Source organism: Acomys minous (genome assembly GCF_964271855.1).
Source record: "Acomys minous genome assembly, chromosome: 4".
NCBI lineage: Eukaryota > Metazoa > Chordata > Mammalia > Rodentia > Muridae > Acomys > Acomys minous.
The window spans coordinates 100721189-101295694 of NC_140486.1; the positions used below are offsets into that span (position 1 = coordinate 100721189).

The 574506-nt window shown below is 47.7% G+C and overlaps 4 protein-coding genes and 1 long non-coding RNA gene across 26 annotated transcripts; 2 read left to right on the forward strand and 3 right to left on the reverse strand.

Moving 5' to 3' along the window:
- Window positions 1-1892: 1892 nt before the first annotated feature.
- On the forward strand, window positions 1893-7637 carry LOC311595512 (C-X-C chemokine receptor type 1-like). 2 transcript variants are annotated; one of them, XM_084778325.1, is made up of 2 exons: window positions 1893-1961; window positions 5633-7637. In XM_084778325.1, the coding sequence occupies exon 2, from the start codon at window positions 5641-5643 to the stop codon at window positions 6703-6705; it is 1065 nt and encodes a 354-aa protein (XP_084634451.1). In that variant the 5' UTR covers window positions 1893-1961; window positions 5633-5640; the 3' UTR covers window positions 6706-7637. The 2 variants fall into 2 exon arrangements, with proteins under 2 accessions (XP_084634451.1, XP_084634450.1); XM_084778324.1 differs by lacking the exon at window positions 1893-1961 and adding an exon at window positions 1999-2101.
- Window positions 7638-27603: 19966 nt separating this feature from the next.
- On the reverse strand, window positions 27604-34490 carry LOC311595935 (C-X-C chemokine receptor type 2-like). 2 transcript variants are annotated; one of them, XM_084779036.1, is made up of 3 exons: window positions 34416-34490; window positions 32026-32087; window positions 27604-29784 (listed from the first exon to the last, which is right to left on the reverse strand). In XM_084779036.1, exon 3 carries the CDS (start codon window positions 29763-29765, stop codon window positions 28692-28694), a length of 1074 nt encoding a protein of 357 aa, XP_084635162.1. In that variant the 5' UTR covers window positions 29766-29784; window positions 32026-32087; window positions 34416-34490; the 3' UTR covers window positions 27604-28691. The 2 variants fall into 2 exon arrangements, with proteins under 2 accessions (XP_084635162.1, XP_084635163.1); XM_084779037.1 differs by lacking the exon at window positions 32026-32087 and having other exon boundaries at window positions 34416-34471.
- Window positions 34491-43236: 8746 nt separating this feature from the next.
- RUFY4 (RUN and FYVE domain containing 4) lies at window positions 43237-66390 on the reverse strand. 3 transcript variants are annotated; one of them, XR_014778469.1, is made up of 13 exons: window positions 65507-66390; window positions 64065-64197; window positions 63840-63946; window positions 62739-62864; window positions 61763-61869; window positions 61350-61493; window positions 60004-60073; window positions 57955-58581; window positions 57047-57153; window positions 50087-50233; window positions 44707-44817; window positions 43608-43804; window positions 43237-43481 (listed from the first exon to the last, which is right to left on the reverse strand). XR_014778469.1 is itself a non-coding variant. In XM_084778315.1 (13 exons), exons 3-13 carry the CDS (start codon window positions 64108-64110, stop codon window positions 43702-43704), a joined length of 1695 nt encoding a protein of 564 aa, XP_084634441.1. In that variant the 5' UTR covers window positions 64111-64191; window positions 65363-65401; window positions 65494-66390; the 3' UTR covers window positions 43237-43701. The 3 variants fall into 3 exon arrangements, 2 of the variants coding, with proteins under 2 accessions (XP_084634441.1, XP_084634440.1); XM_084778315.1 differs by adding an exon at window positions 65363-65401 and having other exon boundaries at window positions 43237-43804; window positions 64065-64191; window positions 65494-66390; XM_084778314.1 differs by having other exon boundaries at window positions 43237-43804.
- A 212-nt stretch (window positions 66391-66602) lies between these two features.
- On the forward strand, window positions 66603-283656 carry TNS1 (tensin 1). 18 transcript variants are annotated; one of them, XM_084778308.1, is made up of 36 exons: window positions 66603-66773; window positions 112056-112170; window positions 125028-125065; window positions 178681-178722; window positions 191690-191731; window positions 192450-192500; window positions 197791-197840; window positions 199483-199663; window positions 201310-201360; window positions 202353-202475; window positions 202852-202916; window positions 204235-204318; window positions 208294-208406; window positions 208764-208824; window positions 208924-208999; window positions 209536-209665; window positions 212137-212202; window positions 213477-213593; window positions 238312-239859; window positions 245710-245796; window positions 250632-250828; window positions 251628-251703; window positions 256183-256275; window positions 257220-257243; window positions 257641-257679; window positions 265100-265298; window positions 267757-268823; window positions 271606-271692; window positions 272340-272471; window positions 272898-272990; window positions 273715-273792; window positions 275637-275708; window positions 275922-276090; window positions 276880-276948; window positions 277308-277340; window positions 279044-283656. In XM_084778308.1, the coding sequence occupies exons 1-36, from the start codon at window positions 66618-66620 to the stop codon at window positions 279186-279188; spliced, it is 5769 nt and encodes a 1922-aa protein (XP_084634434.1). In that variant the 5' UTR covers window positions 66603-66617; the 3' UTR covers window positions 279189-283656. The 18 variants fall into 18 exon arrangements, with proteins under 18 accessions (XP_084634434.1, XP_084634435.1, XP_084634437.1 ...); XM_084778310.1 differs by lacking the exon at window positions 66603-66773 and adding an exon at window positions 100235-100388; XM_084778309.1 differs by lacking the exon at window positions 245710-245796.
- Window positions 283657-422249: 138593 nt separating this feature from the next.
- LOC311595936 lies at window positions 422250-427405 on the reverse strand. The gene is made up of 4 exons (XR_014778626.1): window positions 427162-427405; window positions 426352-426474; window positions 425105-425287; window positions 422250-422310 (listed from the first exon to the last, which is right to left on the reverse strand). It is a non-coding gene; the product is annotated as an uncharacterized lncRNA (long non-coding RNA).
- Window positions 427406-574506: the final 147101 nt, after the last annotated feature.

Consider the following 574506-nt stretch of genomic DNA (forward strand, 5'->3'; position numbering starts at 1 on the left):
ACAGATGGCTGCCTGGGCAGGAGCAAGGGCAGCCAGGACGACCAGCTCAGATGCATGGACGTGAAGCTCTCAGACATACCTTAGGTATGAGTATGTGGCTGAATGTCTCAGGCCTTTTTTTAGTGGTGCTGTCTGTTCCGTGAGTCATACGAGAAACATCATTTCTCTTACAACCCTTGGCAACCACTTGCTATGTTTCCTGGCAGAGGACAGATCCAAAGATGGAAAGGGGATCTTTTATTTTTATTTTTATTTTTTTTTGGTTTTTCGAGACAGGGTTTCTCTGTGTAGCCTTGGCCGTCCTGGACTCACTTTGTAGACCAGGCTGGCCTCGAACTCACAGCGATCCGCCTGCCTCTGCCTCCCGAGTGCTGGGATTAAAGGCGTGCGCCACCACGGCCCGGCAGGAAAGGGGATCTTTTAGAGATAAGTTTTCTCTATGTAGCCCTGGCTGTCCTGGACTCACTTTGTAGACCAGGTTGGCCTCCAACTCACAGAGATCCACTTGCCTCTGCCTCCTGAGGGCTGGGATTAAAGGCATGTGCCACCATGCCTGGCCGCTACCTAGTTATTTTATACGGACCAGGACTAGCTGATTAGGGATGTGCCTCCTACAGCCAGCTGGGCCCTCCTCCATCAATTAAAGATCAAGACAATCTCCCACAGATATACCCACAGGCCAACCTGATCCTGGAAATCCCTCAGTTGGGATTCCCTTCTGAGACTGTGTTAAGTTGGTAGTTAAAACTACACAGGACACTGCGCCTGAGGAATAAAGTCAGGGGTTAGCTGTGAGCTGTTCAGGGGTTCTCAGGCAGCTTCCCAAAAGAGCAGTCCCTTCAGTGCCAAATGGGGAGCAGCATTACATCACTCCCACCTTGGTCTTTCACTGGGCTCCCTGGCACCAATGGTCTTCTGGTAAATTCCAGGGAAGGAGTGGTCATCGCCCAAACCTTAGTGCTACTCAAACAAATGATAAGTGGAAATGGTGTGTAAAAAGAAAAGATTTTTCTTCCAAATCTCTACCACATGACTCTAAAGATGCTTATAATATAAGTGAAAATGGTGTACATGGTGGTGTACACCTGTAATCCCTTAATCCCAGCACTCGAGGGAGGCAGAGGCAGGCGAATCTCTGTGAGTTTGAGGCCAGCCTGGTCTACAAAGCGAGTCCAGGAATAGCCAAGGCTATACAGAGAGACCCTGTCTCTAAAAACAAACACAAACAAACAAACAAACAAACAAAAATTAACAAACACCTGTAATCCCAATGTTTGGGAGGTAGATGGTCATCAGCTACATAGAGTTTAAGGCCAGCATGGACTATGAGAGACTCTGTCTCAAAACAAAACAAAAACCAGAAACAAACATCAGGGCTGCACATATAGCTCAGTGATAGGGTACTTGTCCCAGCATGCAATTGGGTCCTGGGTTCTATTCCAGCACCAACATAAATGTTGGCTTGCTGTCCAAAACACAGAGTAAGTGTAGACATCTCACTGTCTCCCACCAGCATTTACCATAAATTCTCCTTATAGACGCTGTATGTCTTTTCCACCATGGACTTCTGAAACTTCTGCTTAGAATGTCAACTTACTCACCTCAGGGAAGTTGGAAGCTTTCCAAGGTAATGTATTAGGAAACTTGTGGATAGTGCATATGGGCAAATTCAAGAAACTGGCGGTGATGAGGCTGATCGTGCATGGAGGGGAGGATTTGGAGAGCAGCTCACCCTGTTATCTTAGCAGACGGAACCCACAGAATCTCTGATGCCGCGGGGTCCCATGACTCAATCTGCACCCAAATGTAGACGTGGGCGGGGCTCCGAGGGGAGGTATGGTCTGGTGTGGTTTCTCTCTCTCTTTTTTTTATTCATCCAGTTCCTTCAACTGTTCAGCCACTCTGGTCTCTGAGCTGCAGGCTCCCGTGCACACACAGATCACACCCAGCTGGTGCCTCAGGTAGGAAGCCACCCCTGTGTGCCAGCACAGTCGCTGGGGTAGGAAGGCTTGGTTCAGCTTTATTTTAGAGAATACACTGGTTTTTGAGGAGCTCAGGGATGTCTGAGAAATGGTTTCTCATCTCCTCCCTGTGAGTTCAGGTAAGAAGTCATCCCGTGTGCCAGTATACTTGTTGGGGCAGGAAGGCTTGGTTTAGTTTTATTTTAGAAAATACACTAAGGCCGGGCGTGGTGGCGCACGCCTTTAATCCCAGCACTCGGGAGGCAGAGGCAGGCGGATCGCTGTGAGTTCGAGGCCAACCTGGTCTACAAAGTGAGTCCAGGACAGTCAAGGCTACACAGAGAAACCTTGTCTCGAACCACGCCCCCCCCAAAAAAAAAAAAAGAAAGAAAATACACTGGTTTCTGTGGAGCTCAGGGACATCTGATAAATGGTTTCTTGTCTGCTTCCTGTGAGTTCTCATCTCTGACTTCCTAGATGGCTGTGGCCACGGTCCTCTCATCCTTTGCTTTTGTTCCTCTCCTGTTAGTGGCTGAGGTGGACAATTCCCCAGCTCAGTGTTGATTGCTCCCCTTTAAGCCTTTTGTCATCTGTGAAGATGCAAATGCTGGCAGGGAGAGAGCATCCCAAGGTGTGGGGATGTGACAGCCACCTGCCATAGAAATCCAAGGCCTGGAAGCCAAGGAGAGCGCCTTTATCTTCTCACAACTTGTAGTGGATACATGGAAATCTGGAGGGGTTGAGGGTCCCAGTCAAGGTTACCATGGAGAGAAGGGGGGAGGGGGAGAGTCCTGGTTGGGTAGAGGTGTGTGTGTGTGTGTGTGTGTGTGTGTGTGTGTGTGTGTTTGCAAGACCTATTTATGCATGTCAAAGGACAGTTTTAGGGAGTTGGTTCCCTCCTTCTATCATGGGTTGTGAGAGCAAACTCTAGGTGTCCGGCTTGTGTGGCAAGCTCTTTTGTCTGACGAGCTATCTCACCAACCCTTACACGTATTTAGAATTTTTTCTTTTTCTTTCTTTTTTTTTTTTAAGGATTTATTTATTACATATATAGTATTCTGCCTGCATGTACTCCTGCACACCAGAAGAAGGAATCAGATCTTATGATAGATGGTTGTGAGCCACCATGTGGTTGCTGGGAATTGAACTCAGGACCTCTGGAAGAGCAGACGGTGCTCTTAACCACTGAGCCATCTCTCCAGCCCAAAATTTTTTCTTTTTTTCACATTTCAGTGTAAGTGTGAGATTGGGTGTGGAGGCCAGAGGATAGTGTGCAGGAGATTGTTCTTTCCTTTTCCCTTGTGGGTTCTAGGGATCAAATCCAAGCTTTTAGGCTTGGTAGCATGTGGTCACTGGACCACCTCATTGGCCCCCTATGTGTACTTTTGACGCGATGCTTCCAACTATAAAAGCTGGACATACTCTCACCATAAGTCAAGGCAAGCTTACAGTGTAATGTAATATATTGCTATCACTTCTTTCTCCAGGTAGGCTTTTAAAAAGATTTATTTTTTTCTTGTGCGTTGGGTTTTTGCCTGCATGTGTATGTCTGTGCAAGGGTGCCAGGTCCCCTAAAGCTGGAGCTACAGACAGTTGTGAGCTGCCATGTGGGTGCTTGGAATTGAACCTGGGTCCTCTGGAAGAACAGCCAGTGCTCTTAACCATTGAGCCATCTCTCCAGCCCTCTCCAGGTAGATCATAAAAATGGCAAACAGGGCCTGGGGAGATAGCTCAGGGGCTAAGAGCACAGATTGCTCTTGAGGGTTTGGTTCCTAGCACACACTTCAGGCAGCTCCCAGCTCCCTGTAGCTTCAGTTCCAAGGGATCTGATGCCTTCTTCTAGCCTCTGTGTACAGACATCCAGACAAGTGCATGTTGTTTTAATTGAAAATCCCTGATCATTCTATTTTTTTTTTTTATCAATAAAGATTCAGTAGCCAGATGTTGTGGTGAAAACCTCCTAGCTCAGAGAGGCAGAGAAAGTACCCAGCTGAACTTCCTGGTCTGCTCACATCCCAATGGAGAAGGTCCCAAAAGGCTTACCAGCTCAGATGACAGCCCAGGAGGAAAAGGCCAAAACAAAACAAAATAAAATCCAAGGCCAAAGGCTTGCTAGCTCAAAGCCTAAAGAAAAGCCAAAGGTCAAGGAGCTGAGGACCTCAAGAGCTAGAGAGCTAAGAACCAAAGAGCTAAAATCCCAAGCTAAAGAAGCTAAAGTGCCAAAGACTTATTCTACTTCTCCTTCTTTTTTTTCAAGACATGGTTTCTCTGTGTAATAGCCTTGGCTGTCCTGGACTCACTTTGTAGACCAGGCTGGCCTCGAACTCACAAAGATCTGTCCGTCTCTGCCTCCGAAGTGCTGGGATTAAAGGTCTACCACGCCCTGCCCAACCACTTCTACTTCTACAAACTATCTTAAATACCCCTGAACTTAAAGTCCCTCACACTCTGTCAGCTGGTTTTTTGCTCTGCCTCTTGACCTAGAGTTAACTTTATTAAATCCCGTGTACAGATAGCTCTTGGATTAAAGATGTGTGCTAGGGCTTAACCACGCCAAACAAAAGACAGGTTTTTTACAGGTCACAATCTCAGGGATCACAATGGGACCAAAGCCCCTGTAACAAGCACACATGCACTTACACAGATAAATGCAACAGAAAATAATATGTAGGAGAGATAAACATGTTTTTGTGTTGATCCCAAGTGTGGGATGGGGAACAGACTTGTGAGAGAGCAGGATGGTTTTCCACTTAGAAATTGAACCATGGGGAATCTTGGATGTTGCCAGCTGAAAACATCCTAGTAGAGACTCTGAGAGGATATATATAAATATAAGAGCCTAAAACAAAGGACCTTAGAGAGAGGACTTGGGATTGTTTTGTCTGTTCAACAACACTTCAAGGGGCACTCCTAGAGAGAACTGCTCCAGGGAAAGCTCCAAGGCTTGGTGCTCAGGCTGAGGCTCTGGGCCACAGCTGACGTTCCAGGTTCCAGCAGCAAGCTTGGTTGAATTGTGGGTTTGCTGAGGGCCTGCTGACTGCGTCGGGAGAATCGTTCCTTGGAACTGATATCTTTAAGGTTTCATTATTGTGTTCTTTAATCTCCTTTTCCTATTGTTTGGGTTAGTTGGGTTGTAAGTGAGGCACACTCTATTAGTGAGTTCATAATAAAGTATAATTGTTAAGAAAGTTGAGCCTACAATAATAAGTCTTTTATAAAGGGCAAACAATATTGAGGGGACACATATAAGAAATAATGTAGGAAGGGACGTCCGGATACATCTTACCTCCTTCAGTTTTGCTGTGTGCTGGATCTTCCCTGAGTATACAAGATCAACCTGGTGGCTGCATCTGAATGCAGGGGTTGGCTTAGGACAAAGATGGTTAAAAGGCAACAAGATAGAGGGGGGACATAGAGATGAAAATTATAGAGCCACCTGAGGGCAAAGGTATCTTCCATGGGTTTTACTTTATCCCACACTCAGATTGAGTCTCCCATGACTTAGACGGAAGTTCAAGTTGAAGGCAAAGGGGGTGACCTCTGGTTGTCAAGGCAAAGGGGGTGACCTCTGGTTGTCAAAGCAACCGAGAAGCTAATGCTATCCCACAACATTCATGATGTTTGAATTTGGTTACTAAGTCATATCTCTCTCCTTCTAAACTTTCACCTAGATCAAACCATGGCCAAGGCTGAATATTTCTTCTGGACTGCTCCTGATAATATGACATGGTATGACTTTGAGAAAGAATTTGGAAATACCACCGGAATGCCACCCACTGGAGATTATTTCAGCCCCTGTAAGAGAGTTCCAATAACCAACAGGCAAACTTTACTTGTTTTTTATGCACTGGTGTCCCTGCTGAGCTTGCTGGGAAATTCGCTGGTGATGCTGGTCATCTTACACAGGCGAAGGAGCCTCTCTGTCACTGACGTCTACATCCTGAACCTAGCCATTGCTGACCTTCTCCTTTCATTGACCCTGCCCTTTTGGGCTGTCTCCAAGTTGAAAGGCTGGATTTTTGGCACACCCCTATGCAAGACGGTCTCACTCCTGAAGGAAGTCAACTTCTTCAGTGGTATCCTACTACTGGCTTGCATCAGTGTGGACCGATACCTGGCCATCGTCCATGCTACCCGCACACTGGCTCAAAAGCGCCACTTGGTTAAGTTCATATGTCTGGGCATTTGGGGTCTGTCTTTGATTCTATCTCTGCCCTTTTCCATCTTCCGCCAGGCATATAAGCCATACAGTTCTGAAATAATCTGCTATGAGGTCCTGGGTGAAGCCACAACAAATTTCCGGCTAATGTTGCGTGGCCTGTCCCACACGTTCGGCTTCCTCCTGCCACTGCTGATCATGCTGGTCTGCTACGGGTTGACACTGCGCACACTCTTTAAGGCTCGCATGGGGAAGAAGCACAGGGCTATGTGGGTTATCTTTGCTGTTGTGTTTGTCTTCTTGCTCTGCTGTCTGCCCTACAACCTGGTTCTGCTCTCGGACACTCTCTTAGGAGCCCACTTGATTGAAGACACCTGCAAGCGCCGCGGTGACATTGATCAGGCCTTATATATCACTGAGATCTTGGGATTTTCTCACAGTTGTCTCAACCCCATCATCTATGCCTTTGTTGGGCAAAATTTCCGCCATGAATTCCTCAAGATTCTTGTTAACTGTGGCCTAGTTCGCAAGGAGCTTTTAGTACAACATCGTGTTGCCTTTCACACATCTCTTACAGTCTGTTAAGCCTTTGAAAATTACCTGGGAGCAATCTCTTTTCCTCAAAGTAAAGAATATTGTGCCAATGTGCTCTCTCTCTCTCTCTCTCTCTCTCTCTCTCTCTCTCTCTCTCGTGTGTGTGTGTGTGTGTGTGTGTGTGTGTGGTGTGTATGGTAGGGGTGTGTGTATGTGTATGTGTGTTGTACAGTATGGCTATGGACAGATACTATCTGATTTGGGGAGGGAGGTCACAGGATCAGGAGAAATGAGTGACTATCGTCTCTAGGACCCACACCAGCTTTCTGAGGAGGTGCTGATAGCCCGCCATGAACTGCCTTTATATTTCCATGAGGAACAATATCACCATTTCTATTGAACACATACATCTTTGACCTGCCCTCTGGGTAAGCATCACTGTCACTGGTAGCCTGACCCCACCATTAGAACAAAGGACTGGGCCTTGCATAAGACATGAGCCCTCACGGGCTGGACCCTCTTCTTAGACACTACCCTGACTGCTCAGCACATTCCTGCAGGCTGTCTAGTAGCTCTTTGTCCTGTGATCTGAGTTCATGAGACTGCTTTCCCATCTTGGGGAATGTTGCAATGCCTGCTGAAAACACCAGTCAGGTGCTTCTGAAACACCAGGCCACCAGGCAGCCTTGTGATGGAGCTGAGGAACTTCTTCCCTTTAGGTGTCATGAGTGGACGAAGTGTATTCGGGAAGCTGAGCCTACTGCGTGAAAATCCTCTTTTCCCTGTGACCAGCATCACAGGAGGGTGATGTGCCCACTGGGTATACCAGCTGAGCCAAGGATGGAGCAAGACTCGCAGCTGTAACTTTTGCCCTCTTTGGCACTTCCAGTTTGACAGCGAGCAACAGTAACTTTGGAAACCCAAATACAGCAGCTATCAATTTACTGGACAGGCAGCCATTTCCAATAAAAGTTTCTGTCTCATGTTTGTCCATGTGACAGTATCTTGGTTGCGCCATAGAGTAAAACGTGTGTGCATACAATAGCTGGGGGTTCCTGTGGTAGAATGGGGGTCCCCTCCTCACCAACTGGCTGTGGGATAGTGGCTTTACTCCCCGCTAGAACACTCTCTGCAGGCACAACCTCATCATCACCTCTTACAGGCAGGAGGCTCCTGTGTCACTCATATGTGAAAGTGTGTTGAGTTCAGCTTTACTCATGTATAACCATTGTCTCCTGGGGGAGGGACCTGGCCTGGTCTCCTTTAAGTAGTATTGTTACTTCTTCACCTCCAAAGACTTCAAGAAATTGTGTTTGGGGCTGGAGAGAAGGTTAAGAACACTGGCTGCTCTCTCAGAGGACCCAGCTTTGATTCCCAGCTCCCATATGGTGGCTCATAACCATCTGTAACTTAGGTTCAGGGGAGCCAATGCCCTCTTTTGACTTTTGTGGTCACTAGACACGCATGCGATGTGGACGCATACGTGCAGGCAAAACAGTCATACACACACACACACACAAAAAAAAAATTCTAAAGTTTCTCAAAGGAATTGGGGTTACTCATCTGTTTTCTCTGACCAAAGACAGGAGTCCATTTTTCAGCTTGGGGTTGGACGAAATGCCTGGGGCTCATGAGATGCTCAGTAAAAATGAACAGGTAGCACTGCAGAGGCCCTCAAACTCAGTCAGTTTCCTTTCACCCTTCTGATGGCCTGGTCAGCACATTTCATTTTTCCACGCTGTCTTTTGTGGTCATCTTCGTTCCATGATTTACCTGTGTGGAAGTGTTGCAGGGAGTGCTGAAGACATCTGGGCTCCTTGATTGCCAGTGGTAGAGGCATAAGCTCCTAATAGCTTAAAGTAGAAGGCCAAGGTTCTGGCCCATGTGGGGATGGGGAGAGACCAGGATAGCCTGAGGTTGAGCTTCCAGATGGGACTGCAGTCAAAGATGTGCCTGGGATCAGGGACCAAGGTTGGAGAAAGTTTGTGGGTGAGCAAGGACAGCTTGACAGAAGGTAAGGGTAGATATCAGTAATGAGAAAATCCAGATATGGGTTGAAAGAGTAAGACTTAGCAGCCTGGTGAAGGTCAGAGGTCAGGAGAGTCCAGCTAGCGCTTGGACCAGATTGGGACTGGAGGGGAGGGATGCATATGGATGGGGTGAGGATGTCAGAAATGGAAGGGGCTCCAGGGATGCTTGGAACTAAAAGACCTCATGGTAGGGTTATCGTCCTCTTTGGAGTATCTCAGACACACCTCCACAGTCATGGCAGAGGCCCCTTGGTTCCTTGGTTCCTTCCCCAGGTGAGTTGGCAGGGGAGGAGTCAGGGACTCAAGGTCATAGAGATAGAGCTGAGAGTCAGGAGAGGGAATGTTTGCTTTAGCTTTGGCCTCCCTACGGTACTTGAACTCTACTGCCTATAAAAATAATTCCAGCCAACTTGTCAAGAGTACTTCCTCAGGTTCAGAACTACGCTGAAGGCTTTACTATGTGGGGCTGCTGCAGCTGGATTAGGGCAGTTCTAAGAAATCCTGCAGTGGTTGGAGAGATGGCTCAGCGGTTAAGAGCTCTCCAGAGGTCCTGAGTCAATCCTCCAAAACCACATGGTGGCTCACAGCCGTCTATACTGGGATCTGATGCCCTCTTCTGGCCTGCAGGTGTACGTGCAGATAGAACACTCATATACGTAAAATAAATAAATACATCTTAAAAAGATAATAGTTAAAAGAAAAAAAAAAGCCAAAACGCTTGTAATCCCAGCACTCAGGGAGGCAGACGCAGGTGAATTTGAGGCCAGCCTGGTCTACAAAGTGAGTCCAGGACAGCCTGTCTCGAAAAACAAACAAACAAACAAACAAACAAACAAACAAACTCCTACAGGGTATAAGGCAAGAGGAAGCTCAGCCTCAGCCAGCTTTGAAGAGCATTGAGTGTTTTCCTAAACATTACGTCATAGCCTGTGTCCAGCCCTGGTAGAACCTAAAGCATCTGTAATGAAGCTAGGTGGCTCCCTTGAGCTGGCTGAGTTTAGCATTAGGTTTAGAGAGAGACAGGTCCCGCGATCTTGTTAGGAGGCTGGAGAGAAATGGAGCCGGTATGGACAAACTATTAAGAGTGTGGTGGGAGGAGACGGAGAACTCAGGTGTGGCTTCTGGGTAAAAAGACCCGAAGACCACTCAGCAAGACCAAAGTTCGAACTGGGAATCTGTATCAAGCTGGCTTGCGGCTGCATGTCTCACAGAGCAGCCCTGGAACGCGTATTACAGGGAGGTTTTAAAGACAAGGCAGAAAAACTACATCCTGGTTGCAGGGGAAGCAAGCAAGGAGGCTATAAGCGCCAAGAACATGGGGGCATTTCAATGCGAGTTTCTAGAACAGGGTTGGGTGCTTTCCTTCGTGACTTTTCAGGGGTAAAGAAGAGGGGCTGGTTTCAGTTTAAATCAAAGATGGCTTCCACTGAGACAAGACAGAGAAACCTTTTGCCTGTCACAAGGAGGGGAGACCAATATCAGCTACCAGTTGAATAGGAAATAAAGCAGTGAAGTGGGGGGTGGTGGAGGGGTGGGGGGGTCAGGGTGGGTAGGGGGATCAGAAAGGATTCTTCAGCCTAAAGCCTGGATAACGGTGGGAAGGGACATGTTATTGCCGAGTGGGTGGTGTACAAATTTAATCCTAGCACTCAGGAGGCAGAGGCAGGAGGATATCTGTGAGTTTGAGGTCAACCAGTATACATAACTGACAGACTGTCTCCTGACAGAAAGGCCAAATCCAGTAGTTGTTCAGCCCACGAGACTGGATGTCTCAACAGTCCCAATCTGGTGCTGGAGTCCCAGGCAATTTCTAGAGATCTGCTGGTCTTCAGACTACACTGGAATCCCAAAGAAGTAGGCAGTAACACCAGCAAAGGAATGTCACAGCAGCAGGGTTGATGAACTTGCAATTTTCCCCCTCCATGTACTTTTACATGGGCTGCCACTGGAAGGTATGACCCAGATTTAGGGTGTGTCTTCCCACCTCAAATAATCCAATCAAGAGAATCCCTTTGTCCCCCTTCCCCCTGCGGGCCATGGAGGACCAGGTGGGAGGAGATTGCACTTGTGTTTCCATTTCATACCTCCCAGCTCTTGGAACCTCCTGGAAGTGCCAGATGCCCTGGGGGGGGGGCAGCAGAACACTGGACGTAACTGGCTTCAGAACCTGATAGGTGGTGGGAGAGAGAGCAAGTTTTCCAAGTGTGTGTGTGTGTGTGTGTGTGTGTGTGTGTGTGTGTGTGTGTGTTATGGCACCTGTGTGGAGGCCAGAGAACAATTTTTAGGAGTTGTTTCTCTACTACCATGTACTTCGTGTCATAGAACTCTTGTCATCAGTCTTGGTGACATGACTTGACTTGGTGACATTAAAAACCTTTACTCATTAAACCATCTGATCTGCCCACTGTAAATCTTTTTTTTAAAAAAGATACATTAAAAAATGTGTATAGTTGTTTTACCTGCATGTACATATCAGGCAGTGCCCGAGGAGACCAGAAAAGGATGTCAGATCCCCTGAAATTGGTATTGCAGACAATTGTTAGCTGCCATGCGGGTGCTAACAACAGTGTCCTGGTCCTCTGCAGGTCTTCATACCTGCTGAGCCATCTCTCCTGCCCCTCCCACCTGCTTGAGTCTTGACAGATGCTTCTCATTTTGCCATGTTTTAAGGAGACAGGTTCTGCTGTACCCAGATCTGCGAGCCCCCCAAAAGACCACCAGGACTCAATACCAATACAATACACATGAGGACCTTTAATTTTTCCTACTTGAGTCGGGCTCTGATGGTCACCAACCCAGTGGTATCCAGAAAGAGCCTTGATCTCTGAGCTGAGGGTAAATTTATAGGTTTCTATCCCTCCCAGTGCCCCAAAGCAGGGGACTTCCAACCTGGCAAGTGCCTACTGGTTGAGTAACATAAGGTGGCCTAATGTCTAAAGGTGACAGGCCACAGAAAAAGGTGCCAAGACCACCCATGGGTTAGCTTTCTTTGTTCTCTTTGTTCACTCCTTTGTCCAGGTAAGTGACTGGTTTCTTATTAGTCCTATCTCTGGTGGACAGAAAGGAATGTGGCCGTTAAACTGGGTCTCTTATCAACTCTATCTCAGGTGGGACCCTTCCGGTCAGTCACTAGGCAACACTATCTCTTCTGGGACTCTTCTCTGCAGCTGGCCAGGTTGTCTCCTGTAGGTCTATTTCTTAACTTTTTCCCTGGTAATCCTGAAATCCAATTTTAGTTCTTCTGGTATCTCAGTTCTGAGAAACTAAATAACTCAATCAAGATGACTCAGTGAGGACAAACCAAGATAAGGCCTCACTCAAAGCCACTGAGACCTCCAACACAGAGCCTGCACAGAGCAGTCAGAGCTCAGGCCCTGCCGGAAGGCAGTCAGTCCTCGACCAGGCTCCAGGTTGCTGTGTTACTGTGGGTGCACTCTTCAATCTTTTTGGTTTTGTTTTCTTCTTCTGTATAATAAAGGCATCAATAACTCTTGCCACAAGGTCTTGGTGAGTATCAAATGAGATTTAAAAACTGTTTTTCACAGTGCCTGGATTGGTTGCCCCAAACAATAATAAATATATGTTGGTTAATACAAAGGAAACATCTTGTATATGCAAAGGAAATGCCTTGTATATACCAGGATTGAGAAAGGCTTTCTTTGTTTTTGTTTTTGAGGCAGGGTTTCTCTGTGTAGACTTGGCTGTCCTGGAACTCACTCTGTAGACCAGGCTGGCCTTGAACGCATAGATATCTGCCTGCCTTTGCCTCTCAAGTGCAAGAAAGGCCTTCTTTAAATTATAAAATGTGAAATGGAACTTGGGGAATAAAGCGACAAATCCACAAAGCTGATCTAGCTTGTCTTTGGTTCCTATCCAATAACTCCTTTTCCCTTTTCCCTAGAACCCACACAAACCCATCCATCTCTCTCTCCTCTTTCCTAATTTTCTTCTGGAGAGTACTTGACATTGAACTGTTACATGCTAGGCTCTGTCCGCAGAGCTAAAACCTCCAGTCCATGGATAGCTGTGATTTGTTCATTGCATGTGATGAACGTATATCATCATAGGAATGTACCTCACAAATATGTATGAACACTAGATGTCTGAATAGTCTAACGAGCTGTTCCAAAGGCCAGGTAGGTGAGCCCCAGCACATTCCTATTGTGACACCAAGCTGAAGTGCTCAACCATGGTTTCCCAGTTTGGTTATGACCTCGAGGTTTCCAGAAAAAGAGGATCTTTCGTGCAAGAGAAAAATGTCAAAACAAAACAAAACAAAACAAAACCAAAAAACCAAAAAACAAAAAAACAAAAAAACCCCAACCTCAGCTGGGTGTGGTAGAGTGGCTCCCATTTGTAATCCCAGTACTTGAAAGCCTGAGACAGGAAGATGGCCATGAACTTGAGGATAGCCTTGGTTACATAAAGTTCCAGGGTAGCCTGGGCTAAAGAATGAGACCTTATTTAAGAATTACCTCTTTCCGTGCTTAATAACTCAAAGAAAAATGTTTCCTCAACCCAGGGGCACTTGCCTTCTCTGACACTTCTCTGTCTGAAAGGAAGACATTTCTGACGGATGGGAAGATAGTTTACAAGTACGAAGGAGGGAGGAGAAAGAGAGAAAAGGGTTGGGGGTGGGAAAACTGCTCATGCCAGACTTGCCTGGAAACCACATACTAAGAACAGGCCTCCCTCCCTGGTGCATCCAGCCACTGACAACCGGGATCGGAGCGAAGACGGTGCATTTGGCCCTGTGGTCCTATCGGTGCATCTGTGCAGAGGCTCTAAGAGCCTGACATTTCCCTACAGCCTATCGGATCAGACCACAGTTCGTGGATGAGAGAGCCAACTAATAACATTTTTAAGTGAACAGTTAGGCAAGTCTAAATTCCTAAGCCTTTCTGCCTCTTCTCTTTTATTGAGTTAGATGCATTTTCTCCAGGTATAGCTAATAGTGCACAAGGACCCAGGAACAGACGTCTCTGTTCCAGTCACTCTGCAGGAAGTTTCGTGGTTCCTCCATCTGTCAGACTCCTTTGTCTGCCTAAATTTCATTTCCATGAGGCACGGCAGCCTTTTAGAGGACCACAGACAGCAGTGGGTACATGTAGGCTTTTGTTATATAAACATGCAACCGATGGGCTTTTGTTCATCTTCCTTCCTTCTTTCCTTCCATCCTTCCTTTCTTTTCTTCCTGGTTTTTCGAGACATGGTTTCTCTGTGAGTACTGGCTGTCCCGGCACTTGCTCTGTAGACTACACTGGCCTCACATAAGCCGCAGAGATCTGCTTTACCTCTGCCTCCTGAGTACTGGGATTAAAAGCCTTTGCCATCACTGCCTGGCAAAGAGTCTTAGTTGGCATGAAGCTGGATTTATAGATGGTTGTAAGCTGCCATGTGGGTGCTGAGAACTGAACCTAGGTCCTATGTAAGTAGTCTTAGAGCCCCTCTTCTTTTCTTAAAAAAAAATTCCCCCTTAACTTCCCACTCCCTCCCATGTAATTCTCCTTGTTATCTTTCAAAAACACAGCCTAGTTTCATATTGCTGTTACACATATTATGTATGTATGTATATGTATATGTATACAGATACATATATATTCCTAAAATGTAAGTACAGCCTACTTAGCCTGCAAAATATTACTTGTGTGTATGTTTTTGAGGCTGACCATTTGCTGTGCTCTCCCTGGGGAAGACTAATTTTCCTGCTCTCAGCATTCCTTAATTGCCTGTCGATCTTTGTATAGGGTTAAGGCCATATGGGCTCCCCTCTGCCTGCCTGCCCCGCCTCTCCGTGTTTTTTCTTTTGAGGCAGGGTCTGATGTAGCTCAAGCTGCCTTTGAGCTTGTTATTTCGCACAGGATGACCTAGGAATCCTGATCCTCCTCTCTCTGCCTCCCAGGTGCTGGGATTACTGGAGTGTACACCATACAAGGCCTAAGTCTTGCTTATCAACTCTATTGACAGGTGGGGACACGTAGAGGAGAAAGGCTGACTGAGTGCAGCGCTATCTGGGTTCCAGATGAGAGGGATACCCGATGCTGGTGACAAAGTGAGGAGCCCTGAGCTATATACACGGCTGAGGTCATGCTTAGTCTCCCCACCCCCACCACACCTTCAAAGCTAGAGCAGAGCCAGCTCTTTCAGGAAGATGGTCTTGTTCACAGAATGGGAACTGAGGGAGAGGCACGGATGTGGTCTCTTAGGTTTCAGTTGGGCAACAGGATTCTTTCCCGTGTCGGAAGTGACTAGATTTCTTCAGAGGCTTCTGCCTATTTACCTTGCAGGTCTTGCTTCTTCTATTCACCCTGATTTAAACCTAAATCAAAGCAGGCCCATGTAAGTGAAGAAAAATATGGTCAAAGACCAGGAGACATCTTGAAAGATGTCATCACTTTTCTCCAAATTGAGCAGTGCATCCAACTCAGTGATAATCCCAAGTGGAAATTTTGTTGAACATGACAAACAAGTTTAGAATTTATCTGGAAGTGTAATCAAAGCAGTTCATGGAATGGGAACGGTTTTAAGAGTGACCCATCCAGGCTGAAACAAGACCATGGATGCCCTCAGGAGAGAGATTTTCAAGAAAGTAACATATTCTCTAGTGAATGTGACTGTATTGAGAGTGACAGTCAAGACTGATGCAATGACGAGCATGTGGAAAACCTTAACTTCCGGGGAGTAGGGGTGGGGGTGGGTCCAAAGATAGGAATGTAAACACTGTACCCAACTGTGAATAATTGTTCACATGGTTCATAACAAAAACATGAACCAAAAAGTGTGGATGTGGTGACAGTCAATAGAAAATCTTTAGAGTGTGGTTGTGTGTGTGTGTGTGTGTGTGTGTGTGTGTGTGTGTGTGTGTGTCTGTGTAAAAGATATTCTGGGTAAAATACGGTATTGAAAAATGTCTGGACCACTATTAGATAAAAGCCTTTTTTGAGTTCAGTGTCCTTACCATTGATACGGGGGTTAGGGCTGGAAGGATGTTGGCTTTTATCAGAAGTCATTTCATGGCAATTGTGGCTCACACCTTTAATCTCAGCACTCGGAGGCAACGGCAAGCGGATCTCTGTGAGTTCTATGCCAGCCTAGTCTACAGAGTGAGTTTCAGGACAGCCAAAGCTAAGAAAAAAACACAACACAATACAACAACAACAAACCAGAAAACAATAAAACAAAACAAAAAACCCTGTCTCAGAAACCTAACCTCCCCAAAAAGTCATTTCACAGCTCAACAATACTTTATTTAAAAATAAAAAGAAAATCTACTGACTGGAAATGAGTATACAACATACCCAAACTTATGTGATACATAGAGACTGTTCTAAGAGGCAAGTTTATTTCACTAAGTGCCTAGATAAAGGAAAATAAATAAAAGTTGGAGTTGTCTCATACTAGCAATTTAACAACACCTCTGAAAGCTCCAGTACAAAAGACGAAATCACACCCAAAAGGAGTAAACTTTGAGAAATAATAAAATTCCGGGATGAAATCAATAAAATAGAAACAAATAAACAAAAATTACAAAGAATCACTGAAACAAAGCGTTGGTTCTTCGAGAAAATGAGTAAGACTAACAAAACCATATCCAAATTAACCAAAAGATGGAGAGAGAATATCCAAATGAACAAAACTAGAAATGAAAAGGGGGGGGCATAACAAATACTGAGGAAATCCAGAAAATCATAAAGACATACTTTAAAAACTTGTACTCCACCAAATTGGAAAATCTAAAAGAAATAGGTAATTTTTGACACGTACCCTTCACCAAAGTTAAGTCAGGATTAGATGGAGAGGCACGGAGAGGTGGCTAGGTGGTTAAGAGCACTGGCTGCTCTAACAGAGGACCTGAGTTCAATTTCCGGTGCCCAATGGCAGCTTACAAGCGTCTGTAACTCCAGTTCCAGGGGAACCAGCTCTCTCACAAATGTAGGCAAAATACTAATGTACATAAGATGAAAGTAAATAAACAAATTATTTAAAAATATTATGTAGATAAGCAATTTAAAGAGAGCTATAACCTGTAGTAAAATAGAAGCAGTCATTAAAAGTTTCCGAACCAAAAAAGGCCAGGACCAAATGATTTTTGGGCAGATTTCTACCAGATTTTCTTTCTTTTTCTTTCCCTTTTTTTTTTTTTTTGGTTTTTTGAGACAGGGTTTCTCTGTGTAGCCTTGGCTGTCCTGGACTCGCTTCATAGACCAGGCTGGCCTCGAACTCACAGCGATCCGCCTGCCTCTGCCTCCCGAGTGCTGGGATTAAAGGCATGCGCCACCACACCTAGCTCTACCAGATCTTCAAAGAAGAGTTAATGCCAACACTCCTCAAATTACTACACAAAATAGAAACAGAAGGAACATTGCCCATTCATTTTATAAGGTCACAGTTATCCTGATACCCAGACCACACAAAGACCCAACAAAGAAAGAGAATTACAGACCAAGTTCCCTTATGAATACAGGTGCAAAAAATGTTCAACAAAATACTTGCAAACCAAATTCAAGAGCACATCAACAAGATCATCTCCCACGATCAAGTAGGAAGCACATGTAAACTGATAAATGCAATCTACCATATAAGCAAACTGAAAGACAAAACCACACGCATGATTGTCTCATTAGATGCTGAAAAGGCCTTTGACAGAATCTAACATGTGCTAAAAACTCCTACCGAGATTTGAGATGCAGGAGATATATTTCAACACAATAAAGACAGTTTATAGCGAGGCCATTGACGACATCAACTTAAATGGAGAGAAACTCAAAGCTATTCCAGTAAAATCAGGAACAAGACAAGGTTGTCCACTCTCCCCATATCTATTCAAAGTAGTACTTGAGGTCTTAGCTACTGCAATAAGACAACTGAAGGACATCAAAGAGACACAAATGGGAAAGGAAGAAGTCAAAATATCTCTGCAGCTTATATGATTGTGGCCTGACTTTTGACTATTTTATGGCTTCCTATTTCTGCCATTCTTCTTCACTCTTATTCCTTCCAACCCCCCAACACTAGGTAGGAGAGGGGGAAAGGGCACATTGATATAATTAGACTACTTCTTGCTGATTGGGGCATGCTCTTGCATTTATAGCCCTCTCAAGAGTCTCCAGAACTCCAAAGTCATAGCACTTGCTCAAACTATCCACAGTTGTTTGTTTGTATATAACCAAGTGTGCCCATATGGACTCACAGAGACTGGAGCAGCAGGGCGTGAACAGGTCTGTACCAGGTCCTGTACGTATGTATTATGTCTTCCAGTTTAGTGTTTTTATGAAATTCCTGAGTATATGAACAAAGTAGGTCTCTGATTCTTGTGCCTTCTCTTGGCCTGTTTTCCTTCTATTGATTTGTCTTATTCAACTTTGAAGTGAAAAATTTTGTTTTTATCTCATTATTTTTCATTTTGGTATAGTTTAAAAATGAGTGAATAAATGAACGAATGACTAGTCTGGGCTGCATAGTTAGATATCTTTTCTTTCTTTCTTTCTTTCTTTCTTTCTTTCTTTCTTTTTTCTAGACATGGTTTCTCTGTGTAGCCTTGGCTGTCCTAGAATCTCTTTGTATACAAAGTTGGCCTTGAACTCACAGAAAGCCACTGCCTCTGCCTCCCTGTGTGCTGGGATTAAAGATGTGCACCACCAGCCCAGCCTAGATCTCTTTTCAAACAAGCACAGTACTGTTTTTTTAAAGTTAATTACTTCTTTATTTATTTTTGTTGTTTTGTTTTTTGCTTTTCCAGACAGGGTTTCACTATGGCTGTTCTGCACTTACTTTGTAGACCAGGCTGGCCTCGAACTCAGAGCAATCCGCCTGCCTCTGCCTCCCTAGTGCTGGGATTACAGGCGTGCGCTACCACACCCGGCCACAGTTTGATTAAATATTTTTACACAGCATCACGAAATGTAATTCTCTGGATGTAGCACAAAACATATATAATTTGGATTTCAGATTAAAAATTTTTTATTACATGTATTTAGTGTGTATGTGTATGCATGTGGAAGTCAGATGATTAACTTACATTGGTTCTCTCTTTCCACCATTTGGGACCCAGAGATCAAATTCAGTTGTCAGGCTTGGCGGCAAGAGCTATCCACTTTGGTTTGGTTCTAGATATATAAATAGAGGCAAGTCTAGTTGGTTGATGTTGGACTCTGGGTCTGGATTTGTAGGGCAGCAGCATTTTGTATAGTTAATTTAAAAATGTTTATTTATTTACTTGTATGTGTTTATGTGTGTGTACAAATTTGTTTTTGGAGGTCAGAGGTCAATTTTCAGGAGCCAACTCTTTCCTTCCACCTTGATTATGAGGTAAGATCTCACTTGCTTCTGCTCCTGTGATACATATTTAGACTTCTGGCTTGCCTGCTTCCCGTTTCACCATAGGAATGTAGTACTGTTGGGATTGCAGACCAGAGCCACTGCATTGGGCAAGAAAAGAAACAAGGAGGGAGGGAGGGAGGGAGGGAGGGAGGGAGAGAGAGAGAGAGAGAGAGAGAGAGAGAGAGAGAGAGAGAGAGAGAATATCAAACTCACTGTCCTGAGGTCTTAGCTAGTTTTAATTGGCCATGCCATTCCTACAGTGCCCTGGGGCTTGGATTGTTTCCCCAACACCATCCTGATCCTCTGTTTAAATCAATTAATCAAAAAATAAAATAAAATCAATCAATTAATTAATTTTTTGAGACAGGGTTTCTCTGTGTAGCCTTGGCTGCCCTGGACTTGCTTTGTAGACCGGGCTGGCTTCGAACTCACAGAGATCTGCCTGCCTCTGTCTCCCGAGTGCTGGGATTACAGGTGTGCGCCACCACACTCAGCTGTGACCCTCTGTTTTTAAGTTAAAGATCAGGAAGGACATCAGGAAGCAGAGTAGAGGCAGAGCGGTGATCTCCATCCTGAGGTCATTTTGGGATGGTCAGTTGCAGAGGCTGGTCTGAGTTGGCTCTCACAGTCCATTCCTGGCTTGGGTCCACGGCAGCCTTTGGTGTGCGTGTGATATCGCCACAGCTTGACAAAGAGTAGAGGGAGAGGTGAGGATAGGGCATGCTTTTGTGCGTTGCCAGCCAAGTCTTTCAAGTACTGCTGGAGGGAAAAGCATGTCCATAGTTTTGGAGACCCTCTGAGTCCTTTTGGGACAGTAGATGTGGGTGGCCAAACGTGACCTCAAAGCTGTTCTTCCCACCCTGCCCTACCAACTCTTTTGCTTCCACCTCACTGGTGCTTCCATTTTAGGCGTGTTCTACTACCCTTAGCCTCATCTCTACTTTAATTTAATTTATATATTTATTTATTTATTAAATAAATATTTATTTATTTATTAAGTATACAGATTTTTGCCTATACACCAGAAAAGGCCATCAGATCTCATTACAGATGATTGTGAGCCACCATGTGGGTGCTGGGAATTGAACTCAGGACCTTAGGAAGAGCAGCCTGTGCTCTTAACCTCTGAGCCATCTCTCCAGCCTCTAGATTTTGTTTTTGAGACAAGGTCTTGGTATGTAGCCCTGGTTGGGCTAGAGCTGGCTATGTAGACCAGGCTGGACTCAAACTCATAGAGACCCTCCTGCTTCTGCCCCCAGAGTGCCGGGATTAAATTTGTATGTTACTATGCCCTATCCCTCCCTTTTAAAAACAGTTTCAGTTATTTTATTTTGTTCCCATTTCCAAAGTTACTAGTGTGGCAGGGCAATTTTTTTTTTTATATGTTTATTGTACTTTCCTGGGCCCCATCTAGATCCCTCACTTACTCCTGAACCCTAATAAAGTCATCTTTGGGGTGGTTTATACTCTGGGAGGAGGATGGATGTTAAGAACATAATTAGGGGGGCTGGAGAGATGGCTTAGAGGTTAAGAGCACCGTCTGCTCTTCCAAAGGTCCCGAGTTCAATTCTCAGCAATCACATGGTGGCTCACAACCCACCTGTAATGAGATCTGGTGCCTTCTTGTGGTGGGCAGGCACACGTGTGGGCAGAATACTGTGTAAATAATAAATAAATCTTAAAAAAAAATAACATAATTAGGAGGTATGTGGGGGGGGGCAGGTGAGGGGAATGACTGAAGGACAGATAGGAAAAGAGACCAAACCTGGGACAAACCACCGGGTAGGAACTGAGGCTTCAGGCTGCCATTGGGTCAGCTTGGCACAGAGCCAGCACGGAGAGGAAGCTGGCCTTGCTGTTGATGGCCATGGGAACATGTTTGACATCACACTGTGCAAGACCCTGTTGAGAAATCAGTAGTGTATCCGGCATCCTTTTCTCTGGGAAGGTGTCTTGTACAGAGTTGCTGGGGGAAGGGCCTTGAGCTGAGGCTGTAATTACTTCTCCTTACCACTGCCCACTTCCACAGCTGCTCCTCGTTGGGCAGCTGGAGTGGTCAGGGAAGCCACCAATGCCGGGCCATCTTCCTTTGGCTAGTGTCATCAGGAGTTGGGGGTGTTAGAGACTGGGGATTGCAATGAGAGAGGGTATAGGATACGTCCCTGAAAATGAAATTATCACCCCCATACTTTCTAAGAGGACAGTTCTTGTTTGAGACTATGGCTCAAACAAAACAAAACAAAACAAAACAAAGAAAAACAAACAAACAAACAAACAAACAAAAAACCCAAATAGCAACAAAAGCACACGTGCACACAGAAGTTGATGGTGGTGGGAGAGCAATAGCTTTGGGATCATATTCGGCCACCCACATCCTGTGTCTCAAAAGGACTCAGAGGACCTCCAAAAGCATGGACATTTAGGTCGTAGCTGTACATATCCCTCAAGCCAAACTGTCACCGTCCTTATTAGGTCACCTGTGCCCATTCGCAAAAGATGATTCTAGCTGGCTTTGTTGACTGTTGACCTTTTTTCCACAGAGGGAGGCTTGTGTGATTCTTACCTAAGTATCCAGCCACCCCTCCCAGTCAGTTGTATTCATTTCTACCCCTAATTGAACATAGCCTCAGAGAGGGGCTAGAAGATACAGGCAGGCAAAGACTAGGGGAGGGGGCTCCATCTACACAGTCACAGGGGAATCTTCATCCATGTTGGGTATAGACCTTCCACTGTCGCTAGTTTAAGGTCACCTAAGTTCCTGTCCATAACCCCTCACCCACTGCTCTGTCCTCAGAGTGAACGTTGGTGGAATCTACCTGTTTGACCCTGAGACCCTAGAAGGAAGGGTAGAGATTGCTTATGTTCCCCCCCCCTCACTCCACCCCCCACCCCACCCCCCGCCACCAGGGAGGAGTTTTGCCAACAGCAGTTCTTTCTACATTGCTTTTGGTCAGTGAGTTTTAAACTCAAGTCTAGACCTTAGAGCTTCAGGACTCTTTTAATTACATTTTAAATTTATTTAGTTATTTTGTGTGCATGCACGCCCACATGACGCATGGTTGGTGTGTGTCCGGGCCGTGTTGTACATGTGGAGGTCAGAGGAAACTCACAGCTGTTAGTTCTCTTCTTCCACCATGTAGGTTCTGGGGATCAGTCTCAGGTCATCAGGTTTGTTGGCGAGTGCCTTTACTTGATGAGGATCTGTGATGGTTAACATTGTCAACTTGACAGGACCAAGAACCACTAGGAAGCAAGCCTATAAGTATTATGTTGATTAAGTTAGTTGAGACTGGAAAGTTTACCATAAACACTGGTGGCGCCATTCCCTAGGCTTGAATTCTCCTCATATCAAGGAGAAAGCCAGCTGAGCAGGGGCATTCATCACTCTTTGCTTCCTGATGGTGGATGCAATGTGACCAACTTCTTCAAGTTTCTACTGCCAAGACTTCCCCATGACGATGGACAGTAAGCTAAAACAACTTTTTTTTTCTTTAAATTGCTTTTGTCAGGGCATTAAAAACATTTTAAAATTAATTAATTAATTTTTTTTTTGTTTTCTCAAGACAGGGTTTCCTTGGCTGTCCTGAACTCGCTTTGTAGTAGTTCAGGCTGGCCTCGAACTCACAAAGATCCGCTTGCCTCTGCCTCCCGAGTACTGGGATTAAAGACGTGTACCACAATGCCCAGTCCTTTGTCAGGGCATTTTAATACTAAGAAAGTAACTGAATTAGGTTTTATTTTAAGTAAAAGAAGGAGAAATAAAAGGAGGGGGGGAGGAAAAGGAGGAAGAGAAGGAGGAGGAGGAGGAGTAGGAAGAAGAAGATGAAGAAGAAGAAGAAGGAGAAGAAGAAGAAGAAGAAGAAGAAGAAGAAGAAGAAGAAGAAGAAGAAGAAGGAGAAGAAGCACCCTTCATTCATGTTTGTAGTCGCTCTTGTTCCTGTGCCCCACCTCTAGTCACAAATAAACACTTTCTGCTCCATAAATTTGCCTTCTTTGGGCCACTTGCTTTAAAAAGAAGCTAATGGTACGTTATCGTCTATTCTGGATCCTGCCACTTGGCATACCCTCCCTGAGACTTACCCTGAGCTCGTTATGTTAGAGAAGATGGCCTGAAACTCCTGAGTGTTAGGATTGTCGATATGAGTCACCAGGTCTGGCTCAAGCTGTTTTCAGTTTTGTTCCTAAGCCACCGCGTTCAAGACATCCTACAGTGTGGACATACATTCAGTGCTTTTCTAACCCTGCCCCTAGTGATGTTGTCTCCCAGCTTTGGCTTTTACACATAGTGCTGTGATGAACCGTCTCCACTCGAGCTGCGTGAGCATGACTGTGGGGGCAGGGGTCTAAAAGTGTAATTCCTGGATTAAAGAGTGTGCGCATTAAGATAGAAATCATCAGGCCAGGCGTAGTGGCGCACGCCTTTAGTCCCAGCGCTCGGGAGGCAGAGGCAGGTGGATCGCTGTGAGTCCAAGGCCACCCTGGTCTATAAAGTGAGACCAGGACAGCCAAGGCAAACACAGAGAGACCCTGTCTCAAACAAACAAACAAAAAACCAAAACCAAAAAAAAAAAAAAAAAAAAAAAAAAAAAGAAATCATCGTCCGCCAGGCGTGGAAGCACACGCCTGTCATCCCAGCTCTGGAGGGGCTGAGGTAGAAGGCTGTGAGTTCAAGGCCGACATGGGTGACATAATAAGAACCTGGTCACAAAACCAAAGCAAACACATCCTTTAATTCTTTACTCTGAAGATAATCTAGTTCACTGTCCTATCAGCAATGGGGATAGTATATTCTAATCAGGCGAATGTGGCCCCAAACTGTAGAGTGTGATGCATAGCTTTGACTCTCTGCGACGACTCCTCAGAATGGCCCACAGTGTCCTCCTTACCTCCTGCTTCGTATTGACCTCCATTGGCTTTAATGAATAAAACCTTTTCATAATAATAGCACATATCACATCCTACTGGTTACAGAAAACATAGTCATAGCTTAAAGAATATAGTAATACAAGGATTCCCAGGCACCTGCCATGGAGGTTAAGAAAGAGGACATCACCAGTGTCTTGAGAAAACTGCTCACTTGGAGCACCCCTCAGTTACCCTTGAGTGAAGGCCCCCTAATGTTTATGGTCACCTATCTGCTGCATTCATGTGGAGAGTTCTTATTGAATCAACTTGATGGAACTGTTCCCCTAGTTTTCTTCCTTTCAGACTTCAGGAGAGCACAGGCCAGCAGGGACCTATCTGTGAGGTGAGGAAGACATAGGGGGAGCATTAGCAGGAAGCTTGTTAAGCTTTGGAAGGTCAGCCCAGGGCCTGTGGTATTATCTGATGGCTGTCATGGTAGTGTGGAACAGCGGCTGCATCCACATCCCCCCCAGTGTGTGTGTGTTGCTCTTCATGATGCACGTCACCAGCATCTGCTGTAAGTCACTTATGTAAGCTTGAACCAACACAGATTTCGATGTGTCCTGATAGGCTCCAGTGCACCTGTGTGCCTGTGGCCCACTTCATGCCTGTTTTTCCTTCCAGGCTGTCCTACTAGATTCAGGTCTTGCTCCAAAAGTAAAGCCAAGAGCCTGGCATAGACTACTTTGCATCTCTTACCGCGCTATGAGGTCACACCTCTGGTCTCTTGTGTGGTTCTGTGCCTGTTTGAACGCTGACTCACACAGCAAGTCTCCTCAACGGAGGGATCTACTTTGCCTGTCTTTGAGCTTTATTTTGGGCTCTGATGACTCCTTTCGCCATTTTCCAGTACAGAACAGGTGAGCATTCCTAGCCTGGCTACACATCTCTGCTCAGCTGGCCTTCATCTCTGCCATCACCACAGACACTTTGACGCACAGAAAGAGCGGACAGAGCTTTTCTAGTTGAGTAAGACCCTTGAGGAAGTTACCCACAAAATTGCTATTTGTCAGGGGCCTGAAGCCAATACAAGGAGTCTCTTGTAATAATTTGACCTATAGTCCAATTCAGGAGTTTCAGGTCATTTTGACCTACATAGTGAGTTCTAGGTCAGCCTGGGGGAGGGCATGCTAAGACACTAAGTATGTGACTTCAGTGTCACCAAAGCAAAATATCTGGAAACAATGGGTCTGAGTCTTTATTTGAGTTGTAGACCATCTGGCCACAAGACAGCACATGGTTGCTTCACTTAGCTGAGTTTCAGTTTCCTCAGAGCTTGGGAACCTTCAGATCTCATTGACCCTGCAGTGGCATGATGGTATGATTCTCTATAAGAGTCTGTGTGCAGTGCATGTGAGCACAACGTGTAAACAAGGAGTATTTCTTTTAGAGAAAATGGTTGTTGTTGTTGTTGTTGTTGTTATTATTATTATTATTATTATTATTATTATTATTATTATTATTATTATTATCTGGAGATAAAACCCAGAGCCTCTAGTGTTTTAGGTAAGCATTCAGTTACTGAGCTACATCCCCAGCCCTAGGAAGTATTTCTGGGTATTTATTTATGTGACATAGGGTCTCATGTGGGTCAGTCTGGTCTCGAATTTGCTCTGTTGCTGAGGATGATTTTGAGCCTCCATTCTCCTCCCTTTATTTCCTAGCGGCTATAATGGCTGGTGTGTGCCACCATGCCTGCTTTATGCTGTGCTGGAGATTGAACCCAGGGCTTCATGCATGCCAGGCAAGCACTCTACCGTCAAGCTGTATCACTAGCTCCTGGGAGATACTTTTAAATGCCCTTCAAATAGACTGGAAGCCTCTTGATTTGCTCAATCAAGGGAGCCCATGCTGTAGAGACTGGGATGTGTGTGTGTGGAGAGGCATCCTCACCTCAGAGGGAGATGGCTCAGGCTCAGGACTGAAGGCATTATTATTGTTAAGTAGAGGAACATAGTTCAGAAACCAGAAAAGAAGGCTCAGAGCAGACAGATCCAAGTAGAGAAGGACTGGGTCCTTAAATAGTGGGACTCAGGCTTGGAATGTGGCAAAGAAGAAAACACTCAACAGCTCAAAGGCAGCTTTCTCGGTGATGCTCTGGCTGGTGAAGGATTTGTGCCAAGACTGTTCATACGAGAGAGAGCAAGTGCGTGTGCGGGAGATCAACAGCGTTCACATCAGCACAACTCAGCCTCCAGCCTCTTTTGCACCGGGCTATTTCCCTATCTTCTGTGGACAGTGGCATTCCCAGGGAGCAGAGACCTGGCACAAAGGGGAGCCTCACCTTGGCCTCCTTTCACTGACAGTCATCTTGAGGAGCCATCTAGCCAGGCGCTAGGCTCAGGCAGAACAGCAGCTGTTCCCTCTGGCAACGATACCTGTTCTTCAGCATTTCCGTCCTGCTGACTCAGAGGCAGAGCTGAGTCACACTTGCTCCTGATTCCGAGTTCAGCACTGGGACTGGCCTCGAATGCGTATGGAACAGGGGCTGTGATACTGATTTAATCCTATTGGCCGATGGGTTTCATGAATTGTGAGTGAAAGCCGTGTACTCTGAAGCCTCTTTCTGCCCTCCTGCCCAGTCTTGCCGAGTTCAGGGTTCAGTCCCTCTTGCTTTCCTATGCCCATAGCAGGCCTCCAGAGACAAGCCCTGTTTGTTTGGGGGGCACTGCTTTGTCCTAACCCCCTAGAAGATCTGTCAGTCAATGTATATTGGTGACAGATAATTCAGGGACTAGGGACATAGTTCAGTTGATAGAGTATTGCCTAGCATGCACAAAGGCCTGAGTTCAAGGCCAGTACCATGTAAACCAGATGTGGTGGTGCACATCTGGAATCCCAGCATTTGAGAGGTGGAAGCAGGAGGATATTTTAATCATTTTCATCCCCAGTTGTATAGCAAGTTTCAGGCCCACCTGGGAGACATGAGAATGTCTCAAAAGCCAACCCAACCCAAACTCACATCCAACCCTGGGCGGGGGGGAGAGAATAATTAAAATTCTCCTCTGACAGGCTACAAATCACTTTTCCACTCTGAACTAGCGCCTGTTTGCTACACCTTGAATGAGGGTGGATGTTGGGAAGGGGAGGAGGGAGGGGACAAGAACAGTCAATGGGAACTCCTGCTGGAGCTTCTGGAGTCTCCTGGCCTCCCTCCTCCTCCAAGGAGCTTCACAGGTGAGCTTCTGACCCTTTGCGTCTTTGAAGCCCATTCCCGACACTTTCAAGTGCAGTCACGACGAAGGACCTGGGAACACCAGAGGGATCCAGCACACACTTCTTCCTGGGATCATGTTCAGCCAAAGGGGCCTTGGGCTGGGCATGAAGGGGGCAGACAGGCATCTGTCTCCTCACTCAGGGGGACAGTGAGATGGCTTAGCCAGTAAGGGCCCTTGCCTCTGAGGTTGGTGAGTTGAACCCTAGCCATATGATGGAAGGAGAGAACATATTCTGACAAGTTGTCCTCTGACCTATACATGCACGCATACATGCACGCACACATGCACGCACACATGCACGCGCACACACGCACACACACACACATACACACACACACACACACACACACACACACACACAGAGAGAGAGAGAGAGAGAGAGAGAGAGAGAGAGAGAGAGAGAGAGAGAGAGAGAGAATTAAAACAACAACCAAACTTACTCAGGACTTTTGTTCACTATCTGCTTGGAAGTATTGAAATAAATAACCAACTACAAGTGGCTTATATGTTTTTTAAAAAGACATTTAATGATCACACTTTATAAGAAATCATAAGGTAGGCAGTTCTGCATTGGTTCAGTGGCTAAAGTACGATTTTAGACTTAAATTTTTATTTTTCTGGTAAACTGAGGTAAAACATAAATAGCAAGAACTACCAACTTAGCTTTTGTTTGTTTGTTTGTTTGTTTGTTTGTTAAGGTGCTAGGGTTCTAGCCTGAGTTCTCAGAAATGTTAGGTAAACACTCTGCCAGTGAACAATACGTGGTCCTCATGTTAACACTTTTAATGCCCTTGCTTTCAATTCTTCATATACATATATACATATATATGTATATATAATTTATTCACAAATCCCATCCCGATTGTTATCCCCTCACACTTATCTTCCCATTTCCACCATCCCTCTCTCTTCTGCCCTATTCCCCTCCCTAGACCTCTGTCGGGAATAGGGGGCTCCTACCCCACTATCTGGGTACCCGACTTAGAGATGCACTTTCTGGATTATGTGGCAATTCTATATTTAATGCTTTAAGGAAAACTGCTATGCTATGTCCCACTGTGCATGGGCTGCTATGGTACACGTCTACCACTCAGGTGAGAAGTTCCCTTTCTCTACTTCCTCGAAGACACTTGCTACTTTTTCCCCTCCACCTCTTCTTTTTACCGATAGCTATTCTGATTGGTAGGAGGCAGCATCTCACTGTAATTTTAACTTATGCGTGTTTGGGGTCTAGTATTAGGATGGACCAAGTGTATCCATAGGCATACCAATGTGGAAGGGGATAAAGAGCCAGAGTAGTGGTTCTGAACTCTGCAGTGGGGGTTCTGGTGAGAATGTGCCCTCTGGCTCCCTGTAACTAACACTCTCTCTCTCTCTCTCTCTCTCTCTCTCTCTCTCTCTCTCTCTCTCTCTCTCTCGTGTGTGTGTGTGTGTGTGTGTGTGTGTGTGTGTGTGTGTGTGTGTGTGCGCGCGCACGCGTCAATTCAAATACCACAGTTTTTGGATGTGAGTCATGCTAAAGACAAGAAGGAACTCCGAGGGGCCACAGTTTAGGTGAACAGTCTTAGAGGGTAGTGGAGGTATTCCGGGAAGAAGAGCCAACAAAAGAAGGCCTTTCCTTGGCTAAGAACTTCTTGCTGACAAGGCCATAAGTAGCCATGATCTTGAGGAGTCCATGGCGAAATTTCTGGCCAATAAAGGCATAAATGATGGGGTTAAGGCAGCTATGGAAGAAGCCAAGAATCTCAGTAGCAGTCAAGGCCCTGCCAATTTCATTCCGGCGCTCACAGCTGTCCTCGATCTTGTTGGTTCTCAAGAGGGTGTCTGTGAAAAGGACTATGTTGTAGGGCAGCCAGCAGAGCAGGAAGACAAGCACAACAGCAAAAATGACTCTCATGGCCCGGTGCTTCTGCCCCATGTGGGCCTTAAAGAGCGTGCACAGTGTGAACCCGTAGCAGAACAGCATGATCAGCAGTGGCAGGAGGAAGCCGATGGTCTGAGGCAGGAAGCGCAGTACCACCCTCAACTTTGACGTCTCCTTACCTACATCTTCATAGCAGTGTAGGGTAGAATAGTACATAAAAGTATTACGTATAATTAAGCTGGGCAGGGACAAAAATACTGACAACACCCACATGGTTATGCATACAAACTTGACCAAATGTCTCTTCTGGATTAGTGTGCTTGTGGCATGGACGATGGCCAGGTAGCGGTCCATGCTGATACAGGCTAGTAGCAGAACGCTGCTGTAGAAGGTAACTTCCTTGATGAATGAGAAGAGCTTGCACAGGGTTGAGCCAAAAATCCATCCCAATACCTTCGATGCTGCCCAGACAGGTAAGGTCAGGGCAAAGAACAGGTCGGCAATGGCTAGGTTTAGCAGGTAGACATCAGTGACAGAGCTGGTGCTCCGGTTGTATAACACAACTAGTATCACCAGAGCATTTCCCAGAAGGCTCAGCAGAGTCACCAGTATATAAATTACAACCACAGCGTATCCGTTAATATTTAGGCTCTCTGGGTGGCATGGGGCAGCATCCAGTAGAGTAGGGGGCAGGAGAGAGCTATAATTGTAATTATCAGTATCTCCACTTATGAAATCTTCAAATTGGAAATTATCCACCCTGATTTCTCCCATTTTTGAGGTAAACTTAATCCTGTCAATAGAGGAGAGAGAAAGGTTACTATATAGCAAAGTCACCCTGATTTTTGTCTTCTCACCCAAGGGACTGGGATATGAAGATTTGTTACATTGGCTTGCATATTACAAGGAAGGCATTATTTCCTTCACATTTGTAAATAATATCAGTAAACAACTGGGACAAAATAGTAACAAATAAAAAATAAAACATTCGGGGCTTAAAGACTACAGTTCTCTTCAAGGCAATTTTTTGGAAACAAGGTCTTGACTGGTCTCAAACTCGATGTATAAATACATTATATATGTATGCCTGTATGAAAACATTATAATTAAGCTCATTATTATGTATAACTAAAATATGCTAATAAAACATTTAGAAGGTTAATTAGAGAAAACACAACATTACATAGCAAATGCAAATATTAAAGCAATAATAGTAAGAATAACAAAAAATGGGGCTGAAGAGAGATGGTTCAGTGGTTAAGAGCACCTGCTGCTCTTGCAGTGGACTCAGGTTTGATTTTCAGCACACACCTTGAAGCTAACAACTATCTGAAACTCTAGTTCCAAGGGTTCTTCTGGCCTACTCAGGTATCAGGCACACATATGGTACACATACATATCTGCAGTTGAAACACCCATATACACACACAAAATAAATAAAAAAAGAATACCAAAAATGTCCTAGAGGTGGAGCTTGCTGCACATGCACAAAATCCTAGAACTGAATAAATGAGGTAGGATGCCACATGCTTGCAGTCCCAGCACTCACCACACTGGAGGTGGAGGAAGGAAGATCAGGAGTTTAAAGTCATCTTTGGCTACAAAGCAAGTTCAAGTCTAGTGTAGCCTATATGAGGCCCCATCCACAACAACAACAACAACAACAACAACAACAACAACAACAACAGCAGCAACAGCAACAAAATTCGAAACCAAAACAACAAGGTTGGAGAAGTAGCTTGTTGGGTAAAAGTGCTTGCTCCCCAAGCCTGACTGCCTGAATTTTGTAGGTAGATAAATCCTGGAATCCAGGTAAAATGCAGAGCTGTGAGCAGTTCCCACAAATGAGGCAGCAAGGGCAGGCATAATGTTCCACGAGGGGGGCTACAGGCCAGGGTGGAAGTTGGACTCTCAGAGAAGAGGGCCAAGGGAGACTAGCAATGCTTGTGTTTTAACAGACTCATCTCTAAAAGGGACAAGGAAAGAATGGAAGATGACAGTTGAGATCTGCTTTGTGTAAGATCTCCCTTGATCATCACAAGTGGTATGATTAGCTTGTGCTTCCTGGTGGATCGATGAGACCCAGAGAGGCCCAGTAACTACTCCGCAACCACAGGGCTGTCATGGTGCAGCCGGATTACATGTTCATCAACTTCACTTACTGTCTTGAGCTTATTGTTGGAAGATCATACTTCTTGTTAAGTGTGCTCACTAGCTAACCACTGTTTGCTTTATTACTCCTCCTGAAGATTGGCCTTGCATATGCCAAACACACATTCTACCCCAGAGCTGCAATCCCATAGAGCTAAGTTCTTGAATTATCTTTCAGTCAGTGTGGGCACAGCCCCGTCTCATTGCTTGGAAGCTTGAGACCACCATCTTTTGCTATCCCTTAGGCTGATCATTAGTGAAATAGCTGTTGCTGGAATGGCAAACTGGACATCTTTAACCGAGTGCTCTGTTGTGTCCTCCATGCCCAGTAGGAGCTCCTGGACTGAATGGAAGTACCAGTTCCTTGAAACACACGTTAGCCCAGAGACACCATGGCTAGGATGAATTAGCGAAGCACAAAACAAAACAAAACAAAACAAAACAAAACAAAACAAAACACACCTCAAACATGTGGGAGATTTTCAGGCCCCAAACATTTCAGTTAGTCTTTCCAACAACAGATAACCAAATCATTGTATTATGACCCCAATTCTCATTTCTTTAGAAATACAGTCCTTACGAGCTGCAGGGATGTAGGAGTTCTCAGGGCTTGGCGCATCTCTAGACCCAACTGTAGTCCCAGCAAAGGAGGGTAGGCAGACTTGGGAAGATGGCAGGTTGAAGGTAGGGGCTTGGCTGCAAGTAGTTCTAAGTAGTTTTTGGTGGGTACAAGGAGAGGATCAGAAGTTCTCCTTCTCTGGTAAGGAGGCTTAATGTTTAGAGGTCCAGCCAGGGAGGGGGGGGGCACACTCCACGGTCAGGCTGGGTGAAGTCAGGCAGAGAGAGAAATTCTAGGTGGTGGTAGGGGCTGTTCCAGACTCACCAGGATGCTGGCTTTTCACCTGCAGGACGCCTAAGGTCGGCAGCAGTAGCAGTAAGAACACTCTAGAGGAAGTGAGGGGGTAGGTGGATTAGGTTGCTCAAGCAGGGGAGGAGCTCCTGAGGGTGTGGGATGCCCTAGACGGGTTTTTAAAGTGTCAATTCCCAGCCCAGCGTCTAATGGGTAGAGTCATCCTATGGATTTAGAGAGTTCATATTGGGAAGTGACCCAATGAGCTTTTCTAGCCTGTCTTTCCAGGTCTCCGTGAGGGAGGAAATGGGCCCAGACAGAGGAAGGGGTTTGCTCAGGATCACACCACCCTCTTCCTTGCTACTGGCTCCAAGCTCCTGGCTCTGAACTACTGGGCTCCTGCAGCTGGGGGTGGAGGGGTCTGACTCTCCCTCCTCCAGCAGCCCCACCACTCTGGGTGGTTCTATCTTGCTCTTCAGGCCTTTGCTCTTTCTGGTTCAAATGGGGGGAGGGGCAGCTCCAGCAGGCAGCAGAGCTGACCGCTGAGAGCCACTCTCCTAGCTGGACTGGATGCTGTTTGTTTCTCCTTTTGTCCTAAACTCTTCAAAAGCACCCAGACTTTCCCTCCTTGCTATTTTGAAAACTTGACACCAGGGATGTATCTTGTCCTGTCCCTTTTGCTAATGATTACAAACGAAAGGATTACTGAAAGGAGAGGCATGAAGATCCATTATCTGCTCCCCTCCAAGCACGCCCGGGGACGGTGCTGAAATTCCATCACCTCGCCTTATCCCGTATCCCAGAGTCTAGAGCACACACACATTTGCTGAAATGGTCTACCCTAGGGAAATAATCTTTGAGTTCCCCTTCAACAAACACTCATTAGTATTTATCTGGTCTCTAAAGCACGCACACACGCATGCATATATGAACGCACACTATACAGAGCTAGCTTGCACCATGATGATTCTTAGAATCGAGATAGTGTATCTACAGATGACTAGTCTCCCAGAGCATCCCTCAATCTGAGTCAGGAAGAGTGGCAAGCCTCCCTCATTTGCAGGGTGGACTCCTATGAGCAGCTTTGCATCCTCTCACCTGGATAATGACAGTCGTATTAGTCACATCTGCGTGACTGGCTTGCAGCCTCACCGGCAAAGGTTTTTTTTTTTTTTTAACCATTTATTTTATCTTTCAACCCTCACCTCAACCTGTGAAGTCTGCACATTCAGGATGAGGAAACCAAGTTCCAGGAGATTAAGCAATTTACCTTGAGTGACACAGCTGAACTGGGCTGTAAACATTTTTAAATGGATTTGAAAATCTGCTCTTGAGTGTCCTTTTGTCAGATACCACAAGGAGTGGGATCCTAGCCAGCCTCAGGTTTCCTAGCTCCATAGATTCTGCTTTGTCCTGGACAATCAAATATCACTGATGTGGAAAGCAGCCCAGGTTGAACATTTCTTAACTGCTTACTTCTGTGTTTTTGGCTTACTATGTAGCCCAGGTTAGGCCATATGAGACCTTGTATCAAAGTTTTATATTTTTGTTGTTTTTTAAATTTAAATTTAAATTTACTACTACTACTACTACTGTGGTGTTTGTTTGTTTGTTTGTTTGTTTGTTTTTTAAGACAGGGATTCTCTGCCGAGCTTTGGCTGTAGATCAGGCTGGCCTCAAACTCAGAAATCCTTCTGCCTCTGCCTCCTGAGTGCTAGGACTAAAGGTATGTGTGTGTGTGTGTGTGTGTGTGTGTGTGTGTGTGTGTGTGTGTGTATTTTTTTTTTTAAAGTTCTAATCTTGGTCCTGCTCTCAAGGGTCAGAGTAAGAGTACCATCTCTCTCTCTGGGTCTTGGCACTCTCCTGGAAAACATTAGTTTGTTGCAGGTCTTTCCTGCCCAGAATTGTAGCCATAGCCTATTATTTACCTCTCTAAATGAAAAAAAAAAAAGCTAAGATAGAATAGAATTTACTTCATTGGAAGCTGGGGAGATGGTTTTGTCAGCAAAAGCATTTGCTACTCATCAGATGTCCTGAGTCAGAGTCCCAGAACCCATGTGAAGAAGTGATTCTACAAAGCTGCCCGTCCTCTGACCTCCACATGTATTCTGTGGCACACACACATACACACAGAAAAAATGTAAAAAGAAGGGAATGTACTTAATTGGCTGTTGTTGCTACATTTCAAGGGCTTGGTGGCCACAGGCGACCAGTGGCTTCTTCTGTCTTAGGCAGTGCAGATATGGAGTATAACCATCATAGAAAGTACTTTGATATAGCACCAGCTAACTAAAGATGCAGATTCCAGCTCCAGGGTTCTACAGTGCAGCGAGCCATTCCCCAAGGCTCCAGGAAAGGCAGAGTTCTTAGGTCCTCTCTCCCACAAATACATTCCCCAGTCAGTGACGAATCAGTTCTCCTACCTGCAGTCGCTCCACAACGCTGTTAGGAGTGGAGTGGCCCCCGAGACTTTCTGTGACTCAAGGCTTGGAAGCAATCAGGGCTGTTGGGCTGGAAGAAGGTGAGGCAGCCGTGATTGGGAAACTTCCGACCTGGGCTACCGATGAGGAAGTCCTGGAGGCCCTTGGGACCAAATGTCCCACCCCCAAGGGAGGTGTCCGACAGAGGAACAGCTAGTCTGCTCTATTTCAGGCTAAGGTTCCACCAGGCGATTCTGAGGTGAGCTCTTGGCATTTACACGCCTTCTGATGGCTTTTAGAGGAGCCCACCAATTGAAGGTAGAGATCCACATCTTTCCCAGCCTCTCCTCTTCCTGCTTCTTCTTCTTCTTCTTCTCCTCCTCTCCTCCCCTCCCCTCCCTCCCTCTTCCTCTTCCTCTCCCTCTCCTTCTCCCTCCCTCCTTCCCTCCCTCCCTCCCTCTCTCTCTCTCTCTCCCCATGGGCACCCAGACCCTAAAAGAACTGGTACTTCCATTTCTTGTGAGCCCCTGCCCTGCCTTCGCTCCCGCCTCGAAGATTTGTCCTCTGTCATCACGACAGGCTCTTCCCTCTCAGCCTGCACTTAGTCCTTCTCCCTCTGTCTCAGAACCCTTTGCCTTTGTTCTGCTACGGCTTCCTCTCCAAGGTTGCTCTCTGCATTTCCCCACCTCTCACTTGCTGCTCCACCAACATGCTAGGAAGGCCTTCCTCCCCTGCTCTGCGCAGGTGACCAGAGATGCCTGAGCCGTAGGGTGGGGGGATGGGGTATTGCCTGGCAACCCCTTTTCTTCAGTGGAATTGTTTTCATTTTAGCAAAAATAATATCTCAAGACAAGCAGATGGGAAATGAGACAAGGAATACCAAAACACAGACATAGGAACCTGGTAGTTTTTCTTCCCTCAAATATTTCCCTGTGCTTTAAGGTACTCCATATTTTACAAAAAACAATGAGTTTTCAGGCTATGTTTTGCCCTGAGATATCTTTTGCCCTAAGAGGCACTTTTTTGTTTGTTTGTTTGTTTGTTTGTTTTTGTGTTTTTGAGACAGGGTTTCTCTGTGTTAGCCTTGACTGTCCTGGACCCGCTTTGGAGACCATGCCGGCCTTGAACTCACAGTGATCTGCTTGCTTCTGCCTCCCGAGTGCTGGGATTAAAGGCGTGTACCACTACACCCAGCCCTAAGAGGCAATTTTTTACTCCATTTTGAGGGTTGAGGATGACTATGCCCCCACTGTGTGGACCTTCAAGCACCACCATCTGTCTGGCACCACCCAAATAGCACAGGTTGATAAATGACTTTCCTGGGTATAAAAAGGGCGTTATGCTATACATTTGCTGGTGGGAATTGAGATTGTAGAGACACATGGGCGTATTAAAATCATATCATGGAAACTAGACCCAAGAACGTATCTGATATGCCAGGCCTAGGGAAGGATGGCGTTCCCTCACCTGGACCTTGTAAAGTGGTGGACTCCTATCCTGCAATGCCACATCTCCAACAACAGGTCATCGGACATACTGCATATGTCAAGCGTCGACAGAGACCTCCAGACTATCCCTGGGTATTCAACTCAGTTGCCAGGTCCCCTACTATTGGTGTAGCCTGCATGACTGCTGTTTGCCCATCCACCTGTTTGCCTGTCTGACCGCAAACCCGATTCTGAGCATCTGGAGCTGTTCCTGCTCTTACTCCTGCCCTTCTGCCTTGCAGCTGGATTCAGCTCTATCCCTTCGTTGTCTACCTGAGACCTGGTCTCTACCGCAGCAACTCTGAGCTGGTCTGGGTTCCTTATCTCACATATTCTAATGCACGTCTCTCAGCCCACCTCCAAAACTGCTTACATTCTGCAGCGGCCTCTTTAACTTGTAACCCTTTCCTAAACTACATATCCACACATATGTATATTTATTGCATGCCATGCATTATGCAATAATAGAGTTAATATCCATAATTAAAATGAAAATAAAAGACCTTACTCTCTCCTTAGCCGGATTACTAGAGTAGGTGGCATTATCTGCAAGTTACTTCCATTTAAACCGCTATACCCCGTGAACTTATTATTATTCGACAAATTCTAACATGGTACAAAGACCCAAACTTATTTGTCTGTTTCCAAGATAGCATGCTCATGACATATACCTTCCAAATGTTTTTTTGAGCTTTTTTTTTTTTTCCGAGACAGGGTTTCTCTATGTAGCCTTGGCCATCCTGGACTCACTTTGTAGACCAGGCTGGCCTCGAACTCACAGCAATCTGCCTGCCTCTGCCTCCCGAGTGCTGGGATTAAAGGCGTGCGCCACCACGCTCAGCTGACGTTTTTTTGAACTTTTAAATTTCTCATATATGTCTGCTCACCACTCGCATGCCTGCCTTTCTGACGCAGTTGGAGGAAGGCAGAGGACACTGGGCCCCCTGGAGCTGGAGTTACAGTTGTTTGTGAGCCACTAGGTAGATGCTGGGAGTTGAACCTGGGTTCTTTTCACAAACAAGTGTTCTTAACTGCTGAGCCCCATGGCATATATCTTTGTGTGTACATCTTTCCATATTTTTACTCATGTAAATACGAGTGTATTTTTTTCTTCCCTTCTTTCCTTAAAGAAGATATTTTATTAGCTGTACTGTCTTGCACCCTGTGTCATGGATATATCCTACATCCATGCACGATGTGTCATGGATATATCCTACATCAGCATATATGGGCCCACCTTATCTTTTCAATGACTGTGTAATAGTCCACAGGATGGAAGAGTTATCACTTATTGGATAGTTATCTTATAGGTGAGTATTTAGGCTCTTATGTGTTGGATGTAGGTCTTTGGGAACTTGTATAAATATTTCTGCAGCATAAGTATAGTTTTGTTGGGTAATACTCATGCACATTTAATTTTCTTTTTGTTTTTCAAGATAGGGTTTCTCTGTGTAGCACTGGCTGTCCTGGAATTCTCTCTGGCTGGCCTTGAACTCAGAGGTCCACCTGCCTCTGCCTCCTGAGTGCTGGTATTAAAAGCATGTGCTTCCGCCACCTGGCTAAAATTTCATCACTGTTACTAATTGCCTCCTGAAAACACTAAAGTAGTGGATGTAACCAGGTTTTTGTTTTGATCCCAAGTGTGGGGTGTGAAGCGGACTTGTGTGAGGGTGTGTGGTGTTTGTCCACTGGAAACAGATTTGTGAGAGGACACGTTTGTTTACTAGAAGAGGAGCTGCCTCTTGCAGGGGCATGGTCTTTGCCAATTGATAAGCATCCTAGTATGGACTCTCTCTCTCTATATATATATATGAGGCTTGGCTTTTTGGTTTTGGTATTACGTCCCATTGTTTGGTTGTTCATCGCTTCGCTTCAAGATGCTCCTAGAGAGAAACACTCCAGAGAACACTTCCAGGTTCCAGGTTCCTGCGGCTGCGGTTGCAGTCACCTTTGCTGAATTGCTGGTTTGCTGTTTAATGGGTCTGCCGGAATTCTGACAACGAAGAGTGGAATTGCTCCAAGGTACTGGGTCTAAAAGGGTCTCAGGTTCCCATTAACCTCTTTTCTCCCCTATCTAGGATAGGTGGGTTGGAAGGGAGGTATAAGAACCCCAAAATAAAGTATGTTTGAAAAAGTTCAAAGCCTACAATGTATGTTAGTTTCCCCATCATTAAAAGGCCAGTTGCTCTGTCTATTCACTATGAAGATTGCATATGAGCAACTGTTTCCCAGTAGGGTACAATGGAATGATATCTCACTCTTTAATCTGTATTTCTACTTTTTTCAGTGATTTACTATTTCATTATAATTATGTGTGTGTGTGTTTGTGTCTGTGCACATGAGTGGGTGCCCACTGAGGCCAGCAGGATTGGAACCCCCTAGAGTTGGAGTTGCTGGAGGTTGTGAGGCACCTGACCTGGGTGTTGGGACCAGAACTCAGACCCTCTGGAAGGGTGGGATGCTCTCTTAATCATGCAGCTGTCTCTCTATCCCCTCAGTTGCTTGCTGGTAGGGCTGAGTCTGTTTTCCTAAAATGGTATGTGCTCTACTTGTAGTTTCCTTTTGTGAATTACTTATACTTATCCTATTTTCCTTTTGCATTGGATTATCATTGGTTTGTCATTGACTTGTGGAAACTACATCATTTGAGAGTATATCATCTGTCAGTTGTGTTAGAATAGTTTCTCTCATTTAAATTATTGTATGTTTAATTATTACATTTATTTATCTTGTGTGAGAGGCACATGCATGTCACACAGCACGTGGATGGAAGTCAGTGGACAAGTTGCGGGAGTTGAATTTCTCCTTTTACTACGTGTGTTCTGGGGATCGAACCCTGGTTGTCAGGCTTGCCTGCAAGTACTTTTACTGGCTGGATGTCTCAGCAGTCATGTTTATTTTGATGCTGGGGACAGAAGCCAGAGTCTCATGTATCAGGTACTGCACCACTGAGCTACACAGTCTCTATGGAATGCTTTTGAACTTTATGGTGAAAGTGACTGTTCAGTTCTTATCATTTTTGATTTCTATCTCATTGAGTTCTCGTTGTCTTTTCATTTTCTCCTACTTTCCCTGTGTGTCATTTGTCACTTAAAATTTGTCACAGATGGCTGTTGCTTGAGGTTTTACCTTGGTCTTATCTCATTTTTCCAGCTTTCCATGGTGAGTCCATCTGCCTCTGTGGCTTCAGTGAGGATCATTAGTGTAAAAATAATTGTATTCTCCTGCATGGATTGTTGTCTGGGAGGCTTATTTCTGCTAACCTAGGCCTACTTCTGGAAGCTTCTAGTCTCTGTACACTCTAACCTAGGCCTAGAATGTTTTCAGCCTCTGAGACTTAATTGCTTAATAAGCTCACCCTTACTTGTTCTTTCTGAGCTCTGGGCTGGCTAGCTCAACTCAGCTGTTCTGCCTCAAACTCCTCTCCTAGCTGACTTATTTAACCTGGCTTCTCTATCGGCCCAGAATTGCTTTGCTTGGCTTCAAACTAACTCAGCAATCTGCTCTAATCTCCTAGTTTCTTCCCATTTTTCTGGCTCGTTCCATCTTCACCTGAGTTCTCTCTCTCTGCAACTCATCTCTCTATCACTGTCCTGGTAAAACTCCCTCCTCTCTCTGTAAAACTGCCTCTTAAGTAGCTTCCCTTTCCTCTCTCTTGTGAGAGTTGGGCGTATCCTATTCTATCAAATCTTCTCTGATTCGTCACCTTTTCTGCCACTCAATCAGATATCACTTCCAAACATGGGTGCTTCCTTCTACAAACTAACTTTACCTTTGGCTTAAAAGCATGTATCACCATGTAGGCTTTTCTTTACCTGATACTTGTTCTATACTAGGCTGGCCTTGAACTCAGATCCATTTGCCTCTGCCTCCTGGATTAAAAACATGTTTGTATTTCAGCTGGATCACACGGCCCTAGAAGATCTTTGGCTGTGATCTCTTTCCAGAACAGTTATGAATGAACATTCCTCTATGCGTTGGTCAGTGTCTTTAGCACCTATTGTCCTTAGCTTCTTTCCTAAGCCCCAACATTGTATGTAATGATCACCTGCAGTCCCCTCTTAAGCTCCCCAGATGCTGCAACCTCAATATGCACAACACTCTAGATCAGAGGTTCTCAACCTTCCTAATGCTACAACCCTTTACTAAAATCCCTCATGTTGTGGTGACCCCCAACCACAAAATTCTTTTCATAGCTACTTCATAACGCTAATCTTAATACTGTTATGAATCATAATGTAAATATCTAATATGCAGGATACCTGGTACACAAGCCCTGTGAAAGGATCGTTTGGCCCCCCCCAAAGGGTTGTGACCCACATACTGAGAACCTCTGCTCTATACCCACCACACCTGTGTTTTTCCTTCTGCTAGTTCTATCAGCTGCTCCTCTGTCCCTCATCCCACAGGTCACCTGCTCTTCCTCTTCTTCTCTCTTGCCTATCTTTTCTCTACCACCTTCTTGGACAGTGTTAGGGAACACTTCATCCTCTCTCTCCTACGCTACATCAGCAGTTATGCAATGGTTGTGGGTTCCAGAGCTGGGCTGGCTGAGTTAGAAGTCACTTACAGGTTATAAACCTATCCAGCAAGCAATTTGATCTCACTTAGTTTCACCATTCATATAATGGGCACAATGTGAACGCCTACTGTGCATTTAGAATGATGTTCAGCCCCGCCCTGCCCCCACCTCCTCCTCTACCTCCTGGTACCCTACATGATGGCTGACTCAAGTCTTTCCCTTCAATCCAACCATACACTCTGCTGCCAGAAAGATCTTCCTGAAATGCAAATAGGCTCACCGTATTTTCCTCTTAAAAACCTTTATGGACCCTCAACAGCCTCAGTTGAAGTCAGTCCTGATGTGGACCCTTGATAACCTTGTGGCTGACCTCTGTTTACTTCTGGCCATACCTTGAATTCTTAATATCAACCTCTGAGATGCCCCCCTTGCAGATCCTCAGGGGGGCGGTTCTGTTTCTATGGGGGCCTTGGTGTGCACTCTCTTTCCTTGGGATATTCTTCCAGTCCTCTGGTCAGATTCTCCTTTTGGCTTCCGCATCAGCTCCAGGTTTTATAACCAACTACCTGTCTGTTTCTCCCTTTACATCTTGAAAGCAGGTTTCAGATGTGAGTTTGTCTCCATCTGTCTTCCCAAATAAACCACAGTGTGATGAGTATTGAGAGCTGCTCATGCCTTTTTGGTGTACATTGCTAATTTGATCACGTTTTGGGGAAACTGATGGGCACCAGAATAGTTTGAAGAACTGTGCGATGCGGTCCAAACCTTTCAGAGCCTCTCCAGCCTGGCAGCACTAATGAAGTCACATCAAAAGGGCGGGGGTGGGGGGGCAATGCTGACCTATCGGCTCAGACCTTGTGTGCTCCGGCAGCGCTCCAGCCTCTGCGGAAACAGTGTTGACCTGGAGGCTGCAACGCAGCACTTCTCCTCCTTTTCCCAAACTAGGGCGTGCAGGTGCAAGCCCAAGCTCCCCATTCCCTGCCTTCCAGTCCTTCCTGGAGAGTCCATTTCCAGATCACCCCTTGTTCCCTTAGAAAAATGGCTTCTACTGTTTACTTTAACTTCCATCCATTTATGAGGAAGGTCGGAATCCATGCTGGAATTCCTGCCAATAGGTTACAAACTCAGCTCTGGTAAATTCACATGGGTCAGGCCAATCCCAAAGAGAGGACTGCACTCCTTGAGGATGATTCTAGTACCTCAGTTGTTTGGAGGGGGGGGGTGTCCTCTGCTTGTCACTTTGTGACTGTATTTGCAAGTTCTTACCAGTGCTCCAAAGCAGAAGCTCCTGCCACTAAACTCTTACTCCATGCAAAGGCAATAGGATGCAATGCTAGGCAGCCAAGACCCGCAAAGGATGCCTCTGGGCTCTGGTCAGAGCCACATTATTGCCCAAGCATTGCAGAGGCTCCTGCAGAGTGGATGGGGACAGTGTGGATCCCTATCTAGTGTTCTCTAGAGGCTGGGTAGGGCAGCTAATTGCCTTGGTATAGAGTGAGCTCACATTTCCTCTATAAGCAGGTTTCTCAGAAGTGCCACAGTTAGTACCTAGTAAATGAACCAAACAGTTTGCGAAAGCCTTCTCGGAGACTTCAGGGGAAATGATCCCTCATGATTCACCTCATCTCCTGTCTTTATCAGAGTCTCATTAAGTGGGCTTCAATTCTCAGCCACCAGGACTGAGGCCTTCCTTCCAGGGACACATAGTGTGAGGCCCATCAAGTCACCGTAACAACTGAAAAGGAAGGACAGAGAGCCCTCTACTCAGGCCCCTTCTGCCCAGCAAACCCAGATGTCCCGGAGCACAGCTGGGATGCTCCCAGGTAGCTAGTGGGATAGTGCAACATAAACCTCTTGGGAAAACACAATGGGACCCTTGTATCCATGTGGTCTGTGTTCGTGATTTCTACATTCAACTGAGCGCAGGTTGAAGATATGCTTGAAAAATTATGTCTACACTGGACGTGTTCAGACTCTTTTTTGTCATCGTTCCCAAACAACCTTGTAGAATACTGTTTACATAGCATTTATACTGTGCTAGGCACTTTCAGTAATCTGGAATTGGTTTAAAGTGTGTGTACATTGATTATATGTATGTGGGACTAAGGTGTCTGGGGGTTTGGTACTTGCAGGGATTTTGGTACCTGTTTGGGTTCTTCAAGCCAATTCCTTGCAGATAAGCAGGGATAACTATTATTTAATTCGCTTTTTAGAAGTTAAACTTACTATGACCTGAGCACCCACCCATGAGGCAGGCATTTCATCCCTAGGGATTTCGCTAGGAGAAATGAAAGTGTTGATCTACCAGTGACTATGCACGACGCTCACAGGAGACGCCCAGGTAACTACTGCCAACTGGAAGCCACTCAAATCTGAAGCAACAGGCCAATGTGTAAATAAATCCTGACAGTGGAGTAATAGAAAAAAAAGAACCACAGGGGCCGGTGAGATGGCTCAGAGGGTACAAGCACTTGTTGCTAAACCTGCTGATGCAAGTCTGACTCGGGACCCACGTGGTGGACGGAAACAGCCAGTTTCAACAAGTTGCCCTCTGGCCCCACATGAAATCGTGAATGCTGCTGCATGCATATAACACACACACACACACACACACACACACACACCCCTCGTAAAAAAAAAAAAGAGCCACAGGTATATGTAACACTTAGACAAATCTCAAGCTGTGTCAGGGCTGTAATTGTAGTAAAGAGTGAACTGTACAGTTTCATGGATTTGATGCCCGTGTCTTTACAGACGCAAATTAAAAGTAAAAACTCATCAAACATATGTAATGTTTATTATATGTCAACAGCACCGCAGTAGATCTGTGAAAAATGGAACAAAGCAAATGATGCCTGAAGCAGATCTGAGGGGAAGCTCCTGGAGAGCCCAGTGTATTTGGGCTTCACTTCCTGTGGGTGATAGGGGACGGAGAGTGTGGGTAGCAAACAGCTGCTTCCTGGGTTGTTCTTATTCATGGTCGCCACTCACTGTGCCTCAAGGGACTTTAGAGAGAGGCCATAGCATGTCTTCCGCACGTCAGACGCAAAGTTTCTAGAGCTGAGGGCATGTGCCAGTCAACTCAGCCCTTTCCACAGGAAAGGCAGAACTAGGTCTTTCTGTGGTCTGCCAGATGCTCCCTCTGTCTCCCCCCGACACCCACTGTAGTGGCGGGCCCTAGCTCACCAGTTTCCAGAAGCAAAAAGCCGTCAGACCAGATGTCAGGTTTGGGGAGAGAATGGAGGGAGTGAACTGATGGGGGTGGTGGCTGCTATCTTGGTCAGGTATTCTGGATGTCTTCCCGCTGGGCACAGGCTGGGCAGCAGCGCTCTCTCTTCTTGTAGTCTACAGAGCAGGCATGGCAAACCAGGCCTCCGCAGAGCCTGGGGAGCAGAGACAGGGAAGCCTAGGCTGGCTTCTGGTCTCCGTGGTCCAGCAGGACAGCCTTTGGCCAACTCAGGACGCTTCTCTTTTCCTACAGGCTGTCTTGATGCCTCAGTCCAGAGCCTCTAACTCAGGTGGTGGTGCCTTCTCCTGACTGTTTCCTCCTGCTGCTGGCCTTCCCCATGAGGTCAGTGGCGGGGGCGGGGGGAGGGGGGGGAAGTGTTCTTTCTGTCCTGAGATGCAGGGACCCTCTCCCTAGACAAGAGCCCAGCAGTGCATTCTGGGAGGTTACTGGCTTTATCCTCTAGACCTTCCCTCCTCCGTGGCCCTGCCTGATCTTCTCTTTCAGCAGTCTGCTTAGCAGCAGTAGACAGATGGGGTGATTTGTGGGGTCAGACTCAAGTGGCTCTTTATAAACACCCATCTCCTGCACCCCAGCATGGTGGTGAACGTCTGTAATGTCAGTGGGCCCGAGGGATTGAAACAGGAGGATCATATGTTTGAGCTCTGGCTGGGTCATATAATGATTTAAGGCCAGCCTGGGGTATGTCATGAGACCTTGTCTCAAAATAACCAACTAAATCACAGTTGGTGAGATGGTTCAGAGGGCAACTAAACCACAGTTGGTGAGATGGTTCAGAGGGCAAAGATGCTTGCCACCCAACTGGGTGACCTGAATTTGATACAAGGGAGGAGAGATTAGCTTCTGCAAGTTGTTCTCTGACTTCCACATGTGTGCTGCAGTGCACGAATGTGTGTGCATGCAAACACACCCCTACGCACACACCGAAATGAACGTTAAAAGGAAAGTCCTTTAAAAAAACCAAACAAATCAAACAAAACCAGGCTGTTCCCTTGGTCCTTTTTCTGTGGGTAGATAGGATCTGTGGGTTTCCATTACCTGCAAGGATACCGCCGCGACAGGCGCCTGAAGACCTTGTTGCAGCCCACGCAGTGTCCCGGGGCCACGGTAGACAGCTGCTGGAGCCTCTGCCATTGGTGGTCTTTCTCACTGATGGGTCAGATGGAGGGGGAGACATAGAGAGAGGGAGAGAGGGAAGGGGAGGTGGGGATGGGGTAGACAGGCTTTCACACTGGCCTGAAGCTCAGCAAGCAGCAGAGCGGGCTATCTGCTGAGTCCCATAGGTCGGTCTGTCTTTGGTGATATGAGTTTTGAGGATTGGATTTTAGCTCTCATTCCGCATCATAAGCACCTTACTCACAGACCTAGCCCTCTTCAGTGGTGTGTGTGTGTGTGTGTGTGTGTGTGTGTGTGTGTGTGTGTGTGTGTGTGTGTGTTGTCTGTGCACATACACACAGATGAAACACTCATACACATAAATAACTCTTTAAAAAAATCAAATAGGGATGCCAGGCGGTGGTGGCGCATGCCTTTAATCCCAGCACTCGGGAGGCATAGGCAGGTGGATTGCTGTGAGTTTGAGGCCAGCCTGGTCTACAAAGTGAGTCCAGGACAGCCAAGGCTACACAGAGAGACCCTCTCTCAAAAAACAAACAAACAAAAAAACCCCAAACCAAACCAAAAATCAAATAGGGTCTTGTGAAATGGCTCAGTGGGTAAAGGTACCCTCGTCAATGTGGAAGAAAAGGATGGACTACACAAAAAAGTTGTCCTCTGACACATGTACCCTACCATGCATGTACATACAAGCACACAATAATAAATATAAATTGTTTAAGTAAAAAAAAAAAAAATCAAACTGCACAGCAGGGTTTATGTAAAAAGTGTAGGCACCCTTCTGCTCCTTCCTTTTTCAGTGGAAACCCAACCAAGATAAATGTTCCTCTGCAACCATTTCTCCTTGGTGTCCCTTCCATATTTAAGTAACAGGCTCACAACCTTCCTTTGATAGAAAACATTCTCTAAGGAGATCCCTGAAGAGTGGAGGAGTCATCTTACTTGTTTCTGCCCCCACCAACTTCTCCTTCCTCCCAGTGTGGCCAGACTCCTAGTTTGGGTTCCTCTGTCAGTGACCTCAACTTGTCATCTACTAAAGCAACCCCCGTGGGAGCCACTGGCCAGGAGTTTGCTTTCATATAAATCAAGTCAAAGCCGGGCGTGGTGGCGCACGCCTTTAATCCCAGCACTCGGGAGGCAGAGGTGGGCGGATCACTGTGAGTTCGAGGCCAGCCTGGTCTACAAAGTGAGTCCAGGACAGCCAAGGCTACACAGAGAGACCCTGTCTCGAAAAACCAAAAAAAAAAAAAAAAAAAAAAAAAAATCAAGTCAAATCAAATCAAATCGTTCGGCTCCTCCCTTGCACTAGCTCAATATCGCAAGCTTGCGACTTCCTCATAGGATTAGTCAACCACCGTATCACAGAACCCAAGTGTGGGACAGGCCCACCCTCACAGAACATGCTAGTTGAATCTTTCTGATCTTTAATGTTACACCCACATCCTGCTTTATGTGTGTGCCTTCCTGTGTGGTTGATGTGTCTGAGTCTATGTGCATGCATGTGTGTGAAGACCAGAAGTCACCACCCTCCACCTGGACTCACTGGTTGGGCCAGAATGGCTGGCTGATGAGCCGTGGGGGGATTTCCCACTGATGCGGTGCCTGGTGCTGAAGTTACAGGTGTGTCCTGCCATGCCTAGTTTTAGCATTGGGTGGAGGAGCTCCACTTATGTCCTCTTGCTTTTGTGGCAAGTACTTTACTGACTGACCATCTCCCCAGGCTCCTCATTCTGTTTTATCATTCCAATGGCCACTTGATTGATTGATTGATTGATTGACTGACAAATTGACTGATTGAGACAGGGATTCTCTGCATAGCCCTTGCCATACTGGAACTCACTCCAGGCTCCACATTCTGTTTAGCATTCCAATTGCCATGTATGTATGTATGTATGTATGTATGTATGTATGTATGTATGTATGTATATATGTATATATATATATATATATATATATATATATATATATATATATATATGCATGTATATGTTGAGAGAGGATTTCTCTGTGTAGCCCTGGCTGTACTGGAACTCACTCTGTAGACCAGGCTGGCCTTGAACTCAGATCTTCCTGCCTCTGCCTCCTGAGTGCTAGAACTAAAGGCCACCAATGTCCAGCTTCCAATGATCTTTTGCGTGTTAACATCAGACAGCATTCTAGCAATGAAGAAGGCCAGAGGCTGAGGTTGTGGCTCAGTAGTAGAGGGCTCACCTAGTACCAGTACTGGATTCAGTCCCCAGCATCACAGAGACCAGACAAAACGAATAAGATAAATGAGTAGCATTTATGTACATATATGTTTCCCAAATAATTAAGTTGTGATTTTAAAATCATGTTGATCTATTTATGGTGTTATGTGTTGTGGGGACTCAATCACACTTGGGTCTCTACTTCCACCATGTAGGTCCCAGGAATTGGACCTGCCAGGCTTGGTGGCAAGTGCCTTTCCCTGCTGAGACATCTTGCCAGCCCTATTGTTCCTATCTTGAAAGGCAGGGAGGCTGGATCTCAGACTGGAGCCCAGGCTGCCCTTGACCCAGTGGCCATCCTCCTGCTTTAGCCTCCTTAGTAGTAGAGTTATGGGTGGCCTTTCTGGAAGTTTCTAGTGGTCTTCCTTTTTATGTTTAGTCTTATTATTATTTTATGTGTATGGGGGCTTTGGCCACATGCATGTCTATACACACATGCATGTAGGGCCCGAGGAGGCCAGAAGAAGGTGGTTAATCTTCTGGGACAGGCGTTACAGATGGTTGTTAGCTGCCAGGTGGGTGCTGGGAATTGAACCTGGGTCCTCTGGAAGAGCAGCCAGTACTCTTAACTGCTGAGCCATCTCTCTGGCCCTCTAAGTGTCTTTTTTTTTTTCCTCATTGCAGTATGTACCCTTAACATTCTATTTTCTCTCTCATTATTATTATTATTGTCATCACTACTACACCACTGTGGATAGGTTCTTTCTATGTAGTCCAGGCTGGTCTTGAACATGTGACTTTCCTGCCTCAGCCTTCCTTTTCTGGGATTGCAGGCATGTACCCCTGTGCCCGACTTGCCTTGACTCCTTCATATATCCCTAAGTAGTCTCTGTCTTAGGGACTCCCTTTCCTTTCTCCTAGGTGGAACTGCTGCTCCCTGAATTACGTCTTCTCCTTTCTTGGCTTACTTCCTTGTTTTCCTGGAGCACATCCTCAACTAACTTCTTAAGAACGGCTGTGTAGGAGTTGACTCTTCCGAGACCTGTCTGATTAATACCTCTCTCCCCCACCTCCGCCGTTTAACTTATGGTCCGTTTGGACATAGGGCTCTAGCTCGAGAGTCGGCTTTTCTGAGAACTTGAGAGTTATTACGTCACAGCCCCTGAGACATGCTGGTGTTCTCCCAGCCTCCTTATGTGTTTTGTGTCTTCCCCTAGATAATCTGAGAATAGTCTCTCTCTCTTTTTTCTGAGATTTCACAATGCCATGTCTAGGTATGAGTTGCAATCCCCCCCCCCTTTGTTTATTGTGTTGATCATTTGGTGAGATCTAAAGATAAGTGTCCATTGGAACCTGAAAACGCATATTTCTAATCTTCGTCATACTTCACTTGATAACCTTGCAGGTGTTAGGACTTCTAGACTGGGGTGTGCACATAAACTCATGTGCACACATGTGAAGGCTGGAGGTTGACACTGGGTGTTTTCCTCAACTACTTTCCACCTTGTTTTTTTGGGGCACCACCTCTCATTGAACCTAGAGCTCACCCATTTGGCTAGCTTAGCTGGCCAGCAAGTCCCGGGGATCCTCTTGTGTCCGCCTCCCCAGCACCTGGCCTATAGGCATCCCACTCCGACTTTTAACATACATTCCAGGGACCTTAACTCTGGTCTTTGTGCTTACATGGTGAGCACTTTACCCACCAAGCATTTTCCCTGCCTCCTACACTGATTCCTTTTTTTTAAAATTTTATTTATTTACTAATTATTATTATATATACAGTGCTCTGCCTGCATGTACACCTGCAGGCCAGAAGAGGATACCAGATCACATTATAGATGGTCATGAGCCACCATGTGGTTGCTGGGAATTGAACTCAGGACCTCTGGAGGAGCAGTCAGTGCCCTTAACCTCTAAGCCATCTCTCCAGCCCCCCTACACTGATTTCTATGCCTCCATTTTTCTTGTTATTTACACTGGCTTTTTTTTTTCTTTCTGCTTTCTGAGAGCCTGCTTTATCTCTATTTTCTAATCCTTTTGAAACAAGTCAGCAAGCATAGTGGTTTTTGTTAGCTTCTTTGTTTTTTGTTTCCTGAGACAGGGTCTCACTGCATAGCTCAGGCTATTCTAGAACACACAGTTCTGCTGCCTCCCCTGGCCCTGCCCCCTCAATGCTAGGATGGCAGGCCTGAGTGTGTCACATATGTGGTCAGAGGACAACTTCTGGGAGCTGGTTCTCTCCTTCCACCATGGGCTCTAGGGGCCTCTATCTCAGGTATCTCAGGTACAGCAAGGGCCTTTATCTGCCCTCCTTAAATTGTTAATTTTCTCCAAGCCAGCCTTGTTCTCTTTTCACCTCTCATGCGTGAATTTTATGCAAAAAAAAAAAAAAAAAAAAAAAAAAAAAAGAATTTAGTTCTGGGTGACTCTAGCAACCGGCTCCTTTTTTCCCCTGGAATCTGAGACCAGTGGTGTTGGGTCTCCTGAGCTGCATGAAGGGAACGCACATGCCATGTGAGTGTCCCATGGCTATGGAGGTACACATGTTATCTCGCTACCTGACTGCAGGGCTAGCATGTGTTACATGTCCCTCCCATCTCGGTGAGCTTAGAAGCTTGGAGTTAACCCCAGTGATCTCAGTCTCTGCTACCTAGAACAGTTGCCCCAGGCCCAGTGGGCTAAGGAAGTCCAGGAGGCAGGTAGGTGTAAGGATGTGGTCACTTCCTAGTCCACATTTCCCCCTCCTTCTTTCAATCCCCTCTCAACTTGTGAGCCAGAAGGGATGGAGATCTGTCTCTTCTAACCATGATGGGAGACAGAGGGTAGTTCTTGAAGTGAGAGCATATATTATTCCCGGAGAACTCAGTGGTTTAAGTGTTGTCTGTCTTTAGTGGCCGAGTCAGTACCGCTGGCCCTCAGTTTCTCCCTCTGTAACATGTGGCGTGCAATTAGTGACATCATGAGGCCACTAACAGGAGGAAGCAAGTTCACATATGGAAAGGCCTAGAACCTGAGAGCCGCTAGTAGCACAGTCTTCAAGCTTGGCCTTTTCGGCCCTTAACCATCCATCCCCGCCTGCCTACCCCAGTCCTCACTCCCGGCACCATTCTTACTGGATCAGTTCCAGCACCCTCCTTTTCATGGCCTGGACCAGGTCCCTCTGCCCTTCAAGCTCCTTCTCATACATGGCGTTTCTTCTCTCGGCCTCTTGCTGCTTCTGTCCCAGCATCGCTTGCAACCGGGCCTTTTCTGCCCGGCACCTGGGAAGAGGAGGAGACTCAGTTTTGAGGAGGAAGGCCCAGAACCTATGATTGGGATCCCTGGAGACACCCAAGTCTACACATGGGCCCAATCTCTACATAGCACACACGCACAGAGGCATGTAACAGACGTTATACACCATGTGCACCACATATCACGCACACGACAAACACCTACCACCACTACACACACACACACACACACACACACACACACACCATGTACATCCACAACACACCAAACTGAGCACCTATAAATAGATTTCAGCAATTGCAGAGAAACAGAAACAGGGCTTAACTTGGAGCACTCTTGTAATGGGCACAACTGAACACTTCCCTCCCTCCTTCCTGGCCTCACTCTTCCTCTCCCTCCCTTCTCCTCTCCATCCTTTTCTCCTTCTTCTCTGCCCCGCCCCCCCCTCCCCCATCTAACATATCCACTTTAAACTCTCTGGAAAGGTTCGTTTATGGGAGGCCTGTCTTGGAAGGAGCGTGAATACCTACAAATCTAGGATAGAGACAGGATGACCAGCTGGGAACAGCTGCATGTGGAGTGGGAGCAGTGGAAGCCTTGAGGTGATTATATCTTACTTTAAAGTATTTTTAGAAGGCATGTCAAATTTCTTTTCAATTTAAAGAGCAATAGAAAAAAAAAACAACAACAATGTGGCTTTCCTAAGTTTCTGTCTCCGTTTTGGGCTTGGAACTCTCTCAGCTCTATTCTTGCCTTTTCTTGTGGTTGTTAGTGGTTTTCTGGGAGGTTCCAAGGAGTTTACTAGATTTGAAATAAAGTGGCCCAAGCAGCTTCTCATTCCATGGCTTGGTTGGGAGTGTATACCAGCCAGGGATTGGTAGATGCTGGCGAGTCCACAAATCAAATCCAGGGCCTTGTACATGCCAGGCAGGCACTCAACCAATTGAGTCACTATACTTCCAGCATTTAAACTATTGATTTTTAAAGTATAGGCATTTAGCAGGCCCAAAGACTGGGTGTACCTTCAAATCTCACCAAAAACAGAACTTCCAAAAGGCTCATGAAAAGCTCTTATCAGTCAGGCCTTGTCTGGGCTTGTCTTAGTTGCAGACCTTCAATTCCCCTGCAGAGGGCGCTAGTCAACACTTTCCTCATTTACTTCTCTTGCTTGGTGATCCCAAGTCCTTATGTGACCATGGGATGTGAGTGTTGTTTTGGTAGGAGGGAAACCTTCTGTGTGCTGGTGGCTGCACCCAAGGCTCCTGTAGGACTTAAGGTAATTAAGATAGGGCCTACCAGAGGCTGAGAGGCTGAGACAGAGACCAGAAAAGATGCTGGGGAGTCATCTGAGACAATATGGCATTGAAGTCAGTTGTGCAAGTCTGAAAACTAGAATGGTCAAGCTGCCTGCCTGAGTGACTTAAGGGAGGCTACTGAGGCTGGGATGCCAGGAAAAGCATTAGAAAGGCCAGAGGTACAGGGTGGTCAGCGGGGGACGGCGGGGCGGAGTGGGGGAAGGACAAAGAAGAAGCCACTGATATATTTCAAGTAGGGATGACCCAAGCAGATGTGGGAGGAACAAAGGTGTCCTGAGCCCCTAGTAAATGCCAGGCATTGAGCTGAGGCACCACAGCTTTGCTTCATTTAAGTTTTCACAAGGTCATCAGACAGGCAGTGTAAGCCTCGTTTTTTTTTTTGTTTTGTTTTTTTGTTTGTTTGTTTGTTTGTTTTTTCGAGACAGGGTTTCTCTGTGTAGCCTTGGCCATCCTGGACTCACTTTGTAGACTAGGCTGGCCTCGAACTCACAGCGATCTGCCTGCCTGAGTGCTGGGATTAAAGGCGTGCGCCACCACACCTGGCTGTAAGCCTCATTTTTACAAGACAGAAAAGTAGAGTCTCTGAGGGGCCATGGTTCTTGCCTAAGGGTCACTCAGCATATGAGACAAGCGGAAGCCTGCACATGGGCCTGCCTACCTCTGAATTCTCTTGACTTCACACTTTGAGCCATTTGGGACCATGGGTGGGAGGCAGGTAAGAGCAGGTGGCTTCCTGTCAAGTCTCTCCTGTCTTTTAAGATACTTCCTGGGTTTTGTTCACTGTACCCCCTGTCCCCTACCCACCTGTGGTCACATAGGTCAGCCAACACAGCTGGCAGAGAGGATGTTCCCATGGAATTTGGACTGGCTGGTGGTGAACCTTTGTCAGTGGCTGGATGCCCATGGTCCCTTTGCCTAGTGGTGGGCTCAATGCTTGGCTTCTAGGTTTGGGCAGAGCTTGGTTTCTAGGCTGGGGAGCTGCTGCTCCATCTGCAGTCGGACATGACCTGCCATTAACTCCTGGGCCACCTTCTCTCTAGCACGTCACACCTGACTTCTTGCCTAACCACCTGACCTGGAAGTACTTTATAGGTACCAAGCTCCCCACTTCTACTCTTTCCATAGCAGCCTGTCCATCCCAACCTTCCCTACCTCTGAGAATAGTAGTTCTTAACTTTTTCTCTCAGACCAGTCTCTCAGGAAGGCCTTCTTTAAAATGTACCCACAAATCAACAGCTGTACCCCCTCTGTCACCAGCCCAGGCTAAATACCTCTGCTCACCCCTGTTGTGTTGACTAGTTTTTATGTCAACCTGACACAAGCTAGGGTCATATGGGAAGAAAAAAAAACCTTAATTAAAAAAAAATGCCTCCATAAAACTGGCCTGTAAGTTGAGTGTGTAGGGGCATTTTCTTGATTGATAATAGATGTGGCAGATCCCAGATCACTGTGGATGGTGCCACAGCACTGGTGACATACACCTTTAATCCCAGCACTCAGGGCAGAGGCAGACAGATCTCTCAGTTTGAGGCCAGCCTGGTCTATAGGGTGAGTTCTAAGACAGCCAGGGCTACACAGAGAAATCCTGTTAAGAAGGAAAAAAAAAAAAGGAAGGGGGGAGGAGGAGGGAGAGAGAGAGAGAGAGAGAAGAGAGAGAAGAGAGAGAAGAGAGAGAGAGAAGAGAGAGAGAGAAGAGAGAGAGAGAGAGAAATCAGCTGAGCAGTCCATAAGTGAGCAAGCCAGTAAGCAGCACTCCTCCATGGCCTCTGCATCAGCTCCTGCCTCCAGCTCCTGCTCTGACTCCTTTAACAATGCACCGTTCCGTGGAACACGAGATGAAATAAGCCCTTTCCTCCCTCGGTTCTTTTGGTCATGGTGTTTTATCACAGCAACAGAAACCCTCAGTAAGACATCTGTCTACCAAGAAGTCTTCTGCAAAGAAGGCCTCCTGGGAGCTGCTGGTGTTCGCATATAGACTCTAAGGAAGGGGGAGCACACAGAGGAAAGAGCAGCACAGATGGTCCTATGGTGGGACTGGACACAGCAGGTTCCAGGAACATGACGGAGGCCATTTTGGCCCCAGTAGTATGAGGAAAGAGCCTTCTAGTCTTGTTCCATGGGCCCTTTAAAACAGGGTCAGCTAGGACCAGTCAAGTCTATGAACTGAAAGTAAATTGGGGAATGACTGCATACACACACACACACACACACACACACACACACACACACATACACACACATATAAAAGCATATTTATGTTTGTTTATATAATGTATACATATATGATATATATAATATTATATATATATAATATGAATCAGACCATACCCTTCCTCTGCTTGGACTCTATAATGGTTATTTTGATGCCTTCCCAAGCTCACTCTAAGTTGCCTCTATTGTCCACCAGACCTTTCCTCCCTCACCTGACTGGGGCCAGAATGGCTCCCAGGGTTCTTTCTCCTTTAACCTGCTGTGCAATTTCCCACCTCAGGACCTCTGTTCCTGTTCTGCTGGCTGCCTGGAATATCTTTCTAGCTGGTGTCAAAAAAGCTGACTCCTTACTTCCCTCAGGTCTTTTATGCAAATACCACAGCTTCTGGGAGGCCTACAGTAGCCATGCTCCCCTCTCGAAAACGTCACAGTGGTCACTTCTTATCCTGCTGCCCTATTTCTTTTTCTCCTTGGAGCTGTACTCCAGGGGCCAGGGAGAGGGCTTTGCAGGTAAAGGCACTTGCTTCCAAGACTGACACCCGGAGTTCAGCCCCTGGGCCCACATGATGAAGGGTGTGGGGAACTGCCCTGTGCTGGTACTGACCTTTACTTGTTTTCATCTGCAGTTGAAACATTACTTGTTTTTGTCTGCAGTTGAAACATTGTGCTCCATTGGTTGCCTTCATTTTCCTTGTTTTGAGTCTCATTATTTGGCCCGAGGTTTGCTCCCTCTTGGGGACTTTCCACAGTGCTGTTGGATTGCTGGTTCCTCCCCTACGTAAGCAGCTCTGTTACTCCCAATAAACTGCATTCTCTTAGCACGAATGACCACTGTTGTGTTGTCTTTTCAATCCGCAGACCCTCGCCATAGCCTAGACTAGCAGCGCGGGTGCTGCAGAAGGGGAGAACTGATTCCTCCCAGCTGTTGTCTGACCACCACGTGTATGCCATGGCACATGCATACCCACATTCAAGTTCATGTGCACTCATTCCCCAACACCTAGACATAAATAAAGAAATAGATAGTAGCAATTACAATCAGCCCACTCCAATCCATTACTCTGCATTCTACTTGCAGACCTTGCTTACCACCTGCTCTGTGCCTTGAGCCATATGAAGGCAGGGATTTTTATGTTTTGCCCATGAGAGTATTTTGGGTTTATAATGGCAGTGCCTAAAGTGTTTAGGAATTACTGAGTGGCAGGTGGCAGGATGACAGAAGTCTCTGAGGCAGTGCCTCAAGATACAGGAAAAAGTTTGATGCCAGGACATCTCTCTGGAGCCCCTTAGCTGCTCCCACTGGATTTTCTTGAAGCCACAGAGGCTCTTGCATGGCCAAGGCCCACATTTTCATGTAGGGTCTGAATCATGGGAGTATTTTCTGGTCACAGCAGCAACTTGGGTGATGAGTATTGGGTGGAGGATTGGAGTCTGGGCTCCCAGGTCTGGCCCAGCTGTTCAAAAGACAGACAGCAGACATCCCAGTGATTCAGTATGAATCAGAGACACTCACCCTGTCATGAGGGTGAGACTATTCCCTGACCTGGCTTGGGGAAGGTGTCATAGTGTCCTCTAGAGACAGAGGCAGCATGCAGATCCTAGGTCCATGAAGACCAAAGGCAGACTCAGAAAGATCTTCGCATGGAGTAGACTTTTAAAACCTAAAGGGTTGTGATAAGGTAATGCCTTTAGGGCCTTGAGGTCAAGGCAAAGAAGGGAATACGGAGCTATTTGGGAGAAAAAGACAGGGAGAGTGGAATATAGCCAGCTCTCTGTATTGAGGTCTCTGGTCTTAACCAACGATGGACCAAAAATGTTTGGGAACAAAGACAAACAAAAACCTAAACTGTGTGTCTTGAACATGTTCAGATGTGTTTTTTTTTCTTCTTATAGTTTCTTATACTATGTAGTGCTATAACTATTTTCACAGCATTTAAATCAAGTTAGGGAGGTTCAGGGAACACAGGGAGGGCATCCTGTGTTCCTATGCATGGGTTTCAATTTCACTTGGGGTCCTGGAGCCAACCTTCTGCTGATATAAAAGACTGTTACACACACACACACACACACACACACACACACACACACACACACCAACAACAACAAAAAGCAGGGTGGGGTGGTACATGGCTTTACTCCTAGCACTGACGATGCAAAGACAGGTGGATCAATGTGAGTTCGAGGCCAGCCTGGTCTACAAAGTGAGTCCAGGACAGCCAAGGCTATACAGAGAAACTCTGTCTCGGAAAACCTGAAAGAAAGAAAAAAAAAAAAGACCAAAAAAAACCAAACCAACCAACACACACACACACACACACACACACACACACACACGGTTGGGATGTAGTTTTGTTGGTAGAAGGCTTGCCTAGCAGGTAGAAAGCCTTATGTTTGATCCTTGGTACCCTATAAACTGGGCACAGTGGTCCATGTCACAAGGATCAGAAGCTCAAGGCTGTCCTCTGTTACATGACAAGTTTCAGGATAGCCTGAGCTAAATAACCAAACAGAATTGGCTGAGGGAGCCAGACATGGTGGTACAGGCAAGCAGTCGCAGCACTGAGAGACAGAGACAAAGGATTTCAGATCGAAGATCAGTTGCTCTGCTGCATAAGACAACTAACTAATAAATGGCACAAAACAACAAGAAAGCCCACTGTTGTGGAGTCAGCTGCAGGGGCTTGGCTTTTGGGTCCTCTTTGCTAACAGGCTGACACTGGGTGGCCTGGAACAAAGTAAGTCCTGGGTGAATGGCAGCCACTGTTATGGTTACCAAGAGGCCAGGAAAAAGTTGAGACGGAGAATAACAAAGAACAAAAAAATGAGGGAAAAAGCCAGGCATGGTAGTTTATACTGTAATCATAGCACACAGGAGGCTGAGGCAGGAGAACTGTCATAAGTTCCAGCACAGCTTGGGCTACAGAGTGGAACCCCCATCTTTAAACACTGTGTGAGGGAGATAGATTTGGAGGCGTGGTAGAGTGAGAGAGAGAGAGAGAGAGAGAGAGAGAGAGAGAGAGAGAGAGAGGGAGGGAGGGAGAGAGAGAAAAGGCAGCGATGTACCCAGAAGAGGCAGAGGGAGTCGAGGTCAAGTATGGGAGGGTTGCAGGGTAAGGGAGGAGGGGTGTCTCCTGGGGTCTGTGGGGAGAGGGGCTGCAGAGGAGAAGAACTGTGAGCCCCGTGGGGTCAGATAAGAGATCTAGAATGGCACAGGTCTCAGTATCCTGGAGTCGTGCCCAGCACAACCTGGGTATACTGAGATACACAGGGGAGTCCCGGAGCCCCAGTCCTGCTGGTGTTTGCCAAGATTACCTGCTGAGCTGCTCCCGGAGTGCCTGGAGCTCTCCTTTCTGTGCCTTCAGCAGCTGATCCTGGCACTGGGCCTGATCCTCTGTCAGCTGGAGCCCATACCTGGGGTCCTGGGGGAACAAAATGGGGAAGGAATTGCTGAAAGAGGAGAGTGGAAACCCCCAGCGTCAGGCTCATCTGATAAACTTCCTTATGGCTGCAGCCATGCCTTTGGGAGCTGGGTGGAGCCTGGAGTTACCATTTCTTCTTCAGAAATTGCCCACTCCTTGGACCTGGAAGACTCTGGCTAGGAAGGAGGCAGAGAGGCATCTTGGGAGCCATCTTGGTGGTAGGGACTTCTGGGAAAAGCATGTCAAAACTAGCCAGGGATACAGCAACAGAGCTTGGGCACTGGGATACCTCTGCTATGGTTAGGGAACGTGAACTTTGTAACTTCCCTAAAGACTTGCTGGGGTGTGGTCCCTAACTCAAATGTTGGCATGGCTAGGCAGGAGAGACTGATGAGTGAAGTCGGTCACATAGGAAATGGTCCCAGGGCGGGGGTGGGGGGTGGGGGTGGTGCTCTGTGAGCTGCAGAATGTGTGAGTTTCAAAGGGCATCCCCAAATAGTGACTCTGAGAAGGTAAGCCAAAATTAGGATTTTTTTTTTGAAGCATCTATGTGATAACATATACCAATAATCCCAGGATTTGCTGGGGGGGGGGGGGGAGGGGCAGGTCAGAGGGGCAGGGGGATCAGGAATTCAAAGACAGCCTGGCTGCGTAGCAAATTCAAGGCTAGCCTGAGTTACAGAAGTGTCTTACCACAAAGCAAACAACCCCTTTCAGCGATCCGTGCCCGGAATGGCCACAGGCTATCTTTGGTGACAACTAGTTACAGATCAGGCTATAAAAGAGATGATTAGAAGGTACCTTGATCACCTCCTGCTGCGAGGCCACTGCTGCTTGATGCTCCTGTGTGCTCACATTTGCCACTCCTGTCCACTCTTGTGGCTTCTCTGTGGTGGAGCCGTTCTTTGTCCCCAGGCCTTGCAGGATCCAGGACTGGCCCAGAACACTAGGCTGATCCCACCCCTGCCTGGTCCCTAACTCTGCATCTTCTCCTCTCCCCCAAAGGCTGGGGGCCAGCAGCAGCCCCTGGTCATGGTCCCTTTCCTGGATCCCTTCTGTTGTTCCCTGACCTGTCCCTGGCGGAATTCCTTTGCCTTCATCTTTCATCCCTGTTACCTCCTCTTGAGCCTCCTTAGCCCCGTCCCTCTGTTGCTGGATGCTGGCTGTTTGATTTTCTGGGAACTTCCCTGTCTTTGGGTCTCCCTCTTTCTGGTCTAGCAGAAATCCCTCCCTTTCTGTTTCCTGAATGCTCCGGGAACAACCGGGGCTCCTGGAATCCTCTCTCTTCTCTTCCGGAAAGGTGGAAAGACAGCCATGCTGCAAGGGGGTTGGGAGGTCACATAGCCTGTCTTCTCTGGTGGCATCTTGCAGACAGCTGGTTCTGCTTGCTTCTGGTCCCTGCAGCTCTTCTCCTCTGGAGCATTTCACCTGGAGAGAAGTCCTATTTCAGCATCTGCTCACTGATTTGGGGCATAAGAGAGGACAAAGTCCCAGGACAACTTCTTATTGGGTTCCTGGCCTCCTACAGGGAACGTCATCAGAGCCAAGATAATGTCAGCCTGCACGCCACAGGACCCACAAATCTGAGCTGAGAACAGCAGCTGTCCCAGACCTTCTCCTTCCTGCCTCTGGCCAGTGGGGTCTCCCTCCTTCTCCAGGGTTGGTCTTGCTCTCCTCTCATCCCCCTCAATTCCTCCACTTTCTCCTCGCACCTTTTCTCCTGTACTTGATGTTTGTCTTTCTGCAGTCTCATTTATAAAAGGGGAACGGGAATTCGTGGTTTGTAAAAATGGCGATGGGATATCTTAAACTGACTTCTCTCAAGAAGCCTTCCCTGATGGGGATGCAGCTCAGTGGTAGTCTGTGTCTAGTGTCCAGTATGTGTGGTCCTGGATTTGTTCCTCAGCATGGTGGGGGCAGGGAAGCCTTCTCTGTGGTCCTATTTTCCCTTGGCCACGCCTGTGGCCTACACTCATCCCTTAATAGCAGGGGAGTTGGTCCAAGGATCTCAAGAGGATGCTCAAGTGCCTGGGTACTTGAAACTCTTCTATAACATGGTGTAGGACATGCATATAACCAGTGCGCAGCCTCCCAGACCCTTAAGTCAAAGCTGTGTAAGTGGCTTCACTGCCTTGTTTAGGGAACATTGAGGGTAAAAGAACCCATGGTGTTCAGAACCAAATGCAATTATGGTTTCTAAATATTTTGTGTGTGCGGTTGGTGGAGTTTACAGATGGCAGAACCCACAGATGCAGAAGGCTGGCTGAACACTGAGCATAGCTTGCAATGAGTTCCTGATCTGTGTCTATGAACAGGCGTCGAACTCTTTCAAGGTCTGAAACGGAGTCCTTAATGGTGTCGAAGCTCATGGATTGATGACAATCTCAAGCTGCCTCATGATAATGGAGCAGGAGCCAGGAGCCTTGTGCTGCCCTGTGGGTGGGTGGTCTCAAGCCATCTACACAGTTTCCCTAGGAGGCAGGACGGGAACTCACCCAAAGACCTTAGGTCGCTCCCTAACTGACATTAGGCCAGTCTGAACACCCAGCTCAGGGGTTTCAGTCGAAGTGTGACCCCTAGTCTGTTTCCTGCAAGCCTCCAGCCACCCCTATTGCCTTCTCCTGAGAGCTCCAATGGCTCCTGCAGATGACACTGGTACTTCCCTGTCTTTACTCCGCCTCCTCCACCTTAAGAATGCTCTCCACTGCCTGCTCTCCCATTCCCTGCTTCATATACTGCTCCCACCCCTGTCCTGTTTAGCTCTCTGCACACCCGCAGGAGGCCCTGCTCAACTTAGGAGTTCCAGTGGATGGTCAAGAAGCAAGTGAGAGAGAAGGCAGGCAGAGGCACCTCCTTTGGGAAGCCTTTGGGTTTTCTGGGTCTTCTCTCCTCGGTCTGGCCTGGATTGGAGCAGCGGGACCTGAAATCAAGAGGCAGGAGATGTGAGTCAGCTTGGTCCTCTAGTGGAGGCTACCCTAGCTTCTGAGCCATGTGTTCAGCCCCCAACCATTCCGGTTTTCCACCTTCCCCCTGAATGTTTCCCATCTCCCATCTAGCCAGTCTCCTCATGTTCGTCTATCTCGCCATGGCATCCAGCATCCTATCGCACTTTCTCACCCCCCCACCCCACCCCTGTGACCAGTTAAGTCTTTAGCAGCATAGCCTAGCTTGCGCAGGGGGAGGAAGCAGGCTTCCAAGGGGAGAGAAAAAAAAAAGCCCAACGTTCTGCCCTAGCTATGACACCTATGAATCACAACAACCAACAGATGATGATAAGCTTAGGGTGTAGTAGTGCTACACACAACCTGGTGGTAACCAACAGCTCTCTAATTGGAATTAAGGCGTGCTCAGCAAAGGGGGAAGTTACCCCTGCTACTGGAAACCTACCAAACTGCCCAGGGGTAGTGAAGTCATGGGTCTTGGAGAAGAAGGAGAAGAATCTATAATCCTCACTTTGCTAAGCCAGCACAATCCCTAACTAGATGCTGAATATTTGTCCTATGTATCCACAGGGCAGTGTGGTCCTCACCTTTCATCAAGGAAACTTCTCTTTGCAACAGATGGAGACCACTACAGAAAACCACAACCAAAATGTGGAGTTCTGGAGCCTAGTCACAAGCGATACATATACAACTACATGGAAGGCTCAGGGATCATGGCAGAAGAGGGGGCTGAAGGAGGAGCCAGAGGAGCAAGCGGTTGGCTGTCAGCTTGTATTCTCCAGGGATGTCAGAATCTACACCCATAAAGTCTCACCAACATGTCTGCCAGAATGTGAGCTGAACAGGGACGTGACCGATAGACACGCTAACACATATTGGGAGAGTTCACGAGGACCCAGCCCTACAAAAACAACTACAGGCAGCTTAGGAATGCTGAGAGCAGGAGAAACAGTCTTCTCCAGGGAAGAGCGCCCCAACTGGTTATCCAATACTAAATGGTCAGCCCTGAAACATACATACAAATAACACTGTACAGAGTGAGTGGTGTGTGAGTGTGTGTATGTTTGTGTGTCTGTGTCTCACAATAATTAGTGAAAAAAGAGCCTGTTAATTTAAAGGAGAGCAAGGAACAGCATATGGGAAGGTTTGGAGGGAGAAAGGGGAAACAATAAACAATATAATTATATTACCACCTAAAAAGATAATTCTTAAAACGGGGAGAAAAGAACGGTTTCACCCAGAAAGCTCGCTCACTCTGAGAACATGGGCCAGGCTTCGTCCAGGTCTGGCCGCTGCAGATCCAGGCTGAAAGCAACTCCATTGAGGGCATAGAGAGAGTCCAAGATGTCTTCCTGGAGTTCAGGGCACAGCAGAGGGCTCTGGGGGCCATACCATTCCCTGTGTGAAGAGGGACCAGCACATTTGGCCATTGCCACGCTGGACCTCTGAGAATCAGTGCACTACCGGGGCCCTTCCCAGGCAGGTGGTGGCTGAGCTCAGCCTTGGAGAGCAGAGGCCGAAGTACCCCAAGCTGCATGCAGGCCTCTGAGGCCCTGTCTCCTTCCTGACATTCATTCTCTCATCCCTAATGGTCAGTCATCCACTTAGAAGTGATGGAGGGTAGTGGCGCAGGTGCCATCTTTGGGATGATGGCCTGGCATACCCACCTGGTGAGTTCTGGGTTCAGGAGGCACAGCTGCATCGACTCAGCCAGCTGTCCATGGACAAGGCAGAGTCGGATAAAGGCACGGCCTTTTCCCAGAGAGGTCTTCAGCTGCAGCGTGCGGGGAGGACCAAAGTCAGGGTGAAATCAGGATGGGGAGCAGGGCCAAATTAGAGAGACTACAGATGGGAACAAAAGTGAAGGACTAAGAGTGGGCCAAGGATCGGGGAGGAGCGTGCGGCTGCAGGCGAGGCCAGGCCAGTGAGAGGAGGTATGAGTGACAAGGGACCTGGGGAAGGTGTGACAAGGGACCTGGGGAAGGCGTGACAAGGGACCTGGGGAAGGCGTGACAAGGGACCTGGGGAAGGCGTGACAAGGGACCTGGGGAAGGCGTGACAAGGGACCTGGGGAAGGCGTGACAAGGGACCTGGGGAAGGCATGACAAGGGACCTGGGGAAGGCGTGACAAGGGACCTGGGGAAGGCGTGACAAGGGACCTGGGGAAGGCGTGACAAGGGACCTGGGGAAGGCGTGACAAGGGACCTGGGGAAGGCGTGACAAGGGACCTGGGGAAGGCGTGGCAAGGGACCTGGGGAAGGCTTGACAAGGGACCTGGGGAAGGCGTGACAAGGGACCTGGGGAAGGCGTGACAAGGGACCTGGGGAAGGCTTGACAAGGGACCTGGGGAAGGCGTGACAAGGGACCTGGGGAAGGCGTGACAAGGGACCTGGGGAAGGCTTGACAAGGGACCTGGGGAAGGCGTGACAAGGGACCTGGGGAAGGCTTGACAAGGGACCTGGGGAAGGCATGACAAGGGACCTGGGGAAGGCGTGACAAGGGACCTGGGGAAGGCTTGACAAGGGACTTGGGGAAGGCAGGCCCCTAGTCATTCTTTGTCCAGTGCTGGTACCAGAGCTTTTTTTTTTTTTTCCAGCACTTCCAAAGTTCACCCCGTTCCCTCTCTGCCACCTGCCCCCTTACCTTGTCCTGCGAGCGCACAAATCTGGTCTGCTCCGTGTATCCCCGCTGCCGTCGTAGGGCAATGGATAGGAAGTCCCAGTAATCCTTCCGAGCCCCCAGGAAGCTCCTCTGCTCTTTCTGGTCAAACTAGGACCAAGATGAGGGAAAGGAATGCATGTCAGTAGTTCCTTCTGGAACCTACCTAGCACCCTGGCATGCCGGAAAAGCACACAGGAGAAGAAAGGGCTCCTGTAGACAGGCCTTTTTTTGGGGAGGAGGGGGGGGGGAAATGTTAGCTCTGTGTGATAAGGACAGGACACTTTATCTTTCTGAGCCTGAGTTCTCACTCACTTACTCACAGACACTGAGCACGTTACTATGTGCAGGTCCTGTTCTTAGGCTTGTGAACAATGAACAAGGCCCGGATGGGGATACAGCTTCTTACATCTTGGTAGGGAAGTTGGAGGATCAACAAGTTTTAAGATTTCAAAGCATACAGTGTATTAGATAGTGATGGTAGCCGTGGAGGGAAAAATAAAGGAGAATACAAGGTGTGTGTGTGTGTGTGTGTGTGTGTGTGTGTGTGTGTCTGAAATTTTAGCCCGAGGAAGTCTCCTCTAGACTTGAGAGCCAAGTGAACTGAAGTCATACAAATATCTAGGGAACAGCATTCCGGACAGAGGCAATGTAGAGATAAAGGCCCCAGACAGGTACAATCTTGACGTGCTCTGGGAGATGGAGACAGTTGTAGCAGCAGTGCAGCTCACTGTCAAGAAATGAAGTTGGAGGAGGAGGGGGAAGAGGAGGAAGAGGAGGAAGAGGAGGAGGAAGAGGAGGAGGAAGAAGAGGAGGGGGAGGAGGAGGGAGAGGGGGACAAGGAAGAACAGAGATATTTATGTTCATATGGGAGGTTCATCAAGTACCCCTGCTGGTAAAAACGAGAGAATGAAAGCCAGTTCTAGCCTCTAGGAGAAAGCTAATTTCATGAAAGAATTGTTCAAGCAAGATTGAGCAAGAAGACAGTGCCTGCTAACCAAGGAAAATGGTGTCTTGGGTATCTTTCTGGGAAAGCTCTCCTGAGCATTCAAAGCTAAGGAACAGGCCAGGGGAGGAGGGTCCCACCTGCAGCAGCAGCTCCAGGCAGCCACAGAGTCTGTGTAGCTCAGCGCTGGTGTCTGTCACTGGTCCCTGCCCATCCCCATATCCCCGAAGGATGGCAGAGACGGCGTCTGCAAGGAGGACGGTAGACAGCAGACATCAGGGAGCCAGGCCCATGGGGGAGATGCTCTCCAGACCCCTCACTTATCCTACTACTCAGCCCCAGAAACCCTCACAGGATACACTTACTCTTCAGGTTCCTGGTGATGTTGAGGATGGTCCCCTTTTCTGCCATGGAGACTTGAAAGTGATGTGATTCCCTTGGATCCCCTGGGCTCAGCTGCTCACTTTCCTTACTGACAGATGGGATGCGAGTCTAGAGCTGAGAGAGAATGAGGCCACACCGGGGCCACACAATGAGTTATCTGGCAGAACGAAAAACAATGCTTTCTTCACTCTTGAGACAGGGTTTCTCTGTGTAGACCTCGCTGTCCTGAGACTCTGCTTTGTAGACTAGGCTGGCCTCTGCCTCCAGAGTGCTGGGATTAAAGGTGTGCTTCACCACTGCCAAGCTGCCAGCTATTTCTTTTCTTCCTTCCTTCCTTTCTTTTTTTTTTTTTTTTTTTTTGAGACAGGGTTTCTCTGTGTAGCCTTGACTGTCCTGGACTCACTTTGTAGAGCAGGCTGGCCTTGAACTCATAGAGATCCACCTGCCTCTGCCTCCCAAGTGCTGGGATTAAAGGTGTGCGCCACGACCGCCCGGCCCTGCAAGCTATTTCTTGAATAAAGCTGTTTCTTGTAAAAGATGCGAATGTGGCCCCCCCTATCGGGCCATCCCTGGTGTCAGTCACCCTGGTCATTGCTGTCATCTTTGTCTCATTCAAAGTGTAGTGTAGTGTCTCATCCAGAGTATAGTGTTACACAAGGCGACTGGGCACAAAGAGGGTAAATCCCAATCCGGCATCACAAAGCGACAGGCTGAACTCAGATCTGCTTACTTGACATGAACAGAACGCCTGTGCCTTGGGGACACCTGGCTTGGGAGGGGGGTGGGAACTGTCACCTCCTTCCCCCTTGGATAACCCCTGAGCCTCAGCAAGGTGTCATTGCCTCAAGACCCACACACTCATCCTTTCCAGGGGCCCAGCTGAGTGGAAAATGTGTGTTTCCTGGGGAAAAGCAGGCAGAAGTAGATAGAAGGTACAGAGTTGGGATTGAACCCAGTGTTGGATGTAGGGACTATTAGGATGCTGGTTTTAAACCACCACTCTCTTTTGTAGGATTCTACTTCTGTCTCTAAATGGTCCTGGGACTCAGAGAGGGACACTGTTGTCCTGAAGGATAAGTCTAGGCAGAGATCCTTGGCATCAAAGCCAGGCCCAGAATGAAGACCCAGGTGTCCAGCCTCCCAGGCAGCAGTGATGGAGCTTATGGGTGGAGTAGCAGCCCTATGGCAGTGGATCGCAGGGAAGGAAAGGAGAAAGAAGAAAAGAGAGATTAGGAGAGCAGTATATGGGGTTAGAAGAAAAAAGTCCCGTTCTGGACACTCACTGAGCGTCTCCAGACAGGTCACTCTTTCTTAGGCCCTAGTTTCCTCATCCATAGACTAAGGATTAGACAGAAGTACTCTACAGACCTTCCCTCGGGATTCCTCTACCCCATCCCCAAGCTCAGGGACTCCCGATGCTCACCTGGGAAAAGTCTGCCTGGTTGGAGTGTGAGCAGCAAGGTTCTGCAGCCGCGAGTATGTCTCTTATGACTCTTGTGTCTGCAGAGCCCTTCCCAGCTCTCCAGCCTGGGGAGTGACTCAGGCACAGCCTGGAGGGGGCTGGACCAACCCTGGCCAGGGAGTAGTAGTAGAGAAAGATCAAGGGCACTGAGGCAGATCAAGCTGATCTGGCATGGACCAGTCGGTGGCCAAACACAACACCTACAGGGGCCTCCTTTTCTGCTCCTGTCTTTTTGTCTTGTTGCCAGCAGAGGGCGGAAAGAGGCTGACAGAAGCGTTTAGTGGGTTCCTTTCTCTCGGGTTGTCTCTTCTTGTCACTGGGCTGGGAAGTTGCACAGGTGGGGAGAGAGGACAAATGACCAGCAAGTATCTTTCTCCCTCGTCTACCCCAGCTAGCTGCAGGATCCGGGTCGGTGTTGGGGTGCCTTCCTTCCAAGGCCTGGCACCCACTTCCCGGAGATGGAAGTGAAACACCGGTAGACGCGCCAGGGGGGCTGCGTGAGCGGAGTGCCCTCTCTAGCTGACCTGGCTCAGCTTATTGATACTGGGGGTGGGGTGGGGGTCACCCCTTTTCTGTGTTAGGCTAGCCTGGGGGCTAGTCCTACTAACTGGGAACCGAGGGTTAGGGACTTCTAGAACTACTTTTACAAGTTTGTGGTACTATCTGTAAGCAGGGCACAGAGCGACTCCCAAGCCCCCAGATTCCGTCTTTGGTGTTAGTCGCTCACTAACGAGTCAAGCTTTCGCTCTCTTTCTCGCGCTCCCAGCTCACGCAGTCCAGGGGATTCCGCCACCGCCCCTCCCGCGTTCCGGTGCCCTCGGGTCCCCTCCCCGTTGTCTGCCTTCAGCGTCCCTGTCGCCGCCCCTCGCAGGGCCCCGCACTCCCACTGCCTGGCAGAACCGCGGCAGAGGCGGAGGCGGACTCCGACGGGGCGGGCCGGGGGGGGGGGGGTTGTGTCTCCCTCCTTCCCGAAGTCGCAGACAGCCTGGGCCGAGAGGTCGCTGGGGCTGGGGGCGGGCCTGCTTGCGGGTAGTCTGCGTCCCCGCCCCGGGGCCGCCAGGCGCCGGGCGGGATGGGCTGCACCGTGAGCCTGGTGTGTTGCGAGGCGCTTGAGCCTGCGCCCCACTGCGGTCCGCAGCCCCCCGGGACTCCGCCGGGCCCCGCGCGGCCCGAGCACTGTGAGCCCGGGGGTGCTGTGCGCGCCCACAGGAAGCGGCTGCTGCTTCAGGTAGGGCGCTGCAGGCTGGGTGCGGGCTGGGTACGGGCAGCGGGCGGGGCAGAGCCCAGTCCACCTGGGACAGTAAGTCTGGGAAGGTGTGGGTTGGAGCATGGGAGGGCCCTGCAGCGAGTTCGGTGGAGGTCACACCTGGGCCTCTGGTGACCTTGAAGGGCAAGCACCTGTGAAACGTTGGTGGCAGATCTGTGATCCACCACTACAGAAATTGAGGCAGGAGGATTATAGTCGAAGGCCGGCAGAGTGAGATCATTTCTTAAAGAAACTAAAGGCAACCAAACCCCAAACTCCCTCAAACACCAAAACTGATAAAACAAAAAAGCAGAAACAAAGAAGAAAGAGGGAAGAGGACATGACAGAGAGTAAGGCAGCATGCAATTAATTCCGGGTGAGAATTTTGAACCACCCAAAGGTGCTGGGGCAAGGAGGGAATATCCCCTTAGCTTGGAGTGGGGAGCCAGAGTGGTGGCGGTCTTGGCCTTTTCCACCATGAGGAAGGGGGCCGTCAGAGCGAGCAGGGTCTACAGCGGGGTCTGAGGAGGTAGGTGAGCCCCCCAGACACCCCTCTCTCTTCCCTTCTATTTTTTTCCTGGGTAAGTCTTGGAACGTGGATGTGGGATACTGACCAGGAGCCAAAATAGCGATGACCAAGGAAGCAGGTGCTTGTGGGTCAGCAGGCTGGCTGGCTGCCCCAGGCTTTGCATTTTCCTGGACAAAGAAGGTGTTTTGTATCAGTAGTGACTGGCCAGCTCTACTCCAGCCCTTACAGGACCTTAGCCTCCCTCTCCTTTGGGACAGGGGCAGCAGCCTCATGGGGTTGTGTGTTGAACTCTGCTCTGGGTAAGAATGGGGTCCTTCAGTTCTTCCTCCACTGGAGGCCACCAGAGTCAGGTTTGACTCCAAATGCATCCTGCAACCACATCCCAGCTCTTCTTTATGGATGGCAGGGAGGCCAGTGTGGCTCTGTGTCCTTAGGTACATGCTTGCATGGGTGTGTGGCTAAGAGGCCCATCTGCACCGCTCGACTGGCTGTCCCTTTAGGGCACAGATGATAGTGTGTTTGTGTTTATATGCCACAGCTACTGGTACAGGGCTGGGAACTTGTAAATGGAGGTGCCCTATCATGCAAGGCAGTAGGCAGTGACTGGTCATAATGAGGGACAGGTTTGGGGATGGGATTTGTTATCCGTGTCCCAGAGTGGGTGGCTGGCGCCCTAGCTGGATTCTCATGGAACCTGGGGGAGACGGGGAAGCCTGGGAGTATGAATTGGGTGTCGCACATTACTGGTGCTGGCATGGAACTGGGGTGGTGACGTCATAGAGCTCTTAGACTGCAGATCCCTTCAGAGTCATTACTATATCCTCTTCCTTGTTTTATTCAGCTGCTCTTGAGACATGCCCCCCAACCCTTGCCTGCTCTTTCTGTATATAGGCTCCAGACTCTTACTCCATCCTACTCTCCCTGCTGCCGGCCTTGACATGGGAGGGGGTGGGGTGGATGCTCGTTGGTCACGTGAAGGTAGGCAGGGATAAATAATTGGGGCCGAGAATCCAGGAAAGCAACCAGGGGCACTGGAGGCGAGTGACTCAGGGGAAGAGGAGGGGTGGGGGAGAGGGAGCAGATTTGTGTGTGCCCTGCGTGACAGCGACAGGGACAGGGATGTGTATGTTCAGGGACAAGTGTCTGTCTGCATTTGGATGAGCTGGTTTTCCAGTGGCCCCTTGGGAGAGCTTGCTGTGACTCATTCCCTCCTTATCTGCATGAATAAAGCTCCATCTTAGCCATGTGCCCAGGTCCTGGCTCAAGCAGGGGCTACTGGGCTGGCAGCTCTCTTGCTTACTCAGGACCCCATTCACAGGCAATTCTCAGGAGAGTATGCAAGCCCAGAAAGAGCAGCCTCTGCCTATCACTGGGGCCCTTGCTGGAGGAGGTGTGACACTCACTTTCTTGTTCTGGATAAACATCTCCTAGGCTCTCACCCTCCCAGGAACCCAGCTCAGAAGCTACCAGGCATCTGGGCTGGCAGCCAGGGCCCTCCTACTGCCACAGACACGTGCCAGCCGCCATTCCTGCCTGGCCCATCCCATGGGCCAACTTCTTGCCCTGGGGCCAGCTAGGCTCAGTCCGTGACTCCCTTCTCAGCCTTGCTATTCTCCTGTTCAGGATGCCCCCTTTTGCCCCCCCCCCCCCCCGTGGTACCCCTGTCTCTTATGCAGGGTGCCTTTCTCATACTGCTGAGATGCTCCCTCTTCCTTCTCCTAACCACTCTGTCTCTACAGCCTGAATCTGAGGCCTGCCCCTCCTCCCTGTTAGAGGGTGCTGTCTCCTCCAGCTTGGGCCCTACACCCTTCAGCTGGCTATTTTTAGTTAGTAATTTTTAAAAGCTGTGTGTGTGTGTGTGTTGCGTGCATGCACCATGGTGCATGCGTGGAAGACAGGGAATAACCCGTGGGAGTCTCTTCTCTCCTTCCACATTTTGGGTCCCCAGGATCGAACTCGTGGCATCAAGCTTGGCAGCAGGTGGCTTTCCCAGCTGAGCCATCTCATGGCCTCCAGCAAGTTTCTTTGGCCCTCATGGTTTTGTACATGCTGAGCCCTCCTGAGGCTCTTGTAGGGGACTAAAGAGGAAGGAGGAGGGTGGGGATTGGCACTGCCTCCTGAGTGTTCCCGCCAAGCTTCTCTGACCTGGGCGCCAAAGGGCCTGGCGGGCATCGCTAGGTGCCAACCTCGCCTCCTCACTCTGTGCTGTATCCAAGACAAGTGGGTGCTTGCCTGATAGTGGCAGGAGTGGAAGGAAGAGACCTCAGAGTGTTTCTCCTCCTCCTTCCTAAAGCCACCCTGTGGGTCTGCTTGTCCACCTTCTGCTTCTCGCAGCCTGCAGTCCCTGAAGTTCAGCAAACCCGCAGTCACCACCCATTGTAAGACCCTGCAGCGTGGACACAAATTCTGTTGCAATCCAGCTCTCACTCCCATAGCTGGGGTTACCACCTCCTTTTCTTCTGGTTTGCTAGAATTCTAGCTCTCCAGAGCCGAAGTTCATGGTTCTGAACCTGAGGTGGCCGCAGCTCCCGGTGAGAATGTGCCGGAAGCTGTGGATGCTCTTGTTAGGGAAGAGTGTGCCTGTGCCCACACGGCTGCTGCACACACAAATGACGCTGTCACGCGTCTCTCCAAACCCACCACCTTGGCTCTGCTCCAGCTGCTTTGTGTTTCACAAATAAGCACCCCGAGGCACCTGAAGGCTCAGAAAAAGGGAGCGGCTCACCTAATGTCACACTTCAAGTGAATTCCGCGAGGACTGCTATAGTCAGGTGTCCTGGCTCCAGACGTAACTTTTGCCTTTTCCAGAGGCTGCCTGGCTGTTCATTTGCCCCATGTTGATTCAAGTAATTTTGATGGAGTGGCATCAGGTGAGACACTGGGGACAAGACAGAAATTAGACTTGTTTTAGCCGCAGGGGACTCCATCGGGTGGGAGAGAAGGAGAGGACCACAAACGAGGGCTCAACAAATGCTCCTTCTCTGGTGACAGTGCTGGCTGTGGGTGGAAGAGGTTGGGGGAGGCGGCATGGGGAGGTGGGGCACAGGCCAGCCTATCATGTGATGACAGTAGAGTGACTGGCAGAGGGAGGTAGTGGTGCTTCCTTAGGGGGCTGAAGCAGAGATAGGGAAGATAAAAAGTCGAGGGCAAGGAGCACCATGCTCAAAGATCCTGGGAAGGAGGGTGGCGGGGACTTCCTACAGAAGCTTAAAGGCTTTCTGTGGCCTCTTTGCCGCCCCCCCCCCCCCATGTGGTCCTTCTCTGGGCCATGGTTATGATGTGAAAGGAGTAGAGGCCATGCCAGGAGCCTGGGCAGATGAGGAGGTCTTCTGGGAAGGAGATGATGATGGAGAGGGCTGACTAAGGCTGAGGCTGGGTAGCAGTGGGGCACAGGGAGAGTGTGGAGGTAGGGGGAGGTGGCGCAGTGATTCCTCTCTTACAAATACGGTGGCTTGTGAAGCTCAACACAATCTATGGCTAAACAGAGTGTTTCACAGGAGTGTGCACAGGCTCCCTAGTAACTCGGACACTTATGTGTTTGTGCTCAACATGCAGAGTTAAGAAACAGCCTTTGGTATGCCTACGACCGAAACTATTGAGAGGCCTGAGGCAGGAGGATTGAGAGTGAAGGGACTTACTGGCCTATAGAGTGAGACACTGTCTCAAAAAAAAAAAAAGTGAGGGAGTGATATTTGAGGATATAGCTTGGTCATGGAGGATTTGCCCTGGGATTGGTCACCAGTTGAGGGAGGAGAGGAAGAGAAATGCAGTTTTCCAGCCTAGCTCCCTGAGGCTCTCCTTCCTGCCTCCTACCACTGACTGGTTCCCCATCAAAGGGATGTTCACTATCTTGCCTTCTGACAGTACAGACTGACCTGGCATGGGATTTCTTATGAATAGACTGGAATGTGGGTTTTTGTGCCTGACTTAGGATCTACTCTATGGCTGCAAATCTAATCCCTGTCCATGTCCATGGTTGTAGATTGCTCCCGCTGGCTGGGTGGTATTCCACTATGTGACAGTACACGACTGACTGATCCATTCCTCTACTGGCAGCCATCAGGGGCTCTCGTGACTGACTTTCTTGGGATTATTTGCTTTTGGTGATCGTATGTTCTAATGTCTGCTGTGTGCAAATATGCTTCCATGTTGATGGTTGAAGAAGACCCAGCAAGACTTTTTCCTATAAGTGAAACATGCCAGGTATTTTGACAATAGCATTAGCAGTATCCTGGGGAAGGAGAAAAGACTGCCTGGCACCCTTGTGTTTTGCCCTTGTGCTGGTCCTAAGCACCTCTCTGTGACCTCAGTGTGGGACTTGGGAGGGAGAGTAAGAAAGGGAACTAGACAGTGGCACAGTGGTGGGGTAGGTGGCACCCAGCTGGCTACCTCCTCCTCAGTCTTATGTTCTGTCTGGGGCAGGCCCAGTCTCTGGCAGGAGCAGGAGGGTATAGGGCTGAGGGTAGGGCCTCATTCCTTCTCTCTTTCCAGATGGGCAAGAAGCCAGCTATTGCCTCCTCGCTTGCTGTATGAACTTGCCAATGTCCCCTGGCAGAGTGTGGTTCCAAGGGCAGGCAAGCTAAGACAGCCCTCGGGGGAACAGAGGAAGAGTAGAGGTTTCCATCTACTTAAGAGATGCCTATTACCCAGGGTCCTCCCCACAGCCACCACCCCCACCCCCGCATTCTTAGTATCTCAGCTCTGATTTTCCAGTTTACTCTGTTTTCAGAGACCCAGGACCTGGATGCTTCTGACCAGTTACCTCCTCCCAGCCTGGACAGCCCCGATGTCCAGAGCTCTGTCCTAGGACAATAAAATAGATGAGCCCCACTTCCATGTATCTGGGAACCATCCCTTATCAAGTGCATGTGCATGCGCGCATGTGTGTGTGTGTGTGTGTGTGTGTGTGTGTGTGTGTTTGTGTGATGGGGCACATGCATGGATGTGGAGACCAGAGGTTGGTACCAGGTGGTCCTTCTTGATCAGTCTCCACCGTATTTTCTTTTTTCTTTTTTTTTTTTTTTAAGATTTATTATTTTTATACAGTGCTCTGCCTGCATGTACACCTGCAGGCCAGAAGAGGGCATCAGATCATGTTATAGATGGCCGTGAGCCACCATGTGGTTGCTGGGAATTGAACTCAGGACCTCTGGAAGAGCAGTCAGTGCTCTTAACCTCTGAGCCATCTCTCCAGCCCCACCGTATTTTCTGAAACCGGAATCTCTCACTGACTCTGAAGCTCATTGATTTGGCAAGTCTGGCTGGCAGATGAGCTCCAGGCTCCTCCTGTCTCTACCCACTCCTTAAACTCCTTTGGTGTTTAAGGAAGCATGCCTCCCGTGCCAGATTTTTTTTTTTTTTTTTAGTGTGGTTTCTGAGGATCTGAACTGAGGTCCTTCTGCGTCTATGGCAGACACTTTATCAACTGAGCCATCCCGTCAGCCCCAGCTCAATGTTCATTTCTCTCCAGGAAGAGTTGGTAGGCTACTCAGAGAACAGTGTCTCCGTGGTTAAGTCTACAACTAATGGTCCCATGTCAAGACGAAGTTTCAGTGAACTTGATGTCCCAGGAGCTTAACAAAGGTTTTATAGCACACGGATGCTCAATGGATACAGCGATGTGTGGGGAGATGGGTCAAGGCAGAGAATCCTGTGGAAGGAGAGAGGACCAAATGGAAATACGCACTCAAGTGGACAGGATTGGGAAGGGCTGCCTTGCCACCCAGCTGAGGTGTTTGATCTTCCTCTCAAACTTGGTCTTCACCTGAGCTTGAGTTCCTTTGGGTGCCTCCCGGAGGTTGCATGTGTGAGGCTAGAAGCCAGGGTTTGACCAATGGGGTCGAGGTCATGTGTGGCTGCAGGTCAACAGAAGCAACGTGCAGGGTGAATGAAGTCAGCTGATAGGACTTTGCCAGGTTTGAAAACAGCGAGACCAAGGAGATGTGGTTTGGCAACCAGCTGGAGCTGGCAGTGGGTGGCAGTCACGGGAGACTGGCGCAGGTGTCTCCTGGCTTTGGTGTAAACCTTTGTCTAGGCACAGTTGCTCTGGGCATTTCTTCCAGCATCCTTTTCAGAAACTTCTGCGTGTCCTTATCCACTCCCATTTCACCCTGTGTCATCTTGACATAGCAGAAACCAGAGAGAGGGTCAGGCATGGCCTGGAGGAGCCAGAGGCATGATCCTTAGAGTCTTCAGATGTGACTGAAGTTCCATGTTCTGTGGGCTGTGGTCCTGGGTGTCATGTTGGTTCTGCACCCAGAGGGAGCTTCTCAATTCTCATGTGTCTTCTCATGTTTTAAGCTTCCATCCTTTCCACATGTGTTTTCCCTCCATTCATCCTCCTTTTGTGCGTGCCCTTCAGTCACCTAGTTTCCCCTCTCCCACCTACTGTGTACATCCACACTGCTTTACTGAGCACCTCAGTCAGTTTGTGCTAGAGTAATAGAACATCTGTAATGAATGATTTATTTTTGTTTTGTTTTGTTTTGTTTTGTTTGAGACAGGTTCTTACTATGTATCCCTGGCTAGCTTGGAACTTGTTACGTACACCAGAAAGGCCATCAGCTCAAAGAGATCTGCCTACCTCTGCTTCCTGGATGCTGGGATTAAACACAAATACCACCACGTCTGGTTAAATGTTAAAAATTTAATCACCATAGTTCATCCTAATACTGTTTAGAATGGTGTTTTTAGGAGCCGTGGAGACAACTAAGTTGATAAAGTACTTGCTGGGCAAACAGTTTGAATTCAAGTCCCAAGTACCCAGGTAAAATCCCAGGCATGGTGGGCGTACCTGTAATCCTAGCACTGGGGAAGCGGAGGCAGCAAGAACATGGATGCTTATTGGCTGGCTAGTCTTGCTGAATCAAGCAGCTCCACAATTAGTGAGAGACCTTGTCTCAGAAAATAAGGTGGGGGCCGGTGAGATGGCTCAGCGAGTAAGAGAACTTGCTACACAACATGAGGATCTGAGTTCAGATCCCAGCATCTGCATAAAAATTGGGGCAGCCAGGCAGTGGTGCACACCTTTAACCCCAGCACTCAGGAGGCAAAGGCAGGCGGATCTCTGTGAGTTCGAGGCCAGCCTGGTCTACAGAGTGATTCCAGGACAGCCAAAGCTACACAGAGAAACCCCTGTCTCAGTCCTCACCCCTTCAAAAATGGGGCCAAGCCACATACACACTGTAACCCCATGACGAGAGAACTGATGAGGCTTGCTGGCCACTAGTTTAGTTCTAGGTTCAGTGGGAAATCTCGTATCAAAGAAACAAGATGGAGACTGATAGAGCAAGACACCCAGCATCCTCCTCTGACCTGTACACACATGTGTACACATGCCACAATCATGTAAGTCATCCAACATTGGCTTCTGGCCTCCGTATGTATGCTTACTCCCTACCATGTACACATGTATCACACACACACACACACACTTTAAACTTTTTATTTATTATTATTGTGTGTGGCTGTGGGTGCTCAGCTGCACTGGAACGCAGAGGACAACTCTGTGGAGTTAGTTCTTGCCTTCCGCCGTCATGTGGACTCCGGATAGCCAGCTCAAGTTGATAGACTCGAATATCAAGCACTTGTCGAACTGTTCTGCTAGACCATGCCTGGGTATCTCTGTGACGTGTGAGTGTGGGGTCCTTTGGGTAAATACCCAGGAGGGCTATAGCTGAGTGTGATGGAGGATCTAATTGTTAGTGTTTTGAGAAACCTCCACACTGACTCCCATAGGGGTGTCCAGAAGTTCCCTTTTGTCTGCATCCTGATCTCACCCCGCCTCCACTGCCCTGTTGTTCCTAATTGGCTGACATTCTGATGGGAGTGAGATGAAATTGCAACTTTAAAATTCTTTAAAACTATATTGTTTATTTTTAGTTTATGTGTACAGGTGTTTTGACTGTATGCGTGTCTGTGCATCACATGTGTGCGGAGCCTGTGGAGGCCAGAAGAGGGTGTAGGGTTCTTTGGAGCTGGAGTTTCCCGGGTGGTTGTGAGCCACCATGTGGGTGCTGGGAGCTGAATTTGTTTTCTGAAGGAGCAGCCAGTGCTTTTTAACTAGTGATCCGTCTTTCCAGCTCCTTGATGCAGCATGTTGCTGTTGTTGTAACAGGGTTTCTCTGTGTAGCCTTGGCTGGCCTGGAGCTTGGTATGTAGACTAGGTTGGCCTCGAACTCACAGAGAGCCACCTGTCTCTGCCTCCCAAGTGCTGGCATTAAAGGCGTTCACTACCACTCCTGGCTCCCTCACTGTAGTTTTAGTTTACATTTTTCTGATGCCTAGTGAGACTGTACATTTTTTCAAGTGTTTATTTGTGTTTTCGTCTTTTGAGAGCTGTGTGCTTATTTCATTAGCCTTTTGTTTTGTTTTATTTTGTTTTGTTTTGTTTTTCGAAACAGGGTTTCTCTGTATAGTCTTGGCTGTCCTGGACTCACTTTGTAGACCAGGCTGGCCTCAAACTCACAGCAATCCACCTGCCTCTGCCTCCCGAGTGCTGGGATTAAAGGCGTGCGCCACCACGCCCAGCTCATTAGCCTTTTTATTAAATGGGTTATCTGATTGTTTCTCTATTGTGTGTGGTATATGTATGTGTTTGTATGGCTGTATACACATGTGTGTGAAGGTGTGCTTGTGTATGTAGAAGCCAGAGATCAATGTCAGATGACTTCTTTAATAATTTTCAACTTTTATTTTTTGTTTTACAATTTACACAGTAGTGTGTGTGTGTGTGTGTGTGTGTGTGTGTGTATGTGTGTGTTTGTGTGTGTGTGCAGGTGAGTGTATATGTGGAGGCCCAAGATTGAAGTCAGTAATTGTCCTGGATTGCTCTTCTACCATATTGCTTTGGGGATCCTGTCTCTGTGTTTTTGAGGCTGGAATCACAGTTGGGTTGCCACGCTCACTCAGCATTTTATGTGGGTGAGTGACCTCTCCATCCCTTGTTATTTAGGTTTTTTTTTTTTTCAGTTTTTTGGTATATTCTAGGTTTTAATTTTCTGTCTGATGTATAGCTAGCAATGTTTTTGTTTTCTCCCATTCCGAAGACCACTTCTTCTCCTGATTGTTTTCTTTACTTCGCAGAGACTTTTTATTTTTATGAGGCCCCATTTGTCAGTTGTTGGAACTATTTGCTATGCGTGATTGGAGCCTTGCTCCAAAAGTTCTTGCCTGCACCTGTACCTTGAAGTGTTTTCCCTACTTTCTCCTCTACAGTTTTAGAGTTCCAGGACTGTCATTAGATCTATTGGCATTTGTCTTCACCTAGTAAACCGTTTCCTTTGCTGGAACTCTCCTTTTGTAGGAGACTCACTCCTGAGATAACAGCCAACTCCAAGGGTGATGGCATTAGTCCATTCATGAAGGTAGGGGCCCAGTGAGGCTCACCTTCCGACCAGATGTGCTGTCATCTGTGTACAGATCTGTCCTCCCTGAGGTTGTCTGGGAAGCCCTCACAGAGGAGGTTACTTTTTGAATCAGGTCCTTGGAGATGAGTAGGTGTTCACTGACCCAGAGGGGAGGCAGGAGCAATTCAGGAGGTCTCAGAGCTCAGGGAAAGTCGGGGAGAGGAAGGATGAGAAGGCTTGCAGAGGAAGAGGCTTGAATGCAGAGATAAAGTGTTTGCCCTTGAGACGCCTGTGAGCTGTGAAGAGGCCTTGGAAGTGGGGGTTCTACATTTTAATCTGTTCCTGGCACTGGGTAGAGGATTCTTGGGGGGGGGTGCTGCATGGGGTGACTGAAACTTGACCTGTCTTTCTCTTGTGGCAGGACCACAGAGGAGTTTGCATGTTGTGTGTGTTTAGGCGCGGGTGGGATGCTGTGTCAACAAGCAGTTCCTCCTCCCTTGGTGAACCTCCAGGAAGCTGACTATCTGTCCGCGTCTCTGACTACTCCTCTATTCGGACACCTGCACCCCAACTCCAAGAACCTGGGCCGGGCAGGGTAGGTTATTGAGCCAAGGACTCGCCTAGTATGCCTGGCTCTCTGCCTTGTCCTTTTGGCTCTGTTCACCTGCTGCCCAGCCCAAGTGTCACTCCCAGGGGACAAGCCTGGCTTTGTTGGAACCCCGAGACCTTGACCAGGCATGTGGATCCTGCCTGGACCTAGTTGCAGGATGGGAAATGATGGTCCCAGCAGGTTGGGGGTCAGGGAGCTGGTGGTTTATGGCCAGAGGTACAGAGAGTACATGGGTAGAAAAGAGCCCTCTGGCCATATCTCCTTTATTTTTGCTCCCTCTGGCCCAGAACCCTGGCCTGTTCCTACCCGGGAGTCTTCCTCTCCCTCCTTTCTCTGGCCAGCCTCTATGCTCCAACTGTTCCTTCCTGTGTATCTGTCTTACAGGAGCAGATAGCCTCTCTGTTATAGAGGAGACTGTCGGGTGGCAGCTTCCCCGTGGGTGTGGGAATGACACGGAGGTCAGCGCACGCTTTTTAGCAGTTTTAGCATTTCTGTATGGATAAGTATATTATGTAACCTCTTTGTGCCTCAGTTTCCTCCACTGCCCTAACAGCCTCCAGTACAGTGTGTGACATATTGACAACCTGTGATAAAGTCACAGTCACCTTTGGGGTGTCGTCATCATCATCATCGTTGCTATTGCTAGTGAGTGGTAGCACTCATCGATATAAGATGCATCAGAAGTGTGAGGGTGGGTCAGAGGTTTGCCTGCTGGGGAGGAAGGGATGGGGAGGCTGAGAGTCTGACCTGAGAGAGTGGGTGGTGGGGGTGGGGGGGTGGGGGTGGGGATGGAGGAAGGTCTAGGCCTCTTCATTCCGAGGAGAATCAGGTCAGTAAGGTTGGTAGAGCCTGTGGGGCAAAGCCGGCCATCAGAGAAGTCCACAGTGCTTTAGCAGGAACATTTCCCTCCCCCTACCACCTTGGAAGCACCCGTTGGTTGGGGTGGGGGGTGGGGGCTCTGGGGGGTGGGGGAGGAGGGTGTTCAGGCTTTGCAAACAATGTGGTGGATTTCAGCAGGAGCCAGCACCTTGTTATTTCCAGATGCCTTTATCGGACATGGAAAGGAGGGGAGCTTTTTAGTCTCGTGTGTGTGTGTGTGTGTGTGTGTGTGTGTGTGTGTGCGCGCGCGCGCGCGCGCGCCCTGGGGTGCATCTAGAAGAGGTGACGGTGTGCCTGGGCATTAACTCTGCATTCTAGGCCTTCTAGATTCCCACTGCCAGGTTCTGGCTTTTGCAGGAATGCCCTCCACCTCTGTTAGTTAGATACTTAAGAGTAGATGGCTGAGGGCTGGAGAGATGGCTCAGCGGTTAAGAGCACTGACTGCTCTTCCAGAGGTCATGAGTTCAATTCCCAGCCACCACATGGTGGCTCACAACCACCTAGGATGTGATCTGATGCCCTCTTCAGCACTGTATACATAATAATCAGTAAATAAATCTTAAAAAAAGAGAGAGAGAGAGAGAGAGAGAGAGAGAGAGAGAGAGAGAGAGAAGATGGTTTTTCACATCTAAGATGTGATCTGATGCCCTCTTCAGCACTGTATACATAATAATAAATAAATAAATCTTAAAAAAAAAAAGAGTGGATGGTCGATTCCCTCGGGCCTCTGACACCTTTCCTGCCCTCCCTATGCTGCCTTTTGGCTTGAGCACCTCAGTGCTGAGGGGGAAGCTGTGGCACAGTGCATTGGGCCAGGGAGAGTGCCAAGGTATGGCAGTCTACTGGTACCGCTGCCCCCCACCCCACCTTAAAGCTCATGCTAGGGGATTTGGGTGATGGGAAATTGGACATGACCCTTGACATTCATTCTCCTTGACTGTTCTTTGAGCTGGTTGGAGTGTGGGGCAGGGGTGCTGGCAGTTGCCAAGCTGTAACAACATTAGTCGAATGAGGTTGAAGCAAATGCGAATGTTTCTGGGCACCAAGCTGAGGCCATCTGTGGGCGGTCAGCTCAGACCCAGCCAGGCAGGACCGTCCCCCTTCTCTACTGCCCCCTCAGCTCCCACCGCAGCAGCTGGCAGACTGCATTGAGACACGGGAGGCACCCAGACAACAGGCCTCCTGACCCCTAGACACTCACAATACTAAGCAGGACTGCTTTATTCCTTTGCCTTTTAAATGGAGCCACAGCAGGGGGGCGGCTTCTCTGTGGTTCTCTTGTTTCCTACAAAATTCCATCCTGCTAGCGTGACTGTGGGCTGCTGAAGAGGCTCAGAAGAGAAGCTGTGTGGCTCTGGGAATAGGCACCTGAGGATAAGGAGAGCTAGGTGAACTGTTTCTCACCACTTCCTAGCTGGGTGCCCTCGGCCAAATGCCTCCATGTCTCTACGCTTCAGTGACTTTCGTTGGGAAGTTGGGAGAATGGAGCTCACCACACCAGGTTTCTGGGCAGAGCCAGCCTCACCATACATGCCAAGCTCTGAGACAGGGCGGCAGGTGGCACTGTCTGTGCCTGTCTACACTCTGTCTTCTTTCTCTCTCTTGTCACGCTCTGTAGTCTGCAGGCTGGAGTGCTGAGGTCAGCTGGGGATGGTGTAGGAGGGGCAAGCAGGCCTGGAAGCTCTTCTGTGGTTGGTGGCAGGGTAGTGGTGGTGGTGGTGGTGGTGGTGGTGGTGGTGGTGGTGGTGATGGTGGTGGTGGTGATAGTGGTGATGGTGGTGATGGTGATAGTGGTGGTGATGGTGGTGGTGGTGATGGTGGTGGTATCAGGCATCAGGTGAAGCATAGAGACAGATTAGCTCATAGCATACTGGAGACAAAATGAGTGGGCTAGTTGGGAAATGTCTTGTGCCCAGGGGCTAGGCTGATCCAGTGGCAGGTGTGAGGCAGTGGAGCCTCTGCTCCTGGGTCTAGGAAACTGGAGCGATAACTTGGGCCTTGCACGATTAGTGAGGGATCTGGGGAACCAAGGGCAGCAGTGTTCCCAGCATGTTGCAGGTGCTCAGCCAGACTGTTTCCTGCTGAATTTGGAAGGCCTTCTGGGTTGTGGGGTTGGCCCCTCCACGTGTCTGCATGAAGCCCCCCTAGAAGAGTGGGTCTGATTGTGGGCTTCTCTGACTTGGCAGGTGGTCTACAAGTCAGTTAGCAATGATGACAACTGATGATTTTAAAAGTGGCCTTTTCAGGCTGGACACATGGCTTGGAGGTAAAGGCACTTGTCACAGACAGCTGAGTTCAATCCCTGGAATCTACACTGGGGGGGGGGGGGGGGAGAGAGAGAGAGAGAGAGAGAGAGAGAGAGAGAGAGAGAGAGAGAGAGAGAGAGAACACCCATTCCTGCAGGCTGTTTTCTAAGCACTTCTCATGAACAGTGGCACTCCCTATTCAATAAGTAAATAATCATGGATAGAAAAAATATAAACAGCCATTTATGTCCCCCTGAAAAAGTGTTGGACACAGTCATGACCAGCCTGTGCTACACTGGGCTCATCTTAGCCACTGGGCTGTATTGGCTTCCACCTGGGCCTTTCAGTGGGGAGGGAGTCCTTCAGTTGTAAGAGGTCAAGGTTTTGCCTGACTGGTCAACAGTATTCTCTCCCCCCCCCCACCCCCCCACCCCTGGGAATCTGTCATCCCCCAGCTTGGCCTCAGCCTTCCCAGTACCTGCCCCTGCTCCATGAAAGGAAGGCTGCCGGGCATCCATGGGTAGCACCTTCTTTGGGGGTAATGTGGGGTTAGATCTATTTCTGCCCTGCACAGTGGCCCCCCTCTTTCAGTTGCCTCCAGTGGGGGGGGGTGGGGCCTCGGGACCCCAATTTTCTCCACCCCTCCCCATGGGAGCATGAGCCCCACTCCCAGAGCCCTCTCTGTTCCCCCTCCCCTTGAGCTCTGGAGCTGACTGTAGGACTGTGAGAACACTCTCCATCTTGCTTCCCATACCCACAGAGGGGCGTTTTCCTGCTCTGGGGTCTCTCCTGTCCCCTCCCTTCCTTCTCCATTTATCTCCCCCTCTGAGAGCCAAAGGCCCTTTGTAAAGGTCTTTGTGTGGATCTGAGCTCCCAAGCCTGTAGAGGGACAAAGGGACACCCTTTCCCCCTCTCTTTTGTCCCCTCTCTTCCCAGGAGGCCCTGCCCACTCCTCCACCCCCACCCAGTCAGCTTGGCTTATTTCCTATGTAAGACAGTGAACAGAGAAGATGTGCCTTGAAAGAGTTAATGGATTCTTGAGGCCCTGGACCAAGGCTGAGTGGTCCTAGTAGGAAGAGAGAGGCTAGGTTCCCTTGGAGGTGAGGGGGATGAGGGAGTGTCTACCAGGCCCTGGAGCAGGTAGAGCAGGAGCCAAGTCACTGAGTGGATATGCTTACCCCCTACTTCCACCTCCTCTCTCTGATTTGGTCCACTGTCTCAGACAGTGGCTTCTGTCTCTGTCCATGTCTCTTTTCTCCACACTGGCTTCCCCAGATCACTCACTCTTAGTATCTGTCTTGGAGAAACCAGGCAGGCCCCATCTTCATCCTTAATGCCAGTTTGAAGGAGGCACCTCCTTGCCTTCTTCCCTCCCTAACAGAGACCCCTCTCTTCCTGTCTCCCCCAGGGTATTGTCATTCCCTTTGCCCTGGCCAGCCTGATGACCCCAGGCTAGAGTGACCCTGGCTGGCTGCCTGCTGGGTTCTAGATAAAAATGGATTTATGCTCAGTGACTGGGGCAAAGGCAGGGGACAACCCACAGCTCCCTCATGGCTTCTTTGGGACACATGTTCTTCTGGGACCCTGGGGTCTCCCTACCACCCTGATATAGTGGGGAGGGGGGGAGTCTGGAGTGCCCTGGGCCTGAACAATTCTCAGGAGGAAACTGCTGGTACTGGTAAATGACCTATGAGCAGGGAGAGGCAAGCCAAGGGCAAGACTAATGCAGGAGTCCTAGCTGGTATGGGTTGGTGGCCTGAACCCAAGTGCAGCCCAGGACACTGCAGGCACAGCACAGCATTCCAGGCCATGGGCAGTGGCCTGGGCCGCAGTGGAGTGGAGAGCCAGCTCTCTCTCTCTCTGCATGCATGAGTTGCTGAGTGGTGGCTTCTGAGAGCAGCCACTTTTCTACCTGGATGATGGCGGTCTTCACTCTCTTGGGAAACCTCCACAGGGTCTGTGACAGGAGCCAGCGGGACCCTCTGTAGGCTCCCCAGGCTGCCAGGCTCATCAGTCTTCAATTCTAGCCTTTGGTCCCTCATCTCTTTCTTTCTGGCCTGAGTACAACCTCCTCATAGCCAGGTCTCCATTCCCTTGCTGGTCTCAAATGTGGCTGAGCTCTTTGGAGCTCCAGGACCTGAGAGTATTGCTGAGTCCAAGAGAGGAGAGCCCTGCCTTCTGCTAGAGCAGCACAGGGAGCGAAGCATGTTGCAGACACGGCATCAGTTTTACTCTGCTGGGGCTTCAGGGCCTTGACACTCCCAAGACCTTCAAGTTCCCCAAAGGCTCTTTTAATTTTTTTAAATTTAATTTTATTAACTTATTCATATTACATCTCAATGGTTATCCCCTCCCTTGTACCCTCCCATTCCTCCCTCCCTCCCATTTTCCCCTTACTCCCCGCCCCTATGACTGCGACTGAGGGGGACTTCCTCCCCCTGTATATGCTCATAGGGTATCAAGTCCTCTTGGGTATCCTTCCTCTGAGTGCCACCAGGTCTCCTCATCCAGGGGACGTGGTCAAATATGAGGCACAAGAGTACGTGTGAAAGTCAGTCCCCACTCTCCACTCAACTGTGGAGAATGTCCTGTCCAAGGGCTCTTCTTATTTAATAGCATCCTGTTCTTGTTCTATGGATGTGATTTCTTCTTTCCTCCCCCTGAGGGTACTGTAACCACCTTTTAGCCTTTCTTCTCTTTACACTGCTTCCTCCAGGTGGCTGTGGTTCTTCATGGCTTATCCTGAAAGCTCTTCTCAGATGCTTGGAGCCCAGTTTTCTGTTCAGGTGTTTAAATTAGGAGCACAAAAGGAAAGATCGATTGCATCCCGCTACGAGGCTGACTTGTTTTCACAGGCACTCTCCTGTCAGTGTCGCTGGGTGTCTACATTTGGGCTTATTGAATCCCCAGAGAATACCCCATTTTGTTGCCACCCAGAGCAGTGAACACACACTTGCCTTTCAGTGCCCGACTCATGTCCCCAGACCTGGCACCATCTCACTCTTCTTTAGACAATCGCTTAGATCTGGACCATGATGGCTTCCTCAGTGTTTCAGGTTGACATTCATCTCTGTTACCAAGGTTTCTGTGCCCATCAGTCCTGAGCCTTATGGGGGGCATAGTGGGAGGCCAGCCACTCCTTACCCTGCTTGGGATTACAAATGCCCCCCCCCCAGCTTACAGTTTCCACTCACCCATATCTCTCCAGCTCCCCCATGTTTGACACTGTTGTCAGGGGTGACAGTGAAAATATTTACCAAGTGCTGAGGGGTGGGGTGTCAGGAGGCAGGAGGCAGGAGTGGGCTCTGAGGAAAGCATTCTTAGCCTTTTCCTATCAGGGTGAGGGAGGATGAGCCTGATTCCTGCAGGAGAGAAGCTGGCTTGAGGGTGAGGCTGGATGGAAGATCACTTCTCTGGCTTTGTTCATGTCTCCCCAGTTCTCTCCTCAGTCAGGTTTATTTTTTTAAATATTTATTTATTTATTTATTTATTTATTTATTTATTTATTTATGCGGTGCAGCCTTGAGGCCATTCATGGGTGGTGAGTAGGGAATGGAACACCACAGTGCACACACCGCTGGAGCTATGAACAGAGAGTGGACTACCGGCCTGAGGAGAGCCATGAAGCAGCCAGACTGCACAAATGTGATAATGGACGCCCATACCTCTCCCCTCCCTGCGCCTTGTTCTTCTCACCAGGAGCCACGCTCCCTGGAAGGCTAGGTTTTGTTTGTTGGTTTGTTTGATTTTTACTGGGGACCAGGGATAAGCCTATTGTAGGAGTAGAGTTTTCGGGGGGGGGGGGGAAAGTAAAGGCAGGAGGATATCATCACTATCATTTGGGGTCCAATATGGCCAGACAGTTCCTGTAGTCTCTCCACTTTTCCATTTCTAGGAGAAATCCTTGCGACCCTGCCCTGCCTGGTGGGCCAAGCATAGCTTTTCTAATCCAGGGCCCATGAGGGACAGACCCTCTGTCCTCTTTTTTCCTTGTCCTCAGCTCTTCCTTCTAGCATGGAAAAAGTAGTCCTGTTCCTCCATGTCCCCTAGGTGACTACAGTTCCTCCTTACTTTCTCACCCACAGCCTCAGCCTGTGCAGCACCCTTACTCTACCTCCCACAGGCAGAAATCCTAGGGAAGGAAGTCTAGAGCAACACAGAGCCAGGTGGGAGGGCCCAGGTGCAGCCCAGCTGGGGATGAGTTGGATGGGAGCAGCTGTCCAGTTGGAAAGTGGCCTTATTCCCCCCGGGGGTGGGGGTTGGGGGTGGGGAAGGAGGTCAGAGCAGACCTGTGGATGGTAGATGTGAGTTCTGGGTTTTGCAAGATGATTCTTAGGGTATGGCATTGAGTGAAAATGGAGAGTCCGGGTACAAGGGCTTCCTGAAAAGATGAAGAGGAATTTATGAGATTTTTTTTGCACTGAAAATGGAAGACTGCTTTTGTTTTGTTTTAAACAAAGGAGGCTTTAAAAGAGGAGCATTGAGAATGGAAGTAGAATGGCTCATTGGAGGTGCTTCCTGCTGTCACATTTAAGGGTTTTCTGCTTCAGCCCTGACCCATTTCCTCCCATTCATTTTCGATTATGGTGGGGGGTGGGGTCCCAGGAATTCATTTCTAGGCTTCCATTCCTGTGTTCTCTGATCAAGAGGCAGCCTCTTGTCCCTGCTACCCCCTCCCCTCTCTTCTTGGACCCAAACCTCTTCATGCACGCCCCTCTTACCTCTTCTTTGGCCCACTTCCCATCCCTGGCCAGCACTATTTTGGTGTCCTCTTGGGACACCTGGCTCCCCTCCCGAAGTGTTCATGCCTGGCTCGGGCTATGAACTGCGTGTTCCAGACACCGTGCTCTGGTGGAGGGCCCTGGCTGGAGTGCTGTCTGGTGGATGGCGTGGTCAGTGTGCAGCTGGCAGACTAGAAAGGGCTACGGGGCACAGGCCCAGGGCATCTTCTCCAATCAATGCCGGTTCTTAAGATACTTGTTCATGGGGGCTGGAGAGATGGCTCAGCGGTTAAGAGCACTGACTGCTCTTCCAGAGGTCATGAGTTCAATTCCCAGCCACCACATGGTGGCTCACAACCATCTATAATGTGATCTGATGTGCATTGTATACATAATAAATAAATAAATCCTTTAAAAAAAAAGATACTTGTTCATGCACCCATGGGTGCCTTGGTGTATGTGCCTTGCTGGTATAGGCATTTCTACATTTAATTCACTCCTTGTTCCTCCCTAGGATGTCAGCCTCTTGTCTGCGTTCTTCAGAAGATGTTAATGGTGGCTCAGGATAAGGATACAGTATCCTCAAGGTCATGTGCCTCTTGGGTTCCAGGGCCAGGATTTTGTAGCTTTTACATTTGGGTCCATCTCTTTGGAAGATGAGAGGGAACAAGGGAGATGCTGCCCATTCCACTCTGAGGCTCCCGGAAGGGATGGGGCTCAGATTGGGTCTTCTCCTCTCTGGTCTGCTTTGAGCCTGAATGCGCGTGCTCTGCCCTGAAGCTACACACAGAACAAGAACAAAATGATGACAGAAACTGGGCTCAAGGGATCATGGAGTGGGATTGGGAATTTTGGGGTCAGGGTAAGAAGGAATCCAACTTGTACCACTCAGATTAGGGGAGAGGAAGGAAGGAAGTCTACAAACCACAAGGAGAATACCTCACTCTGACTTGGAAGGGTATGGCGGTCTGGAACCTGCTGCGGTACCTGGGTGCCATGTCTCTTGCATCTGTGGAGTGGGGGAGGACTCATGTCTAGGTGGGCTTTTAATACTATTGCACCATCTGGGAGGCTGTTCTGGTCCTGTCCTGGGTCCTTCTAAAGTCCCTGGTCCTGGAGACCTGACTCCTGACGACCATGGTGGCTGTAGCCATCCGGAGACCTGAGCTTGGACTCCCACTGCAGCGACTCCTGTCCTGTGGCTGGGCCTGGGGAAGCTCGCTTGTCAAGGCCTTCTGCTTCTGCAGTGGGTGGATGAGGCCAGGTCTGTCTGGCTTGTTTCTCAGTCCAGCATCCTTGGGTGGCTGGCTGTACCGAGTGCCATCTCCCAGCTGTGATGTTGAGGTTCTGTTTATCTCCCTCCCTCTGCCAGCTTGGAGTTTTCTCTCAGAGGGCCTTTCCTTCTTCCTGACCTCTGTCCTAAAGGGGGTTCTACCCCAGTGACCTGGCATCCACTTATGTTCTCAGTCATCTGTAGGCTTCAGGCTGAGGCAGAGGAAGAAGTGGGGAAAGTCATGGGATCTGCTTTCGGGTCCCCCTTGTCATACCAAAGAAGCACTACTCTGAAACGGGGTTAAGAAAGAGGCCCAGTGAAGTGAGTGGGTGCGCAGAACCTATCTATCGGTACCTCTGTACCTCCGGCTGTGGCTGCGTCCCATCTTTCCCTCAGGGGACTGTCTTTGTCTCCGCCTTTCTTTCTCATCTGGGTTCTAGTCTTGAGGTTTTAGGACAGCTTTCTGCCCCCTCTGTAGAGTTGAGGTGAAGCTGGTAGCCGCTGGCTTCCCAAGGAGAGGGTGGAGGTGGGGGGGGGGGAGGGAGAGGTGGTGGCGGCGCTGTGGAGGTGGGGGCTGGGTGGACCGTAATTGTATTAGCTAGTGCTGATGCAAAGGGGTTTCCCAGACTGGGTCTCCCGATCCCCTCCCATTACCCTCGTTCCTTGCACTCCTTCGTGCTCTCCATCCATTCCCCCTCCTTTCTCAGCTCCATCAGAATCAATTAGACCTTCCCTGCTGTAATCTTATTGTGGAAGCCTGGGCACCAAACCAGCAGCCAAGCTCCCAGGCCCTGCAGTCTTCATTCTGGGCCCTGCAAAAGAACACTCCCAGGGTGAACAGATGACCAGGATGACCTCAGAGCCCTTGCCCTTCCTTTCCCACTCTGGGGGTCTCCAGTGGATCAATAGCTTGTTCGAGCCTGTCCCCCACTCCCCCCCCCACTCTCCCCCACCCCCCACCCCCGTTAATCATGTCCTAGGCGGCTGAGCGGTGATGGAAATCATTTGGAAAGGGGCCCAGAGGACCAGGATTCTCAGCCCAGAGAAGACAGAGTGTGGTGGGGGTGGGGAGGGGAGGGGGCTTGAACAACGTGCTGCTGGCGTCTGAAGGCATATATTGTGTAGAAGAGGGTGACCAAGCTATTTCTCCCCCCCAGGAAGGCAGACTAAAGGAAACGGTTTGGAATTTGAGAGGTAGGGGGTGGGGGCGGGGGGAAGACTAGAAGTTAGTTATCAGGAGGAACTTCCTGGCTGTGGAAGCTCAGAGACCTAGGTTAGTAGTGGTGAAGGGACACCCCTAGGAGGACAGACATTGTCCTCGTTGCCCTCTGACTATGGGAAAGCGATGGACCAGCAATAGGGGCCAGCTCTGATGCTGCCACTTGCGGGTGGCGGCCTACAGCCAATCACTGTACCGTTCAGGGCCTCGGGGGTCCTGTGAAGAGCAGGGGCAGGAAAAGGATGGGACTTTTCTAGGTGCGAGTGGATATGGGAGAGGGAGCGTGGTGTCTCTTGTCAGGGTGGGTGGGATGGAGACACAAAGACCTTATTGGCCTAGCCGCAGTGACAATAGAACTCTCAAAGTGACAGTCACCACTGGCCAGCACCTGGAAACTGGAAGGGATGTCACTCCTTTCATCCTTCCCTCTCTCCTCTTTTTTTTTTTCCTCTCTCTACCTCTTGCAATCAAACAGCGAACTTAGCCAAGTAGCTCATGTTTATGGCCCTCATGCTAGATGCCCCCCCCCCCCCCCCCCCCGCAACATGTTAGATCCCCTGCTAGGGTACACCTAGGAGTGACTGACAGTGTCCTCTAGGGCTGGCCTTGTGGTGGAGAAGAAGGGGAGACAGTGAAGAAGCAAGCAGATATACCAACAAGGAATGGTGCCAAGTACTCTGAGGAAATGAGCTATCAGTGCCCACAGAAGGGCTGGAGGGAATGGAAGGACCCTGGCGGGCTGCATAGACGAGGCCTGGAGCTGTTGTCCCTGGAGCCCGTGTGCATCAGGCCTACTCTGTAGGAATTTCTGTCGTGTGGTAGGCAGAGCGTACTGGGGCTGGGTGTGAGTTCTATGCCTTGGGTCTGGTTGGGTGGTTGACTGTGTGTGTACAGTAGTGGCGACCCATGGCTGGTGTGGGAGCCAATGGGCCGGGAGCCCCACCGGAGAGGGAGGCGTTTGACTGCAAACCCCTTGAGGCCACAGGGGCATCGCAAGAGAGGGCAGGGAAGCTAGCTTTGGTTGTGAGCTGGTGGTGGCTGAGGAAAGCGAGGGGAATGTTGGAGCCAAGCCCATTATGGGGAAGGGTTGGGAGGTCCCCAGGGAGCCATGCCTGCACATCTCTCTCCCTCTCTCTAGGTGTGAAAGTGAGACTTGGAGCCTGAGATCAAATGCTCCGGGATTCTCCTCTAACAGGAGGCACCTTTGTCCTGGAAGACAAAACCAACCCGGGGGCACTGAAGCCCTTCGAGCCCAACACAGAGGCGACTCTGTGCTATGCTGCCAGGTAGACCTTCCTCCCACGGCTGTCCCCAGGCACAGCTGGGCTGTGACCTGCTCTCTTGTTTCCTGACACCTGTGCTGGCCCCCGCTGGGAACTCTTTCCTTCTTCCCTTGATTCGCTGTGGGAAAAGGGGACCTCCCTGGCCCTGACCCAAGAATCTGTAGGTGTGTGGGGGCGGGTAGATCACAGCCGGCCTCTACTCCATCTTGCTGTGGATTGAGAGCTGTGTCCAGTTCAAGTTCCCAGCACTCAGGTAGCCCTCACCTACCTGTGAGCCAGGCGATCTGATGTGATTTTCTGGCCTCTGTGGCTATTTGCACGTGCGCGCGCGCGCACACACACACACACACACACACACACAGAGAAAATAAAAGAAAAAAAAATAGATAAAATTTGTCTTAAAAATACCCGATAAAATCAACTTGTAAGATGTATTTATTTTGGCTGACACAGGCATCATGAGGGGACACATCCCATCATGATACGGGGAGTGTGAGGTAGCAGGAGCTTATGCAAGCAACTGATGCCAGTGGAGGAAGTAATTCCTCTTCTTTCCAGCCCTGATGGACCAGTGGCACAGCTTCCTATCCTGTGCCTGTCTGGAGTCTAGCAGGGTGGGAAGAGAGGAAGAGCCAGGGTGTCAGGGCTGGAAGTCAGACCCGTAGGTCTACGGAAGCCTGGAGAAGGTCATGCTTTATGGACAGGGAGACAAGGAGCCGTCAGTCATTCACTGAATGGGGGTCAGTGAATTTACGGGGGTGGGGTGGTGGTGGGGGGACAGGGAGAGGGGGAACTGGTGAAATGGCTCAATGGATGTAAGCACTTGCCGCCAGACATGACAATCTGAATTCGGGTCACAGGACCCGCTGGGTAGAAGGACAGGCTTGGCTTCTGCAAGTTGAACTTTGACCTCCACATGCATGCAGTGACGTGTGTATGCTCCCTAAACCGACAAACAAAATAAATAAATCTAACCAAAGTGTCACTAGGGAGGCAGCAGTGAGAAACTGTTGGGCCCTCACATCGAGGCAGGAGAGAAGTCTTTATGTGATGCTTGCTGCTGAAGCTCTCTATCGGACTCACCGGATCCCCCTCTTACACAATACTTCACTTCTCATTCTTGGGCCTCTGCGTCTGCATCTGATCCAAGACTGGGGAAACCATGTGTCTTTGTACCTGAGGCTCAGAGGCCTGGAAGCAGAGCTGGCAACGAGGACCAAGAAGCTGCTTTGAGCTGGCTGGAGTCGCTGATAACCCCAAGTGACTTGAGGGGGAAAGAGGATCAAGACTGGAAGGTGAGGGGCAGGGCACAGTGGCTTAAGCCTGTGATATCAGCACTTGGGAGGCACAGGCAGGCAGAGCTACATGGGTTCAAGACCAGCCTGGTCTATGTAGAGAGTTTAAAGTCAGGCAAGGTTATATAGCGAGACCCTGTCTCAGACAACACGGACAAGACTGGCGTGAGCTCTTGGGACTTGGAAACACATCCTTACTCTGACTCTGTGGAATTTTGTTTTTTTTTTTGTTTGTTTGTTTGTTTTTTGTTTAATTTATTTATTCACTATATATACAATGCTCTGCCTGCATGTACACCTGCAGGCCAGAAGAGGGCACCAGATCTCATTGTAGATGGTTGTGAGCCACCATGTGGTTGCTGGGAATTGAACTCAGAACTTTTGGAAGAGAGCAGCCCCTGCTCTAAGCCATGTCTACAGCGCTGCCCCCTGTGGAATTTTGAAGGAAGATGAAGTAAAGAAGGTCCCTGCTAGGACCTTTCAGGAGGTTATGGGATGGCTTTGAGAGGGAGTAGAGATTCTGCAGGGACTCGGGTAGAATTAGAGCAGGGGCTGTGCAGAGAATTCCCTTGACTTTCATGAGCTCAGAGTGTGGTGTTAGGACTCTCCAGGCATGCCTGGCTTCCTGTCCTGGGTGTCACAAACCCTTTCCTCTCTCTGGGGAGGGTCCTTGGCCAAAGGCACCTCACATTGGTCAGGGGCTAGGAGAGGAGAGCTTTGTCTAGTGGGTTGCAGGCTGCAGAAGGCTGAGTCTTGACATCACTTCCTTCCCTTCCTGCCCAGCCCTTCTCTCTTCCAGCTCCCTAGAGCGTCTATGATACTGACTATCCTTTGAAGAAAAAGCTACCTTGTGTTCCTCCCTCCAGCTAGGCAAGGCCTCATGTCAGCCAATTCTATCCTCCCATCTTTAAAAGCTCAAAGAGTGATCCCTTTTAATTAAGCGTCACCCCACATGGTATGGATTAAAGTCGGTTTCCTCCATTCTCTATCTGTTTCCTGTGGCCCCAAGGGGGGGAGGTTGTAGAGGGTGAAGGCTCGCCTCAGGCCTGGAACAGGACTGAGCCTTGCCAGGGACTTCACTGGGGGGAGGGGGGGAGGGGGGGGAATAGCCCATTTCCTGGGAATGGGCTCGCATGAATGGAGTCAGACCACCTTCTGCCACCAGCTCCCAGAAGTTCCTTCTGTCTTCAACTTGAAGTTTCATCATGTCCCCCCCCCCCCCGCCCCCTTGCTTGGCAATGGTTAGGATTGAGAGGCTGTCTTTATGTCTGTCTGTCCCTATCTCTATCTGCACAGGAGGCGCTACCTCATCTCTCTGGCAGGCCTTTTGCTATTCTTCCCACCTGGTCCCCTGTGTTGTCTCTAGGGGGGTCAGGGAAAATGTGTAGGCGGGATAGGGTTGGGGGTGTTGCTGGTTCAGAGGTGGGCTTAAGAACGCCTCTGCATTGTAGGGGAGTCGGGCGTGGGTGGGTGGGTAGGTGGGCAGAAGCAGCAAGCAAGACTCTCTCAGGCCTTTAGCCGCAGTTGAAAAGGATCGTGGAAGTGAGGGGACAGGGGAACACATCCCCAGGAAATCTGGCTTTGAGATGGGAGTTGGGGGAAAGCCCAGGCCTCAGGATTGCGGCAGCGGGAAAGGGGCCAGGGTCTGTGGGGGCCCCAGTGTCCAGTTGCTGAGGAAGCAGCCACAGCTCCCACCCCCTTCTCTTCGGTCCTGGCCCGCTGCCCTCTAAGCTTCTCGGCAGCTACAGACTCCGGCGAAATTCAGCGCCGGTTGCTGCCACTCCCCCACTCTGCATGTGGGTCCCCGCCTGCCTCTCTGCGCCTTTGTCTGCCTGTTTCTCCAGAGCCCAGTGGCTGTCCTTTTTTCTTTTCCTTTTCTAGTTCCAGTGTCCTAGTGTGATGACCCCAAACACTATTCCCAAAAGCCACCCCATCTACAACCCCAGAGTCCTGCAGAGGCAGAGATGTGAGTGGCACTAGGCAAGGCAGAGTGAAAGCGCTGAGAGGAGCGCGCTACCCAGCAGAAGGGAGGCGTGGTCTTTTCCAACCTGTTGGGGTGCTTTGGACTCTGGGCGCCCTCACTTCTGGAGTGGGCTGGAAAGGGATGAATAAGGGTGTGGCCAGGGTCAGAGAGTGTCTAAGTTGATGTGTCCCCATATGTATGCCTTGAGCCTGCAGGTTTCTGTTGGGCTTTGGAAGCTGGTGGCCTCCGTTTAAGTTAATCACATTATGCTCTGGGGAGCAATCTGTGACTCGGAGGGAGGCCTGGAGGGAATCCACGTGCGCGCACACACACTTACACTCACACATTCACTGCAGCGCGAGCACAATGCTGCTGTCGCTCCTTCCCGCAGGCGGCCGCCCTGCGCCTGGCACCGCCTCTGCCGGGTCCCCACCGCCTCAGAAGTTGCCGGGGTGTAGCGCCCGGGAAGCCGGTGGTAGAAGCTGGAGGCTGGCACGTCGCCGCGGAGGGAGGAGAGAGGGAGCGGCCGAGGAAGGCTCCCGGGGTGGAAGCGCCTTGCAGCTGCCCATAGGGGTTCGGATGAGATGGAGCTAGGCTGGCGCCGCGCCGAGGGTCCGCTGCCCGGCTCCTCCCGCTAGAGGGGGCAGGATACCCTAGCTGCTCCCCGGGGACCGAAGCCCCGGGAGATGTCCGGCGCAGGGTGCTGATTTTCTGCCCCTCGGTTTCCAACCTGCACCAAGGTTCTCCTCTCGCTACCCACGAGCCCTGGGCACCCACTTTCCCTGGCAACATGACTCGGCTGAGCTGGTGCTTTTCCTGCGTGATCCGCTGGGGCAAGTACCTCTTCTCTTGCCTCCTGCCTCTGCGCCTCTGCCTTCGCAGCCAGGTAACGCGACACCTGGCCCCTTCCAGCCCTCTAGCCGACTCCTCCTTTCCCAGTTTGATGGATTACCTCTCACTTTCAGGGACTCACCAATGTGGCCTTGTCAGCTTGGCTCTCGTCATTGCAGGGAATCCTGGGGAGTCCCTAGCCCACGCTGGCGGATCCAGGAGGGGGAGTAGTTGTCACTTCACAGTGCAAATGCTCAGCATTACAAGTCTGATGGATAGTTCTGGAAATTAGGGGACAAGGGACCATTTCTGGTGTTTTTTGTTTTTTTGTTTTAAATTTCTGTAGGAAGAGAAGCCTTTTCCTGGAAATCCCCCCTCCCACTTCCCCCATCTCAGAGTCCTTTGATATAATGCAGGAAGATGAGTGAGATGCAAAGGGAGTGGTTTCTAGTCGGGTTCTGGAAGGACTTTCTGCCTATTGGGAAGGGGAGAGGGAATTCGGACCTGGATTAGAAGAGAATGAGCCTTCGGGAGGGATCAGCAGGTGGGTGTTAGGGGGTGGTGGTGAGGTGGCACTTGTACTGACAGTGGTGGTGGGGGTTGTCCTAGCTGAGTGCTCATCTCTCTAGGATTCCTCTAGAAAAACCCTGGGTAATGCCTTCAGAGTAGTTAACGTGGACCCTGGCTAGTATAAAGACCTGGAAATATGGATAGGAGTCTTGACTTAGCCCCTGGAGGGGCAGGGGTGAGTCCCCAACAGCATGGCTATTGCCCCAGGAGCCTCTAATGAGGGGACTGCTTCCAGAGGCAGAGGGCTATGGTGTTTTGATCCACTCCCCACTTAGTGCAGCTCCAGAAGGGTGGGCACACTAGACCATTGTGATTAAGAGAGTCAGTGATGGAGCCGGCCTGCCTGACTTTGAATTCCGGCATTCTCCCCTAGTAGCTGAATATCTGGGCAATGCCAGCTGCCTGTATTAGTTTTCCTATGTGTAGAATGGTAATTATAAAAAAGACCTGCATTATTAGATTGCTATGTAGAATATAAGGTAATTAATATAGGGTGTTCAATAATGTGCTCACTCTATTGAAGGGGACTCAACCCAAATTAAGGATGTTTTTGTCTTGGCCTCCTTCTTGCCTCCTTCAGGTATGGAAAGATATCAGTAATCATTCTGTCCTTTCTGCCACTCTCCGGGAATTTCTAGCTCCTTATTACAGGTGCTGCCTCGCTTGGTACCTCAGTTTCCCTCCCTGCCATTCCGCAGTGAGGAAAGGTGCCAGCAGGCTTCTACCCCAGTCACCCAAGATATGCTTTGAAATCTTCCATCAAAAATGCATTGTCCCCGGGGATTGGCTGGGAGGCAGGCACTGCCTCTGGGGGAGCGCAGGGCTAGAGCCCCAGACAGCATCCCTTAGGCTCTGAGTTCAGATGTTGCAGAGACCGTTTTGTTTTTCCAGCTTTGGGAACAGTCTGCAGTGAGAAATGGCCAGCCAGGACCAGGTCAGTGGATCCAGCCATCCAGCAATTCCCCTTTCTCATCTGCAGGGTAGGAGAGGGTCCACCCGCCACCCACACCCTACTCTACCTCCTCTGGGGGCCAGGATTGAGCTGGGGGCTGCCGCAGAGGGCAATAGGCAACCACAGCTGCCTCTTGCAGCCTTTGAGGGCCTTTGAGTCAGGCAGGAAATTAGAGCTGGAAAAGAGATCAAAATCATGGAGCCGGGAAGGAAGCTTATTAAAAATTATCAGGATTGGGCCTAGACGCTGTCTACTTCCAGGGCGCTGGTGGATGGGAGGTGAGGGGAACGGGAGTGCGGGCTGTCTGTGATCCTTCCTGCGTCAGCTGGGGAAATGAAGGCTGGAAAAACAGCCTGCTTGGGAGTCTACCTCCCATGGAGCACTCAGATTTCTGGAGTGCAGGGGAGCAGTCTTGGTCTTAAGAGGGGTGTTGGGTTTTGGGGGCAGGGCCTGGAGTGGTTCATGATGGGCCTCTGGTGGACATCAGGATGAAGGGCCTGGTGCTCTGAATTAGTGTCTCCTGCCAGAATGTGCGGATGTGACTGGGGAACCCACTCTAACCCTCGCCCACACGGTGGCACAAGGAGCTCCTGGGACTCCAAAGACCTCGAAGACTGCCTATGGGCGGGGGAAGTGGTATGGCCCCACTCCTGCCTGCCAGGGGAAAGCCAGTGGGTCTCAGCTTGACCTGTGTCTTGGGGGGGCACTTACCTTAGCTCTTCTTTCTCTGTGTCCCTGTGCCATGCTGAATCTGGGTAGCTGACCCCCTGCCTGTAGTTGTATTGCCAGCTCTTGAATAAGAACTGGAGAGAACAGTTAACAGTCACTGTAACATGGGGACATCAGCCCTGTGCCTGGGTGACTGACTTGCCATGCTCCTCGGGCAACAGAGCAAATTTCTGTTCCCAGGAGATGAGAGATTAGATCCCTGGGGGGCGCCACTGACTCATGTTCTGGCTGTGTGACTCCAGCAAGTTGCTCAGCCTCTCTGTGCCCCAGTTTCTTTTTAAGGTGAGGATTGGTAGGATGCCTGGGTAGTCAGTGTTAGTCTTTCCTGGCTAGGGGCAAATGACAGAGTCCAGAGGGCAGAAGGTGTGCGCATGTAACCGCTGAGCCCTGTGGAGATTTATAGCTGGGGGCTCTAGCCCTTTGCACCCTCTTCCGTCTTAGAGGTAGGCTTTGGGTGTCCAGTCTTGGGGTACAGAGTGAATAGTGCAGGGGAAGAGCCAAGAGCCGCCTTTGGCCTTATGGTATCTGCTGAGCATGGTGCTTAGGAGAAACTTAGGTGAACCTGGGAAATCTGGGAGTCTGAGGACCAAGGTGTCCTAACTTGACACCTGGGGGATCACCCCATTGCCTTTGATCACAGTGCAGTTAGTTATCTGCTCAGCTAGGACCCGGGTGAAGTGAGAAGTGTCCCAGAGGTCAGATCTGACAGATACTTAATTTGCTCTTCCAAGGTAACATATATATATATATAACACTTTAAAATGTGCACTTGTCATATTTTATAATCAGTTTTTACTAAAAAATATAGATTTAGGGCTTTGATAGTGAGGTCCATCCCAAGAGCTGAGGACTGTGTGTGTGTGTGTGTGTTTGCCATGAACTGGCCCCCCACCCCCTACCCCCCATCCCCGCTACAGCCCAAGTGCCACAGGCACATCCCTGCTTGCCTCCCCACCTCTTGCAGGCACCAACGTTTCTGGTTTCTGGCTGTGGTGCTAAGAACAAGCCCCGATGCGCTGTGACCTTCAGATTCTGTGGCAGGTGGGGACAGAGAGTGGCTCAGTGCTATAATAAGAATTGGGTGAGACACTAGCATAGGTTTTTGAGGGACATGCTCCAACGGGAAGGAGCTTTCGGGACTTATCAGCCTGGCCGTTTTGCAGGCAGGGAAACTGAGGAGTAGGGGAGGATTGGAGTTGGCTAAGACCCGGGCTCATTCCTGGGGGCCCCTGGACCCCTCCCTGAGTGTCTGGAAGCCACCACTGGCCCAGAGCCTACAGCCAAGCCTGTTTCTTCAGCTGGCTGCACGGCAGGGGGGTGGGGGGGAGGGGGGGGCTGGAGGGAGGAGCCATGAGGTCCCTGCTGTTGTAGAGAGAGCTGAAGTGAGACCAGTAACAGCTGCCTAGCTGTCTGTTGGGGGAGGCAGGGTGGCACAGGGTTGTGGTTGGGCTTGTAGGCTCCTGGAGTCACCCACAGGGAACCCAGCCAGCTCACCAGTGTGTACCTGGTGTCTGCTGCATGTAACACATTCAGGCCCCCAGGCGCAATATGGGGCTCCCAAGATGAGAAAGACCTGCAGCTCGTATCAGAGGCCATGACTGGCAGGAGGAGGAAATCTGGGTGGATACTGCAAATTTGGGCAGGGCTGTTTCCAACTGTGTGAGGGGCAGAGAACGAAGGGTTTGGAAGAGCATAGGAGATGCTTAGTTGATTTGTCGGCTTACCTATCTTTTATTTATTTATTTATTTATTTTCACAGAGGGTGGGGGGACAGGGTAACCTGGGACTGTCCTGCAACTCAACTCATTATCTGATTATGTAGACGAGGCTGGCTTTGAACTTGGAAAGATCCACCTGTCTCTGCCTCCTCACTGCTGAGATTAAAGGCGTGCCAGGCTCTTTATTTTTATTTTTGTAAAATACATTGAACCTCACATGATGACGCATGCCTTTAATCCTAGTACTCGGGGAGGCAAGAGGCAGGTAGATCTTTGTGAATATGAGACATTTTCTCTCTCTCTCTCTCTCTTTCTTTTTCTTTTTCTATTTTTGTTTTTTATTTTTGTTTTTGTTTTTGAGGCAAGGTTTCTCTGTGTAGTCTTGGCTGTCCTAGACTTGCTTTGTAGACCAGGCGAGACCTTTTTCTATATAGTGAGTTCTAAGCCAGTCAGGGCTCCAATAGTGAGACCCTGTCTCAAAGCCCTAAAATTACTCTATGTATCGATGTATCTATCTATCTATCTATCTATCTATCCATCCATCCATCTATCTATCTATCTATCTGTCATCTCTCTATCTGTCTGTCCGTCTGTCTATTTATTGCGAGTGTCTCTGTGTGCACGCACACACAAATGCCACTGTGTATGTGTGGCAGCGGTGGTCAGAGGACAACTCCCGGGACTTGCTGAGCCATCTCATCATTATCTGTATACTTGGCTCAAGGGATAAAACAGCACATCTTTGTCTAAGGAGTTTGTCCATGTCCAGCTCAGGGAGGACACAGCCAGCTCTGAAGAGCTGAAAGCAACAAGGCTGGCATTTAACAGTTAACAAGGAGATAAGTATTAAGTAGTAGAAAGTACTTTGTTACAGTGAAGGGCAAAAAAAAAAAAAAAAAAAAAGTACAGGAGAGGTCACTGAGAAGCTTGTCGAAGAAGGACAGGGGTGTTTGGTCCCTCTAAGAGGACCCTTTGGTGCCTTTGGCCCCAGGAAAGGAGATGGGAGAACCCTTTCAAGGTGTGTGGAGGTCAGGCAAATTGGTGTCACTGTGATGGTGTCTTTGGCCTGGTTTCTGAGGTGATTTCCCAGAACTCCCCAGACAGTAGCTGGGAGGCAAGTCTTCTGTGACAGCAGCCAAGGGCCCTGGGAAGAGGCAAGGAACCTTTGAGTATCTTCAGGGGCCCCGGGAGAAGAGGATCCAGGAGGGCTGGTGATGGGGTCTGGGCAGAGCAATGGCTCAGGACCCTCAGAGATCTCTGTTGTCATGGTCCAGCCAGGAAAGGAGGGGAGGAGGTTTGTAAGGGTGACTGTCGGCCCCTATGACTACATGGAAAACACAGGTCTCTTCCTGAGTCACTGCCAGCCGGGCTGTAACAGGCAGGTGTTGAGGGTGGAGAACCTGGCCTTGGGGCATGTAGCAGGCACTGAGATTGTGGCAAGAGATGCAAGCCCCCTTTTCCAGCCTTGCTCTGCAGAAGGGCCTAGAGAAGGCTGCGGAGGGGACTCAGGCTCTCCACCCTAACTCACTCATGCACTCGCTCCTGGAAGGACCAGAATTACATCCCTCACTTTAGCGTCCTCGGCTCTCTCACTTACCAAGCAATGGTCCTTAGTCCTTTACATAGTGCATAACCTGAGTGCCTAATGGGGTAGACTTTTCTTAGGTGAAGAGAGAGTGTGGCCTTCTTTCTCATGCCTGGGTTTCTAGGTGAATGACTTTGGCTGGCTTGGGAACCCGCCTACCTGCCTGAACTAATCCTCACGATGCTGGGGTTGTGCTGTATGTGGTATTATTGATAGGCACTGTCAAACCATGATTCTGGACAGGTCGTAGAGAGGCAGGGGACATAGAACCCTTTGTTCACGTGGTGCGGGTACTCACAGCACACTCATACGTGTGCATAAGAGGCCGAGCCAGAGGACTTTCTTGCTGGGTGACTCAGAGTAGGCAAATGGTCTCCAAGTGCCTACTCCGGGTGGGGCCCTGTCCTTGGCCTGTGTGTGTGTTTGTAAGTTGGACTGCTTTTTGCTGTTTGTGCATCCACAGAGGGCGTTGGCCGAGCCTCTGTCCCTCCCTGGACAGCCCTGGAGAGTTGTTATGCACAGCCTCCATCCACCCCTCACTTGGTCCAGCCAGGCCAGAGCGCAGGAGAGAAATGGCTCATTATTTTTTTTTTGGGGGGGGAGGGGTTGAATCCAGACAATGAGGGGGCGCTGGGGCAGATTCTGTTGGATTCCCTTCAGGGCTTCATGGGAACGTATTTGGACTTGAACACCGACTTCCACACAGCCTCCTTGTCCCTCTGGGCAGAGATTGGGGAGCAGGGAGGGTCGGGTGTCGGGGAGGGGAGGTGGGAGCAGGGGTGGGGGACTATGGCGAAGATACTGCATGGGGAAGGGTGGGAAGAGCAGGGCTCAGGGGTGGAGGGAAGGAAGAAGAGGAGGGGGAGGAGAGGAGGGGGAGGAGTGGAGGAGGAGAAGAAGGAGGAAGTGGGAAAATGCAAACCAAATGTTGGCCCAGGGTACAGTCAAGAAAAACAGACTCTAGCAGGAGCCTGCAGCGGGTTCCCTTTCAGAGGGCAGGAAGGGCTGGGACAGATGTTGGAGGAAAGAAAGAAAGGGGAGGAAGAAATCTGAAAACACACACACACACACACACACACACACACACACACACACACAAAACAAAAAAACAAAAAAACTGGGACGAAATCCACAGCCTGGGGGCAGGGCCCTGCCTCTCTCCCCATCACCAGCTTCTTCTATGTCAAGGCCTGTCCTGTTCTGGGGAGCTTGCCCGTGGCATCAGGGTCTGTGTGTGTGTGTGTGTGTGTGTGTGTGTGCAAGTGAGTGTGTGTTCCGAGGCCAGGGATCTTGGGTAGAAGCCTAGGAGCCCTGGGGTGTGCAGACTGTGCCATTAGAATCAGTCTGTCCACTGACGTTCTGGAAGGTTCTGGAGTGGGGTACCTGCAGTGGTCTGCAATTTGGAGCAGATCTCAGGCTATAAGACGCCAGATCAGGAGGAGGCAGGAGGGGGGTCCCTGTGGCTTCTAGGGGTGCTATGCTTGTGGAGGGTGTGGCTTCATAGAACCCTGCCTTGGACAGACACCCCTTGGCCCTGTTCTTCTCACGCCCCCTGCTAAGCTGAGCTTCTTACCCCCCAGCCAGTCTGGGTGGAGAGAAGAGAGAGGAGGCTGGGACAAGAGGAGGAGTCGTGAGGAGGGGGGGTGTAGGAGGAGGGGGGTGTAGGAGGAGAGGGGGTGGAGGCCCAGATGCTGGCTGAACCAGCCGCTTAGGACTCTGCACTCCTTTCTGCCTGCTTGGTGGGCATTGCAAGCTCAGGGGGGCCCTTGGCAGGCCCCCACGTGGCCTGACCACAGGATCAGGATCTTGTGAAGATGACGTGGATTTGCCTGTCCTGCATGCTCTGGGTAGGTTCTCATTGCTTTCGTCTGAGGTTATACCGCTGTCCTTCAGCTAAAGAGCCTTAGTTGCGGTGCTTGGTGGGGTGGGATGAAGGGGGGGGGTATGTACAGAGGAATAGATTAGAGCCTTACAGGGTCCTGGGCTCTGCTTCTATGGGTCCCTCAAGTCTCCCTTTTTTTTCCTCAGCTGGCCGTTGATGCAGGCAGGCACTGTGAGCAGAACCAGAAAGTTCGTTTCTTTTTAGAGCCTGTTTTGCTCCGCTAAGTGGTGGGGTGGAAATGGTCACTCCCTTCAGTGGCTCAGTGCATGAGCCTGAGGAGGAAGAGTCAGTGTGCTTGCCAGGGATGGGAAATGGGGGGGCTGGGGAGCATAGAATAAGTCATCTGGAATCTTAAACCCGAAAGAGCCGGGCTGGCTGGAATTCTGTTGCTGTCACGTTTGCCTCTTCCTGACCCTTCTTTCAAAGTCTCCCATTCTTGCCCAGATTTCCCTGTCTTACCTGGCTCAACTTTGGGAAGGGTGTGGTGCAGGGTTAGGGGTCTGAATACAGGTCTGGAGACCACGTGGTGGAAGGCTTAAGGCTGGAGGAAGTGGTGGGCAGAGGCTCCAAGGAAGGGGGATGGGAGAGGACTTGATGTTGCAGGCAAGAGGAGACCCCTTCTTCAGAGGGACTCTGCAGGGCTGTGGGAGGTATGCACAGGGGTCAGGAGGGCCAGGAAGTCAGCCCCCCCACCCCCCCCACCCCCGACTGAGGTTTCTGAAAGCGGTGGCTGGCTGGGGGAAGGGGCTTCAGACAGGCGTCGGCGTCCAGATGTGGCTTTCTTGCCCTCTCCCTATTCTAGGCAGTTAGTCCTCAGGAGGCCTGGCAAGCTGAGGCTGAGAGAAGATATGGGAGGGAACCAGGCACTTAGGGGCACTTTGCGGAGAAGGGTCTCTCGTGGCCCATGGGCTGGGTGCCATGAAATGTCTGCCTGCATATTGAGTACCGTGGGGTGTCTCCTATAGGAGATGTTCCAGTAGTTGGCAAGGCTGCCGCTGCCTGTAATGTGGGGGGTGTTGGCCCAGTTCATGTCTGGGCTGAGGATGTGGTGCGTAGGACGTCCTGCAGGAGGGATGCAGTTAGACTCTCAAGGATGACATCAAGAGGACTCTCTAGGAGGCTTTGAGAGAGGGGCCTCGACCCATTGGACCTCAATTTCCCCGTGGGTGTAGAGAAAAAGGAACTTTTGGAGAACCTGTCAGGAGAGAGCATCTTAACTTTCTGGACAGTGCCTGGCACACAGTGAGGTCCTTGAGTGGGGAACAGGGGCTGGTGATGGAGGCGGATGTGGATGGCCTTCCTTAAGCATTTATTTGTAAGTCCAGCAGAGCTTTCATCTTCCCCTCCACCCTTTCCTAGTCACCCGCAATGTCCCAGCTCCACCACTGGCCTTTGTGTATTTCTCCAGAGGGAGGGCACATACAGGGCAAGCGGCCTGGTGTTTGTTGGAAGCAGGAGGGGAGAAGACTTGGTGGCACCAATCGGAGGAAGAAGGGCCCTGGATGGATGGAGGCCCCAGAAACTTCCCAGGGAGTCAGTTTACATCAACTGTACGGCAGGTGCCAGGTGTGTGGGCCTTGACACCAGGCAGCTCTGGGTTCAAATCCTAGCTCCATCATCTAGCTGATGGGCAGTATTAGTTAAGATGGCTTCCAGGTCTGTAAGGCGGTGGGATGCATAAAGTGCAACTGAAAGACTGGGACCTAGGTACCCTGCAGGGACTGAGAAAATGCTGACATCTCCTGATCTCCCTGGCTGAGGAGATCCCATACACCCTGATGGGATGGGGCTGGATCTCTCTCGGGAAGGACATGGCGGGACAGAACTCATGTGGGCTATGCCTTTTCCTGACACAGGGACTCTGCCTAGCTCTCCTGGCACCAAGAACTGGTCAGCTGTGCAGCCTCATGGAGGCCAGTCAAGGCAGGGTCCAGAGGAAGCAAGCCTTGTGCTCAGGGCATGTGGATTCACATGTTCTCTTTGAGGGGGTCTGCAGATGTTGCCTCTATGAAGCTGCGCATCTGTGGCTCAGAGTCCTCACAAACCCTAGGAGTCAACTTTGCTTTATTAGCTGAGGAACATTGCTGTGCATTATGCATAAGTTGGTTTTCCCCTCAAATGCGTCCAGTTGCCATTATGCAGCCAAGTGGGATTTATTTAGAATATAATTACACATCTATTAATTGAATGTGTTGGTGTCGGGTGTGGTGGCAGACGGCAGCCCTTCCTTCTAGGGAGGACACAGGCTGGAGAGTGGGTCATTTGGCCCAAATCAGGGACTGGAACCAAGCTCAGCCCTGACCCTGTTCTGAGTGAGCCCAGTGGTCTGAGGACTGGTCCCTTGACTCTTCTGGACCTCACAGAGACTTGGATACTGTTCTCCAAGGCCAGCGGCAGACAGTGATCGCTCTCAGTTTCTGAGCTGAGTGACTGCTTCAGTCAGAAGCCCCTGTGTTCCTTGAATGGTTCTGGCCTTGCAGCTCCTCCACTGGTCTGCTCCTCACCTGAGGGAGGAGGTGAGGTCAGGCTGCAAGGCCCTAACCAGCACCAGCAATCAAACCTTCCTGATGGGAAGGTCCTTAATGTGACCTGTGAGGCACACAGGAGAAAACACATTGTCTTTTCATGGGATTGACAGGCAGTGCCACGTGCCTGGGTTTGACCCTGTCCTAGCACTCCTGAGCTGTGTGACAATGGCTAAGCTCTGCACATTTCTGTGCCTTGGGTTTTCCTACCAGCATGGACACCCCCCCCCGCCCCCCCATGGCGGCCAGAGATGGAGTCCAGGACCTTACGTGTGCTGATGAGCTTTCTGTTGCTAACATATGCCCCATTACTAAACTTTCAGTGGGAATCCACATAAGGGCAGGCAAATGCCTTTCATATGAGAGCTCGGTCAAGGAGAGGCAGGATGGAGCCCGATCTCCTGCCTACCTAGCCAGGGCTCTTCATTCTGCAAGTTCTTCATTGCGGGGCATTCCTGGTCAGCGTGAATGGGGTCATAGGTATGGTGCAGAGGCCTCCACTGTGCAGATCTTCCTCTACAGAGGTCAGAGCATGCCTTGTGTGGGTGCAAATTCTGCTTCCATCACTGTGCTGGTTAGGGGTTATTTGTTTGTTTGTTTTTGTTTTTTTTTTTGTTTTGTTTTGGTCAACTTAACACTTTGGAAGAATTGCCTCCATCAGATTGGTTTGTAGGCAAGTCTGTGGGGTATTTTCTAGATTGACAACTGATGTGGGAGGGCTCAGGCCACTGTAGGTGGTACCACCCCTAGGCAGATGGGCATGGATTGAGTCTGTCTGTCTGTCTGTCTATCTATCTATCTATCTATCTATCTATCTATCTATCTATCACTTTGTAGACCAGGCTGGCCTCAAACTCACAGAGATCCACCTGCCTCTGCTTACCAAGTGCTGGGATTAAAGTTGTGAGTCACCACGCCTGGCTGTGGATTGCATTTAAATGTAAGCGGAGGAGCAAGCTACAGAGAGCAAGCTAGAAAGGAGTGCTCTTCCTGGTCCAACCTCTAGGTTTCTCCCTGGGCTTCCCTTTATCAGGGACTCTCACCTGTTAGAAAGAGTGAGCCCTCCCCGCTGCCCTGCCCCTAGGTTGCCTTTGGTTGTGGTGAGTGTTCCCAGTGACTTTCTCTCTGTGCCGTATCCATCATGTGCATTTCTTCAACTTGCACAATTTCCTTTGAACTTCACTGGTTCTGTGAGGTAGGAAGGGGGACAATCAGTCTATCTTTGGTCAGTAGAAGAGGGATTATGGAGAGGAAGAGGGCTTTTTAAGGCCACCATGCCAGTGGGCTCCATGTTCCTGAGACAAGGGGCTGGGTTGGGGAGGCCATCGAATCTCTGGGTTGAAGGAGATCTTGTCCAGCACCCTTGAAGATGAGGGATGGCTTGGGAGGTCACATGGTGAGAAGCCAGTTGACTGCTTGTCCACTTCAGCTCCTTTGCCTTGCTGCACATCCACTGGGAGGGCTACATGCTTCAGGCTTGTAGCCAACTGATAACTTGTGTGAGTGTTATCAAAAAGCAGGGCTAAGCTAGGTTTTGGGAAGAGGGTGGTTAGGAAAGATCTTTCAGGTTATACATGCATGCATGCATACATACATACATACGTATTCTTTTTTTTAATTTTTATTTTATATGCATTGTATGTCTACGGGTGTCAGATTTTGGAGTAACAGACAGTTGTGAGCTGCCATGTGGGTGCTGGGAATTGAACCCGTGTCCTCTGGAAGAACAGTCAGTGCTCCCAACCACTGAGCCATCTCTCCAGCCCACATACGTATTCTTAAAGATGGTCTTGTGTAGTTCTGGCCAGCCTTGAACTCACTATGTAAGGAGGATGCTCTTGAACTACTGACTGTCCTGTTTCCACCTCCCAAGTGCTGGGATTAGAGGTGTACACCACCATGCCTGGCTTTATATGGTGCTGGTGATCAATCCAGGGATTGGGTACATTGAGAAAGCTCTCTACCAACTAAGCTAAGTCCAAGCCCAGTGTTTGTTTTTTAGAGATAAGTCTTACTCTATAGCTCAGGCTGGCCTTGGGCATGCTAGGTACTCCTCAGACTTGCCACCCTTTTCTTCCTCTGTCTCCTGAGCTCTGTAATCACAGATGGGTGTCATCACACTCAGTTCAGGAGATATATTTTCCTCTTTTAAAAAAACATTTATTTTCTGTGTATAAATGTTTGGCCTGCGTGTATACATGCGTGCCACGTACCCATGGAAGTCGGAGGAACTGGAACTACAAATGAGCCGCCACGTGGGTCCTGGGAATTGAACTCAGGTCCCCTGAAGAGCAAACTGAACCATCTCCCCAGCCTCAAGGAGATAAAACTTCAAACTAGATTCACAGAAGAAGCAGCCTCTCAGAACACAAATATAGAAGGTAAAAAACAAAACAAAACAAAACAAACCGATTGAGGGTGGTTAAGGCAAGGGACCAGTAGATCACCCTAAACCAGGCGCACCAGGGTGATAGGATGCTAGGCCTCTCTCCTGGGATTTTAACCACAGGCAGCGGAGGACACCCCAGAGATCACACTAACTGCAGGGCTTGGAGACTTGGGACTTTGCCTTTGACAGCCTAGAGTGTTGCATTTTATCTCATCTACATGGCCAGGGGCCGTTCCTCAGCCTTATGAAGGATGCCACTGTGAGGGTTCAAGGAGGGAGCCACATCGATCCCTCACCATGGTACCTCATCCTGTTCATGGACCTCAGATTGTCTGCATCTCTGTGACCTCTTGGTTCTGTAGCTGACTTCACTTAGGGAAGCAAAATGTTTGATGCGGTGCTGCCAGGGACTAAGTTGTCAAAAGACTGGGGAGGGAGGGAGGGAGGAAGGGAGGGAGGGAGATAAATGGATCAGGGGAAGGAGAGGAGAGAGGAGGGAGATGGAAATAAAGATGGCAAGGGTGAGAGATAGAGGAGGTTCATGTGGGTGGGTGGGAGGCAGGGTTGCACTGGTGGGCAGGTGGTCCATGTGTGCTGAGAGGGCCAGGTGTGCTGGGCCAGCTGAAGGGCCACATGCTGCCAGAAGATGCTGGATGGAACAGTGATCAGGACGGACCACACTGAGGAACCAAGCATGGGGGGTTGAACCAGAACCCGGAACCCCTGGTGCCTAGTTCTGTTTTTATGTGAGGAAGCTGAACTTGTCTTTAAAATGGGAACCAAGGGTGGGACTGCATCTTAGTGGTAGAGCCCTTGCCTAGAATGTGGGAGGATGTTAAAGTCTGGGTTCAGTCCTCCGTACTACTATTTTAAAAAATTAATTTATTTTTATTTTATGTTCACTGGTGTTTAGCCTGCATGCATGTCTGTGTGAAGGTGTTAGGTCAATGGAACTGGAGTTACAGACAGTTATAAGCAGCCACTCAGGTGCTGGGAATTGAACCTGGGTCCTCTGAAAGAGCAGGCAGTGCTCTTAACTGTTGAGCCATTTCTCTAGCCCCAGCACTGCTGTTTTTTTTTTTTTAAAGGCTACCGAGACATGAAACGATAGCTTGTGGGTGCAATTGGTGAGCCTTGGCTGGGGGCACAGCCTGTGTGGATTTGGGATGGACACTGGGAAGTGGGCAGTGGGCGTAGGCACTGGTAGAAACTGTGGGTGGGGATAGAGGGTAATTCTCCTGTTGTTGAGTGACCACTGGATGCTCCCTGGAAACCTGGGAGGCCGAGGGAAACATTTTGGGGTGTCATGCACATCACCCCGCCCTCTGCAGAGTTGAAGTTGTTCTGATTGCTTGGGAGGTCCTGGAAGCTGTTGCAACAGCCCTAGGCGGAAGTGACGAGGTTGAGAGGGGGCCAGAAGCAGCAGCAGAGGGACGGGTCTGTGGAGAGAATTAGGAGGCAAAAGTCACAGGGTTTGGCAAGAAGCTGTTAGAAGGGTTGGGGGTGGGGGGAGGGGAGGGCAGGGAGATGCTGAGTGTGACTCAGAGTTTTCCACCGGGGTGACCAAGAACACGGGCAGGCCCTTAACTGGAGGCTCACGAGGGAGGGGACTCTGCGTTGTATGGGAAGGTGACTTCTGGAGGGGCAGGTGCTAAGGGACTCTCAGACTCAGCTCAGGACTAGGGAACCTTGAGGCCTTATGGCCAGGTGGCTGGGGGAGGGTGACACATATCTTCTTTTTTCTTCTTCTTCTTCTTCTTCTTCTTCTTCTTCTTCTTCTTCTTCTTCTTCTTCTTCTTCTTCTTCCTCTTCTTCTTTTTCTCCTTCTTCTTCTTTTTCTCCTTCTTCTTCTTCTTCTTATTCTTCTTTTTCTCCTTCTTCTTCTTCTTCTTCTTTTTCTCCTTCTCCTTCTTCTTCTTCTTCTTCTTCTTCTTTTTCTCCTTCTTCTTCTTATGATTATTATTATGATTATGATGATGATGATGATGATGATTATTATTTTGGCTATCTCATCTTCCAGGCTGTCCAGCTCTCTGGCTAGAAGATGTCTGTCTTTTTTTTTTTTTTTTCCAGCCACCCAGAGCAGCTTAGCCACAGAAGAGGGCAGAGGGATTTTCTTGGAGTGGGACCTCCTCCCCCCAACCCCCCATTACCACACAGCCCTCTGCCTCTCTGCTCCTTGGGGCAGGGAGTTGCCTGCAAACACATTTTCCCAACCAGGACCAAGGCCTGGCTAGGGCCCTTGATGGTCCAGCCAGTTGTGCCACACCCTCTGGCTGGCTGAATGCAGAGAGGGAAGGGCCAAGGCCTTGGGCTACAAAAAGCCCTCTGCTGCTGGGGCTAGGGCAGGGGAGAAGGGCTTCCAGCTGGATCCCTTCCCTTCTTAGGGCCCTGACTCTGGCCTGTCGGGGGTGGGGGGTGGGGGGGTGGGACAGTGCTGGGACTATCAGGACACCCCTCCCTGCATTGTAGCCCTGTCTCCTTCTGCCTCTGGCCTTGCTTATTAATCCAGGGAGGGCAGGGCCTGGCTGTGCCCCATGTTGCTGTCTGCCACTTGTCAGGAAAACGGCAAGTATTGTCCTAACAAGCCATCGCCCTTGGATGGCAGGGCACATTTTATGGGCTTGTTGACTTTATAGGGCTCACTCTGCCTAGACCTGAGGAGCAAGCCCAGATGGGGAAGGAGGCGGGCAGAGTGGCCGCCAGACTCAAACAATCAGCCTGCTCTGCATCTGCTCTGTAGGGTTGTGATGGCTTCTTTGAGTATCAGCAGGAGGAGGCTATCCCAACCCAGGGCATCTCCTCCATCACACTGTGACATTGGAATCCTTGTGTTTACCCTTTCTACGGTATCGCCGGGCACCCTGCTTCCTAGTGCGGGAAGCTGAGACTGGCAGAGCCCCTAGGACGCATCCCGAATGGCAGAGCCGACTCTCTTCCCACAGGTTTTTATAGTCTGTCCTCAGGGGCCTAATGTGTCCTTGTAGTCTCTACTCCCAGCAGCTGTCAGCCCGTCCCTCGCTCCTCACCCTGTCTACCTCAGCTCTGAGCTTCTCATTGTACTGAGGACCGAGGCCCTCAGAGAAGGTGGTCCATGCTCTCAAGGCTACTCAGCTCAGAGTATTGCAGGCCCAGTGTTCTGTCAGAGCTGGATGAGGGCAAAGGGCAAGTGGACCTGCCTAGAGGGACCATGGAGAGCAGAGTTCTGGAACCATCGTCGTGGTCTGCCTTCCTGGCCCACCGTGGGGGAGTTTACAAACTCAGATTTCCCAGGACAGGTAGACAGGACCACAAACCCAGGCATGAGCCTGGATATTCTCTCACCAGCCTTGAAGACTTTGCTCACCTCCTTCCTGTCCGCTAGGCAGTGGGGACTCTTAGTGTGCTCTGGGCAAAGGGACTTTTCTTTAGTTTTTTTGGGGGAAGGGCTAGGCTTGAGGGTGTAGGGAGGGGAGTTTGGGAAGGTCAGCTAGACTGTCAAATTCTGTTTCTTTTAGTGTGTGTGGGGGAGGGGTACTTGGAGTGCTTTGGGGCTTCCTGCCTGCCTCCCTCACACAGCCCTCCAACTGGCTTGCATGTCCCTCCCTCTCTGTTCCACCCCCACCCCAGGCCATGGTTGGGGCCCCTCCCTGGGATGTCTGACAAAATTGACCGGGAAATCTGACAGCCACACTCTGAACTAGGAAAATGGAAGGGGAGACAACAGGATGGAGGGGCGGGGTAGAGGCCCCCTACCCTCACTGGAATAGCAGACCCCTGGCTGGAGTTGGGGGTGGGGTAGAGGCGGGCACAGTATTCACGAGATCGGCTCAGTGACTGTCGCTTCTCACTATGACCACCAGGAGGAGCTGCTGGACTCTGGACCCTATTCTTGGCTTGCTCTACCTCTGCCCTGGGACTGGTCTGGTTTCCTCTTGCCTTTCACCTAGTGTGCCTGTCGAGTGTTTGATTTCAAAACAATCTTAAGCTTCAGAGAGGTTGCAAATGCTGAGCGAAGATCTTTCTCTCCTGAAGTTTGGGAGAGTGAGTTGTTGATCCCCCCATTCCACCTTGAACAGGACTCGCCTTTCCCAGGGAACGGAACTTAATATCAGAGGTTGACAACACGAAGGTGCCACTGCTCTCTAACTCTCAGGAGCCACGGTGTTTCACCAGGTGTCTCCCTGAGATGTCCTTAAGGCTACCACACACATCTAGTTACAGAATCAGCCAGTGTTTTTGTCTGCCTTGTCTGGAGTCGTCTCCTGTCTGGGAATCCGTCTCCCCTTGACTTTTCATAACCTTGTCCCTCTTGTGAAGGCTCCAGGCCGTTTTGTCTGTAGACTGTGCCTCAGCTTGGGTCAGCATGATGGTTTCCTCTTGATTGGATTCAGGTTGTGGCTTTTGGCAGGCGTATCACAGAATGACACTCTGTTCTCAGTCACCGCTTCCAGGTGTACGGGCTCCATTTATCCTGCCCTGGGTGATGGTAACTTACTTCGGGCACGTGATCGGCATCTGTCAGGGATATCTATCTCCCACTTTATTTATTTCTGAGACAGCAGCTGCTTGTCTGTCTCAGGCTGACCTTGAACTCCTGACTGTTGGGATTCCAGGTGTGCCACCCGACCCCGGTTCTATCCTTTGTGACTTATATGTACGACGTGGGGAGGCGCTTTGAGACTCTGTGTACTATTTTCCCCCCACCTTTTGATTTCTTCGTTTATTATTTTTTTTCTCACAACGGGCTCTTTGAGGCCATCGCTATCATCATGTGTCCTGATGCTCAGCTCTTCCGTGATGTGGCCTCTGGGAGCTCCTGAGTTCTTCTGTCCGTCCTTGTTTGCTTCCTGGTTCCCTCTTAGCTGTGAGGCTCCCTTCGCGCTCGCTCTCTGTGTACTTGTGCCTTTCTTCTCTGCCCTTATCTTGCTTTGCTCTGTCGGCTTCTCTGTGTCTCATTCTCTTGTCGGCTTCCTCCTCCTCCTCCCCCCTCTGTCTCTTTGGCTCACTGCCCCATCCAGTCTCCCTCTGCCTGCCTGCATTTCTCCGTGTTTTGGTGGCACCCAGAATTGCCTCCTCTGTGTTGTCAGACAGGAGTCCCGTGTTTGTTTGGTGCGTGGCCCACTCTTCCTCTGGCCAGGTCTCAGAGCTGGGAGGCTCAGGGAGAAAGTGAGTAAGGAGGTCTTAGGGAGCGGGAGCCCTCTGCACACTGTGAGGTCCGTGGCCTGGCCTCAGTGTGTGCCTGCACCCGTCAGCCCTGCATAGGAGAGGAGAGAGCAAGGTAGACAGAGGAGGAGGGTCTGGGCAGGCACTTCCTTGAGGAGTCCCCAGAGTGGGAACTCTGTAGTCTACATGTGGGATGAGCCACAGAGTGGGCTGTACCTGTGCAGGTTTTTTTTTTTTTTTTTGGTCTAGAGCAGTGGTTCTCAACCTTCCTAATGCTGTGACCCCTTACTACTGTTCCTCATGTTGTGGTGAGCCCCCAGCCATAACACTCTCCTCCGTGCTACTTCATAACTGTAATTTGCTACTGCTATGAATCGTAATGTAAATATCTGTGTTTTCTAATAGTCTTAAGCAACCCTTGTGAAAAGGTCGTTTGGCCCCCAAAGGGTCGTGACCTCTACTACCCCATGACCAACCATTAGAATTTTATATGAGCTCATAGTGGTGTCTGGAGGGGAAACTGAAATGCGCACATGCATGTGTATGTGTGTGTGACAGTGACAGTGACATGCTGGCCTAAGTACACCTAGATAAGTCAGATAGAAGAGCACTCTGACCTGTTCTTCTTTTCACAGGAGAGGTGGTGTGACTGGAGTAAGTGGTGTGACTCCAGTAGTTGGTGTGACTCCAGTAGGTGGTGTGACTCCAGTAGGTGGTGTGACTCCAGTAGGAATATATTCCGTGGGTTGTGGCCCATGCATCTTTTCCCAGCACCCAGGAGGTGGAGGCAGGAGGGTGCCAGAGCTACACGGCTCAAAGAAATGAAGTAAAACAGGATCTTTTAACGTACAATAGTTGCGCAAGACTATCGCTTGGCAACAGAACGTGCGCTTAGTGTTCTCAAGGCTCTGAGTTTGATCCCCAGAATATTTTCATAATGTAAGTAATAGGAAATAAAAATAAAGGCAGAAGAGGCTCCCTAGGCTAAGGAAAGTGGTAAGTTTGACAGAAGACAGGAATTGGCAAGCTGGCATTTGAGCTAGAGAAATTAGGGCCCATCCACTTTGTAACGCAAACATACATTTACCACACTCACACAGTGGAATAGCACACAGCACTGAAGCAGGAGGGATGGCGGCATTATATCAGAACAGGCAAGTGGCTCATGAGGGACCTTGCACGCTGTGTTATATACTTACAACTCCATTTCTATAGAGTGTAAGATCCAGTGCAGTAATTTGTTGATGGGAGACGTCCCAGCAGTTTAGGACCGTGTATGTTTGGTGTGGAGAAGGCACATACGGGGTGTGTGGTTGGTATGTGGAAGGTCTTGAGGGCTTGTGGTTGATGTGGGAGGTGTTAACGTGGGGTGGGGCTCATGCAATGGCAATACTGCCAGTCTAGGAGCCTGGGATGAGTGTCCCATCACCCCCCCCCACCCCCCCACCCCCGTTATTATTCTTGGCCCTTAGGCGCTTTTTCTTCTGTCCTGCCAGTTTTTCCTCCTCTGTCCTTGCCTCCTCCCAGGACTCCAGTATTCACCTGATTGACCTCTGGGCCTTTCTTCCTACAGCCAGAAGACCTGGAGGCCCCCAAGACCCACCACTTCAAGGTGAAGGCCTTCAAGAAGGTGAAGCCCTGTGGCATCTGCCGACAGGCCATCACTCGGGAGGGCTGCGTCTGCAAAGGTGAGTGGCTGATGGGGCCCAGGGTGTGGTGTTGGTATTGGACTGGTCTGGCTCCGGGCAGGTGGAGTCTCTGCTGGGCACGTGCGTCCGTCTCTCATCTGCTGGAGGACATTGAACACCTGGATGACAAGCACATGGAGTGTGTGGTGACGTGCGGCAGGTGGTGGATGTCAGGATAATGGTAGAGATGGTATGAAGGTACAGACCTAACATGTGGGCGGTAAGCAGGCAGCATAGGAAGGTGTGTGGGTAGGATGTGGTGGGCTTGTAAAGGGTTTGTGGTAGGTGGATGAAAGTCATGCAGAGGCCATAGAGATCATGTGGTTGAAGGGCGTGGTGGCACTGGGTGTGGTGGCACACGCCTTTAATCCCAGCACTCAGGAGGCAGAGGCAAGCATATCCATGAGTTCCCTGAGTTCGAGGCCAGCCTGGCCTATAGAGTGAGTCCCAGGACAACCAGGGCTATACAGAGAAATCCTGTCTTGATTGATAAACAAACAAACAAAAACCCACCTCCCAAGAAGGGTATGATGGCATGTGAAACTGTGTAGTGAGATTCGCGAGGCATGTGGAATGTGCGTGGCCATCATGTGGAAACCGCATTGAAGTCATGTGGTTGGTGTGTAGAAAGTGCTTAGTTGGCATGTGACAGGAGTGGCTTGGTATGTGTGGAAGGTGCACCTTTGACGTGTGGCAGCTTTGTGGTTAGCATGTGGGAAGCACATGGTGGGGTTGTGGGAGCTACACAGAAGGTGCATGTTTGATGTGAGGAAGGCATGTGGCTAACACATGGGAAACGTGTAGTCGGAATATGGGAAATGCATGGTTGGTGTGTGGAAGGCACACGAATGGCATGCTCCTGGCATCAGCAGTGTAGATAAGCCAGGCCACTGTCCTCCCCTTTTGGGTGGTTTGGGATGACTTTGAACATCCCCAAATCACAGTGGGCTAACTGGGCTTTGCCAGTAACTGTTGTCATGTGCCTTTTTTTTCTGTCATGTGCTTTCTTATTTATTTATTTATATTTGTTGTGCATGTGTGTTTTGCCTGCATGGATGTCTGTCTGTATGAAGGTGTTGAGTCCTGGAGTGACACACAGTTGTGAGCTGCCACATGGGTCCTGGGAATTGAATTCCGGTCCTCTGGAAGAACAGTCAGTGCTCTGAACCAATGAATCATCTCTCCAGCCCTGTCATGTGCTTTTGAAGGGTCTCTCTGTTCCAGGGAAATCTGTCTTGTCCCAGGTCCTGAAGGGCAATCAGCACCTGTGACTGATGGCATCATCCCCTGGCCACTCTTGCAGGTGCATTTCCCTCAGCCTATCCTACTCACTGCCAGGGTCCCCTTGCGGCTGAGTCTCTGAACGTCCCATTATGGCCTCTCCGGTCCAGTCTCCAGTACGTTCTCTGGGTCTGAAATGTGTGCATCTGGTTAATAAAACCCTGGTTAAAAGCCTGTGGAGCCCTCACTACCTTTGAGACGCAGCCCTTAGCTACGGGCTTGCAGGGCTCAGCCCTTGTCCTGTCTTGTCCCAGGCCAAAGGGCTGAGCTATTTTTTTTGTCCAACTATTCTGCCTGTGTTCCTCCTTATGTGTCAAAGCCCAGAGGGGGCAGGTGGGGGTGGGGGGGTGGGGGCGGGGAGGATACTAGAGGCCAGGAACAGTCGCTAAGGCATTTACTGAGGGCCAAGCACCCCTGCGTGGTCTCATCTAGTATTTGTAGCATCTGCAGGATGCTGGTCTTTAAATTTGCTTTATAGGTGAGGAAGCATGGTGGTGATGATGGTGTGTCTTGTTGGCTGGTTGAGTTAGAGTGGCACTTTCAGGATCTGAACTCTGGAGAGGTCAAGGGAAAGCAGTTGGGTATGGAGGTAGGAATGTTTGGCTAGAGGTAGGTGTGTGTGTGTGTCCCCATGTGTGTGTATCCATGTGTGTGTCCGTCCAGGAAAGGCCTGAATGGCCAAAGTCTGCTATGGTCCATACGCCATCTAGCCTCAATTTATACAACAGGAATGCTTGCAATACCAAAATTAGCCACATGGAGTCGCCCTTCCCCAAGATCTCTAGCAGGGACACCACAGGAGAGCTGGGGTGGGGGGGGAGGGTTTAGACTTTGTATTTGGATTATATAACAGCTCCTACTCTGCGCTGTACCTTCAGATCACATGGTTTCGTTTCTGTCTCCCCTGGCTCTCCACTATCTTCCTCCTGGAGTCTTCCCCTCACCTGAGAGGCAGGGAGAGAGGGAATCCCAGGATTCAGAATGTGGCTGCTGTGGGCACATCTCTGGATAGTTTCCTTTGGCTTTCAAATGTCTGTATCTAGTCTCCCTAATGACTTGGTTCAAGGGTTCTGGCTGATAGGGCACCCAACTCTCACATGCATGGGTGCCCCCAGTTCCACCCTGAACTCTGAGGCAGAGGTCGAGACCATGGGGCCAGAGGAAACCCTGGACTCCAGTTCAGACCCTCCATTAAGTGTCAGGACTGGGCCACAGAGAGCCCAGGGAGCAGGAGGCTGGAGCATGACTCTGGGCTTGGCAACCTGGGAACTGCAGTAGGAGGGCTACGGTTGCCTGGGCTGGGCCAGCGGTAGGGGGGAGTAGAAATGGAACCAAGAGATTGTGATGGCATGAGTTGAACAGACCATCTTATTTGCCTATCCACACTGCCCTTCATCCATCTGTCATCCCATCTTACCCATCTGCCCATCCATTTTATTCTCCGTCCATCCATCCACCCATCCATCCATCCATCCATCCATCCACCCACCCACCCATCCATCCACCCATCCATCCATCCATCCATCCATCCATCCATCCATCCATCCACCCATCCACCCATCCATCCACCTACCCATCCATCCATCCACCCATCCACCCATCCATCCATCCACCCATCCATCCATCCACCCATCCATCCATCCACCCATCCACCCATCCATCCATCCACCCATCCATCCATCCACCCATCCATCCATCCATCCATCCATCCACCCATCCATCCATCCACCCATCCATCCATCCACCCATCCATCCATCCACCCATCCACCCATCCATCCATCCATCCATCCACCCATCCATCCATCCACTCATCCATCCATCCACCCATCCATCCTATGTACATCCATCCACCCATCCATCCTATGTACATCCATCCACCCATCCATCCTATGTACATCCATCCACCCATCCATCCTATGTACATTCATCTCTTCCATATTTGTTCATCCACCCATCTATTCATTTTACCCATAGACTCATCCACTTCATCCTGTTTGTCCATGCATCCATGCAGCCATCCATCGACCCACCTATCCAGGGCCACCAGATAGAGATGTACAACTTGTTCTTTAGCAGAGAGGCCATGGTTACCAAGTCCTTATATGGCTTCTGGGACTTGACTTGCCTGGACCAGTGAGGGGATGAAGAAAAGACAGACACATACACACGGAGAGACAGAAGTAGCTGTCTGCATCAGAGAAACTGCCATCGCCCAGAAACTCAGTGTGTTTATTAGAGAGCTGAACAATGGGTTAGTGTATACATCTGGACGAGGAGGCAAGTTTAGCTAATCTCTCTAGGAACCGTCTCTGCAGTGGAGCAGCCTTGAAGCTGTAAACATCTGGAGGAGCGGGGAGAAAGCTCCAGTGGATGTTTTCTGCACACACTGTCAACATTCTCACTCAGACCACAGGAAGGCTTTGCCCTCCCTCGGAACCTCACCACAGTGGTGGGTGGGAGAGGCTTTGCCAATTTCCTATGGGTCTGAGGCTTTGGTGTCCTCGACATGACTGTAGCTGTGTCCCCGGCACATATTCACTCAGGGCTTCCTCCACTCCCCACACACGGTGAACTTTCATTCTTTGTTCTATTAGAGCATAATCTAGGCTTGCCGTGTTTTCTGGGTCCTCTCCATCTTTGAGTCTTAGCTTCCATACAGTGTGAGTTTGGACCAGTGGCTGGAAGCCATGCGTGGCTGTGGCGTGGACTGTCAGGGTCTGCAACCCAGGCTCCACAGGGCCCTGCTACTGGCATGAGGAAAGCCCTGGTTCTGGAGAGATGGGCTGCCACTTGCTTCCCTAGCTCTAGCTCTAGCTCTCCGGCTCTGCTGTCCCCTCATGGCCCCCACCCTCGTCCTATAGTTTGCAGGTCATGCAGCTGAAGAAGGCAGGAGGGACTCACAGAACTTTCAGTGGAACCCTGGAACACAAAAGATGGACAAGGGGTTGGGGGATAGTGGTCCTGGATGGCCCATGTGACCCCGAACAAGTGACTTCACAGCTTGAACTTCAGTTTCCTCATCCCCACGCCAAGAGACTGGGCCAGGGATGCTCAGTGAGGGAGCCAAGGGAGCACTTGGACTATTCCCTTTGGGAAGGACAGCTAGCTCATCCGGAGCACCTGTGGCTCCTTCTGATACTCATAGGCTGAGCCATCTTCAGGACTAGTCAGAATGGGGGTACTGGCACTAAGAGCTACCTAATATACTGGGAACACACACACACACACACACACACACACACACACACACACACACAGATAAGTGTTCATGGAACCTATGGATAGAGCTGGCACTGAAGTCTGGGAAAGACTGCCTGGTCCAGCAAACACATCCTGATTAGTCTTCCTTCAGCAGGGAAGGAGTGTACAAGTTGGGTATTGAGGGATGTGTAGGAGTTCCTTAGTCTAAATAGTAGTTTTCTCACAGGTCCTTGGAGGAAGTGTTCTAGAGGTATCCTGTGAATACGTGGGTCAAGAGTATGGATAGACTCAGAGCTCTGCTCATTAGACTATATTGCCAGCTAGGGAGTTCAAAGACTGCCGCAGAAGCTTGGTCTGTAGTCAAGGCAAAGGCCACTTCCTGTCTCTTGTCTTCTGGTGAGCCTAGAAGCAGGGAGCAGCCACCTGTGGCCTCCTCAGAGCACACACCTGTGGAGACAGCCATCCCCTAGTGAGACATGCCAATCCAGGTACCCTCTGTGGCTGGATATGAGGACACCTTGTTCCAGGGATCTTTGCCTCATGACAGCACCAGAGGCTGAGCTCCCCTCCTGCATTGGAGGTCACCTCACAGCTACTAAGAGAGGCAGCCTGTTGGAAGGACGAAAGATCTAGCCTGCCACTGTCTGGCTGTGTGACTTGGGGGAGGCAGAGGCAGGTGAATCTCTCAATTCGAGGCCAGCCAGGTCTACGGGCAAGTTCCAAGACAGTGAGAGTTATACAGACAAACCCTGTCTCAAACAAAACAAAACAAAAAATAAAAACCAAACCAAACAAACAAAACCCCCAAACCACCACCACCACCACCACCACCACCACCACCACAACAACAACAACAAAAAGTGGACAAATAGCAAACGTTTCCTGTCAGAAGAGACACCAGGCAGATGGTTCAGGTCAGAGGCCACCTGTGGCTGTGCTGTCAGTCTCTCGGAATCTTTAGGACTCCACACAAAAGCAAACTGCACAGATAGTTTGACCATAAAAGTTAAAATTTGACAATTCCTTGGAGCAGGGTATTGTAGGTTCAATTTTCTTAACCAATATATTTTATTAGCAACTTAGTAACCGAGCGTATGTCACTTATAACCCAACTAACCAAAACAATAGGAAAAGAGGATTAAGGAACACAATAACAAAACTGTAAGGATATCAGTTCCAAGGAATGATTCTCCTGGCATAATCAGCAGGATTTCTTCTGCTGGAACCTGGAGTAACCAGAACCTGGAACCTCAGCAGGAGCCTGAGCCCCGAAGCCTTCCCTTGAGCGGTTCTCTCTAGGAGTGTCTCGAAGTGCAGCAATGAACAGCCAAAACTATCCGAAGTTTCCAAAAAGCCCCGCCTCCAGTTCTGGGCTCATTTATATATCTCCTCTCGGAGTCTGTTCACAGGATTTTTTCAGCTGTCAGCAATCAAGTTCCCGCACAAGGTGGTTGATCTTCTAGTGGATTAACCTCACCTGTTCTCTCATGAGACCGTTCCGATCCCACACTTAGGATCCTAAACAACAGGTTTATCTCTCCTTCAGGATATGGTGGGTTCTTGCCTGTGATCAAAATACTAGGGCAGGAGGCTGAGGCAGGAGGATTACCTTGAGTTGGAGTCAGCTGGATTAGAGTGCGATCTGTCTCAAAACAAAACGAAAAGCCATAAAACCCAAACCAAAGCAAAAAGTAAGGCGTTGGGGACCAGGGTGGTGGCCTCTGCCTGTAATTCTCATACCAGAGGCTGGGGCAGGAAGAGCCTGAGTCTGAGGCTAGCCTGGGCAATGGAGAGGTTATGGTGGGTTTTGTTACTGTCGTTGTTTGTTTTTTTACAAAACGAAAACAATTAACAACAATAACTACGACAAAACCCACATAAAACTCAAGGGAAAAAGCATGCATACTGGCAGAGAGGATCTGGGAGGCCTTTTCTTGTTGTACCCTCAGAGGCACACTGCCCGGAGTACCCCAAGATTCCTATACGAGTTGGAATTCTTAGAGAAGCAGGGACAACATGAGGGGTGTAGCTAGAGGTGGAAGGAAGGATGGGTCTCTGGGTGACAGGAGGATGGGTGAGTGGATGGACTGATGGACGGATGGATTGGTGCGTGATGGATACAACAGCGGATGAATATAGGTCATGAGTGGATTGTAGGTTTATTGAATATATGTGTATGGATGGATAAATGGAAGGATGCATGGATAGGTAAATAGTAGGTCTATAGATGGCTATGTAGTGTATATATATGTGTGTGTGTGTGTGTGTGTGTGTGTGTGTGTGTGTGTGTATGTATATATATATATTATATAGATGGATACCCACAAATTGATTTTAGGAACTGGTTCATGTGATGGTAGGGATTTGGCAAGTTTTAGTTTGCTGAGGGCCATTAGGTTGGGGACTGGGGGACAAGCTGAAGGTCAAGTTTGGGCACAGGGTGCTGGCAGATTTCCTCTTGCAGGCGACAGCCAGTAATTTCCTCTTAGTGGTCAACTGATTGGATGAGGCTCGCCCACACCTCCGAGGGTAACACAATCTGCTTTGAGCCTATTACTAATTTAAATGCCAATCTCATTTTAAAAATATCTTTATAGAATTATGTTTGACCAAACATCTGTGTACTGTGGCCTCTGCATACCTCCTGGCCTGAGACATGGGCCAGGCCCACTGATGGCTCAGTGAACAGATGGGTGACCTGGTGTCTGGGGAAGAGCCAAGGCCTAGGGCCAGGTCAGGTGCACACTGTGGCTGTGTGTGCATTTTCCGACCCAAGTCCTAGAGGAAAAGGCCATTTAGATCCCAACAATGTGGTTTCCTGTGTTCCCAAGGCAGGAAGCCACCACAGCCCAGAGCCCTACAACCCAGCTGAGACACAGCATGCCACAGGAGGGGCTGGGGTGCAGCTCCTCACACTGAAGTGATCAAAATCTCTCACTACAGGGGCCTCTGCTCTTTCTCGGCCACACTGGCCAGGCTAGGTGAGGCAGGGCTTCCTGGAGCTTCAGGTCAATGGGCAGTCGCCAGGGCTTCACCTTAGGGAGGTGGCACAGGAAAGCACTGTGGGTAGGATCTATGGTTTTGGTGTCCTCCAAGGACCTGGGAGGCCACAGTTGACCAGGTGTCTGCCTTTCTCAGGAGCCTGAGGGAAATTTGGAGGCTGGAGATGGGGCAGGTTTTCTCTGCCCGTCTTCTCTACATACCAGAGTTCAAAAGGAGGAAGGAGAATTGTATCCCAGGAGGCTGTTTTGCTGCTGCCCCTCAGGCCACATTTCTAGGGCTAGAGTGAGAACTCCCCTTCCTTGAAGAGAAATGTCTGGTAGTGACAGATGTGGGGGTCTCTTTCTGTCTGTGCTGCGGTACAGAATTGCTCAGGCTGTCATTTAAAACCAGCCGACACTTGTTCCCACAGTTCCAGGCCACAGGTCCAAGATGGAGGTGCTAGTCAAACTGATGTCCAGCGAAGGGTCCACTCTGCTTCCACTAGAGCTCCCAGTAGGGGAGGCCCCAGAGGGATGGAGGTGGGGGACAGCACTGTGTAGTGGAAGGGTGGAGGCCATGGGGCCTCCCGGCACTGTCACAACAGACTTGGGTTTCAGCACAGGACTCCAGCAGGGACGTATTGAACCCACAGTGGGTGGAGAGATACAGGCTGTCATAGCCGGAACAGGACTGGGGTCTATCTCATTTGTCCCCTAAGCCCAAGAGTAAGGCAAATGGATGAGCCTGACACCCTGGGCATGGAGGCGGGGAGAGGCTGGCCATTGGAGGGCTCTGGTGACAGCTGCTGTGCCTGGGCCATTCTAAGGAAAACTTCTATGGTCTTTGTAAACCTTGAGCCATCAAACAGGGGTGGCGGCAGCACACGCACCCCTTTAATCCCAGCACTCAGGAAGCAGAGGCAGGGTTCTCTCTGGGTTTGAAGCCAGCCTGGTCTACAGAGGGAGTTCCAGGACAGCCAGGGCTACACAGAGAAACCCTGTCTTGAAAACAAAACAAAACAACAACAACAACAACAACAACAAAAACATTGAGCCATTATGAGGGTACAGGACTGGGGATCTTTCTGGTTGCCTCTAAGAGCAAGAGTCTGAGACCAGAGAGGGTAGTGATTTGCTCAATGGTCACACAGCAAAATGAAAGTGATTAGAACAGGAACCCAGCTGTCCCTTATAATAACTAGGGCCACGGTGATGAAGATGCTGTTGACCACAGTGAGTCTGAACATATTTATCCACTGCATTGCTTTCTATGTTTTCTGTTCCCTGAGGCCAGCTTTGATCCAAAAATATGAAGGTCCTAGGAAAAAATTCTTTAGTTTGAGATGGTTTTTGTTACTGTGTATTGCTATATTCTGTTGTTGTTATGCTATTACTGTGTCTAAATTATTTACAAGCATTTACAAATAGGAAAAAGCACAGTACACCCTTTGTGTCCCCCAAGATGACAGCCCTGTCCCAGGGGCTTAACTGGACACATCCTAGTTGAAAGTTTGCACATGTTTACTGAGCCTGTCTATGTTAGTGATGCACACAAGGCTGCAATGGAACAGACCCCCTCTTTTGCTGCAGGGAAACAGGTGTGTGTGTATGTGTGTGTGTGTGTGTGTGTGTGTGTGTGTGTGTGTGTGTATTGACTCTGTAAGGGAAGAGACATGGGAGGGGCCCATCTCTGAATGAAGGAGCTTTGAAGGAAATATGTGAGTATACCATTCTAGACCTGTTCCTTGCAGAGAGGTTTGTTTGGGGAGGTTGATATGGCAGGAACAGACCCTTTGGGGCTACTGCCTAGGAGTAGAAGCTAGACCAGAGGGTGAAGAGGATTGGGGTTCAAGTAGGAATGTGGTGTAATCTGTTTGCACTTGGCTATGGCCTGTGGATTGATGGGCGTCAGGCTGGTGGTAAGAGCCAGCCTATGGAAAGGTGTGAACTGGCGCTTGGTGGGATCTGGGGAAGAAGGCTGGGGTTCAGATGCCGAGCAGGGTGACCAGAGGGAGGGAGTTAGAGACGAATGGGAGGAGGTGGGAGCAGCAGGGCCCATGAAAGGCCTATGATTTCCAACCCACCATCAACCAGTGCTGGCCTTGCTTCTCGACATTCTGAGGGACCCAGTGCTTTGGTTTCTATACTGCTTCTCCACTGCTGTGTGAATATGACCGTCAAACCTAATGGCTTAAAAGAGGTTCCTCCACAGCTTGTGAGGCAGGAATGATGGGGTGGGCTGCTCCTGGTTTGGAGTCCCTAGAGGCTGAGTTGGGCATGGCAGTTGGGCCTAGTGGCCCCCCCCCCCCCCCCCCCCCCCCCCCCCCCCGTCATGAGGAGCTAGCTGCTTTCTCAGTGCAGGGTAACTGGCTTCCCCAGCTACCCAAGAAGTGTGCTTGGATGACCTCTGGTGCTTCCCAATCAAATCAAGTTGTCAATGGAAATTAACCAGCTCCAGGCCCAGCTCTTACAGCTTCAGTCTTGCCCCATAAGCACCTTGTGCTGATGACGAAGCCTTTAAAATACAAGCTTGATGAGCAGCTGGGCCTGATGCTAGGGTGTGGGGGATGTGGGGGTGCGGGGGATGTGGGAGTGTGGGAGATAGGGGTGTGTGGGAGGCACTCAAGAATTCCCAGACCAGAGCTGGAGAGGTGACTCAGCAGTTTAGAGCACTGGTTGCTTTTCCAGAGGTCCTAGAGTCAATTCTTAGCACCCACATAGGAGCTTCCAATGATGTCTAACTCCAGTTCCAGGAGCTTCTGCAGATTCCAAGGATACACGTGATGCTTTGAAATACATACACAAAAGATAATTAATAAAAAAGATCACTTAAGCCATCCCTATCAGCATAGTTTGTGTGTGTGTGTGTGTGTAGGGCATGAATCCCTCTTGGAGCTGGCTGCCACACTCCCTTTCTGTACCATGCTGAATGTTTCATTGGTCTTGGAGAGGCCAGCAGCATGGTCCGGACAAGCTTTGAATGACAGCGGGCACGAGTCAATTTAGACAGCAGGATGATTGTCCCTGAAGAAGGCCAGAGACCGGTGAAGGAGGCTCCTCCAAAGAGCCAAGAACTCAATGGGACTGGGGACAGGTGCTCTGAAGTGGAGCACCATACTTGGGGACCTGGCCCTGTGTGCCGAGCTTCTGCCTCTGAGGTCGGATAGAGACAGTCACAGGCAGGGAACTCTGGGCTGCCGTTTTGCAACAAACTGCCTGCACGTCTCCACTTAAGACACTCGCTAAGTGTCTGGCCACTGAGAGAATTCTATAGTCCTAAGCAAGGTACCTTTGAGGGCATCTAGTGAAGTGAGTGCTGGAGTCATCCCAGGCTGTGCTCATCAAGTCACCATCCGGGGACTTGCCTGGAAAAATGGTACTCTTCTAACATACGTGGCCACTTCTGGATTATAGGCGGGTCTGCCTGGGACCTGTCTGATTTGTACAAAGATACTGCAAGGTCCAGAGTCTGGAGCAGATACTGTCCTGTCTGCAGAGGATACATGTTGGGTGAGATGGGTTGAGCTCCCTAAGCTCAGGAGTTTGGTACAGGTGGATAGCTCAGCTGGAAACTAATTAGAGTAACTTCAGATTGTGAACTGGTCAGACAAGGAGGCGATGGGGTGGGGGGGGGCCCCCGAGGGTATAAGAAAGACTAACGGAGGCCCACTGTCCAGTGGCCAGTCTGGAAAGGCTTTTTGTGAGGAGACAGCCTTGGGTGGATTCCACCAGCTAAGAGGGATTGAACTTAACCAAGGACTGAGGATGAGAGAGAGAGTTCTAGGCTGTTAGAACAGCATGTACAAAGGCCCCCTAGGGAGGAGAGATCACGTTGCATCATGAGAATGTCAGAAATGTTGAAGACACTGGAGGAAGACAGAGTCCTGGTCCTCCAACTATGTCCCTAGTGTCTGGATTGGGGGGTTGAAAGGGACTCAAGATGCTGTTAGCTGAATGACTATGAGGTGTGGGTGGCATGGGCTTATAGTGCAGCGTGGGAGATGATCAAATGGTAGGAGGGCACAGAGTCAGAAGGAGACGTTAAGCCAGGTCTAACTTAGCGGAACGTATTAAACCCTTACTGTGTACCAGCTCTGGGGTGTGGGGTTCATCTGCATGCAGTCTGTGGCCAGCAGTGGGGCCTTCTAGGCTCAGTCCTAAGGTCCCTGTGCCAAGGAAGGCATGAGGGAGAGATGGGGAGGGTACTGATGTGAGGGGGGATACCTTACGGAAGGGAGGGGCTGCCACCTAGGATGGGGACACAGGCTCAGGGAATCAGAAAGCTAGCCGGTGGTGGTGACAAGGTGGGGGCATCTGTGGCTCCAGGCGATGACCCTGAGCTGCTCTGTGGACCGCCAGGGTCAGCACAGCCTTGCTCAGCCCATGTTGAGTCACAGGCCTGAACTGGGCCAGGACAGGGTGCCAATGACCAAGGTGACATCCCAGGCTCCACCTTGCTGGCCTGCCTGGGTGTGGGGGAGCTCCAAAGCCTCTGAACCTCTAGTCCTAAGCCAGACTCTGCTAAGAGCTGGTGGCTGAAGCGGGTAGGGGTGAGGTAGGGTAGACAGAACAGCAGGGGCAGTTGAGAATTGATTTAGGGCATCCCCTTGTTTGCTTCCCTGCTTCTCTAGCCAGTAGCCAGCAGACCTAAGGATCTGGAGTCCCAAATCGACTCAGAACTTGGGTCAGAGGGCCCTCAGCTACCCCTGGGAAGGGCTCCTGGAACCTCCTAGAAGTGCCAAGTGCCCTGGGGGCGGGGCAGCAGAACAGGGGACATTCCTGGCTTCAGGAACCTGATAGGAAATTTGATTCCAGCTTCTGGTGGTGGGAGGGAGCATGTTTGTGTGTGTGTGTGTGTGTGTGTGTGTGTGTGTGTGTGTGTGTGTGTGTACACACGTACTTACATGCAGGCAGGAACTTTGTGTGTGCGCACACATGTCTGCAGCATGAGTGTGTGTGTGTGTGTGTGTGTGTGAGGCTTCCAGTATGGTGTGGGGGGGAGGGGAGAGGAAGGAGGTCCCAATGCTGCGTGTGTGTGTGTGTGTGTGTGTGTGTGTGTGTGTGTGCCCGCGGGTGTGCCCGGGCCTCTGGCCTAGAGGAGTGCACGTGTGACAGGCCCGCCTCTTGTCGGGTGTGAGGGGAGAGGCCCCCTCACTCCTCTGTGCCGCTGGCACTGGGCCTGGGTCCCCACCACCTCGGCCTGGCGGGGCTCCAGCGGACGCCCTCGGGGTACGCACCCGGGCTCCCCGTTCTTATTCCTCACAATCCCTCCTCCCCTCTCCTTGTCCCCCCTCCCCCTGCCGGGCGTGGAGGGCCGGGGTGGGAGGAGATTGCGCCTGAGTTTCTATTTCATACCTCGCGGCTAAAACTTTCTTTCTGTCTCGCTCCCACAGTCTGCAGCTTCTCCTGTCATCGGAAATGCCAGGCCAAGGTAAGGGGCAGCGGGCCCCGATAGGGGAGGTAGGGGGCGGCTGAAGAGGGGAGGAACTGCTACTCTTTGTTTATGCAAAGCGGGGAGCGCTCGGGTCAAGGTAAAGGCCAAGGCGGTGGAGGCACTGGGGGTCCTAATCCCGCCAAGCTCTGCCGGGCGCTGCTGCCTCACTCGTCCAGCCTAGAGTAGCCTGCTTGACAGAGAGTGGGGGCGGGGCCTTGGAGACGTCTGACGCTGTGCTACCCATTCTTCTTGGGCCAGCCCCACATTTGGGTGCTTCCTTTCTTCAGTGTTTCCTGGTGTGTCGTGCAGGGGTGGGCAACTGAGGCAAGAAGAAGATAGGAGCGATTGCTGGGCCCTAATTGTTGAACCGTCCTTTTAGATCTGGGCAGAGGGTGGTGGGTCGGCTTTGTGGAATAATGGGAGAGGTGGGGGTGTCATGAGTCAGGAGGGAAACTGCGGGCAGGTGGACCTGCTAGAACTCTCCAGCTTCTGCTCAGGCTCCAGGCCGTGTCCCTTCCCTGCTGGTTCACCTGCCCTTGCTGTGTAAACTTGACGTTCTGGCAGGAGCCCAAGTGAGAAGGAAGCCGGAGTTTAAGCTCAGGGTGCCTAGCCCCATCCTTTCCCTGCCTTTATTTTCTGGTAGTTGGGTGATGGTAGGTGTGTCATGACTCTGACTGAGCCTGCTTCATCCCAAGGATATGGGGATACGGAGCTCACCTCCCAAAAGCGCTGCTGAGTGTTAAGTGGGCTAAACCTATGACTACTCAGCTAAGCGCTGATGTACCAGAAATGCTCAAGAAACAACCAAACCAAACCAACCAACCAACCAACCAACCAAAAACTGGTACAGAGGAGCAGGGCCTGGTTGGGAGGAGAAGGGGCTGTTGATGAGATGTCGGGTTTGGGAGGAGTCTGCCCCCCCCCATGCTCCTCCCTCCCCATCTAGAATATGCTGCAAGCACTTCCTGGAAGAGGTGCTTTTCCCTGACTGTAAACTCTGGATTGCAAAGGGCCTGGTGGCTTGCAGTAGGAATAGGGGCTATCTGTCTTATCTGCCTGGGCCAGCTTTATCTTTGGGGGGAGAATGTGTTCCCCCCTTTCTTTGTTTACTGCTGTCTTCGTTCAGTTCATCTGGGGCAGAGTTCTCCAATCTTTAACCCCAGGAACTTCCAAATTGCTTGCTCCTCCCTCCCAGCCCTTTCCTACGTCAGCGTGTCTCAGTAAAATGAGCATTTGTGCTCTGTAGGCCTAAGCTTTAAGTAAGGTACATCCAGTTCATACACTATGATATTTTAGTCTTGTAAATCCCACGGGCGCCGGAAGACCGTGTTGTCTTACAGTTGGAGAAACAGAGGCACCAAAGAGTGTGGATGCAGTTTCTCTGTCTTGTAGCTCTTGGTGGTCCCTTGGCTGTCTTTCCCTGTTCACTGGCCTGTGACTCTCCCTCCAGATCTGCGCTCCTCTTTTGCTTTTCATCTCTTACGAGCAGCAAGAGACACGTGAAGAGGTGATGAATTCAGTCTCAGTGAAAAGTTAGTCATGGGCAGGGGGGAGTATAAGTGTCTCAGAAATGTGCGACAGACACTGTGGCCCCTTGTTTTGGAGGGGTGCCCAAGAAGATGACTTTTAGGCGTGGCAGCCTGCCTGACGGGGTCTCACACTGTGCTGGAGGTGTAGGGACCCCAGGCTACTGCAATCCTGCATTGCCCAACCAAGGAGGCCAACCAGAAAGGGAGGGGTCGGGCAGGGCACCTCCGTACAGATGGAGCTTTTCATAGGATTTTCCTCCCTGGGAAGTGGAACCTCTTGGCGGTGTGTACTCCACCCAGCTGGCAGGGCTTTCCTCAGACCACAGCTCTCACTGTAGCCCTGCCTCCGCCTCCGCCTGGCAAGCTGAGTTCTGTATTGTGTGGCCTTGTAGCTAGATCAGCTTGGTGGCCACCTCCTCTATTCCCTGCTTCTAGAGGATTCACCAAGCAGCTGGCCAGCCCGCTCTGTGTATGGGACATTGCTCTAATGGAGTAGATAAGAGTACTAGGCAGGATTATCCCGGCGTGAGGTCTCGGAGGAGGTGTTATGGGACCCAGAAGATGTCTCTGGTACTGTGAAAAAGGAGAACAAATGCAAAGGCCCTGAGGGGAGATGAGCTTAAAGGAAGGTCAAGTTGAAAGGCTGGTGAGTTTGGAGCTTCAGAACCGGAACTGGGCTGCCTCTGTGAGAGGCTGTGTTGCACCTGGCCAAGGACAGGTCCAGAAGCTGCTAATGGCAACTACCCAAGACTATCTAGCAGTATAGCTAGTGCTATGGCACTCAGGATCATGGGGTGGTGGTGAGGAAGGGGCCAGTTGGGGTGCATTTCAAGGTTCAGAGCCTTGCCGGTGGGTGGGATGCTGGGTGTGAGAGAGAATGACTGACTCATAGGTCTTTGGCCAGAGTGACTGGGGACATATGGCTTCATTTACCGAGGAGAGGAAGTGTGGGAGAAGGTTCCTTGAAAGCACTGTGGGGATTTTCCTTTGTTTTGTGTCTTTTTCTAGTTTTCACCCTTCCCTCCTTTGGGGGGAGTTTTCTTGCTTGTTCTTAATTCATGCCTTTTAGAATGTTCCTGTGGTGTGAACTCATGCTTGGCTGGGGCTGGGGTATAGATACACAGCAATATAATGTAGCAAAACTTCCTAAATTTAGAAGCCCAAAGAACAATAGCCATTTGGGTTGCCACTGACTTTGAAGTCTGGAGTTGGAGAGAGGCTTGGCTGGCCAGTTCTAACCAGGCATAGCATGGCAGCCAACATCGTCTCCACCACTGCTATCCATATTAGAGACTGAACTCAGGGCCTCAGACGTGCCAAGCAAGCATGCTACCACTGAGCTACATCCCTAGCCTCGTGTTACTTTTCTTTGAGACAGGGTTGCTGAGGCAGAGCAGACCTTGAACTCTGCTGTAGCCCAGGCTGGCCTTAAACGTATCATAGTCCTGTCTTGGCTTATAGAGTAGCTAAGATGACAGGCCTGTACCATCAGGCCTAGCAGCAGTCTTTAAATGGCCTGATGGGGTTTGAGGGTCCTCTTTCGCCTTTGTGGTCTCCTGCTAAGGGTACTTGAGCATTCTCATGTGATACTGGTTTCCTGGAAGTGACTTAAGAGCATGGAAGCAGAAACACTATGTCTTGCCCATCCCAGCCTTAGCAGTCTCATGCTGTCACCTCTGCATTATCCTCCAGGACACAGGGCAGCCCTGTGAGGTGGAGGGTCCTGTATGGGCTTGCGTGACAGTAGGTGGAATGCATGGAATCTTCACAGTGGAGCCATGTTAAGGCCATGTTGTTAGTTACTTCTGTGGTTATGACGAAATGACCAACTGAGGCTATTGAAGGGAGGAAAGGCTTATTTTGCCTCACGGGTTCTGAGGAATTTTATTTCCGTTGTGGTGGCAAAGGCATGATGGTGGGTTCATGAGGTAGTGCCTGAGGAGAAGCAGAGCCTGGAGGTGGGAATGGGGTGGGGGTGGGGCTATCACTTTTAGAGGCTCACTGCAGTGATCTGCTCCCATGGCTCAGGCCCACCTCCTAAAGGCTCCTCAGCCTTCAGAATCACTCTATAAACTGGGGACCCAGCATAGCCAACAAGAGCCCATGGGATGGGGGGGCAGGGGGGGAGACAGGGGGTGGATACTGAGATTCAAACTATATCAGAAGCTGGCTACAGCTGCCCAGAGAAGAGGGCCAGGCTAAGTGACTTGGGGAGCTGCCTGAGTGGCAGAGTGTATCTCTGGTGATACACAATCCTGTCTCCTCACCTGCATCTGCACAGGACTTCCCAACAGGCAGGGTACTTCTGTTCATCTTCACACGCTATGCAGTGGGTGGGGCTCACCCTAACCCTATACCCTATTTTACATATCCACCATTGAAACCTTGCAAGGGTGGCCAAGGGGCTCCTAGCATCTGGTACAGTGGCCTTGTGCCAGGGTTGACCAGGTGAGAGGGGACCAAAAAAATGAAGGCAAGTGAGAGAAACAAGGATTTGGGACAGAAGGGACCAGAGTCTCAGTATGGTCCCCTTCTCCAATTCTTTTTTTTTTTTCTTCCAGTGGTGGCCATAATGGTTGATATTTTATTTGTTTCAATGTATTTTAGCCATCTGAAAATATTCTTTTTTATTTAATTTTTTATTAATTTATTCATATTACATCTCAATGGTTATCCCATCCCTTGTCTCCTCCCATTCCTCCCTCCCTCCCATTTCCCCCTTACTCCCCCCTTCTCCAATTCTTGTCGATGCTAATTCTCCCATAGACACCCACCTTTGTACATCTTGGGGTTCTTACGTGTACCCCATTTTTAAAAAATGGTAGGAAGCAAATGTTGGCCATTCATTTTTTTTAAAATCAGTAACATGGTGCTTATAATGGTACCTATATTGTTGGGGGGGCTCTTATGAATGGTAACCCAGCTAGAGCGCCAACTTCAAAACATAGTGGTCAGGAGGTTATGAATGAATATTGATTCACTTTAGTTTATTCTTCCGACGGACTCTTACCTCATGAAAGGTGGAGGGAATACGAGAGCCCAGCGCAGCTTGCCGAGACGATGATGTCAAGACTAGATGACTAGACAGTTGCACAAGTGCTGTCTCCTCTCCCTTCTCCCTATCATCCCCGAAGAGCAAGGTCATTGCAAATGCCACTGCAGTGGCTGTTTGCCAACTTGTGACACCTAATGCACAGAGATACCATGGCTTGAGATCTTGTATGGGCGTTGGAGTCACCGGGACACTTTAACACAGCCCTGTGGGCCGTGCTCTGCATGCTGTGCGTGGGCACCGGGATTCTTAAGAAGTGGCAACTGTGGCAGGTATGTTTCTAACCAAGCTTGGTATGGCTTTTTTTTTTTTTTTTTTTTTTTTTTTTTTTTTTTAGCAGTTTCACTCTGAGGTGTTTGTCAGAGGGAAATAAAAGCACTCCCGTGTGATGAGTGTACAGGTAGTAAACTCAAACTGGGAAAAACTCAAAATATTTTGCACCCGTGAACAATGGGTGAACAAATGGGGGATGCAGTCTTCAGAGTCACATTCCTGGGCATTAAAGAGTCATGGACTTGGGCTGGGGATTGCAGCTCAGCTGGGAGAGCACTTGCCTGAGGCAGGAAGCCCTGGGTAACTATCCCCTGCACCCCATAAACCAGGTGTAGTGGTGCAAACCTGTGATCTTAGCACTGTGGGGGTGGAGGCAGAAGGATCAGGCGTTCAAGCATGTCTTCATTTACATAGTGAGCTTGAGGCCAATCTGGGTGACACGATTCCCTAGTCCAAAACAAATAAACAAGCAAGCAGCAAAGGCATGGAGTGGCCTTACACGGAGGAGACCCAGAGACTTGGTCTAAGTGAGTGAGAGGAGCCAAACCCAGAAAGGGTGCCTCCTTGATGATGTGTTGTTACCTATAGGTGGGCAGAATTCCAATAAGGACCAGCTCTGTAGGTACTGGGAACAGGAAGTTGGGGAAGAGGGCCAGCTGATAATGTGGAGGGTGCTTGGGTAAGCAGAACTGTTTAGGTATCAAGGTGCATGTACCTGTCAAGCCTCCAGAGCCCTCCTAGCATCCAGGAGGTGGAGGCAGGAGGATTATAAGTTCTCTGAAAACCCAAACCAAGAAGCCTGAGAGATGACAGCTCAGTCAGTAATGTGCTTGACGCACAAACATGGGGCCCCGGATTCAGATTGTCAGCGCTCAAGTGAAAGCAGGTAACAGAATCAGGGACAGCCCCTACTCCCATTGTTAGGGGACCCACTTGTTGACCACAATGCATATCTGCTATATGTGTGTAGAGGGTCTAGGCCGAGTCCAAGCATACTCTCTGATTGGTGGTTCAGTCTTTGTGAGCCCTCTTGAACCCAGGTTAGTTGACACTGTAGGTCTTCTTGTGGTGTCCTTGACCCCTCCGGCTCCCCCCATCCTTCCTCCCACTCTTCCACAGAACTCCCCAAGCTTGACCTATTCTTTGGCTGTGAGTCTCTACATAGCAGAGTGTCATTAATAACGTTAGGGGTTGGGTCTCTCCCGTGGGGTGGTTCTCAAGTTGGGCCAGTCCTTGGTTTGCCATTCCCTTAATTGATAAGTATTTCAAGTATTGATTTTCAAATACTGGAACAGCCTTATCTCATTTGGCAGTGGCATATAACTCTTTTTATATGTCATGGGATGAGATCTGCCAGTGTTTGGGTGAGGATTTTACATCTATACTTATGAGAGATTGGGCTATGGTTTTATTTTTTCTTACAATGTCTTTGTCCTGTTTGAGTAACAGGTGAAGCTGGCCTCAGGATGAAGTCAGATGCCTTTTATATTTTTGATGTTGTTATGTTTTTGAGACAGGGTTCCACTGTGTTGCCCAGGCTTTCCCGTAACTCAAGGGAACATCCACTGTCTCAGCCTCTAACTGGGATTATAGATGTGTGTCACTGTGTCTTTTTTGGAAGTGTTTGTAGACCATTGAAATTGATTATTCTTTAAATAGAATTCTTTAATGTAGAAGTCACCTGTGATGCCATCTAAGTCTGGATTTTTCTTTGTGGGAAAAATTTCTATTGCTAATTCAATCTATATGGTGTAAGGATTATTCAACTTTTCTATTTCTTTTTGGGTCAGATTTGGTAGTTTGTATCTTTCTAGGAAAAGTAAGTATTCATTCCATTGTAGTTGCCTAACTTGTTGATGCTTATAGCATTACTTCATATATACTGGTTTTTTTTTGGATGGGATCACTCATGATTTCATCTTTCTCATTTCTGATTCTGGTCCTTTGAGTCTTATTTCTTTCATTTCTTTGTTGGTCATCCTAGCTACAGACTTACCGATTTCCTTCATCATTTAAAGGAACCCACTCTCTCCTCCTCACCTTTAGAGGATTTTCCATTGTAATGTCATTTACTGAGTGTCCTTGTACAGTGGCTCATCACTCTGGAAGCACCACACAGAAAGCAGAAAAGCAGATGTGAGCCCAGGCTCTCCGAGGAGAGCGTTGAGGTGAAATCGCTGCACTGGCCCCACAGCTGGCGGGAGGGAACCGTGCTACCAGTGCAGGTCCGAGTGTTTGGCTTCAAAGCTTAGTACCTTTCAATGTGCAGGGGACCTCTCTGTTGCTTGTGCAGGCTGTGCCATCTGTGTCTGGTCTCCATTACTAAGAGAAAAGTTACAGTCCAGTGCCCCTGCCTGTGAGTTGCAGCAGCCCCTGGCTAGCCTCCTTCCATCTCCTTTAGCAGACTACATTGTCTCGGTGAGGGTCCTTATGGCAGTCTACCACCCCCAGTGGCTCTGATCCTAGATCCCCTGACAGCACCACAGCAACTCACAGCATGGTCTCTGGAAGCAGGTTTTCATGAGGTGCTGGTGCAGCACTGGCTCTTGTTCTCCAGGCATCTGCTTTGCCTGTGGGAGGGGTCCGCGGTGAGGTGGGCCTCGCAAAGCCATTGCTGCCGTGTTGTGTGAAAACGTTGCAAGAAGTTACTGTTATGCTCTTTTTCCTACTGCTGCCCTCTTCACTGGTTCCTTCTGAGGCAACAGTGTGTGTGTGTGTGTGTGTGTGTGTGTGTGTGTGTGTGTGTGTAGAGGTAACATGTAGGTTTGGAGTGCATTGCATGTACACATACCCTCCCCATCTACGAGGACAAGGCTAGGGGAGAAAGTTATACTGAGCCCCAAACCGGCTTCTTGTTTTCCTTAGCTGTGACTCCCCAAAGCACTAATTATTTTTAAGGGGGGGGGCATTTCATACTCTGGGCTGTGTAAACATCACGTGGGGGTTCAAAAGTCAGAGAGGACCTAGGAGTTCAGAATGGTGGGAGGGAGGACACGTAGAACAGAGAGGGAGGTACACGGGAGGTGGGAGATGGAGGACTGGAGACAAGAAGAGCGGGGGAGGGAGGAGGCGGATCATGGGAGGCATGAACCTTGTGAAATTTGCTGAGGGAGCATAGGTCAGCATAGCCCCATGGTGGGGTGTAGGGAGCTGAGAGAGGCTGTTGGTACTACATGGCTCTGAGATACAACCCAGGGGGCTCCATGCAGGCTTTGCTTAGAGGCCAAGGTTTGGTGTTATGTCATTGCCCTAATTCCCCCACTCCAACACAATATCAGGAGAGGTGGTAGGCAAGGTTGGGGCTCTGGGCCTTAGACACTGATGGATCCTGTTCCTTCCATTTACACAAGCTGTCCTCTGTCAGTACACACTCACTTTCTGAAATCTGGTTTTCCTATTGGTGTAAAAAAAAAATGGTCACAAAGGAATGGTGAAATGGCTCATGGGAAAGGTGCTTACCATCAAGCTTGGGACCCTCATGGTAGGAGAGAACTGACTTTCTGCAAGTTGTCCTCTGGCCTCCATATGTGTATGTATGTGTTTGAGCACACACATGTGCACGCACATGCACACACAGACCCAGACCTGTAGTGCAGGCTTGTAATCACATAACCACAGCTGCTCAGGAGGCTGAGGCAGGATACTGAAAGTTCAAGCAAGCCTTGGCTACGGGATGAGTTCAAGGTCACCCTATTAAGACTTTCTCAAAAAGAAAAAGGAAAGAGAAGAAAAAAAAAGGTGGGATGTATCTTAGTGTTAAAGTAGGCACTGGCTTAGCACTCCAAGGCTCCAGTTTCAATCCTGAGCAGCACAGGCAGGACGTGCTGACATTGATCTTGCTGTCATGCTGACCTCGCTAGGCTGCTGTGAGGATTAGACACCCTGCAGGTACAATCCTGGCATGTGATAGAGGCCCTGGCTCAACCAATGACTCTTAATCTAATATTCGGACATCCTAGGATTATAAGGTACAAAGTGTCCCCACAATAACATAGGGCTCAAGGCCCTAGGAGATCCACAGTGTCAAGTTAGGGTACTCCTCAGAATGACACAGCCACCTGCTGGCTGGCCAGCTTCCTCCCTGGTTGGTCTGCCTTTTTGTTCCACCCTGCTGCAGACTCCCCAGGGGGGGTTTCTGGTGTCTGGCTGATGTATGACTTGGCTAGTTGTCCCCTGCAGTGGGCAGGTGGGTGGATGTTCGTGGGGGGCCATTAGGAGGAGAGAGGTGTGTATGTCTTGAGCACTGAACGAGTCACAGATTAACGCCCTGGCCTGTTCCCACTGGCCCTGGCCTCAGGCACCCAAGCGAGGATGCCCAAAGGTGGCTGGGTTCAAGCCAGGCACAGCAGGGGGCAGGTCATTTCTGGGTCACGAATGATGGGAGGGGCAGCCAGAAGCCTCTTCCTGTCCATGGAAACTCACACGGCTTGGATTCCACCACCAGGCACGGTTGCAGAGCTCCTGTGTCCTTGAGCCTATGGGATCCACGGAATCCAATCCTCAGGACTGCTCGGTAATGGCCGTGAAAAAGTGCCCACTGGGACAGAGAGGGAAGTGGGCTGGCAAGTTGACAGTGTGCTCTCGTGGCCAGAGGGATTGGCATGAGGTCCTTGGATTTGAATACAGGATTAAGATCGAACCTTAGTAGGCTCTGAGCTGACCCCGAGTCTGGCTTTACTAGCTGGGATATGAGGCTTCTTCATGATTTGAATTCTCCACCCACGGAAGGTCTTCGCTCATGTGTTATGGAGAAATGTTTAGAAGCGTAGGTAAATGCACGTGGTCTCACTGTCGCTCTGCTGGAAGTGGAGTCTGAAGGGAGCAACCCCAGACTGTCTTCATTTTCTGCTTAACTAAGGCTTGCCTGCCTCGCAGGAAAGATGGCACTGGGTCTTATGAGGTGGTGAGCTCTTAGCAGCCGGGTGTCATGGAGAGGAAGGCTGAATCAGAGGCAGTCGGTGTCTTGTTTGAGGATCTGGGGGCCAAGCGTCAGAGCTGGTTTATTTCCTGCCTCTGCTGCAGAGGAGTGGCCTTGGGCCATCTCTGCAGTGAGTTGGTGCTCACTGATGGACTGAGCTTGTCAGCTGGCAAGGATCTTAGTGTGGATGAAGTCAGCGAGGTGCGGAGTGTGGTCTGCAATGCGTGGTGTATTGTAGCCAGTGATTTGCTGTGGTTGTTGTTAACAGGATGATGATTTGGCCCGTCTGAGGATCCCAGAGCAGAAATACCTGTAACACCTGATCTTGTGGCCAGGTGTGCTTGCTGGGCAGCATGTACGTCTGCCCTCTCCTTTGAGGTGCCTTGGGGATTTGGGGGGGTACTTCTCGGGTTGAGTTATTTCTCTCTAAAGACTTGATCCTTTCTTGTCCTCTGGTTATAATGACCAGAGGTGTAGGTTGTTTTTTTTTAAAAAAAATTAGTGTGTGTGTGTGTGTGGTGTGGTGTGTGTAGTGTCTGTGTGTGGTGTGTGTATGTAGTGTGTGTATGTGCCCACATGTGTACGTGGGTGTGTGCATGTGTATGTGGTGGCCACAGGACAACGTCAGGTGCCACCTGCACGAACACCATCCTTTGAGATGGTCTCTCTCACGATCAGGTTAAACTGGCTGGCTAACTTGCCCTAGGCATCCTTCTGTTCCTGCCTTCCAGAGCTCAGGTGTATGCTATTATTACTGGGAACATTTTTATGTGGGCTCTGAGCATTGAAATGGGGTCCTTTTGCTTGCATATTGCCTAAGCCATCTCTCCCTCCTCCTCCACCTACATTTTTAGCTTATAATTTTTTTTCAGATTTACAGAAAATTTATGGAAGTGTCTGAGAATGTCCCTACAGCTCTCACTGTGCCATGTTAAGTCATAACCAACCATACCACAGTTGTTAAAAACAGAGAGGTTCCGTTGATCTCATGCTACCAGCAAATAGACAGAGCTGAATAGGATTCAACCAGAATTCCCATGGCCGCCCTGGAATACAATCAGAGAATACACAATGCAACAGTGTCTCCTTATCCCCTTAGCCTAGGGCAGCTCCTCCATCTGTATTACTGTTCATGACTTCAGCCATGTTACTTGGAAGATGTGCTCAGTTGCGCTTGGCTGTCTTTTCTATCATACCTGCACCGGCTAATCGCAACGAGTTGCCTCTTATCCCCTGACTGTTTCTCAAGGTGATGGTCACCTGTTTGTGTTCATATGGCTTTTGCCCCGTAGGCTGTAGTCTGGTGTTGCATGCTTTTCCTGTGATACGGGAGCCCGCCCCCCCCCCCAGATGGTAGGACCCTCAGTACTCGACTGTTTATGGAGTCGGCACATCCAAGAAAGATGCATATGCCCTATCTGTTAAGGACCTTATTTAAGGTGCAGGCTTCCCAGGACTGCAGGCTGGCAGCTATGGGGAGTGTACGGCCAGCCAATGGGCTGCAAACTCAGACAGGGTTTCCTGCGCTCTGTTCTGGAGACAGGAACTTTTATTTCCAGAACATCTCAGCATTTGCTCTTGAATCCTTCAACGGATTAGAAGAGGCCCAGGCACGTGATTGAAGGTCTCTTCCATCTTAAAAGGTCGCTGATTGTAGGTGTCATTCATATCTGTAACGTGCCTGTATAGCACTGCCTAGACTGTATTCAGTTCGCTCCCTGCTAACATAGCCTGCCAGGTTGGTGTAGAACTCACCATCATACGTACCCACCCATGCTCTAAAGGAAACTGAGAGCTGTTTTGTGTCAAGAGTGGAAGGGATCAGGGTACAGGGCCAAATTGGAAAAGAAACATGGAATTCAGGTCCAGGCTATCTTAGCATCCAGGTTGGATCTGTGGTGGTCTGTCTCTTTCTTTTATTTCTAGAACGGGAGAAGTCCTGCTGATTTCAGGCCTGTGGGCTATCAGCAGGATTTTCCATGGCTGTGTTGGAAGGTGAGTGGGAGTGCCCTTCCACAAGGTTGATCTGCAGTTACTTCCAGCTTTGGGAAGGGACACCCCCAAGTTGGAGTAACTGTCATCCTTTCTGGGGACACAGCTAGACTGCCCTTGCTTCCTAGGAGGGCTGAGGTGGTCTGTTGGATCCTCTTCTGGTCTGATCAGCTTGGGAAAGGGAAGCCGAGGTTAATTAACCACAGGCTCCCTGCAGGACTTGTGGTCACGTGGCAAGGCGAATGTGTGGATGCAAGTGTGAGGAAGACCCCGAGGTGGCAGTGGATGTGACCTAGAGATGCAGAGGGACCTTCTGGGATGTGACCCAGCAGGAGAGCCAGTTGCCCTACTGGCCAGAGTTCCCTGCAGTTCTTGTGGGTCTGATTTTCCTGGTGGCCGGGAAGGTACTTTGGGAACTTGGGAGAAAGAGACTCTATGTAAAGGAAAAACTCTAAATATTAACTAATCACCCTTTACCCCTAAGACTTTGATTTCTGTCTTGGCTACATTCAATTCAGTTTATGCCAGTAGTACCCGTGTGTCAGTGGTCCTTCACCTAAGAGGAAACCAAGGCTTTGAGTGTTTGGAGCTGCAGAAGCAGGGCAGACAACAGACATGCTCACACACAACCACCTGGGGATTTTCATCCCTGAGAGTAACCCGGTAGTTTTCTTGATCTTCACAGAGGACATTCTAAGGGGACAAGAGGGACCTGGCTTAGCTCTGAGGCAGACCTTCCTGTGGAGCCTGAGGGGACCCAAGGCCCTAAAGGTACTCCTGGGTCCTCTTCAATGAGATCTCCAGAGTGTTGGAGGTGCTGACCAAGGAAGGGTTGGGCCGTCCTGCACTGGTGATATGTGTGTCCTAGGGGAGGTGGAAGCAAGTGAATGGAGAGCCCTGAAGTCCTTGCTGGCTGGTGCTGACTATGGGTAAAGCAGCATGGGAGGCCTGCTCTGCCCACAAGATCATGTAGCTATTACGTCCATTCCTGTGCCCTTCTGAGAGCCTGGACTCAGGCATGATGACTGGGAGATACGAATCCTGTCTGTGAACATCCGTGGGCAGCAGGCTTCACGGCTTAATTTTTCTCGTCTGTGAGACAGAAACAATGGAAATCTTGTGTGTTGTGCTGGGCTGCTGGCAAATGATGTGGTGTGTATATGCATGTACGTGCATCCATGTGGGGTGTGTGTGTGTGTGTGTGTGTGTGTGTGTGTGTGTGTGTGTGTGTGTGTGTGCGCCCTGCTCCTGGCTAGGCCCTATGTAAGCTGCAATCTCCTTACTGGGGATGCTGAAGAGATCTGGTGGGACCCTTGGACCCTGGTATAGTGGGGTGCAGTGTTGGATGGGGGCTGGATAGAGTGGCCTTGCGTACTGCTTCCTGTAGCTGCTTCTCTTGTTCCCTTCCCCCTTCTTCCCTGGCTCACACGTGAGCATGGCGATGACGATAAAAACACACATTGCCTGACCTCAGCGTCCAGGCATGTCCCCCCACCCCTCCGCCAGCCGCCTCACATTCCTGGAGCTGAGGAGGCCAGGGCCACCCCTCCACCCTCAGAGCATCTAGCTGCCTCCTTGGTTCTGTCTGAGGCTGCTGTCCACTCTCTGGGTCCTCTCAGCCAGTCTCTGCAGAGGCCTGAGTGCTGGAGGGCACAAAGGTATTCAGCCTAGAGCTGAATTCTGATCATCGTAATAATAGAAATACTTAACTCTTTATTAAGCAACTAGGCACCAAGTTTCATGTTTCAAGTTTCTATAGATTATGTCAACAAATTCTCAAATACTCCCATGGGAAAGTTGCACACACACAGACACAGACACACACACACAGACACAGACACACACACACAGACACACACACACAGACAGACAGACACACACACACACACACACACACACACACACACACACACACACATACCCAAAATCCAGTTTTAGCATGAACAAGAAAGATACACTCAAGAGGAGAGGGTATCTGAGGTGCTTGCCCAGTATCACACAGCTAAGGAGTGGGTGATGACAGGCCCTCAGTGATGCTAATGTCACTTGCCTAAACTTTACTTCAGGCTGTGTCAACCCAGACTCAGGACCACAGTCCTGAGAGAAGATGCTAAGATGGGAGGCCAGACTTGCTTAGCCTGGCATCCCTTGGGTACTGGATTTCAGGAGACATGGGTGAGCTCTCCCAGGCCTGAGAGCCGTGGGACACCCTTGTGATCCTACCCTAGCTGGAAGGATGAAGTTAGGGACCTTTTCAGGGTGTGCCTGATGCCTTTGAGTGCAATTCAAAACACCCTTTATCAACATTTCCCCCTGAGACATAGGACACAGGTTTCTTCCCGGTGCTAACTGGACACATCTGATTAACATTAGCACTTGTGGGAGTCTGGGAAATTCTTACAGTGAGTTGGTATATTTCTGTCTCTAAGCACAGGCTTCCTTGCTAACTTCCAGTTCTTCTCCTGGCCTAACCTCCCCTTTCTGCTTACTTTCCCCACATGAGTGGTAGCCTTCTAGATTCTTCTAGCCTGTGTGGTTTAGCCCTTCTGTCCTTCTCTCCCTTGTCTGCCTCCTGTAGGTCACTTTCTTCTTGTCTTTCTGAAGCATCCCTGCCCCGGATAGCTACTGGCTCTTGCGGCACTAATTTCTGCCTTTTGCATGCAAGGTTCCTTAAACACTGGAGAGACAAGTTCAAGTTCTAGCTTTGCTGCCAAGCCCCCCCACCCCCACACCTGCTCCCTTGACTACACTGTCCCCTCTGTACAGTGGCTACAATGGCATCTTTCTTCGAGAGAGGTTTGGGGACTGGAGATGATGGATCGAGAGTTGGGTCAGAGCCTCTCTGGATAAATGCAGTGGGGAGTATAGTGACTTCCTTACTTTTTGTGTGGCTGCGCACCCACTGGTCTCCCCTGTATGGCTCATGGTCCTGGAAAAGCCGCATGCTTACATTTTCAGAGTGCTTAAGTGAGAGGGCCTGTCTGTGTGTAGATGTCCCACATGGGGACTCAAGGGAGTCTGTGGGTGTCCCAGCTGTGGCGAGGCATATCTCTTTCCTTACAGAACTGTGGCTGTTGCACACTTCTATCAGTGCTGTGTGTTGTAAAAGGCTTTCCGATTTTCCATTTATTCTGAGGGATAGGATTAGTGGACTTGCTCAACAATTATATATACACGCACGTGTGCATGAGAAACAGGTTCTCAAGTACCTAGCATCCTTGGTTTTCTGGCCTCTACTTCCAGAGTGCTCAGATTACAGCCAGTTTATACAGTTTTGGGGATCAAACCCAGGGCTTCATGCATGCTAGGCAAGCACTCTCCCAATTAATATGCACTCTAGCCTTCAATTCCTTTTTTGTTTGTTTTTGTTTTTGTTTTTTGAGGCAGGGTTTCTCTGTGTAGCCTTGGCTGTCCTAGACTCGCTTTGTAGACCAGGCTGCCTTGAACTCACAGCGATCTGCCTGCCTCTGCCTCCCGAGTGCTGGGATTAAAGGCATGCGCCACCACACCTGTCCCCCTTTTAAAAAAGATTTATTTATTTATCTTATGTATATGAGTGCTCTATCTGCATGTACACCTGTATGCCAGAAGAAGGCATCAGATCACATTATAGGTGGTTGTGAGCCACCATGTGGTTGCTGGGAATTGAACTTAGGACTTCTGGAAGAGCAGATAGTGCTTTTAACCTCCAAGTCATCTCTCCAGCTGCGCCCCCTTTTTTTTAAAGTGGAAGATTTAAAACATATACAGATGCACAAGAATTTTACAATGACCTCTGATCTTTCTGCTTTAACAACCATTGATTTTGTATTTTCTTTTTTCCTCTTCCTATACCCTCTCTTCCCCACATTTATTTGTTTACTTTTTGTTGGAGTGTTTTTTTAAAGCAAACCCCAGACATGATATCATCTTTAATACTTCAGTGTGTGTTGTTAACAGATAAGGACCTTTTATTTTAACATTTCGGTAATACCATTAGCCCAGTTAACATCGTTAATAATACTTTCTTGAGATCAGCTTCTACAGGGTCTGTGTTCAATTTTCACTGATTATCTTAAAAGCATCTTGTCTCGCTCAGTTGCTCTGGGTCAAGCAGAAGAGCTTGGAAATGATGCTTGTTGGAGCCTAGGTCTACTGTGATGCTAACCTGTATTATTGCCTTTAAGGGTCTGCCAATCAGTTGATGAGGTGTGATCACTTTCTCCCACAGGACCTTAATTTCTAGTTGTCCTCCCAGCCTCCCTCCATCCCTCCACCCCCTCTTCCCTGCAGACTCTCAAATGGTTACGATTGGGGACCTATGTCTGGCCCCTTCCTGCAGCCTCCTGAGCTGGTCTTGATTGTGCTTGCCTTGAAGAGTAGGTTTGGGGGTTAGAGCAGCACCTTGGGGAGAGTCTGCAGGGAGGGGAAGCTCCTGCTGTTTTGGGTGCTCATCCAATGAGCATTAGACCTCGAGATGTCCATGTAAGGATGCTGGCTCGCTCGGAGCATGGCCAGTGGGCAGTGGTGGAGGGGCTGGCCATGGGTCAGTCTGCTCTGAGAAGCACAGCTTGTTGCTTTTCAGGCTATGGGACTGGCCAAGAGGGGGATGGTGTGGGAAGTCCATCTCTGAGCTGTGCTTCCGTGGTGGCCTGCTCCTCTGGTCCTGATCTTCCAGCCTGGCTGTTTCTCTCATGCCGGGGAGCCAGCGTGATCCTCCTTACCCACCACAGATGCTCTTGGGGCTGGGAAAGTCACCCTCCAGGGGATTCCCCAGCCTGCTTTCTTCCTCTCTTTTCCTTGCTCAGGACTCATCGCTTCTCAGTACTGCTAACCAGAATGGCTGATGTTTTAGGAAACTGAAGACATGAGTGTAGTACTCAGATCCTCATCCCACCCCCAGGGTCCTGGGAATTTTGATAAAGCTGGCATCCTTCTGTGGCTGTGCTGTCCTTATCAGAAGAATCAGAATGCTGCTAGATCTCACCAGCTCTGTTACCAAGACAGATGCTTGGTATTTGGGTATCTCTCTCTCTGACTCTGTCTGTCTGTCTGTCTCTGTCTGTCTGTGTCTCTGTCTCTCTGTCTGTCTGTCTGTCTGTCTGTCTGTCTGTCTCTCTCTCTCTCTCTCTCTCTCTCTCTTTGTGTGTGTGTGTGTGTGTGTGTGTGTGTGTGTGTGTTCATGCACAAAAATGCACAGGTTTTAGATCAGCCTGCGAACAGGGTAAGGGTTGGGAGGGGTGAGGGAGATACCTCTCTCTCCTTTCCCTCGCTTTAGATCTGGCTTGTCCCTTTGTCATCCTTAGCAGCCTGTCATTTTTTTTTTTTCTTGTTGGCCTCTGTGCCTCCACCATCCCATTCCCGTTGTGTTCTTTGGGACACTGTAGCTCATGGCACCCCTAAACTCTGCCTCATTCCCCAAAGCTCAGATCTTTGTCTGGGCCCATCTCTCTTGTTCCCGTGGATGGAGGAGGCCCCTCATAGCTCTCGTTTCCTTCAGACTCTGGGGCTTGTGAGGTGAGATGGGGTGGGGCTGAGGGTTCCGTCCTTCTATGCCGTAGTCCAGGAACCACCCTTTCACCTTGAGGCAGTTCCAAAGCACCCCAAACAAGCCCCCGGTGGCTGCTACTTGATTAGCACCCCAAGGGCCTGCACCAATTCCTAGGCCTATTAGAAACAGTTTTGTTTTGTTTTTCACCAGAAAGAGGGCTTTCTGTCACCTGCCTAGTCCATCAAAGTGGCCAGGAGGGAGGGAAGTTTGAGATCATGGAGGAGGCCAGTCTGAGGAGTTGGAAGGCCTAGAGAAAGCCTGAGTACCTTCTTTAACTGTCTGAGGAAGAGCTACAATAACAATGGCGGCGTTAGGCTATGGTGAGGAGGCCATGGTATAAATATTCTAACTCCATGTGGAAGTGGCTCCTATCGTCTTCCTGAGCCCAGACTCTGTCTGGCCACTGGAGGTGGAATGATAGGGTGCCAGTAGACTGCTGGAGACAGATTGGCTTCCCATAGCCCTTTCCTCACCAAGAATACAGGCCTCTTCTGTCCTTTCCTGCATGAGTGTGCCTCTAAGGGGAACCGATCCTGGGCAGCCTTAGGAACCCTGATAAAGGAAAAGCCAAGAGGATTCCTGGCAGGCCCCTGCCAAGGTGCCTGTGTCCCGGTGGCGCCAGCTTCTGTGCTGCCCCAGGACAGCACTGCGGGTGGGTGGAATCCACAGGCGTGAGACATCGAGGCTGGAACGTGCCGGGGATGCTTGGGGCTGCTTATCTCGGCCAGGAATGCACTGTGGTATTATTAGCCAGCAGCCTTCTTGCCTAGGAATAACCCCCTGGGGGCATGTTGGACACCTGTCCAACTCTGCCTGCCCAGACAGCCTGTGGGTGCTTGTGCCTGGCCAGCCACCATGCATAAAACTCTCAGGCATGTTTGTGTGCCCGTGAGTGTGTGTACAGGGGTGGAGTGTGAGGCTGGGTCTGCACATGTGTATGGTTCCTGTGTATGTGGGACTGTGTGCACATGTGCCTGTGGGGGCATGCCTGCCATTGTGGCTCTTTGAGGGCCTTTATGTGTGAGTAGTTATGTGTACGTGAGCATGTTTACCATGCCTCTGTGTGCAGATATGTGTGTATGTGAGTTTCAATGTGTGAGATGTATGTAGTATGTGGGTACTTATGCTTGCATGCATGCTACAATGAGTGTGTGTGTGTGTGTATCTGTGGCTGAGTGTCCTTCATTTGGGAACTCCATAGGACCCTAACCCTACCGTATTTTTCGGACCATGAGACTTTTCCCCCCAAAAGGTGGTGGGGGGGATTAGGGTGAGCCTTATGGTCCGATTGCTGTTTTTACTGTTTTTATTGTTTTACTGCTCTAAAAACTGAGTGTGTCTTATGGTCAGGTGCATCTTATAATCCGAAAAATATGGTAGTGATGAGAGGCTGGATCAGCAGTCCAAGACTATCCTCAGCCAGATAAGTGATTTAAGGCTAGTCTAGGCTACACGAGACTACATCAGTTAAACACACACACACACACACACACACACACACACACCCCAAAGATGCCCCGATGTCACCTTGCTCTGAGGCCTGTCTCTGTCTCTCACTAGCTTATGACATTGTTGAGTGAATTCACCTGCTCATGCTCACTTTCCTCCTCTGTATTGTGGTGATGGTCACAGTTCCTACTTGTTAGACTGAGTGGGAAAACTCTAGAAAGTGGGACACATTCAAAACTTCAGAATGATGCCACAGTACCACCATCACCACCATTTCTGTCACCACCACTACCACTTATATCACCAACTTATCTCCATCACCATCACCACCTCCATTTCCACCATCTCCATTACCACCTCCATCTCCATCATTTCCATGACAACCTTCATCCCCACCATCTCTATTACCACCTTCATCTCCACCATCTCCATGACAACCTCCATCTCCACCATCTCCGTTACCACCCCCATCTCCACCATCTCCATTACCACCTCCATCCCCATTACCACTTTCATCTCCATCACCAGAACCTCTGTCCCCACCTCTACCACCACCTTCATCTCCATCATCACCTCCACCTCCATTACTACCTCCATCTCCAGCATCTCCATCTCCATCACCACTTCCATCTCTGCCACCTCTATCACCAATTCCATCTCCACCATCTTCATCTTCATTACACCCATCTCCACCATCTCCAGCACGACCTCCATCTCCATCACCAGCACCTCTGTCATCACCACTACCTCTTATATCTCCATCATCACCACCACCTCTATCTCCACCATTTCCATCCCCATCCCCATTATCACCACCACTTCTGTCACCACTCCAACACCTGCATCACCACTGACTTTTACTTCCTGACTGAGATTCCTGGGCAGGGTAAAGGACACTCTGCTTATAGCAAGGAGAGAAAAGTTCAGCATAGAGATGAGGTATGGTGGCCAAGGGTTGTAAGGGACCAGAGAAGAGCTACAAGAACCTGGCTTTACTCCCGGATGCTGCACATCATGCTGCACAACGCTGCTCAGGTTACAGGGTAGCAGCACCTTCCTAGCCTGGGGAAGTAAGAAGAGCTTGGCAGGCTTTCCTAGGCTGCAACAAGCCTAGAACCTTCTTGTGTAGCACACTGCTTCCCCCAAAGCTTTGGCTCTGGCTCTGTCCCGCTTCTAGCTCTGCATCCACTGTGGTCACAACTCAAATAGAGAACAGGCCTGGTGCTCAGGAGAAGAACCAAGGAGGAGACCCCAGTATCCCTGACCTCCCCCCCACCCCAGGCCAGGCCACAAGAACCTGGTCCTCCAGCTTTTCACACCTGGAGGGCCTGCCAGCTCCTGCCTTCTGCTCTCAACTCTGATCAGACAGTTCTGAGATTCCTTGGAAGCACTGGGTGTCCCTCAGAGTCCAACTCCTCTGTCCTGCCTCAGCTCTGCCAGAATGTCCCACATTTTGTCTCCAGAGAGCAGGTCAAGGTGTCACCAGCGTAGTAGAGGTGGAGCAGGCACTCTGGCGCCTAGGCTTAGTGGTCGGGGAGGGCTGAGGCACGTGAGGTCTGCAGCGGGCCTGGAGGTCAGCCCTTCCTCAGAAACACGTTTTTCACAATTACTACTAACTACTCAGAAGAAGGGGTAAAACAAAACAAAAACAAAATACCTCCCCTCAACCAAACCAACAAAAACAACCACTGACTTTTTTTTTTTTTTAAATGTGCAGTTAATGGCTGGTTGGCTGTACATTATTAAACAGGCAGCTGGAGACATGCCAGGGGAGACGACTCCAGCCAAGACTCACAGCCTGAACACAATGTTCCAAGAAACAATCACCCACAGGGTCCCTGGGGAGGAGCACCCAGAGGAGGGGCTCCAGCTGTTGCCCCGTTGCCTCTCCTGCCCAGTTGAACTCTGGTTCTCTTGAAAAAAAGCAGGAATGTGCTGATCCTGGGCCCAGCATCCTTTATCCACCCTGGGTCTATGAGTTGATTTTGAGGCTCCTGCTTCCATTACAGGTGGGGACAACACCTCCTCATCCTTGGGCTGATGGATTGCAGAGGCCCCAGTCTGTTCCAGATTAAAGCTCCAGAGAGCTCTTTCCTGGGGTCCCCTAGGATTTACTCATATTCTCTGGGCCTCAATTTCAACTTCCTCTGACATGAGTAGGGTTGGCTTGAATTCTGATTGAGTGGCCTTGGGGTGAACTTGATGAACATCTTCTAGGGCTTGGGGACTTGAGGACCCTATTTCCCCATCTTTGGTCTTATTGGTGACATGAAGAGCCATATTCCAAGCAATTATTCCAAGCCATATTCCAACCCGTAGGGAGGAGGCACTTGCTCACTATCTCATCCACCTTCCTGCCCCCTTTAAGTCCACTAGAGTAAATGTCAATTGTCTGAAGGTGATATCAACTCATCCATGTAGAAGAACAAGCTGAAAGTCTGCAGTTTGGCCATTGCCACAGCTTACTGTGTGTACGTGCATGTGCAAGCCTGTGTGTATGTGTATATGTGTGCATGTGAACATGACTGTGTACAATAGGAATTAGTATGGGAAGTATGTCTTAATGCTCCTTCTGACACCTTTAGAGATTATATAGTGCCAAACTGAGAGTTTGGTCTTGGAGGTCAAGTCTTACCTCCACTACCTGGTTGGCATGTCCTAGTTACTGACTTTGGGTAAGTGGTTTCAGCTCTAAGTGAGTCCCCCAGCTGTGCATGGTGAGCTCAGGGCAGTGTCCACATCAGGTGAGGGAGTCAGACTAAGGCATGAGTTGGCTCATACAAGCTTCTGTCTGTGGTAAGTATATAAGTAGACAGGTCAAGAGGCTTCTAGATGTTAGATATTAGATATTCTAGATATTAGGGAACTCCTCCACTAAAGGCACCTTTTCCCTTTCCACCATTTGTGCTAAAGTGTGTAGCTTGCTTCTGTGTGTCTGTCTCCCACGTTTATGATCTTGAGGACAGTATGCCTTGAGGATAGTGGCTCTTTTTGACTTTGCTTGGTGGCCTGACTTTCCACAAGTAACTCTCAGAGCCTGTGATGAATGGATGGATGAATGAATGAACAACTTGAACAGATTAAAACCAGAGGGATAGTTGAGCATGGGAGCGTGGGAAGATTGAGAAATTAAGAAAGCTGAGTGGGGATGCCCTGCCTGCAGAGAAACTCTCCTTGGAGACAATGTGCATGTATGCACTTAGGTGTAGTTTCTTGTGAAGCTTTACAGGGATTTTGGTACTCTGGAGCAGAGCAAGGACTTCAGAAGGCAGGTTGTATCCATGGGGAGCCATGTTAGGCAGGGAGGATGCTGTGGGCAAGCAGAGAATGAGTTTCTGTTGGGTCAAGGATGGTCCTACAGTAGACAAGATATGCACCAGACAGTCCCTGAGGTCCCTGCCACTTTAATAGTGTTGCTGGGTCTCACTACGTAACCTAGCTTGGCTTCAGATTCATGAGCCTCCTGTTCCAGCCGCTCAAGCATTGGATAGCCAGTTACTGTTGTGCCCGTAGGGCTGTTGAGAGGCTTAAAATGAATGAATAGCTGTGAAGTCAGACATCTGAAAAGCACTTGGTACATTTAAGCAGTCGTTAGACAGGGTCAAAGAGAAAGATAAATAGATTACTGATATATATATATATATATATATATATATATATATATATATATATAATAGATAGATACATAGATGATAAATAGCTAGATATATAGATAGATGATAGATACATAAATGATAGATAGATAGGCAGATAGATACATAAATAATAGGTAGATTATAGATAGATACATAGGTGATAGCTAGATTATAGATAGTTACATAGATTATAAATAGATACACAGATGATGGACAGATGATAGATAAATAGATACATAGATGATGGACACATCATAGATTGATATATGATTGATAGATTATGTAGCTAGCTAGAGGAGGCATGGTTCCAGAATGAGGGTGATGATAGTGTCCGTGAAAGGAGAGGACTGCTTCACCCCAGACCATGCCCTCAGTGCTCAGAGCTGTTGAATAACATAGTTCCTAAATAGGTAGGTAGGCTGTAGAGTTTAGAGGCAGTCCGTGCAATATCCAAGCCTGGGCTCTGCCCTCCAGTGCCAGGCCAGGGCTAGGTCTCCCTGAATCTTCCATGTCAGGAGGGCTGGCATCCTAGTTCTAGGAGGAAAATGACTATTGTTTTGTCTAGGGTAGACCCAGACAAAGTCCCCAGGAGGGAAATCTCCAGCTCTTCCCCAGCCCTAAATGTGAGATCTTATCAAGACCTGCAGCAGCTTTGGACCTCCAGCCTAGAGCAAGGTCTTGAGTAGAACCCCGGAGGGATGAGGGTAATTTTTGAGACAAGAAGGGTGGGATGCGGGGGAAGGAGGTTAATGCATGAGAGTGAGAATGGTAAAGGCTATGCAGATCTCCAGAGAAGAACAGGAAAGAGAGGAAGAGGGAGAGTGACCGAGGTCTTGGGCTGGGGCCAGTGGGTAACCTCAGACTTTGGTTGAAGGTATCCATCTGGGGAAGTTCCCACAGGGCTATTGAGAATGGACCAGTGGACACCCTGAAGGTGAGAGGCCAGTTGGCTAATGCAATGGCTTGCTTGGGACGGCATGTGCCAGCCAAGTGCTCAGCCACCATCTGGACCACCTCCCCTCTCTTTTGCCCAACAGCCAGCCTGTACAAAGGTCAGTTTGTGGTGCGGCCAGCACACTCCCTAGAGGCCACTCTCTGCCCACAGGCCTGGCCATGAACAAGACTGTCCCCTTCATAGTAGCTGCTCCTAGATTTTTCTGTCTCTTGGGCAGTCAATAGGGACCGGGAATGGGTCCAAGTTCCCAGGGGTTCACAGATATTGGGCAGAGACAGGAGGCGGTAGGAGGTGGAGACCTCCCTGCCTCACTTTCCCAAAGCTATTGTCATATATTTGATTATATGCCTTTATCTTTTCTTTGTCATCTAAAATAAAAGAGTGGTCCTTGTGCTCTCATCCAGCAGATATTTATTAGAATCACTGATGTCCTCTGGATATGCTCTGGTATAGGGCATAAAGGAGACCCTGATATTTTTGCTAGCGTCTGATCAACAGGGAATAGTATGGAATCTTCATCTCCTTGGTTCTAAACTCTGTATTTCTCCAAAGGCACTCAAAAGTACTGGCATCTTTTGAGGACAGTCATATCCTACAATGAACAAAATTGAACTTCTTTTTGCCGTAAATTGTTGAATGTTCCTGGAATGAATTATTATTAGTGTTTGTTTTTAATTTTGAGCCATTGTTGAGGACGGTAGTCCAAGAGAAAAATTCTCTTACTAGTTCTGGCCCATGTGTAAAGTCAGTTTAGTTTTTAAATTCAGTTCAGTGTCTTTAGCTCTTTTCTTACCCCACCCCTTGTGTGTCCCTCCCACACCTCAGTCTCATTACTGATAAGTATGTTGAACAAGCTGAGGCAGAGGACAGAGCCCTTTGGCAAGTCAGGAAGCTGACATTGATCTATTAATCAGCGCCCCTTTGCTGGCTCGGAATCCACTAGGCTTTCCATCTCCAAGCTTGTCACTAAGATTCTGCCAACACTTTTCTGGGGCTGGGAACCTCTACTCGTGTAGTCTGGGTTCCTTAGACTATGGCTCTGGGATGGTGTGGTCGTGTGAGGGAGGGGTCTTAGGCTCCCTTGAGGGATCCAGATTCAGGCAAGAGACTTTGCTGGAAAGGCAGGCTAGGAGGGAGAGGGGTTGCCTATGAGGATTCCTGCCCTAGAGATAGGGAGGCCCCTGGGACCTCCCTGCTTTAAAGCTGAGTTTCTCAGGGGAGATGGGGGTACAGGGTGGGAAGGTGGGGTGAGAGTGGAGGGTTATGTGCTGTGACTTCTGCCAACGACTAGTATCTGCTTAGAAATGTGCTCCCAAGAGCATTCAGGGAGCCTTGGAGGCCATCAGAGAGGCTGGGTGAGGAGGCTGAAGCTAGGAGGTAGAGTCTTCACTTACCCTGGGTCCTGAAGCTGCTGGATCCAAGTGCTTTTCCTGGCTGGAAACTGAGGCAGGCTTAAGAGAGGGACATCCCATGTGTGTATTTGGGGAAAAACAGTGAACAGGCTACTTCCCAGGGCATCTTCTGCCGATGCTGTCCAGTCACCAGAGACTAGGAAAGCATTTGCATCCCCCAAGTGTAATTCTGTGATTCCTATAGGTGATGCAAATATATGTAAATAAGATGCAAATACAGCCGGGTGCTGCCCCTAAGGCACAAATAAGTAGAAATTCAACATCTGAAAGGGAAGAAGAAAGAGACTCCTAGGGACAGTGGTATAGATGTGACTTCAGGGGTTATCTCTGAAGGGACCCTGGCAAGAGGTCTCTCAGGGGTAACACTGAATAAAGCCTCCTGGAGGACAGTCCAGACTTATTCTTAGCTGTAGAGGGAGGGGCACAGCTCAAATGCACAGACAGTGACTGCTGTGGCGGGTGATCCTGGGGTCTGGCTTGCAGCCAGCTTGAGTGTTTCATAAGCCAGAGCCTAGAGCCCCTTGTCCCTTGAGGGAAGAAGACTTATACTCAAGTGTGCCCTCCCTCTGGGGCCGAGATGGAGGAGAGAGTAGGGCTCAGGTGCTAAAATGGGTGACTTCCCCATCATGGAAAGATTTTGGTGGTTCTCTTTCCTATAGGGGCATTTGATGTGATCTTGAGGGTGTGGGTGTGTGGGGGGTCATAGACCAGGTACCCTCCAGAGTTCCCAGTTGTGCTCTGTTGTGACAGGACTATGTTCAGCTGCTGGCTGATCCTACAAAAGGGCTCTGAGCTCAGGTCTAAGGCCAGACAGGATCCTAGCCATGTCTCAGAATTCCCTGGGGCACTCATAGAAATTCATGGCATGTGTGTGGCGTTGGGGAAAGACTCCTTGTAGACAGTCGCTAGATGCTGATTAAAGTGCAGCCGGTTCTGGGATGACCCACCATTGTGGATCTGGGGCTGTGAAGCCAGGACACTGCATGCATCACAATAGGTCTTGACTCATCTGTGTCCCATCTCTTCTCTGTCCTTGCACTTTCTTTGCTCCTTGTGTCCTTTGTGTCCCCCACCCCCACCCCCCCTGCATGGTCTGTACTCCCTGTCCCCACTTCTTCCAAATGAAGTGCTTGTTTCAGCACCTGGTCTGACACGGGCCATTCATTTCTCCCTGCCCTTCTCAATGGCTTTTCTGTTGCTCCACCCACAGCTCTGTCCCTGGCTCTCTGTCACTCCCTCTTTGTACCCCTCTCTCAGCTCCCAGCTCTCCCCCCTCCGCTTTCTTTCTTTTCTTTTCTTTTTTGCTTTCATATGTCTTTATGGCCTGTCTTCAGCCAACAGGCAACCCGTGGGCCCTGCTAGGTGCCAGGCACTGCCAGCTCCTTTCTGGGGTCTGGCTCCTTACCTCCACTGTCATCCCAGTCTCCCACCCTCACACTTAACCTCTTGCTTTCCCTTCCCCCCAACTCCACGGGGCTCCAACACTGGTTATTACTCAGTTTTATGAGAAACCTCCAGGCCTGCCCCTGAATGGACCAACCACAACTGGAACCAGATGTGCAATCCAGGCTTGGGGATGCGAGGGAGGGAGGAGGGAAAGGGCATGGCTGGCTCGAAGGGGGCTGGGAAACCCTGGGAACCTTGGTAGTCAGGGCCCGGAGGAGGGGAGGCAAGGAAAGCCTAGGCAGTTTGGAGAAGCAATGGGGGAGGATGGGAGGGGAAGGGAGCACTTTTTCAGAAAGTGCCATTATGATGGGATGAAAATTAGGAAGAAGGCCAACTTTTTCTCACAAGTCCTCCACCTTCCCTGGTATGGTTGCTAGGGACTCCAAGTTCAAGGTTCTACCCAGGTGTGGAAGCAGGAAGGCTGGGAAAGAAGGGTTGCTGTTGGGCAGAGGTAGAGAGAGAAACCTGCAAGGGCTTCTGAGCATAGCTGGAGGAGGGCGGCATTTCAGAGGAGCCCTTGGGCAGCTGCAGACCCGGGGGAGGGCAAGAGGTGTCTGAGGCCTCCGTTTATCACGGTGATGCTTCCCATATCCCCACAGACTCGCTTCTTCTGTGATTGTGCAGCTTTAGAGATAAACGGTTGCCTATGGACCTTGTTGGAGTGCTATGCAACACTTAGGGGTTTCAAGTGTCCCCTTTGCCCATTTATTAGCCAACCATCCATCAGGCCATCTCGCCATCATTCGTTCATTCGTCCATTCATTCATTCATTCATTCATTCACTCACTCACTCACTCGCTCATTTCACATTCACTGAGACTGTACTGTGCTTGAACTGAGTGCTGGATAAAGTAGATAAAGCAAAGGAAATATACAAATTGGCCTTTCCTCACTCAACATCTGGGAGGTACAGGAACAAGTGTGGAGGGTCCAGAGGAGGCCCTGCTTAGTTTTTGTTTTTGTTTTTGTTTTTGTTTTTTGAGACAAGGTTTCTTTGTGTAGCCCTGTCTGTCCTGGAACTTGTTCTGTAGAGGAGGCTATTCTCGGACTCAGAGATTCAACTGCCTCTGCCTCCCCAGTGCTGGGTTTAAAGGGGTGTGCTACCACCACCCGGCTTCTCCTAAGCACCTTGCATTCCCTCTAGTCACAGGAGTGCAGATGTGGGGAGGCACAAGAGCAGCTGCTCACAGTGTCCCTAGAGGTCCCATGTGTGCTGATGTCCCTGCCAGTCACCTACTTCACTCTCCAGCCCCATGGCTGCCTCTTAGGATGCCACTCACTGCTGATGCTACTGTTCCCTGACAGCCTTTGGTGTGTCACCTTCTTCCTTTGAGCTGCCCCCCCCCCATCTGCCGCCATCTTACTGCTGTCATCCTAGGCACTCTTTTCCTGATAAAGGTTTGAAAGTAATTCCTACAATTAGGTGGGGCCAGATGACAGACAGAGCCCATAGGACCAGGAGAAGGCCACTGAAGGGCCACCATGAAGGTGAGTACTTAATCCTCTCCTGGTTCTCAAAGAGGGTCCTGTTCAGAATTCAGAATGGCAAGATTCCTAAATGAGTGAGCATAGACCCTGCAGTGAAGGGGCAGAATGCAGCTCAGTTAATTGAGTGCTCGACTACCGTGCGTTTAAATGAAGGCTTACTTGGGAGTGGTCACCAGCACTGAGGAAACCACAGAGGGTGGCACACACCTGGAATTCCCATGTTCCAGAGGTGGAGAGAGAAGGATCAGAAGTTGATGGTCGTCTCTGGCTACAGAGCAAGCTTGAAGCCAGCTTGTGCTTATGGGACCCTGTCTCCAAAAACAAACAACAACCTACAAAAGAAACTGCACTTAAAGATCACAAGCAGCCTACCTGCTAAAGTTTGGCATCGCTGCCTAGCTCTCAGCCAGAAGGAAGGGGTCTTGTCATGGCGTTCGCATCAAAGCCATGCCATTGATGGAGGAGAAGGTGGTAAGCCCAGTGGGGTTTGAATGCTAGCAGGGAGACAAAGAAGCAGCTGGATGAGAAAGGCATGGAAGTCAAAGCTGAAAGATGGAGAGAGAGAGAGAGAGAGAGAGAGAGAGAGAGAGAGAGAGAGAGAGAGAGGGAAGGGGCGGGGCATTGGGACTGTTTCTCAGAGTTCCTGGAACTACCTGAGGGAGAGCAGGGATCACACTTGTGGCTGGGACAGCAGTGACTATTTTATGTCAGTTGGGGGACTGTGGTGTGGGTGTAAAGGAGGAGACAGAAGCTTCTGGGACCTGAAAGTAAGACTGGGTCCCACGTGTATGCTGATTACCCAGGAAAAGAGGAGACAGAGCTGGGATTAACATGGTATCTGCTAACTGCTTAACTGGATAGGGCTGCCCAAGCTCCAGGGGGGACCCTAGTCTAGTAGAAAGATAGGAAGTAGGCAGGCCGAGGTGACCCAGAGTTGGTATGGGGCTGAGGATGAGATTCAGCCAGCATCCCCATAAAGTTTATCATTTGTTTGTCATCCCTGGGCGGTGTATGCGTGTGTGTGTGTGTGTGTGTGTGTGTGTGTGTGTGTATGTATGTATGTATGTATGTATGTATGTATGTATGTATACACACACACATACATACTGAGGAGTTGAGGCCACTGTCAAGGTTGTGAGTTTTGAGATGCTAGGCTTGGCAGTATGGGGATTTGAACTCTTTCTATCTGGGCAGTCATGGGGAAGTTTTTTTTTTTTCTCCCCTGGAAGAAGGAGGAGAGAGGGGATAGGGGAAAGGTGATGTTGCCTCTCTCTGCCCTTCCCATATAAGTTCTTGAGGAGGCATCCCTTCTCCTCTGTTCCCAAGAGGTTTTATTATTACTGGGGTACTGGTTGGTCCTTGTGGCTCTGACTTCAGGTGGACTGAAGTCTTGTCCCTCCCTTCGGGTGGCTCCTGCTATCCTAGTCCAGGTGTGAACTGAAGTGGGGACAGGAGGGGATGGGTTGGGTGGGATTCAGCTGGATGAATAAAACCATCACAGAGTCCTTTGGATGTAAATTTACGCACATCAGAGGAGACTGGGGCTCTGGGATGTGGGTGCCTAGCTCAGATGGGGAAGGCGTGGACCTTTCACACACACCTTGGAGGGCTTGGGACCAGGGTCAGCATGTCAGGTTCCTTCCTGACATGGCCTGTCCTGCTTATCCTCTGACAGCTTCTGTTGCCTAGCTACTTCAGGCTCTTGTCCTCAGCTGTGATAACAAGGTGAATGAAGGCAGAGGGCTCTTTAGATGTCTGGCACATAGTGGGGGTTGTGGCAGATGACTGCGTCCTTCTGTCCTAGTTTTATTTCTTCTATTATGAAATGAAAAATACCCTAAGAGGGCTGGAGAGATGGCTCAGAGGTTAAGAGCACTGGCTGCTCTTCCAAAGGTCCTAAGTTCAATTCCCAGCAACCACATGGTGCCTCACAGCCATCTATAATGACATCTGGTGCCCTCTTCTGGTGTCCAGAAACACAGGCGGGCAGACACTGTATACATAATAAATAAGCAAATAAATTAAGAAAGAAAAGAAAAATACTTAAGAAAAGCCAACCCAAGGGAGAAAGAGGAGTCCGTCCCTGGGGGTTATGTGTGTATGTATGGGATGGAGGCAGGAACTTCAAACAGCTGGTCATATCACGTGCATAGTCAAGAGCAGAGAGGGAAAATATGCATGTATCCTTGCATGCCTGCTTGCTTGCGCTCACTCCATTAATTTCGCCATTCTTATTCAAGTCAGGAACTCCTGCCTAGGGAATGGTGATGCCCACAGTAATCTGGATCTTCCCACATGAATGAAGTTAAATAGAACCCCTCCCCCCCCCAAAAAAAAACCACACACAGATATGCTTACAGGCCAACCCCATGTAGACAACCCTCCCTGAGGATCTTTTCCTGGTTGTTTTAGATTATGTCAAATTGACAACTAAAGCTAGCTGTCCCTAGCACTTGGGGTGGGGCAAGGACAGGAGCAGGGGCCTGTGAGTTAAGGCCAACCTAGTCTACATAGAAAGCTCCATCCATAACATTTTCATGAGTCTGCTTCTATCATTTTTATGGTGACCCAAACTTTTCAAGTGCTTTCTTCTTCATTATAAACATACTCCATAGACACAGAAAGTTATACTGGTTGTGTGGTGGGCTCCCTAGATTCAGCAAATGTTTTGGTATATAATTAGCCCCTCCAAACTGGTGGGCTCTTCTCCACAGAGTCAATAGCTGCTGATTGAAAATATTTGGGAAGGAACTTGTGAGTGCCCTGAACAAGTACAGACGTTATACTGGTGTCATTCGTCCTTAAACAGCCCAGCACAACTACTACTTACAGAGAGCGTTTATAGGGTCCTAGGTTTTACAAGTTTTCTAGAGGGGAGGGGGGAGCGGGGCGGCTAGGGATGTGGCTTAGGTGGGATAGAGCTTGCCTAGCATGCAGGAGGTACTGGTTTCAATCCCCAGCACCACATAAAACTGACCATGGGTGGCCCATGCTTATAATTCTAGCCCTTGGAAGGTAGAGGCAGGGGAATTTGAAGATCAAGGTCTTACTTAGTTGCACAGCTACTCCAGCCCAGCCTGGCCTATCTGAGATCCTATCTGTAAATCAACCATAAAAGATGCTGTGCATAGGCTCAGTGGTGCAAACTTAAGGGATCTGATTGGCCACAGTTTTGGTGTCCATAGGAGGCATGAAAACAGTACCCAGGGTACAGGTATGATTGTAGGACATGTCCACCATCCTACTTTTTTTGGATGTATTCCCCCCAACCCCCCACCCCCAGACAGGCCTTCTCTGTGTAGCTTTGGCTGTCCTGGACTCACTTTGTAGACCAGACTGGCCTCGAACTCATAGAGGTCTACTTGCCTCTGCCTCCCTGAGTGCTAGGATTAAAGGAGTGCACCGCCGTGCCCAGCTTTTGGAATACATTTTTTAAAAATTACATATACAATGTTCTGCCTGTATGTATGCCTGCACACCAGAAGAGGGCAACAGATCGCATTACAGATGGCTATGAGCTGCCATGTGATTGCTGGGAATTGAACCTCGGAAGACAGTGCTTTTAACTGCTGAGCCATCTCTCCAACCTCTTTTGGGTGCATTTTAAAGAGAATGGAAGTATGCCTTTTGTGCACTGGAACTCCACTGAGTTTTGAACATACATCTTAACTCAGGAAAAAAAAAACAGGGATTATCATATCACATTTGACAGCCAAGGAAAAATCAGGTTCAGAAGGGAGATGGCAGGTAGTTGGTATCCAAGTGTGTTGGAATTGCAGCTTGTTCTTCTGTATCTTCCATCATCATCATCATCATCATCATCATCATCAGCAGCAGCAGCAGCAGCAGCAGCAACACCAACACCAGCACCAGCAGCAGCACCGCCAGCACCAGCACCGCTACCCCCACTCAGCAACCCTGTGGCAGTGATCCGACAGTTCTATCTTTCCTATAGGCTCTTATGTGTCCCTTCCCACCTCTGTCCCCCAAGCCCTCTGGCCTGTTCCCCAGGAAGCTGCTGGAGAGCTGTCTTGCCTAAGTGCACCATGGTGCGGGCCTGGTGGAACACAGTCTGTGCAGCGGAGCTTAGCAGGGGTTAAAGGAGGCGGCGGTGGGGGGCGAGCGCTGACTCCGGGAAGGAGGCGGTGCCCCAGGCTGCCCGCCTGGGAGGGAGCCGGCAGCGCCCTGGGCGCGCTCATTCGCTTGTAGCAGCGGCCTTAGGACCCGGCTCGGCTCAGCTACCCTTGCTTGTTGGGCCAGCACACTCACCGCTGCCGCCGCTGCCTCCCTGGGAGCCACCAGCTTCCTGCCAGCCCAGCCACCAGCTCTGCCTCTGCCCACCGCCCTGGCCTGCCACCCAGTGGCTCCTCGTTTGGAAAGGTGAGCGGGTGCGGTCTGTGAGTGTATGATTGTGCAAGAGTGCAGGGGATACAGCCCAGCAGTCTAAGAGCACTGATGTTTGGACCATGCTCTGGTCCTAAACTTGGAGAAGATGAGGTCAGTCCCTCCCCTGACACACTTCTAGGCTAAGCTAGTCAACTTGTCACCCGGACTCCTGTCAGAGGTTCCCGAGGTCTGCCAGGGATGTTTGGGGCGCGGCTTGTCCCTGCAAGCGCTGAGCCAGCTCCAGGAAGAGTTTTGTGTGCTGCTGCTAAGTTGCTGGTGTTAGCAAAGCTTTATACAACAGGGAGTGGAGAGGGGCGTTGACCACCAGAGGCAAGGGGGCAGAGGAGAGGGTCTCTTCTGCTCACTTCTTCCCCATTGCAGGCTTCAGTGGCATTGCAGGGCTCAGTAGGCAGAAGACCGTGAGAAGGCATGAGTCTTTCCTCTGTCAGTGGCTGGAACTTCTTTTGGGATACCTTCCTCTCTTTGAGGTTGGTCTCTGTCTCTCTGTCCTCAAGATATGTGCAGCCCTTCAGGAGAGAGGCTGGCTGCAAGGGTTAAAGTCAAAAGCTCTAACGACACTTGCCCTCCCACCAGTACGTGGGTCCCCGTGCCCTCTTGCCATGGGCACTCACTACCTAGCATGTGTGCCCCTCGCCCCTCCCCCAGCCAGTAGGCTCATTCCTTCCTCACCCCTCTAGGCAGAAATGTCTAATCCAGGTGGTTAATGAACAGACAGGGTCCCCCTACACTGGTCCCCTGCTGGCTACCCCTTGCCAAGCTTGGAGAAGCCACCCAGAGCTAACCTTCAGGACCAAAGCCAATATTGCCTGTCCAGATGTTTTAGGCTGGCCTCTGCCCTAGTAGAGGAAGCTGAAAGGGGTGTTTGGGGGGGGAACAGGGAAGGGATCTTGGGCTGGGCTTTCAGTAGAGGTGTGGCAAAGAATTAGGGGACAGGGTGGGTACTAGTTGGGGGAAGTTTCTAGGATCATGGGGTCAGGAAGGCAGTTGTGGGAACAGAAGGGATAGCTGGAAAGTAGGGTTCCTATGTTTGAGGATGGGGGCTTCTCTCTTGGAAGCCCTTCTGTGTGGCTAGCAGAAGTGGGGGCGGGGAGGGCCCTTTCCCCTTCCTGAAGCTGCCTGGAGGTGGGGTGGGGACCATTGTGGCTCAGACTTGGCCTCCAGTACCTCCCGCCCTTGCCAGCTGGCGGCAGTTCGTGTCTCTCAGACCCTAGTTCTCCCCCAAGACTCAAAGCTTACTACAGCTTGAGGACCCTTAGCTCCAACCCCCCCCCCCCTTGCCCAAATCAGGGTGGGAGAACCCTCCAGGGTGCCAACACTGGGTTCCCAACAAGGACAATGGAGATGGGGTTGAGAGGAGGGGTGGGGCAGGGTATATGAGAGGGAGGGAAGGGAAGGACTTTGATCTGAAATTGAGGATTCTTGGGTAATGTAGGAGACCGCCTAGGAAAGTTTCAGATTCCCCTGGTCCTGGCCTTGAACTTCTGGCCCTCTTTTCCTAGCCTTCCCCACATACTTCCTTACTTGCCTCCCTTGGAGCCCTGGAGAAGACCTCAATGTGGCGAGCCAGAAGGAGTGGGCTGGGATGAAGGTGCCTGGGAGACCAGGGAGGAAGCTGCTGTTCTGGGTGCACCCAGCACTGACAGACTGCTTTCAGGGAGCAAGAGAGGATTGGCTGTGATGGAGACTTGTCTTAGGAGAAGGAGGGTTTAACCAGGAGCTCCCAGCAGTTCTTGCTGGTCGGCGAGAGGGTGGGCTTTCATGTAAGGTAATGAGTGGCCTGTCCCAAGGCGGCAGTTTGGACAAGCTGGATGCTGTGGAAAGATTCCTGTGCGGAGATGTGGTGAGAAAGATGACCTTTAAGGTCTCTGGGGATGTTGAGGTCCTGGGAGTCTTAGAGTTGGGGAATTCTCTGGCTCTGGAATAGGGGTTTCGAATGGGGGGGGGTCAGAGCTGTGGCTTCAGGCTTGGGGCGTGGGTGGGGACTCACAGGGTCACCCTCCCTGCCTGCACTGGGGGGATAGAGAGCCCTTACATGTGCCTCTCCCTGGCACCCACAGCTGACTGCCCAACAGGTCTGCCCCAGCTGCTTCCTGCCCTGCTGTTGTGAAGTGCTTCCTCTTGGCCACTCTGCTTGGCCCCGTGGTTAACTCCTCAAAGGCTGGATTGCCGCACCCCCCCACCCCCACCCCCATGGCCGTATGACACAGGGTATAAAGGGGTGGGGATGGCATGTGTCACAGGTCCGAGGACAAGGAGTGGTTTCCATGTTGGATATTCTGAGTCCCTGCCCTGAGTAGTGCAGAGTAGCTTTCTCAGCTGTTGAGGTTGGTGGGCAGAGATGCCAGACTCTGAGACTCAGGAGCAGGGGCGGGCCTCAGTTTCCCTCTTTACAAATACTTCAGGCTTGTGAAGGCTTCACTAAATGGCTTGTGCAATAACCAGTGTGTGGTGGTTGAGGTGGTGGTGGTGGGAACACGCCAAGGGCATTTGTTCTCAAGGGCCTCTCTGGACGGGTAGGAGAGGGACAGGTGACCTCCCTGTGGCCTCCTCAAACCTGTTTTCTCTGGGAAAGAGAGGCAATGTGTGTGTGTGTGTGTGGGGGGGGATACTTCCTCAAACTCAGGGTTGTGGGGTTCTTCTTGTAAGGAAGCAGAGTCTCTGTGGCCTGCCTCCCTGGAGTTTAGGACCCTCCCTGGACGCCATCCTTTCTGGCTCAGCGTGCCTAGCCCCACCGGCAATTCTGTGGCTTGCCTGTGGCCCCTGTGCTCCTCCTAATCCTGGAGCGGGGGTCTTCTGCCTCCAGTCAGGGCAGCACCTCTCACTCGTCTGGCTTTTTCTGAAGAGGAAGTTCTTCTCATTGTCTACCTTGTATCCCTTGTCTACAGCCAGGAGATAGGGGAGGCTTCTTAATCAGAGCACTTCCCATTATGGATGAAAGGAACCCAGTGATGAGGGACAGCAGGGAAGGGATGTGAGGGCCGAGTGGAGGCGTCCACTGAGCAGCTGGTCCACTGTTGCCTCTCACTTAAGTTTCCTTCACCCTAGGAAGGGAAACTGAGGTTTTTACGATGAAGGATAGAAAATTGCCAGAAGACAGGTGGAGCCCCCATGCCCCTAACAGAAACAAAAACAAACAACAAACAACAAAACAAATCAACAGATCATGACTACCGGCTGGAGCGGGGAGGATGTTTTTAGACACTGGGGAGGGACAGGCCTCTACTTTGTCCCCAGCATTATCCCCTGAGGCTTCTGGCTCCACGGATCCCTGGCTGGCTGGCTGGCTTTTAGCTTTCCAGAGCTATTAGGCATGTAGAGGTGTGGGCATAAGCCAGCTGGGAAAGGAATGGTGGGGGTGGCAAGGATGCCAGCCTCACAGCCTGGGTTGCCTCCATGGACACCCTGTGCTGGCAGCTGGAGTCCTTAGGGCAGCTGGTTCTCTGCTTAGGTTGGTGCTCTTGGCTGTCTCCCTCCTTGTCCTCACCTTGGGGGAGCTGGAACTGTGATGAGAGGGGACCGGGTTAGTCCCCCGGACAGCTTCCTCCTGTAGGGCTCCTGCAGGACAGGCTGTGTGTTCCCTGCCTTTTTAGGGCTTTGAGCCTACAGCTCAGGCCCTAGCATGGGGTAGGCCAGGGACTGGTGCAGAACAGTGGCTCCAGGGATCCAACCAGACCAGATGAGGGCCACAGAAGGGCCTCTGTGAACTCTCCTCTCGCTGCCACTGGGAGCTTCCTCCAGGGGCCTTCCTCGCCTTCTCTTGAAGTGAACATGGGCCTCTTTTGCCTCAAGTGTTGCTGCCTCTCACCTGTCTGTCACCTGTCAGCACTGGTGCTCCCTGCCTGTTCAGTGGATGCCTTTGGGTGTCAACTGAGGCTGGAAGACTGAAGGTTTGGGACAGGTCTGCTGAAGAGCTGTAAGCCTACAAACAATGCTGCTTTTCCTCTGAAGAACAGAGCAAGGCAGAGAGAGGGCATGAGGCTAGAGCCAGCCTGCTGGGGACATACCCATGGCAACCATTCCTGCCTATAGCTGTGTGGTCTCAGCAAATGATTAGGCCTCTCTAAGCCTCAGTCTCCTCTCTAAAATGGCACAGTAGTATTTGCCTCCTGGCATGGACAAAGGGGTTGAATGAATGAATTGATTTAAAGCGATTTGAACTATGGGCTGTGTGTGGATCAGCTGGTAGCATGTTTACCTAGCACACACGAAACTCTGGGTTCTTTTCTCAGCACTGAGTGAGTTGGGCATGGTAGTGGACACCTGTAATACCAGCACTGGGGAGGTAGAGGCTGAGGATCAAGGGTTCAAGATAATCTATGACCCTGTAAGTTCAAGGTCAGCTCGGGATACACAAAACCCTGTCTCAAAAACAAACATCCAAAACAATGACGGAAAGCCAACGTTCTGTGTTAGGAAGCATTCTTATTGGTGGGTGTCTCTCATTCCAAAGCCTGCCCCCTGGTTGGCCCTGTTCTCTCTCGTGCTGGTTGTTCTTTCCCTACGCTCGAGAGACTGTAGGTCAGGATTCCGTGGACTTCCTTTAAGGGCTGCTAGTATCAGAGCAGTGTCTTCTGTTCCCTGTCTTTGTCTCTGTCTGCAGTTAGAAGGCAGGCCTAGAGCTGAGGGAACCTCAGACTTGTCTCCCCAGGGAGCCGGGGCAGATGTGTGTTTATGGAGAACTCTGAGAAAATTGCCATCCCGGTAAACAAGTCTCTTTTGGGATGCCTTCCCACCCTTCAGACAGCTGCTGCCTGTGTGAGAAGCTCCCAGGCTTGGCAAGGGCCTGCTCTGTTTTACGAACAGGCTATATCCTTCACCTTAGCCATAGGGGTGGCGTTTATGTTTTCGAGTGGAATTCCCAGGTAACCGCTGCAAACTGGCTTAGACCCTCCAGGGCTCCTTGAAGTCTAACTGGCATTCCTCTTGCCGCAGTCTAATTCAATCCCTTGTTGGTAAGGGGTGGGATAACCACCCCAGCCCTTCCTGTGTGTACACAGGAGCTGAGAGCTTTGAAGATTGGTCAGTAGGTCTCCTGGGCACACTCCATTCCCTCTCAGGCCTTTACCTTTTTTTGGGGGGGGGGTCCATGGCTTTCTAGTGTCTCTGACATTCACCCTCCCCCCCAAGGATCAGCCTATTGGCCTGCTCTTTTACCCAGAGATCCCCACCCGGGAGGCTGCTGAGGTTGCTCTGGGTCAGGGGTGAACACCATTTCCGGACCCCTGGCCCGCCCAGTTGCAGCTGCAGAAAACATTAAGGGTTCTTTTGAAGGAAGACTGGTCCTAGGCTGATCATGACAAGCATTGGGAGGGCTCTCTCTGGCTTCCCTCCTCAACCAGGCTCTGCCCCTTGCCCTTCTAGACCACGCATCCTTGAGAGATGAGAAATGGACCTCACTTTGAGCGTACCCTCCTATAACCACTCTTCAAGGAGTGGGCTGAGGTTCATTGTTGGGCTTGGTGCCAGCAGGGGCCAGGGCTAAGGCCGAGGCTCCAGGGGAAATGCACAGAGGGTCTCCATCCCAGGGGCAATCTGACCCAAGATAGGGTGAGATCTGACCAAACAGATCTCTCTGGCTGTCCTGGTTTTTCTCCATGGCTGAGTCCCTCAAGTGCCCTGAGTTAACAGTCAAAAGGTTAGAGAGGTATAGTGTTGGGGGCTGCTAAAGTGTGGAGTGTGGGCGTGGGGGCTGCTTGGGTCCCTGGCTGTGAAACTTCACCTTGGGTTGACCTTGCTTCCCTCTCGCCCTGCCCCCACCTCTGGCAGTGGCTGGCAGGAAGTCCTGCCTGATTAGGGCCCTAATCACCGGCTGAGACTCCCAGAATCGCAGAGCTGGTGAAGCAGAGAGGGGCTGAGCTAAGGAGGGGGAGTCTGAGACCAGCCATCTGGGTCTGGAGGAGATAGGCTGCTGGGTTTGGTTCCCTGGGTCCAGCGATGCCCATGAGCTTGCCGAGGAGGCCAGGAGCCAGGGCCAATCCAACTGGGCCTGGGGGCCATTCTGATTTCACATTAACAGCCTTTTAGGGCATCCACTCTGTGCCAGGCAGGGTGCCAGATATGGGGCTGGAAAGGCCAGTGAGACACCTTCTAGTCGGAGGCAAAGGGGAGTAGACAGCTCTTTTTGCAAAATGCAGCACGAATGGGAAGCAGGAAGCCGGTTATGTGAGTTGATGGGGTAGCTGAGGCCTCTGAGAGGAAGAGCCATTTGAGATGGGTTTTGAAGGTTGAGAAGGGAGTTTTACGAAGGGCCTCCACCCTTGGGGCCACCCTGATCCAAGGCAGTGCAGGAGCGGTGCTGTTCCCACCAACAGATCTCAGGTATAGTGAGGCATGCAAGTAAGTATGGGTAATGTAATGGCTCGGTCCCTTTCAGCTCCGTCACTTACTCCCTGTGTGACATTGGCTCAGCAGCCTCAGTGTCTGAGCCTGTACGATGAGGTTCACATTCCAGAACAGCCTTGTATGCTGTCGGGGAGTGGAAACAAAATTCTGGATGCAAAGTGCTCGGTAAATGTGGTTTTAAGAGGGAGCCTGTGGCAAAGAGTGGCTTTGGGGAGAGCCCAGAGGTCTTGCTTGGGTAGCAAAGGGTAAGAGACCTCCTGGGCCAAGTCAAAGTTGGGAGCAGCAGAGAGATTTTTTTTTTTTCGAGACAGGGTTTCTCTGTGTAGCCTTGGCCATCCTGGACTCACTTTGTAGACCAGGCTGGCCTCGAACTCACAGCGATCCGCCTGTCTCTGCCTCCCGAGTGCTGGGATTAAAGGCGTGTGCCACCACTGCCCGGCTCAGAGAGATTTTTATATAGGGGCAACATGATGGGGTTTTGGCTTAGGAAGGGCTTGGACAGGGGACAGGACCTGTGTTCCTGGAGTCCTGCACCTTTGTCTTTAACCCATGGGACTGAGAAGTCCTCTTGGTGTTACTGTGCCCCCTGACCCCTGACTTCCTTCCTGCGCCCCAAGACCAGAGCCTGCTGGCTGTGGGAGCCGTCCCCAGCAAGGCTTCTTAGTGAGCTGTGTTGAAGCAAAGGTGGAGTGAGGGTAGATGGCAGGCTGCGGAGATGTCTTAAGCTCCTATCTTTTACTATGGGTCCTAGAATACAGTAGGCCCACTGTGTGTTGAATGAATGAATGAGTGAGTAAGTGAGTGAGTGAGTGAATGAATGAATGGTCAAGGGTATCCCTTAGTCTGGTGGAGGAACCTGCCTGCTGGACGTCAGGAGTGCCTGGTCTGACTTGAAGTGGCTAGTGAGGGTGGGGCCGGGGCAGCCTGTTTAAAGCCAGGAGAAACGTTGAGCTGCTCAAAGGCCCCATGCCACCACCACACCACAGTTAACTAGAGCTCAAGCACTGTAGGTTGAGGGTGGAGAGGGCATCTCAGGAACCTTCAGTTCTTAAAGTGAGGGTTATCATGAGGGGGTGGTTGGCCTTGGGGTTAAGTCAAAGGCTTCGCAGCCCCACTGTGTGGGTTTGAATCCCAATTCCATCTCTGACAGGCAGCGAAAACCATGGGCAGCTTTCTCAAGCCACCAGTGCTCTTCTTGAGTTGTTTGCGCGTGGGAAGTAGAGACGCAGGGCTGGCCTGCTCCACACTCTGTAACCTCTGTCCCTGTGGCTGCTGCTGTTCTTGGGGGGCTGGAGCAGGTCAACAGACGGGGTGTGCAAGGCTTCTGGCTGGGGCTGAATGTAGCAGCTGCCTAGAGAGGGATGGGAGAACACACGAGATGGATGAACTCTTCCGAAGGCTTAGATACTCCTTGGACCACCACATATGTGGCAGCTGCTGCTTCTAAGCTCTGTGGCTGAGCTGAGTACAGGAGCAGAGGAACCACCCCGGTGATTAGGGGTGAGGAGGGGTGGGGATGACGGAGGAGAGGAGAGCAGGAGGAAGTCAGGACTCTTGAAATTCCCCAGCTGGGACCATAAGAAATCCACTCCTTGTCTTGTTCCAGAGGTCTTTAACCTGCAGCCAGAGGTCCTGGGTTCTGTCTCCTGCTTTTAAGACTGATTTTAGGGCCTGATTCTGGCCCTAACCTGAGCCCCAGTTCTCTTAGTGACAGGTATCTCCAGTATCCTCCACAGTATCCTCCAGGGCTTCGCTTGTCTTCCTGAATTGCTATCCCCCACTTGGGGACTACCACAGCTCTGTGGAGAGTAGAGTTGGGGAGATCGCCCTAATGTGAGGCAGGAGGGGTGTTGCTGAGTGTGGAGGGAGGACTCAGGGTAGTGGGGGGTGGGGCAGGGGTGGAGGCCAGGCAGCTGGTTGCCTACTTCGATGTTGGAACTTTGGGCATCAGCACCCTCACCTGTGAAATAAAAGGCGCAGCTTAACCAAATGCTCTCCCTCTAAGCCACAGAGCTTTCTGAACACAGCCTTCTGTTCTTGTGCCTGGGAGGATCTGTCTGGTAGAGGCTGGGCTCTTGAGTGTCTTCCAGTATCCCCTGGGATGTTGGCAGAGATGCTGGGAAGCTCCCTTCTGGTCCTGGGAAGCTCCCTTCTGGTCCTGGGTTGGGCTGTTCTGCGCCTGGGGACGGTGACCTGTGACCGTTCCTCTAGGCATCTGTTTCTTGGAACAGAGCAGAGGGGCGGCAGCTGTTACTGTGAGCAGGCCAGAGTCTGGTGTGTCCCTGTGACTCAGGTTGGGGATGTTCTGGCCGGAGGGAGGGGAGCCACAGATCTTCTGGCTTCTCCATGACCACTCTCAGGGATCCGCAGAGTGGGAGGCTGGACGTGCAAGGTTGAATGCCAAGGCAGAGTGAGTAACTTGTGAGTAACGGTTTGCTGTGTCTAGAGCAGGTGGCCCATTAGACTTAGTAGAGTGGGACTGCAGCTCTGGAATGCTCCCCAGAGGTAGCTGAATCACACTGCAGACCTCCCGACTTTGGAGTAGAGGGTCCTGGCTGGGTCCAGGCCTTGGCCATGCCCCTGATTCCATCTGTATTAGCCCCACCCCTTCTCGACCTGGTCCGCAGCCGGCATCTAACTTGCACGGAGTTTGCAGTCCTGCACTTCTGGATTTGTGTCTAGCTCAGCCCCTCTCAGCTGTGCGACCTTGGACAACTCTCTCTTGTTTTAAGTTTGGGTGGCTTCCTGTGGAAAATGGGGGAATCACTTGTATCTGGTCCAATAGATCCAGATACTAAAATTCCTGTTTTGGTGCCTGCATACTTTTGAGGCTGTTTACCCTCCACTCAGACCCACCCTTCTTGTGATGCTTGGTTCTGACTTTTCCAGCCCTCTGCTCATACGTGTGTGTGTGTGTGCGCGCGCGCACGAATATTCTCTCTTCTGTGCTTCTAGGATAGGCAGGGCTCAGGCAACTGGCAAGTTCAAATCCAGGGGTAGTCTGTTACTACCTCAGGCTTTAGTAGAGGGCCTGGTTCCTATAGGTATTGGGGGTGGGGGAGGGGTGCAGAGATCTGATGGTGCTTCATCTTCTTCTTTCCCACATCTGGCTTTCCGCTGCACCTGGCTCTGGCTCCTCTGGGTCACACAGGCAGCTGGATATGTTGGCAGTGCCTTCGTGAGCCTGTTCTGGGGTGAGGCCAGAGGACTAGGGAGTGACTTTGCATCTGGCAAAGTGGTGCTGTGTGTGTGTGTGTGTGTGTGTGTGTGTGTGTGTGTGTGTGTGTGTGTGTGTGTGTGTTGGGTGTGGAGCATGTATCGCCTGGGGCATCAAGAGCTGTGTGTGGCCACTGCCATGCCATCTGTGGGTGTCTCTGGGTCACGAAGTCTCTATCTGATGGGCACTTTCTCTCCTTGTCTTTAACCTGCCCGCTCTCTGAGGCAGTGAGAACCAGGGATGTTGCTGTCCTTCCTACCCTTGCATCCCGGTCCAGTCCGCGTGCATCCCTTAGCTTTTCCCGGGAACAAGGAAACATGACTGGGGTGGATATGCGTCACTCAGAGCTAAACAATGCTGGTTACAGCCAGGCTTGCTTTGGCCTTGGGGCTGGCTCTGCTTCAAGTCTCTGTTGCTGGCTAATTGGGAGCAAGAAGGGCTTCCTGCCTCTCGCCACAGATGGTCTTGAAGGAGACTCGTGAGGCCGGGCTGCGCTGCCCTAGGGACCTCCTGCTTCCGGGGCTCTGGGCCAGCCTCCTCCATTGCTCACTATTGCCTCTGCCATGTGTGGGTCAGAAGTTTCTGCAGGAATGGCTTTCAGATGTCTGAAGCTTGTGCCACATAAAGAGTGGAAATCTTAAGAGAGGGCAATGCTTTGAAGGAGGTTGTCATTGGATAGTTGTCTTTGGTTGACTGTAGATGGGACTCTTCAAATGCTTATTTATTTTTACTTTATGTGTATGACTGTTTCCCCTACATGTGTGTATGTGCGCATGTATGTGTCTGGTGCCTGAGGAGGCCAGAAGAGGGTATCACATATCTAGAACTGGAGCCATAGATGGTTGTAAGGCACCATGTGAGTGCTGGCAATCAGACCCAGGTTTTCTGCAAGAGCATCATCAAGTATGCTTCGCCACTGAACCTTCCAGCCTCGATGGGAATCTCCAAACCTGACTCCTTTATCCTGCAGATTCTCAGTTTCTTCCATAAAAGGGGGCTGGCACTGGCACTTAGCTCACAGGGTGGGGGCCGGGGATTTCGTGGGTGGAGATGTGTCAGTGAGAGCAACCAGGCACATAGAGCACCATGGCTTTGTGTCCCAGGCATTCCTACAGATGAGAGCTCAGCTGACTTCATCTTGCCGATTTGCAGGGTGGGTAAAAGCATGTGCTCTACTGCTGAGCTGCACCCTCCGCCTGATCACGGTCTTGTTAACTATTGCCAGCCAGGCTGCAAAAAGTTCCCATTGGTCCCTTTTACGTGGGAGGGTCCTGAGAGTGTGTGTGTTAAAGAGTGTCTGAGCCCAGGCCTGGCTTGCAGGCCAACCAGTTCCCTGCTTTTTAGTTGGACACTTGTGGCCTCTCGGAAGTGTTCAGGAATCTGGAAAGGGCGTCAACGCACAGAAGGTGCTGCAGAAGTTGCCGAAGGTGGAGCAGAAGTTGCTCCCAGCTGATGGGTGTAGTTTTAGTACTGAGCTGTTTGGAGTTGTGTGAACAGAACAAAATGATCCTTAAAGGGTCCAGGAGACATGAAGTTCACAGACAGACCTCGAGGCTGTGGAATTTCCCCTGACGGACACGAGGCTGGCTTTGCTTTCAGCCGGCTTTGGCGAGCTTTAACTCCTTTAAAAAGAGAAGCAGCTAGACATGAGGAAGGATTTCCCGGCAGCCTCGTTAGGCGCTGACATAGGCTATTTTGGGAGTCCAGGGAAACAATAGAAATTTAAGACATTTCTTCAAATTTGAGATGACCCTTTTGACATTTCTGTGTTGCTGAAATTATAGTCATCCCAGGGAGAAAAGGCTGTGGTGAATATATTTAATATTTCTCCCTCTCCAGTGCTGTCAATCTGGGACTGGGGGATAAGGCTCAGCTGATACAGCCCTTGCCTCACTTGCTTGACACTCTGGTTTTAAACCCCTGCAATGCCTAAAGCTGCACAGTGGGTACACACCTGTAATCTTAGGACCAGGAAGGTACAGAAATTCAAGGCCATTCTCTGATAAACAAAACCAAATTTGTCATCTGGGGTGGGGGTGGGGGTGGGGTGGATCAAGGACTTCCTAGAAGTTGGGAAAGGGGGCGGAGCTTATATGTTCCTGGGAACTCTGCAGCTATCCAAGGGCAGAGGTCTGCATGCCATTGGTTGGGACTGCATGGCAACAGAAGGCATGGTTTAGTATGCAAGGGGCTGATGATGCCCTGTGGGACCTTCTCTACAGTGCCTGACTCAACCCAACTGCTGTCTCCCCTCCCCCAGCCTTCCCTGACACATCCCCGAGGCAGCCGGGGTCTAGTCCTTAGCAATTCTTGAGACCTGTGGATTTTCCCATTACTCTTATTTTTTTTCCCCCCTTCTCAGGCATCCTTCCTGCCTCCTTGTTCAAATATGGTTTAGGGTCAAAGCCATTTGTTCCTTAAAGTTCTTGTGCAGGGACAGAAACCCTCGGGGGTGAGGAAGGCAGTCTCTTCTAGGGTGTAGCCTTGGGAAAAACAGATGGACAGTCATCCTGGAGCAAGGATGGCCTCTTCGAACTTCCACTGTCGCAGTTCCGGGCAGATTTATAAGTCTGTTTACATGCCTGCCTCCTCCTGAGGCCACAGCTTCCGTCCAGGCTTGGGGCTGGTTCTCTTTCCCTTCTTTCTCCTCAGCTGGGAGCTCAGTCCCCATGGCTTGAGTGATTGCTTGGCTCCGTTTCTTGGGCCTGTCACTTACTTCCTCTGGCCCCATCTTTTACCAAATTTTGACCAAGCCCGGAGGAGCCTGCCCCTGAACCAGCTTCTAGGAACTTCCTAGATGTCATCTGTTTGCTGTAGGCTGTGGCCGCCCCCTCCCCACCCCCGCCCCAGTTCCCTGCAACAAATGCCTGGCCCCAGAAGGGGTGGGGCTTTTCTGTTCTCTGTATTTCAGAGACTGTCGGGAAGTGGGCTCAGCCCCTGCACTCAGGACAGAGGCCAGAGGCCTGGCTCCCGTGTCAGGTGGCATCAGATTTCCCAGCTGCCTCCTTGGCTGTTCCTTTGTGTATGCTAGGTGGGCACTCTACAACAGTGCTACCCCACCAGCTCCCTTAGTACCTTTTATTCTGAGACAGCAACGCAGCCTTGAAGCTTCAGTCCTCTAGCCCCACTCTCCCGCATAGCTGGGATTCCAGGCCTGTGCTAACAGGCCTGGCGTCTGCCATTTTCTCTTTTAAGTACCTCTTCTGTCCGCTTTAAGCACCCTCTCCACTCTGTCTTCTGTCCCCTCTCAGAGCCTCTTCTCACCTCACTGCAGCTGCTTCTTTCAGGAAGGCCTCCTGTCTGCCAGCTCCTCCCCACTCTTGTCCTGTTGCTCTCTTATTGACTTTGGAGGCATCAGGCTACTGCAGGGGCCTGGACATTTGTTTCGGTTGGGCCCTGCAGGTTACACATTGCTCAGCCTGGTTTGCCATTCCTATGGTCCTTACTGGTCCAGCCTTGAGGTCCTGGGGCAGAATGGAGTTAGTTTTGAGTCTTGAGTCTTCCTGGGGCCAGAGCTGTGCTTGTTCTTTACTGGTATGTGACCTTAGGGTAGAATTTGGAATAAAAAGATGGGGAAATAGCACAGGGGGTTTTGAGGGAAGGTTGAGAAGTGGGCCCTACAGGAGTGATCCCACAGATCCTCATGGACGGTGACAGCTGTATTAGGACATTTAGACTGGATCCTCTTGCTTAAGATGGCAAGCGCTTTAGGCTGAGGAGTGACGTGACTAGGGTACATTTTAGAAATGGCTTCCTGGTTGCCAAGAAGAGACCAAGGGGAAAAGAGGAGGTCCTGGAAAGGGTTAATGCCACCGTGTCTTTGACTCAGGGCACTGCAGTGGTGGTTTGGAGAGAGACTGCCAGGCTTTGAGTAAGGAGGGAAAGGAGGAGGGGAGGGGGTTGCACAGATTATGGCTTGAACCATGTTGGGTGGCCCAGAGGATGGTTAGCAGGTAGAACTGTGACAGTGGCTGGTGTCAGGCCCAGCCATGTCCTGTGACTGTGCCTTCTTTTCTCATCCCACCTTATTTCCTGGCCATTGCTTGCCTTTTGCTTTTATGACCCTGGGTTGCAGTCTTGTGTCGAGTGGGTGCTGGGCGCTCCGATTCTATTGCTCCCAAGCGCATCCCAGTGGGTAACCTTGCTTCTTTCCCAGCTTCCCCATCAGCAGGCAAGGCCACTGTGTTGGCTCCTTGGGGTCTTGGGGTTGGACTCCTCAGGTATCCTTTCTTTAGAATCACTGTGCAGACCTTGTAGCCTATAGGGCAGCGGTTCTCAACCTGAGTAGGGACCCACTTTGGAGTCATAGATCAAATTTTTACATTATGATTCATAACGGTAGCAGAATTACAGTTATGGAGTAGCAGTGAAAATAATTTTATGGTTGGTGGCGGTCACCACAATATGAGGGACTGTATTAACACAGCCCTAGGAAGGTTGAGAACCACTGCTGTAGAGTGTTAATTCCACCTGTCGTTGTGTGCCGTCTTCCAGGCTAGCTCTGCAGGCGATCACCTTCAGTGATGTGGCCTACTTGGATCATAGCTGTGTCTGCTCTCCTCACCTTCACCCCTACTTCTTAGCTGTTTAGGGCCTTCTGATGGAGGACCACTCTGAATCCTTCATTCCGTAGGCTCCTGGAGGCTTGGCACACCCAGTCATCTCATCCTCCTAGAGGCAGGCTGTTTGATGAGTTGGCTGTGTTGTGTGGGGTGTGAGAACCATTCCTGTATGTGGGGGTGTGGAGGGGTCTGCCAGGAGATCAATCCCTCTGCCCAAATGGCCCATCTGACAACCATATAGGACCCAGAAGTAGGGCCAGACAGCCAATGACAGGTGCCACAGAAGAGGACTCAAGCTAGAAGAGAAACCTAGGGACAGAATGAGGTGGTGCTGGGGGATCTTGGGGTCTTGGGGACAGTGTTCTGAGACAGGACTGGATCTTGTCTTCCCCAAGTTCCTTCTGAATCTAGTCTGGGTTGTGTTTATAGGAAGAGCAGGCTCCTCCTAGTCTCTGTCGTCACTGGAGCGGAGGGATCCAGGCCAGGGCCATCCTTCTGGCTCGAGGTGTCCCTGGGAACAGGCCTCTTCTTGCCTCCTGGTGAGAAGGAACTCTGCACATGTCCTTTCCTGGTTGTAGTTGAACTCTATATAAGGGAAAGAAAGAGTCTTGCAACTGTCTGGGAGCTAGAGAGGAGCAGTGCCCTGCAGAGGCCATGGAGCCAGGACAGGGGCCACCCCGCCTAGGTCTTCTCTTGCCTAGAACCTGGAGCTCATCCAGGCAGGCTAGTGACTTGAAGCCCAGTTGGCATTCTTCAGGCAGCCATGTCCTCCCTCTGGGCTTCAACCCCAGGACCTTGGCATCTTTTGGACACCTACAAATCCCGAGGGATACCTGGGCTTCCAGGACAACACGGGGCGACTTATCTGGGGCCTTTGACTGCCCTAGTGCATAATGATATGAACCCACAGATGTGGAAGCCATGTGGTTGTTTCTTTAGTCATAGGCACAGACAGTTGACTTTTCCAGGGCCACCATGGAGTGACACTTGGTGACCAAAGCTTAGATGCTGGCTCCCTTTTGGTACAGAGGCACTCTGTCCATCACAGACAGAGTGGTGAGTGGTGGCTTCTGCTCAGGAGTTTTAAGGAGGAGAGGCTAGGGTGCAAGCTCTGAGCTGGAGTGTTTTGTGGGCCCCTAGATTTTGGGGTACCCAGTGGTTTCTTGGTTCTAGGCTTCAGGCTCCACTTTCCCCTCCCTTTTCTTGTCCTGGTTGCTCTTAGTATGGTCTGTGTGCCTCCATGCTTCCCTTAAGCTGTCTACTCTCCCGTTCTTTCTGCCCCTGGTCCAGGAGTTCTTTGCCTAGAGCAAAGCTTCTGTTTGTCCTTCCTCTACCCAAGAACCTACAATGGCTCCTCAGTGCCATCAGCCAAAAGTGTGACCTCTTTTCCTGGCCATTCATAGTTGCCATGGTCAAGCATGGAAAGAGTGGTGTACAGGCCCCTCGGCTTTTATACCCACCTCAGCGTCCCTTCATCAGCGTGTCGTCCTTTCACCCGGCCTGGGTCCCAGCTACAGAGGAGACCTGGTTGTTCTTTTGACATGCCACGTGTTCCCATTTCCACATCTCTCACACACACATATTAGTGCCATCTTAATATCATTTTCCTATCTTCCCTTTAAAAGCAAACTTCACTTCTGAAGTAAGCATCAGGCCAAACTGCACACTGGAAACGGCCTGCATGCTTTCCTTCTGTGAGAGTAGGGCTGAGGGGGTGGAGCACAGCTGTAAAGTGCCCAATTAAATGACACACAGTAGGTACTTTATAAATCCCACAGTCCCTCTGTTCTGTGTAGCATTTGGTGTTATTAATGTGGGTACCCGAACCTGTTGGACAGGGGTGAGAGTCACTGTTAACACTTCTCTGGAAATGAGCCATGTGTTTATCAACCAGTGAATGGATCCTTTCAGGGCAGTGGTACACACAGTGGGACAGCTTTTACCTTGCACCTCAGTGGATCTTAGAAAGGTGGATTTGGGGTCATGAAATTGGCTCTCATGGTTTTCAGGCTGGGTTCTGCAATCAGGATCATCATAGCTGTTGTCTTCTATGGCCTGGCTACTTGGTACATGGACACTCCCTTCATTTTGTGTCCTCATGGGGTCTCCCCTCCTTGGTCTGTGTCCTGATTTCTTCCTGTAAGGACGATGGGCTGTACTGAATCAAGACTGCCCTTGGTGGACTCACTTAGTCACTTCTTTAAAGACCCTGTCACTTGGTGCATTCCAAGGGGCTGGTTTTGATTTTCGCATGCCAATTTGGGGGATAGTATTCAGCTACAACATGAAATGGAAAAGGCAAGCGTGTGATGGGTCATTCACGAATATGTCTGTCAGCAAAGCACAAATGTCCTCGTTTCTGTCACACCAGGCAGCAAAGACTTTCTGTGGCTTCACAGGATGTGCATATAGGTCCCTTCTCCAGCAGCAAACTGTTCTGCAGTAGTGACACCTGCAAGTGGCTTCCAACCCAGTTTAGCTCAGTATTGCACCAGACACAGTGCAATACCCCATAGATTGGGTGCCTGGTTCCCAAGACTGCCCTCTGTCCTGTAGATGGCAGTCCCCAAATTCAGGGTATCTTTGTGCTTCTGACCAACTCGGCATTAAACTGAGGTTCCTGTGACCCTGTTTTGGGTACCATCAATTTGCTTTAGTGGCCCAGTAGACATAGCAGGCATGGCTTGTAGTGTATCAGGAAGGATTTGATGAAGGACACAGATGATGTGGCATATGGGGTGAGTAGTTGGGGAGTGAGGGGGCACACTTTTCTCCAGGAACTGTGTGTAAGTGCCCTAGAAGCCTGTCCTTTGGGGTTTGTGTGAGACCTCTTTGCCTGGTTCTGATTGCTCACAGTGTGGATGGCAAACCCTGGAAGCCCTTTTGTTCATATTCCCCTTGGTCTCTCTGGACATCATTCATCCCTCTGCAATGAAGAGGGTCCTGTGTCCTGATGAGGGACAAGGGAAGGGTCAGAAGTTCTGTGGCCAGCTCCAGGATATAGGGTCCTGGAAGGTGAGAGTTTGTGTGGCCTGCCTTTGGGGGTGGGAATGGCAGGATACAGGGTCCTGGAAGGTGAGAGTTTGTGTGGCCTGCCTTGGGGGGACGGAAGTCTTGCTTCCTGGGTCTTGCCTTGGAAAGAGAGTTTAGAGGTGAGAATGGTGGTCACCCCCCCCCCCACACACACATACTCCAAGTGTCTATTGTCAGATCACAGAGGTCTCAGTGGTAGGCACATTCACAGAGGCAGAAGTTGAGATGTTATGAGGTGGGAAAGGGAAAAGGGTAATCAGTGGGTATGTTGGATGATGAGAAAGTTCTGGAAGTAGGCAGTGCCTAGTATGTCACTGTGGATATACTCAATTCCACTGATTTGTGTACTTGGAAATGCTTAAATGATACTTTTTTATTTTAAAAACTTCTCCTGTCCCCCTCCCCCTCCCCTTCCTCTTGTTCCTCTTCTTATTGGTACTGGGTACTGAATTCAGCGTCTTGTATATTCCAGTCAAGAGTTCTAGCACTGTGGGCTGGAGAGATGGCTCAGTGGTTAAGAGCACTGTCTGATCCCCCAGAGGTCCTGAATTCAATTCCCAGCAACCACATGGTGGCTCACAACCATCTATAATGAGATCTGGTGCCCTCTTCTGGTGTGCAGACACACATGCAGGTAGAACAATTTATTTATTTATTTATTGACAGGATTTCTCTGTGTTCACTTTGGCTATCCTGGACTTGCTTTGTAGACCAGGCTGGCCCTGAACTCACAGTGATCTGCCTGCCTCTGCCTTCCAAGTGCTGGGATTAAGGCATGCACCACCACGCCTGGCCTAAATCTTTTTATTTATTTATTTATTTATTTATTTATTTTTAAGGAGTTCTACCATTGAGCTACATCTCCAGCCCCAAAGCTGGAGCTTTTTGTGTTATGTACATTTTGCTACAATAAAAAGGGAGAAAAGCAATGAGGGGGCTCAGAGGGTGTGCACTCCTGCCACCAAACACCGCGTTCCAGCTCCAAGACTCACATGGAGGGAGGAGAAAACTGACTCCTGGAAGTTGTCCTCTGACCTCCACACATATGCCGAACTCACAGTGATCCGCCTGCCTCTGCCTCCCAAGTGCTGGGAATAAAGGTGTGCGCCACCATGCCCGGCGGTGTCTGTGTTTTTTTCTTGTTTATTTGGTGGCGGAGTTGTTTTATGGCAGGGTCTTACTATATAGCCAACACGAACCTGGAACCTTTTCTTTCCTGCCTCGGCCTCCCCAGGGATGGAAGCATAGTTTACATCACTATTCACTTGACTCAAGTGCCCCCTCCCACCACTTTTCCTAATAGAAATACTTTTAGGAGTGTGTATGTGTTTTGTGTGTGTGTGTGTGTGTGTGTGTGTGTGTGTGTGTGTGTGAGAGAGAGAGAGAGAGAAAGAGAGAGAGAGAGAGAGAGAGAGAGAGAGAGAGAGAGAGAGAGTGAGTGTGTGTGTGTGTGTGTTGGGCACACACACACATTCACACATAAAGCACCATACACACTCCTAAAAGTATTTCTAGTGGAAAGGTGGTGGTGGGGCACTTGAGTCAAGTGTATAGTGATGCAAACTATGCTTTCATCACTAGGGAGGCTGAGGCAGGAAAGAAAGGGTTCCATGTTTGTGTTGGCTATATAAACAACTCTGCCACCAAATAAAACAAGAAAAAACACAGACACTGTCTGGCGTGCCACGCCTTTAATCCCAGCACTTGGGAGGCAGAGGCAGGCAGATCACTGTGAGTTTGAGGCCAGCCTGGTCTACAAAGTGAGTCCAGGACAGCCTACACAGGGAAACCCTGTCTTGAAAAACCAGGGGGAAAAGAAAGAAAGAAAGAAAGAAAGAAAGAAAGAAAGAAAGAAAAAACACAGACACAGCAAGTGTTAAGAAGGAAACCCAAGATGGTGTTTCTACCTAAGATCCTGTGTACGCTGGACCCTCAGACTGATGAGGTTCTACTTGGTAGCATGAGGCTTCCTGCACAATTTTTGGTTTTCTATGAAGAGCAGGGTGGGTATAAGAGCAGTACAGGATCTGCCTTCTGCATGGCTGCAGCCTCACTCTCCCATCTGTTAAGTAATTAGCAGGCCCAGCTCTTTGTAAGCCTTGGGTAAGTTGTCACACTGTACTGAGCCATGACTGCTGGCTAGTGAGTGTGACTTTTTGTCCTTTGTCCTTCATTTGGGGACATGGAGCATTAGGCTCATTCTGACAGATTCTAGAGGGCTGTGGGGAGGGGGATGGGGACAACCCACCTGAGGCTGACTACCTGTGTGTCTCAGCCCAGGACGGGGCATGGAGATGAGGTCACAGCAGGGCTGTCATCAGAGCCCTTGAAGACAGTTCAAGGCTACCTAAGTCCCCTATAGTCAGTGGAGTCAGCCACTGCTGGTGCCAGGAGTGAGTGTGGGGCTGTTGAGCATAGACCACAGAGTGGCAGGGCCCCTGGTTCTCCTGGCACATTCTGGGCTCCTGAGAGGGTGGCTGGGGGCCAGGGTGCTGGAGAGGAGAAACAGACGGCCTTTTAAGGAAACATTTCTGTGCCTCAGGAAAAAAAAAAAAAGAGAGAGAGAGCAAGAATGAGACCAGAAGTCCTGAGACACATAAGTCCATGGGCTAGCAGCCACAGCCCAGTCAGCAATGGGCTAGGGGTGGAAAGGCCCCTGGGATGCTGCATTGCAGGGTGGGGGTGGGGCTGAGGCAGGGGGATGGATATGACTGTACTGCTGTAGGTGCTGGTTCTCAGTGGTACATCAACCTAGGGAGCTGGGGGTGAAGGATACGGAACGGGTCCAGTGTTAGGATGGGCCTGGGAGAAAGACTACGCTTTGAATCTCAAAGCCACTGCCTACCTTTATGCGTAGAGTCCAGTTTGGGCTCTGGAAGCTGAGGCAGCCCTGATGTCCTGCAGCATAGCCCTCTCTACATGCCGCAGCGGTCTGCAGTACTGAGGACTGAGCCCAGCTGGGATGTGGCCCAGCAATTGTACCCAGACCCTGTACCGGTCTGATGAGTTGGGAGGGGGCGCCTCTGAGAGCCTGGCTTCACAGCCCCCCAAGGTGGGGTTAGCTTGGGGTGTGAAACCTGTGGCTGCCATCCGGGCTGTTGATATGAATGGTCGTAGGCAGCTCTGGAGACCTTCTCTCTTGTCTCCATCTTTGCTCCTACTCTGGGCCTTGTCCCCCACCAAAGCACCTCTTCTAAAACATTCACCCTAAGTTCTATGCTCATGTGAATGGGGACCCGGACTTTGGGCTCTTTCTGCACCCCTCATTCTCCTTTAGGGAGGGCCGTGAGTCATCAGACCTCTTCACACCAAATCTTGGGCTCCAGATCGCCTGGATTCAGTTCCCAGCCTCAAATCTGCTGTGTGACCTTGGGTGAATTGCTTACCCTGTCTGTGCCTCCACACCTCCTTGGGGAAAGTGACACTAGAGTCTGCCTTTCTGGTTGTTGAAAGGGCAAAGCACTTTATTTAGCAACATGCCTGGCCAGGTGGTACCAGCTCAGTAAATGGTGGCATTGCATGTAAGATGGGGTTGCCTACCATCTGGAGAGGCAGCTGCCTCTTCAGCCACCCTCTGCCTCTCTGTGGGACCTCTGGTCTGGTGCTTGGGTGCGGAGGAATCAGAGCCAAGGTTGAGTACTGAGATCCAAGAAAAATGTGTTGGCTGGAGAAAGGAACACGCCGGCCTCTGACACGTGTCCTGCTAACTGTCAGGGTGGTGCGGCCACTGAGCCCTCCTTCCTCTCTCTCTCCTCTAGAGGTCCAAGTTGCCATGACCCAGAGAAGGATGTGGATGAACTGACAATGACAGTCCCCTTCCAGTTGGTGCTGCTTCTCCCCGCCCCCCCCCCCCGCCCCTCCTCCCCACCAAAGTGCTCTGTGCTGTCCCTGGACAATCTGGCCATTTCCAGTCTGTGGGACCCTCTCCCACTCTGAGTTGGGGTGTGCCACTGGCTATGGGGAGAAGACTGGGGTATGGGATTTTTATTGTCCTATAGGTCAAAACCATGTCTTTCAAATATTTTAAGTCCATCTTTCTACACTGCAGAGAAATCAGGAAGAAGAGAAAAAAGAAAAAGGGAGAGAGAGAGAGACAGGAAAAGGAAGCCTTATGGTTATTGCAGGCTCCAGGGTATAAAGCGCTGCTTTGCTGACCTACAGGCAGGCAGGTGTGCAGTGTTTTACAGCATTTGACCTGTGAGGGGCATTTTGCGTTTGTTGTCTGGTCTAAGCCTTTGTGGTTGGCCTTCTGAAGAGCTCTCCCTGTCCCCCAGGGAAGGCTGTCCCCTTGTTAATGGGTAAGAGTGGGCTCAGGAGGCCCAGGGGCTGCTGTGACAGATGCTAACAGGGACTTTCTCTTCCTCTCCCACAGGTGGCTGCCCCTTGCGTTCCTCCATCCAGCCATGAACTGGTGGTGAGTGACAGCCCTTTCTTCTCCTTGCGGTCCCTCCTGCATGTTGAGAGCTGGGTTGGTGGGGTGGAGAGGATTGAGGGCTTTGGGCTGAGCTGGTGGGGGAGGAAATGAGTCATGAGGTCCCTCCTGACATGATGCAGGGCCTGTTCTGTGTGTCTGGAGATTTGAGGTCCCTGAGAAAACCCATAAAAGGCCATCTTGTATGTCCCCGGGCCTGGCTAGGTTACTGTTGGTCTAAGGCCTGGAGGACTAGGGTGTGCTGCTGTGGTATCTCCTTCCACACTCCTGACTGTAGGTCTTGCATCCTTCAGCTGGAGGCAGAGGGGTAGATGGCATTTCCCAGAGTTCACCTATGAGGTGGTGGCCTCTGCTCCCCTCCTCAGCTTTGCTATGTCCCCTATGACTCTGTTTTTCTGGTTTTATGGACCTCACCCCCCTCTTCCCTGTCATGTTTCCAGAACAGTTCGGACAGGGGCAGGACCTCTGTTGAGTTGTGGGCTGTGGAACTGGCCCGCTGCAGACTGATTCCATCTGGGCTGACGAGTGTTGGCCGGCTCTCCTGTTTCCTTGGCCTTTCCAGGGCCCATTCCTCTGCCTTTTGGGTGGCAGGTCAATCTGTGTGGGTGTATGTGTGTGTGTTTGTGTTTGTGTATGTGTGTGTGTGTGAGAGAGAGAGAGGCAGACACAGAGAGACACAGAGACACACACACACACACACACACACACAGAGAGAGAGAGAGAGATACATACATATACAGAGACACAGAGACATGGAGACAGACACAGATACACAGAGACAAAGTAGGAATATGCAGAGGACCTCCAAGTAGGACAGATCTGCTGGCCTGGTGGGGAACATTTGTTTATGTTGGTGCCGATGTCGGGGGGGGGGGGGGGGAGTCTGAATCTGGTACTTGGCCTCTTTCACAAAAGTATGGTCACTTGCTCAGCCTAGACATGGGATAGACAGCCAGGCCATCAAGTTTTCTCTTGTTCTAACCCTAACTTGCCTGTGACTATAGCCTGGTCCCTTCGTTCTCTCTGTATCGTGGCTTTCCCACCGATACACTTGGGCTCTCAGGCTTCTGACCACATCAAATCCATGTCACCTGTGCTCACTCAGGCTAGCTACACAGACCTGGCACCCTAGGACAGTCTCTTCTGGACTTTAGCTACCCCACTGGGCCCTCCAGATGTGGAGTGTTGTTTTCACTGAGCACTGTAGCAACAGCAGGGTAGGGGCAGGGCTGTGAATGAGGCAAGAGTGTCTCACTAGGAACCTCTCCAGGATCCATAGCCATACCATGTTCTGGAGGAGGGTGGTGCGGGGAGAGTACAGATGACTTACATCGGCACTGAGCTACTACCTTAGGGCTGAGAACAGAATGTCCTTGGCTGGCCAGAAAGACTGAGGGTCCAGGGTTTAGGGACCACGAGGCAGGGGCCAGCATCTGGCTCATGAGCCTTGTTTACCAAGGCAAGGTCCAAGGTCAGGAGAGAAGGGTACAGGATGGTGTTCCAGCTGGAGGCCCGTGGTTACGAGCCGGAAGGACTGCTGCCTTTGAAGGGCACGTGTGCCAGGTAGGACGTCTTCCTGTTTCTGGCTTGTGCCCACTTGCACAGTGGACTTTGGATGGGCCATCTCCCGGTGAGGTTGGGGTGAGGAGGTGGTGACAGTCCTTAGAACCCACCTCCCTAGTCGTAAAAATGTTCCACTCCCTCCCCTGGGCCCCAAGCACCCCATTCCCAGGTCTTTATTCTTTCCCATTTTCTGTTTCTCAACTTCCGGGCTTCAGCTGAATGACCCTGAACACATCATCCAACCCCCCGGCCCCCCAGCTCCCTCCACGCCCCCCTCTGCTGCTCCCACCGTCTCTCTTTAGTTGCCCTTCTCTAAAATGGGAGCTAGTAGTAGCACCCACTTTACGAAGCTGCCCAAATAAAGCATCACACTAACCTACGTGACATGTATTCAAATGCCAGTAACATCTGCCACTACCTCACTTGGGGCAAAACCTTAGGTTCCTCCACAGAAGCAGTCCTCTCCCAGCTTATCGCTTCTCTCCTCACTCTGGGTTTAGCTACCTTTGTCTTGCTGATCTTTAAATATGATAGACACCATGCTACCTCAGGGGTACCGTACCTTCTGTTCCTTCTGCTTCCAATGTGCTTCCCACAGTCCCAGCAAGGGCCTTCTCCTCCTCCCTTCCCATGGGAACCCCACCTCCCGTTCCTCTTCTCTTGTTCTCTAGTGCTTATGGCCTCTTACACACTATGTACCTTGCTCATTTATCTTTGTCTTGCCTAAGCGGGATCCACCCTTTCCAGCATACAGTTCCAGGACAGGGACTTTTATCATCCTTGCACTCGGTAGGCATTCACACATGCGCACCGGGCACAGTTTAGACCTGTGATAGCCGGGCATGGGGTGGTTGGTTACTTACTGCTGTTAAGTCCTCTGTTTCCTGCTGCCTGCAGTGAGTTCTGCACATGGGGGTCTGGAGCAGGTCACTGCATAGAGTGGGGGAAGTGGGCTGTGCTGCCCTGCCAGTGGGAAAGTGGCCCAGGGGAAGCAAGAGAAAGTTTGGCTCCCCCCCTCCCTCAGAGCACTCAGCACCTGCTTCCTCGTGGTGGGTGAAACAAGTGCTTTAAGCCGGCTCCTAAGAAAGAGGAAAGGGTGGGTTCAGGAGTTTCCTTCCTTTTTCCTCCACTGCCAGCCTTCCAGCCTCTGTAGGCCACTGGCCGGCCTGCTCTGTTCCCATTTCCCAACTTTGTGTGTCCCGTTCACCTGTCTGTCTGTGGCCTGGCCTGGCCCGGCTTTGGCTCTGCTTCCACTAGCTTTCTCACTGACCTTGGACGAATCCTAGCCACCCTTCCCCTGATTCAAACCCAGATTTTCTGCCCAGCTTCAGGTCTTGCTGGCCAAACATATTTTCCAGCCCGTGGCCAGGCCAGCTAGGGCCGAGCGGTTTAATCTTCAACTCGTGTTTTCATCTTACTCAACAGATGTTGCCCAAGGGATTGGGTAGAAAAGAGCCGCTCCTGTGGGGCTCTGGGGGGGCGGGGCAGGACACAGGATTTTTGCCATAGACACTCCTGATCCTTGCAAAGAGCTGAAGTAGCTGCTCTCGGGCCCTGAAAAATAGTTTGAGGAATTTCCTGATGATGGTAGCTGAATGGGCTGCCCTCTAAGGTGCTTCGTGCCAGGTGCTCTGTACATGAGAACTGGCACCTAGAGACCTGGGTGGGATGGCCATGGTGGCGTCTGATGCTAGGCTGTCTGCACACAGGGACAAGTACCCGCACACTTGGATAACAGAAGACACAGCTTCCCCTGTCATTGGCAGCCTCACAGGGCCTGTGTGGGTAGTAGGGGGCTGGAATGTCCTATAGAATGAGCTAAAGGTCAGGTTGGGGTGAGAGTTGGGGAGTAGGGGAGTTGGAGTATTTAATGGCACGTGTTTTCACCTGCAATAATAACACAGCAGTCTCCCGGTTCCCGGTCTGAGGTTTTAGTTTCCTGGGTTTCAGTTACCTGATGTCAACTGAGGGCCAAAAACATTAAGTGGAAAATTACAGGAACAAACAGTTCATCCACTTTAAATTGTGTGCCCGTTTTGAGTAGTGTGGTGAAATCTGGCGATGTCTGTCCACTCCTGGCCAGTGAGTACATGCTGGATGTGCTGTTTGCCTGCAAGTCAGCGGCAGCTTCTGCCATCAGATGGACTGTCATGGTATACAGTGTTGGATTCAAGTCACTGTTATTTTCCTGAATAATAATAACCTCACAGTCCAAGTATTTCAAAGCTGGCCAATCAGACAAGGCTAAGGGACGCCGTGAGCTGCTTCCTGTGTATGAAGAGACAGTTCTCCACATTTGCACAGGATTTTATTCTAGCTGTCATTTGGGCACCCAATAGAATCTTCGGACTACCCCATGGGGGAGGAGCCACTACCATGGCAGCAGTGAAATACTATGCAGTTTTGGATGTGCACGAGGAACTAAGTTGAGGCTTCAAGATGGATTGGAGTGAGGGTGAGCATCAGCCTACAACAGAGCTATCCTCCCAGCCACTAACAGTGACAAATGTCATTGTCACTTGCACAGCACTGTGGTTTTCAAAGCCTTTTCCATGGCTCAGGGCAGTTGGGAGGCTTATCACCCATATGGGTACCTGGGCAGCCCGTGTCCATCCTGGAGAGGCAGTTGGGGCCATTTGGTTAGATCAGGGAACAGGAAGGCTGGCTCCCAGGCACAAGCTGGTAGTGGCAGGTTGGGCACCCACTAGAAGGGCACCTTGATCTGCTTTCTTGGGGCTACTCAGGTGCCCAATTTGGGCTTCTCATGGTCCCCAAAGTCTCTGTGGGCCAGTGGGCTGGGGTGCTGAGAAGAAGATCTCTCGTCTGCTCTACCATTCCTTAATTGCAATAACACATGATTGTACACACAGTGTCCGTGATAGCCATTGTGCTTATGTGCACAGATCTTTTCTAAGCTGGTTTATTTTGTTGGGGAGCCCAGAGTCTTGCACATGCTAAGCACAGCCAAGCCACACTTCCAGTTCAGTTGTGTTGTTGTCGTTTTGAGACAGGGTTTCTCTATGTAGCCTTGGGTGTCCTGGAACTCGCTCTGTAGACCAGGCTGGCTTTGAACTCAGAAGATCTACCTGCTTCTGCCTCTCCAGTGATAGCACTAAGGGTGTATGCCACCACGGCCCAGCGAGTAGTGTTCTTTTATGCTGGAGTTGCCATGTCTTAAATAGTAACAGATTTTAAGATTTTTTTAGAGGTTATTTTTATAAGCCGGGCAGGGTGTGGCACACGCCTGTAATCCCAGCACTCCAGGAGGCAGAGGCAGGTGGATCTCTGTGAGTTTGAAGCTAAGTCATGTCCAGGACATTCGAGGCTACCCAGAGAAATCCTGTCTTGAAAAAAAGAAAAAAGATTATTTTATTTATGTGCTTGTATGCATGCGTGTGTGTGTGTGTGTGTGTGTGTGTGTGTGTGTGTGTGTGTGTATGTGTGCGCGTGTGTGTGTGAAGGAGCCTAAGGAGGCCAGAAGAAGGCCCTGGATACCTTGGAGCAGGTGACTGTGAGCTGCCTGATGTGGGCATTAGGATGTAAATTCCAGTTCCCCTAAAGAGCAGTATCTTAGTTACTTTTCTGCTGCCTTGACAAAACACCACAGCTAAGGCAACTTATGAGAAAAACGCTTAATTGGGCCTTATGGCTCCAGAGGGTTAGAGTCCATAGGCCTCACAGCAGGAAGCATGGCGGCAGGCAGGAAGGTACAGGAAAGTATGGTGTTGGAGCAGAAGCTGAGAGCTTACATCTGATCCATAGCACAAAGGGGGGGCAGGGGGAGAGAGAGAGAGAGAGAGAGAGAGAGAGAGAGAGAGAGAGAGAGAGAGAGAGAGAGAGACAGACAGACAGACAGACAGACAGACAGACAGACAGACAGACACTGGGAATGACTTGGCTTTTTTTTTTGTTTTTATTTTTTGTTTTGGTTTTTTGAGACATGGTTTCTCTGTGTAACCTTGGGTATCCTGGACTCAACTTTGTACACTGGGCTGGCCTTGAACTCATGACTCTCCACCTGCCTCTGCTTCCCGAATGCTGGGATTAAAGGCATGCTCCACCAAGCCAGCACTTGGCTTTTTAAATCTCAAAGCCTACCCGCAGTGACACACCTTCCTTCTCTTAAAAAGGCCGCATCCCCCAATCCTTCCCAAACAGTTCCACTAATTGTGGAGGAAGCATTCAAAGACATGTGCCAATGGGAGCCATTCTTATTCAAACCATCACAAGCAGCAAGTGCTCTTAACTACTGAGCCATCTCTCCAGCATGGACCCTAAGATTTTAAAGTGCTATTCAGAGGACTGCCCCCCACCCCCATCATATGGTCTGGAGCAGCAGACATCTGGCTGCCTCCTGTTAAGAGAATGGTATGAAACTGGGCACGGTATCACATGTCTGACATTTGAGTACTCAGGAGGTAGAATCAAGAAGATCAGAGGTTCAAGGTCATTCTCAGCTACATGCAGAGTTTAAAGCCACCCTGGTCTGTGATGAGATCTTTTTTTCCCCCCCCTACCAGAAAAGAAGAGGAGAAGGAGGGTGATGAGTGGTATGGGAAAACGGGAGGACTATGCAAATTTCATCTCCTCCATCAAGGACTGTGACAGGGAAATGCTTTGGTGGGTCTGATGAATTCAATCCCAGGGTGCTGAGGGTGTGGGTAGCTATCTTTAGAAAATCCTGGAAAATGGAGCCATGCCAGGAGGCAAGCTTGATCTGAGGCTGACCTCTAAAGGGAGGGAGCCCATGGGCCTGAGCTTCCAGAAGACCCCAACAGTGGGGGAGGATCGTACAGCCCAGTTCAAGCACAACCAAAGGTTGCATGGTCCAGTAGGGCCAGGTGCACGAGGCTGTCCTTGGGATGGCTGGACTTCTTTTCTATTGCTTCCCAAAGCAGCATTTAGGAGGTGAAGATGGTCATGAGGTGAGTTGGTTTGGGTGCTAGGACGAGGTTTCAAACATCAAGCATGGCCCATCTGGGCTGTCTTGAGGATGGGGAGCTTATGTGCGTTCCCAGACCCCTCACTAGTCCCTGACACCCCTTGGGTGTAGGGTGCCAGCTAATCGCCTGCAGGCCTCCTGAGGCCCATTAAGATCCTGTCTTTTCTCAAGGCAGGCAAGAGTCATGGTCCCCAGAGGTCAGAGGTCAAAGCCTCTCTTTGACCATCACTGGGAGAGGCTCAATAGGGTGCAGGATCCTGCCCTCAGCAGCCTGATGTTTGGGGGTTTAAGCTGTGCCCAGGGGCTTTAAGTCTGGCCTGGGCTGCCTGACCAGGGTACACAGGGCTGCCGGGTCAGAAGGCAAAGCAGAGGGAAACCATAGCATAGACTATATCAGTTCAGTGCCCAACTCTAGGCTCTCACTAGGGGGAGCTTTGGGGTTCAAAGGAATAAGTGGACCCACTTGTGCTATGCTTTGGAGAGCCTGCTTCCTGTAGCAGGGCTGGTTAGTGTGGAAGGAATAGGGAGAGCTCTAGAAGGTGGTAGGACTAGAACACATGCCTTGGTACAAATTGCAGATGCAGGCAAGCAAATATGGTATAAATGTTGGCCATCCTGCTGGGGGAAGAAGAGACCCTGTGACCTTCCGTATTACCTGAGTCTGGATACCCACTTGGTGGCCCGATATGACAGGGAGGGGAAAGAGAAGTCTGGGGACAGAGGAAGAAGGCCAGATTTTGACTCTGGGACTAAAGTGAGAGGGGCTAGAAGAGTTAACAGTCTGGGTGGAGAACAGGACCTTGAGTGCTAAGCACTAAGGGCCATTATGGGTCCTTGAGCAGACAATTGGCCCAAAGCAGGGTTTTAGAGTAGGAATCTGCTGCCAACTGGGAGGGGGGTGGGGAGGTTGGCAGGAAGGGGTGGCCATGGGATGGGATGGCAGGTGGAAGGAGACGGGGTAGAGATCCTGCAGGGGCTTCAGGGGGCCCAAGGACGTGGAGGACACACAGCTTTATGGTGGACTTGGCCCCCTGGAGGAGGACAGCGGTGCTAAGCAGGGCATACTCAGTATTTTAGCCAGGCCCTGATCTGGGGCTTGTGGGAATGTCCTGGGCTTCTGAGAGCCTCAGCCCTTGTTATAGTGCTGGGCCCCTCGGGACTGGCTTGGAGGAGGGGCTGAGAACAGGAACAGACTTGCTTGGTGCTTCTTTGGGGGTGCGGAAGTCAGGCATAGCTTTCCACTTAATCATCAAGAGCCTGTTCTTTTCCCTTGACGGTCGAGTGTGTCTATGAGAGGCTGTGGCCTTGCCAGCAACCTAACCTGAACATTTAGGTCAACGTCCCTGCCACCTGGGCCTCCTGCTTGTCCCATGTCCAGCTTCAGCCTCAGCTGTTCCTGTGCCCCTTTTACTGCCTCTTGTGCTTCGGGGGCGGGGGGTGGGGGGAGGAATGGATGGAGCATAGCAGGGACATGGACACAGGTTTTGGGGGCTGACCTGGGTTCACATAGAACTGAGCACCCTCCTGGAAACTTCCAGAAGAGGAGCCAGTGCTCCTTCTCCAACCCTTGTGACCATGAAGTCGAATGATGGCTCAGGAGGCCTGGGTGGGCAGCTGACCCCAAGCAGGCTTTTGGAGTGGCAGTCTCTGGCCTTCTCTGCTACTGTTGCTACCTACAGGTTACTGCTGTTGTTTCTGTTGAGAAGATGCCCTCATGGGGGCGTTACGAGGCCGTACCTCTAGTATGCAGCCCAGCTCCCATCGCCACACTCTGTTAACTGTCCCCAAATACCACGCCTTGCACCCCGCTGCCTCCCTGTACCCAGCCTCGTATCTACTTATGGTTCTATTTTGGGAAGAAGTGAGCCCAGAATAGCTTTCCCTGTGTTCTGGGTCTGAGCAGTTCCAGCCCCTTCTGGCTCCCAGGCCTTTCCTTTCCCTTCCAAGATAGGTAGTGCTGGGTGACCTCACAGATCATCAACGTGGTGGTAGATGTGATGTGATGTCATGGGGTCTTTTTGGCTCCCAAACTGCCTAGATTCCAGACTTCCCTTGGGACAAGAAGAGCAGAGAGATCTGGCAGGCTAGAGCTGAGGGTTTGCGGCATTCTGGACAGAATGTTCCTCTGGAGGCTGAGTCTGCATTCTGTGCCCTCCCTCTTGCCCCTGAGCCCTGGGCTCAGGCCGGGACATCCCCAAGTGCCAGCATTTCCTTCCTCTGAGCAGCAGCCCACAGATACATAGTTTTCCTCTCCCCCAACCTAGCCTCCCCACAGGCCCCCAGTGCATTCTGCTGCATGATCTTCAGGCAGGGCAGGTGTCCCAGATGCCCAGCCTTCCAGGGCATGCTTTCGCTCGCAGACAGGGATAGCATGTTCACAGAGAGGGAGAGGGCATGTGTCTCTGTTCAGGGGGAAACATTGAAGAAAGGATATGCTGCTTCCTTACCCGCCCTGCGGTTCACAGCAAATTCAGGAAGTCCTCTGCTGCCTGATAGTAGGCTCTCCCACCGCAGTGCATTTCCCGGTCTTCCTAGGGAAGTACAGGAAAGTAGTCTGTTCCTACTGGTGACCCCTAGGTGAGGGGTCTGCTGTAGTTAGACTTTAGGGCTCCAAAAGGGCATTCTCTGCTGAATGGGGCCAAGAAGATGTCTCAGTAGGCAAGTGCTTGCTGTGCAAGCGTAGAGACCTGAGCTCAATTCCAGCGCCGTGCAAGACCAAGCACAGTGGTGCTTGTTTGTATTCCCAGCATTGTGGGGTGGCAGGAGAACCCTGGGGGTTGTTCGTCAGGCAGGGTAGCCAAATCGGTGCATTCTATGTTCATTGAGACCCGTCTCGAAATAAGGTGCTGGGTAATAGGAGAGGACACTTGGTGTTGATGGTTCGTCTCCACATACATGCACTCAGGTGCGCACACACCTGTACATACACAAACAGAAAGAAAGAGAGAGAGAGAGAGACTGAGAGAGAGAGAGCCTGTGAGGCTTTGAGGGGCAGAGTTCAAATGCCAGTTCTCCAACTCTGGGCATCGAAGAGTCTTTCATGGTTCACTTGTCTCATCTGTGAGATGAGTAACATTCACTTCCCAGGGTGCAGTGAGGGCTGGAGCAAAAGCAGCAGAGCCTGGTCCCCAGTCGGTTGCACGTCAAGCCAAGCTGTTGCTCTTGCTTTCGCTTTGGGAAAAGGTGTCTCTAGATCATGCATGGCTGTCGGGGAGAGGCAGTAGAAGCAGCTAGGGTGAAAAATGTGAAGAGGAATGGCTTTCATAGGCAGAGATATTATGAAGAATGCAAGACGGCCGTGTGTGGGGTGCCACCTTCAATTTCCAGACTTGAGCTGGCAGGGGTTAGGGCCCCTGTGTAAGGTCAGCAATGTCCTTGTTTAGACGTCATGTGAATCGGCCTTCTGTAGCTGACTTTGAGATGCCACCCCAGGAGAGGGGCAGTGAAGTGAATGTGGCATTGGCCTCTGTAGGTCTCGGGAAGTTTGGGCCTAGCCTGAATTTTACTGAAGATAGTGGCAGGTCTTCTCTCTGTACCTCAGTTCCTGTCTGTGGGGCAGGGGGGCAGGAGGAGTCGATGTTTCTAGGCCCTCTTGTCTTGAGAGCGGCATGTGAGGATGTAGTGTGCATGTGTGTGCATTCCCATGTGCATGTGGTATAGGAAGGGGTCCTAACCTAAAACTGAACAGTGATGAAGGTAAAGGCTTCTGTATGTCCAGGGCACCTGGGATGCCGCTGGGTTGTCAGTCAGTGCTGAGCATGGTGGGGTACCAGAGAAGAGAGCAAAGCCCAACTTGTGCCACGGCTACTTCCTGAGGGCCCACAGTGTGCTGGGCACTGTCCTATGCCCAGTGTGGTCGTAGCTCATATTTCAGTGAAAGGCAGGCTCTAAAGGATGGTAGTAAATAGGAAATAGAGACTGTTGGAGAGCAGTGAATTCTAAGAAGAGAAAGCAAGGGTCAGAGCGATGGCTCCGCAGCCAAGGGCACTTGCTGCTCTCACAGAGGACCTGGGTTCAGTCCCGAGCAGCTGCTAGGTGACCGGTAACTTCAGTTCTTGGTGATCCGACGCCTTCTTTTTTTGCCTCCACAGGCACCTGCACACAAAGGAACACATATGTACACCTAGGTGCATACACATACATTAAAAACAGCAACAACAACAACAACACCTTTTCCCCCCAGGACCAAAATTCAACCAGAGGGAGAAGGAGAGAGAGAGAGAGAGAGAGAGAGAGAGAGAGAGAGAGAGAGAGAGAGAGAGGGAGGGAGGGAGGGAGGGAGGGAGGGAGGGAGGGAGGGAGAGAGGGAGAGAGGGAGAGAGGGAGAGAGGGAGAGAGTGTGTGTGTGAGCGCATATACGCACCTGTCTGTCTGTCTGCCTGCCTGTTTGCATGGAGGCTTGCATTTGAGGCATAATCAGGGCAGTTCACTGAGGCTGGTACCTCTAAGTCCCCAGCTGCCCCGGGGAGTTCCTGGGAGCTTCCCCACTATGCCATGTGACCTTGGTCAGCCTTAGCTGACTTTGCCCAGCTGGGACCAGTCCCTGCACTTTTCCATTCTCAGGTAGTCTAAGGCTGGTGGTGGTTAACCCTGGAGAAGTATGGTAGAGGGGGTGCATGCATGCTGGGCTGGGGTTATGAACTCTGGAGGGCAGTCTGCATGTTTGGAAATTTTTAGCTCCTCAGGAGACATGTGGGACAGTGTGCTGAAGGCATCTGACTGCTGGTGAGGTTCGCCTGTGGCTGGCCTCCAGCTGGCAAGGGAAAGGGGTGGGGGCAGTAGGGACAGCATTCAGATGATCCAGGGCAGGAAGGGCAAATTTTCCCCCCTCCACTGAGGCCTGTAGCAATATTCTACACTAAATCTTATGGCTCAGAGAAGGCTGGGCAGGGTCTAAGTAGGATGGGCCTCATGTTGTGGGGGAACCCGAGGGTGAGAGGTTAGCAGGTAAGGGCTAGCCTGTGCTTGGAGCCAGGCCCGCTTTGTAGGGGGCCTTTATTCCATTTGCTCAGCGTGCATCCCACCAGGCAGCCGTGCAGGCGGGCAGCAAGGACAGGCAACCTGCTTGCGGTCACCCTGCTAGTTAATAGCAGAGTCAGGGTGTGGCCTGGGCTGTCTGCTCTTAGAGCTATCCAGAACCCTGTTGGAGATACACAGTTCTGGTCCCTGCAGCATATGACGACTCAGAAGTTCTAGGTAGGTGGGACACCCAGTGCTGTTAGCCTTTCAGGTGGGCACAGTCTGCTCCTGGAGTGGCAGATAGAGCTGTAGGGATGGCGGGGAGGTGAACTTGGCCTAGGAAACGCCTAATCCTCATCATCCACTCTTCTGGACACTTGTAGGACGAAGCCTTTGTGTTGATTGGGTCAGAGGGAGGATGGCTGGGATGGTCTGTCCACGCATGTTTATTGATGGCCCACATCTGGTCCCCCTGGTTCCTGGCATGGGGGAGTTTCTATGGAGTTGATCAAGATGTCACTATGATCGCTTTTGCTGAATGTAGACCAAGGCTCCAAAAAATCAGGGCTGGAGAGATGGCTTAGCAGTAAAAAGCATGCATTGCTAGTGCAGGAGACTTGAAGCTCAGTTCCCGGCACTCCTGGGGAATGCGTTACAGCCACCTGTAAGTTCAGTTCCAGAGATGTGATGCTACTGGCCCGTGTGGGCACCTGCACTCATGTGAATGAGTTCATATTCAGATACACACGTGTGTACATAATTAAAAAAACCAAATCTTAAATTACCAAATTAACTGTGGTAGGAGGAACACTGTGTTCTGGAGGGCCAGATTAGACCATTCCTTTAGGAAGGCACAGATGGAGAGGCTAATGGGGTACCACATGGGATATAATCGGAGCTTCCTAGAGGAGGGAGTCCATGAAGGAGGAGAAGGCACAGTGTGGAGTGGACATGGGAGTGCTGTGTGCGTGAGTGCATGTTCGTGCTTACGTGCGTGTGTACCATAGCTACACAAAGGTGAGGCCAGCAAGTCACCGGAGAGCTCGGACTTGGGCAGTATTGGCAGGCTCTGACCTCAAGAACCCATGCTCTTGGGCCTCTCTCATTGCAGCTTATGCCTGTTTCCTGGGGATAACAGGCCATGGTGGTCCCTACCTCTGTGGCTTCTTACCCTGGATAGACACAGTGAAGGTGAAAGCCTTGGCTAGCTGGAGCAAGAGTGTTTTGTCCCATTGTCCCGGTTTATTGAAGGTCTAAGTCTTTCATAGGCATGTAGTGTGGGCTGTTGGTTAGGTGGAACTGGATGGCTCCATTGCTAATAAGATTGTGCTTTATTTGGCCAATGCTGCTTCCCTAGCTTGGGACCAGCCAAGTGATGTCTTGAAGCCTGGGATTGTGTTCTGGTTACCACCCTGACCACTGGCCTTGCAGGTAGCTGTGCCAGTATCTCTGCGACTCTCACACCTGTTTTCTCTTTGTCCCTAGCCCATCACTACGGAGAGCGTACCCAAGAATGTAGTAGATGCGGTGAGTGACAACAGAGGCAGAACGAGGGAACAGGTGCTGGGAGGGGAGGTTGCAGGGAGGTGGGTGTGGAGATGGGAGAGGGGTTGGAGCCTGGAGGAAGCATGCTGATGACCTTAGAATCTGTGACCAGCCATGGGATGCAGGGGTGAGGCTGACAGAGAAGTAGCAGGGTGGGGGCTGTGACAAGAGATCAATGATTGAATCTGTAAGGCATATGCTAAATGGCTCAGGCCTGTAAGCCTAGCACCCAGGAGGCTGAGACACCAGGGTTGCCCTCAATTTTAGGTCAGCTCGGGCTGTGTAGTGAGACCTCTTTCAAAAACAAACGGACAGATAAAAACAAAAAAGAAGGAGGCCTGGGGGTAATGCCCAGTCAGGGGAGTGCCTGTGCAAGCATGAGCATCTGACTCCAGTCCCCAGAAGTCACCTGGGAACAGAGGCCCTGTGTGGTGGCACATGCTTGGTACCACAGTGCTGGGGAGGTAGAGGGAGGGGGACCCTGGCATCTTGCTGGCTAGCCTAGTCTGTTTGATAAGTCCCAGGTTAGTGAGAGACCCTGTCTCAAAGGCCATACTTGCTTGAGAGGGTGGTAGGGAGGGGGCGGGGCCTGTCTGCTTTAGGAATACAGGTTTGCAAAAGTGACCCACATGCATATGCATCTGTGCCCTCGGTGCGTGTCATCTTGCCCCCTCTCTGACATTCTCTCCTCTGCCTACAGGGGGAAGGAGACTGCCGGGGCGGAAGCTCTCTGAAAAGCCTGGAGGAGAGCGTGAGTATGAGGAGGGCAGGGGCCAAGACTGAGCAGGAGAGGGCTGCCCTCAGGCCTGACCTGTGCCTATGCCTCTCTTACCACCTCTCTTGGAGGAGGCCTAGTTGGCTTGGCCACAGTGCTGGGGAAAGAGACGGCTCATGAAGTCACTTGCTGGGCTCAGGCTTGGCCATGGTCGTCATCCCTATGTCACGGCAGTGCTGCGTGAGTAGGAACAGAGAGGGCAGATCTGAGAGCTGGGCTTGGTGGAAGACAAGCTTGGAAAGGGTGAGGGAAACAGGGCTGAGGTGAAGGAGCCCTGGGCTCTTAAGGTGTCCCTAGATCCTGGAGACATTGTTAGGGGTGCTTCCTTGGAGCCAGGAGTCTTTGGAAATGGTGAATGTTGTGTGGCCTTTTCGGTTTCTGATTCAGGACTCTGGAGGAGGAGCTATTTGATCCTGGCTCATTTTTGTCTTCAGTTTTACAAGGGGAGTCATGGGACAAGTTCCTTAAGCAGAAGGAGCTTAGGCTAGGGCACAGGAACCCCTGATCTCTCTTGGGGCTTGCTTGTCTCCATACCCCCAGTAGGCCCCACAAAACACCCTTCACCTTCCTCAGGTCTTTTCTGCCCTGTGCCCCATGCTGGCCCCTCCGTCCACTGCAGGCCTGGAGAGGAACAGGGAGTGGTTTTGGCGGTTGGCACAAGGGGAGCTGTTGATGGCACGAGGCCCTATCATCTGACAGCTGCCTGGCCTCTGGTAGGGAGGGCCCCACAGGGAGGGGCTGGGCTGTAGCAGCTCCCGAGGGTGGCCCACCGGCACTGCTGTACCATCCTGGGCTGCCATAGGCCCAGCAGTAAGGAGTGGAGCTGTCTAGGGGCCCCAAGGACTCCTAGGTTGGGCGAAGGCGCCATGGAGGTACGTGAGGATTCCTCTTCACTGGCCCTCAGAACAAGGTTCATGATGCTTTTGAGAATTTAGTTTTGTGTGTGCTATTGTAAAGGGGGAACTAGCTCAAGGCACTCCCAGCTATGATGGGTACTTAGTAAATATTAGCCTGTATTATTGCCATTATTATTATTTTTTTTTAAGGGGCCAGGAGCTAGGCTGGGGTTGTCTGCCTTCGTGACAAGGTGTGTGGAAGTTTCTGTGGCTCCGTACTATAGACGAGGAAACAGAAGCTTGAGAGAACCCTTGAATGTCTCAGATACATGTCAGCCAGGCCTCTTAACCCTTGGCCAGGGACACAGCGGTAGCCTCTGAATCACTATTTTCAGTTGATGTTCTGGGTGTGTTTAGAAGTTATGTCCTAGGACTTATGACCCCTGCACCCCTAGCCCGGGCCACATGGAGTCCATAAACTAGAACCAAGCCAGCAGCAAGGCTAGACATGTAGAAGAGCTACTGTCCCCAAGGCCATGCTTGACCTTGGTCTTAAGGAAGATAGAGGTGGCCACTTAGTTGTGGTTGATGGCATCTTGTTTTAGTTTTCAGGGAAAAAGAAAAACTTGGTGTGGCATCAGGGAGTCTGCAATTGCCTGTGTGTCAGGGTGGGTCAGAGTGGTGCCTCATCTGGAGGGAGGAGGCCGGAGAAAATGAGTCTCACTGCTACAGAGGAGTGGAAACCCCACTGTCAGGCTTCTAGATGTCTGTGGCCGATCGGGTGCCCCGAGGGTGCAGGGCTGGTCCTCTGGATGCCTGGGGCTCGGCTGTGTTCTGGGCAGGGGGACGGAGAGACTTGCTTAGGGTACTAAACATATTTGTGAGACGTTTCCTGCTTTGGCCTCTGCAGGCGGTTTCCTCTGATGGAGCTGGTGTGTTCAGTAGTGGCTGCAGACGTGTGCTATGTCGCACTTTGTTTTGGAAAAATCCAAGTGGTGGGCAGGAAAAGGCGGTGGGGGGGGGTGGAGGAGAGGAAGGGGTGTGGCTGTAAGGGCCTGTGTGGGGGGCCCTCAACCCAAGGAGAGGCAGGAATGAAGGGCTGGGCTCTGGCTGCCTCACTGGACCCCTGGTAGTCACTGACAGACCCACCTCTCAGCTGGGACCCTGGGGACCTAGGTTTAGGAAATAGGTTTGTTGTTGTTGTTGTTTTTCACTGTCCAGAGGTATTTTGTTTGCTCTGTGGATCTGAAAGGAAGGCTGGGCTTCTTTCAGCTTCTAGCTGCAAACAAGGCTCCCTGGGGACCTGAAGCCACCCCCCCCCCCCAAGCTCTTGCTGCATGGATATGCTATGGACATCAGAGGATGACACACAGCCTAGCCCCAGGCTGCAGATCTGAGCTACGAAAGAATGTCTGAGTTATGGTCGGCTCTTGCCTCCAGGGAAAACCAAGGCATAAAGAGTTGGTGCCTGCAGCAGGAAGAGTGAGGGTTAGATTTGAGGTGTGGGGGAGGGGTGGGGGGCATCCTGACAGTGAGGAAAGACGCTGTTTTTGGGGGGGGGCTGTGAGATCCTCTTTCATGGAAGCCTTTCTGCGAAGGAGAGACTGTTTGGGGAGATGAGGATAAGGGAGACTTCTGTTTGGTGCTCAGGGAATTGGATCAAAAGTTCTATTCTTGGTCTGTCTTGGGAGGAGTTAGTAGGCAGTTAAGAGTTTTGAGATTCCCTAGAGGGAAAAAGAATGGGATTACATGCAGCCAGAGAATTTATTTTCCTTTTTTAAAACAAACCTTCCCCAGGGACTTTTAGTAGGGCAGGTAAGAGATTTCTGAGCCCCCTTGTGTGGTACTCATCTTCCCGATCAGCCTATGAGACTAAGCCACTGTGCCTCTCGCCCGATGGACTGACAGTTATCTTCACCGCACAGAATGACGGTGAGGCGCGGCCTTCTCCGCTTCTCCCACGCGCCCAGAACACAGCCTCAGTGAACGTTTAAGCACCAAGGGCATGTCTGCCATGATGGGGGGCAGGGGTTGGGGTGGCACAGAGCTGACTCCAGGTCTCGACTTACCCTGCTGTCTGGTAGGGAGTCACGTGGAGGAGGGCGTTTGCGCCGGGCTGACCCTTTACTGTTCTCCTGAGCAACACCCGCAGTCCTCCTGCGAGCCTGCTTTCTGCCGGCAAGGGTCATGTGTCCCCAAACTGTGCAGAAAACAGGAAACCCTGTTGGTACGAGGGCAGCCCGGCCCTGTGATTCATCAGGGGGTGACAGTCCAGCTGTTGGTCCCTATCCCCTGCCCAGGACAGTTTCCTCTGTGCATCTCTGCCCCAGCCACCCTGCTGCAGAGAATGCTTGGACCTTTCTTATCACCTTTGGAGGCGGCAGGGCCAGACTCCGTTTGAGCCAAGTATTTATCGTCCAGGCGGGAGTTAGGAATGTGAAGTGTTATAACCTTGGCTAGAGGGTGGTGGGGAACTAGACCGGGGGCCTGGACTCTGGGTCCTGAGCATCCTTTGCCCTGGGCCTTCGGAGGCTCCCAGCTCTGCTACGCTTCCCAGTTCCTTTGCCAGTCCTGGCTCATTCGGCCCTTCATCTTCTGCAGGCTCCTTGCTTGGGCCTGTCCCTGATCTTGGCTGCACCGTAAGCCTTGGCTAAGTTGTGGCTTCCAGTTGTTCGAAGCAGCTGTGGTAGCTTCCTTCAAGAGTGGCTGTGGATCCACAGCAGATGAAACCCGAGGGGCTATTTATAGCAGGGTGGCCCTGGGGCCTGGAGCAGGGCCCAGGGCCTGAGGAAAGTCAGGGCCTCCTCATCAGAGACCAGTGCAATGGGATGGATGAAGTGTTGGCTTTTTGCGTGCTTTGGGGTGGGGAGTTTTGGAACAGCCTGGTTTAGGGTTTTGAAAACCAAACACCTCCCGGTCCCCGCCTCCCCTGCCCTAGCCTGACTCATACAACTCAGAGTCCTAGGGCCAGAAATGCTGAGAGTCTGAGAATTGTCCCTCCTGACAGTGCTGTTTGGCTCCTCCTTCCACTGTGAGTTCTGCCGAGCTCTGAGAAGCTCCACAGGGGCAGGGTGTCCAGCCCTCCCGCACCCAGAGGCCCCGACTCTGTACTCCATGGGGAGCTGGACCTCAGAGTCCACAACTCTGTATATTGGGGTGCGGTATCCTCTGCTTGGGCTCTGTGGCCAAACCCATAGGGTTCGAATCCTGCTCCATCATCAGCCTCTCAGGGATTCAGGGTGAGTCACCATGTGCCTTATATCCTTGTCCTTGCAACTGTGGTCTTGTTGCCTCCGAGGGAAGGCTGCCCTTTCGTGTCCAGGAATGGTGGCTTGGTGGAGGCCAGGAATTCAGACCTGGGGTGCTCAATTCTGCATGGCTTGCAGTGGATGGTGGCTGCGGAGAGAGAGGAAAGCAGGTCCTGTTTGGTTTTGTTTGTTTGATTGTTTTCATGGGGATGGACGGTTGTTCCTTCCCCTTCAGGGACTTTTCTTTCAGTTCTCCTTAATGAGAGAGTGACAGCTAAAGCGACAGCTGCCGTTGACCAAGTGCCAGACACTGAGTGAGGAGGCTCATCTGTGTGTGTTTTTTTTTTTAATTTTTTTATTTTGCGTGCCTATAAAAGCTACTGAGAGCTGGCTTGTCTCGCTGGTGACATTTTAGCAGGTCCAGGTTGCTAAGTATCACCCATGCTGCCCAGCAGGATGCTGGGGCCTAGAACCACAGTCTGTGTAGCGTGACCCTATGCTTTCACTTGATGTCACTCTGATGCCCTGCAAAGTTTGGGTCACCAACTTGGGGGGGGGGAAGTCCGTTTACTTAATTTTGTATGGTCAATACCCTGGACATGGGGGAGGTGAGACAGGATAACAGACACGGGTCCTTAGGACTATGGGGCCCTGGATGCTCCTTTGTACGTGACGTACCTTCTGCTCTGTCTCAAAGCTTTCCATAGACCAAGTTACTCAGTGTTGTAGCTTTGGAGGAGAGGGAAGATAAGGGATGGCAGTGACAGAGGACACGGGTTCAAAGCTGGCCCCGGGGGTAAACACTCTTAGTGTCCCTAGAGCATTGGTGCTTGCTGCCCACGATCTCTAGTTGAAGTTACTACCAGGATGCCTGATGAACTAGGGCCCGGTGGGTTTCTGCCAATCCAGCCACTGCTGGTGACTGTGTCCCGAGAGCAGGGGACCTAACCAGGAGGTGGTGTGTCTCTGTAGCAGAGAGAGTCCCTCTTTCTATCTAGCTGGGTCTTTCCCACAGCAGGTACTTTCGGCCTTTGGGTTTTTGTGGCTGCGGGTTGGGGTGTTTGGGTGGTGAGGATGGTGGCCAGCGAGGATCTGTGTGTGGCCGTGCCCTGGGTTCCCCTCTGCTCTGCCCTTCCCGTGCCCCCTTCTGTTTTGTAATACCGCGTCTTCTCTCATTTCCAGGGCTTCATGAGAGTTTCCCCAAGCAACCAGCCGCAGCCACAGCCTGTCAGGTACACTTGGGCCCCGGGGAAGGGATTGGGGGCATGGGCATTCTCATGTCCCATCCTGGGTCCTGAGACTGATGCTGTACAACCCTAGTGAGAGGCTGGGAGTTGGTGGCCCTTGGTCTTCCTCATTGCGAGATCAAAACCTGACCTTGAGGTGGACTGTATATTTTCCGCATGAGCTCATTAGTCTGAAGGTCTGTGTGTTGGCAAATGAGTTGCTGAATGTCTGCAGTGACTTGTTCAAGGTCACCCACTGTCCAGAAGCACACTCAGGGCTGGCCACCATCAAGGCCCATGCTGGTTCTGATGGTGGGTGAGGAGGTCTTTGTACAGTGAGTGTTCTCCACACAGAGAACACACAGGAGGACATATGCTACCTCCCTCTGCTTCACCGTCATTCTGAGGATCACAAGATGTGTAAGAATGCCAGCCCTGGTTTCTACCCAGAGCTCCTATAGACCAAGGTTGCCCTTTGAGGACCACCCCCACTCAGTCTCATCTGCAGCTTGGTACACTTAGAGCTGTGATACCAATGTTGCCCAGCTGGTGGCGCTGTTAACAGCCTGACAGTGGGGCTGGTTGGTAGACTGTCCATCACCCCAGGATGGCCACGTCTGACTCATCCCTGTTGCTGTCTTGGCCCTTTTGCCTTCCCAGCCTTTCAGAGTTTTGGAAAGGCTAGAAAGGGCTGAGTTTATGAGTTTTTCTGATGGTGCAGTTCCTTTAGAGACAGGACCAAAGGACTGTGGAGAGTGGAGGCAGGTGGCTTCTGGCCCCTGGGTAGAGGAACCATCGGAGCTCTAGCCCAGTGGCTGCTGAGATACAATAGGAACAAGGAGTGACTGGAACTCAGGTCCAGCTTTGACTGGGCAGCTACCTCTGTCATCTCATCAGAGAATGTTGACCTTGGCTGTCCCCTCTCTACTGCCACTCAGACATACATCTAGGCCCATGTCAACCATGATGGAATTTGAATGTTTCTAGGCTCCTTGATGTCCCAGGGATTTTTGTCACCAAGGCCAAAGGATTTGCTACTTTGAACCCCTCCTGCCTCAACCCCATAGTGCTCTAGTATAACGAAGGTTAGCGAAATGACAAGTGTTGTCAGCCTTGCATGGGGAGGGAGGATGTGGCGATGGGTAACACGAAAAAGAGGATGGGGAAGATCTATCCCAGCAGGCCACGGGGACCCCTCCTCTGGTAGAAAAGTAGCTGTGTAAAGCCGTGAGTTCCATGCCTCTCTCACCTTGGGTCCCGGAGAGAGGCAGCTGCTGGCCTGAGTGTTCCCCAGGGTTTCTAGGACCCCTGCCACCATGGCAGCTAGCACCCAACCCTCTCTTACCTCTCTGGCCTTTAGGAATGAGGGAGACCTGGGCCAAGAATGACTCTGTAAGGAGAGCTGGGGACAGAGTGCAGGGGTCAGCCTGCCTTGGGGAGGCTGGAATGTGGCTGGGCTCAGCCTCAGCTTGAGCGGGTGTGAGCATATCACCTGAGCTGCCCCCTTCCCCAGGGAGGCCTCCTGTCTTCTCAAGTTGGGCACATGGAGGTGGATCCTTTTAGAACCTTCTGCCTGACTAACCGAGCATCGTGCGTTAGGCACAGGCTTGGGTTCCCGAGTTCTGACCTGGACCCATCTCCTACTCAGTCTCTCTAGAAACATGAGCGTGAGCCGAGCCATGGAAGACAGCTGTGAGCTGGACCTGGTGTATGTCACCGAGCGCATCATCGCCGTGTCCTTCCCCAGCACAGCCAATGAGGAGAACTTCCGCAGCAACCTCCGTGAAGTGGCCCAGATGCTGAAGTCCAAACATGGGGGAAACTACCTGGTGGGTGGCCGTGCCCTGCCCCTTCCTCCTGCTCACCATCTCTACACCAAGAGTCTCTGCCCACTCCCCATGCTAGCTAGCACCTCTTCCGTGTGTGTGTGTGTGTGTGTGTGTGTGTGAATGTGGCAGTGTGCAGGCTCATGTTGGTGAGCCTGCACTACAAGCCTGGCCCTCTTCACCTTCAGAACAGCCAGGGGAGCGGGGGGTGGGGTGGGGGAGAGAGAGAGAGAGAGAGAGAGAGAGAGTGAGTGTGAGTGTGTGTGTCTATGTGTGTGTGTCTCTCTCTGTGTGTGTGTGTGTGTGTGTGTGTGTGTGTGTGCCTCTGTGTGTGTGTCTGTGTGGTGGAGCTGCTCTGGGTGAAAACCCTGGAGCAGACTTGGCCATTTGCAGTCTTGGGAACCCTGTGCCTGGCTAGAGTCACCAGATGGCAGGGAAGTGGGTGGCAGAGATTTCCTCTACGGCAGGAAGGTGACCATCCCTGGAATGAGGCTCAGGTCCTTGCTCAAGGGAGTCATGTTTGGGGGTGGGGGGGGAGTGACTGGACTGCTCGCCCTGAGCCCCTGGGTGCTGCCTGCCATGTCTAATGGAGCTGGGCTTAAGAGGTTGCACAAGGGTGCCAGAGTTGCTGGAACAAAATGGCCACACATTATTTGCCCTAAGACAACAGGAATGTGTTCTGGAGGCTTGGTATCTGGATGTCAGGGAGGCCATGCTCCCCTGAATCCAGGAGAAAACTGCCTTCCTCCCTCTTCCCCACTCCTGGCCGCTCCCAGCACTCCCAGCATTCTCTGGCTTGTAGCCACATTGCTCCATGCTCTGCCTCCACTTTCACGTGGCCCTCTCTGTCTGTCTCTCCTCTGGTTATAAGGATATCGGTTGTTGATCTTAGGGTCGCCCTGAATTCAAGAATATCTCCGAACAGGGACCCCTAACTCCTTCCAAAGGTCCCAGGTTCTGAAGTTCTGAGTGGACATTTATTTTGAAGGCTTCTGTAGCCATCCATCCCTCATCTGTGCTAAGCATTGCTAAGTCCCTGGCTTCAAGTATCAGAAAGCGCTGGCTTCTCATTCTGGCTCTGTGATCGCTGAATGTGTGGTCTTTGACTATTAGTTCCCATCTTTGAGATGAGGAGTCCTCTGGCTCCAGGAATGTTGAATTCTTCTGCACAGCTCTTTAGGAGGGGGCGCGGGGATCAAGGAACATGGGAGATGGTAGACTGTGGGATGTGAGTAGGTTCTGTGGGTTTGAGGGGACCCTGGATCAGGATGGGTCATATCCTGTAGTAGAAGGCAGAGAAACAGCATTGTTGGGGGGGAATTTGGTCCTAAAGAGGTGGCCACCCATTGTCACTCAGCACCAGTGGGCTGGGCTCCAACCCTTCCCATCCCCAGTTCAGGATGTTCACTCGCAAGGGGACTGGCTGAGTGAGATAGCCTCCACCTTTCCTGAGAACCCATTGCTGATCTTGTTGGCCAACGTGTGTTCATGGTGAAAGAATTTCCGTTAGGGAAGAGAGTGACAGCAGGTGTAGGAGTCCAGGAGCTCATGGCTGACCTGTGGCTGGGCTCCTGACAACTGGGGACAAATTCTCTCCTCGACCTTTCTCCCCCTCACTCACCCTAGTCTCTCTTGTTGTCTCTTTCTAGCTGTTCAACCTCTCTGAGCAGAGGCCTGACATTATGAAACTCCATGCTAAGGTGAGTCTGTTTTGGCCTGACTTGGCCTGGTCTAGCCTGGGATATCAGGAGAGAGAGAGAGAGTGTAAGCCCCATCCCCACCCCCTGCCCTTATGTAGTGCCGTGGTAGTGCCAAGTTCAAGGGCATTTTGGATCTGCAAATTGACTATAGTAACAACTACTGAAGTTTCAAACAGCGGTTTCTGATCTCATCTGCCCCGGGGAGTGGGGCTGGGGTTGTGTCTTTTCTGTATGCCCCTGTCCCCAGGGTTCACTTTGCTGGCTAAGCGGGTTTTTAGACTTCATGGGGGATCTTGGCTTCCATCTTGTGTTCTGGTGTCCGTCACTGTGGGACCTCGGGCAAGTGACAGACTTCTCTGGGCCTTAGATCATGCCTCTGAAAGTGGACAGCTGGCTTAGGCATGCTCTGTGGGCCCTGCCAAGTAGCGTCTCTTTTTATTTAGTGTTTTGTGAAATTGGAGAGGGCTCGAGGAGGCCTTGAGGGCTTGAGGGCTGAAGGCCACTGGGAAGCCCTGCTTCTATGCACTCCAGACTTCTCTCAGAGGCCTGGAAATGAAGTCTGTGGGCTCCAGAGGGGGCCCCTTTCCCTTCCTCTGTCACCATGAATCAGCCTTGAACTGGCCTTGGAGGGGGGCTGGAGGCCTGGGCTCAGGCCTCTCTGGGAGTTTTGAGATCCACAGCCTCACGTTGTATACCTTGGCACACACCTGTGAGGACACTAGCTCTGTGAAAGCGACATGGCTTGCATAAGGCCTTACTTTGAGTCTGAGTCCCAGATCATTGTCTTTGCTCTTCAAGCCATGCCACTCAGCAGGACTGAGGACGAGATCAGAAGCCTGGTTGCTAGTGGATACTCCACGCTGTGCTGGCTGGCTTCATGGAGTCCCCAGCATTATATATATATATATATATATATATATATATATATATATATATATATATATATATATATATATTTATTTATTTATTTTTTACTTATACCTCAACCACAGGTCCTGGAATTTGGCTGGCCTGACCTGCACACACCGGCCCTGGAGAAGATATGCAGTGTCTGCAAGGCCATGGACACCTGGCTCAATGCAGATCCCCACAATGTCGTTGTTCTCCACAACAAGGTCAGAGCGGAGGGGCCTGTATGCGTGTGCACGGACCTGTGTGTGTGTGTGCAAGCACAAGTGTGTGTGCACACACCTGCCTGGGTGTTCTGATGGTGTGGTTGTGCTTGCCTACCTGCTTGGGTTTTCCACTGCAGAACATGGTAGATTCCGCCCTAGAGTATACCTTGAACATATAGGGGCAGGCACAGTGGCTTCCCTTCCTAGCAGTGGAGGGTGCACTGGCTTTCCTGCTTCCCTTCCTCCTGCCTCCCTCCCCAGTGTTCCTCTTTCCCCAGAACTGCATCCTTCTCTCCCACCTTTGGCCCCCATGTTTCTGGATGGACTTTGAGCAGCAGAGCCTATCTGAGTGATGATTGCTTTTTGCCTCTATCAGGGAAATCGAGGCAGGATTGGGGTTGTCATCGCAGCGTATATGCACTACAGCAACATTTCGGCCAGGTGAGAGGTCAGCTGTCTTCTATCCCAGCTTCTGTCCTCTGGGCATTGATGTGGGGGACACCTCTCTCCCACCCACATGGTTTCTACCTTCTCGGAGCAGGGGAGTACCCTCAGATGGAGCAGCAGGAGGGATGGGAGGTGCGAGGCCTCCACCCCCCTACACACACCAGAGCTAGAGAAAGCACCCTCACCCACCCAAAAGCTTTGGGTCACTTACCCTCCCTCAGTTGCCTTCCGTTTCCCTGGATGATCCAGAAAGGAGTCAGAAAGAGATGTTGCCTCATAATTGGGCCCAGGGGACAATCTGGAAGTTACCTCAAGCCATGGGGTTGCAGGGAGGGGGGCTCTTTTTCTGTCTAGGTGTTTGGGAGAATAGGAAAACCAGCCTGTGCGCAGATCCCATTCTGACTGCCCCCCTCCCCACCACTTAGCCCAGAGGCTGAAGACTTGTTCATTCAGCATGGCTATCTGGAGGTTTGCTGTGTCCAGGACCATGTTGTAATGGCGCTTGGAAGGATGCAGAGGGTACAGTTCAGGTCCTGCCCTTGAGGACCTTAAATACTGACTAGGTCCCTCAGCAGCATCTATGATTGTCACTATGGAAACATAGAGACCAGAAGTGGCTGGGGTCATGTGACCGTGGGGACCTGTGGCTATAGAGACCTAAAGGATTTCTGTAGGTCTTGGAGAAGAGTTGTGGATGGGAACACAAGGGCCTCATGAGTACAGAGTCAGAGGCTTGGGGGCAGTCAGGGTAACACAGAGCAGTGGCCTTGCTGGCCTTAACGAGGGCTTTGTGTTTAGTGTTCGCATGGTTGGATGTTGTTGGAGTGCCAGAATTATCTCTGCATGCTCAGAGGATGGGTACAGGGTCTCAGAAACCAGCCCAGGCTTGTGTCTGCTGAATGGGCACTTTGGCACCCATGGCTGCCAAGCTCTTAATGGGGGGGGGGTCACCTCATTTAATCTCCTTTAAGCCTCATTTGATGAGGAGGATAAGGTTTTATGGGAAGGATTATGTCTCAGGAGCCAATTAGTAGCAGTTTAGGGATAGGCGCCCAGGCTGCTGGGCTGGAGAGCCCCTGGCTGAGCGCTCTGCCATATGGATTGGAGCGGCTGGAGCATGCTCTTCCTGAAGGCTTCTCAGGGTGGCATGTCTGGAGGAGGGCTTTGTGTTTCCACGGCAACCAGGGTTGGCTGGAGGGCTGTGCAAGCCTAGAGGAGCTTGAGAGATGGGACAAGAGGCCCTTGGGTGTGGGCCTCTTGTAGCTAGAATGTAGGTGCAGGGCTTCTCTGACCGTCTTGTTTCTCCCCACAGTGCTGACCAGGCTCTGGACCGGTTTGCAATGAAGAGATTCTATGAGGACAAGATCGTGCCCATCGGCCAGCCATCCCAGAGGAGGTGGGTGCGTGGACACCCCCCACCGCAGCATGCACTCCCTGTGGTGGATGCTGGCCTTGTGCACTCTCACGAGGTGGACATCTGCTACACTGAGGGTGTGCGTGCCGAGCACAGGCATTCAGCTTGTAGTGGCACAGTGTGGTGGTGCCTACAGGTTGGGGTGTCAGTTGGCTTCTGAGGCCTCGAACAGAAAACAGTCTGTTGTGTCATGGCCATAGGGAGCCAGGTGCAAAGAAGACATATGCTGTCCTTGGCCCCAGAGGCAGAGTCACTCCAGCGTGTAGATGAGTACACATGACACTGATGTCTCTAATACCTCTCATTTGGAGGTCATGGATAGCACTATAAGGGGCAACTTCTCTTGGAGAACTTACAGTATTTTGCTGAGGACCCCAGCCACATGCTCTCACTGGAGTGTCAGTAATAGCCCAGACAGGAAGCTGGACCGGATGGAGTCATTTATTGCCAAAGTTGAGGAACCCTGTTGTAGCAGTGGGCATTGGGACATCCAGGCTAACAGAGCAGAGTGTCTTCCTTTTCCCAAGGGAGTTGTGGTTCTGTTGAGAGTAGAGTCACTAAATAAGTGACTATCCAAAAAAAAAAAAAAAAAAAAAAAAAAAAAAGAAAGAAAGAAAAAAATGCCAGCTAGGAATCGAGGAAAGGTAGAGGGGGGGTGAAGAGAGAGAGAGAGACAGAGACAGAGAGAGAGACAGAGAGACAGAGAATGAGAGGGAATAGAGTAGAGAGAAGAGGAAAAAGAGGCAGAAGAGATGGAATAGAGGATGGAAAAGAAAAGGAAGAGAGAGAAGGGAGAGGGGAGAGAGAGAAGACTCAAGTTTGGGGAGGGCTACAGCATTGAGAGTGATGGAGGGACCTGGCTGTTTTCCTGGAGACTGTCTGGAGTCTCTGGGTGGAGGTGACTTTGAAGCCCTAACTGGGACAGTGATGATGACCAGGGGAACCCTTCTTTTACAAATGAGAAGCCTGAGATCAGGGTGGAGACAGAGCCAGGGGCCACAGGGATTGGTGGCTGAGCTAGAATGTAGGTGCAGGGCTGGGGAGCTGGGGGTGTCTGGTACCTCCCCAGATACCTGGTAATGCTACCTGCTACCTTGCAGGGGTCTGCCCATGGATGACACCTGGTTCAATGATGTTTGACCCATAGGGGACCAAGGGCAGCATCAGGCTCAACTGGTCACGGGGAGGCTGCAGTCATGACGAGACCAAGCCTAGGCGGGAGGCCCAGAGAGTAGGAATTCTGGTGCAGCTGTGAGTTGTGGGCCGGCTATCTGCTGCCTGTGCTGGCTCAGGCTCATTCTCACACCAAGGTCAGGGCACTAAATATGTCACACCTAGACGTGTGCGGACAAGCTTCTTGTGAACAAACTGCATGCTTACAAACAGGAGATTTGCTGCAGATGCCAACAGGTGTTTCTGAAAAAAGTTCAAACCATGGCTGATAGAGGGATGGGCAGGCACAGAGCTGGTTCAAAGTGACACATACCAGGGCTGAGGTCTGACTGAGCAGGCAGAGTGAAAGTGGGGAGTCCAAGCCAAGGGTAGGGAGTCTGGGCAGAGCAGGCAGGAAGGCTGGGGGCTAAAGGCCCCCATAGGTTCTGTAGCCCCTGGGAACTTAGCTGTAGATTCCAAGGGCCTTTCCTGCATCTTCATATTGAGGATCCTCAACACACACCCATGTCCCCACCCTGCTTTTCTGGATAGGAGCTGCAGTCACTACAGGGGAGCTGTCATAGCCATTGTAGTTGGGAGCCCCAATAAAAGTACATGAGTACTGGCCAGGTACCCAGGAGTCAAGCACCTTCCAGCAGTGCACCCTCACTGACTCCCGGCCTCCTAGAAGCCATCAGCACTGTTCTGAGACTCTTTCTCAGGAGGAGGCATGACAAACCAAGCACCAGCTTCCAGGGGTCTGGCATGCACGTGTGACAGTTTGGTCTCAGTCACCTTTGACCCTGAGGGTTACAGTCTATTTAGTAATAGGGATGTGGACCATTACTATGTCCCACTGTGGCTTGGAGAAGGTGGGCCCAACAGTCACTGTGATGCTGATCAGCAGAGACCTAGGCCCCCTTAATGAGAAAGAGAGAAGTCCAAGGTGTTTCTCACGTGCCTCCGTGTGATCCAGTTGTCATGGGAATTTGTCTCTGTGTGTTATCTGTGTCTTCCCACAGATCCTAGGGGCCACTGTATTTGTTGGGCTCAGGCCACCCTCTCTACACACACGAGAAAGTGTAGCCGTTGGTTTCCGGAACATTCCCTGCCACTTTCCCTCTGCTTCCTTGTCAGTGTTGCTTACATGGAGCCTGGCAGTTGGGGAGAGAAGAGCAAGGAGTGATTGGGAGGGGCTTTGCCTGTAGCTCACCCACTCATTGTCCCCCCCCACCACCCCCCCCACCCGCCCGTGGACTCATTGTCCCTACAACACAGACACATCCTGTTGGCCTGGTCAGGAGATCTGATGGGAACCTGCCATTCCAGGTTTCCGGTTTGAGTAACGGGCCAGGGGGGCTGGGCAGGGCCCTGAATAGGAGCTGGCAATGCCCATCAGATTATCTTGCTATGGGAGGCTGAGATGGCTCCACCCAGGCTCAGGGACCAAAGCTGGAGGAGGGCCAAGGGGCCAGGAGATGGAGGTTGGGGGAGGTCTCTTGGTGTCATAATTAGAGCCTTGCCCTCCTGTGGAGCTATTGGCTCTTGCAGAGTCCCGGGCTGCATTTGATTGGTTTGTCTGGTTCAACCTGGTTCTCTAGCAAATCAGAAAAGGAGGAAATGTCAACCACTCAGCACCAGAGGACTGACCCATGGTTTGGGAGATGTGTTGATGTCAAGGCTTTTCTCCTTATCTCTCCCATCTCCTGATGTGTGTGATCTTCCTGTGTGTCACAACTTTTTATGGATCTGTTTTTCCCTCTTTGTCTGGAAAGAAAGGAGATGGCTCAGTCCTTCCGTTCTACCAGCAAGACCTTTATCAGAAGAACTGGAGCATTCTGGGGCCGCTTGTGTAGCCCAGTCTGTTCAGTCCTTAGTGTGCAGGAGACCCTGGGCCCAATCCCTAGCAACACACACATACACACACACACACACACACACACACACACACACACACACACACACCCCAGAAACATAAACAAAACCTCCAAAAAAAGCCAAACTAAAAACCCAACTACAAACAAACCTAGAGTTAGGACACTTACTGGAAATTAATAATCCCAGGTCCCAAGTGAAGAGGTTAATATAAAAAACTCCATACATTTATCCAGAAGTGTGTGTGTGTGTATGAGAGAGAGAGAAAGAGGGAGGGAGGGAGGGAGGGAGGGAGGGAGAGAGAGAGAGAGAGAGAGAGAGAGAGAGAGAGAGAGAGAGAGAGAGAGAGAGAGAGAGAGAGAGAGAGAATATGAATATTAATCAGGTCCAAAAGTGTAAGCTTGCAGTGAGAGTAGTCATAAGCTGAATTTGGCCCAGTCAGGCTTTTTGACTGTGGGAATGAGGCTGGCAAGAGATGCTCATGTTCACCACCAGGGGGTGCTAGAGAACGCCAAGTGGGCTCCGTGCTCTGCAATTTTCAGGTCTCTTGTTCTTTTCCTCCTGGGGCTCAGCAAGTTTGGAAGCCTGCCCTTGGCTGAGAAAACTCAGCGGCCATGTGGCCTCGGTGGGTGTGTGTGTCTTCCGAGTGGGGGCAGATGACAGCCTAGGGTGGCATTCTTGAAGAAAGAATGAATGGATAGAGGGATAGATAAACGTGCGCATGGATGGGTGGATGCGTGGATGGATAGGTGTGTGCGTGCGCGTGCGCGTGCGCATGCGCGTGCGTGTGCGTGTGTGTGTGTGTGTGTGTGTGTGTGTGTGTGTGTGTGTGAATGGACAAGTGGGTGGGTGGATGTGTGGATGGGTTGGTGCGTGGGTGGATAGAGGACTACCCAGGCCCTTCCCTGATGCTACTGTATTCCTGTGCAGGTACGTACACTACTTCAGCGGCCTACTCTCCGGCTCCATCAAAATGAACAACAAGCCTTTGTTTCTGCATCATGTGATCATGCATGGCATCCCCAACTTTGAGTCGAAAGGAGGTACCTACCCCATCCCTTCCCCCCAGCCTCTGTTTCCTTCTTGGTGGCCTTGGGTGGTACGCCATACTCCGTGCTGTAGTGTCCTCTAGGCTTGCGTGGGGCTGTCACCAGAGCTCAGTGGGCTCAACACTGCTCCTCTGCAATGTCGGGAGCATTGGTCATGCCTAGTGGCAGAAGACATCAGAGGAGGTGATGTTTTTGTCAACTTAAAATTTCTGAGAAATGAAGTTAGTCTTTCTTCCTGGTCTTATTTCCATCTTTTTCTCTCCCTCTTCTCCTCCTTTCCCCTCTTATGTCCCTCACCGCCCTCCTTCAACCATTTCTGCTTCTTACCTCATCCCTTCCCCTCTCTAACAGGGTGCCGGCCGTTTCTCCGTATCTACCAAGCCATGCAACCTGTGTACACATCTGGCATCTAGTAAGTAGTCTCTGAGTGAGGACAGGGGTTGGGGTGGAGGAAGGGAGAGCTGAGCCTGCTTCCTCAGCAGGGCTCTCCATCATCACCTCTCTCCCTTAGCAACATCCCTGGAGACAGCCAGGCCAGCATCTGTATCACCATCGAACCAGGGCTGCTCCTAAAGGGAGACATCTTGGTGAGCTCCACCCTCCTCTTCAGGGATCCCTTCTCTTGTCCTGCTCCCGCCCCACCCTGGGGACGTGGGGCACACAACTACTCCCATGAAGGCCATTGGGTTTAGAGCTGGGTTGCCATAGCACTCCCAGCCTGACACTGTCTTGGTCTAACCTCCTCCCTTGGAGTGAGTATTCTTTACCTAGCCTTATCTTTTGCTCTGGGACATCTCCAAGAACTGCCCACTCAGTGTGAACTGTGGATCTTCTAGCTCTAAACTGGTGACAAGACACACTCAATCCTACACTCAGATCTGCTTGCCATAGTTGAAGGCCACACTTCCTTTTTGCATGACCACCTGTCTGCAGGCACACCTGGGAGGACTGTTCCTCCCTCTTCTGTTCTGGAAATTTCCCAAAGAGCTCTAAGATATGTTTTGGTATTGGTGACCTCTCTCTCCTGGGTTTGGGGTGAGCCTTGAGACTCAGCCAATGGAGCCAGTCAGGAGGCCCCCTGAGACTTGACCATCCCCCTCTTTCCCCCCCTCTTCCCACCCAGCTGAAGTGTTATCACAAGAAGTTCCGGAGCCCGGCTCGAGATGTCATCTTCCGCGTGCAGTTCCACACCTGCGCCATCCATGACTTGGGGGTTGTTTTTGGGAAGGAAGACCTGGACGAGGCCTTCAAAGGTGGGCTCCCTGGCAGGGTTGGGGAGGGGCACAGGATGCGGCTCTTGTAGCAGGGGAGAAGCCCAGTGTGAGATGATGTGGTGGATGCGGGGGGGGCATCTTCTCTGAGTCACATGGTTTGTCAAGTCTCAGGGATGACAGCGTGAGGAAACTGAAGGAGAGCCGTGACAGGACAGGGTTGAGGTTGGGGCGGTCTAGGAATTCAGGTTGTATAGAGATCAAGATCAATTCCTCTCGAGCCCATTCCTGAACTCCAGGACCTCTGGGCTGTTTTGTGCCTCCCACCTTTCTCTAGTGCTTGCTCCCGCTTGTCCCCTTCTCGTCCTACCCCCTTGCCCCATGTGACCAGCGGGAGTCGGTTATCTAGCTTTTGCAGGTGCCTCAATACTGGGCTCAGGATTAAGTGCTCAGGATAGCGCTAAAATGTCATGGGGGGGCAGCTGAGGCAGGAAACAAGCACCCCCTCAGGAGGGGTGCCTGGAAATAGGAATGTTGGCAAAAAGGAGGAAGGAACGTGGGACACTCTCAGGGTAGGCTGGGGTCCCTTCTGTTCACTTAAGGTTCTGTCTAAATCACCCTCAGGCCTGGAATGTGTATGTGTGTGCATGCATACACAGGTACATGCACACATGCAAACATATATCTGGATTCACACATGCATCCATTTGCACATTTATTCCCTTAATTACCTATTATTAACACATCATCTCTTTTGTCTACCCACCCGCATAATTGTTCTGTTATCTACCTGTTGGTCTGTCTGCCAATCCATCCATCAGCCCAGTCACTCATTTGCTAATGCATGCATGCATCCATCCATCCACACATACATTCACTGTTCACTCATCAGTAAACTCACTCACCTGTCCACCTACCCACCCATCCACCAAGCATCATTTATGTGATAAAACGTGGCAGACATATTCTAGATCCTGGAGATGCAAAGAGAAAGTAGTTAAACCCTACCTTTGAGAATCCACAGTCTTGGGCCAGGTGTGGTGGTACACAGCTTTAATCTCATCATTTGAGATGCAGAGGCAGCCAGAGCTCTGTGAGTTCAAGGCCAGCCTGGTCTACAAAGAGAATCCAGGACAGCCAGGGCTACACAGAGAAACCTCGTCTTAAAAAGCACACAAACAGGTGCTTAGACGTGCATAGAAATGACGTGCATAGAAATAAACACACACGTAGCATGAGGGTTTCCCACAGAACACATGTGACCTTTGTGGGAACCTTTTCCTATAAGCAGTGGTTGGTGACCCAGACCAGCCTAGGCTCAGGCAGAAGGCGTGGAGGGGCCAGCTGAGAGGAGGGATGGATCTCCTATGTACGCTGACACATGGAGTAAGAAGGATGTTCTGTGAGAGCTCTTTGTATCCAAGCCATGAGGACCACCAAGGGAGGTGCTGTGAGCTTCAGGACAGACTATACTCAGTCTTGAGGGGATGAAGGTGAAGCTGACAAAAATCAAGAGGGGGTTGAGGAGACAGAGGAAAGGAGATCTCAGTCCTCTTCTTGCATGGTGTGAGTCTGGAGAACCATGGAGAATCATCAGGCCAACAAACAGAAGCTCTGTCCTAGTCAGCCTACTACTGCTGTGATAAAACACAGTGACCAACTTTGGGTCGGAGGCAACTTGGGTTGGGGGAGTTTATTTATCTTATGCTTCCCCATCACAGTTCATCATCAAACAGTCCAGACGGGAACTCAAGCAGGACAGGAACTTGGAGGCAGGAGCTGATGCAGAAGCCATGGAGGAGTGCTGCTTACCGACTTGCTCCCATGGCTTGCTCAGCCTGCATTCATATAGAACCCAGGGTCACCTGCTCAGGGATGGCCCCACCCACAACAAGCTGGCTCCTCCCCTATCAATCACTAATTAAGACAGTGCCCTACAGGCTTGGCTACAGCCTAATCTTATGGAGGCTTTATGAAGCAAGGGGTGGCGGGGGGTGTCTCCTAGAATTGAGTTCTAGGAATACTAGTGCAAATAGTGACTGTGGTCTAGAGCCTTACAGATGGAATACAGATGGAAAAGCCAGGATCTGGAAGGGTTGTGTTTGCCTCAGGAAGTAGAACTCAAGTGAGGGCAGGACCTCAAGTGTCAGTGTGAAACTGGGCTGGGGGTGGAGCTCAGTCTGTAGCATGCTTGCCTAGCATAATTGTGAAGCCCTAGGCTTGGTCCCCATAATTTCAACACTCAGGGTGGAGGCAGGAGGAGGGCAACAGGTTGAAGTCCATCCTTAGCTAGATAGTGAGTTTGAGGCCAGCCTGGGCTACATGAAAGCCTGGCTTAAAAAAAAAAGTGTTTTTTTCCCCACTGTGCATGTACGACTTCCTCTATGTAAAAGATAAGTTAGACGTGCTATTTTATTACTAACCATGTATGCACATATGACTAAATTCTTTTCTAAAAGAAACCTTTCTCTTTGGGAATCTGTGGACCATTTTCTCCTTTTCTTCTCTTTCAGATGATCGATTTCCTGACTATGGCAAAGTGGAGTTTGTCTTTTCCTATGGGCCAGAGAAAATTCAAGGTATAGGACAAATTACAGTCCTTTCCCTGCATCCTCACCTGATCCTGCCTCGCTCTCAGCATCCTTTCCCTGCCTCCTCACCTGCCCCTGCCTCACTCTCAGCATCCTTCCCTGCATCCTCACCTCCTCCTGTCTCGCTCTCAGCATCCTTCCCTGCATCCTCACCTGCCCTTGCCTTACCTGCCCCTGCCTCACTCTCAGCATCCTTTCCCTGCATCCTCGCCTGGCCTGGCCTCGCTCTCAGCATCCACCCACTGGTCAGCTCTACAAACTTGATGTTTCCTGTGATTTAGAAGAGGCCAAGGTAAAAGATCTTGATATCAGCGTGGACTCGCAGCTAAACCTGACCCAGTGCCTGAATTTCTATATATAATAAAAATAAATGCAGACAGTGAGGCGCTGAGTTGATAAACTGTCCTGGTCCCTTAAGGTCACCATCTTGTTATATTCAGAAACTGAGGGCCTTGATAGATTGAAGGAGCAACCAGAGAACATTCAGAGGTGCTGGGTGGATTGTGGGTATTTATGAACCGGAGTGCTCAACCTGAAGGCTTGCTTAATAATAACCTTTATTTCACTAGACTCTAAATACGGAGACCAGTTACTCTTCATCTTATTTGAGAACAGGATGGGCGGAGATGAAGTCAGGTTACAGGCAGAGGGACTCTGGGTAGACTAAAGAAAGGGCTGCTAAGCCGGGAAAATAGGCTACCCTGAATGGCCTGACTAGTTTCTGTGCTGGCTCTGAGCATGTAAAAGAGAACTGGCCTGTTCTTGCAGATGTCTGTCTGAAGTAAGGAACATCTTAACTGGGGGAAGGGGCAGGCCTGGGATGACCTTTTCCAGTCTGTGTCCTCTCAATGTCCCAGCTGTGATTTCCCTGCTGTCCCCCACCTATGGGTGGTTCAAGACAAGCCTGTCCCCTATCCCTTCTCCAGTCTCTAGAGCAGAAGCTTGCTCTTGCCTCAGGGCCGTAGATGAGAAAGGAGCAGCCACCCAGTGGATGGGTTCTTGCTTTCTCGTGTGTGTGTGTGTGTGTGTGTGTGTGTGTGTGTGTGTGTGTGTGTGTTCTTTTTCAATGCCCTATCCTGATGTGCCCCCTATGACCTGGTCTAAGACTCTCGGGATCTGCAGGCAACCCAAGTCACTGTCCCACCCCTAGACATTCAAGAAAAGCGAGTTCCTCAGGGATGGTCCATGGGGCAGCTCACTGTCTTTCTGTTTCACTTAGATGCTGATCTCTTTTCCTCTGTCCCTCTGCCACTTCCCTGTAGGCATGGAACACCTGGAGAATGGGCCCAGTGTATCTGTGGACTATAACACCTCGGACCCCCTCATCCGCTGGGATTCCTACGACAACTTCAATGGACATCGTGAGGATGGCATGGAAGGTAGGTGAGCCATGGCGGCCAGGATCTCCCTGAACTGGGCAGCCCTGGCCTGTGTGACCTTGGTTCTCTGGGGTCTCCATATAGAGGAGGTGTCTTTAAGTGCAGCCATCAGTCCATGTTTTGTCTCTCTGGAACCTGCCCTCCAAGTAACTCCAGGCTCCTGTCCAGAGGCCAGGGCATGGATATGTGGATGAGGTATTTGGGGTCTAACAGCTCACATGAGGATCCAGCAAAACTGTCTGAGGACTCAATGTGGAGTTCCAAGATGTGAGAGAAAAACTGAAAGCCTCAGAGCAGGGACATTTTCCATGCCTACTTAACTTGGCTGTAAACACCAACATATTCCATGCTCAGCTGCAGGTGGCTCTAGAGAGCTCTGTGGCAGTCCATGTGTTTGTTTGGCTCTTGGAATACGTAAGAGGGATGAGGGACGGAGCCTCTGAAAATGAGTTTGCTGGATAGGGCACAAAACCCGGTACCCTTGAGATGCCCCCCTTGGGTTTGGCCCTAGGTTTGTTTTCTGATTCAGCTACAGGACGATAGACTGTTAGAGCAGGCTGGATGGTCTCCTGCGTCTGTTTTCAAAATTGGCGTAACTGAAATCTTCTGAAAGGCCAAGACCACGAGTTACCCCCTCAGACCTAGCCTGTGCCCTCTCAAGGACACCAGTGGCAACTTCTCCCCACCAAAGCCAGCTGGGACTTGCTCTGGCGATGGAGTGGCACTGAGGAGGGAAAACGTGGCCTGTGACTGCTGTCCCCTGTCAGCCTTGCCCAGGCTCTAGTGTGGAAGCCGTGCTACGAACACCAGCAGATGTCCGAGAGGTTGGAGGGAGGAAGCTAGATTAGAATTCGGGGGTCCATGAGAGTGCGTTTACGTGCAGCACCCCAAGCTTGGTGGCTTGCCCTTGTGTACTCTCTCAGCGGGGAGAGCTTCTTCTCCCACTATGGTCCTTGTCCCCCACACCCAGTTCTTGTCTTCTGAGTGGCTGAGTGGCCAGGGCGTGGGGCGGAATGAGGAGGGAAGGAATGTCTCCCGAGGCTGCCGCCGCCAGACCGACCCATTGTTTCTCATTTCGGAGAAGTTTGCATTTTTAACAAGAACACTTGGCAATTTGAAGGGATTTTTTAATGCCTCACCCTCTCTCCCTGGTGCAGATTCGATGCGCTGATAAATGTAAAAAAATGTCTCATGCGTTCTGGAGTGCCAAGAGAATCAAAGGTAGAATAATTAAGGACCAGGACCAGAAGGACTAGGTGGGGCCAGCCTGAGGGAAGGAAGGAGAGCAGAGGGCCAGGGTCTGAACAGGGAAGCCTGGGGTAGCAGGTGGGTTCAGAGGACCGGCAGGGCAGACAAGGGAGGGGCCCTGGCTGCCTCTGCAGTCCTCACCCCCCTGATCTACTTCCCTAGCAGGGGATGGGGCCCACAGGACCTTGAGCCAGTTAAAAGGTCAGCTGGCCTTATCAGGACAGAGGGACTCCTATTTGCAGGCAGAGAAGCTGGCCCTCTGCCCATAGAGGGGCATATCAGAGCTCTGCTGCCCCTTCCCTTGCCTGGCCTGACTGAGCCTAGGCTGGGACAGTTGCCAGGAAATAGATGCCCTGCACTCTGTCTGTGTGCTCCTTGCTGCCTGCCCCTAGACTACAGCCCTGCTGGGCCTGGAGACCCCCAGGGCTAACCTTGAACATGTACTGTGGTCCAGTCCTGTCTCTGTCTGGGGCCCTCCTGAGGGATGTCCTCTATCCTGGCTCCCAGAGGAAAAGGGCTATGTTTGTGGCTAATGGTCAAAAGAAGGAAGCAGGACTGCTTGTCCCCTCAGTTGTGAGGGAACATGTGGTTCATCTGTGCTTAGGCTGGAAGCGGGAGACGGTGAAGGATGAGAGGAAAGAGATGGGTGCCCATATTGGAAGTGGGTCTGTCCAGGGAGAAAGACATACCTGACACCTCAGACCCTTCCTGGGCCTCTTATTGTCTTAGCTGTCTTGAATAACCATAAGAAGGCACTACAGGTGGGCCTCAGTGACAGAAATGGGTTCTCATGGTTCTGGGACTGGACTCTGAGACCAGGGCTGGTGTCCCTGAGGCCTGCCCCTTCAGCATGTAGACCCTGTCTCATTGCCCTGTGTCCGCATGCATCTCCCTCTGTGTGTCTGTATCCTAGTCTCGTCTGTATCTACGGACCATATGCATCCTGGAGTAGGACCTGTCTTAGTGGCTTCCTTTTGCTGTAGCAACCTCTTTCTTCATGTAGCTGTTGCACTCTGCAGCCTGTGGCCCAGAGGGGGATGTCTCAACTCTGGGCTCCTGACAGGGGAGAGGTGAGGGGTCCTGGGTTGTGGTGAGGGCTGTCTGGCCCCTGCTGCCCTCCTTCTCAAAGCTGCCCCCACCTCCTTCTGAGTTGCTGTGGAGTCTGCCAGCTTGGCCTTGGCTGACACCACAGTTTTAGGCTCCAGGAGTCCCATTAGCTCCTTGGCTCGAGTCCTGAGCCCCATGCCCAGGTCCCAGCACCCCTTGGCTACGGGCAAGGCTTTGTTTTTTTGCCTATGCTGCACAGAGCACTGTTCAAATTCTTCCAGAGCATTCCAAGACACCACTCTCTGAAACAAGTTCCAGTAGCAGGGTGGGGCCGGCCTCTGTTCCTTCTGAGGAGCCGAGGAGCTGGGAAACCGAGCTGTCCCAGTGCCCTCCACTTGCTGTCCTCTGACTCCTTGGCCATGAAGCTGTTGAGAGTGAGGATGGTGCTGGGTAAATGGAGGATGGGAGCAGATTCTCAGAGTGGAAGCCAAGGTGAAGGGAGAAGAATGTTTGTCCCAGGCCTACTGGGGGTGGCAAGGATGCTGATATTCACTGCTTCTGGGTTTTGCTTGTGAGGTACCCAGCTGAACCAGGGCAGGTGGTTTGGTTTGATGTCCAAGCTTCTAGGCACTCTGGGCTCCGAGGAGAGCCATGTATTTTCTTAGGGGAGAGTTCTAATCCCCTTTAGTTCTTCTGTCTCAGCTGGAAAGAGTCCCTTGTCCACAGCCAGGGGTCCCTGGTCTGGATGACTATGGAGGTCAGCTTGTCCAAGGATTGACTACTACTACTACTTCTTCTTCTTCTTCTTCTTCTCCTTCTTCTTCTTCTTCTTCTTCTTCTTCTTCTTCTTCTTCTTCTTCTTCTTCTTCTCCTTCTTTTTCTTCTTCTTCTTCTTCTTCTTCTTCTTCTTCTTCTTCTTCTTCTTCTTCTTCTTCTTCTTCTTCTTCTTCTTCTTCTTCTTCTTTTAAGAGAGAGATGGGGGAGAATGGAGAGAGGGAAAGATACTGCAAATAGGCAGCAAGTGAGGAGAGAGGCCCAGAGGAATGATGACACAGAGAGATAGAGAGGAAGATCTGGGCCAACCTGGTCTAGGAGGCCTGAGACTTGGGTCCTGGGCATCCATGGAAATCCCTTCCTGCGGGTCTTTAGTTTTAGTCCCTGTAGAAGTAGGATGTAGGAAGAGACAGCATTTCTTATTTTGAGCACAACCAGTGTTTCCTTTGGGGGTTTAGGAGAGGCTGAGATGGTCCTGCCTTCTCAGCTCTTTAGTCCCAGAGGTAAAGAAAAGGCAGAGTGCTTATGTCAGCCAGCATCGGTGTGGTGCCTAGAGTCAGGTGGTCGGTCCATGAGCTGTGATCCTTGGCGAAGCCGTTGTGCCTCTCTGAGACCCTGTCTGTAAAATAGGCAATGCAGCAGGACTTTCCACCTCGAGGTGGTATTCAGAATCAGGGAGGGTCAATGCCGGAAGTTCAGTGTTCGCTCTGTTGGCAGGGCCTGTGTCTGTGGTGACAGTGCTGGAATAAACCAGACAAAGATGGGCTTGCATGAGTCCTGCCCTCTTCAGAGGCCTGTCCCTCTGCTCTCTGGAACTATGTACATCTGGGCTCTGACCCACTCACTCTTACTCATAACATTTGACACAGGAGACAGGGGTTCTCTGTGTAGCCCTGGCTGTCCTAGAACCCACTTTGTAGACCCCACCAGCAGCTTTTGCCCATCCAACTTAGAGCAGCAGCACAGAGCGGAGGAAGCTATGCCTCTGAGATTCTGTGTCTTCTGTGTTCTTCTCTTAAGCCCCGAGAGGTGTGTGGGTTGAGCACAGGCGTTGGGTATCCGGGGAGTAGGAGTCTCTTGGATCACCGCAGTGTGGCAGAGGGAGAGATGTGCACCCTGGGAATTGGGCCCTGGACACCCTATCAAGGCATCTGCAGATCTTGCTTCCTAAAACTTCTCATTGAGATGCAGGAAATGCTTGTGAGGGACTGATTTCCCGTGACCCCAGAAAATGCAAGGGGTGAGCCTGAGGGTCTGAGTGGTGGTTCTGCCACCTGCATGCCCAGGCTGCCGTAGGGAATGAGTTTTCGAGATTGTGTGTTGAGCGCCTGGGGTTCAGCCTCAAGCTGGCTGGTTTTGTGTTTGTTTTTGAGTGAAGGCCCCTATAGGTGGCTTATGTTACCTTGACACTGATTGTGTTGCCCAGGCTAACCTGATAGAAAGAGCTTATAGAAGGAAGGATTTTTTGGCTCATAGTTTCATCCGTCCATCATGATGGGGAAGGCGTGGCTGGAAAATGGCTGGTCCAAGGCATCAGGACTGGAGAAGAGTGTGGAGTGGGAGAGGAGCCACCCATGGTGATGGAGCCAGAGGCTGAGACTGCTGGATCCAGGGGTGGCATCACTTCCAAAACCCCACCTCTAGCAGCCAGCTTCCTAGACATGTCCTGTTGCTAAATGCCTTCAAAGTAGCCCCACAAGCTGGGAACCAAGACGTTTAAGACATGAGAATGCGGGGACATTTGAGATTCAAACTCTAACACCCAGGCTAGTGTGAGGCAGAGGTACCCTACCTTGGCCTCCCAAGTGCTGCATCACCAGACTGGACTCTCAAGCTGGATTGTGGTAGGAAATCTTTACTGGATACTGGGGAGGCCAGCTTTTCTGGGCTATGACCTCAAGGTAGGTAGGAGAAGTGAGTTCAAAGCTGTTGATGGATGCCTCTGTCCTTGATATGTCTGTGGGATGGACCTAGATTGAGTAGGAAGGTCTGAGTGAGCCACCTTGTAAAATTTCTGATCAACCATAGCAGGGAGAACTGACCATGTCTTCCCATGCCCCGTTGGCCAGAGAGACACTAAGGCATGAGGGTTGGGTCTCAGTGTGGGATATCTGTAGTGACGTTGACATGCATATGCATGAAATGGCTGCTGGGAGGATGCTGGATTCCTCCTCCATCCTCCTCAAAGGAGGAGTCTTCTCTAATATGCTGGACCAATCAGTGGATTCAAATACAAGGTTAGTGTGACCTTGTGGTTAGAAGGCACAATCCCCACGACCCAGCATCTGCCAGCCACCTGCCTAGCATAGCTCTCTGTGGGCTGGGGCTGTCCCAATGCCCTTGGTCCCTCAGCTGGCCTGCCCTGCACTGCTGCTGGCAGGCTTGGGCAGCAGTCTGTGTCCGGAGCACGTGGGAAACTGATCCCTTCCCCTGCTGAATGAGTCTTTGGTCTCCCAATCTCTCCCATCGGGTGGAGGTGGAAGACTGGAGCCATACTCTGAGTGGTGCCAAGCTTGCTGCCAGCAGCCCAGTGCCCAGATGGAGCTTGGGGACAAGGAACATTTACTCTGTCCCCTCAGATCCCGCTCCCCTTCCTCTACTCCATACCCAGAGATGAATCAATGGAAGTTAGCCAGCCCCAGCCCAGGGTACCGTCTCCAGTTGTACCCAAGAAATGGAATTTAAGTTCCCATTGATGGCATGCTTTTCTGACCCACCATCCTCCCCTGCTCCATCTTTCCTTCTGCCTTCTCCTCCTTCGATCCTGCCATCCCTCCCTCCTTTCCCTGCCTCTTTTCTCCCAATTCTTAATCAATCTCTTACTATAAGTGGTGGGTACCAAGTTAGTCCTAAGGGTTGGAAAGCCATGCCTGTGATGCTCTGAGATAGGGACAGGGGTGTCACATAAGTTTCCTAGCCACTCTGACATACAACCAAGTGGGGAAGGGTCCTGACCAGGTGCTAACCTCTGACTCAAAGCAGCTGGCTTTAAAGGGACAGCTTGTGCCTGGGGCCTGGCAATGGATGGAATCGTTTCTCAGATTTAAAAGGCAGAGACACTGGTCAAAGTCTATAAAGCTAAGGCTAGGAAAAGCACTCAAGGCCAAGGCGTGGCAGCTGAAGCAGGAAGAAAACCTTTTTAGAAATAGAAGTTAAAAGCAATCACAACAGCCTGGCTATCCTGACGGCTGGGTGTTTGGTGGATGCTCCATAGATGTGTGAGAGGTAAGGGTTCTAGGACAAGGGGGCGGGGCCAGAGGCCTGTGCTGCTGAGGGTGTGTCCCTGTTTGCTGGAGTCCCTCAGCCATGCCTGGGCCTGGTTCTCATTGCCTCCCTGCTGTTGAAGGTATGGGGAAAGGAGGGGGCTTTCCCCCCTTTGTTTTCAGTTTTTCAGAGACCCCATTTCTAGGAGACTAAGAGACGGATCATGCTGCAGTGGAGCCTGCCCTGGCCTCTTGACTGGTAGACTCCATCTAACAAGCAAACAGCACCTACAGTCCTATGGCTCTGGGGCCTCAGATTTCCCTGGGCAGTGGCAGCTGTTACTACCCAGCTCTAGTGGCCTTGACCTGCAGGAGGGGCTTCAGTCTGCCTTTGAATCCAGCCGCTCAGTGGGGAGGGTGCCCTTCTTCTCTCTCTATCCTGAATGTTCACTTGGGGCTGCACTGAGGCATGATGTGGAGTGCTCTCCTGCCTTGCTGGTGAGCACTTCCGCAGCTGACCCTCCTGTCCTGCTCTGGGCACTTCTCCCCATCTCAGCAGCTTCATGAAGGAGCTTCTCTGTGCTGGGGTCCTCCCTGGGGCTTTTCATGCCGCAAAGCCCTGCCCTTCCTGCCTCGGAACTCCACCCTGAGGTGGGGGGAGTGGAAGGGGGGTTGGGGGGGGGGAGTGGGGGCCAGGGGCAGTCCTGCTTTCTGTCCCACTGACAGTTTGGGGTCTGTTTTAGGCAAATTGTTTCAAGGGATCTAGGCCTGGCAGAAGATCAGTCCTTTCCCTGGATGCCATCCCTCCCTCCGCTCCCCAGGATGCCCATGGGTGATTTATCTCTTCTAAGTCCCTTTCCTTTCCACACCCCTCACTGCCAGACCTCCCAAAGCCCTGTGAAGCTTTTGGGCGTCAGCAACAGGCTGGCTCTACCAAGAATACAGAAGTGCCACCAGTGTCCTGCGGAGGGAAGGACCCAGTCTCAGGAGGGGTGGTCCCTAGGCAGGCCGGGCCTGGAGGGTAGGAGCGTGGGGATTTGGACTGCTCCAGTCAAGTCCTTGAGCCCATTGGGCTGAGTGGGGGAGGGGTGGGCACAGATCGCCATGGCCCCTGGGTTCCTCAGTCATCTTGCCCCTTTACTTCCTAAGTATTTGTCGAATGCCTATGAAATGTCAGCCCCTTGGTTTCCCAGATGCTGAGGACAGGGCTGTGTGAAGAAAACAAGACTCCAGGGTTTCTATTTTGGTGGAAGAAGGCAGATGGTTAAAAAAAAAAAAAAAAAAGGCGTTGAGGCAGTGGCTCAATTGGGTAACCCTTGAGGATATGCATTTGGTTCCCAGGACCCATGAACATGTCCGCCATGATGGTGGCATGTGTTTGTTGTCCTAGCATGTCGAGGCAGAGATAGGAGGATCCCTGAGGCTTGCTTGCTAGCCAGCTCAGCCTACTTGATGAGTCTAAAAAACAAAACAAAACAAAACAAACAAGTTATCAACACCAACACTAGACCAAAAAAAAAAAAAAGTGGACAGAGCCTATGGTCCAACATCCCAGATTGTCCTCTGACCTCCCCACGCCTGCACACATAGATGAACACATGAATACGTGCACACATACAAAATTAAAGGCACAGGATAAGAACGTATCTGAGTATGTTATGAGACAAGAGAAACTTGGACTTTGCTCTTGAAAGGCCGATTGGGATAGGCAGCCAGCATGGCGATTGAAAATTTCAAAACCAGGGATTACCAACCTGGGTCTCTCTGAGGAGACAGCAAAGACTTGAAGAGGATTGAGCTGCCCAGGTATATAACTGGGAAAGAACATTCCAGGTAGTGGGGAGAGCAAATGCAGAGATCCTGGGGCAAGAGCCAGGATGCTTGGGAATCATTGGGGGGGGGCGGGGTGCAGTGTGGAAATGGATAAGAGTGTGCTGTGATAGGAGAAAGGCCCCATGTAGTGAAGGCCAGGTCACTTGGGTGTAGTAGCCATTGTGAGGATTATAATGACTTTTGCCCAGAAAATGGTAGATGAAGAAGATCTTTCCAAATAGCACATGAAGAAGCGCCTCTTTTTTTTTTTTTAAGCTGCATAATATCCCACCATACGTATGTGCCATATTTTATTCGTTAGTATTTTCTTTAAAACCTGTATTTATGTAACAGGTCTTTTAGGTTATTTCCAATCTGCCTTTTCTGTTTCTAGAAAATGCTATTATGGATCATCTTGGGATATTCTGTTTTTATTTGTGCAACTCATAGGACACATCTTTCAGGGTGTCAGGCACTGATGGGTTGGCCTCCTCAGGGCCTGTGCTAATTGCCACTTGCTGCCAGAAGGCAATCTGCTCCCACCTCTCTGTGTGCTTCTCCCGGGTGAGATACTGTAGGACAGCCAAGACTGCCTTTGCTCACTTTCCTGTGAGCCAGGTTGTTTTGCCTCTGTTTCATAGATGAAGCAACAATCACAGAGAGATTGAGGTTCCCTACCAGTGTTTGCACAGCCAGATGAGGGGCGGAGCCTGAGTTCTGGTCCCCACTGTTCATCATCCAGGCACTTCTGGTCTCTTCACATGACTAAAAGTCTGGAGGAACCCTCCCTTCCTTCCCATGCAGCTTTGATGTTGAAAACTCCAGGACCTGAGTTCAAACAGCAAGCCTGCCCTGTCAAAGGACTGCTGTGCTTGCCTGCATCCTGGAGATCCTTGCAGACCAGGGGCAGGGCGGGAGAGGCCAGCCTGGGCAAGCTGGAGTCACAGCTTGTCCCCTCCCATTACCAGCCCCAGAGGGGTAGCTTGGGAGTCTGCTAGAAGGGGAGGAGGGTTGGTGGCTAATTCTGCTGTAGTGGGGGTGGGGGGGGAGCTGCTGCCACTGCAGGGTCAGCTTGCTTAGAGATTAAGTTTCAGCATTTCTCAGATGAAAACAAATCGGCCTCTTTATTGCTCTGCCTGGCCCTTTGGGACCACTCTCGGCTGGTGCATATTTACAGACTTCCTGTAAGTCGCTGGTTATGTCCTAGCCCCAGGGCAGAAAATAGCCTCAGATGAGTGAGCCTTTAGTCAATGGCAGTGGCAGGACCAACAGGAGAGGAGAAACAGGTGTCCCAGCTGAACAGTGCCTGGCTGAACATCTTCCTAAGCTGGGCAGGCCTCCAGGAGTCTCCCACTGCTCGGAGAAACAGACCAAGGCCAGCCACAGTCACCCTTTGGTACCGTTGCCTGTGATTCCCCGTCTGCTGCTATTGCTCTCTGATAACACGTGGCTGAGCGAGGCTCCTCTATTGTATCGGTGGATGGTTAGAGAGAGGAAGGCAGAGGTGGGCGTGGAATTTAGCTGTAGGTAGGGGATGGAGGTCTGATAACTGGGAGGACTCTATTGTAGTTGCAAGGTAAGAAGGATGGCTCATTTTTGTTTCTGTTTTTGTTGTTGGTGTTGTTTTTGTTTTGCTTTGAGATAGGGGTTCTCTGTGTGGCTCTGACTGTCTTAGAACTTGCTCTTTAGACCAAGCTGGTTTTGAATGCAGCCGTCTGCCTGCTTCTGCCTCCTGAGTTCTGGGATTAAAGGGATACACCACTATTGCCAAGCTTCAGGATGGCTTTTCTTGAACTTGGGATGAAGTTTTCGACCCATGTGCCCATGTGGATGACATGAGTGATGGTGGCTAGTTTCTCTGAAGAAACAGGGCGACTTACAGAGTTCCCCATCAAGACTCACTTTCTTTGTAAAGAGGACGTAGTGACTTCTACCCGACTCCCTGTTCCTTCTCCCCCTCTTTTCTTGAAACTATTGGCATCCAAAGCCTCTCCCACAGGGACACAGGTTTCCGAGGGCAGATGCCCTCCAGCCCTGCTGCCTCTGGCTGGATTCTTCTTGTCTGGTGAGCAGAGGCAAAGCTGGCTGAAGGTGAGGCCCTGACTCCTCACAGCCCCATTTCTTGTCTTGACAGCTGTCACCAACACTTGTCTGAGGCTTTTACTGTATGTTGCTTTGATTGCTTGGGGGGAAAAAAAAGTCAGCATCAAGCATTCTTTGATGTTAGTTGTGTTGGCCGCCCCCCCCACCCCCAACCCCCAGGCCAGTGAGGTCAGACTTCGATATGAAAGCAAAAGCTTTCCTCAGATCTTCCCTCTCCCTTCCTCCCTCCTAACCCCCTCTGACTGAACAAAGGTTGGGAACCACTGGGTCCCCACAGGTGCTCCCTGTAGGATGCCAAGGCGGGAAGGACCAGGGCTGGACCAGGCGGGCTATCTCCCATCCCAGGGAAGGTTCCCTGTGGGGAGGAGGGCTTGCGAGTCAGGGGAGGTCATTTCACTCATCACAGAAGGGAACTGCCTGGCTTAAAAGAAAAAACAACCATCTGTGTGTACTACCAGCCCACACTCACTCATGTAAAAACTCCGCAGACTCCCTCAACTCAATGCCCTGTTGTACACTGAACCCCTGGATGACTCTGCAAACATCATTTTGTAGAGAACTCCATGGACCACTCCACAGAGCCCCCTCTAGTGTGACAAACCCTGTGTGCTTCCAACCCTAGCAGTGGGAGCTTCATTCTAAAGGCACATGGCCCCTCTGCCCCCCAGTGCATCTGTAGTGCTGGGAGCCTGTGCCATTTTGGGTGAAAATTGACTCACTCATGAAGGCAGATCCCTAGGTGACTGTGAGCTGCTCAGAGGTGGTGCCATGTGGTCCCATCGAACCCATCACCCTCCTTGGAATGCATGCAGTTCCCAGGGACCCCAATACACCCAGTTGCTGGTGTATGAGTGAGCGGTTCTGAGATGTCATGTGGTCTCGTCTGTCTTCATTGCTTACTGTTGGTGCCTCTGAGCCATGTTTGCCTGCCTCCTTGTCTCCTTTCTGCTGCTCCACTGTCTTGGAGAGCAGAAAGAGTATGTGGACAGGATCGTCTTGAGCTAGCCCCTCAGCTGCTGCATTAGGCAGGCAGGTATGGAGGCCAGCGAGAGACACAGGGTGTAGCACAGACACCTGGTGAGTGACTATAGGCGTTGATTCATTCTCCTTTGCTCCATAAACTCATCCATCCTTCTCTGCCTTCTCCACCTTTCCAGGTAAGGACGTTTCTGAAGCGTGTTTGTGCTGGGAGCAGTGGGGTGAAGGGGGGCAGGAGGGCCATGGTGGATATCCCTCTGTCTTTCATCTAGTGCACACATCTGCCTGGGAGTTGACGGTCCCCTTCCTGCATAATCTTGTCCTGTTCTCAGGGAACAGATCCCAAAATGGCTATGCCTGCTGCCTTCCTGGAATAGGTGTGGAGATCCCCCAGAAGGCTGGCTTCCTACAACTTGCTCCGCCCCTGTAGCTCTGAGCTGTCCTTCTTCAGGTCTTCTGTTCTGGGGGATGGGGGAGTAATCCCAGGGCATTCTGGGAACATGTTTCTAACACACACACACACACACACACACACACACACACACACGCGCACGCACATGCTCAAGTGCACACATACTGTGCACACTCACAATCACACACTCCTGTACACACACAGGTGCGCACACACACACATGTACACACCCCTACATGCACACATACACCATGTCACTGCTATAGCCAACTCAGGCAAGCAGCCTCCTTTCCTTCTTTCTCAGCGTCCCTCCTCCTCCCTCTAGTTGCACCTTTAGCACCTTGGCACCACGTCTGTCATGGGGTGAGGAATACTTCTTCCTGCCCCCACCCCTCTGACTATGCCTGCTGCCTCCTTGATGATCCAGGGTTCTCCCTAAGACAAGAAATCTTAGAGCCCTGTGCTCTCCTCTGTGAATTTTGCCACGCTGGGAACTAAGCCAGCCAAGATCGTGTAGTAAGTGGCTGAATTGGAGTCCAGTCTGTTAGGAACTCAGTTTCCCCTCCCTGCACCTACCTCTGTCTATCTAACTCAGGTCTACCTGTTATATGCCAATGGCATTTCTTCCAGATATAACCCACAATGTTTCTGGCTACTTGTTCCCTGGGTAACTACCACCTGCTGCTGCACACCCCCACCCTAATCTCTGCCAGATTTCCCTCAAGGACCCACTCACAGGCCATGAAGTAGCCTTCCTGGCTTCTGTTTCCTGTTTCTGTTCTAACCCCAAGACTGCCAGCAGTCAAAACACACAGTCATTTTGTCCATTAAGAACAAGGGCCGTGGGCTGAACTGAAAATTTAGTTGGCAAAGTGCAAGCATGGAGACCCCAGTTCTGTCCTAGTACCCATGCACAAAGCCAGGTGTGGCGGATAGGTGTTTGTAATCCCAGGAGGATCCCTGGGGCTCAATGGATAGACTTTAACCTATTTGGTGAAGTCCCAGTAAGGGACTCTGTCTCAAAAAGGAAGAAGACAGTGCCTAGGGAAGACTCCCGAGGCTGACCTCTGACACAGGCACACAGGCACACAAGTACATGCTCACTCTCACAAAGGCATACCTGTGCACACATAGAGAAAGAGACAATAACTCTGAAGAAGAGCCAAGAGTCAGGCCTGGGGAGATGCTTTTCACCTGCTAGCAAAAAGAGAGAAGGGTTAGGCAGGAACAGGAAGCAGAGCAGTGAGAAGGGACTGAGCCTGTCAAAGTTGTGGCCATGGCAACCTGAACTCCCTTCCCCCCAGATAAGGACACTGCTGGGCTTAAGCTGTCTCAGGGAGGAAGGATAAAGAAGTTTCTGGAGCTGCAGGCTGGGGCAGTTCTTGGACCTGCAGGCTGGAGCTTCTTCTCCAACGAGGAGTGGCCATTGTGTGGACCAGCTGGAGATGCTTGTGGCTCTTATGTTCTGGAACTCCTAGGACCCACAAACCACCTCTCTCTGGGTGTGTGTCCTGGATCTGGCAGCCAGGGTAACTTCCTTCCGGGAGCCAGTGGCCCTGAGTTGTGATCTTGGCTCTGACTCTAACCATCTGTGGGGACTTCTGCTTCCCAGAGTTGGATGGATGGGATCGGGTGGACCAGTAGCTGAACTCAGCATGTCCCCTGGGCTGACTGTGTTGTGATTCTAGGAAAGAGCTTGGGATGGCTGCCCATGGCAGCAACGTATCTGTGGACTCGATGAATCCTGGGCACCTGGAAGCAGCCAGAGGTCTCTGGGTCCACCTCTCTGCCTCTAGAGTCTACCACACTCAGGACGGTCTCATGGATGCAGGGAATGCTGGCCGCTTCAGATGTCAGAGCAGAGCTGTACTGAGTAGCTTCATTGTTTCAATGACATCACATTCTCCAGGGGCTTCCATTGCCTTCTGAAGGCCACCCTGATGGGGTCAGTGTTGGCATTTGCTGTTGTATTTGATGTTTCCCTGCACTGTGCATGGGCAAGGCTGCTGGATTTGTTATGAACTGACTTTAGGAGTACCTATGGTACTTAGAAAAGGGTAACCAGGCATGGTGGTGCACATCTGTAATCCGGGCCCTTTAGGAGGTAGAAGCAGGAGGATCAGGAGTTCAAGGCCATCTTCTGCTACAAAGTGAGTTCAAGACCAGCCTGGGCCACATAAGATCCGTTATCAACAGATTTCTTTTTAAAAATCAAAGGAAAAGAAAAATGTGTATAATTCATATAGCAACTCTGTGATCTCATGGGATTTGGTGCTCAGAACTGGTTTAAGTTAAATTTATTTTAGTAATTCACAAAATACTACAGATGGTGTTCAGATGGGCAAATGAAATCAAATTGGGCTGCTGCTATTGTTTGCTGGGCTGGGTGGGGATAGCCATGTCGGTGGGGACACCTTAATCCTCTCAGGAGCCTGGGCTTTGTTGGTTAGGTCTAGAAGGTTCTGTGGCGACAAAAGGGCCATTGCAGTCATCCCTATAGAGTATGGTCTCTATCGGTTTGGAGTTCAAGATATGGGGCATTTTTTTCTAGTTCCACCTCCCTCATATTTTCTCTGTATTCTTAGATAGCAGATGCGGTGAGAGGCAAGAAAGGAGCTAGTGTGTGATGACCGGTGCACAGTGGGAGCTGGAGAGTCCCTTGCTTTTCTCTAGTAGGTTGTCTCCATCCTGAGCTGGAAGGGCAGGTGCAAAGTTGCTACAGCCTTGAGCTGTGGAAGCACCTAAATGTCACAAGGCAATGGGGGCCAAGGGAGGACAGAGGAGGAATCATCCAGGCTCGAAACAAAGTCCCCACTGGCTTGGGGAACTGTGTTGGAAACTTCAGCTGAGGTCCAACTAAGTCATGAACAACACCGAAGGACCGGTCGTCCTGGCGGCTGTCCTCTGGGGATTTCACCTTTTAGGGCAAGCCAAGCTTGTGGTGAGAACTTCCAGGCACCTGCCTGTGTGTTGCTGAGTGGTTGGCCACACATCTGCCTGGCTGAGGAGGACAGTGGGCGTCCTGAACCCTGGAAAAGTGCTCCTGCTGCTTGTGGCTGCCACAGATGGCAAGAAACAGAACTAGTAGCCAGGAGGCTGCAGACGCTCCAGGCGGCTGTAGACACTCCAGTCAGACATCCACCCGCATTCTGAGCAACCTCACTCAGTCTGTGTCAAGGTTCCTGGGCCAGAAGCCAAAGCTGTTTGAGACTTCTGCCCCGCCCCCGCCCCCTCCCCGCCTTCCCAGAGTTCTGTCCAGTGGCACCCAGGCCCTCTTTGGGACACACAGGGCCTTTTCTTTTTCTTCTTCTAAGCCATGGAAGTGTCCTGGCTCCTACACTCTGCCTGGAGGTGGCGGGAGTAGGGGTGGGGACGGGAGGGGCGGGGAGGGGGGGAGGAAACCCTTTTCACCTTATTGCTCAGCAGCTGGAAAATTGTTGTCATCTGCTTTGCCTTCCATTTGCTGGGAGTGGGGAAAATGTGGAAAATTTGGGGAAAGAAATCTTGGTCACTCACAGAATGCTCCTTTCTCCCGGGGTCTGGTAGCCCTGCCCATCTCTCTCCCTCGGTCCCTCTGGACTCCCTTTGCTCTGGAGTCTCTCCCCTTGTTTGGGAGCTGCCCTTGGTTGGGAACTGGGACTTTGCTGGCCTGGGCTGGGAGGCTGGAGTCCAACCCCTGTGCCGGGGCAGGTTGAGCTGGGGTTGAGGTTGGGGCTGGGTTGGGACTCGAGCAGAGCAGGGCTCGGCTGGAGGGGAAGCCACTGTGATGTCATTCAAGAGCTGCATAACTGCAGGATGATAAGTGAAGCCCAGGGGACCCAGCTGGCTGGGATTACAGACAGAGTTTGATCCCACTGGTTTTCTACAAGCCAGAGTGAGCTTGAGCCGAGAGGGGGAGAGAGCGAGCTAGAGCTGAGAGAGGGAGGGAGGGAGGGAGAGAGGGAGTGGTTGTGTGTGTGTGTGTGTGTGTGTGTGTGTGTGTGTGTGTGTGTCCAGGGCCAGTCGGCACTGGCTCCTCCCACTCCTGACAGTCCCAGGGAGTCTGAGGAGGACACTCAGCCTGAGAACTGTAGCCCGGCAGGAAATTACTTGAAACTTGAAGCAGAGGGGACAAATCAGAGGGTTCTCACAGCTTTTCTCCGTCTCTGCTCAGAGGGTAAGTGCAGTCCTGCAGCTATCCCTGTGTGTCTCCTGCGTTGGTCTCTGTTGGGCCTGGGGTTGGGGCCTTTTTGCCTGGAGCCCCCGAGTCTCTCTGATCCGATACGGGGAGGGTATGAGGCTATGCAGGGCCACCTCTGAGTGCACTGGGACATGCTTGTGTCAACCTTGCCTGCTGTCCCCTCCCAGAGGCGCTCACTAGGACACCATATGGTTATAGTGTTTGGTGGAAAGGGTAGCTGGGTGGAGGAGCATGGTGCATCTGAGTTCTCTGGTGTTTCTGGGCAAGGGTTCATCTTGAGTCAAATGGGGGGGGGGCAGAGAGAATTCCATAGGAACCCATCGTAGGTGGCCTGTGAAGTATTATTTGGGGCACACCCCTATTATGTAGACAAAACTGCGGGGTCCCCAGGGTTGACCCTAATGCTTCCATTCACTGCTTTCTCCCCATCTTCACTGGCAGAGCTCTAAGCCACTTGGCTGTTTCTCTGGCCAGGGCGTGCACTCCCCCCCCCAACCCCCCCTGTCTCTCAGTGCCCAGGCAGCATCCTGGCCTGGCAGAGGACTTCGTAGCTATTTTTACCATCCTGAATGTGCCTGGACTGGACTATCTGGGGCTCAAATAGGCGAGGGTGGGGAGCGGGTGCGCCAGGCCCTGGTTATAGCACCAGCCTGGGGAGTCGGGTACCAGGACTGCTGAGCTCCTTGGGACAGGACAGGTGGAGTCTGGCCAGGGAAATTCACATTTGTCCTGTGAACACGGGCTGATGTGTGACCAGGGTAGATCACTGGCGTTTTGGTAGGGTCCCTGCTTGGAAGGTTCAGAAATGAAGGTCACAGCCACCACCTCCCACTTCCTCCCTCTGGAGGGCAGGGCATGAATCCAACTGGAGTGGTTGGTGGGAACAGCACCTCAAGTCCTTCCTAAGCAAGGTGTGGGGACACTTCTGTCACCATCACTGTCCTGGACTCCGTATAATATATAGCCTTGGTTTCCTATCAGAGCTGGACAGCTGTCCTCTTCTTCCTCTCTGGTGCCACTCTGGTCTTCACCTTGAGCCATCACTCAGTCGGGAGCACGTGGACTCAGGTGTCAGTGTGAAACGTCCTTCCTTGTCAAGTGACCTCTAGCTCCCCTGAGCCTTTGGGAACCTCTGTCACCCTATAAAGTGGGGGGAATGGATCCTTGTGGGCCTTTCAGCTCTAAAAGCCCGAGGCTTGTAAAATGGCTCCTTTTTGCTCAGCCGACCTTGAGTCCATCCAGGTCTCGATTCAGCTACACCCGAGTCTAGAGCGGTGGAGCTAGGCAGGAGCTGTGGTTTTTTTCTCTCTCTCCTTTCAGAGTTGACTCTCCCTACTTTTCCCTAGCCAGAAGTCCAGATGTGCTGTCTCTGGACACTGGGATCTCCCACCTCCTCCCCTCCCACCCCTTCCCTTTGCTTCAGCAGGATGGGCTGGCGCCCCACCCTTCCTGCATCCATGGAGGTGGGCTTATGTGTGACCAGTGTGTACCACTGGTGAGGTTACTCACACACAGGACAGACATTGACCTGTGGAGAGACCACAGCAACCCAGCCTTGTCCCCCCACCCCACCCCCCACTGCTCGTTTTCTATAACCGTGAAGGGTTCCTTCAGATGCACTCTGTTCAGAGTGATAAAAACACAGGGGTTTCTTTTTGCCACCCATGGGGCCACCTGTCCTCTGCCTACAGGATCCTGAGGCCCCAAGCTTGCCTATATTACACCAGTGGGCGGCTCTCTGGACCATGCCTGTGCCTTCTTTTTCCTGTCTGCTAGGCTGTATCCCCTCTGTGGTTCCCTTCAGAGGTTTGGGTGTGGCCTTTCACCATCTCATTTTGCTGGTCTTTAGACCCCAGAGGATGCTCACCCTTCTATAGAAATTCCCAGAGCTCTCTGCAGCCTGAGCTGATGCCCTCCCAAATGGCTATAGTTGAGATTTTTACCCCAAGTAGAAGCCAGGCTGGCCACTGAGCCTAGGATGTCCCTGCCACCTAGGCCAAGCCACCTTAGGAGTCCCTGGAGTTGCTGGGCCATAGGTAATCCTTGGCCTCATCAGCCCTGTGAATTGATCAAAGCTGTTAGGGTACTCTGGGCAGGAAGCTTCTGGGTTCCCTAAAGGCTTTGCATCCAGTCTGTGTGGTCTCCTTCTGCACGGAGTTTGGATTCTTCACACTAGTCCCAGAAGCAGCACCCCGACTTTCAGATGAATGTGTCTTAACTTGGGGGCCATAGATGGACTATAAAGTGGTCACTTACTCCCTGAGTTATAGGCAACATGCATGGATATTTAAAATATATTCTAGAATTTCATCAGATACCCCCAAGATATCCTTGGCCTAGGAAAATTATTGCGCCCTGGCCTGTAGTGTCACTAGGGAGTTCCATGGGTTAGGTTCTGCCTAAGTCAGGACTTGGTCTACACTGTGAAATAGGAGGGATCCCCTGCTTCATGAGTACCTTTGCTGTGATGCTTTTAAGCAGGGTGCTTTGGGGATGGCTTGGTGTCCACCTTGAATCCCTGGTTGTCTACTGGGTTATATGTAAAGAAGGCGCTTGTTGGACTGGCAGGACTATCACAAACTTAGATGTAAGGCGAAGAGGACTATGGGAGTTGTGTTCTCCATAGAGATAGCCTGTAGGGTTACATTGAACCCCAAGAGGCCCTGTTCACATAGATCACAGATACCATCACATAGATCTGGGTACCGGGGCTAGAGAAACTAGAGGCGCAGCCATCAGTAATGGCCGTGCAGTGTGTGGTGGGGTTCACGGGGCATTGGAAATGGACCGTCCTACGGGAGGCTCCAAGGAAGTTGTTGCTGGGTGTGAAGGAGGAGACGGAGGTTTGTGCCAGTGGGGTCGGGAGCCTCAGGAGCAGAGCGAGGAAGGGCTTTTCAGGCGGGGAGGAACAGCATGTGCTGCCCGCCTCAAGAGAAGAGCACAGAAATAGCCTAGTAAGAATAGAGTGGAGGCTGTGTGGGGTGCTGAGGGCAGCAAAGAGGAGGATTCAAAAGGCAGGCGGAGCCAGACTGATAAAAGAGATCTGGTCTGCCCATCAGGAAGCGCTCTGGTAATGGGAGCTGTTGGAAAATGGAAAGCAGTGACCGGAGAGAGGCGAGCACAGCGTGCTTGGGTGTGCCGGACCTTGCTCCAGGAGCTTAGCTGTTGAATGCTGCCACTCAGCAAACGCTTGAGTAAGCATCCAGACCCTCACGGGCAGCTTGGAGGCCAATCCAGAGTGGCTTAAGTAGTTGATGCAAGCTGACTAGGCCCTTTTAAGGCGGGGGGCGGGGGCTGCTTTTCTGAGTGAAGGGCGTGCCTGGTGTGGAGGATAGAGGAAGGCATCCTTTCCCTCTGTGTCCACTTTAGAACCCCATCTCTGTGGCCCTCCTGGTCACTACCAGTTCCCCCTGATGGCTACCATATGGTACCCTTTCCATGTTCTCCATGGCTGGTCCAGAGTCTGTTGAAAAAGGTAGGACATATCTTCCTCTTAGCCTCTTAGCCTCACTTTTCACCGTTGCTCATCTACCTCCCAGTCTCACACCACCTTTAATCCCCCAAGTGTTACTTTTCTTTCTGGAGACTCAAGTCCTAATGTGTAGCCCAGGATAGCCCCAAATTCACCATCTTCCCGCCTCAGCTGTCTGAGTGCTACAATTAGAGGCCTGTACTATCACACCACCGTGCCTCCAGTCTTACTTTTAATGAGCAGACCCCCCCACCACCACAAAAAAAAAAACCCTCTTGTTTTCCTCCAAACTGCCCATAGTATCCAGGGTGGGCATGGCGCCTCTTCCACTTGACCCATCCTGAAGTCCTCCAGAAACCATTCACCCTTCCAAACACACCTGCTGCCCTCTCAGGTTGGGGTTCTCCTCTGGGAGTCCCCCTCATAAAGGGGAAACCTTTCTCCAAGCCAGGCAGGCCAGCACCTCATACTTTGCACGCCTGGGCTGTCTGTCCTGATGGCTCAACAAGCAGCATCTCTCTCTCTCTCTGCTGCACGTTCGGATCCGAACCTCAGATCCCAAAGCTACAAATAGCATGTTTACAGTGCTGAAGCCCAGCCCCACTCTGGCCTCCCAGCGAGAATCTTTCAGATAGGCCCGGGGATCTGCATTCTTAATAATACCCCCCTACCCTGCCCCCCCCCCCGGAAGAGTCCGAATTAGAGTACCATATTTAGAAAACACTTCCCAAACATCAGTTTAACTTTAGCACCTTGCACTCATTTTCTCCTGTTCTGTGCATCAGATGGACGGGCCTTGCCCTGTCTGCATCCTGGCCTGTGGTAGTATTGCCATTGCTGTCTGGCATACCTCTGCACGGGGTGCTACTGGGAGGGAGCCTCTGCGCATGGGTCAACATCCAAGTCAGCTGGGGATTTTCCTCAGATCTTTCCAAAACCATGACTTGCCCATCTGGATCCCTGCCCTGGAGGAGCAAAGGGCTCCCTAGTGCATGCTGTCAGGCCCAGCATCCAAGGATGAGTTTTTCTCCCAGCCGCTGCTGGAACCAGCAAGGAGAGAAAGTCAGACAAAGCGAATGAGGCCTTCATTCCATTGTGGACGTGTCAGTTTCCTGAGGAAATAGACAGTATGTAGCCTGTGACAGAAGATGATGACCAGCCAGCCTGCTCTGGAGCCTAGGGGCTTACTGTCCAGGATTGAGACAATCTGGGTATCTAGGATTGTTAATATTTCTAGTCTGTTGTCATCTGGCCAGGACCCATGACCCCTCCCAGCTAGACCTTTCTCTGCCGGATCTCTATGAGTCATGAACACCTTCCTATTTCAGGTGGCCTTACTTGGAAATGCTTGCGCTGACTTTTGGGACTTGGATGGCCTATGTCTGGTGAATCCTCAGCTTAGGAGCCTTAGCTCCCCTCACCCCAGCCCCTCAAAGGTCCCTCTTGTCTCCCTGCCACTTTATCCCACTCCTGTCCTCTGTTGTCTGCCTTTCTCTTTTGCCCTTCCTGCTTTGATGGATTGAAACCAGCCTTGTGTTCCGGCTTCTTGTGGTCCCGCTAAATAGGTTTTAATGTGACTGTGGTAGGAAGAGAGAGCCGGAGAGTGTGTGTCCTGGCATGGGGTGGGGGTGGGGTGGGTCTGGAGGCCCTGACCTGGGTGTCCCTAAGAGGAGGAGGGTAAGAGTGCTCCACAGGTCAGTGCCACTCACTGGCCTATCAGTGATGCCCTGCTGGGGCCTGGGTGGCCTGCATGTCCTTGGTGTTGTCCTTGTTACAAGGTAAAAAGCCAATCAATCAGTGAAGGTACCGTGGTAGCTTGGAGGGTCGGAGGGCCCCCCCCCCCCGCCTCCCTCCAGAGGACAGCAAGAGATATTTGCAATTATTTATATTTTGCAAACAGTATTCAATTAAATAATTTACACCGCTTCGATCTTCTTTGTAAGATTCAGTGCCTTGGCAGTTGATATTCCGGACGTTGCTGAGAACAACAGCCCACGTGAGATAAGTTACATGGCAGAACAAGTTTAATATTGACATTTTCAAAATCAATGAAGAGTGAGGCCTGGCCAGGAGGGGAAAGGAGGAGCCAGGCAGGGCCAAAGAGGTCAGTCAAGTGCTGAGGGTGAGAAGCAGCCTGCATGCCTCTGCCTGCCTTGGGGAATGCTCCTCTCTCACAAACTCCTGGGTAGATGCTGGGATGGTCTGGGCGTTCTCAGAATGGATCATCACCAGTGGCTCTCATGGCTGCTGTAGCTGAGGGAAGAAGCTGCAGGGCAGGGCAGGTGGGCCTGTGGAGGGCCTATAGAGGAGCCCTGGCCCGAGAGGTACGATAGCATCTGTTTACAGTCTGCGTGGAGGGTCTGTAGCTGCCTAGGGTCAGGGGTCGGGTGGGGAGCGGAACCAACTCTATCTGTCCACTGGGCCAGGGGACCCACCCTCCAGAGACCACCTCAGAAGTCTCTGGGGATGGCAGCCCTTGGCTTAGCTACTTGTCTCCCCTTGGGAGCAGCCATAAACAGGGAGCCAGTTCTCAGAGAGACAGGGCCAGAGGGAAGCCTCCTATCTTGCACGTTACTTCTCTGGAGATAAGAGCAAGGAAGGCAGAGGCAACCATGCAGGGCACACCTCAGTCTTCTTTAGGATCTGTACCAAGGTTGGTTGGTGGCACTCAGGCCATAGCCCTGGGAGCTCCGGGCTGTCGGGCAGAAGTACCCTGTAGTCTCTTAGGCCTGGTTTGCTTGCGTAGGTCCTAAGGCCTCAGTGGAAACTGGGGGACAGATTTGTAGCTCTATGGACCTAAGGAACATGTGTGGAAGGTTGGAGTGTAGTGTCTGGCCAGCGTCTCTGAGAACTCTTGAGTGACGTGTGGTGGCCTGTGGTGTGTGGGCCCTCATGCACAGGAGCACAATTGTGGCATTCCTGCTTTGTGGTCGTCTGACGACTTGTTTTTGGCCATAAGCTTCTCTATGAGAGTTTGTTTTCAGTGGCTCCTACTTTTGGCCTGAGGGATAATTCTTGGGTATGGCAGATCATTTGTATTTCTTGAAGTGTTTGTGGCTTTAAATTTAAATATTTATTTTGGATTATTTCTGCCTTTTGTGTTCTCTCTCTCTCTCTCTCTCTCTCTCTCTCTCTCTCTCTCTCTCTCTCTCTCCTCTCCCCTCTCCCCTCTCCCCTCTCTCCTCTCTCCTCTCTCCTCTCTCCTCTTCTCCCCTCTCCCCCTGCCCCACTTTCCTCAGGGTATAAGAAAGAAAGTAAGAAAAAAAAGTTGTGCAATCCAGATTTCATGGTCTTTAAAGTAAATTAGTTCTCACTGAGAACCTGGCTTGAACAGGTAGCACACATTTTAAATGGATTCTCTTGACTATCTCTGCCTCCGTGTTTCCATCTTTCCTGGCGGCACAACACTGCTTGAGTGACAGACAGGCCTTGCGATACTGCATGTGTGAAGGGCCTAGTGACATATCTGATACATGGAGACAGGGTCTGGATTCTGTCAGTTCCTGGTGTTTGGACACGTACACAGACCCCACGTCCCCACAGTGCTTCTCTGCCCTCTGTGGGCACCTTAGTGCGAGCACATCTTGGTGTGTCTGACTGACTTCTACGGGATGTGTATCTCTCATGACTCTTGTGTCTGGCTTTGCGTATGACTTGGGGAATCCTGGCTGGAGTTGGTGCAGCCTTTGGGAGGTATCTTTTCCACTGTCACCTAGGGTGTGGATTGGAGAGTCAGGAGAAGGGGAGATCTGTTGGGGGCGGGCCTGGGAGGGTTGGAGAAGGGCTGCCGACTCCTTAGGGTGTGAAGTCATTGGACTGCCTGGGCAGTTTCTGAGTCAGCCCTCTGGCCCTAAGCCACTTAGCACTCACTTTTTCCTCTCAGAGAAAGTGTTGCTCTTTTTTTGGGGTGGGGAGGCCATCTCCAGAGCTGTCTACAGACAAAAGGACACCCCTAAGACCTCATACTGAAGATACTTTCACTACTGCTCTGACCCTAGCACCCTACAGACCTTCCTGTGCCCTATTCCACAGGAGCAGAACATTTCCTGTTTGGTGTGGGTGCTGCTGGAGCACTCTAGTCCAGCCTTCCCCATTCAGGGGTCTGAGTGCTGGCCTTGGGGTGGGGGAGGGGGCTTCTGCAATCCCACCTCAACTCGCCTTATTTTCCTTAGCAGCCTATATCTCCTGGATGAAGCCTGCTGGTAAGGCACTAGGGGCCCACCAGTGCTCTGGGAGAAAAATGGAGAAACTTCTGGAAATGTGACAGTGGGAGGGAAGAATAGCATTGTATGAACTATGCTGGCAAATTCTTTGTGTTGAGTTAAAACTAAACTGTGGAAGGCCAGGGCCAGTTTGTCTTGCTGTAATTTTGACTTCCACCTCTTTGCCTGGCTCAACACTGAGCATGGGTGGATCCTGCCCAGGGCCCTACCTCCTGGGGCTCTTCAACTCCCCCCTTTTTTTTTCCAGGGAATGATTTTTTTTAGGGAGGTATTTATACCTCCACATCCTCCCTGCTCTCCTGCCATCCTTTGGGACTCCCCTTGGCTCCCCTGCTTGAAAATTGTCTTCAGCAAAGGTCTCAGTGTCCACACTTAAACTTTCTGTGTGCTTCTGTTTGAGGGAACGCCTCCTCTCCTGGTACTGCTGCCTCTAGTCCAGGGCAGGGCTCCTAGGAATGGGAGCAGAGGAAGCTTCCTGAAGCGGCCACCATAGAGACTGAGTAGGGGCGGGGTGTCCCCTTTCAGTAATTGATGGTGCTCATGGTAACAGAAGCCGTGCCTCAGAGTAGCTGAGGTCTTACCATGATACCAGCTATAGGGCAGCAACTCATTCAACTGTGGAAGCGCCTTGAGTTCAGTATATAGGGGCCGCCATGTATGATCCAACATGGTTTCGTTACATCTCATTAGTGTGTATGTGTGTGTGTGTGTACACACACTTGTACGCATGTGCACATAGAGGCCAGAGGTCAACACCGAGCGTCTCTTCCTCAGTCTTTCACTGTACCTGTAGCTTGCCCATCCAATTTGGCTGACCCAGGAATTTAATCCTATTTTTAAAAATATGAGTGCTGAGGACTGAGCTCAGCTCCTTGTTCCCGTGCAGCAAATGTTTTGCCCATTGCCATCTCTCCAGCCCCTCACCCTCATGTTAAAAAGAAGGTTGCTAAGGCCCATGGAGTAATTTGTGCCTCTCTGGTTTGGAAGCTGGCGTTATAACCCACAGCTGAGCACTGGCCAGGGTCAGTCTGGTCAGTCTGACACTGTACCTCGCTTGAAGCTGAGTGCAAGTGAGGAGACTCCCCCAAAGCTTGGTCAGGGGTGCTGGTGTACTTTCCCCTCACCATCCTCAGAGTAGTGAGAAAGATGTTTGGGGTTCAGGGAATGGGAACATTTAGCTCCTTTGTGGGGGAACATCACAGCCGAGTACACCTGCTCTCTTTTGCTGATATGTGCTGCCTGCTGTCTCCGTTTCTGTCTGTGCAGAAGTTGTGGGTCACACTCAAGGACCATTGGATGGGAGCCTGTATGCCAAAGTGAAGAAGAAGGATTCCCTGAATGGAAGCTCAGCGCCTGTCACTACTGCAAGGCCTGTCCTGTCAGCCACTCCTAACCATGTGGAGCACACACTGTCTGTGAGCAGCGACTCCGGCAACTCCACAGCTTCCACTAAAACAGACAAGACCGATGAGCCTGTCTCCGGGGCTGCCACTGCCCCTGCTGCCCTGAGTCCTCAGGAGAAGAAAGAGCTTGATCGTCTGCTAAGTGGCTTTGGTGTAGACAGAGAGAAGCAAGGTGCCATGTACCGGGCTCAGCAACTCAGGTCCCACCCAGTTGGGGGCCCGACTGTGTCCTCCCCTGGCCGCCATGTTGTCCCAGCCCAGGTTCATGTCAACGGTGGGGCTCTGGCATCTGAGCGGGAGACGGACATATTGGATGATGAGCTTCCCATCCAGGATGGGCAGAGTGGTGGCAGCATGGGCACGCTGTCCTCCCTGGACGGGGTCACCAACACCAGCGAAGGCGGCTACACAGAGACCCTGTCCCCACTGACCAATGGTCTGGACAAACCCTATTCCACAGAACCTATGCTCAATGGTGGAGGCTACCCCTATGAGTCTGCCAACCGGGTGATGCCTGTCCACAGCAGTCACTCGGCCCCCATTCGGCCTTCCTACTCCGCTCAGGAGGGTTTAGCTGGCTACCAGCGTGAGGGACCCCACCCAGCCTGGTCACAAAAAGTGACCAATGCCCACTGTGGCTATGACCCCAGTGGTCTATTCCGATCCCAGTCCTTTCCAGATGTGGAGCCCCAGCTGCCCCAAGCTCCAGCCCGTGGGGGCAGCAGCCGAGAGGCTGTGCAGAGGGGGCTGACTTCATGGCAGCAGCAGCAGCAGCAGCAGCAGCAGCCGCCTCACCCACCTTCCCGCCAGCAGGAAAGAGCCCCATTGCCGAGTCTTGCCAGCAGCAAGCCTAGCCCCCAGCTATCAGCAGAGACCCCCATACCTGCTCTCCCAGAGTTCCCAAGGGCAGCCTCCCAGCAGGAGATCGAACAGTCTATTGAAACCCTCAGTATGTTGATGCTGGACCTGGAGCCAGCCTCAGCTGCTGCCCCTCTTCATAAGTCCCAGAGTGTTCCTGGGGCCTGGCCAGGGGCTTCCCCACTCTCTTCCCAGCCCCTCTTGGGCTCTTCCCGCCAGTCCCACCCATTGACCCAGTCCCGATCTGGCTATATTCCCAGTGGGCATTCTCTGGGCACCCGGGAGTTGGTCTCTTCCGGCAGGTCTTATGCACCTTATGATTATCAGCTGCGTCCAGCTGGAGCCAACCAGAGTTACCATCCGAAGAGTCCAGCCCCTTCCGCCTTTCTTCCAAGCCCCCATAGCTCTGCGGGGCCTCAGGAGCCCCCAGCCTCTCTCCCTGGTCTCATCGCTCAGCCTCAGCTTCCACCAAAGGAAACTACTTCAGACCCCTCCCGAACTCCGGAGGAAGAGCCGCTGAACCTGGAAGGGCTGGTAGCCCACCGGGTAGCAGGTAACAGCTTTGGAAGACTGTGAGGCCTAGGAGAGCTCTCCCATTTCCCCACCCTCTTCCCCTGTTTGGTCTCTGTTGTCTATTGGGGGCAGAGGGGGAAGTAGGCACAGCAGAAGGTAGGGGCCTTTGACAGCATGATTTCAGCCTGAGGAGGTCTTGGGAGTGCACACCCAGCCATCCATTCCTTCCTGTACAGATTATCTGTTAGGCACCAAACCAGGCATTGGGACTCAGAGGTCAGTGTCTCTCCATGCCTGCCCTCAGGGAGTTTGTGCTTTGGTCAGGTAATAGGTACATAGATGGTTCTAACAGAGGGAAAATTATGCAGCGTCAGAATAGAACCAGTACAAGCTTACCGCTTTCTGGAGAGAAGGATTTCCTGAGGCGGCGACTTAGGGGCTAGATGTTGTAAGTAAGGAGGAGACCGCCACTCCTAGAATGTTCACTGCCCTCAAAGTTCAGGGCCTTGGGATGGTTATAGAGAAGATTAGAGGGAGGGTTTTTAGGTGTTATTTTCCTCTGAGCTCAACCCAGGAGGCCTGTGAGAGTACCCTGAAATGGTAGGGGCTTTGTCTGCTCTTCCCCATGATGAGGACTTTAGGAGTCTTGATCTTGATGAGGCTAAGGTCTTCCTCGCTCAGTTGTTCCGTTAGTTAGTTCTTGCTAAGTCTCACTCCATGGGTGACCCCAGAGAGAGATCTGCAGAGAAGCCCGTTGGGAGGAAGGAGCCAGGGGTCAGGGGTCATGTTGGGAGGGACAACCATGGAGCACGCTAATCCATAGCCCCAGCTTGTGATGCTTCTGCTCACAGCCAAAGTGGGCGGGAGATCCTGTACCCAACAAAATGGTCACCTTGATTGTGAGGCGAAACCCAGGCAGGGATGGCGCAAGGACTGTGCTGGTGAGGCGAGTGTTGTGCCCAGTTCCTCTGCTGACAGGGTGGGGTGTTTTGGGGGAGAAGAGGAAGCCAGGCGTCTAGTTCTGCCCTCCAGTCCTTTTCCTAAATTTAGGGGCAGCTGAGTCACCATGCCAGCTGCAAGGCAGGAGGAGACGCCTTCCCTGGAAAGGATGGATGTTGGTTTGAGGAAGCAGATGGGCAGATCAGTTGGCTCTTGGGTTGGACTTAAGGCTGGGGGCTGGGGCGGGGATACCCTGTTCTCCTGAACTTCAGAGTGAAGATCTGCCCCCGCCCTCACATTTCCTTGGTTCCACTCTCTGGCAGCTTGCAGTAGGCCATAGTGGAAGTATTTATACCATAAAACGTAGCCATTGGGGCCTTGCCTCTGCGGAGAGCTGTGTTTGTTTGTTTGTTTGTTTGTTTATTTGTTTGTTTTGGGTTTTTTTTTTCTTTCAGATTTGTTTCTTTGCTTTTTCTGAGCCTTGAGGTCCAGGACCTATAGCTCCGTGGCTCTGGGGCAAAATACTCATTGTGGTGGTCCAGATTGGGCACCTGACTTAGGCCACCCTCTTGCTCACTCTGTCAGCTGGAACTGTTTCCTACAAGTTTTACTTCAGAGAGAGGAGTGGCCACCCAAGTTCCCCGGTGTGTCATTCTCCCAGTGTTTTATAGAGGGGGCGGGGCAGGATGCTGAAGAACAGTGACACCCTAGTGTGATGACGAGCAGATCCAGGGGACTTCTAGGCAGATGAGGGCAGAATGAATTTTCTTGTCCTTCTGGAACCCTGTCCTATAGCTTGCTAATGCCATGGGAGGAAGGCCATCTTGGAGTGGGCTCCCTTCAGGCTCTCTCTCCTCCCAGCTTCTGAGGCTTTCATTGTCCACTTCTGTGTTCTGTGGCCACTAAGGTGTTGGTTGTCATGAAGTCACAGGGAGGAAGGAGAATATTGCTGGCATCATGTCTCTGTCCCCTTACCTTGTTATTAATCTCCAGCAACTACAAGTGGCTCAGGCAGGAAATAAGCTGAGCCGCACAGAGCAGACAGTTTCATGTCCCTGGTTTTATTGGTTCCTTTTGGTCCATGCCCTGTCAGGAAATTTTTCTTGTGTTGGAAAGGTCTGCTTTCACAGTATCCTGAGCATCATTTTAGTGGCTTTTCAGTGCTTATGTAGGTAAAGGCACAGGAAGAACCAATGCGTAGAGTGTTCTGGGAGCCAGGGAGAACAGACTTCTAGCACTGCCACTCTCTGCTTTTTCTACATTCTCCTGCAAGAAGTTGGAGCAGCATAAAAACCCACTGAGTTACCTGGGAAGCTCAGATCCATGACCTTGACTTGGTTTCTCCTGTGTGTTACTCCTCCAGTCATCATTTTCCTCCTTGGTTGGTCTCCATGCCCCAGTACTGTGTCCTGATGCATTCCATTTGGACCCACCCACCCTTCCTGTCTTATTTCGATGTTAAGCTCTGAGAATGCAGTGGCTGTTCCCTTAACTAGAAACGTATAGTACAAACAAAGTAAAGATAGATGTCCACTGTCATCTAACGTTGGATTGGGTATCCCAGCCAGGGCAGTAAGATGAGAAAAGGGGTCGTGGCGTATTGCCTGTCCAAGTGAGGTATCTCATGCTACTAATTCCGTGATTGGTTGGATCTATATCTGATGCCTCTAGAGGAGATCTCAGCATTCATTAGAAGATGGATTCCTGTCTTATCCTTAAGGAGTCAGGTTTAGGTGAGGGGAGAGAGCTAGAATTTTAGGATTGAGTTATTTGTAATAAGAGCCATGGAAATAATCCCATGAGGGAGAAATGGAGAACTCATAGCTGTCTAGAGATTTCGGGCAGTGGCAGCAGCGAGCGGAGTGTGGTATTCGATTTAGACATGATGAATACAGTTTTGAAAGTGAGTGAGGCTGCTGGGTAGAGTAGATTCACAGTAGAGCAAAAGGCATGCTTGCAGAGCAGCGAGTGGCTACCATCCTGCCTCAGGATGCTCTTACAGTTCAGACTGAGATACTTGGATGTGCTGAGCAGTGACTTAAGAAATCTTTAGATAGTTTAGTCTGGAGAATGATCCATGATCAGAGATGTGTCTGGCACAGCCTAGCAGGATGGCAGCAAAGCAGGCGTGACTTTGATCTGGAAGGTGCTCGGGGCTTATCAGATAGCCCTGGTGATGGGGTCCTAGATTAGAGTACTGACTTCAGGCATGGAAAAGACTAGGTGATGCCATGAGTTCTAAAGGGAACAGAACTAACGTGCTTACAAATGGACCAACGGGGAGGGGATTATTCAGGATGGTCTAAGGCAGTGGTTCTCAACCTGCGGGTTGCAACCCCTTTGAGAGGTTGAATGAAGCCTTTCACAGGGGGCCATATATCAGATACCCTACATATCAGATACCTTACATTACAATTTCTAACAGTAGCAATTACAGTTATGAAGTCGCAGCAAAAATAATTTCCTGGTTTGGGGTGGGGTCACTGTGAGGAACTGTATTAAACGGTCACAGCCTTAGGACGGTTGAGAAACATTGGCCTACAGCTTTGTCAAGAGAAGCGTTCAGCCCCCTTAAGCCAGGGTGGGGGAGAAGAGGCTGGTGTGATAGAAGATGGAGTTGCAGGATTCTGTTTGAGGTGATGGAGGCTCTCCAGGTCGAGATGCATGCTTTGAAAAGCAGCAGATTCTAGAATCTTCTCCCACGGGTGGAGATTAATGCTGTGAACTTCGAGGAGGTCTGCCTCATAGGCGTGTCAGGAAGATGGCCACAGGGAAACAAAGCATCACAGGATCTAAGTATGAGGGCTCAGGGTGGTGACAGCAGCCTGGTGCAGTGTGTCATTCAAAGTCAAGATGGGAAAGGAGTTGAAGGAGAAAGGGGTGAGGGTGAGATCATGGGGTGGGGGTGGGGGGGTGGGAGGTGGGGGAGAGAAGCCCATCCGCCTGGCCAGTTAGGTAGACTGGGGATTTTCAAAGGCATGTTTTCAGTTGAGTGCTGCTGACAGAAGCCAGACCATGAGCGACCGGGGAGGGAGTGGACGAGGAGTGAAGACAGCTTGCCAACTACTCTTCGGAGTGGTTTTATGATAAAAGGGGACAGCGTGGTTGCCGAGGTGGGGAACAAGGCATTGGAAACTGTCTGTCATGGTATCGTGAGAGTGTTTTCGGGTAGAGGTGGATGGGAGCTGAAGGTGGAAGTAGGAGAAGGGAAGAGATGAGGGGAGAAAGTAAGTGATGGGCAGCCCCGAGCATTCAGGTTCAGCTAAGAGTTCGGAAACTTCTTGACAAAACTGAGGGGGGGGGCGTTGCTGGAGAACAATGGCATGGAAATCTGGCGTTAAGCTTTAGGGCTTGCATTGAGGACAGCTTCCACAGTTCGTTCTGCGTTCTGCGTACAGGGCTGAGTTCAGGGCCCACACAGCTCATTCAACAGGCGCGCTAATCTGGGCGGGTTTTTTTGGTAGCCCAGGATCTGGGGGAAATGCTGACAACTAATAAAACCTTTACCCTTATGGCAGCATTGGCCACTAAACTATTATAACATTTTAGGTGGAAGGTTAAATGTGTTAGAGATAAAGCAGAGGCGTGTCAGAGGGGAAATGGAAGATGGCTGGGAGCTTGGGGTGCTTGGGAAAGGTTTCACTGAGCAGCAGCGAGGGGGCTGCCTTATCCGTCGCAGCCTGCGCGAAGCCCCTGAGGCATGAGTGTGCTTTGAATGGGCCACAGCAGAGTGACCAACATGAGCTCTAAGAGGTAATGGAAATGAAGCCAGCTTAAATTTGGTCTGGCAGATGATCCTAAGAACTTGGAGTTTTTGGTGTGTGTGTGTGTTCTGAGAAGCATTAGCAAGGACTTGGTCCAAACAGTGACATCACCTGGCTTATTCTAAAAGCATCTATGTGGCCAAGATGAGAGAGGAGGCCCTTTCAGAAGTGACTGCTATTGATCAGAATAGAAGTACAGAGACGGGAGGAAAATGATAGACTATTTGAGAGATTCAGCCTGGAAGATTTTCAAGTCAACTAGACGTGGAACGCAAAGAACAAAGGCGTGGGCCTTCGTCCCGAACAACTGAAATAGTCCAGGTCTTCCTAGATGGTGTGAGAACGTGGGAGGAGCTGGGTTAGAGGGAGCTCAGTATGAATTGCTCATGAGGCATCTGAGAGGGTCAGATCCTAACAGCCGGGGACTAAGGAAAGAGGTTGGAGCTTAGCAAGGCTAGGAGCAGTCAAGCAGGTATGGACCAGATCGAACATTCAGGGCAAGTACCAGCCACTGGGACAGGCCCTGAGATGCAAAGGCAGCTTGTTAATCAGTGAGTTGAGGACCAAGTGATGCAGCAGGATCATCTACAGCATCCTGTAGGTTTATCCCAAGGCCTCCACTAGTGGTACCCAATGGTTTGGGGGCAGGAGCTAGAAGAATGAGGGGAATAAGAGTGCTCAGGCTAACGTGATTGAATTACACAGGGCTGAGGGATGTAAGGGGCGGGGCCCTGGGTTTCAGATTGGTAGGCCATCCTGGGTTCCGAAGGGGCTGGTCACCTTGAGAGACAGGGAGGCTCTTGGCTGGCCTGGGCTGACTGAAGTGTGGGCTAGCGGGACCGACGTTTCCAGGCCCCAGACTGCCTGCCACTTTTTCTCTCTACTGGGGTTAGAAAGGAGAGCCAGCCACATGCCCCTCAGAGGAGCAGAGGCCTTGACCCACCCTGTCTTCTTGTCTCCCTCCCTCCGCCCTCCAATGTGTGGCCCAATCCTGGAGTCAGAGCAATGATTAACCCTGATTTTTTTTTCTTTGTTTTTGTTCTGTTCCGTGTTGTTTAATGCCCCGTCCCCCTTGCATCCTCGATGTGTTCTGTGTCCACCTGTCCCCTGTGCCATTGATGCGGTGCTCTCTGTGCCTGATGCCTCCCTCCCCTCCCTGCCGGCTCCCTTGGGGTGTGGGTGGACAGTGTACAATGCCAGACTGCAGGGCCTGAGGCAGAGTGGCATCTCCCGACCCTCTCCTCTCCATCGGCTCCGATCTGCCTCCCTCTCTGGTGGGTTCCTCTGCTTCTCCTCCCCTGCAGCTCTGGGCCTTTGCTTTAGCTCCCAGCTTCCCTCTCATCCCTGCTCCCATGAGATCCCTTTGACACCTTTTTCACTCCCCTCACCCTCCCACCCCCTTCCTCAACTCTTTTCTCTCCTACTTTCCTTTCTCCTTTCTACTAGGTGCCTCTGTTTTCCCTCCCTTTCTCTTTTTCTTCCTCTCTCTACCTTTCTAGCCTTCTTTCCCCTCCTCCTCTCCCAGCCCCCCCCCTTCATCTGCTTGGCTGGAGGCCTCTGATGCTTTTAGCTTGGCCTTGCCTGTTGGGCACAGGGTCAGAAGTCATTAGGGGGACGTCCAGAGAGCTATGTGGAGATGTCAGTCTTTCCAGTGAGGTACCCAATTGAGGGCCCCAGCCCCTTATCCTCAGCCACCCCCGATGGGATGGTTTAGGCCTCAGGGCCAAGACTCAGAAAGACCCAGGCTGTGTTTTCCCCCGGGACCACCGCATGTAACACAGGAAGAGGTTTCCCAGGACCTGCTGCATAGCGGTCCCTCTGATGCTAGGGACCCATGACCCACACCTTGCCTGTGGCCATCTGTGACTTTGGACTAGTGTCTCAACTGTTCAGGGCCCACGTTCCCAGTCTGGAAAGCCCTGCCTTACATATGTTGTAGATGTGCTGGTCCTACATCAAGCTCTTGTTAGCTTTTCTCTAGGACTGCATCCATTCGTGTCCCCAGCCCCTGGGACACACAGGCTACCAGGCTCTAATCCTTTTTCTGCTCATTGCTACCTGAAGGCCACTATCAGGGAGGAGACCATGTGCCCAGAGGTCTCCAATGCCACAGCCCTAAGCAGTAGTTCTAGGCCAAGGGGCCCTCTGTTCCGATAGCAGTGCAGTGTCTGCAGTCCCACGAACCCTTCTGTCACCGTCTGCAGACATTCGAGAGATGGCTCTGGCATCCCTCTCTCTCTCCTTTCTTCTCCCTCTGCCTTTTTCCTGGCCCAGCAGTGGGGAATGAGGTGTTAAGATGGCCCCAGGGTCTGTTCAGGATCTGGGACAGTTGTTGGCCTGTCCTGAGGGGAGCTGGCATGGCTTGCCCTGGAGCTGCTGGTGTGATTGAGTGTGGCTTTGTAGTACCCTGGCCCAGCAGGTGGCTTCCATCCTGGATCCCCCTACTTCTGGAGCCCTGGGCATGGAGCCGGATGCCCAGTCCAACCACCTGGAGCTGAGGAATCCAGTCTTTTGGAAATCGGAAGGCTGGAAAGAAGAGTTGGGTCTGTGAGGGTGGGCGTGACCAGTATGTGGGCCCACGGGAGAGGCCTATGTTGGTGACTGTGGTGATGACACTGTGTGACTCTGGGTTTTTATCCACGTGACCCCTGAAAAGAGTGGCAGTGCTTTGCCACAGTGTTGGAGAAAGTGTGCGTGTTTGTATGTGTATGGCTCTATATCTATCTCTATATAGAGGTATACAATCACATACATACATGTTGTCTAGGACCCATAGGGCACTTTGGGCAGAGATGTGCTCCCCTAGACACATAGCACTTTCCTGCGGGCAGTGAAGGCAAGGGCTGACTATACACTGCTGCTCCTAGATGTATGTGGCAGCTATCAGGCCATGGTGACCGCCTGTCTAAATAAGGCAGTGGGGAAGATCATATGCCACCCTCTCGTGAAATAGCCCTTAGAGGACGACACAGGACTGACTGCCGGGCATTATGAGTTGAAAGGCCGCATTCTTACATCAGACCATGTCAGTTCTCAGTACTTAGCAGCCTGGTAGGAGACCCTTCCAGAATCCATTGTTGGCTTTGCTTCCTCTGACCCTAAGGCCTGTGGTAGGGAAAGTGAGGGACCAACCAGGTCACTTAAGCCATACCACTGCAGTGTCCTGTGTCCCTTCCTGTGGGGTGGATATACACACTCTGTGTCTGTCTGTCTGTCTGACTGTGTGTGTGCCTCTGTGTGCACATGCACATGTGTGCTTCTGTATGCATGTGGCAAACAAAGACTTAGAAAGAATGGCCAGGGAACAGAGGAAGTCCTCAGCGAAGGCCTGCATAGGAAGCAGGCCCCCCTTTGATAGTAAGTTTTTGGGATGTGAGAGGGCTGTTCTCTCTCTGTCTCTGTCTCTCTGACCCACTCCCTACCCCCACCCCCACCCTTAACCCTGGCTGTTAGCTGGTGTCCAGAGTCACCACTTGGCTGATGGAACAATGAGGCTCTCTTCTCTCCTCTCTACTGTGTCAGGCTCCCTCTCTCGAGACTAAAGAGAGAGACCATAGCTCTCCAGGCACTCTGGGTTAGCTATGGGCTTGCCAAGGGGGACAACAGTGACACACTGTGTTCCAAGACTGAGTGCCCTGACTGGCTGCTGGTGCCATGAACCACTCTCTGGGAATGGTCCGCCCTGGCGGAGTGTGACATAGGGGGGTCTTTCCTTTTCTTCAAGGGGAAACTTTGTCCCTTCTCTCTTTGGAGATCATTTAGTCCATCCCCCTGCCTCTGGTCAGAGCATGCTCCCATATACCATCCTGGCAATGCTGAAGTGACCCAGCCACCCTTGTTATCAGGTCCCTGACTACCTGTGCCCCCTACTGGAGGTGCATTGCACACAGAGAACAGCCTCCGGTCCTTACCACCTTTGCCTTCTATGGCCCTGGCCTTGGAGGCCGTCCCAGGCAAGGATGTGTGCGAAGGTTCTCTGCCCCTCCTGGAGGGTGACTCCAATAGAAACAGACCTCTTTTTCAAACACCAACATAGGACCCCCAAACAAGGAAGCGACTACTCTTGAAATAGCAGAGAGGTTGCCAGAGCCGCTGGTGGTGGTGGTGGTGGTGGTGGTGGTGGTGGTCATGGTGGTGGTTGAGGTGTGAGGCATGCCCTGGAACTGAAGGCAGCTCCTCCATGTTCCCTTTCACCTTGGGTCTGAACACAACTCCATACCCCCCAGAGCTTTCTGCCCAGTGGCTCCTTTGTCACAACATTATTCGAAAAGCCATGGCTGTGTCTGCTTCTCTCTAATGTTTCTGCCAGCAATAAACCCAGAAGGAGGGCTAGGGCTGGTCCACACATCCCAGAGGCCTAAGTAGGGCTGGGCCTGGTTGGAGGAAAGAGAAAACGGGACAGAAGCCAGAGGCTGCTGGAGTTCTGGGAGCCTAGAGTTGCTGGCAGAGCCTGGTGTGGCTCCAGCTGTCCAAAGCCACCCCCCTCTCTTTCCTGCCTGTAGATGCTCCCAGCACCCCCTTCTCGGGACCGACACACCCTCAATTTTTCTTTTCCGTAAATCAGGGCATTCTGAGGTTAGGGGGCTTGTTTGCTTTGAGCAGAGACGTTTGTGACCGACAGGACGATGTCCGTTTTGGTTTCTATTGTGCCTCTGACTAAACAGTACACAGTGGAAACTCTGGAGTGCCTTCTGCCTTCTACATCTAACTTGCACCGCTGGCAACTGCTCTTGCTGTCCCTTGACTGGCTCCTCAGAGCCTCTATCACAGAGCACATGCAGATACATCACAGTAGCTGTGTGTGAGTGAAGTGGTTCTGCCCCTGGTACTTCGCTGGTCGTGTTAAGCAGGAAGGCTTCCCAGGCAACCATGTGGCTGTAGCAAACTAAGGGTTGGAGGCTGCCTAGGCTGTGCATTTTCCACAATGGGGTGGGGGGATTCAGGTTACATAAGTGTGAGAATCCCACTGGATTGCCCTGGTTGTGTTCCTAAAGGCCAACATTGCATGTGTATGTTTATACATATGTGTGTGTACATGCACACACTCCCACTTGTGACTAAGGAGAGGGTCCCAGATGTATGTTCATGTCCCAAGCTCATGTGACCTACTCCCCTTAGTCCTAGTGGCGATGATGGCAGAGAATGAGACTTGAAGATTGTCAGGCCTAGGATCCCAACCCTCAGGCTCCTGAGACCTGGGAAGTCAGTATTCTAGGATTCTGGAAGTCAGCATAGTGAAATAATGGATTCCATGCCTTGGCCCAGCTGTGGGGAGGAGGCAGGGTGAGGCTAACATGGGCAGCCTTTGCAGTGGGCTGAACAGGAAGTGGGGACAGGAAGACGGAGGAGCCCTTTGCTCTTCTTTGTTTGCCCTTTGCCAGGGTCGGATATGGCTGTAGCCACAGGCACTGTGGGTTGGTGAAATGAACTGGGCCATTGAGGGGCAGCTGTAGGGGAACTTGGTTAGAGGTTTCAGGGGTGCACTGGGTGGGAAGCCAGGGGACCCCTGAGATCAGAACCACCACAGAAGCCAGTTGTGGTTGAAGACTCCAGAGTGTGACTTGGTCATTCCTTTGTTTTCCACTGGGAGCGCCATGTGCAAGATGATGCAATTTAGCCCTTTCCAAAAGCCCTTCCCAAAGGCTCCATGTTGCTTGTTGGTTGATGCAGTTGCCTTGGAGACCCTCCCTTCCCTCCTCTGGAAGCTCTGGCCTTCTGCCTCTGGAGGCTGGAAGGAGCTGACATCTGTTTCTTGTATCAGTCCTTTGTGCTTTTGGTCCAAATCCTATGCAGAGTAGAGACGCGTCTTAAAGGCGGGGGCCAAACTAAGCAGGTCTCCCCCTCCACCCACCAGAGGAAATGTAGGGTTCGAGCTAAGTTGGGGACAGGAAGACATGGTGAGGGACTGAGGGGATGTGGCTCACTCCAGCTCAGCCTCCGAGCTGAGGTGCTGCGTGTGTGTGTGTGTGTGTGTGTGTGTGTGTGTGTGTGTGTGTGTGTGTGTGTGTGTGTGTGTATCGGCGGGGTGGGGCGGGGGAGGCGGTGTTAGGTGGGATCACATTATTCTTCATTCTGCTCATTGCTTTCCATACCTTGCCCTTCCTCCCAGGGGTTCAGGCTCGGGAGAGGCAGCCTGCAGAGCCCCCCGCCCCCCTCCGGAGGCGGGCAGCCAGTGATGGACAATATGAGAACCAGTCTCCGGAGGCCACATCCCCCCATAGTCCTGGGGTCCGCTCTCCGGTCCAGTGTGTCTCCCCTGAGCTGGCTCTTACTATCGCCCTCAATCCTGGAGGGCGGCCCAAAGAGGTGAGTCCAGGAGTTGATGAGTCCTGGGGCCACAGCAGGGAGCAGAGTCTGTGATGCGTTTCCAGGAGCTTGAGAGCCAACAGTTAGTGCCTCTTCAGTAAACAGTGATTTCTCCCTCCTTGCACTCCTACCCAAAGTCTCCTCTCTTCAATAGCATTTGTACCCCAACTGCTTGCTTTAGGGAGGTGACAAGCATCCTGGAGGTGGTATACATACTCCCAAGACTTACAGTCCAAAGCGGATCAGGTACACTGGCAAACATCTTTTTGAGCTTTTAAGAAATAAGGCTCTTTTTAGGAGGTTTAGTTTCTGTGCCCAGTTGATTCCATTACTGAGACATTTCAGTAGTCAGGGGCAGTGGGTCTTGAACTCCCATGTGCAGAAGAACCTTCAGAGAGTTTGTTTAAAATGTTTCATTTCCAAATGCCCCTGCAGAGACTCTGGTCTAGATCTGTCACGGGACCCAGGACTATGCATTTCGAGATGGCCTGATGTAGGTGGTCCCACCTACAACCTCATGCCCAGGGCAGCAGTCCAGTGGCGAGGCCTTTTTCTGTGACCCTGTTCTGAAATAGCTCTGCCTGAGCTTAAGTGTGGCCTTGCAAACAGCCACTCCCCTACTCAGCCACTGACAAAGAGTTGTTGGGGCATTGAGTGGCCAGCACTTGGGCCTTACCTGGGCAAGGTGGAGAGTCAAGCTGGAGAGGGAATGTGTGGGCTGTCGAGCTTGCTGCCCTCACGCCCAGGATCACCTGAAGAGGAACCTCTTCTCAGGGCTACCTTCTCTGTTCTCCTGCAGCCCCATTTGCATAGCTACAAGGAGGCCTTTGAGGAGATGGAGGGGACCTCTCCAAGCAGCCCGCCACCCAGTGGGGGTAAGAGCACCTGCTAAGCCTATTCCCCCCACCTCTGCACTGTTTCCTCATTAGTCTTTGTGCTTTCCCCAGGTGTGGGGTTGGAGGGGCAAGAGTCAGCAGAGGTAGGAAGGGCTGGAAGAGCTTGCTTTTCACTCCACGGCTTACCACAGTCTCTATTGCTCTGTATCCTCTGCTGTCTGCTTGTAACCCAAGGATGAGCCCAGAAAGTTTGACTGCAGGTCCTGGCTGCAGTCCTGGCTCCATACTGTGGAGCTTTCTGTGTTGACTGAGTGAGAAATCTTCTTTCAACATGACAGCCGTGGTTTATCCTTGCTCTTGTTTCCGATGCCCTGCCCATCTATATCCAGGCATCTTCATCTCAGACACCCCGTGTCACCTCTACTAAGAAAGGACTGGGGTGAGACTATGCTCTTTCATGCCATCCTTGGCCTCCAGGAAGGGCATTTAGTTTGTGGCCCCAGTGTACTCATGGAGAAGCCTGTCCCTGAACAACAGGGAAGAGAACCGAGTGAGTCCCCTGGGTGGTCCGTGCTCCTTTCTGTCAGGGAAGTGCCTTGAGAGGAATTGGAGGACATTGCTATAGAGAAAGTAATAGGGTCATACCAGTTGGTAAAGGCCACAGGGTTCCCATGAAAGGTGTGGATGGCAGGGAAAGTAGAGATGGATGGTGCTCAGGGCTTAGGTAGACTAGGCCTGGCCTGAGTGTCCACTAGTCCCCGAGGGAAGGAAGGCAGGCAGGAAGTGTTGACTGAGCTTGGCTCTGCATCCCTTGGGGTATGCTGTTCTTCACAGGGCCAGAATGTAGACTGCATGTGTGGGTTGCTGTCCTAGGCACACATAAACACACACACACACACACACACACACACACACACACACACACACACACGATTTAAAATTCCCCATATGTGTCAGGATGCTAGTGAAATCAGTAGTAGCTTTTTAATAAATCTGAAAAACTGTCACTTCAATAGGGAAATAAATATTTCAAAAAAATATTTTATTGTGATAATCTGTAATATTAAAAATGTTATAAGATAACTTAGTGGGTAAAGTGCTTGCTATACAATCATGAAAACCTGAGTTTTAGCCCTTAGTCTCCCCTCCCCTGAGAGAAGCCAAGAGCACCTGTAATCTTAGCTCTGAGATACAGAGACAGCAGATCCTCCGGAGCCGGTCAGCCAGCATCACTGAATCCACAGACCCAATCTCAAAAAAATTAAGATGGAAAGCCATAAAGAAAGACACTAGATCTCAACCTCCATGTGTGCACATTGCATCGCTGGCACATGCACACACATGAATAAACCACATATGTACACACAGAGGATTTATTTTCAAGGATACCAGTGACCTTAATGTTAGTAATATTTTTATATAAATCCAATCTAAAATATTGAATTAGCAATATTAATATTAAAAAATGAGTCAAGTATGGTGGTACACACTCACAATTTTATCACGCAAGAGACTGAAGTAGGGGAATTGCAAGTTTGAGATCAAGAACCTGTTTCAAAAAACAAAACAAAAGCCGGGCAGTGGTGGCACATACCTTTAATCCCAGCACTCGGGAGGCAGAGGCAGGCAGATCTCTGTGAGTTTGAGGCCAGCCTGGTCTACAAAGCAAGTCCAGGACAGCTAAGGCTACACAGAGAAACCCTGTCTTGAAAAAGGAAAAAAACAAAAAACACAAAAGCAAAACAAAACAAAATACCAAACCAACTCAAATGTCATTTTGTGTTATTTTTTCACATATTTTGAATTCCTGCGTGTATTTTGTGTACCTAGTGCAGCTCAGATTAGCTAACCCAAATGCCTAGAGCAGTTGTACAGACCTAGGTACCCTGCCCAAGCACTGTCTTTGTGGCTTCTTGTGGCATCTCTTCCTAGGTATTCACTTTTTACCTTTACAACCCCATTCACTGACTGCTGCACCTGACAGCCCAGAGGGCTGATACCCCTTCCTGGGAATGGAAGCTGAGATCAATTGCACTGGACTTGGGTTCTGCTATTTCTCTCCTCTCCTGTGGCTGATCATGTGTGCCCTGGGGACAAATATAAATTTGAAGTTTCTTAAATGCCTAGGGCTGGGGAGAGAGGTTGCAAGGCGGAGAAATGCAAGGAATGTTTCTCTCAGGAAGGAGAGGGCAGCCTGTCTTCAGAGCCACCCACTCTTTGCCTCAGTATAAGGGCCACATTGCTCGTGTCCGGGGAGCCAAAGATAGGGGTGGAGGGGAGAAAAACCAAGCAAAGCCTTCTACAATTTCGGATCACGCTGTCCCTTTCTCTGTGAGCCCCTGCCCCTTGGTTGCACCTGCTGGGTAGCAGATGTTAGCTAGATGTTAGTTAGATGTTTGTGGGGACTTCTCCCACAAGCCTTTGCTCTCAGAAGCAGCTCATTCTTTCATGGTGATGCCATTCAAGCTGGCATTTGGGTGACAAACATTACTAAGGGACAGAGAAATGCTTATGAGCAGAACCACGGTGTTAGCAGCGTGAGGCAGGGAGATGATGTGGAGAGAGCAAGGAAAGACCGTGCCTGCCTCAGCCGTGGAAGTGTGTGCTGCACACGTTTGTCCATTGGGATGCCTAGGGACAGAGAAAAAGATAGAGGGCAGAAGTGGGTCTTGTCTGTTTGTACCTTTGATGTCCCCTACTCAGGCATGGGGTGCAAGCATGGGGGCTGTGTGTGTGCGCGCGCACACGTGTGTGTGTGTGTGTGTGTGTGTGTGTGTGTGTGTGTGTGTGGTGTGTACTCACCTGCACACACACAGATAAGCTATGCTTGATGTTCATACTTACAGATGGTACTTTTTTGTTGCTGTTTGTTTCTTTTTTTAAAAAAAAGTATTTATTTTTTATTTTATGTGCATTGGTGTTTTGCTTGCATGTATGTGTCTTTATGAGGGTGTGAGATCTTGGAGTTATAGACAGTTGTCAGCTGCCATGTGGGTGCTGGGAATTGAACCTGGGTCCTTTGGAAGAGCAGTCAGTGCTCTCAACTACTGAGCCATCTCTCTAGCCCCAGCTGTTTGTTTCCTAAAATAACTAGAAACCTACAACAAGAATATGATGACGGGCAGATCTGGACCCAGGGGGGTCTGCTCAGACTACTGCACCAACCAAGGACAATACATGCAGTAAACATTGAACCCCTACTCAGATCTAGCCAATGGACAGGACATTCTCCACAGTTGAGTGGAGAGTGAAGACCGACTCTGACATGAACTCTGGTGTCTCATATTTGACCACTTCCTCTTGGTGGGGAGACCTGGTGGCACTCAGAGAAAGAATAAGCAGGCTACCAAGATGAGACTTGATAGCCTATGACCGTATAGGCAGGGAGGAGGTCCCCCTCGGTCATAGACCTAGGGGAGGGGAACAGGGTGAAAGCAGGAGGGAGGGAGGAATGGGTGGATACAAGTGAGGGGAAAACAGTTGAGATGTAATATGAATAAATGAATTAAATAATAAAAAATTAAAAAAAAATAATGACCATAGAGCTCAGCTTGGTTCTGGGCATTTGGAGGCCACAACTCGTCTGTTGAAAGTCTTGGGTAATAGAGTGTGTCCTTAGGGGCTGTGTTCTCTCCTGGCTGTCAAGATCCCAGACAGGGGCCGCAGTTCTTATTTCTTTAAGAGATGTGCCAGGATACATGGCAGCTGCCACTGAAGGATCTCGTGACTGGGCCCAATGCTACCCCTGTTGCTCTGTTCAAAGTCCTTGGCTGATGGGAAAAGAGCCGGGCAGCCCTTTCTGACCTTGTGTGATACGTGACACTTGTAACCCAGATGGGCCACTTGGGAGGAGCCTCATTTCACCCAGGAAGCTGTGCTCTTGGCAGAGGAGTGCTGGTTTCTCCTCCCAGAGTTCCAAGCCTCTCTCTGACAAGGCCTCTCTTGCAGTTTTGAAGGGATCACGTGGCCTGGGGCTGCTGAGTCTCAGGGATTGTAAGGTCCCTGCCTGTGATGCTCAGCCTCCACTTTTCAAGATGTGCCCTCTTGAGACTGTTTTTTTTTTTTTCTTCTTGTCTTTCATTTGTATGCATGGCTCACAAGGAGTGTGTGTGTGTGTGTGTGTGTGTGTGTGTGTGTGTGTGTGTGTGTGTGTGTAGAGGATGCTGGGGAAAGAGAAAGTGGAAAGATAATAGTGTAGAGAAAAGCAAAGCCACCGGAAGAAGCTGGCTGCGTTTAATATGTCTTCATGAGGTAAAGAGACTGTAGCTGTAAAGAGGAGCCATCGCCATCTCTCAGGGGCGAGGAAGGGTCAGAACAGGGTGTCATTTCCGGACTCTCTGTCTCCCTTTCAAGCTGAAACATGGAGCAGCACAGAGGCAGGGAAGGGCCGGGGAGGCAGTTCAGCACAGGGGCGGGGTGGTGGCTTCAGAGCTGGTTGTCGGTTGTCCAGTCCTCACCAGTTTACACCCTTACCATGACGTGACCTCACTTCCTATGTCTCCCTGTCTTTCCACGCAGTGCGCTCTCCTCCAGGTCTGGCCAAAACACCCCTGTCTGCTCTGGGTCTGAAACCCCACAACCCAGCGGACATCCTACTGCACCCCACCGGTGGTGAGTAACTGGAACAGAGGGAGGGAAATGGTTAGGGAGGCCGGGAGAACCTGTTAGCCTGGGCAGGTGTTCTAAGTAGAGGACTCACAGAGGTATATGGGACCTTCCTGGAAACGAGGAGGCTGTGACTGTACCACACTGAAGTCATGCCCTGGGGGAGGGGGGCAGTGGGGCATGCTGCAGGCATTGAGGTGCTCTTCCTGCCTGCCACGGCCTTCTGGCCCTTAGAGTTTTGAGACCCACTTCCAATTTTGTTGAAGTTGGTCAGCCCTGCTAGAAGCCTGACTCCCTGGCCCGTGTCCCAGCACTTGTGTGTGAGTACACGTAGGTGTGAGGAGAAACATGCCTGAAGTTTGGTGGCAGCCCCTCACCCCTGCTACAGCCCAGTGGCGCCTGTGTTGAGCATCTTCATGATGTCAGAGGCTAGCGCTTAGGCGTTGTTTTTTTGTTTTGTTTTGTTTTGTTTGTTTGCTCACAAAGCTTTGCCCGAGAAATGAGTCACTCCCAGCAACCATGCTCTCTGCCCTTCTCCCCGACTGTTTCACTGTTAGCCCTGGGTCTCCTCTGCCTGGAATGGTGCCTGAACCCCCAAGCAGACTCTGTTTATCCCTGTGTTCACATGTCTAATGTCAGCACCCTTTGACCCTGGTGCTGAGATTAGGAGCTGAGTTCCAGAGACTTCTTGGGCTCGCACCCAAGCTCCCCAAGGTCACCTGTACTGGCTATGGGGTGGATGACCACGTTGGAAGGTTACTGTCTGAAAGGAATGCTTACCACACCCATTCCTCTATTTCCTGTCCATCCCCTTAGTTTTTTCAGTGGGGAAGAAGCTAAGGGTCCTGGGACTTTTGAAGGCAGCTTGGAGTCGGTTGAGCTAGGGAGCGACTCTAGTTTTAAAGCTGAGCTGGAGTTCTTGGGGGTCAACTTTTCCTTTTTTTCCTTAGTCGCCAGAAGACTGATCCAGCCAGGTAAGAGGGTAGCAGTATGCGTTCGTGAACAACGCAGATGTTGGTTGGCTTGGGCACAGCCTCCACATGCTCCACATACGAGCATGGAGCATGGGCAGACACCCAGACATCACAGAGATGCAGGGCCAGAGGCCTTCTCTCACTAGCCAGCATGCTACTACCTGACGCTTGACCCACACAAGCCCTGGCTGCAGAGGCTGGGAGGGACCTGGCTCCTGAGTGAGGTCCTGTCCAGAGAAGACCTCAGCCTCTGGCTTCTCTTTCTTCAGCAAATTCTTTCTCTAGAGGTGATCCTGATAACGTCTCTCTCTCTTCTCTTCCTGGCTCTTCCTCTCGTCTGTATCATCTGCCCTTCCTTCCTGCTTCTCCTCCTCTTGTCTCTCTTCTCCTCCCTCAGAGGAAGATGAGGGGGAGGGGGCGACTAGGCCTCCAGAAGGTAAGTGCACTTTGCTGTCTGTGTGGCTCCTGCTCCTCAGGTCTGGATATGGCTTTTCACACACCCAGCTCAACAAGGCTGGCTTGGGATAGATCTCTTTTCTCACCTGCTCTCAAGTGACTAGGCACATAGCCTTCCTGTCCCCACCCGCTGACAATGAGATGCCACTCTGGGCACTGCCTGAATGCTGCCTGGGACACTTGTTGCCACTGGGCACCAGTTCAGGCACAGCTAGTATTCAGGCGCCAACATGGTGCCACCTTGTTGACAAAAATACCCCTTGTGCCACTTCCTCTCCTAGGGGCACATGCACCACCTTGCTGGTACGCAGTGTACACAGGCATTTAAGCCTGTGTGTGCCCTTCTAGAGGCTGCCCTGTGCACTGAAGGTGTATAGCTAGCTTCCTCTTGCAGGGTGTTGGTGACGATCACCTGGCAACAGTGCCTTCAATAGAATCAGTGCTGGCTCGCGGTGTGAGCTACCTGCTTTTGTATCTCTGTGACAGTGACCTGATAGGGGAGCCTACACATGGCACTTGGACAGATGGCTTACTTGGGTTCATGGTTGAGGGGACTCAAGTCCCTTAAGACAGGAATGAAATGGTGGGACAGCTCATTGATGGCAGCGGGAGTGTGTGATGAAGGCTGTTCACATCACTGAAGACTACAAAGCAGGGGAAGAGGCAGGAATCAGGGTGGACACTTCCTTCAGAGGCTATCTTCTGAGAGCTTACTTCCTCACCTCCTAATGGTTCCACAGCCATTAGGGTCATTAGTTGGAGACCGTGTGTTCAAAACATGAGCCTGTGAGGGACTTTTCAGTTTCAAACCATGATGGGACAATAGCCCTCATTTAGAGCAACGGGCCTAGAACCATGACTTGTTTCCTGTCATCAGAGTGACAGGAAACATATCTTTCTGAAACCTGGGTACTTGTGGTGGTTAAGGGCTCACTCTCACAAAAATGCTTCCGGACACCCATGCACAATTCCAAGAAGTACTTCCTTCCTCCCCCAAAATTGTGTGTGTGTGTGTGTGTGTGTGTGTGTGTGTGTGTGTGTGTGTGTGTGTGTACATGCATGCTATATGTATGGAAGTCAGGGGAATCCATTTTCTCCTTGTACCATCTCTGTGTTAGGATCGAACTTAGGAACTCAGGTTGTCAGGCTTGGTGGCAAGCACCTTGAGAAATATTTTCAAGTTCACAATTGATCTCAGCTGTTGGACCAGGAGAGCCCTGGGCTTGGAGGAAGAGGGCGCTGCGATCTGGCAGAAGAAGGTTAGCTCAGGAGGGCAGAAGTTCAGTTAAAGACTCATGCTGGTCATGGGGTAAGGGGTGCTGGCCTGAGTGGCTCCTCTGTGTCTCTGGGCATGCATGTCCTCATTTCCTGCACAGGAAACATTGGTCAGGTGAGTTGCAAGGCCCTCTCCATATTCCTAGGTTGCGTGCTCTCACTTTGTGCCTTGGCTCTGTGTGGCTCTTTCCGTGTAGATCAGTGGGCCTTTCTTTCTTTCTTTCTTTCTTTCTTTCTTTCTTTCTTTCTTCTTTCTTTCTTTCTTCCTTTCTTTTTTGTTTTCTGAGGCAGGGTTTCTCTGTGTAGCCTTGGCTCTCCTGAACTCGCTTTGTAGACCAGGCTTGTCTTGAACTCACAGTGATCCTCCTGCCTCTGCCTTCTGAGTGCTGGGATTAAAGGTGTGCGCCATCACGCCCGGCGTTCAGTGGTTCTTAATTAACCCTTTAATACAGTTCCTCCTGTTGTGGAGACCCCCTCAACTATCAAATTATTTTCATTGCTACTTCATAGCTATAATTTTGCTACTGTTATAAATTGTAATGGAAATATCTGGTATACAGGATATTTGGTGTGTGACCCCTGTAAAAGGGTCATTTGCCAACACCCCCCCCCCCAATTGGGTCCTGATGGTTGAGAACCACTTTCTATAGGGTTAGTTTGGTTTTCTTCGACCCATTTTCCTCTGCACTGAATGCTCTGATTTCCACCCCAGCATGGGTATGGCCCTGCTGACTTTTTGTTCCAAGTGTGATGGTCTTGACTTACCCAGAAGTTTCGCTGACTCCTCTATGCTTTTAATTGATTATTTTAAGTTTTAGGTTTATTTATTTCATGTGTCTGAACATTTTGCCAATGTATATATATGCACTTGTGTGCCTGGTGCCTGTGGAGGTCAGAGGAGGGTGTGGGATCACTTGGAACTGGAGTTACATACAGACAGTTGTGAGCCACCGAGTGTGTGTGTGTGTGTGTGTGTGTGTGTGTGTGTGTGTGTGTGTGTTGGGAATCGAACCCAGGTCCTCTGCAAGAATAAGTGCTCTAAACTGATGAGTCATCTCTCTAGTCCCCTTTGCTGGTTTCTAACCAGCCTGTGTAGAGTAAGGCAGAGAGTAAGGCAGACCCAGCTGCAGATCCGGGAAGCTGGGGTTAACGCTACTCTCTGTCGGCCTCACGCCATGGACGAGCCTCCTCCAGACTGCTTTCCATAACTTCAGTGCCCAACAACACAGAGAGGCCCAGTTCCTGAGTGTGCGTGTCTGACTCAGTACATGAGTGGGCTGTCACACTCCAGGGAGAAAGTCACCGGGTAGGCACACAGGCCCCAGAAGTTGTGTTCTGCTTCTGGGGTGGCTATTCAGAAGAGTGAATATTGACAGAGTTGAAGTGCAGCTTCCTAAGTGCGTCTCACAAATGACTCTCAGCTTATGGGGCCTCGGGTCTCCTACCCTCCATTTGCCCTTGTATCAGGGCAAAGGAATTTTGAAGGGAAGGGTTCTTGAGATCCACCCAGCCACGCCTGTGCGTTCAGGGATGTAGAGCTAAGGTCTGGGTTATGGTTGGGGTGAGAGAGCCAGCCAAGATCACAGCGGAGCAGCTGGACCAGACTGTACTTCTGAGCCTCCTGTTTCCTATCAGAGGGCCCTGTCTAAGCCCCACCCCTGTCTCCAGGCTCTGTGGCCTGGGCTTCCAGCTTGGGAGTGGGTGGTAAGGGCAGAGATTAAGCCTGGGGTGCCAGTTCCACATTTCATAACTCAGGCTCCGCCTCCTGGGTCAGCCCAGGCCACATTCTTTGTTGACCCTTGGAAGCTGTGCCTGATGTCCCTGCTGATACTTTGATGGGAAATTCAGAAAAAGAGGCTTGTGAGGAAAAAAACGGTCAGTGGCAGAATTCTTCAGCTGGGGAAGGGAGGCTGCAAGGGATGTTTGCTCTGTTCAAGCCACCGGGCTAAATATATTCGTGCATTCTTTTCTTCATTGATGAATGGAGTTATCTATGACCTGCTGTTCGGTGTGCCTGTTATGCAGCCGGCATCGGGCCAGGCTGTGGGGAGATAGGCTGTGGGAGATGTGTATCTCCATCTCATGAACATTTTCATGAATAGGAATAAGAATTCTGTATGGAACATTTTGAAAGGAGGGAACACAGCTTTCTGAGACCTTAGGCGGACATGGTTGTGGGCTGACATGGTTAGAGAACAGGGAAGCAGGGAGTGGCCTACATGGGCCCTGGGTTCGGATGCTGTAGCTTGAGTGTATGTGCATTTGTGGATGAAGGCCAGAGGTCAATACGGGGTTGTCCTCCTCTGTCTTGCTCCACTTTTTGCCCCAGTGGTTTCCCGAGTACAGATTTGGTACAAAGGAAGACACTGGACTCTGATGCCTCTGAGATTCTTGGTGACAGTGTTTTGGGGACATGAAAACAGGTGGCCTAGTGCACAGTTGGGCAGCACCTACCATGTATCAGTACCCATGTTAGGGACTTAGGGTCTAAGGATGAGTGGGGTACCCGGGGAGGGCAGAGATCTCACCATGAGGCAGAGGTGCTTGGGGGCTTGGAGGGGGCTACATGTAGCCCAATACTAACGCTAATACTAGTGCTAGATCTGGTGCTCATGCAGGTATGTATGTATGTATGTATGTATGTATGTATGTGTGTGTGTGTGTGTATGTATGTATGTATGGTAGGATGGACATGCTAGGCAAGTGCTCTATTACAGAGGCCTTCTCCCCATCCCCATATTTCTTCATTTTACCAGAGTGGGCAGTACTGGCCCCTTTCCTTTAGTCCAAGTATTTTTTTGTTTTGTTTTGTTTTGTTTTTTGTTTCTCCCGGTGAGTAAGGCGATGTAGTTGAGAATGTGAGTGAAGAGCTGACAGGCCTTGGCTGAGGAGTCAAGTCACGCTTGTTGCTCCCAGCCGCCCGCCGCCGCCAACAACCACTTGGAATGAATGGGTTTGGGCTCCTGGAATGTTCTCCGTGCAGTACCCTCCCTAGCTCCACTTCTCCTGCCCTCCCTGGCTTGGTGGCCTGTGGGTCAGCTACTCCCTAGGAGACTGGAGGAGGAGGAAGAAGAGGAGGAGGAGGAGGAGGAGGAGAAGGAGGAGGAGGCGGTGGCTTGACCCCCCCATCTCCCCCCACCCCTGCTCAGGAAGGGAATGTGCAAGGATGGAGGGAGGTTGAGGTCAAAGACCAATGTGGAACCAGGCAGAATTCCCAAGAACTAAAAGGACGTGGCCCTTTCTCACATGCCTCCATCCTGGGCAGGTGAGTGTTTTTGTTCCAGGTTGACAAGAGAAGTGGAGCTGGTGGCATTCAGCTGGGACAGAGTCACTACCTAGGGTGATTGCGATTGGGTGTGGCTCTATTCCCGTGTTGCGCTTTGTCTTAGTTTCCTGTTGGCAGAATATGTTTTCTTTTTAAAAACGAGAATTTAGCATAAAGTGTGGTGCTTACCTAATGTGTGGGTTGAGGTCTTGGCAGAAACCCATGGTTCATTCCAGTGGAACATCTTAGGTGATTGAAAAGTCTAGGCAAACAAGTGAGGGTGCAAGCCTCTGGGGGCTCCCTAGCAGGCGTGGGAGCTGTCCCTGCCCACCCAGAAGCTGTCCCTGGTACAGCTAGGGATAAATAGAGCATGAGCCACAACCTCATCTTCTCCCTTCCATCCCTTCCTCCCTCCCTCCCTCCCTCCCTCCCTCCCCTGCCTTCCCTGCCAGTAAAGACCTAACCACCCCAGCTAAAGCCTAAAGCCATATGGAGTCATAGGGCAAGAGGCTTGGGGAGACATAGGTAAAATGTGGCCACTGGGGATGCAGAGAGGGGTGGAGTGGGAGAGGGTAGGAAAGTGGGTGAGGCAGAGAGCCACTGGTGTAGGTTTCGGCCTGATTTTCAGAGTTCATGTATTGGGTCTGACTTTTTAGACAAGGTGATGTCCAGATGGGGCTGGAAGGGAGGAAGGTCTTGTGGCTCTGCATTTGTGACACAGACACCCATGGAAGCCTCTGGGCCAGGTGCCGTGGCTGCTGCCGGGAGCCCTTTGTCAGTCAAGTGAAGGCTGTGGGTAGCAGGGCTCTCTGGGTGAGAGAGGATTGCTGTGTGTCCTGGGGAAGCAAGTGGCGCTGTGCTGAGCACCTAGATGGACCTGTGCAATGTTCAGAGGGAGTGGCAGGGATGGTGAAGGACAGGCCACCAGCTTCCCAAGGTTGAGTGGTTTTATGAACTGTGAGCAACAGCTGCCTGGAAGGCTGTCTGCGTGGGTACCTATGCCACATCTGCCCCATATTGGCTGGGCACTTACGCTCTCTAAATCTTACCGACCTCACATAACCCCTTAGGTGGTTTTTCTGCTATGGGTGACCCGGTGGATCTGGCATTCCTCTGGCTCATGTGTTGGTGTTCCTATGAGACTGTGGGCCAGCTCCTTAGGCCAGCCAGAACATGTATTGTGAGGTTGGAGCCATGGTGCTAGCCATAGCCACTGGCTAGCTTTGTGTCCTGGGCAAATTACTCCCTTTCTCTTGGCTAAGGAGACAGGTTAGATCCAAGTCAGCACTCTGGCCGCTGACAAATCTACCTGCTACCTATTTTCCTAAAGAAAATTCCGCTGCAAACAGCTGTGCCTGCTCATGTAGCTGTTGTTTGCAGACACTGTCACGCATGATGACTGGGTTGAGTGATTGCGACAGAGATCATCTGACCACCCCACCTAAGCTATTTACAGAGAATCTGACCGGTCAGGCGTCACAGGACCTTACGGCATTTCCACCTCCACGGTGCTAGGGCCTGAGGAGGCCAGAGTTCAAACCTTCTATGTCAGGTTGGCCTGGGAAGCCTGGGAAGTGAGCGGTGGCCTGAGCTGCTTGACGGAGGCTCCGCCGGCTCTCCCCACAAGCTGAGTTCCAGCTAAGTGTGCCCAGGTGCCTGCTCCTCCAGCACTGGGGGTGGGGGTGGGGGCGGCTGAGTGTGGATGTCGGGGAGCCTTCTGTGGAATGTGGTCTTGACACCCCAGGTAACTCCCTCTTTCTCAAGCCAAGTTTTCAATCCAGTTGAGAAAACAAGCTATCCATTTTAGTTGCTTCAACTTTCCCTCACCCACTTGGCCAGGGGGACCTGAGGAAGGGGTTCTCCTTCTACTCGGTTCACTGTAGTCATGGCCCTCAAGGGCTGCAGAACCTGCCTGGCATTTCCCTAGCTGGCTTTGGTGAATTTTATGGTCGTGGCACTAGAGATTTGTGCTCAGATCTTGCCCTTCTGGGCCAACAAAGATGGCGACAGTATTCTAGGTGGTGGCAATGACATCCACGTCCTCCATATGATAGTGTCCCTGGAGAAGCCCAGAATCCTGACCCTTGTTATAGTTAGTATAGGGCCAATTTCAGGGCTGGCCTCTGAGGCCATGGGAGCCTGGGTCTAACATGCCCGGTCATTTTACTCTTCAGGCCTCAGTCTCCTCGTGTGTAAAATGGACTTTCTGTCCCTGATGTTATTCCGAACACTAGTTGGGGGATACTGTATATGAAACCCTTCTGTTCATGGTCTGGCGCGTTGGTTGTACTGTAGAGGGCACAGAATGCCTGGCTCCACCCAAACACCAGGTTCTCTCCATCAGTCTTCCGAGGAACGCTGAGTGTGTTGTGCAGAAGTGGGTGGGGTGTCTTGGCAGGAAGGGGCTGGTGAGTGTGCAGTGGTCAGCACTGGGGACTGCTTGACGAGCAGGCTGGGTGCTATCCTGAGATACAGCCAAAGTCAGGTGATGGCTTTGGAACTGCTCCAGGAGCCCGGACCTCTGAGGACCCTGGTAGGGCTGGGCCAGAAATAAGGCTGCAAAGCAGAGGCCAGCCATGGACAGGCATCCTTGTCCTCAGCGGGGAGATGCTGGTGGCCCTTTGCAGAGGCAGAACCTAGAGAAGCAGAGGCTTCTGAAAGCCAGCGCTCCTTAAAGCTGGCCTCAGGCTGAGGAGTGGGGGCAAGCAGGAGCCTCAGTAAAGCACCCCAGTGTTCCCCTGGAGGCTTTTCCATGCTGCCTCTTTCCCAGGCTGGACTCTGGGGGTGCTGTAGTCCCTGGTTGGGTGGGTGCATTCCTATCACACCTATGCTCACTCGTTTTTCCCTTTCCTTTTTCCAGAGCCCCGGAGCTACGTGGAGTCTGTAGCGAGGACAGCAGTGGCAGGGCCTCGAGTTCAGGATGTGGAGCCCAAGAGCGTCGGTACCCCAGCTGCCCATGCCTATGGACATGAGACACCTCTGAGGAACGGGACCCCCGGTGGTTCCTTTGTCTCCCCCAGTCCCCTTTCCACAAGCAGTCCCATTCTCAGTGCTGACAGGTAAGCCAGGAATGGGAGCGGACGGGGAGAATCTGAGCCCGAGGCCCTGGCAGCTGCGTAGACTGTGCATGGGCAAAGTCCCACCCAGATTGTTGCACTTTGAAGATGCTTTCTCCGGCCTAGGGAGAGAGTATTTCTGGGTGTCCGACTTAAGGGAAATGGAGTGATGAACGAGGCTCCCAGGCTGTGCTCCATCCCACCTGAGCCAAAGGGACCAGTGGAGCAGTCCTTCCTGTTGTTAATCTCCCAGGGGTAACCTCTAGGTGTGCAGAAAGCTCCATCCTGGCCACAGGCCATTTTCTTCAAAGCTTTGAGCAGTCATCTACTTTCTGTTGCAGTGCTAAGAGTTAAACGTTGCTTGTTCCCACTTCTCAGAAGGGGTAACTGAGGCTCAAAGGGACAGTTAGTTGAGCGGTAGAAGAAATAGGTTTCAACCTACAGTTGTATGTGTTTGTGTTTGCGCTCTCTCTCTCTCTCTCTCTCTCTCTCTCTCTCTCTCTCTCTCTCCCTCCCTCTCTCTCTCTCTCTGCTTCTTTTCCTCTCTTCATTCTTTAGACTCAAGTTCAAGTGATGTGTACAGCCATGAGCCACCTGTGCTCAGCACTGCACCAGACATAGAATGCTTGGGTCACAAAGCAGGGGTGGGGGCGGTTACTTTCTAACCAGGGAAGTGGGGAGGATTTTGAAGGATGGTGGCCACAGCAGGAACCCAAAAGGATGACAGGATGTCTTGGGGGTGAAGATGTAGGTCAGAGCGTCAGAGAACTAGGGCATGTGATGTAGGCATGAGGACAACTCAAAGCATGCAGCCCCGTCTTGGTGGGCAGACATTACTGGCATCCATCTGGGTGATGCAGACAGGGAGGGATCCCCAGGTCTGGATAGGGAAGGCCAACCCTTCAGAAGAGGTCCCGCTTGGGGTACACTGGGGAGCTGCAAGGATGGGTGGTGAGAATATGAGACTCCATGTCCTGGATGGAAAAGCAATACTGGGAGAGAGGTTGAAGTGGATTTAGGCAAGGCCTAGAGGTAGAGTGTCAGGCAAGGAGAGGATGAAGTTAGCATAGATAAGCAGGTTGTCTCCCCGGGAGGGGAGACCCTGCCTTCCACCCCCCCCAACCACCCTCACTCCCCCATCCCCCCACCCCCGTTCTCTTCTGGAACCCACTCCCATTTGTGCTGGAATCCCCATGGTCTTCAGACTCCCTAGCTTTCCTCCTTTTCTGGTGTCAGTTTGCTCCTCACCCCGACACTGGCCCAGCCCCTGAGTCCTGCCCAAGCTGGCAAGAGACAGGCAGAGATGTTCACCCTGAACCCTGATTCTAAAACATTCCCCTACACTCAAGCCATCTTTTTTCCTCCCCAGCCCTTTTACTAGGTGGAGGCTTGCCTCCACTAGGGCTAGGGTGATGGCGGGGGGGGGGGGGGTCCAGTTCTCTCATTTACCCTGGCTTCCTCCTCATACTGCCTCTGTAGCCAGCTGGCTCTTCTTGGGGTTCCAGAGGCCCCAAAACTCCACCATAGCACCCCCAGTCTCATCACCACCCTTCACTTCTGGGCAGCGGTGGCCACTTCATCGTCGTCTTGTTCATTCCCAGGGTGTTCGTCTTGGCCTTCTCCCTGCCCCTGCCTCTTGCTGGTCCTAGAGCACAGCCTGGGGCCCTGAGGTTTGTAAAGACCTTTCTCTCCCTGGAGCTGTTAAGCATCAGCTGCTTGCAGGCTCCCTCCCTCCAATGGCTGCTTACTCTGGTCCTTGAGCAACCTGTTCTTCATACCTGGGCAGAACCTTACGTCTACTAGCCTGTGTTTACTTACATCACCAGAACCTCATGCCCATGCCAAAGTTGCTTGCTTCCTTAGTGACCAGATTGGGGGTGCTGAAGACAGACCTCCCAATGAGCTGAAATCTCCTAATTTGTGGTACGACTTCCGCCTCCCCCAGTCCCATGTGATTATGACTTTGTTTTTTGGAGTCATCGAGGCATGAAAGGCCAATTTTAGCACTTAGATGATAAAACCCCCAGAGAAACTGAGTCAAGTCGGGCCCTCGTGGGAATAGAGCTAGGTGATTTGACATCTCTCTAAGTTCCTATGGCACTTAAGGGCTTACCCTGGGGCAGCTGCCTTCGTTGTTCCTAGTGGTTGCTTTGCTGTGATTGAGGTCAGAAGTCAGCGTTTTACAGTAAAGAAAATGTGCGCTTTGGAATCTGAGGCAGCTGAGTTGAAACCTGGCCTTTTACATCCCTGTGGTGTGCTGAGCTCACTGCTTAAACTCTCTGACCCTCTGGTTTCTTTTTCTCATGGTCCCATTATGTAATGTATAAAAGCCCCAACTTCCTCTACACTGTGAGTGGAGTTCTTACTGCTCTTAGTGGCTAAAGGATGCTGGCCACTCAGCCAAAGTCCACCCTGTATTAAATATCATCTGCTGACCTTTCTACCTGATGTCTCTCTCTAGCACTTCCGTGGGGAGTTTCCCATCAGCTGGGAGCAGTGACCAGGGTCCCCGGACACCCATCCAGCCCATGCTGGACTCCAGCATCCGCTCCGGCAGCCTGGGGCAGCCGAGCCCGGCAGCACTGAGTTACCGGAGCGCCTCACCCATCCATGCTGGCAGCAGCTACAGCAGCCCTGACTACTCCCTTCAGCCGTTCAGCTCTTCTCCAGAAATCCAAGGCCAGCCACAGTTCAGCACGGCCAATGTCCACATGATGCCTGGGAGCCCTCAGGCACGACACAGGACAGTGGGCACCAACACTCCACCCAGTCCTGGCTTTGGCCGGAGGGCCATCAACCCCACCATGGCTGCCCCTGGTAGTCCCAGTTTGAGCCACCGGCAGGTGATGGGTCCATCCGGCCCTGGTTTCCATGGTAATGTGGTTTCTGGCCACCCGAGCAATGCACCGACTACTCCTGGGAGCCCCAGCTTGAGCCGGCACCCAGTGGGAAGCCACCAGGTTCCAGGCCTCCACAGCAGTGTGGCCACCACTCCAGGAAGCCCAAGTCTGGGCAGGCACCCTGGAGCCCATCAAGGAACTCTGGCCTCCAGCCTCCATGGCAATGCAGTTATTAGCCCTGGGAGCCCAAGCTTGGGCCGGCACCTGGGTGGGTCTGGATCTGTGGCTCCTGGAAGCCCCAGCTTGGACCGGCATGCAGCTTACGGTGGCTACTCCACCCCTGAGGACCGAAGACCCACACTGTCTCGGCAAAGCAGTGCTTCCGGCTACCAGGCTCCCTCTACACCTTCGTTCCCTGTCTCCCCTGCCTACTACCCTGGCCTGAGCAGCCCTGCCACCTCACCCTCGCCAGACTCAGCCGCCTTCCGGCAAGGGAGCCCCACACCAGCCTTACCAGAGAAGCGAAGAATGTCAGCGGGAGACCGGGCAGGTAGCCTCCCCAACTACGCCACCATCAATGGGAAAGTGTCCTCCTCGCCTGTTGCCAATGGAATGTCCAGTCCCGGTGGGAGCAGCACCGTCTCCTTCTCCCACACGCTTCCAGACTTTTCCAAGTATTCTATGCCAGGTGTGTCTCTTCTCTTACATTCCTACCTGCCCCCAAATTAGGACAGCTGTCTGTCCCATCCATTCTTTGGCAGATGACTGCGAGTGGGCCATTGACTCAGTCCTGAGTTCCGTGCCCATAGCAGGAGTTGTGCCTTTAAAACATGGCTAGGATAGGGTTGCTGTGATGAAGGTGGGCACACAGTATGTTGTCTGGATGAATGGCTGTCACTGTCACAGCCTCCTATGGAGCGCATGGCCTGTGGTGGCCAGAGCTAAGCACTCCTTTAATCCTCCAGCCCCCTGGGAACTAGGTATTCTTAGCTTCGCTTTATACAGGAACAGTCTAAGGCTCACACAGTTACTCAGTGGCAGAGCTGACTTCCTATCCAGGCTCACACTACCCTCCCACACCCTCCCCCCATGAGTGTTCTTGGCACAGGGGAGATGGCTCAGTGGGCAAAAACACTTGTTGCACAAACATGAGGACCTGAATTTGTATCTTTAGAACCCATGTAAAAACTGTACACAGTAGTGTGTGTTTATAGTCTGGCACTCCTGTGTCAGGATGGGTGATGGAGACAGGAGATTTCCCTAAAAGCTTGCAGGCTAGCTAGCCTGGCAGAGGCAGCAGATGGAAGGCGAAAACTAACATCCAAGGTTGTTGTCTGACCTATACATGCGGTTGTGGCATGGACACACACACACACACACACACACACACACACACACACACACACACACACGCATGCACGTATGATCGGAATGTCTTCAGCATGTATTTGTATTTTGAGGGATACTATGATTTAACAGAACTGCGAGGCTGCTGTCCTGGACCTCTGTGACTTTTGTCAGCCCCACACATCAGTTAATTGTGGGCCAGGTGGGCAGGTGGGACAGAGTACAGGCTGGGACGAAGTGTCTTTCTCAGAGCCTAGTTTGTACAGACCTGCTTCTAGCAGGATGAGTTCTTCACCCAAGTCTAGTCTAGGTGTCTTTGCTTCCATGGAGATGGCCCATTCTCCAAACATAAAGTTCAAGGCCTCAGGTGACGCGCACCTTCTCAATGAGACTTCTACCCTGTGTGAGGAGGCACCGAGGCTACTTGTATTCAAGGCAGATGCAAAAAATTATAAACAGCCTGCGGTGGGCCTAAGGCACCCAGGCTCTTTGTGTTCCGTGTCCTTCCCAGGTCCTTCCAAGCTGGGACACTCAGAGTGACCCTGCAATCCCGTGCTTCCTGCCGCCTACTAGGGACATCTGGTTCCCAGCCTCACTCCTTGAAGGATGCGAAGTTTCTAGTAGTTAGGACACTTCCTGTTTCCCACCATCTTGCCTACTTAAAATAGCCTTTGGAGTCAACACAGGAAGGCACACGGGGACTGCAGCCGCCTCTGACAGCTCCCTAGGTCAACCATGGCCAAGCTTCAGAGGAGGGCCAGGCGCCTGCAGCAGATGCACTCTCTAGCTGCCCAGCCTGGGAAAGGAGCTGAGTCCCCTGGAGACAGAGCACGGGTGCCCATGAGAACCAAGGCCCTTAGCCACAGCTGCAGAGTCCTTCTCTCTCAACTTGGTAATACCATCAACACTGTGTCCCCTGTTTCAGTTTCTCTCAAAGGAAATGAGAATGGTGAAAGTGGATTCCTCCTGTTTTCCTTTTTCTTCCTGCCCCTTTGTTGTTGTTTCTGCTTCATGTGGAAGGGTGAAAGAATGTCGGTGGACGAAGCAAGACTAAGTTTTAACGTCCCACTGCATGGTTCAGTGGTTGCAGTTCACAATAACCTGTTAGGTATTTTAGGAAAAACTAAAGTTGAACTTGAAGGCTCAGAGCACAAAGATATGATAAGGGGCCAGGCACGGTGATGCTCATCTGTAGTCTGGAAAGAGGAGGAGGCAGCAGGAATGTGACAAGTTCCAGAGCAATGCCACCATTGGACTCAACCTTTTCCAAACCCCTTCTACAATGTAATGTTCTGGAAAAGAGGCTATGGTCTGCAGAGCACCTGAATGAGAACATCATCTGGCTGTGTGTGTGTCACACCCTGCAGATGACCTCTAGAGTACTGCACATTTCCTGGTCTAGATGTTGGAGGGTGGGACTTTTGACCCGACTGATATAGAACACCACATTCAGTGTGGGGATCAAGAGGGGATGAGCCGCAGGAGAGAGACGTCAGACTTCTTGCCCCTGCTCTTGGATGTTAACCTGAGGCTGGGAGATGGAGCACAGGGAAAAGGGACTAGAGTAGGGAAGATGTCCTCAGAATATTCTGGGCACAGGGCATGGGGTTGGGAAAGGTGTTTCACAGAATGGCCAGGTAACAATGGTGGTTGCCAGGAGGCAGCCTGGGGAAGAAGGCTGCTGGGTACCTCCCACCATGTTCTATGAACCCAGCTTTCTGGTTTATTTTCTGTGGTTGACACACATTGTTGGCTTAGAATAATAGAAGTAAATTCTGTTATGACAAAGGCCAGAGTTCAAAATCCAGATGTTGGCAGGGACTCTGACGGAGTGCTGTTTTTAGACCCTCTCCATACTGTTCCTGATGATCGTGGTCCCATGTCTCTTGACCTACAGATGTTTCTATTTTCACCTGGAACAGTCTTCATGCATCTGTTGTCCCTTCCCCATTTTGAAAGACACTAGTCATATTGGATTAGGGCTCACCCAAGTTTAGCATGCCTTTGTCTAAATTTGATTACGTCTTCAAGGATTGTCTTTAATAAGGTCTATTAGGGTGTCAACATCTTTTGGAGAGTGTGCCAATTCAACTGTAACAATTTTCCTTCATTTTCTTCTTCAGACAATAGTCCTGAGACACGGGCTAAAGTGAAGTTTGTCCAGGATACTTCCAAGTATTGGTACAAGCCTGAGATCTCCAGAGAGCAGGGTGAGTTGGGGACAGTATTGTTGGTTTGGTGGTCCATCAGCAAACATCATGGACTCCAGTTCATCATGTCTGCCTTGGGCAAGAACTCATTACACTTTGTAGTTGGTGGGGGTCCCAGAGAGGGGCCTGGGATCAAAGTAGAGCAGGAAAAAAAAAACACTTCCCTTGTAAAGGGGGATGTCTGAAGCAGAGCCTTGGAGGCGTCTAGGGAAGCCTTGGTTTTCCCAGGCAAAGTTAAAGACCAGTCAAGGGCATCTGAAACTATGATATGGAAGATAATATTATAATTCATGAAAAACACCCTAAGTTTGGAGTATAGGCTTGAAGGTAAGGCATACTCCAGGGTCTCAGAGAAAGCCCATGGTTATAGGATGAGAGTCAGCAGGGAGGGCCTCCCTGTAAATGAAGTTACAGACCAGTCCCACTTGCTAGACACACACTGTCTGCTTCCTGTCATGAGCCGATGGCAGGCGTGGCATCCAACATTGGCTCTCTCTGGTCATCTACAGGAGCTTGATACATTACACCCTGACACCAAAAATGTCATCTCAAGAGAGAAGAGAGTCCTCCAGGCCCCTGGGACTCCAGCACAGTCCGTGCTAACGGTTTCTTGATGGCTTCTTCTCTTCTGTCTCCTTTCATTTCAGCCATTGCCCTCCTGAAGGACCAGGAGCCAGGGGCCTTCATCATCCGTGACAGCCACTCTTTCCGAGGGGCCTATGGATTGGCCATGAAGGTGTCCTCACCCCCTCCAACCATCACTCAGCAGGGCAAGAAAGGTAGTGTCTTCTCCCCGCCTGGGTGGGGCTGGGGAGGCTTGCTGTCTTCAGACCCTTGGGTACTGAACAGGGTCCTAACCTGCCAGGACTGGTCCCTGAGAAGCTCCAGGGTAGTGAGTTGGTGAGTGGTGGTTTTGTGACAGCAGATCACTGAGACTTGGGGTGTGTGTGTGTGTGTGTGTGTGTGTGTGTGTGTGTGTGTGTGGTGTTTCCTGGATGGATGGAAGGGGAGTGAATGGTAATCCTCATCCCAAAGGGATGAGCCACCTTGTCTCAGTAGCCCTCTCTCCCAGCTCATCCTATACACTGCAGAAGTTATGATGAGATGGTGGTAAGAGGCTGCTACAACAGTGAATGAACAGTTCTGCTTCTCCTCCTCCTCCTCCTCCTCCTCCTCCTCCTCCTCCTCCTCCTTCTTCTTTGCAGGAGACATGACCCATGAGTTGGTGAGGCACTTCCTGATAGAGACAGGCCCCAGAGGAGTCAAGCTTAAGGGCTGTCCCAATGAGCCAAACTTTGGTGAGCATTCTGTCTTGTCATTATGATCTCTGTCTTAGTCCTCGGGGGTCAGGGGGGTCTGACCCAAGTTCTTTCCATCTCACTGCTGCCAATCCTCCTGGGCATGGCTTTGGCAGAGAGAAGGAACAGCTGCTGTTTTTTATAAATAAAGTTTTATTGAGACCTAGCCACACTTCCTAGTTGCATACTGTGTACTGTGGCTACTCTACTCTGCCAGCTCCCTTTCTGTATTTGTTCTGCTCAGTTGAGACGGACTGTCAGTACATTAAAATAACAGCAGTAAGAACAGGGGTCCTTTCTTCACTACCTATTATGTGAAAGCCACTATCTAGATGTCATGTTATTCTGACGTCATAGCAAGCCTGTATGGTAGCTGTCGCTCTACTCATTTTGAACACGAAGAATGTGTTAAGTGCCACTTGATAAGCAACAGAGCTGGGATTTGATGTCACAGTTCTCCTACAACACTGTTCTAATGGGGGTTTTGTGACTAGAAGGACTTAGGGGGCGTGGCTGTCAAGGAAAGTAGTTAGGTCCCCTTGTAGTTCCCAGTGCAAAGGTTTCCAATTCTGTTGGCTGGGGTGGGCACTCGGGGTGGGTGGTGAAGAAGCTAGCAGCTGGATTGCTGCAGATCCTGGGATGGTGTGGAGTTGGATGGGTGGGGTCCCTTGTGCCCCTTTTCCAGTCTCTCTTAGTCACTCTGCCTGGTTGTCTCTCCCCACAGGCTCCCTGTCTGCCCTGGTCTATCAGCACTCCGTCATCCCGCTGGCCTTGCCTTGTAAACTGGTCATTCCAAGCCGAGGTAATAATTCCCTCGTGGTGTCTGCCAGGAATGGAGCCAGGGTGGAGGTGATACAGGGGACCCCTCCCCCATCTTCTATTAAAAAACAGGGGTGGGGGATGTTCATGAAAAAGCTTAACTCCAAGAACACCCATTAACTGATTTGCCAGATTGCTCTAAAAAAATACTCTGGCAGTTAAAGAAATTCACACTGAATTCTCAGAACAGGCCTTGTCCTGGGGGAGAGCTGAGAAACAGGGCACAGTTACACAAGGACAATATTCTGGTACATGAGAGAGACTTCTAATGTCAGTTGATGGTTTCTATTCATCCAGTTTGACACACTGAATTATTAATAAACTTTGACCAACATTATTAGCCAAAAGGTTCAAATGCAACTTCAATAACATTAGTAACCACACAATTTAGACACTAATTCAGTTATATTTGTATGGAATTTACAAAATTGTTTAATATTTAAATCATATAAACCAACAGCAGTATCTGGAGCTGCTGCAGCCATCTTGGGAACATGCAAAAATGCAGATTGTTTTCAAATGTGTCAGAAACTCTGGGTCAGAGGCTGGCCCGGGGCTACAGACCTCTAGACTTAGCAACACAGGAAGCTGAGCTAGGTGGATCACGGGTTCAAGACCTGCTTTGGCTGTAGAGTGAGTTTAGGTCAGATTGGGCAACATAGAGATCTCAGAATAAAAAGGCAAAAAGAGGAGCAGAGATGTAGCTCAGTGGCAGAGCACTCATCTGTGTGTGTGTGAGACCCAAGGGTCAGGCGCCGGTGATGAAAAAAAAGCAGTGCAATGCACCTGTGGACTGGGCCCAGCAACCTGTGTTCTAACACATCTGCAAACCAAAGTTTAGAAATGCCAATACAAACAATGCTCAACTCTTCTCCCCTCTCCTCTTCTTTCTTTTTAAAATGTCCCTGCCCCCCACCCCCACCCCCACATATACACCAGGCTTTCTTTGACTCACAGTTCTTCTGCCTCAGCCCCTAAGGGTTCTGGGATTACAGGCACGCACCACATTCCAATTTCTGGCGTCTTTAAAAAGTTTCTTGTCAAAGTGTAGTTGAAATAAAGCGAGCTGGGCATGGCGGCACACACCTTTAATCCCAGCACTCAGGAGGCAGAGGCAGGTGGATTGCTGTGAGTTCGAGGTCAGCCTGGTCTACAAAGTGAGTTCAGGACAGCCAGGGCTACACAGAGAAACCCTTTTTTCTTTCTTTCTTTCTTTCTTTTTTTTGGTGAAACAAAAACAAAAAGCCAAAAAAAAAAACAAAACAAAAACAAAAAACCAACAACAACAACAAAAAGGAAATAGAGTGTTTTATGTGACATGTAAAGTGACACTGTGTCGCTCCAGGTACGTATTGTGTGACGGTAAAATCGAGCTGCTCAGTCAGTACATTCATCACTTAATCGTAACTCATCTCAAAGTGACAGTTTGTGCTGTGTTGAATCAAGTCACTCACTGACTTGTACAAAGATGCATCTAATGCAAGATGCCTGTAGTCCCCATTGCTCCTTGAAACCTTGCTGTGTGTCACATGCTTGGTTTTGGAGACCCAGGGACATGGGTACCACCATTGTCATTACTATCATTATTTCATAGACATTAAGCAGGTACTGCAGTGGGGGATCTGAGCTTAGCATTGCTGGACTCCTGAGTTTCCTGACCCTGTGCTGGGGCCTTGATACCATCTTATATACACAGCACCGACTACCATGACCCACTGTCAGAAGAGTATCAGTTGCAGGGACCATGTGAAGTGTCTGCCTTAGGCCCAGCCAGACTCGTTTTAATTACTGTAGGGTCTTTAATTACTAATTGAATTTTTGTTTCAGACCCCACAGATGAATCAAAGGATAGCTCGGGCCCTGCCAACTCAACCACTGACCTGCTGAAGCAAGGAGCAGGTAAGTGTCACCTGAGATGGGACCGGTGCCCAGACCTGTCTTTCCCATCCCCTGCCCTGTCCCCTCCCGCAGGTGTAAATTGGATTTCCCTGCCAGATTGCATTTCTGGGTGCAGTTGCTTTGGCTCAAGGCTTGCCTGAAATTTGTCTGCACCTGCCTCAGCGAGGTGGATCTGTAGTCCCCATGACTCCTCCTTGGCTCTGTTTCTTCCAGCGTGCAATGTGCTCTTCGTCAACTCTGTGGATATGGAGTCACTCACGGGGCCACAGGCCATTTCCAAAGCGACATCTGAGACTTTGGCTGCTGACCCCACGCCGGCTGCCACCATTGTTCACTTCAAGGTCTCTGCCCAAGGAATCACACTGACTGACAATCAGAGAAAGTAAGCCTTGCCTACCTCCTTCTTCCTCCAACCCCCCCATTTATCCGTTCACTCCTGCTCTGACCATTCCATACCCATTCAATACCTATGTACCTAAGCATCCATCACCAATCCGTCTAACTATCCTCCACCCATCCACTTGTTCATCCATCCACCTCCCCACCTACTTAACTATTCGTCTATCTATCCATCAACCCATTCATCCATCTACCAGCTTATCCATCCATTTATGCGTCTTTCTACTCACCAAACTATTCATACACGTGTGCATGCCTCTATCCAACATCCACCCGCTTCCGACATCCATCCATACTTCTAAAGATTTATTTATTTATTACATATACAAATCTCATTATAGATGGTTGTGAGCCAACATGTGGTTGCTGGGAAATTGAACTCATGACCTTTGGAAGAGCAGTCAGTGCTCTTAACCTCTGAGCCATCTCTCCAGCCCTCATCCATACTTCTAAAGAGTGGCCTGCTTTGAGCGTATATAATACAGCTGAATAAGGCGTTGGCTTCCAGAGTTCCGCATTTATCATTTCTCAGTGCCAGTTCCCTCCCCAGCCCCTAGCACACGGGGCCATCTTCCTGTGGCACATCTGTCTGTTTCTGTGTGAGGCTTAAGCCCTGATGCGAGGATCTCAGGTCATCTTCTTCATAAGCAGAGGCCGTGTGAACTCATGGTAGGCACCGTGATGGGAAGATGGCCTGACCGCTGGCTGGTGGCAGGTGTGAAAAAGCAGTTACTCCCACACTCACTCTGGCCCCCTGATGTCTTTGCCACAGGCTCTTCTTTAGACGACACTACCCTCTCAACACTGTCACCTTCTGCGACCTGGATCCACAAGAAAGAAAGTAAGTGTCTTATAAGCACCCCCTCTCTGTCCCGTGAGGTTATGTGTGTGCTGTGCGCCTGTGTATCCTTGCCCCAGCCACAGCCTTGGTTTGTCCTGGGCAGTGAGAATAATTATGTTGGCAACCACTTGAATCTCCTCCCCAGGACTGGTGACTTTCGCACGGACTTCATTACTCACCTCTACATGCTCCACTGTGTCTCCTCTCTACATGGGAGGAGGGTGCATCCTCTGCACCCAGATTACCCTCTGTGTGACCTTGAGGGGATGTGTCTCCTGGAATGGGGGTTCCTCTGCCTTCCTGTGGTAGGGCTCCTGAGAGAGACAGGCTGATTTACTGTGGGCATTTTCCCCTCACAGGTGGATGAAGACAGAGGGAGGCGCTCCTGCTAAGTAAGTGTGGCTTTCCCTGCACCCCGATGGTTGTCCCTTGTATCCTCTGTGGGGAAAGCAGGGGTGTGGCTAGGCTCTAGACCAGGGGTCTGATAAGGGTTTGCACGCCAAAGCTTCCGAGATCAAGAGAAAGAGAATGTAGCCCCCATCTTGATGCTGACGAAGACGTGTGTCTAGGCATGGGCTTGTAGATAGAATGGGTTTAAATGACAGGTGCATTGTGGGTAGATAGAAATGGGTTCAGAGGTTCAGGGGGAAGGGATTGTATGGCTCTTAGGACAGAGTGGTGTCTGTCAGCTGCTGGTGGCTATTGAGTGAAGAAATAAAGGCCAGAAGTGCCTGGAGTGGGCCAAAAACGAGAGCACCTTGCTTGGGAATGGAAAGGACCAGTTAGGGAATCTAAACCTTACCAACAAGGGGCTCTGGCGGGGCCTGTGTGGAAGCGGGGATGATTCAGCCTTCTGTAACCTTCAGAGAATCAAAAGGGACCCCATGTTCCTATGCCTCCCCATGTCACGGAATCTCTTCATGTGCCTGCCAGACAGGCACTCAGGCCAGTTTACCAAGGGGTCGGATGGCAATGTTCATAGTAGGCACCATTGGCTGGGCCCTCTAGTCTGGGAACTCAGAGATGGCCCTCACCGTGCCTGGATAACCTCTACCATGCCACAGACACAGTCAGCCTGGAAAGGGAAGTGCCCTGAGCATCTCCTGGCCATTATCACAGGCCTTCTGGTCCCACAAGAGACTTGGGAGAGTAAAGATTTTTGAAGTACAGTGTGTGCATGTGTGTGTGCGTGTTTCCTCATCATGTGCACGTGTGTGCCATGTGAATATGCATTTGCTGTGTGTCTACGTGTGCAGGTGTGAATAGAGTGTACCTATTCACTCTATGCGTGCATAGGCACACACAGGCAGGCAGAAGCCAGCCTGGCTAATTTTAGCTGTGGGTGCCAGGCATACCCGGGCTGAGGGGTTTCCATTGGCATTTCCAGCTGTCCTGATTTCCCCATCTCACTCTAATTAGCAACATGCCGGCTGGGAGGGGCCCTGAGCTCACATTCTGTTCTCTGCTCTCATATTTTTAACTTTGTTTTGCAGAGAGATAGAGTGCTGGGTCAGGCCCATTGGTGTTGGGAGCAGGCAGGGGGACAGGTGTGGGGTTCCTTACCCCTCGTATTTTATTTTTCAGGGCTTCCCAGCTTCCTGAGCTAGGAGTGTGTGTGTGTGTGTGTGTGTGTGTGTGTGTGTGTGTGTGTGAGAGAGAGAGAGAGAGAGAGAGAGAGAGAGAGAGAGAGAGAGAGAGAGAGAGAGACACTTTTGAGGAGTGAGGCCCTATTCTCTGTCTCTCTGGCTACTGGGGACACATCCTGTAGGAAACCTCAGGTTGGGGTGAGGCTGTGAAAGAACTCAAAGAAGCATCTGGACTCTTCCTGCCTCCTGTTCAGTCTCTTTGTACCCTTTCTAACCAGTCTTGTCACTCACGCCCAGTCCATCTCCCCCCCCCCCCCCCCCCCGCTCCCCAGGGGCATGTCACCTGCCCTGAAACAAAGCAAGGCACTGTCTCCAGCACTTGGCTTTAAAAGCTAAGCCCCAGTTCTAGATGTTTGGAGAAGTATTCTGGCTGAAGAAGGTATGCTTTCCTGTCTAGGCTGCCCTCCGGAGCCTGGGTCCTTACCTAGATGCCTCTTTCACCCCTGTAGGCTCTTTGGCTTTGTGGCCCGGAAGCAGGGCAGCACCACAGACAATGCTTGCCACCTCTTCGCGGAGCTTGACCCCAACCAACCTGCATCTGCCATTGTCAACTTTGTCTCCAAGGTCATGCTGAGCGCTGGCCAGAAGAGATGAATCCGGATCCAGGAGCCCTTGCCCAAGGCCTGGGCACTGGGGATGGGGTGTGTGGGGGGGGGTAAGGGGGAGGGGATCTGTGAGTCCTGACCACCTTGAATCCAGAAAGAGGACTTTGGGTCAACTGTGGAGAAGGAGAGAAGAAAGTGCAATGCGGGGAGAGGGAAGTGAATTGTGGAGGGACGGGGAGAGGGAGGAAGAGAAGGGAAGGTGGACTCAGAATCCCCTGGCTCCCCTCCCCCTCTGAGAGAATTGAGCTCCCACAGGGAACATATGGGCCTCTTTGGGGGACCATATTTCATGGAGCAATGAAAAAGCTCGTTCTCCCTCACCCTCCTGCTTAGAGAGAAGAAATCGAGCTGCGACTCTCTCTCTCTCTGGAGGAGGGACGCTTGCTAAACCAAGTGGCCAGGGAATGACATCAGACAGTGACACTTTCACATTTTGCTCACTGCAGGCACCCGTGCTTGCTCTGACTTCTTGCTGCTGGATGCAAATGTGCCCCCCCCCCCCACGTGCTGATCAGTACCTGCCTGTATCCACTCAGATTACAAACAGCTCTGCTTGCCTGAGTCCCTTGTGATACACAAATGCACACTGTCCAAAGAAGGCTAGGGATATGGGATACCAGGGTCCCAGGTCAAATGTCAAGCTGTCTCCTGTAGGAGTGTGGCATTATGGGTAGCAGAGTTCTCTCTCTCTCTCTGTTACTACACCTGCCTTCTAGTGGCCCTGGGGGCCTCCAACCTATCCTCTGTAGAGACCCTGGTACATAGGGCATGGCCAACCGGAAGCAGTCAGTGTTCTGGGCACTGAAGCTGGGTTGGAGAAAGAGGTGATGCCCACAGTCTTAGAAAGATGCCCGCTAGGAAGGGTGGCATCTTTTTCTGTGCTGTGGGGCTCACAGTGAGTTGGGCATACGCACTGACAGTGCTCAGAATTCTGCCTTATTCCCTCCCCTGGGCCCAATTCCTGGGCCGGGAGTGCCAGCTCTAGTCTTGCACTTGCTCATTTGCTTGAAGCCTACTGGGGGAATAGGGGCCGTGCCTTTCTGACCTACCCTGTCCTATATGGCCTTCATGATGGCTTCTCCCGGGAGCTTACTTCCCAAAGGCCTACCCAGGACACCAGGGGGAGGCCCGGAGGCCTCTCCCCACCCCCCACCCCACCCCCGTTTTCCCCCTCTGTGAATGTTTTAGGGTCTGACTGTTGCATACACTCGTCTAGCTGAGTTGCCGAGGGTGACATCTAAGTGCCTCTGGAAATGCTGCTGGCCCTCCCATAATGCCAAAGCTGCCCTGTTGCCCCTTGCCTCAGTTTCCCCAGCAGGACCATGCTGCCTGTGGGACACAGGACAGAAGGTATGAATTTAGGCCAAAGGTCCTATGGTCCATTTGTGAGGTTGGAAAGGCTCCTACATTTAAGGCCTCCATTTAAGCCCTTGGGGGGGAGTCGCTCCTAGAGGTGGTATTGTACTGATATATAAATATATATATATAATATATACATGAGACATACTGATAGAATCTGTAAGCTGATAAAAATATAAGAAAAGGTAAAAAAAAAAAAAAAGAATAGGTAAATTGACAAGAAATATTTATTTTTTTTCCCCCATACTGCTTTATTGTTTCTGGCCACAAACTGTTCCCATCTCTTCCCTAAACGTGTAAGTAGAGCCAGAGCTTCAGGGTGTCTTCATATTTCATACACCCCCCGGCTGGCCTTGGCCTCCCTAGACTACATCTGGAACTTGGGGAAGTGACATGCTTCAGCTCTTTAACCCTGTAGTTTCTGGCAAACAGTAGCCCAGCTGCCAGCATCCTGGATGTGTGGGCAGGACAGCTGACTCTATTGCCACAGGCCTGAGCCAGTGTGTGTGTGGGGGTGAGGGGTGTGGGGAGGGTGTGTATGGCCACGGTGTGTGCATCTCTTGCTTTTTCTCCTCCAGGGAGCTTTGTCTGCTGTGGACATTGTTTAAGGAGCTAGAAAGAAGAATGAGTTAGGTGGGGATCATGGGTGGAGGCTCTTGCCGGCCCCCCACTTCCCAAAGAATAGTAATAGAGGTCCCCCCTTAAAGGGTCCTTCCCTCTGAGGTATCCGAGGCAAAATCCTGAATTACCCATTTCCTCATCTCCCAAATGGACCCTACATATCCCCTTTCTTTGTAAATGCCCTCATCCTGCATGTCGCACAGTCCGGGGAGCCTTCTCCTGGCTGGAATATTGTTCACTTGAGTTTTTGAGGGGCATCAGAACCTCTGCCTCCTGCCTTGGGGCCAGGCCCAAGTCCGGGCTCAGCCTTCATATATGGTTTCACCTTCCCATACCTCACTCAGGCTTACACCGTGTGTGAGTCACGTGAAGGAAGCCAAGTGGATGCTAGCACCTGGGTGCCCCCTTCCTAGCATGCCTCTGGGAAGAATGGAAGCCTGAGTTTGGCTTTTCTGGAATTACGGTGGAGAAGGGGGGAGGGGCCCCAGCTTTTACAGTGGGGACCACCAGACACTGTAGTCTGCCCTCTTCCCCACTGTGATTCTCACAGGTGGGCCTCTGCACACTCAAATGCACGCGTGCACACGTGCACCCACACACACCCTCACACCCACACACAGAGACCACGGGCACACAGGCCACTCCATGTGCAACCTATTCTTGCCAAAGATTCCCTTTAAACAAGAGCACTTTTACCCGCTGTCCCTTTGCGAATGATCTGTTTTGCTGTTGTTTATTGTTGAGTCTGTATGCCGGCAGGGAGAGTGCCCTCTGCTCTTAAACATGAATGAGGGAGAAGTGAGGGGGGCGGAGCACGGAGGGAGACAAGAGAGCATGGCGGCGTATGATGCCATCAGCAAGATCCCTCGGCTACAGCCCAGGTCCACACTGCCCCTGTCCATTCACAGTATCTCTGAGGTTGGCCTGGGGCTTCACCTTCCCTGATAGCTGAGGTGAGATGGCAGAGAGAGAGACGCTGACTGAGGCAGGATCGAGGCCCAGGGAATTGCCTGGGGTTCTTTCAGGGTGGGGGTGGGGAGTGAAGAGCTGGGCTAGAATACAATGGGTGGGTGGCCCCAAGGGGGAGGATGAGGGAATTAACAATTGGATACTGAAGCTGCCTGCTATTGTGGAACTGTGGAGCCCTGGCTCCCTTGTCCAGCCATGTTTTAGGAAAGAATTCACATCTTGAAAGGCCATTTGAGTCATCTCAGCTGACCTCTTCCCAGCAGCTAAGATAGCTTCAGCCATGATTGCCAGGGGTCCTGGTATGTCCTGGCTTTGGAGAGTCCCCAGGGGTACCCACTCTGGGGGTGTAGTGAGGATGCTGTGGCTGTGTGTCCCTCTAGAAAGGGGCTTTCGGGGGGGGGGGAGAGAGAGACTTTGTACTTTGTGCTAGATGTGATTAGAGATAAAACAGTCTCACTGTGCAGTCTGGGAAGTGCAAGAGAGACACGTGAGTGAAAGGCATCCATGCTGCTCTGGGTTGTCTTCTTTATCCTTCCTCCCAGGACTTCTGACCCCCTTTTCCCAGCTTCACATCTTGGGGAGATTCATCCAAGGGAAAACAGCCCTCTCCTGCCTCCATGCCTTGGGTCCCCAAAGAACTTGGAACCCAAAGCTAGGGCCACCCCTGCACTTAAGCCTTGCCTGAAGATCTCAAGATTGGTGTTTCCATGGTCAGCGGTGACAGGATGTGTGTGCACGCGTGTGTAAGTGTATGTGTGTGTGTATGTGTGCATGGTCTGCTCATCCCTTTAGGGAGCTTCGAGGTGGGAGGTGGTCGATGGAGGGATGTCAAGTTCAATGTGACCCAGTAATGAGAAGAACTAGGAGGCATGGCCTGACGGGCCACAGATTAGTTATGTTTTTGTGTTGATGATAAACGAGGACAGCCACATGGGTCGGGGAGGCTCAGTAGGCCTCCTCCTTGTTGCCTCCTGTCTCCTCAAATGGCTGAAATATTGGAGGGTTCCAGCTGGTTTCCATGCCTGGGCCCCTCACAGCAGCAAGGCCACTGAAGTGCAACACACCCAGCGTGTCTTCTCGTCAGTGTTCACAACCCAGCCCTCCCCGAGGACCCACATTTGGCTCCTCTGTGTGTGAGCCCATTGGGCGTGTGCATGAGGTACCTCCCCACTTTCTTCCCCCCCTTTTTTTTCATTTAAAACAAACATAAGAAGGTCCTTACAACCTGGTTATCCCAACCCTGTCTCCCAGGCCCTCTCCTGGGAAGCCCAAACCCAGAATCCACCCCCTACCCCCCAGCCCTCTGCTGTGTATTTATAGATGGAAATATACTTTATATTTTGTATCATTGTGCCCATAGCCTCCGCCACCTTGTATAAACCCTGATGTATGCTAAATGTTCTGGATATGAATGTATGTACACTGATGCTGTCCCCCTCTGTACAGCTGCTTGGTCTCTCACGATCCATTGTATGGCTTTATAAATGATAAATTTAAACACAAACCCAGGCTGTGGTCTAGCTGTGTGTGGGTTCTACTGGGGGTCCTCTTTTGAACAACAGAGGTCTCTCCCGGGCACCAGGTATGAGGGTCTTCAGTGATGCCTCTGGGAGCCCCAGCAGTGGTCCCTACCGCTTCTGTTCATCCCTCTGTTCATCATATGTGTTACTCATCTGAACGCCCAGCTGGAAAAGAAGTTCAAAGAATAAAACAAGGACTGATTGACCCGAGCGAACAAAAAGACAAATAGTGGCTTAATGATGTGGGGAAGTGCTTCTGATCTCATGGTGCCTGAAAGGGGTCTCAGGGACGTCAGGCTCCCAGACCACTGCTCTCTGCAATCTCAAGAGTGTGTGGGGGTGTGGGGTGTGGGGTGGTGGGAATGGGAGCTGCTGCTGGTAAGGGTCTTTCCTGCACTGCGAGCCCTACCAGCCCACCCTCCTACTCCTCATCCCTTCAGTGGACAGTGTTAGGGTTTTTGATACACTCCAGGCATGGAGGGGACCCCAGTGTTCCTCCTGTATGCCTTGGACCAAATTCCATGAGAAAGGAGGAGCTGGCATCAGGTCTTGGTACCTACCCTCTAGCCCTGAGGCCATTCAGGCATACCCCTCCTGCATGATCTGTGGGATTGATACTCATGACCAGTGAAACCAAACTCTGCCTTCTTACTGCTTATCTATCTATCTATCTATCTATCTATCTATCTATCTATCTATCTATCTATTGTGAGTCAAGGTCTCATTATAGTCAAGACCAACATTGAACTTGTTATGTCGGTAAGTCTGACCTTGTACTTATAATTTTCTTGCCTCCATCATGGAGACTTATTATTATTATTTATAAAAACTTAGGCACTCTAGCTGGATGGATTCTCAGCTAGTCTAATCTGACTAATTCTGGTCTTCTACATCTCACCACATGGCCAGTTACCAGCTTCTCATCCTGGCACCTGTTCCTCTCCAGGTCATTGCTGGCGAATGCTCCAGCATCTGATTCTTGATAGGCTGTCAGCCCAGAAGTCCCGCCTTTCCTCTCCTGCCTAGCTATTGGCCGTCGGTTCTTTATTAAGCCTATCAAAAGGTGAAGAAAGAAGACTGTTTACAAAATATGATGCAGGTGCTGATCCATTAAGAGTAAAAATACCAAACTCTGGACAGTACTCAGTTCTCTGCGGGTTTACCAGTCAACAATCGAATGCACAGAGACACCCTTCCCACAGTGTACAAAAGATTACCCCAACACATCTTTTCTATGCTTCAAAGGAAGATTTTAGTAGTTCTCAGTTTCTAACAGTTCAGAACACAGAATATCCCATTCATAAGAACATTGATGAGGTATGGAACCAGCTGCGTAGTGTATGCATATGTGTACACATCCCACAGATAATGCACACCCAGAAAATAGCGCACATGCATACACAGAAATAGACATTTGCATACATAAAGACACACACACAGACACGCAGGCACACAGGCACACAGACATGCACACACATGCACAAAACAGATGCAGACACACAGACACTCATAAACACACAGTATACAGAGATGCATACATATGGGGCACATGCAGTCCCTCATGTGTGCTGTCTCCATGTAGGCATATATTTTCCTGTCCTTTTCCATAAAGTGTCCTAGGTCCAACCATCAGGGACCCTGGGAGGGTTTCCGAGCTTCTCCCACCGAGAGATGCTGGGATGAGCTATTTAGCAGGATGATGCTGTGAAAGAAGGGCTGGAGGTCAGAGTGTGGTACACAGGCAAGCTGATGTGTTGGTTAGGTTTGTGTCATCAATGAAGAGGGAATATCAGTTGATGTTACCCTGTAGGCAAGTCTCTGGGAGGGGGCGGGGTGGCATCTTCTTGATTGCTGTGGGAGAGCCCAGACTAGTGTGGCTTGGCATCCTTGAGTAGTTTGTCCTGGTTGCATTTAAAAAAAAAAAGAAAGAAAGAAAAAAAAGCAAGCTAAGCAAGTCAGGGAGAGCAAGCCAATAAACAGCACTTCTCCTTTGGCCTCTGCTTCAGTTCCTGCCTCCAGGTTCCTCCTTTGAGTTCCTGTCCTGATTTGCCTCCATGATAAATGAAGCTGAAATAAATTCCTTCCTCTCCAAGTTGCTTTTGGTCATAGAAAGCAAACCGAGACAGCTGAAGTTCTGGGGAAGAGGGCGGAGCCGTGACCTGGAGGTTGGAAGGAGGGAGTGTTGGACAGCCTCAGCCTCAGCCTCCGCCTCGGGACATCAGCTGCTCTGAACTTTGCGCATGCTCTGTGGCAGCGGTTTGCGACTGCTTCAGAGAACACACACTTCTGATGATGGTCTTAGGAACCCCCAACCGTAAATTTAGTTTTGTTGCTGCTTCATAACTGTAATTTTGTTTCTGAGTGGCATCTCGGTTCCTAAGACCATTGGAAATATGTGTTTTCCGATGGCTACAACCCACAGGTTGAGAACTGCTGCTTTATGGAAACTACAAGAAAGGCCAGAGGTGGGGACCTGCTTGGAAAGAAAACGGGCCCTGGGGATGAGGAGCTCCAACCCCTGGACCGGGCCAGAGACTGAAGGAGGCTCTTTGGCAGTGCTGTCTCTGTGTGGCTTCAGGCACAGATGTGGGACTCTTCACATCCAGTACAAGCTGTATGCAGACTGGCTGTTATCAGAATTATAGTTAGAGCCTGGACCCTGCCAAGCCAATAAGGTGGGCTCAGCCACCTGTTCTCCATAGGCCAATGAAAAAGACAAATTAAGAGTGAAAGCAGTGGCCTCATTAGCAATTAAAAGGGGGGAAAAAAAGGTACAGGGACTTTGAGTCAATTTCAGTCATGACCAGAGGCTTAGGTTAAAGCAGGTGTACATAGCTAATCAGTGTGGACAAGGTGCCCCACCCATGCCCCTCACTTTTGCCTCGCCCCAGTCTTCAGGCAGCCTGACACCTGTCCGAACCCTAAGAAAGTGAAATCTCTTCCTAGGAGACAAGCTTCTCCTCTGGCTGCCTCCAGACTCCAGCCCAGCCTGAGACTCCTGGGGTCAGGGTGGGGGTGGGAATCCCAGTTTCTTGGGCGTTCACTTTCTCAGTACTTTGGTAGCTGAAGGGAGGGGCACACCTTTCTCTATTTAGAATAGCTTCATTCCTTGCCTTGACAGTATAGCTGGTAAGCTCCTGAGACAATCTGCCGCATCCCCTCCCTACCCCCCCACTCCCACTGCCACCGCCCAGCTCCACCCCTGCATGCCACTGTAGTGTGACCTTTCTTGAAGGGCTCTGGCCTAAGACCAGGCACATATTTGGTTGTAGCTTTGCTGGGCTCTCAAGAGTGTATCTTCCTCTCCTGGGCCTCAGTTTCCTCATTTGGCAGATGGGTCAGCCTGTGGCCTGAGACCATAGCACGAAGAATGTGATCTGTCACTTACTACAGCTCTGTAGACCCCAAGAAGTACGTGTTATTGGGTCCTGCTGGGCCTCTGCTTCCCTAGCTCCCTCCACCAGCTGGGCGGCCTTCAGGGAGGCTTGGCAGGGAAGAGGCTGCGCAGACAGCTCACCAGTGGATGATATTGATCTGAGTGGTTCTCGGACTCCAGACCACAGGTTAGGGGGGTGGGGTGCAGCCGCCTCTGTGGCTCCAGCTTTTATGGGGGTCTGGAAGATTATCTCTTGGTCATCAGGACAGGATGTCCGGCCTCTGGGCCCTCCCTCAGCCTCTGCCCCCTCCCTCCCTCCCTTTTTCCCTCCTTCCCTCCTAGCTCCCCTGGCCCTGCCCTCCCTGCATCCTTCCTGCTCAGGGGACCTGGCTGGTTTGGGTCACCTGGAGCAGGGCCTGTGTAGGAGTCCTTAAGCAGGGCAAGGGTATAGGTCCTCAGTGAGGTGAGAGACTTCCAGGGAGGGATGGAGGGAGCCTAGGGTCGTGGAGATCAAAGAAGACTTCAGAGCCATTTTGGAAGAAGTTAACTTAATCACCCTCCCAATTCAGTAGGTGTTTAGTGAGCACCTACTGTGTGCTGGCACTGAGTGTGCCATCAAGCAGCATTGGTGGCTTGTCCCTGATGCACCACTTTGGCTCTTAACAGAAGGGTCCAGCATTGTCATCTACAAAGTTCACACATGAGAACTGTGCGATCGAATACAACAATAAAAACCAAGACAGCAGAAACCTTACAGGGGCAGACTGGACACACCTGGGAGAGTGATCGGCAAGGTCACGACAATGCCATAAGCGTCTTGGTGGAAGATGGTTGGAATTTCCAAGTCGGTCAGGCAGGTACGGGGAGAACGGATGTGAACCCAAGGGCAGAGCATGTCCCAAAGTGAGAGACCAAACAGTGACCAAGAATTGTCTGGGTGAAGAGGGGGGAGGTTTGCTTTAGGTGAAGGGAGCAGCAAGTGCTAGGGGCAAGAAGGGCTTGAAGCATCTGGCCCTCTGCGCCTCCCCTAGGTAGCAGCCTTTATAGTGGAACTTGACATTGACTTGAAAACAAGACAGGATGGTGGTTGAAGGCACATGTTGTAGTGTTTTCCATTTCAGCCTCCATCCCTACTAGCTGCTGGGCCTTTCAGTTTCATACTTGTAAATGTAGGATATAGTACCTATAAAGGCTGGCTGTTGGAACCGAGTGGTTTTTGTTGTTGTTTACCTGTAAAACCATAACTGGGGCCCAGGGAGACAGTTCAGTGGATAAGAGCCCTTGCTGAGCTCTGAGGTCCTGAGTTCAAATCCCTAGACCCCACATAAAAAGCTGGGCATGGCTGTGTGTGCATACAATCCCAGCACTGAGGGGTGGAGACAGGAGGCTCCTGGGAGCTTAATTAGCTAAAATAGTGGGGGTTTTGTTCAGCGAGAGACTGCGTATTAAAGGAATAAAGGGAGAGCAATAGAGGAAGATGTCTAACACACTTCTCCGGCTTCCGCAAGTGCTCAGGGCGAACACACATGTTCACACATCATACTCACATACCTTAAACATAACAATAGTAATTAACAATTTAAAAACCTTGCTTTTGTCTATGCTCACTATTTCTTTATTTGGCCCTCTTTTCTTTCTTCTCATTGGACTCTTAAGTCCCAAAGGGCAAGACCGAGTGGTGAACCTGAAGCCTCAGGGCTTTCCCTGGCAGATGGATGCCCTCTCCTGGGGTACAGGGAATGGGTGTCTGCCACGATCTGCACGGCATAAGTCTGGAACCATAACCAAGGCAGCGAGGGAATGAAGAGAGGACGGACACACAGACACATGTACAGAAAAGCTGGGGCCAGGTGGGCTGGACTGGCTGTGACATGGGGCAGGGGGGCACCAACTACCCCAACAGCTGGGAACCTCGGCACATTTATTACACATAGCATAGAGGACAAGTTAGCTGGTCTTGGAGGGAGATCTCTGTGGGTGAGCAGTCTCAGACTGTAAACATTAGGGACAAGGAAGCTGTACTGGCTGCTTTTTTTGTACTCACTGGACACTTGTTTGTAAACACGTATACAGGGACAAGAGGAAAGCTTCACCAATTCCCCATGGGTTCAAGGCATCAGTCCTTGACATGGCCATGCCCATGTCAACAAGTCACATTCACTTAGGACTTTATCTGCTCTTCACACATTCACTCAGGCCTTCTTTGGCTCCCCACAAATGCCCTCAAGGTTAGTGTGGACAAGGCAGTTGCAGGGGTGGGGGTGGAGGGCAGTTGCAGGGATGGGGGTGGAGGGCAGTTGCAGGGATGGGGGTGGAGGGCAGTTGCAGGGATGGGGTGGAGGGCAGTTGCAGGGATGGGGTGGAGGGCAGTTGCAGGGATGGGGGTGGAGGGCAGTTTCAGGGATGGGGTGGAGGGCAGTTGCAGGGATGGGGTGTAGGGCAGTTGCAGGGATGGGGTGGAGGGCAGTTGCAGGGATGGGGTGGAGGGCAGTTGCAGGGATGGGGGTGGAGGGCAGTTGCAGGGATGGGGGTGGAGGTCGGTTGCAGGGATGGGAGTGGAGGGCAGTTGCAGGGATGGGGGTGGAGGGCAGTTGCAGGGATGGGGGTGGAGGGCAGTTGCAGGGATGGGGTGGAGGGCAGTTGCAGGGATGGGGGTGGAGGGCAGTTGCAGGGATGGGGGTGGAGGGCAGTTGCAGGGATGGGGGTGGAGGGCAGTTGCAGGGATGGGGGTGGAGGGCAGTTGCAGGGATGGGGGTGGAGGGCAGTTGCAGGGATGGGGGTGGAGGGCAGTTGCAGGGATAGGGGTGGAGGGCAGTTGCAGGGATAGGGGTGGAGGGCAGTTGCAGGGATGGGATGGAGGGCAGTTGCAGGGATGGGGGTGGAGGGCAGTTGCAGGGATGGGGGTGGAGGGCAGTTGCAGGGATGGGGGTGGAGGGCAGTTGCAGGGATGGGGGTGGAGGGCAGTTGCAGGGATGGGGGTGGAGGGCAGTTGCAGGGATGGGGGTGGAGGGCAGTTGCAGGGATGGGGTGGAGGGCAGTTGCAGGGATGGGGTGGAGGGCAGTTGCAGGGATGGGGTGGAGGGCAGTTGCAGGGATGGGGTGGAGGGCAGGGCAGAAGACTTAGTCACCATGTGAAGAGAGAGCAGAGGTGTGTTTGAAGGTCTTGAGTCAAGGCGACTGGTAGGACCATCTTGACATTGGCAGAGATGACGGTGCTGTCCACTTCAGCCTCCATTGAACCCCAAGGCTGTGCTAGATGTTTAATTAAATGTTACTGTGTTCATTATACAAAGGGGCCCCCAGGAAGCCGTATGTAGCTAAGGAAAGGGACGCTAAGGAGAATGAAGTCACTAGCCTAAGATGCCACAGCTGGCACATGGTAAGGACTGGAACATGGTGTCTGCAGGTCAGGAGACTGAAGCTAAAGAGCCGAAAGCTCCATGCCAGCCTGGGCCACTGAGTGGGCACGAAGCAAATAGCCACATTGATCTCTTGGCTATAGGAGGTGAACCAATATTCTAATAATATGGGGCTAATGGCATATTAAAGTGAAGTTATTTTAGTGGTTTTGGATTTTTTATTTGTTTTTCTGTGTTACTAGCAGAGAGACTTGAGCATGATAGGCAAGCCCTCTACTAGTGATTATATCTTTAAATTAAAGGTTAAAACTTAAAAAAAAAAAAAAAAAAGACAGGGTGTGGGCAGGAACACCTAGGAATATGGGTATATGCGTACGATCACCCTGGAGTAGGGGCAGCAACAGTACTGAGGTTGCATGTGGGAAGGGGGGATTTTGGGGGTCCGCACTGCAACTAGAATGAGGGGGAGACTGAGGCATTACAAGATCCTCTTTTGGAGGGGTATCCTCCTCCCATGATGGTTGCTTTGTTCGGAAGAACTCAAATTTGAGGTCCCAAAGACCACACCCATGCCCAGGGACGCCCCCACCACTCCCTCTGGGTAAAGCACAGATTGGTATAAGGACAAGTATCCGACTCTAGTTGGATCTATGAGAGAAAAGTCTAGAACTGGTGGCAGGGCCAACCCACCGTTGCCACAGAGGCCACCAAACTCCAGGAGCAGGAGGCAGCTACCTTGGACACCAAGGAACAGCAGGGATGCTCCAGAGTTCATGGGTGGTTCAAAAGTGGCAGAGTGGTCTGACACCCCCACCCCGCCCCAGGTCTACCCGGAACAGAGGGATGATGGACACCTCAAGGGGGACATCTGGAGACGGGAAACTGGGAAAACTGCCTGTCCCAAAGCTGTACCTCTATGTATGCCTCAGGTTGTTCAGGCCCTTGCTGGCTCACTACGGATGGGTGCTTATTTCTTTGTTTTGTTTTGTTGAACCTGAGTGACAAAAAGATGCTGAGTATGGCACTCGTGGCGGTTCATGCCTATAATCCCAGCACCCAAGAGGCTGAGGATTGTTGTGAGTTAGAGGCCAGCCTGGAGGTACATAATAAGACCTTGTCCCAAAACAACAACAACAACAACAACAACAACAACAACAACAACACAACAACAACAACAACAACAGAAAAAAGAAAAAAGAAAAAGAAAATAGGGAAGGAAGACAGGGTTGTGTTTTGTGGGTTGTGATGTCCCTCATTTCCAGCCACTGTAGAGGGGTGGGTAAAAGCAAGAAACAGGGGGACCTGGTGTTTAAGAAGGAAGGCACAAGGGCAGGAGGGCAACCCAGAGCATCTTAGGAGGTAAGAGTGGGGTTATGGGTAGAGTGGGTGGGGAAGAGGAATCTGGGGAGTTTCTCTATAGAAGGTGCTATCCAGTCCTGCCTTTGATGGAGTTGAATGCCCTCTGAGGTTCTTGCATCTGACCTCACAGAGGCCATCTTGTCCTTCCTCGGAGACAGAGTGACAAATGGGGCAGAGGAGTGGTGGGTGAGGAGGCCAGGTGTGTGTATGTCTCTCAGAAGCCTCTCATGCTCACAGAATCTGGGGACCAACCGAGGCAGAGTAGGGGCAGAGTCCGGGAGCCCGGCAGGCTCTCCTAGCTGCGGCCGGGCTGCTCAGTCAGTGTTTCTGAACACTTCACCACCTGGGCACTGGGCACAGGTTTCCCTGAGTATCTGGGAAGGAGGTCAGGGGTGGGGAGGACGGGCTTTTGCCTTTGAGGTCTACCCTGGGTGGTTTTAGGAGCCAGTGTACCTGGCCTGGATCTTTCCTAGTGTGGTGGCATCAGCAGGTGCCAGGAAGGACAGGCTGTGTTTCTTGGTGCCATTCCTCCTGAGGCTAGGAACAGCAGGGCTCTGTTGCCACAGAGATAAGGGGAGCCAAGAGCAGGTACAGCCTTTCGTCAGTGAGTGCTAGTGAGGGCGGTTGTGTAATTCCAGGTGGTCCTGCCATCTGACTGCCCTTCCTCTTCTCTGGTTCTTCCGTGCCTCTTCTAACCCCGACTCCAAGACTGGATTTGGGAAGCGGTAAAAGGACCCAGCTAGGAAGTCGTTAGAGAGCAGGATGCTGGTCATTACTGAGACGGAGGCTTGGGACTTGTAGGAAGGGCTGGCAAGCTCCCACTTCCAATCCTGCTCCTCCCTGTCTCCCTCCTCAGTCTCTGAGCTTGCCTCCCTGTTTCCCATTCATGCGTCACCTGGGTCTCTGTGGCAACCTTCCTTAGTCCGCACTGGAAGGGCCGTCAGTAGATTGGCTCCTTGCTACAGCTGCTGAGAGTGGAGGGTGTGGAGACCACAAGGTTGTGCCTTTCCAGGGAACTTCAGGGATGGAAAAGGGTGGCTTTTAGAGCGCGAGAGAACCACAAGAGGACTCTGGAGTTTTCAGACAGCTCAGAATCTGAGGTCCTCTCCCCCTCTTTTTTTGGACATTTAGAACATTTTAATATAGATATTTCTTTATGTAAAAATATTTTATAGAAAATTAGCATGCTCACCAGATAAAAAGTTTTCCCCACAAAGTGAAAAAACTACTGATGAAACTTATAATGCATTATTCCAACATGAATTAAATATCCTTAAAATATGAAGGTTCAAGGACAGAACACAAAGTTAAAAAAGGTTATTTTGCACAATTAAAAAATATTTCTGAAGTGAATATAGTACAAGGCAAAAAAAGGTGGAATATATTTCCTTGGAGTGTAACAATCTTGTCTGCCTCTGAGGTCCCCTTTGAAGTTCACCGCCGTTCTTTTTACAGCATTTTCATGACCCCGAGGCGCCCTCCAGTGGCCAGCTACGAAGTTGCGGCTCTTCCAAGAGGAAGTAAAAGCAGGCAGTTGTTGAGCCACCTCCCTGTCCCACCACACAGGCATCATTAATTAATAGGCTGGAAGCTGAGAATAATTGGCTACATAGATGCAGGGTGCTCATTAAAAGGACAAAGACCCAGTGGCCTCACTTCCTATCTCCAGTCCCAGCTAGAGCCTATTCAGCCTCCATGGTCAACCTGTGTGGGGCTGGGCTGGAGGCCACTTAGGCAGTCAGTTGTGGCAAGAGCCAGTGAGGAGCCCTAAATGAAGCTCAGTAGGAGGGGGCCGTGGACTGGCAGTCAGTGACTGGGGCCCATGTGTCCTCTTTACTGTAACTTTCTGGTTTAGTTGGCATCTCTAGGACTTCCTCCTAGGCCAGCACTGCCTGTACAATGAGCTCACTTCCTGGATATGCAGGGTCTGTCTGTCCATCCTCCTGCAGCCAGCCTACTGTTGCCCCTTCATGTCAGACTGACAAGGCAAGGTGCAACTCTCCTACAGCAAACTGTAGGGGTGGGTTTCACTGGAGCCTTCACATGATTGGACGCTCTAAGGCTCTACCCCTCGCTCCCCACCTCCTCCTCAGGTGAGCACCCTTGGCCTGCTCTACTCTTGCATTTCCAAGTCACTGACACCCAGGGAACAAAGTGAGAATGACCCTCTACCCTTTTTGCTCTCCTGCCCCCCCCCGCCCCCCCGCAAAGCCCTCGCTGCTGCCAAGCTATCCAAGTCTCTATAAAGCTGGAACGCAATCTAATAGAAGCATAGCAATAAAAAAGCAAACATGCCGGTCCCCCTGCCTGCGCCAGAAGGCACAGCAGTGTTCTATCACACAGGCAGTGGCTGTAAACACAAGCAGGTCCAAGCGGCTAGCTCTCTGCTTCACCCTGTAATGACACCTTCCAGTATGTTTGCTCTGCCCCGGGGCTCAGCCCTCGTTCAGGTCTTCCCAGGTATCTGACCTCTCTGTGACTCAGCTTTCCTGTCTGTAAAATGGACTAGTCATAACGAGTGGACCAAGACCAAGCTCCAGGGTGTGATATAAATATCTTGCCTGGGTTTGTATGTGGCATGCTGGGAAGGTGGGGGTGGGGTAGGGTTTATTGGTTTTCAACAATGTGTCAGGGTCTACTTGATACTCATAGACTCTCCTATAAACATATGCATATGTTTATATAAATAATGCCTATGTATATATGGATACATGCATATATATGTACATACACACACACACACACACACACACACACACACACACAATCTCTGAGGTGACCATTCTACCCCCAGTTCACAGAGATGGAGGCCTACACAGTAAGTTACAATTCTGTTAAAGAGCTGGCAGAGGGATTCAAACTCAGACCTGAATGCTTCCTAAAGCTTCGGCTGTATCTAGAAAGTCACAGATGGAAGGAGGCAGAATATGCTAAAGGCTGGGAGCTGAGAAAGCATAAGTCCTATGGGCTTAGAAGGGCGTGGATGGGAGAGAGGGGCCAGGCAGCAAGGACATGGCTCAGAGGAGACTCGGGGCTTTGTGAGGTCTTGGTAACCACCTTGTTTCCAAGGCTGAAGCTTTGGCTGGTTCACAGATTGGAGGGGAAGGAATCCTGGGATGGCCACCTGGAGGATGGCAGGGCTGGTTCCAGTCTCTAGGGTGAACTTGGGAAGAACCCAGGGCCCAGGGTTGAGTTGTACAAGAAAACAGCGCCTTGGAAGTAGCATCTGGAAAAATCCTCAGTATAGTACTGAGGGACCAGAATGCCACCTCACCAGGGTCTGAAGGGCGGGGTGTGGGGGGTGTGGGGGGTGTCTGGTGACGCTCAGGGTTCAGCAGGTGGTCAGTCAAAAGGATGTCCAGGGAAGAAGAAGCTAGGGAGGTAGCTCATGCAAGCCTAATCCTAGATCCCGGGTCCACCAGCCACCCAGTGGCTTACTATCCAGCCACAGCAGGATGCCCGCTGAGCGAAGCCTAACCTCCTCTCTTGAACCTCCAGGAACGAGTTTTCAGATCTCTACAAGTGTGGGACAGGGGACAGTGCCCTCTTGTGGCAAGGCTTGGTACTACAACTCAGACGCCAGAAGATAAAACAAGCTCCTGTGATGGGTCAGAATCCCTTTTACGTGCAACGTCTAGGAGCAGAAGGTAGGGCTTGCAGAGACGTTGCTTTTATGACTCACTACAATAAGCCTGATTTTCTCTGGACACTCAGGGTCACAGGCAACCAACGAGAGCAGCAAAAGGCACATGCTGGCTCCGGGCACGAGCCAATCCTGTGGCAGCATTCCAAAAGGTGAGATTAACAGGGTGTGGCCTCCATTATGCAGGCATCAGAGAAAAGAAGCCAAGAACAGAAAGGGCCCTTGCCAAAATCGGGGCACACAGCATTCCAACCGTTGTCATTTCTCCCTCAGGTGGTGTTTCCTGAGCATTCCTAGGTCCTCTCCTCACTTCCATTAAATCTTTTCTCCCAATTTATTGGTGCTACTATTAAACTCAGGGTTATCATGTTATGGTGGCTGAGGTGGTTAGGTGTCATAGCTGGGTGGGATTTATTATTTATTTATTTATTTATTTATTTTGTCAAGTCAGGGTTTCTCTATGTAGTCCTGGCTGTCTTAGAATTCACTCTGTAGACCAGGCTGGACTTGGAACTTAGAGATCCATCTTCTTTTTCCTCCTGAGTTGCCATCATCACCTGGCCCTGGGTAAGATTTTTGTTTTCCTTCTTTTTTCCCCCTGGGAGTGTGCATAGCACCTTTTGGTACTGCAAAAGCTAGTTTTCTGGGAGGCAGCTTGCAGTTCAGATCCTACAAGGGTCTCTGGCTCCTATGTCCAAAATGCAAGGTGTCTGCAGCAATAGGGACTCACTTTCCACTTCTGGAGGACAATTAAGGTAAGCAGCAGCAGCCGCCTATCAAGTTTTGGGAGTCTCATGGACCACCCTGACCAACAACTCAAAAGAGGATTTCTCATACCTAGTGTTTTGTTTTGTTTTTGTTAGACAGTCTATGGCTTTTGTGGGTGCATTGTTAGCTCTGATGGGAAAATTTCATTTAAGCTATACGTGTACATGTATATACGGACAGTTAATACTATGAGTCCTTATGATTATTTCAAGCATCTTTATTGTTATTTTACCTTCCTCCCTCCTTTCTGTATTTCTATCCTTCCTCCCTAATTAAAGCACTCCCGTTCTGTCCGTTTCCCCCTTCAGATCACTTGTAACCTGCTGCTCCCCTCTCTGTTGCTGCCCTCCCTCCTGCAATGGTCCCCCTTTCCCTTTTCTAGTTTCTGAAGTTACTGAAGAAATAAAAGTGGCTGCCAGGCATGGTGGCACACACCTTTAATCCCAGCACTTGGGAGGCAGGGGCAGGTGGATCTCAGAGTTCGAGGCCAGCCAAGAACTACACAGAGAAACCCTGTGTCGAAACCAAAACCAAAAACCAAATAAGAGCGGTGGAGAAACATCTAAAAACATTGTCATTATCCCCAGAAGTTAGGGAAATTCTAACCAAAACAACTTTGCGATTTTACCCCAGTAAGAATGGCAAAGATTGGCAAAACATCGGACAACAAATGCTGGGGGGTGGGGGTGTTGAGATGGGGGGGGGACTCCTCACTCACCATTGGTGGGATTGCAAACCAGTCCAGACACCCTGGAAATCGGTGTGGAGAATGCTTGAAAAGCTAAAAATAATTCTACGCTGTGACCCCACGGTGCCACTCCTTATCACACACACAAAGTCCTCAATGTCTCAACCCACAGATGCTCGCTCAGCCATCTCCATAGCCGCTCTATCCACAACTGCTAGGAGATAAAAACGACTTAAGTGTTCTTCAAGTGACAAATGAATAACGAAAACGTGGCAATATCCACTACGGAATACTATTTAGCTGCAGGGAAAGGAAAATCGTGAAAATTTCAGGCAAGTAGGTGGGAACTAGAAATCGTTTTGAGTGAGGTAAACGCAGCCCCAGGAAGACGAATGTCATCTATTCTTGCTAAGCTGAGGGTCATTCAGATGTGGGTATGTTACCTGGAGTGACTTCAGAATTCAGGAGAGTAGCGAATCCAAAATGATTTGTTTATATCTTATGTATATGAATGTTTTGCCTGCATGAATACATGTATACCATACATGTGCCTGTAGAAGTCACAAGAGGGCTTCAGAACCCCCAGATCTGGAGTTGTGGGTGGCTGTGAGGCACTATGTTGTTGGCTCTGTTTCTTAACAATTAAACTTTATTATACAACCCAACCAGCTTACACAAAAGGGAAAAAAGGTTAAAGGGAAACAAGAGTGAACCTTCCGCGGTATCCATTCCATGGGATGGGTCCCTAGGTGTCTCTGGACTGCGCGCTGGTCTAGCCTGTTCCCTGTTCCTCGTGGGCTCAAGCCTGGTCTCAACTTGCTGCTCTTCTCTGTCCTCTCCGCCTGCCTGTCTCTCATGTGCAAGGGGGCGGTCTCCCTCTCCCATTGAGGGTTGATTAGAAACACAGTAGTCCAGGTGGAGTCCCCAGGTTCGCTTCCTGAATTCCGGGCCCAGGATGGCTCCACCCAGTCTATCTCCAGGTTAATCTCAGGGAGTATCTGTGGCGTGTCCAAGGGCAAAGCCCGCCAAGACTGCTTTCACCTGTGACAAAGCTTACACTCCTTCCCACACCATGTGGGTGCCAGGTCCTCTGCAAGAGCAGCAAGTGCTTTTAATTGCCGAGTCGTCTCTCCAGCCCCAGAGATACCTTTCTTCAGGGTTCCCTGCAGGGAATCTGACCCTGCTATGTATTATCTGGTCTCAGGGGCTTTTCTCACAAAAACCGTGGTGGAAGCCCCCGTGACTTAATAGCTCTCGCACTCTGCATGTCTGTAACATGGAGATGCTGTTAAATTCTGTTGGTACGGCACACTAGTTGGGCCTCCTTGGTCTCCTTGGATCGAGGCTCCGGTGGCTTTGAGTGCCTGCACAGCTGAACCTGGGTAACAGTCCTGAGTATCCCTGTGTGAGTAGATGATCAAGTAAGTACCCTTTTCTGTTGTTGCTGTTTTGGTTTTTTTTTTTTCCTTCAAAACAAGGTCTCTCTGTGTAGCCTTGGCTGTTCTGGATGCACTTTGTAGGTCAGGGTGGCTCAAACTCACAGTGATCCCCCTGCCTCTGCCTCCCAAGTGCTGGGGTTAAAGGTGTGCGCCATCACCGCCCGGCTTTTTGTTGTTTTTTAAGAAAGTATCTTCAGAATTGTCATTTATAGTTTTATTAAGTTTTTTGGGGGTGGGGGGTGGGCGGGGAGTGGAGAGATGATTCAATGGTTTTAAAATCTCTGCCCAGAGGAGCAGGGTTCAAACTCCAGTGCGCACCTGGCATCTCAGACCCGTCTCCAGGAGTTGAGGCGCCCTCTTCTGGCTTCTTTAGGTAAAAGGATGGAATTAGAAAAGATCATAATAGTGAGGTCATCCAGAGCCAGAAAGACAAATGTCACAGGAAGCACAAATATACAGGCTGGAAAAAAAATTCCATACACATTAATATAAAGTAATAAAGATCTTAACTTTTTATTTTTGAAATTAAAATAAAATTGTATCATTTCCTACTTTTCCTGTTCTCCTGACATCTCTCCCATGTACCCACTTCTCTCTCTCTCTCTCTCTCTCTCTCTCTCTCTCTCTCTCTCTCTCTCTCTCTCTCTCCCTCCCTGCCTCCCTCTCTCCCTCCCTCCCTCCCTCTCTCTCTCAAACTTATAGCCTTTGACTTCTTTTTATTTAATTATTGTAACACACACAATTCTAAATATATCAAACATTAAATACAACCAGTTCAGTCAGTAAAATTTTACTTCTGTGTATCTGATTTTGGGGTTGATCATTTGGTATCGGAAAACAACTGAAGCACTCTCCCCTGGAGGAGACTATTTCTCCAGCTCTCAGCGTTCGTTGGTTGCCTGAAATTCTTTGCCTAGGATTGGAGCCCCATGAGACTTCTCCCTTCCATGTTAACATGTCTGTTGCTTTTTTCTTTGCTCAGATCTTGTTTGTATAGCTTTTAAAAACATGGTTTTAAAAACTACATTACAGATAAATAACTTACTATGCTATGCCAATATTTTTTTATGCCAATATTTTATCAGTCTGAGTAAAATTTAGAAAATTTGTCCTTTTTAGGTCTCTTTGTCTACTACCATTTAGAATATACTTGCTTAAAACTTGATGTAGGAGGGCCCAGTCAGTTCTCTTAACATCCTTTGCCTAGAGGGAACTTTGTCTATCTGATCCCCTTTCTACCCTATAGTCCTGTTTCTTGATAGTTAGAGTTAGAGATTATTCAGTCATTTTTTACCCTGCTGTAATGTATGAGAATCAAATCATTTGTTGTTTTACTTACACTTTCAGGTAATAGTCTATCATTTATGGGAGTCAGGACAAGAACTCAAGCAGGGTGGGAACCTGGAGGCAGGAGCTGATGCAGAAGCCGTGGAGGGGTGCTGCTTACTGGCTTGCTCCTCATGGCCCGCTCAGCCTGCTTTCTTCTAGCACACAGGACCACCTGCCTAAGGGTGCCACTGCCCACAGGGAAGTGTGGCAGTTCACTCCTATGTCAACCATCAATCGAGAAAATGCACCACAAGCTTGCCATGAGCCAAATGTAGCAGGGGCATTTTCCTAACTGAGGTTTCCTCTTCCAAAAATGACTTTAGATTGTGTCAAATTCACACAAAACCAGCCAGCCCAACATCCTGTAGATATAGTTATTTTCAGTTTTCTTCAGTGTCTATTGTATGACTGTATGAAAAGGGATTTTATTTCTTGGGTACACAATTTATAAAAACACATCTTGGCTCTCCATTTTGTAAGTTGAGGATAGTCAGGCCCAATTCCTTTGCTTGCTTTCCCCCTTTTTGCATCCAGTTTTTAACTATGCTTTTATTTGCCATATTTGTTGGAGTAACCACAGATGCTCAAAGGGATACATCACAACAACAGGCAGTTATTGATTGCTTACAAAACAGCCTTGGGGAGTGGATCGCTCATCAGGTCAGCCATTGATTTTGCCCAATGGAAGCTTTCTGAATCCCACCACAAATCAATGTGGCCTCCATGGTGGTTATCAGCCTCCTCCAGAGGGAGAGGCAGGAGAGCTGGGATAATTGTCCAGAGAAGGATGTGGCCATCCAGGGGTGGTTCCATATATGGGAATCCATCAATATAATCCATCATATAAACAAACTGAAAGAAAAACAAAAACCACATGATCATCTCCCTAGATTCTGAAAAAGCATTTGACAAACTCCAACACCCATTCATGTTTAAAGTCCCGGAGAGATCAGGGATACAAGGCACATTACCTAAACATAATAAAGGCTGTATACAGCAAGCCAATAGCCAGCATCAAACTAAATGGAGAGAAACTTAAATTAATTCCACTGAAATCAGGGATTCCTGTATAATGAACCACCCCTGGATACCTGCCAGGACCTGTGAGCTTTCTGTGGACTGGCTGGGTGATCTGAGGTCAGATCCGTTTGTGTTCCAGGCTGTGGGGTCTCCTCTGGGATAGAATTCCCATATGCTGGTGTTTTTATAGCCCGCAGCTTCTTCTAAGCCCCAGAGGTCAGAAGCTGCATGCCCGCCAGGTGTGTAGCTAGTCCTTGGAACATGTGCCTGTGCCTTGCAGGGACTTAGGGACTTTTCTGTGGATTAGGGGACAGGGTGGCCTAAGGCCGGATCCACCAGTTTGCACCCCTCTCCCCTGGAGATCAACAGCACTGGTGTTTTGCAGTTCTCAGTTCGGTCCTTAGGTTGCTGTACAGTCACTGATGTCTTGCTGATCAAACAAGGTGTGTTCAGCACAGCTATCTTGCATCTCCCTGTTTTTATGCCAATACCATGCGGTTTTTATTACTATCGATTTGTAGTACAACTTGAAATCAGGGATGGTGATACCTCTTGGAGTTCTTTTATTGTACAGGATTGTTTTCACTCTTTTGTTTTTTTTTTTAAATCTTTCCATATAAAGTTGAGAATTGTTCTTTCGAGGTCTGTAAAGCATTGTGTTGGAAATTTGATGGGAATCTGTAGATTGCTTTTGGTAAAATGGCCCTTTTTACTATGTTAATTCTGCTGGTCCCTGAGCCTGGGAGGTGTTTCCATCTTCTGATAGCTTCAATTTCTTTCTTCAGAGCCTTGAAGTTCTTGTCTTACATGTCTTTCACTTGCTTGGCTAGAGTTACATAAAGATATATTATATTGTTTGTGGCTATTGAGAAGGGTGTTAATTCTCTAATTTCTTTCTCAGCCTGCTTATCATTCATATAAAAGAGAACTGCTGATTTTTTGAGCTGATTGTGTATCTAGTCACTTTGCTGAAGATATTTATCAGCTATAGGAGTTCTCTGGTAAAATGTTTGGGCCACTTATGTATATACTAACACATCATCTGTGAGTGACAATACTTTAAATCCTTTAACATCTTCCTTTCCAATCTGTATCCCACTGATTTCCTTTAAGTTGTCTTATTGCTCTAACTAGAACTTCAAGTACTATGTTGAACAGACATGGAGAGAGTGGACAGCCTTTTCTTGTCCCTGATTTTAGTAATAGTGCTTTAAGTTTCTCTCCATTTAATTTCATGTTGGCTATTGGCTTGCTGTATATTGCCTTTATTATATTTAGGTATGTGCCTTGTATCCCTGATCTCTCCAAGACTTTTATCATGAAGAGGTGTTGGATTTTGTCAAAGGCTTTTTCAGCATCTAATGAGATGATCATGTTTTTTTTTTCTTTCAGTTTGTTTATATGGTGGATTACATTGATGGAATTTCATATGTTGAACCATCCCTGGGATGAAGCCTACTTGATCATGGTGGATGATGTTTTTGATATATTCTTGGTTTCGGTTTGCAAGTCTTTTAGTGAGTATTTTTGGATCAATGTTCATGAGGGATATTGGTCTGAAATTCTCTTTCTTGCTTGAATATTTGTGTGGTTTAGGTATCAAGGTGACTTTAGCTTCATAGAATGAGTTTGACAATGTTCCTTCTATTTCTATTTCTATTTTGTGGAATAGTCTGAGGAGTATTGGTATTAGCTCTTCTTTGAAAGTCTGGTAGAATTCTGTGCTGAAAACATCTGGCCCTGTGCTTTTTTGTTGTTGTTGGGAGACTTTTAATAACTGCTTGTATTTACTTAGGGATTATAGGACTATTTATATTGTTAACCTGATCTTGATTTAGCTTTGATAAATGGAATATATCAAGAAAATCATCCATTTCATTTCGATTTTTTAGTTATGTGGAATACAGGCTTTTGAAGTAAGACCTAATGATTCTTTGAATTTTCTCAGTGTCTGTTGTTATGTCCCCTTTTCATTTCTGATTTTATTAACTTGGATGTTATCTCCCTGACTTTTAGTTAGTTTGTCTAAGTTTGTCTATCTTGTTGATTTTCTCAAAGAACAGTTTTTAGTTTTGTTGATTCTTTGTATTATTCTCTTTGTTTCTAAGTTATTGATTTCAACCCTGAGTTTGATTATTTCCTGCCATCTACTCCTCTTTGGTGTGTTTGCTCTTTGGTGTTCTAGAGCGTTCAGATGTGTTGTTGAGGTGCTAGTATTAACCCTCTCTGATTTCTTTATGAAGGTACTTAGTGCTATGAACTTTCCTCTAAGCATGCTTTCATTGTGTTCCCTAAGTTTGGGTATGTTGTGCCTTCATTTTCATTGAATTCTAGAAGGTATTTAATTTCTTTCTTTATTTCTTCCCTGGCCCAGTGGTCATTGAGTAGAAAGTTGTTCAGTTTCCATGAGTTTGTAGGCTTTCCATCATTGTTGAGTTCCAGCTTTAATAAATGGTGGTCTGATAAGATACAAAGGATTATTTCAACCTCTTTATATCTATTGAGGCTTGCTTTGTGACTGAGTATATGGTCAGTTTTGGAGAAGGTTCTGTGAGGTGCTGATAAGAAGGTATACTCTTAAGTGTTTGGATGAAATGTTCTGTAGATATCTGTTAGATCCATTTTATTGATGATGACAGTTAGTTTCATTATTTCTCTGTTTAGCTTCTGTCTTGTTGACCTGTCCATTGATGAGAGGGTAGTGTTGGATTCTTCTATTATTGATATGTTGGGTTCAATGTGTGATTTAAGCTTTAGTAATTTTTTAAATGAATGTGTGTGTCCTTGCATTTGGGGATTTTTCCTTTGAAGAGTAAGATGTACCTTTCCCCATCTCTTTTGATTAATTTTATTAGACATTAGAGTGGCTACTCCTATTTGTTTCTTGGATCTGTTTGCATGGAAAACCTCTTCTCAGCCTTTCACTCTGAGATAATGTCTATCTTTGTGGCTGAGGATTGTTTCCAGTATGCAACAGAATGATGGGTCCTATTTTCTTATCCACTCTGTTAGCCTGTGTCTTTTTATTGAGGAGTTGAGTCCATTGATGTTGAGAGGTATTAATGACCAATGGTTGTTGATTCCTGTAATTTTGATATTGGTGGTGGTAGTGTGAGTGTGTGAGATTCCCTTCTTTCATTTTTGCTGGTGTTAAATTATTTATTTCCTGTGTTTTCTTGGGTGTAGTTGCCCTTGTTGTGTTGTAGTTTTCCTTCTAGTATCCTCTGTAGGGTTGTGTTAGTGAAAAGATACTGTTTAAATTTGGTTTTGTCATGGAATGTCTTGTTTTTCCCATCTATGGTGATTGGAAGTTTTGCTGGGTATAGTAGTCTTGGATAGCATTTGTGGTCTCTTAGGGTCTGCAAGATATCTTCCCAGCCTCTTCTGGCTTTTAAAGTCTCTATTGAGAAGTCTGGTGCAATTCTGATAGGCCTGCCTTTATATGTTACTTGGCCCTTATCCCTTGCTTTTAATATTCTTTCTTTGTTCTGTACGCTTAGTGTTTTGATTATTATGTGGTGGAAGGGTTTTCTTTTTTGGGACAACCTATTTTTGGTGTTCTATAGGCTTCTTGTATGTTTATAGGCGTCTTCTTTCTTAGATTACCTACATTTTCTTCTTTGATTTTGTTGAAGATATTTTCTGGGCCTTTCAGCTGGTAATCTTCTCCTTATTCTATTCTTAATATTCTTAAATTTGGCTTTTTTTCTTGGTGTCCAAAATTTACTGGCTGTTTTATGTTAGAAATCTTTTAGATTTAGCATTTTCTTTGACCAATGTATCAATTTCTTTGAACGTATCTTCTATGTTTGAGATTCTCTCACCCATCTCTTGTAGTCTGTTGGTGATGCTTGCACATATATTTCATGTTCTCTTTCCCAGGCTTTCCATCTCCAGGATTGTCTCAGTTTGTGTTTTCTTTATTGCCTCTATTTCCCCTTTCAGGTCTTGAACAGTCTTATTCATTTCATTCTCCTGTTTGCTTGTATTTTTCTGTAATTCTTTAAGACATTTATTCATCCCCTTCACCTGTTTGATTGTATTTTCCTGCATTTCTTTGAGGGATGTATCCATTTCTTGTTTAAAGGCCTCTACCATCTTCCTAATATTAGATTTAAGATTGTTTTCCTGCATTTAAGGTGGGTTAGGATATCCAGGGCTTGTTGTAGTAGGATAGCTGGGTTCTGGTGGTGCGTTTTGCCCCTGGGTTTGGAAAAGTAGTAGTAGTAGTAGTAGTAGTAGTAGTAGTAGAAGAAGAAGAAGAAGAAGAAGAAGAAGAAGAAGAAGAAGAAGAAGAAGAAGAAGAAGAAGAAGAAGAAGAGTGTCCTTATGCTGTGTTTTAGCCATTTGGTTGTTCCTGGCATTGGCAGGTTTGGAGGTCACTGGTAGTCCCCGATAGCTGCGCCTCTGGGACTGCAGGCAGAGCTGGGACCCAGGGGCTAGTGTGTGGAGGCCATAGGGCAGACCTCACTGTGGGAACCAGGCCGGACTGGGGTGCCTGCCTGTCTTGCTGTTGCATGTCCTGGTTTTAGCAGCTTCTGTGCCTGTGCTTATGTTGGTTAGCTAGTCATGTTTACCACTCTGAGAACGCACCCCTTCCTTCCTTGGGACTTTCCCTCGCATGCACAATCACCTCTTGAGGGATTTCACCTGTGAGTGGCAGTCCTGCTTTGCTGCCTATAAAAAGGCTCTTTGGACACTGAATAAAGGGCGCTGCTGCTGCTCTCTTAGCACGAAGGACTTGCTGTTTTAGTGTGTGTGTGTGTGTGTGTGTGTGTGTGTGTTTGTTAAATCCGCAGTCCCTCGCCCTTGACTCCGTACCGCGGTGGCACAGGCGCCACACCTCACTGCTGCTGGTAGACTCTAATCACTGCTGTCTCTTGGACTGCAGGCAGAGCTAGGGCCTGAGAACTGCCACGCAGAGGTCATGGGGCTGGTAGTCCCCAATGGCTGCTGCCCCTGGGATTTCAGGCAGAGCTGGACCAGGGAACTGGTATACGGAGGACACAGACCTCATTGTTGCTGGAGTCCCCAACGGCTACTGTCTCTGAGGCTGCAGGCAGAGCTGGGGCCTGAGAATTGGCTAGCGGAGGTCGCAAGACAGACTTTACCGCTGCTGGTAGTCAGTCCCCAGTGGCTGTTGCCTCCGAAACTGCAGCAGAGTTGGGACCTAGGACATCACTCACAGAGGTTACAGGGCAGACCTCACCACTGCTGGTAGTTCCCAATGGATGCCCTCTCTGGGATTGCAGGCAGAGATGGGAACTGGGAATTAGCATGCAGAGGGCACAGGCAGACCTCACCTCTGTTGGTAGTCCGTAATGGCTGCTGTCTTGGGGACTGAAGGGAGAGTGGGGTCCTGGGAACTGGCACCAGTATCTGTCTTATGTATACTCTCAAATTGGAAACCTCTCTGTTCCCTCTGATATATTACTGATAGGCTGATTCTAAAAGCTAGAAATCAGTATCCTGGGTTTGTATTAACATCATTATGTGGTCAGAATTCTGCAGACACATGAGCCCCTGTAAATGATGCCATAGAAGACCAAGCGCATCCTCTACTGTGCAAGGAAATGGCACAAGCACTGAAAATCACCTCTTGGAACTGAGAGATAGCTCAGCACCTAAGAACACTAAATTTCTTTTTGATTAATTTCAGTTTTTATTTCTCACTGATCCAACTGAATACTGTGGTAATGGCCCTTTGAGGTCCTTGTTCGATGAGTCCAACATCTGATTCTTTTCAGGCCTCAGTTATCTTGAGAATGGATTGCTTTTTTCCCCCCTGATTGCTCTTAGATCAATTAATTTTGAATCATATCCCAGCCATTTGGATGCTATGTTGTAGATGCTCTGTATTCTGTTATATTGTTCTACGTGGTTGTGATTTTTTTTTTTAATCAAGCAATTAACTGTTTCACAGTCTGCCTGCCAGGTGGGAATGGTATTTGCAATCTCAGTTCAGATTGTTCTAGTCCGCTCTGTGCTGGCCTGATTTAGGGAAGCCAGGGCCAGGGCAAAGTGTGCACCCAGGTTTTGAGATATTCTCTCTCATTCTCTCTCTCTCTCTCCCCCTCCCTCCCCTCCCCTTTTTCCTTCCTTCCTTCCTTCCTTCCTCAGCGTCTTCTTCAGTGTCATAATTCTGGAGTCTCTCGCCTTCTTTGTTTCTTTCATTGAGAACAATGCTTTTCTTCTCTGTCAATGTTTTGCTTCTTGGTTCTACCATGACAGTGGCTGATACTCCCACAGTGAAGTCTTGGGACTTGAAACCCATCTCGCGTATGTGGCCACCTCTGTCTGCACCCACGCCTCAGCAACCTCCTGGTCTTACAGTTCATTTATGCTTATGAAGTTCTCTTGAAATTTTCATCTAGAACTTATAGTTGTCATTTTTTTTAGTGGGAGGGTTGAATTGGTCATATGTTTCATTGCTGTTCCCAAGCACAAACGGTGAGTTTTATTGTTTGTTTGGTTTTTTTGGGGGGCAGGGTTTCTCCATATAACCACCCCAGTTGTCCTTGAGCTATTTCTGTAGACCAGGCTGTCCTTGAACTCACAGAGACCCCCACCTGCCTCTGCCTCCTACATGCTGGGATTAAAAGTGTGTGCCACCAACATCTGGCTTTGTTGTTGTTGTTTTTGTTTGTGGACACAGAACCTCTCTACATAGCTTTGATTGTTCTGGAATGAGTTACTGGTCTGACTTGAGGCCTCTGTCTTCTGCTACTCAATCAATACTGGATCCTCACTGGGATTCCTCTCAGATATCCTTTTGTTGCTCTGTCATGGAGATCATGTTGCTTTGGATCTGCAGGACTGGTTCCTTCAAGCATTTCAGCATTTCACAGATGGGTTAAATGTTGGGGTGGGCCAACTCCTAGCTCTGTATCTGGGCTTGGGTAGTAGCTGAGTTAGTTGGTCAGCCAACCTTCTCCCGCACCCACACCACCAGAGCCAGCTCTCCAGCACTGTCCTGGCTAGCTCACCCAAAGCCTCTGCCAGAAAGGATGCGTTCATCTAAATAGTCCTGGTCAAGGTGTGGTCTCGCTCACCACTGTCACTCAACATTGTCTGGGCTTCGGTCTCATCCTGTAAAGTGGTCTCACAAGAATTTAGAACTGTCTGAAATCTGTTTCCAGATATTTTTTGGGAAAGAATCTTTTGGCTGGTGCACTTTCCTTCTTTCAGAATAAGTTTCCTGGGTGGAAATTCTCATTTCTTTGGGGCCCATTGCTTCAATAGTCTGATAGATTGAGAGACACCATTGCCTCCTTAGAATGTCTTCGTTTCTGCTGGGCCAGTTACACCAACAAGATGGAGACAGCAAGATCCAATCTACTTCCTCTTATAAAGACACTAATGCCACCATGGGGCCCTCCCCTCACCATCCCACTAAACCTATTTGTCTTTCAAAGCCCAACCTCTTAATATTATCCTATTGGAGTTTCAGTGTATGACCTTTGGATGGACACAAGCATACAGGCCATGAAAGCCCCTCCCACATCTATATTTGTTCTTACATCTCTATGTATTGAAAAATGAGACACCACTATTCCCCCATTAAAATGGTTTTGTTTCTTTGTTTGTTTCTGTCTCCTGTATTTCCCACTTCTATCTCTTCGGGAGACATTGGGCTGCCCATTCTTAGTATATTGTTTATTTGTTGTGTTAATCCTGAGATTCGCTGAAGAAAAACCACGTCTACCATTTTGGGCCAAATTTAAAGGAAGCTTTATTAAATATTAAATGCTGACCAATGGCTGGGCATGGTGACATGCTCCTGTAATCCTAGCACTCTGGGAGCAGAGGCAGGTGGATCTCTGTGAGTTCAAGGCCAGCCTGGCCTACAAAGTGAGTCCAGGACAGCCAAGGCTACACAGAGAAACCCTGTCTTGAAAAAACAACAACAACAACAACAAAACAAACACCAAAAGCAACAACAGTGAAAAATGTTGACCAAAAGATGGACTTGTCAGGCCCATTCCCTGGAAGTTCCCAGCTGGAATGGCCTCAAGACACATGTTGAAGGGGTTCATAGAGACATAGTACTTTTCCATGAGGCTTTGTTATTTTCCAAGAACTACAATTCCCAGCATTCCAGGAAGTCACTTGGTTCCTAGTTCCTGAGCAGATGAAGCTTACAGGTTAATTTTGGGCATACCATTCCCTGCTGGGGTTGCAAATTAGGTCCAGTCTTTGACCCTTTGATGGGTACTTGTTTATTTTTGAATCTAACAAGCATCACAGAAGGAGCCTGTCTAGAAGGAGCCTGGACATGGATGGGGCACCAGTCATTTATTTTTATCTCAGGTCCCTTTTATTTGTATAAAGCAGGTAAAGTGACCTATCATATGGTAGAACTATTTTCATTAATGAACCTACCATTTGGCAAATTGGGCCCATTTTTCTGATATGAACTGGCTTCTAGGTAGCCATTTTGTCCCTCATGCCAAGGAGTTTCCTTTAGACCTAGCATTTTCAGCCTGTTAGATGGGGCAATGGATGATGTATTTTCTTCTGTAGCTACTTCCAGCTGACATTAGGGCCTGTTGCTAGGGCCCAGGAAGACTGAAAAGCTAGTCAAAGGCTGGGCAATCTGGCATTTATCAGAAGTATCTGACTAGCCGATCCAGCTAAAGAGACAGGGGAGAGGGAGAGCAATCACTTTGGCTGGATTGGTTCACATCAGTTTTCAGCAAGTCCAGAGCTCAGCAGTTTGCAGTTGTGCAGGTGACTCCTGCATGGAGTCTGTCAGCCAGGTGAAAATCTGTTGAGACAATATGAACTAGGGACCGAGGTTAAAATTCCCCAGGACCAGGGGAACACCCCCACCTCTCAGGAACAAGCAGGTGTGGACACTTAGGTTGTACTTGCCTGGAGTCCATTTGACCTGTGGCAAGTGGGCCCAAGTCTAATGACTTCTTTGGTTTCCTGAAGCTTATATGCATTTTTAGTTTATAAAAGGAGCTATATTAGCATTACCATTTTATTTTAATTCACGGTGTAGAAAAAGCAGTTAGCAGGTGTCTGTAAAACAGCAGGAGTGGACCCAGGCCTTTGTGTCTTAGTAAGAACTACAGCTTTAGGTTAAAAAGCACAAACTCCTTTTTTCCCCTCTGTCCAAAGATCCAGGTATAGGGATTGTACAGTGATGATTTAGCATGATAAGAGGTATCTCTAAGTCTATCTAGAGAACAACCAAAGAAAACTCAAAATCCTGAGCTTGTGACGGTGATAAGAAGTCAGTGCTCCATCAAATCCTGAACTTTGGAAATCTCAGGGCAATAAAAGCAGAGAAGGGAAAAGAAATCTGGAATGTTATTTCTATATAATCTTAAGTCACTTTTGAGACCCTCTGAACTTATTTAAGTTTTTTTTTTATTTCCTCAAACATTTATATAATTTCAGATCATTTAAAAAATCTAATCATTTACCACAGACACAAATAGTTATTATTGAAAGCAGTTATTGCAGACCATGTCTCTTAGTGGAAAGCTACACCTGAAACTAGTGTATCCTTTAAGATGAAGTCCTTGAGCAAGGCAAACCGGTATGTCCTCTTGTAATGAGACCTAGCAGCTTTAACTAACTACTGACCTGGGCAGGTGGGGCTTCCAGGTTAATTTTGGGTGTTACAGTTGTATCCCTCCCTCTACTGCATCTCCATTGGTGCACTCTCAGTTCCCTCCCTCTTTGCATGGACACCCTGCTCATCTTGCATGGACCATACTTTGCTAAAGGTCATTTGCTGTTCATCATAAACACAAGTTTAACAGGGGTCAATGTCTTTTTATTTGTGAAACGTTGAAGGGCCACTGAGTGTCATCACCCATTATCCCCAGTGCCCCCCACCCCCACCCCCAGGCCTCAGGTGACAGCTCAGGCCTAGTTTTCCCTCCGGCCAGCATGGCTTGCTTTGCTTTTCCAAAACAGATGTTGATTTCTAGAAAGCTCCCCAGGCACCTTCCTATTTCTCAGCAGCAGCCATCTCTGTTGCCATCCCAGGCTTATCAGCTTGCAGTACCAAGCCTCTGCCTCATTCTTTTCCTCCTCACCCAAACCATGGAATCCCAGTCCCCCAACAACTTCCATCCTGAGGCTTCTATTACGAGGGGCCAAACTTGAGCTTAGGTAGCCAAGACCCAAAGGCCTGCACAGGATGCCCACGCCCACCAGGGGGTAGTGTTCACACACGCAGAACTGCCCAGCCCAAACAGGAAGGCAGACCTCCTAAGTCAATGCAGACGTGCACAAGGGGCTTGTGCTGGCCCCAGACCAAGCCCTGAGCTTGTAAGACCCTGCCTGCACCTAGGTGTGGCTGCAGGTGCCAGACACAGCCAATCGCTCAGGTTTCCGAACCTCTGTCCAATGGTATCCCTGGCAGTCTGTGATCCTTTGTCCACTGCAGGGAGCTTAGCAGTTTGTCTTCCGTACAGCCTGCTTATTTAGGGGTGCTAAGGACACCTGGCCATCCATGTAAGGTGGGGGGCGGGGGTCAGACTGGCTAGGAAGACAGTGGGGGATGGAACCCTGCTGCCTTCTGCTTCTCAAAGCCATGCTTTGATTTATAAATGTTTGCAGGTTGTAAAGGCTTTAATTTCAAAATAGTCTGACTCTCAGCTTAGGCAAGCCGCTAGTGTCTTTGAGCTTCTCCATTCACTGTCAGGGGCCTGGGTGGGACTTCCTAGCCAGCTGCCCTTCTCTGGAAGACAGAGAAACAGAGTTGTTAAAGAGTCCATGCCTCAGGTCCAGGCCTCTTAGAAAATACCAACGGCGTGAAAATACCAACGGCGTGCTCTCGCTCAGCTTTGTCCAGCTTTGGTCCTGTGACCCTGGCTTTTCATCTGCGAAGCTACTATTTCCTTCTTCTTCTTCTCCTCCTCCTCCTCCTCCTTCAAGATTTATTTATTTATTATGTATACAATGCTCTATCTGTATGTACACCTGCAGGCCAGAAGAGGGCATCAGATCACATCATAGATGGTTAGATGGTTGTGAGCCATCATGTGGTTGCTGGGAATTGAACTCAGGACCTCTGGAAGAGCAGACAGTGCTCTTAACCACTGAGCCATCTCTCCAGCCCCCACTATTTCCTTCTTAATAGAAACCCATGACTCACCACTCCTCCCATTGATGACTGAGTCTGAACTGCCCAAAGCAGGTGGGATGTATGCAAACTCACCTGGGGCCCAGTAAGGTGCTAAACCAATTCCAGCTTCCTTCTCAAATTAATTAGTGCTATTTCCCATGAAGACTTAGGCTGCTTCCCCATTGCTCTGGGGTCAGCGGCTCTATGCTTATCCCTTCGGGAAGAGACCTCTTTGGGATCCCAGCTCCTGTAGGTACTCAGGGAGGCTGAAGGGAGATGGGTTGCTTCCTGCTGGAGGCCTTTGTTACCCCTAAAATAGCACTGGCAGCCTTCTGTGTCCTCTGTCTCTAGATAAAGATAGAGGGGTGGAGATGTTCTGTCTTGTCCCACAGGAAGTCGCTTCTTCTGGGTCTGTCATGTCTGTCTCTTCGATGTGTGATGCTGTATTTTCTGTCCTCCTCGTGTTTGGACTTGCTTCTGGAGGCTGCTGCTGAGGAGGGAAAGCAGCGATGGCTTTCTTCTCTCACTTTCTTTCCCCTGGAAGCTAGAGTTCTTTAAGACTCAGTCTTCCTCAGCCATACCCAGAAAAGACAGGGCTGTGTGATGTATCTGGAGTCCATTTCCACTGGACTTAGTTGGCTGGAGAGTCCAGGGCAGAGGGTGGGGTATGCCAACCACACCCTCTAACAAGTAGGGACTGGGGATGCTTGGAGAACCTGGAGGTCAGGTCCCCCTTGGCTCATAAGGCATCTGGGCTGCTTGTCTGCCTGGGCTGCAGCCTTACAGGGAGCAGCAGAGCCACTGACTTTCAGGGAGCATGTTCCTTGGATGGGGTGTCTCAGCAGTAACCTGAGGAACATGGCTATGCCAGGTCATTTTTCCTGTGGCATCCTGAGAGAGAGGCTGTGTCAGCGTTCCTTTGATGACTGTCTGAATTCCCTGATCCAGGTGGGACAGGGGCTCAGGTACTCATTTCATTTTAAAGATATAAGTGTGTGTGTGTGTGTGTGTGTGTGTGTGTGTGTGTGTGTGTGTGTAACATGCATTGTGCACACACACACACACACACACACATATATGTATGTAATATATATTTCTCCCACACCAAGATTTAATGTGTTTCCATTTTTAAGTCTGCTTCTGAGTCTCCTGCTGCACCCATGTAGCATGGTGCACAGAGCACATCACCCTACCCTGCTCACCTTCCCACCCAATTCCCTGTTGTTCTGGTAGTAAGTAACTGGGTCTTGACAAAGATTCCAGGGCCAGCCTGAGGTGGGTGTGGCAACAGCCCAGTCTGCCTGGCAAAGACTTTCTGGAGGGAATGACCACAGTAAGAGCCTCAGTGCCCCTCATGCTTGTGTGCTGTTGAGCAGGCCCTAAAGCCCTTTGTCTGTTACCTCGTCCTTCTTTACGACAGCTCAATACTGTACAGCACTGTCTCCATTTTTGCAATGAAGGAAAGAAACTGAAACTCAGAGAGGTGTCAGTTCCTCGGCTAAGTGACCTGAATTCAGAGCTTAGCAGCAAATGACTGGTGGCCGATGCGCTGACTGATAACCAAGCATAGAAATAACACACCTGTCCAGCCAGACAACAGCAGGCAAGGTCAACTTAATCCTGATGCATGGACATTTCTCCTTTGTGCATGGCATGCCCCCCACCCCCAACTCCAAGGCCACCTTTAGAGATATTGACTTCTAGCTCATGGGCTGCAGGGAGAGGTTCCTGTATGATATTGGGGGACTTTGGGGTGGGGCTTCTAGTTCCCATTCTGAGCTGGGCTGCAGGTGAAGCTGGCAAAGCAAGTGTGTGGGAGAGGACACCTCAGGGAAGGCCTGCTTCTCTGCTGCTTGGTTTCCAGCTGTGGAGCAGCAAAGATGGTAGAGAGCTGTGGCTTCTGAGAAGAGACGGCCAAGCCCTGTGTCTCTTATCCCAACAGTCCTGAAGCTTACCCCTAGGCAGGCAGTAGAGAGTTCCAGGCTTAGTAAGAACCAGGAAATCCTTGCCACTTTTAAAATCTTTGGAAAATGGGTGTATTCAGTCAAAATGTGAAGAGGGGAAGAAGCCAGGTTGTGCCGTGGGTCCTCAGCCTGTTTTTATTGGGTGCTCTGCTCAACTGCTTGCCCTAAGCTTAGTCCCACAGGCCTGGCTCTCACCAGCCCCATTCCCACAGCAGCTACCATGCTCAGGAAACATGACGTCCCCACAAGTGGGTTTTTCTCTGCAGTCCTAGAAAACACCATATGGTAAGCAAGCAAGTGGAAGCAGTGGTCCTTGCCTTGGATCTAATTTGAGAGATTTCCCTCCTCTGCATTACAGCCTGTTACAAAGCCTGAGCACTAGGGGGCGATCAGGATGCCAGGGTTTGAAGTGAAGCGCGAAGAAGGGTCCAGCTTTCCAGCTGTAGCCTCTGGTCCCTCCCTATTGACACAGGTGACACATTTACCCTGCTGAGTGATAAAGTTAGTTCTTGGAGTCCGAACACTTGAAATCCAAGTGATGCCGCGTTGTATCTGAAGGAGCTGGCGCCTCAGTTTCCTCCTCTATAAAACGGGACTAATAATAACGCTTTCCTAAGAGGAGACTTCTAAAGCCATTGTTTTCTTCTTGGCTTTGGCTTCCATGTGACCCAGGGTTATGGCTCTGGCTGGTTTGAGCCAGCACTAACATGTGCTCAGTTGCAATCTCTTCCAGGTAGGGGAGGCCCGTGAGGGAAGTACCACCCACCTCACAGTGTCTTCCACAGGGGTCAAGTGCTACCACCTAGTGTCAGAGATCATATAGATTTCTGTTGCAGCCTTTCCTAGTCTGTCCTACCTTGCTCACCTGCAGGGTGTTTTCTGGGACCACCAGAGAGACTTCCTTCTGGCCTGACCAGCCTCTTCTCTCCACACTCTCTGGAGAGATGGCTGAGTTCAGAGTTGGTCTATAGTGAGCACTGGGAACCCCAGGCAGAGTGACTGGGCCTAGACCAGTAGCAAAGATAAATAGCACCAGCTATAAACTGATCTGAGGGCTGGCGGGCGGCTAGTAGCTTGCCCCGTGAGGAAGGATGCCTCTCTTTGATTGGATATTAGCGGGGGAAGGGGTTGGGGACAGGATACTATTTTTTATGGTCTTTGCCAGTGTCATATGACCCTGAGGGTCAGGCCATATGGGAGAATTCCTAGGTAGGTAGGGAGGAATTAGGAGAACATGGCATTCATGGCATGGGGCATGGCACAACATGTCCTTGTCATATCTTTAGCGCTTTGGCTGCCCCTGTGACTCAGGTTCCAGGTCCCTTTTGTCCCAGGTTCACATGGGGACCAGAACCACAGTGCACGTGTTGGGGCTGCCCCTGTGGAAAGGACCAGGCCTTTGCCTTGTGGGGGCCCTGCAGGCTGCCCATACCCACAGTTTTGTTTTCCACCCCACATGTCCTTCCCAGAGCACACGCCAGCAGCTTGTGGAGGTTGTGGTTCTGTTGGAAAGCCAGGGCCTGGGCCAGGAAAGTTGGTTTTCTCTGCCTGAGACCAGAATCTGCTGAGGCCTGGCAACCGACCGGGAAACCTTTCCCTCCCCTGTCATTATGGACTCTAGCAGCAATCTCTGGGGAGCAGAGAGATCTTTGCAGAGGCCAATACGGGCTCACCATATGGACCAAATAGAGCAGGCAGGTTGCTGCAGGGGCCGGGCCAGGTATTTGACAATAGTGGAAAGGATGACTAGAGAGTCCTACTCGGAAAGACAAGGACATGGCACAGGGTAGGGAGGCGGTGGAAGTATCGGTGGAATCTGGAAGGGAATGTGGTAGTCCTGAATGGAAAGCACAGTTGGGATAGGAGTTAAACTTTAAAGGGACAATGGTGGCTCATTCTCCCAAGTTTCAAGATGGTGGCTCAGAAAGGCAGACTCCATCTGGTGAGTGGAGAGGGCTCAGGACATGCCAAGGAAACACAATCTGTCTTCTCATTTCATCTCTGACGGGCTTTACCTGCATGAAAATCCATCTCAAGTAGAGGCCAGCAGATTACTCTAAAAAAAAAAATGTTTGATTAATAATTCAAGTGTGAGAATATAAGACATCTTAGAGGCAGGAGCTCTAACTTCCTTCTTCATCTATTCTGGGGTCCTGGACATTTTTGACGATGGGGCACTCTGGGTCATCTCATGGAGGGGTCAAGCTGAGGGGGTCTCTGCCTTGAAAAGAAGGGTGAAGACGGAAGGGTCAATGTGTTGGGGCAATGCAGGCTGGCAGCCCTGGGACTGTGGGTCACTGTTGGATCCCATGACCAAGTCTGTCAACCCTCTGAGGCTTTGAGGACAGAACAGAGCCTGGCCCGGTTTTCAGCAATAGTCTATGGTGGGTACTTCTGCATAAAAATGACTCAGCATGGTCCATCCTGGCCCAGCCACATAACATGAACTGATTGGTCCCACAGTATCAGGCCACTATACATCTTGGGAGATGTCATATCTCCTGACACCTTGAACCCCGCCCACTCCCTATACTCTATATAATAGAAACTCACCATAAGAAAATTGAGATCTTGCTCCGACAAGACTCCCGACTCAGTGTATTTTTCCTCCGGGTGTTGTGGGAGGAGGCTGGTCGTTGACTCTCACCATCCCTCTCAGCCCCCAGGGAGAGGAAACGGCCGGGCCCAAGTCTCCTCTCGTTCCAGCCCTACCTGTTGGCATAAGAGACACAGCAGATCATGACCCAGGCAAGAGGAAAGTGGATCGGGGTGGGCCTATCCCACGGGACACTCTAGAGAAGGTGGCCCTTATGAATTCAGGAGGCTTAGGATGTTGTAGCCTCAGAGCAAAAGGAGGAACCAGAGCAAGACAAAAGCTTTCAAAATGGGTGCCAAGATGAGAGTTGGAGATAGGTCTAAGGCAGCAGGAGCTAGCCACTGACCTTGGCCATAGGCTCAGTGCCCTAGGGCTATACGAGTGGAGGAGCTGTGGCCCAAAGTGAGCTTTGGACTTTAACTTTCTCGCCAGGGATAGGCAAGGCGAGCTGCCGCTGCTGGCTGAGGGGATGTCAGAGATGGGAACAGGAGGCCCTCTGACACTGGGAAGCAGAAAGCAGCACAGCGTTGGCTGACACAGGGTAGATGGGCTCGGAATGATGATATTAGTTGTGAGGATGAGAATGGCCCTAGAGGGTAGCTGTCCATGGTCTTTCTCCAGTCTGCGTCAGACCTGGCTTTTCCTGCACAGCTTGGGAAGCAGGAGCAGCCTTCTAGGGAAGAATGAGTTGTCCTGTGTGACAGACTGATTGGGCAAAGAGATGTAGGAAGTCACATGACAGGGACTGAAGAAACAGAGATGAAGTACCAAAGGCTTGCTGGAGCATGTGGGGAAAGCAGATGAGGAGGATGGCATAGTCCTAGAAAGTGACAATCATCACCCTGGCCACAGGCCAGCTGACTGAGTGACTTCTGACACCATTTGGTGATGGAGAGTCTCCATGACTACAAAGACTAGTTCCTAGGAAGCACTATGGGCCATCTTCTTGGATCACGTACTATGGAGAACATCCACTGCCATGCCACCAAGAGGTGTATGTGGCAACAGCTAGGTGTAACCAACATTTCATCCAAGCAAATAAAGATGGTCACATGAGAAGGGGATCCTGTGCCTCACCAAGCCATCAGATGACAGCTCAGCATATATTCCACCTCAACATCATGCTAAAACCTAAGAACCTAAGCCTGAAATCCCAGCCGAGCTGCTCCTGGGCTCCTGGTGCTCAGAAACAATGAGATGCTATTTGTTGTTCTTGAGCAGATGATTTTTTTGGGGGGCATTTATTACCCGGTAAGAGCTAGCTGATATAGACACCCACAATAATGTGTTGAGCAGGCATTGGCTGTGGTTAGAATTAAAATTCGGAAGTTGACAGTATTTTGGTAGCAGTTGAGCATGTAGGATAACACAAGTGAAAACAAAGCCACACTGGGCTTAGGGATGTGTCCCTTGGTCGCAAAGGCAACGCTTTCCATCTTCATTGGCTGTGGTCCTGTGGAGAGACCTCAGAGGATGGATGGAGATGGAAACGTGCAGCCAGCTCGGTCAGGTTCCGTGCAGACTGCGTGAGAATGACAGTACTCAAGTCTGTTTCTAGCTCCAGGCGAATGAAGATTCTTTTGTGGGAAAATCGAAGCTCTTGATTCTATAATCTAATATACCCAAGTTTTCTTTTTTTTTCTGCCAAGGAAACTGAAGCTCAACAGACTTCTAAAGGCAGGTAGCCTCAGACCTGGGTCTCCTGTGCCCTAGTCTAGTGTTCAAGGCGCTGGGTCTCTTTGCCTCCTGTATCCCCTAGACTGTGGGTCTAGAGGAGGGAACCTGGAGCTGGGGTGCGATGTAGAACATGAGCTGGATACCTGCCATTGGCAGTCTGCACCCTCCCTATCACCTACCAGGCACATACTGGGGGGGGGGGCAGTAACTCTCCTGTTGGGCCAGGGTGATTGGTGTGCCTTCCCTGAGAAAGTGGCTGGAGGCATTACTACAGGCTCTGTTGGACATATGACTGATCAACATAGTTTCTCTGAGTCTCAGTTTCCTCAGATGTGGAGGGGGAGTGAGGATTCTTCCTTCCTCACCCAGCCACTCTGTGGTGGTTCAGGTATGGACCAGAGGGCTGGTCTCCAGTGCTGTGTCTATACGGATGGAACGGGGAGGGGGGAGTAGAAGGGTATCACTGATGAGGGAGGAACTCAAAGTCTGCCCTGAGCAAATCTAAGGCAGCTGGTCTGAGTACTGGCACTGCCAAACTTGCAACATCCTGGGCCCTCTGCCAGTTAGGATGTCCCCCTGGGTCTGATTTGCAGTGCAAATTGATGCTTGGTGTTTCCAAATTCTTTTAGCTCTCAAGTGCCCATTCCCCAGGCCCCAGCTCTGTCCCCTGTTCTGGACGCCCCTCTCTTATTATCTGTCTAATTTGAAATCATAAGGAAGGGGTGTTGGGGCCAAGAGAGTTCCATACAGGGAGACTGAGCTAGCCCTGGAAGGCAATGTATGATCTCTTGACCCACCCGTTTCCTGCACAGTTTCTTTAGAGACTGTGCTGCTCATAGTCTGAGTTAGTTTGCTCCTTAGTTGCTTTGCCTGGACCCTCTGCATTCTCCCAAACTTCTCCTCCTCTGACCGTCCTGTTGACCACGATACCGTTGCTTTTTTTTTTTTAAATCTCTATTACACTTACATGGCCACTGGTGAGCTAATTCCCACAATGCACTTGGCCACGAACCCCATCTGAAGCTGTGGTCTGTGGTCCAAGGATTTTTTTTTCTCTTCCATCTGGTAGACCCCTTCCATGTGTACATCCCACCCTCAGTCTTCTGAGGGTAGACAGGGATTCTCAGAAGAGGATCCAGCAAGCCCCCCGGATCTGGCCAGCCCCAGCCCCACACCAGGCTCCCTTCTGTGCCATCAGCCCCTCCAGCTGTAGGCTTGTTCTGAGGCCCTGTATTTTCTTCTCCCACTTCTCTTTACTTGAACCCATCTGTAAGCAAAATACCATTTGGGGTGTTGTGTTTATTTTTTTCCTTGCTCCACGGGAAATTACTCAGAATGTATAAGTATGTGTTTTCCTTAGAAAATAGATTCCTTTACATTTGGGGTTTGTGGTTCCTGAGGCAAGTGGGTCTGCAGAAATGGAGGCTGCCAAGGGAGCTCATATCCGGGAGGCCCCTCAGTTTCAGAACAACACTCCTCTCCTGGACCAGCCATCCTTTAGAAGCCCTTTAGCGTTTTGAGATCCCAAGACTGCAGCCTGGGCTGGCCAGACATCTCTCGTCAAGTTCTCCCTGTTCTCCGAGCTCCTGAGCGCCCCATGCAGGGGAGACAGGGAGGCAGGCAAAGGCAGAGGGAGGTTCTTGCTGGCTGGGGAGAGCTGTACAAAGGGCTTCAGATCTGTGCTCCAATTCAGCCTTTGCCTCTTGCTATCTGGAAATGTGTACAGACTCCACAAGCTCTCAGTGCCTGGTTCCTCACCCCTGTAAAAACAGACATTTGTGCATAGGCTGCCGTGAAGTTTGAGGAGATTCACACCTGCAAGAAGTAAACATGGCAGGTCTCTTCTGTCCTATTCATTTCAACCATTTCCTCTTAGTGGGCAAAGGAAGAGAGACGGGAGTGTGCACTGAGGATTCTTTTCATCCCATCCTTCAAGATGAAACATCTGGGCTCCCTTCCTTAGCCCAGCCCTCTGACCTTGAACTCCTTCACCTCTAACCTAAAACAGCACTTTCTGTTTACACATCGGTTCACAGAAAGACTGTTCACAAGAACCAGGAGGTGACGGAGCCTACAAATACACTCATATTTCCAGATAAATGGAATAGTCTTCAGCCTTCACAAGGATGGATATGTGTTGCCACACGGATAAACCTTGAACGTATTTATGCTAAGTGAAAGAAACCAGACCTTAAAGGAGGAATGTTTGTCACCACAAACATGTGGCACCTAGAACACTCAAATCCAGAGGTTGGACACAGACGACTGATTGCCAGGGGCTGAGGGAACAGGAGGATGAACACTGTTTAATGGGTAGAGTACTTCAATTTAGGAAAACAGAGAAAGTTCTACAGATGGAAGACAGTGATGATGTTTGCATAACCATCCAGATCAACTTAATGCCACCTAAACATGATGAGAGTGGTAAATTTCATGACATTTATATTTTGATGACTGGAAAAGAAAGATGTACGTAAGGTGTATCAATGATAACAATGGGACTATAAGTTGCATACTCATATTAAAGCGATTGCTTCCTGGGCTTATACCACAGGGCAAGGAGTAGGGTGCTGAATAGCAACTGGGAAGCGACATACTGAATCCCTGGGAGCCAGGGAGAGAAGGGTAGTGGCATTTGAGGTGGGCTTTGAGGGATGAGGAAGAGTTGGTTGTTTAGATGCATGGGGCAGGTCAAGTCCAGGCCTAGAAAGTAGGAAGATAACTGGAGTTGAGTCACTCCAGTTCTTCCAGGGTGGTTGGGCTGTGAGAAGGAGAGCATGGCAGGGGGCAGGGGATGACTACAGAAGGGAAGACTGGGGTCACGTTGTCAAGCATCTGCGGCCTGTGCTGAAGGCCACAAAACTGCGGACCAGGTTCAACGCTGAAGTGTAAAATTCTCCTGCTCCACCATATCCAAGAATATTATCATCCTGTACTGAAAGGGTTATGTTTTCTTAACACGGGGTGATTCCAGGTTCCAAGACTGGGTACTGGGGCAATGTTTGGGGCCGTCCAAGTCCTTACTCTCCCTCATTCTTAAGGTGGTCACGAGTTCTAAGTGTTCTACATCTCGGTACCCTCCTCGGTCCTGTAGTACCCTGTTCTGCTTTCTCCAAGCCCTTCAGGGTTGTCTCTTCCAGGAAAGTTTCCTGGGCTAAGCTGGGTAGTTAGCTGGGTCATCAACCTGCTATGATGCTAAGCCTTCTTCCTCATAGGGCAGGAGGGTGTGGTGATGACATCAAACCAGCCGGGCATGCCCAAATTCCAGCTTGCTACTTAGCAGTTATAAGAACTTAGGTACACAGTCTGTGCCTCAGTTTCCTCACATGTGACATGCAGGGCTATGTCTCTGTCTGTGCTGATGACAACTCCTGCCTTCTGTGTTGTGCTTTGTTCTTACACAGCTGTGTCTGGCCACCAGATGGCCTGTGTGTGGAATGGTCCTGGGTGATCTCAGGGAAAGCTAAGGAGCTCCGAGTTTGTCCACGTGCTGGTTGGGCAGGGGGCTCTGGGGGAAGGAGTGCAGGCTGTCTGATTGCTTCTGGAAAGCAGCATGCCTCGGAACTCCTGACTCTGCTCTCTTATTGCTTTCTGTTTTTGAAGGAGGCTCCGCCTAGCAGCCTTCCTGGGGCCACAGTTGGCAGGGTCAGCTTTCACGGTCCGGAGAAATATAAAGAACACACAGGTTCACACCTTGAATGAACACAAAGGCAAAATGCGTGCAACCAAGAAAGTAGAGTGGAGTAAGACTCCTTACCTGCAGCAAGTAGGAAGGATGGTGCCTTGCCCACGTGAAGGGGCGACAGGGATTTTTATCTCGGGAACCTCTGCTTACTCATCCAGGAAAACACTTTAGGGGGTAGGCACAATCCCGAGCATGCTCAGTTAAGTACACTCCTGAGCATGCTCAGTTTGAGGAGCTAATTTAAGAAGGAAAGATGGCACATGTATTTCTGGACATGCATAGCTCAAGGACCACATGTCTAAAAGCTTAAATGCGGGATGGAGCACTTTGGATATGCTCAGCTGGCCTTGCAAAGATGGCAGACCGAAATGCCTCTGGTCATGCTCGGTTTTCTCTGAACATTTAGCTGGAAGAAAAGACAAGCCCTCTTTGAAGTATGTCAATTAGGAGTTTCCCCTTAAAGGTTCTTGCCTTGCTGGGTGGCCAACAGAATCATCATCTCCAGCCCTTTGCCAGAGCTGACCTCACTGCTGATGAGGGTTGTGGGGTTCTCGTGGCCCCCACTAGAGCTTCATTTGCCCCGGATATATATATATATATATATATATATATATATATATATATATATGACTGCACATATATCTGGCATGAACTAGGTATCACTGTGTGCTGGGTAGAATGCCAGACCCTGCAGATATTGGTCCAGCAGGCCCCTGCCTCAGGGGCCTGAGTGCTCCGTTCCAGGTCCAGAACTTTCCAGCACTGCCTCAACTGCCCTTGAAGGTGCTGTCAGTTTCCTGCCTTTTTTCAGAGAAACTCTTGTCCCCAGGGAGTGGAGACTGGGGTTTGGGGGATTGGCTCACCCGTGTTTCCTATAAGGCCCTGGGTCACTTGAGTGTTTCCGGTAGGGGGCGGCAAAAGCCTCTGCTCACTTGAGGTCCATAAGTTCATGCAGCTCCCGTGGCCTCCACACCTGGCTAGGCACGGCTGCTTGGTAGAAGCTGTCCTGTGTCTATGGCTTCAGGGATCGTCATGAAAGAAGGATGAGCTGTAGTTACAGGGGACAACGCCAGAGCCCCAAGGCCCTTCCCGAGTGAGTGCCTCAGCAGCTGGGGCCCCAGGTGCTTGAAACCACAGGTTGGCCAGGTGCCGGGCGGGGCTCCTGTGAGGTGGATGCACGGAAGCCACAACGCCCTTCTTATTTTTGATCCCTCCCTTCTGTTTTGACTTGCTATGTGTCCTCCTAAAATTCCCTTCCCAGGCAACGTTTCCATCGCTGGGCTTGGCCCCGGAGTGGAATTCTTTGGAAACTTTCAGCTGTGTTCACTTAGCTATTGTTGAGGGGGAGAAGGTGAGTGGGGAGGGGGTGGCGCGGGATCTGGTTTCTGCTTCCATTTGAGACTTCAAATACAAGTCTTAGAGAGACCAAAAAGGTCCTCCTAGACTTCTTGGGGGCTCAGCTGGGGTGGGGTAGGCAGGTGTTGCCATAGAAACAGTTGAAGGCTGGCGGTTGATTCCCCCTCCCCCAGTTCCTTATGCACAGCCCAAGGGCTGGCTGGTTGATGCCTTGATTGCAGGATGTGACTGACTTTTATCTGAAACGAGCTTAGCTTTCCTATGTGTGTGGCAGCCATTTTGAAGGTTCTAGCATCTACAGATGCCTTTTCAGCTTGTTTGGCCTCCAAATTGTAATGGGGCACATGGCGGGACCACAGACATCTCACTGTGGCATGATGGAAACTGAGCAGCTGTCCCGGAAGGAATGAGACTCGCTCTGGTCACCCTTCCTCTCCTCTCTGAATTGCTTGGTTTTGCTTGTGTTCTTAGTCAGGCATGAGCGGGTTGGAAGAAAGATGTGATGTTTAATCCTCACATGTTGTTTGGTTTGGGAAATTAAAAACAAAACATTTCATTGATTTTGGTCCAGTCTATTTTTTTTCCAGGAAGTCAGGTTATTGGTCTGGATTTAGTTGACTTAAAAAAAAAACCCAATGTGAAGAAATAAGAAGAAAAAGATATAATAATAATAATAATAATAATAATAATAATAATAATAATAATAATAGATTTAAAAAGTGTTCTGTGCAGTTCCTACTAAGAAGGACCATCCACGGGTAGAAACACTGAGGTGCAAGTTAGACCAGAGAGGGTGACAGGACAGCAATTAGAATTCTAAAGTCACCAGAAAGTTCCATAACTTTGACATCATTTTTAAGACATATTAAAATGTGCTAGGTGAAGGGGAAGAGCTTTTTAAAGTTCTTCCCTAGGGATGCCAAAAGCAGGAGAGTCCCCAGCATCCTTGGGATTTTCTAGCAGACTGGAGGCAGAGCGTATGAAGGGAAGAGGAACTCACTGATGTGGCAGGCGCAGACTTCGGACCCCTCCCCCTGTGAGGAGTCCACTGTGGAGAGGGATGTAGCTCTCCTCTCCCCACCTCTCAGTCCCCGTCTTGCACCCGCAGTCAGTTACTTTTATGGCTTCTGGTTCCTTTGTCCTGCCCGGTTTCTGCTCTAGCATTTCCCCTGTCCCCATACTTCGCCATCAGTGATTTTGTTTTTCTGTCAAAAGAATGGCAGATATAGGGGACGGCTAAGGAGGACAGGTGTTCTGGAGAGGCAGGGACCCCGCATTTGTCCTGCGGGTACCTTTCGGCTGTCCTTCATGGATAATTAAGCTGCTAGCGCTGGCAGGGCTCCAGCTAGAAAAACTGGGTGCCATGATCCAAATCCACCTTTGGAGAGATGAGACGTGGTCATTGGGATCTATGTTTGTCTGATTTCAAGGCCCATGTCTTTCGTAGCACATTAAAGCATGGGCTTAAGCCAATAGGAAACCTTTATTAGCAGGCTGGCACAAAACTCATGTTCTGTGGTGACGTACTTCAGTCATCAAGGACAGTTAGCTGGAAGCAGAACCACAGAAGCTAAAAAGCAAAGTTAGTACATTTTGAGACTTTCCCAGAGTTCTATGGACTTTGATGGATTAGGCCTTTGTTTTTATTTTTGGCAGCTAGTGGTGTCTACGTGCTAAATTTTACAGCCTGAATTGTACTTCCATAATGGAGACAGTCATGCTAGGGGTCTACTGAGGTCTGAGGCCCCGTTACAGCCTCCCTTTCCTGTCTTGGGAATGGTTATCTAAACCCTCCAGGGACCACCTGGGTTGTCACTCTTTCTCGGAGAGGGAGGATGGAGGCTGTTCTGGCAAGCTGTGGACATGCAGCAGTGCGCCTTATGGTCTAAATGGAGAAGGGTGCCTTTTCCCCGAGCTCAGCCTGACATTGTTCAGACCGTGGGAGAAGAAGAGATGGAGGTGCCTATAGCATAGGGCAAGACAAACTTCCAACTTGTAGCTCTCTTCTTCCATTGTAGCCACATGGAAGAACAGCTTCTAAATTGGCCCTTTAGATTCTTATAGCCCTCTGTGCTGCAGCAGGGCAAAATGTCTCCAGCCCCGCCCCTCTGCTCCTCACACTCCCAGCCTCATCCATCCCTGCAGCTTCCACACCCACATGAGGTTCCAGTTCACACAAGCCTGCTCAGTACCTCCTGCAGTCTTGAGGGTACTCAGGATGAGGGGCGTGGTCCAAAAGGAAGAATGGATGTTGGGCTGGCATCTTGCCATGGTCCCAGGAAACTCTTGCTCTGTGGAGAGTAAAGAGGCCAAAGGAAGCAGAAAACAACCCAATTCAATGCCTCGCTCACTCTGAGAGACACACATTGCTGTCAGCTTTCTCCAAGGGCACACCTGTTGTCCATATATTTCAATTTGCCGACTCTGGTTATAAGGGCTTTGGTTAGGTTTTAAGAGGGTCGGGCTATTAGGGCTTGTGGCAGTGGAGGCTCTTTGTCACATATGATTAACTTACAAGTTGGGAAATAACAGACTGTGCCATTAAAACCATTCGTGAGTGAGTCGAAGTTGTGTAAAGAAAATTGGAAAAGAGATCAATCCCTGAAGTACAATAAGTTAATGTCCTTATCAGCAGGAGGAAAACATCAATCATTTCATTCCCAAACTCCCAGTAGGACTTTTGTTGCAGCACGGTCACTGAAGCCAGGCTGTCTGAATAGCTGAGCGTGTCCCCATCGGCTCACCATACTCTGTAGATGGAGGGAAATGCCACACATGTTGAGGGCTGAGAGTTGCTATCTTGTAGTCTAGGCTAGCCTGATCCAAGTTGAGGCACTCTCTTGTCATTCTGACATGCCCATAATCAGCTTAGAACTTAAGCCTTCTTGCATCTTCCCTCAAGTGGAGGCAAAATGGAGAGCATACCAGACATCACGCTCAGCCATTCCCCTAGAGGAATGACTTTTCAGTCTCTGGAGCCAACAAATTCGGACTGAATTACTGAGTACTGGTACTCCCAGGTACCAGTCACTTGCTTGGCACAGGAATAAGTTGACAAATCAGACAAGTGTGACTCTTGCCCTCATGAGGACTATAAAGCAGGTGTTTTTTTTTTTTATTTAAATAGTTAGAAAACGGTCTGTCCTGTCTATTGAAAAATCAGGTAGAGCAGTGTCTTCTAATTTGGCCCTTCAGATTCTCTCAGAGTTTTGCACTAGAATACCCGACATGTGAGAAATCTCCCCAACCATCCCTCGGCCCCTTGTGTCTGATCTCTACCTGCAGCTTTTGCGCACACAGCCCAGGTCACCGCCCATGAAGTCTTGGGAGCACGTGTGTCTGACAGTGGTGGGATGTTTGTAGCAATCAAGGAGCCCTGCTGGAAGCATGCACAGGTGCTTTGTCAGTACAAGGAAAGCTTTTTGTTTCACCGTTTATTTTATTTTTAGCCCCGTTTCTCTGATGTAGGAGTTTCCAAGGAGTCTGCTATGTCAAAAGGTGTGCATCCACAGGGACAAATCCCTTAAATAGCTGAGAGCCCAAGAACTTCTACACTTTACACAGGGGGAACAGACTTGGCTACCAATGCACTGTATCCCTTGGAAAGCTCAGCGACAACATAGTCTCCTGGTCCATTGAGCAGCAGAATTGGCCAAGACAATCTCCATCTTGACATTCCATGATGGGCATTATTATATTATTTTTTATTTTATTTTTGGTTTTTCTGTGTAGCTCTGACTGTCCTGGAACTTACTCTGTAGACCAGGCTGGCCTTGAACTCAGAGATCCACCTGCTTCTGCCCCCTGAGTTCTGGTGCTGAGATTAAAGGTGTGTGACACCCCTGCCTGTCAATGACAGACATTTTTAAAGACATCTGGTATGTAGCATTTCAAGGATGACATTGACTGACTTCCTGGGCTCACCTTGGTTTTTACTTTGAGCGTCTTTGTATCTAGACTCTGCCAGCCAGCTGCTGCCTTTAACTGATCAAAGTTTCCTGTCATCTTTCAACTTGCTTTGGAAACTGAAGCATGATAGGTCCCAGCTGTTATGGCCTCTGGCACTTTCTGGACCCCTCTGGTTGGAGAACCAAACCAAGATTCAAATTCCTCCATCTGTTTTAGCATCCAGCATGCCGTGGGGACGAGGGATGAGGGATGAGGGATGAGGAGACCAGCTCCTACCAGATGCCTGTACTCATTGCATAAGTATGGATAGCTGGCCTGGAGTACCACACAGCCTTCTGGCTTCAGGAGGGAAGAGTCCAAAGTCCCTTAATGCAGGGAGTTTACATTCAAATGCAGAGAGAGAGAGAGAGAGAGAGAGAGAGAGAGAGAGAGAGAGAGAGAGAGAGGGAGGAGAAACACATACACACACACACAATGTGTACATATGCTTGACTGCACATACCCATATGTGCTTTGGCATCAGTGAGTGGTGTAAGAACACGTGAAACACATTAAAGGGGATAGCATGAGACAGACCTATGGTTTAAGCTTGGATGATTGGGGGGAGGGGCTTCCCAAGGGGTGACTTCAAACACAGCCCTGTAAAAGCAGGGATATGTGCCACTTCGTCTCGGGGAACACTGACTTACAGAGAAGGGAATGCCAGAGCAAAGGCCCTGGGGTAGAAGGGTGCTGGCTGGTACCCAGGAACAAAAGCTTCTGGTACTGTGTGAGTGAAGGGGAGAAGGGAAATGGTGAAGATGTCAGGGTGCAGAGGTCGGGCCATGTAAGCCCGAGGATTTTAAGTGAGCAAGGATTTTAAGTTGAGTGGGAAGCCTACAGGAGTATTAAATAAAGGAAAAAATCCAATACGATTTTGAGTTTGAAAGATTTGTTTACTTTGCATAGAAGAGGCAAAGGTAAAGGCAATCAGGGTCTACTTATGGATAGTTGTGGGGGATGCTGATAGTGTGGTCCAGGGGAAGAGGTAAGTGCTTAGGTGTGGCATGGTTAGGGTGTAGTCTCTGAGGTGGCTCCCAGCACAGGACATGGGCCAGTAAAAGGAAAGTATCAGAGCAGAGGTCTGTGGGTAAAAGGGGACAATAGCGAAAGGGGGCAAGCCTGGTGTAGTGCGGGCAAGCCTGGTGTAGTGTGGGCAAGCCTGGTGTAGCTCCAGCAAGGCCACCCCCCCACCCCGGTATCAGTGGTCTGCATTTTACACACTTGCTTTGCCTGCCCACCCTGTGCTCATCTTTTGAGTTCCTTTTATGACTTCAATATTGGTTTTTCAGTCTAGTGGCCTCCCATGCCTAAACCTACTCTCTTGCCACGTGTAGCTCCTTTCTTCTTGGACCAGTACTCTACTTTTGGGACTTGTCTCTCCTATCCTGTTGCCTTAACATCATGCAGGCCTCTCTTCATTCCCTAACCTTTGCACGCCAGCTGTTTCTCTCTTGACCACCCATGGCCCCTTCCTGAGGATGAGTTCCAGGCTCCAGCATCTTATCTATTGCTCCTTGGTGACTGAGGCATACAGGGCTGGATCCAGAGGCTCCCATACCCCTCCAGCCTGGTGTCTGGTGAATCCAAAAATGCCTTGCATATCCCCTTGGGTAGCATTCCCTACTGCCTTTCTGCCTTCACCAGCAGAGCCTGCTGCCAGCTGCCAAGTGATCCAAAACCCAGTAAGGGAGTGGGGAAGGTTTGGACATATGAAGACAGGAAGGATCCAGCAGACAAATTATCCTCTCTTTTTCTATATAATGGGATGGACTCAGAGCGCTATTTTTGGGTGACTACCTCAGGATATGTGAAGATGCCTTACATACAAGAGAATCGGGCTGGGTCCTTACTAAGGTCCTGGACAGCTCCATCATGCATTTCTGGGCTAGCTTCCAAATCACTTGGTTTGAAGTAGCTGCCTTCCTCCTTTCCCTCCCTTCTCCTTGCCTTGAGATCATACCCCTGCCCCCCAACCCTCAGCCCCCAGCAAGCCTTGTCACTGAAGGGGGCAATTTCCTTAGGCACTCTGCAGCTGTATGATTCCATGCCAGTTCAGCATCTGATCCTTTGGCCATGGAAGTAGGGATGTATCTCAAGCTAGTTCATATAAGCCATTATTTGGTATGTTTTTGATTGGGATGGAAAGGAAAGTAGTTTCCACCTGTCACTGAACCTGAGTGTGGGCACCGGGAAGTCCCTGGGGTTGTTTTCCTGAGGGCCCTGAAGGGAGCCTGTCTAGGGAAAGGATGCTTGCTGGCTGCAGAGAGAAGAGGAGAAGACAAACATAGAGTATTCTGGCTTCAGAGGTTTCTGAGACCAGCTGCACTCTGCCCATCTCATAGTTTCCTGCTGTGAGGCACTGGACCCTTCTTGTTCTTGGCAGGTTTGAATGGGATTTCTGTTTCTGGCTGGCCTAGTCAAGGTCCAGACAGAAAGTAGATATCATTGTGGTAGGTTGAGCACAGGGAATTGGCTTTACAGAGATGAGACAGCTAAAAAAAAAAAAAAAAAATCCAAATAGGAATGAATGATGCAGAAGCTTGCAACATTCCAACAGCAGGCTCGAAGGGCATCCAGGGAGGCGGTACTGCTGGGAACCAGGATGGGGTCACCAGGCTCAAACTGAAACCATGGCTGACCTATGTCCTGGGAACTGCTGCCTACAGATCTGCCCAGAGCCGAATGACAGGCAGAAATAGTATGGTCTCCTTCCTTCATCCCCCCCCCATCCTGCTCCATACTGCTCAAAGTTGTCCTGATGTCATATTACAAAGCATCCTGGGTAATGTAGTCCTCTGTAGCATGAAGGGGGATACCCAGGAGCTAGAGACTGAGGAGGGATCAGCAAAGAGTCTGGTTTGTTCTCCTGAGTCTACTTGTGACTGCAGACTCAGGGAACCAAGACCTGGCCACGAACCTCTGAACCCTTACCTGCAGCTCAAGCTCTGGGCCATACCTCGAAAGTAGTTCACAAATGATCAGGACTGCCCCTGAGTCCCTGAGAAATATCCCTCCCTTGTAAGATGAATTGACTCTCCTAGTATGCATTTTCCTGCTGTTATCCCCACATGGGGAAGCCACAGGAAGCTGGGTTTATTACTTAGACTCATTTGAACCACAGAGCGAAGTAGGTACAGCTTCAGGCTTTATGTCAATAACCTGATTCCAGATGGTTCTACTACACTAGAAATCCATTGGATTCCAGCTGAGAGCCTGACCAGAGTCCAGAGACCACCTCAGGTAGGGATTCTAAACCAGCTCTCTTCACTGTCTAATCCAAACCTGTGTTGCCAGGCCATCCTTGGGAGACCTGGGACCGGGTCTCATCCTGTTATTTAAAAAACAATGTTAAGATTTTAAAATGAAGGAAGGGCACACTCTGAGTTCGAATATAGTGGCCTTGCTGAGCTCTGGTGATGTGGCAGATGAAGGGCAGGACAGGCTCATGTGAGGGTTGTCAGACTGCAGAATGACCAGGATGGCTGGCTGGAGGCTGGCCTGGCAGTGGGGTTTGAGGTCCAGTAGAGCAGGACAAAGGCATTTCTGGGAACCTAATAGGGACAATTTGGGGTTTTGAAAACTATTGGCTCCAGGACTTTTGTACATATGTTGGGGCACGCAGCTCTCTATACATCTATATTTTCAAGGAAATCAAAGGTTCTCTGCACAAACCACATGGGGTTGGATGGACTCAGGCGCCTAACCCAAAGCCTCTGCTTGCTGGCTCTGTAGGAAGCCTGTGGTGACCCCTCCGGCTGGAGGCCCGGTTGCTGGGTCAGCTTTTGGCTCCTGCTGGTGACTCATTGGTGCTGAGGTAGGCAGGCAGCCTGCTGGGTTGGGGGCCTCAGTTTGACTTGCTGCGAAACAGGAGGAGGGTGGAGGCGGGTGGGTGCTTCAAGAACAGGTGACGTTTTAGTTTGAAGCATTTGTTGGACTGGACGTTCATCTCTATATTACAGGTCTCAAAAGTGAAAAGTCTATAGGAAGGGATCAAGGTAAGACGGGGTTGTCAGGTGTGGGTTCCTGATTCAGTATCAGTCCTGTGGAAAGGGGGGAAGAAGTGCAGACACAGAGATGCTTTGAAGAAAGACAGAGTAGAGACAGTCTCTCTAAACAAGGAGGGGAGCTTGTTGTGCTTTCTTCCCTTCACAGTTTTGGAAAGAACCAACCTTGTGAACTTCTTGAATTGTACAATCCTTATGCTTTTATATGGGCCTATGGTGCACCTACGTATGTATGTGTTTATGTGTGCACACGTGTGTGAAGGCCAGAGTCCGATGTCAGGTGTCTTCTACCGCTTTCCATCTTATTCTTAACCTGGAACTTGCTGATGACATGGCCTAGCTGGCTGGCAGAGACCCACTTGTCTCCACCTCCCCGGGCACATGCTAATGTGCCAGCCTTTTTTTTTTTTTTTTTTTTTTAAAACATGGATTGAAGTCAGGTTCTTATGCTTTTATGTCAAGCCCTTTACCAGTGGAGCTGTCTTTTCATCCCCAGGTCTTCCTCATTTTCTGGAGCCCCAGAAAATGAGTACTCTTGGTCCTCTGTCTTTCTCTCACTGGGGAGGAGTCAGGAGAATCCCTGCCCCCGCACTTCTGGTCCACATCTCCATTTCCTGCATCTTAAGGTTTGTTTCTAAGTTTTGCGTTCTTTTCACTTAACACAATTATTGTCACCTGTGTGCCTTTAAATCTTCAAGTTTTTTTTTGTCTTGTTTCAGCTTTTTTATTTTTATTTTTATTTTTTTAAGGAAGTCATTCTTGATGTCAAGGTAAGCCGTGGAGATAACTCAAGGCAGGGAGGGAGTAGATGATGGGGGGGAGGGTCATCAATAGACAGGCACCTTTTATCACCTAAAAAACATTTATTTCCCAGAAATTTTGCTGGGAAATGAGCCTTGAAAAAAAAAGTGTGTGTGTGTGTGTGTGTGTGTGTGTGTGTGTGTGTGTGTGTGTGTGTTCTATTTGAAGGTTGAACTGATGGGGGAAATGATTTCCTAAAGCCTGGAGGGCTGGTTCCCAAACCTGGCTACATCCAATTCTTTGGAGCACTTCAGTTTCCCACCCTCTTTCATGTGAGCGTATCATGCCAACTCCTGGTGATGGTGGTGGTGGGCTACCTTGTGCTTACAGCCTTTACTTAAATACAACAATGTGAGTCGAACTGAACGTCCCAGCATCCTCCTCCCCTCTTCATCTCTGGAACTATTCTTGTTCCTACCACACCTTCTAGATCAGAGTCTCCAAAGGTAGGGCCCAAGACTCTGCGTCATCTGCGCACTCTCTGGGTGATTCTCTGTAGCCAGAGGAACAGGGTCACCAGTGGGCGGAGACAGCGCAGGCGCACATCCAGCCTTGTTTCATGCTCCAAGCTGTCCGGTACTTGGGCTGCCCTTTAGTCTAGGGCGGTTTGGTGTCATTGTTGGCCTGCTGCTGCTAGTCTTGGAGCTGAGCTGAGGGCAATGGGGAAGCTGGGGCCTGAAGAGCCTCATGGACCAGGAGCTTCACGTGGTTAGAGCTGAGTGAGCATTTGTGGAAAAAGGGAAAGGCCAGACAAAGAGGTCGTAGGCAGTGATTCCCATGGGAGGGCATGGATGGTGCCTTTCTGCTAGATCTGGGCAATGAAGAAGTGCCCCATGCCCACATTGGTTTCTAAGACAAAATGAATAGTGTATTTCTCAAATCCTTTCCCACTGATTGTGTTTTCAAGCTCTAGTCCTCCTTCCTTAGTTACGACCACAGGCGAACCACCTGAACCTCACTCTCCACCTCTACTGAGTACACCTTCCACTATCTTTCTTCCTTTATGTGATAAAGTGTCTATTTTAATAGAATGCATTTAATGTTCATTTGAGAATTCAGAAACTACTGGTCCCATTTCCATGTCAAGATTGAATATCATCTCTCCTCACACCATCCTGGACCCATCCTAGTTCAGAACTAATCATATTATATCTTTAACCTCTTCTTGAAGATCCCATTATAGTGTTATTCAAATTGCTTGCTTCCAGGCTGTGAGCCCCAGAGGACTGGATAAGCTTTTCACTGAAGGCTTTGTCTCCAGTGTCTGCCCCATCCTAGCGATGGGCAAATGCCTATTTGCATCAGTGAACAAAGACTCTAGGCTAGGCAGAGTCTGTCTAGCCTAGGCAGACTCTAGGCAAAGAAGGTAGCCCTCTTCTTACCACAGTGGCCCAGGCTGTGGAGATACACTTGGATGATCCCCAGCATGGATGAGGAAAGCATCATATGGGCTCTATACTGCTGTGGACCCATGGGAGACTGTACTTCTAGCATGACCCCTTGCATGTAGTATGCTTTCTCCTATTTCAACCAACTCCCCAGGGCCAGCCTTCTCCTTCAGCCCAGTCAGTCATGACTTGAAGGGAGCAGACTTGGGTGCCTGTTTCAGAAGGCAAACATATAATTCCAGTCATATCCGGTGCCATTTGGAAGGAAGATCAGATTTCCTTAAGTGGAAACAGCATACTCTGAAAGTAATTATGGGTCGAAAAGCATGTCTGGAGCGAAGCCCAGGATTTAAAGCAAAGGTTACCCTTCCTGCCTGGTGGACAACCAAGGAAAGACAAAGTCAACCCCATTTCATTCCAGTTGTAGCCTCAGTAGGCCTGCAACATCAGGGCACAACAGGCCAGATTGGCACTGAGTTATTGGCCATGATGCCATACACAAGCTGTCCTGGATCTTGGTTTTCAATAGACTCCTCAAGGTCACTTCTTCATGCCCAGACCTCAGAGACAGTAGATGACAGGTCCCTCATTAGAAGTGACGGAGCCTTCAACATTTATTTCTCTCTTAATTTCTTTCAAGCTGCCCTGTGCAGAAGTTGAGCTGGATGGCCCTGAACAGTTGTATGCCGATAAAAACAGCAATTTTGACACCAGCTGGGTGTGGTGGCACACACCTTTAATTTCATCACTTGAGAGGCAAAGGAAAATGGATCACCATGTATTTCAGGGAAGTTTGGTCTACAAAGTTTCAGGGCAGCTTGGTCTACATAGTTTCAGGGCAGCCTAGTCTACATAGTTCTAGGTCAGCCAAAAACTACATAGTGAGACCTTTTCCTAAGTCACATGCCCTCCTTTCAACCTTACAAAAACAACAACAACAACAACAACAAAACAAAACAAAAACAAAACAAAACAAAACAAAAAAAACCCAACCAAACAACCAAAAAAGAACTCCTGTGTTGGGTAATTTTATGTCAACTCAATAAAACCTAAAGTCATTTGAGAGGAGGAACCCTCAATTAAGAAAATACTTCGATAAGATGGGGCTGTAGGAAAATCTGTAGGGAATATTCTTAATTAGTGATTGATGGGGGAGGGCCCAGCCCCACTGTGAGTGGTGCTATCCCTGGACTAGTGGTCCTGGATTCTATAGGAAAGCAGGCTGAGAAGGCCATGAGGAGCAAGCCAGTAAGCAGCACCCCTCCATGGCCTCTATATCAGCTCCGGCCTCGAAGTTCCTGCCCTTTTTGAGTTCCTGAGTGGACCTCTTTCGAAGATGAACAGTGATGTAAAAGTATAAGCCAAGTATACCTTTTTCTCCCCAACTTACTTTTTGGTTGTGTGTTTTTATTTATTTTTTATTATTTATTTTTTATTGAAGCAATAGTAATTGTTGGGCCCTATGGCCGAATCTGTCAGCCCTTTGAGGCCTTGAGGAAAGAATCGAGTCTGGCTCGAGTTTCAGCAACAGTCTCTGGTAAATACTTCCACATAGGAATGACTCAGCATGGTCTGTCCTGGTGCAAGCCCCGCCTGCCAACAGCTACGTAACACAAACCAATTGGTCCCACAATATCAGGCCACTTTACGTCCTGGGAGATGTCATATCTCCTGACGCCTTATGCCCTGCCCACTCCTTATACTCTATATAAGAGAAACCTGCCTCAATTAAGTTAAGACCTCCCTCCAACAAGACTCCTGACTCAGTGTATTTTTCCTCCGGGCGTCGTAGGAGGAGCTGGGTCATCCACACTCGCCATCCCGCTCAGCCCCCACAGAGAGGAAACAGAGGGTCTGAATCCTCTCCCTTTCCAGCCCTACCTGCCGGGTAAGAGACCCGACAAGTAATAACCCTAACTAGGATACCTCCCATTCCAGAGTTACAGTGCCTATTGATTTTCATGGTGCAAATACTTCCACCATGGCCAGTCAGTTCTAAGCTACAAGGTGACATCACTGAGTACAGGCTTAGGAAAAGATGCACATGCATTTTGAAAGCTAGTTTATGCCAAAGGAGCCAGCTCCAGTTCATCACTCCTGCTAATTCTGACACCTGTAGGCTTCTTCTGTGTCAGCTGGTGGAGTGTGGTCCAGTGTGTATCAGCTAAGCATGTGATACACTAGGGCATCTATGCTACCTGCATAGATACCTACTTTAACTTGGCTTCACAATTTTATATGTTGAAATCCTAACTCCCATGGTGACTATGTGAAGAGGTGGTGCTTTTGGGATGTGACATGGGTACCCTCGCCAGACATCAAATTTGCTCAGTGTCTTCATTTTGCATTGCCAGGCCCTACAACTGTGAGCAATGACTGCCTGCTATTCATAAACTATTTGTTTGTTGCGTTGTAGTGTTTGTTATAGTAGCTCCAAAGGACTGAGGGATCTTGGGAAATAGAGGAGCGAGACCTGCCCCTTCCCTGAAGGAATACTGGCATCAGTTCAGCTCACAAAGAAAGTGGAGCATGGCAGATGCAGACAGTAAGAGCTGAAATGCAAAACAGGAGCCTATGTGAGTGATGCTCAGACTCAGGGATCTACCAAAAGTCCCCCAAATCCATAGCTCCTGCTGGGATCCTGATTCTATATGTGATGGGAGTAATGAGGACCCCTAAGAAACCCTTCTACAAATCTCTTGTTCTTTCCTGAAAGAGGGGCTAGCCAGTACAGCACTGGGCACTCTACTGCAAAGAGTAGGATTTGGATGGAACTTTACCGAGGTGGAGGCTCAATAAATGTCCACTAAATAAAGAGGTAACCCTTGGGAGGGTGAGGCAGGAAGGTTGTGAGTTCGAGGCTAACATGGACAATATGGAGAGCTTCTGCCTCGGAGACAAACAGAAAACAGATTCACAAACCAATCACAGAAAGGAAACACAGAGTCCTGGGATCTTCAGGGAGAGGTTTTGGGGTTTCCAGGCTGGAGGCTGACCTTCCTGTCTAGTTCTCTGTCTGACGTGTAACGATTCTGGCAGAGTTGTAGGGCAGAGGAGCTCATTCTCACTTACTGAGTGACTGAGGCACAAAAGAAGGTTCCCCTCTATCCCCATCCCAAGAGCCTATGGTGCAGGGAGTGAAGAGCAGGTGGGACCTCAGATTTCCCTCATCCTGTCATGGCCTCAGAGATAGTTTTTAGTCACTGTGGTTCTGGAAGTTCCTTCCGGTCCTAAATGAGACTCTGCCTATCTGGAAACACAGCCAGGCTGTGTCTGGAGACTCTCAAATAAGAGGCTATGCCACAGAGAGGCTCAAAGCCTGGGATGGAGCCTGCTTAAGGACACAGTTTTTTAATTAATTAATTTTTTTTTTAGCCTTGGATTTCCTTCAAGGTCTTCAGGGCAAGTGTTCCCAGACACCTCCATCACCACCTGTTCCCACATCTCATCTGGGAAAGTCAGGAGCTAAATCTCCTTGGATTTGGTTGTCTGGGACACAGAAATGCCACCTGGGTCAAATGCCTGTTCCTTTCTGTCCAGCTGGAAGCTCAGCTCCCTTCTCAGAACTCCCAAAGCCTTTCATCTGTGCCTCCAGCTTCCCGACACATGTCGCAGCCAACCTTGTGACCTGGGTGGCTCGTTTTCTCCTGCTGAGTAGGGCCTGGGTGATTTATCTCCCGCACCCCCAACTTCTTGTGCTTGTAAGGCATGGGACTGTCTGTGTAGGTGTTGCAAGCGAAGGCGGAGGGCTGCACGGTGACTGCAAAGTCTGGTCTTTATTTAGGCGCCGCAGGGTTCTATGGGATTCTTCAGGCAATGGGGTTTTGTTCCTTAGAATCTCGAGGTACAGGCAGCAAGACGTGTCCACAGGTGCCACCAAACAGGAGCCAGGGGGTGATGTTGAGCAAGTCGGCCGTTTGCTGAGGTATGCTGGAAGAGGTGCGCTGCAAAGCACGTCCTGTCCCTAGCAGATCTCCAGATGGGAAGGGGTCCAGGTCTGACAAAGGGCGGAGGGGAGGGAGGGCAGGCACAGGAAGATGAGCCCATGCTGAAATTGGAGCTGCTGTGGGGTCCTGCCATGAGGCCATCTGAGCTCCCAGTTTGCCATCTGTCAAGTGAGAACAGAAGAAGGGTGCAGAGGGTTCCACAGCTTCCTCGCTCTGCCTCGTTGGCTCGCTTGGCCTTGAGCCTTCTGATACTCATGGTATTATCTGTCTTTAGACACCATCTAGGGAACCACTTGTGACCCCTTTCCTTGCTCTCCTTCCTGGTCAAACCAGCAATAACAATAATTCAGTGATCACGTCCCCTGCCCTGCTAGGCTCTTTATATACCTAACTATACCTAAACCTTATGACACCTCAATGATCGAGATATTTCTGCCATCCTCATTGACTCATAGAGGAAGCTGATGCTGAAAGCAGTCAAGAAACCTGCCCTGGGGTTACAGAATCGGGACTCTGAAGAGCTGTGCTGAACAGCAGTTCTGTGATCTTAGCCACAAACTCCCTCCACCAGCTCCCCGGATCCCAGCCCCATCCTGAGCTCCTCAGCTGTAGATTGTGGTTGGTCCCTACCTGGTTAGCTTTACAGGTCTTTGGAGCTGAGAGTCTGAACGCTGGCGTGCTTATGTGTTGATTTGCATTTTAACTAATCCCTTGGGTCTGTAACTTGAAATATTGGAATACCAAACTGGGTGTGAAGGTCCCAGTGCACACTGGTGAGGCCTCCAACCTCTGAGGCTCAGCCCTGATCCTCTTTGCCCCTTAGCTCTTAGCCCTGGTCCCTCACAATGAATGACTCCTGTGACTGGGCGATAGAGGAATGCAGACAGAATAACATTTCCTCTGACCTTGGCCTCCCAGCACAGGCGATGATATTTAAACTGCTTGTTGGCTGTGGGGGACAAAGGGCTTCTGATTAGGCTTCTAGCCCCATGGAGTCTTCCAACTTGACAAACATCTCCTAGAAGAGTGAGTAAAGGCCAGTGTCTCTGTGGCTGCTAGACTTTGGGATGGATGGAACTGGAACGCCCATGGCTGACCTCAGAGATAAGCTTCCCTTGACCCTAGGGAGCTGGTGGAGGTCATGGGCTCCAGAGACAGTGCTTTCTTTTACTCGTGGCCTGGTGTTAGCAGTGTGGCATCCGCCACAGCTCTATCATGTGTCACACAGTGTCACCACTTCTGCAGTATTGGGCAGGTCTCCTTATTTCACTGCATATGGGTTCTCTCACCTGCGAGGAGGGGAAAATGATTCTGTGCTTCTCACTCCCATAGTGCTGCTGGGAAATACTTCTGAGATTAAAAAAGACCAAAAACCAAAACCAAAAACAGGTGTTGATGGGTGAGAACCACTTGAAATATAAATGGGTGGCAGTGAGGTCATGACTGGCTATGGTTATAAATAAGACTCTGAAATGGTCCGCTGAGGGAATGTACTTAGAGGACAAAGCCAGGTTAATGGAAACACACTGAAAGGTCACTCCTAACTTCTTAGTGCCCCCTGGTGAGGTCATACTTTAGAGCACAATGGCCCATGGCTCACTTATATTTCATATTTGGCCAAGGACACCTTTCTGCATCTCCTGTGGAGGGCAAGCATTTTTACTTTAGCCTAATTAAGGAACCACATCTTGATTAAAGGTGTACCTTTGGAGAGATTGTGCAAAATGAGGGTTCAATGTGGCTCAAGCCCCTCTGGAAATCCACAGATATTTGCATTTCCTCATGGATGTTAAATGACTTAAGTCGATGGATAGGCCCTGGGATGACACATGGAGAGAAAATGAAAGAACTTCAGGGCGATGGTGGGGCTGTGGTGGCCTTCAGGATTTCAAGAAGAGCCCTTTGACCTTTTAAAGCATTTCTTTTTTTTCTAAGAAACCCAACAAATATTATGGGGTGCCTATGGTCTTCCAGACACTGACTAACAAATCTTTTCATGCATTCATGATGGCTAGAAGAGGACATTGGATGTCTTCTTTTGTTTTCCATCTTTCTTTTTTGAGGCAGGGTCTCTCACTGTACTGGGAGCTTCCAAATGCAGCTAAACTGGCTAGTCAGAGCATACCAGGGATCTTCCTGTCTCTGCCCCTCAGGGATTACAGGTGTGCCCACCACACCTGGATCTTTTCTTTTCTTTTCTTTTCTTTTTTTAATAATGTGGGTGCTGGAGCTTAGGTTTTCATGCACGTGCAATGAGTCCCAACTGACTAAGCCATTTTCCCAGAAAGTTTTTGAAATTGGTGAGTATCTTCAGTCTGGCGATGACTTCATAGGTCAGTACATGTGTCCAAAATTGCCAAATGGTACTCCTTAAATATGTACAGCTTGTTGGGCCCTAATGGTACCTCAATACATCTTCTGTTGAAGGACAGATGGATGATCATGCCTTCGGCTATTGCTCATAAAGCTGTTATGCAAATTTCCATGCAAGTCTGTGTGTGGATATATGCTGTACTTCTCCCAGGCCGGATACTGTGAGGTGGTACAACTGAATCGTATAGAGACGTAGAGTAATTTCTAAGAAACTGCCAAATTGCTTCCCCAGGTGTGTCTCCTATTTCATACCCACCTACAGTGTCCAGTTCTCCCTTGCCCTCACCAACCTCGTTGTGGTCAGTCTTCAGATTCCATTGTGGTCCTTGGGAGAGGTATTCGGTTGTGGTTTTGATGGTGAATGCCTTTTGTGATGGCTGTTTTTGGTTGCCAACTTGACTACATCTGGGATTAACTAAGACTCAACAGCCTGGAATACCTGTGTGGGATTGCTTTTGATTGAATTATTTTAAGTGGGAAAACCCACGCTAAATCTGTATCTTTTGAGGTAGGAAGATCTGCCTTAAGTTTGGCCACAGCTTCTGGTAGCAGCCTATACAAAGGACAGGGAAGAAGGAAGCTCTTGTTCTTTGTCTGATTGGCCTCTCTCTGGCAAGCTCAGTCCTTCCCTGGTATTAGAGCCTACTTCTTTGGGATTTCAGTGTGTACTGAAGACCATCCAAGGCATCAAGCCTCATGGATTGAACAACCACTGGACTCTTGCATTTTCTGATGGTAGCAGCCGTTGTTTGTCTAGCTGGACCACAGTCTATTTCTCTAGAGATCCCTGACTAAGGCACCTTTGTAGTGGATGTAAACATGTTTTTTTTTTATTTGAAAAAAATTCAGCACTTGGGAGGCAGAGGCAGGCAGATTGCTGTGAGTTCGAGGCCAGCCTGGTCTGCAAAACAAGTCCAAGACAGTGAGGGCTACACAGAGAAACCCTGTCTCGAAAAACCAAAAACCAAAACAAACAAACAAACAAACAAACAAAAACAACAAAGAACAACCAAAAAAAAAAAAAAAAAGAAAAAGAGAAAAAAGAAAAAATTTAAAGCCTACACACCTTTTCATGTGTTTACTTGCTATTTGCATATCTTCTATGGGAAGTGTCTGTTCAGATTGTGTGTGTGTGTGTGTGTGTGTGTGTGTGTGTGTGTGTGTGTGTGCCTGCTTTCTGCATTGGGTTCTTTCTTATATTTGAGTTATGAGAAATCTGTCAATACATCTGAGCAAAGTCCTTTATGGGATATATCATTTGTAAATATTTTTCTTGACCAGTATCTTGTCTTTCAATTCTAAATTTGAAGATAATTTTTTTTTCTAAACTGAATTCTGGTTTGACTGTGTGTTCCTTTATCACATGTACTTTTTGACAATTCATTAAAAAAAATCTTAAAAGGATTAGAGAGATGGCTTAGTGGATAAGAGTGCTTGTTCTGAAAGCAAGGACACCTGAGTTCAAGGCTGTAGCATCCATGAGGGAAAATCTCTCTCTGTCTCTGTTTCTCTCTCTCTGTTTCTTTCTTTCTCTCTCTCTTTCTCTCTCTCTCTCCCCCTCTCGTGTGTGTGTGTGTGTGTGTGTGTGTGTGTGTGTGTGTGTGTGTGTGTTGAGGTGATGATTCAGTGGACAAGAGTGCCTGCTTTGCAAGCAGGAAGACCAGACTTCAAATCCTCAACACACATGGAAAAAGCCAGGCATGTCTTCTCACACTGCTAACTCCAGCACTGAGGGTGTGGAGCCAGGCAGATCCCAAGCGCTCACAGGCCAGCACACCTGGCCAAAGTGGTTATCGTCTAGTTCAGTGGAAGATCCTGTTCCAAGGCCATAAGGCAGAAAGTGATAGAGGAAGACACTAGTGTCCTGATCTGATGTCTACATAGGTACATACACCCACAGTCACATGCATATACCACACACACATACACTGCCCACAACTTAGCATACATACTCATATACATGTGTGCTGGTGAGGGTAAGGCAGAGACAGGCAGATCCTAGGATCTTGCTGGCATTCTGGCCTAGCTAAAACGATGAGGGTTGGGTTCAGTGACAGACCCCATATATATATTTCAGGCATTTTTTTTTACCCTTAAAAATCTAGAGATACCCCTGGGCACAGTGATGAATGCCTGTAATCCTAATACTTGAGAAACTGAGGCAGTAATGTAACAGGCCCCAAGACCTTAGGACAGCCCACATCATGTTAGAGGCATTCTGTCTGTAGAACCCACCATGCAGGCCTCAACACTTGTCAACATGAGAACAGAGACCCAACCATCAAAGACCTGGTCTATAGTTCCAGGATCTCAGGGATGCTCTTAAATACACTAACCAAATTTTTTTTTTTTTTTGCTTCTGTAGGTTTTCTTCTCTCTAACTGTTCTTGCTAACCAGAATGTGTCAACCAGGATATGGTTTTTGTACATAAAATTTAAAGAACGATGGGTCACTTGGGGCTGCATGATTTGGGCACTGTCCCCAGGCAGTCACCAGCCAGTAACTTTCTATTTGTCTTTACAAGGGTCTGTGTGTTCTCTGAAGGCATGACCATACAATAATAGTAGGGTCAGTTGGAGGCCATCTTTCTGACATAATGAGTTCAAGGCTAACCAAGGCTACATAACAAGGTACCATTTCAGTCAACAACAAAATAACACACAAAAAAATATATTAAAAAAAAAACCCTGGAGATCTCATGCAAAACCATGGATTCTTTTAAACACTTAAACAAGTTTTTAATTAATTGATCTAATTATAACTTTGTGTGTATGTGTGCACACATACCAGTTTGTAGAGCTCAGAGGACAGCTTGCCTGGAGTCATTTTTTCCCTTCTCACCATGTGGATTGTAGCATCACATCCAGACTACTATGCTAGGAGGCACGAACCTTCACCTGATGGGCCGTCCTGCTGGGACATAGCATTTTTTAATAATATTTTTCATCTTTTAAAATTATAATAATCATATCATTTATCCCTTACTTTTTCTTCCTCCAAACCCTCCCATGTATTCTGCGTTGCACTCTCTCACATTTATGTCCCCTTTCCCCCCAGTTTTTGTTAGACACACACATACACACACACCTATATAGATAAATATGACCTGCTCAGCCCATATAATGTCAATTGTATGTATATGATCTCATGGATGACTTAGTTGTATTGGATAACCAGTTAGGGGACTCTTCCCTGGGAAAGACCATTTCTCCCATTTTCATTATTCCTTATTTTTTTTTTTAAAGCAACTATTATTGAGGGGAGTGGCTAACTAGAAAGTTTTGTCCTTTGTAAATGGAATAAAGCCCGTTTTTTATTCAGTCCTCCCACTGGCTCTAGCAGGCAGCTTGGTCTGAGAAGCTTGTCTGAGACCAGTTTCCTAGGTTTATTCTTGAGATGTGTATCAGTACACAGTAGTCATTACTGAAGCCCTTGAGGAAGACCTTGAAAGGGGCATGCTGGGAAGTCAGAAGTCAGAGCAGTAGTCACGCAGGCATGGAAATTCAGGTGCAGACCTAAGGACAGACCTTTGCCTTGGTCTTGGTATGGAAGGACAGGATGCATGCTCTGCCTCAGTTTGTCCTGACTAGCTGTGTGGGCTTGGTTAAATACTACCCACAGGGGCCAGGTGGGCCAAGCAAAGAGGATGGTGGACTGAGCATCAGCGCTCCTGGCTTCATGTCCTTCCAGCGGCACCTGATCAGGCTGGATGGGCCTAGGAACACTCTGGAATGGGAAGTACCAGAAAGTGCTGTGCAGAGTGAGAATGTGAGGGTATGGGACCCTCTTCTTCCTCATGCCTTTGTGCTTTTGCTTCCAAGACTTTGTGGGTGAGATCAGCTGAGATCATCAGTGGACACTCACCATGTGACAAGGAAGCTTGGCATCAGCAGAGGGAGGCCACCTCCTGGAGGACTTCCTTTTCCTCCTGTTGGAAAGCCCTGCAGATGTCATGGCATGAGCTCTCTGAGGAGAAATCACCATGATTTAAGATCTTTTCTATCCTCAAGAAACTCTGAAGATGGGTTAGAGGTGGATAGTCATCTGTTCATCTATCCATCCTCCCATCTGTCCATCCATCCACCCACCCATCCATCCATCCATTCATCCATCCATCCATCCTCTATCCATCCATCTATCCATCTATTGTCCCATCCATCCATCCATCTATCCTCCCATCCATCCATCCATCCTCCCATCCATCTATCTATCCATCCATTTTCTTACCCATAAATATTTATTGAGCTCAGCCACACATTCTGCTTGAATGAAGCTCTGTATTTATCAAGCAGCATATTACCAGTTTCTTGGATGATTTCTTTCAGTTCTTGGGAAGAGATCTGACATTCTGTTGGGTTTGCTTCAAATGCTACAGGTGGAGGACTTGAACTTATGTCTTTGGTGCCTGAGCCCAGGGAGGAGAGGCCTGCAGCCATGTACTGCTGTCTGTAAGTTTTCCCTCCATTTCTGTTTTCCATGTAAGCTGAAGCTATGTAGTCAGGAATAAGGACATGAACACTGGCTCTTGGGGCCCAGCTGGAGGCAAGAGGGAAATACAGAAACCAAAAGTCTAGGACATGTAAGCCACCACAACACCTCAGAGCTCAGGGTAAATGACAAGTCTTCTTCTAGGGCTCCGGGCTCCAAAGAAACCAGCCAGATAAAGGCACAATGCAGATCTTGGGCTGTTGTAGGGGTTGGGGGTCGGGTAGACACAGCTGGCATTGACAAGGTCGGGTAGGGCACTGCACATGAGCTTGCTGCTGGGAGTTGTTGGAGGAGAGGAAGGGAGGCAGAGAGTAAAAGAGGGAGGTAGAAAAAGGGGAAAAGAAAGTAAAGTAGAAGAGAGAGGGAGAGGCATAGAGGAGAGAAAGATGACAGGGAAGAGAGAGAGATTAGGGAAAAGAAAAGAAAATGCAAGGAGAAAGGTAAAGGATATAGGAAGAAAGGGAAGTGGAGAGGGTGGGGAGCACTACTGCCTGGGGAGAGGATGGGGAGCACTACTGCCTGGGGAGGGGAGAGGATAGGGAAGACTACTGCCCAGGATGCCCTGGGTTTGAAATTGTAGGGGCACTGCAGTTTGAGAGTGTGGTAAAGTGGCCTCAGGGTCTCAAGAAGTGAAGGATGGTGCCAAGTCATAATAACAGCTCTTCAGCGCCTCTAACCCGCTCTGGCCTCTCAGCTCCCAGGAACACTGAATTCACACAGGCGCAAAGTGTAGCCCTGCTCAGACCTCGAAGCCTAATAGCTACTGTTGTGTTTGCACAGTGCCCGCAAGCATCACGGGCAATTAAGAAAGTCGTCTATTGCGATCTTAGGCTGCCATTTCTGGTCAGAGCCTGGAGGCTTTCCAGGCCAATGAGCCCCTCAGAGGAGACACAAATGAACAGGGGAGGAGTGTTGTTTCCTGGGAGGGGACCCCTGCCATTAGCTGGCAGATCCCAAAGGGAGGGAGACAAAGACTGCTTTGGGCTGATGGAAAGGGAGGGAGTGATGAGGGCAGGCCAGGCGCCCTGCTCATATGGGTGGACTGATGCCTGGTGGGCTCAGACACTTCTTGTCACAGGCAGCATGTGTGCCTACACCTGATAGGCATCTTTGTTGTCCAACTGGAACACAGATTGTATTCACATCGGGGCAAAACATGTCTGAGGCGTGCTAGCACTTGCGCGTACACGTACATAGAAATTTGAGCTTCATGCCCAATTCAGCCAACAAGTGTGTTTATCCACCAGCTCTTAGAAACACTTATAATGAATTTACAGGTTATAGATAGTTGTTATGCTAACCTGTGCACACACATTGCAGGCACTCACAAGGACCAAAGTTAGTATACACACTTACATAGGAGAAGCCTAGACAAACTCAGGCTAGTCACACATAAACGTGTGTGGGTGTGCATGGGTCTGGAGACCAGAAGACAACGTTAGGCGCTGTCCCTCAGTCAGCCACTTTTCCTTGAGACTGAGCCTCTTATTGGCCTGGAGCTCACATAGCAGTTTAGGAAGGCTGGCCAGCCAGTGAGGCCCAGGGATGCTTTTGCCTCTACCTCTACTGTCTGAGTTTGCACACTTGTATGAGTCACCACACTTGGCGTTTTTTTTTTTTTTGTATGTGGAGGTTCTGGGGATCAAACACAGGTCCCCCGAGTTTACAAGGCAAGTACTTTACAGACTGAGTTTTTCCCCTCTACCCCGAGTTCCTTCTGCCCCTGCATTCCTACCTACAGATACATCTTAACCAATCAACGCCCAATCTAAAAGCAAGACACATTAAAGACCTTGAATACATTCACCCTCTGGACCTCTCGATCTTCTGCCAGGATCACAAAGTCTTTCATGAGTCTGGGGATAAGGCCCAAAGGACTCTATCTCGCCAGGAGCCGACAGAAGAGTCTTGGGAGAGAGTTGTTCCTTGTTCTGTCTTGATCCCTGCCAAAGCCATTTATGCGGCTGAGAAATAACTGATGGCAGAAGGCAGCATTCCAGGCCCATGCCACTGGCCACCTGACCTTGTCATCATCCCTTGCTGATGAGTTCTAGGCTCTGGAAGGGAAATTTCAAAGTGTTCTACAGCCCCCCCCCCCCATCCCCAAAGCCTTATAATGCGTCTCAGCCTCCGTGGTGAGGACCAGCTTGGGCAGTGCAGCTTGGAGCATGAATAAGACGATCTTGATTTTTTTTTTCTCATTAAAAAATTGAATCTCAGTGTGTTTTCATCCTTTTCTGAGGTTTGGAGTTTTTCCTGTCTCTCTGCCTCCCTCACCCCTATTTCCTGCACTGTTATTAGGGAAAGAATAACTGTGCCATGACACACAGGGAGCAGAGCGCAAAGGAAAAAACAGGAAGCCAGGCTGTGAGGGCTCATTTTTTGAAACTGGCAGGCTGCAGCATGGCCATTGGCCAGAGAGCCTTATTGATGGCTGCAGTTCCCCACCACACTGCTTCCTGCTGGGCCTGGTTCTGAGGGATGCTGCCATTGGTCTGCTCTGTCTCCTGTGGTGGGGCTGGTGACCTTCCTTTTCAGACCCCAAGCCTGAGTTCAGTGTGCTGTGTTGACTCCACGTGGCAAATGCTGGAAGCCAGCCTCTGGCTCCTCCCCTGCTTTGGCCATGGGGCAGGCCTCCATGGGAAGCCTGCTTAACCACATTTGTTTGGGAGACTTTTTTTTTTTTCAGGGGGGAGGGACAGTTCAGATTTGGGTCAGAAAATGGCCGTAAGGATTAATCGATTTCAGTGTTTTTATGGTGCTTTTAGTGCCCTCCTCAACTCAGTCTTTCCATTTCTTTTAATTTTCAGTTCAATGTGCTGAAAGATGGGACTGTTGGAGTTCTAGGATGGTCAGAGTGCCCTGTGAGTGGACAGGATGCCACAGGAGGATGCTCACACTGGCTCTTCTGATGTTGCTCCTCAGCAGGGAACTAAATGGTGGAGAGTAGGAAATGCTGCCTGGGTGCATGGCTTTCCTGTAAGGAGGGGGCTCGTCTGGATGACCTCCCCGGGAGCTGTGTCGATGCTTAGAGACAGAGAATCACTTTCATATTTAAGGGCTGTCCCCACATAGGAGGGGAGATCAGGTTCTTCTGTGTTCAGCACAGCTGTCGGGGGCTGGGGTGGGGTATATTCCTCCCCCTCTTTTTTTTTGTATAGGTAAATGTCCATAGCCTTCCTGATGAAAGGATAACCAGCCAGCAGTTCTGAGAGTGGGTGATCCAGATGGGACTCCACTGGGTGGTTCTACAGCTCTGCGCAGAGGTGCCTTTGCTTGTTTGCAGTCAGTGGCCAGGTGGCCTGGGCTTACCTGCTCTCAGGTGGCAGAAGCTGGGAGGAACCAGTTCTCCTTGTTTGCTCATCTACTTAAGACATGATGGGCTGGAGCTGTCTGGAAATGAGAAGTCCTGTGAGGCTTAGGCTCGGCAGCGGCGGGGCATCGCGTTTAGTCTAAGCAAGCTGTAACATAAGATCAAAATGTCTAGACTACACATAAAAGAGCAGGAAGGGTGGGGAACGCTGGCCCCTTTTACAGTTTGGTGCCGGGAGTAGATTTCGAGCTAACTGACGTTCAGGGAGCTTTCTAAGGAGGGATGCTGCCATTGGTCTGCTCTGTCTCCTGTGGTGGGGCTGGTGACCTTCCTTCTCAGACTCTAAGCCTGCTTTGGCCATGGGGCAGGCCTCCTTGGGAAGCCTGGGCAGCATAGTGCAGCAGTGCGGACGGACTTGCCAGGCCCTGGCCTGCTGTACGAGTGAATGAATGAGACCCCCAGCCTCCCAAAGCCTTCCTAGTCCCCAGTGTTTATTTACTAGAGATTTATTGTCAACAACCCACAGTCGAAAAAAATCTTCATAATCATGGACTCTGGAGAACTGGAAAAATATCCCCAGCTCTTCGCTGTACTTTGACAGTGTGCCTCCATCACGCCCCCAACAAGACTTCCAAGGCTTCTCTTCCATCCATCATCACCCCTGCCAGGTGGAGCCTTGCCTACTTCTACCCACCACAGCTGCTCGCCTGAGTTCTGTATGTGGTTGGATATAGGGAACAGAAGAGAAAGGACAGTGTGCGCCCCACCCCCCCAAAAAAGCAAAGTTTGCAGAACTTGATTTATCATATGGTCTCTAAAGAATGCGCACTGGAGAAGAAAAGGAAAAAAGAAAAAAGAAAAGAAAAAGAAAAAAAGCAGAAGCAACAGCACGTGCGCAGCTTTCGGAGCAAGGCAGGCACAGGCAGAGAGTGGAAAATGAAAGAGGCCAACAACCCAAGCCCAAGTGGGTTCTCTGGGATGGAGATGTAAACTTGAGCTCTGGAGCTGGGGCCAGGCAGGAAGTGGGCTTGGCCCGCATGCGGTGCGTATGCTGCCGCTGCTGCCTGGCAAACCATCCCTTTCCAAGCTTGTCTTCCCAATCTTCCTCAGCATCCAGCCCCCCCCTGACCCTGGGAACAAAGCTGCTCTGTGTTGAGACTTTTGTGATGGCCTGAGAGAGGAAGAAAGAGAAAGCTGGTCTGGGTGGCGGCGTGTGAATCATTCATGTCACGCGGCACTGCCAGCTGCAGTGGCTCCTGAGTCCGCACTGGGGCTTCAGGAAACCATGCCTGAGCTGAGCCTATGTATGCAAACTGCTCTGAACTGCACAGCTTGGAAAAGGCAGAGCATGGACGTGTGAGGGGAAGGAAGGTCTGTTAACTGGGAGGTCCGGTGACAGACAGCACTCAAGGCGCAGGGGACATGTTCTGGCTTTTGCTGTCTCTTTCTAGGTTGGTGTGGAGTTGATGCTCAAAGCTTCCAGAAGCTAAAAGGCCTTGGGCTCATCCTTGAGGTACTCAGGGGCCCTGCCTATCCCTCTATGCAGGCAGGATGTAGCTGGGGTTTTTCTTTAAGGACTGGAAAATGTCCCCGACTTTAGATTTGCCATCTTATTCTAGTGCAGCGAAGGTAAAGTGAGTCATGCAGGATCTTGAGTGCCCTGTGTTGTAAGCACCGGCTTCGGAGTGAGAAACTAGAGGTGCAAAGGCGGAATCATTGCAAAGTGACACAGACCTTCGAAGCATGCATGCAAGTCGGTGTTACCTGAAGATAGGATGGATTGCTGAGGGTGGGAAACCGTCCTGTGTAACTTCCCACATCTCCGCTTGCTTCACCTTACAGAAAGGCTTGGCCACGTGGGAGTAGGGAATGGAAAGACACCCCCCCCCCCGCCCCCTCACCTCCCCCTCCATGGCCCTGCACGGGGTCTTAGTGTGTCTCACCCAGCCGCTATGCCTTCTCTCAGATGACCAGCAGAGGGCAGTGTGGTACTGTAGTTGTAACTGCTGCCTCCGTCCCCCTTTCTTTCCACTTCAGTGCTTGCCTCCTAATCTTCTAAAAACCAAAGCTGCTTAGACACAGCCTTGCCTGTCTGAATGGCATGGATTAGACTGGCACTCTGGGCCCCTTTGGTGACAGAATGCTCCCTGGTTCCCCCACCCCATGCCCCAGCTTACTCAGAGAGCTTCTCCACTCTCACCCCTGTTCCTTGGGTCCAGCAGCTGACTCAGCGACTTAGGGATAAAAGAGCTACAAGGAGGGTGGGCGAGTGTAAATGCTTCTCAAGCTACATTCCTACCTGATTTTTGAGCCAGTTTTGAGAGTGGACAGACTGCTCCAGCCCATAAAGGGACATTAGAACCCCAAGAGTGATAGGCAGCTACAGTGACTGGGCAACTGTCTTCCCAACCCTCAGGCCAATGATCATCTGTCGTGGCCTTGAAATCCAGTTGACACCACTTGCATTCCACAACCCCCTCACCCTCCCATGCCCCCAACTTTGTGGCTGACTGCCCCCCCCTCCCCCCGTTGATGGAGAGGATTCCACTCTACTGGATCCCTATGGGGTTCCAGGACGACCAGCACAGCCCTGGAAAGTCAGTTTTCTCCAGAAAGCATTTTCTCCATCAGGAAAGTGAGAGTGTTGGGGGTCTCATGTTCTGAAAATGGCTTGGGATGGTGACCTTTCCCATTTCTGTGTTTGGATTCTGTCCCCCTCCAATTACAGGCTAGCTGATTCAAGAATAAAGACCTATAAGCTGCTGTCTACACTGCCAGGACTTGTCTCGAGTATTAGATACAACTTTTCCCCCTCATCTAAGCTCAGGGCAGCGATCTCAAACCACACACACCTCGCATGCGATAAGTGATGCAGACAGTGCAGGAGCAGATGCTGGCAACAGCACTCCCCCCCCCCCCCCCCATGTCCTCTACAAGGTTCCAAAACCTCTCTGTCATCTGTCAGGTGCTGGGGGCAGGACATGTCTCCCAGGGGCCCTGTTCTTTTTATCTAGGCCTCTCCAGCAGGCATTTACACCCAGTCCTTCAGTTTGGGGGCGACCCAAGGCCCGACTCTGTCTTTTACAGAAACTCAGAAAGGCCAGAGGTGAGGGGTACCCAGGATCAGATCTACAAGACATGCTTAGAGTCTTTGGGATGGAAGGAGAAGAAAGGCTAAGCAAGGCCGAGAGAGCTTGAAAGCCAGGATGGCCTGAAACATCTCTAGCCACCATTTTTTTTTTTTTTTTAATTTTTTGAGGACTATGCATCCACCAGACGCATAGTGACAAACATTTCCATGGAGATGGAGAAACTGAGGTCTGGAAAAGCTGAGTCTAAGATCACACAATTCAGTAGGCAGAGCAAGGATTGGTGTGCACCCTCCTTCCTCACGGTTCTGAGATGAGTCTGTCTCTCTGGGAAGGAGTCTTTCTGTTCTCTGTGCAGAAAGGAGACCTTGCTTTCTCAACAGCGGGCATGTGTGAGAATCTGAGGCAGAACTTTTGCTCTCTAGACTTTCCCAGAAAGCTGGGGCGGTATGTCCCTCTGCTGCTCATCTGTCTATCCCAGCATTCCCCAGGCCGGAAGCTGGCTGTTCCTGCACACCCACATTCTCACTTGTGCTGCCAGATCCCCTGCAGGGCTCATGGTGTCTCCCGAAGTTGAGGGAGCTGACACCTGGCAGAGGTCAGAAACTTATTCAAGACCCCACAGCTGCTTTTGTGACTAGCCTGGGATAAGAGCCCAGGTGTCTTTCTGTCTGCTTATGGTGTCCTATTCACCGTGACAAGTCTCTGGGAACAGACCAGTCTTGGCTTGAACAGCGGGAGCCTTCCCAGCTACAGAGGTCTCAACTTTCTGGAACTCGGAGCTCCGGGGAGCTCTGTGCAAGCCTGTGTCTAGGAACCAAGCCCCACCCTTTGCCAGGAACAGCTGGGGGGCATCCACACCCATGATCTCAGTCCCATTGTAGGTTTAGATGAGGGAGCTTATGGGACTTATCTTGCACTTAAGGGCCAGTGTCGGGGACAGGGGCTTTCCCACTGAAACCACAGCATGGCCTGGGTCAAGGCTAAGACAGCAGCTGGAAAGCAAAGCTTTGTACTGTGAAGGCCAGCTGCCCAGCGAGCCATGCTGCATCCTGCTGTCCCTAGGGCCAGCTGGAGACAGGGGGAGTCCATGGCAGGGAACCTTTGGGAGGGCTTAGTGGCATTTGCAGGGAGTTTCACATTCTGTGGCTTCCGAGAAACCATTCTACTCAGACTGATGGTGGGAGGGAGGCTGGTCTGGAGGCAGGGGATTAGACACAGTAATTTTGGATATTTTTTTCTACTTAAGTTATTCCGTCTCTTATAGTTTACTTTTCTGTTTAAAAACAGTAACGAGGCTGTAATGAAAACGTCAACAAGTTACACTGAGAAGGAGGCACCTTCTTGGGTCATGCCTAATTGTATTTGCCCTGCCTGCATTACCTTGTTTCTGTTTTTTGTTTTGTTGTTTCTTTTCTTAAAAAAATTATTATTATTATTGTATGTATGACCGCACGGTATGTGGGTGCCTGTGTCTGTGTACCAGGTCATGAGTGTGGATATCAGAGCAGGGTTTTGTGAAGTCCGTTCTCTTCTTCACCTTTGCAGAGGTTCCAGGACCAGCCTTGCTCAGCAAGTGCATTTCCTGGTGCGCCATCTTGCTAGCCCTTGTTTCTGCTTTGCCAACTCTTCTGACCAACTCCATCGTTGTAAATGAGTCCTTGTATCAGAGGCTGTATCTGCTAAACAGTGGTGTCTAACCTTTTGACCTTGTGATATACCATTGTCGCCTACAAATGTAGTTGAGTTAAGCTCACAGCTGTCCTGGTTGGATGCAGCCTTAGTGCTGTAGGTTGGACATGCATGCCTAACAGAGCTCAGGGTTATTAACAGGTTTCATATAGAATCTCAGCCTGCCAGTTCCAGTCAATGGTGGTAACTTGGACAAACTACTTAGTCCTTCTAAACCTCTACTTACCCCTCTGTAAAATGGGAATAATTATATCTAACTTCTTAAGTGTTATGGAGACCTGATAAGGACCTCTAAGTTCTTAGGAGAGTAGAGGGTCTCAGAATCTTCTAGAAGGGTGATGTTTGGTAAGTGAAGAAGATAATCCACAGTGTGTGAAACAGAGGAGACTCTGAGCTTGACTGTGATCACAGGGTTATTGTGTTTCTCCACAATGATGCATACTACTGTAGTTTTGAGCATGTGGCTTTTGGCTCACAGTGGTCGGTGCTAGTCCTAACGTGTGAGCCAAGTGCATAGTGACGGTGGTGGTGAAGTGAGTGAGCAGGATAACAGGGGCATTTGAGAAGGTTCCTAGAGTTGGGGATTCTGAGGTGAATCGGAGGGCAGTAAGCTGGCCCATGGTGTGGCTTGATCTGAGGAGGGGCTGGAAGATGGAGGACAGACGTGGGTGGAATTGTCATTGTGGGCTTAGAGGTAAGGTCTTATGGTCATTTCGAAGTAGTTCAAGTAGGTAATGGAGCTGGGAAGATGGAGGCTTGGAACCACCATCAGGAGGGTCTTCCCCTTTGGCTACCAGAGGCTCTGCTAAAGACCGATAACCCAGCAGCGTTGGGGAGTGCATAAGACAGAATTCTACCAGCTCTTTAAAAATGAGAACTTATCCACCTAAGAGAGCATCTCAAAGTAGCTTATTTGTTTAATTTTTTCAATGCTTTGATGTTTCAGACAACAGCCCTCAGACCAGCATACCGGACTCCACTCAGCCTCCACAAACACTTAGGACCAGATGATCTATGTCTCACATCCATCCCCCTATCCCAGACAGCCCTGCTGTCCAGGCAGATGAGCCACCACCGGAAGCCCTGGATTGTCAGAGGGTGCACTGTGGCTGGGGCAGGAGTGGGAGGCCTCTGGCCAAATGCAGGCACCAATGTTCTTGCTTCAGAAACATCTGGGGACCATGACCTCCTTGTAGCATCCTGGTGGAAAGCTGTTAGGGAAAAGAGACCAAATGACTGGTGTCTTACAATAGCAGTGTCACTGGGTGGCTTTCTATGCAGCTCACCCCAAGCTTTCCAGGGAGAAACAAACTGGGGCTACTCATTGGCGTTTAATCTGTCTGAAAGGGGATGACTGTTCAGTGCCTCTCAGAAGTTGTATCAGTGGTAGAATCTGCTCCTCTGTGGACACCTTGAACTGTGGCACAGTAGGAGGAGAGGCTGACCACGCCTTCTGCCTCCTGAGTAGCATCTAACAGCTAAAAGACTGGAATTCAAGGATAGGGAATCAAGTTCTGGCTTTGCCTCAGGGGTCTGAGCTTCCATTCATTCAACCTTGGGGTAGGAAAAATAATGGCATCTACCCAGGAAGCTGGTGGTGAGAATTAAAAGAGGGTATGTGTATGAAGTGCAACAGAAAGAGAGAGAGAGAGAGACGTTTAGAGAATGCTTTTCAGACAGCTCCAGTTTTCCATGTGCGCCTGGGAGGCCATTATATTTTGGGGGTTGTGGTATTTCACGGAGCTATTTATCAGTGAGAAGGGTTGAGTCTCATGTTAGTCTCATTCTCACAGCATCTTCTGTGCTCTCTGCCGACACAAGACAAGCTCTTAGTGAGTGCATATCTCCCTCCATTGGGAGCTCTGGGCTTTAGCAATGGGTTTTGCAAGTCCAAATCTGTGCCATGGGTTCTTGCTTCACTTTGGGTAGAACAAAAAGAGTTCTTGGTCCAAAACTCTGTGTGTGTGTGTGTGTGTGTGTGTGTGTGTGTGTGTGTGTGTGTGTGTGTATAGCTCACCTATCCTCTCCTACATACTTTAAACCACCTACACACCACTCCTAAGCCCGATGCTCTGTGCATGGTTGGTATACTGTCTTGTTTAAGCATCCATCCAAAACTGATAATGGTGAACTCTGATCCTAACTCATAAACGTAATGAAAGAGATAGGATTCTTATGATACTGTATCAAAGCAAAAATAAAGCCAGTTATCGAATAAGCTTGGCTACAACTAATCAGAATTAGAGTGTAGGGAACAAGTAACTGATAACTTGGTGAGAGTGACTGCGGGAAGGCAGGCCAGCATGCTCAGAAGTCCTTTGGTACCCTTGGGAGACTGATTCCCAGATTCCCAGAGATGCCAAAATCCATGGGTGCTCGTGCTCCTTGAATATAAGGCATCATCACATGGTGTGTGTGTGTGTGTGTGTGTGTGTGTGTGTGTGTGTGTGTATAGCTCACCTATCCTCTCCTACATACTTTAGACCATCTACACACCACTCCTAAGCCCGATGCTCTGTGCATGGTTGGTATACTGTCTTGTTTAAGCACCAGGGATGAGGGAAAAAAAAGATGCAGTCATTGTTGGGATTACTGAAATCCCAACAAGCGATTAGGTTGAATCTGCAGATATGAGCTCATGGGTATGGGCAGCGGACTATACGTCAAAACTAACAAATATCATGTGAGAAATTCTTATATAAGAATATGACCTAAAGAAATCCACATATTTGTGAATGTACAATAGGGAGCTTTATCAGGGTACTGTTGATAATGTTAGACATTGGAATATAACAACATTTCATAGCAATGTTTTTTTTAAACAACTGACTGTCTGCAGGAAGATATAACTATTTAGAATAATAACCTAGATTAGCTTTTTATAGATCCAATTGAGAAGAAAAAGAATTTCAAAATATATTGATTTCATTTTTATGACATCTGGAGTTAAGATCAACTTATGAGGGAGGACTCTTTGAAAAGCCTTTCCATTTAATTGAATTTCAATGTTTTACTACAGTAAGTAAATATTGCTTTTTGTGTGTGTGTGTGTGTGTGTGTGTGTGTGTGTGTGTAAGCTGTAAGTGTGGGCATGTAGACCATGGTGTGTATGTGGAGACCAGAGGATAAATTGCCCTGGGGATTAAGCTCAAGTCACCAGGCTTGGAGGCAGTGCCTTTATCTGTTGAGCTACCTTCCTGGCTCATATGTGTCTTACATAGAATCAAGACCATTTTGAAAGTTAGATCTAAAAGTGTCCAGATAGCTTGGTGTAGTGGCTCATGCATGGAATCTCAGCAGAAACCGAGGAGAGAGTATTGACTGCATGAGTTTTAGGCTATCCTGGCCTATAGTAAGTTCTAGGCCAGCCTAGGGCACAGAGTAAGAGCACGTCTCAAAATTTTAAATATGATAAAATAAAGTAAAATTGCACCCACATGACATTTTCATCTCTCTCTCTCTCTCTCTCTCTCTCTCTCTCTCTCTCTCTCTCTCTCTCTTTAGCTGAACTTTTCTCTAGGTGTCTATCAGTGTAAAAAAAAAAAAACCAAAGACAATGATGATTCTAAGTAATATGCTTTATTAGCATTGAACTGCAAATAGTGCCAGCTATATTATTTTCTGCTATTTTGTTGACAACATTTCTAATTCTTTTGGGTTGAAAGAAAGCTTAAGCGGGATCGTTCATCCTGTGCTCAGTCCGTATGACTGTCCATCCCAGCTGCAGTGCTGCAGAGGAAATGAGTACTGAAACCCCACCAGGGAGGCAGCTGTTAGCATCCCATTTGTCTGGCTGGAAGGAATCACTCTTGGCAACCACCTTAAGGGCAGGAGCTCTCTTCCTGTCCCCTGGCTCCCTCCCAGCCCTGCCCACCCATCTGCATTTCTCAGGGTCCCTCTGAGATCCATCCCTGGAGGGCGTTGGGGGCACCTGTAGCTCTCTCTCCCAAAGGGGGTTTAACTTGTCCATGAGAAATGAGTCAGCACACAGAGCCTGGAACACTGAGAAAAATTCTCTTTTGAGATCTAGAATCTTCTGGCCAGCCCAGAAAGATTTGTTCTGGCTGCTGAAGGCACGAGGCCAAGGATGGGGGCATTTTGGTTTGGCTTTTAGTGAGGCATGTTTACCAGTGGAACAGCGTTCTGATGTTGTTACCAAGAGGAAAGATGCACTGGGGTGGAGTTTCCAGGCTGGAAAGTGGATGGAGTGTGCCCTCCAGTTCCCTTGGCCCCACAACATCATGTGATGCCACTGTCAAGGAATTCATTAAAAGTTTAAACTTCACTTAGGGCTTGGCTGTGTACTGAGGCCAGGAGCAGGATGGGACTACAGTCTGAGAAGGTTTGGGGCAAGTGAACAGGCTGCCATGAAATACAGAAACAGAAGGTGAGGTGAGAAGGGCCAGAGTGAATCTCAGTCCTCCTCCAGATTGCCAAAGAAGATTGACTAGGTCCCTGGGAAAGGCTGCTGCTCCTGGCCAGGAGGAGCCTCTATCTCAGGATCCCTGTGTGGAAGAGAATAGAAAGATGCCACGAAGAAACCCGTGTCTCTAACTAAGAATCATGAGATTTGCCATCAGTATCTGGTGGAAATTTTCAGTCTCATAATTTTGACAAAGCAAAATTGGCACCTTGTGGCAAGGTAGATTGACTGTAGGCCTGCAGAGGGGCAGAAGGGTTATGAAAAAAGAGCTGGAAACACTAGTCTGTCTGTCTGTTTGTCTATCTGTCACCAAAGTGTGAGTCAACTAGGGAGCTCTCAGAGTCCGACTGTTCTTCTGGAGTCTTGGAGCCTGGGCATGGCTATTGACTTACACATGGCTGTTAGCTGCTCCTAGAAGGTGTTGAGTCTTACCGGTGTTGACAGAAGGATCAGGAATGGTCTAAGACTCACCCTGCTGGTGAGGCTGTTCAGAATCCAGGGCTAACGTGACGATGCGGGTGCTGACACTGATGTCCAGGTCAAGGGGTATTGGGACCTGCAGGCACAGATTCTTAGGCTCACGTTTGACTTTTCCTTCTTTAAGGGTGAGATTATTCACCTCTCCCGTTGATCCATGAGCTACCCTCTTGGTCTGTTTTATTCCTTTTTTAAAGCATGAAGTGAATAGAATGATGTTTTTTTCTATTTCTCTTGTTTGCAATCTTTAGAGGTGTGATGCACCTCTAAAGATCTCCATATTTTCACTGCACAAAGTTGAATTTGGGACCAAAAATACATCTAACCACCCTCTTCCTTCTAGAGAACTTGTCACTGGAGGCTCCGATTCTTTCTTCTCCCACTATAAGTAGGCTCCACAGAAGCTCTCCTTGATGAGCAATGTCCTCCTATAGTTTAAAAAATGGAGTGCCTTTCCCCAAAGGCCCATGGGTCAGAGGCTGGGTCCCTGATGCAAACAGTGTTCAGAGGTGGGGCGTGGAGATGGATATTGAGGGCTGTGACTTCTCGGGTAGACTTATTCACTGATGGATTTGATGTGCTGGTGTTGTTGGGAGGTGCTGGTACATCAGGTGTAGGGGTCGGTTAGAGGAAGTAGGTAGCAGGGGTTGTACCATTGAAGGATGTAGATTGCCTCTTGTCTCCACCACACCTTCTGAGCCACCAAGAAGTGAACAGTTTGTTTCTCTTGACGCTCCTCTACCCATGATGCTCTGCTGCACCATGGCTCAGAAACAATGAAGCTAGTGGACCTTGGATTGAAACTCTGAAGCCATGGGCTGAAATAAACTCTTCTTCCTTTTTAATTGCTTCTTTCAGATTTTTCCATCACAGAGACAGACTAGCACAAATTGACCCTGGGAGTTTTCTTGTCATGGTGAGTGGTGTCTTAATGTGACAGGAATAGGCTTGCCTTGATTTGTCACCATTACTGACTTCTCTCCATATAGGAATAGAAAGAGAAGTTGACTACGTCTGGGTCAGGATCCCGGGGTCATAGATCTGGGTAGAGATAGATTCAAACAAGAGCACTTCATAGTGCTCCCCTCCTCAGGTAGAACACATGGCATTTGCATGGGATCTTTTGCTTTACTAACCCCCGTTTAGTCTGTTGTATCATCAGATCTAGGAGGAGATATAGAAGAGCAGCTGTCAGATCTTATTGAAAGATCTTTTTTTTTCTGTGAACGCGTGCATGCGCACATGTGTGTGTGTGTGTCTGTGTGTGTGTGTGTGTACACCCATGTGTGTATCTATGTATGCGTATATGACTATGATCATGTACACAAAGGTCAGAAGGTCACCTTCTACCTTGCTAGAGGCAGGGTCTTTTGTTTCTGTCTTTTCTTTGTGTGCTCTGGATTAGCTGCCCCATACACTTCAAGACAACTCTCCCCTGTCTGTCCCCCATCTTGTCATAGAGGTGCCAGGAGTACAGGTGTGCATTACCACAACTGGCCCGATGACCTGAACTCAGGTCATCAAGATTCTTTGACAGGAGCTGACACACTGAGTCCTCGACCCAGCACTTTTTCATCCTTTTTGCACCTGAACAATCTAATGAAGTTGGCCTAGGAGAAGAGGCAAACAGAGGGCAAAGTGAGGAATGGATGAATAAAGGCATGGATGAGAAATGTCCCAGGGAACAGCCCAGATACCCTGCTTACTCAATGTGGCTTGGGCAAAATGACTTTGTAGAGTGATAGCTTGTAATTGAAGCACCAAGACATCAGAAGCTGGAGAGGGATTACTGGGTCATGCGTCTAGGAGTGGGGAGGTTGAGTTCACACCGGGTGTGCTGGCCTTGAGGGAAACATAGCACTCTTGGGGACTTGCTTTGTCCAGTCTCTCTGTAGTTTGTTTTTGGTACTCAGGTCTGAAGAAGAGTCCTCAGTGTTCTAGAAGCATGTCCATGTGTATGAATCTCACATTGGAACCTCATTCCAAGTGCCCTCCCACACAACGCTATTGAATATCTTCTCTAGTCCACCTTGAGTCTATCAGGGATGTCAGAGGATACAGCTCTTTGTAAAATGATCCTAGGACCATGAAACAGAGAGCCGACATTCCCTGAAATCTGCCTGAACTATTCTAGCACCTGCTTTTTTCCCCTGGAAGATTAAAAACAATTAATTTTAAGTATGGGAATGTTTTGCAAATTAAGAAAGAATTCAGCTTGATTTCTGAAGCCATGAGCAGAAGCAGAGCTGGCTGGAGGGTCAGGGAAAGGGGGAGGCATCTGCCTGGAAAGACGGAGCAATACATGTTACTGCCCTTCTTGCTGGCTAGGACAGTAGCTAAGCCTGGGTCGCCTTCCCACAGCAGGAACAAAGCGACCTGAGCCATGTCTCTGAAGCCCTTCATGTGAGCCATTTGCATCAAGTTTGAAACATGAGAGCCTCTTTGGGGGCCAAGGCCTTCATGCTTAGTTGTTCAGACACTGTCTCCAGTCTTAGCAAGTGGATGGGCTCCCTAGATGGACAGGTTTGGGAGCTGAACTCCTCTGTTTGGTTCACAAGCAGGTATCACCTGTGAGTTGCAGGCAAAGGAAGAACATGATGTTCAAGGACAACTTTTTATTTTCCCGTCATTTGGGTTGGGTAGGGGAAGGTGAAGAAACATTTGGACACCTCAGAGAAATGATTTCTATAACCCAAAGTGAATAATGGTCACGGCAAATTAGCCACCCACATTAGTGTTCCCTTGAGGAAGCTGTTCTAAGATTGGGTAGATCAAAAGTAATGTTGGACCGGTTTCAGTTCTAACTCATCCGTCACTCAGAGGCTATCCTCCAAGGATGGAGTTGATGAAAATGGAAAACACGTTTATAGCCCATTCAGATCTTAAGGCACACAGCAGGATAGCCCTGCTGATGAGCCCAACCAGTATTCTTCGCTCTAGTCATACATCAGGGAATCTAGTGAAATTGGTGGTACGATTTCAAGTGGATTGTCTCGTTTAAACTTTAAAGTTTAAGAGCAAAAACTAAGAGTAAAGGTGCCTACGCTTGTCCAGGGTCTAGAAGGTGCCAGAAGTTCTTAAATGTAGATTTGTTAATATTCAAACAGTCTTGGGAAGGAATACTGTTACTTTATCTTATAAACGAAGAGTCCGCATGTTGAATCAAGAGATGTCATCACTTTTCTAGGTCTATTTGCTTTGATCATGGCAGGCCCAGGACCTAAGTCCTCTACATTTGGACTGGCTCTTACTTTTCTTTTGGTCTACCCTCAGTTCCATCCACAGATCTTGGATGTGTCGAGGCCAGGGGGATAGTCATCTGCTGCTCACTCGGATCTTGGCTTCTTCACAGCACTGATCTTAGTTGAAACCCACTGTCCTGGTCTATTACATTTCTAATGTAGGGAATTGGATTTGGCCCCCAAGCTGGGAGGAGGGGAGGGTGACTGGCAAGAGGGATGATGCAGGGGGCGGGAAGCTGGCTGTGCAGGTTGAGGTCATTTCTCAAGGTGAGAGCATGTTGGCTCTGACTTTTTCATGGCCTCCGTAGATGGCAAAAGTCTGGTCCAAGGAAATCTATCCTCATGGCCTTGACATATCCAGGGTCTCTGGGTAGAACAGGGTGGACCAAGAGTAAAATCGAGAACTGGCCCAAGTAGAACTCAAGACCATAGGTATTAAAAGCTACCAAAAGCCAAAAGTTACTATGTTAGAGCAAAGACACAATGACAGAGGCCAGTTTTATCCTCTTTCTTTTTCTGGATTATGAGAGAGCCATCTCAGAACTTCTCAGATGCCTTAACACTGCTGATGCGGGTGTGCCCAGAGATGTGGGAGAAAAATCAAGCTTCTCCCAAGGCTGAAAAGAAATGGGAGAATTCAAGGAGGAGTTGTAGACACGGAAAACCTTTGGTCAGAAAAGGGATTTTGGACCCAGATCTCAGTATTAAATCTGGAATCTAGAGTCAGTTTCACCATGAGAAGACCGTCTCCTCAGGTCTAGCCTGTGCTCACCCTCTCTGTGCCATCCCAGTGCACCCTCACCTAGTTGGAGCCTTGTTTCTGCTCTGTGTCTAGTATAATTTCTTAGTACTAGTCTGAGTGACCAGTGACTCTTTATTTGTTGTGTTAGACTGCAGGTCCAGGGATAGTGGAGACAGGAATCATGCTGCACCAAGGATGCATTCTGAACTAGTTACTATATGTGGTGCCCTACCTACGATTAAGTCTTTTCAGGGAATAGCATTGTTACTGGGGTTCAAAGAGGTTAAATGATTGCTCAGGGTCATACACTTAGCATCAGAGTCAGAAACCAAATTCAGACCCCCTAAAAACTCCATAACCCATGGACAAAGTAAGTGGGTTTTTCTAGCTGTGATGACCAGCACCGCTTGCTTAATTATTCTTTTCCTTAGACCGTCCTGCAGGATCCCAAGGACTGAGAGTATTATCCTCATAAGGAAAAGCTGAGCAAGAGAGCAGCTGAGTGAAATAGTTACTTCCCTAAAAAGGTCAACAGGTGACTCTGAAGCAGGATGTGGGTGGTCCATCGCTTTGCTACAGCTTTGAAAGAACCGCTAAGAGATCCAATTGATTGTATGAAAAATATAGACTTGGGCAAACATATCAGTCAAACAGATAAGGATGTCAAACACTGAGACCTACGCACCTCTTCCCTGAGCCAAATGAATAGAAATGTGGGAGGGTGGGGTCAGGAATGCTAGACCGAGTGACGCACATGTTCATAGCATCACAGAAGCAAGAGCTAGAAGCAATCTAGAAGGACAGACATCTAACCCTCTGAGTAGCTGTTGTGAAGCCCCACCTTAGATGCGCACGGAGTCAGGAAACTCCCACTTCCTGAGGAGTTGACAGCTGTCCATCCATGACTTCCTGGTATTAGCTTCATAGTAGATATTAGTGTCTTCAGACCGAATGATTTTGAGTAAAAATGAGGCCATTGTGATAACCAGACACACAGGGATGTCAAATGCCCCAGCTATTTTGGAAAACAGTTTGGCATTGTCAGAGAAAGCCAAACATAACTTGATCGGGCACTAGCAATTCCTTGCCTGCTGGCTGGTCTAGGTCAGCATATGTCCATGCTGGTATTTGTATGCTTTATTCATAGTCATCAAACCTGGAAGCAGCTCAAACGCTCATCAGGTGGTGAATGTGTAAACTACATATGTCTATACCAGAGGATACTAGTAAAGAAAAAAAATAAGAGGTTTCAAGGTTACATCCCAAAAGCATTATCTAAAAACAAACAAAACAAAACCCAAAACAGATTTAGAAGGTCAACATATGCTACAATTTCATTTGCATGACATTCTGGAAGAGATAGGAAATAGAACAGACAGACAGACCCCTGGTTGGTGGCGGCCAGGAGTTAAGGACAAAGGGAGGTGTATATTAACAAGGAGGCATGCAAGGATGCTTTGGTGGGTAGGGAAGCATCATACATCTTTGATTCACAATTCTATGCACTTGTAGGAATTGATTAATCTCTGTAACTAACAGTGGTAAACTGCATTGTACGCAGTTACTCTTTAATAGGTCTGCCCTTTGAAACATATTTAAAAAGCAAGCAAATACAAAAGCTGGCCATTTTGAGGCCTGCATCTATGTGCCTGCAGGTTGTGGTCCTGATGGTTGTGATGGTGGTGAAAGGACTCTCTCCCCAGCTCTGGAAATATGTGGCTGTCTGGATGCACACAGCCATAGTAGAGCTTAGCAGCAACTGCTCTTCTGGGACAGGACTCTTGATGTGCCACAGCTTCTGGGCTCTATTTCTGTAGCATGCATCAGGGCCTTTCTCTCCCACAGTGTGCTTCCTGCTGCTCTGATCTACCCAGGACATGAAGGCTTTTGTTTTCTTTTTGATTCTTTTTGAATCACCTGACATGCTAGATATCATGGTTGTTTTAGTGTTCTCTCAGGGCATCTCCTTAGGATGGCATGTGAACATCACTGGGTTGCCTAGGACTAGAGAAAAGCCCAGATCATCCACTCTTTGCTGACTCCTAGGCCCTGTGGCTGTATCCAGCATTCTGTATTGTTCTGCTCCCATTCATAACATCTCCTTACTTTCCAAAAACTCATCCTATGTCTAAACCCCAGGTACATCAAGGCTGTAGACTGATGTAAGGGATGGGCAAACAGTAATAATACTTAATTTCAGATATCCAGAAAAGCTTAATTCTGGCATTAGTCTCAAACCCTCCTTTATACCTCCAAGGTGTTTCTGTATTGTGGCAATTTTGATCTGTTATTACTATTCTCCTTCCACACCATGCTGAGAAAGTCTAGTGCCTCCCCTCTGTGACAAACCTGCAGCTATTTGAGGACAATGGTTACGTCTTTTGGGAATTTTCTATCCAGGCTGCCTTAAGCAAGAATTTTGTGTCTGTTGGGGAGACTACATCTGGAGTTCTGAATTAAGTTGCAGGAGAAAGAAAGGAAGAGCCACTCTTAGGAGGTAGCAAGCAGACTCTTGTGCTATGCTGGAGGAAGACACTGCCATCTGCTATGGACCTTATCCCCGAGCAACCCAGCATTCCCAAGTCCCTGTTGACTAAACCTCCCTTTGTCATCAGGGACTCTGGAGTGACATGCTACTCCATGGAAGCTCTTTGTGGAGTTATTGACACTTTAATAAAGAGTAAGTAGTTTCTGGTTTTTTATTTTTGCCCCCAAAGTGGAGCTATTATCTCTAAGGAGCTGACACTTGATTCTAGAGGGAGGGAAAGTCCTGGCTTTAATGGAAGAAACATCCCAGGCACATGGAATGAAAGACCCAAACACAGAGATGCACAACGGATCTAGCTCTGCCCAAAGCACATGAAAGCTGGCACTGTGCGCAGTTCTGGTACTCAATCAAGGTTGAAACATAACCCAAACACTGGCAAGCCTGTGGGGCGACTCCCAACTCCCTACACTTCTGGAATGGTCTTCTGGGGCCTTAGAAATACATCCCACCCACTAGAATTTCCTCCATCTGTCACCACCCAGGCTGTTCCTTCTACCTCAAGCTTGACAAGATTCATCTTATTCTTAGTACAGCTTGTCTTTTGAGGATAGATAGAAATCTCCTTGGTTTCCATTCCAGAACTTTCTTTAAGGTGAGCACTGGATTTCTTTGGAAGAAATATTTTGAGTCACTATGGGTGGAAGGTAACACCCAAAGAAATGCTCAAGTAACAAAAGATGCCTTAGACCTGTATTGTGTGGGACAGGGAGGTGGCGCATGTTGCTTCTGAGAAGTGAGAATGTGTGTGTGTGTGTGTGTGTGTGTGTGTGTGTGTGTGTGTGTGTGTGGAGAGAGAGAGAGAGAGAGAGAGAGAGAGAGAGAGAGAGAGAGAGAGAGAGAGAGAGAAGAGATTGAGAATAAAACAAAGATTGTATGAACAACAACAATGATCAAAAAACAAAAGCAGAAAGCAGTAAGGGGCATCCAGCTTACGGAAAGTCTTCAGACAATACTAAAACCCCCAAAGGGTTGGTGAGAAGGGCCATAGGGTGATGGTGCCAGAGAAGAGGCTACGTGGTACCTGGACTTGAATGGGAAAGGGAGAGATCTAGGTGCAGGAACTGGGGTAGATGGGAACCCAAGTTATATTTGATTTCTTATCTATTTCTCCCCTTAGGCTTGAACTCCTTTCTAGTCTCAAGTACACTTCCCCAAACATGGAAGGCCCTGAGCCAATATTGCTCAATGGAAGAAGGAAGAAAGACAGACTTTTGCACATAAATCTTCTAATTTTATGAGTAACACAAGAGAGAATACATAGAACTGCAGACCAGAAGGTTGATTTTTTTTTTTGGTTAGGTTTTATGATTCATTCAAAGGATAATGGGGAAAACATTTTTTTCTTACATGTTTGCTTTTCTTATTGGGACAAATGTAGCCCAGATGGAGTGGTCCAGCCCAGATGCACCTGCCCCATAGAAGCTGCTCTGTGCTCCTAAATGGGCACTGTGGTCCTAGTTCTAGAATCATGGAAAGTGAGAATTGAAAAGAGACATTGGACATCTCTCACACAGATTATGAACTCTGATTCTTTCTCATGTCACCTGACACTTTTTAAAAATTTTGTTTCTTTGTTTTATAAAATATCTCTGACTTTAAAATAAGGCCTTTTTTTTTGGCCTGTTGCCATAGCTATGTGTTCCACACAGGAATAAACTTAAATTAAAAGCATGAAACATTATTGGCATGGCATCAGTGCTGGAGAGTGCTCTGCAAATGTTTTATAAGAACAAACAAACAAACAAACAAACAAAAACAAAAAAAATCACCTTACTGTTTCTAACCATAACACTTCCTGCTAAGTCAAAGGCTCTTTGGAATAAGGACAAACAAATTGGAACAAGAGTTGGAGAAATTCAAACTTGAGCCCCCACGGGTTGAGGGTGAAATAGGCAGGAGGAAAAGAGAAAAGGCAGGGACAGGTAACACAGATTGGGGAGAGGGGTCACATAGCCGGAGAAGTTGCTTATGGCGATGCCTGAGAGTCAAAAGAGAGGCTGTCTCCACCTCCCACAAGCTTGAGCGGAATTTTTGACCAAAGTGGTAAATTTCTCTAACAGCTTGTAGAAACGGAATGGCACCTTCGATAGGGTATAGACTTGTAGGGAGCAGAGAAAGACCCCGTGAGTGAAGTCCAGAGTGAGTGTGTGTTTTGATGTGGGCATGGCCATGTGAAAAGGCTTCAAGGCCAAGTGACTCACGGGAAATTGGCAAAGCTGTTCACTCAGATGGGACAGGCTCAAGAGCAACGGCGACACTTTCCTCGGAGTCTGAGTCTAAGTCTGAGTTTACATGAACAATTGTGAGCAAAGACTAGGAACTGCAGCTTTCTCCTGGCTGTTTACAACTGGAGACTGCTTGCTTACTGGTGCCTCCATCGGAGACTAGCTAACTCCTCCCCTTTGGGCTGTACACAGTAGATATGCCAAGGATCCAGGTAGCAGCAGCAGCAGCAGCAGCAGCACAGCAGAACCCCATGTGATTCAAACTTCCTTGTATGTGCGTCTGTCCTTTCTTCATTCCCTTGCCACCCCTCGTCAGGGTCCTGGGACCCAAGTAGCACAGATTATGGCATAGAATGGAGATTGAAATATCCTTCTGATATTCAAAAGTAATGGAGACCCTAGAAGAATAGACAAGACTTTAATATCATGGAAATTTACACACACACACACACACACACACACACACACACACACACACACACTCTCAATATCTTAAAACAGGACAGAGAAAGAAACAATCAAACATCAACTGTCTAATTTTAGCTATTGAGTACCAAGAGTCAGGAAAGAGCCTTCTGCACTGTTGGAGATTTTTGTCTTTCTCTGGTACAGATCTTTTTTTTTTTTTTTAAATTTCTGGTACAGATCTTGATGATGTCATTATTGCACAAGAGATCTTGTAGTCAGCAGCAGTGGAATGCCATCTCTTTGCATGGAAAGTTGGGGAACTTGGGGGGAAGGATGGCAAGGCTGAAACATTCCCAATAGTTTCTACAGTAAAGGCTGAGGAAAAGCTGGAATTGGCCCCCCCCCCTGACACTGGACACTCAATAAGAACAGCATGTGGCACATGTGCAGTCAAGCAAGGCCAGGAGCACAGTGACATTTAGAACGGTGACACTCCCAAGGCTGTGGGAAAGTAGTAATGCTATGGCGAGCTATGTGGGAATTTTTACCCAGTGGCTTCATTTCAGAGAAGACCTCCTTGGAAGATATAACTCTTTGGATTTTTCTGGTGGTCAGCTAGGCAATTTTCTGGATTAGGAAAGTCATATATAGTCTTGCCTATGCTAGGTTTTCCTATTGTCTTCAGAGCTGTGTCACCAGTCATTCATGCTGTCTTTTTCCAATTCCATTTGGAAGTTGTCAGAAGTGGAGGCTCTAACGTTTTCTTGTGCATAATCAATGGGTGTAAAATGACAGAAGCTTCAGAGCTTGTTTATATGAAATCAGTGCATGGGCAGGTAGACATGGCAAGTTGCTTGCTTTACTAGCCTTTTCTCTATGTGTATGCATGAGTGTGCTTGCCAGTGTACGTACATACATAAGTGTGTGTGTGTGTGTGTGTGTGTGTGTGTGTGTGTGTGTGTGAATGTGTGTGTGCATGTGTGTATGCACGTGTATAGTGAGAATTTTGGAATTTTAGTTCCTTTAAAAAAAACAGAAATATTGTAAGAACATGTTTTTGTTAAAATCCCAGGTGTGGGGGATATGGGGATGCATTGCAGCAGCTGACTATGATTTACCTCATGCTCTAGCAGAGGCATGATTTTGCTAGCTGCTGATAGTTTCTGTGGTTGTGTCATGTTTGGGATTCTGGGGACTTTTCAGAGGAAATATAAGAGGCATGGGATATATAAGTATATATATAAGAGGACAGATAAGAGGCATGGGAGGCTGTTTGTTGGTTGTTTGGGTTAGCTCTTGGTTACTGTTGGTCATGGTTTATTAAGTAGTTGTGTGAAAAGAAGAAACAAGAAGAGGAGAAATTAAACTTGCCCAAGGAACTCCATGCCCCTAATCAGGTAGAAGTAGTCTACCAATAATGCCACATTCTTTCCAACCTCTGACCTTATTCAAGGATTTCTTTCTTTTCCTCTCTATCATTTTTTCTCCTTATCTAGTGGTTAGGGAGTTGAAATGGAAGAAGAAAAGGGCATGTAGAAGGGTGGAAGAAAGAAGAACCCACAGAGTAGCTAATGCCACATGTGTACGTAGGACGGTATAGGAGAGTCATTTCTTAGGTGCCATTCACCTTTGTTGTTGTTTGCTGCGGCAAGGTCACTCACTGGCCTGGGGCTCATCAAGTAGCCTAGGCTGGCCAGCCAGCGAACCCCAGTGACCTACCTATCTCTGCCCCCCTAGCGATGGGATTGTATTGTGTGCCACCACACTTGGGTTTTAAAACACGAGCTATGGGGGATATAAGTCAAATTCTCATGCTTGGGAGGCAAAGGGTTTTACAAAGTGAGCTGCCACCCACCCTGGCCCCAGCCTGTCCTTCTTATGGTGAGGTTTCTGGATTATAATGTTACTCTCAGCTTTCTCAGAAGCCAAGGCAAAGAGATACTTATAAAGAAGGCATTAATGATGCCCCTGGGCAGAACAGGGCTGACAATAATGCAATACGTGACTCTCTCTGCCAGTGTGTAAGCAATAATTTCACCACCATCAGAGATCAGGTGACTTTCTGCTGTATAGTATCTATAGACAGAGCGTTGTCACACTGCCGTTCAGTAAGACACTTGCAGACAGATGGAGGTGGACTTGGTAGGGGTTGATGGGAAAGACTCAATTCCAACGTCTAACAGGCTGCCGGCTACTCGAAGACACTGATGAGCACCCATCTCTCCCTAGGAGGTCCAAGCCCCAAGCCCTGCTCTTGTGACTTTGTGCATGGAGTCCCCTGGAAACAAAGAATGTTGGCTTCATTCCCATGAACTATTTGGAAGACACAGCTGGCATGATCATAAACACAGGCTTTGGCACACTTGTAGTTCACTGAGCTGCACGCAGAGCTATGATGTGAATAACATGGGTGCTGGAGGACTGAGGGTAGGACTGGGGCCCTGGGTCTCAGGAGGGCACAATGTAAGGTATACATTACACTGGAGCTCTGGAGCCTAGAGCTTCAGCTGCAGTAGTCAAAGGAGGGACACGGAAGGACATTTGGGGGCGGGGTCTACACACTATGCTGGGCCAAACACCTTCTTCCTGATTTGTGTTCATTTCTCTTCATTATACCAGACAGAAGGGCTCCTGAAAGCAAAACTCTCATTTGTTTCATCACTGTATTCTCATTACATGGGCGTTCTAAATAGATGGTCATTGACTGGCTACATAATTTAGGACCTGTGGGTTTCTGTCTGTTTCTTGACAGCTAAACATAACTAATGATGGTAAGAGGTAAAGACTGAATGATTGGCCTCCATCAGGCAGGACGCTTGAACCGGGTCAGCAGGTCTCAGCACAGAAATCAACCTGAGCTTCAGTTTCTCTACCTGTAAAGTCAGGGTACAAACAGGGCAGAGGAGATAATTCATGGAGAACTTGCTACTATTTCTGGTACTTAGCAAGCACTTCAACATCTGTAATGGTATTCATGCTACAATAAGGAATCTAAGGAAAAGGCATTGAGCTCCCTGGCATCTCCTGCACTAGGTGGAGTTCTTATTATATAGGTATTGACATTTTGGGTCCTTTTTTTTTTTGAATTTTTAAAAAATGTTGGGAGGTTCCCACAGGGATCTTTCAGATATGTCTCCTCAGGACAAATAAACCTTCTGCAACATCCTCAGGGCCAGGGAACAAGGCATGTTTGTGTCTTTATCCTACCCAGCTAGTGCATGCTTTAAATGAATATTTGGAAAGGTGCTATACAGCGGGGTGGGGGTGGGGTGGACAGGGACGCTGGAAACTGCTGATTCAAAACACCCAGAGTCTGTTAGCTTTGTAGTAAGGGACCTGGGCCTTGAAGATTCCTTAGAGACTGGCCATACCCAGAAGTTCACATTAAATGGTGGCTCATGCATTCAGCTGTCTTCCCCTCCCTTCTCTTCTGATCCCAACCTGGCGGTCACCTCCATGGTGAAAGGAACGTCACCCTTCAGACAGCGGGTCAGTTCTCAGCATTGTAGCAATGCCTGATATAAATTCTCAACAGCTCCATCAGGAGCACCACCACGGCCAATTTTTAGAGTTGAGCTGACAAGCCTTATCAAGGGACCTTAGCTTCAATGACACCATGGCTTGGCTTGATGCTGTTGGCCAAAGCTAAGGACTGGGTGGGTAGCTTGGCTGTCTCAAAAGCCTGCCTAACCCACTCTGGTGATATGCGTCAGGGTAGCAGGAATGTATCGCTTAAGCTAGCCGAGGAGGGGGACGGAGGGTGGGGAACTGGTTCTGATGGTGGAAAAGGGAACAGTTTGTTCTGACTCATAAACAGCCCTTGGCTCCAATGTTGCTGCTGTTAGCCCCAGCTCTGCAGTCAGTGCATCTTGGGTATTGTTCTAGGGCAAGGAAGGGTGGAGCTCAACTAAGAACAGATGGCAGGGGCGATCCTGTCTAGATCTGGTGTGCTAGGTGCAAACTCAACCTCGGGATAAGGTAGGTGTGTCTGGGGTTGCTATGACCTTAGGAGAGGCCTCTTAATTATTGGACAGAGGCCCGTGCGTCTCAGGGCTAACTTCAAAGCTTATCTTCTTGAAGAGACACATTCAGATTTTCCTCAGTTGCGAAGAAAGCGGAAACCCCACACTCTACCGTTGTAATCTTTCTCCACTCATGAAAGAAAAAAGCTGGACCCCCACAAATCTCCCTCTAAAGTAATTAACTTTAGCTCATGGAACATTATTTAATTTGGGCAGGTTCACTTCACTGAGATGGAATTTGGGCTTGGAAGGCAGGGCCTTAGAGCGTTCCACATGTTTTGTGGAAAAGGCAATGCTGTGTGGGGCTCTTCTGTTACCCAGCATCCTTTCCACTGGGGAAACAAAAGCAGCTCATCACAATGACTCACCACATGGGCGGGTGACGAAGCGACTGTATAGGAGCCCCTGGGGCAGCGTCTTCTTAGGGTGAAGAGTATAATATTTTCCCTCCTTTCCTCGGCCAGGCTTACCTCTCTCTGGCCTCCCTAGTATATGGCCGGCTTCCTCCTGGGCTTTTGCCATGGGCTCTTTTTCACTCCTCACATTGCTGTTCAGTGTCAGCCCATCTCTACCTCCCTCACAAGCTCATGATCAACTCCCAGGCCTCTCCTTCCTGACCTTCTCATAACTCTAATTGCGCTGTGTGTCCCTTACTTGGTGTCCTTAGCTTGGTTCTGAGAGGGTCAGCCCGCCTTGTTCAGAATTCTATTCTCAGAGAACAGGCCAGAGCTGTCATATGTGAAATACTTAGTGTTTTTTTTTGCTTTGTTTTGTTTTTGAAAAGTGTACTAGCAGAAGCCTCTTAAACCATAAAGTCCATTTTAAGAAGACAAACATTTTGTCACTTGCACAAGAGATGAGGGTCCTGAGAGAGGGAGGATGGAGGGAGGCTGGGGAGGCAGAGGCAGGCCTGCACAAGCCCAGGTGCCTGTTTTTGATATTTCAAATTCAGGATCTGGTAAAGGTAGAAACTGGCCAGAGTAAACTGGAAATAGTTCCAGACAGAGAGGCCACACATGCCCGAGGCCTGAGGTAGGGCAGAGGAAGGTCTTCTTGAAAGCTGTAAGTGGGCTCCAAGAAAGAGAGAAGTTTGAGGCCAGTGGTCCTCAATGCTGCAACCCCTTAATACAATACCTCACGTGACAGTGACCCTCCAACCACAAAATTATTTCCTTGTTACTTCATAACTGTAATTTTAATCCTGTTATGGAATCATGTAAATATCTGATACGCAGCCCTGTTAAATGGCCATTTGCCCACAAAAGGGTCGCAGCTCACAGGTTGAGAACCACTGCAGTAGGTGTAGATGAAGAGACAGCTCAGCATGCAAAGTCACAGACTTTCTAGTAGAGGCGGTCTTGCTTTTGAAGGAGTATTCTTGGAGGGGCACGAATGAAGGCAGGGTAACCACAGGAGGGGCCATTACCTGACTTAGAAGCACCGTGGTGGTGTCCTTGAACTGGAGAGGGAAGGGTGAGGATGGAGAGGGGAAGTGGCTAGGGTTTTAAAGATTTATGACGGGGCTGGGGATGGAGGTCATTGGTAGAGTACTAGCCTAGCTTAGCCAAGGCCCCACCTTCCATCACTAGTACCACAAATGACAAGTTAGAGAGAGAGGGGGGCAGAGAGAGACAGAGATAGAGACAGAGAGACAGAGATAGAGAGGGAAAGGGAGAGGGAGAGAGAAAATGCATCATTAATTATAGACAGGAAAAGAGTGAGGCCAGGAAGTGATGTGTAGGTGGGGGAGGGGAAGCACCTGGGTGGGTACTGATAACGTTCTTAGAAGTGGGGGATGAGGAGGACGAAAGGCACCAAGGCCGTCATCGCCCTCAGGCTGTCCCTCTGTCCTCTTCCCCAGAGAGATCGAGGACAAGTGCTGCCTTTCTCTTGAAACTTCCCGTAACCTCTCCTCCAGCCTTCTGCTCATCAGTAACTGATCCTGTGCCCTGTAGCCCATGAGTGCATTGCTTTAAAGTTAGCCTTGTCTTTCCAAATGGGTTGTGGGCTCCTTAAGGATGGGATCCTTTGTCTCAGTGACCACTGTGAGCAGAAAGCATGACGGGTGGCAGTTCTTAGGGACTATAGCCACCAGGATTCTCCGGAGAAACTGAAAGGATGTGTGGCTAAAAAGTGATGTAGGAGGAATTCAGTCATGACCTTTTGGAGGCTGGCAAATCCAGGAAGTGCAGCGCGAGCCAGCACTCTTGAGATCCAGGAGGCTTGATGGTGCAGACACAGTGGTAAAGTGGGCTTCAGAAAAACCCACTTTTGCTCACGAAGATCAGACTTCCTGTTCTATCTGGATCTTCAACTACTGGGTGAGGTCCACACATTCCATGGAGGGAAATCTTCTTGCTTAAAGTCTTTGATATAATTTGGTTTTTAGTTTAAAGCAGCCACCCACTCACATCTCAGGGAGTCAGCTGTCACTGTGACATTCCTGGACGTTCTATTTAGGGCCTCACTAGACTAAACTCAAGGTGTCACAAATGGGGCCCCAGCTCCCATTTGAGATTCCAGTCTTCATACGGCTTCACTAGTTTCTGGAAAAAAATTTAATTAATTCTTTCAAATTATTTTTCACAGTTAATTTTAAAAATATAAAATTTTTTCTCTGAGAGTTTCTTGCAAATGCATTTTGGTCACATTCACCCTCACTCGCTCCCTAACCCTTTCCAGATCCACCTCCATTTTCCTTCTACCTAACTTACTGCCCTTTTAAAAAACAACAACTTACAAAGTCCAGTTTGTGCTGCCCAGATACCCTGGATGTAGGATAATCAATTAGAACATGCTCAATCAGCCAAGGACCACGTCCTTAAAAAGCCCCCTTTCTCCCAGAAGTCATCAACTGCCAGTGGCTCTTCATTTAGGAGCGGGAGCTTCCGAGTACCTACCCCATCTGTGCTGGAATGGTGACTGGCTTCATCTTTTGCTGGTCTTGTGTAGGCAACCAAATCTGCTGAGCTCATGGCTGTAGCAGTCCTGTCATGTTTTGAGGACACTGTTTTCTGTCTGGTGCTCCTGGCCCTCTGGCCTTCACCATCTCTCCACCTCCTCTTCCATGATGAGCCCTGAGGTGTGTGGGGAATGGTCAATCATGAGGTGGAGAGATTTCTCCCAGGGACACAGAGTGTGTCTGAGCTCAGAGTGGAAGTTAGGTTTGTGGATTCACATGTTTGTATTTTTCTTACTCTATATTACAATTGTTAATCTCCCCTGCCCCCTGCTCCCCCCCCTGTGTGTGTGTGTGTGTGTGTGTGTGTGTGTGTGTGTGAATGTATGTGTTGTGAATATTTATGTTTGTGTGTATGTATGTATAAGTAGGTATGTATGTGTATGTGAGTAGGTATGTGTGTTTATACATGGTAAAGTGCTCATGTTTGCATGCTTTTTGGTTAAGAGAACAAGATGTCACCTTGGAGCTGTTTCTTCTGGTTTTTAATCTGGGAATTAAACATAAACAAAGGTGGTCTTTTTCTCCAGTTGTGTTTTTTTTTGGTGGTCTTATGAAACATCAGTGTGAATTGGATGACAGTTAAGGGGTGTGTTCAGCATCTGTAGCAGTTTTGGGGTCCGTAAACTGAGGCAAGTTGAGAGTAGAAGCCTGGATTCATGTAATCAAGGTGTGAATCCTGAGGGCAGGTGGAAGCTTGTCCAGTGGTGGAAACAGGCACAGTCTCCAAGGACCTCTACTGAGAAGTCATTCAAGATCAGCAGTCCACAGCAGTCACCAGGCCTCACACAAGGGCAGAGTCTGGGCACAGGATTTCTTAGCATCAGGGATTATCAAGGGTGTGGGGTTTAGATCAAGATACTTGGGATACATTCTGGAACCAAGAATGGTACATTAAACCTTGCTCCATGGCAACCAGGGTGTGGAGATGATGCTCCATCTGAGTGCTTTGGGTCAGTCTCTTTCTTCCTCTATGTCTCTCCATCTTTGTCAGATGCTCTCTCTCCCTTCCCTCCTTCTCTCTGTCCCTTCCTCCCTCAGAATTCTATACGGGAGGGTAAACAGCAGCTGGATTGGGCTCATCAATTTTTGCAGAAACTCACTGGGCAGCAACTAGAATTCTAAGCAGCTGGTCTTTTCTTCCACAGAACATTTAATGCAGCAGGAGTCAGCATGACTCTTCAGGCATGCCTTAAGGACACTGTGAGGGGGTTTGCTGTGCATGACTCTTCAGCCATGCCTTAAGGACACTGTGAGGGGATTTGCTGTGCATAATTTCAATAGGAAGTAGAATCAGACTGGTTAGACTCATGTGATGCCAACCACCCAGACAGAGGACAATTCTTTTGTCTCTTGGGTTCACTGACATTTGAGCAACAGAACCTCTGATGCTTTCAGAATCTGTGACATGGCAGTGACTGGACTTAAAGTGTTTTGTTTCCTGTGATATTGCTGTGTGTCTTCACTCCATTTTTTGTTTATTTTCTTCCTTCTCGCCCCCTCCTCCTCCTCCTCCTCCTCCTCCTCCTCCTCCTCCTCCTTCTTCTTCTTCTTCTTTTCTCTCTCTCTCTCTCTCTCTCTCTCTCTCTCTCTCTCTCTCTCTCTCAGCTTAAGATACTTTGAAATGATTTCAATAGAAAAGAACTTGGGAGATAATTAGCAAAGCAGGTAAGGAATGCAACTGCAGCCACTTTAAGACTGAACCCATTCTACCAATTGTACCTTGCATGCCACATTTCAGAGAGTACCAGAAAGATGGATACGTTGGCCCTGGGGACCCTGTGTGATGTCATACATACACATGTACAGGTGTCATTAATTTAAAGTGTGGCACATATTTGGTGTTTGAATCTAGACTCGATTCTTCTTCATATGTTCCAAGGAACCCATAGGAAACATAACTGTGGCCACCCAAGGGAGAAGGGCGAAAGCCGGGACTAGGAGCAAGGCTATCTAGCACCCTAGTGCCGCAGACAAACAGCAAGGAGCCATTGAAGCCTTCAATGGTGAGAGAGGATGGGCTGGTTTTCTTTTCCATTCTTTTTTTCCATTCACAGAATTACTTAGTAATGGGATGAAAGAGATTCCATAGACGATAGACTTGGAATTTTAGAGAAAAAAATATGATAGGATTCCTTGTAAATTTCAACAGGAGATGTTGCAGATTGTTTTGGGAGGCACCATGGTTTCTCCGGTAGGGAGGGGTTGCAACGGTCCCTGTTAGTGTTGAACAGTATTGGTGAAATTTGGAAGGTCGCGTGTCTGGGTATTTGCCCTGCCCAACCTTCTCTTTGAGCCATGCATGGACTCCGGCATTGGAGGTACTGGTGGTGGACAGCAACGACGAATTCAGGGCAGAACTTTCCACATTTAGAGATCCTTTCTTGGTGGGAAGAGACAGGAACTCAACCAAGTCCAGGCTGGAATTGCACAAATACAGCTGTGAGAAAGGAATGCGAAGCACAAATAGCTTGAGCAGTCAGGAGCAAGCTGGAAAAAATGAGCAATTAGAGACCCAGGGCTGCCGATTTGTTCTGTACGCCCTGTGACCCACCACTGGCTGGAGGCAGTGGGGGGAGGGAAGGGGTGCTGGGGGAAACTAGTGCAGAGGGGAGGTGGTTGAAGAGGAGAAGCCAGTGCCATCTACTGATCATGGGGGAAGTTGGGGTGTCAGTGACCTTTTTGTAGAGACTGGTGGGGCCATAGCTACAAAGAACACAGACTTAAGAGTTTGTATCCCTGGCATCATAGACCCTTGGAGAAGGTTCAAAGGGAGGAGAGCCAGAAAGCCCAGTGTAAGGTCAGCTTACTGTCACCATGGGACTCTTTCTGTTTGGCTAAGGGCCAGCTTTAGGCGCCTGCTGGTGGCCTGCCCAGCCCCAGGAGGGAAAGATGCAGGATAAAAGCAAGGCAGAAAAAGATGTATGGATGTTGTTAGAGTTGAGGATGAAAAGTGAGAGTTGGGACTCACAGGGTCTATGCATTCTGTGTCCGCAAAGTGGGGGTGACCTGGGGGGTGAACCGGGGGGTGAAGAGAAGTGACTTGGCTTCCACTCTGCCTTGTGCTTTAATTCCAAAATGAAAGAAAGAAGGAGGTTTCTGGTGGATTCAAAATTACCCTGTGCTGTGTTTTCTCATTTTCTTAGTTCAAGATATTCTGAAATTGCCGGACAGAAAATGAAATTAGAACCCAATGGGTATCCTAGGTGAGGGCCGCGGATTCTGAGGTTGAGGCCACCCTCAGAGTTTTACCAGCCTCTTCCCGGGGGATGGAGAAAAGGCGCACTGTCTGGGTGATGTTGGGCTGGAGGGGACAGTAGAAGGTTTAACTTTGAAGTGTGCCTGAACAGGTCACTGAGGGCATCTGGGGTGATCTTTCCCCCTAGTGTCCACAGGAGCCCTTTCAGATGAGGGACAGCTGAGGATGCGTAGGGTGGAAGAAGAGGCCTCCACTATCAAAAGGAGCTGAGTGAGCTAGACATCACCCTAAGTATCTTTTGAGGTCTTGTGGGGAGGATGAAAGCCTTTTTGGAGAGCCCCTCCCCTCTTGTTTCCTCGTTCTCCTAGCTGCTATAGGATTGCCAGCTTTAGGGACTCGGAGGCTGGTAGATGTTCCAGCTTGTAAAGTCTATCCAGACCACAGCTTCATGGGTCTCAGAATGAGGACCTGAGGATGTTAGACTCTTGGCTTTTACATACAACTGCCTTCCCACAGTATCCGAGTCTGTGAGCAGACAGTGTAGGCTTGTGTGGGGTGCTAGAGCCCGGCTGTGCCATCTGTCTAGTAAGGTCTGAAGTGAACATAAGCGAAAGCTTTACTGATGTATCCAAGGCACAGTCGGAACTGGAGACTTCTGTGGCTTGGGTCTGGCTCCCTACCTTCTAGAAGTTTTGATGTTAAACAGCATTGACCTAACATCTGCAGCACTCCCAGGCCATTATAAACAATGGCAGTAAACGCTGAACAAATATATAAGATTTATGTGTACATGGGGTCAATCTCAAAGAAAAATATGCTCATGTTATTAGAATGTTCCAGCCATTCTAGACAAGGACAAAATCTGCAGGTCTTTAATTGAAACAAGCCTTTTCTGTTAGTTTGCACGAGGCTCCCTTCCTTCTACCAGTCTCCTTGGTTTATTCAAGTTTTAATGCCATTTCTTTCAAACCAGTTCCTATAACATACAGGCTAAACCTCAGGCAGTGTGTAGGAGCTTCTGGAGAGCACAGAACTTCATATCCTGTATGAAAGGGGACTTTAAGTTCATGTCTGTATATGTATGTGCACGTGTGTGTACATGTGAACGTGTGCGTGTGCATGCACGTCTATGCAATGTAGGATGGGGTGCTGGAAGTTTACTGAAGTGCCCTTACCTAGCATATAGTGTCACAAATAGAAGTCAAATGTGTGTGGCTGTCTACACACAAAACCTGCAGGACACAGCTATAGAATTAAATGGGAAACAGGGACAAAGGCTGTGAGGAAGGTCTGGGGATATGACGATGCTTGCTGTTCCCTCAGGGGGCTGCATTCACTTCCCAACATCTACATCTGGTGGCCCACAATGGCATGTAATCCCAGTTCCAGAGCATTTGATACCTTCTTCTGTCCTTTGCAGATACCTATATGCACACACACACACACACACACACACACACACACACACACACACATGCACACACACACACGCATATAGAGTCACACATGCATACATACACACATGCAAATAAATAAACAAAATAAATCTTAAAAAAAAAAAGACTGTGAGAAAATCAATGGAAGATGGAAACGAGGCCGTGCCTTTCATCTAGGGAGAGGATGGACTGGTCCATGTGAAAGATGGAGCTGGGTTCCTGTGGAGCGATGTGATTTAGTCAGCTCCTTGCACAGGTTAGCAAGTCCACAAGCAGCTGCCCCCACACTGGAGACTTTCATCTGTTGCACACCAGTTGTTTGCTTGATAAACAGTACAAGCCCCTGGAGGGTGTTGAAAGAGAGGGGTGTGCCCCATGCCTTTGGCTGCCAGCACACTCAGAGGAGCTAAGAAAACAAGGGCATAAGCTTGAAAATCTTTTAGGGTTTGTTGACTCAGGCAAAAGGGAGTGGAGGCTATAGCATTAACTGAGCCTGATGAATAGAAACAGCTGACCTGGCAAAGTCTGTCTGCAGCCCTGCTTTGCTTGAGCTTACTTCCCCTCTGAAGCCCACCTGGCCTCCCCTTCTTACAGACACACACACACACACCACAAATACACACACACAAACACAATCTGCCAAGTTCTTTCACACTCACAAGACACACACATACACACACTCATAACCCACTCCTTCAAATTCTTTCATACTCATAACACGCACACACATTCATAGACATACACACTCACGTATTTTCCTAAACACACTCTAACACATACTCATTATTTCTTCCCTGTAAAGGTGCAATTTCTCCTCCTTCCTACCTAGTTCTGGGTCTATGTTGGGCCTCCCTTTATTATTTCACTTACTTACTAAGCTCTATCAGGCACTTGCTATGTGCCAGTCACTAGGGCCAGTTTTGGAGCCACCGAGATAAAAGCCAAGTTCTCCATTTTCAGGATGTTCAGCAGCAGCACAGAGAGCTCAGGCCCTAGACAATCAATTTCTATATATGCAGTTGGTTGTGTGCCAAAGCTTGCAACCCTGAGACAGGTGAGCTGGGCAGACTGTTTAAAAACGTAAAGATACTTAAAGGTCAAAATAGTTGAGCCAGTTGAGCGTAATCAAAAGAGTTCACATTGTCCAATGTTCTAAAGCAGTGGTTCTCAGCCTGTGGGTCACAGTCGCTTTGGGAGGCGTCAAATACCCTTTCACAGGGGTCACCTAAGACCACCGGAAAACCCAGATATTTACATCATGATTCATAGCAGTAGCAAAATTACAGTTATGATGTAGCAACAAAATAATTATATGGTTGGGGGTTATCAGAGCAGGAGGAGCTGTATTAAAAGGTCACAGCATTAGGAAGGTTGAGAACCACTGCTTTACAGCATCCCTTTAAAGCTCCCCACTCTCAGAAGGACTGCCTTCCAGAGAGGCTGGGAGAGCTTCTACACTCCCAAAGGGAAGGCCTCATATGAATTCCATTCTGAGAAATTTGTCTGTAATGCCCCTCAGGCTTAGCATACTGCTGAATCAGAAGACTTTTCATGCTGTCTAGTGTCTCTGGTCTCTTACATGGGCTAGAAAACATGTAAAATTGATGTGGAAAAAAGCAAAACAAACAAACAAACAAACAACCCAGAAGAAAGAAAAGATTACTTTAGGGCCTGGTTAACACTCACCTCATGAATGTGAGAACCTGAGTTCAAATCCCCAAAAATCCACACAAAAGGCAAAATGTGGTGGTGCATGCCTGTAATCCCAGTGAGAGAGGGGGGTGGGGGTGGGGAATGGAAGGATCCCTAGGAGTTACCTGGTCAGTTAACCTGGCCAATTTGATAGAATTCCAGGTCAATGAGAGACCCTGCCTCAAATAAAAGACCTTCAAAGGCCAGTGATGGAGGTGGCCTTCTAATCTCTACATGCATGCCAGGAATGTACATATGCACCCTCAAACCCACACATATGTACACACACACACACACACACACACACACACACACATACACACACGGAGAGAGAGGGAGGGAGAGAGAGAGAGAGAGAGAGAGAGAGAGAGAGAGAGAGAGAGAGAGAGAGAGAGAGAGAGAGGATGTCTCTCAGTAGAAAGAATAAGTAAAATCAATGTGATTAAGAGTAGGGGTTGGGCATTTGGATGACACAGTTTTCCCATGGAGTAATTTCCCCACTTAATGCAAGGTGAGCCATGCTGTTAGCGAGAGTAGGTCACTTGGAGTAAATTGTTTAATTTGATCTGAGAATGGAATGTACCTTTTATACCTCCTTTTTCAAGGAACTGACATATTTACACCTTGCAGTTCAATTACTTAAGATGAAGACAAAGTGGGTCTTGGCTTTTCCAGGAAGCTAAGAAGGAAAACATTTCTCTTCTTACCCCCACAATCACACCCCCTCACATCGCCCCATACCACACACACAACCATACACACCACACACACATATATACACATATACACACAAACATTTCCCCTACATACACAGAACTCTCTCTCTCTCTCTCTCTCTCTCTCTCTCTCTCTCTCTCTCTCTCTCTCTCTCTCACACACACACACACACACACACCCCTCTCTCTTCTTGGAATGCCTGTGTTCACATAGTTGGAGCATCTTGTACCAGGCTCCAGGATTTTAGCTTTCCACTCTAGTGTTATTACATGGCGAGGTTGTCTGTGGGATGACCCAGTTGTCTGGAGAACGGCCAGGGTTTCACACTCACAGCACTCAGCCTTGCTGTACAGGAGCTCGTCTCCTCATCCCCTGCTGCCCCCACCCCTGGATAAGAAGATGCATTTGTGGAGTTGCTTTTGGAGCCAGACCCGTCTCATGATGGAAGAAGAGAACTGGAGGGCTCATTACCCACATCAGTGGGTTTGGGGCTTTGAGACCTCCAGAACACATTGGACACAGCTGCGAGTATTAAAAGAGATTTAGGGGACTTATCTCTCAAAATATGGAAAAAGAAGGAGGTTTAAGATCAGGCCAATAGACATTTTGCAGGTTATGGGCAATATAGCCAGAGGAATTCTGCATCTCTTCCCAGGCTATGAATTACTTTTATGTAAGGGATTTTGGTGGGCTGTTCTGCTTAAGAGAGAGACCCTTTCACCCTCGTTCAAAAGGAGGAAGTGGGCTTATATGATTAGTCAGAATGTTCAAATTAGAAGCCTGGAAAAAACATTTGGGCTCTATCCTTGAAAGCAGAATAACTCATCTAGAAATCTCTGCTTGGTTTGGCTGCCTTCATATCTGTTTTGGGCAGGGTAAATTCTACTAGGCCGCAATGTCTCCTGGAATTCTGTTTCACTGATATGTGTAATGAATTGGTTCATCCCTTTGAACTTGAAAATCCACCCAACTAGCAGTTGTGCCAGGAGGGGTAGATAGGACCTCAAATCTCTTTAGTGGAGTCAACTTGAATAGCTGTAAATGGAAGGCCCTGAAGCTCGGAGTGGGTAGTTGCCCTTTCCTGTGTTCTGCTAGGATATGGTGGTGAGCTTGACCCACATGGAGAACAGGAACAGTTTCAAGGATGATGGTGTATCTCCAGAGTGTTTTCAACTGATATGCTGGATTACATTGCCCATTCGTACATGATGGTCACGGCATGTTGGAGCCTTTACCTCAGCCTTTAAAAGATGGAGCAAGTTCTGCTTTCTGTGGGAAGGGCCTTGACATTCACTGGATGTCAGCTAGGGCTATGAGGTCACTGGGGTTGCCTAGGCCCTATTAAGAGTCTCTGAGATGTATTTCACCTGACTTGAAGCCATGATGACCCAGGAAAAACATCATGTCCAGCTCCTTGTAGGTCTTTAGTGGGAAAGCTCGTTGGTTTTCATTGTGACATGGTACGGTATCAATTGTTTGTGTTGTATGTGTGTTTGTGTGTGCGTGTGTGTGTGTGTGTGTGTGTGTGTGTGTGTGTGTGTGTGTGTGAGAGAGAGAGAGAGAGAGAGAGAGAGAGAGAGAGAGAGAGAGAGAGAGAGAGAGAGAGAGAGAGAATAGTAGTGCCATGTTTTTTCCCCCTAAAGGTCACTACCCTCATTGTAAATCCCCAAAGAACAGGATCAGTGATTGTCCTCCTGTGTTCTAATTTTCTTTGGCTGTGGGTCTGCTGTTCTAGAATTCACCTGAGAATTTTTGGATGGAGCATAAAGCGTACCCTTTTCCTGTTTGCTCCTAGACAAAGTACTTCGTGCTTCCTTTAGTCTTTCTCAACTTCTTATAGGAACAATTTGAACAAGTCTCTATATTTCCCCAGCTCAGATGAGGCAGTGATAATGGGAAGTGGGCTTGAGGAAGTATTGACAGGGACCCCCAAAAATGCTTCTAAGGTCCTGAAACTTGGCCACAGCAGGGCCTAGGGCCTAGGGTTTGCTCCTGACAAGGAGATCTGTGGAGGTTCTGTCTTCTTCCTGCTCCCCCACCCAGCTCTGTACTAAGCCCACTTGAGAATTCTGTTCCAATCTCCATTCTGAAGGATGCAAATGGATATGAGGGAAAGTTCTGAGCTTTGAGGGGCAGAAGCAAGTTTTGGTGACCCTAGTGGGTTTTCCAGCCTCTAGAGAAAACGCCATCCAGTGTTCAAGGCACACAGGAGTCATGACTGTAGGGTTTTGTGACCACTGTGAACTGTGGCCAAGAAACAGAGGTATCTTACCCAAAGGACCCATTGTTGGTGGGTTTGTCATCTGAGCTGTGAGGCTGTGGCTTCTGGAAATGTGTGGAAGTGCCATTCTGGCCTCTGCTCTCTGTCTCAACCCAGAAAACATCCACCCCACATTGCTTTTCTCAGCTAGATCCTCCAGTAAGGCAGCCATCTGCTCACCCATCGTAAATGCAGAAAAAAGGGGAATAATTTCACTGCAGACAAAACCAGTTAACGGCGTCTCTCTGCTTTGTTCCGTGAATGATCTCCTAACTAGTTTTCTTTGGCCTGTCATCAGTAGGATTTTTCACTATTCTGGAGGTGCCCTGACCCTCCACAGGCTTGCTGGGTCGCTATGCCTCAGTCAAAGTTTGAAATGCGCTACTGTTCTGAGAATGTTATCCCTCCAAGGCTTTGCCTTATCAGCTTGCCTTATCTTGCATTCAATTAATTTTTGGCTCTGAATAGTTTCATGTTAGTTTGAACTGACTAACAGAACCTTTGGTGTAATCTACCACTAATTTGATATAAACTGGGTTTTGGCCTTAAGCAGGACCCCAGGTAAAATTACAAAATGATTGAAGTGTGTCTCTGGCACCCGACTCCCTCCCTTCCCACTCCGCCCTCCTCATCACCTTCTTCCCTACGTTTGCCCTGTGTCGGTTGTTTCTCTTGGAAAACATCTGACAAATATAATCATTTTATCTGATTACCTAGCTACATTTGTATAATCCCAGCAGTTCTGAGAAATTTTAGGCATCTTCCCACCCCACCCACTTCAGTTTGTGCCAGAAGTTAGGGCTCTAAACTTGGCTCGACATAGAATACCTGGACTTTTTTTTTTTTTTTTTATCTCTCTCTCTCTCTTTCCAATATAGGATTTCAGGCCTGATCTTGGAGCAAAAAAGTACAGGCTTCTGGGTTGCAGCCAGGAAGTTGTCATTTTCAGAGGTCTGAAGCTAGGGCCAGGGTCAGGAGGGTGGTCTCGGTCCATTAGACCTGTGCCTGTTGTGACAGTCTGCTTGAGGACAGGGGATGTTATCTACTCTTGTTTTCTTCTTCGCTCCTAACACAGCCCAAGCATGGTGCCTGGCAGGACAAGCCCTTTGACAATGTTAAGTTAAAATTACAAATAACCTGGGTCTTCTGACGTTTATACTGAGAACATGGTTCTTTATTATTTTGTGGGTGGAGTGCAGTTTGTGATATTTTATTATAGTTTTTTTTATATTTCTCTCTCTCTCTCTCTCTCTCTCTCTCTCTCTCTCTCTCTCTCTCTCGTTCTGTGTGTGTGTATGTGTGTGTGTGTGTGTGTGTGTGTGTGTGTGTGTGTGTGTGTGTGTATACATGTGCCCAGGCCTGTGTGTAGAGGTCAGAGGACAACTTGTAGGAGTCAGTTCTCTCTTTCCACCATGTGGGTTCTGGGGATTGACCTCAGCCTGTTAGTGTTGGTGGCAAATACATTTATATGTTGTGCCCTAGGTCTGACACTTGAGGTTTTAAAAAACATCACTGGGCCAATCTCAATGACACTTCTCTCTGGTGATTGAAATTCCAAGCACATGGTTAGATGAGCTGGTTTTGAAATGGTGAAAATGTAGGAAGGAAAACTGGAGAAGCTGGGTGTTTGTGTGGGGTTTACAGACAGGAACCTTCCCACACACTACCTGTGCACATTAAATTGAAATAGGTTGTAAATGTAAGTGTGGAGGTTAGGACAGTAAGGCCTTTAGTAAACATGTTAGGGAGCCCCTTGTTAACCTCAGGGTAGACACAGAGTCCTCAGGCTAAAGAGTTACAGCAAGGAAATTTGCTTAGAGTTCATTAAAAAAAAATTAAGTTCAGATTCATTGTAAGACACAGTTAAGAAATGAAAATGGTGGCTGTAGTGTGAGGAAACTGTTTGCCACAGGATTAGCATCAAGTATATACAAAGAACACTCACTCTTTTTTGTTTGTTTGAAGTTTATTAATTTAAAAAAATGTTTCACATATACATTTATATTATTACACATATATACAATAAACTACCTATAGCAAGAAGAACCAAGATACAATCAGGGATTATATAAGTGTTACATTTTTAGTGTTTTGGCTATTTGTATTTGGCAACCTTGAAGAAAACATTTTTCCTATCTTGCTGCGTCTAAAATTCGGAATGTAAGTCAATCTCCATCGCCTCTTGTCATTATCAACTTAAAACATCTATCTAGACCTAAAAACTTCTTAACCCCTAAACGACTAAGCTTCACTGTAAAACTAAGCTACCTGGTCTTCAACTCCATCAGAGACTTGAGAAGAATAAACTTGATTACCTGGGTATGCCGGAAGTGCAGGTTAGTAGCTTTCCGAATGAGAAGATGACAGAGACAGTTTGCTACCTTCATAGTCACCCAAAACTCTCTATGATGTTGGAGCATCTTCTTCAGTCTTCTGGCACAATATATCTCAGAGACATATTTGTGAAGCAGGAACTATTGAGGACTTGCTTACTCTGTCTTGGCACTGTTTGGCCATTGACTCTGCTTGCATCCAAGCTTGCCCTTTTTAGGCAGAATTCTGTCTGAGAACACTCACTCTTAAACATGGACATCTGAATCTGGAAACAAGGGCAGAGGATTAAACCAGAAATCTACAAAGACATCCAAATGGCTGAGAAGATGCTCTATGTAATTTCTCAACATGGAAAATAAAATTAAACCAATAAGGACATGGCTGCACATGCTTCAGAACGGGTCTGCTGGGATTCATGGAGAGAGTACATGGACCCCAGCACTCCACAGAAGGACTGCCGGAGACTTCACAGCCGTAATGGAGAACCACGGGGGGGGGGGCGGGGGGGGGGAAGGGAACTTTCCGCAGCTGTTGTATATACTGTTTTGACGGTGGGACATGGTTACATCTTGTGTGCTTGTGTAAGTGACTCTGTAATTTAATCTGCAGAGGCTACATTACTATCATCAAAACAACCCTATGAGTCAGTAGTTATGAACCCCCCTTTTACAGTCCATTTTACTTGGTAATTTGCTAATATCAGTGAGGAACAGGGTTCAAATCTGGGCTTTTCTGACAGTGAAATCTCGTCTCCCACCACATGGCAGGGACGCACAGTCCATCCATTCCTCAGTTAACAGCAGGTACTATGGGGCTTTGAGCTGGTTTTGCAAAAGCCAATTACTAAGCACTACCCCCATTCTAATAGTCACATTGGTGGCTTAAAATTAGTAACAGGAGGAAGAGCCACACCATGGAAATAAACAAAAGCTACCTTAGTGTTTTTTTGGGGTGGGGGGTGAGGGTGGGTGCAACAGTGAGGCCAGTTTACTAACATATCATATTACAGTTTTCTCCAAAACAGACCCTGAGGGTCTCTACATAATTATATGAATAACCTTTTGGCTTTGTGTTATGTATATATGTAACATATTATATATATATATACACACACATATTATCTATCTATCTATGTCTACATACATATATATTACGGTTTTGCCATGTATGGACTTGGTTCCAGCTCCCTTCACATACTAGGCAAGTTCTCAACCACTGAGCACTTTTGGAGATAGGGTCTCGCTTATGTAGCCTAGGATAGCCTTGTCTCATGACGCTAGGGCTGAGTGCTGGAATTAGAGGTATGCATGAGAAATGTGTTTGAACTAGTTAAATTCTTTCTTCGTATATAAATTTAATTTACTCACATTTTATTCTCTTAAAAATTCTAAAGTGTCTTGGAGTTTGAACTAGATTTGATTTACCATCCACCTTTCTTTTTCTTCCTCTTGTTTCTCGTGTTTAAGGCAACCGGACCTATTTAGTGCAGTCTTGAGCTGCAGCAACCTCTGCTTTTTAGCCTTGTTACTGGGCTGTCTTCCTAAGTGAACTGCGCTTTCACACGCACTCACTCTGAGGGACCACATGGGCCTTCACTAAGGCCCCAGCCTATTGTTGCCCCTCAGGAGCCATCCTTCATGCCTTTTGTTTTGTTTTGTTTTTCAGCATGTCTAGGCTGCTATGGCTCAGCTAGTTAGGTATTGCTATATTGACGTCTTGCAAACATTCTGTCCTGTTTGTCAGCTCCCTTGTGTCTCTCATCACCAGCTAGCATGAAATACAATGGCCTTCACTAAAGGCAATGCAGTGTGGACTTTCTGGAAAGTGTTTGGGGCTCCATCAATCACTAGAAGAAGGCTGGGAGAGCCAGTGGCATTGGGCTGGCTTGGAGGGAGGGAGGGACTGCTGGCAACGCTGTAGGGACATACCCTGAGTTATATCTTTCAGGGAGTGAGGGGTGTGCCACTGATTTTCTAGTTTTTCTGGTCCCACTGATGGATTTGCCTCATCTATGTTCCTCTTCGGCCCTCCTCCCTGTCCCTAAGTGTAGATAACTGTGGCCTGATATCGAGAGTGAGCAAACCAGCTTATTGAGGGATTAACCCCGTGACAGTGGCAGTCTGATTATGTCCTTTCGTGACATTTACTGAGTTTCCTGAGTTCTGCGTGCTCTACCAAGTGCTCCACCAGCATTGTCTCATTTCAGTATGACAATGTCTCACACGAGGAAGCTAAGCCTCAGAGAGAGATTAAGTAACACTTTTCATGGTCACATAGCAATTAAAACGTGTGAGTCAGAATTTGAACTCAGGATAGCCTGTTTGCAGGCCATATCATCTTCTAACCTCTTAGTTATGCTTTCCTGGCTCTCTGCTGGAGGCCATAGCTTAAATATCGGTGAATAATACCTGTCTGTGTGCCAGACTCAGGCCTAGGAGTCTGGGGATGAGTGAGATGCAGTTCCTGCCTTTAGGAGCTTTCAACCTAGTAGACGAAGCAGACAGTCTTACACACAAATGCTTGTAGCTAACCATTACTAAGGGTTGAGATGCTGATGTGGGGTTGAGAGTGCCCTGGTCCCTGTGTTTGTGGATGGAAGGAGCATGTCTCAAGGCTCTCTGAAAGGGGTAGGGATGTCCGGCAGGGTCAGAGGCATGGAGGATCTACCTTCTCACCCTGAGCCCAGAGTTTTTCTTTACCCGCATACAGAGTCAGCTGATAAGCCTCCTTTACTTCAAGGTACCGTGATCTCCTGGGAGATTGAATCAACACTAACAGAATGTTCTCGATGCTTCTCCATCTCCAGCTTGTATGTCTGTCTAACTGTGTGAAAGATGATTATTATGCTTGCACTGGGATTGGGGTCTTAGAGGAGTGGGAGTGGGGGCACCAGTAAGGATTTCAGAAGTGTGGGGGTACCATCACGATGTGAGAGAAGAGCCTTTAGGGAACTCAAGGGACTGGACTGAAGACTGGGAACCAGCTGGCCACTACCTGGAGTTAGGACCTTGGGAAAACTGTATTCTCTTCTTGGAACTCAGCTTCTCAATATGCAAATGATGTTATGTCTGGGTGCTCTGGCAGTGGTTCTGAGATCTGGGGTCCCAGATGTGTTTTTTTCCTTTGAGTTGAAAATCTGGGGCAGATTCCAGCCTGAGGCAGCTTCCTCTCCTGAGTATAGACTGAGCTGGCTTTTTTTTTGTGTGTGTGTGTCACACAGGCTGTTACGTGTTGGTCATCTTGGGTCTTCAAACCATCAAGCTCCCCCCTCAGGAGACAGTGCTCATGCACGTCCTTGACCTAGAAGGTACCTTTGTTGTCACTTGTGTTGCTGTTCTTCCCGTCCCCTCAGGTTGGGTGAAGCACAGCGAGGATGGAGATGTCCCCAAACATCTCTGCTACTTATGCTCTGTCCAAACATTTACATTGGAACATTAATATTTAGCTTAGGTCCTGGCACCCACAAGCTATGTGATTGTGGCTTAGTTAAGCTCTCTTTCTGACCTTCATCTGGAAAAGGAAGGCCTAGGTTTGGAGTAGTGGCCAGTAAACCATGCTTCTTGGGCCATGGTCAGTTTTTGTAAATAACGTTGTTTTTAAGGCCCAGCCAAGCTCTTTCTTTAACATCAGTGGGGACTTTCATAAAACATGGCAGAGTTGGGTAGTGACAGAACCAGTACAGACAGTATTATCTAGTCCCTTACAGAAAAGTGTGCCAGTCTCCAGACTGCAGAATTCCTAAGCTTGCTTTCAGTTTTTTTTCTTTCATGTTGTTTTTCAAAGTAGAGTGATCAGCTTTCCAATAACCTAGTACATACGTTCAAGGTATAGCAGTTGCCTGTACATGTGAAGTGCTGAGACCCATGCAAGGGTTAGTATCCTTCTCAACACTTAAATTCCATTTATTATTATTAAATATATTTTTATTTGTTACATACACATTTATATTATTTTAGTTTAAATCCCATTTGATCAAAGTTACCTCAATATGCCGTGTTTATTCTGGTTCCTCTCTACTTGGAGTGCCCACCTTAATTCCACTACTGTTCCAGGAATCCCTTCCCAACTCCTTCAGTGTAGGATGCATGCCTAATAGGCTCTGAACAGTAATAGAATAATATCTACTATTTACTTTTGATGATGAAAAGTGTGCCATTATATTGAAGGTTGATGGTTAGCCTTCCTGCCTTTGTTCATTCATTATAAAACACATGTCAGGTACTTTGGTAGGCCTACTCAATAATTTGTGGTCAATAAATTAGACACCAAGAATCCTTCAGCATATGGAACAGAGAATGGTGAATCCCCCTTCTCCAAACTATGGCGAGCACCATCGTTAATATTTTATCCATATTACTTAAGAATAGTTGTATGACCAGAATGGATGTGCTGTTTCCTTCTTGATCACGGTACCATTGAGTTTAAATTAGTTGCCAGGTAATTGCTGAGATAGAGACAATTGGTCTCTCAGACCTTGGCAGGTGGCTCTCCTGATACAAACCTTAGACTAAACAAGGCCCTGTGCTGACTATTTTACATCCACTTCTAGACAATGGTCCTGGTACACAGCCCCCAAATTTCCAAATGTCCAGATGGCTGTTAGCCTCCTCAGGTCTGTCCTCAAGTCTGCTTGTACTGCTATCTTGGACATCCCTTGGCCTCAATAGTAGCTAAGGAGGGGCTCATCATGGGGTCTTGGGGTTGTGGACAGACCTTGGGTAGGCATTCTGGCATGGCCACATATATAAGCGTCCTAATATACAAGAAGTTAACTGGAACAGGGAAGAGAAGAGAGGTGCTACTGTTAGGGAGTAGGGCTGATGATCTGAGCAGAAATGGATACTTCTAAATTCAAACCCAGCCAATGAGGTTATTGTGAAGTTTTTTTTATCTTTAAAGAATTTTGGAGAACTTGTAGAAATAGCACAGAGGTCTTATTTACCCTGTACTCAGTTTCACTAATTTTTAACACCTTATACACTCATGGTGCCATTGTCGAAGCAAACTGCTGCTGGAAAAGCTGGTAACTAATGCCCAAGCTGGAAACGTCCTCATCTTAGACAAGGTGACTGGCCTTTCCGATGCTAGAACTGGGGCCCTAGAGTTTGGCATTTCCCATCACCCACGGTGTAGCTACTATCATGATAGGTGCTGCTCTGGAAGCACACAGGCTTCAGGGCTGGGATTCAGAGGTCTATTGAGAAGATGCTCATTAATCTGGTAAGACTGTGGTGACTCTTATAGCATTCGGATTCTACAATGTGAAATCTGTTGAGGAAGCAAATCGTGTCTTCTAGATCTTAGCTCCTATTCACAAGAAGCTCCTGGGGTCTAAGAATAGGGAAAGTATGGCTATTGGGTTGTTAGATTATAGTAGACAGCACAGACATTTGAAGAAAACCAGCGCTCCATGCACGTGTGCACACAGCAAGCTACATCTTTCTATCTTCATCCCATGGTTTTGTCTTGCTTTCTGCACACCGCACAGTGAGGAGAGTTGGCTGGACTCGGAGGACCTAATGCTCTGATTAGAATTCAGTGACCCTGGATGAACCTTGGGAAAGCAGCTTTGGTCTTGGACCTTTTGCCTAAAACTTGAGAAGAGACACACCCCTGACATGACTCTGACCTTTGGCTTTTGTATTGTCCTTCTTTGTTTGCAGTGTGTGTGTGTGTGTGTGTGTGTGTGTGTGTGTGTGTGTGTGTGTTTGTGTGTGTGTGTGTATGTGTGTGTGTGTGTGTGTGTTGCAAACCTGTGTGTGCAGTGGGTTAGTCTGTACATGCACATGTGGAACCCAGTGGTTGATTCTGTGTTATCTTTATCATCATTCTCCACCTTATTTTTGAAACGTGGGCTGGCACTGAACCCAGAGCTTACCATTTTGGTTAGCTTTCCTGGCGAGTGAGCCCCTAGGACCCACCTCCCAGTACTCGCATTACAGGCATATACTGCTGCACCCAGCTTTTACATGGATACTGGAGATGTGAACTTAGCACCCCACTCTTGCCCAGCAAGCACTCTACACATTGAACAACTTTCCTGACCCCTTCATGCTTCTTTCTTCTTCCCCATTTCTATATCTTTCTCAGCTTCTTTTTTCCTATCCTGCCTGCTCGTCTGTCTCTCAGTTCCTCCACATGTTCTCATCACTTTCTCATTCCAGCTTTCCCATCCTCCATCTTTCTCTCATCCTCTTATTTTTCTCTCTCTTTGTCCCTCTCCACATTGCCTTTCTCTACTCTTCAGTACAATGTTTCTTCTATGCTGGGCTTTCATGGCACCAAATGCTGTGGCAGTTAATCCAAATGAGAGGAAAAAAAAAACCCGAAGTGAATTAAATCATAGTATTGGCAACTGGCAATTTGCTTCAATCATAGAAATATGTTGCCGGCTTCCTTGAATATTGAAACATTGATGAAGAACAGATCTCCTCTGGCAGTGAAAATTCCCCTCTGTCCGAGTTTGGCGTGATGATTGCTTGCCTGATATTATTATAGGCAGCTTGATGCGTTCCCTGCTTAGCAAAGTTGGAACACATTTCAACCAAACCCTGTATTGATATAAAACCATTTTTATTTGTAATGAGGGTGTATTAAAATATATATACATTTCCACTGATTTCTTGCTCTTGGGAGGCCAAGATCTGATGACATCCAGGCAGGAAGGCCTGGGTTTTTCCACCCTCCGTCTGTGGGGAAAGTGCTGGAATTTAGACGCTCCCTTGTCCCCACCCCTTTGCTAGACTTCACTGATTTTAATAAACATTTTCCTTCCACCAGTTTCCTCAGTGACATAGAAAAGGAGGGACGTCAGTGAGATGGTTCTTCCAGGGGTCACCTCGGTCAAGGACAACAACTCAATGACAAGAGGCCAGATGTGGGCAGAGTCTAAGAGGGAGCATATTAGGGATGACGTATAGAAGAAGAGAAGTCAAGTCTGTGAGAAAATGAATCCCAAGCGTCGGCTGTCCCACTGTTGTTCTAGTATGTACAGGAGTGCCAGAGGTGAATGGATAACGAATCCAGTGGACACATATGATGGCCTGCCAGGTTGTGGAGGAAGGCAGGGGCAGTGACATGGAGAGGGACTCTAATGTTCTAGAAGGCTAATGAGAGGCCTTTTTTTCCTTCTTCAGGACACATTCTGTGCCTTCCCTTAGGGCAGACTCATCCTTTGTCTAGTAACTTCCCTCGCTATGCCTTCCCACCCAAAACACACCTGGATCTTTGGGTCAGGGTTCCAGAGGCATGGTTATAATATCCAGTGTAGCAGGAACCTTTGATGTCACCCAGCTCTAGAAACTTGGAGTTTCTAGACAGTGCTAAAGCTGTCTTCAATTGAAAAACAAAGTCACATGTGTGTCCAATTTTCCAGAGCAAGAAAGGAAGGAAGAGATTTCTGAAGGACCATCCCCAAGGACATCGACCCAATATTACATATAATACTGCACTATATTAAACACCGTCAGAACCGAGTACCGGCGAGGTGATGTGGCTTAATTGTAGCTGCCTGCACATCTTTCGTCTGCAGTTCACGCCATAGATTCTAATGGCTCATTTAACAGTGGAGCCAGGCTCTAAGTCCAGAGGCTCCTTTTGTACATCACTAGCAACGGCTGTGCGCAGCAGATGTCCACTACCTGCACAAGCCAGCATGTGGTCCTGGAGAGGTGCTTGGCTTGAGATCAGGTAGGTGACCTGAGTCCAAGGAGGTCTGCCTCCATTTACGGAGGCAGTGAACTGTAGGCTTAAAATGTTCAGGAACAAAAATGATTATGTATGATTTTTCTTGTCCCAATGTTTCAAACAATATACTATTACTTACATTGCATTAGGTATTGTAGACAATCCAGAGATGATCCAATATGGCAGAAAGCATATTTGTTTTAGTTATAACTACTGTTATGACATCTGCAGGTTTTTTTTTGGTATTGTCAGGGGTCTTGGAACCAATCCCCCATGTACAGGGGGAGACGGCTGTATGTGATCTCCACTTATTCCTTTCTCCGTAACCTTGCAGGCTACCATATGTGCCCTCTAACTTCATCATCCATTCGTCCCTGGTCCTCCTGTATGTAGAAGAATGACAATGGAGCCACTGACCCTCAGCATACACATGGCTGCCTTATACCTGATTCTGTAGTCCATGCAAGACTCTGTATCTTTAGTTTATCAACGTTCCCTAAGTGACTCACTAAAGCTTGGTGACTGGTGCCCCAGAGCAGAGACGATGGAAAACTCAGTGATGACAGAGGCTCTGAGGACAACCGAAGATCCAGTCAAACAACTGAGCAGCCTCAGGACTACATTGGGTGGTGGGAAATGTGTGAGACAGAAGGGTCCCTGTCCCCAAGTAGACTGTGGAGTGATTCGGGGAAGGCCCCAGGTTTAAATGAAAAGAGACTTGACTTTGCACACAACACAAGGGCACAAGGAAATGTTAGGCAAGAGACTTCAGTGTCTGGTGTGGCCAGAGAATCTCAGGGGAAGGGCGAGGGAGAGCCAAGCCTCAGCTGCCATGACAGCATGGTTTCTACAGAGAGGGCAGGCTCAGATGAAGACTCCTAGTCTGGGAAGGCACTATGGGAGGTGGTGTAGTCCAGGCTGGCCTCAGATTCTCAATCCCCCCCCCCCCTTCAATGTCTCCAGTGCTGGGATTATAGGTACACCCATCCACGGCCAGCTTCGTTCTTAGCTAACTTTAATGCAAACTCTTAAGGCAGGTGTTGCGTCACTCATGGTTTTACAAAGAAAGAGAGGCAACAGGGACTTGCCTCATGGCATCATGGAGGCTGGCAAGGTGTGCAGAGCTGGTGATGTCTCGGCTGGAGTCTAAAGGTCCATAGGCCTCTTTAGAATCAGAAACAGACAATTTCTTATCATGAAGATTGTCATGAAGAATTATTTTCTCATTCTCTGGGAATAGTCAGGCTATGGTATTTTTATTTGTTTGTTTTGTTTTGTTTTTGTTTTTTAACTCAGGACTTCAGCTGTTTGGACAAGAGTCACTCATATTATGGAGGCCAATACACTTCCCCTTGGTCTATCAATTTAAATTTTACCACCATCCAAAATCTCTCTTTCATGAAACGAAGTGCGTATTTGGCCATGTGTCTTGGCATCAGTTGGCCCAGCTGACATGTGAAAAGAACCCCCACGAGCATGCAGAAGATCCACGTCTCTGTGTCATAGATGAAGAGAGGCACAGACAATCTAAGTCAAGCACCCACAGTGGCACAGGTGGTGGGTGGCGGAGGTAGGGTTCCTGTTTATGTAGCCACTGTGTGACCTTCTAAAGCCCTGACTTTTATTATCATGTATGGAAGGGACAATGAACACTTAAAGTGACTCAGTGGATCACAGTGAATGCCACAAGCTTCAAAATGGCTCTACAATCATCTTCTTAGGTGCCTGAAGTTCCTTCATAAGATGAAGGGTCTTAGTTTCTTTGCCTATGAGTCTTTGCTTTCTGTGGGCCTGGTAGCTATAGGTAACTTCTTCCTGATTGCCAACCAGCAAGCCCAAGCCAGCTTTATCCAGCATGTGGCTTCTTACCAGGCCACAGGATGAAGGGCTTAACAAGCAATTTCAACTAGGTCAAACTTGACCACTTGTGACTCCATGTGGGGAGTGGGGGCAGGTCCCTAATAGCTCAAGAAGACACTGAAATCCAGAGGGAAGACCAAGCTCTTGCAAGGACCGTGCTTCCTTCATAGTTCCAGGGATTGGAACCTGGCTGCCTCACAAAGAGACCTAGTGGGCTCTCTTCTTCTGTGGAACTCAGCTTCATATGGGAGCTACAGAATAAGTGGTCTCCTTTATATACATAAAGGCTTTTCATATATTTGGAAATAGGGATGATTTCTTCACAAGACTTTTCTTCTTCATGATAAACGCTTCCGGTTCCTTCCAGCACTCTTCTTGGGCTTGGCTTACATCTTTCTCTGGCTGTATTCAGTGCTTTCCTCTTGAAAGCCTAACTGTTCAGTTCTGGTCTACTCATTAGCAGGGTGGAAGCAGGACTTCTCATGTCTTGAGCACTCACAGCTTATTGATGTACATAGCTTGATCACTTTAAACCCTCGATGTTCCTCTTCTATCCTTCCCTCCCCCATATTGTTCCTGTTTGTCTTCCCTAACAGTCTACATTCACTTCTGATATCTTAAAAATTTCTAAATTCAGCATATGATAAAAATGTGATCTTTATCTTTCTGAAGATTCTGGCTCCTCCCCCCACCTGTACTTAACACAATGAACTCTCTTGTTCCATCTATTTGCCTGCAAATGACATGATTTTGTGCTTTTTAATGGCTGAATGAGAATCCACAGTGTGTGTGTACGTGTGTGTGTTCCATTTCCCCTTAATCTAGTCTTTAACTGGGCTATTGTGGTGAGTGCAGAAATAGATGTGGGTATGGGATTTTGATCTGCATGTTGGCTTTCATTTCTTCACCTCTGTACCCAGGGATGTTATAACTGCAACATGTGGTTGTGATGCTTCAAGTTTTCTGAGCAATCACTGTACTGATATAGTTGATAAATTTACATTCCTGCCAATAGTGTATAAGAGTCTATTTTACCCCCGTCTTCCAGCTAACATTCGTTGCTTGTTTTTATGACTGTCATTCTGTTGGAGAGAGATGGATTTTCAATGTAGTTTTAATTTGTGTTTTCCTGGTATCTAGGGTTGTTGACTATTAAAAAAGATTTATTTGTTTTTGTTTTATGTGTATGAGTGTTTTGTCTACAGGTATGTATATGCACCATGCCTGGGTCTTATAGTTGTACAGTCCAGAAGAGGGCATTAAATTTTCTGGAACTGGTGTTATTATGGGTGTGAGCTGGCATGTGAGTGCTGGGAACTGAACCAGAGTTCTCTGTAAGAGCAGCAAGTGCTCTTAACTACTGAGCACCTTTCCACTCCCACTTGATTATTTTTAAAATAATTCATGACCATTTGTACTTCTTTTAAAAACTCTCCATTTGATTCATTGGCCCACCTACTAATTGGATTTTTGTTATTTAATTGTAGGCTTTAAAAATATCCTGGACATTAATGTTTTATTTTTCCTACTCTTTTTTTGTTTGTTTGTTTGATTGATTTCGTTTTGTTTTTTCAAGACAGGGTTTCTCTGTGCAGCCTTGGCTGTCCTGGACTCACTTTGTAGACCAGGCTGGCCTCGAACTCACAGCAATCCATCTACCTCTGCCTCCTGAGTGCTGGGATTAGAGGAGTGCACCACCACCACCTGGCTATTTTTCCTGCTCTCTTTAAGCTGCCTCTTATACCTGGCAACTGTGTTTTTATTTTATTCAATTAAATTTTATTTTGTGTGTGCGTTTGTCGGTGCATGTGTGTGTGTGTGTGTGCCCATTTGTGACACCTGCGTGTGGGGTTGCTGAGGCAGGAGAATGATACCGAGTGCCTCCTCTATCACTCTCTGTCTTATTCCTTTGTGACAGCGTCTCTTACTGAGCTAAGCGCTTGACAACTTTTCCAACTAGGCTGCGTGACCACAGTCTCTGATGGCGTTCACAGTTGTCTCTCCCCCATGCCGTAATGCTGAGGTTACAGCAGATAGCAATACCTTTATTTCTTTTTCCTTTATGTGGGGGATTGGAACTCAAGTTCTCATGCTTGTGCCTGCTGAGCCATCTCTCCAGCTCCGGTTATTTCTTCGAAATGTAGAATCTTTAAAATTGTATGCAATTCCCATCTGTCAATTCTTGTCATTTCCCGGGCTATTAGAATCCCATCCAGAGAGCTGCTATATGCCCACACAGTGTAGCATTTCCCCCACATTTTTCTCTAGCAAAAGTTCCAAGTTTTGTATTAAAGTCTTTGATCCGTTTTGAATTGTTTTTTTGTACTGCGGGAGAGATGAGGATCTAGTTTTAATGTCCTACATGTGGGCATACGGTTTTCCAGCTCCAGTTGTTGAGGAGGCTCTTTTTTATTCCAACATATGTTTTTAGCACTGTCACAGTTAGTTTTTGTCAACTTGACACAAACCTAAAACTACTTGGAAAGATTGAATCTCAATTGAGGAATTGCCTCCATTCAATTGGCCTGTTGGTGTATCTGCAGGTAATTTTCTCTATTGCTAAGTGATGTAGGAAGGCCCAGCCCACTATGGGGGGTGCCATCCTAAGGCAAATAGGCCTGGGCCTTATAAGAAAGCCAGCAGAGCAAATCAGATGAAGCAAGGCAGTTAGCAGTGTTTTTCTATTATGATACCTCCAGCATTTGTCTTTCTGGTCAAGCTTGCTTTGGCTCCTTGAGGTCTTTTGTGCTTCTGTATAAATTTTAGGATTACTTTTCCTTGTTCAGGAATTTTGATTAGTAGTTCTGCCTATCCACGAACATGGGAGCTTTTCCCACTTTCTAGTAGCTTTGTCAGTTTCTGTCCTCGATGTTGCAAAGTTTTCATTGTGAAAAATCTTTCACTTCCTTAGTTAAGCTTATCCCCAGGTTTATTTTATTTTATTGTGGATGGGGGTATGTTTTTCTGAATTCTTATTTAGCATGTTTCAGCTTGCTATGTAGAAAAGTTGGATTTAATAGATGTTGGGTTTGTATTCTGCTGCATTGATGGAAGTACTTATCAAAGGGTTTTGTATTGCTTTTTGTTTTTGAGACAGGGTCCTTCTATAACACAGATAGGCCTAGAACTCTCTACGGCATCTCGACTGGCTTTAAAGTTTTGATTCTCTTGCCTTAGCTTCCCTGGAGTATGAGAGTACCCCACTATTCCCAGACCAAGAATATTTTAAGCACAAGACCATATTGTCTGTAAAGATGGATGGTGTTTAGCCTGTTCATTTTTTCCCCTTAGTCCTCTGAATTACCATTCTGAGTGGTAAGAGTGGATGCCTCTGTCTTGAACCTGGTTTTAGAGGTTGATTTTTCATATGTTTGTGTAGTTTTTTAATTGTTATTGATTTTTAATTATATGGCATTAGGGACTGATTTTTTTAAAAATATTTTATTAATTTATTCATATTACATTTCAATTGTTATTCTATCCCTTGTATCCTCCCATTCTTCCCTCCCTCCAGCTTTCCCCCTACTCCCCTCCCCTATGTCTGTGACTGAAGGGAACCTTCTCCCCTTGTATATGCTCATAGGGTATTAGGAACTGATTTTTAAGTAATCACTCAATTTTTGATATTTGTCTAGACTTAACTACCTTAGGATGGTGACACTTGATTTATACAACAATTGCATTGAACTTAAATTCTCTTTCAATATTCTGAGTCTGCTTTTAAAGTTCAGAATTTTATATATGTTCCTATTAATACAGACTTTTGTTAATTGAGCCTCATATTTCAATCTGACTCTGCCAACTAACATGAGTACTGATTTATGGCTAACCAGAAAAAAAGAGGTGCTTTGGAGAGCGAGCCATCTTAATTTAGCCCTCTGTCCAATGATGTGCTGTGGGGAAGGAGAAGAACGGCAGGATGGTAGAGCTTTATCTGGGAGTAGAAGAGGACTCTAGGTTTTTTTTTAAGGCTGGGATTGGAGTCCCGACAAGTTAGCAGAAGATTTAGAGTGTCTGCCTTTCCCCTTTTCATTTTCAATGTGTCAGGGAATCTAGAAATATTAGGGTGCAATTAATAGCTAGGGACATGGGGATCTTGATAGAAAGATAGAGCACAAAGGATATGGTTGCTGTTCAATTCTTTTGTATGTACCCTTTATGTTTCTCCTGGGGATCAATCTCATTTCTTTCAGACCTGGAAGTTATAGGAAATATGACCTTCAGAGGGAAGACTGTGATTGGCTTGGGGGAAGAAGCTGTGTCTATATGAAGGCATCACACGGACTAGAAATGAGGACACATTATGCTAAGTGACCTTCAGTTGACCAGGAGTTACAAGGGGGTCTGTGGAGGAGGATGTGGGAAGGGGACTGATTCTCCAGGGAGTGTCTCAGAGGAAGTGGGGATGGAGCTGGGCTCTGGAGGACTTGGAAGGGGAAGAAAGAAGGTAGAGCTTCTCAGGGCAGGGAAGGGCGAGAACAAAGTGGGTGGTGATGACAATGACCGAGAAGCATTCCAGGGACGAGAAACAGACCAGCTCTTCTCTGGACAGTGGCGAAACTCACAATGAGAAATACTTGGTGCAGGGACCTTCCAAAGACCCAGTTCCTGGATCGGACCTGGCTTGCCATTTCTATCAGCATCAAATCGAGGCTCTCTTCTCCCAGACTCTTGTCATTATTGTTGCTGTTGTCATTGAACTGAACAATTTTAATTGACATATATATATTTACAGAATATAATATGGTGTTTTGACCTCCCTGTACATCATAGATCAAATCAAACTAACATACACCAACTTAATATTTATGTGGTGGGATAAAAGCACAAAAGTGTATTGTGTATTGTTAAAAAGTTTGAAATTTACATTATTATTAATTGCTCTGGTTCAGATTCAGCTTATTCCTCAAGGGTTCATGTATTAGGGACATGGTCTCCAGTGAGATGATGTTTAGAGTTGACAGCAAAGAAGAGGTAGGGCGAATATGGTATATGAAAAAAAAAGTATATTCAGAAGTAAAAAGGGGCAGGGATGTGACCTCCAGGGAGCTAGGTCTGGCCATACCTAATCTGACTTTTAGTTTCATTTTATGATCTTTATCCCTGCCTTTTCAGACAAGATGATGAGGTCAGAGATGTTCTTACTAGAACTGATGATAAGCTGTGTGGACCTTCAACACTCTGAGCTAAATGAACCTCCTTTCTTTATAAATTCCAAACCTAGATATTTCCTGATAGCAACAGAAAATCCATCAACACATTAACTGTGATTGCCATGCACTGAATCGGAATAGTGAGGTTTAATCCTCTCATCATGCTGAAACGCTATTCTAATCCCCTGTCTCTGCTCACCCTTCCCCCAGCCCATGGTAACTAACTGCCTTTCACTATTCCACGAGGTTAGGCTTTAGAGCTCTGTGACTGTGCAGTTTGTCTTTCTGCGCCTGCATTATCTGTAAGTCCCTGAGGCCCAGCCACACTTCGGTCACCAGCACTGCCAGCCTTCCTGCCACTATCTTCTAAACTCTTGCCCAAAATATGTGTTAATTTCCCCCCCCCACCCCCAACATTTACATCAGAGAGTCAAAGACACATTAATAATATGGTTTTAATTTCAAAAATTCTATCCACTTGCCATTATTGTTGACTCATACTCAATAGGCATTAAGTCTCAATCTTCTGCTTGGACTATATGATAATGCTATTATTAATAATTAATTAAGAATGATAGTTGATTCATATGCATGTTAATAATGAATAACTTTAAAAATGAATCGGAGCAGACATCTACAGAGTGGGAAGGCAATGATAAGCTGGCTTTCTAGATGCTAAGATTTAAGCATGAGGTAGGTATGAACAAGAGTGACATAAAGCTTAAGGGGATTGCTTAAAGACACAAAGATAGCAAACGGCAGCGCTAGGCCTGGCACAGAGAGTCAGACCCTGGGTTCTGTCCTCTGGTAATTCACCATCGGAAACAGGGCTATAGTCTTCAAGGAAAGGAGCAGACTCCAAGGATTTGTTGCCATTTACGCTAAGCATTGCTTCTATGTCATTTCCATTAGTGTCTACCTCACCCTCCAACTCCCCAAGGCAGATCTCATTGTTTTCGTTTCACAAATGAAGGGAACAGATGCAGAATGGAGGACCTGGTTGGAGGTCAGCAGCTGCTAAAAAAAAAAAAAAAAAAAAATTGGTTGTGAGATCTACACTGCAATCTGTTTTTCGTGTTGGAGCCATGGGCTTCCATTACAAGTGTGAGCTGGTTCCCCAGAAGATGCTTGGAAGAGGGTGAGAATTGACCCTGTGTGAGCAAACGAGAGGAGAAAACTTTTCGAACCCCATTATAACCCTGTAGCATTCTGGCCCATGGGATGTAGCTAGGGACAGATGTGAGATAGCGGTTAGGCTAAGGTGCTATTGACATTTGAGGACAAAGAGCCTGGCCTGAGCTTAGGTGTTTACAGGCAAAGCCCCTGAGAGGGGGGCAGATACAGCACCCGCCTGCCACTGACCGCATCAAGAGGCCTGTTGCCACAACGGGAGTGAAGGCGCTACACCCCAAGTCATAAAGACCATCTTGAGGCTCCTCTATAGATGCTTGAGAGGGAAATCTGGTTGCCATGGTCCCTTGTCTGCCTTCCCTTTGGATATGACAAGGGTTCCAGGGCTCCCATAGTTCTGGGGCAATGGTGCTGGACCCTGCCCCAGGAATTTCTGCCTGGGGGGCTCTGGGGTAGGGCTTAAGAATCTGCATTTATATCACACTCCCAGATGAGGCTGACCATACTTCGAGAAGCAGGGTTCTAGAAGGCATCTGGGCTGGAACAATGAGCCCTGGCTGTGCTTCCATTTCCTTCTGATCACAGCCCAGCTTCACGCTGCCTGGGGTCTGGGTAGGGGCTGGTACTTTGAACGTACATGGCTACTTCCACTTCCAGAAACACAGCGTGAGGCAGACTTCTCTTTCCTCCCAATCTCCAGTCACATCCTGCAGAGCCTTGCCTCACTGGCAGAATCCATCAGGGAAGACCGTGTTTCTAGATTTTCAGGGGGACAGGAGAGAGCAGCCACTGGGAATGAACGGAGGGTAGGGCAAATGGAAGTCTAGTCAGATGCTGTCCAAGTCTTCGCTATCTTTTCCTTGTGGCGCCTCTGACACAGCTTCAGAACTGTCTCATGCATGCATTGAGACAGCAAGGCGATCTAACAAGGCCATTTGAAGCAACTGATGCCTCTTTCTGCTCTATGTTTCTAATATCCACCTTGTCTTACATAGGAAGACAAAGGTCCACTGCCTTCTGGATGGTCTGGGTGTATTGAGAAAAGACACAGTTTCTGCAGCAGCCTTCCCAGGACTCAGATAGAACTCTTGGGGGCCCAGAGCGCAGGGGAGGGGGGTAACCGTATGGGTTGGCTGCAGGAGGGGAGGAGACAGAGCATTTCAAGTGGTTTCCAAACCCTAAGGAACACAGAGTGCTTGGCGCTGGCTCAGGAAGACCTCCCTTTCCATCTATGGAACAATGAGAATGAAATCTCTTAATCCTTCGGAAAGAAAACAGAGAGGAGAGGGGGAAAGCAGAAGGCGGAGGAGGGTGTTTATATTTGAAAACTGTCCCACAGCTGCCAGGCAAAGGGTCCTGTTGCTGCTGGCCCAGCTGGCGTGAGTTTAGGGTCTGTATTTACCTTTCTGTGGCTGTTGGGATATTTTTCCCCGTGCTATGCAGTGAGATCTTGTGTCAGATAGCCCCTCCGCGTAAGGTGATATTCAAGCATGTTTGGGGCTTGAGTTGGCCAGCTGTTGTATAACCAGACATGGGAGCTAGTGGGCAGAAGGTGAATTTCTCATACTTGGGAAATGAGGAGGGTCTCCTAAGCAAGTAGCAAATGGGTGGCCTAAACTCTCACCAAGTAGGTTCTAACATTCCATTTATTATCTATTTTTTATTCTTTCTGGGAGAGAAAAAAAACCCACCCTAAAGCCAGGGACCTGGGTCTTGAAAAATACCCTATGAATTAGGATCACAAGGAAAGAGTCCCAGCTTTTGATTCTCTCCCATGAGTATTAATATTCCTAAGGCTCTGAATCTTGGTCATCTCACTCTATGAGCCCTGACTCAGGTCTGGAACTCATTGCCTTGATACCTGGAGCCTTTCATCCCAACACAGTCTATTTCAAACAATGCAGATACAGTGGAGAAGGATGCCAGCCCACTCTTCATGGTGTTGGAGATCTAGAAGGATGCTTCCTTGTGTGACTGTCCAGATGTCTCTACTGTTAACAGGGACAAAACACTCCCTGTGTTCCAGTGACTTTTCTGCTGCTCTGATTATACTGACCAAGGGCCACCTGAGGATGTAAAGGTTTAGTTCTGCTCGCATCTTACAGTCCCTCATGGAGGGAAGACAGGGCATGAGCTCAAGGCAGGAACCTGGAGGCAAGAACTGAAGCAGAGCCATGGAGGAATGCTGCTTATTGGCTTGCTCCATCTGGGTTGCCTTTCCTTAGGCAAAGCAGGGACCCTTGCCCAGGGCTGGAAATTAGGAATTAAGAAAATGCACCACAGACATTCCCACAGGCAACTCCTCAATTGACTTTCTTTTTTCGGAGGTGTGTCAAGTTGACAACTGAAGGTAACCTTGACAACATGTTAGGCTTCAATCTCCAGGTTGCAGTGCTAGACAGGGCCTGATGGATGACCATAGGAGGTTGGGCTTGTCCACTGGTCTCTTTGGCTAGAACTCAGACACACAGACACATCCAACTGCCAAAAGAGGACAGGGAATGAAGTGTACCTGTGTGTCCAGTAAAATGGGGGGGGGGGAGGAAGAAGAGACAACCAGACAGTTATGCCACAACTCCAATAGTCCCTAAGTAGGCCAAGGAGTTTTGTCTATACAACCACACAACACTGGCTGACCTGACCCCACTGCACAGGGATGAGGGAGTTAGAGTGAAGAAATGCCCCCAAGCAATCCTAACTTGTCTTTTATAAAACACAGTCCTGTGTGCTCATAGGGATGTTGGTTTTCTTTAGCTTCTAACCCATTTCAGGGGAGGGGTGCTGCTGAAGAAGAGTCTTCCTGCCTCTTCCCTTTATTTGTTGTTAATTATTGAAATAATTAATGTTCACCATCAAGAAGAAAAATAAGGCAAAGAAACGTTGTAAATAAATGTATGTTACAAATACCCCTTTCCATCCCCCCCCTGCTTGTCTTTTGATTTTGCTTAGGTTATCTCCAGAATAATAATGCTTTGTAATTTAATATTGTAATTTTTGGAAGTTTTCTCCTTCCCGATTCCAAAGTCATAAGCACATTCTCATCTATTTGCCTCCAGTACCTTCATATGCATATTGTTAAGGTCTTAAATCTGGGCTTTATTTTTTTTATGAATTAATGTGGCATAGATATATGATTTTGTTTATCTTGTTAACTGGGTGAGTAGCTAATTGTTTGTTCTTCACTGACTAACATGTCATCATCAGTCACTTGAAATGCTACTCACATCATGTCTTAATCCTCTCACAGACATGATGTATTGGTTTTCTGTTATTATTTCAAGCTACGTAAATGTAGTGGCTTAAAACAACATAAGTTTATTATCTTAGAGTTGCAGAGGTCAGAATTTTGAAAAGGTGTCATTTGGCTGAAGTCAAGGTGTGACATTCCTTCTGGGAGCTGTAGTGGGGACTCTTCAGTGATTTTTGAGCTGCTGGGTGGGTGGAGTTTTTCTGCCACTGAATCTCCCTCAAGCCTTGGCTCAGGATTCTCTCTTGAATCTTTTGAACTTATTGTAATTGCAATGACATTGGTTGTACCTGGGTAATGTCCCCATTGCAGTCAAAGTCAACTAATTAACTCTGGATTACAACCTTAATTTCCCTTGCCATGGATGTGTGCCCCTATCTTGTTTGTGTGTTGAAGGTCTAACTTCTAGCTCCTGGTGAGGTCACATGAAGTCACATGGGTGGGTGCTCATCTTATCTGGCTGGTGTCTTTATAGGAAGAGTGTATTTGGATAAAAGAGAGACCAGGGATGCACGTGTATGGAGGCCAAGGCTGTAGGAAGCAGAAATAGGTGGTCCATGTTCAATCTAGTAGAGAGACCTCAGGAACAAGCAGCCCTGTTGGCACTTTGATCTTGGGATCCCAGAGTTTGGAGCTGTAATACAATGCATTTCTGTTGTTTAAGACTCCCAGTCTGTTGTACTTTGTTATGGCAGCCTTAACTTATCATGTAACAGAGCAGTATCAAGTTCTAAGAGTAAGGAAAGACAGGGGAATCTTTTTAGGGAGGTTATTCTGTTTATCTCACATTACATTATTTGTAGGTTTTCTATTCTTAATTTAAAAAAAAAGCTACTGTTATATTTAAGAATTACTAGGGTGTTATAATTATTTCATCCAACTGGGTAAAATTCCTTTTCTGTTTGTTGCTTTCACTTATTCAGCATTTTCTTTTTCTTCTTCTTGTTTTTTTTTTTTCACCTGCATGCCCATGTTTACTGTAGCTCTATTCACAATTTGTGAGTTATGGATCAGCTGAGGTGAGTTCCAGAAGGTCAAGAATGGTATGAGAGTTATTTCCAAAGTAATGATCATCTGAATGAAAGCATCACTTTATCCAGGGAGCCTGCATTCATACAGGAAAGCACTCTCAGGATGGAGTCAGTCTGGTACATGCTCACTCACATGGCATGCTCAGATTAGGGTCATAGTTCAAGAAAGAAAGATAGTAGGAACACAGAGAAATATTTAGCTTGGGGTCACAGTGTACAATATTCAAAGCATTAAAATGGCAGACAGGAACACCTATGGGTACACTTGCCTAAAATCATAAAGATGGTAGACAGGCACATTTCTGGACATGCTCAAGACAGTATCCTAAAGATGGCTGATAAGAAATGATTTAGGTCTATTTAAATTTTTTCATGATGTGTCTTTTCTATTTCACAGAGAAATTCCCCTAGAGCAGGAGGAGGTTAAGAGGACTTTAGGGGGAATGAACAAGGGAGACTCTTTGGACTCAGTTCTTCCTTCACTGGTCCTTAAGCAGCAATCATTATGGACCGAGTATGTGCTCATAAAAACTAACAATAGAGGCCTGGGATGTCGCTCAGTTGGTAGAGTGCTTGCCTAGCATACATGAGGTCCAAGGTTTGATCTCAAACACCACACAAACCACGTGGATATGGTGGCATACTCCAATAAGCCCGTGCGTGGAAGCAAGGGGATAAGAAGTTCAAGGTCTTTGGTCAAGCAGCAAGATTGAAGAATGTTTCTTATCAAACAAATGTGCAGGGTGGTGCTGCTGGTGGTGGTGGTGGTAGTAAAGGTGGTGAAGGTGGTGCTGGTGCTGCTGCTGCTGGTGGTGGTGATGAAGGTGGTGATGGTGGTGATGGTGATGGTGATAGTGATGTGATAGTGATGATGGTGGTGGTGGTGAAGGTGGTGATGGTGGTGCCGGTGCTGGTGGTGGTGATGAAGGTGGTGATGGTGGTGATGGTGCTAGTGGTGGTGGTGGTGGTGATGGTGGTGATGGTGATAGTGATGTGATAGTGATGGTGGTGGTGGTGAAGGTGGTGATGGTGGTGGTAGTGAAGGTGGTGATGGTGGTGGTGGTGAAGGTGGTACTGGTGGTAGTGAAGGTGGTGATGGTGGTGGTGTACATTTGAGCTCCTGTCTCTGCTCCAAATCTGAAAGGCATCAATTACGCAAGCCTGGAGCCCTGTAGAGCACATCTGTGATCCTTCCTTCCAGAGGATTAGGGAAAGTGGTAGGGAAAAGAGCAAGAGATTTAGAGTCACACAGATCTGCTTATCAGCTATGTGACCGGGACCCTGCCCTCCTCAAGGTCTCTGAGCCTTAGTTTCTTCAACTGGAAAATGAGGCTAATACTGCCACCTGACTTACGGGATTATTTTGAGGACCAACTGAAATAAATGCATGTGAGTATTCATTTGCAGAGTGCCAATTACTGCTTAAATACTGAAAAGAATGGTAAGTTTTTTTTGTTTTTTCCCCCCCAGTAATGTGATTTCCTTCATCTTTGAATGCAAACATGTAAATCTTCTTCCAGAATCTTCCAGAATGTTCTGTCTAGAAGGTCTAATGTCCAGGAGAGAAAAGGAAACCATTCAGCCTTCATATCTGTGAGTCTTCGGGTGACGCACCCGTCTTTCTAAGGAATCACACATCTCACTTCCTAATTTCATGACCTCATATTGGTTTTTAAAATATAACTCATTGATCTATTGTATCTTGTTGAACTCCTCCAGTGTTTTAAGATATAACATCCGAACACTTAAAACACTGATTCCAAATAGTTAGGGTTAGAGAAGGTAAAAAATGGGGAAATGTGACCCCCTCATGTGCCTTATCATTGAACCCAGTGAGACGAAGTGCAGACCCTACAGCTTTCTGGAAATGTGGCCTGTGCCTCTACATGTGCCTCTGAATGGAGGTGCCTCAGTGCTCACCGTCTTTTAAAAGCCACCTTTCTTTGTCTCAGGAAGGAGCTTGCCATATGCTGCTGACCACTTAGAACTGCAGGCTAAAGCATCATCATGCTGGGCTGAAAGCCTCCCTGTGCAGAGAAGAGTGATGCTGTCTAGGAAGAGAACATGGAGGGGGAAAAGCCAGGAAAATTTTTCCTGGCAACAGGGTTTGCTTCTGGGGGAATGTAGGACCATAGACACTGTGTTTGGTTTAGTTCTCCCTGCTCAGCAACTGATAATCTCCTCTCTGTTGGAGGCGTTGGGTTCAGTTAATACTGGGTCTTTTTGCCCATTAAATTGTTAAAATGCAGAACGACAGTTATTTGCGGGTTAAGGATATTTATTTCATGTCTTAAATCAATTTCAGCCGCTCTCTGCTTATCCTCTTGCCTCTTCCTAGGGTACCCCTCCCTTTCGGAACTTGGGAAAATCCAATTTCCTTCCTGCCTTCATCTTTCTCCAGTGTTGCACAGGCTCACCCTGTCGGCACCTGCTCCTTCCAGCTGTGAGATTCCTTTTGGTAAAACACTTAGTGTCCTCCCAAGTTGTGGATGGACAAGACCCCCAAGGTCGCCTCCTGGCTCTCTTAATGAACTTGCTTGTTCTGTTCCATGGGGTCCCCAGGAGCCCTTCCGTTCTATCAGCTAGCCAGCAGCAGTTTCCACAGTTCAAGAAAGACTCCTGCCCTGGGCCTCGCCCCCAAGCTCTTGCTCTCGAATGAGGAAAGAATTTGAAATTGAACACTCCCTGTGCTGGTCTAAGCGCTTTGAGCTTTACAGCCCCAATTCCTGTATCACAGGAATGTCAAGCTAAGTGAGAGAGAGACTCCAGACCAGCCACCTTCCCAGCCTTGGGGCTAAGTCGTTATTATTAACGACAGCAATCACATATCAGAGCTCAAGTCATAAATAATAAGCGTCTCTCAGCAGTCACGAGAAAGGTTGAGAGCATTCATCATCTGCACAGCTTTCAGTATAGCCATGGGAATGAACAAGAGATCCATTAGGGGTTTCTATCTCCATTTTAATGCTCACATTTTTATTTAACAAAGAGAATCCAAGTAGCATAAACTCCAGATGGTAGTGATACATCTTTCACCAAATAGAAATCTATGGCCAAAGAAGTATGGAAAACTGTCATTTTAAAAAGTTGAATCAGTTTCTATATAGAAAGCCTCCTCGGAGGGTTTGCTTTTTCTTTTTGCTGAAGAAGCTGCTGAGCTAGCTGGAGTCAGCCCCACTTTTTGTTCATGTGTTGAATAAATTTATTGTGGATCTTTCTTTTTCTTTTTTTCTTTTTGGAGATGTTTATTCAATAAATTCAATAAGCAGTGATATACCAAATTTACATATTATATATTTTTTAAATTAAATGCTTATTTAGAATAAAAATCTATTACTTTTTCCAAAAGACAGAGTTGGGTTCTAATAAAATGATTTAATAGGAGGAGGCACAATGTTTAAGTATGATTCACTAAAAAGGTTATGTAACCTTCTTGTGAATTTTAAAAGATTCAATTACTGTATTTTTTCAGTTATTTATTTATTTATTTATTCACTTACCATCCCAATCACAGCCCCCCTCCCTCCTTTATTCACAGTCCCACCCTCACACCCCCATTGCCCTCTCTCCTTCTCCTTAGAGTAGGAGGAGGAGGTATCCCCATGGGTACCAACCTACCCTGTCACAACAAGTCTCATCAGGACTAAGTGCATCCTCTCCCACTAAGGCCAGATGAGATAGCTCAGCTAGGGGAAAGGGATCCAAAGGCAGGCAAGAGAGTCAGATATAGCCCCTGCGCCAGTTGTTAGGGGGACTCACATGAAGAAGAAGAAGAAGTTGCACATCTGCTACATATGTATAGGGGGCCTAGGTCCAGCCCATGCATGCTTTTTGGTTGGTGGGTCAGGCTCTATGTGCCTCCACGGGTCCAGGTTAGTTGACTCTGTAGGTCTTCTTGTGGTGTTATTGACCCCTCCGGCTCCCTCAATCCTTTTCCCCCCGACTCCTCCACTAGACTCTCCGTGCTCCGCCTAATGTTTGGCTGTGGGTCGTCTCTGCATCTGTTTCTATCAGCTGCTGGATGAAGCCTCTCAGAAGGTAGTTACGCTTGGTTCCTGTCTGCAAGCATTAGCAGAGTATCATTAATAGTGTCAGGAGTTATCACTACAGCCTAGGCACAACCCTACTTACCAACTTCCTTTATGGCATTTGCACAAGTCCCTTTGTGTCTAAGCAGTACATGCATGCTGCGTACCTTGACTTGTTCAGGTAATTTATTAATGCAGGGACAAACCCTTAGATTTGTAAGATTCGTCAGCCACATTTAGCATAGCGGACCACTTTCTCAGTGCTTTTTAAAAAGCCATTTTCTTCTCCTGGATTTTAAGAGTACTCCCCCCTGGTTCTCCCATATTTTTAGCTGCACCGGCTTTGCTGACTTCATTCTACCAAAACACCTGTGTTCTTGAACCTTATTTCCTCTCCCTGCCCCCACTTCCTGTCTCAGCCTTCCTTCTAGACGATCTAATCTACTCTCATGACTTAAATACTGCTATCGTTATTCTGATAAGCCACACATTTATAGTTTGAAGCCAAGCCTTCTGTCTGAGTTCCAGACTTATATAACTGAGGCTCTACTTGGCATCTCTACCTGGATGCCTTACAAATTGCTCTTCTTCCACTTGAGTGGAAAGGAACTTGGTGATACCTGTACCTTCCACTCTGTTTCTCTTTCCACCTTCCTTATGTCAGTAAATACCATCTCCTTCCATAAGTTGCCTGTGCCTGAAATATAGGAATAGGTTTTGACTCAGTTTGCCAATCTATCAATGTCTTAATGAATCCATCTTACTCTCCATTTTATTCCCTGAGGACCATTGTCATAGTACACTCAAGCTCTGCTAGTCTACTGGATTAATAATCTAATGCTTTTTCTCCACCTAGAAAAAAGATCTAAGCTAGGAGTGGTAGCTTAATTACTCTATTTTAAAATTTAATTTTAGTTTTATTAATTTATTCAGATTACAGCTCAATTGTTATCCCATCACTTGTATCCTCCCATAAAGATTTATTTATTTATCCATTTATTTATTATGTATACAATGTTTTGCCTGCAGGCCAGAAGGTGGCACCAGATTTCATTATAGATGGTTGTGAGCCACCATGTGGCTGCTGAGAATTGAACTCAGGACCTTTGGATGAGCACACAGTGCTCTTAACTGCTGAGCCATCTCTCCAGCCCTAGCTTAATTACTCTTAATCACCTTTTCTTTCATCCATTCTCCAAGGACCTCCAAGGACCATTCCTGCCCAGTAGATCCCAAGCGAATACTTATTTATCCAGCAGTTCCAAACTGCTTGGCTTTCTTTATAGGCAGCCCCTGTTCTGTGGTCTTTGCTGTCCCATGACCATTTCTACTAAAAGGCAGTCGAATGGGGCTTGGGAGACAGGCTAAAACTGATATTGGGGTAAGTGCTTCAGTGAGACTTGGTTTATTCTCTATATAATTTCTAGGATTCCTTTGGTTTTGTGTTGATTCTGTGTGTCCCCTGCTCACCTGTGGGAAGTATTGAGTTTCAAGAAACTCTTCCTCATTGGAAGATAGAGCAACCAAGATCAGGTTTGTAATCAGAGGAATTCTAGTCTACAGAGGCAGAATGTCACAGCCATGTAATTCCTGTAGATTAATTTCTATTAGGAAGTGGATACAGACCAAAGTTCATTGGTCCCCATGATCACTGCTGGGTTGAGGGAGGACATATTCAGGTGTGAGGAGGAAATCTTATTTCCATGTAATTAGGCAGCTGGGGTCCCTCTTTAGAAAAAGAGTGTAGCATTCCATATAAAAGTGAATCTTCAAGTTATGATGAGGAAAGATATGACATCAAAAATAAGAAATTCAAATATGCTTATAAAAATAACACAAACATAACAGGGTCCAAACAATAAGATAGACATTTTGTTAATTTGCGAATGATCCACCTTTAATAATGCTTTGTTTCTTATATCTTTGGCTATATACTCTTATTGCCTTTGTTTTTAACCCACCAGTAATTTGGTAATATTTTCTGTACTGAGATTAAAAACTATTTCAGTTTTTCCTGTTTGTTATTTTAAATCTACATTAAATTTTATTTATTTGTTAATGCCTATGTGAGTTTAAGTGCATCAAGTGCATGCAGGTACCCTCAGAGGTCAAAGGGCATTGGATTTCCTGGGACTGAAGTTTTTAGTGGTTTTAGGTGCTGGTGCTGGGAACCAAACTTGGGTCCTCTGCAAGAGCAGTAAGCACTCTTAATTCCTGAACCATCTCTAACCCCTAAAATTTGCTTTTTAAAAATTATTGATCACTTGGTATGTTTTCTGTGGTTTTTTTTCCAGTATTGAGGATATCTGTGAAATTTATAATTTAATTACAATGTCACGGCTTATTAGGATTACCAAATACTGTGTTGGGGGTTGTCTTGATTACTTTTCTCTTCTGTATGAGCTGTAAGATTTAAGGGGTTTCTATGGGCTGGAGAGATGGCTCAGCAGTTAAGAGCACGCGTTGCTCTTGCAGAGGACCCAGGTTCAGTTCCCAGCACTCACAAGGCGCCTCACAACCACCCAGAACTGTTCTGGGAGATTCAACACCCTCTTCGGATCTTTGTGGGAACCAGGCACACATGTACTGCACACACATACATGTAGGCAAAACACTCATACACATAAAATAAAATGTAAAAATGAAAAAGATTTAAGACATTCCTAGTTTTTTTTTTAATTTAATGTTTTTCAATTGTAGTAAAAAACATAAAAGAGAAAGCTCTATATCTTAACCATTTTAACACTGTTTGGTGATATTAAGTACATTCATCTTGTGTGGTCAATCTCTAAAATGCTTTGCTTTATAAAGGCAGGCACTCTATGTCCTTGGAAGGACACCTCGTTTCTCCTCCTTTGGGTCCCCGTCCTTAACGTGTATCTGTGTTGGTACATATCTGAGAAGTCTCTTCCTTTTAGATAGTGATTACTAATCCATTGTATCAATATACAGCATTTTGTGCATTCATTTATCAGTGGTGAATGTGGTTTGCATCTATCTTTTGAGCGTGGAGAATCAGGCTGTTGTGAAGATAAACAGCGTCTTCTTGAGACCCCATTTCCAGATCTCTTGAGTCCACGGCAGAAGTGCAGTCGCTAGATCAGGGGTAGGTCTCCTCATGTTTGATGGAATCAATATATTGTTTCTCATTGAGGTCACATAATGCTGCATTCCCAACAATTACATGAAGACACCAGTTTCTCCACATCTTCCACAACTCTTCTCCTCTCCCCCTTTGCTCTCCTAAGTGTGTGTGAAGTGACACACTTTGTTTTATCTATTAATTTGTTTTTATCTAATGGTTAGTGGTGTTGAGCTTCCCTTCATGGGCTTTTGGTCACGTGTACATTTTCTTTGAAGAGACCGTCCATTAAAGTCCTTGGCTATCTTTCAGTCAAGATTTCTTTTGCTAGTGTTGATAAAGCTTTCTTGGCTGATTTTGAATACTTTTTGAACTGATTGCACTCGTTAACCAATTTGCTATTCTTGACCTTGTGGTTTTTATGAGTTTTGTTAGTATTCAGTGACAGTAAGATCAGCAAGAAATTGAACTTGTCCTCCCATGTCTTTATATAGCTTTCTTCTCTTTTAAAATTGAACCATCAAAGCAATGCAAGATTCCATCTATCATTCCCATTTAAAATGAGCCCCTTTTAATGCCTTTTTTTTTTGTTTCTTGAACTATCATAAACGCTTTTGTTACAATTCACTTGTCACTGTCAGAGTATTCTCTTTTGATTTCATGGAGACTAATTTCACTGTATAGCACATTTATAATTATGTATGTTAAATTATGAAATAAGTGGTAAGAGAGAACCTTTTTTATTTGGCTTGAGCACTGATGAGAATGGAATCCTCCTTGCTGCCATAGTTCTGTTCCTACATCTGAATAGTTCATTACACACTAGTGTGTGGCTCCTTAGATTTCAGAGCTTGCTTTGCTTGTAACATATATACACATATATGTACATATGTATATACATACATACATACAGTTAGGTTAACATAGGATGTGGTTTGTGTCCTTCGGCCCCTGTATGCCATAACAATGCAATAGTCAGTATAGAAGTTAGAAAGTCTATTTTTAGAAGTTGTTCCTACAGTCATATAAATAGAACCCCGATTACAAAAGTGGTTGTACGCTGGAGTCGGTTTTCTCTTGGCTAAATTACCCCAATGCTAATGCTACCCTGCAATAGGGGACTCAGAAGAAGTCAGAGAGGAAAGAAATGGTGGTTCTAAGATGGAAATATCATTTCTTTTACAATTTATGCAAAAACAAGGCCGACCATGGACTACTGCGAGGCTCCTTCTGGGTCTTTAAATATGGTGGTGTTAATGAGAGGCTTGAAGCGTATACTTGTTGGCATCAGGATGGACAGGGCTAGGGAATAGGGTGGGTGGGTTGAATTCTTTGTTTTTCAAGAGTGGGGAGCAGCAGTGGTCTGGTTAGTTTACCCTAGAAGAAGCCAGGTTTCCAGTTCAGCACGCAGGACACTGTCCAGCCTTCCTGTGCTTCCGCCGTCACAGGCCGCATGGTTAGTGTTCCTGGAATGGCCCATCTTGGCTGGGGATTATGAGTTTCCTGGTAAGATGACAGCAAGCTGCGATATTTTTATTTTACTATCTCACTCTTCTTCACCTGCAACAAATGTCCCTTAATTGCTTCAGCATGAATCCCAGCTGACATCCTCCATCCCTAAGGGTCTCTCAATCCCAACCCTACAGTAAACTCAAGACATCCAAATGGTGCGGCCAGACATGGCAGCTGGAAGCCAGACATCACGGCTGCTTGGAGCAATTAGCTGAGCTCCCATCCTGGGCCAGCCTCATTAGGGTTGTGTGCAGATGTCCACAGCTTGGGCTGCCTCCTCTCCCTGGGGCAGGCTGTCTCCCAGGTGAGGCTAACTGGTGTCTGTGGGAGGAGTGTCAAATCTCAGAGAGCCCTTCCTAATTTCAGAGCTGCTAATTGAGGCAGAGAGGGAACTGCAGAGGCGCCAGCCATTGTGGTCTTGTCCCAAAGGCTCTCTGCTTTCCCATGTATAATCATTGTCTGCCCTGAGCTCTCCCCATCTCGGGGGTGGGGGTGGGGGTGGGGAAGCCCAGCTGCCACAGCTGCCACAGCTCAATCGATTGTGAAGGGTGTTCAGGCAAAGTCATGCTGTTCATCTGCTCAGCCCCCACCATGACTAAGTGGGAACATCTGGAAAAGGGCAGGGCAGGGCTAGGGTGAGGAGGAGGCAGAGGGCTGGGGAGGGTTAAACCTGTTCTTCATGGGAAGATTTTTTTCCCCCCTGCAATAATGTGTGCCTTTTCTTTCTATGTAGTGGGAGCTGGGGAAAGGAGAGTTTAATCCTACCACAAACTGACAGAGGGTCCCAGATTCCAGCTGTTATTAGGACCTGCCATGTACTCTGCCATAGAGAGTATTGCAACCCAGTCTCTGGGAATGGCTACCACCATCCCCCGTGTCCCCACCAGAGTTTTAAGGGGGCACAGCATGTGTGGCCATTGTGACCTAGCCCTGTATGTTAAGCATAAATTGGACCACATAAATTGGACCACAGAGTTTATTATAATGGTTTGGTTGCTCCCAAAGCTGGTCTTGGGATGAGTATTTGGGCATAAGTAGTTTGCTTGGAAGCAATATCAGGAAGTTAAGGCTGGGTGTTTGGAAAATGAAAGGGAAAAAGAAGAGAGCTAGGGTAGTGAACAAACAATGCTTACAACAGCCAGACATCCCATTTTCCCAGGACTGAGAGATTCCTTATGTGGTGGATGTATAGTGTTGACTGGTCAAAGTCCCTGGCAAACTGGGACAAGTTACTTACCTTAGGTGCACGAATGGCTAAGGCTGTAGGAACCTGGGCTAGATGAAGGTTCCCTGGGCTACATGAAGGATGATCTTACTTAGGATTGCCCCAAAGGGATGGGGGTGCTACAGAATTTACCCGCTGGCTTCTGTATGCTACTGGTGGAAGACTGTTCCCCAAATTGTTAATTCTCTGACAGTTACAGAATGCCCTTCCCACATGAATCCTTCAGTGGACCTAGAAAGGAAACGAAGGGAAACCAGTAATGAATACTTTATGGAACCTGCCTCTCGGAATGGTAATGGTAATGGAAAATCATGGAGTCCTGCTGGTAACGTGTTATCTCTGAAGTTCTCAGTTCCCTATAAATTCTATTCCAGTTCCAGCTAGATTCTTAGTCTGTACATCTTGTCTAAGCGGCTTGAGCTGCCTTAAAGATGCAGTAGGTGATGAGAGGAAACAATTGGTAGCCGTGCTTTGGGAAGTAGATGGGCAGAAGAACCACATCAGTTCCTTCTGTAGGCTACAAGCAAGGCACTACCTATCCTGATACCAATCCTAGTTGTCCATAATCTGTAACGTGCAAATTGCAGAACCGTAGGCTGAGGTCCACTAGACCCAATTGCAAACAGAACAGTGGCCCTGCAAAGATGACCCGCTGCTCCTTGTGGCATGATTTGAATATGGAGTGTCCCCCAAGGTTCATGTGTTGAAGACTCAGTTCTAAAATGGTGGTGCTATTTAGGAGGTGGGGCTTATATAGGAACCAGGTCACCAGAGACACGTTCTTGGGGTCTATTTCTTGCTCTCTCCCCTTCTTGGATTCCCTTTTCTCTTTCCTGCCCACCATATTCTCTTTCCTGCTTCACCATGTCTTCCCATGACAGATTAAAAGTTCTGAAGCCATGAGTCAAATAAATCCTTATTTTTTTTAGTTTTCTCTGGAAGGCATTTCATTCCAGGAGTCAGAAAATTAGCTAACACACCATGGAGCCTGTGCAAATGTTAGGCTACATGATAAAAGGGGACTGGAGATTTCCAATGGCGGACTTCAATAGAGTAACCTGGTGAGGTAGGCCCAGGACCTTAAAAGTAGAGAGAGAAAAGTAGGAGAAACAGAAGCTCAAAGATGAAGAGAGGGAGGGAAGCATCTCCCCATCTGACTATCTGCCTGTCTATTGTCTCTGTTGTCTTTAGCTATCACCTATCTATCTATCTATCTATCTATCTATCTATCTATCTATCATCTATCTATATTTGTCTATCGATCAATCTATCACCTATCTATCAATCATCTATTGATCAATCTATCATCTATCTATCTACCCAACTATCTATCTATCTATCTATCTATCTATCTATCTATCTATTTATCCATCCATCTATCTATCCTGTGGTAAGAATATCAGAGAGATGCAGCATTGATAGCTTTAGAGATGAAGAAAGGTTCTGCAATCCAGGGAATGTGTATAGCATCCAGAAGCCAGAGAAGACCAGAAAATGGTTTCTTCTCGAAAGTCTCCAGGAAGGAGGCTTTTTAAATGTTTCTGTGAGTGTATATTAATTATACACAACAATGGGTTTTGTTATGATATTTTTATGTGTCTACAATATATTTTGATTATATTCTTCGAATATTGCCCTCTCTTACCCCTCCCACACCTGCTGTTTCCTTCCTCTTCCCAACTAGTCTCCTTCTGCTTCATGTATTTTTAATTAATATTTTTAATTTCTGATGATATTATACTTGTACACAATGCAGTGTCCTCATACTTTACCCACCATCACATTCCCTCATCTCTCTTCTTCTCCTGTAAGTCCCTTTTTTCCACTTTGTCCCACTCCCACCTTCAAGCCTGCACCCTCTCTGAATCTCTATCTCCAGAGCCTTCTTTATCTGTCTATCATTCTATTGTCTATTTGTCAATATAGATAGAAGACAAATGTCTTCTGAAACATGTTGGTACTTTCCTCCGTATTCGCACTGTTTCTCCCATCACAGATGTGTCAATATAGACAATATAGACAGACATCTGTCACTATCTATTTGCCTCTCTATGTATCTATCTATTGTCTCTCAACTATCTTCATCAATCTATGATCTATTTATCTATCATCTATCTATCCATCTATCATCTCTCACTACCCATCCCTATCTATCTATCTATCTATCTATCTATCTATCTATCTATCTATCATCTATTTATCATCTATTTATCATCTATCTGCCTTTCCTTACATATCTATCACCTATACATCCATAAATGTCTATTCCACCATCCCTCTTGTTCTCTTCTGTCTATAATACCTAGCAATTCATGGTCTATCAATTAACATACACACACATACAGAAGGGTTTTGATAAAACAGCCTGCAACAGTCTTTGATGATAAAAGATCCTGGGAGAAGCGGGAGGGGAGGGAGGAATGGGAGGATGCACGGGATGGGATAGCAATTGAGATGTAATATGAATGACTTTATTTTTCAATTAAAAAACAAAACAAAACAAAACAAAACAAAACAACAACAACAACAAAACAAAAGATCCTGGGAGATATTGGTCTTCCTTGTCCTGTTTGCCACTGTGGTCAACAAAGTCCCGGGGTAAAGACAAAGGTAAACAGCGCTTCTGCTAGAAGATGCCTTGTTCTGTCCTGGCCAACTGTGAGGACCACGTAAAGCTGAGCAGTAGTGCTTTCTCCAAGTCACGCTTGTAGCACCGACATAAGCCCATGTGGTGGGCTGCTGCGCTGGAAGAAAGTATTTCTGCTTTGCAGCACCCAAAAGCCTGACAGGAGATGCTGATCTGACTGCCAGTCTTACAAAGATGTGAGGTAGTGAGCTGACAGACACTGGCAATGGCCAGCCTGGAACAATCCCTGGCTTTGAGCTATCACTTTCCTTGGCTAGGGAGTTCCCTTCATGCTTGGCTTGTTCTGGAGAACACTGCGTGCTGAGTCTGTGGATCTGGGCTGGGAAGCCCTGGGAAGCCAGGCAGGCTTTCCAGATCGCTGCAATCTGTAGGGCTCCTTGGGACCCTGCAGACGGTTCCCATCAGTGGGATTCAGTTACACCCATGGTGCTGATGACTTCCCCATGGCCTGTGCAGCCAAGTGTGAATTTACATGAAAACATAAAGACCTGTTCTTCTTTTGGGGTTAGGGTCTTAGTGTCCTTGGGAGGTACCAGCCTATCTTTCTGGAAGCCTTCAGGTCCCAAGATCCAGGAAGAAAGCATATTGAGGAGACCAGCCAGGAGCTGTGTGGAATGCCTCTCACTTCTCCGCCCTCTTCTTTCTTCTACATTCCAACAGGCATGCCCTTAATTAAACCATTAAGTCTGGTTCAGTTATTTGCCTGTAATGGGAGGAGCCAGGATACAGACCACCTTCCAGATATCTTCTGAAGTCTGTTGGTACTTTCCTCTTCATTTGTGCTGCTCCCCTGCTCCCCCCCCCCCCAATCCCACTGCACCTTTGGGGGAGGAACGGAGAACAGGCAGAAAACTAAACACTTTAACCATGTATTTTGCACCCTATCATTGACATCACTGACCCCCACCCCCCCACCCCACCCTACCCCCAGCTTCCGTGGTCCATATTAATCCTGGAAAGACCCACAGAAGCATTGTCCAGAACAGCATGGCTGTACTGCCCCAGGTTCTGAGGCACTAATTTACGCCATGGTTTTGAGCAAGCCAGTGTACTTTTTCATGCAAAATAGTGGGAGGAAGGTGTTTTAGGCAGTCCCCAGAGAGCCCTCCCTTTCTGACAAGCCCAGCTCTGTGTTTGGTCTTGTCTTCACCTTACAGCATTTTTCCCAGCATGCTGATCTGCTCTTCCTGCAGCTTCCCCAGGTGGGCTCACTAATACACGGGGCTTCTGTGGGTCTGTGGCTCACAGCTCAGTCCCACCACTTATTATCAGGGGGATGGGACTCCTCAGACTGCTTTGCTTACTGAGGCCTTCACTCCCCCCCCCCTCGCCATTAGCCTGAGGGCAAACAGCCATGGAGAAGAAGCTGGGGAGCTGTTTGTGGTGGGTAGAGGGGGAGCAGGCTGCCTGAAATCTACACTCTAGCTGACCTCAAGTGAAGTTGAGCCCCAAGTGTCTGAAAATATACAGGCTAGCAAGCTGAGCCTTGGCTCTTTGTTCTCCTGGGACAGTTAGAGTGAGGGTGACAGTGGTGGGCCAGAGCTGCAATGGGACATGAGAAGGGAATGGGAGAACTACAGGTGCAGGCTGATCTGTGCATGGAGCTGTCCAGGAAGATAGCAGCTCTATCTAGAGTGTTTCTTTGTGTGTGTGTGTGTGTGTGTGTGTGTGTGTGTGTGTGTGTGTGTGTGTGTGTGTTCATGTATGACAGGGTGGACATGTGTGTGCCTCAGGTATCAGCTCTCACTGTTCACTCACCTTTCACCTTGTTCACGGCAGGGTCTTTTGTAGCATGTCGTCTAATGATGAGCATGCTGGCCCATGGACCTCTGGGGATTCTCCTGTCTCAGCCTCCTGTCTCGTGTTGGAGCACTGGAACTACACATGGGCTGTGCCGCATCTGGCTTGGCCTAAACTCAAGGGATCCAAAGTCAGGTTATCAGGCTTGCTTGACAAGCATGCTACCCCGTGAGCCATCTCTCCAGCCCCATTTGGCTAGCTTCGGTTTTCATTACCTTAGTAGTCCTGAAGAAGGGTCAGGCTGACTGTATACAACTGTGGTATTTTCAACATGGACCTAAAGACTTTGCAAGTTGAAAGGGGGGGGGGGAGAGAGAGAGAGAGAGAGAGAGAGAGAGAGAGAGAGAGAGAGAGGGATATTGAGAGACGGGGAGACTAACTGAAGTGTTTGGTGTAGAGTCCTACTTGATACTAAAATGGCATAAAAAGTGATTTATAAAAATGCCATGAACAGACAGGGTATAGTGGCTCACACCTTTAATCCCAGCACTTGGGAGGCAGTCACAGGTGGATCTCTGTGAGTTCAAGGCCAACCTGGTCTATGTAGTGAGTTCCAGGACAGCCAGAGATAAATAGGAAGATCTTGTTCCACCCCTCCCCCCACCCAAAGCTGTGAAGACATATTCCAAAAAATAACACTACTCCTTGCTATGATGTCTCCGAAATCCTATGGGGTGGGGTGGGGTGGGGGGGAACGACAGGGACTAATAGGTTCCTCTGCCGATGTAAGCCAGAGTTGGGACTGTGCCACTATATGGTAAAAAACCTGAGGCCCTGGCCAGGCACCTGTGGGTTGGTTGCCAGAAACTCGGAGACATGTGTTAGTCCCGGGTTTTCTCCCTGTGGGCGGGGCTTTGGGGAAGAAGAGCAAACCAGGTTCCTTAGCTTGTGCAGGGTATGAATGGGGTTCTAAGCAAACAGGAACTATTTAATTTTGTTTAACCTTCAGTCACCCAAGTTTATTTGAGAACAGAATCCATTTTGTTTTTAGAGTATCTACTAAGCCCCTGCACCTGGAATTCTGTAAAATTGACTCTGGGAAATGATACCTCTTGGTGAATTGTGCCTGTGGAAGATGCTTGTTGGGGCCACAAAGATGCATACCTCAGTCCTTGCTCAGGGTCTGTGAGAATGGGATTTTCTCTTTAAGTTTCTGTAAAGGTATGCACATAAATTTATATTTTAGTTTTGATAAGCCAACCAAAGACAGTCTAAGATGTCAAACTCAAGCTATAAACCTAAAAAATACATGAAATGAAAAGAAAGGAAACACAGGTATTGTAACAGCTAGAGAATCTTATAAGCCCATTTCCAGTTGAGATGTATAATTTAAAAGGCAGAGAGTATAGTAGCTAAGTGGGTAGGCGTAGGTAGCCTGCCTGAATGAGTTCCTCCAGATGCAGAAAGAAGAACGAAAATGGTGGCTCTCAAGCAAGCACACTAACATCTGAAAGTACAGTTCTAGGGTGGCAAGTGGCATGTTATTGAATTCATCACAGTTTATAAGAACACATAGTGAGTTGTTGGTTCCATGGACAGTCTTTGGAAAGAAGGCAAGGAACAGTCATAGAGTACCTGAGACAGTTTGTTAGAAGACTAAAGTGGAAGAATTTTTCACCTGGTTCCTTCCCATCTTTTGAATCTCACCATTCAAAACCTTTCTAGGCAGCTTCTAGGAATGGCCTTCACGGATGAGCTAGTTAGTACTGGATGCTGAAATTGCTGTGGACCACATCCTTTCATGCATTCTAGAGACCACACCAAAGTCCAGCTTCTGCTTTGGCAGGCTGAGATGAGTGGAGCTTTTAGATACTGAGGTGATGGCTGTAGTAGCATCCAAGCTTAGCAAATGGCTGAGGTCAGAACACGGATCTGGAAAGACACTAAATTAAGCACAGAGCAATTATTGTCTTGAGAAACAGAACTAGGTAATCCCTGTGAAGGAGAATACAGCAACTTACCTTCCTTCCTAACTTGGGAATGATTGGCCAATGAGAAGGCCAACTGCCAGAAACCTCGCGTTATCTTCTGACACTTTGAGAGGAGCCATACCTACGCCACGAGGGATGGCCATAGATCATGTGATACTCTTTCTCCATCTGGGAGCCATCTCCAGTCTGGCCCTGAGATTGGGAGCCTGATGTTCTGGGAGTGGGTTTTGCCTGTCTTAATATTTAGGCTGTGGTGAGTTTATTGTGGTTCAACCTTGGCTCATCTATTTCCAGAGACCCACACGTCCTTTGTGTGGATGCGTTCTTTTCCCTTTGTGGTCTCCAGCTTGACACTGGCAGGCCTGGACCAGCTGGGAGACCATCTAGAATTACATCTTTATGGGGTCTCCCCAAGGTTGTTTCCTTCAAGCTTCTTGCATGTTTTGAAAAAAGAAAAACAAAAGAAAAGAGAAAACATAACAGAAAGCGACTCCTGCCCTTCTTTGGAAGGATGTGGAGTAGATTCCGAGTTTCTAGTCCTGCAGGGACGCGGCGTCCTCTCCTTCCTAGACATGGGGAGCTTAAATGCGGTGCTTTAGGACCATGGAGTAGAGAGGTTTACATGGGAGTAAGCAGCCTCTATCTCCATCTCAAGTTTTAGGGTGGGGCTGGGTATGGTCCTTAAATTCATTTCAAGTGACCAATTATGTATTATAATCAATGGTGGGTCAAGGTGGTCTTATAACTTGCTAAAAGTCCAGTTTCATGAAATATGAAAGGCTTAAACTCAGGAATGCCTGATCCAGTCTGTTTAAATCATTTTCTTACCCTGTGGGGCAACATCTACCTTTAAGGCTCCCAGGTTTAGCATATAGTAACCATGGGATGCTTCCTCAGAGCCTTAAACTCTCTTAAGACTGGTGATGTAGCACTGTCAAAAAACTGATGGCATAACACTGTCCTAGATGGGAACACAGTGCATAACTTGGGATCTGATGAACTTGGATGTTTGTCAAAGCTGCTTTCATTTTTCTCTTCTCCGTGTCTTCTTTAAGATGAGCACTCGGTATTCTTGAGAAAACAATTATGGAACTCAGTCTAGGTAGGGCTGGGTTTTCTTTGGCCTTGGTTGAGTTCCCAACCTATGATTGCATAAAATCTGATTTAATGCTGTAACTGCCCACTTCAGGTATCATGGTGGCCACTCTTAGCTCTTGATGGTTGCTGCTTCTAAGAGAAAGTCATAGAAAAAGAGAACAGTCTTTATGATTTTGTTCTCATCAATTGTTTTGAAATCTGTCCAAGTATACCTCTTGATCATTTGATTATAAATAGGAGACACAAACATTGCTTTCATTTCAAGTTTGTTTTGAAGAAACTTCCAGACAAATCTGGTAATTTCTTGCCATACAACTTGGGCATATTTTTTCATTATGACTATTATTACATCACAGAAAGATATTATCTTAGAACTGAAGCTCTCTAATGAAACTCTTATTCCCTAAATATTCAACCCCAATGCTGGGAATCACAGGAGCATCATAGGATGAGTCTTTCATGCATTCATTTCATCTCCAAGGTAGAAAGAGTTTATTTCCTTTTTAATAAAAAGCAACTCAACTTCCCTTGGGACAACTAGAAAATCATCCATCATTAAAGTGCTGGAGCTTGAGAAGCTATTTGCATACATATAGTCATGTACACGTGTTTCATGAAAACCTAGGTCCTCATCAAGTTTCTAGGAGAAACTTTTCACTCCCAAATTATGCAGACTATGAAAATGCAATGTATTTGAAATTCCCCCAAGTTAACATGTATTGCCAGGTTACTAGAGTGATGTCTACTACTATTGAAATCACATACAATAATATATTAAAGTCTTAACATTTTTATGGCTGCATGCTGAGGTGTGGAGAGCCAGACTTCTTCCATCCTGTTGTTCCACCATCTTTATCTGGACTCCTGCATTTTCTGTGTCTCTCTGTGCTGCTATCAGTAGAAGGACAAGGACCATGAAAGCTTTGTATGTCAGTGGTCCTTTGGAGACGGCACACATCCATCCATTTACCATGTTCCTGGCTAGAAGTCAGTAACATGGCCACAGCCAACTCTGAGGGACCCAAGGAGATGAAGTTTCCCTCATCAGGAAAAAGAAACAGAGCAAGAAATGGACGAGCTAAACAGCTAGCCTTTCTCTGCCTTCCATATCATCTTCCTTAGGTACCTACTTGGAAGCCAGCCCCTCTGATGAGGAGAGCAGCCAGTCACCACTTACCTGCATGGACCTAAGTCTGGAGACAGCTATATAACTAGTTGAGCAAGAAGATGTCAACTTTTATCTACAGATCTGAATGTGATAGTTTTGTAGTCTCAACCTTTAGGCAAATTTCAAGTAAATGCATATTTGAATCTTAGAAACATTTTGATCTAACAAAGTGCTAATTTTTAGTAGTGAATACTCATGATGGGGATAGCACGTTTTGTTGTGGTGTTGCCATAGTTGTCTGCCATGAACTTGATCACAGTCATCCACCCATCACCTCTTTTGTCCCTCTTCTACTCCCACTGATTGTACTCCTCTTCTCAAAGTCCCCTTTCTACTTTCATGTTTTATATAAAATGCTATTTATTATGCTCTGTAAGTTATGAAGTTATATTAACACAGCTAAAAGCAAAAAAAAGCAAGGTGTGATTTTCTCATTTCATAGGATGCTTGAGGCCCAGACACAAGAGAATAGATCCACAAGGTTGTCCTTTGATTTAAAAAACAACAACCTCCTAAACTACCAACTGGCTGCTGTTTGAACTCGGCTCCCTGGTGCTTAGGGCAGTGCATTAGTGCTGTCGATTTCAGCTTGTTCCAGGGCTTCATGGCCCTCATAACTCAGATGTTTTTCCAGCATATTTTCATTTGTCTCAGTCTTCAAGTGAGAGAACAGCTGAGATGGGAGGATTGTTAATTCTGTTATAAGGTTTAATACGCTGCACTTTTTTGGTCCAGCTGCTTGCCGAGTTGGCACTCAACAGCATTTAGTGAGCAGTTGTTGCATGCTTCATATTGGGCTGGGAGGCAGGGATGCAGTGATGCCATGGAAACCTTCCTAGGAGGGTTGTCTAGTCTTGCAGACTAGCAGAGCCAGATAATGGCCAAAGGGCAAAGGGAAACAATATATATATATATATATATATATATATATATATATATATATATATATATGTGTGTGTGTGTGTGTGTGTGTGTGTGTGTGTGTGTATACACACACACACACACACACACACACACACACACAAATGCATACACACACATACTCACTAATAGATGTAATTAGGGAAACCAGAAAAAAGCCATGCGAGGTGAGCTGAGCTCTGCTGGGCAGACGGTCCAGAGGCCAATGGAATGTTTGGCCTGATTCTGGACACATTGCAGGTCTGGCCATGTGGATGAACCACGATCCTATAAAGAATAATTTCCGCCTCTCTGAACATTACCAGTGATATTGTGGGCCTAGGAATGCAAGTCCTCTGTGTTTTGTACTGTATAAGCCACATAAAACTGTCGGAGGCTGCAGAATGTGCACAGATGTTAAAACAAGCAGAAATAATTAGAAGATGAAAGTAAGCTAAGACTCTTCCTGGATGAAATGGAAAAAGGGTTTCCTCTCCCTACTCCCACCCAAGGCCTGTTGAAGTAGCTAAGTAAAATATCAAGGACACATAGCTTTTCCATTTTGTTTTTTCAAAATGGCAGGCTGGGGAAGATTCTAATTAAATATTCATTGGCATAATTTTTGGCCCATCTGAGTTTTGACCTTTACAATCAGGTCTAGAATCATCCTGTGCATGTGAAAGTGAAGACAAGCCTTTAATATCAGCACTCAGGAGGCACAGGCAGGTGGATCTCTGTGAATTCAAGGCCAGTCTGGTTTATAGAATGAGTTTCAGGCCAGCCAAAGCTACCTGATAAGACTTAGTCTCAAAAAAAAAGAAAGAAAGAAACAAACAAACACAAGGTGGATCTACCCACATTAGCTATGCAATTAAGAAGATCCTCTGAAGGCTCGCGGATAGTCATCACAGTGTGTTATGTTTCCTTCCAAGCTCAACATCTTTCCTCTTATCTTTAGCAGCAGTGTTTTCAAGAAAGCTGGGAGCAGGAGAGATGGTCCTGGCCAGGGAAGAGCCAGTGTTCAGTGTCAAATGATCAGCTCTGAAAACATACAAGTAACATTGCAGGGACTGAGTGGGTTCTATTTAGGAATACGTATTTTATACACACACACACACACACACACACACACACACACATACACATATATGTATATATATACACATATATACATATATATACACACATGTATGCAAAAACAATAAACAAAGAAACCATGAATTAGAAAGAGAATGGGAAGGGGCATATGGAAGTTTGGAGGGAGGAAAGGGAAGGGAGAAATGTAATATAAAACAAAACAAAACAAAACAAAACAAAAGGGTGGTGAGAGCTGGAGAGCTGATGTTACAGCGCCCAGTCTGAGTGTTACTTGCTTCAGAATTCCCTTTGTTGGTGTTGCCTTCCTATTGACTAGATGAGAGTCGCCTGTATGATGACAGCGATCTGCTCTCCTCAGTGTGCACTTGACTTACATCTTCTCCCCTGCAGCTTCCTTTCCTTGAAATCCCTGCTTAGGGACTGGAGTAATAGCCCTCCAGCTTCTAAGCCTTAGAGCCACATGCGTCTCTACTTTCTTCCTGCCTTGGGAGGAAGTAAGGCTGGTTGATTTCCTTCCTTCCTTCCTTCCTTCCTTTCTTCCTTCCTTCTTTTCTTCCTTTCTTCCTTCCTTCCTTAATATGCCATATACAGAAATATGTCCTGTGTGACCTCACACCCAGCCCTTACAAATCCTGAGGGTTTGAACTGGTCTCTGTGCCACTAGCCTTGGCTACTTCCTAGAATATTGTGCCTATAGTATATAATCTGTCTATGCAATGAACCCTGCTTGAAATCTGCCAAAAGCATCGAAGCCAGAAGAGTGTAATCTCCGAGTACACCCCTACTCCCCCAGCACACAGCCCTGTTTTAATCTGGCCATGGTCTTCTCATTGTATCATTTGCAGTATCACCGCTGGGATGCTCTTTTCCTTTTGGGGAGGGTCCTTGGGAGCTACCCAAGGCAGCAGCGAGCATGCTCATTCCTTCTCCAGTGCCTTTGGTCACTGGACACTTGCTGCTCAGAATGTCTTCCCTTTTCTCCTTCTCCACCCCCAGGCTCACTTTACCTGGTTGAACATCTGGGCTTTTGAGACTGTGTTCCCGGGTCATTGTATCCTCTGATGTTTTCTTGAGACTTCGGGTGAAGGGTCATCTGTATTAGCTTTGCTGGCCTTCCTGCATCTTCAGGTCTGTGATACAGTGAATTTCATTTACAGACAACTTGTCTTCATCAAGTAGATCGTCCACATTAAGATGCCTGTCATGGTCAAATCTTTGTCATGGCTGCGCAGAGAAGAACCCGCTACCTTAGACCCTGATGCAGGAAGCTAAGAAAGGGTCACGGTTCATTACATCTGGGCTGTGTTAAGGACACACCTGACTCGATGAAGTGTTGGGGGCAGGGATCCACACCCCACTCTCAAGCCCCCTCTTCCTTGTGGGCTGAATCTTCTGGCTTGAGCAGAAGTTGAGTTCTTGAGGTCTAGCCAGGGAGGTTAAGTGCAGGCCTGTCTCCTGCCTCTAGGTTCGGAGAACTTGTTCCCTAATCTCTGTTTACGGGGCTGGAGTCTGTGAAAGAGGCCTTTGTTTGATATGGGAATGGTTTAGGGATAATCTCTCCTTGGATGCATTTTAATTCACTTTAATGACTCTGCCTCCTGCCAGGATTTTCTTCTGGGGGGTGGGGTGAGGTGGGGTGGGGAGGTTAGGAGTGAACCTGAGTCCTGACTCTAACCTCTCTTTAGAGAGTGCTGCCACAAGGACAAAGAATGTTCTGGAGAACACAGCAGGATGCTGGAAGTGGACTGGACAGAGGGGAGAGCAGGGGACCGACCTATCTAATTGCGTGCACACACTGCCAAGCTGCACACACTTACCTTATACCAAGTCCACTCACCAGCCTGCTGCAGTCCCCTCTCTCCGGTGGTGGGAGCCAGCCAAAGCAGACAGCGCAGAGTGATGTCATCCCAGGGACACTGTCCTTTCTCTCCTTTCTCTCTCCTTCTTTTCTAGCTTTGTATAAACACAGCTGTTTGTGAGGAATGCTGCCTTGGGAAAACACAAACCGTCTGCATTAATGACCTTTCTTCCCTGCCTTCCGTTGATCGTGGGAGACTGGAATGCTCAGGCTCTGCAAATCCGTTGTTATCTTTGTCTGCAAGGACAGGCTGGCTGTTCAGCTTTCTGCCCAGGTCTGGGGTGTCCACATACGGTGACTGTGCAAAGCATGTTGGGCCAGACAAGCTCTCTGAGGCTCTAGCTGCAGGTGACACCTCAGGCCATTTGGGGAAGATTCCCAAGGGACACGGAGGTAGGAGGAGAGATGCGGGGTACAGGCTGGAGGGGCAAAGGGTCCTCAGTAGATACAGATGTTCCCTGTCCAGCTGTCTAGGTGAGTTCCTTTGAGGGATGAAAGTAACATTTTTCCCTTCCCCAGATGTTCCCCTTAAAGCTGGAAACCCAACAGTGTACAGTACTTTGGAATCAAGTTGGCGCCCTGACTTTACCGTTTTTGAATGCAGATATTTTTAGGAAAGGAAGTCTTTGATCCATTAAAATGCTCCATAGGAGAAACCCCTCATTTTCTTTTTAAGATATTTTACTGGCGATTGTGTTCCTTGTAAAGTAATACTTAACAGCAAGTAGCTTGTATCGGAATAAATGTCTGGGTGGTAAATCTCTTAAGAGAGCTGAGAAGTGTTAATCTTTGACATTTACAAAATGCATTTTAAGAAGTTCCTCGAATTGATAAAAATCTGCTAGGAGAAAAGGTTTTCTCTCTCTTTAAGTAGTAGAAACTTTCACCCTTTTGATCTGAAAAAAAAAAAAAAAAAGTAGACGTGGGTATTAACTTACCCAGATAGAGCTGCCTAATTGGTATCTTTGGGGATTCTACTTCAAAGAAAGGAAAAGAAGGAATTTGAAAAATATTGCTGGTCTGGAACTTCAAATATTATAAGATGAGATGATATTTGTAAAAGCACTTGGGGAAACGCTAGCGCTGAATGAATAGGAGCTATTATTATTCCTTCCAGGAATCACAGGACAGCAGAGAAGGAGCGTGAGAGCCGTTATCTTCCAAGGCAGCGGCTCCCCATGTTTTCTGTAGGTGTCTCTGCATAGGGTTGCTCATGGATGCTACTTGAATATACTGTGCTAAACAAGGTTTAATGCTTTTTCTTTCTAAATGAAAGGAGTTGTGAAGTATTTTACTTGTGCATAATAAGTCTCAGGATTGCCTGTATAGTGTAAGAAGTTTCCAATCTCATTTGACCACTACAGAATCTTTTTCGTGAGAAGTAGGGGGATGAGATGGCATCTCGTGTGGCCAATATTCCCTAGAACACAAACTGAGGAACGCTCCCTTAACTCATACTCTTGTAAGACCCTTTGGTATTAAGGTGTTTGGAACCTCTGAAAAGCAGACATTAGGTTGTTAAGGAGAGGGGGGGTGGTGGGTGATATTGATTTACAGACAAATATTTAAATTAATTCTACTGACTGGGTATGGGAACTTGAATGAGAAAGCTTACTATTGTTTGGGTGTGGCTCGAGTTTGTCCCCTAAGGGATCATGTGTTGGATCTTACATATGGTGGTGATGAGAAGTATTGAGAACTTTAAGGGGTGGAGCCTAGTGGGGAGATGTTTGGGGGGAATGTTGTCTAAAAAGTGGTTAAGATAATTTTCTTGGGGTACTGACTACTTCAGAGAAGGTTGCTATAAAAAAGCATTGGGATGTCATCTACCATGAGACCTTCTCTATAGTTGGGCTATGTGTGGGATTTTTCAGAACTTTGAGCCAAAATTTTTTTCTTTATATAGTACCCAGCCTCAGGTGTTTTATTATAGTAACATTGAATAGACTAATAATAATATATTTGACTTGGTCATATAAATCCATTTTTATCTCTAAAATCTGATAAAGTCCAAAGATTAGGTCAGATTTTATAGAAGATATAAGCGTTGGGCAGTGTTATAGCTTGAATTTGAAGTATTCCCTACAAGCTCATGTGTTGAAGACTTTGTCTTCATAGAGTGGCACTGTTTTAAGACATAGTAGAAACTTAAGAAAGCAGGGCTAGTTTAAGAGGATAGTCCTCTGGGGGATGGGTCTTTGAGAACTTTATTTTCTATCCAGCTGTTGTTGTATAACACCATTCTTGAAGTGAGGTGAACAAACATCTACTCACCCCAGATCGGGAACCAATGCTGACCAAAGTATGGGTTCCACTAATGTCCAGCTTTGTGGACTTATACGCTTCACTGGGGTTACTTACAAGAATGTGGGTGAGGAGTCACTTACAGCAGCATAAATGGCTCAAGCCCATCCTAACATGAGTGACAGCTTATGAAGGCCGGAAGCCTGGCATACACTACACAACCTGTAGTTAGCTTAATAGGATGGAAAGCATCCTTTGCAGCAAAGGTAGTTCAACTGATCTGAACCACTTCCTGGCAGCCTGTCTGGTATAAGCTTCTGAGTTGTATGGTTGCCTTGAGAGTCCTCTAGGCAGATCAGCTTGTCTCAAGAGTCCTCTCTGCAGCTTGGCCTGTCTAAGAGCGTCTCTCAGCAGTCCCAACAGGTTTTGTATGTTCCAGGAGGGTGGGGCCTAGTGACACTTGGCTTGTAAACTTCAAACCCCTACCCAGATCTAACCAATGGACAGGATATTCTCCACAGTTGAGGGGAGAGTAGGGACTGACTTTCACACGAACTCTGGTGCCTCATATTTGACCACGACCTGGTGGCACTCAGAGGAAGGATAGCAGCCTACCAAGAAGAGATTTGATACCCTATGAGCATATACAGGGGGAGGAGGACCTCCTCAGTCACAGACATAGGGGAGGGGAGTAGGGGGAAAGTGGGAAGGAAGGAGGAATGGGAGGATACAAGGGATAGGCTAACAATTGCGATGTAATATGAATAAATTAATAAAATATTTTTTTAAAAAAGTAACTTCAAATCCAAGCTTCACCAGTTTAAAAAAAAAATAGCCTAGCTTGGGGATGGGGGTGGGTGGTGGATGGAGGGTGTAGTAAAATTCTCCACACTTTAATTTCTTCCATCTATAGAACAGGAGTGGTGACACCTGTCACCTACCAAATCAGAGGATTAAACAAACAATGACTGTCTACTCTATAGCAAAAGCTGAAAACAACTAGCTGTCATCATCATTGTTACTGACGTCTTGCCTGGGTCCCCTATGCATACTCTGAGCTTTGGCTGACAGAAAAAACAACTCAAAGTATGAGTCTCCGGTTTGTTTAAGTTAGAGAGTCCACCGCTGCCTGCGCAAACACTCAGCAAGCTCTCTCTCAACACTACTCACTCCAAGAGAGCATGCTGCCAACTCTCCCCCTTAAGTCCCCATCACTTCTTGCAACTTTCTTAGACTTTCAGCAAGTTTTGTAATTTTGTATAATTCGTTTTAACTTTGGAGAGAATATCTTATTTCTCTTTGACTCCCTGCTAATGTCATTGACTGGATTTCTGCTGAGAGTTGATGAAACTATTCAATTGCAGAGACCCCCACAGAGGTGCAGGCATCTTTCTGCAGAGATTATCACTTGGGTTCACTTTTTGGATGTGTTTGCCTGGCCTTGATATACTTTGGCGAGTTGATAAAAACAGGCCCAAGGCTGAGCACAGAGGTAGGAGGAAAGGTCAGGGAGAAAGAGGGAAGCCTCTTTTCTTTTCATTTCCTATGTAGAAACATTTCATCCCACTTCTTCTATTCTTTTCTTCTAGAACACATTGATTTTTGGTTTGCTTCTTGTATGCTTAGGCAAAGCAGAAGACACTCAGAGAGGGCCAAGGTACAATGACCCTGGAATCTCTGAGAGTCTCCACAGATTCTGAACTGTTTCTGCCATTCCCTCAGTAAGTGCCCATCAGTCACATCTCCAAGAATGCTGAGACTGGAGATAAATGTGGAGAATGACCAGGGAGTGGGAAGTGACCACCTTCTGAAGGAGGAGAGGGAAAGGAGGAGGAAAGAAGGGAAGACTATAGAGAAAAACACCACAGAATATTTCTGTACTATCCAAGTGCACAAAAATGAGGCAGAACATGATGTCTTCCTGCCTTGACTCACTTCCGCTAACCCGGGGTGAGCCTTGGAAATGGGTAGAGCTCCCTGAAAGAGCAAAAGACACTGAGGCCAGAGGGATGCTGCTACATGGCTCATACCATCATTGCCAGGAATCTTACGGAACTCTTTGCAGATGGGATTTTATTTTAGGCATAGACAGGAACGGGAAGCACATGGGTGTGATTTCTACAGCCGCTTAGGATAAGGGACTCTGGGCATTCAAGACAGTAAAACAAGACACTGGGCAGACCCTCCACCCTGTGCAGATTCACCATGATACACAGGTGCTTCCCATCCTACATGTATGTTTTTGATTTACCTGGCCTATGACTTAGGATGCTCCCAACCACAGAAATCCATAAAGAGCATTAAGCTTCTGTAAGTGAAGGGGCGCTTTATATCATATACATGGATGGGATGAACTCCAGGCAGACTGCTCGATGGGAGTGGTTTCTGTGATTAGCTCAGGATCTTTCCCCTTCAGGATTTGGTCTTGGTGTAAAATTTTCCTCATGACTTCAAGAAGGCTACCAGCAGCAGCTGGGACTGTGTGCTTTATTATTTTGTTAACAGGAAGAAATAGGAGGTTTGTAATTAAAAAAAAAATAATAATCCTTCCTTCTGGCTGGCTGACTTAAGGCATATAATGTTGTGCGACAGATTTTTCTGGGGAGACATGAGCAGACATTTACTCACCCCAGACAGACCCATGACAGACCACAGTATACATACCACCAAGGCCAACTTGCTAAATCAACGAGTTTTATTGGGGTTAATTATAGGAATATGGGTGGGGGATTACTTATAGAAGCAGAAATGACTCAAAGACAGCTGCATGATCCAAGGCCACCTCAGCATGGGTGACATCTCACAAAAGCTGAAAACCTGGAGTACACTGTAAGCAGCTCATCAGGATGCAGTGTCCTTTGCAGGTACCTCAGCTGGTCTGGGCCTTCTCTAGGCAGCTCAGCTGGTCTTTTGGTCTCTGTTTCTTCTAGGCAGTTTGGGTGGCCCTCCTTCCAGGTGGCTTGCTTGCTGGAGAACCCTTTCTAGCAGTCTTTACTGTTTGCATATTCTCAGAGAGGGAGGGGCCTAGGGAGTCTGGTCAGTTTCAGGGACTTCCTGAAGCAATTTTGAGTTATTTACTATTTCCTGTCTTAACAACCTTTCCTGCAGTATTTAGGACATTCTATTTTACTTTCCTGTAAACATCCTGTCTTAAAAAGTTTCCCTCCAAGACGGAAGATTTTAATCTCAGAGGAAACTGCCACACAACACATGCTGACTTCTGTGGCAGTAACACTCTCAGGGGAAGGCTATGTGAGATTGACCAGAACTTGAGTTCTGGAGTCAAGCCTGGTTGTGGAGATGAAATTACTCACAGTGGTATTTGGATTGTACACACAGGCATGCAGGGTGGGAAGGAGAGAGCATGGACACTTGAAAACAATAGAAGTCTCCAAGAAAGGAGAAAGAATTGAGACATCAGACACTGAAGAGAGCCCATCACAGCAGCCTGCAGAGCAGCTACAAGCCTGGTGAGGTGGTTTGGTGCTGGCCCATCTCTGAGGTCAGTGTTTGTTCTAACATTCCGCTGATCTGTGCTTGACCATTCCTGGGTCTCCCTAATGGTGACCAAGTGACAAGGCTGGTTTTGCTTAACACCTGACACTTAAACTATGGCAAGTTTTACAGGAGTTGACTTCACTTGGCCCATCTGCTGGAGCCTGCAGTCAGAGCCTGCATGAAATCTTTCCACTGTATTAGGTGCAAATGACATCAACTCTTTTATGCTGAGGACATGCGTAAAGAAGGCCAATTTCTACATTGTAAAGAGCAAGGGGATAATGATCAAGATGTAATGTGAATAAATTATGATAAATCAAACATACACAAAAATCCTCCAGTTTCTCTGGGCTGAAATTTCCCCATTAATATAGTAAAGAGACCCTAGCAGAAGATATTGGAAAGAACTCTCAGTTCTAAGAATCTGTGAATAACTTTAGATCATGAGCCCTTTCCAAGAACCTGACAACACTTGTTCTATTAGATCTTTTAACGACAGATTGTTTCAATAGTTTCCCAGGAGTGACCCGGCACATTCTACATAATAAAGCAGCTGTCAGATCGTTAACATTATGGACAGGCCTCATCAGCATTATGCTTCTCAACTGAGCATCCCTGGGGCCTTCTGATTGCTTGGGCTCTGCCTAATGGAATGTTGTCAGGGATTCCCTATGTGGGTGACCGTATTTCCAAGAATTGGGGGAAAAAAAAACTAACAGACTGTAACAAGCATTAGAGCTCTGATGGAAAAAAGAGTGCATTTATTTATTTATTTATTTATTTATTTATTTATTGATGCACTGGAACTGTAAAGAATTATAGAAATGTGTCTTCTTCTCTTAACTTCTTATTTTGGTGTTCTTGTCACCAACCTCACACTCATTATCTTAGTATGTTTTCTGTTGCTATAACAGAATGCCTGAGACTGGGCAATTTATAAACAAAGAGATGTTTATGGCTCCTAGATCTGGAGGCTAGAAAGTCAGAGGCATGTCACCAGTATCTACCCAACTTTTTGGTGAGGGTCTTGAGATGCTTGAAGTCATGATGGGAATCAGACAAAATGTAGGCATGCAAAGGAGAAACAAAACGCAAGAGATAAACTTCATGACAACCCTTTCTTAAGGTTACTAATCCACCCCTACCAGAGTGACAGCTCACTGGAACGAAAAAGGTATGGCCCACTCACTTTCCACTAGGTCTCTGGGCTTTCATACATGAAAAGTTGGGAGACACAGTCAAACCATTGCACCTTGGTACTTCCAAGTTTGCAGACTATGGACCATTTACTGGCGTGTTCTCACTAAGTCCTCAGCCCTGAGACAGAAGGGCCTATGTCAGGCATGACCTATCTGGGGCAGATTATAATCCCTGGTGGAGTACCCCTAAAGACTTTTGATTAGCATGTCCCAAAACTCTTGTCCTAACTCATCTCAACCCGTCTTAGGTCAGTCCTCATTACTGTGACTCTGTATCATAAATGTAAGAACTGTGGAAGTAAACATATCCAGTTATTATGAATGTGTTGGGTGAGGTAGCTATGTATGTTTGCAAATGGAAGAGCCACATCTGTCATCCCACTATGGCACGCAAGGGTGAAGGGAGAATATTTCCAACCTGGAAAGTCTTTTTTTACAACTTGTACCATGCCTACTGCTTGCTACAGCAGTACCAATCAGAGATTGTGAGGCAAGGGCCTCAGGAAAAAAAAAGTGAGGGTCCCTCAGAGCACATGGCAGGGTGGGCTGGGAGGGGTGAAAGGGCTGGTGAATGGAGATGGAGACAGTAATATCTGTGTTTATTCGGCGTAGGCTGTTCAAATGGAAAATTCCATTGAAGTATGTTTATATATATATAGATAGATATAGATAGATCAAGACGGCAGAAGAAGGCCCAGCAAGAGCCAGGATCTGCAAATAAAGCTGCCACCAGGTGACCTATGTCCTAACAGCATCTTAATGAGCAAACATGGCACTGCGGTCACTATTGGGCTCTGGATTTGCCAACCCCTGCTGTTTGCTTTACCATGGCATATGCTAGCCCACAGCAGCTGACAGTGTGCCCCAGCAGGTTTTTGAAATACCTATAGTGGCTGTCTTCCTTTTCAACCTTCTCTGTAACATGGCTGCCTGTCCTCTTTGCTGCTTGAAGGAGGGCCCGTGGGATATCACCAAGTCTCTGTGGACATGCAGGGAGCTTGCCAGCGAAATCTGAAACCACCCTCAAATCCCGGGCCTCAACTAGATAAGACAATAGAGATGAGAAAAGAAAGTAATGTTTTAGTTTCCACAGTCGCTCATTCTCTTACCGTCTCCTAGTAAGAAGGTAAGAGGGTCTGTCTGCCGTGACCTAACCTATGAATGCTAATGAGCATGAGTCAGGGTACCAAAGGAACATGTTAACTACACTTCATGAAGGTCAGTCAGTAATTTCATTTGTGACTGTTTTGACACACTGTGAAGACCAAAGCCCAGAGTTTCTACATTTCAGTCATTGTTTATCCATCTCCTCATTTACTTTCTTCAAGAGAAATGAAAAAGTAGAACCAAATAGAAATGGAGGTTCAGGAAGCCCATGGGGCTGGGAGCTGAACCCAGAGTTCAGTAAAATAGGTGTATATACTTGTGTGTCCTTTTTATCTTTAGAGTTAGAATATTAGAGCCACAGGTACCTGAAAGGCCACCTGGTTGTCATTTCTCTTGGTACTTATCCCCCTTGGAAAGGCTGCTAAGTGGGGTTGCAGAGAAGGGAGGACATCTACTGTCACAAGTCATATCTTAGACATGTTGCTAAGGAGGCAGGAGTGGAGTAATGGCTATATAGACATTTTGTTCTAGAAAATTCTAGAGGGCAGCTCTCAGGTTCCTTGGAACAGCTTTGATTCAATGGATGGTGGATCATTCAGAGCTGCTCCCCATGAAACAGTCTATCTTGTAAGCTAGCCTCTCTCCATGGAAGTGGCCAGGCATGGGCTGAAAGAATCAGAAGGCAGAAACAGTGGAAGAAATTACTATATCAGAACGAGCTCTCAGAATCAGCCCAGGAGTCTGTGGCATACCAGAATGAAACTCATAGCCACTACCTTATCCAATGCCTGTGGTTGTCCTTTCTCTCTGGTGGAGGCACAGGAAGTGTAGCACTACCATCTCAGGCCAAGAAGTACCTTTCAGATCACTGCATATGGTGGGTCTTCCTTACAGCTCTCCACAGCAACTGCTGGACCATCCTCTAGGAATCTGAGAATTCCTCACCTCTCCTCCACTCAGCCCTGCTTCTTCTTCCTCATTGCCAACTGCAGAGCTGTGTGTGTTCCGTTTACTTGTCTTCAGAGAGTGTGCTTGTGAACGGTCATGTTGGGGAAAGATGTGTTCCCCTCTTTCCGTTTTGTCTCACTGGAGTGAGTACAAGGAAGCAGAAGGTGGGGCAGGCCGAGGTTCTCTTGACTCTTGCCTGAATGTCTTACTCTTGTCTAGAACTGAAAGAAGCAATCGTCAACTTGGCAGAATCTAAAACCACTGGGCATGTGTGTCAGAGTTTATTATCTTGATTGTGTTAATTGAGGTAGAAAGATGCACTCAGTATGGGTGGCAACATTCCCTGGCTGGGATCTTGGCCTGTGTAAATGGAGACAGGAACTGAGCAGCAGACAAGCTTTTTGCTTCTTGACTGTGGATACAACATGAGCAGTAGTTTCAAGCTTCTGCTCCTTTGACTTCCCTGTCCTGGTAGACCATGCTCCTTAGCTGGGAAGGAACCCTTCTCCTGGGAGTTGCTTTTGTCATAATGTTTCATCACATAATTGTAGAGCCACTAAGACAACAGGCAACACATCAGCAGTCTTGCCTGACCTCAGGAAGTCACCAGGTACAAAATGTGCAGAACGGAGCTCTCTCCTGCTGTACCTGGGTTTGTCCACTCTCAGAGATAGCTCTACCCTTGGGGTGAGTTGAGTGGTGGATTGTTAAGACTGCCAATGAACTTGGGAAACCAAGAGTCTTATGACCTTGTTGTTAGAGGATGAAAATTAGGTCAAGAGACTCCTACAGGGAGCTGGTGGCAGAGCCTGGGCTGGCCTCCAAGTCTCCTGAGGGTTTCTGCTCTACCACGACATCAGCAAGAAATCCCTTCTGCTACCTAGGCTGTGTAAACAGATCCCCAAATGTCCCAGGAACACAATACCCTAATTTATCTTCCTCTTACACTATTATATAAGGAAACTAAGACTCAGAAATAAAATGCTCAGAAGGATGAAATGACTTGTTCCATATGCTTAACATTAAAGGCAGGCATGGGCACCTGGCCCTAACCTCCCCACACTGCCTTAGCAGATAACTTTCCTTAGAGGCCAGGGTATTGGATTCATACAATGCTAAAAATGCTAAATTTACTTCCACAATACTTTTCCAGTTTTCAAAGACTTTCACAAACACAATCTATTTCATCCTCACCCTGCCTTTCAGCAGATAAAACCCAACATCCATAGCTTAAGGTTTTTGTTTCCGTGGACACCATTCACACACAGGCTATGAGGACCACTCTGCCAGGCATCATTAGCACATATACACCTGGAGAGCAGAGTCGAATACCCTTACATTTACCTTTGAGTACAGTGAAGACAGCATGGTCATTGGCCCATATTCTGTGTCACTCATTAAGTTCCTTGCAGAGTAGGTAGGGGCTCCTACATAATGTTGTAAATCATTGGAGATCTACCTCCTGAGGCCCAGAGACAGTCCTTTCTGTTGACCTAGGAGCTTTTGCTATGAGGTAAGTCTTGGCCCTTTAGAACACATGCTATGAGCTCTGCCAGGTGCTGGGCTGAGCAGAACACGTGTCACAGGTGAAATCACTGATCACGCTTTGTCACCCAATGTCACTAGAGAAGGAACATCACAACCCCACATCTACATTTGCTCACTTATTCTCCATAAGGTCCAAGACCTTTCTGGGAAGGCATTGGGCAGGGCCAGTGCCCAGCCGTGACCCTGGTGTTTTGCCTGCACATAGGTGGGACTCTGACAGTGCTGTGTGCGGCGACTCAACCTCTTCCTTAGGCAGTGGGACTCACTGTGGGCACTCTCCAGAACTTCATGTTTTCCTGTCTGCATAAGTTTAAGTATTTCCTGTGCCAGGTATGCACTCAGGACCTCAAGCAAATCCTTTACAGATTCCAGGAAAATAGCTTCCTTCCTATCCCTGGCTCATGTTTTCCAACCTCTCCCACGATTATATTCTAAAAACACTCTATTGTTGCCCAAATCCTACAGGATGGATAAAAGTGTTTCTCTCTCCTCCAGGCCCCCTTTCTACTACTCAGTTGGATGGCAACCTGCAAAGGACAAAGTTCTCAGGCTGCCATGATCTATCCATCCTCCCTTAAGGACACCTGGAAAGCATGTCCCCCACCCCCTGCCATTCATTTGTTCTCTATTGCTTCAGGGAAGGTAGATCTGGAATTCCTAAAGGGAAGATGATAATCCCAGGAAGACATCGAGGTTACAGGCTTACATAGGTCACACAGCCAACCAGGAACGGGGCTGGGCCTGCCAGTGAAGTCCAACCCCGGAGCATTTGCTCTTCCGTCTCTTCTCTCTCTTCTCTGTGAAGTCTCTTTGGTCCTATACCTGCAAAGGTGTAAGGAGTCTTTGTTTCACTCATTCAATTCTGTCCTTTCCTGAGTCCCTCATCTTTGAGCGTACTGACACACTAACCCATCTTAGAGTCAATAGGGTAAGGAACACACACATACACTCATGCACATGCGTAGCATGAGAGAAATAAATAATGTCATGAGAGAGAGAGAGAGAGAGAGAGAGAGAGAGAGAGAGAGAGAGAGAGAGAGAAGGGTATACCAGTGGAAAGACACAGAGAATAGACAATGAAGAACAAAGAAGAGTTAATACTTACAAGAGACAAGATGAGACATTGGGTTAGGAATGCCAGGTCCTAGTATTCGCACTATCATTTAGTGGCTGAGCTAGTTGGGAGAATAACTTAACTCCTCCAAGCCCCATTTTTCCATCTGTAAGATAGACATTGTTTACTTCAGAAATATTCCTTGTGTGTTATTTTTCAGGTACCTGAAATTCATTAATGAATGATATAGTTTTAGAAAGTCCTGCCTTTGGGTTAAGGTGGAAAATGAAAAAAAAATCATAACAAGTGAAGGATTTAGTGTACTAAAGATGGTATAGGGTGGGCCTAGGAGCCTTAAGTCTTCTTGACATACTCCATCATTGGCTGGGAGCAGCTTGCAGAAGATATATTGTCTTCTTAAATGCAGTGACTGCCGAACATAGCATCTGAGGGTCCTGGACCAATCTGCTCCTTGGGGCTGGAAATCTGCAGGCAAATCCCCATGGCTGCTATAGGGAAGAAGAAGAAGAAGAAGAAGAAGAAGAAGAAGAAGAAGAAGAAGAAGAAGAAGAAGAAGAAGAAGCAGCAGCTAAGGTGTGAGCAGATTGCAATTTTAAGAGAGAGGTCAGATGGTCTCACAGAGAAAGTGATATGAGAGCAAATATTGAGAGGTACGGACAGACAGAGGCATACAGATAGGACAGCTGTCATTGCTGTGGACCTTACAACCCCAGTTTTGCAGGCTAGTGAGAGCCGGCTGTGGATTTATGCGTGGGAAAGAACTTTCTAACAGTAGAGACTCAGCTGCCAGAGAATGAACAAATAAGGCCATTTGTCCTAGCATCTTGGGCTGACATGTCTCCAAGAGAGGAGATGCTGGCCTTCATCCCAGACCATGTGGGACCCCTCTGCTGGGAGGAAGAACCTGGAGGGCCATACCACCATAGGGGGAGCAAGGCATTTTGTTTCCAGGGAATGCTGCTCCAAGGGATCCAGAACTCTCTGAAGGGCCAAAATAAACAGCCCTCAAGTTCCCCAGAGGATGGAATCTTATTTTCAGCTCAACAATGGGTTCTAAAACACAATCTTCTTTTTTCTCAGACATCTAGATGAATATGTTATTCACCTTGACAACCGCAGTTAACAATAGTTCCCGATAAGAGATAATTTTTGTCTCTGTGGCATCCGGGGCAGACAGTTTCTTCAGTAAAGCACAAAGACAAGTCACAAGAGGCTGGCAGTCCCCAAGTGTCTAGTGTGTGCTGGGCTTGGCTCCAGGTCAGGTAACCTAGCTGGGTTTCATGAGTACTCAATGCACTTGGCAAAAATAAGAAGCTGAGATGAGGCATGCAGGACGCAGACGGTGAGCGGTAGAGCCAAGGTTCAAACCCAGGCATATGTGTTTCCCAGGTCTGGCATCCTTACCATACTGCTTCTCTCTTGCCCTTCACATCTCCTCATTGCTCAACATGTCTGGTCCACAGAATTATATTTTAATTATTTTTTTTCTGAGGATCTATTTCCCATCTCCTCTCCTTTCCCTACATACCTCATTTCTGGAGAAATGGGCAGACCATTTTTTGTTTCTGATTGACCCATAGCGTGTATCAGGGACCCTCTGCATAGAAGGTGGGGTTAGCTGGCTAGGCTGACTGTTCTCTTAGAGAGAAGATGCCCATATGCGCTCTTATTCTTTGGCACTGGGTTTTTAAAGAGCACTTTATGACAGTATTACCTAAGGGCTTGTTGTGGCCTTGTTAGTGGAAGTTCTGACTTGATAGGTTCAGAGTAGACCCACAAGTCAACATTTTACTAAGAGCCATTTCTGAGGAGTATGCAGCTAAATGAGCAGCTTTGATTTGGGTAACAGTCCACTTGGTAGCATTCCTGGAGGAAATGGCCAGTGTTCTTCCTTGTGTCCTTTGGGAAAGGGCCAAGAAGAAATGGCTCTACTAGTTCTAAGTAAGTGCCCATGTGACCCCTCTCCAGTCAGTCACAGGTCAAGGATCCAGATCAAAGGGCTGGATAATATGAAGATGTCATATGTGTTTTTTCACATGGCCAAACTTACATGCTTGCAAATGCTCCTGTAATACTCAGAAAAGAAACTTGACCCTCTCCTGGGGCAGAATTGTGTGATTTGGTAGAAACTCCAGGGACCTTTACATTGTTTTTTCCTGGTTGGCATATACACTGGAGAATGGACTTAGTAGTTAGTGGTCACGAGACTAATGTTGGCTGTGGAGTCCCCCGCCTTCCAATTACTTTTGTTCCTTGACTCTGGTTAGTGACAGGCTCTCATGTCCAGTGTGGTCCCACAGGCTTGCTGACTCAGGAGAGCTGAAAGGAATTTACAATCTGAGTTCTCAAATACTCAGTATACAATGGGGCAAAAGTCACAGCTAGTGCCACCTTTCACCCCTTTCCCGTCTTTCCTCCCTGATGCTGCCCTCTGTTTCCTGATGAGAGCTTGCTATCCATCCCTTAGTTTGTGGCCTCCTCAGGCTTGGTGTCAGAGTATCTGATAGGACTTTAAATTGAAGCAGGAAAACATGTTAATACTGCCTACTATGCCAAGCTGTAAGATGTGAGAGGTCCATCAAGTTCTCATGATTGTCTCCTGGAATGCATACTCGTATCATTATCAATTAGCAATGAGGAAACTAAGGCACAGTGAGGCTAAGCAATTTGTCCAGCCTATGAAACTGGTCTGTGGTGGAGGGAGGCTTTGAGTCCGGGCTCTTTGAGTCTATATCCTATCCATGGAAGATTTTCACTTCCATGGGTGTTAGAAAATAAAACCTTTAAATGGCTACCTGGATGATAGGGACTCTAAATCAAAGACAATGTTAAGAAAGAAAGAGCTTGAAAAATTAGACCCTGCGCTTTATAAGAGGAAACTGAGTCCCGAGAGCCAAAAGACCTCAGTGTCCTGTTGTGGTGTGTAGGCAAGCCGGAGCAGGCTTCCCAGTCTCCTGGTACCAGCTTCATGTTCAGTGCTTTTGTCCAGAAGGTCAATTCACATGGACTTGAAAGTCAAGATCTTCACAGTCCAAATCTCTCAAAGATTGTTTGTAACCAGGCACACTTAATAGTGTATTTTTTTATCCGGACATTTTAAATCCACCCCCAAAGCCATTTGGCCAACAACACAGGCCACAGTCTGCTGACCTATTATAAAGCAGCATCTTTGAGCTCCAGACAAGGCAGGGCTGCGTTCTGAAGCACTCTGATGAGCAATCAGATATTCGGAGCCCTCACTTCTTACGCCCATTACCTGGCCTCTTCTTCCCAAGGGCTCTGCTCCCTGAAGGGGCTTCTCTTCCTTATCCTGCTCTCTCCCTTCTCGCTGCCTAGTCATGTACACCTTCTGAATCACAGGTTTCCAGCTGCCCTGCCCCCAGCCCCTTCTGCCTAGAACATATCTCCTCTGCCTGATGAACTCTCCTTTCAGGTTTCTGTCATCTCCTGGGTGCCTTCAGCCCCATGCCTTGTCCCCATAGGCAAGGAGCTGGGATGTGATGCCTCAATTTGCTTAGTTTGAGTGTGTTGTGCCTGGCCTTACTTTCTGAGCCTTGATATTCCTTTCCTTCATAGTTCCCTAATTTGTAAAAAAAAAAGATTGAACTTAATGGTCCCAAGTAACCGACTGTTGAGCATTAGTTAGTGCTGTCATTGAGATATGTCCGTTCCCCCTGCCTTTCATTTTATGTCTTCACCCCCATACTCAGCTGTCATAAGCAAACTGTGCAACTTCCCAGGCCCCAGGAAATCTTTAAATAAAGCTTATTTTTTCTCATGGGTTGGGAGAAGTGACACATTATTCTTTTTCAAAATTGTGACAGGACAAAACAACAACCAAAAAAACCCCCCGAAACAAAAAACAAAACAAAAACCCCAAACCCAACCCAAAACAAAGCAAAATGAAACACCTGAAGCAAGTCAAAACAGGAAAAGTCACCCTTGCAGGAGGAGGTGGGGAGAGCGGGCAGCCCCTCCACTGTTCCAAGGGATATTCAGGCCTACACATGCTTTACAGATCAGTAGGATCTGATCGCAGATGAAGAAGAGAAGAATGGACAGAGCTGACAGCTCTGGTGGAAAGTAACTCCAAACCAACAAAGGCTCTGTCTAAAAATACTCAACCGGGACCTTACTGTTTCCAAGACAGATGGACACTGCGGGCTGGCGGAGGGCAGTGTCGGGGGAGGAAATTGTATCTGACAGTGATAACAATCTGGCCTCTCCCGGAGCTTCCCATCCCAAGAGTCCGGCTGGCTGGCTGGCCGGATCTCCACTTGTGCAAGAGACGTGGCTAGAAATAGAATCCTCCCATGCTGCGAGGTGGCCCATCCAGCATGAGGGCCCACAGAACATCTCCCTCCAAGCCATCCTTGGAGAGGAGGCAGATGAGGGGTGGAGGCCACTGGAGTGAGACAGATGACACGTAACACCCACATGGGACTCTGTGGCCACCTACAATCCTAGCTTTGGGCTGCAGCAGATGACCTTTGTTTAAGTGCCTGTCCTTGTGACTTTCAGGAAGTCTTGCTTAAGCTCTTTGGATAACAGGGAGGGATGCGATTTCAGAAGCAGTATGTTCAGTTCTAGGAGACACACTTTAAGTAGGACAATAACCAAACAGTGAGGTCAAGTGGAGAGGGGAATGGACTAACACAATGAAGGACTCCCATGCGACAGACAGGAAGATATGATTTGCTCTACAAATTGCAAATGGCAGAAAGAGAGTCAAGAGGCAAAGTACAGAAGTAAATGGTGCCAGCCTAGGGGAGAGAGGCAGTCTCCATGTCAGCATTGCTCCTGTGTGCCCTATACACAGAGGGATAGAACCCTCATTAGGGGAAGTCACTGGCTTTGTGTCAATCACCTGTTTCCTGGCCACCATCTAGGCAGCAACTCCAAGTAGGACAGAGACTAAGCGTAAGCAATAAACAGGGTACCAGATTAAGGGATAAAATTGATCCTCATCTGGTCTTTACAACCTGGCTTTCAGAAATGATTGAAGTCTTTTCTAATGGAAAAGTGGGATGCCTCAGCCCAAGTACCAGATCTTGGGTACTTTAGATAGCTAATCTCACCTATTTAGCTGGTGGTTATCTTTCCTGTGATTGAGCTGAGTTCCCAGAAGAAGATACAAATACCAAGGCTGGTTTCTTTCATCCATCCCAAGGACAAATGGGACTTTGTTTAGCCTCTTAGAGAGACAACACTAATGAACAGCTCCTAGAGGGAGCCTATTTTGGAAGAGTGTTGCCAACTCTCCCTACAGAGTTGAGCACTCCCAGGACCAGAGGAGTTCAATTCCGTTTAATTGGCGTAACATTGTTCTTTTACCATGTTCTAGATTGCACATGAGGTTTTCCTGTGTGCACAAGCTGAATAAATCATACACCTGGGTTGGTCAGCCCCAGAATTAGAAAGCTAAGGAGCAGTTAAGGAATGGCTCAGCCGAGATGTGGCTTACCACATAGGTACAGGCACTCCTGCACTCAACAGAGATTACTTTGGTTGCTTCATTGCCTCTTTATTTCTTTTCTCCATGGGGTTTCACAGACCCTGACAGGCTTCAGCTCTTTAGGTTCTTCAGGGAGAGAGCAGCTTAGAAACGTGGAATGACCCATGAACCCATGAAAGCATTTGTTTGAGACTGTGAGAATCTCTTCAGTAAAAAGAAGGTGGATTCAATGCAATGTGAAGGCTGCTGGTATGTGTGCAACTATGTATGCATGTCTACGTGTCTGCATATGTGTGTGTGTGTGTGTGTGTGTGTGTGTGTGTGTGTGTGTGCACAAGATGGCCTCCAGAGAGCCCCAATTCTCAGAACATCTGGCCCTTTGAGGCTAAACTCCCTTCCTGTCTGGCTCCAGAGAGGCTGTTTCCAGATGGTTCTTTCTCACTTGGACTTACCCAGTGCTAGGTTGTAACCAGGGAGGAGGCATTTCTCCTCGCCTGTTAACTCTGCTCCATGAAGAGCCATCTGGCTTCCCCACAGAGCAAGCACCATCAGAGATCCCATCCCCAGCAGCATTTTCAGCAACTTCCACATGGTAAGTCAGCCTATGGTCCCAGGAGTCTGTCAAATCACGGAAAGCAGATAGAACTCAGGCAGAGGGGGACAAAAAGAGGGGAGAGAAATTGTCATTTTTCTTCACTCCCTTGGCTCCTCTTCTCCTTTCAGCTCCTCCTCTTTTTCCAGCAAATCCTATCTGCGTGAGACTGGAAGGTAAGTTTTCAAGGAAAGCAGGGTAGAAACAGACAAGGGAATAGGAGTCCCTGGGTACTTGATTGTGCTTGAACTTGGTTGGATGGTCCACCATCCTCAGAGAGGTGGTGTGATGGGAAGTCAGGGTTAGAGGTTGTCAAAGATTGCTGGGATTTTGCATCTCTTCCCGTAGCCCCTCTAACACTGGCATCAGGGCACCTGGACCTTCACATTCACCCATTATTCTAACGGCTCATTATGCACCCCAAAGACAGCAAAGCACATGCCTTTTAAGGCTAATTAATACTCCATATCCACCTCTGCCATTTATAGTCTAGTTGAGTACCTTTGAGCAACTTGATTAACCTCTCTGAGCCTTCTTCTATGACCAGATTGAGGTAAGTAGCAGGAGTAGAAACCTAGCAGGAACAATAAGACAACATATGAAATGTACCTAAGACAACCCCACTCTATAGCAGTCTTTGAATATATCATCAAATTGTAATGGAAGAAATAATCTCTATTAGGCTGGACCCCTCCCAAAGCCAGCTCTGAGGCCGGCTTTGGAATGCAAGAGGTTTATTGGAGAGGCAGTCCTGGGGAGCAAGAATAGAAGAGTACATATAAGACAGAGCATAGGACCTTGCAGAGTGTGTGTTGATGAGGCAGCTACTAAGGGCACCTGAAGCTCAGTTCTATTGGTGACATTGGAGATACTGTTGGGCACACACATCAGAGTCAAGAAGCCAGACTATTTATCCACCAGCTATCATTTATTATTTGATGAGGAGCAAATTTTTTGGTTAGTTTTTGTCAACTTGGCACAAACTGGATTCATCTGAGAAGAGGGAGCCTCAGGTGAGGAACTGCCTCCATCAGACTGGCCTGTAGCATGACTTGATGCATTTTCTTCTCCTTCCTTTCCCTCCCCATTTTCTCTTTTTATTGAAAATAGATTCTTTTCTCATACAATATGTATCCCAGTTCCTCTCCACTTTCCTTCTTATCTGGATACACTCCCTTTCTGTCTCTCATTAGACAGAACAGGCTTTTAAGAGATAGCAACAAAACAAAACAAAATAATATAATAAGATAAAATGAAAGCCATTACATCAAAGTTAGACAAGGCAAACCAACAGAAGGAAAAGAGCCAAAAAGAAGGCACAAGAATCAGAGACACACTTGTTCACACACTCAGGAATCCCATAAAAAGACTAAACAGAGCTCTATAATATATACATAGTGGACCTGGTGCAGACCTGTGCAGGCCTTGTGATTGCTGATTCAAGCTTTGTGAATTCACATGAGGTTTGCTAGGTTGGTTAGAGGGACTTGTTCTCCTGGTGTCCTTTATCTCCTCTGCCTCTTACATCTTTTCCATGTTCTTTTCTGCAGGGTTGCCTGAACTCTGAGGGGAGGGATTTGATGGAAACACCCCACTTAGAGGTGTGTTCTAGGATCTCGCTCTGATAATGTCTGGATATGGGTCTCTGTATTTGTTCCAATCTGCTACAGGAGGAAGCTTCTCTGATGATGGCAGAATAAGGCAACTGACCTATGAGTATAGCAGAATATCATTAGGAGTCATTTTTAAAACACCAATAGTATTTGGTTTTACCCTAGGTCTCTGGGCTATCTAATCTCTGGTTCTAGGTCACCCAATCAGTGTCAGGTGTGGGTTACATCTCATGGACATTGGTTGGTTACTCCCATAAGCTTTGTCCACCATTGCCCTAGTATATTTTGCAGGCAGGGCAGTGTTTTAGATCAAAGGGTCTGTGGTGGGGTTGGTGTTTACATTTCTCTTTTGGTAGCCTGAAGAGTACCTTTCTATACCAAAGACACTAGAGCATGGGAGTGAAGGTTCCATAGGCACCAGCTCATCTTCTCCATGTTCACTGAGTTGTGTGGGTATTGTCTTAAGCCACAGGGCCTTGCTGTCAGTTTGTGGAGAGCAACCTATTGTGTTGGCAGTAGCTTGAGTTGTTTGTGGACCTCTTTGGCCAATAAGCCAATTGGATGTAACCTAGTCCAAGTACAGGAAGCTTTGTTTGGTGACAAGAGATGCCAGTTGGGACTCTGTCTCCCCCATCACTTGGAGACTTCATTAGGAATGTCTTCATATAGTTTCGGAGGTTTCTACTCACTAGCTTTCTGTACCATACCTCAAATGCCCCTCAATTCTAGCTGTCTCTCCTGAACTCCCTCCCTCAGCCCCCTCTTCCCCACCTGATCCTCTCTTTACCATTCCTACTCTGTCCCCTGTTCACACATAAAACCTGTTCTATTTTCCTCTCCCAGGGAGATCCATGTGTCTTCGTTTGCCCTGTCCTCTACACCTAACCTCTCTGGGTCTATGGATTGTTGCTTGGTTATCATTTGACTGCAATTTTCAAGATGTCATCATCATCTTCTTTTTTTTTAAACAGCTGAATAATACTCCACTTTGTAAATATAGTACATTTTCTTTATTCATTCTTCTGTTTAGGAGTATCTAGGTTGTTTCCAATTTCTGGTTATTATCAAGAGAGCAGCACTGAACATGGTTGAGCAAGATCTAATTGATGGAGGAGAGCCTAGGGTGCTGTGATCTGTGCCGCCCTTTGGCAGGTAGTCTCAGGTTACATAAGAAAAAGTAGCTGAAAATGAGGCTGGAAGTTTGGATGTGAAACACCTTCATGTGTTTGAGTGCTTGTCCTCAGACCTTACTGATTTGGGACCTTTAGGAAGAGGATTCTAGATGGAGGAAAAGTAGGTACTTAAGAAGTGGGCCTGTTTCCTGTCTAAGCTCTATTTCCAGGTCTATGGAAAGGTAAGAAGGTCCAGCCACATGCCACTGTGGTCATGAACTCCGTCATGGCTTCTCTATCTTGATGGGGTGTATTTTCTTAAACCATGAATCAAGAGAAGCCTTTCCTCCCTAAGTTGCCTGTGTTGAATATTCTGTCATAGTGAGGAAACGTAACTAAGGTGGGGAGCATGGAAGAAAGACACAGCAAACATCTTTCCTAGGTTTTGCCAAATATGTCTTTATTCCTATCTCTACAAAGACACCGAAAGTATCTGGGACGCTAGAGCAGTGTCTCCTCCTGTGATAATTTTACACATGCTGGAGACCCAAACACCATGACTGAGTATAAAGAGCCCTGGCGGCCCTTGGAGAGAGGTGGTAGGGTCTGAGACCAAGGGGAATGTCATTTGAAGTGGTTCTCAGGAACCTCAATTCTGTGAGCTCACTAAGTTACCCACAGAGTGAAGAAAAGTATGTGGGGACCCTGATGTACAGGGCTTCTCCCGTGTGAGAAAGATCACTTGCCCTTTGACCTGCAGCTGGTGAGATGCTGGGGACTTGAATCTATCCTTGATGAGAGCCAGAATGTCCCCCACTGGGCTCCCATACTGCACATCCCTGCTGGGACTTCACTTTAACCTTTCTTTAATTTCAGCAACTTACTCAGCTCTTGTTACCATGGTGATTATCATTATGGAGGGCTAGCGGAAACTAACATGATGGATAAAGGGATGTTTTGTATGTGTCTTCTCCCAGCTGTTGTGATGGCCATTAATTCCTCATTTTGTTCTGGAAAATTCCAAAAGTCTTCTTTATGTTGAGTTTTAAATGGTAATTAAGAAGACACTATTTTTCAAAGGGAAGGGCAGGCTCACTTTGTAACAGAATCAGTGCTGGCACTGTGGATATGTTGGTCCCGTGTCTCTCCCTAGTCATATGCCAAGTGTACCTTGTGCTCTGTAGCTTAAATCCCCCACAAGGGGATTAGGGCCAATCATTCTTGATAAAAATTTCCCTGGAAAATCTTGTGAATGGAAAGGAAAAAGAGGAAGCACGAATATGGTGCCTGCTCTGGGGATCTGACAAGGAAGCCACAGAGAGGGGGGCGCGTCTGTAAGGTTTGGGATGGGAATACTGCCTGTGCCTGTCCTTGTCACATGGAGTGTGAGGAAGCTTTGCTTGGTACTGCCTGGTCCTATACTTAACACCATTTTTAAAAAACAAGGTGTATTAAAGGTAGTAGTTTGTAAGTCACATGTTTGAGACAGATACGGAAGCACTGTTTATTGAGTGTGGTGTTGGCCAGACACACTCTTAAGTGTCTCCCCTACAAGCCTACAACTCTGACGCTCACTTCAACCTGGGAGTTGCACTAATGCGAACCCATTTTGCAGTTGCTGTTAATAAAATGGAGGCAGGGGAAGGTTCAGTAAATTCCTCTGAGTAGGAATCTAGCAACAGAGTCAGGATCCAAAGTCTGGGACCCTGCGTTCTTGAAACTATCCTGTTCTGATGTAGCATGTGCTATCATGAGATTGTTTATTTAACTCTTTTGTGATATGACATGTTCATTTCAGGAGGCTCCGAGCTGCCATCTTCATGCTACTAATTCTTTTTTACCCTTTCCATATAATGTGTCCAGCCTCAGGTGATTTGTTATAATAACAGTGGACTAAGGCAGGCAGAGAACATAGGATCATGAGCCGTTTGGGTAGAGGTGAAGAGTAAGGATTTTCGTCAGATTATATCATAGTAAACAGGCCAAGAAATCTGAGCAGGAGACACTTGAGAGAGATTTGGAATGGTGATATATATGTTTTACTTTTCACTATCTGATGATTCTGCTTGGAACTTCTATGACCTCTGTTTTCTCCGTCTCCCCTTAACCAGGGAAATGTTCAGCTGTGTTCCCAGAGGGCACATTTTTACTTTACTAGCTGGCAATGAACACATGTCCCAGATAAAAACATTACTCAACTCAGATGTTTAGAAATGCAATTTTTGTTTTTAAAAATTAAATGCAAACATACCATTTGCTGATGATTTAAACTTTTATAAACATTCCTTCTTAAAGTGTCCTAGTCAGTTCTTTAAAACTAGGTCACTTCCAGGTTAATGTTTTCTGAAGCAGAATTCACTTTCTCATTTGTTTCCCCTTTGTCCTATCATGTCCCTTTGCTCTTCCCCGGTGGCATCATCAGAGAGGTAAATCATATCTAGTATCACACTAGTTCGCAGTGCCTAGGAAATGCACTATACTATACTTAGTATAGAAAAAACACATTTTGGAGTGTTAATTGATGTGTATTTTAATCTGTGTTTTCTCTTCCTGCTGCAAGAAGATGATTTATAAATGACAAGAAATGGAACTGTCACCACGGGTTCCAGACTCTAAAGCAGACCACCTAGGCTGAAATCCCACTTCTGATCCTGCCCAGCTACTTTGCCCCTTTGTCCTAACTTTACTTAGAGGTACAGTGGGGTAGCACTAAGACTTATAAAGTGTTTGTGACTCCCAACTCCAGATCTTCAGATGTGAGTTCATAGCCTGGAGTAACTGCAGAAACCAGGGAAGTAAAGTGGGACAATTTACAGTGTGGGGTGAGGGGCGTTAGAGAGGGGAACAGCAGAGTACAAGTTGTTCTGGTAGAGGAAATGGGAATGGGAGGCTCTTTAGGGAGGAGGAGGAGGAGGAGGAGGAGGAGGAGGCAAATATAGAGGAAGGATGGAGGAGGGAAAAATAACAATAAGAATGTCTGAAAAATCCACAAGAAGTTATATGCTATCAACTGCTGACAAGAACCCCCTGTAATACACATAACCATACATGTAAATATAAATATATAGTTTTAATGAACTTTTCTCATCTGGAATGATGGTGCTTCCTCCAAGAGCCTAAGACCACTTATACAAAACAAAACACCGAAAACAACCAACCAACCAATCAACCAAGCAAAAAAAACCAAACCAAAATAAAAACACTAATACCAGACATGTGAAGCCCTCTTCTGAGTTGTTCTCCAGGCTGTTCAAGAGACTCTCAAAACATACAGCCTATTCCTATTGTCCTTGGTTACCCCAGAGATGGTAGGTCAGTTCCTGTTACTGGAGACATTATGTATGGTCAGAAACAGGGCCCAGAGACCCCAGAAATGGAACTGACTTGAATGCCTCCTCCCTGAGGACTAGCTTTCATGGTACCAGATCATGCAAACTCCCAAAAGAAGAAGGCAACTAATAGTCCTACCCAGCTATGATGCCAATGAATCACATTGATAAGTCGCATAACACGATGACCATAGTGAGCGGTAGTGAAATACATCGATATGTAGCCCTGGCTGGCCTAGAACTTGCTGTATATATGCCAGGATGGCCTCAAACTCACGGAGAACTCACTTCCACCATGGTGGTTACCAACAGCTCGGCTAACTGGACTTAAGACCTCTCAACAAGAGAGAACCCATGTCTAGCATTGGAAACCCAGCCAGCTACTCATTGCCTGTGAAGTCATGCATATGGTGGAGAATCTATAGCCACTAACTTACAAAACCAGCACAATCCCAAACAGCAGTCTAAACATCTGTCCTTACACCCACAGACTAGTGTAGTTTTCACCCCTCATCAAGGAAACTTCTCTTTGCAATATACAGAGACTACCGCAGAAAACCACAGCCAATCAAAATGCAGAGCTATAGAGCCCAGTCCCAATGGATACATTTACAAAGAAGAGGCAGAAAGACTGTAAGACCCATAGGGTAAAGAGACTTGCTGTGAGATTGTCGTCTGGGAGTGTCAGGAGCTACACATGGCAAAGGCTTACCAACATGACTGCCCAATATGAACTGAACAAGGATGGTGCCAGTGGACATACCAAAGGGGACAAGAAAAAGCCATCGGCCTCAACTGTACACAAATAACTAAGGGCGGCTAAGGAATGCTGAAAATGGGATAAATAGTCATCTCCAGGGAAGAGCACATCCGTTGGCTGGTTATCCAATACCAAAGGATCAGCCCTGAAAACATACACGGAAGTTAACATTACACAGGCTGAGCAAGTTGTATTTAGGAATATATAAGTACATATACACATGAACACACACACACACACACACACACACACACACACACGTACACACACACACACAAACACAATGTATGCAATAGCAATTAGTGAAAAAAGAAGCCATGCATTTGAAGGAGAGAGGGGAGAGGTATATGGGAGGGCTTGGAGAGAGGAAAGGGATAAATGTGGTAGTTATACTATAACCTAAAAAAAAAAAAAAAAGAGCACTGTTTGCAAACTGCTAAGATGGTGTAAACAAACAAAGGGCTGTACATGTGTCTATCACATTTTATTCTTCACTTTGCACAAGGATGGGATGGAGGATCAAAATTAAAACCTGAATCTCTCTCTCTCTCTCTCTCTCTCTCTCTCTCTCTCTCTCTCTCTCTCTCTCCCTCCCCCCCCCCCGTGTCTCTGTGTGTGTGTATTTGTGTGTGTGTGTGTGTGTGTGTGTGTGTGTGTGTGTATTTGTGATTATATACCTGCGTGGCTAGCTGGCTAGAAGGCCCCAAAAATTCTTCTGTCTCTGCCTCCTAAGAACTGGGATTACAAACATGTGACACCACGCTGGGCTTTCCCTCCTTTTCCTTTGCCAGTGTCCTGAGGATCGAACTCGGGTCCTCCTGCTTGCAAGACAGCAAGGTGAGCACATTGCCAACATCTCTTCAATTGTGGTTGTCATTTCTAAAAGCCTAAACCTACCGGGAGACATTGCCTATCTTGAAATGCCAGGGAAAAAAAGGGAGAGAAACTTTAAGAGGAAGGCTGATGAAAGGCATTTCCAGGCCCACGCTATGGGAGTGACATCATGGTGCTCACAGTGGAAACTAGTCTTACAGGGAACAGTGGTGAGAGGCCTAGGGAGGCTGGCCTTAAAGTAGTGACACCAGACCTGAAGGGACTGTGTAGATTTGCTCTTGGGGTATCTAAGATGACGTGGGTTGGCTCACGACTCATGATCTGAGTGTTTTCCATGTTGGTGTAAGAGAGCCTCCCACCGACATTCACTTCCTCGCCTTCAAGTATCTCAAGGAAAGTCAAGGGAAATGCAAACCTAGGCCACCAGCACAGCTGCGTTAGGTGCCAAAGCCAGCTTCAGGTAGACACAGGGACTGGGATGGGGGAGCAGACAAAAGTTGCCTACATGATGCTTCAATTTAAATTGCAAACAAATGTCCTTTTCCTCACACCTTTGTCTTCCTCAAGGAGAAATAGCAGTTACAGCCCTCTGACTTTAACCAGGACTTTCTTAGAGCCACAGAGGGATAGGGAGGGGGCTTAGCCTCTTCCCCTCCACTTCCCCCCAGGCCCCTCTCTGAGGTTGCCTGCATTCTGCCTTTCACTTCCTGCCCTCCTTGTGAAAGCTCCCTAGCTCCCCTGTGCAGCTGTTCCACAGCTGGTGGCCCTCCAGTCAACCTCCTGCCTACCCCCAATCACTTCCCTGTTGAAGGGGGCTTGGGGAGAGTGGAAGGTGCTACATCAATATAAGACACTTCCTCCCTTGTCCCCTCAGCTGTGCAGCTCAGCTGCACGTCCTCTGGCACCCACAAAAATCAAGCACCTGCTATCCAGATGTTTGTGCCTAGTATCCGGTAAAGCTGCCGGTCCCACAGAATGGAGACAGGTATTGAGTTGGGAGCAAAGTTCAGTGGAGTTATTGGGCTGAAAAAGTTTGGTGTGGGTGGGTGGGGGGCATCATCCTTTCCTTCCCTCGATAGGAAGCCTGAAGCTAAACAATGAAATTCTTTGTTTTAACATTATCTCGTGGAAGAATCCACAGCTTCCCATGGGCTCGTTTTCTTTATGAGCAGTAATATTTCTTTCTGGCTTACAGAGAGCCAGACGTACACTAGGCAGAACCCATACATAATAATCACTCTTCCTTTTTCCCCAAGGCCAATTATTAGGATGGGAGGAAGTGCAGGCGCCATAGAATGAACACTGTTTTTGAGACCACATGACTGTGTGTCCAATTCCAGGACTATAATGGAATTGGCACGTCTTAACCTCTATATCTCAATTCTGTCCTCTCTAAAAGGAGATGGCAACACTGATCTGGATGAGTTTTTTTGGTGGAATGAACATAGTACATGTGCATACTTAGTGTTGCTCTTGCCTCAGAGGTCCCAGGAAAGTCACAGCTGATACTATTGTAATTAATTCAGACAGCCACAAATCTAACCACCATAACAAACTGCCCTCAGCACTAAGTGTGGCAGTCTGCTTCTGATAGGGGCCAGCTAACGTGAGTGTTGCTACGACGAGCCAGCCCCTGCTTTTGCTTATGTGCTTGTTATTATTATTACTGTTGTTGTTGCTGCTGCTGCTGTTTTGAGACAGTCTCACTAGGTTAGCCTTGACCTTCTTGTTTAGTCTTGCTAGTGCTGGGATTAAAAGCATGCATTTCCTTCCCTCCCTTCCTTCTCTCTTCTTTCCCCTCATCTCCTTCTCTTTCCTTCCCTCTCTCTATGGTACTGGGTATTGAACCCAGGTCCCTTTGCATTCTAGGCAAGCCCTCCAAAATTAGCCACACTCTTGCCCCATCTTCCTACTTATAATACCTTTTTAACTAAAATAGAAATACTCCCTCCCTTCCCTTTCCTTCTTCTGACCCCTCCCATGTTGACCTGCTCTCAGATTGATAGCCTCTTTTTCATAAATAGATGGCTACATTTATATGTACACACATATGTGTGTGCACAACTATATAACTGTGACCAGGTGAGTCTGCTTTTGTTGTTTGTGTACATATGGTTTCAGGGCTGGATAACCAATTGGGGAGGTTGCTCCTGGATAGGCTCATTCTCTCCCAGCAGTCATTAGTTGTCTGTTATTCTTTGTCCATGGATGGAACCCTATGAAAATTAGGGGAGGGGAGTAAGGGTAAAATGGGAGAGAGGGAGGAATGGGAGGATACAAGGGATGGGATAACCATTGAGATGTAACAAGAATAAATTAATAAAAAACAATTTAGATGTAATATGAATAAATTAATAAAAATAAAAATAAAAATTAAAAAGAAAATTACCCCTTCTACAGTAACACATCTATTGATATTGCTGCTGTTCCAGTCTTGTGTATGCAGTCATTTCTCAGATGGATTCTTTCACAACAGACTTTTCACTTTTCCTTTTAAGTTTTAGACAATGCCCCACTAAGTTGCACAGGCTAGCCTTGAACTTCCTCTGTAGCTCCCAGGCAGGTCTAGAAGTTACAATTTTCTTGCTCCAGCCATCCAAGTGGTTGAGACTATAGGCTTGCACCACTATGCTTGACTTGACAATCTTCTTTAGTCTAGAGGTTTTAAAGGCGCACTATGATCTACTTGCATTAGAATGGCCTGGGAACAGTGATTAAAACTGCAGAGTCCTGTACCTAGCCACATGCTGAATCAGAGCATCAACACTTTACCAAGCATCTTAAAGTGGGATGGCAAATCTTTACCCTATGTTGGTGAAGTCCAAGGAAGGGTGTCACCTGCTGCTACCTTATGCAGAGCAGAAGCTCTGGTCTGTGTTTCTTGTTCCTTCCTTGGAGCTTGCAGCCAGCTAGCGCTTGCCTTACTGGAAGCAGAAGAGCACAGAAGGTCGTTCCACCCATCTCTCAGTAGATATAAGAATCCTTTTAATGGAAACCTAAAGGTGACTTTTGGGTTCTCTAAGAGGTTAGGAGATAAGAAAGAAGAAAGAAAAAAAAGAAACTAATCAACCAACCAACCAGCCAACCAACCAACCCACAAAGCAAACAAAAAGCAGGATGCAGGATCAGAAAGACAGGTTTGTCCACAGCCTGTAGTCACTATGTAATGCAGGGTATGCTTATGGGAGGCTGGTGGCATAGGAGGCTGTGGTGGGGAGACAGGGAGAGAGGGTTGGGGTTTCGGAGTCTCTGACATTTAGACAGAAACTGAGAGATGTAGGTCATCGTCCCAGTGTTCCTGAATGGCTAGACAGTGGGAACCACTTCTGAGAAATCAGGGCTCCCTTCGAGACTAGGACAAGAGTCAGAGGAAACACGGAAATATGAAAAAATGAGGTTGAGGGTAGGGAGAAGTGTAGACTATTTTAATAATTGCATTAAATGAATGGGTTTTTGAAGCCTCACTGGACATCAACCCTGGATAGAAGAGGAGGGGAGCAAGAGGCCCTGTCTAAAAATGTAGGGTACGTGGGAAAAGTGAGGGTTTGGGAGAAGGTCAAGTGGGACTCATCTGGGACTGGTCTGATGTGACTGACATTCTGATTTTGTGTCTTACAAATGCTGTAAGAAAAAAAACTACCTTTCTGACTGTGGTGAGGACTCAGTTACGTAACATGAGAAAAGGGTCCATCATGGCGCCTGTGTATAGAAGTTCTCCACAGCTGTGCGAATTCCCTCTGGGGACTCAGCCCTGGAGACAAAGGGTAGCCTAAGTATCCCGGGCAAGGACAAGATGGCATTGGCACCTAATGTTTTGGAGCTCAGCCGTGATTGAGCACAGTTTAACCAACTCATTAAAAGCCACTCAGCCCAGAAAGCTGCATCGTTTGTTAGATCCCAAAGTTTTCCATAGCGCTTGCCTAGAACTTAGGTCCGGTGAACCTGGGTCCTGTTGCTCAAGGATCTAAACAGCCAGACTTCTGTCTTGGTGAAGGACAGATCCAGGATCAGCAACTGCTTTGATTTATTTTGCTTTAATTTTTTTTTCTTAGAAAATTTAGCAACACTTGAAGAGAAAACACAGGCCCTGGGTGAGATGAAAGAGGGAAAACCAGGCTGGAATGTGTGGGGCAGTTACTCTCCACGAAAGTAGCAGTGGCAGGAAGATTGGGAGTCATGGTCCCCAATTAATTTCTTCTCAATCTTTCTGGACTCTGGTGCAGCCCTGAACCAGGACAGTGAGATGTAGACAGGAGAAACATTCTAATTATGGCTTGGTGGGAAGGATTATTTGTGTTTTGGTGTGTGTGTGTGTGTGTGTGTGCGTGTGCGCGCGCATCCCAAATCATCATCTGCCGCTGCAGTGACCAGAGTCTTCAGGATCTGAATATCCAGAAGAAAGCAAACCTTTCTGTGCTATGATGGGAGGAGCTGTGGTTCCAGGGCAGGGGTGGGGTGAGGACTGGACTCCTTTGTTTTGTCCCCTTTTTCTGTTTTCCTACTTGCTGGCTTGGGCTCAGGCACAACTGTGGGAAATGGGTAGTAATGTAGGGTAACTGTAGCTTCAGCTTTCCAGTTGGAGTACTGGAAAGGAAACAAAGTATTTCAGAGATGGTGGCGAGGGAGGGGCTTTTGAGAATGACCCCCCTAAAGTGGTTTATGATCAGTCTGACTATAGCCCAGGAGGTGTGCTTTGTGGATTTTAATTTTATTCTGTTTTATGGATATGGGTGTTTTGCACTATGTGCTTGCAGGGTCTATGAAGGCCAGAAGAGGGTGTGGACTCCTCTGAATCCAACATTACAGATGGTTATGAGCTGTCATGTGGGCAACAGAAGCTGAAACAGGGTCCTCTGCAAGAACAGCCAGTGTTTTTGACCCCAGCATCACCATAAACACGTATCATACATTGCAGTACACAAGCATGCCATTGATAGCCATAGAAACAATTTCAGTCCATTATGATCTCTTGACTGCCTTAGGTGTCAAGGGATGGGCATCCCCCTCCAGGCCTCCTCATTGCAGAGAATACTTGATTAATCATGTCCTCAGGGTCATCTCATCCTCACCTCCTCCACTGGGGCCAGCTCTACTGTGCTGCTCAGGTGAGGAGCAGGGCCTGCTCTCCCAAGTGCTACAGCTGGTGAGGGGCAGGGACAGCTCACCTGCTTTCATGACCCTGGGGACAGATTTCCCAACTACCTCAGGTGATCAGGGAGGAGAGGTGGTGAGAGGATGGAAGACATGCCCCGAGTGGTACGGTCAGGGTCGGTCAACTTTCCCTTGTTCAAGTTTTCAGGGCCAGCTCACCCACACCCCTGCTACCAGGGACAGCTCTGCTGTACTGCTTAGGTGAGGTACAGGGCCTTCTCTCCTGAGTCCTGCCAAAAGTGAGAGGTGAGGCCAGCTCTCTAGAGTGCAGCATCCAGTGAAAGGTAGAACCAGTTCTGCACAGCCCCTGGACATCCACGTGGTCCCTAGTGGCTGCACTGACCAGTGACATCCCCAAAATGAGTCATGGACATCAACACTCACTCCTGTCACTGTGTAGCCATGGGCCCAGGCATGGTCCTCATTGGCAGCTCAGGCTGGGACTTTACAGTGGCCCCAGGTGCCAGGGCTGGCCACTCAAAACAGGTTATTGCTCCCTACCTTTGGTTCTCCAGTGCCATCTGTCTTCATAATTCTTAAGCTGTTTCACTTTTCTTTCACTCACATCTGTCCACCACAGATTCAGGGCGCCGAGTGGGCCCACGTGGGACATGTGAAAGGGCCACAGTCCTGCTGATCCAAAGCTAAAGGATCTCCACGACGTGGGGCAACAACAAGAGAAGTAGGAGGAAGGTAGGTGAGGATCCATATGGAAGGGGTCACAGAAGTCAGAGATCTCCATCCAGACCAATGACTCGCTGCAAGTGATGATGTGTGGATGAAGGGACATACTATGGGACCCACTGTGACATAGTACAGCTTTCATAATGAGATGCTTCCTATGCTTTGCTGCTGCTGTTGCATGTTTGTATGTTTTTTACTTTGGGGGAGGTTATAAGGGTGAAGGGCAGATATGAGGGGACAGGGATATGAGCGGGACTGGGGTGCCTGATGTGAAGCTCGCAAAGAATCAATAAAAGGTTTTTAAGAATAGAAAAAGAGTCTGATATTCATCAAAATATTTATCCTCTTTGTTCTATCCCTTCATCACTGATCTTTCAGCTTTCCTTTACCATTATATCCTCTTTGTCTAAATGTTACCTTGTAACAAACATTAAGAGTAGTTCAGGGCCGGGGGTGGGGAGGGTGGGGGATTGGGGGGGTGGGGTGGGGGTGGGGTGGGGGGTGGTGCACACCTGTAATCCCAGCACTTGGAAGACAGAGACAGGTGGATCTCTGTGAGTTCGAGGCTGGCCTGGTCTACAAAGTGAGTCCAGAACAGCCAAGGCTACACAGAGAAACCCTGTTTAAAAAAAAAAAAAGTAGTTCAGACTGAAAAGGGGGAAAAACACAAACAAACAAACAATAAAAACAAAACAAAACAAATCAAAAACCAACTTTTTAACTTTGTCTAGAAAGTTTGCATTCATTTTCAGTTCCCTTGGCTATAGAATTCTGTATGTACAAGAGTTTTGCTTTCAACACTTGAAAAGAAAACTTGTTCTGGCTTCTTTTGTCACTTAACTTCTGATGAGAGTGCATGGCCTTTCAAATCAGTAGGGCCATTGTTTCACAAAGGCTTCTTCTCTCATTGCTTTCAAGGGATTTCTAGCTTTCAGCATTTTGCCTAGGATAGGTCAGGGGATTGGTTAGTTTGGATTCATCTGGATTGAGGTTTTAACCTAGAAAGGAAATAGTAAATGTGAAAAAACAAACACACAAACACACAAACAAACAAACAACAAAAAGCCCTACTCAGCCAACCTATAACAGTAAACAAAAACCCAGACATCTAGAAAAGAAAAATGAATAGTGGAATGAAAACGCCATAAAACCATCCCAACACGAGGCTGGTTTCATACAAAGGATCTGACATAGACAATAGAGAGAAAAATCTCTGTGAAAAAGAGAACAGACCTCAGGGATGCGTGCGTTGTTGGGATGTGCTGGCTAGTTTCATGTCAACTTGACACAAGCCAAAGTCATCTGAGAGGAGGGGACCTCAATTAAGAAAATGCCTCCATAAGATTGGGTTGTAGGCAGGCCTGCAAAGTATTTTCTTAGTGATTGATGAGGGAAGGCTCAGCCCATTGTGGGGTGATTCTGGGTTCTATCAGAAAGCAGGCTGAGCAAACCAGTAAACAACACCTCTGCATTAGCTCCTGCCTCTAGGTTCCTACCCTGTTTTAGTTCCCGTCCTGACTTCCTTCTATGATGAACAGGGATCTGGAAGTGTAAGCCAAATAAACCCTTTCCTTCCCAACTTTCTTTTTCAGTTATGATGTTTCATCCCAGCAATAGAAACCCTGAGACATGCAGTGTCAGGGGAGGGTATGAAAACTTTCTTAATATGATAAAGACCAAAATTTAGAGATTAAAAAAAAAAAACTTGTGGCCCAGAGGGAAGAGTCAATTCATGCCTCCACAGAACCCTTATTTACTCAATGCCTATTTATTCTAGTCAGAGAAGAACAATAACAAACAGACCAACAATGGAGGAGTCTACAAAACAGTAAACATTATGGATGCAGTGAGGGCAGGGATGGAAGGCCGAGTGGCAGACAGGAAAGGATCACGTGTGTCACGGGAATCATATGTTTGGCTGGATGACAGATGAACAGGAAGTGCAGTGCGGATCTGGACAGAAATTCAAGAGATGAGAGTTCAAAGGATCCAGAGGGTCCTAGAAACCTACAAGGAGAACATCATGACGGGTGGATCTGGGCCCAGGGGGGGTCTTCTCAAACAATTGCACTAACCCAGGACAATACAATAGTAAACATCAAACCCCTACTCTGATCTAGCCAATGGACAGGACATTCTCCACAGTTATGCAAGAGTGGGGACTGACTCTGACATGAACTCTGGTGCCCCATATTTGACTACCTCCCCTTGGTGGGGAGGCCTGGTGGCACTCAAAGAAAGAATAAGCAGGCTATCAAGATGAGACTTGATAGCCTATGACCATATAGTGGGGGATGAGGTAGCCCTCGGTCATAGACCTAGGGGAGGGGAATAGGGTGGAAGCAGAGGGAGGGAGGAATGGGAGGATACAAGGGATGGGATAACAATTGAGATGTAATCTGAATAAATTAAAAAAAGAAAGAGAAAGATGACAGGTCATGGAAATGGAAATGGTGGCGAGGCCCTGAGGCAGGGTCCTGACTGGAGGTTTTTGTCTTAGGAAGGCATGGAGGGTAACAAGGACAAACAGGGTCCAAGAAGGCCCAGATACAGACTCCATGAAGACATTACTTATGAAAGGGGGGGGGGCATAGAACTTGAGAAGAACCGTGAGGAGGGAAGAGGTACCCAGTGATGAACAACCCCAGGAAGCAGTGAGCATTGCTAAAGCTGAGAAGATGAGGCACGGGGGCCGTGACAAGTGAGCCCTGAGAGCTGAGCAGGAAGTGGATACTCCTCCGGAAAAGCTGCAACAGGGGAGAGTGACTTACTGCAGGAACCACCCTGAAGCAGAGAGGTAACAGAGAGAACGTCTGGCTTTTTTCTCTGATTTAAATGCCTTGCACTGGCCAAAGTGAACCACACCCCAGCTGTGGGCTCTGCCTTCAAAGCCCAGCCTCCCCAGACACCAAGCAGGCCAGAAGGGCAGGGAAGCAGGAGAGCTGACCAGACTGTCTACCCTGAGAACCAGAGAAAGAATGCTGACCGCCTCTCAACAGGAAGGATACATAGCTTGTAGGTGGGGGCTTTGGTTTAAACTAGCAAGCTGGCCAACCCAGCTGGAATGTGGTCCTTTATGTTTCACGTGAAGAACCTGGAAAGCAGGTTTCTGCTGGCCAGGGGGGCCTGACCTGGGTTGTGAAGCACATTGGCCAAGGGCAGGCTCAACGGACCAGATTCCTGTCCAACCTCAGCTTCCCAAGTGGCCAGAAACACTAATTCATGGTGAGCATCTATTGCTCCATTTTCTATTTTCCTTGAGTTCTCATTAGTTGTGTCTTGCTTTTCTTTCTTTTTTTAAAAATATATTTTATTAATTTATTCATATTACATCTCAATTGTTATCCTATCCCTTGTATCCTCCCATTCCTCCCTCCCTCCCATTTTCCCCTTATTCCCTTCCCCTATGATTGTGGCTGAGGGGGACCTCTTCCCCCTGTATATGGTCAAAGGGTATCGAGTCTCTTCTTGGTAGCCTGCTACCCTTCCTCTGAGTGCCACCAGGTCTCCCCATCCAGGGGACGTGGTCAAATATGGGGCTCCGGAGTTTGCTTTTCTTTTCCTGCCTGAAGTTGCTTTTCTACACGGGGCTCTTTGAGAAGAATGTGATTTTGCTTTAGTTCAGAGGTACTTTGGGACATAGCCTTCAGTCTTGATACACTTGAACCTCATCACAGGACCACTTAAAATGGTCAGGTTTTAGAGATAGCAGGCAATTCTACTCCAAGCCAGAAGCATAGAAGAGATGCCTTACAGATGCCCCCCCACCCCCCATCAAGAGAGATGGTAGCTCACTGAATGTCCAGTTTCCCAGCCACACTTTTCCCTGGTGTTCCTTTCCAATGTGGCATCTTCCCCAAGGTGTGCTGTAGGTTATGGCAGGACACCCTTGGTAACTGGCTACCAGGCTCTCTGGAGAGATGCTGGTAGGTCTCATGGGAGCCAGTGACTCATGGGAGCTCATCCTCATCACACCGTGAGAATCCTGGGTAGCCCACCTCTTTCTGCCCCAGCTGCTCAGAAGGCTGGAGTGGCAGCAGAGGTGAGGAAGTCTTAGCAACTGTGACGTTTGCACTAGATGGTTGTGGGGAAGGATTGAATTGGTGCCAGCAAAGGGAGAGGGCAGAAAAAGGGAAGAGATAGAGTCGAATACTCTATCACTTCCATCTCAGGGAGAAGGCAAATGTAGCTTTCTTGTAGGAAAAAGTGGAAAATGCTATTCATAGGTAGCAGCTGAGAATTTTGGGGTTCTGTTAAGGCAGTTTGTCTGTCTACCTCGTTATACCTAAGGGAACAACTTACTATCCTTTAAGTTTTTGAAACACTTGGAAAGTTGAAAAATAAAATTGTTTTTACCCTTTCAGCATTAGGTGTGTTTGGAAAGCCTTCGTGGCAATCCCACATGAAGCATGGCACATGCTAGAGCAGAGGTTATCCCCCGGGGCTCAGTGAGTTGAGCCAGTATATGCCAAGAGAATGTTGTAAAGATTTTTTTGTGATTTATTCTTGCAGCTTACTATGAGGAAAAGATGCGTCTATAGATTTGAAGTTCTGATGGTGGGTCTTAACTATATTTTCCTCTCAGCCATGAGTTCCTCAAATGATGGTGTGGGACTCAGCTGTGATTTAGGAATAAATTCTCCCTCAAATAGGCTCCTGTGGTAAAGGCTTGGTTCCTAGCCACTGGTGCTGCTGAGAGATGCTGTGGTCACAAGGGCACTGACCTCATCACTGGATGAATCACTGATGGGCTCCTAGCTAACAGGCTACTAGGGGGATGGGAAATGGGCGGAGAAATTGGGTCACTGGGGCATGCATGCCTCAAGGGTCTTGTCTCTGCCTCTATCTCCTTACCTCTTGTCTGCAATAAGGTTCCACTGCAGGCTCCCCACTGTGACATCCCAACTCAGTACAACATGGAACAAAAAGCACTGGAGTCAAAACACCATAGGTGGCAACTTCTGAAACCACAGTGCAAAATGAATTTGTCCCATTTTTAGCTTTCTCACCTGTTCTATTATAGCAATTGTAAGTTCACCAAGATTGGCACTCAGCTTCAACTTCAGAGTGACCAAGGGAAGGAAATGAGTTCTGAGTCTGTTTATACCTAATCAGTCCCGACACTCCCACTTCAGGAGCCAAAGTTGAGATTTCTAGTTCAGTTTATACCCTGCTCCCCCTGCCCCCCCCTTGCACAACCTTTACAGTATTCTATAAAGACCTCTAAACTTCAGATGCCTCACCTGCAATGTGGGGTAAGGTATTATCCTATTGGATAGTTGGGGGTGGTGAGGGGTGTTATCCTATTGGATAGTTGGTGATGGGCTGGGGTAGGTGTTATCCTATTGGATAGTCGGGGTTAGGATGGGGTAGGTGTTATCCTATTAAATAGTTGTCAAGAGTAAACAAAGGCCCTTCACACGTTTAGAAAACAAGAATATGGGATGACCATGCAAAATCTCTTTAGGGATGGAGAGGAAACCACAGGGAACTAGAGCAGTTGCTTTCTTCTCTCGTGTTATTTCCCTTCCAATATTAACTGTAGCTATGTCACATATTATGTCATTTCTGCCATAAAAATTCCATGTCGATCTAAGAAAGCACAAGGACTCCTAAAAATCCCTCAACGCTATTATTACTTAAAATTTAAATTTAAGTTTTTAATATTATCCAATATCCAGTTAGTGTTCAAATCTTTCTCATAGGTTTTCCTTGTTTAACCAAAAATTCTGTTATGTCCACACATTGGCATTGACTATGGACACTGTTTATTTTTCCTAATTTTAAAATTTGAAATAGTATATACTCACAAATATTATAGTATATTACTATATGTTATATATAATATAAAATATCTCTATATGTATATATATACATGTATCATCTATATCACATATATCACATATAAAGATACAATATATATCTCATATATATCTAAATATGTACGTGCATATCATATGTATATATACATAAACCTCATATATATTTGTGTACATGCACATATGTGAGTCCTTTGAATGAGAATGTTCACCATAGGCTCTGCATTTGAGCTCTTGGCCCTCAGTTGGTGGTGCTATTTGGAGGTGTCTAGGGGGTGTGGCCTTCTTGGAGGAAGTACATTCCTGGAGATGGGCTTAAGAGTTCAAAATACTGGTTCTGTTTCCAGGTCACACTTTCTGCCTTGTGCTTGTGGTTTAACAGATGAGCTCTCAGCTTAGTGCTCCAGCTGCCATGCCTGCCTGATGCCACACTTCTCCGCTATGACAGTGATGGACTCTTATCCTTCTGAATCATAAGCCCGAATAAACTCTTTCTTCTATATGTTGTCTTGGTCATGGTGCCTTATCACAACAGCAGAAAAGTATCTAATGCAAATGTTTGCACCGATTACCCCAAATTTCCCAGTGGTGACAATGTGTGCATTATCAAAACCAAGAAATTAATATAGACAGAACACAATTAATTAGACTGAAGACCTCGTTCAGATTTGACTGCGTTGACATGCACTTATCTTTCTATGCCTTTGTGTTTAATTCTATCAGATTGTATTCTATGTCTAGCTCATAGGACCTCTGGCTTAGGCCACATATGGAACTACTGTCACCACAATGGAATTCTCTATTAGCCACACCCTCTTTTCTCTTTCCAACCCCTAAAAGCCACTGATCCATTCCATATCTCTATACTTTTATTTTTAGAAAATGTTATATAAACAGAATCATAAAACATGGAACCTGTTGATGTCTCTGTACTTCAAATTATGTTTTAGGGAATTCTTTACATGATAGAGAACCTGTAACAAACCATTTTAGGAGATCAAATTCCAACCTACCACACATATGGTCGTACACATGGGTGTTCATTCATTCAACACATATTTGTTGAAGATCTGAGATGTGTTTGGAGCACAATGATAGATAAGAAAATAATTATTTTCTTGTGACTGTGCTTTGTGTCTGGCCGGTTGGGTTGTCAGAATAGTGTCTACAAGTCATAAAAGCATTAGTTCTCGCAGGAAGGGGATGTTAGGTTTGGCTTGAATTTCAGTCCATGCTTCCTTTTCATCTCATGTCTGGGATCATCTGACTCCACCCATGTAATCAGCCTGTCTCAGTTTATTCAGAATCTTCCAACAAAATACCATAAAGTGGGTGGCTTATAAACAGAAATTTATTTCCCACAGGTCTGGAGACTACAGGGTCAAAGACAAAGGCACCAGTATATTTAGTGTCTGGCAGGAGCTGGCTTTTTGCTGTGTTATTATTCTGCAAGGTACAAGTGTCTAGCTAGCTCTATGTGGCTCATTTATGAGGATGCCAGTCCCAATACTGAAGACTCTATCCTTCCTACCCAATTGCCCAATGTAGGGGGCATCTCTGAGACAAGCTGGAGGCCTCCAACATGGTAGGATCCTTGGAGGATGTAGGGGTAACTCTAGTTGAGACTCCTAGTATCGGGGGATACGGAGACTGAAGTGGCCACCTTCTAGCTAGGCAGAACTCCTAATGCAGGGAAAAGAACACCAACCCCCACACAAAACCTTTGACCCAAAATTTACCCAGTAAGGGTAAAGATGGAGCAGAGATTGAGGGAATGCCCAACCCAATGCCTGGCCCAACCTGAGACCCATCCCATGGGAGAGAGAGCCAACCCCTGACACTATTAATGATACTCTGCTATGCTTGCAGACAGGCACCTAGCATAACTGTCCTCTGAGAGGCTACACCCAGCAGTGAATCGAAACAAATGCTGATATTCACAGTCAGACATAGAGTGGAGCTCGGGGAGCCTCATGGAAGTGTCAGGGGAGAGATAGAAGGACTCAGAAGGGACAAGAACTCTATAATAAGGCCAACAGAGTCAACTAACCTAGGCCCACGGGGCTTGCGGAGACTAGAGAATCAACTATGACCTGGTCCTAGGCCCCCTACCCATATGTAACTGATGGGAAATTTGTTCTTCATGGGGGGTCCCCTAGCAAGTGGAACGGGGCCTGTTTCTAACATGGACTCTGTTGCCTGCTGTTGGATCACTTCCCCATAGTGGGGCTTCCTTGCCTGGCATCAGTGGAAGAGGATGTGCTCAGTCCTGATGAGACTTGAAAGCGCTGGTATGAGTTGATGCAGGGATGGGGTGGGGGGCTCCTCTCTTCTGAGAAGAAGGAGGAGAGAGAGAGAAGGAAAAGAGGGTGGGAGACTGGGACCAGGAGGAGTTAGGGAGGGTGCTGCAGTAGGGATGCCATTGAATAAATGAATAAACCTAATAAAAATATTTTCTTTCCTAACTTTAAACAGCACAATAGAGAAAAGTGGGCCAGAATATGGCCTGGTGGAGTTAAAAACCATACGGAAGTGGGTTTGAGAGACTCAAGTTTCAGTCTGGACTTGTCATCGTGTATCAGATCAGTGCATCTTTGGATTGGACTGTGTCGCACTGTTTGATTTTTAAACTTGCTCTTTGAGTTTCATATTTAAAAAAAAACCATTAAATTAATTCTAGCTTATTAGAACAGTATTTCCAACAACTTCTGAAATGGTCCTTAGTATATCTCTGTAGTCTTGTGATACATATTTATAGAGAGTACCATTCTCAGCATTTGAGATTATAAAAATCAGAAACCTTTGAAGATGCTCCATGCACTGTAAATTGAAATATAGAGCTCTAAAAAAAAACATAGGACATGAAAGTAAAAAGAGGACCCTTAGAGATATAGACAGAGGAAAGAAGCGAAAAGGAGTATTAGAGGGGGTGGATTTGATCCAAGCACACCTGCATGCACGTATGAGGATGTCATAACAAAGCCACGGGGTGCAATTAATATATGATGAAGATACCCATCCCCCAATTCTTTACTCTTTCTTGTAAGGACAGGATACCCATTGCTCACCACTCTATTTCCTATGCTTGCCAGGGTACGTGCAGTAAGTCATTAGTATTTAGTTAAGGAATGAGTGGGTAGCATTCATCATATCTATCTGTTTACTCTTTTCCCCATTTTTCTTTTTTTATTAATTCATTCATATTACATCTCAATGGTTATCCCACCTCTTGTATCCTCCCATTCCTCCCTCCCTCCCGCTTTCCCCCTACTCCCCTCCCCTATGACTGTGACTGAGGGGGACCTCCTCCCCCATATATGCTCATAGGGTGTCAAGTCTCTTCTTGGTAGCCTGCTATCCTTCCTCTGAGTGCCACCAGGCCCCCCCCCCCATCAAGGGGACATGGTCAAATATGGAGCACCAGAGTTCATGTAAAAGTCAGTCCCCACTCTTCACTCAACTGTGGAGAATGTCCTTATCACCTAACTAATGAATGCTACTTTTATGTGAAAGAATTGTAAACCAACGGTTAGTTTCAAAGTTTAGAAAATGGAGTAGTGGGAGGTGTAACAGGAAGTTGATGGAGTCACAGCTCTAATGGAGAGCAGGGGACAAGACTCAGTCACAGGCAGTGTAGGGATTCAGACAATCCTGTCTTCTCATTCCCCGCTTAGGCTCACTGTGTTCACTTCTCTCCTTGTGTTGGTCTTATTCTCTCTAACAGAGGGTAGATAACCCCCCCTTTTTTAAGGATTCACAGTCCTCCTGTTCCATTCTGCAAAGGCAAAAACCAAAACCAACCAAAAAGAAGACCCCGTTCCTTTCGTCCTTGATTACACAGAATGCCAAAGAGATATTCTTGAGTGGGCTGTAATAATATTCCATTACCAGCAATGTCACTGACATTGCTATCTTTGTTTCATATATAGTCTTGTTACTAATCAGCTGGGACTTAACCAAGTGACAATTGTTGCATTCTAGAGGACAGCTGTGCTTCCGGGGTGTCAAAGCCCAGCCTTCAATGTGGAGAAAACCCCACTGCAGACAGTCTTTAGAGCATCAGTTCTCAACCTGTGGACCATGACCCCTTTTGGGGGGGGTCATATATCAAATATCTTACATATCGCATAGTTACATTACAATTCATAAGAATAGTAAAATTACAGAATGAAGTAGCAACAAAAATCATCTTATGCTTGGGGGTCACCACAGCCTGAAGAACTGTATTAAGGAGTTACAGTATTAAGAAGGTTGAGAATCACTGCTTTAGAGAAAGTGATGCTATTTACTCAGGGCTTTTTGGTATCCACCCGTCATTCTGGAGACAGTGTGGTTTTGGATAGTTAAGGGTGAGGAATGAGACATTGTGGGTTTGTTAGCCAGAATGGAAATCAAAAGACTATCTCCCTGTTGACTGGGAGCCAATTAGGAGGAGTCTTGATCACCCGGAAGAGACTGTTTTCTACTTTGGGAATCCTCCAAGCTATAGTATTACAGTCGCGTTGCAAACTCTAATTTACTATAGAAAATAGAATTGTATACTGAAATTCTTATGAGAGGCCTGATTTTCAGTATTTTATCCAGGTGAATAATCAAGATAGCATAGCAGTTACGCAGTTTTGTTTAACTGACGAAATGTTATAGTTCAGCATTATAATAAAGAGGTTTACAACAGGTCATTCCTCATACGATATGTTTTGATTTTTACTTAGAATGGAGATGACTGTATATTGACATGGACTAGGTATATGATCAAAAGTGTTCAAAAAGAATGTCATGCATTAGACGATATATTCTGGATCAGCCTCCTCGCATGTCTACAGGGCCAGGAAAACTGTGCAATAATGCTAGATTTCATTCTTCAGCGAGGCAAGCAACTATATCTCTTTTGCTCACTTATGTGCCCTCAATGTCTGGCAATGATAATGTCTAACTTTAATTGAGTACACAGTATGTATTATATACTATGTATTGTTGTTTTAATGTAGAGCGTTCCTCATAGGCTCAAGTGTTTGTACAGTTCCCCAGGTAATAATGCTGTTTGGGAAGGTTGTGGAACCTGTAGGGAGCGGGGCTTTGCTGGAGGAAGTGTCTCACTAGGGATGCCTGTAGATGCTCTATAGCTTGGCTTCACTTCCTGTTTAGTCTCTCTTTCCTGAACGCGGGTGCAATATTAACCAGCCAGCCTTCTGCTCCTGGCACCATTCTTTCCCTGCCTTCTGCCATATTTTTTCCTACCAAGATGGACTGTATCTCACTTTAGCTGTAACCCAAAATTACCCCTTCTCCTTAAGCTGATCTTATCAGAAATTTTAATCACAGCAACAGAATACTAACTAAGATACTGTGTTAAACACTAATGTGTCTTATTTAACTCTCCCCAGTGATGTTATGACACACATTTCTTTCAACATAGAAAGGAGGAACCTACTGTTCATGTGTAGGTTTTGGTGTCCTCCACTGTGCTGGCTAGCTTTATGTTAACTTGGCACAAACTAGTCATTTTGGAAGAAGGAACCTCAGTTGGGAAAATGCTCCTCCAGATTGGCCTGTGATGAATTGGGTACCACTCCTGGGCTGAATGTCCTAGAAGCTGTAAGAAGGCAGGCTGTGTAAGCCAGGAGGAACAAGACAGTAAGCAGCACTCCTCCATTGCCTCTGCAGTAACTCCAGCCTCTGGATTCTGACTTGTTTGAGTTCCTGCCCTGACCACTTTCCGCAATAATGGGCGATGATGTGGAACTGTAAGCTGAAATAAACCCCCTTTCCCCAAGGTTGTTTAAGGTCATAGTATTTTATTACAGTAATAGAAACCCTACCTGTGACATCCACTGTGTACGTACCTGGTGGGCTATAAAGCTGAACTTGAACTATATTGTGTTAGGTAGCTAACACTGCTGGCAAAAGTGCCGTGAGCTGGAGCTTGTTGACTAGATGAATTAAAGGATGAAGTGCACTGGCATGGCTTGTCCAGGGACTCACATCTGTAGATGCAGTGTCTGTGGTTCTTGGTTCCCACCTGTTAAACTGCTCAGGAGTCATTCTTCTCTTGTTCTGTATCTCCCGTCTACTCATCTTCCTTTGTCATCATCCTATTTTGGGGGGACATCTTATTTTTCCTATGGAATATGCATCCTGAGATTGGGGCTCATCCCTGACTCATATTAAATGCCTAGACAAATAAAATCAGAAGTGCATTTTTAGACAACTTTCATTTTATTATGCTTTTAGATACGCAGCAAAGTAACAAAGATACTACACAGAGCGCTGGGATTACACGCATGCACTTTCAATGTAACGTTACTAGTTAGTTTCTCCCTTCCTTGGCATCCTTATATGTAAGTCATTACATAGAGCACACGCTTGAGGCTGGGAGCTACCTCTTATGCTCTGAGAGGAGTGTAAGCGACATAATTTATTTGGAATGTTTGTGCATAAGAGGTTTATCTGCTTTCTTCCATTTATCTTCTTTTAAGCCAGTGTGAATTAATGGGTCATTATTCCTTATTTTTGTAGTATTTTTTACTAATTATTTGAAATTTTCTTTTTTCTTTTTTTCGAGACAGGGTTTCTCTATGTATCCTAGGCTGTCCTGGACTCACTTTCGTAGACCAGGCTGGCCTCGAACTCACAGCGATCCACCTGCCTCTGCCTCCCGAGTGCTGAGATTAAAGGCGTGCACCACCACGCCCGGCTTGAAATTTTCATTTCATGTATTTTGATTATATTTATCCCCCACTTCTCTCCCCAAGCCTCACCCCCTCCTCCCCTCCACTTTGTGTCCTCTTTAGAGACTGTCTCGCAGCAGATGTCCTCTTGCTCTTGTCAACTTTCTGCCTCCTCTTCCACTGAGTTGGACAAGAGTGGCCCCCATAGGCTCATATATTAGAATGCTTAGGAAGTGGCACTATTTGAAAAGATTAGGAGGTGTGGCCTTGTTGGAGTAGGTGTGGTCTTTTTGGATGTTGGTATGGCCTTGTGGGAGGAAGTGTGTCACTGTGGGTGGGAATTTGAGGTATCAAAAGCCTATGTTAGCCAGGCCCAGTGTCTCTCTCTCCTGCTGCCTGATCTGGATACAGAACTCTCAGCTACCTCTCCAGCACCATGTCTACCTGTGTGCACTGCCATGATTTTGACTATGGGGATAATGGATTAAACCTTTGAAACTGTAAGAAAGCCCTAACTGGATGCTTTTCTTTATGAGAGCTGTGGTTACAGCAGTGGAACACTAAGACGTTCTCTGAGCTGTAAGTATAGATGCTGCATTATAAATGTGTTATTTGGGGACAGGCACTCCATTGTCAGTTGTTCTCTGTAGTTTCTATAGATGACCTGGATATTTATTTTATCTTCTGGGTTTTAAAATCTAGCATCGCATTATTTTGTTGTTCAAGTTATCCCATTTTGGGCCAATGGGAATTCTTTCAGGTGGCACCCACTGTCTTCTTGACACATTGCCTCATTCTGTGGAACTCTCTGACTCTGGGTATTGTGAGTCGCTCTGGGCTCATCTTGTCTCTTCCCTGCTGCGTCTTTAAGGAGCCCTGGTTCCTTTTCATTGTTGTTAATAGTAGTATTAGAAACTAAGATTAGCGGAGGTGTTTCAGTATAGTGGATATCACAGAAGCCAAGATCTGAGTGCTGGCTCTGTTCAGTACTATGAGAGGGTCACTGTTTGTCAGTTCTCCCAGAGTGGCCAGCACATAGGTGTGAACATAGCTATGGTCACTTACCTATATAGTAACCAGAATCTACAGTAAGCTGAGCATGATTTCCTATTGCTATATCCAACTGTAATCTAGCTCCATGTCATTTATTCAAGGCCTTGTTCTTTCCTTATCTCTAACAGCCTGGGAACCAGCTTCACCCCACCCCCATTTATTTATTTGTACAACCTTGGTGCATGAAGCTTTAGAATTATTAATTTGCACTCTGTGAGAAACTACTTCATCAGAGATAGCACAGCACAGTGCATATATATATATATATATATATATATATATATATATATATATATATATATCCATTATATGTTTTTAAAATTATTTTCTACTCAATATATAATGGCTCTTTCATAATAGTATTACTTTAGTTTAAATACACTTTGTGCAGTTTAAGTTAGTATGGTAATTTTCTATGTATATTTAATAGAATTAAACACTGTTTCACTTCTTCAGATACTCTAATAACTTTATTTCCAACCCTGCCTTATTATCAAAGTCTTTGTTACATGAATCAAAAATCTGTATTTTAATACATTTCCCAAGGGATTGATAGCTACCTATGGTACTAATGGACAAAGAAATGCACCTGGGAGATGCTGGGTTTTCTGCCCACTGCACTGGCAGCATCCTGGCAGATGTTGGGATCTTTGGACCTGAAAGCATTCTGGGTGTGCCATCTGCATGACAAGTAGGGTCAGGGCCTTCTCCATGGACTGAGGACCCATCCTATTACTAGCATAGCCCTCTCTCCCATGGGTCTAGCTAAACAGCTCCATCTTTGAACTGCCTGGGCCTCTCCCACTGAGGCTATGCTGAGTGGCAAATACTCCAGAGCTCTGCCCCCTCCACCTCCGGCATGACCTAAACATGCCAGCCTGGCCACATGAAAGAGCTGCTTGTCTTTCAGAGCAGGTTGCCAATTGGATAAACAAGTATCATCCTCCCGGCCCATCATAAAACCTCCATTAAATGCTTTATTGAATCCCCAAGTCTGCAGAGCAAACTTGCCTTGGATGGAGGACAGTTGAAGGAGGTGCCATCTTCAAGTCCTCAGCCCATCGCCTAAGGCTGTCTCTGACACTTTAGAGGGCAGCCAGCTGCCCTGGCAGTAGAGGGGCTTTCATTCCTGAGCCTGACCTGGCCTGTGTAATTAGATGCTCCACCTAAACTCCGTCTCATGGCTGAGTCACCCAGGGAAAGGTGCAGCTGCTAGGTCCTGGGAAACCTTGAAACTGTCCACCGACTCTTTCCTTAATAGGGAGAGTGTATGTCTATCGAGGAAACCGTAGGGAGACTGGGCAGCTACCTGGGTGATCAATGGCAGGTCCTCTCAGGTCACTCTCAACAGCGTCATTCTAATAGGGAGTGTGTGTGGGGGGGCATGGGGGGAGGGGGGGCTCTTCTCTTTGTATGGATTGTATTGGTGCGTTCTGTGTTCTGTGCTCCTTTATGCTTCCAAGTAGGCAAAGGATCTATCCCTGTGACAGTTTAGCAAGTGAAAACACTTGAGGAAAGCCTGCTAAGACAAAGAAAGGTTCTTGGGAGAGACCTGGGTCTGAGGACAGCTTAGCCATTCACTTGACTGAAGGATCTTAGAAAAAAACATTCAGTCTCCTCAATTTCTCTTTCTTTCGGTAAAGAAATGGTATTTAAGAGATTGATACAGAAAAATGAAGAAAACGACTAGGAAAGAGTTCTATAAACTTCCATCTTTTAAGCCCATGTGCTCTTGGTTAGACCAGAAATTGTAGGTAATATTGTACCCTCCCAAGCCTGCTCTCAGCTTTCACTCTTGCATGCAGTTTCTCTGAGGGCCCTTCCTTGTCAATGTGCATGGCGCTGACCACTGCCCCACCTGTCCTCTACCATGACACTGCCACCAGGTTGTCTCCTTTAGGATTCTATTTTGTTATCCACTCCTCCCCGCCCCCCCCCCCCCCAGAGGATTCGTGCAGAGCAAACTTTTTTCCCCATTCATTCTTCGTTCTCTGGTGAAGCTGTCTTCTTATCAGCTCCATGTCCTAGAATGTTCCTGTGCCCTTTCTTCTAGAAGGCCCCATCCTCTCAGGTTTTCCCTGGAGCCACCTCACACACTTGTTTCAGGTCCCTCACAGGGTCCCTGGCACCGGGGGTTAGTCTTTGTGCCATGTTGCTGCCTTTATGCCGTAACTGTCTCCTCTGCAGAACGGTAAGATCTGTCAGCCTGACACCTTCTCAGTGCTAATGTGCTGATGTATTGTGGCATCAGGGTTACCAGGATCTGACTTCTGAAATCCTCGGCACAGTTTCTTTTTATAAAACATTACCATTCTTTCTGAATTATGATTACGTATTCCATAGTATGCTGAAGATTAAAGAAGGTAGGTGCATTTGCCTGTCCTTTTCACCTCCTTGAGCCCTTCAGCTTGTCTCAGGTATACTTGCAGGGAGCTGTTTTCTTTCCCCTTTCCCTTTTCCTTATCCACTTTCTTCTTTTCTATGAATTTAGATGCCTGGAACTCGTCTCTTCCATGCAGTTCCCAGTTTCCAACGTGATAGAAAGAAGTTGGTGTGTAATAACTTGTTGTATCCTGGAAGAGGCTCTTAGTGGTGTCCGAACATCCAAACAAAAGGATGGTGTTGGGGGTAATTGATTTACGAATCCTTTGTCTGAGTGATCTCTCCTCAGTACCCTTCACAGATGTGATAGTTAAAGTTCTGGGGATAATGAGGCAGACCATAGACAATATGAACCGTTAGTAATGCTTTACTCAGAATGTAATGTAACATAACACCCAGAATCCTCTCTGCTTGAACAGAGGAGGGTGATGCCCCATATCCATCCCCCAGGACTCTGCTAATGAGTAGCTGTGAGATTTCAGACTATGCACTTGATCTCTCTAAGCCCCTGTATCTTTTGATTGATTACAGAGGGTAGATTAAATGTACAGCAAAGCTTAACTAAGCCACACAGTGTGCACGGTAAACGTTCAATACATGTCAGTTATTATTAGTATTACTGAATAACTTATTTTACAAACAAGTCAATGCCCTTACCTATTTCCTTATCTCCACTGCTGTCTCAGGCAAGCTCGGCTCTCCTCTTTTCACACCTGGGCATACTTTTGGAAGAATGTTCTCCAGGGCCTTCCTGTTCTTCCCCTCCTCTTTCTAGCCTAGCTCCCATTCTCATCATTTTTGGGGGCTTCACCGTTCAGCACATTTTCTAGCCCTGTGGTCTCAGCTCCATCACTGGGACCCTCCCACACCTCTTTCCTAGTTACAGAACTGTCACTGTGGAAGGCTTCCCTTCACTGAAGCCCTCCCTCCCTCCCCCCCCACCCCATAACAAGACTTTCTATTCCTTAGTTCTCTCATCTATGATGTCTCCTTTCACCCTGCTCTTAGCACTTATCTTGTATGATAAGAGAGAGAGAAAGGCAGAGAGGAGGAGGAGGGGAGAGGAGACTCACTGTACAGGCAATGGGAAAGAGGCTTCTAATTTTTCTTGTGACAAGTCCCAAACATAGACTATGACACGATTTGTATTGGTCTGAGATGGCACCTCTGTCTCTGTGGGCACCACAGATCCTACCTCATGGTGTGGCTGGATCTCATCACCAAGTGCTTCATCTCCCCCAAGGACTTTCAAAGGTCATTTTGTCTTTATGACATTGACCTTGTGTGCTACTTTGGGAATCTAAAACCTACCCCACCCCTGTAAAAGTCACAGTGTCCTGACCTCCAACATAGATCTGTGACTCATATCTGATGAGTCTTCTTTGACTCCGCTCTGCTCTTAGCATTTATATCCTGTGACAGAATCAATTTGGTTAAAAAAAAAATAATTTTATCTTCAGTTCACTCCCCAAGTCCTGTGCCCTCTACATTCTCTATTGAAGCCATCTTTTTTTGAACTTGTAACAACTCTATAAATTTATGGAATACACTGTGGTATCTTGAAGCATGCATATGAAGTGCAGTGATCAATTCAGGATAACCGGCGTTGAGGGGATTCAAATATCTCAATCTTGAGATGCGCACTACATTATTAGTGGCTGCAGGTGGCACCTAGAGAAAATTCCTCATAAGTCCCCAAAACCCTGCAACTGCTGACCAGTCTTTCTTCATCCCCACCTCCTACAGCCTCTCCCTGCCCCTGGCAACTAGCATTCCACTCTCCACTTCCCTGAGGTGACTCTTGGATTCCACATGCAAGCAATCCTGTGCTTCTTCTCCTTTCTCTGGTTCTTCTCAGTCCCAGAGCTCCTTTATTCCATAGATCTATGGCAATTTCCAGACTGTATTGCTCGCTTTCTAGGCCATCTTCCCTCTCCTTTTACCCTTCCCTGACTTCCTGGCCAGACATTTAGAGCAGAACACCAAGTCCAGTCCTACCACTCCACTGCTCAAAAGCATCTCTTGACTTTGCATTTGACTACTGACTGGGGTCCCAGATCACCAATGTATCCCTTGGATCCAGTATGCTTTGTCATTGTCAAAGTTTCTCTCATGCTGTCCACCCTGCTTGGAATACCTTTTTTTCCCCCTCCTCTGAATGTCAAAATCCTCCCTAGTTAGCTGAGTCTTTCAGCTGGCAACTCATTTGTAAAACCTTTTCTGTTCCCTGAGGTGCAGAATTAATGAGCCCGAGCTGGTCCCTGGTTGCATTTTGTTTATTCTTGTGATGAGAACACAGTCTGGTCAAAGGTCACTATGAAAGAGATAATCTTCCCTGTGGGGCGGAGAGCTGGGTCCTAGCTCCCTGGCTTTTATCATTTTTTAAAATGCCTTATCTTCTGTCACCTCTCCTAGAGCCCAGCCCAGTGATCTGCGCTCAAAGGGCTTTCCACAAATATTTGCTGTTGGAGGCAGTTTGTTTTGGGTGTTGTTGGACTGAAAGATTTTGAAGTGACAGGTGTGATTCTTTTGAAATGAACTCCTAAGTCCTTGTCTAGCTCAAGGCTGTTCAGGCTTTGGGAGGAGGCAGTCTGCAGGCTGATGGATATGCCATCTCCACTACACTCTCACATTCCCCTCTGCAACCAGTTGCACAAGACTAGCTGGGCCCGTAGTCCATATTCTCTGAGTCAAAATTATTAAAGACATGAATGAAAATTGCCGTGTAGCTGGGGAGGAGAAGTGTGCCCATTATTACACAACAAACCACCAGAGAAGAATAGGTAGGACACACCATTCCCTCTATTCCAATAAATGTTCCAAAATTACATATCTCCCACATTATGTGGTACACACACACACACACACACACACACACACACATCCCATATTATATATAAAGATTTTTCAGGCCATTTGCGTTTTGTTCTCTAAAGCTCATTTTCTGTGCTGTCTGTCCTTCTTTGTCTTCAGAAAGATATACAGTAGTGAAAATCATTGAATCCAACTTTTTTCAGAACTGCTTGGTACAACCACCTACTCTGTCACATGGTTTTCCTACTTCTGAGTATTTCCTTCTCAGTGTTCATTTTTTTACACCTCTTCTTCTGCCTCCCTCAAAGAAATTCATGGCCTCAGACTTCTCTTCTTGATTCTTCATCTAGTTCCACGACTCCATGTTGATGGCTTGCCCTTTTTAAAATTTTGGTTGAGGTACTATCATACCTGTTTTCCAAAATCTATAAAAACACCATGGTTTATATATACCCCACAATTTACATTAAAGTAAACCATGCTAAAGCACTGTTGTATATTGTACAGAGATGCTGAGTCTCACAGAGAGCAGCAACACTGGTGGGAATAAGACTTAGGCCCCTGGCTCCATATGTAGGGGTGTGGTCACTTAACCATGACGTGGAATGTTTCCTTCCTTAGGGCAAGCATGGAGCTCCACTCTTGACCCAGTACACCACATCTTTGGTTGGCTTGTAGACCCTTCTACTCACATGAAAACTCCACATACCTACACAAATTCCTTCTCTTCTGCCCTTAAAAAGAAAATCTGTCTCCTTGACCTTTCTTTTGCCACATGGAATCTCTTTGCTCCTTGAGAAACTTACATGCCACATATGTTTGCTGGTTTTCTATATCAGATGAGTTTTTAAGCATCACAGGGTGGGGCTTGAAAGACCTATAGAGCTAGCAGTAGCAGTGGGGGTAGCATTAGGGTTGATGATGCTAGTTTGTGTGGCGGGGGCAGGGAGGAAGACTGAGGAGACAGCTGCCTTTATGATTGTTATCCAGGTTTGATCACTCTTAGGGTTTTTTAGCCATGAAAGTGAGGGTGGCTTTCAGCTTCTAGGCACCTTGGATTCAATCTGGAGGTCAGTCTTGCCTCATCCCCCCCATTCTGCCCTCATCTCTTGTCCTGGTCAAAGGCAGTCTGGGTGACTTGCTTTCTTGTTGGATTCCCCAAGTAGAAGCATTTCTGTTTCTCATTCCCCCCCCCCCCCCCCGCTCCTACTAAAACAGATTTGGAGGCCAAAGCTGAGTAGAGGTTCTCTGCTTTTTCACTGTCCCTCCCATATAGCTCAGGGCTCTGGGCACACAAAGCCCACCCAGTGCTACCTCAGTCTAGGTGAGCTGACAGCCTCTTCCTGTTGACTTTCAACTGATCGTCCTCTTTGTTTCCTTTGGCTTCTCCTTTACTGTACCCAAGCCTTTTTGATTGGTGTGTTCACAAGTGCCATTCTGATGGCCACACTCATGGGTCAGTGATTCAGAAAGCTGAGGAGAGTTAGAGCTGAGGAATGCCTTGCTCAAAGTCGTGTCTTTGAGCCTATCTGGGAGAGGAGCCAATCTCTGATGGCCATGCATCCAATTAACGAGCAAGACAGAAAACTGTGCCTTTGGACACGGTGCTCTTCTCTTCAGGGTACAATCAGACAGGATACAATGGTGGGAAGTCAGGGTAAAAGGACCATACACAGGATGAAGGTCTTGGCACTTGAGTTCTTTCCCTGAAAACTGAAACTACCAGTTCCCTTTGGAAGCTTGTCTTGGAGTTACTTACTCACAACCCATGCTCTTACATGTGGAAAGGAAGAAAGAATGAGGAAAGGTGCTATCATTATAAATTACCCTGGGTGTCTGCTTCTGAGGGTCAGTCAACACTGCCTACCCCATCTGGGCTTGTCAGTCAAGAGGCAGGTAGAACCTCTGCTCTGGGGGAGTTCCTGGTTTTGTGGAAAGAATGGAGTTATTGTGGAGATAAAGGTGATCTAAGAGTGTAACCTAGCTTCTCAATGAGACAGCCAGCTGGTTGCCGTACATATGAAGATAAGGCCTCCCGTGAAGGCCAGCTTCCATTGAAGTCATTCTACCAACCAGGGTTGTACTCAGCACTGACACTGAGTACCACTAGTGCACTGTCTCCCTACCGGTTTTAGGGAGAACTGTCTGAGCTTGGAATGAAGAAAGAGGGAAGGGATGCCGTTCGGCCCTGACTTTCCTCTACCTCATGGTTCTTCATCTATGTTCACAGCAGGGGGATTTATGGGATGGATTCCATTTCTCTTCTCAAGGTTCTAAGAAGCATTGCCTTGAGGGAGCCATGGTGGTCCTTTCAAAACAAAATTAAGGTGTCCTCCATAAAATGACTCCACTTTGGGATCCATGAGCTCCAGATGGCTGGCTACTAATTATTATTATTATTATTATTATTATTATTATTATTATTATTATTATTACAAGGTTTCTCTGTGTAGCATGACTATCTTGGACTTGATTTGTAGAGCAAGCTGGCCTCAGATTCACAGAGATTTGCCTGCCTCTGCCTTTCCTAGTGCTGGGATCACAGGCATGTGCCACCACGCCCGGCTGACAGCTAATTCACTTTGGTATATCCACAGATGGATGGGATACTGAATAAATGTTAAAAAAAAAAAACCCAAACATGAACTTATGGTAAAATTGGTCTTTGATTAAACATCTGAATTCTTTGTCAAATTTTGTTAAAATAAAATTCCACATGTGTTTGGAAGCCTCAGGTGAAGGTGGCCAGGTCGTGGCTGGTTTGGGCAGGTTGGGAAGTCTTTGCTGCTTGCTGTGTGTTGACTCTATAGGTGACCAAGAGCCTCCCAGCTGCCTCCTGCATGGTGGGAAGGTGGAAATGAAGAGAAAACAGAGCAAGAAGCCCGCTACTCCTCTCCAGGAGCTCAGGGCCAGTGAAAACCTAGGGAAACCCTTTGGTGGTGGTGGGGCTCCTTGTATGACAACAAGGGGTGCACTGACTGCTCCCAGGCCTCCCTGAAGCCGAGGCACCTAGGCTATTCATCTTAGTGGGAAGTTGATGGTAATTCTCCTTTCTTGCAAAGTTAGGGATTTTTTTGAAAGAAGTAATTACCAGGTACTTTTAAATGTTTTCAATGACTCATTCTCCTTTGAAATGCTAACCTGGGGTTGTCTCCTTTAAAGAATAAAATAATGATGGTAGCAATTTATTTCATAGAGTTAGGCCTATTAGCACATGCCCTATGCCCAGAACATAAATAAAAATCATGAAAGTCTCTTTAGTCTCTAACGTGTCCTGAAATTCCAGCACTTTCCCTTTGAATGCCTTTCTTGCTTTCTCTTCTGTTTATTGTTATTATTTTTAATTATATGTATTTAGGAGGTAGAATGTGATAATTTGATACATGTATACAATATGCAATGATCAAATTAGTTAACATCTCCTTAGCCATTAATATTCTTATTAACATGCAATAGATGAACATGTTTATGGAATGTAGTATATTAGGGCTTTCACGGTCGGGAAGGAGTCAGAGATGCCCTGTATGGAGAAGCTTGAGGACCAGCGTGCTTGACTCTCTACCCGGCAGACAGGAGGAATCCTTTGTAGGCTTTCGGAGTCAGGACTCCATCTACAAAGAGAAATGGAAAGGCTCCTTTGTGAATGTCAGTGTTTCATTGGTCTTTATGGCTTCTCAAGGGTCCTGGGAAACATTCTTGTCCGATCTATGACTCCCAGTCCTTTCATAACAAAACCTCTTTGAGTTCTCTTTTCAGAGCCCAGTACAGCGCCCACACTTTGCCTCTGATCTTTTTCCAGTTTGCTTCCCACTGCCATTTGCCTTTGGTGTGTGAGGTGAGGGGAATCTCCAGAATAAGAGGGGCAGAAGATGAGAGACTGAGTGGGTCTGTGGAGGCTGAATAGTAGGCCTTCAAAAGACCTGTGGGCTGGTGGGTTTATGGGGACTTAGACTAAGCCCAGCATGTCCTAACTCCTTTTCCCTTTCCATCCATATCTTCAGATACTATGGTTTTAATGCAGTTGTAGGAATGTGAGGGCAGACTTGGAGTTCCAAAGCTTATAATCTTGACACAGTACCGAAATGTAGGGCTGAACTTAATTCTCCTACAACCAATTCCTCATCCCCATCATCCATATTGTTGATGGAACTGGAGAATGGTGGCAAACAACTCCTTGGGTGGCTCCCACAGAGCCCTCTCCTTCTAAAGGCAACTTATCCCATGGTCCCAAGCCTTAGGCTTCACCTCTGTCTTCAAATGAAGGCAAATGCAGGGTTGGCGTGTCTGCCAAACACAGGGGTAAGCGTGGGTCAGTGTTCCTGTGTCCAAAGGAGATGCTGCGCTCTTTGGTGAGTGGGAGGTTGGACCACACTGCTCAGTCCTTCAGAACTGAAATCTAATCACCTGGAGATGAAGGCTTGCCTTCACTAAGCTCTATAAGCCACCATGACTGTCCTTTAGCTATCAGTTAAGTCTGCCTTCTAGCCTGTGTTGGCCTTATGAACTAGTTGATTGACTTTGCTTATACATAAATAAGCCTCCGTTTTGGAGAATGGACAGCGAAATGAAAATAATACCCACTTACCCACATCCTAGGGCTGTTAATATTAAATAATATTTTGTATGTCTACTGCCTGCCCCAGAGTAAACAACATGTAAGAATATTTTTTTTTATCGCTGTTACTTCCTGACAGCCAGCATGATGACACATGCATATAATTCCAGCACTTGGGAGATAGAAGCAGAGGGATTAGGAGTTCAAGGTCATCCTTTGCTATATAGCAAGTTTGTAGGCAGATTAGGATCAACACACACACACACACACACACACACACACACACACACGGGGGGGGGGGAGAGAAAGAGAGAGAGAGAGAGAGAGAGAGAGAGAGAGAGAGAGACTTGATAACTATGAAAAAAGTCCCTTCATTCATTTAAAAGACTAACCCACAGTCCACTTCGTCAGCTTGATCCTGGACAAGTTGGGCCTGGCATGGTTCTAAATCCTATGACTTCCTCTTCCACCTCCTTCCCCCCCCCCCCCTGTACCCCTAATGTCTGATCGCTAGCATTCTAGAACCTTCCTCTCGGACCAGATTTACCTTCTCTGAAAGACAAGGGTACCAAGCCAATATTTCTTCATGGCCAAGTCAAGAAACCCCTGGGGGAAGGGTGGCTCAGCACCTTTTGAGCTTGTAAATGAGAGCAGCTCTCTGCCCTCACCCTGGGCTAAGTTATTCTGGGCCTATAAAAAGATCCCTGTCCACTTCAAAGGGCTTTTTATCAGCGTATCCATACAGATCCTGTTCAACTCGTCTCATTTTCAAAGGCAAAACAAAACCCCTTGGCTGAACCCCCAGCTGGGCTCTTACCTTTCTTAAAATATCTCCAACTTCAATTAAACAGATCCCTCTTGGCTCCCTTTAGCAAATAGGTTGTCTACAAAGAGTTCCCCAACACCCTCTTTCTCCCTCCTTGATTTACCCCTGCCCCTGTCAATGACATGTCATTCTGATCCGATTCAAATTAAGTAAGGCAACGCCACTTGGGCCAGGTCTTGCTGCTGCTGCTGGACCTTCTTAGTGGACTCTTGTTTCTGAACCAGCAAGCTCTAAGACCACTTCTGTGCTGGTACAGAGGGGCAGTCAATTAAGTATCGCCTTGAAAATTGACAGCCTGGATTTCTAGGTTCTTGTCCTGCCATAGAGATCCCTGGGGAATCTGATGGAGTTGGTGTTTTATTTTTCTCTGAGTAAAGGAGGGACAGAAGGACAGCTACTCACAGTGATCTCTGTAAAAATATTTCTTTGCTACAACTGCCTGATCCCCAAGGTCAAGGAAAATTGTTTCATCGTGGTATACAATTTCCCAGAAACCATCAGTTTTGACTGATGTTGTCTGAATTCTCCTCTGGTTTACCTTTCTGTCTTACAGAGTGCTACCCATGTGAGCTATGGACAGTGTCTTCATCTCTCTGATATTGTTTAGCCTCCCTGCTCCTCAACCACTTAGCTGCCTTCTTCAGATGGGCTCCAGGTAACTGTGCGCTGTGCCACTGTGAGAGATGGATTATCTGAATACTGAATGCCCCCAGCTCTGGTATCACACGTGGAGCGGGGTTCACAACCTGGACATCCATCCTCAATAAGCTAATTAAAAGAGACATATTGAAAGCAGAAAACAGAACAAGGAGATTTATTTAATGTGGGTACTTTGTGAAGAGGGACAAAGAAGCCCAGCACATGCTTTAAGCCTGTCTCCATGGTCCCCCAAGGATGCACACATCTAAGCAGTCCTGGTCAAGCTGTGGTCTTGCCTATACTGCTGACCTATCATTGTCTGGGCTTCAGTGCCATTCTGTAAGGTGGTCTCACAAGTCCTTAGAATAGTGTGGATTCTATTTCTTGGAGACAAGCTCCTCCTGTGGCCTGAGACTACTGGGTAAATTCCCGTTTCTTTGGAGTCTGTTGTCTCAAAGGTCTCAAAGTTAGATTGAGAGACACAGTCTCTTTGGTATATCTTCTTTTTTGGCCAGATTAGTTACAGCTTTTCCTGTGGGGATGCAGCTTTGCATTTTTGAGAGGACCCGACAATGCTTTCCTGCTTTGGTTACGTCTTCTTCCTCCTCTTCTTCCAGAGAGAGAGAGAGAGAGAGAGAGAGAGAGAGAGAGAGACTCACTATGTAGCCTTGACTGTCCCAGAACTCACTATGTAGACCAGGCTAGACTTAAACTCAGAGATCCCCTGGCTTCCGCCTCCCAAGTGCTGGGATTAGATGTGCACCACCATGCCCAGCCTCGGTGTGACTTTCAGGTCAGGTGACACAACCTGGAAGAACAGGAGAGGGAAATCTCTGTGGGCGAAGTTTGACCAGTGGGAGCCAGGAAAAGGGAGGGTGCCTACAAATAAATCCCTGAGTTTTCTTCTAAAAATCCATTGCCCCATAAATCCTGTGTTAGAGGCATTCTGTATGATGGACTGAGCCTTTGGGCTTCTTTGTGGTGTATATAGCCACCGTCAGGTGGACAAGATATCATCTTGGCGTCTCATTCTTCCTTGAATCAATTCCCCTTTGTCCCAAGTACCCTGGGACTGAACCTTCTAGTAGACTATGAATATTTAAGTCTCTGTTCAGATATTGTTTTCTAGAAAGCTCATGGGGAGATGCCACTTACCCAAATCTGTCCACTTCAAACCTAATCATTCCTAGAGGCTACAGAAAGTTAGACCGCCAAAGACCAATGCCACCCAGCTACCCAATTTTTATTTTTAGAATTATTTTGAGACAGTGTCTCACGTAGCTTAGGTAGCACTCAACTCCTATGTAGCTGAGGATGGCTTTGAATTCTGGATCCTTCTGCCTCCACTTCCCAAGTGCTGGGGGTTATAGGCAAGCTCCACTATGCTTGCCCCATTACATATTTTAACAAATATTAAAATGAAGACTCAAAGAAAGGAAGTTACTTGCCCCAAATGAATGGCTGGATTGCTACTAGGTTCAAAGTACCCACTTCCTACTCAACGCACGGTACAGGACAGTGATTCTCAACCTACGGGTCCTGACCCCTTTGGCAACCCTCTGCCTCCAAAAATATTCACATCACGATTCATAACAGTAGCAAAATTACAGTTATAAAGTTGCCGAGGAAATGTGGTTGGGTGGGCTCAGCACGATATGAGGAACTGTATTAAAGGAGTGGCAGCATTAGGAAGGTGGGGAACCACCGCTCTTAGAGCTGGAGCATGGGAAAGAGGTAGCTCAATGGGGGTCCTTCAGCCAGTTAGAATTCTGGGGTGGTACCAGCGTCTGAGCATGGCTTGTTCTTGGCTGGCTGCTGGATTGGATGCTTCAGCAGCTTTAGGGTCGGTCATGCAGTCAAACCAAGGCAGAAGGTGTTTTGTACACGAACACACTTTCGATCAAGAAGACAGAGGCACCACCTGTATGGGAGTGAGATCTGGAGCGATCTCGGGGGCTTTGGGGTCAAGCCAAACTGGTATCGTCACGTTCATATTCAGACTTAACGGCATCCCGATTCTCAGCAGACCTCCGTGGCCATTCAGAGGGCCTCTTCAGAGTCAGCGAGTGAAGCTTTGTGCGTAGCCTCCATTTAAGCGCCTTCTGCTTTTTCCCAGGGATGAGAGCCACAAGCAGAGTGGGAGGCCTCATCTACATGGCTGGTGTCTGTTTTTAGGTTAAGAGGAGCAAAGAGAACAAGGGCCTCATAGAAACAGCCTGGAAAGAGGCTTGGGCGGCGTGTGTTGTTAACCCCTCTTAATTTATGCAGATAATGAAACCAAAGTCTCAGAGATCACATGACCTGCCCAGGGTCAGGCAGCTGATTGGGTCCGATCTGGATTCTGAAACAGCTTAGTTTTCTAATAGAGAAAGGGAAATTCAGGAGAGACAAAGTTAGGTTTTCCAGAAGGCTGGATAGGGCAAGAGAGAAAGGGGTAGAGTCACCCTTTCTCTCCTCATCCCTGGGGGTGGGGGATGAAAGACAGTCCAACACAGCCCCTTCACCCAACACCTTCATCTCCATTAAGCTACAGAATGTTCTGTGGCCTTCAGTCTCGCAGTGCTGCCCTTTCTGGCCTTTCCCTGAGCTGTTGTGGAGAAAGAGAAGAGCTAAGGGAAATGATAGGGTATTAATTAAGATGAGGTAGGCAGTGGATTCCCACCAACTGACAAGCTGTCTTGCTAATGGGGACATGGACTGAGCCGTATAACATTTCTGAGCTTCTGTCTCTTTATCGTTAAGGTGGGGTGAGACTATCAGATTCACACATCCTACTTAGAAGAATCCAAATCGGGGTAACTTGAGGAAGCTCTTTCAAAATAGGACCCTTCTGAAAGGGCTTACTATTACAGTCTTTACAAAGGTACAGCAGAATTGAGAGAGAGAGAGAGAGAGAGAGAGAGAGAGAGAGAGAGAGAGAGAGAGAGAGAGAGAGAGAGAGAAGCAGCAGAGGCTCAGGGTTGGTAACGCCTAGGCTAGGAGGAGATGGTATGAGGAGAGTCAGCAGAAAGGAGAATCAAGGTCTGTGGGGGAGGGCTTTGCCTGGGAGCCTCAGAAGCTCCAACTCAAGGTGACCTTGCAGACCTGGAGCCAGGGAAACCATCAGCAGTGCCCTGCCCTCACCCTCCCTTCTCCCTCTGATCTTCTGCCAGGGTGCTGTCGGCCAAACCCAAGTGGGAGTTGGAGGGCAGGGAGCCTGCTGATGTCATTGGTACAGGTCAGCCTCTGGGAGCAGAAAGGAGGACGGGGAGAAGTAGAGAGTTGATCTGGGAAGGCAAAAGGAGGACAGCTTCGTAGTGCGCACTACTTAAAATCTGAGGTCATTAATCGTGGGATTCTGTGTGGTGCCATCTTGGACCACCAGACTGAGGCTTGTGCCCTTCTAGATGTTATTGGTGTCATTAACTGACTGCTTGTACCTGGCTCCCTCACTAGGGCTCTTTCTCTTAGCACTGACTTCCCAAAGTTGTACTCTCCTCATAAGCATTGTCCATATTAAATTTTCCTCTAACTTGGCTTATGAAATATAAGATGGGACTCATAGAGTGGTGGTGGGGCTGGTCATGGTTGTTTATTAACTGTCTCTCACATGAAATGTCTTAGTCTAAGGGTAGACCTAATGCCTAGGTATCTGTCCCATACTGGTAGCTCTTGTCTGACCTGTGCCCAGTTTATTTCTAAAGACAGTAATTTTCTAGAAGATCCCTGATGGGTAGGAGAGTGAGTTTTGGGTATGTGTGTTCTGGGTGAGAAACAGAGGAGGAAGAAATAGCAATTTGTTACTTACAGATCCCAGAGAGATGGGGGCATTGCACCCACGTGGGCCTAGTGGAAAGGTGGCAGACATCTGGAAAACATAGAATTAGCCAGTAGATGAGGGACAAGAGAAAATGATTTGAGGAAAAATGCATCCTTGGATGTGGTGCGTTATCTAAACAGGCTCTGCTTTGCAGAGTTATGGTATGTGTCTTCCACGGAATCATTAAGAATGATTAGTTACTTTTCTCAAGTCAGCGACCAAAAATCTGATAGAAGTAACTTACGAGAAGAAGGACTTATTTTGGCTCGCAGTTAAGAAGATACAGTCTATCACTGGGGAAGGCACTGTGGTTGGGTGGGGTATGGGCTTGCTCTCTGGTGGTGGGAGCTTGTGGCCAGTCATATTGCGAAGGCAGACAGGAGACAGAGAACTTGGGCCATGAGCCAGAGGTGGGTATAACCCTGCAAGGCCTGCACCCAGAGACTCAGTAAGGCTCCGTGTCCTGGAGATTTTATAATTTCTCAAAATAGTACCATGAGCTGGGGACCTAGGTTCAAATGTAGGGGCCTATGGGGGACATTTCCCATCCAAATCATAATAGACTCCACTGGGAATATCTGCACAGTTGGTGCATGCTATGGGGATGGTTGGCCAGCACCGTGTGGGTTGTATCCAGCTGCCCCACAGGGAGGCGGTTAACCAGAGACAGCCATATAAGGAATGTATCTGGATTGCAGGAGGTGGGCAGCTGGAAACTAACTATGGCAGGCAGGGGTAAGTGAGCTTTGCTTCCGGTTTGAGGAAGTTCAGCATATATTCAAAATGGATGCCAAGGTGACCTGAAGTCACAGCTTATCATAGCCTATCTCTGACTGGCGTATATAAGCACTAGGGGTCTCATAACTCAGACAGAGCATCCCAGTTCTAGCCGTTGCTCTAACTGCCACCTGGTTCATTTCCTCCACTGGCCAGTCTTTCTTTTTTCCCTTCCCATAGGAGCTGATCTTGAGATTTCATCCCCCCCACACACTTAGACCTACAGTTGAGTTTGTTTCCTGGTAACTCTGAGCTGTGACACCCACTAAATGTGTCATTAGGATCAACCTGTAGATTTAAAACCACAGCTATAGGCACAGCCTTATACTTCCGTTTTAGTTGTGTGATCTGGGATGCTGGATGAGGGCAGAGATTTGTCCTCTATACTCCAAACATACTGCCTGGCAAGGGGATGCCTTTTTCTAATTTAGACATAGGCTCTTGAAGCCCTTGCTTAAGGCATGTTTTTGTCAGTCAAGTGTTTCCATGGAAGCAGTAGAAAGGAAAAGCAAAATGTCTGAGATGAAGTTGGGACATCTGTTGTAAAAATTAGGAACAGGATGCCTTTTCTTCTGTAGTCTCAGAAATGGTGTCAAGGACGAGACAAACCTCCACCAGTCTCAAGGTGCTCTGTGTGGGTTTCTTTTTGCATTTTAGGTGTTCTTACTGGAGTTTGATCACTTAAAGGGCAATGCATAGGAGTTGTAGGGCTTGCACCTGACTCTGAGTGTATTTCTCTAGCCCAAGAGAGTTCATTCTCCTTGAAAGTTTTCTCACAGTACAAAGTTTCTCCTTTCTACTTATCTGTGGTCACTGGAAAAGACTCTAAAGAACATTGTGCATTCATCTTTGACACTCTTCGTACTTCTTCTTCATTCATTTTGTTTTCTTATTATCTATACTATATATGAATATATTCTACCTTATGCTTCCCTGACCTTCATTTTCTCATCCCCCCTTCTTCCATCAGTCCCCTTTGTTTGTCTACTTAGAAAATTTTAACTCTACTTTTATATCATATATATATATATATGTACATATATATATATGTGTGTGTATGTACATATATGATTTTATGTGTCTATTTAAAATCTAGGAAAAACATAAGAGAAAACATACTTGCTAAGTAAAAAATAAACATAAATGGCCAGTAGACGTGAAATGGTACCTAGCCTCTCTAATCATCAGAAAAAATACAAATAAAAACTACCCTGAGAGTCCATCTTACACTAAGCATAATGGTAATTATTAAAACAAAACAGCCAAACAAACAAACAAGCAAATAAACCTAACAGGGATCCTAGAGAGGATGGGGAAATGGGGGCGGGAACCTTATCCACAGCTTGTGGGAATGTAAATCAGTTCAGCCACTATGGAAGTCAGAATGGAAGGTTCTTAAAAAACAAAACCGAGTCCTGAATCTTTCAACGGACCCAGCCATACATAAATCCTGGGTATTTACCTTAAGGACACTACATCAATACCTCACAGAGACACTGCAGCACACATGTTTACTGTGGCACTGTGTATAATAGGTAAGTTATGGAACCAACCTAAGTGTTCAACAACTGAGCCTAAGAGAAAATATGGTATTAAAGAACAAAGTCGCGTCACATGCAACTGTAGATAATTCCATTAAGTCAACTAGGCCTTTTCATTTTTCAGGAAGTCCATGTGAGGAAGGAAAGTCCTTCCCAAGGCTTTGAAGCTCATTAGCTGTAGACAGCAGGTCAGTAGCTTTGATTTTGGATGAAACTACATGCCTTTCTTTCCACTTAGGCTTAGGCTTGAGTTTTATCTGAGTGGTGAAGCAATTCCCAGGAGGGGACATTGGGAGGACTGGGACAGCATCAGCAGCCTCAGCTCTTTTTCTCTTGGGCAACCTGAAGAGAGCCAAGCAGTGGACGTGTGTGCTTCTCTTCTTGGCTCCTAAAAAGGGGCTCCACCCCAGGGTAGGCTCTGTAGAGGCCACAGGGAGTACTTCTTTGATTGGGCTCCAGAGAGAGGCCACTGTCCTTGACCAGTGGCAGGGGTTCTATGTCATGCAGACATTTCTCATCGTCCCTTTCCTTAAGACATCCCCGCAGGAGACAAAGCATTGTGCATTTATAGTTCTGGCTTGCCAAGAACATCCCACTAACTCATCTTGTAAGTCCTGCCAAGTCTCCCTTAAGCCACAAGTCATGGCCGGTTCTGTCGGTTCTGTCAGGCTAGAGGCAGATAGAAGTCACTGATGGGCCAGCCCATGGCCATTGGTAGACCTCTGCTTCCTTGGGAGTCTGTGTATCCTGGTCTTTCTTTCCTGCTCTCTGAACTTTGAGTCACAGTATTCCCACAGACAGTCAACTATTAGCCCTAGAGATAATTTGTATTCATCCCTCCTGTTCTCCCCACCCCACTGGCCATTCCACCCTGCTTTGTCATCCTAAATTTACATTAAAGGCAAGCTCTTTCTAGTTACTGGTTCCGCGGTCTCAAGTCAGCTTCTTGTCTCTTTCAAGTCACAGCACTTGGTGTTTATTGATGAATGCTTATCCTGCTGGTGAGCCATGAGCTCTGGACAAATGAGTCCTCCTTTACAGCTAGCTACTTCAGCCTAGATTTTAAAGAGATGGGAGTTTGGGGATAGAGAAGGCAAGAAGGCTGTTGTCTTCTCTCTTTCTTTGCCAGCTTCGGGCTCCCTTTAAGATTGGCTCTGGGTTTCTTGCAATGCAACGTAAACCATGTTTCTGATTCTAGAGTGTCTTCTCTCACTTTTCCAAGTGTTCCTTTTTATGCCATTTGTTAATTTGACTTCTTCATAGTCTGAAGTTCCACATCCCTTCCTCCGTCCTCCTTCCTTCTCTCTGCTCCTCCCCTCTTTCGGATGCATCTCCTCAGCTTACAGGACAGTGGGCAGAACAGAACGCTACTATTAGAATTATTTTATGGTTTAAGCCAGGCAGACATGTAGTAGGACAAGGATCTGAGGTGGTGTATTTGTGAGGTGACTTATCTACCTACATCTAGGTCATAGATGCCAAATCTACAAATGAAACCTACAACTATTAGTCTCTAACCAGTGCTCTTCCTGTGGTGACATACTGCTTTGGTTTTTTTTTTTCCTCCTTGCTTACAGGAATTCATTATTCACTATTCTCTCTCCCCTCTCCCTCCCTTTTGATAGATCAGGAGTTAGATATACTGTATCATTTTCTTAAGACAGAGGCTCATGTAGCCTAGGTTAGTCCTTCATAGTCTCCATGTACCCAAGGATGGCCTTGGACTAGTCCAGACCCTCTGTTTCCACCTCCTGAGTTCTGGGATTACAGGACTGTGTCACCAAGCCCCCGTTCTCTTTTCATTTCCTCCTCTCCCATTCTCAGCAGTACTAGAGAAATATTCTACCATTGAGCCATATCCCTGACCTTCTTTTTTAGTTTGTATTTTGAGACAAGGTTTTATTTGGTTTCCCAGGTTGGCCTTGAAGTCACACTATAGCCAGACAGCCTTTAAATTCACAGTCCTGCCTTAGTTTTCTGAGTGCTGAGATTTCTTGCCTACCGCTCTCCTTGGCTCCAAGCATTGCTTTGCTTTAAATTTCTATATTGATCTTCCTCAACTTTTGTGTCCCTTAAAGACAGAGGGAAGAGGATAAATCCAAGGATATAATCTTTGATCAGAACAGTGGTCAGGTGTGAAGTTCAGCTTCAAAGCAAAGTTTCATTTCTGGCAGGAGATCCCTTAAATGTGGCTTATGGGTGCCTTCAACACTTGGAAGCTTGTCATAAACCCATTGGGACAGAGACAGATGAATACATGTATGTCTTTCCACAATGTCAGGATTGATGAACAATAAATTCACTAGGCCCAGGAGATGCAATATCAGCATCTTGGTAATCTGGCTAACGAGAATCCGAGTTCTTTTATTTAAATTTTAATTACTAATATTAACTTTCATATCACACATATCTCTGTCCCCACCCATGAATATGTGCAGTTTAAAGAATGGATATTAGCTGAAGAGGCTCCAGTGGAGTTTAAGAAGCGGGCATGAGAGCCGTGACTCTATATTGATAAACAATGATCCCAGAGCAGCTGTAGAGAGGAAGCCACAGCTGAAGCCACAGCAGAGTCAGGCCTGAGAGTGGAAAGGCAGAGTCGAGTTCAGCTGTGAGGTGAAAAGGCAGCACTGGGTCAGAGTCAGGAGGGCTGTTTCGCATCCAGGAAGTGAGTAGGGGGATGGGCACACATCAGTCGAGTACCCTGTGTCCGTAACAGGGTGGAGGAAGCTGACCCTAACCCAGGGATAGCCAGGAGTTCTGCCTGTTGGTTCTTGAAGTACATCTCAGTTACCATATGATACGTGGTGTGTCCCATTATCATCATAGCACAAGGTATCCATCTCTCTGTGGGGGCAGGTGAGGGAGTTACACTTCTTCCCTGTTTTGGTGTCTGACCAATTCTTGGGTCTGATTTCCCTGATGTGATTTTGATATGCCGTGTGCTCCTACACTCTCAATTCACCCCAATAAACAGATAAGGCAGCACCTTGTTTTATCCCCAAGGATAAGTCATTTATTGCTCTGTGATGCATGGCTGGTAACGGACAGGTGGTGGTGACTGAAGGCCACCCAGGCAGCCATCATCCTCCACGCTTGAAATGCAGTCAAAAGCTGCTTGTAGCACAGAGCCTCTCAGAGTGAGGCTTAACCTGAAAATCTACTGCTTTACACAATGCGGAGTGACTTGGAGCAGGACAAGCTGGATCTCAGCAAAGGTGAACAGCGGAGAAGCAGCCTAGCTGTGTGATGTCTGAATAGAACACACGTTGATGACTATTCTTAGGATGAAGGAAAAAACAGACATTGTGTCCCTTTCTAAGCCATCCAGGGCCACACAATTGGAACATTTTCTCTTGGAAAGGGTTGGTAGATAGGACTGGGGTAGAGAATCTGAGATTTACAAATAACCGGAGGAGTTTTCATTCATTTTCTTTCTAAGAACGATAAACTTCTGGACCATCTCTGTTCTTAGAAAATTTCTGAAGAAAAAAAAAAAAAGAAAATTTCTGAGTACTGATGGACTGTGAGGTTTGTGCTCCTATTAGGGACAATGAAGATGGATGGAGGGAAGGGAAGATGAAAGGAGAGGGAAGGAAAAAAGAAGGGAAGAGGGAGAGAGACAGTGTGTGTGTGTGTGTGTGTGTGTGTGTGTGTGTGTGTGTGTGTGTTTGCATGCATGCACATGAGTGGTGCACTCCCTTATTGCTTGAGGACACAGGGAGTCAGCTGAACTGACTGGGTCACTTTTAATGGTCCTATGAGCAGAACAGAGAGAAGGAGCAAGGAGCTAGAACTCATTTGTTTGGGGGCATTTCCTGCTTCTGGGTTATGTCTTTCTCAGGGCCATTTCAGCTGGTGTTGAAAGTAACATCCTTAAGGACGTGAGAGACAACCAACCATTGGGATTCCTTATGTGGCAAGCTTTTGAGAGTCTTGCATCTTAGAGAAATCTCAGCAGAAGGTAGCTTCCCTGAAAGGTAGGGTGGTTACATCAGTGTGAAGGGCTCTAACACAGCCTGTCCTGCAGACAGGAGAAAGGAGAACATTGGAGCCATGCTTCCACCTCAGCCCTTCTCCTTTTGGGGGATGGGATGGGTGTCAAGACAGGGTTTCTCTGTGTGGTCCTAGCTGTCCTGGAACTCACTGTGTAGACCAGGCTGGCCTTTAACTCACAGAGATCTGCCTGCCTCTGCTGTCATTAAAAGTGTGTACCACCACGACCATCACCACCCGGCTACTTTCTATCCATACTTTCTTGGACACCATCCCAAGTGGAATCCAAGAAACTCAAACCTTCTAGTAATTATTATTGTTTTCTTTGACTTTTAGGGAGGCAATGAGGACAAAGAAAGTGAAAACATTGCAACCTGGAAAGCCACCAGAGTCATTAGAATGTGAGTGAGAGCGGAAGATGTTGGCTCCTCTCTTCTGGGTGACTTTGAGGTAGCCTGGCTGGTCTCTTCTCTCTTCTCTTCTCTTCTCTTCTCTTCTCTTCTCTTCTCTTCTCTTCTCTTCTCTTCTCTTCTCTCCTCTCCTCTCCCCTCCTCTCCTCTCCCCTCCTCTTCCCTCCCCTCCTCTCCTTTCTCTCCTCTCCTTTTCTCTCTTCCCCTTCTCTCTCCTCTCCTTTCCAGCTCTGGCACTCCCTGGGGTTGACTTCTAGACAGAATGGGACTCAGAATTCCCTAGGAAGCTACTTACTCAGCATGGCAAGAGTTGCTAGATTTTTTTGATTAAAATTTGCATATGAGAGAAAATGTATGAAAGTTGTCATTCATTTGTATGACTTCCAGTTTCATGAATTTTCCTGCAGAGGACATACTACTAAGGTTGAATGAAACTCCACTGTACACGTACTTTATCTCTTCATGAAAATCTAGCCTAATTCTGTATCTTGGCTCTTGTAAATAGTGCTTCAGTAAATGTGTCTGATGGGAGAACGGAGAAATAGAAGAACCCAGAGGGTCCTGGAACCCTCCAGAAGAGCATCAAGGCTATTGGATCTGGACCCAGGGGGGCCTGCACAAATTATTGTACCAACCAAGGCCAATACATGCAGTAAACCTAGATCTCCTATTCAGATCTAGCCAATGGACAGCGCATTCTCCACAGTTGTGTGGAGAGCAGGGACTGCCTCTAACATGAACTCTGGTGCCCCCTATTTGACCACTTCCCCTTGGAGAGGATCCCTGGTGGCAGTAAGAGGAAGGGTAAGCAAGCTACCTGGATGAGACCTGACAGGCTGTGATCATATGGTCGGGGAGGAGGTCCCCTTCTGTCACAGGCCTCGGGGAGAGGAATAGGATGAAAGAGAGAGGGAGGGGGTAATGGGAAGATACAAGTGAGGGGATAACAATCGGGATGTAATCTGAATAAATTACTTATAAACAAACAAACAAACAAACAAACAAACAAATAAATGTATCTGTGGTATATGGGCTTAGATCCGTTTGGGTATGTACCAGGAGTGGCATACCTGGACACTTTGGTCATTTTTAGTCTTTGACGACCTTCCATACTTATTTTCACAGTGTCTGGACTAATTTTCATTCCCATCAGCAATGTGATGTAAGTGTAGCTCTCCCTGCCTGCATCCCTGCCAATATTTGTATTTGTTGATGGTTTCTCGGTGATAGTCATTTTGACTGGGATAAGATAGATTCTCGGTATAGTTTCTGATTGATGTTTCACGTCTGGCTTGGATTTTGAACTTTTTTTTTCATATATTTATCAACCACTAGTATTTCTTTTGAGAATTCATTTGCCCATTTGGAGAGGCATCTGGTGTTTATTTTTATGAGTTCTTTATATACTGTAGTTAGTAATGTCATGCCAGATACATAGTGGCAATGGCTTTCTCCTTTCCTGTAGGTCGTCTACTCTTATTCTGCTGGTTTTTGTTCTGTTTTTAAATGTAATATAATCCCACGAGTCAGTTCTTATCCTTCTTTATTGGCTGTTAAAACAAGCATTCTAGTTTTGCTATTATCAATGCTCACATGACACACAGCTTTTCCTATTTTAGTTTTAAATCTGTTCATATCTTTACACTTACTTTTTTTTTGCTTATACCATATAGTTTGGTATCACCATGTTAGTCAGTCTGAAAGTGTGTATATGAAATGTGATGATTACGGCAACATTATCTGTTATATTACCATCTTCCCCGCTTTCATATCTTCTCTTTGTCTGCCCTTTTAAAAAGGGTTGGTAGAACAATATCCATGACTTGCTTTGCTCCTTTTGTTAGAGCTCTTTGTTCCTGTGCTTTGGTCTTTACCTTATCATAGTCAGCCTTTGACTATAGCTCACAGTGGTTGTTGCCCCCTCCTAGGGGATGTTTGCTTCCACAGCTTGAGTGACGTTATTGGTACATGTTGGAGACAGAATCCAGGGATGATTCGAAACATTCTGCAAACTACCCAACAGTCAACAAGGAGCAAGGACCCACTCATAATGTTCATCCTATTAGTTTATCATATACATTTGCAAAAACCCGACTCAGTACAATATCTTTGTCATTGTATATTTTGATCTTTGCTGTTGCCATGACACGCTTTACCTTCCTTCACGTCATAAGCTCCATGCCCTTTTCACAAAGTTACAACCGTCATACTACTTAGAAGCTCTTTTGTCAAGAACTCAAATATATTTTACTTTAATTATTTAATCTTTACTTTGTGTGTGTAGTGTTCACCCACATCTATGTATGTGCACCACATGTATTCAGTGCCCATGTTATAGTGTCCAAGGAGACCAGAAGAAGGTGCCAGATCCCTTGGAACTGGAGTTACAGACAGTTGTGAGCCACCATGTGGTGCTGGCAACCTAACCCGGGTCCTCTGGAAGAGTAGCCAATATTGTTAGCCACTGAGCCATGCATGTAGCTCCAGTCAATCATCATTTTAAGTAGAATTAAACAGCAGGAAAACATCTGATAGTTCCGTTTTGCTGTTTTCAATCTTTTGTGTAGATTCTGAGTTTTCTGTACTAATCTAGCTCGAAGCAACTAAAGCCATCTTAGTCACACCTGTCGTTTTGCCTACCAGGTGGTGCAGATTCCAAATGCTATATGATAGAACAAAGTCATTAAAATAGTAAGCTCACTTTTTCTTATATTTTTGGTTGTGAGCCGAACCTTTAATGGCTGAGCCATCTCTCCAGCCCTATGCTCACTTTTTCTGATTGTGCTGATACCTGAATTTCTAGACTGTTTCTTAAAAGATGTTTGATGTGCTAATTTTGTAAAAGGCCAGGTACTTTTCTTTTGGCTGCTGGTTATCCTTATATAGCTCAAAGAGCAAAGCCCTTCCTCCTGCCTTGGGGTGCCGAGTTCTCCCATGTAGCTGGACTCCAAGACAGATTTCTGCCTGGGTATACCTGTAATAAGTTTACAACCCTAGATTTGTTTTCCTTTCTTGGTTCTCTTCTAACTTTGGCAGCAGTTCTTATACACTGAGTATTTCCCTGAAACGTCCCATCTGGTATGCCTGTTCCTCTGCTTGAAGAACTTCCTTTTGTGTTTTGTTGCCGTGTGATTTTCTTGTGATTAAAGCTTCCAGTTTGTGTATTCCTGAAAAAATAACCCTTAAATCACCTTTACTTTTGACAGATATTTTCAGTAGGTATCCAATTTTGAGGGCTTCATATTCTGCTCAATACAGGTAGTGTCCAACTGATTTTCAATTTATAATAGTGTGGAGAGGATCTGTAGAAACCACTTCAAACCTGAATTTAGATGTTTTCACAGGTCAGTGCTAAGTGGCATTGCTAAGGTGGACAGTGGCAGCGAGCCATGACTGCCAGCCCATTGTGGGATCCCAAGGATAGCCACTGCTACCTGCTTACTTTTGCCTTGCAGGAAAATACACTCCTTTGCTGGCATTCGAGCCTACTTCTTAGGGGTTCCAACATATACTGAAGACTAACTGAGACATCCAGCCTCATAGACTAAACAACTACTGGATTCTTGAAGCTTCCATTCATAGGCAGCCATTGTTGGATTAGCTAGATGATACCCTATTAAGCCATTTTAATAAATATTCATGAATATATATTCATTCATTATTTAAGTTCTGTTGCTCTAGAGAACTCTGATACCCCCTCCATTCTGCATTCTGAATCCTGAAGTTTCAGGTATGGCCGTTACAAACAGGTGCCGTCACCAGCACTCATAAGCTCAGACACTGTTCTTCTCAGTCATGCCAGATGATTCTTTCAGGAGTTTTTGGCCACTTTCCTCATACATGCACGGGATTCTGCAGAGTACACGGCAGGATTCTGCTATCTGGATTTTTGTGTGTCAGTGTCTTATTCTACTTCTCCACTTCTCCATCCTATCAACTCCAGCCATTTTAATCTCTCTGGACTTTCAGCTCCAAAAGTCTGCTGGCTCTGCCTGAGTTCCTCTACCCAGTCCATGACTTAGGAGCTCTAAGGCAGCAAGCTGTGGCAACTGTTAGGCTCACTGTACTTCCTTCCGTCGTCATGTATCACTAGCCCTCCTTTGTTTTGTTTTGTTTTTTTTAGCCTGGTGGCCAGTGGTCTCAAAAAGTACTTCTTCATACAGCTGCTTTGTTTCTTGTTATTTTAGATAAGGTGGCAAGCCTATTCCCTATTTCTCCTGTCTTAGCCAGTACACTACTGTAACAAGTACCTGACGTAACCAGTTACAAGGCGGGATGTAGAAGGCCAGCAGCTTATGTCTCCTGGTAAAAACGCCTAAGATGCGGGTCTGCCCTCAGGCTGTATAAATAAAGACCACAAAAATCTTTTAATATTTCAAAGCTTAGGCCTTTGCTGGGCAGACTCTCAACTAGCTCATTTAATTTAGCCTGTCCACCTAGCCCTAACCAGCCACTTGGCTAGCTATAGCTTCCAGGCCTGCAGTCCCCTCTGTCTCCTCTTGTGTTTCCTGGCAAAAAGGACATCCTGTTTATTCTTCCCAGAGTTCCTTTCTCCCTCTCAGGAAGTCCTGCCTTCCACTTCTTTCTCTGCCCAACTACAGGCCATCATCAACTTTTGTTATCCAATCAGGGCTAATTTGGGAAGCAAGGTCTACACAACATCATCTTGGGTACACGAAAATTTGCTCATAGATAGTAAGCAGATCTGAGGGGTGGAGTGTGCAAGCTATTAACATTTGAATACACAGTATGTTTCAGATCAACCCCAACAACAGGAAGACTTACTTGGGTCTATGATTTCAGAGGTTTCTTTCCATCCATGGCTGCTGGGACTCAGTGACTTGTGCGTACTATAGAACAGAATACTGTGGCTTGGGGTGTGGTGGGGAAAACTGCTTGCCTCATGGCAATTGAGAATTAAAGAAGGGGCAAGGGGTAAGCCCCTATTACCAAAGGAATGAATGCTAGGGCCTACCTCTTACAGATTTTACCACCTCCCAATAGTGCCATGAGGGGACTAGAACTTTGGGGGATGCTTGTCTGTCTTGGAAATTTATAGAAGCAGAACTCTGAGTTTTCAGTTTCTTGACTGTGGTAGTTTTCTACAAGTGCATGTTTTTGTCAAAATCTACAGGATGTTATTTCTAGGGCTATTTTTTATTATATGAAATGTATAACTCAACTTGGAAAATGTTTCCTGCTATAGAGGAAGTGTGGAAGGCTTGAGTTAATAGCCCTAAGTCATATAAATAAGCTGTGTTAGTTTTTTAGCAGATTGCTTGATCATCTTTGGACCCAGTTCATCAACTCTTAAGTAAAGTTTCCAGTGTTTTGTTTTTGTAGGTGTATGAAGGGAAAATATGTTAAGGAATGTAGGCAGAAGGCTTTGCTAAGTTGTTATAGTCTTCTGCATTACCTGTCTGCCTTTAATTTCTTTCTTTCTTTCTTTCTTTTCTTTTCTTTTTTTTTTTTTTTGGTTTTTCAAGACAGGGTTTCTCTATGTAGCCTTGGCTGTCCTGGACTCGCTTTGTAGATCAGGCTGGCCTCGAACTCACAGCGACCCGCCTGCCTCTGCCTCCGAGTGCTGGAATTACAGGTGTGCGCCACCACACCCGACTCTGCCTTTAATTTCTTACGTTTTGATGTCTTATCTGTGTTCTTCTGTAGATTATGTCATACTTGATCTTTGTTGCTTTATCTTTTCATTTTTCTCTTTAGGTGAGCATAAAATGAAATGTATTTGAGGGGTAGAGTAAATGGCTACTAAATGTTGAGTGCTGGCACACGTGTAGATAAAATTTGAACTATGAACACATTAAAAATTCAGTCAGCTTTAACTAAATCACATAGCTTATGAAATTCTAGTATGTGTAACTTACATGTGGGGATAAGGGTACACTCTTTTCATTTTACTTTTGTTTCACATTAATCTAGTTCATGATATGGGACAATACAGCATTAGGATTCCCTTCACTGGGAAGGGATTCTATTGTACCAGGCTGATTCATTATTATTTTATGATTTTCAATTTTGAAATAATCTCAGATTTATAGAAGTGTCAGAAAGGCACGTAGTTGCAGTGCACTTTATCCTCAGCTTCATATAAAGATTTTTACAAAGTAATGATACAGAAATCAGAAGTGAAAAATTAACATTGGAGGCCAGAGAAATGGCTCAGTGGTTAAGAATGCTCACCTCTTCAGAGAGCCTGAGTTTGTTTTCCAGCATCCATGTTGGCAGCTCACAATCACCTGTAATTCTGCCTCCTGAAGTTCTGATGCCTTTTCCTGGCCTCCTCAGGCATACACACACACACACACACACACACACACACACACACACACACACACACACATATACACACACGCACACACACGACATATGCTCAACCAGACACATGCACATATACATAAATAAAATTAAAACTTAAAATTGGTATTAGTAACTCAAAAGTAACTATAAACTTCATTTAAATATCATCAGATTTTTCATTAATGCTCTTTATCTGTTCTGTGGTCCAGTCTGAGACATCACAGTGCATTAAGTCATTGTGCTATCTTATTGTCAGCTTAGATTTAGAAGAGTCTAGGTAGCATCTGTGGGTATGTCTGTGAGTATGCTTCCAGAGAGGTTTAATTGAGGACAATGACTAATTCTGGACATTGGTGGTCTAGCAGCTCATTGCCTGGGGTCCTAGTCTAAATCAAAAGCACGACCAGGAAAGCAGGTGAGTATCATATCACTGTATCCCAATTGCAGACACTAACCAATCACTTCGTGTTTTCTATGATTTCCCATCCCTACCATAAGGGACCGACTATATTCCCTCAAACTGTAAGCCAAGTCTTTCCTTTAACTTGTTTTTGTCAGTTTCTGCAATGAGAAGGGTAACTAGCACAGTTACCATTTTTCTTTAGTTTTTAGTGACCTCTAGTAGTTTCTTCTAACCTTTCAGGTTTGTATGTTTGTTTGTTTTTTTGTGAACATTTTGAAGAAATGTCTTCAGATACGCTGGTAGACAGTCTGAATTTGGTTTATCTTGTGTTCTTATCAAAATTAAGGAACTTGGGAGAAAGACACAAAACTTTTCCTCATCATATCACATTAGTGTCTATTTGATATTGATATATCCTATTTCTAGTGATATTAACTTTGATCACTTGGTTGAAGTATTTTCTTCCAGACTGCTATTTTTTACTTATTGTAGTCTAGTTGCTAAAATGAATCAGCAAGTCCAAAGGACACTGCAGACCATGGAATTAAATGCTACCTCCTGAAACCACAGGTATTAAAGACTAAAGCGTTACATGTTAAAACAGCGTGCTAATTAATAAATATTTGGGGGATATATGTTCAGATTATATAAATATGTTGGATGCAGTTTTCACACTGATTCTGCCATTTATCTATAGACAGTTTCTATAGTGACTATGATTTCTATATTTTGATAATAATCTTCTATTTCTCTGATTGCCTCTACATTTACTTTTTGGAAAATTTCCTTTTAAAATATTTGACTCCCCCTTCATAAGTTATTAAGAAATTTATTTGAATCAATACAAACTCATAGATACATATTTTCTTCTTTAGGTTTTAATCTAATCTTATAATTATCTATATCATTAAAATGTTGGCCACTAAGAGATTTTCCATAGTGATTAAACCATGGACAAGTTAAATTCCTCAAGATGGCAGCTCTTATGTGCCTGCGAAAGGCATTGCCAGGAAGGAAAAGTATTGTCACTTCAGTGGGAAGATGAAATAGTGTTTTAATAAAGTCATTAAATACAACTTTTCCAAAATAAAGGTTGGACACTGAAAAGTAGCTTAAAATAAAAATTTATTTAATGATTATTAACCAAAAAAAAAAAAAAAAAAAAAAAAAGAGAGAGAGAGAGAGATTTTCCATAGTGACTCCTGTTTTGGGTTTTTCCCCTTATTTCCACCAGTGGTTAATTCTGAGTTTATTATAAAAAAAAATTTAGACAAAGTTTTCTTTGGTTACATACTTTATACACTAGACCATGTTTCTCACTCAATATTTTATATGTCTCCATATTAGACCAATATGAGAGATAGGACTTTGTAGATAAGTGATGGTCAAAAGTTTGGCTGCCCAACTTTAATTGCATATCTAAGAGAAGAAATAATCTATTATTCTCTTATTGTTTTCATTCTAAATGCTGAAGGCAAGTTCTCTTGCTTCCACCTCAACAACTTGCATCCTCTGTCATACGCTGACAGGAAGTGGTGAAGTTAAGTGATGTTCAGGACATTTTTTTAGGAAGTGCAGATGGTAGTGGAATTTGAAAAATGAGAGGTAGAGAAATAAATGTTCTTTTCCCCTGACCAGGATAATGGATCAACCATTCTGTCACTTACACGTACATAGTTGGTAATAATGGAAAGATGATTTTTTTCATTCTTGTTATTTTTATTTTTTAGGGGAGCCATAAAATTGGGCAAAGTAAAAAAAAAAAAAGACGATGGCGTTCGGTCTTATGTACACAGCTTCCTTCTGTTTAGTGCTTGTTTGTCTCATTACTCTGCATGAAGAGTTTCCCTAACTGGGGGTTCTTTGACCTTGACAATGAGAAAATTGTTGGGGGACAACCAGATTTTGAACACTTCTCTACAGCTTTGCCTTTAGATCTGGGGGACTTCGGGAAAACAAAACTTGTAGCCCATTATGGTGTGAGCTCGGAATCTTTATTGTGTTATTGTACGTTTTCATCAGCTTCCCTGAGTTAAACCGTACCTTTAGCATCACTGGTCTTTATTAGATGTGCTTGGTAGAGTGTGCACCTGTGGAACAGTGAGCGGCCAGGGAAATGTGGACTTTTGAATGGTCCCATTCATAGAGGTCTTACCTCCTGCCTCACAGCCTTCCCCCAATCCATCCCCCTTCTGGTCCTTCACACCTGGGCAAGTATGGTCTTCCAGCCTCCTGCAATGTGGGGCTATTTCTAGTACAAGTTTATTTAGGCACCGTTTACACACGTATGGTGAGTTTTTAATGCACTGATCCTTTGCTCGCCAGCTCCCTTGTTCTGTAAGTGGACTCCACCAGGAAGACAACAAAACAAAACACGCTTCTTCCACTCTTGGGGAAGTCACCTGCCTTCCACCCTCACAAAGCAATTCAGCTCCGTTCTGCTAATCTTGTGTAAATTGTGGGGCCGGAAATGGTAGAAGAGAATTATAGAGTCATTCACCTGAATGGTTTATGTTCTTTGGAGTTTTTCCAACCAGCTTGCTGCATTTCAAGTTGAATTAAATGATTTTTTTTGTGACCTCTTGTGGCTCATCAATTTTAGCTGCCATGTAAAGTATGCATCTGCGTTTCTTGCTTTGCCTTGACTTGTAACGGAGGGGTTGTTACAGGATGTTAAGGCACCAGTATGCATGTTTAAAAAGACATGTATTTTCCACATATGAACACACTTACATTTAAACATTTTTAGCATTGGAAAAACAGAGAAGCAGCATATATCATGAGCATATGAAGTCACTCATTCAACCTAAAACCCCTTCCAGGGGGACTAGTATTGTTTGTCACATAGTCAATAGTGTAGCCAAGAACGCCATTACCATGGACTAATTCATGAATTCAGCCATTCATAAGCGAGTGGATTGAACGTCAGTTAAGTGCTCATCTCTCTTCTCAAGAAAACTGGATAAAATAGTTGCCCTTGATGACTCACGTTGCATGTGAGTTATAAATACTTGGAAGTTTAAAGCACTGAAACAAGAAGAGAGCTAATGCTTGTGTCGGGTGCTTTGCAAATTCTACTAGATTCATTAAATTTTTCACACTCATCCTCTACAGTACTGTTCATGTTGTTATGTTATCAAGATTCTCTAGTTCTCCAAGCTGATCCATCCCTGGTAATTTTATCTACAACATAATTCATAAAGATAAGATACATGTTGAATTGTTATTGTGTTGTGTGTTATGTGCTGTTTAAGAGTCTGAAAGAGTAAGAGTTGTTGTTTTGTAAGGCAGATAAGTACTTTCAGACTTTATGACACACAAGGATTCTAAAGTAGCTTATTATTGTTGATTTCCTGGGCTCCATCCTAGCAGATTGGGGTCCAGTAGGTCCTAGTCTCTGAACAGCGAATCTGTGTTTTGACTTATACTGGGAATCTTCAGAGCATGTGGTTAAACAGAAGTCTATGTGTAGGTAGACACCTTGTCATCACAGTGGTTTCTTCCCGAATCCAGTGTGGCCAGATTTATTTCTTGCTGATAATTCCAGTATTTGGAATGTTGTCATCACACAGATATCTTTATTCACCCCCTTACCTAAAAAAAAAACCTGTCACCATCATTTAATATCTTAGCATGAATTATACGATTAATGCCATTGATCTTTGACAGAAAAGGCAAAGGCAGCAATGAACACAAAAACTGCTATGAAGCTGTGCATGGTGGTGAACACCTTTAATCCCAGCACTCGGAAGCAGAGACAAGTGGATCTCTGAGTGTGAGGTCAGCCTGGTCTAGAGCCGAGGCTATATAGAGAAACCCTGCCTTGAAGAACCAACCAACAAACCAACTAAAACCAAGGACTGCTGTGAATGGTGGGAGGAGAGAAAGCAGAGACCTTACCTTTAGAACTTAGAGGAGAGGCCAGTTGTCATATTTTACCTGAGACTTCCTCACGAATCATTGCTCTGTGGCCTCAACCAGGGAACTGAGTCATGTCAAGACTAGCTCAATGTTTCTGTATGTGAGGGTCCAGTGAGACCTCTAAACTAGATCAATACAAAGATAGAAAGAAAGAGTTATTGGGGATCAAACTGCCAAGGCTATATTTGGAGGGTGGGGAAGGGGAAGAAAATACTGGAAATGCAAGCAGATTTAACATGACAGCAGCAGGGTGGCGGGCATTGAGCTACTATAGGCTGTTCAGATTGATGGTAGGGTGGTTCCTGGTGAACAGGAAAAGAAATTCCCATTATTGTGGTGTGTGTATATGTGTGTGTGTGTGTGTGTGTGTGTGTGTGTGTGTTCATTGTCTCACTAGTCCGTTAGATTGATGGACATCTTTTCAGAGCATTTTCATTTTGGCCAGGCCTCTTACACCAGAATTTTATGACACCATAACTCTGGGGCTACCCCTCTGCTCATAGATAACCTACACGTTAGGGCTGTCCATCGTTCATTTATAGGATGACTACACAGGGTTACACAGTCTAGTGCAGCAGTTCTCAAACCTGTGGGTCATGACCCCTTTGACAAACCTCTATCTCCCAACATCTTTGCATTATAATTCATAACTGTAACAAAATTACAGTTATGGAGTAGCAGTGAAAATAATTTTATGGTTGTGGGAGTCATCACAACATGAGGAACTGGGTTAAGGAGTTGCATCATTAAGAAGGTTGAGGACCACTTTTCTGGTGGTTTTGTGTGTGTGTGTGTGTGTGTGTGTGTGTGTGTGTGTGTGTGTGTGTGTGTGTATCTGTCTGTCAGTCATACTGAAAATGTGGGGACTTCTGAAGAGGCTAGGCACTGGTTATATACAACCAGCTCTCCTAAATTGTTTTATATTACTTCACACAATGCTACCGAGAAAGCAGGACTTGTATGCTTAGGCAGAGTGAGAGCTGGGAAAATCACTTTGTCTAGCTAGCTAAGGCTTTGTTTTGATGCAACATGGACGCCAACTCTCTGTCTTTCAGGCGCACCACTGAGTGAAAAAAGGAGGAGGAGACCTTTGGTATCTGCATTTAGAGAAAGGAAGTTATTACCTCTTTTCTCCCAACTACTTCCTTGGGGGAAAAATAATGACACTGAAAACTCATATATCCCATGACTTGGACTTCATTATTCTATTTAATCCTCTAACACATTTAGAGAAAAATAATAGCCCTGAGATTTTATAATTACAAGGAACCAGACTGAGTGTAAGGAACTCGTCTAATACAAAAGAAAAAATTATGGACAGGAAACTAAAGTGACTTAGTGACATACTGATTCTGAGTCAATATGCTCTCTCTCTCTCCCTTAACAATTACATTTATTTAGTGTGTGTGCTCACACGTGTGCATGTGAACATGCCATGGTACATGTGTGGAAGTCAGAGGACAACCTGCAGGAGCGGGCTCTGTTCTTCACCTAGTGACTGAATCAGGTTGTTGCGTTTGATGGCAAATGACTTTACCCAAGGAGCCATTTTACCAGTCCCAACAAAGTCTCTTGACTCTGATACAAAGCCTTCCTGTCTGCCAGCATGACAGATTTGACTGAAGAAAATTTCCTTGTAAACCTTTCCCTGTAGGGAGCAATGCATTCTCACATATAGTGGCAGCTGTAAATTATCTTTAATTTTTTTAAAATCAAAGTTTAGCAGAGGCCTAGCTTTTTTTTTTTTTACTTAAAAGTTTTGTTGTCAACTTATGTGTATACAAGACATTGGCTAGAGAACATAGCAAGCAACTTTTGAAGCTCAGATTGCTAAAATACTGAGTCCTGAGCCTACCCATTCTTGATCACACTCCCTGAAGTGAAATGTCTAAGTTGTTGGGAAAGAGTACAAGATCTACATGTTCAAATGATCCTTATGTCTTAATGGAAACCTTCCAATGTTCAAAGCCATTTTAGAGGAATGAGGTCATGACCTTGAATATGTGCTGTCCTCAAAGTGACCTGTGGCTGCATCAACAAAGCCTCACGTGTGATTACACTGGACTCTAGAGTCTTCAAAGGAAAGGCAAGCCAGCCTTTTCTTCTTTCATTGTCTTATGTGCACTTTTCTGCCCAAGCCACTTGCATCTTGCCTGCTGTGATCTCAGCAGGTTTTGCTCTCCGAGTGTCTTCAGACAGGATAGGGAGCAGCTGGCGCCCTCTCTGCATAGAGCAATCCCTCTGAGACTTGAACACTGTTGGTCATTTCCTTACCTTAGTGGGAGAAATATTTGCTGGACACTCTGGAAGGCCTAACCGGATGCAGCTTTTAATAAAATATCCATAAGCTAGAATAAAGCCACCAGATAGCAGATGACCTCTCTTGGAACGAAGGCATCAGCAGAACCATAAACCTCAAAGGTGGAAAGGGCCCCTTCTAGCAAGAGTGCTCTGTGGTGGGACAGCTGCTTTCTATCTTATTTGTAGCAATGCAGCATTTTATTCCACTAAATGGTTGGAACTATTAGTTAGTGGCAGGACATCAGTAATGTTTATATTTATTTCTCAAATATTCAACTTAAAGCCAAAGGGAAGTAGTTTAGGTCTGAAGAAATCATACTGAGGGGAAGACACATGTAGGAGGCATCTTCATTTTTGTCCGTGTTCTCATCCCTACCAAACTGAACCATTTCACAATGATTCACTGAATGTCACCACTGTCCCAGACACCATACTCTAGGCCACAGCGGTGTTAAGAAAGAAGACATCAAAATTATCATCTTAAAAGAAACACGAAACTTCCTCAAATCAATTTTGTGCCCTATAATCCCTGGCCCCTAAAGAACTTTTAGATCAGGATAGAAACACTGATGACAGTCCCTTTAAAGAAGATACAAACATCAGAAATGTGACTTTAGGGTAGGCATTATAATCTTGAAGAGGCTCATAACCGACTCAACAGAGCACACTTGAGGCAACTGGGAAGGCGAAGGCCAGAAGGAAGAGCCAGGAGGGCGGGATGCCAGCACTGCTTCAGAGGGGACAGTGATGAAAGACAAGGTGAGGCAGCTCAGAGGCCGGGTTGCTGGGGGCTTGAGATCAGGGTACGGATTTGGGAGGCTACACAGGAGAAGAAGCCTGAGGATGGGTGGGTATCTGAGAGTCTTTGTGAGGGAGAAGATTTGGAGAAAGAACATAAACTCTGAAGCGTGTGCCAGCATCTATTCCTGGAGGAACTGGGCAAAGTTAAATAGTAGCTCTGAGTTTTGATATCTTCATCAGTAAATTTGGGGCAATGGATTTCATAGAGTTGCTTTGGCCTTTAAAGAGCGGGGGGAAAAAATGGAGGGTTGTTTAGAAAACATCGGACTCCCAGGCAGTACAGTTGTGGTTGTGCTTTATTTATTATTATTATTTTATTTATTCACTTTACATCCCAGTCATAGCCCCCTCCTTCCACTCCTCCCAGTCCCACTCTCTCTTCCCCCTCCTCCCTCCTCTATTCCTTAGAGAAGGGGAGGCCCCCCCCTTACCCCAGATCATCAAGTCTCATCAGGACAGAATTCGTCCTCTTCCTCTGTGGCCTGACAAGAGGGAAGTGATTGAAAAGCAGGCAACAGAGTCCATGTCAGACACAGCCCCCGCTCCCCTTACTAACGGACCCACATGAAGTCTTAGCTGCCAATCGGCTACATCTGTATAGAGGACCTAGGTCCATGGCTGGTGCTTCAGACTCCACAGGCCCCTCTGGGCCCTGGTTAGTTGGCTCTGTTGGTCTTCTTGTGGAGCTCCTGTCACCTCCAGGTCCTTTCATCGTTCCCCCAACTTTTCCTCTAGACTCCCTATACCCAGTGAGTCTGTGAGTCTCAGCATTTGTTTCAAATCACTGATGGGTGGAGCCTGTCAGAGGACAACTCTGATAGGCTCCTGTCTGCAAGCATAGCAGAGTATCCTTAATAGTCAGGGGTTGGCTATCTTCCATGGGATGGGACTTGGCTTGGGCCAGGGGCTTGGGACATTGAGCATCCTGTGTGGAAGATGTTGCTTTCACCTTCCAGCTGTGGAGACTGCAGAGTTAAGGACAGTTGGCAAGGAATCTCTCGTGCGTAGTTAAAGCACAATTCAAATCCAGGCTTGTCTGACTCGTAAACCCTTTCTTGTTCTTTTCTGCCTTTCTCGATAATTCTAAGACTGAAGCTCTTGGGGGCGCGGCTGGAAGAACTCAACTCTAAAAGTAATTGGAGGTAGATCGGTTAGAATAAAAACACAACGGACTACTTTAATCCTGCCCTTGAATGGGGCTCTCACAGCAGTCAAGGTCAAGGCAGGGATTGTCAGGGCACAGTTAGGAGAGAGACAGACTACTTCATACAACTCGGGACACATAATCATGTAGTCTCCTCGCTTTAGACATGCAAATGTCCAAAGCAGGACATCAAACAGGCTGGCATCTCGGCCTCAGCATGCTATTTTGTGATGCTTAGAAAACCAGCATGTAGCTTATTGGACTAGAAAGAGCAGGCATGAATGCCGGCTTTCACTTGCCAGTGCTTGCTCAAAAGCCATGACCAACTTACAGCTTGCCTCCCCAGATTCCACAGCTGGCCTTAGCATTGTAGTCCCGTGGCTCTCTGTCTAGTCTCTCTGTGGGTGAGATAATGGGGAGAAGGCCACAAGACCAACTCTAGGATAGTCATCAGGGAGTTAGCCTCTGTAAAAGAGGGAAGTCATAAGGCTTTGTGACAGTAGGTCAAGCTCCCATGGAACACTCTTTGCCCAGTGAGAAAACTCTGGAGCTAAATGTCCTGTTCCTAAGTGTCCAAGACCTGTGGAGGGGGCTCAGTTAAAGATGGCTTACAGCTTTTGCCTTTTAGAAACCAGCAATCCAGATGTCTGGGAAAAGCCGAGAGGCTCTATCAATCTGAATCTGTTTGGGTATTAGGATGCTACTATGATTTTTTTGCATCAGGACTGGTGTGACACAGTGGTGTGGCAGCTGGGCTCACAGACCTCTGTAACAGCACAGTTGTGATTTCCAGAGGTGACAGATGAGGCACATCTCAGCATCAGGCTGGAAAGAGGAGAGAGGCAGGTTGGTTCTCTGGAAGGCAGGGCATTCATCTGAGCTTGTAGTGACTCCCAGGCTCTGGTATTCATTCCTGCTTTGTTCACATCTCTTAGGAAAGTTTCATTCACCCTAATTTACTCTTTGGGTTACCTACAAGTGGCTGGCATTCCCTGAGGGGACTGGCTGTGTTCAAGGACACACACACACAGAGAGGAAGATGGCATTAATGACATCTGTGTGATTTCTTGGTCCCGTTCTCACGTGTTATTGTTGCATGATCTATTTAGAATGTAATAGACATGTATTAGACATTAGTCTTAACTCCCAGTGTTTAACAGTCACCTCACATTGAACAAATGAGGGGAAAAAATCCAACTCAAGTCTCAGACAGGACAAATAACCTGTCTGTGCTGGAGACAGAGCTAGACTCCTGACCCTAGGCTGCCTGATTGCGAAACCCACTTGAAGATGACACAGCAAAGATACAGAGGGAGAGAGGACGGTGCCTGGGAAAGCCGGACATGCAAAGATCTTCTACAAAGCAGTGGTAGCAGTTTCCTATATAGAACCATGTGAAAGGTATCCTGGGGCCTGGCTCTTGGGGTGTATCACCTGAGGCCTGCTTCTGTCCAACATTTCCAGGCTGTCTCGGAAGTGTTTGCTCACATTGTTAGTCATATTAGCATCTGCTTTAAACAGGTCAGGATAGGAGAACATGACAGGCTGGCATGACAGAACGAACGATTTAAGTTCTTTTCCAGGGAGAAGATGGAGGACATGAACTTTTAGACAACTTAACAGTTTTTCTTAAATAAAAAAAAAATCTATGCTTGGGGCTTGAGTTTTATTTTAACCATGGCATGTTTCTCAGGCCTCTCACGGCTGATGCATTAGCGGAGAATAACTTAGCAGGCACAGGACAAAGTTATGCAGTGTGGTGAGGGGGGAGTTTCTCTGTTTCCTTGTTTTCAGTTCCAGAAGAATCGAACCTTCTGTGTAGGCTGCCTGACATAGACCATGGCCTTGTCGGTGGCTCTGTAATTAACAAAGGGGTTTTTATTTATTCAGCGCAAAGCTTTTCTTACCTCCCTTCCTCATCCGCTAAACCAGCCATGCAAAGCAGCACGTACTGAGATCTCAAAGAAATCCAACCACGGACTTGAAAGAATCCACACAGCCACAAGAAGGGGGGGTGGGGGAGTTTAATAAGCTTGGTCTCTCCTTTTCTTCTTCTAGGATTTTTTTTTTAAACAAAACTCTCCATGTGTTTGCCACATTAAAATGATGAAGCTCTGGGAGGCCATAGAGATGGAAGGTCTTCACAGAGTTGGGGACAGTGAGGGGTCCTAAAGGAAGGTGATGGGGAGTGTGACTTGGGTCGCCGCCAAGGAGTGGACAACAGAATTGCTGAAGCTTTTTCACTCCCAGAAAACACTTGGCAAAGCTGCGGCTTGAAATATAGGCATCCTTTCCAAGCCCCAGGGCGTTACCAGACAACGGCTGTCTAGCTTTATCTTGCTCTCTGAGTCAGAGCTGGTCACAGGACATTGGTCCTTCACCTGCAGTTGTCAGCCTCTGTAGACAGCGATGAAGGTTTCTTGGGTTGTCTGATGTGACGGGTTGGTCCTTCCCTTCTGGTAGACAACTGTCTATGGCAGGCATACTTAGATTGTAAGTGGTATTCTCTGTACATTCTGGAGAGTGAGAGTGAGAGTGAGAGAGAGAGAGAGAGAGAGAGAGAGAGAGAGAGAGAGAGAGAGAGAGAGAGAGAGAAAACCATAAGAGATTTTTTTTTGCGATCTCTGCCTGTTAGCTGAGTTGCTGCAAAGGAAAACAGCCACAATACACCATTAATTGCTTTTCTTGTGGCTGTGACAGAACACCCAATAGAAGCAAGGTAAGGGAAGAAGGGCTTATTTTTATTTTTGGCTGTTTCGGTCATTCACCTCAGGGAAGGCACTGAGAGCTCAGCAGAGGCATGCAGTAGAAGCTCCTTACATCTTGGGTTGGGAAAAATCCCAGCTCACTTAGATTGCCACTGGAAGTTGATCTACCCCTTAAGGCCCACTCCAGCAACCCACATCTGCTATCTGGGCCATTGTTCCAGAGGTTCCACAGAATCTCTCTACATAGCGCCATCAGCTGGGGACCAGGTCCTGGGACATGTGAGTCTGGATACTTCACATTCAAACCATAACAGATACCAGCCATTGTCTGTCAGGGAAGAAGGGAAGGAGAAGAATAATTTCCTCCCCAAGCTCCCACCCACCCTTAGCCCCATGTACACCCTAGTGAAGGCATAAGGGGGACAGGAATCCAGCATTTCTTGTCAGTCACCACAGTGAGATTATCAGAATGGCCACAGTGATAGAGACAGTTGGTGGCCACTGCTTACTTGTGTTTTGTATTCAGTTGGACCGCAACCCCTAACTGTGGACAGAAATGATTCTGGCCAGCCTGGAGTCTGGGTGGTGGAAAAGGACACTGGTCACACCCATCTCCCTTTAGCCTTCTGGGGCGACCATGCAAGGCCTGTGATGAGACGGAAAGGGAAGTAGTCCTCTGAGCCAGTGGTTGGAGGAGAACCCTTACCAAGTCACACTGGACACTGAAGAGTGGAAAGTCAGCTTTGGCTGAGGAGAAACACTGAGATTAGAAGTCTGCCCATGCTGACCCCTAACGATACTGGTCATGACTGTTAGGGTGATGTTAGACTTGCTTGTTCACAGGGACAGTCTGGAAGCCTGTAAATCCTGATGGAGGCCTACAACTTTCTAGTCTTAATTTTTAAAAAATTATTTGTCTGTTCATTTATTTATTTAAAGCTATGTGTATGGATGTGACTGTGCTTGTGAGTGTAGTGTTCACAGTGGCCAGAAGAGGGCACTGGAAACCCTGGAGCTAGAATTAGAGGCAATTGTGAGCTAACTAATGAACATGCTGGGAACTGAACTCAGATCCTCTGCAAAAACATCAAGCACTGTTAACCATTGAGCTTTTTCTCTATCTTTTATCTTTCTAGTCTTACAAAACTTCCACAAGATTTTTCTTGTGTATATATAGTGTGTACATATATGTCTACAAGTGCTAGAGCCCCTCTTTCTGCCTCTGTTTCTCTCCCCTCTCGGGTGTGTGTGTGTGTGTGTGTGTGTGTGTGTGTGTGTGTGTGTGTGTATGGCGGGTCAGAGGTGAACATCAGATGGCTTCCTCTATTGTTATTCACCTTATTTATTGAACTGGGGTTTCTCAGATTGTTTAGCTTAGCTGGCCCATGAGTCTCTAGACTCTTCTTTTCTTTACCCACTAGCCAGTTTTCTAAGTTGGGACTAGCTGTTGAAACCCAGATCCCCAAGCTAACAGAACAAGTGCTTTACCCCTTGAGCCATCCTCCCAGACCATCACCACAACATTTGGCTTCATGGGAGCTCTAATCATTAACCCAAAGCACATCTCTGGGTTGTTGAAACCTTTGCATCTAACCCCACCCTAGGGTGCACAGGTCTTTCCAAAGCCAATCTGCCAATATTAGGCATGTACCAGCTGCAAAAATATAGTCCTGATGCATAAATGCATTTAACAAATGAATACTGGGATATGATGGACTTTGGCCTACTTCATGCCCTGCCTCCATCTCACAAGACAGCGATTATTTAAAATTATGGAAGGTACCATGCCCAGAAGCTGAGCTAGGTGCTGAACCTATTAGTGACCTCTACCCCAGTTCCTTAAGAGTTCCTTTAGGTAAGAATTCTTTCTGTGCATTTTCTTACTGATGAGGTGGTAAATAACCAGAAAGCCTCCAGGTCACATGATAGGAAGAGCAGAACCTTCTCAGCTCTCTGGTTCCATAGGTCTTGCACCCCCTTCACCATTCAGGTTTTCCAATATTCCTCCCCAGGTAAACTGGGATGAGAGGATCCCTTGGTGGTCAGCTTTGCTCAGCAAGCAAAGACCTTTCCATTGGTCACAAGTCTACTGATTAGAATAACAGGACATAATATGTTTCCCAAAGAACCATATAGCAAGTGTCCTTTATGTCTGTTTCCTCTGTATGTACATGTTTGTGCGCTCTCTCTCTCTCTCTCTCTCTCTCTCTCTCTCTCTCTCTCTCTCTCTCTCTCTCTCTCTCTCTCTCTTCCCCCTTTCTCCCTCCTGGGTATGTGTTTGTTGTGCATATTCCCATGTGTGAAGACTAGAAGCCAATGTCAGGGGTCTTCCTCTGTTATTCTTCACCTTATTTTCTGACACAGGGTCTCTCACTGAACCCAGAACTTGGTGATTCAACTAGGCTTGCTGACTACCAAGCTTTGGACAGATCCACTGTATCTGTCTCCCTAGCACTGGGATTTTGCTACATTTTGCCATTCCTGGCTTTTTATGTGGATACTAGGGAATCTGATTCACACTGGCAGAGTAAGCACTTTACCCAGTCAGCTATCCTCTTCAAATATTTATTTCTAAGAGAATGGATGTGTGCTTCATAGGCAAGAGTTGGAGGGAAGTTAGGCTGGTTTCAGCTTCTTCTGGAGCCAGGCCATGTCTTCCTGTCATGGCTACTCCCCTGCTGCTAGTAGGTTTATGCAGGAGGAGATGGAACTTCTTTCTATATGTCTGTCTGTCATAGGTTCCTCCATGTTGAATGGTAGAGAGATTTTGCTCTTCATTAGAAACGACTTTCTTTTAATTCAGACTTTAGAGAGTAGCCCTGAATTAACCCATCAAAAGAGTGCTGTGAAAGGGGTCTGTGACCCTGGTCTTAATAATAATGCTTTCTGGGGTGTAGGTGGGGAGAAAGATGGGTATTACAAGAAACTGTCCAAAGTCAAAATGCATTCTTCAAGTCAGAATTGGAGGGAACAAAACGGACACAGGATGAAGGCTGAGGAGTCATCCTGTTGCATGGCCAAAGGAATTGCTGACTCAGTAGAACGTTGTCTTTGATGCTTCTGCTTCAGGGACTTTCTCTTTAATGGAGGGTAATTAATTATCATCATCCACTCTTACTTAGTAATAATCTTTTACAAGCACTTGGGCATTCCAGATGCATGCTGTTGTCTAATATCCAAGCTGGAGGGAAGCTGTTCTTGGGTGGATGAAAACTGCAGCCCTGGAGAGATTCTGCCTTGGGGCACACCTCCCCCAAGACTCTCTGACTCTGTGGATCACAGAGATCTGGATGTTCTCGGCAAGAGTGGAGAATCCTAGACACACACACACACACACACACACACACACACACACACACACACACACACACACAGAATGACAGAGAGTGGAGACAGCCTCCTTGTTTGCTGGCGGACAGAGGCACACATGAGGATGAGGATCCTGGCTGTGATTGAAAGGGGGAATTGTGTGAAACGTGCAGGCCTAACTTCTGTTCACTTGCTGCGCGTTAACAGCCGTGCACCAACCACTCACCATCCTAAGCTCTTTGGTGTTAGCTGGGCTTCTGCTCTTGTCCTCACTCAGCTGTTCCTGAAGAAGCCTGACGCCATTGGCCTGAAAGGTAGAGAGCGCTTCAGCGACAGGTGCAAAGTAAAAGCCAGCTATTAAGGCTGACTTCACGTAAGTGCCTGGAAGCGGTGTTGCAGGAACTTGCCCTTATGCTTGTGGCTTTGTCCTTGACTTTTTTTTTTTTTTCTTCAATCTGAAAGGACATGCTGTCTCATGAAGGTGAGTGAAGAGAGGCAGGGCTGGGAAGTGGGAACTGACGTTTGGAGAGCATTAAACTCTTTGGCTCCTGTGCTAAGACACAACCCTGCACCATTCAGCTAAAGCCTCACTCTGGCTCCTCGAGGCTGCACAGCTAACTACTGAAGAAGGAAGGGAGGTGCAAAGAAAGCACCCTTTTGAGGTAGGAAACTTAGAAGGAAGTGTATACCCAAAGCTAAGAATGAAGCCAGACTAGACCTGCCTGCACTGCCATTCTGCTTATCCTACCCCTTTCTCTTTCTAACTCTCAAGTGGTTTTCAAACCTGAGAAAGAAGAAAAAACAAAATGGTAGGTGTGGCCTCCCCAACCCCACCAGGCTCTCTTGATGCAATACCCCGCCTCCTCTTTCCCCCATCCTTCTGGGTGCTGCTCGATTCCTTGCTGCTGCCTTGTAGCACACTTCTCTCCTCCTGACAGCTCCATCACAGCCAAGCTCCTAGTGACAAGAAGATCAGAGGCGGAACACAGGCTGCCAGGCTGTGTAAGGCACCTGAAATCTATCTGGGGAGATGAAAGGGGTGCCCTGCCCTGTGAGTCTCTTGGACTTCTGCTAAAGTAGAATTCCAGAGATAAAGTCCTTGCCTTCTTGCCATCAGCTCTTCGTTACTGACGGAGGCTGCTGATCCCAATCTCTGGAGGAGAAGGCAGAGCTCTTCAGGATAGCATTGGCCTAAGTGCTCTCCAGCAGCCATACTAAAAGTGCTTGGCTCTAGAAGATGCACCCCCTCCTCCCCTGCTCAGTCTCTTTCCTTTGTTACTGTTTTATCCCATCATACCTCATGCAACACAATATCTCAAGTTGGAGAGAGAAAAAAGAGAAGAGGGGAAAAGAAGGAGAGAGGGAGGGAAGAAAGGAGAGAAAGAAAGAGAGAGAGAGAGCAGAGGATAAAGACACAGAAATAGACAAAGGAAGGAGAGAAAGACAGAGGAAGGGACATGGGACAATGATTTTCTCTTGGAAGGCATGACAGATACTAAAATTAATGGTGGAAGACAAGTGTCATTTCATAGCTTCTGGAACAAATGCCCTAATGTGAGCACCAACAAGGTACAGGGCACAGTGATCATCACACAACTTCTATTACAGAGGCCATAACAATATGACAACCACACATTGGGTATCACATGGATCCATAACACAGTGGGCATCACACAGCATCTGTCACACAATGATCATCACACTGGGATGATAACAGTGCCCACATGGTGGGTGCCCATTATTGACCATCGTAAAGTGACTATCACACAACGGCCATCACACAGTGCCACCAAATAATAACCATCACACAGTTGCAATCATTCAAACGCCATCATCACACATTTTCCTTCACAAAGTGAGCATCACACATTGGCCATCACATAGTGGCCATCTCAAAGTGGCCACTATTCTGCGGTCATCACACTGTGGCCATCGCTAAGTGACCTTCATACACTGACCATCCCACTGTGTCCATTCATCACACAAAGACCAACACAAATGACATCACACAGTTGCCATCACTCACGTTTCATCACACAGTAGGAGATAAAGACCTAGAGAGATAGACAAAGGAAGGAGATAAAAACAGAGGTAGGGAGGTGGGACAAACATTATTCTCTTGGGAGGCATGACAAATACTAAGGTTAGTGATGGAAAACAAGTGTCATTTCATAGCTTCTGGAACAGGTGCCCCAATGTGAGCACCAACAAGGTACAGGGCACAGCTGGGATCCCAGACTTTTAAGCAGCTGTGTGGGGCATAATGGAACTGACTTCCTTTCCCTTCCTTCATTTACAACATCACCAGCATCATCTAAAGAAGCAGGCTGTGTCAGCTCCTGTACCATGCAGGCAGATTTATACACCATGTGGCAACATCTTAAGCAGAGGTGGAGTTGATATGGCACGCCAACCCTCTGAAATCAAACCATTTATTATCTCAAAAGTCTAGAGTGCCAGCGGTGTTCACACCACAAGCCGCTTTCATAAGCACTCTGTGTCCGTGGCCATACCCCAAGATCTGCAGAGCTGATGACATGGATGGCCGCCTCATTTTGATGCGTTCTGTCCAAGAGTTCCTGAGTCAGGAACTCTGCTCAGGATTTCACAAGCATTGTTTCTCTTCCATAACAAGAGTCACATTGTGCAGAAGTTAAAGAGGTTAGGCATCTCATCAGAGGGCAGAGAACCATGGACAAGCAGAATGCGGGGAAAACCTGAGCACGGAGCTCAAAGACCCGTCCGTTCTTCTTCATCCACATGTCTGATGTCTTGGCTGGGATAGTGTCACCTGGAACCTCTATTTGTGACATCTTTGGAATCACAGTTGCAGCACAGTGGGAACTCTGTCACGAACATCCCATGCTTGGAGAGGGATGACCAAGTGAATGACTTGGGCCTGTATGCCTCTTTACAGCCTGGCATCGCTTAGCCACAGGTTTCTGATATTATGTACCTGCTCATGTTTATAGGGCAGGGACATTCCCCATGCCAGAATTCAATAGAGGATTGTCAAAGAATCTGTACATATTTAAAAGCCACTAGATGTGTTAAAATTCTCTGTCAGTAAATAAATGGGCTGAATTAATTGAGATCTTGACATATGCCAAGGACATCGCTTGTTTGTTACTCATTTAAAGAGTTAAAAGATTAGGATGACAATGTGTGCTTTCATTCAGTTGAAGTCATTATTCCTTCTCTCACCAAGGTGATGCTGTGGGAAGAGCAGGTAACAGCTCAGGGGAGAAGGGCAGCTGGGTCCCATGCACTGTTGGGATGTTGGCTGAAGGGGACTCAAAAAGCTCTGCCACATGAGACATCATTCAGAGTTGGGGGTCAGCTCACTGAATCCTAGCCTTTCATTTTATACTTGGCCAATCTGAAGCCACCTAAGGGGAAACATCTAGGCCAAGGCAATGTCATCCTGTCTGTCCGGTGGCCTCCAGCCTCATGTATCTGTAGGAGTTGAAACTAAGATGAAGAGTTTACTTCTCAATCATGTTAGCTGGAGTTTTGGGCTGAAGTGCCACTTGTGTTAGGTGGGTACTCTACAAAGTAAAGAAGATAAGGGTCATACCCACACTATAGATCCAGCTCGTGGCCAGCATTGAGCTACAGGCACACAAACTGCTAGATTTGGGGGGCATTCTAGTCAGCAATGCCCTGTCTCCTGTTGGCCAAGCCTCAGAACTTTCCCCAGGGAGGCTGTGGGTAGCTGGGGACTGGCTGTCAGCAGAGGTTCAGAGCCCCTTTAAAAACTCTGAGCATGCTTTGTCTATCTGCTTGTCCACTTTGGTCTGGCTGACTCTGACTAGACAGGTGACTGTGTTTGTGGCAAGAGGCTAAGGGCTTGGCTGATTAGAGGTAGTATGGCTGACTCTGGGGTCAGGTGGGAAGGGATCCTTGTTTAGGGGTTCAAAGAAATCTCTCTGGCAACAGCACTGCCGAGGCAGGGTGATAAGACCCCTGCCAGGAGAGGGGATGCCACCCTCTTCTCACATGGCCAGAGATCTACACAATGACCACTTCTGGATACAGCCCTGCTTCTCGGGAGAACACTAGCCTGCTTTAGCCCCTTGCTCTCTGCACTACATCTCAGCTTGGATGAGGGACCAAAGACAGTGCCAGTTCCTTCACAGGATTCTTGGAGCCACATGACATTAGCAACCCTCCTTTTTGGGGTCAAGCACTCCTCCTGCTCTCATCTGTGGTATCAGGGAGGGAATGTTAGCACCCACCCTTCCCCATTCCAATGCCAGGCGCCACCAAGGCGTCTCTGGCCCTGTGCCTACTCCAAAGCAGGGCAGCAGAGGCTTGAGTCTTGGCTCCTGACCCCAGGTCCTGTCAGCAGAAGTTCAGTAATCTCCCAACTCCACAGGGATTTGACCAAGTCGCTTGTCAGTTTGGAATTCACTTCGTCATCTGCAAAATGAAGAAGAAGTGAGTAAGCGAGTGTGCCTCATGCAGGGACTGTGATCAGGAGCCTCCCAAGGAGCATGCTAAAGGGCAGGTGTGACCCCCCCACCCCCCACCCCAGGTCTGAGAGTGACCCAGTACTTATGCTAGGATCCCAGAACTGCCTCCACTGCTTGTCTACAGAGGTAAAGGTCTGGCACTGTTGGGGGACTCTTTAGAGAAACAGAAACGTCCTGCTGGTGCTCTTCAGTATGGAAGCCATGCCCGCAGGGAGCTACTGAGCACTTGAAATGTAGCTGGTGGGTTCAAGAGCTGACTTTTCACTTTTACCTAGCTTTAGTTAATTAGAGTGTCCAGTGGCTACCATGTTGAATGGCACAGTATGGGTACTCCGTAAGACATTGTACCATCCAGCTGGGTGGATTTAGACAGGCCATTTGCTTTCTCAGACTCACAGCTTTATCACAAGTACGAGTAAAAAACAAAAAAGTTAAAGTTTCCTGCTTCCCAGGGATGCTGGTTGGTTGGTAAGAATAATTTGAAGTCTGGGTAGGTGTGAGTTATGTAGTTATAATACTATTATTGCTATTACTACTATTGGTATTTTACAGTGGAGTAGTGAGTAGAAAGAGGCATTGAAGTTAGAGAAATTATGTTACAATCCCCTATCTAGTTAGCGTGTGTTGTTTTGGGCTTCTACAAGCTTTGGTCTCACCATCTTTAAACAACAGCTTTCTAGGCTTGAGAATATTAGATGCATTAAAAGCTAAGCAGCTACAGGCACAGTGGGAAGACTACAGTAGGTACTCAATTAATGTTAACATGCACAGTCAAACACCATCCCACCATTCCATAAGGCCAGGGTTCAAATCCTGGCCCTTATTAGCTGTGTGTTCTGGGCTACCTATTTAATATCCTTTCCTTGGTTGTGTCTTCTTCTACAGGAAGAACAGGATGCTTATCCAGGGAAGCCTGGCCATTGATTTTGCCATTCGTCAAATGGTGAGTTAGTTCTCTGTGTATTCTGCTAGGAGCTTGATAAATGATGACAAGTAAAAGCAGAAACTCACCCTGGTCAACTCGTTCACATAAATCTGTGCTAAGTCAGATTCATACGGTGCTGAGCTGGGAGGCCAGGCAAGGCCACTTCGAGGAAGGGACATTTCAAGGGAGTGAACACATATTTGATGATTGGCTGTTAGAAAGGAGACAGGAGATGCGAGTGTATAACAGGAGGTTATGTGCAAATGGTCAAGGGCATCACGTTTGGGAAGAGCTTAGGGCATGGTTGACCCCTCCTCTCCCCTGTGGAGCTGCGGAGCAGTACCCCATGTTGGCTGGGCAGTCTCAACCTCTGTACTGGATGGAACCTGTGGTCCATGCTCAGGTCTCCCTAAGTTAGGAACAGTTCCCTGTTCTGGTTGAATTGATATAATTGAATCCTGGCATGCCCAGTTTACCAGTTGATGGATATTATATTGAAACTCAAATGAAGAAAACATCAGCACCAACAGCCTATGACACTGGAGAACTGCTTTTAAAAAGGCAGCATTTATTTGTGATCACTATGTATATACATGTGCACACGTGTGTGCTGCAGTGTGCATGTTAAGACCATACATGGAACAACTTTTACAAGTGGGTGCTGTTTATCCCAGCTGCTGAGAATAAGACTGTTACCAAAACTTAAGGGAAAAATTGAAGCTGAAGCAAGCTTTATTTAAACACTGGCCAGGTGCATACCTGGGTTCCCAGGGACTGACCATGAGCAATGTTTTGCAGAGACTTAAAAAGGCAAAACCCTTCTGGGAAGTGGTGGCACACGCCTTTAATCCCAGCATTTGGGAGGTAGAAGCAGGCAGCTCTCTGTGGGTTCTAGGTCAGCCTGGTTTACAGAACAAGTTTTAGAACAGCCAAGACAGCTATACCGAGAAACCCAGTATCTAAAACCAAAACAACAACCAACCAAACAAGTGGCAAAGCCCCACAATTCACCCCATTTTCCATCAGGTCTAATCAGGGGCAAAAGCATACATCATCCTATTTCTTGCCTGTGTACCTCCCTCCTTCATCCAATCAGGGGCAAGCATGTATCCGGATGTGCGTTTTGTTCAGGTACCTCCTGTCCACATGCGGTCAAGCCCATCACGAGCAGATGAGTCAAACAAACTTGGTTAGAGGAGTGAAAACATAAGCAACAGCCTCCATCCTTTAACTTTGGTTCTCACGGTTCTCCCCTTCTACTGTGGATTCTTGGGATCAAAGCTTTCAGGCTTGGTGGGGAAATAGCTTTACCCACAGAGCCATCTCACTGGCCCTGGGAATGAGACCTAAGTGGGTTCTCTTTCCAGGAGGTGGGATGGCTTGACCGTAGTTACTAGCTTATAGCTCCTTTGAGTTTCTCCCTTTACAGTCTGCGTTGATCACATTTGTCACCATGCTGTCAGCTCTGCCAACGAGATAGCTTATGGTGGTGATGCCTGATAGTTGCTATTATTTCAAATTTCTAATTTCCTTCACCAGTAAAGGGTTGGGGTGGGCGACTTGTCTTGTGCCCCAGTGTGTGCACAGCCATTTGACTTGCTGCTCATACGTGGTGAAGAAACTACAGCAAGCCACGTGACAGCCTCCAGGAGGAGTGGCACAGGAAAGGAACAGCTTGCTCAACACCCCCTCCCCCCCTCCTTCTGACAGCAATCTCTACTCAGATTCAATTACTCTTGGATTCATTGTTATGGAGTTTGCAAAGTAACCGATTTACACTGGCCAGTGTGTACTGCTGGCGGATCAAACTGTCTGGGAACCTTGTAATAAGTTAGTAGGGAGATCTCATTTTTGTTACTACTCCTTACAGGACACAATGAAACACATTTAAAAAATCATTAGCATCAGAATGTCAGCATTTCAGCAGAAACCTTGACGTTTCTGCTCCTAAATATGTGGAATTCTTTTGGCTGATGGGTGCTTCTAATTTTCTTTCTGTACTTTGGGGTAGAAATGCTATCTTAATCCAATCCCAAACCAGTTTACTTTGTCTTCTAATTTAAATGTAAATGTCTGATTTTTCTGAATAGTCAAGATTTACTTTAAATTTAATTTTAAGTTCTAGTATGTTTCCAGTGCCTTTGAATATAAATGTAAAATTTAGTTTAAATGTGATGTTGGCAGGAAAGGGTGATTTAGGCAGATATGCTCTTTGGAGAGCTGACAAATGCTATTAAAAAGAGTTTAATGTTTTTAAGAATGAAAAATGGCAATTTTAAAGCAATAAACAACAGAAATGACTGAAATAATACTTTACATTACCAGCAACATGCCAATTTAAAAAGGAGCAATTGGGATTTATTGACTTGGTAGGTATTACCAGAAAAACCTTTATTCTGCAACAAAGATGAACTAACTGTCTCTTTTTAGTGAATCAGCCAGGCAAATAGCAACTTTTTCTTTTAATTTTTTTTTTTTTTGTATTTAAAAGAAAAATTTAAGGCCGGGCATGGTGGTACATGCCTTTAATCCTAGTCGGGGGCAGCCTGGGAGCATGTCTACTGGTGTCATCCTTGTTCAGCTCACGTTTACACAGGCATGTTGGTGAGACTTCATGAATATGGCTTCTGACTTCTCGGAGTCACAGTCTCACGGCAAACGCCCCATTCCTTTGGCGCTTCCATCTTTCCACCCCCTTTCTCTAGTGACTGCTGAGCCTTGGGTGCAGGGCTTGATATAGATGTCTCATTTGGTACCGGGATCCACTGCTCTGTGTTTTGATTGGTTGTGTCTTTCTGTCTTGTTTTTCTGGCTGTTGCAAAGAGGACTTTCCTTTATGAGTAATGAAAAACAATATATTTATTGGTGAGTGTAAGGACAAGTATTTAGAATACAGTTAGAGATGAGTGTCGCCAAGCTTGGTGAATTTTTAGCATTATTTCCCCAATACCAGTCTACTCTGGTTTATTACTCTAGCCATGATTTAAAAGCAACTATATGTGTCCCTCCTGTTTCTAATGGCTCTTCCTCAGTGAGAAGAGGTTCTTACGAGCATGCTCAGATCCTATTCTCATTTTGGTTGTGCCTTTCCCTCCTGTGAGGTTGATATATATATTTCCAATTAGCTCTTACTTAACTAAAATAAATTAACTTTAAACAACTACCCAAAATTAAGCAGAATTACAAGTGATAGCCATTGAAAATGTAATTTAAAAATGTAATTTCCATTCAAATTGCCTAAAAGAAATCAGAATTAGCGAGAGAAAGAAAATCTCTCTTTGAAAACTAGAATGTGCCAAGAAACTTTTGGGGGAAAACATGCAGAATAATTGAAAGGTTAGTTATTTCCATTAGCTATTGTGATATGTGGATTTCAGAAGCTTGGTGAATTGGTCACTTAGCAAAGTGACCTTAAGAATTGCTTTCCTGGGAATTGGCTTTTGGCAAATTGGACCTTCAGGGAATTGGGTTTTGCTTTTATGTTTTTTTTTTTAACCAGGCATTCTTTGAAAATTTTGTCACTGAACTGAAGAATGCCACTCAACTTCACCCTTTTCTCTGGCACTCTCTAGAACCCTAAACCCCTAGATCTCTCCAGGTGGCCGCACATCTTCAGTCCAGATGCACTGCAGGAGTCCTGACATAGGCAGAGGAAGGAGAGCTCGGATTCACTTACCCTTTTCCAGGCTTGACTGTGTCAGAGGGAAGGGCTTTGAAAGTGTCCTAGAGACATGTAGCATCCTTGTCACCCCATGGCCCTGCTCTGAGAAACACTGGGCGAAGGACTTGAATCCCACCAATGAGTAAGAAAGACAAACCAAGGCCTCCAGTGAGCATCTGTAGGGCTCTTACCACTGCCACAGCTGGGGTTCCTCAGTCTTAGGACTGTGCATATCCTGTCCCTGATGTGGCTTTAATGTGGGGGTAGGCCTGTGTCGGGGAAGACTTTTGACAGCATCTCTAGTTTTGTTCATTAGATTCTTTTTTTTTTCCCACCTGTCCTTCTTCCCCTTCCAACATCTCCTGTGTGTCTCCCGACTCTATCAAATTCATGGTCTTCTCCTTAGCTATTGCTATTACACACACACTCATGTGCGCACATGCACACACATGCATATGCATACACACATGCATGTGCGCACACACACATGATTGTGCACATACATGCACACACACACACACACACAGACAAATACAACATTGAGTCCATTTAGTATCACCTGTATGTACATGCGTTTAGGGTTGACCACTTAGGATTGGATAACCTACTGGCAAGCTCACTCCTGGTGATGAGGTAAGATAACAAGGTAAATCCTTGTTGTTGAAGACATCACACACTTCAGACACAGAACTTGGAGGAATTGAGTTGGAATTGACCTGGAAGTCTCCTCCTCCTCCTCCTCCTCCTCCTCCTCCTCCTCCTCCTCCATGAGGACTAGCTCTCATAGTATGTGAAGATGCCATGGAAACTGCTGAAGGAGACAAGCAATTGATAGTCCCACCAGCTGTACAGCCTGTGAACCATAAAGACCAGCATGCTATGCTGTCCTCCAGGATGCAGTAGTGGCACCACTTGGGTGTAACCAACAGCTATCTAACCGGACTGTCCATGACTTGCTGATTCATGACAACCAGCAATGTCTCCGGATACGTCCGTGTGTTTCTTGGAGGAAATATAATTCCTGGTTAAAAATCACTGACCCACTTTTCCGTGTGGTCTAGAACATTCCTTTACATTGCACATCATACACCTCGGAAGCAGAGAACTCACCTCGTTTCAATCGGTGATCCAGGGAGCAGCACCACTGGTGTCACGAGACAGGCATTGGCCTCAATGCATGAAGCTCGGGTTCTGTTTCTGTGTTTCAGCAGGTGTGGCCTGGGAAAATTTATAAAGGTATTTCAGCTTGTTTCTGTCTGTTCCCCTAAACCTCATTTCATAGCTTTACAGGGAGAACTCAGTGGACATGTGTAGAAAACAGCCCTTCGATGGGTTTGTTAACCGTGATCAATTTATTGAACTCAAATCTGTCAGCTTCAACTTCCTCCCCTTGGTTTTACTTCCCAGAGCCACGCAGCCTGTTGAGTCCATGGATCTCAGCACAGCTCAGAATCCAGCCCCAGCCCCTTACTCCTCTTCAGAAGATGAAGCCTTACAAACCTCAGCTTCTTCCCAGCTAGTTCCAAGATGACAACACATCACAGTTTTAAAGGATGTTCAGCATTATGTCAATATGAAACTGGGTGGAAAGAGGTCTTAGGGCCAGTACCACAATGAATCTGGAGGCCTCCTCATAGGCTTTGTCAGGGAGCTCTACTCCAATAAACACTGCCACGGGCACTGTAGCAAGGTAGCCATGTCATAAGTGGCAGATGAATGACCTAAAAAGTGCTGCAGAGACCCTCTAGGACTGGTCACCCCAGGAGGGGATATGGAGGCCACTCTATACTTGACATCTTTTTCTTTTCCAGTTGCTCATTTGGAGTCAGTTCCTCACACTCTCCAGGAAGTTTAAATGAGACCCAAAGCCTTGAATCTAAAGATCTGAAATACCACCTGACTGCTCAGGACAGCCAGTAGCTTCTGGGAAGTTAAAAAGGGGACCAGGGTTCCGGAGCTGGCTGATGTCCCTTTTTCCCTTTCGGTAACCTTTTTCTCCTTGCAGAGGTCGAGAGCTGGGCTCCCATCAGATGCCTCAACTTGATACCATTGATACAGCTCAATTGTTCCTGTCAGTTTTATACCTAGAAAACATGAGGCCCCAGGGATCACCACCTTATATTTGGAGAGATATTATGAGTCACAATGCTGGACATCCATCTGTCAGGTCCCAGAAAGATCCTCTGACACTGATGTCATGTTCTGCAGGGTGGCAAGACCTCAGAATTTCCTTGAGTAGATTTTGCATAGTTAAGAATATTTTTCTAGCCGGGCACAGTGGTACACACCTTTAATCCCAGCACTCTGGAGGCAGAGGCAGGTGGATCGATGTGAGTTCGAGGCCAGCCTGGTCTACAAAGCAAGTCCAGGATGGCCAAGGTTACACAGAGAAACCTTGTCTCAAAAAACAAAACAAAACAAAACAAAACAAAACAAAACAAAACAAAAATGTCTTAAAGTAACAGACCTGACTCTTGCTTCTCCTTGAGATAATGTAGAAGAAATGAGATTAAAAAAAATGGCTCTAATTTGAGACAGCAAACTCCCAGAGTCCTACTCAGGACACACTGAAGCCATGGGCAGTGCTGTGACTTGCACACTAGGCAGTCCTGCCTGCCATTTCCCGGGCAGGAGGACCTGTTAGCCAAGGGGATTAGAGAAGATTGTTTAAACATGGGGCTCTTGCGTCTGGCCTAAGGCTCCTGGCAATTTAATCTTAGACAGTCTCTTGATTTATGCTTCTAAATCATACCGAGTGCCCTGAATCACCAGTGCTTGTCCTTTGCAAGGTTTGCAGGATAAGGTCTCCTCGGGAGGCTTCCCAAGCCCAGAGACAAAGAGCCAATCTGTATTTTCTAAATCTACAAAAAGGTGGGTAGTGGTGCTGGAGGCCATGCCTGGGAAGCTTGATGAAGGAAGATGCAAGCAAAGGCTTTTCTACGGTCTGCTCAGTGCTGTGAGTCAGAGGATGAGGAGAAAAGGAAGACAGGAGGGGCCAAGCCTGTCACAGTTTGAGATGGCTACCCAGAGGGTAGCCTCTACTCTCAGTGGAAGGTCTCCTTTGTACTAAAACCTCTTGAAACAACAATGATCATTCTAGAAGCACTGAGTCTTGGCTGGAGAGGATGCCCTACTGGCTTTTCTGATTTAATCACCTGATCACAATATAGTGTATAACTAAACATTTCCTCAAGAACTGTCAGGATTAGAGGATTTCCTAATCCCAGCGAAAGATAAAGAGCACGGTCATCCCATGTGGCCATCCTGAAGTCAGAACACGGGCGGCTGGGGAATCCTTGTGGCCTTCCTGACACTGTGCCTCAATCACCAGGAGTACTTTTGCTGGACATACAAGTTTGTGGTTCCCATGGCAGCACGATGCTTCAATTACAGCAGGCAAATGCTTGCAATACTTTCTTAGCATCACCCTTCAGCATGTGTCAAATCAATATCTCTTCATATTATATCCTATCTGATTTTAAAACTCTCTGTTAGAGTTGTTGATGTCTAGTAAAATCTTGTTAAATGAATTTTAACTTGAGAGTAGGACAGAATTTCCATCGATTTCTAAAATGGCCCTAAACATACTTCTGCCACTTTATACTGTTTTCTACTATATTTACGTAAAGTGGTATTTTCTGTATTGTTGATTATAAAACCTAAATACTAAGCCACTATGGAAAATGTTGAAGATGCTGTGCATCCCACAGTATCAAATATCTAGCCAAGATTTAGTTCTTTATATAAAAACAAATAAACATATCTATTCCATCAGTGTGCAAGTTTGCATTAATCTTTAGTAAATCATAAAATTATATGTATCTCAAAGAATTGTTTTAAAATAAATTAACTTACGACTTGTAACACGTGAATGTTTGAATTTTTTAAAAAATATGCTTTGTGTACTGTATGCTGGGGTCACATAAAATGTTTTTTTAGTGAAAAGGGGTCACAAATAGAAAAAGTTTAAGAAGACTGACATAGGTTTTCCTTTGTGTTTAACAGTACTAAATTACTCACCATTCATAACATTAGATGAATTATATTTGATAGGTTATCTGCTCAGCAACAGTGACTGAAGACTGAGCTCTGTCTGCCAAGGGAGGTTCTCAGAGTTCTGTATGTGAAATCTTCAAAGTCACACCAGAGTTCTTTGGGCAAACAAGAGAGCAGAGTCTTGGAGAAATGAGCTGCCGGCCAGATTTGCATAGTTAGACTGGGATTTGAACCTTGTTCCCACCCTCTTCTGACTGACACTTGATCTGTTGGCATTGTCTATGATGCTGTGCAACATTGTACCCTTCTGCCTTAGTCTCACCTCCCTCCAGCATTAGCTCAAATTGGCTGTAAAGTCATCACTGGTTTCTGCACATTCTTGATGCTATCCCTCTTTTCATAAGAACTTTCTTCTTCCTTTAGCCTCCCATGGGTGTTAGCATGCCAGTCTTCAACCAGACAGTCACTAGTATCCTGTGCCACATGAAGCTATCAGAATTTCACTCTAAAATGAGATGAAAAGACCACAAGGTGGGATGTTCTTGTTTTTGTCTTCTGAGTCAAATAAACTCCTCTAAGTCATAATGTAGCAAACATCCACAGGCTTGTGGTACTGGTTAGTACAGTAGGCACCAAACCAGGAGCCCTCAAGAGGACAAAGACCACAGTGGTCCACGAGGATGCTTAGCATTCTACATACTCCCTGATGAGGCCCCATCTTACCCCCTTGATAACAATATCTCTTCCCTCTTCCTACATGTGGGTTTAACATAAGCAGTCACCATCCCCTACACTATCGTCCTCGAAGATTTTTCATATCTCTATGTCTCTCTCAGGACCTGAATATCACCTTCCCTGTGGAACCCTTGCTGGCCAGGCTTTTCCTCATTCATAGCTTTAGGAGGATGTTCTTCTTTTAATTTCTTATCACACTTAGCGCATTATCCACGAGGTATCCACATATCTTTGCTTAGGTGGGCTTAGAAATGGGATGTTCATGTGTGACCCTAAGCCAGAGAGAAGGGATCTTATTCATATTTTCGTGTTGTCCTGCGTTCCATGCTAACATGGTAGAGCCAGAGAGAACTGGATGGGATCAGACTGGGATTGGTGGAGGTGACGAGTGGAGGAGAGGGAGGTGCGGTGCTGTGGCATGCTCAGAGGCTTTCAGGCCTGTTATTCCTTGCCTCTTGTTTCTCAGTCACTTCAGCACCTCTTCACCCTTCTGCCACCCTGCCAAATGTGTCCCTCTCTGTGTATGTGTGTTTTTAAGGCTCTTGTGAGATCACATTGTTTCCCTCATCATTCCGGATGCAGATGCAGAGGGAGAGAGAGAGAGCCTGTGAGTGACAGCTGTAGTGTGGAAATAAAGAGTTCTGGAGAATGGATGCTCTAAAAGGAGGCCCATCTCTGCTGGACTCCCTGACATGCTGGGAACCACGAGCAGGTGACTGAAGAAGCAAGTTAGTCTCCTGACCTTGATGCCTTAAGAATGGACAAATTGCTGGGAGTGGTGGCGCACGCCTTTAACCCCAGCACTGGAGGCAGAGGTAGGCAGATCACTGTGAGTTTGAGGTCAGCCTGGTCTACAAAGCAAGTCTAGGACAGCTAACGCTACACAGAGAAACCCTGTCTCGGGAAAAAAAAAACACACAAAAAAACAAACAAACAAAAAATAAAAACAAAACAAACAAACAAACAAAAAACAAAAGAAAAAAATAAAGGATGGGCGAGTTTCTTCAACCACTAAGAACATGGATCTGTTTAAAATGGAGCGAGTGTTCTTCCGATGAGAAACAAAGGTATTGCTTAAACTGGTGAAGGACTCTTCTGGAAATAATAGTCTGTGACGGTGTGTTTTCAGGCACCCCGTTAGCCACAAGAGAACTAACGGTGTAACATAAAGTCACATGATTACACAAGGACGGTTCTTTCATGTTTAGCTCTGAAGTTTTCCTGACTCTTCACTGTTTTATTTGAAATTATACTGTCCTCTAAGAGGGAGGGAGATATTTCACTAGAGGGGGAGTTGTTCTTGGGCCAGGACCCTGAGCCTGGAGGAGCATGGGACAGAGGAGAGGAGGTCGAAGCAATGTGTTTCTCCTTGGACTTGGCTGCAGGTAGCGGGTGGGTATTGGGAGTTTGAAAGGGAACGTTCTGACCTTGTTAAAGAAACTCAACAATGGCAACTCCTAACTGAGCTCTCACCAGTTAAGGGCTGCGAAACAGAGCCCACGGAGACCCCAGTATTCTTTAAAAGACTTGGAAATTCTATATTTGCCAGTTTTCCTAAGACCCTGACAATATTTTCGTATCAAGTTATGAATGCAAGCTGATTTCGTTTGTGTTCACAAGGTGGAGAGCAGAGGCAAGCAGTGATGAGAAGGGAAGCCTGGGCTCTGCAAGCTTAACAAAAAGGTACAAGTGTTCTCTCACTAAGGGAGAAAACGGGAATGAGGAGGAGTTAAGTGATGGGCTCAAGACCATGTGGAGCATTAAGGATAAAACTGCCTGGAGACCAAAGGACATGGCTACAGGAATTATTAGTTAGCAATCCTGCATGTTACGTTTTCCTGTGTTCAAAACAGTTTCAAGAATTCTCTGAGTCACAGATAGACTTCCAGATATTCATCCTTCCTCCATCCTCTTCTTCCTCTCTGTCTTCCTCCCCTCCCCCCTGCTAAATATATACACCTACTTTGCAATGCAATTAATAGTAACTTCAGGTCACATTCAAGTAAGAGCATATGCTCCAGGCCGCAGAGCTTTAGAATGTGGAGGGAAGGGTGAGGTAGAAGGCTGTGTAGAAACCTAGCGAAGGCTATGGAGGCGTTACTGTGGCAAAAGCTCAGATCAAGTCTTGGAAAACCAAGTTTCACACCTACATGAAAAGTAACACGCTGAGACTTGGTCACCCGAGAGAGAGCGCTGGTTCTCAGGTATTGGGCAAGAGAACTTGGCTGTGTCATATGAGAAAGACACCATTTATGTCAGAGAGGAGGTCACATGGCAGAGGTGCACATGAAGGCTCCTTAGTGAGGAACAATAAGGAAGAGGGTCCAACCAAACAAAAACGAACCTCAAAAATGGGAAGGCCAGCTGCCACTCTCTCACCCCCCTGCCCGAGGTGCTGTCAATAAAAGAAACTCAACTTTTCCACACCAGAAGAGGGTGCTCTTGAACCAGGAAATGTCATCAGGCACCGAGCTGTACGGCTGTGCCCACATACACTCGGTTGTGTAAACACTTAGAAGTGCACAGAAAATGGCAGACAGCATCCATACAGAGTCACAGAGAAGACAAACTGGAGCATCAAAGCCACTCAGAAGGTGAAAATGCTCCGAACTGAATCACATATACACACAAAGCAGGAGAAAACTTTTAACATGCATCCTGACTGAATCAGTGTCTGAAACATTTGAAAATGTCAAACAGGAACTTTACATCATAAGCTGCAAAGTTTAGAACAAAATACAACCCCCCCTCACTGCTGCAGCATCTTATATACTCAAGGGAAAAAAATAAAACAAAATAGGAATCAAGTGAAAGGCATTACTTTAGACATAAATGCTATCTTAGTACCCATGGGATAGCAAATCTCATTGGATGTGAGACCTTGAGGGAAGACAGCAAGTTAAGAGAACAGAGATAAACCAAGGTGGAAAAAAGTCAGAGAGAAGGCGTGGTGGCACACGTCTTTAATCCCAGATCGGGAGGCAGAGGCAGGCAGATCGCTATGAGTTCGAGGCCAGCCTGGTCTACAAAGTGAGTCTGGGACAGCCAAGGCTACACAGAAAGACCCTGTCTCAAACAAAACAAAACAAACAAACAAAAAGTCAGAGAGAAACCACATGGTGAGAAATAACTAGTGCCTAAACACCTGGCCTATAGTGAATTTCTAACAGGAAATAAAGGCCTGAAGCCACAGTGTTAGAGATCCACACCACACTTGCAAAAAGAAATCTAGAGAGGTGAAGCCCAAGACTGAACTAGGAAAATACTGAAAGAGACCCAATGACAGACATCCAGATCTCCAGGTAAAAAGATCAAATATACTGCAGAGGAAAAGAAAATGAAGCTTCATTGTAGAACATCAGAGAACAAAAAGAAAGTGTGACTTAAGGAGTTTCCCCATGTGCAGACCCTAGAGAACGTGGTGCTCGTGGTCCCTCTGCAGACCTCGGGACTATAGGGTAGTTTTCCGACCAGGACCATTTGTCAAATCTAACTTGAATCCTAACAAAAACTGACCACGTGACTTAGTGTGTTCAGGTTAAACAAAACAAAACATGTAGGTAACAAGCATGTAAAGTTACTTTCACATGGAGGACGGTAAGTCCAAGATTAAGGTGCCAGTGTATTCAATGCATTGTGAAGGTTCACTTCCTCACTCAGAGGTGGCATCTGCTGGCTGTGTTTTTATGTGGGGCCAAGGACTAGCTAGCTTTCTGGGAACCTTCTTTGTATGGGTAGCACCTAATAATCTCTAAAGGCTTCCTCTTCTAGTGTTATCACCTTAGGGTTAAGATGTCAAGCTCTAGATTTTGCTGGAATGTAAGAATTTGGTAAGTATCAGGAAATAGCTGTCAGTGAGGAAAAAACATGTTTTTAATACTCCCATCCGAAAATCACCAAGTACAGAAGAATCTCTGTGTTTAACCGCCATTGCAAGGAGACACAAGCAAAAACTGCAGACTTTCTCAAGGCAATGATAGAAAGAAAGTGTTCCTACCAGAATTTAAGGCAGCGATCGGCAGAGAAACCAAAACCAAGGAGAAACCTTAGCTCACGATTCAAAGATAGGGAAAACTTCTAAGGGGAACCAGAAAGGAGCACAGGAAAGGAGCTGAGAGAGGCAGAATGGGAGAAGTCTGTGCTGAGAGACAGTAAAAGAGCAGGATTTTTGACCATGTCCCCTTGATGGGGAGGCCTGGTGGCACTCAGAGGAAGGATAACAGGTCACCAAGAAGAGACTTGATACCCTATGAGTATATACAGGGGGAGGAAATCCCCCTCAGTCACAGTCATAGGGGAGGGGAGTAGGGGGGAAGCGGGAGGGAGGGAGGAATGGGAGGATACAAGGGATGGGCTAACAATTGAGATGTAATATGAATAAATTAATAAAATATTAAAAACAAAACAAAAGAGCAGAATTAAAACTCTCAAGCTGTGGATAAGAAGAACACAGTGTAGTAGATAAATACAGAGAGCAAAGTAAGAGAGCAGAAGAGAAGAACCCTGCACAAAGCAGACTAAGTCACGAGCGGGCACCGTACAAATACGCACACACATTATGGGGTTTATTATATCCTATGAGAGTAGCTATTTCTAAAACACACCATTTGACTTAAAGTTTAAGCAGGTCATTCTGCAGAGTAGAAGGAAAATGGAGAATGTTCTGAGCTCGTGAACCAACATAGAAACACACCAGACCGAGACCGTTCATAGAGGAACTCTGTAGGGAACTTTGTAAGTTGCTACCGTGCTGCTCCAGAGTATTTGGAATGCAGATTCTTCATAAATGTAAGTATGGCACCAATACTGAGGCCCTAGAATACTGACAGCAATAATGGTAATGGCTATTTGTATTGTAGTATGAAACTACAAGTCAATGCCTTTCCTAACTATAGATTCCAGTGGCACACCAATAAAATGAAAGGCAATTACAGGAATCTCTAAGTAAATAAAGTTATACAAACCACAGCAAATTGTAGGAATATGGAAAACTTAATATGTACATTTCATTAGTAAATATGAAAAGAAAACTCAGATACCTTCATAAAGAGGCCCTCGATATGCACCAACATCCATCCCTGCAGAATGCACATAATAAAAATAATTGATGGATTTCTTTTTATAATTTGCATATGTATATATGTATATGCATCAGGTACACACACACACACACACACACACACACACACACACACACACATCTGTCTTAAATTTATCATGCTATTTGATTAAGAAACAAGTGATAGATCTCTACTAAGACCAGAAATCAAGCAAAGATGCCACCTTCACTATTGAAGAAGTGTTAGAGGTATTTATCAGTACAGCTAGATAGAAATTTAGCAACTTGCCAAGAGACACCATCTCCATATGCAGATGAAATGATAGTATAGATTGAAAAGTCAAGAGAGTTCCAAATGAACTGAATTGGAATTAGGTGAAGAATTCAGTCAGTTCATTGAATTTATATTAATTTATAAAAGCCAACAACCTTCCCATATGCAAGAAAATTAGCAAGTACAATTTATAATGAAGAAAGAAAAACTCATTTACAACCTCAGATAAAAAGTCAAAGGTTAAAGGGAAATATACAAGTTCTAAATTTAAAAAAATTAAATATTCCCAAAGACATTAAAGCAGACTTGAGTCAATAACAGGATGTTTTGTTTTGGATGGACTACAACTCCTCAATTCTATTCAGATAACAATTCTTACTTACAATAAAAATGTCAATGAGGTTTTGATTTTGTGCTAAACACATTAAATTTTTTTTTCAAGTCAAGGTTTATCTGTGTAGCCTTGGCTGTCCTGGACTTATTTTGTAGCCCAGGCTGGTCTTGAACTCACAGAGATCTGCCTGCTTCTGCCTCCCAGAGTGCTGGGATTACTGGCATGCACCACCTTGCCTGACTACAAATTAATTCTTAATGTCATGCAGAAAAGGGAACGTGTAAGAGCAGCAGGGAGATCCAGGACAAGGAGAATAGGAAAGCGAGAGAGAACGGTGAAGTGAACGTTAGGATGTAGTGTGACCTGTCAGTAGCTGAAGCCCTGAGCCACACACACCAGAGAAGCCAAACAGAGAGCCTAGAATAGAGCCAAGCATGCACAAAAGCATTGTTTGATAAATCAGCATCTCAAATTCCTGGGAAAGCTGACGTTTTATTTTACAAATGTTTGAGGGCTAGTTAGGTAAGTACCTACCTGGGAAAAGCTAAAACTGGATGCACATTTTACACTAAAAATAACAGCAATCTAAAATAACATGCCAAGATGAAGCAGCCATACACATGCTAGAAGAAAGTGTGGAGGCGTGGCTGAACATTTTAAGAATTGAGTATAGGAATGATTTTTAAAAATGATTCCAAATTCATAGGCACTGAGATTGATTAGTACTACATAAAATTAGTACAGAATTGTGTGACAAAAATAGTCAGATAAATAGTGGCTCAGTGGAAAAAATGTTTAAGCATGTACTAGGGATCAGTGACTAACTCTTTAAAATATTGAGCATTCTTAAAAATTGAAAAAGTGACTGAAATCACAAATTTCTTTAAAATTACAAGAAAATTGTTTTTAAATATATGGGAACATGCTCATATACACTTAGTTATATTGACTGACACTATACTTCTGTCACTGATTAAATTGGTAAATATTCAGAAAAACTGACAATACTCATTGTTGATGAGCTGTGGCGGAGATAGGTTGCATTGTTTTCTTAAGGTTCCTTCAATAAAATGCTAGGCATTCCAGCTTACAGTCTGCAGTCTCCCAGTACAAGGTAACTGAACCTGTTCTTTAAGGCCCACCTCCAAATACAACTATATGTTAATGTACCTTACGTTAGAAATTCAACATGTAAATTTTCAAGGGACAAAGTAGTGCAAGCAGGTTGTATGTTACTTTGGAAGTTTAAATGGACTTAAGCCACAGGAAGGAAGAAGGGGGGAAGTGGGAGGGAGGGAAGAATGGGAAGAAACAGGGGAAGGGCTAACAATCGAGATGTAATATGAATAAATTAATAAAAAATATAATTAAAAAGAATGTATTATTTTTTAAAATGTATTTTTAATTAAAATATAATTACATCAAAAAAAAAATAAATGGGCTTAAGCCATTTGTATGGGACTATGTGAATAGCCAAAGCATTTTATATGAAATATTACATTTTGATTCAGAGTGCTGATTGTTTTTTGTCAACTTGACACAACACTAGACACATCCTGGAAGAAGAAATCCTGTGTGTGTGTGTGTGTGTGTGTGTGTGTGTGTGTGTGTGTAGGGAGGGTTCAAAGGATTTTTTTACAGTTTTTACATTTTATTATAATTTATTCTGATTACATCCTGATTGTTATCCCCTCACTTGTATCTTCCTATTTCCACCCTCTCTCCCTCTTCCACCTATTTCCTGCCTTAGACCTCTATCTAACAGAAGGGGTTCCTCCCCCACCATATGACCACAGCCTATCATGTCTCTTCCGGATAGCCTGCTTCCCCTTCTTCTGTGTGCTGTCTTGCCTCCCCCAACATGAGGATGTGATCAAATTGGGGGCACCAGAGTTCATGTCCAAGGCAGCCCCTGCTTTCCCCACAACCATGGAGAATGAGCTGTCCATTGGCTAGACCCGAAGAGGATATCTAGGTTTACTGCATGCATTGTCCTTGGTTGGCACAACGGTTTGTGCAGAGGGTTCAGGAGCCCCGCAAGGGGACTCTCAAGGCCGGTGGATCTGGACCCATGGGAAAGAAGACATATTAATTGAGGAAATAGGTCCATATGATTGCTCTAAAATCAGCTTTGTTGGTCATTTTCTTGACTAATGAATACTATGGAAGGGACTGCCTCACTGGAGGTGGTACCCCTGCTGTAGAAGGTGGTCCTGGATGGCATATAGAAAATCAGCTGACCAAGCCTTGGCGAGCAGGCTAGTAGCCGGCACCCCTCTGTGGCCCTGGGTTCAGCTCCTGCCTCCAGGTTGCTGACTTGAGCTCTTGCCATGACTTCCTTCAATGATATGTGATGTGGAAATATAAACAAATAACCCCTTCCTTCCCCAAGTTGCTTTTGGTCAAGATAATTTATAACAGCAACAGAAGCCCTAATTATGGCACTCAAGACCCTAACCTCTATAACTTTATCCTGAAGCCAAACTTCAAAAGACAAATATGCAAACAAAGAAAACAAAAGCCCATGGTCAAAATCACTTACCAAATCATGATTTGCGGGATGGAAGCAACTGTGTTTTGAGTGCACCTTTTACAAACAGTTTGACTGTTTAGTGAGTGCTAGAATTATACATATTCACAAAATGAAATTTAAAAATCAATGACTGTAAAAGAAAAAAAAAAGGCCGTAATTTAAGCATAAAGCGAAAAAGCACTCTATCGTTCAGCCAGTTAATAAACGGGGACATGGAAGAACGTACTGTGGCACAGGGTATATGTTTAGTGGCATACGGTCCAAGGGGGACAGTGACATGCAAAGAAATTAGAACTTTGCTCTGTTCGTTATTGGTTGTGGCTTTTGTATAATAATTTACACAGAAGTTTGAGAAAATTGTAGGATATAAAATGAGTGCTATTAGCGATTTTCAGCCACCGTGGGAGAAAGAGGCTATTATGAATAGGGAGAGGGGAGGGAGGGAGGAAGAGCCTCCTGTGTGGAATTCAGAGGTGCTACAATGTATTTATGGTTTAAGCACTTACATGTCTTTGTGGTGATCAAGGTCTGAAGACAGGAAAGTATGCTTCAGACAATAAGAAAGAGTTTAAAAATCAAGGAGGACATACCCTATAAGGAGAGGAATAACTGACATAAATTTCCACTGGCTGAGTTACGAAAAGATGAAGCAAAAAAAAAAATGGTTATAATGCACTTCAGAACACAGAATCTTAAAACTGGAATAAAAAGCCAACTAAACAAGTTCAATCAGGAGGATAGAGAAAGTTCTGGTAGAATGTAAAAGGGATGACAGAATTGGAAAATAATAATTGTGTCACCATTGAAGTGGGGAGGTGGGTGTGAATTTGCAAGGTGTTAGCACAGCATGTGTGTGTGTGTGTGTGTGTGTGTGTGTGTGTGTGTGTAAGAGAGAGAGAGAGAGAGAGAGAGAGAGAGAGAGAGAGAGAGAGAGAGAGAGAGAGAGAGAGAGAGATGCATTGGATGAAATTCCCAATTAATTAATACAAATATTACACAACTCATTTTATTTTATCTTTTTAAATAGTTTTATTGAAAAATAAAATAATTCATATTACATCTCATTTGCTATCCCATCCCATGCATCCTCCCATTCCTCCCTCTCTCCCACTTTCACCCCATTCCCCTTCCCTATGACTGTGACTGAGGGAGACCTCCTCCCCCTGAATATGATGCTAGTGTATCAAGTCTCTTCTTGGTAGTCTACTATCCTTCCTCCGAGTGCCATTGGGCCTCCCCAACAAGGGGACATGGCCAAATATGGGGCACCAGAGATCATGTGAAAGTCAGTCCCCAGTCTCTACTTTACTGTGGAGAATGTTCTGTCCCTTGGCTAGATCTGGGTAGGGGTTTGATGATGACTGCACGTATTGTCCTTGGTTGGTACCTTAGATTGAGCAGAACCTCTGGGTCCAGATCTACCCATCATAGTGTTCTTCTTGTAGAGTTCTAGGACCCTCTGGATCCATCTATTTCCCTATCTCCTATGTTTTTCTCACCTAGAGTCTCAATAGGATGTCCTCCTCTCTGTCCCACTTATCTGGTAAGTGAAGACTTTCATGGGACCTGTCCCTTGGGCTAGTGTCCAGTTATAAGTGAGCATATACCATTTGACTCTCTCTGCTTCTGGGTTAGCTCACTTATTATGATCATTTCTATTTCAATCCATTTGTCCACAAATTTTGGAAATTTCTTGTTTTTAATATTTGAATAGTATTCCATAGTGTAAATGTACCACAGTTTCTTTATCCATTCTTCTACTGAGGGACACTTAGGCTGTTTCCATTTTCTGGCTGTTATGAATAAGGCTGCTATGAATATTGTTGAGCATATGCCCCTGTTGTATGCTGGAGCATCTTCTAGGTGTATTCCAAGGAGTGGAATAGCTGGGTCTTGAGGAAGCTCTATTCCCAGTTTTCTGAGATAGCACCATACAGATTTCCAAAGTGGCTGCACTAGTCTGCATTCCCACCAGCAATGAAGGAGTGTTCCTCTTTCTCCACATCCTCGCCAGCATTACACAACTCATTTTAAATAAGTGACGGAATTCTTAACCACGAATGAACAAACATGACAAATAGGTATAATATATGACCATAGATTTTATATGTAAATTTGTTTAGAAAGAAGTAAAATACACTGTTTTATAATTGTGAGGATCTGAATATTTATTGATTATTGGATGGTATTGTGGCATTGATGAAAAGGTGTTGAGTGATAACAGCACTGTGAACATGTGAAAGCAGGTCCTCGTTCTCTGGAGATAAGTTGTAAGACATTTAGACATGATGGGTATGGATAGCTGAAACTTTCATCCCCAAGACTCAAGATGAAAAATGTACCCAAACACACAAATGACAAAATGCTCAAAACGGATGAGGAAGAGAGGTAGAAAGAATGAATCAAAACTCTCATTGTGAGGGGCTCATGCCTTTGAAGGTAAGACTCCACAGACAAACGTCCCACAAATGTTCATAATAGCTTCCCCAGATTTATGGGTGTCCATATTTCATTGTAAAGACTGAACTGGAGATGGAAATGAAACTCAGTGAAGAATTGTTTTTCATGAGAAAGTGGCATAATAGTGAGTCCATCAATGCAACAAAGAATCCATTAGCACAATTTCTTGTGACATATATTCCCTTGGAAAATAGAGATTTGTCTGCTTTAAAAAAAAAAGATTTGGAATCAGTGAAAAACACTTGGGACTATTGCTGTCATTATTTTTAGGGTAATTTTCAAGTCATTATCCTTTCTAAATTGTTTATTTCATTTATTTATCCATTCAGTCATCCCCTATGCATACACTGTTCATCTATGTCAGACCAAAAGCATTGCCTGACACTGAAGATTAAAATATAACCTAGTCTCTGTTTCCAATTCCACTGGGACAGACATGATAAAACATAAATACAGTACTGTGGGAGCCAAAGGAGAGCAAGTAACCCTAGCCTGGGGGATTTCAGAGGGCTTCAGAGAGGACCCGATGGAGCACCCTATAATTTTCCTTCATGGCACTTATTTACAATTATGGCTATGCAGCAATTTAAAAGATTATTGAGTTAACATTCATTTCCCCATTAGACACTGGGTCCTGTGGGAGCCGGGACTAGGTCTGGCCTGCTCACCATTATATGCCCAACATAGTGCTTAGCACATTTTGTGTTGTCCATAATGATTTGTTGAATGAGTGAATGAATTGTTTCAACCCTAGAGGTTGACTATTTCTTTGTATTTAAAAAGCAATATTGGGACTTCTGCATGCAGAAGCAATAGTATGTGTAAAATTACAAAGGTAGGAAAAGAAAGAGATGCTAAGGGGCTGGAGAGTTGTACTCAGGGTGTGGAAAGGCCAGCGAAGAGGAAGATAAACTATTGTCAGATTGGGGGGCGTTGAATGCCATTGGCAGGTCCAGAATTTATTCTGTAGACATAGGTGAAGTAAAGGAAGTTTTAGAGAAAGGCGGCAATCTGATAAAGTTCTTCAAAAGGTGGAAGAAACTTAAAGGTGGTCTGGGCCAAGAAGAAACCAGTAGTAGAAAGAAATTTTCAAAGTATGAATGAAAGAAAAGAGCTGGTGATAGGAAGAGCTGTGCCTTGAGAATTTCCCTGATGTCTAAGAAGGATTCGAAGTCCTTTTGGACAGCGAGAGAATAAATTTGAAGACAGTATTGGGAAGTTTAGTTTGACCAAATAGATGGATCACAGGGCCATTGACTAAAGTAGAGGAAAATGTTGGCGCTGAGTTATGGATTAGACAGTCACTGGGAAACCTTAACCACATCATTTCAAAGGTTTATCTAGGGCACAGAAACCCAGTTAGAGAGAAGCGCATCTCATTGGAGGAGCTGGAGAGTTGGCTTAGTCATTAAGAGCACTTTGACTGGTGTTTGCTTCCCACCACCCACATGACCACCTCGTAACTCCAACTTCAAGTGATCAGATATTTTTGCCTAACTCTGTGGCACAAGGCACACATACACGCATGCAAGCGAAACATAACAAGAAATAAATAACTGAGAAAAGTTAAAAATCCCCAAGGCACAGAAATTAACAGCTGCAGGTATTGTAGGGTATGATCTTTCCCAAAAGTCAAAGATGGGATGAGAGTGAGCTGAGAATATTGGTATTAGAAACAGCCATATTCCTTGAGATTCATATTGTCACATTCCCAGTGTCTTAGTTTGGGTTTTATGGTTGTGAAGACACACCATGACCACAGCAACTCTTACAAAGGAAGAAATTTAATTGGGGCTGGCTTACAGTTTCATAGGTTCAGTCCATTACCATCATGGCAGGAAGCATGGCAGTGTGCAAGCAGACATGGTGCTGGAGGAGCTGAGAGTTCCACTTATTGACTCACAGGCAGTGGAAGGAGACTGTGTCACACTAGGTGTAGTTTGAGCATAGCAGACCTCAAAGCCTGTCCTCACAGTGACACGCTTCCTCCAACAAGGCTACATCTGTTAATAGTGCCGTTCCCTACGGGCCAAGCATTTAAGCACATGAGTCTATAGGGGTCAAGCTTAATCAAACCACCATACCTAGTCACACACAGTATTATTACAGCTTTAAAGTAGATGACAGTTGTTCACCAGAAGTTGGAAGCTTTACACTTCTGTAAGGGTGCTACCAACAAACAGTGCTCACTGGGAGGACTGACAATCTGAATGACCATTTCTAGCGGTGTCAAAAGGAAACGGCAATTTTGAAGCAGATGAGAGCAACAGTGGGAGCCAAGGCTATTGTAGACCAAGAAGGAAGGGGGAAGGAATAATGTTACTAGGACCTAGAAAGAAGTAAATCAATGTATAAGAGAGATTTCCTAACAAGAACTTAGACAGAGCATATGTCTGCTGCAGAAAGGCCTGACGGTGAGGAATGAGAGAAGAAATTCCCCCAGCCCCTCCTCATGCCCACACTCCAAATGTGGAGCTACAATTCTGTAATGTAAGCCTTCACATAATAAGATTCACCATTCTAAAGTTGCAATTCAGTGGCTTTATAGTGTACTTACAGTGTTGTACCACCAGCATGACTCCACAATTCCAGAGCATTTTTATCATCTCCAGAGTCAGCTTGGGTAGGTTTTGGATGTCTTGCTAAGGAGTTGGGGATTTATCTGCAGAAAAAGAGGAGGCAAAGAAAGGTTGAATGGAGGGGTAGAATAACTAGATTGGCTTCTCAAAAAAAAAAAGAAGAAGAAGAAGAAAGAAAGAAAAAAAGGAAGGGAGAGAGAGATTGAGAGAGAGAGAGAGAGAGAGAGAGAGAGAGAGAGAGAGAGAGAGAGAGAAAGAAAGAAAGAAAGAAAGAAAGAAAGAAAGAAGAAATATAGGGAACACCCAGGGCCAAGAAAATACCCAGAGGTCTTAGCAACCTCTCTCCATTGTCTCCTTCCTCCAGCCCTTGAAGCCACCATTTCTGCCCCTGTACATTTGCCATCCTGCACACTTCATATATATTGATTATCCACTTGTGTATTTCTCATTTCAGTTAGTGCAGTGTGTTTAAGCGGACCATCAGCACTTCACTTCTTTTGAGGATGAATAGTGTTCCGATACATGGATGTGCCACACTCCTTGTGTGTATGCTTATGGGTGTGAGAGCACATGTGTGGAGGTCAGAGGGCAGCCTTGAGTGTCTTTACATCTCAAGCATTTCAAATCCACGGTCTTTTTGTTCATTCATTTTTTTTATTACATGCTACACATTCTGAAATATATAAATAAGTATATAACTTGCTCAGTGTGTATAATGTCACCTGCACATATATTTTTAGGGCTGATGATATGGTATTAGATAACTGATTGGTGCGCTCTTCCCTGGGGAAGACTTGTTCTCCAGCTCCCAGCATTCCTTAGTTGGTGGTAGTTCTTTGCATAGGGTTAAGACCCCATTGTCTTAGTTAGGGTTTTATTGCTGTGAAGAGACACCACCACCACAGCAACATTTCACTGGGGCTGGCTTTCAGTTCAGAGGTGTAGCCCATTATTGTCAGGGAGGGGACCATTGTGGTACACAGGCAGACATGGTGCTGGCGAGGCAGATGACAGTTCTACATCACGATCAGCAGGTAACAGGAGAAGAGAGAGACACAGGGCCTGGGATTGAGCATTTGAAACTTCAAAGCCCATGCCCAGAGGCACACTTCCTTCAACAAGACCACACCTCCCACCAGTGCCACTCCCTACCAGCCTATGGGGACCGTTTTCATTCAAGCCATCACACCCATCTTGCGTAGCATGTCTGTTGTCCTTTTCCAGCTCACGTTTACGCAGCCCTGTGGGTGAGAGTTTAGGGGTATAGCTTCTGACTTTCCTAGGAGACATGACTTCACAGCAGACAGTTTCTCTGACCTTTACGTTCTTTCTGTCTCCTCTTCCACAATGACTCCCAAGCCTTAGGGATGAGAAGTTGTATTGTAGATGCAGTCTTTTGAGACCGCCCTCCACAACTCCTGGTTGGCTGTGGTTTTTTTTTTTTTAATGGCCTCTGTGGCAAAGAGAAGTTTTCTTGATGTGAAATGAGGCCTTCACTTATCCGTGGGCATAAGGACAAATATTTAGAATGCAGCTAAAGATTTTAATACAATCTTTTTTCTTTGAAAGAGTTATCTCTTTGTCCAGTTTGGCCAGCCAGAGAGCCCTAGGGAGCCACCTGTCTCTGACTCTCGGCATCTGGGATTATAAATGTACGCCACTGGCTTTTGAGATGGGGTTTCTCTGTGTAGCCCTGGCTGTCCTGGACTTGCTTTGCAGAGCATGATGGCCTCGAATGTTCAGAGATCCGCCTACTTCTGCCTCTTGAGTGTTGGCTTGCTCCACCATGCTCAGCATTGTCAGTGGCTTTTTATGTGGATTCTGGGAATCAAACTCAGGTCCTCATGCGTGTGTGGCAGGAACTTTAGCTTCTGAGACATCTCCCTAGTCAGATGAGCCGCATTCCTTCATCTTTCACTGGTATTCAGATGGTTTCTATTTATTTTATTTTTTATTATTTTTGGTTTCTATTTATTTATTGCAAAGAGCCTCTCAGACATCCAGAACTTTCTTAGGCCTTTCCAAAGCATGGACACAACCCCTAGGGCAGGTATGAACTTCTTAACTTTCAGGAGTATGCTAGGACTTTTCCAAGCTCATGTGGGTGGCTCATTGCTTAAAGCTTCTTTGGTTACTTCATTGTTTCTACTAACTATGGGACATCGCCTGAGGAAACATTTAGGTATTAAAAAACACCAAATGCTCCCTCCTCCAGAGGCTCTTAGCACTATGTGAACCCCGAGACAGGCAGGACCTTGATGTGGTCTACAAATTTATCAGGTTTCAGAAAACAGTCACTAAGGTACTACTTATGCAAGCTCATTAATCTCCCTGTATCCCACTGCCACTCCTGCCTTTTAATCCATATGAAGGCGGGTAGAGCAACATTCATCGCTCAAGCAATGAAGTTCAATTAGTCACTTTACATCCTGTGACTACTCCAAGGCTTCTGAGTGGCGACCACCGTTCTGTCACTACTGTAGAGGAGCAATCCAAAGATGCTGCCTGAATGTTGTCTGCCACAGGTGTCTGGGATTTCTAGGAGGTCCCTGGATCATCCAGCCTGTTCATTTTCCTCCTATGCATTGCTCCAAGGGGTCTCACGAAGAAACCTTGCTCCATGAAGAGGTCTAGAATAAGATAACTTCGTGTCCTTGAGGAGGTGACCTATTGGTGATGCAAGCATGAATAGGGATGATAGGCTTTGATTGTTTTCTGGATTCCAGAAAAAATGGTCAAATTGCCCTTATTCAGAGATCTTTGTTTCTTCTATCATCTTCTCGTGTGGCTCCCTGCTTTTATTTGACATCTTGACTTTCCTAGGCTTCAACAACTAGTGTCCACACAAATGGACTTTCCCCACATACTAAGTTCCATCCCCCCATTTCTTGTGGAAACCTGCTTTTCCTGTGTCTGTACCACAATGCTAAGTTATATACGAAAACCTCTATCTGGAGATCAGGGTATGCCCTGCTTTAAGTAAGTGCCATCATCTAGGCTGTCATAAATCAGTGGTGTTCAGACTGCATGTCTCTGCTTTGGAAAGCAGGAGGCGGCTCCAATTTGAGTGCAAAGGAAGAAGAAGTACTACCATCTCATTTGTGCATATCGACTCCAGGACCTGCCAAGCACCAACCCCAGGCAAAGACTGATAACATGCCTAAAATAAAAAGTACCACACACTAACTCACCCAAGCCAACTAAGCACACATGAGCACATGGGTGGAATAAAGTCATGCCAGGAAAAACAGGCCTGAGAACTCAACACACCAGACCAATGAACCACGTCACACCCTCACATTGACCGCATGAAAGGGTGGACACCTAACATTACAACGCCAATGGCCCAATTGAACTCGTGCTCTTATCAGCCAATGCATGCATTAGGGGACACAGACTGACAGGTAGAGAAGGCTCATCTGACTTCAGAGCATCAGGTTAGCAAGGTCCCCACTGCTTGGTGCAGTCTGCTGAGAGGGCTATAATTTCTGTCCATCAGTCAGTCTGTCCTATCGGACCACTGCTGCACCTTGCCTGAATACTTCCGGCCTCTGTGATCTTCTGTTAAACCCGGTCTCCAGCAGCTTTCCAGCTGGGTTCATGAATCACTTCTCTAATGGCCTGCAGTGGCTCTGTATCAGCCCTTTGCTTCTGCTTTCAATAAGTCGTCTATGAACTCCGTGGTCCCGTCAATCGTTTTATAGTCATTCTGTAGCCTGCACATGTGGTAAGAATTGCACCATGTGATTTGAGAGTTGCCATTAGTAATCAGGATTAGAAAAAAAAAAAGCCGTGATTACAAATAGCTGTACTATCGAAGGAGACTAGGGCTACTTGGTAAGTTATAGTTAATGAGGTAATGTAGTTTGGGAGTTTATTGTTAATAGACTGCAACATTGTGGAAGGACACAGTGTTGTCTTTGCTTCTGACATTTGGTGCTTATGACAATATAACAAGGCGATAGCCATCCCAGGAGATGACTCTTGTTTTTTCTAGGTTCTAAATCTGACTTTTAATAGTAACTCTAGACCACTAACAAAAAAGAGTAGCCAAGGAAAAGGCCAGGAAAGACAGCAAGTCTCTGGGCCAGTGTTTTCCAACTCCTTTTCCTTTACATTTTACTCTGTTAGTTTTACACAAAGCATTTTAAATGTGTTATCCACTTGGTTTTCATGGCAATGCTATGAAGAAGATCTTCTCCATTTTCATACATGAAAAATTCTGTTGCCTATAGACATGAGGAAATACAAATAGCAAAAGATGGCGTTGTCTGAACCCCAAGTCCACATGATTTGATGGCCTTCGTAGCCCTCCTATTATAGTTTTTTATAGTCATTAGCAAGGATTCCATTTACATCCTAGTCTGATAAAGTGGACTCTTCCAAGTCAGAGATTTTCTTCTTAAATTTTCATTTATATTTCCATATTTCAAATGATGTTTTAAATTTTAAAATTCTATTTTTTGGAACTGAATGAAACCTTATCCTTTCTTTGTAGATGAACCAGATTGCTCAAAGGTCAACAATAGATAGACATAGCCACACTTTCCCTGTGTATCGCACATTTGTGAGCCTGCATGAGTTAATGCATGCAGGTAGCCCTGAGCAGGGCTCTAGATGAAAGGAAGGCGCATACCTACCACACGGATCTCAACAGAGCACCAGCTTTTTCTCACTGGACAAAGACATGGTGGTATTTCCTGATGGAAAAGGAGGAAAAATAGTCAAAGGACATGTTTTTGGGGACTCAGATTTTACAAGGGAATGTGGTAGGCATGAGTACTGAGACTCTTGGCATTGGTTTGTGGGAAAGGGAGACCGGCTAAGTCCTGGTAGCATGTTTACAGGTCAAAACTATTTGCATCGCCTACCTTTTGCCCAGTTGGACAAGAAGCTAGGGCTAGGTGACCTACAAATAAGTCGACCTCAGCTTGTGTCTCCTACATGTTGGTGAGGTTAAGGCCAGCAGAGAACATATAGATGTTAAAGCTTACCTATAATAGTTCAGCCCAATGCAGAAGGAAGATAGATATAATAATTGCTTGCATATTATTTCTGTCTGCTCTTTCATTTTCTGTTGACTGAGGTAGGTAACCAGGGCAGCCAAGGGTGATGTGTATCTTCATACTGGTTTTGAAGTAGTCTGGCACCCATTTCTAGGTGAGTGCATAGATTGTGCAGATTCAGTAAAATTCTACATAGTCCCATAATCTCCTCTTGATCCCTTTATTTTTCCATTCTTCTCCACTATCTTTTTTTGGGGAGTGACAATAAGTTTACAGTCTTAATTCATGCACATATATTTTTTTTTTACTTTTGAAATTTTATACATATGTACAATAATTTACAGTTATATTTACCATCCCATCTTAAACCCATTGCCACCAACAACCCCCTTCTCTTCCCAACTAGTCTCCCACTCCTATATTTTCATTATCTTTGAGTTAAATTTGCTTTTATGAGAATGGGCAGTGGTGCTCCACTACCTTTTATATACGAATAAAACCAAAACTTTTTAGACTATTGCAGAGGAGGGAATCTCACCAGTACTGTAGACATTGAGCCCTCCTGATGCCACAGGCCCACACAGAACTCAGCATGTATTGGGATCTGGGTATCAGCCTATATTTGACTTTTTGCAAAACTGCTCAAACCTCAGGTTATTGGCGAGAACTAAAGACAAGTCGTGGCGATGTGGCTGAACACAGAATGTGTTGGCTATGGCAAAATCATAGGACAAAATTGAACTCACATCTTATTCCACTGACTACGTCTGCTAAAAATAGTCCCCCATTGTGGTTTCTGAAATTCAAAGAAAGGCAGGCTCTAAGTGGCTTATTCCAGAAGGCTCATGAGCATCCCGCAGTTCCCACCAAGTTGGATTTTGATGGGTTAAATGTAAGTGAATTAAGAGCATAAGGATTAAATTTCCTTTCCAGTACACATAGCTTTAAGAGAGGGGGCAAAGGTGCATGGGACACAGTGCATTTATTTTTTCCAAACCCCCAAGCGTCCAAGAAAAAAAATAAGTTTGAGATGCCTCAGCAAATCCAGGCAACCTCACTGTTTTCCTTCTCTCTGGTACTGATTGACTACTTATGCAAGAAAATGGGGCCATAACTAGCTTTCTGAGTCTCTGGTATTCAAGAATTAGGTCTCCCATTCTTTGATATAGGTTACTCTAAATTACTATATTGATGAGTAATAAGAGTGTTAGTGGTCTTTCCCTCAAATATGATGCAATGCCTCCTCAACATGCCTAACCGTATCCAATATCTGCTCAAATACAGATCTTCTTGACTTAAGTGTTTAACTGGAGAATCGGTGTATCAAACTAGGCCAAAGACTTAATCTGTCTTCAGTTTACATGTGGTAACATATTGGCGATTATGAGTTGACTTGAGGTGAGACCTATAAATGGGGAAAATCTGAGTCAGTTTTTCTGGAATCGCAGTAAATTAAAGAGGCTGAAGTGTAAAGGAAGGGAAGATGTAAGTAAGGAGACTCTTTCAGGCTTCTGAGGTGAAGAAATGAGAGAAATAGTATTAGGAGTTAGAGGTAGGATGAAACCCTAAGAGACCTTGGTTGTATCTACTTGTCTTATGGTCAAGCAGATGGAGACACATGATGCCACCCATCTAGTTTGCTTTGGCTAACTGAGAGGCTGAGGCGTAAGGGTGGGAATTTATCATTCCTTGTTTGCATGTGGAGTATCTCAGGCTAAATGTGGGTCCCTTGCAACATTCTTGTCAGATCTGAATCTACTGAAGTCATCCTTTCCCAGCCTGTGGGCCAGCAGGGTTTGGATAGGGAGTGGAGGTGGTAGTGAAGGACAGGAGAGCCGTTCAAGTCACTGTCTGATAGTGGGCATGTGGATAGACAAGGAGACAATGTGACTGAGGACAGACAGAGGTTAACACTGGTATTAGCACCACAGATGTATTCTGGAATTATATGCACACTGACACTCAGGCAAAAACCATTGTAATTTAAGTTATATAAATAGTTGAATATGTCTTTAATCCCTAATCCAATTTTTAGGAAAAGTGTGCCACTTTTTCTATGATCTGGGTAGTGCTGAAAAACCTCAGTGAGTCTTTCTATTTGTTTGTTTGTTTAGGATTTATTTATTATTAAAAATTTTTATGTGTATGAGTGTTTTGCCTGCATGTATGTAAGTGTACTACTACATGCACACAATACCTCCAGAGGCCAGAAGAAGGTATTCTTAGAACTGTTGTTACTGATGGTTGTGTGCCACCATGTAAGTGCTGAGAAACCAAACCTGAGTCCTCTGCAAGAGCAACAGATGCTCTTAACCACTGAGCCATTGCTCTACTCACAAGTTAATTTTTAATTAAAATTTTAGCATATATTTATACATATAATGGGGGCACAGTAATAATTTGATACATGTCTGCATCAATGTGTGATGATCAAATCAGGCTGATTAACACCTTAATTTTCTTAAACACCATTTCTAGAACTTAGGAGACAGACCTAAAAATTTATAGTTATTTTGAAATATATTTAAAAATTTTTATACCACTAGTCATTAGAGAAATGTAAAGAAAAAGGCCACATTATGTCATCTTACTCTGATACGGCATGGAACACTAAGCCCAATTCCTCTTGTCTACTCTTTGGCACCTTATCTCCATGACCCCCACCCCTGCTCTAACCTCACCAGAGAAGCTCCTTCCTTATTACTGCTTATGATTTTCTTCTATGAAATCAACTTTTAATATTTTCATGAGTGGTAATAAAAGGGCCACATTTGGATTTCCATGATTAGTTTATTTCACTTAACATGATGTCTTCCAGTCATGTGCTGCAGATGACAAGACTTTATCCCTTCTCTCTCTCTCTCTCTCTCTCTCACACACACACACACACACACACACACACACACATACTTTATTTGTCCATGAATGCATTTATGGACACTTTGGTGGATATTCTACTGGGGTACTGTGTGAGTTATGCAATAAATATAAAAATGTGGGCATCTTTTGGTATGATGATTCGTTGTCTCTTGGATACACTCAGTAGTGGGATTGCTGGGTCATATTGTAGATTTTCCGTGTTTTGAGGCATTTCCCAACTCTTATTCATAACACCTTCATTAATTTATACCAACATTGTATAAGATTTCTCCTGACTCCACATCCTTCTGCTTTTTTCTTTTTTCTTATCAGCCATTTTAACTGGGGAAAGAGGATGTAACACTGTGGTTTTTACAAATATTTTCCTAATGATCAGTGAATGAAAATTTAAAAATCTACTTGTTTTCCATTTAAATGTCTTTAAAAAGTAATTTCTATTCAAATAACTGTCTTACCTTTGAGTGGGATTATTATTCATTTTGTGGCTGAGCTTTTATGGACATTAATTCTTTGCTAAATAAATAGATTGCAAATTTTTTCAATTTTCTTTTAATTCTGTCAAGCATTTCCTTTATTCTTCCTTTGAGACCATCCCATTTGTGTCATTTGGTTTTGTTGTCTTTGTCTTGGGATCTTATTAAAACTCAGTTCCCTATAGTGATGTGTTGAAGAGTTTCCCCTATTTTTCCTTCTAGAATTTTCTTAGGTCTTTTATATACATTTTAAGTTGATTTTATTATATGGTTGGGGTTAGGGCTATTTGTCTTCATATGAAGTTTACCAGTACCATTTATTGAAGAGATTATCACCAGTATACATATTTGTGCCTTTATAAACATTAATTGTTTATAAGTGTGTGGATTAATTTCTGGACTTTGTTCTGTTCTGTGGGTTGGCTCTTATGTTGGTACCAGGTTGTTTTTGATAATGGTAGTTTTGTTGTATGTTTTCAAACTTTGCGACATGTCTAGCTTTGTTCCTTTTGCTCAAGATGCAAGTAGCACTTGATGTTTCTCTACTACTTGTTATTTCTCTGTTTCGTGGAATTTCCTTTACCATCTATCTATTTGATGAAACATAACTTTTGCTTCTTTAATTTTAGAAGCAATAATGAAATGAAATGCTATATTAGTCATTCTTCTACCCCGAACTTCCATAGAATCTTCTACCTGTGAAGAACGCTTGATGGTTCATGCCTATAATCCAAGCATTTGGTAGAGGAAGGGGGTCATCCCTTCAAGGCTAGCAACAACTGTATAGCAAATTTGAATCAAGTCTGGGCTACATGGGACCCTGCTTAGTTAAACTCTTGCTCCTCCTTAGAAAAAGGAATGCTGGACTATGTTTCTCTCTTGTGATTATTCAGGTCTGAGCTTTATTTTATAAGTTAAATCCTCACCCATAGCGACTCCTTCAGTGAGACCTGACTAAATGAGTGATCTCAGTGAGATGTCCTGACATGTCTTCTGCAAATAGATAGCGGTTGCTCAGCTATCATATTAGTCACAGGAATTACAGTAGACAGTACAGGTGGATGGTGGACATATGCAATCCAATAGCCTAAATAATAAGAGGAAGTGGACAAGTCGTAGGACATATGGAACAGAGGTCGGGGGGTGGGGGATTGGGCATTTGGGTGTTTTTGTTTGTTTGTTTGTTTGTTTGGTGGTCAAGACTTTTGATTGTCTCAGGACCCTGATCTCTGAATGCTACTGTCAGTTTCCACTCAGCTCACTCCTCTAAAAGCATGTCACGTGGGCGTTCGATGTTTCCTTTTTCCTGGAACCCTTGCTCATGAATAGCTGGCATTCACAGAAGTTAAAGATGAAGGGCCGGCCAGTGCATGGCTAATATGTCACCTTGACTACTGCAGATGACAATAGACTTGAACAAGGTGGTTGCAGGGGGAATCTGGAGTCATCAGGAGAAGAATTCAAAGTCAAGCCTAAGTCTGAATCAAAAGTAGGCGAGGAAGCCAGCAGCCTGGTGGGAGCATTGCAACTGGCTATCAGGGTGCAATCAACTACACTGGGCCACTGGTTGCTAAGTGTGACCGTTCTGCTTTGCGTGACCATCATCCTGAGCCCCCAGCACCCAACCAGTCATTTGAACTTAGGAGGGTGGATGTGCACGCAGGCGGAGCAGCTGCAGGCGCTCGCTGCTTTGCTCGCTGTTTGTGTCATCTCAGAGAAGTTACTTCACTTCTCTCAGATTTAGTTTTCTCATCTATCAAATAGACTTGTCCTGAGATTATGCCAGATGCCTTGTTTGAAAGCTTCCACCCACATGCCTAACATGCAACGGATAGCGGGGAGTGGCAAAAAGCACAGAGTCAGGGGACGGACACCCTGAGTTTGAGACAGTGCCTCTTACCTTGCATTTGCAAAGTGAATCGAGACATGTTCTTCAACTTCCTGTCTCTGTTCCTCGTCTACAGGGTGGGACTGATAAGGACGCTAATCGTTATGGAATGGTTACGTTAAAACGTGGTAGAATGTGTCAAGTGAGTAGAAAACCACCTCGTCAGTAAGTGATCCAAACGCAGCTCTACAGGAGAAAAAGTGGATCAAGTTAATTTTCACATTTAGTCTACACTTAGGTTCTTCAGTTCCTTCCACACAAAGAGAAAATAAACACCAGCCAATGGCTGGAGGTCCTCTGGCTCCCGGATGCTGGCAGAGGCACAGGAGAAAGACTGACAACCTCTATTCCTGCATGAGACTGGGTAATCCTAGAACTGCCCTACTCCCCTCCCTGTTTGTAGGGCCCAGGAAGAGGCTCAGGATGAGGTTGCTGTCCGCTGCTCCAGCACCCACATTGATTGGAATCACAGCTCTACATTGGCCATGTAGTTCCCTAGGGTTCTGGGCTGAGCAGAGGGATGTGAGGTAGGAGAACAGGGCTCCCAGGCACAAGTCAGCAGCTTTGAGATGTGGTCTGAAACACAGAGACCCCAGGAAACACGATAGGTAAATGGGGTGAAAAGCAGAAGAAACCACAGCTAACCAGCAGATTCTCTGCTGGCAGCAAGTTGTTGCAAAAAAAGCCAGGAGGCACTGCAGGCAAGGTGAGTGAGGTGGAGTGCGTGCAGGGGGCACACATGCATTGCAAACGCATGCGCCCTTGGGTGCTATATAATGACCTCCCCCGCCATCCTTCCCATCCACAGTGTTGGGAGCAATTAGGTAGACTTGGGCAGAATGATTCATGCTTCAATAAATTCAATTTCAACAAAACATAATTATGGTGAGTCACCTAATCACAGCTGTAATCATGGCACGCCCCTTCAGAAGTCAAAACAGTTGAGGGCATTCAGCAAGGGCGTCTGATCCCTCATTATGACAAGCCTCCATCTTGGGCCAAAGAGAGGTATTTGGGACTCCAGCTATTTTCTAAGTTTTTCAATAATAGAATATTTCAGACATACATAGAGGCACAAGGAATAGCTACCCTTCTATACAGCAACAAACCTGAAAGTAGACATTGCAGACAGAGTAGAGATGGGGTTCTCCCAGAATGACCTTTATTCCACCCCAGTTTCTCAGGATGGATAATGATGTTTAATTTTGGTGTTTAGCATTTTCATCTTTTCCTTTTTATATAGTTACTCTCTTCTGTATCCTTAAAATTACATAGCTTTTGCATATATATATATATATATATATATATATATATATATATATATATATATATATATATATATATATTTTAAAGACACGGTTTCTCTGTCCAGCCCTGATATCCTGGAACTCTCTCTGTGGACCAGACTGTCATTACACTCAGAGATCTGTCTGCCTCTGCCTTCCCAGTGCTGGGATTAAAGAGCCATGCCAACACTCCAGCTACATAGCATTAAAAAAAAATCATCATGAAATGTTAACTGAAAGGTCTTACTTATCTATTTTTTGGCAACTTGATTTCCTTTACTTAACTTTTAAAGACTTATCTGTATCAACCAGGCACCTGTGGCTTTTTATCATACTACTATGACTTCAGAATCACACATGTGACTAGATCAGAGTGTATTTTTAAGTTTGGAATTATTGTAATGGGGTCCATGCAAAAGAGGAAGTGGAGGAGTGGGGGACATAAAAGGATCACGGGAGCACAATGATATGGCCAGTGCTAGGGCTTCCGTCATCTAAAGGAAGAATAAGAAAGACGAGGTCTAGAGTTGAGGTGGAAAAGGAACCTTTCGAAGACTGCTGTGCACGCCAGTGAGTGTCTTTACACAGACAACTAGCCAGTAGAGGTATTGGGCTATCATAGCAATTTAGGTCTCTTATTTATTAATTTTTACTATTTTTGTTCCCCTGGTCTTATTTTGGAATTCTTGAATATGTTTAGTGTTCACCTTCAATTTATATTGTATTAAAGCTACATGGTATTATTTCTAAATGATAATATCATCTGCCATCAGTTATGTCTCTAGTCTACTTTCATAGTGTAAGAGGTAACAGTATGACTCATTGAAACTCACCAACTCCATGGGTTTCTGTACTATGCCCCACTGTCTTTTATCTCGTAGCTGCCTTATGTACAACTTTTACATGCGCCCAAGAGCTCACCGCTGTTAAATCTTTTAGTGTAAACAATCATAGCTATTTTGAAGAGTTTAAGAAGCAAAGGAAATGCTATTTCATGCCAAGCCAGATGTGGTGGGGTTCTAACGTGTTGATGTGGCTGAGTTGGTGACCGTTCCCCCTTAGTCAGTCAACACAGACTCAGATCTTTTTAGGACAGGGTTTTATAGATGCTCTTAAAGTCTCTACTCATTACTGGTTACTCTAAATTAATCAAAAGGGAGTTTATCCTGCATGAGACATTTAAAAGAGTGCTCAGGTTTTCCTTGAGCTCAGAGGCTACAAATCTGGGTATGTGGCCTACTTATTTCCTTTCCCTTCTGATTGATCACCTGCCCCAGCCAGACCCCATAATTATGTAAGCCAAATTCCCCAGGATAATCCAGGCTCTCCAGCTATGCAACTTCCCCTCCGCAACACACACACACTCACTTCTCGGTTGTACTATGATTTACATACTAAATATTTATAGTTTTGTTATTTTATTATTCTCAAGGATGTAAGCTTTACAAGTGCCGTGTCTATACATTTTTGAAGAGATTCCTTCTGATTTTTTTCTTTCTTTTTTCTTTTTTGTAGTGCAGTTCTGTTAATCATGAGTTCAGATGTTTTCTTTCTCTGAAAATATTTTCATTTTACTTTCGTTCATGGAGAATATTTTTTACTGACTATGAAATTTTTGCATTGATTGATTTTTTTTTCTCCCTTCTTTGGGCTTTAAAGGTTCTGTTCTGTGGTCTCTATGAAGCCTGATGGGACACTAAGGTCACATGCACCAGTGGTTCTCATGACCCCCCCCCTCTTCTCACAGGGGTCGCCTAAGACCATCAGAAAACAGATATTTACGATTCATAACAGCAGCAAAACTACAGTTAGGAATTAGTGAAGAAAATAACCTTGTGGTTGGACTTCATGAGAAATTGTATTAAAGGGTCAAAGTACTCCGGAAGCTGGAGAACTGCTGACCTGCCCCTTTTTCTCTCCTGTGAGTAACATATCGTTGTTCTGAGCTGTTTTTGCGATTGTTCATTACTTGGGGTGTTAAGCAGTTTCATTCCAAGCTAAACAACGAGTGTCTTTGGATTTATGACATTTATGACTGACATTTGTTGAGTTCCTTGAATTTGGTTTTCCTATAAATTTGGGCAGGATTTTTATCAGCATTTCTTTTTAAAAATACCTTTTCACCTAATATGTTTATGTTTTCTTTTGGGGACTCTGATTATATGCACTTGGAGTTTTGGTGCTTAATTTTATATTATTAATTTTGGCAGTTCTGTGTATATTGTGGTTATTTACCTTTGCCTGGTTTTATGTTTTTAACATTTTTGCTAGGTTATTCATTTTCATTTTTATTTTTATAATATCTTTTGTTATATATATTTCATATTTATTTTGATATACATAATTTTACCAATCTTCTTTAAAGTTTTTGTTTTTCAGTTTTTCATTTTTGTTGTAGATTTTGAAGTCTTTTTGACACCAAAACTTTAAAAATATGCAATAGATTCTTTACAAGGATTTTTGATTTTGTGCCTACACAGTTAGCTGCCATTAAATACAATTTTGCAAAGGAGTGGGACACAGATGTAATTACAGTGCTTTTTGCATATTAATGAGTAATTAATTCAGCATATTCTCTTACCCCACTCAGTTATGTTTTCTAATATAGTTATATTTTCTAATATCATCATATATAGTTATATATGATTATGTTTCTAATATAGTTAGAAATTTCTTCCCCATCAGAGAGAAGAAACACTCCATGTTGGAGGACTTTCTGGCATTCATACAAAATCAAAGGTGCGGGTGCGTAATCCACCACTGTGTGATTTTAAGACCTCTGGGTTCTAGGTTGATCCTCAAAAAGTTGCTTTGTTTTTGTCAGAGCCAAGTGGTGCCTCTGTCAACTGCTGGGGCCGCATCTTGCCAGGCTACAGCAGCCTGCCCTGCTGTTCAGAAGTCAAGCACTCCATGTTGAGTTACCTCCAGGTTCAACTTACAGGTTTTTTTTTCTCGCTTGTGGCAAGTCATGATTATCACAGAATTGGTACTTGGCCTGCCGATTACTCCTTTTTTAGAGATTCAAAGAATTAAATAATTTTTAAATACTAATATTAATAAAACCTTTTAAGCACTTTTCTGAGAAATAAACTTGCTTTTAAAAAATCAAACTGACTTTTGATTTGAATGGCCTCTTATAGACATGCTTTTAGATTGCAAATTTTGTGCTTAGGTTTCCTGACGGACAAAATTCTTACTCCTATATTCCCTTTACATTTTCTGAGTCCCTTCTTCATGTTCTCTGGGCTTTTCTCCAGAATTTTAAACGGGAGCACCACCTTTACTCTCCTTGCTCTAGATGGACAACATTGAAACCAACCCAGAAACAAATTGCACGCATACAGGCATATATGCATTCCCATTTTGTCAGAGAAACAAATCTGGGTTTTAAGATCCTTGGTGTGCAAACTTCCCCGTGTCCTGAATCAGCCAGTTATCTTCCCCAGTTATCTTCCTTCGCATTCCACAGAAGACTGTTCTATAAATATCCTGCTGACTTGACCTAGGGACTACCCAGAGCAATAGGACCATGGCAGTTGTAGGCTTTAGCTTTTCTGATGTCCCCTCCCTACTTTGTGTCATTCTCTTCTCCATCCTCCCCCAGATGAGCACGGTGAGGACTGAAGTGCTCCTCATAGGAGGTCAGGAGGCATGCTTAGGATGTGTCACTCGTTTCAGATCACATTTGCCTTAGAAACCAGGGGTTACAAATATGGCTGCCAAGAGTACCTAGTCATTTAGGGACAATAGAGTCAGCTGATCCTGTCTGCTCTGTGGTAAATTAGGGAGTTATTTTTCCTTACAACTCCAATCTGAAGAACACTCGAGTCTGTTCATGGCTGTGAGAACGAGAGTCATGAGAGTTCCAGGTCTTCTGAGTTCTCTAGAAATATCAGCCATATGCAATTTTTAAAGAATGAACTGTTTTGATATCTAGGTATTGGCAACTAATGAAAAAAAAAAACCTTAGAACTTAAACTTTCTATGGCCCTGGTAAAAATATGTCTCAATCTCTGGGTCACTAGTGGTGACCTCCAGACGAAATGGTATTTAAAAACCTTTTCCAGGACTGAAATGTTACACTTTAATTACCCAAATGTTCTGGATTGAGGAAAGAACTTGTGTTTGAAAATGAGGAAGATTTTCCTGGCATTCAGCTCTTATATTTTGAAACAGGTGACCAAGGAGAATTGTGAAATGTCCTTCAAATAACCTTGGAGAGTAAAACTCCTCCTTGCGTCTGGGATAAGTTACAAACAATTTCTAGGAGGGGGGTGGGGAGATGTCCCCTTGCTAATCTTTTCAGCCGGGACATCATGGAAATGGTCCTTTATGGGTTTCATTTCCGATGTCCTCAGAGCCTTTTAGGGGAAGAAGGGGGTGGTAGTTTGGTTTCTAATTCCCAGGACCCTCCCAACTCAGTTCCTGGAATCATCCTGGGGGACTCTGTAAACTGAAATTTAAAGTTCCAGCTTGTAGCCTCCCCTCTAAGGTTTAGATTGGGTTTCATAACTTGGAACTGATGTCAGGGCAGCAGTTGGAGTGTGGGTGAAAATGTCTACAGCTCTGCTTGTCAGCACGCTAATGCAAACCAGAGAGCCAGTAAATAAAAGAGATGAGTGATGGCAGGGAATGGAGGCTTTCAACCTCGCTTGATCTTCATGAGGATTCTCTCCCTAAGAAAATTGACTGGGATAATGGCCCAGATTCATTTTGCTTGTAGATTAAAAACACCTAGGAAACCCACAAACATCTTTTATACATGATGTGTGCTCAAGCCCAGAGTCAGCAGTTCAACAAGCAGAGAGAATTCAGTGTAGTTACTGACTGTGTCGGGATAAATACTTGGTCTCTTATTGCAAAGTAACCACAGCAAAGTAAATACATCGCCGCCCCTAGAAAGAGACAGAAGATAAAGGCCAGAGTGTCAGAGAGACAGAGAGAGCTCAATGTATTTGCTTATTAATCAGAACTATTTCAACAGCCAGTAATGTGCATATTAATGGGTGATAACATGTATGGAACCTCAGGAAAGGCAAGCTAGAGGTATCTACTTTCATGATTGAGTAAATACCGTGGGTCATAATCAAGAACACAATGCTTCTGTAGATTAGATAGGAAAATTGAACTGTCTGAGATTGCATGGATTTCCATCACCATTATTATAAGCACAATATCAACCTTGATTAGATGGTTGAGTATAGAAAGACCCAGTTATATCCCATGTATGGAGCCCCTCTGTTTATGCTGCTTCTCCTTTCTGTAATAGCATCTTGAATTTCCCTTGGGGTACCACTCTTAAGGCATGTATGTGGTTCCATTGGGTCTCTCAACTTGCTGGCAACATTGCCAAAGGCTGGACCTAATTAAGGAACACAGATTTTTTCCCTCAAAGAAATTTGCATCTTGAGAGAAGTTACACTAGGGGAAGTCCTCCTACCATCTTGTTACAGTCCATTAGTGTGTATTTGTGTAGTTTTGTCAGTTTGTATCTGCTGCTCTTCTTGGTCTTGTCTTTTCCTGTGGCCTGATAGTACACCAGTTCCTGTGACATCCCAAAGCCTTCAGATAAAGTCTATTTTGTGCGAGAGTTAGCCAGAGTCTTCCACAAAGATCAATCTCAGTGACAACTGGTCTCGGGGTAGTCATAGGAAGCCTGGGAATGGAAGTCAGTTCTTCCCTGGAGTCACTCTGTCACTTGCAACTAAGAAACCTAAAAATATATGCCAAACATCTTCGTGGTGATGTTGTCAGCTGAAACTAGATGGCAAGAAGACATAATGATAGGCTATAGAAAAATTACTCAAACTCATGTTGTTTGTTGAGGCTACTATATAAAATTTCAGTATATAAAATTGATTTTATTTCTCTCTCTATATATATATCCATAAATAATTAAAAGTCAAATTCAAAAATACATCTTTTAGATATATTAAATATTTTTAATATACCTATTATTGAAGCCACTTATAATTTATTTATATGTAATTATATAAAATAACAGTGAAAAGAATTAATGAAGACTAAATTGGGTTGACTGTTGCCTTAGTTATTAGGCTTAGGGTGGCAACAGCATTTTACAAGTAGGAAAATGAACCTAAAAGGATAGGACAGACTGCATGAGTTGCTCTCGACAGACCTTGAATAGCTAGTTACTACTGCTAGCTTACTGCCCATGTGGCTCATTTTAGCATACTTGTAGCTAAGGCTAGCTAGACCCATCTCCAGTCTTCTAGAACCAGTGCTTATACAATATTGGCCTTGAGCTGGCTCTGCCATTTTCTCATTGTATACTAGGACCATGAAAAGTCAACAAGCTAGCTTTACTGTCTGGGGGTTCTCTGCCTTGATTTCAGCGTGTAAATGTATGTTGGTTTCTGGGGTAACCTGCATCTTTCTGACTCTAGAAGCAGCAAAACCTTGCTGGAAGATTGACTTGTTACTACGCAAAAGGTCCCATTCAAACAAGAGACATCTTTATGTTATATTTTTCCAGTGTCTGGTCACACGTCTTCTCTTCCTTCTGGGTTACCCAGACTTTATTAACCAGACTCAGACGGAGAATTGCAGAATTCTCCCACCCCCACCCTTGATTTTTTTTCCCCTCTGCTGTTTTTTCCTCTCTCCATGGGTTATTTTTTTTCCAACTAGGGAGACAAGGGGAATGTGTATCCCAGGTAAAGTGAGGAGGGAAGGGGCGGAGCAATGGCACAGACACATCAAAAGGGCCCTTTGTGCTCTGGGCACATTATTCCTGGAATCCAATCAAGTGCCCAAAAACCTAACCGAGCTTTTCAGACAGCCCAGAAACCAGTCATGCAGGCCTCTTGGGCTCTGCTTTTTATAAAGCTTTATAGGGTACACTGAATTATTTGGTTGGGTCTTTTCAACCGTGTGACATTTGGATTTTCAATGGCACAAATGGAGTTGATCATTAATTATTTGGACGCTTTAATTAAAAACAACAACTCATTGTGAATTTATGAGGGCCTGTTGGGGGGCAAGGACAGGGATCTCTTTAGCGACTCTCTCATTTGAATGAGAGTGAGGGTTGGGAAGGTCCAGAAAGGGAGGCTATAGAATCATCTTTCAAGAAGGTCTTAAACCCAAGTTAGGGTTTACTTGAGTGAGGAGGAGGTTATAGTGAAGAAAACGGGAAAGAAGACAGAAAGCAGAATTCTGACCTGCCAAATACATGGGGGGGGGGGCGGGGGTGGATGGGACAGGGCCTTGAATAAAAATCAGTGGTCTAGCGGGGAGCCATCAAGAGTTCTTGAATCAACATCTTTCACATCAAAATAGTAAGTCCTCTGGGCTGGGCCGGTAAAAGGGCTGGTATCTGGAGTCTTTTTGTTAACTGAAGCCAGTGAGGGTCTCCAGGGAGAGAAGTCTGTGAATGGAATGCTGAATGCCCAAGGGGGCAGGATTGATGCCTTCCTGCTTCACATTAGAGAGGAGAATTTCTATTCTCTTCCTTTTTGATGCAATCTACAACCCCATCCTTCTGTCACTTGGTTGTGTGTCCTGCCTGAGCCATAGACACTCTCTACTTTCTGACATCCCCGCCCCCAAGGTTCCATGTTCCCAAAGGGGGTTGACTTTTGGGTTCCCCACCCCAAGGGTTAATCTCAGGGAGATCTGGGAGTAGGGATGAGATGCCTGAGAAAGGAAGTAAGTTGTCTGGAGACACTGGGAATTTCCATCTACTCAATCTCCTGAATCCGGGCCCCTCAGGAAAAAGACGCAGCACACTTAGAAAATATGGAACGTCATGCATCTCTGGCATGACAGTGCACACAGTCTTGTGGTGCATGAGAGACACGGTGATATTATGTGTACAGTTCTGGATTTGGCATTTTCAAACCTCTTGCCTCTAGTAGGACTAATTCAATATGGAAAGTAGAAATAACAGAAACTCTTGGGTTTCCCTTGGACTCTATCCTTCCAAACTGCACAGAACTATTTCAGGAATTGTTGCTATGGTGATGAAAGATGGAGTAGTATTATCTACCCCACTTTACGAAAGAGAGAAACAGAGTTTGAAGGACCTCAAATATGCCCTCCCTCAATAAAAAGATCTTAGTCATCTGGGATTCTGGCTTTCTGGCACAGGACATTTCTCACAAAAGACTCCTAGACTTCATGCACACGATTGCAGTCCTAATGGGATGTCTGGATGATGGTATAGAAAGACGTTCAAGCATTTACAAATGGACCATTTGCCCTTCCTTTTGGCCATCTCTTTTCCAAAGCCAGACTGCATGCCTCCAATTTAGAGGAGGAAAGTGAAATTGATCCCGTTTTTCTTAGCCAATTCATCCGCGATGTCTGGTGGTGGTTGCTGTGTCTAACATCTGGCAAGGTCATGTAAATCTCTGAAGATAAACAGGCTCTATTTATTTGGCAATAGAACAACAGGACTGTAAGACCAGGCGGTGTGGTATGATGGATTCTCTCAACACCGAAAGCAATAGGAAGCCTTCAGGTCTCCTCCCAGTTTCAATAGATCGGGTTGGGAGGGAAATGGTTTGGGATTCAACTCCTAAGGGGATGAAAGAAGTGTATCATGGCTGCCATAGGTAGATAGGTGAGGGACAATCATCTCAGAATGAGTGGGCTCCCCAGGCCTGCGCTGCCTGCTTCAATCATCCAGAGAAGGCCTTGGGATATGGCTAGCAGATTTTAGCAGGAAAATGTACATCCTCAGGGGCCGGAAAGATGGCTCTGTTGGTGAAGTATCTGCCACAATGAGCCTGAGCACCTTAAGTTAGAACCCTGGAACTTACGGAGCGGCAATCATCTGTAATCCTAGCACTGATTGGAGACAGAAAGATCCCCCCAGTGCATTTTTAAACTTGTTTTTATATTTCCCCCAGTGCTTTTTTTTTAAAAAACAGCTTGTCTAGGTGAACTGGTGAGCTCCAAGATCAGTGAGAGGCCCTGTTGCAAAATTAAGGGTCTTTCAGGGTCCAGGTGTCAACAAATTTGAGTGAGGGATATCTAGTGATGAAAGAAGATATGCTATTTAAGGTTTTGTTTTGATTTCTTTTTGTTGTTGTTGTTTTGGTTTGGTTTTGAGATACACTAAGCCTAGAATCTTTAGTCTCTTTGTCCAGGACCCTCTTTCTTCTCAACTTTACTTATAGTCATGAACACCAATAGACTTTAATCCTTAAGTCTTGTCTCATCTCAGTATCAGAGTTCCTCAGAGATGCTTCCTTCTACTCCTCCAACTAAACTATGTCAGAATAGGCCTATCAATGCATCCTATATATTTCCTTAAAAATTTTTTATTTTATGTGCATTGGTGTTTTGCCTGCGTGTATATCTGTATAAGGGTGTCAGATCTTGGAGTTCCAGACATGGAGTACCATGTGGGTGCCATATGGAAACTGAGCCCGCGTCCTCTGCAAGAGCAGTCAACACACTTGACCTCTTGGCCTCTAAGGCATCTCTCCAGCCCCTATATATTTTGTTTTATAGCACTTAAACACATGAGGGGAAAAAGAGTTGCAAAGTATGATCATCTCTTTAATATTTTCGTCTACTAGATAGTAAGGACTCTAAGGACAAGGGCCATGTCATGTTCACCAGTAGTTCCCAGTGTCACACAATATAAAGTGAATGAATGGGTGACGTCGGCAGGAAGCTCCAGTTTTAGGCTCAGTTCTTCCACGATACGGCTGGGTGAGCCTGGCCTTTCTGAGACCCAGTTTCTTCATCTGTTAATATACTCTAGGCTCCTTTGGAACCCTCTGTGGGTAAGTCTATTCCCCCCTCCCCCCAGATGTTGCATCAATCTTTAATTCACCCCTTAGGTCACCTGACTCTTCACTGCATCACTCATAAGATCTTTTCTTACTAATGATCCCATAGTTCCCTTAGAAGAAGCCGTCACTCCCAAGTCTGCTCGTTTCCCTTGCCAAATTCTCAGTTAACATTTCTTCCTCCTTTTGTCTTTTTGGTTCCCCGGTCTTCCTCTTCCCCACCCTCATTCTCTGCAGTCTCTGAAAACTCTCTGTTTTAGATACAGCTAGCAGCACGTTCCCAAATGCCCTTCTGCATTTAGTTGCCTCAGGGCATCCAATTGTCAATGCTCAGATATTCTGTGAGCTGACAGTATTGCTCAAGTTCACTGTATATTCCTTCTCAAATCCACATGTGGTGACATCATGTCGGGAGCTTGAGTCCAGCCATGGTGAGAATATTTATACTATGAAAATTAGAAAGTGCTAGAAACTGGGAGTATTTTTCTCTTGAAAAACCAAGTGCTGAGGATTTATCTACACACTGCAATGTAAGTTCCTTTCCCAGAAAGGTTGTGACTTAGTGTAGAAAGCTGATTAATCTAAGGTTCTTTCATCATTAAACATCACTAGCAGATTCTTTCTAATGAGAGCGTCCATGGGAAAACAAATCCAAAGGCCAGATAGCATAGGCTGAGGAGGATGTGTATAAAATGCCAGCTGTATTTTTTAAGTTTCTGCCAAGAAAATAAAACCCACACCAGGTAAGCAAGGAAAGGGACGTTGGTGTCAAAAACTTGCTAGCCAAGTGTGATAGAGATAAAAGGTCAAATGGGAACAGGAAGCCCTGGGTCACCAGGAAGCCACTACTGCTCTTGGCACTGGGGTACCCAAGAGAGGTGTGGAGAGCAGAAACGAGGCCTGCAGAAAAGCAGACCTCTTTGTAGAAATGGAACTTCTACGCCAGGCTGCTGCTTCTTCATCTCCAAACCAGGGACAAGCCAAGGAATAGCCTTGCTGTCCCCTTCCCCTGGGGGTCTCCTGAGGACTTCCGTTGGAAATCAGAATCAGAAACCAGGCAGAATAGGGGTTTGGGAAATATAGCTGGTAGGGTTCAGTCCCTCTGATACGTGTCAGTACCGAACAAGAACTGGCAGGCATTGAACTGGATGATCAGGAGGTAAATCAGCATCAAGATAATGAAGCCAGTTCCTAAACTAACTGTTGAATTTCAAGAGCCCGGCCAGTCACTAGTTTCCTAGCATCCAGAACCAAGTAAGCCCTATTCTAGGAACCTAAATAAACCCCTTGAGTTTAGTTCCCAAAGTCTATTCTGCAGTGAATGCTGATGAACATGCAAAAATTAGCATAGTGACAGTTTTGTGATAGCTCTGTAACATTGAGCTCAAGAGCAAGAGACTATAGACATTTTCTCAACTTTTATCTTGGGCCATAACTAGCAATGGCTATACATTCTCTCTCTCTCTCTCTCTCTCTCTCTCTCTCTCTCTCTCTCTCTCTCTCTGTGTGTGTGTGTGTGTGTGTGTGCATGCGTGTGTGCGTGTGTTTCTGTCTCTCTCTGTATCTGTCTCTCTCTCTATTTCTGCCTCTTTCTGTGTTTGTCTGTCTCACTCTGTGTCTGTCTGTCTGTCTGTCTGTTTTAAGAGGATTCAGACAGGACTCTAGATGTCTTAGAACTTGCCCATCCAGAACTTAGTACTGCACAGGAAGTGGATGATCATAGATTGGTCCTAGTAGGCATGGATAATGTAACCTTCACAGATTCCTCCTAAAGGAACAAAAATGGTACTCACTTCAGGGACAGAGCAAGGTGAATGAACTCCTTCTGACAGCTTTGGTGATGCTCTCCCACTGGTATTTGGGACATTTTTGGGGGGGGGTTGATATTCTCCTCATTTATTTAAGATGCATCTTCTTCTTGAGAAATCACTATCTGGGCCTTACCATAGATACAGTTGTCACTAAATATTTATAAGAGGAGGTCGATTCTGCACTCAAGAGCACTAAACTCTAAGGATGCTCGAATAAAGATCTTGTTATGGATGGTGTTTGTGTATAGTCTATACATCATGTCATAAGCTCCAAGTTCTCTCCGTGAACATATGTTATACTGTATTCCTTGAGGCATCATGAAGGAAAACTGTCTGTACATGTTTGATACAGATAAAGTTTTTTAAAACGTTTTTCTCTATAGTTGGCTGATCTCGTGGATGGAGAAGCCAATGGATATTGAAGGCTGACTGCATGTTCTCACCTTTGTTTGCTCATCTTCAACAGAGGGAGCTTACTTTAGCATTTGCACTAACTCCTATGTCTTGTAAGCATAACAAGTCCATCAAGATTTGTTCGCCTTCTAGAAGGTCAGTCTACATTTTAGACCTGTCTGGACTCAGTTCCAGTGACTGTGGCCATGTGTCTGTCATCTATGTTGTCTAGGGATGCCAGCATTGCTTAGTACTTTCAACAACTCAGGTTTTCAGTAGGTATCTTTTGGAAAGCCGGATGCAGAGAACAAGACGCAAAAAGGTATAGGTGAGAGCATGGGTGGTAGGTATGTGTCTGCAGAGGGCACAGGAGGTGAGAGAGGAAGACAGATGGCTTGGGAATCATTTTTAGCTGTCATGAACAGCAGTGGCAAATTCCAGTGAGTGGGGAGATACCTACAGAGGTCTCTGAGGCTGGCCTCTGAGTCTTTCTCTGAGGGAAAATCCTTGTACTAAAGACTTTTTGATCAATCAGAAGATGGATTGTGTCTTAGGTTTTGTTTGTTTATTTTTGTTTTTTTTTGTTGCCATGACAACACATCTTGACTAAAACAAGTTGAGGGAGAAATGGTTTATTCTGGCTCACAATTCAAGAGTACAGTCCATCACTGCAGGGAAGTCAAGGCAGCAAGAGTGTGAAGTAGCTGGTCACACCACCCCAGCAATCAGAAAACAGAGGGGAATAAATGGGTGTTAGTGCTCCTCAGCTTACTTTCCCTATTTATGCAGTCCACTATCCCAGGCAGGAAATGGTGCCAGCCACAGTGGTTGGGTCTTTGCACCTCAGTTCACGCAGTCAAGATAGCACACCCATGGGCATTCCCAGAAATCTGTCTCCCTGGTAATTCTTGATCTTGTAGATTGAGCAGTTAGCACTAAACGTCCCAAGGATGCTTTGCTTTGGAAGGGATTCCTAGGCATCCAACTTCATTCGAGTCACAGAGCACTTACACTTCAGTAGTTTGTTGTATTATCCGATGCTCAAATTCAGGGTTTCCTCGGAAGTCGATTGCAAGCATGGAAGCCTGGGGGGCCTCATTCTGGTCAAGGAGTCCCTCATCTTCTAGCTGCAGTCTCCTCGTGTGCACACAACCCTGATGACAATCCTGTCAACTCCAAGGGTTATTACAAAGCTCTCATAAGTCAGCCTGCTGAAAGTACTTTATGAATTGGCTATATTGCAACCACATGAAGAAAAGTTATTTAAATGACATTTCTTGGTAGGATTCAGTTGCCTCCCACAAAGTGGGGTCAGCTTACTAATGCCACCCTCAGTGATGAAAGAGCCCCACTCCCATGTTTTATTTTTGCTTTGGCTGAATTGGAAACAACCCCCTCATTGCATATAAGTGGGAATTACCAAGTGGTGTATCTACCTTAGAAATGCCTATAAAAAACCTCTGCTCAAGTTGGTTTGAATTGTCTCCATAAGCCATAAAGAGTTTGTCTAGAAGCCAGCATGTGACCTAGGCCTTGTAGGCTGCAGGGCTTTGAGGCCATAGCACCCTCCAAAAATCAGCAGGAAAGGGGCTGTTGCCGTGGGTGTGCTCTGTAGCCCTGCTACCGAGCACTTGTGTGCATATGTGTCTCAGTGCATGGGTGCGTTTATGAGAGGATGTGGTGGTGGCGAGACCAGCATGGTTTCCACTGCCAGCAGACTTCCCGCTTTTTAGAAAGAACGGAGTTTTCCTTGGCTCCACTGCCAGCGGCTTTATCTGTTTTCATTTTAAAGGCGTGTTTCCAATGTACTCTCCTGAAATCCCCTGGCTGAAGGCAGGTATGTGATTCTCAGGTGCAGGTCCAGGGAGAGTGTAGGCTGCCAGCAAAGGTTTGCAAGAGGGAGGACTGTTTAGAGGGATGCCAGCTGAGGTCTCGCCAGGAGGTGGAGAAAGGTCCAGAACCAAGGACCCTCTATGGGAACAGTTCTCCCTCCAGCTCTGGCAGAAACTCACGTCTAAGAATTTTAATTTGCTTGGCTAAACTGAGTTCTTGTGATGAAGGAGAGGATGCCGAGCCCAAGTGGAACAGAACAGCACAAGTTGAAGTAAAGCCTTTCATAGGAAGGCTTTTTGTTAACTCCCTTTATGGTTAACTCCCTGTTGCTTCTGCCTTGCTTGTTTATGGTCACTTGGGTGAATACCTCATCTGTCTCATTAAAATTTGAGCTTTGAGCTCAAGTCAAATTTATGTGTCAACCGACCAGTCCATCATAGCACCTAGCACACCGGTGGCACTTAATAAATACTGATTATGTGAATGATCAAATGACAGCATTCTATAGTTACTAACAAGGATCAAAATTTAAAAACTCACCCATTTCCCACGAACTCCAAGGCCTGCTATGGGCACTAAAGGGTCAGAGATAGCGATAGAGATGATAGAGCTAACGGCAGGAAAGACAGGTAACCTTTGCTTCGTGTTCATGTGTCTGAAGATGTGATCTCTCATCGCACCTGGAGCTCAGCAATTCTGCAGGGCTGCCCAGTGAGCCCCAGGAGTCTGCCTGCCTCCTTAGCACTGGAATTACAGATGTTAGCTGCTGTGTGTGGCTATTCACATTAGTGCCGGGAATCCAAACCCTGAATTCTCATGGCCATCTCCTGGGTCCTTCTCTACTTTGTTACGCTTTTAGTCTCTTGGCAGCTTCTCATCTGTCTTCTGGTCCTAGTCTTGGACTTTTCACATTTCTGGCCACTTCCACCTCCTTAAAGCCCACCTAGACCTTCAGTGGGGGTTCAAATGACTCCAGGCTACTCAAGAAACTGGGCTTCTCTTATTAGTCTTTTCCATCTCTTCTCTGACCTAAATATTCAGCAACAATGTTTCAGTCCTTTTCCTGGCTCTTCCCTCCGCACCTGTGGCCCCATGTTTTGCCAACGAATCTTCCTAAAAGGTACCTTTGATCTTAACTTGATAGAAACCATTCTAAGAAAGTTACAGAACCATCACAATATTCCAGGGAAAAGTAAAAGCTCTCTGCACCCACAAGAAGGAAGCTCCTAAGGACAACCTTGAGCTGTGAGGGTGACTTCTACTTTGATGAGCAAAGAGATCTCGGGGCTACTCTGAGCCCTTGGAATCTAAAGGGGAAGCATGCTTCATGCATTCCCACTTCTAGTCGGGTCCTGGCAATTGATGTGAGGTTAGCTATTTATGACATCGCCCCTCAAAGTATCAGAGGAGCTCGCAGGCCCTTCTCTTGCTTCTGCATGATGGCTCTGAATTTGACAAGTCTAGCCTAGTAGACAGCAGAGGCTCAACTTTCCTGCCAAGAGGTCAGCAATGGCTTCTGCAAGAGGCTGCGGTGAAGGGCATTTTAAGGTGGCCACTTAGCTGGCAGCCTGAGCGAGGCACACCAGGCTCCAACCTTCCCATCTTTTTCTTCCCTGGAGATCACAAAGGAGGCTTTTGTTCTTATTCTTTTTCTGGCTGTGGCTCTCTCCCTTCCTTTGCTCTCTTCTAAAGGCTCTAGAACATCGTTCCCTTTCTTCTGTAAAGTAGAGCTCTCTGCGGAGCATAGTTTTTCTTAAAATGCTACCCCCATAGGAGTTGGGTAGTAAGGTAAAGGTATCCAGGAAAAGTAAGTTCTTTCCTTTGTCCACCCCCCCCCCCCCCGTTTCCTCTGATGATGATGAAGTGCCCTTTGGTGCCTTATTCAAATGTTAAAACCTACAAACTCCAAGTAGCTGGCAGATTCAGGCTGTGGGGCATCTGTTTTGGTCCTTTCCTCTGACTATGCGGGGTCTTGGGTCTGAAAACTGAGAAGAAACAGGTGGGATCTGGGATCTTGCTACTGAGCAGGAAGGGGGCTGTCTGCAGCATGTGGAGTGGTTGGGTCCATAGGCCAAAAACTACTCCAGTCGATAGGGGTTTGGGGGGGGGGCGTCCAGTCTGATCTCATTGGGGCAATCAGTGCTTTAAGAGGGGACTAGGCATTACTAAAGACAGAAGTGAGAGAAGCACCTTTCCACCATCACACAGCTTGCCTTTGGAAGCCTCAGGTGCTTTGTAGAAGGACTTCTCTGAATGGAGTGTGTTGCTTGAGGTTGAACACTAGCCAGGTGATTTCTTTCTATCATTTTATCCAGTAAAACAGCATTCCCCAACCTGTACCCCAGGCCCCTGGGACCACATCAAGGCCAATGGGGCCCCTTTCCTGTCCTGGTTTGCATAGTTGGAAAAAATAAATAGTAATTTATTCTTTCGTAGGAAGCTTGTGGGTTTCTGTTTTGCACGTCTTCTTTCTGACCATTATCTTCAACAGTGCGGTTGGTAGATTGCCTACCACAAAGTTGGTACCTCTAAATGCTTCAAAAGCAGCATGGATATCGACTGTTTCCATTTGTGGGTGTTTGTATGTAGAAAGGGGGTGGATCTTATTTACTAGTGTAAGGATTCCTTGCATCTCATACCCTGACTTCACAGATATGTGATGGCCAGCTCTTGGGATGTTAGCTCCCATTCCAAGGGCTTAGTGAAAGAGTAGGTAGGTGTCTTTCTCTGAAAATATAGTTTTCCTGTGTAGCCACTATCACAGAGAAACACAAAGGCTCAAACTGGTGCTATAATCCTTTTCTCTTTTGGGGGAGATTGTCAATGTATTTTTTTCAACACTTTCAACAGTTGTTTATGGTAACTGGAGATGGTAGAACCTGGCTGGAGTGGGAAGGCTGAGTTTTACCTAACCTCTAATTTACTTCTCTCAAGTTTGTCCAAGTTCCTGAGACGCCTTTACCCTGTAAGTTAAACCATTGTTTGTTGAGGGAAATATAAATTAAGAGCTCTCTTTCTGAGTTAAATGGAAACTTGGGCTGGGGAAACAGAATTTTGCTCTGCTCCTCAGATCCTCAGTGTAATATAGGAGTTGGAATCCATGCAAGACTTAGATGGGATGGATTCTGGAAGAGCACAAAACTCTAGGAATGTAGGAGCTGAGCGAAGCCAGAAGCCTAGCCGAAGCTTGACTCACCAGAGCTCTTAATAATCAGGTTGGAAATTCCATGGCATTATTGAAAGGGGGACATTTTTCCTTACCTACACACAAAATGGAGTCTGAAACCATCCATATTCTCTAATTGGACCCCTTTCCCATTGTATGAGCCAAAATCTGTGCCCAGACCAACAGCAGTGACGCCATGGTCATCCCCATGTTTATTGTAGTAAGACGGTTAACCTTCGAGTACTACATGAGCTGTCCAATTACGGATCTCTAGATTGTATGATTTGGAAGACACACAATTAAGGGAGTAACTCGGGCCAAAACTGAGTTTGCACAGCTGGTCTAGAGCCAAAGAGAAGCAACACGAATCTCCTTTAGTTTTTCTCTGCAGTGCTAGAAATAATGATTGTAAGTTTGGATTCTTTTACTGGGAAAGACAAAGGCATATGGGAACACTGTTCAATAATAGATACTCACGAGACACGAAATTCCATCTTTCTATGTTTCAATAACATCTGCTTTGTCTGAGGACCACCAAACTGTTTCCAGTGGAACTTTATATATCCACCTTCATAGAGCCCAGAGGACATTAAAGAGAGATGCTGAACATAGATAGTATAAAGAATCAACAGCCATGGCATAATAGCCTTGTCTGACTAAATTATGAAGCACCACCAGTAAGTAAAAAGGTAGTTCAAAGGAGACCCCAATGGATGATATTTCACAAACACATAAGAAATTACTGTGCAGACTCCAGGACTCTACTTATAAATCCACGAGATCAGCGCTTCTGAGAGTAGGTCTCAGGAAGCCTTATTTTGATCAACTTATCATCATAGACTGAACACATGGCATGACATATGTGTATATATATACACATATATATGTGTGCGTGTATATATGTGTATGTGTATATATGTGTACATGTGTATGTATATATGTGCATATACGTGTGTGTGTGTATATATATATATATATATATATATATATATATATATATATATATATTGTGAGTTTTTAAGCATAGTAGATGCCATCATGATTAGTAAATGCAGGTCACATTCAAAGTGTATAGATTCATGTTCATACAGCTTCATGTTCTGATGTATTGGCTTAATCATAAGACAGTGGCGTATAACTCTGCCTGCATTGGAAAATGGTATTGATACTTAACATAGTTTGTTATTATCTATATATGTATGTGCGTACCTGAGTGCAAGCACATGCACATTGCCCATGTGGAGATCAGAGGACACTTTTGAGGAGTTGGTTCCTTCCCTTGTGGATTTGGAGCACTGGACACCGGCTGTCAGGCTTGCACAGTAAGTGCTTCTCCCTGCTGAGCCATCTCACCCACCTGAAATTCACACTTAGAAATGAAGCTGTCTGCTATTCTCTGCAGCCAAGTAAGCGTTCAAGTTGTAAATTACTGGTAGAAACTTCCTGGGATCAAAGATGGATTTTGATGTCACAGACACAAGGCGGGGCCTCCCTCTACTTAGACTGGGACTCTCAGGATTGTCTAGTGATGGACAAGGTCACAGCTCCCGATCAGGTCTCAAGACTCCCAGTTCATCTTCTCAGTTACAACTAAGGATGGGACTAGAAATGTCCTGGCTCTGTGGTGATGAGAAAACCCAGAAAAGGGAGTAGAGAGAAGATGCTTGAAGCAGACTTGGGCTGTGACACATGGGTTAAAGGTGCCTGGATGTTTTACAGAAACCAATTCTGCCTGCAGATCTGTTTTGCGGGTGACTGGTAGGTATTGTGGGGTGTGTAGGAACTAAGAGAGAGGGAGGAAGCCTTGGGCTGGTTAGAGTGATTTGAAGCCTGGGGGCTCATGACTCGGAGATGAGGTAGAAATTGGCACCTTGTGGCTTAGGGACGCTACATGACTTGTGCCTTTTCTTTCTAGATGCCAAATTGAGAGATTAGTGGCTTTGTGGGTGGGACTTGCTTCTTTGGAAAATAGCAGCTCCTTAGTGTCCCAGTACCAAAATGCCTTCCACACTTCTCTCTTGCTTGTGGGCCACCCAGCCTGCCTGTACACAGACCACCAAACAATGACATGGATGACATGGCTTGGTCCTACAGTGAAGGACTAAGGAGTCCTTGACAGCACCTCTTCTGAGGTTGCCTCAATCTAGACCTCTTCAATCCTGTACTTAAGGAGAAAATCAGGGCCCTTCCCACTCTGCTCTGCTCAGTTTACTGAACATAGATGTGCCATCATAAGGAGCCATGTCAGAGAAACAGAGCACATACCCTACCCAGATTCAATATTTAATCGTCCCCTGGGAGCTAGTGATAATTTTCTACAGTTGTTGAGTCATTGTCTTGATGCTGGGAGTATGAAAAGGCTCCCTCCTCTCTCCTTGTATGCTTGTCATGTATGTATATAAGTATGTGTGTGTGTGTGTGTGTGTGTGTGTGTGTGTGTGTGTGTATGTGTGTGTGTATGTGTGTGTGTATGTTTGTATGTGGTTTGAAGTTGGTAACTGATTTTTTTCCTCTATAGTAGGTTACCCAGCTTCTAGTACCCAGGTGTCTGAGGTCATATTCTCAATGCAGCAGTGCTCTTGGGGCAGGTTAGGGTCAAGGTAGGAGAAACAAAGGCTGTATCTGTAGCTGTGATCTTTGAAGTCACAAGCCTTAGAGAGACAAAGGGGACTCTGAATAAAGAAAACTACGCTTGTAAGAACCATTTTAGAAATACTCTCCATGGCAGAAGTGGAAAAGAACTGAACAGGCAGGTGATGAAAATTTACCCTGCTTCCAACTCAGGATGAGTCTCCAATGATGGTGCCTTACTGAGACTTCTGCACCTTGGTAGAGTATAGCCAGCCGTATGGGTACTGTATCTATAAAACCAGTAAAGGAATTCCCTGAGGCTCTACAGCAAAGGAATCTTTTAGGCCTGAATACATATTGGCAAATAAATAGCAGTCTCTTTGGGTTGATGGCCACCGATGATCAATTTTTTTTCTTTTAAAAATTATTATTTACTATAATTTATGCATATTACATCCCGATTGCTATCCCCTCACTTGTATCTTCCTGTTCCCACCCTCCTTCCCTCTTCTGCTATTCCCCTCCCCTAGACTTCTGACAGGGAGGCCCTCCTCCCCCACTGTCTGACCACAGCCTATCAGGTCTCATCCCCTTCCTCTGTGTGCCTGTGGGGTCTCCCTGCCAACAGGAAGGGGTGATCAGATTCTTAAAGGGCAGCTCAGTGGACGTTCACATGGATGTGTGGCCTAAAGTCCACGTGGGTGCTGACTGGCCTTTTGTGAACCCCTAGACTCAAGCTCTACCTTGGGTAAGATAAAAACATCTGTGAGAGTTGAGTTATGATCCGATCAGAATAGCACCTCAGCCTGTAAAGTTAGCTGTTTCCATTTTATTCTTCTTTATACTGTATACACTGAGAGTGACTCTCACACACTACACAAGAAAGGCTACTGAGTCAGGAGAGCTGGTGGCCACTCAGGCAGCCCATCACTATGTATTAGACATCTCCAAAATATTCACTAACCTCCTGCTTCTTGGGGCTTTATGTCCTTTGCTATTCAAAGTTTCAGAGGTAGGTCTGCAGAAAGGGTGTGGCTAACCTCTCCCAGCATAGTATTTGCTCCTGACTCTACATGATTCTGGAAAGTGTGAGTCAGAACAGATGAAAAATAAAAGGAAAGATAAATAATATTGGAAAATGTCTAGGTTCACTCATTCTGGAGTAAAATCCTCAAACCCACAAATGAACATTTATTTCAGTCCTTTTGTTTTTGGTTTGGATATGTTCCCTTTGAAATGCCATTTCAAAGGTGGGGAAGGGTAATCAATTTATGCTGTTATAGGGTGGATGCCTTCCTCAGACGTCTAGGAAATTGCTCACGAATTTCAAAGGCTTCTTAACCTTTTCTGACATTTAAAACCAGAGCCCGCCAGATACATACAGGTGAACTGAAAACAACGGGCAAGCTGATGTCCAACTGGAAAGAGGCTGGCTCCTCCGAATTCTTTCACTCTTATACACTCTACTTTGTGAAACGGTTGAACATGAATACACGTGCCCTCCCACCCCGCAAACACACACTCACACCGATTGCTAGATTGTCATGGCTAAAAAGGAGCCCAGGGCAAACTGTGAAGAACATGTCCAGATAACATTTTTATCCCTTTCTCTATCATTAAGGTTTTAAGGGTTGGATTCCACACTGGGAGGATTAGAGCTGAGCTGCGGGGAAATTTACAAGCCAGCCCAGACTCTGGCTACTCTCACTTTCTCTTTCTGTCTCTCCTCCCCCACTTCTCCCTAACAAGTTAGCAGCATGTGTTTGCCCTCGTTCCAGAAGCGATTATTAAAATAAAAAACACCTTTGGCCATAAACACAAGTGAAAATTGAAACACGCTTATGAAAGTTTATTATTTCTCGCTTCAATAAC

Excerpts from the sequence above, each read along its gene's own strand:
- LOC311595512 (XM_084778324.1), top strand. The coding sequence starts at position 2,071 with ATGGTTTCTCATCTCCTCCCTGTGAGTTCAG. Across the intron at positions 2,102-5,632 it reads TCTCCTCCCTGTGAGTTCAG|ATCAAACCATGGCCAAGGCT; the intron begins GTAAGAAGTCAT and ends ACTTTCACCTAG.
- LOC311595935 (XM_084779036.1), bottom strand. The coding sequence starts at position 29,765 with ATGGGAGAAATCAGGGTGGATAATTTCCAATTTGAAGATTTCATAAGT.
- RUFY4 (XM_084778314.1), bottom strand. The coding sequence starts at position 64,110 with ATGGCAGAAAAGGGGACCATCCTCAACATCACCAGGAACCTGAAGA. Across the intron at positions 62,865-63,839 it reads GCCTGGAGCTGCTGCTGCAG|TTTGACCAGAAAGAGCAGAG; the intron begins GTGGGACCCTCC and ends TCTTGGTCCTAG. Across the intron at positions 61,870-62,738 it reads TTGTGCGCTCGCAGGACAAG|CTGAAGACCTCTCTGGGAAA; the intron begins GTAAGGGGGCAG and ends CGCACGCTGCAG.
- TNS1 (XM_084778308.1), top strand. The coding sequence starts at position 66,618 with ATGGGCTGCACCGTGAGCCTGGTGTGTTGCGAGGCGCTTGAGCCTGCG. Across the intron at positions 112,171-125,027 it reads GGAGGGCTGCGTCTGCAAAG|TCTGCAGCTTCTCCTGTCAT; the intron begins GTGAGTGGCTGA and ends TCGCTCCCACAG. Across the intron at positions 272,991-273,714 it reads TCCCAATGAGCCAAACTTTG|GCTCCCTGTCTGCCCTGGTC; the intron begins GTGAGCATTCTG and ends CTCTCCCCACAG.